Source organism: Ahaetulla prasina, chromosome 1 (genome assembly GCF_028640845.1).
Source record: "Ahaetulla prasina isolate Xishuangbanna chromosome 1, ASM2864084v1, whole genome shotgun sequence".
NCBI classification, from domain to species: domain Eukaryota; kingdom Metazoa; phylum Chordata; class Lepidosauria; order Squamata; family Colubridae; genus Ahaetulla; species Ahaetulla prasina.
Window position 1 is genome coordinate 154128341 of NC_080539.1, and position 576716 is coordinate 154705056.

A 576716-nucleotide genomic window follows, 5' to 3' on the forward strand; every position below is an offset into this window, starting at 1 on the left:
ATTTAATCTGTTTGAATTAAGAATGAGGGTGGACAACACACAAACTGTGTAGTCCTGCTCCAATTTGTGATTTTATTTATTTAATTAAGCATGGTTTCACCTAGTCTGGATCTACACCGCTGCATGAAAGGGAAAATCTAATCATAATCAACAGACGCTTTATCTTATGGGTGAAATTGTTCTTTTTTTAAAAAAAAACTTTCAAATCAGGCCATACATAGTTACAATTAGGTATGTGGGCTCATGAACTATAGCAGAACAACCCACAATTTTGTGATCACGTTAAAAAGTAACATCTCCCTCATTTGTAATTGTTTGCAGCTTCTTTGTCTTCTAGTTCTGCTTTTTTATTGAGGAGCCAGTGAGACACGGATGAAATGAGAGCTTCAGTTCTTAATTTTGCAGATTTGCCTGGCCCAGCTTCGTGCCCGAGCTCTAATTCTACAGAACTGTCTTGGCTTAGGATAATTCATAACATAATGACTATATTCACTGTACTGCAGTGCTGGAAAAGCAACAGTAACCGGTTTACCCACCATCTCTACCACTATATCTCTTTGGGAGAAACTAGCTGAAATCCATGCACAAACGACTCGCTAACAAAAATGCAATTAATAGAATACAAAACGTCTCTTTTTGTAGTGCGATATACATAAGCAATTAAAATTCCAACTGATTTGTTGAACTCAGTGTGATCATTAATTTTAATCAGGCCAACATGCCTAGGATAATCTTAGTAAATCTTTAATTGGTGAGAGTTCCCTGGGTTTATTATCTCCTTGATAATAAAAACGATGCTATAGATGCTATAGCACACCAGAACAACTAGACACAAGAACAGTTTTTTCCCGAAGGTTATCACTCTGCTAAACAAATAATTCCCTCAACACTGTCAAACTATTTACTAAATCTGCACTACTATTAATCTTCTCATCGTTCCCATCACCAATCTCTTTCCACTTACGACTGTATGACTGTAACTTTGTTGCTGGCAATCCTTATGATTTATATTGATATATTGACCATCATTTGTGTTGTAAATGTTGTACCTTGATGAAGGTATCTTTTCTTTTATATACACTGAGAGCATATGCACCAAGACAAATTCCTTGTGTGTCCAATCACACTTGGCCAATAAAAAAAAAATTCTATTCTATTCTATTCTATTCTATTCTATTCTATTGATCTACATTTGCTGAAAATCACACATCACCTTTTTGCCAGAAAGAATGACTGTGAAAGGAGACATTTTGTAAACATTTGAACTGCTGGAAGCAAATCAGGTCATGGACTCAATAATCAGTTGTCTTTTGCCCTAATGTTGACACGGCTAAGAAATCCACAGTCTTAACTCAAGAAGGCAGAAACTATAAGTTTTCAAGAGCTGAGATTGAAAAGCACTGTAGTCACCACCAACCAGACACAGTGATAATAAATCTGAGCCAAAAGATTTTAAGTCATGAGCATCCGCTGCTTCGGGAGAGGAAAAATTAAAACCCCAAGTTCAGGAATCAAAAACATAACATGGCAAGACCGTTTTATAAGTCACAATATTATGGTACTTAATTTAAACCTTTTAACTGTTTATAAATGTTTCCAAAGTGCTTTTCAGGAGGAGAAAAAAAAAACAGGATAAAAATTAACAAACACTTTAACAATCTCATTTCCAGCCAAATAAATCCCCTCTCAGGCCTGAGCAGTTTAGTGAATGATTGCCAGCCCCAACTGCTTGCTCTTTCAGCTTCATATTCCACACAGGGATTTTATGAGAATAAAATAGGCCATTGATTTTAACTTTTATCCTTCTTCCAAGAATTTACCGTAGAATACATAAGTGTTCCACACCATTTGATTTTCTTAACGTAGGCAGCCCTGGAAATGGGAATAACAACATACAGATCCTGAAAGCGAGCAAATTGCATAATATAGCATTCAGTGCAACTTAGACTTGTGTCAGTCGTCATGACATGATTGACACAAATCCCATAATTGTGATATTTGCCTAATGACATCACAATGCCCTGTTGTTCTGATATCATGGCTTGTTTCAGACATCTATACTTTTATTCTGATAGTTTGGTCATGCATCAGTATAATGCAGGATTAGGCAAATTTGTGGCTTATCAAATCTGTAAAGCCAACCATTTTATTTATTTATTTATTTATTTTATTTATTTGATTTTTATACCGCCCTTCTCCCGAAGGACTCAGGGCGGTGTACAGGCAGAATAAAACCAACAAAGAACAATATACAAAGTTAAAATATCAATTAAAAACTTATTAAATGAGCCTGAAAAATTTAAGAAATTTACCATAAAACCAAAAACCCCATTAAAATTGCTAAAAATTTGAGTTTAAAATTCCATTCAAGCCAGCCCCGCACGAATAAAGAGTTATGTTTTCAGTTCGCGACGGAATGTCCGAAGGTCAGATATCTGGCGTAAGCCCGGGGGGAGTTCGTTCCAGAGTGTGGGAGCCCCCACAGAGAAGGCCCGTCCCCTGGGGGCCGCCAGCTGACATTGTTTGGCGGACGGCACCCTGAGGAGTCCCTCTCTGTGAGAGCGTACGGGTCGGTGGGAGGCATGTGGTAGCAGCAGGCGGTCCCGTAAGTACCCAGGTCCTAAGCCATGGAGCGCCTTAAAGGTCGTGACTAACACCTTAAAGTGCACCCGAGAGGCCACAGGTAGCCAGTGCAGCCTGCGCAGGAGAGGTGTTACATGGGAGCTGCGTGCAGCTCCCTCTATCACCCGCGCGGCTGCGTTCTGGACTAACTGAAGCCTCCGGACGCACTTCAAGGGGAGCCCCATGTAGAGAGCGTTACAATAATCCAAGCGAGAGGTAACGAGCGCGTGAGTGACCGTGCATAAGGCATCCCGATCAAGGAAGGGGCGCAACTGCCGAACCAGGCGAACCTGGTGGAAGGCCCTCCTGGAGACGGCCGTCAAATGATCTTCAAACGACAGCCGATCATCCAGGAGGACACCCAAGTTGCGCACCCTATCCATTAGCTATAACCCAGGATTTCAGGCTTATAGTAATGTTTGAACTCAGTGGGAGGGAGAGAGAAAGAGAGGGGAAGATAAAGAAAGAGAGAATGGAAGAGAGAGAGTGGGAGAGAGAGAGAATGAGTGGGAGAGAGGGGGTGAGAGAGAAAGAGAATGAGAGAGAAATAATGAGAGAGAGGGGGAGAGGGAGAAAGAGAGAGGAGGAACAGTGCCTGAGGGACCCCATCCCGTCACTGGGAGTCCAGGCACTTCAGCAAGGGATTCATATTAGTGGTTCGCGGGATTTAAAATTATGAACTTGGTGGTCCCTGAGGTCCAAAAGATTGGGGACCCCTGGTCCAGAGTGTATAATTAAGATGTTTGCATGCTTCCTCTTTCTGAATTTTGTTTGTACAAGTTGCACAAACACATGTGTGTGTTTTGCTTTTGCAGCAGTATACATGCTTTATTTTATTTACTATACAATAACCATAATGATACAAAATACCAGGAAATCAATCACCATCACAACATTGTTACTGGTCATGCACATGAACAAGAGGAATAAATTCTCCATCCTGATTTAAGTCCAATGGGTATCTAATTCATCAGTACTATTATGGATCGAAAACTTTTACTCTGAAACCAGCCATATTTGTAAAAAAAAAGAAAGAAAAAGAATTGCAGTAGTAGTTGTGAATTGTAGTTCACCCACAATACAGTTACTTTTTAAATAAGGATATACATTTGGTTTTGTCAGATCCAAAATACATTCCTGGTACAGCACAGTAAGTTATTTTTCCTTAAAAATTATTTCCTGTTCAGGTCAATTTTTTGTTATCGGAATCCTTATTAGAGATAAAAATGTTTCTGTAAGAAAGGCATTCATCTTTTGTTAATTTGCTACAGCTTTAGTAAATGCTAGGTTTGTATCACAAAACAGTTGTTTTATACATGCCAAAAAACCGAAGTCTTGTAGCAGCTTTTCCAACTAGCAAATTTTATTAAAAGGCCTAACTTTCATGAGCTGCAGGTTATATGTGAGGCAGTCAGATTTAATTAACAATTCTGATGTATTAAAAACTCATTATATTTGTTGAGACATATTGAGATAGTCTGAAACACTTTGATGAATACAGATTTAGCCGTCTCTTGCTTAATCATGCTGTTAAAGTCTCATTTTTCCAAAATGGTCACTTTGGAAAGATCTTCAGTAATGTATTCTGAGAAGTTGAAATACTTTGATATAGCTTTGCCCTTGTTTTGAGCCCTGATGTCTAATTTGTGCGCATTCTTTCTTCACACAAAGTTTGTCCCATTGATCCTATGTAGAATCTGGAAGCATATAGGTATCCATGGCAATTGGTAGGTTACCTGTAAAAGTGATGTTTATGTCTCCATTGTGTAGTTTTACTATGACATCAAAGCAGTGGTGAAATTCAAATTTTTTTACTACCGGTTTTGTGGGCATGGCTTGGTGGGCATGGTGTGGTGTGGCTTGGTGGGTGTGGCAGGGAAAGGATACTGCAAAATTCCCATTCCCACCCCACTCTGGGACCAACCAGAGGTAGTATTTGCCGGTTCTCTGAACTACTCAAAATTTCCAGTACTGGTTCTCCAGAACCTCTCAGAATCTGCTGGATTTCACCCCTATATCAAAGGGGGAATTAACTACAATTGTTTTTGCATAGGAAAACCACAGCAGGTTTAATGTCAACTGTCCAGTTGGCGAATCCAGAAAAAGAAAGTCCTGGGACATTATTTTACCAAAAGTACAAAACTTTACTGAATAAACCACATTGACACAGAAGGAGCAAAACCAGCTCTGTGTTTCCTGCGCAAAAGCAAGTATAGTTAATACCCCCTATTCCCCATATGGGTCACCCACTGTCCAAAACATCCACCAATCTCTTCTGTTCATTTTGTCATGGGAAACAATCAGCCTGACTAACTAGCTGTGTATTTTCTGGTTGTTGTGATTCTTGCCTTGCTGTGGATTGACACCATGCCTTGACTGGGATCGTGCCTTGTGAATTTTTCTTGCCTCATGAACCCTCTTGTATTGTGGATTTAATTTTACCTGGTAGGTTTATTTTGACTGGGAAACTTTCAAGTGCCTTGTGGACTCTTTGGCGATTGCTGTGTGGGCTAGCATTGGTCTGCCTGTGGCTGGACTTAATTGGGACAGTTCTGGGTTTTTGGTGAAGGGAGTTGCTGGGGAATATTAATAAATTAATAAACCCGCTAACTAAACCACTGCTCCCTGTGTGACAACACAACAAAAGAGTAGTGTCATTGTCCAGTATGGGATGTAGCTTATGAAGAATGCATTTGACCAGTTTGAGCAGGAGGGTGCAGATAACCAGTGGTATTCTGTGTTCTATCTTTTAATAAATCCTTCCTGGAATCATTTTGGCTCTACTAATTTGTCTACTGATCTTATGGAGTGTGTTGTTCAGTCTTCTGAATACCCAGTTTAATTCTAGCAGATGAGCATTTCTGCTTATACTGAAATCATCTGATATTTGGGAAGTATGGATTACTTAGTATGGACTCAGCTCCAGTTCCTAAATCCTTCTCAAGGATAATTATCGAATGAAAATGCTGAAGAATCCTGAGGCTGTTTTTTTTTCCCTTTTGGCTGTTACTTTTGTTACCTGTCCTAGATGTTATTCCTGAATGTCTCCCTTTGTGACACAGTACTTCATTTCTTTCAGTATATCAATCAAGCACAGAGAGCACCAAGTTCTCCAAAGAAGTATTATTGTCCAAAGGCTGACAAACTTTGCTGAGATGCTTTCTTTAAGCGTATATCAATAACAAACTTTATTGTGCTTCACCAAACAACTGTGAGATTAGCAAACAACTGTCAACACATCTTAATTTTTTTTTAAATAAATGACTTTTACATCTAATGCCATAAAGGAATCTTCATTGTCATCATATATAGATAGATAGATAGAGAGAGAGAGAGAGAGAGAGAACAACTTCTTCCTCTTCTCCTTCTTCTCCTTCTCCTTCTCCTTCTCCTCCTCCTCCTCCTCCTCCTCCTCCTCCTCCTCCTCCTCCTCCTCCTCCTCCTCCTCCTCCTTCTTCTTCTTCTTCTTCTTCTTCTTCTTCCTCCTCTTCTTCTTCTCCTCCTCCTCCTGCTCCTCCTTATTTAATCAATTGCCTATTTGGAAAAGAAGCCTGGAAAATACATAAGCAAAGGACAAGAGTGGAAAGGAAAGGATACATTCTCTCCATCAGTTCATTTTTTTCCCTGTCTTCCTTGAATATAAAAATTAATCTTCACTTTATTCTTGTAATTATTACAAGACTGATAAAAGCATGTAGAAGACAGACTTTAAAAAACCCAAACATCAGATTCCCAATTCAGACAATAGCCGTTATTTGTATGTATTTTTAGAATGTCTTTAAGGCAACGTACAATGACAAAAATTAAAAAGCTTATGTATTTGGTTATTTACATGCAATCTGGGAGGATATTAACAATATAATGAAATGAGATTTCATAGTGTTGGGGAGTTGAATTTAGTTTTGAATAGTTTGAATTGTAAGTTGCCCAGAGTCATTGATTGAGTTGAATAAATAATTAAATAGGTTCCAGAAAATGAAAACAACATTCATTTTTTAAATCTTAGTGGAACAATACTACTTTGAGTTATCCTATTTTTTTAGAATCCAAAAGAAAATAACTGAATGTTTGATGCCATAGACTGTGGGGAGGGCACTTTGCTCTTAGTTTCTTTTGGGTTAAAAGAAAAGTTGATTTCTCACCTACCTAGTTAAGTTTACTGTCCCCTGAAGAGCTCTGATTGGGTGGAATGTTCTGCTCCCCCCTCATCTTTCCCCAGGATAGTCCCATGTAGGGAATGAGATTAGTCTAATGGCATGGATGTGGCAACCCTAATCTGCCTTTGAAAATCCTTCCCCCAAATTTAATCACACATACAAAGCAGCCCTTTCCTTCATGTAAGAAAAATATATATATTAAAAAACTGCCATGTACTAATGAACTTTGTAATGCTTGCTGATTGCAATGTGTCTTTTTTGTTTGGTGACAATCGAAGTGGCTTATTAAGAAATATTGCATTGTCCCCATCTCAAGGGATTTGCAGCTGAAGCAATTAGAAGGCTTCCTGAAAAGCTCCCATAGATCCGTCAACCAATGGAAGTGTATTTGAACTGTAAACAGAAGCTGAGGTTACCATGGTATATTCTTCTGCCAACCAGCAATTGCTATTCTTGGCAAAGAGTGTGTCTGGGGAAACACACTGTTTCTCTGACTCCTTGGAGCAAAGTAACTTTCCCTCAATATGGCTTTTCCAAGTCCTTTTTCCAAGGCAAAGGATTTGGATCCTCAAATTCACTCGAGGAGGTACGTTCAACCATTGGTTTCCATACGTTATTAGTGACTGTTGGCACTGAGATTTTGCATAGAATTTTGCTCAAAACGCCCTACAGGCTGTTCTCACGGGATGGAAGGCAGAGCGACAAACCTCTTCAGGGGTACTTACATTTCTCAGATGTATTTGACTTACAATTTGAAGCCCGGAATTCTGCAGACACAGGTCCAGGCTGTGTAATCTCAGAATCGCAATACTGTTTGATGCTTGCAGTAGAAAAGCTGTAAAAAAAAACAACAACCCACAAAAAGAATATTGCAGGCCAGTAGGAAAGTCCTAAAAATGAATTTGTCATTTTTTGGTGGTGCTATAATAGCTGCTGGTTTCTGTTTTCGTTTTTTAGAATCTTTATGTAACATGCTTCTGTTATTAACTCCGGATTCTGTTCAGTCTGAAACTAATAATTGCACTGCTTTATTTGGGTTTGCATTCTGAAAGGCAGCCTAAAAGGATTCTTAAATACATGCTTGTTCAAATAACTCTGAACTTTAGAAACAGAACTTATAGAATATTTTATAGTCGGCTATTCGTAGAAATTACCAGGCAGGATATGGAGATTCTCTGACTCAGGAGCTCAGTGCCATAGCGTGTGGGCACACCAAGACTCCTCTGAGATGGACATCCTGAAGAACAATTATGTTCAAGAAAAGTAAGAAGGTAAGTCCATGGAATATCAGAAACAGGATCCCACTCCTATGAAGCCTCATAAAAACTGCATATTTCCATGAAGGATTTGAATGCACGTGCGTACTTAAAGGCAGAATACTTACAAGATAATATAATACAATGCTGAATTCAAGCTCTTTTAAAATGAGCTCTACAGTGTCATTTAGGCATTCCACAAACTAGTTCCTGTTAGATATATAAGGTCCCACATCACACTGGACATACTAGCTAAATCAATGATGGTTAGAAATTTGTTTGTTTATTCATTTCCCATCTTTATTATTTTTACAAATGACTCAAACACTTTCCTTCTCCTATTTCTCCCCCAACTGTGAAGTCAGTTCAGCTGAGAAAGAGTAACTGACCCAAAGCCACCTAGCTGGCTTTTATGGCTAAGGTGGGACTTGAACTCATTCCCAACCTGGTGCCTTAATCCATTACACTAAACGGATGGGAATTGTAGTCTTTCAATGTCATGCTATGGTTTTTCCAGTTGCAATGTATGGCTGTGAAAGTTGGACCATAAGAAAGGCTGAGCGCCAAAGAATTGAGGCCTTTGAACTCTGGTGCTGGAGAAGACTCCTGCGAGTCCCTTGGACTGCAAGGCGAACGAACAAGTCAGTTCTAGAGGAGATCAACCCTGACTGCTCTTTAGAAGGTCAGATCCTGAAGATGAAACTCAAATACTTTGGCCACCTAATGAGAAGGAAGGACTCACTGGAGAAGAGCCTAATGCTGGGAAAGGTTGAGGGCAAAAGAAGAACGGGACGACAGAGAAAGAGGTGGCTGGATGGAGTCACTGAAGCAGTCGGCGTGAGCTTAAATGGACTCCAGAGGATGGTAGAGGATAGGAAGGCCTGGAGGAACGATGTCCATGGGGGTCGAACACGACTTTGCAACTAACAACAACAAACAGCAATGTCATGCTCTGTTGGAGATGGTTGATAGCTTTGCTATGAAAGTGACTTTATTTCATTGGGATTATTTGGAAGTGTCTCAATTGGATCATTCTTCAAGCTGATAGATAAATACAGGTAGTCCTCGACTTATGACCACAGCTGAGCCCAAAATTTCTCTTGCTAAGGGAAACATTTGTTAATAAAATAGAACAGAATAGAATTTTTTATTGGCCAAGTGTGATTGGACACACAAGGAATTTGTCTTGGTGCATATGCTCTCAGTGTACATAAAAGATACATTCATCAAGAATTCTAAGGTACATTTAATGATAGTCATAGGGTACAAATAAGCAAATCAGGAAACAATCAATATCAATATAAATCGTAAGGATACAAGCAACAAAGTTACAGTCATAAGTGAGTTTTGCCCCATTTTATGACCTTTTTGCCACTGTTGTTAGGTGAATCACTGCACTTGTTAAATTAGCAACAGTTAAGTGAATCTGGCTTCCCCATTGACTATGCTTGTCAGAAGATCGCAAAAGGGGATCACATAACACCGAGACACTGCAACCGTCATAAATATGAGTCAATTGCCAAGCATCTGGATTTTGAACGCATGACCATGGGGAAGCTGTAAGGGTGAAAAAATAGTTGTAAGTAAGTTTTCAGTGATGTTGTAACTTTGGAAGGTCACTAAAGGAAACTATTGTAAGTTGAGGATTACCTATAGCTATAATAGATAAAACAATATTGAAGTCAATCTAAATTTGGTTTAGTAAAGTAGCATTAAATAAAACATTCAGGCAATAAATTTGGACATTTATTTATTAATCAATAGTTGTTCTATAACATTGATACAGGTAATCCTCGACTTACAACCACAATTGAGCCCAAAATTTCCGTTGTTAAGCGAGACATTTGAGTTTTGCCCCATTTTACAACCTTTCTTGCCACAGTTGTTAAGTAAATCACTGCAATTGATAAATTAGTAACCTGGTTGTGAATTGAATCTGGCTTCCCCATTGACTTTGCTTGTCAGAAGATTGCAAAAGGTGATCACATGACCCCTAGATACTACAACGATCATAAATATGAATCAGTTGCCAAGCATCCAAATTTTGATCATGTGACTGCAATGGTCATACGTGTGGGGATGCTACAATGATCATAAGTGTGAAAAACGGTCATAAGTCACTTTTTTCAGTGCCGTTCTAACTTTGAACTGTCACTAAACAAACTGTTGTAAGCCAAGGACTACCTGTCGTTACAGAGCATCCCAAAGCAATTTACAAATTCTAAAAACTTTTTAAAAGAAACAAGGTAAAAGCAATGTATTAAAAGATAATGTCAGCCATGTTCTGAAACATTTGAAAGACTGATTTATTCCCTCTGGTGCTGGGATATTAGGTGAATTCTGCTCTAGGGTTGCATACTGTATATTTCTTGGCTCCATTGTTTAAATGTTATTATTGTGGCTTTTATTGCGATTGTTATGTTGTATGGTACTTGTTTAAGTGTTAGCTTTTCTGAAACAAGAGTGAGACTGGAGAAAATCAACACAGATTACAAAATCTGGGTTACAAAAGGCGTGTTACCCTGTAATGTTATATGGGAAACACCTTGGGAAATTGGGTGAAGCGACAGTGCCAAGGGAGCAGTCAGATAAGTTACAGCATAGCCCACAATTGCACAATGGGATGAGCAAGAATCTCAGAAGAGACCTTCCCTAGTTTCACATGCTGTAAAGGAGATGGGAGGGGGAGGGAATTGTATTTTGAGACTTGCAAAATCCTGTCAATGTAACTTTACAGTAAGGTAGAATTAGTTCATCTGATGTTGATTCCTATCTGGTTTATCCCACAAGTCTGACAAAACCACATCAACATGGGCACAAGGCTTACTAGCCTGCAGGCAGGCTATTCCAGGGGTCTTCGTGTGGAAAGTTGCCCTTTGTCATTGCCAAGAAGTAGCCCATGGCATGAAGAACAGGGTCTCCTCTGAAAAGTAAAAGTGCCTATGAAACAGATATAAGGTAAAAATAAAGGTTCCCCTCGCACATTTATGCTAGTCATTCCCAACTCTAGGGGGTGGTGCTCACCACTGTTGCAAAGCCGAAGAGCCAGCGCTGTGCAGACGTCTCTGTGGTCGTGTGGCCGGCATGACTAAACGCCAAAGGCACACGGAACGCTGTTACCTTCCATCAAAGGTGGCCCCTATTTTTCTACTTGCATTTTTTATGTGCTTTTGAACTGCAAGGTTGGCAGAAGCTGGGACAAATAACGGGAGCTCACCCCATTACGTGGCACTAGGGATTCGAACTGCTGAATTGCCTATCTTTCGATCGACAAGCTCAGTGTTTTAGCCACTAAGCCGCATCCCTAAACAGATATAAACCAAGACGTTATTCCACATATGTTGATCCTGAATTAGTTAAGGCTTTACTTATGCCAACACTTTTAATGTGATTTACTAGTTAGAGACCTGTTAACACTGGTATAACATGTGGGCATTTTAGACCCCCTCCCTTAGGAGTAGAAAAATAACAGAATTTAGTACTGAGTTGTAGCTTCCAGACCAGACTCAAGACCATCATTGACTCATAGTGTGAAATAGCTTTAAATAAGTTTGCAAGTGTTGTGTATGAATGTAAAGTTAGCATTATACAGTAGAGACCTTTTGTAAAAGACACTGAGAAATTCATTTAGAAGTCAGCATGGATTTCTCTGTCGTACACCACCCTCTTTTGGCCAAGATCTGTTTTACAATTTTGGGCTGTTTGCAATTAGTAGGAAGTTTATCTACGTGAGTGTTGTAGAAGAGGCTGTTTGAAAGTCTCGTATGACTTTTCCCTTCACAAACAAGTTTCAAGGTCTACATGAAAACATCTTTCAACACGTGCATGTTGGGAAAGATTTTGTGAGGATATGCTTTGGCAAATGCAGCTCTTTTTCTGTCCTAGTCTCCATGTTTCAGACATCCGCTTCCTCGGAACTCCAGGAAACAATTGAACAGTGTGTTTTGGGGAAATTAAAATAAAAGCTTCCTTTTTACGACTCTGTAATGCCTTAATTTGCAGTAGAGTCAGGGCATCAGGGGAACTGGATGGAGCCGAGCGTTTATTGGCCAGATGCCCTTTCTGATGCTATGCAGAGTTCATAGCAGATAATTTTTACAGTCTTCACCACTATTTATTTATTTATTTATTTATTTTGTCAAACACATAGTAAACAGTATATATAAGTATAAGCATGAAATAGACACACAAATTGAATACAACTAAAGGAAACATTAGGATAGGAACAGTAGGCACGCTGGTGCTCTTATGCACGCCCCTTACAGATCTCTTAGGAATGGGGTGAGGTCAACAGTAGACAGTCTTAGGTTAAAGTTTTGGGGATTTTGGGATGAGACCATGGAGTCAGGTAGTGCATTCCAGGCATTAACAACTCTGTTACTGAAGTCATATTTTCTACAATCAAGATTGGAAGCAGTTCACTTTAAGTTTGAATCTATTGTGTGCTCGTGTATTGTGTGGTTGAAGCTGAAGTAGTCTTCGACAGGAAGGACATTGTAGCAGATGATTTTATGAGTTATGCTCAGGTCATGCCGAAGGCGGCGTAGTTCTAAATTTTTTAAACCCAGAATTTCAAGTCTGGTGGCATAAGGTATTTTGTTGCGATCAGAGGAGTGGAGGACTCTTCTTGTGAAATATTTCTGGACATGCTCAATCGTATTAATGTCCGATATGAAGTGTGGGTTCCAGACAGATGAGCTGTAATCGAGAATTGATCTAGCAAATGTTTTGTATGCTCTGGTTAGTAGTGTAATCTTTCCGGAGAAGAAGCTACGCAAGATTAGGTTTATAACTTTCAATGCATTTTTGGCGATGTAGTTGCAGTGGGCTTTGGCACTTAAATCATTTGATATGAGAACTCCAAGGTTTTTGACAGAGTGAGGGTCATCCACAAGGTCATGTCCGTCTAGCTTGTATTTAGTGTTCTGGTTCTTTTTTCCAATGTGTAAGACAGAGCATTTGTTGGTTGAGATTTGGAGTTGCCAAATTTTTGACTAGGCCACTAGGCCACCATGCTGCTTAAATTGGACAATGTGTTTTGGGGAATTAAAATGATAACAGTTAAAAGATGAACAGTGGTAGATGGAAGCATTTCGTATTGACTCATCAGTACCAACATTACAGTAACGTGGTTAAAATCAGCCTAAAATATGAAATCTAGCAAGAACATTATTTAAGCCTATAACTTGTGCAACCAATGACTAGATTTTAACCGCGTTATTGTAATGTTGGTACTGATGAGTCAATATGAAATGCTTACATCTACCACTGTTTGTCTTTTAATTGTATTGTTTAAAGCAGGGGTCTCCATCCTTGGCAACTTTAAGGCTTGTGGACTTCAACTCCCAGAATCCCTCAGCCAGCAAAGCAAAGCTGGCTGAGGAATTCTGGGAGTTGAAGTCCACAAGTCTTAAAGTTGCCAAGGTTGAAGACCCCTGCTTTAAAGTATTAAAAGGGACCAATTATTTGAAATTAAAATGACTCTACATTTCTATTATCTAAGACTGAAGAGTGGATTTTCTTGCATCTATGGGGGTAAGTCTGCTTGTACAGATGCAAGCAGTGTTTTTCAATTTTGGCAACTTTAATTCAATATTGGGAGTTGAAGTGCATGCAGCTTAAAGTTGCGGAAGTTGAAAAACATGGAGGAGGAGGAGGAGGAGGAGATTAGCAGCAACTTAAAGTTTTAGCCAAGCCCTTCAGCAGTTGTCTTTATTGAGCGCACACCTTCTGTCCATGATGAATATTCATAGCAAGTAGTCTGGTCTCCAATGGAGACAGTAAACACAGGCTAATCCAGGCTCCCTGTGTCTTTTGTTTCAGCTCTGCAGGAAAAGCTGAGCAATTCAGGGGGAAAAAATCCTTTTAGTAAAGGGTAAAATCCCTTTACCTGTCATTGACTGTTGTTATGTGATCAGAAAGCTTTATGATGCAGTATGGACCTTGGAAACAACAAAGAAATATTATTTCTATTTGCGGAACATATATATGCAGATAGCCAGTCACTGTTTCATAGTCCCTGAGGCTTTTTTTTTTTTAATTCACTGAAACTTCTTTCACGTTCCTGTGCAATGCGAACTGTTCAAAAATCCAAAACCGCTTAGGAAACTTCAGAAATTAATCATGCATTTCCCTTGCTCATTTAATATTTATATCAAAACGTTGGGTGAGAAATTGATGAATTGGTGAGCATACCGCATTCTAGCTAATGCTCTCCCACACTTTTTTTTTCCCTGGGATGATCCAATTGTAAGTATTATAAACACCCTTTATACAATGGGAAGCAAAACAAATGAACTCAGAAGCACCATATCAACAGGGTATCCGTTACCAGCAACCAGTTCGGCTGGAGATTTAGCCTCATATTCTTCGCTTTCATTGAGCAGCAGGTCTGGAAGAAGCCCACTTGTTACCTCCCAGAACTTCGGGAAGGCCTCAAGCAAAATCTGTGGAGAAGAGCATGAAGCTCTCAAGAGGGACCAGGTCCAACAAGACAAGATCTGGAGAGAGGCTGTGGAGGCTGAGAGGAAGGCAACCAAATATTGGTGAGTAATTTGGGAGTGTGTCTATCTTAAAAGCTTTGATACAGCGATGAAATCCTGCCGGTTCTGTCCAGCTCGTGTGAGCTGGTAGCGCCAGTGGCGCATGGTTCAGCAAACCAGTAGCAGCAGCAGCCCAGACGTTGTTACTTCATGGTTTTAACCAGTGGTGGGATTCAGCCAGTTCGCACCACTTCGGGAGAACCGGTTGTTAACTTTCTGAGCAGTTTGGTGAACTGGTTGCTGGAAGAAATCATTAGGGCAGAGAACCGGTTGTTAAATTATTTGAATCCCATCGCTGGTTTTAACCCTCTGCTCATGCACAGACGGTCAAAAATAGGATGTGACAATGGCGCATTTCCAAACCGGTAGGGAAGGTAAGTAGATTTCACCCCTGCTTTGATATGACTGTTCAAGTTTGATTGCACATGTGTGCTGATCTGTGTAATGCTAGCCTTGCCTATGACTTTTACAGAATAAAAGCAATGTAAACTTAGAAAAAAAGAAGAGTTTTTTAAAAAGTGATAGTTAAAAAGAAAGAGAAGAGGTAGAAAATGGGGGGGGGGAGGAGAAGAAAAGGCAGTAATTATACAATGAAACAAAAATGTTTAAAAAGTTATGATATTTATGTAGTTACTTACCAAGCATAACTAAATTATATTAAAGCAACCAAAATATCTTTACAAACCCTAAGGCATGTCACAATTTTTGACCACTCCTAATGTTTGGAAATTGAAAGTTGAAACATTTGACACGCCCTGGACAGGTAATCCTCGACTTACAACCACAATTGAGCCCAAAATTTCCATTGTTAAGCAACACAATTGTGAAGTGAGTTATTCCCCATTCTAGGATCTTTTCCACAGTTGTTAAGTGAATGGCTACAGTTGTTATGTGAATCATGTGGTCATTAAGGGAATCTGGCTTCCCCCACTGAGTTTGCTTGTCAGAAGCCAGCTGAGAAAGCTACAGCTGGGGATCATATGATCATGACTGGGGATCATATGATATGGGGGATCATATGATATTTATGACTGTACAACTGTCATAAATACATGCCTTTTGCTAAGTGCTAATTTGCTAAATTTTGATCACATAACCATGGGGATAGTGCAATGATTATAAATGTGAAAACTGGTTACATCACTTTTTTCAGTGCCATTGTAACTTCGAAGGTCACTAAATGAATGGTTGTAAATCAAGAACTACCTGTAAATACTTTCATACCTTATCCTCTTTACTTAAAATTACATCATAATTCCTCTGCTCCGTTTCATCTTGAAGGACTATGCTACTGGCTGATGACATTTTGGGACAGAAACAATGAGGAAGAAATTGAACAATCCCTAGATATGCATGGATATCTATGCACATATATCCACATACATATGTCCACACACATATGCATATATACATAAACATATTTATGTCCATTTTCAAACCAATATAAAATAAACATGAATAATTCAGCACATACACAAAAAAAAAACCCCACATCAAATGAAAATATAAAAAGAATAAAACAAATCTGAAATTACAAATACATTCCAAGTTCACCAGAATATACAAATGCATAAATATACATATGTACTTTATATATTCATTAAACGCTGGTGTTGTGGTTATAATGATTAATAAATTTGTGATTACAAGAACTAGATTAAATCAATAGCAATATAAACTCTAATAAATAAGGTATGATTCACCTCATTCAAATCCTGCACTAGTTAAGAATTAGAGATTATCTACCTACCTATCTATGTGGACTGGAATCAGCTCTAACGTTGTGCATTTCTTTTAGGCCTTCAGATATTCACTTAAATTTTTGTTTGTTTGGTACAATTATACTCACAATCATAAAAGATGTTACCCTTTTACATTGAAGGTATCAGAACTGGAGTTTCCTAAAGGACTATGATCCCCTGGTAAGTTAAAACCAAATATGCATGTTAAAAGTATACTGACATTTTTTGAAAAAATATTTTTCCCTTATTTTCATATCATATATTCATCCTGGATTAACATAGTCATAGTTCAAAATGGTCAAGGATGAAGAGGTGATGATGCTTTTCACTTGGTGGGTTCATTTATCATTTTAGACAGTGGCTTAATTTTATCATGGAGCAGATAAAATCAAGCAGGAATAGCTTGATTCACAAAAGCAGCTTATGCTCTTATCCAGTGAAGGCTCAGCACAAAATGTGGACGGTTCTCTTGCCATTCTCTGAATTGGGAAATATATAAAGAAAATCTCCCCGAAAAACTGTTCATGGATAGCTCAAGTTCTCCTTCAAACGTAGCCTTCAGGGAATAAAAAAGATTTCCATTGTTTCCATTTTGCATAGGTCTATCACTATGATCCATTGCAGTGGTGAAATCCACATTTTTTTACTACCAGTTCTGTGGGCGTGGCTTGGTGGGTGTGGCTTGGTGGGCGTGGCAGGGAAAAGATACTGCAAAATCTCCATTTCCACCCCATTCCTGGGGGAAGAATATTACAAAATCCAGAAGGCCATCACTCTGCTAAACAAATAATTCCCTCAACACTGTCAGACTATTTACTGAATCTGCACTACTATTAATCGTTTCATCGTTCCCATCACCAATCCCTTTCCACTTATGACTGTATGACTATAACTTGTTGCTGGCAATCCTTATGATTTATACTGATATATTGATCATCAATTGTGTTGTAAATGTTGTACCTTGATGAAGGTATCTTTTCTTTTATGTACACTGAGAGCATATGCACCAAGACAAATTCCTTGTGTGTCCAATCACACTTGGCCAATAAAATTCTATTCTAAATCTACATTCCCACCCCACTCTGGGGCCAGCCAGAGGTGGTACTTGCTGGTTGTCCGAACTGCTCAAAATTTCTGCTACCAGTTCTCCAGAACCTGTCAGAACCTGCTGGATTTCACCCCTGATCCATTGCCCTCTAAAGGCAAAAATGAAGAGGGATGCCAAATGATCAACGATCGACTTTATTGTCCTTCTACAGCCCCTGCTCCTTTTTCATGTAAGGCTGCCTAGGATTTGGGCAGGGGCATTTTCAGAGAGTTAACAAAAAAAAGAGTTCAAGATGATAGCCATGACCAGGACAATGAAGCTCCACCCCTTTTTAAGGTTGCCATGACATACTTTTTAATGGGCTTTGATCACTATCTTTTTTTTTTTAATCACCTCTGGGGTTAGGAAAAAAAAAACCCAGAGTGGAAAGCCTTTGTTCTTTCCTGAATAAAAATAAACAAAATAACTTATTAGCTCTGGAGATGAGAGGGAAAAGCACATACACACACACGCACACACAGAGTTAATATCTCAGTCAATTTACACCAGGCAAAATGGAAACAAAACCCAAGGACTTAAAAAACTTAAGAAAGTTGGAGAGGCAAGGAAAATATTTCCCTGGAGACTGAGGGAATGAAATCATTAAACTTCAAAGAGAGAAAAAAAGGATATTAATGTTCCTGACTTTTGAATGAATGTTGCAAAACAGCATTTTTCTAAGGAAAATCAGGCAATTTATAGCTTAGAAAGAAATTGGGGTGGAGAGAAGAGGATGATCTCAGCAAGATGTTGGTAATAACTGGGAGGTATTTTGGAATTGGGTTGTTCTGTTCACCAACTAAACTTACACTGGGAGAGGCTCTTGAAATCTGAAACAGTTTTACAAAGTTAGAATGGTTCAGCTTTGAAATCAAGAATATATCCTCTATTCACTGCCAATGATTTCTTGTCATCCTTTTTGGTTTCTACACATTAAGCCTAGTTTTATAGGAACATTTTACATTTCAGATCAATATCTCATTTGGTTCTCTGTTGGGTTGAGCGATTTTCTGTGCTTCTGTCCATGGAGAGGACAAAACTTCCTTTTCTTTCCTCTTCTTTCTGAAATTATCACAAGATCTGGAAGCTGCCCACTATTATTCATGCTAGAAGAAAAGCAGGGTTTCTTTTTTTCTCTGTCTCTCATCTCTAAAAACTAGCATCTACACAGCCTAAGAAGTGAATTCAATGTGTCTCAGCCAGTCATTCTGATTCTGAGCAAATGACCTGTGCTTTAAGACAGGAATAGTTAATAAATAACCAGGCATTAATAATATTTCAAAAGTATTTTAGAATTATGAAATATTGAATGCTTTGGATAACGCCATACAGATGACTAAATAAAAAGTATTGCATTAGAGTTGAGTGAACTGCGTTTTAAAATATTGCTAAATGTCCTTTAAAAGGCACGTCCATTATTGTATTATTTTTATTGCAGTGATTATTTTGTATTGCAAAGTTTTTTAATTAACTGGATTAGCAGTTTGCTTACAGCCGCAGAATTTTTCATACAAGATAAAATTGACTTCGGGTTATTATCATAAAATACAGACAGATACAAAAGCCATTTAAACGAGGTAATTTCCAGAATGATTATAACAAATGTTATGAAAGCCAGAATTATCCATGTGTTTTTGTTATGATAGCTAAATCCTGGAGTTATCAGAACTTTGGTCTGCTCCAGTAACATATTTCTAATGTTACTGTGTTTATTCTTGAAATTTTTCCTAATTCCCAATGGAATTGATTATGTGCAATATGGCATTAGAAGCATTTCTTATTAAACTTTTATTCACATAAATAACTGAATTATATTTTTTAGGGCAAGAAAAAAGTGTCTGCCCAACTCCCTGAATATATATCAATATTTTCGGACAAAATTCCCAATACCACCAACCACGTTATTGGCAGCAGAATGAACACTGATCTTGGTAAAACACTGATAAAAATGGACTATTTCCTCAATTATGGAAGAAGAAAAACAAAAACTGAGAAAGAACTCCAGCCTTCCTAAAACTAAATAGAAATCTTGCTGTTAAAAAAGTGCTCATCTGTACTTTCTGAAATAGGATTGATGTAAAAAACTTTGTACATTTACCCTTTCAGACTTAATTCTTCTGCAAACTGATCAGCGATGATATTTAGCAAGTTAAAGTTGATAGCAAAGTTTGCTAATATTATCCTTGAACATGGTCATACATAAACACTAATCTTTACAGTTTCAGTGTTTAGAAAATAGTGGTGCTGCATCCCAGTCTTGAAAGCATAAACTGCATGAGGTTGTATGGAGGTCCATTTTCTTTTTTTTCATTCTGTAGAAAAACTGTATTTCTTCCACCAAAATTAAGCCTGAAATTTTATTGCAGTTGACAGGGCTGACCTGTTTATACATTGCAAAGGCTTAGCTGGTCATTAAATGTATCTATTTGGCTTTTGCATATGGATTAGGGGCAGGGTAGAAGGGAGGCGTTATCCAGAACACCCTGGAGATTGTCAGAGGCACTGTTGTGTCTTGCCCACTCTCACCTCAGCCGGGGTCTTCTTATCTGCTTCCGAACACGGAAGAAGAAATACCTCCAGCCCCCAGCCCTGGCTCCATGCCCAGACAGGCTGAAGAAGAAGAAATACCTCCAGCCCCCAGCTCTGGCTCCATGCCCAGGCAAACGGAGCAACTAGACCCCTCCCCCTCCTCCACAGCATGTGAGCCTGAGGAAGGTTTATTACCAACAGCTGCCGACTGGAGTGACCCTCGCGTCAGAAGACTTGATAGGCGGAGGCAACAGAAGGAAGGGAGGAGCAGGCCTGGATAAGTGCTGAGTCATGGAGCCATACCCCATGGCCTATATAAAGGATTTGCTTTCTGGCAGTCTCTGAGTCAGGCAAAGTCTAAACATATCTTGCTGAAGTCACTTTCTGGTCTCCTGCCTGCCTTGAGGACTTTGCTAGGACTTTGGCAGAGCTGCAGAGGCATACCTGATTCGGATTTCCCTGACCCGGCCGTCAGCGGAGGAGTGGGACACGACAGGCACTGCTCTGCAGATAGCCAGTTTTGAGACCTTACTTGTGAGGTTGAGTGTTAGGGGTCAATTTGAATTGTTGCAGCTAAACCAGCTATCCAGTGATGAGATGCTGCTGGTTTAACAACCGATTCGGTGATTGTGTGCTTTACGTGCACACACGTACGCCTAACGCATGCTGTGCGTGCATGCACAGTTTTACAAATACTAACCTTCTGTGTTACCCCTTGGGAGTAACACAGCTGATGCGCGGCAATCTGCTCTGCTGCGCCAATCAGCTGAGAAGATAAAGGTAAGTAAAGTGCAGGAGTGAGTGAGTGAGCTGACCTGATCGTCAGAGCGAACTGGTTTGCTCCCAGCCGATTGTCGGAGCTACCAGTTCGCCCGAACTGGTCCGAACAGGTAGAATCCCACTCCTGCAGCCAACCTAGTTCAGAGCCGCTTCTCTGACTAGGCTGCCTAATGCTGTGGCTGTGCCAATTGTATAGCTGTACCTATTCCTGAATTGGGAAGCCCTACTTGCAGTCATTCTTGCCTTAGCCAGATCCTGGTTGGATTATTGCTATGCATTTTATATGGAGCTGGTTTTGAAGATACTACAGGAGCTGTAACTGGTTTGGAATGCAGTGCTGTGTGAATTGATGAGCATAGCTCAATACATCCCCACCCCAATACCCACACCCACACCCAGGCAACACCACTATTTTATAAATTGCACTTGTTCCCAGGTGTTTTCCAGGTGTAAATCAGGGTGTCGATTATCATCTAAAAGCCTTACATGACTCAGGACTGGATTATCTGCAACACTACCTTTCTCCAATTATTTCTACCTGCCATACTCTATTAGGATAGGTGTTCTTTAGGTCCCTTCCTTGAAACAATACAACCTTACCTAAGGGGTCCTAGAAGGCATGCCTTTGCTGCTGGAGGACCTGACTTCTGGAATGACCTTCCCTCAATATATAGGTTGCTCCTGTCCTTGATAGCTTAAGTAGCTTTCAGTCAGAATAATTCAGGAATCCTTGGGCTAACCAGAAAGATCTTTTTCCCATCATATTCAAGTTTCAATACTTTCCGGCAATGAAGAACATTTACATTTGTTAGAAAACTTGGCAACTGGCATGAAATAAAATTGTCCTGTGCTTACTAACTTGGCCTTCTTCTAGTCTGATTTCTTCTCTTTTTTTAGTTCATATATGCTGATCAAGATCAGGAATCTATCTAGCTTTGTAATGTCTATCTAACCAGGATGGGTATTTATATATAGGGCAATTCATTTGTTGCTGGTCTGGCAATTTAGAAAAGCATATACTTTACTCAAGATCTTTGACATTTGAAGTGCCCTGAACTAAAGGTTGGGCTTATAAAACCTGAATTAATCTAAGATTCCAGAAAACCTGGGAGTTTGATAGCATCTTTTTTACCTTTTTTAAAAAAGTTTTATTGGATTTTTATTTTTAAATATACATCAATATCAATTCATGAACAGTGTGGCCTCTGAGTATAATTCATTTTGATACAAACAGCAATAATAATAATAATAATAATAATAATAATAATAATAATAATAATAATAATAATAATAATAATAGTAGTAGTAGTAGTAGTAGTAGTAGTAGTAGTAGTAGTTACATTAATCAAACATATAATCCTAGTATTGATATACATGTTTGTTTTAGAGTAGTTATTCAATATTTCAATATTCCATTTTAATGCCAATGATATTAAGCATACATAGTAATACCATCTTTCAACCTCTAATCTTCTCATCTAATTATTACTTACATTCTAATATATAAAAATTATATCTGCTAACATTCCCCCTATTTCTTATTTCTACCTCTACTCTAGCTTCTAATCAGGCCACCATTACTAATCCTAGTGTTAATACACATGTTTATATTAAGACACAATCCTTCTTTATTTGGTTGTTCAAAGTCACAATACGCCATTTGAGTACCAATCACCCTATTATTTAAACATACCTAATAATATCATCTTTCGGCCTCCAATCTTTCCAACTATCTATTGCGGCTGAAGAGGTTGTAGAAAAAATGCTTTTAAAGTGTTCAGACGATCTCAGCTGGGCCACACGATCATCAGAGGCTTTTTTTTTTCCTTTTAAAAGCATTTTTATATGCATTTTCTTTGTATGCTGCTGATTTTGTTAATTTATAATTTCTGTTCCATATTTTCTCCCAATCTGATAAATTTATGTTATGTCCAATATTTTGGCCCCATGCAATCATACATCCTTTCACTACTTCTTCTTCCAATTCTACTTCTAGCAAGTATTTATAAATTTGGGTAATATTTTTTTTGTCTGGCCCTAGTAAAATTTTATCTAATTGCTGTGGTTTAGGATATATTCCATATTCTAGAACCTGAACTTTTTTTTATTGGGGATTTAAAAAAAAAAATACTTGAAGAGTATAAAATATTTAATACTACATATATTAACTGCTGCTAGGATGGCCTTTGCTCAATGTTGGAAACAGCCATGTGTGCCCTCAGAGAGACTTATTATACAAAAGATTATGAATTGCGCTGAAATGGACAAACTAACTCTGAGTCTGAAGGGTAAAGAGACATCAGTATTTTATAGTATATGGGAATGGTGGTATGGATGGATGGAAAGGAGGTAGGAATATTTAGTTACTAAACATAATCAATAGATAAAATAAGAATACAAATATGTAGAATTTAATGTTTGTCATTATTGCACGGATTATTGTCAGATGAAAAACACCACAAATAGCTGTTAAATGATATAAGCTTTTCTTTTTCCTTTTTTAATGCTTTTAATGTAAAAAAGTTCAATAAAGTATATTTAAAAAAAAAAAAAGATCTGAAAAAAAAAAGCATTTTTTCGGCTGAAGAAAAAATGCTTTTAAAAGTAAAAAAAAACACCCTCTGATGATCACGCAGCTCAGCTGGGCATGGGGGTGCGCAGGGATTTTTGCTACCAGTTCTTCGGACCACCCACTGCCATCGCTACCGGATCGGACAATCCAGTCCGAACTGGGAGCATTTCACCCCTGGGTTGGACTAGAATACCTCCAAGATCCCTTCCTGCTCATTCTAAATTATACAGAAGGACCCAAGATGGCAGGTGATTTCTGAGCATGCTCGATAAGCACACCGGAAACAGTAAAAAAGGCTTCCTTGCTGCAGATGGTGGTTTCAGGAATTGAAGCTGCTCTCTTAAGGAAAATGCTGAGGGCTGCAAATAGATTTAAGCAACACTTAATGATGCCAGGAAATTGGAATAAACTTTTTTTTAAAAAATAGATCTCCATCCTCTCCAATTAAAGAAAGCGGAATTTGGAGTTGGAACTCAGACCAGAACAGGAGTCTCCAACCTTGGCAACTTTAAGGCTGGCGGACTTCAACTCTCAGAATTCCTCAGCCAGCTTTGCTGGCTGAGGAATTCTGGGAGTTAAAGTCCGCCAGCCTTAAAGTTGCCAAGGTTGGAGACCCCTGGACCAGAACATGTTCTGGCACGTGGTGTGAAGGGTTTTTTTTTTAAAAAAAAAAATACCTCTGGGCATATGCAAAGTACAGCTGCCTCTATCTGCCTTGAGCAAATAAGAATAAGAAGGGGCGAGATGGAGGAAGAGAAGAATAATTTCCCTAAATCAAGAGTTTTAATTGATCGAGGCTGGCAAATCTGTGCATCCAGGCTAGGAGCAGAGCCTCCGTTCTGAACTCCCTCGTAACCATGACAACCAAGCCTACTTTCTTCCCCGCCCCTTCTCTTTTTTCCCCCCTCCCACCTTTTTAACCCTTTCCCCTCCCTCGTCCGTTCGGCTCCGGTGGGCGGGGCCGCGTCTTCCACTTGGAATAAGCGGCGGAGGAGCGCGATGGATCCGGGCTCGGTCTTGCTGGAGGCGGCGAACTGGAGCACCATCGCGGCCTGCCTGGTGCTGAAGTTGCCCCAGGGAGCCGCCTTGGTGGCCGCCAGGTCCGCCCGAGGAGTCAGCCTGGAAAGTTTAGTGCTGGAGCTCGGCGGGTAAGCAAAAGGCTTCTCCGCCAAGTTGCCCGGCGGCGGCAGCAGCAGCAACAGCGGCAACCTCCGCGCTCTTCGTCCGCCGCCTGCCCGGTCTTTGGGAAGGAGGGGAAGGCTTCTTGTCCACGGAGGAGGAGTTGAGACCTGCGGAGGGGAACGCGGGTCGGATCTTTCCCCCTCCCGCCCCCTCCCGCCCCAGCGAGCCGCTTTCCCCGTTTTGGAGGCTGCGGCTTCTTGTTGCCGGGCACCGATGCCAAAGGGGCTCTTCTGAACCTGCCCCGCGGCGGGGAAAAGATAACAACGCCCAGCCCGAATCAGCAGCTTCGGGGGCGGATGCATAACGTAACCTCGGGGGAAAACAGGCTGGCGACTTCTGGCCGCGGTTTTTTGTGTCCCCCCCCGCCCGCCGAAAAAGAGGCTCTAGGACAGGGGTCTCCAACCTTGGTCCCTTTAAGACTTGTGGACTTCAACTCCCAGAGTTCCTCAGCCAGCTTTGCTGGCTGAGGGACTCTGGGAGTTGAAGTCCACAAGTCTTAAAGGGACCAAGGTTGGAGACCCCTGATCTAGGATATGAAGCATCTTCTGGGACTCCCTCTAGAGCCCCATCTGGCCGCTTTCACCTCCCCCCCCACTCCTTTTCCGGCTTTGGCTGCTTTGCTTCTTTTCTGGTCTCTGCACAGGAATTGGGCTTTTTTTTTTCTGGGCGCCACTTCAAGCCAACAGCTGCCCTGGGCTTTTCTCCAGTTTGGCTTCGTGGTTGTAGTAGGCCTCTAAGGAGGAGGAGAAGCTGGCAAAACAAGCCTTTGGTTGGATTTGAAAGCCAAGGAAAAGAAAGTTGCAGCAGCCGCAACCAGACTGTTCAGCCCTCAGTTGCGTCCCTGAAAGGAAGCACATACAGAGAGCCTAAAACTGGACTCCAGATTCATTCCCAAAAAACCCCTATCCGGTTCATACAATACTGGCAGTCCTCGATTTATGACCACAGTTTTCAGCCCAAGATTTCTGTGGCTAAATGAAACATTTGTCAAGCGGATTTGGCCCCGTTTTACGACCTTTCTCGACACAGTTGTGAAATGAATCACTTGCAGGCAGTGATGGGATTCAGCCAGTTTGCACCATTTCGGGAGAACTGGTTGTTAACTTTCTGAGCAGTTTGGTGAATTGGTTGTTGGAAGAAATCATTAGGGCAGAACCGGTTGTTGAATTATTTGAATCCCACCACTGCTTGCAGGTCTTAAGTTAGTAAGACAGTTGTTAAGTGAATCTTGATTCCCCTTTGACTCTGCTTGTAAGAAAGCCACAAAAGAGTGATCGCATGACCCTGGGACACTGCAACCATCTTAAATATGAATCGGTTGCCAAGCATCCGAATTTTGACCAGATGATGGTGGAGATGCTGCCATGATCATAAGTGAGAGAAATGGTCGTAAATCACTTTTTCAGTGCTGTTATAACTTTGAACGGTCACTAAGCAAACTGTTGTAAATCGAGGATTACCTGTAAATATAATAAAAGGTAACATCAGTGCCATGGAGCATCTCATGGCTACATTTTCCTTACAATGCCAAGTAACGTTTTTCTATCTCAGATACTTGAGGTTCCAGGCCAACCCACTGTGAGTCCCACACACTGAAATTCTTAGGAAAAGTTTTACTTTTTTTTAGCAGTGGACTTTTGCAACTTTCTCTAATCCGGTGTTCTTCAGCTGTGTCAACTTCTTTCTCCCTTTATCTGGGCTGAGTAAGGTTGTTTTTCAGACTGTTTACTAGGACAGTCATTTGTCTGGAATAGTATAAGGTCTCCTGCTTGAGCAGAGGGTTGGACTAGAAGATCTCCAAGGTCCCTTCCAACTCTGCTATTCTCTAAACTGTGTGCTCTGAAACCCACAGTAAGAATAATAAAGCATGGGGAATCTAAAGCTGTATATCGTAATCTCTTACTCGGCTTTTGCACTTCATGGATAGTTGTGCTGAAGCTTCCCCCATGGAAGTTAAGAATGACATTTTATTGGGCTGATAGTGCCAGTTCTGCAATTCCTAAGTGTCTTGTTACCCTTTATCAATACCTATCTATAAAAAAACAAAGTGCATTCTTGAGGCAGACAGTTGTGGCCAGATAGCCTGTTCCTTTCATTAAAAAAAATGATTTTTATTCTGTCTTCTTTGTTCTTTGCAGTTTTATAATAATATCGTTACAAGCTTGTGAGTCAGTGACTCTGGTGGACTGGCATTTAAGCCTCTCCAAAAGGAATGAAAGCCAATTCGAGCTTAGCGCTGTGCCACAGGAAATCAGAGAAGCTTTTAACTTTTTTGTATGCCGTTTAGTTTGGCTCCTTACATTCTGATTTGAACAAGAAAAATCTCAAGTCATTTTTTTGATCTCTTTCCTTGCACACTTTGCCAACTCAGCCAGTGTCCTCCTTTTTTAATCTCCAAAGGGTTGGCAAATTTGCTTAGTTTCCCTCGCCTTTGCCTGCCAGACACTTCTCCCATAATTCTCAGCCAGCTTTATTATTGGCCTTACTAGTTGAAAATTCTGTACTTCCTGAAGATACTGGGTTGAAAAAAGCTGAGGTGCTACTTTTTGTGAGCAGATGACACCTTTGCCAAGTCCTTAGTGTTCTATGACATCTTTACTCTTGGCTTCCATGACTTTGGCAGCATTAATATCTGCAGTAGAAAACTTACATACAGGTAGTCCTCAACATACGACCATAATGAAGCCTGCCCATTATGCTCATAAGTTGTGATGGTTGTAAAGGGGCTCATCACGTGACCGATCTGATTTTATGGCCTTTTTATTGCAGCAACTGTTAAGCAAACTCATCATTTGTTGCGGGCATTTTTGCCAAAGACGAGAAGTAAACACTGGTTTTCAGCAAAAACATAAAAAGTGATCACATGATTGCAGAATACTGCATGTGGCCATAAATGCAGGAAAGTTATGTGATTGAGATACGCATATTGAGATGTAAAGTGGACAAGATATTTTAGGTCCAGTGATAGCACTTGTGTTCTCATTGGCACTTGTAAAATAAAGCCACTTCTGGTCTCAAATAGGAACTCTGCACTTCATGAAAGCGTGCATTTTGATATAAGGTGGTGATGATTCTGTAAGGTGAACTCAAACAGGTATTTTCCCGAATCCATGTTAGGTATTGTGCAGCTTCTTTAAGCAAGGCACAGATGCTTCACAAAATACAAAATACTTTCTCCTGCTTCAGATCCAAGTTCTGCATGCCTCTGTTATGTGGCATTGAAACTAAGATTGGCACAAAATAACTTTTCTTCCTTTAAATTATATGGAACAGCTTTTTCTTTGGACTCTACTCCTCTGGCATGTTTTGTGGGAACTGAACATCCAGAATTCTAGATTGTATCAGAACATTGAAGTTTGAGGAAGAGCTTCTAGTAGAATTAACATAGAATGGGGTCCAGATGACGATTTCAGTATTTGGCTTTGAAAAGTTTCTTGAACAGAGATATATTCAGTATTTCAGTATTCTACATTTAGGCCAAAAAAACAAAATGCACCAGTACCGTATATGTGGTACCTTGCTCAATAGTAGTACCTGTGAGAGGGATCTTGGAGTCCTAGTGGATAACCATTTAGATATGAGCCAGCGGTGTGCAGCAGCTGCTAAAAAAGCCAACACAGTTCTGGGCTGCATAAACAGAGGGATAAATCAAGATCACGTGAAGTGTTAGTACCACTTTATAATGCCTTGGTAAGGCCACACTTGGAATATTGCATCCAGTTTTGGTCGCCACGATGTAAAAAAGATGTTGAGACTCTAGAAAGAGTGCAGAGAAGAGCAACAAAGATGATTAGGGGACTGGAGGCTAAAACATATGAAGAACGGTTGCAGGAACTGGGTATGTCTAGTTTAACAAAAGAAGGACTAGGGGAGACATGATAGCTGTGTTCCAATATCTCAGGGGTTGCCACAAAGAAGAGGGAGTCGGGCTGTTCTCCAAAGCACCTGAGGGTAGAACAAGAAGCAATGGGTGGAAACTGATCAAAGAAAGAAGCAACTTAGAACTAAGGAGAAATTTCCTGACAGTTAGAACAATTAATAAGTGGAACGACTTGCCTTCAGAAGTTGTGAATGCTCCAACACTGGAAATTTTTAAGAAAATGTTGGATAACCATCTGACTGAGATGGTGTAGGGTTTCCTGCCTGGGCAGGGGGTTGGACTAGAAGGCCTCCAAGGTCCCTTCCAACTCTGTTGTTATGTTATGTTATGTTATATGTTATTTATGCTTATGCATCAAAGACAAATTCCTTGTGTGTCCAATCACACTTGGCTAATAAAGAATTCTATTCTATTCTATTCTATTCTATTCTATTCTATTCTATTCTATTCTGTTCCTATACCTATTCCTATTCCTTTCCTTTCCATTCCAGTCTATTTTTTATGCGTGACCAATGCTACAAAAAAGAACCAGTTTATGCTTTATTTTCAATATTTGCCAAGTTGACATTTTAAACAAGCATTCCCTTTTAAAACTGTACTTGCATGCAAGTTTGGAAAGGCTCTGAGACTGTTCTCACAAGATCAAAAACTACTATATCCCAAAGCTGCATATATTTTAAGTGCATTTGAATTTACTGCTAATCCAAGTCCAGGAGGAAAAAAAATATCAGCCCAAAGTTTACTACAGCTTTTAACAGGAAACCAGCCTTTCTTGTTATTTGTGAACTAATCCCAAGTATAAACTGCAGAGGTTTGAATTTCTCTTCAAGTGTTTTGTATTAAAAAGTACAGCTTCGTTCAAAACATGGCACTAGATCCAAACATGTGAAATCCAGCTTTCTCTCCTTTCTTGGCTCCTGTTGTTTCCTGTTATTGCGTGGTTGTAATGTCACATTTGGTAAAAATCACAATTGGCAGAATTAGCCTTCTAATTCAATTTCAGGAGCGTATCAGGGTAAGATTCCAGGCGCTATAAATGCTGGGTCCCTGGCTTTTATTTGACAGCTCTTGGTCTGCTTGTTTCTCTATCTCCTGCCTTGTTTTAAATGTTGAATATTTTTAATATTTATGATTTTAATTGCAAGCAACCCAGAGTCACTGTTCGGAGTGAGGTAAGGTGGCATATAAATTTAATCAATACAATACAGTACAGTACAGTACAGTACAACGCAACACCAGTACAACACAACACCAATACAACACCAGTACAACACCATACCAATACCATTGCAATACTAATGCAATGCAATGCCAAGACAAGATAATACCAATACCAATAATACCAATACCAATAATACCAATAATACCAATACCAATACAATACCTTCTATGGCTGCCCTGGGAAGATCAAATTCCGCCTTTGTGCCTTGGTTTCGAGATGCCTTTAAACTCAATTGGTTTGGTCTGAATATTGTGATAAATTGTTTAAAAATTGAGGAATTATTTGGTGTGAAGTTAGGTCAATGGAGGAAAAGAAAGAAGAATAAAGCTTGCTCTCAGATGACTGGGCTGGTTATGTCTGATTGGCCCCATGGATTGAATTTATGCTTTCTTTTCCAGTTTCCTTGTTTGTCTGAGATACATGAGTTACTACCGTCATCCTCTGCTAACATATATAGAATATCCCCTCATGATTGTGCAAGGTAGGATTTGTTCCTCCTTTATTATTCCACCATTCTTTTGTTTTTCTCAACCATGCAGTAATGAACTTTGTTTTGTTTTCTTTCAGATATCATTCTTTGCCTGCTTGTTCTGCATTTCAATGGCAAAATGAAGCATGCTTTGCCTTACACAGTCATGTATCCTTCACTTTATGGATTTGTTCTTTTTCCATTTATATCGTCATTCTTCCATCCCATTTTCAGAATTAAGCCTTCCTCCATGGTTCTTATTAGATGTTCACATGTTCAGGATCTTAGCCGAACATTTTCTAGTCAGATTAATGTGTTTCATTGGCAACTGAAGCTTCTTCAGTGGTGTAGACAGACTTTGTGAGAAGTTTTCAAGTGTAGCAGAAGTGGGCCTGCTTTTAATTCAGGGATAGAAGAAGTGGCTCTGCAGAATCTATTATCCCTGTTAACTGTGGGGCATTCAGCCTGAGACTGGTAGATTTTGGAGTCCAAAACTTCTGAAGAAGGCTTTGGAAGCTCAGCTTGTAGACGTGAATATATATGTGATATTTTACATAACTGACTTGGGGTCATGCTTTTATAGGAAATTGGTACTCATTGGATTCCGAAATGGAACTTTTTTTTTTCATTTTGCAGGTAGGATGTATGAGATCATAAAGACATGGTTAACTTAAATATGTTAACTTAAAATGATCATAAAGATATTTCCCAAGTATTACAAGAACCATTGCACAAGAGTTTGTATCCCAATTGGATCCCAAGTGGCTTGAAAGTTAGAAATTTGTGGATCTGGATAATAATAATAATAATAATAATAATAATAATAATAATAATAATAATAATAATAATAATAATAATAATAATAATAATAATGTTTTAATTTGTATACTGCCCTTCTCCCGAAAGACTCAGGGCGGTGAACAGGCAAATAAAATACAAACAGAAACATACACCATAATTAAAACAACCCTTAAAAAACTGATTCAAGTATGTCAAACATTTAAAATAACATTACACCCCATACAAATTACAACAATTTAAAACCCACAATTAAAATTTAAAATTTAAAATCAGGCCAGTCCAGCCATATGGAATAAATAGGTTTTAAGTTCGCGGCGAAAGGTCCTAAGGTCAGGTAGTTGTCGAAGCCCGGGGGGAAGCTCGTTCCACAGGGTAGGAGCCCCCACAGAGAAGGCCCTCCCCCTGGGGGCCGCCAGTCGACATTGTTTGGCTGACGGCACCCTGAGGAGTCCCTCTCTGTGGGAACGCACCGGACGCTGGGAGATAGAGGCCGGCAGTAGGCGGTCCCGTAAGTAGCCCGGTCCTAAGCCATGGAGCGCTTTAAAGGTGGTAACCAATACCTTGAAGCGCACCCGGAAAACAACAGGTAGCCAGTGCAGTCTGCGCAGGATAGGTGTTACGTGGGAGCTCCGAACCGCTCCCTCAATAACCCGCGCAGCCGCATTCTGGACTAGCTGAAGTCTCCGGGTGCTCTTCAAGGGGAGCCCCATGTAGAGAGCATTGCAGTAGTCCAGACGAGAGGTAACGAGAGCATGAGTGACCATGCATAGGGCATCCCGGTCCAGGAAGGGACGCAACTGGCGGATCAGGCGAACCTGATAAAAAGCTCTCCTGGAGACGGTCGCCAAATGATCTTCAAAGGACAACCGACCATCCAGGAGCACGCCCAAGTTGCGTACCTTCTCCATCGGGGCCAACAACTCGCCCCCGATAGACAGCCGCATCTGCAGCTGACTGTACCGAGGTGCCGGCATCCACAGCCACTCCGTCTTGGAGGGATTAAGTTTGAGCCTGTTCCTCCCCATCCAGACCCGTACGGCTTCCAAACACCGGGACAGCACTTCGACAGCTTCGCTGGGGTGGCCCGGGGTGGAAAAGTACAGCTGAGTGTCATCAGCGTACAGTTGGTATCTCACCCCAAAGCCACTGATGATCTCACCCAGCGGCTTCATATAGATGTTGAACAGGAGGGGTGAGAGAATCGATCCCTGCGGCACCCCACACGTGAGGCGCCTCGGAGTCGATCTCTGCCCCCCTGTCAACACCGTCTGCGTCCGGTCAGAGAGGTAGGAGGAGAACCACCGATAAACGGTGCCTCCCACTCCCAACCCCTCCAACCGGCGCAGCAGGATACCATGGTCGATGGTATCAAAAGCCGCTGAGAGGTCTAATAGGACCAGGGCAGAGGAATAACCCCTATCCCTGGCCCTCCAGAGATCATCCACCAGCGCGACCAAAGCTGTCTCCGTACTGTATCCGGGCCGAAAGCCGGACTGGAACGGGTCTAGATAGACAGCTTCATCCAGGTACTGGGGTAGCTGACATGCCACCACACTCTCTACAACCTTCGCCGTAAAGCGAAGATTGGAGACTGGCCGGTAATTCCCTAAAACAGCTGGGTCCAGGGAAGGCTTCTTGAGGAGGGGTCTCACCACCGCCTCTTTCAAGGCAGCGGGAAAGACCCCCTCCCGCAAAGAAGCATTTGCAATCCCCCGGAGCCAGCCTCGTGTCACCTCCTGTGTAGCCAGTACTAACCAGGAGGGGCACGGATCCAGTAAACATGTGGTGGCATTCAGCCTACCCAGCAACCTGTCCATGTCCTCGGGAGTCACAGGGTCAAAATTATCCCAAACCACCTCAACAAGACGGGTCTCGGAACTCTCGTCTGGATCTACCCAATTTTGATCCAATCCGTCCCGAAGCTGAACGATTTTATCGTATAGATAACCGTTAAACTCCTCGGCACGCCCTTGTAGGGGGTCCTCCCGCCCCTCCTGTTGAAGGAGAGAACGGGTCACCCGAAACAGGGCGGCCGGGCGGTTATCTGCCGACGCAATGAGGGAGGAAACGTAGGAACGTTTCGCATCCCTCAGTGCCACTAGGTAGGTCCTGCTATAGGACCTAACTAGTGTCCGGTCAGCCTCAGAACGGCTGGATCTCCAGACACTCTCTAGGCGTCTTCTCCGGCGTTTCATCTCCCTCAGCTCCTCGGAGAACCAAGGAACTGGTTGAGACCGACGCCAGGTCAGAGGCCGCAAAGGCACGACACAGTCCAAAGCTCCAGCCGCGGCCTGTTCCCAGGCTACGACTAGTTCTTCAGTCGTGCCGTGGGCCAGATTCTCGGGAAGCGGCCCAAGCTCCGTCAGGAACCTCTCAGGGTCCATCAGGCACCTGGGACGGAACCAACGCATTGGTTCTGTCTCCCTGCGGCGGTGGGTAGCAGTCTGAAAGTCCAGACAAAGGAGAAAATGATCTGACCATGACAAAGGGTCGATAACTAAATCTTTTAAAATCAGATCATTCAACCACTGGCCAGAGATAAAAACCAAGTCTAGGGTGCCTCCCCCAATGTGAGTAGGGCCATCAATTAATTGAGTCAGGTCCATGGCCGTCATGGAAGCCATGAACTCCCGAGCGGTCGAGGATGCCGTGCCAGTTGATGGCAAGTTGAAATCCCCCATGACCAACAGTCTAGGGGTTTCAACTGCCAACCCAGCTAGCAACTCCAACAGCTCGGGCAGGGCTGTTGTCACACAGCAAGGAGCCAGGTACGTGATCAACAAGCCCACCTGAGTCCTACGACCCCACTTCACATAGAGGGTTTCACACCCAGCTATCTGAGGCACAGTGGTTTCCCTCGGTTCCAGACTCTCCCTAATAATAACCGCCACCCCTACCTTGGGCCCTCGGCTGATGGAATGCTCGGAAACCTGATGGGCACATCTCTACTAGGGGAACCCCCCCTTCCGTGCCCAACCAGGTTTCCGTGATGCCCATAACGTCCGTGGTCCGTGGATCTGGAGTATGAAATGAAAGCTGAGAATGTCAAGCTTATTCATTCTGTGTCCAGTATAAATCCATCTCTGCAAAATGGGTGCAGTGCAGAGGTGGGTTTCAGCAGGTTCTAACAGTTCTGGAGAACCCGTAGCGGAAATTTTGAGTAATTCAGAGAACCGGTAGTAAAAAATCTGACGGGCCCCGCCCTCATCTATTCTCTGCTTCCCGAATCCCAGCTGATCGGGAGGAAATGGGGATTTTGCAGTAACCTTCCCCTGGAGTGGGGAGAGAATGGAGATTTTACAGTATCCTTCCCATGCCATGCCCACCAAGCCATACCCACAGAACCGGTAGTAAAAAAATTTGAAACCTACCACTGGTGCAATGGGGCTGTAGTGCTTTGGATTCAGATCTTTCACAACAAGTAGGGACATGAGTATAACATTTGTCCCCAACTCTTTAAAGCAGCTACATCATTTCCCAGGAGCAGGATGTAACTGCATAATAGAAATAACAGTTATATACCGCTTCGTATAAGTGTATATGAAGCACAATAGCACTTATAGACAGCTCCCTCCAAGCGGTTTACAGAGTCAGCATATTGCCCCCAACAATCTGGATCCTCATTTTACTAAGCTCGGAAAGATGAAAAGTTGAATTAACCTTGAGCCAGTCAGGATCAAATTCATGACAGTAGGCAGAGTCAGTTTGCAATACTGCATTCTAACCACTGCACTTGGGATTCTGGGGAAAGATGCAGCTGTTGCAAACAGGTGTTTCATTTGTACGCTCTGAAACCCTTTCCCGATCTCTTTCTGAACTGCTTCACAATCCTCATTTGTAATACATACTTGGATTTGCTAACCTACAGAGAGCTTTCTTGGGGGTCCTGAGGGCATGTCTACGCAGTTTGGGTGAACATGCACAAGTGCAAAAAGCAAATTGTTAATTAATAATTCTAGGCTTATTAGTTCAGTCATCTTCTCCTGATGAATAATTTAATGTATGTGGATGTGAAGGTTAAAGATGATTGAAATCCGTGACATATCAAAAGGATTGCAAATAAGGACAGGAGAAGAGCACAATAAAGTGACTGCATCGGTTAAAATCAGATTATGCCACAGATCCACCCAGCATCGTTTTAATCTTCACCTGCATTATGTATCTTAACCTGAAAGGTTAGATTTGTGGCAGGATGGTATGCTTTAACTCTGCAGGAATGGATATTGGACTTGAGTATGGTAAGGAGTTGAAAGGGTGTGCTTATGTAATTAGCCGTTCTACGTGTTGCAGTTTGTAATGGGAAAACACCACAAAGTGTGTGGGGGCAGGAACTTCACGGAAATGAAAAAAATCAGAAGCTCATTGTTTATCTTCTGATTTCCTTTGCTTGAATTAAGATGTATCATCACTTAGTGATGTGGCATAGCCCTTGAAATTGAGTCCCTCTACGTTTTGTGTTGATTGGAAAGACGTTGCTCTTTAGGCCATGATGGGTCTCTGCAGGGAGGCAAAAAGGTGGGCAAGTGACATCATGTAGCTGGTTTGGGCACGGCCCAGTGTATGCCGTGCTTACAAAATAGCTTGCTACTTCAAGCTCAAGAGGCCAGAGTAAAGAGAGGGTCTAACTGTTTCCTTTAATAATTTTGGTATTTCATTAAAGTTTAGGGTGCTTCATTAAAGTTTGATTAAAGTTTAAAGTTTTGTGGGTACACTGGGCAATGTATGTGCCTTGAAATATCTCAGTATCTGCTTGCCTTGTTGTAAAGCCAGTCAGATCAAAGTAGTCCAAAAACATGGAGATTTGGAAACCATAAGATCAGTGGTGGGATTCAGCCGGTTCGCACCACTTCAGGAGAACCGGTTGTTAACTTTCTGAGCAGTTTGGCAAATTGGTTGTTGGAAGAAATCATTAGGGCAGAGAATCGGTTGTTAAATTACTTGAATCCCACCACTGCATAAGAAGAATAAGTTAGGATAGAAATTGTATTAGAAAATTCAAGTTCGTCTAGCTCTTAACTGTTATGAAGAAATAAATATGTTAACTTAAAATGATCGTCTAACCTTGGGAGTGATCATATATTATTTCACTACACTACTGATCAGTATGATTATTAATAAAGGCCATACCTTACAATAACCTAGAGCAGACATCCTTCTGGGGGCTGGGCTGGGTATCTGAATGAGCCAAGGGGATGAAGCAATGAAAAATGGTAAGGACAGGAATTTTTTCCCCCTAAATTGATAGGGGAATTCTTTTAAAAAAGAAAACTATGTCAAGTTTTTTTATTTTATTATGTTATGTATCTAAAGTAGTTGCCACCAATTTTTGCCAGTTGTAACTCTTAACGGTGATTGGCATGCCCAGTGCAGTTCTAGGGCCTCAAGTTCTCCATCTTTGGGGCAGTAAAACACTAGCCTGCATCAACTCATCGATCTTGGCTAAATTACTGGCTGAATAAATGGCCTAGGGCCGTAATGGTGAACCTATGACACGCGAAGCAGAGGTGGCACACAGTGCCCTCTCTGTGGGCACACAAGCCGTCGCCCCAGCTCAGTTGTACCGCGCATGCGTGTGCGCCTCCCACCAGCCAGCTGGTTTTGGGTCTCTGCCGCACTTGTGTGGAGAAGGGGTGGGGAGCCACATGTGCATGTGTGCGGGGGCAGAGTGCATGCATGGGGGCTGCACACATTGCATTTTGGGGGTGCAAGCATGCATGCTTTGCGCACTCGGTCTGGAAAAGGTTAGCCATCACTGGCCTAGGCCAATATAGTCTAGCCCATAGTTAGGAGCTCCTGATATCATCACAACTCTATATATCCTGACTTCTTATCAGGCCTTTTTAAGTTGGGTCTAAAATGTGTCTCTAGGTATTAGATGAGAATAAGCTGTTTCCCATTTCTACAGTATTTACTGGATCTGCTATCAGATGCAGGTTCCTAGAAAGGGGCTGCAGTTGCTTTGGGGTTCTGTTTTTGAGCTACTAATTTTAATAGTTGTTTTTTAATTGTCTTGTCACTTGTGTTATGTATGCCACCTTGGAAGAGCCCTCAATTAAACAGGATCTACAATAAAATATCTTTGTTGGACCATGATTTATTAACTATGGAAGGTGAATTGTACAGTAGTCTAAAGTCCAACAAATCTCAATATGGCTTTGCATAAGTTGCAAAGGAATTGTTCAGTGCATCGATGCAGACCCAAGCATTAAATATCATCTTCACTAGCTGCCAGCAGCTTTGTTGGATCTGAAGCTGAATCTGCCCTTTAGGTCGTGGGACATGAAATATTTTCTGAATAGGCAGCAACAGTGATTCAGTTTCTGCTTACAAAAAAAATTGAGTGATGGACATCTCCCACCTTTCAATGTGATCTTTGCTTTAACAGTTGCATTCCTATTCTTCCATTTCTGCAGAATCTGAGCACAGTGGTCAGCGCAGCAAGTAAACTTGCTCAGCTCCGGTGTCTTTGGCAGACTAGAGATTCTGAACAAGTGAGTGCCACAACTTGGGGATTAGCCATATACACCTGTGCAGGTAAGCGATATCTATCCTACTGACATGTTTGTGGAATTTCTCAGTATATGTTTTTTTTCCCATTCGGTTCAGTTGTGTCCAATTCTCAGAGACTACCTGAAGTTTTTTTCAGAAGTGGTTTGCCATTCCCTTTCTTCTAAGTCTGAGAGAAAGTGGCTGGCCCAATGTCACCCAGTGTTCTGCCCCCCTCAACCCCCCCCCCCAGAAGACACACGAGCTGACTATATTTGCCAGCAATTTATTCTTGCTACAGATCTCAGCTCTGGCAACAAACCTGCGATTGCCTGCCAAGTCCTCCTTATCTCTTCAATGCTACTGCGGTCTGTTGCTGGAGCAACCCAGAGTTCAGAAGTAAACAGACGTCCAAAAAGCCAATTCCTGAGTCTCGCAATAAAGCAGCCAGTTTCCAAAAGTCAGTTTTTGTCCGTCATGGAGCCCAAAGGCAGCTCCACTCACTTTTATACTCTGTGGGGTGTGGCTCCGTGACTCAGCACTCCCTGGGCCAGCCCCTTCCTTTCTTTTGCTGCGCACGCTTCACTCGGTGTTGCTGTCTTGCATCTAGCCACGATTGATCCTCCTCAGCTGGCTCTTGGGGCGTTGTCAGGGAGGAGGAGGAGGGGTCGAGGGAAAGAGGCCGTGTCAGCTCCTCCTCCTCCACCTGGCCTGCCTCTGGAATCTGGAGTGGAGCCAGAGAGGAAGGTTCCGCAGAGGGAAGCCCTGTTGGCTCTTCCCCTTCACTCTCCGAGTCACTCTCTGCCAGGAAGCCCGGCTCGGGGCCCGCAGACACAACACCCAGTTGGCTTTGAGCCTCAGCTAGGATTAGAACTCCTGATAGTCTGTGTTTAGCCTGATGCCTTAACCACTGGACCAAATAGAATGAAATTTAAAATTATTGGAAGAATTTCAACGTTAACGTTTATGAGCTAATGTTAAATGCAGTTTGTTGAAATGAGGTTTTAAGTCCTGCAAAAATTGCTGAGAAAATGAAAACAAATACCTGAAAGATACTATTTTTTGTTGAAAGCTTATCTTATGGAAGGAGCAGTGGTGGGATTCAGCCAGTTCGCACCACTTCGGGAGAACCAGTTGTTAACTTTCTGAGCAGTTTGGTGAACTGCTTGTTGGAAGAAATCATTAGGGCAGAGAACCGGTTGTTAAATTACTTGAATCCCACCACTGGGGAAGGAGTGAGTGCATACCAAAAGTGGGTGGGGGGAGGAACATTTCAAGCAGATGCTCGACAAGATTTCTCCCTCAGGCATGATAACGGTTCTGCCTATCTTATTTGCCAGGATTGAAAGAGAATGGAAAGAGAATTGTCAGCTAAAATATGAAGCTCATTTATTTAAAATCTGCTAACTTTCAAAATCTCTCGCTTTCTCCCAATTAAAGCCAGAATATTGACAACATTAATGACTACAAAGGATTCTACAGGTAATGTTACATTGTTATTGGGGAGTCTTTTAGCAGGGGTTTTAAATATATTCTCCAGAAAAAGTGGAAGTGTAGAGGAAGGTAGAGATAACATTGGCAAAGGATGCAAGAACTGTTAGCAGTCAACAGTATCACAGCTCTGGGGAAAGTGGGTACCTAAGAGAAAGACTCAAAATACCCCTGCTATGATCTTCGAAGGGACAAGAGGCTTTCAGATTTTATTATACTCTATAACAATAAAATACCAGTACAGGTAGTCCTAGGTTATTAACCACTTCCTCAGCAACTGAAATTACAGTGGCCCTCAATGAGAGGTAGTTATCACTGGTCCTTGATGTTTCAGCCCTCCCAGCACCCCCACAGTCACATGATCTCAATCTGGCACTTGACAGTCGGTTCACTCTTACAACAATTGTAGCATCTCAGAGTCACAGGATTGCCGTTTGTAGCCTTCCCTGCTTTGCTTCCCACAAGCAAAGCCAATGGAGAAGCCGGCAGGGAAGGTTGAAAGTCACTCCCACCCAGCAATAGTTACCTCAACCCTTGTTGGACTCATAATAGGGCACACCAGCCCCACTGAAACACACCCTCCCCCACCTGGCAGCAGCCACTCCTACTCTTGATGTGCTTGCAGCATCCTGTGCTGACCCCTCATGTATCCTTCCCCACCTGCTAGCACTTACCAGCCTCCTTGTCAGCCGACCAGCGCTTGGAACTGATTTTCGCACTGTGGTTGCTGGAAGCTAGCAGGAAATTATGTGGAGGTCCTTGCTTAATGACCTGTGAACCTCTCTTAAGGACAGCAGCGGGGACTGCCAAGATTGGTAAATGATGCAGTCTCGTGATGATGTGGTTTATGTCCGTATCGCTTTGTGGACTACTTGTAGTCCTTGCAGTATCTGTCCTCCTTTGGAGGATGCTTCAATACTACCCATATGTCCTTACTGGCTATGGAAGACAAGAGAAGAATAACTAGGAAAGAGCTGTCATTAGAATAAAGGGCTCAATAGAATAACACAAACTTTCCCATTCACAAGTCACTTTTCTTTAAGAATCAAAAGGAAGGTGTGAAGCGAAAACTCTCTATGATTGACCTCACCCCATTCCTAAGAGGTCTATAAGGGGCGTGCATAAGAGCACAAACGTGCCTACCGTTCCCTGTCCTATTGTTCTTCTTTATTATATCCAATTAATATAGTTATTACATACTTATGTTCATATATAAGCTTATATATTATATAGTTATTTCATGTTAATGCTTATATATACTGTTATGACAAAATAAATTAAATTAAAAAAAGAAGCAAGGAATCCTTGACTGCAAATTTTAGTCATGTTTGAGCAGTTGAAACAGGCGGAGAAGGGTATGGGGGAACACACTCATTCAGTGGAGGACTCTGCTGGATTTGCAAAGCATTCTGTAAAACCTGGGAGGTTCCTTCAGGGGGTGAAAGAAGGATTCAACCCCATAAGCATCTCATTAGCATTTCATCCTCCAAAGCTTTGAGTAGGAGCGTTGAAGGAGTTCTCTTTGCAATTATGATCAGAACAGGAAATTTGCCTTCCCTGTAGAGATTGAATTATGCATGCTTACATGCAGACAAATAATGTATATTTTTCTGGAAAGACAGGCTTTAGGTTTTTTATTAATTCCTTCTATTTGGGGAAAAAAATGTAATTTTGCAAATGCCTGATCGAGGCAGAAAGGATTTCTTTACCTGTATGTGCTGAGATGATGATACAGCTTTATGAGAGCTGACTTTAAATACTGTGATTGTGAGGGATTCTGTGTAAGTGACAGAAGAATCTACGTAAGCCGTGGGAATTCCTCCTATAATCTAGTCAAAGAGTGGTCGGGTAAGCATCTGTCATCAATGTCCTTATGTTCCTAGTTACAAAGTAATTGAGAAATGTGGTTGATTCCCAAACTGCCCTTTGAAGTGAATCAGGCCATAAAATGGGAATCACTAGGAATCCTGGAATGCACTTTTAATATAGTGTAGGTGTTGTAACAGAATCTTGAAAGCCTATCAAAAATTCTCTTTACTTCCACTTGTACCTAATCCAGTCACAGCGTTGGTTTGAATTTCTTTCTTACACTTTCTACTTTCCCAGAACTCAAACATATTTCTTTGTAATGGTCTGATATTGCTTTTTTCCTTCTCTAAGTCAGATTCACATTCCCACTGTATTACAAGGTTTGGTGTGCAGAAATTTATTTCTGGGAAAAAGACATCGCCTTACTGAAGGGCTTGTTTTCAATTTGAGACTTCTCTTGTGCCCTTCTTGAAACACAAAGTTAAGTAGGACTGAAAGTTCTTTTGTGGAAGGAAGAAGGAATTAAATTTAAGTCTATAAACCGCTCCAAAATGTCACTTCTTTTAAAGAAGCTACAAACTTCAAAAAAAGTTTTTTTTTGGGGAAAAAAAAAGCTACAAACTACAAAAAAAGTTTGGAAGGAATGTGGGGGGGGTGGAGGAACAGTGTAATGATTTGTATTCAGGAGTTTCTCTTCTCCTAGCATAGGTATTGTGCTATCATTTTGAAAGCTATTGAAGCTATTTCCTGTTTAAAATTGATTTGCTTGTTTTATTTCAAGGTATGTAATTGCTAATAAGTATTCTTTCCTCCTCTTTCTAGTTCTGATCCGTTTTGTAGTCATGATGGTTCTCAATATTTGGGTCATCACTACTATATTGGAATACCGGAAGGCTAAGAAGCAAGACTAAAATGCAGACCCTCCCCCCCTTTTTTAAACAACATGGACTAAAATGAGACATTCCATTAAAGGAGAGCTGATGTTTACATACTGTATATGTACCTGACATTCCGTGCCAACACCTCAGGTGCATTGTGATGTTTACGCTTACTGTTTGTAAAAAAAATAATTGGCTAGATGAACAAAGTATTTCATTTTATATGAGCAGATTGCATCTCAAATTGGTTGATTTTTATTTGTTGGTTATCTCCGTGGACAATCCCACCCTTTTAGCACAGTAGGACCAACAACAGTTCAAGACAACAGAAAACTAATGTTTTATATTTATTGAGTTGCTGGCTTTTCAGAACTGCACTTCTGGCAACTGTTATCTGTGGGGGTTTTTTCATTAAGGTGAAATTTATCCTCCAAAGATAAACTAGCCTATGAGGAAATCTTTCTCTGATTTCCTCATGCTAAATTTCTTCTAAATCTTCCTCTTAAAAAAAGACCTGTGTATTTTATTTAGTTAAGGGTATTTCAAAACAGCTTCAACCAGAAAATTTTTTTAAAAAATCCTTTTATTTCAGTTCCTGCACTTTAAATATGTTAAACTTGATACTTTGTTTGGGTTTATGTGTCAGTCTATATTTTTTGAACCAAATTTGTATCACTATTTTGAGTAGCTGTTAACTGTTATACTTTGGTTCCAAATATAAACAAATACATGAAACCTGAAGAACATCAACAATATTTCAGCAATTCTTTGAACTTGGTTTAGTGTCCCACTAGGTTTCAAGAAGTATAAACGTATCATTAGTGCTTAATTCTGAAAGCTACTTCAGCAATAAAGAACGGCGGCATTTCAAAAAAATATTAGTAAAGCTCTGTGTCTATTCTTTGAACTAAATATGCAGCTTTCTGCAATTAAACTTAATTAAGGAAATAAAGTGCTTTTGTTTAATGTTAAGTACAGTATCTTAATTACATTTTCAAAATTTCTTTAACTCTTGAATAATTGTGCATGTCACATGGGAATAATATATATATGACCTGCTCTATTATGTGGGAAATTATCTGCAGAGAAATTAAGTATTTATGAGTTCAGCTTGTCCTGGTAAAGGATTTTTGTCAAATTAGAGATGCAACAGATTTTATTACGGAGGTGGCCAAGCTACATTTTATTTAGCCTGGTTTGTCAGGATTTTTGTAAGGATTAAAAGAAAAAAACATCTACATGCATTCCATCTGAGATGACATAAAGATTAAACATTTTAAATTACAATACCACGTAAGTTAATGTCTGTTGTGAGTGTTTGTGTGTGTACCTTCGAGTCAATATGGACTCCTAGCGGCTATTTGGATTAGTCCCTGCAGTATTTTGGACAAAGTTTTGTGGAAGAGGTTTGCCATTGCATCCTTCCTAGGACTGAGAGGGATTGACTGGCCCAAGGTCAATCAATTGGCTTTGTGCCTAAAGTGGGACTAGAATTCAGAATCGCCTCCTCCTCACCTGGTGCCTTAACGGACTAGACCAAAGTGGGTGTGCGTTTATGTGTATATATGCAGTGCATTCAGAAAGTATTCAGACCCCCTTCACTGATTTTACAAATGACAATGTGAAAACAATGTTAGAAATATCAGTACATTTATTTAAAGAAAAAAACTGAAATATCACATTGGTGTAAGCATTCAGACCCTTCACTTATGACTTCGTTGAAGCACCTTAGGCAGCAATTAGAGCCTTGAGTCTTTTGGGGTATGACGCCATAAGCTTTGCATACCTGGATTGGGGGATTTTTTGCCATTCTTCCTTTCAAATCCTCACAAGCTCAGGTTGGATGGTTCGGTGGACAGCTAATTTTAGGGATGTTCAATAGGGTTCAAGTCAGGGCTCTGGCTGGGCCACTCTAGGATGGGTCCCCAAGCTGTGGACTGTGGCCCACTACCAGTCCGCAGCCTATTTGCAACCATGCTGCGTGAGTGGCCGGTTGGTGTGTCCATCCGCATGCATAGCCCCATTTGTGAGCATTGCAGGGGCTCGCGGCACAACTTGTGTGTCAGCACTTATGGCCCCACTTGCACGAGTGTCGGCGCTTGTGGCCCCACTTGCACGAGTATCACAGGTGCTTGCAGCTCCACTCGTGTGAGCATCATGGGCCTGCAATTACTGCAGGTTCGAGCCCGGCCCAAGGTTGACTCAGCCTTCCATCCTTTATAAGGTAGGTAAAATGAGGACCCAGATTGTTGGGGCGGCAATAAGTTGACTTTGTAAAAATATACAAATAGAATGAGACTATTGCCTTATACACTGTAAGCCGCCCTGAGTCTTCGGAGAAGGGCGGGGTATAAATGTAAACAAAAAACAAACAAAAAAAACTTGGGGCCTCACATGAGCATTGTGGGCACTTTCAGCCTCACAAGCAATGGGTGCATATGCCCCTGCCCCTTACACAAAACCATCCTTCTGTCCTGTCCCCTCCCAACCACAACCAAAAAGACACGCGAGCTGACTATCTTTGCCAGCAATTTACTTCGACGACAGATAACAATTCTGGCAACGAACCTGCGATTGCCAGCCAAGTTCTCCTCAGACCAGCATAATTGCAGTTCAGAAATAAACATAAGCCAAAGTCTTAATCACAAAATAGCACAGCCAAAGCTCCCAAAAGTCTGTTTTTTGTCCATCAGGAAGCCCAATGGCAGCTCCACCCCCTTTTATATCCTGTGGGGTGTGGCTCCGTTACTCAGCCCTCCCTGGGCCGGCCCCTTCCTTCCTTTTGCTGCTCACACTTCACTCGGCGTTGCTGCCTTGCATCTAGCCATGATTGATTCTCCTCAGCTGGCTCTTGGAGCCCTGCCAGGGAGGAGGAGGAGGGGTCGAGGGAAAGGGCCATGTCAGGTCCTCCTCCTCCACCTGGCCTGCCTCTGGGACCTGGAGCGGAGCCAGAGAGGGAGGTCCTGCAGAGGGAAGCCCTGTCGGCTCTTCCCCCTCACACTCTCTGAGTCACTCTCAGCCAGGAGGCCCAGCTCGGAGGCTGCAGCAGACACAACACCTTCTTTCCCTCCCCTCCAAGCTAGGCCACCAACCTGCAAAGATTGGGGAACTGCTCTAGGATATTCAGAGTTGTCCCTAAGCCACTCCTGTGTTGCCTTGACTGTGTGCTTAAGGATCGTCATGTTGAAAAGTGAACCTTCAACCCAGTCTGAGGTCCTGAGTGCTGTGGAACAGGTTTTTATTGAGCATATCCCTGTACTTTGCTGCATTCAGCTTTCCCTCAACCCTGAGCAGTCTCCCAATCCCTGCTGCTGAAAGTCACTTTTGTTGTTGCCACTTTCCTTAATACTGTCCTAGGGAGGTAATGAATCTGTAAGGGACAAAAGCCAGGGTCCAACAGGCAAGACTTCTCTAAATTACGATCTATAGTAACAAATCCCACAGCTGAGTAAAATCCTGTATCATTGGATTGGTCAGATTAAAGTAGGACATAGTTCTTGTTTAGTGATCACAACTGGAACCAGCAGCTTTGTCATTAAGTGAAGCTGTCACTTAGTGAAAAATCACATGACTGACTGCATCCCTTTCTCCACCCTTTGGAATGTTCAATTCAGTACTGAGATAATTATCAAGACAGGAATTGTTGGTATTTGGAGAGGAAGAGATGAGAGACAGTAGGGAATATTTTTTAAAAAATGTAGTAGGGCCCACATCTTAGAAGGGGTCTGGGAGTGTATTATACAAACAACCAAGTGTATTCTCCATTGTGTGTCTGCTCACTCTCTTGTACTCTGTGCTTTTGGGGGGGGGGGAAGAAGAAAAAACATGAGCCAGCCACAAGAGATTGCCTGCAGAAATCACATAGATGATCACATGACCTCGGGACCCTGCAACCTCCCCCCTCATAGAAAGCAAGGGAAGGGATTACAAGAGAGTAAGTGGACCTCTCTCTAATATTTTCATCCGGAACTTCCAAAATCACACTATATCTCAAGCAGATGACTTTCTCAATTCCTATACATCTAAATCATCCAATTCTCTTTCCAACTCTTTATCTCGGACCTCAGATTTACTTTCTAGAATTTCCACTCTTATTTTGTTTTATATTGTCAGATAATTTTTCAATGTCTTTCTGTCTTAATTTTCCTAATCTTTCATCCATTCATTTCTCAAAATCATCATTTCCCCCCCTGGAGAATTGCTTCTGGTGGGTAACGGCAACCTAACTTACTCTGTATCTTTTATCTCTCCGGATCAAAGGAAGATTGTGGAATTAAACATGTGTTCTGGACAGAATTTCCTTCCAATTGAACTAGGAAAAAATTTGCAGCTACTCTCGATTTTTAATCTCTGCTCCCAACTGCAACAGAGCTAATATGGATATTTACAGCTTTGCTTTCTCCATCTCTTAACTATTTAAGAAGCAATTAATTATAGATGCAGCAAAGAAAAGATTTTTCTTTGAAGATGTTTGAAACATCTTCAAAGGAAAAGAGAAAAAATTGCAGACTACAGGAACCAGGAGCACTACTCAGGTGACCCTGAGGACACACATAAACCTCCAATGACCCTCTAAAAGGATACAAATGACCAGCTGTCTGCAAGGAATATAAATCATTCCTTTCCCCAATATCCTGTCAGAGCTGAAGAAGCTTCTTCAATGAGAAGCGAAACGTCTTCAAAAAAAAAACAACCATGGAAATTCAGTTTCCTCCTGTAAAGCATGTTTGGGACTTAGATCAACTTATGGCAAAACATGGTGTTCTGAACCAAAACAATTGTTCCTGGATGAAATGTTAACTGAAGAAATCTTAAGATTTAAGATTTAGTTTCACATTAACTGATATAGTGAACCTTGCCAAGGTGGTTTGAATAGTTCATGTCTATGGATGAATTGTGTCTGATAGAGCAAAGTAAAGTTTAAAAATGTCTATCAACTGTGCAACTCATGGTCAGTTTCAGAAGCGTATGTGGCAGACAGCAAGGAATGATCCTGTATTTTATTTTTATTTTTTTAAATCATTTTTATTGTAAGATCTTTGATTGTTATGATTTGCAGAGTCCTTGGGAGTTGGGTGGCTTTTAAGTTTAATAATAACATGAACACTTAAGACTTAGGTATGAACATCAGCAAAAAAGTCTTACATTTTTTCTTACTTTGGAATTGATGGGACACTTTTCTGACAGCAAAATTCATGCAGAATTCCCTTCATAAAGATCTTGATAAGCTTAAACTAATTATTTTGGATAAAAAGGAAATCATGCTCAGGCTTCTTTCTAAAACCAAAGTTCTGATCTGCATTTAAAAAGCCTGAAAGTCACTAAATATAGATTTTCACATAACCATGTAAGAGTCAACTGAATCTATATACAATGCTGGTTTCAAGTACAGTGCAGTTATTCACATTATTTTTTTAAAAAAAATCAACTTGCTAATATTAGTATCTTACTCAAATAGTTTATTTAAAAAAAATATATTTCTTCCAATTCAGATCATCCCACAAATAACAATTTATAATATAAAATATGTATGCCATTAGTGAATTGAAACAAGGTTTATTGTTTACATTTTTTAAACAGTAAGTTTTGTATGCAAAATATGCATTTCTTAAAATATTTTGTTGTACACTCACTGTTCAGAGCAAGCACACAAGACAATATTCTTTCACCGTGTCATGAAGTTGTAAAAATTAACCAAAATAGAAGTATATTTAAATGTGCAAGCTAGATTATCTATTATTAGACCCTTTTATAGGTACATGATTTTCAGTCTGTGTCAGTGGAAGCAGCCATGTTATAGGTCCAAGTGAATTGAAATTTCTTGTGCGTGATCTACTGAAGTGAACTCCTAATAAGGGAGGCTTGAATGAGCCAATCTCAGCATGTGATGAGCTCAGACATAACCACATACAACTGCACAAACAAACGGAAAATATGTAGGACTTCTGCTTGGTGAATTCTACACCAATTCCAATTTTTATGAGGGTGGATGCCATATAGTTCCTGGTCCTCTCGTTTTAAATACCCAATTTCTGTTACTGAAATAAAAACAAAATCTAGTGAAATGTATCAGTCCCTTTCTTCAAATAATAGATTCTACATTCCATTGTTATTATCATACAACGCCTGTGCATATATATGCATACATTTTTTTAAAAAAAGTCCCAAAGTAGTTTCCAATATTTCTTTTCTTTTTCTTATTCTCATTGTGTTTAACATAGCATCTTGTAGTTCTATATAAAACATGCATTTGTGGGATAAATTATGGACATGGCATGAATGAGTTTACAAATTATATTCTGTACAACATAAAAAAAATAGATTAAGTGCCTCCGTGGCGCCTTTTCCTTCCACAAATTCTCAAACACACAAAACTGAGATTATTTTTCCTGTTGCTAAAGCTATGTGCTTAGAGAATAGGGCTGAAAGGTTTAAAATACATCTACAGTATTTTTCAGTTATTGTAAAATTCCTTAAACATTGTGCGATGAAAATGTAAAAATAGTTATATTTTTCCAGAAATAAAACACACAGCTAGGATAGTATGCCAAAAAAAAAAAAAAAAAAGTGAAAATCATAGCACTTAGTAAGGAGAATACAAAATCTGTGACTAATACTGAGAATTGAACAAAGAACTGATTTCAAAATACCTATGCATGAAAGTTATATATTAGTTCTAATACTACCAGTTCATTGTTTTCGGAAGCAATGTTTAGCTGATTCCCCCCTCCCCTCCCCTCCCCTCTCAAACCTATTAGGTACACATTCATATAGACTTGACATTGATATAAACTATTACATGTAAACATAGTGCACTATTATTCTGCAACAAAGCAAAATTGCATTTAAGAGCTGGTAAACCTCTGCATTCTTTTATCTCTTAAATATCAGGAATGAGCATAAACTTTAAGGGGACAAAATTAATTTAAGGCATTCACAACTGATAAAACAAGACTTGGGACTGCTTGTTAGGCAATAAGTACATACCTGGGACTTTTCATTATATTTAACTGCTGAGTGCAGACATGCTGAATAAACAAGTATGAATGATATAAATGTCAACCTTATGGCTTTATACAAGTGCATAGTTGCAAACTGTAGTAATGGAATATGAATAAATGTATAAAAATAAAATGAAAAAAAAATTAAAAAAACACTTTTGCAGCATTACAATACAATGTGTTTATTTTAAACACCAAAATACATACAACACACAGTATAATGGTCACTTTTTAAAATGCAGTCTTCATCAATCTGATATGACCCTGCCACTCATGGCTTTCTTTTGGCAAAGTTGCTGGTAGCGTTTCTCTCCAGAAGCTGAACAAAGATGGATTCTTCACGACTCATCATTTTGATCCCTGCTGAGTCTTTGTGGAAAGAGCTTCAAGAGAATCTCTCCCCCCCCCACCCCCAATGTTTAAATATATTTTTATTTCAAGAGGTCTGTGAGTGAGACGTTCTTGCTCTGGAGACATTTTGTTGTTTTGGCTGCAGACTAGGAGTGTCGTTCACCCGAAGAAGCTGGTTTTTACACACAAAGATGGTGATGGAGACACGTTGGAGAAAAGAGTAAGCCACGACTTCTAGGTTTTTCACGGAAGCCAGATTTATATCTTTCTCGTATGAGAGAAGCCGGCAAAAGGGACAGGTGAAGGCAGGGAGAGGAGCTGGGGTGGGGGTGGGGGGGAAACATGTGAAGAACAGACAGCAAACATCACAGTAGCTCAGGCACAATATAGCAACAAAAGAGAGCAGATAATAAAACCAAAGCTCTGATTTTTATTAAGCGTATTTGGAAACAAAAGACCTGGCAGCTGCTCCTGTTTGGCCAGATGGAATATACTGACCTTGGCAGGCAAGGCCGCTGTCCAAAGCACACTTGATGTCTTCCTCCTGGGCGTTCTTGAGGTTTTCTTTTCTTACCATTCCAGGCCTTGAGGGCAGAAGCTTGCAGGGCACGAAGATCAGAGAAGGTCAAGGCCCACGGCTTGTGCAGAGGGCATTCCAACTGATGGAAGTCTCTTCCTTGCTTTGATCTCCAGAAGGAAAGGGATATCAGGCACTGCTGGAGGCACGGGGAGGTGCGGTGCAGTGCAGTAACAGTGGTGAAAGGGATTTCTTCATATTTGGTGATACAGGAGAATCTTTGTAATGCAAGTAGTCATTGAGTTACGTCTGCAGTTGGGAGCGGGGTTGTGAGATGTGATAAAGCACGATGCCACATGATTGCTTGGTGACCATAATCACTAAGTCCTGGTTGTCCCTAGTAGTAAATAGCCCAAAACGCAGTCTTGCAGATCATTAAGTGGGAAGCAGAGGGAGTCCCAGGTAAGGAGTGCAGGGGTGCTGTGGAGGGGAAGTGGGGGAGCCCTGGGTAACCCGGAGTAGGCCACATGTGAGTTGGGGATGGGGTGCTTTGTGTGGTGCAATTTCAGAAGGCCAGGGAATGAAGGCAAGGTATATGCAATCACAGGGAAGGAGGCCATGGAAACAGGGCACAGGGAGCTTGTGTATGTGTGTGCACATGTACAAGCTCAGGGGGGGCTTAGAAAATGGGTGCAGAGTGCACCTTTCCTTGGCCTCCCTGTGATTGCATGCAGCCTGCACCTCTTTTCACGGCCTTCCTCTAATCACATGCACTCCACACCTGCCCCCTACCCACCTGACTCCTGTGCCGGGCCTCCCCCCTGCGGCATATCCTCCACTTCCTTTCCTGGGCCTCCTTCTGCTTCCCATGAGTCTTGGGCTGCCTTGGTGTCAACGGCAGTCATAACTCAAGGTACGATGTTTCAGTCTTATTTCAGAGGGATGAAGAACACCTTGAAAACTGCATTCCCAGAAGGCAGTTAGCTGGGGAAAAAAAAGAAAGAAAAGACCTCAGTCAGTATAAATATAGTAAATTCAAGTTCATCGTCTGTGGGCTCTAAGGAAATAGAGGTAGGCAACGAGGCAATGCTGGATCTCTTAGCAAGTCTGGTTCACATTAGCAAAGCGAAAGATTTCTCTTTGTATATTTATCTTAAGGAGCAGTTAATTTCTTTCCTTCAGATACACAGCATCTTGTCACTCTCATTTCAAACTGATTGTCACAACTCACTTTGTTGCTGGAGGGAACAGAATAATAAAGCTGTTTCAGGATCAGAGATAAGAATGATGCAAAATGGGGCAAAATTTAGAACTGTCAATCATAGATACTCTTGGTCAAGAGCAAAGCAGCCCAAATTGTACCACAGAAAGTCCGAAAATCTTTAGTGAAAAAAGTTGTTAATTCTGGCCGATTGTGTGATGGGTATTAGAATAGAATCTAGTTTACATTTCATTTATTTATTTAAAACATTTATATATCTGACTATCTTTCTCCCAATCAAAAAATGATTCAAAGGAAAGGTTATATTCCCCTCAAAGGTGATTTGGAAATTAGGAAATCCAGCCTAATCTTAAATAATTTGTCGGGGGATGGAGACAAGACATTCTATCATTCCTATGCTGATGATCTATTCTCGCGTAATATATTTGCAAAGCAAGTTATACCACACTTTAGTATGACGAAGGTACACCAAAGCACGGGAAATCACGTTTTTACCTTGTCACCTACATATGAGCTTGCAGCAACGTGACATAACAAAGAATAGATCTGAATGTTCAAAAGGCACAAAGGCAGCCATACATGGCAAGTCTACTATAAGAAGCACATGTAAATATATAAGGGATTTTGACATTATAATTTCAAGGCAATAAAAATCATGCATGGATCAAATTATTATTATTATTATTAGATTTTAAGCCAGCACACATGGCTTAAAACATGCTGTAATAAAACCAATGCATTCTCCTGCAGATATTCATCCATTTACCTCTTTAGAATAAACACATTGTTATCATCATCGCTATCATCAAGATCGTCCTCAGCATCATCAATATTAAAATCAACATCAAAATCAATATCACCAAATGACCAATCCCAGTCTCTACATGCCATATCAATCAATCTGGAAAATGAGGTTTTATTAATGAGCCAAGTTAAGGACAATTCTGAATATCAAAACTACTGAAACATTCATTGGTTTTCTTGTGCATGGATTACCATTTCTGATATTGGTTAAAATGTAAGAATCGTATGCACAAGTCTTATGTACATTCTTAAAATTAACTCCTGGATGTCAAAGGGTGTCTCATAATGTATGGAATGCATGGTATTTCCCAGCACAAAATGATCCAGGGTTTTCATTTATTGTCAGTGCTCACAAACTGGAATGAAGAATTGGCACTCATAAATCTTGCAGAATCACCTCATCTTACTTCTGAAAGTATTTTGCTAATGTTTCAGAATTTTTCCAAGGAGGCAGAAATGAGGGGAAAAAGCAGCCATTTCTTTGGAATATAACTTCCTGGCCATAAAACTTTAGACAAATACTACCACCTAAAGACAAAAGTTTGACAGAAATATATGATTTAACAACATGTGCTTTTCATCTCTGTTGTAGGGTGTATACAAATTAAAAAGCGTATGCAAGTTAAGTTTAAGTACTTCACACTGACCTTACCCTACAAATGTAGACTTGCGGCAATTTTATGTGTCAAAATAAGAAGAAAAAACCCAAAACCCAACATCTAAGATGTAGAAACAAATGGATGGCTTTGTGTGATTAAAGCAACTATGTGAATGTTGTGTTAGTCTTGCATATCTGCTTATCTCAGATGTAATGCTAAATGGTTTAGTTCTAAGTAAATGAATCTAAAGTTCAGTTACTCCTGTGTGTCCTTCAAATTTTACTCTGATCATACAGAATTCCTCATAGTGGTTCTTCCTGCAGCATAGCTCAGTTGGGTGTAAGTTATCTCTGTCCCTAATCTCCATTGTGGCATCGTGTGGTGGCATCTCAATTCATATGGGGCAACTGGGAGAAGAAGAACAAAACAACTGTCCATTCTGCCGGCTCTAAAGCAGAATAAGACCGAGGAACCTTTCATGAGATTTTGATGGAAAGTTCAACAAAGAGGAATTGACGTGCACCTTGGTAAATCAGAAAAACCGTGTTTCCCTGAAAATAAGAGCCTGTCTTATATTTTTTTGAACCCTGAAATAAGCGCTTGGCCTTATTGTCATGCACTCAACAGCCTGATTGGGCTTATTATCAGGGGCTGTCTTATTTTGGGGGAAATAGGGTATTCAAGGATCAAGGGCATTCGTGATGATCTCATTGTGTAAATCTATCAATGAAGTCTCCAACAGATATGTCATCCTCTTCAAAATTAAAGCCTGCCCTCTCTATTTTTTGTAAAGCTATCTGTGGCTTTTGTTTTTGCTTTTTCAGATGCTGATTAGTTAACCAATACTACTTGAATGTGAATCAGAATATTTTAAAATGTTGCTATATCAGCAGAGCTGTGCTGTCAAAACATACCAACTGCCTTTGTAAGTTCCACTACTGAACTATAAACTAAAATGCATTTGGCAGTCAAAATGAAAGAACATCTCTATTATATCTGTATAAAATCAACCTTTTATCCACCTTTTTTTGGAATGTTACATTGCTGTTTATCATATTAATCTATGAAGGAACAAGCTAAACTTAAAGCATACTTCCTTAATAAGAAATATATCCCCCAAAACTTTAATATTTAAGTTGCAGTTCATATCATTTGTATTATGCACATCATGTATACATTGTGTAGCATTACACACATAGGATTCTATAGTTATGCATACACACACTTGCACACATTGGGGTGCTATTGCAAATGGGAAAGCCCACCAGTTACCCTGAGACTAAGATAGGAGGTAAGCTAGATCTATCCTGTAAGGGTAGTGGGATAAACTGTGGACGATGTGCCCTCTGAGGCAAAATGTTAGGTGCAACCATTTAAGTTGCTGTCAAATAACTGTTTCAGTCACTGAATGTAGAATAACATGGTGCAGGAGAAGGTTCAGCATGACCCAGGAGGAAATGGGACTTTCTAGATTTCTCTGGAACTTTCTGTTCCTGGATTGATTTTACAGATCTCTACTTCCTGCCTCAATCTTTAATTATGACTACGTGGAGAATACTGATCTTAGCATTACTAGTAAAACTAAAGGTGCAGATTCAAGAAGAGAACTGTAATACTTTAAAGCCACTTCATAATTTAAAACGGATTTAAAAGTATAATTTTCTCTGGATTAAATTAGAACACTTTACTCCATTATTTTTAGTTTTTTCCTGACATCAAAAGGAATTATCTATGCTTCTTCAATAATTTATATGCAACAAATAGAAAAAAACAGGGCAAAGCATGAAATGCACACAAAATGCTTTTCACGCCGTTAAACATACTCAAAACTGGTTTGTTGTTAAATGACAATATTTTGGTTTTAGATTACGGCTCCCTAATGAAGCATGGGCCATTGTAGGTAATAGCAGTTGGGTAATGCAAATGTAATACATTTTAAACTGCTTAGTATTTTGAATAAACTATTGAGCTAATTATTATACAAATACTGCATATTTCAAAATATTGTCATTTATGCTTTGTAGCCAAATTCTCACAGTTAGTTCTCACTTAACATGCATCTGTACTTCAATCATAATTCCCTATTACTTACTCTTGATATATTAATAAAAGAATATAGTATAGAAAAAACACAATTCAGTGAAGAATAATTCGCAGGGCAGGCTCAGTACTAAAAAATAAAATAAAACTGTGATGAAGTAGTGGAACCCAAAACATATCATGTCTTGATATACTTTTAAAAAATGAACGTGGGCTAATATTTCCTATTAGGTTCAGATCTACAGGTACTTATTGATGCCTTTCTAAGATGGGTGAAATTCCATGGATGATTTATTCTACACTGTTACCATGAATTGAAAAACTGAGGAGGAAGGATTGGCCCATCCAATAGGAATAACAAGCCAAGGAAAACTGTAAATCAATTTGGCAGTAGGGCACCTGCGGCATGATTTTAGAGAAGATGCAGCTGTTTCCATTTGTTGCAGGGAGGTGCTATCTCTGCACTCCCAGTCCTTTTAGATATTGCACATGGACTGTGCAGCCCTATTTATCTGTATACCGCAGACTCCAAATAAGCAACCTAGTTTTTGCTAATAAAATCAATACTTGTCTCAATCTTCCTAGAGTTATTATTAACCTAGCATTCCATTGCTATGGATACATTTTAAGGTACGTATGTCTTCTTAACTGAGTCACAAAACTCCCACTTCTGTCACAAAGGTAAAAGAAGGTATCATGTCAATCCTAGATCCTATTTTAGTACAAATGCTAAGTGAAATGTTAATATATATTGCTAGTTCATGTATGATATACCATATGCTAAATAAATAAAATAAAAATGCAGACCTGGAACTTCTAAGATTTAAATTTCACCTTCTAAATCAAATAATCTTACTATAAAGGAGAGCTGTATAAACCAATAACTTTTCATTCCCTCAGACACTGGATAAGAGAAGCAAAGGATCCATGGTTCCTAAGATCTAAATCCACAGGTCTATAGGATTCAGCCGTAAGAGAGTAACTACATACCCTAATATATGGGCAGTAGAAGACTTTCACAGGTGGATACATCTCATCAAAGAAATATTTGGCATGACTCCCTCAAGTGCCCTGGACAGTGTTCTAAAAAGTTATCACAATTTTGTACATGTAACTTTTTACCTTGGGGGAAAGCTTTCTTTTTTATTTGGTGGAAGCTGTTTGCTTGGCCGCCTGAGAGACTGGCTCGGCTGGACCTTCATGGAAGTTCTGGGTGAAGATCGTGCAAAAGGATCTGGTGCTGGAGGCTTTTTGGGAATTTTTTTTCCTAGGCGGTTCACCCATTTTTGCTGTTCCTCTGTAGAATTAGCTAACAGTAATAGATTCTTTGCAGTTGAAATATCATAATTCACTGAAATATATTAAAAACAAATACTTTAGAACAGAATCGTATTAGTGCAATACACTGTATTTGAAGAGAAACCACATCTTATTTTGAAAAATAAAAGTACTTTTTTTAAAAAAAAAAAACCAACACATTAAATAGCATTTTTGTCCAATCAAAACTAGTCAAGTTGATAGAGATACTGATATAAAAAAGCTGTTATTCGTGGAAATTTTTTGTTATGTTGTTGTTGTTGTTTTGTTTTTTTCTTTCTATGTTGTATTTTTGTACCATGTTTCAAATGTTGGAACTTCAATAAATACTATTTTAAAAAGAACTAGTCAAGTTGAAAGGGCAGAAGTTTAAGCTGATGTGCAACTTTCCAGCTGAAATCGAGGTAGAATTTTAGCAAGATTTTTTATAGCATTAGCCTTTGAACAATTCAGCCAATTATAGTCAAGATAAGCCATCTAAATTTTATTACATTCTCTAATTTTATGTACACTGAGAGCATATGCACCAAGACAAATTCCTTGTGTGTCCAATCACACTTGGCCAATAAAAATTCTATTCTATATTCTATTCTATTCTAATGCCACAAAAGAGTACATTTTGTCTAAAATCTCTTATTTTTTGCCTGAATGATACAGCCTAATTAAAGGACATCCTTGTCTCTTGTGCATCTCTGTGGTAGATTGCTACAGAATTTGAAAACCTGCATATTCTTCTGGGTCATTTTAATCTTAAGAAATTTTAATCTAGCTATGGACTCTGAAATTTTCTAAGGATCAATTAGCAATCAACTTGGATTTTATTTATTTTAAACTTATCTTCAAAGGAGAATATGTGTAGCTCAAGGTTGATCATCACTGATAGTGTTACCACTGATGGGTAATGAAACATCTGCAAGAACACAACCCAGCTCAGAGAACGCTAAGGAACCCTCAAGCTTACCTTTGCAAGGTGCTATTATTTCTTCTTTTTTATCCATGTGATCTTTATGGCATTTGATATGGCAACGGCGACATTCAAGAGCAGGAGGAGGTTTGAACATGTTCCACAAAGGCTTCATGCAAGCTTCACAGTTGGTTGGAAAATGATAAAGGGTAGGTATAAACTCATGTCCCTTGTGGCAAATATAATTTGATTTTTCCCCTGATGATTCTACAGGAAACTCTTGTTCTTTTTTACTTTCTCCTTCATTATCGTACAGGATCTGGAATTGGGAAAAAAGTCAGTCATACTGATAGAGAAAACATATATCTAATGACAAAAGATTAGTTATGGAAAAGTTTCAAATGCTTCTTAAATATTCCTCCTCCCCACAGTAATTCTTAGCAAGGTTTTTCTTCTATGTTGTATTTTTGTACCATGTTTCAAATGTTGGAACTTCAATAAATACTATTTTAAAAAGAACTAGTCAAGTTGAAAGGGCAGAAGTTTAAGCTGATGTGCAACTTTCCAGCTGAAATTGAGGTAGAATTTTAGCAAGATTTTTTATAGCATTAGCCTTTGAACAATTCAGCCAATTATAGTCAAGATAAGCCATCTAAATTTTATTACATTCTCTAATTTTATGTACACTGAGAGCATATGCACCAAGACAAATTCCTTGTGTGTCCAATCACACTTGGCCAATAAAAATTCTATTCTATATTCTATTCTATTCTAATGCCACAAAAGAGTACATTTTGTCTAAAATCTCTTATTTTTTGCCTGAATGATACAGCCTAATTAAAGGACATCCTTGTCTCTTGTGCATCTCTGTGGTAGATTGCTACAGAATTTGAAAACCTGCATATTCTTCTGGGTCATTTTAATCTTAAGGAATTTTAATCTAGCTATGGACTCTGAAATTTTCTAAGGATCAATTAGCAATCAACTTGGATTTTATTTATTTTAAACTTATCTTCAAAGGAGAATATGTGTAGCTCAAGGCTGATCATCACTGATAGTGTTACCACTGATGGGTAATGAAACATCTGCAAGAAAACAACCCCGCTCAGGGAACGCTAAGGAACCCTCAAGCTTACCTTTGCAAGGTGCTATTATTTCTTCTTTTTTATCCATGTGATCTTTATGGCATTTGATATGGCAACGGCGACATTCAAGAGCAGGAGGAGGTTTGAACATGTTCCACAAAGGCTTCATGCAAGCTTCACAGTTGGTTGGAAAATGATAAAGGGTAGGTATAAACTCATGTCCCTTGTGGCAAATATAATTTGATTTTTCCCCTGATGATTCTACAGGAAACTCTTGTTCTTTTTTACTTTCTCCTTCATTATCGTACAGGATCTGGAATTGGGAAAAAAGTCCGTCATACTGATAGAGAAAACATATATCTAATGACAAAAGATTAGTTATGGAAAAGTTTCAAATGCTTCTTAAATATTCCTCCTCCCCACAGTAATTCTTAGCAAGGTTTTTCTTCTATTCTTAACGTGGGAAAACAGTGATTTTCATCACCTAATTTGACAGCATGCATATGATTATAATTATTATAAAGTGGTTATAAAATAACTTATTTCTGCTGAAGAAAAAATATGATTCTCAGTAAAAGATACGATGCCTCACAAAACATTTGGAAAAATTCAGACAGAAAAGCTTTCCCCCACTTTTTTCTTTGCAAGATTTTTTGAGGAAAAAAAATCCTATAGAACAATTGCCTCTGTGTGTTTATTTCATGTTTGTCTAATAAACATGGCATCTCATCCTTGTCTACATTATATTTGTTTAAAAGTTTTTTAATAGGGATACCTGGAAAATCCTGGGAATATCTTTAGAATCTGCTCTGTACACATCCGTTTGTGTGACAGGTCGAACATGGAACAGTTTGCTATAGTAGCAGAAATGCAGATATGAAACAAAAATTTAAGTTAATTAACCATGAATCGCTTAAACATGAAGCCTTAATGTAGCAATATTTCTAGAAGTTTTCCCATTTACTTCATAGCGCTCATCTTGGACTTTAAATAAGATTTTAATTGTGCTCCTAATCCAACCTTTGATTTTTAAAGCTTTCTCAAGGTTCCACCCACTTAAAATATGTCTGTCTGTAGAATGGATTCTTCCCCATGCATCCATTTTGGACTAATATTCTAAATTTGATTAATGGAATACCCATTAAAATTTATTAAATTTATGACCATTTAAAATTATAAAACCCTAAAAACACTGTATTTTAATGACACAAATTTCAAATTTGCTAAAGTTGCTCTGCTTGACTCAATAGGTTGGTAGAGTATAGAATATTTACAAATTCATCAAAGGGATCTGATTTATTTTAATTAATTCACCATATTGAAAGATGGACTTTGTTAACAGGATTCCAGAATCACAAAAATATTGATCATATTCAGAATGTTAAAAAAAATCGCAATACTTACTCTATGTCCAGTACCATGTATGGATTGGATTGTTCCTTATCTTGTTCATTATGATAGAATAGTATCTTCTTGCTGCTGACTATTATATACTGTTAAACAATACAAATATAAGTTGCAAATTGATTTTATTTATATAATCAATTTTTGTATGGCAACTTCTTGACAAAATGAAAGTATGTAAAACGTTATTTTAATAATGAAATGTAAGGACCAGATATCTTCCAGTTTGGCTAGAAATATGTTTTGTAGGAAGAAGGGCTATTCTCTTATATTTTATAAGAGAATAGCCCTTCTTCCTACAAAACATATTTCATCTTAAACTTCAAACAAAATATCGTAGTTTTTAGTTATTTATTAATTATATTTCTATGCCACTGCAATAAAAACAACTATCAGCAGCTTCCATAGAAAAAAATTAGCATGAAACAAAACCAGTACAAAAAATTTAAAATACAACAATGTACAATGTAAAAATGAAATTTTAAAAAATGAGAGGATAAGTAATTTGATACTTGCATAAGTTATATGCAACAATCAACGTATTACCTTACCACTGATCTCTAAGTTAGGACAACTTAAAACTGAACATCTGGATGGAAGGCTGTTATGTGCCTTTTTCTGCTACACAGCTTTTAACCTACTACCCCTAGCACTCCCTATTGAAAATTTACCCAAGTAAAAGAAAGCCAACAAACAAAAATAAAAAACTCTCTGGGACTGTGTATGCTTATCTCATAGCACAACAGCTACAAGGTAATAGCTTCTTCACTAACAGCTTCTTATGCTATTGGTGAATAGGTCTTTTGACTGTAATACATAGCCAGGCCCATAATTTCTTAAAAACAGCACAATTGCAGAAACAATGGTTTGATTCTTTTGTTTTTGAATAGCACCTAGTGGTGCATATCATGTCAAAGTAACATCCAGAAAACTGTATTATTTACCCTTTTTACCCAACCAAATTTCTTCGTGTTGTTTCTAGCAGGCAATGATAGCCATCCTTCAAGTCGTGACTCTGAAAAGGATTGAATTAATATTTTAAAACAGTATTATACAGATATCCCGTTGTTTTAATGTTATGCCTCATTAAGAAAAATGGCATTTATTACACATTGTATTAACCTATAAACTTACAAGCAATAAAAACAGCTAAAATTTACAAGCAAAACAAGCAACATTCTCTTACAGTTATGCCACATCATGTAACTATGTCACATTCTTATTAGTGAATATATTACGTCCCAGAGCAGAAATACACAAAGCATTATTATTGTTGCCATCCACTCATTTTTACAAAAAATTAAAGAGAGCACATATTTTGTTTTGGAAGATATCCTGCAAGGGTTCTCAGTGCATCACTTGCCTGGCCTTCAGCTTGGGAGTTCGAATAGGGCCACCTGGTTATTAGTTCAATATAGAAAATTAAAATACTTTCCTGTTTGGAACAGTGCAATTAGATTTCAGGATTGTGAGGAGCATCGTATTTAACATACAGAGTGTAATGTGCTTTCTTCCAAAACCAATCACACCAATTTTTGTTTAACATTATTATTTAGGATGAAGCACATTAAAATCAAATAAGCATGTCTGACTTCTTTAAGGAATTGTTGCTTTTATAGATCTTTCTCAAAGTGCAGCACTGGAAATATAGCTGGAATTTAAAATGTATTGAATGTTTTGGAGAGATATTAATATTTAAACTGACATGTTTTGCACAATTATGTACTAATGACTACATGTGATTGCTAAGATGCATAAATTAATCTTGCAAATGAATATAGAGGATGAATATGTTAAAGACTTATGATCAAATGGACAAGAAACTTTGGTAATAACATAACACTTGATCAGCTGGAGAACATGTGGGGTAAAGGATTGAAATTTGCATAGAATTATAACTTGAATGAGGACTTTGTACCATAAAAGATGTATAGTAAAGGTAAAGGTTCCCTTCGCACATACGTGCTAGTCGTTCCCAACTCTAGGGGGCGGTGCTCATCTCCGTTTCAAAGCCAAAGAGCCAGCGCTGTCCGAAGACGTCTCCATGGTCATGTGGCTGGCATGACTCAACGCCAAAGGCGCACGGAACACTGTTACCTTCCCATCAAAGGTGGTCCCTATTTTTTCTACTTGCATTTTTATGTGCTTTGGAACTGCTAGGTTGGCAGAAGCTGGGACAAGTAATGGGAGCTCACCCCCTTACATGGCAGCACTAGGGATTCGAACCGCTGAACTGCCGACCTTTCGATTGACAAGCTCAGCGTCTTAGCCCCTGAGCCACCGCGTCCCTATAAAAATGTATAAGGAAGTGTCAAATATATGTTGGAAATACAATCAATGTGAAGGTAGTTTTTATCATCTTTGGTGAATATGTAAAAAAGTTAATATATTTAGATCAGATATTTACTTTAATTCAGAGAATTCTTAAGTGTACAATTGAAACCAGAGGGTTTTTCTTTTAAGCTTGATGGACAAACAGATTAAAAAAAACACACACCATGGAACTAATATATGACAACAGTAAGACCTCACTATATGCAAAGGTGGAATGACTCAAATATGCCCAGAATGATAGAATGGATGGTGAAACTAATGGAATTGGTGGAGATTGTGAAACTGATTGCTTTGATTAAAGAAAATACTTTATCTAACTTCCTTTCTACTTGGGAGCCACTCTTGGATTTTTTTGTTTGAAACTGAAAAAAATGAAATTTTAACCTTGGATTTTGGTGATTAGACTTTAAGATGATAAAAGTACTGTCTGTTATGGTTTATTCTACTTCAAAGAATCATTGATTTTTTTATTTCTATCTGTATTGATGAAAGGCAGAAATTATTTTTTCGATAGCTTGTTTGTTTCCAAACAAAAAAAAGTGTATGCACTCTCCAATTTTGCTTTTTTTCCTACCCCCCCTCCCCACTTTCTCTTTCTAATTATTTTTTCTCTATTTTTTTGCGCTTTATACTTTTTTGACATTTAATAAAATTTTGGGGCAGGGAAAGGTTGAGGGACTGGGAGACCAAGACTTAAATGAAGAAGATTTGGATAAATATATACTTAGATGCAATTTATTTATTTTTCATATTTTTGAACTGCCCATCTGCCTCAGAGAACGACTCTGGATAGTGTACAAAAAGTGTTAAAATATAAAAGCAATATATAAAGGTTAAAAAATTAAGAGGAGGCAAGGATTATTACGGAAAATTGTCATAAAAATCTTGGACTGGAGAATATCCTCTTACCATGTCCTTCTGTTTCTTATAGAGCAATTTTTGAGGAGAGATACATGATTCTAGTTCAGGAGGGATTTTTTGTTGTTGTTCAAAATCTGAACACCCTTGCCACAGTACTTTATCTGAAAAAAGTTCTATCACCACAATCTAAGTCTAAATTTACTCATTATTTGGCGTTCAAATGACTATATTGAAAGGATTTTCATACTAAAGTCTCAACTTAGACTTTGGGCTTTTGGAGAGAGTAAAATATTACAGAAAGTGCGACAGTTTGAAATACAAAGCTACAATTAGATGGACTAATTTAATCCGTACTTCTAATTGAAATTTCCCCTCACTAAATGGTCAGATCCCACTTTTCAGTGGAACAATTAAAGGGCCTCATTTATACAAAATACAGTTAGGTTAAAATTAGAAATATGTATGTGTTTGAATAACATTTGTATTAGACAAGTATAGAATTATAATTGTTTACTGTTATAATGTATAATATGTTTTTATTGTATTTTTCACTTTTTGCCAAAGCACTTTATTTTATTTTATTTTGGTCAATGTATGCATCAATGTCACTATTATTTTAATGCTTTCCTTTTTTGTTTTTTATATTAACTAAATAGCAATATATAAAGTAAATTATTAAAAAGCTTGTTGTCCTAACTTTTTTCCGTCATATGCATAGAGGATCTGCAGATAAAGGGAAAACATGCATATCTCATGCACCAATATGAATGCAACATCCACAGAATCTAAGATTAAAGATTAATATTAGTTGCTGCTCCTTTCTCATGCGGGACATTTCTCCTTGGTATCTACTGTCCTCAGTGTTAGTAATGGAAAATAGGCAACAGCGTTTCGTCACTACACATTTTCTGGAAGGTCACCTGGATCGTCAGGTTCTGAAGGGGGTTGTGGAGAAGACACTGGTTCTTCCTCAGAGTCAGAATCAGAATTGAGAAACACACAAGAGCTGGAAGGTTTAGTAGCAATACTGACAGAGGTGGAAGAGCGTTGGTAGGTAAAAGACATAGATTCTGAAGTGTGGGACTGAGTGATACGAACTGAGCACCCAACAGAAAGAGGAGGGGGGGAAATGCAGAAAGGATTAATGAAGAATAGTTTTTTTTTAAAAAAAACACCTCCCAACTGCTTATTTTGAAATAGAATAATACAACAGAACTGGATTTGCGTAAGAACTATAACCTACTTTTGACTTATTCAAAGGTAGCCTGATAAGAAAGGGTTAAACATTTTAACGACAGAAAGACGAAGAGATGACATTCCCAACTGTAACTTCCCAAAATAGAGTCATTAATTGTAAATATGTCTCCTTTCTTCCAAAAAAGAGAAGGATGAATCTTACCAGGGAAACTATCATCCGTTTCTACTTCACTAGGGCCACATATGCTGCTGTTGTCTAGGCCAATATGTATTGTTTGGAGTTGACACCGAAGTTGTTCTATGTCGCTATCTTTGCTGTCCAGAGCCATTTGTAGTTCAATTCGTATCTGGCTCTCTTCTGCTATTTGCTGTAAAAGAAGATTCACGAAGCACAATCAGAATTAATCTTTAATGCATGATGAAGTCTTGCTTACAGAGATGGTTCTGACAGCAATCTCTTAACTCAAACCACTAAAAGCGAACTACCATGGGAATTGAAGAAAATAAAGACAATTAAATAGCTCCTATTTCAGTACAGCTGGGTGAAATAGTGAAATTGGGAACTAGAAAAAGGTGAAACAAAGCCTCCTCAGATGTTTTAAACTGTCATCAACCCCTGCCTCGTAACCACCAGTATCACTCGCCACTGGAAGATTATTAGACATTCTCTAATGATTTTCAAGAATACAAGAAAAATTAAGTTAAAGAATAACTATGTCAAATAAATTTGTAAATACCTGAAACTTTCATGTAGTTTTTTCAACAACTATGCAATAGTTTTTTACTACTATGTAAGATACTTACAGCTTGCATTTCATTGATTTCTTTCTGATATTTAATCATCATCTGAGTTAATTTCTCCCGTTCAGTTTTCAACTCCATATGCAGTTTCCTGTTCTCCTTTTCTTTTCTTCGGACATCTGTGTCAGCTCCTCGTTGGATGGGATTTTTTCGATTCATAACTTCTGCTAACTTATTCACAGCCTGAGTATAAGAGAAGAATAAATGGACATCTTCTTTATGTGATTAGAATTAAATACATTCCCGTCACTCCTTCGTTATGTATAATATCGCAGTGATAACTGTGGTCACTTTCTCATTTATACGTTACCTGAGTTTTCATTGTTCTCTCATAAGCCAGCTGTTTTTCAAACTGAGTCCTTAGCAATCCAAGATCATTTTCTTCTTCATTCAGATGGGCAAGCCCTGTCAATAAATAACAAAATAGGTAGCACTTGTGAAGCTAACATGAAATCAAGCGCTTTTATTTTTAAATTTAAATACTCACTTTCTTGAATTTCCTTCAGTTTGTTATTCAGCTCTTCCTTCTCATTTGCAAGGTTTGCCACATCACTAGTCAAAGTTCTATTTGCTTCTTCCAACTAAGATACAGAAATTATAAGAAGCGTAGGTCAGTCATAGAACAGAAACAACCCAACCAAGCATTTAAGTAGGAGTTGAGATTCCAAGTGAGGATGGGGGAAGAGGCAGAAGCTCCCAGCAAAGGAGCTCATGGCAGCGGTGTGGGAAACAGACCAAAACAGAAGCTTAAAAACAGGACTGTAAGGGAAACGTATCTAACAGTAGTAGAGTTTAAAGGTAAAACTAAGTAACAGGGCTCAAAAAATTTAGCACAGCTTGAATTTAGAAAGCGAAGTCACTTGCATCAGAAACCATCAGCACATCTATGCTAGGAAAAAAATGGTTAAACTAGAATCCCTCTAAACTACTTAAAAATATACTGTGCTGTCAAAACATTATTATACACTCTGATGATCATGTGACACAAGTACTGAAATCTATAAAAGGTCTTATTGCAAATTCTTGGACAAAGAAATTAAATTTATGGTATGGAACATTTCAGATGCCATAGTACGTCTAGCCAAATTCAGAGCCAAAGCATCAGTGACTGCTGTATAACATTATACTTGGTATATTTACGGGACAGTCTGTAAATAAGTTTGGTCCCTGGAGGTTTTAAGTATTGCTGTTAGTTGCAATTTCTCATGCAGTTGTTTAAAAAAAAAAACCAGGAACGTTTCATGTAAGGGACAAATTTGTACAGATTGACAAGCCTACTTCGCAGTTTCGAGTGAATCACTTACTGATCCTATCGTGGCATCTTTTTCAGCAAGCTCCTGTTTGTGCCTTGCCATCATTTCTTTGATCTCCAGTTCTTTCATGATCTTCTCTTTTTCCAGGTCAGAATACTGTTCCTCAGCAATAGAGCGAGCTAACTGTTCAGAGTCTGCTTTTGTTAATGTGATCTCCAGTTGTGCTGCCAAGGAATCCCTGTAATAAATTAAAATTAGTATCATAATAAATTAGTGTTAGGACCAAAGATGCTATATAGGAGTTTTCTTATTGGCTACTATTATTCAAGCTGTTATCTTCTCACCTCTCTTCTTGTAACTCTTGTATCTTTTGCTGTATTTCTTTACAAAGTTTGGCCTTTTCTTCACATTCTTCTTTAAGTTCCCGAACTTGTGTTTTATACAGTGTCTGAAATGTTTTACAAGAGAACAGCAATATAGATATTATAGCCTTGGTGAAATCAGATAAATGGAGAGAAGTTGTGTTAGAAAAACTGCCTGTTTTAAATTTAAGATACGGAATCTTCATAATATTTTTGCCAGGATTAAAATATATGTAAAATAAGGTTTTGTCAATATTACACACAATGACCAGATAATTATCAGTTGTCAATATTATAAATAGTCAAAGCTATCAAATATTCTACTTCAGTAAATTAATCCATATATTAATATTTATTATTGTAAAAGGTAAAGGTTTCCCTTATGAAGTCATTTCTAACTCTAGGGGGCAGTGTTCATCTCCGTTTCTTAGCCAATGTTATCCATAGACAATTTCCGTGGTCATGTGGTATGACTAGACATATCCTTAAAATAAAATATATTAGAAATATGACAGCCAGTATGATGTAATGATTAACGACCCAAACTAATAGTGGAAAAAGCCTTTCAACTGAAGAGACTTTCATCCTTCAGTGTATTGATTTGGGCTGAGATGGTAATGATAGGATTGTTACATCTTTCACGTCAGCAATCATTTTATAACAAGTCATACCACTGAGCTAACTTTGATTTTCAAAAGATATTCAGAGTTGTTCCTAACTAATAACTGGAGAGATTTTTATCAGGCTGATAAAAAGGCAGTGTTTTATTATTGCCAAAGAACCAAACTGAATAGGAAGTGAATCTTGCAGATATAAACTAAATCTAGTAACTTGAGGGCCACCACAATATATCCGTGCTGATAATGGTGCTTTATGCACTAATGAAAAACAGTATGTGATAAGATACTAGGTCAACTTTTTAGAAAAATATAATGCACAGTGACTAATAAACCAACAAATCCCAGAATATTACAACTGTGTGATAAACCCAAAAGATACATAAGGCTTAACCATTTAAAAACAACACTGAGTATGTTAATATTCTACATACCGAAAAATATTGTTCTGCTTCAAGTTGGTCTTGAATTTCTTTCATCTGCCCATCTGCATCTTGACGCTCTCTGACAGAGAATAAAATAAATGCAATTTTAAAGTAATACTACTTCTATGACAAATTTTGCTGGAATGAACTATTAGCTTCCTCCTTCTTGATTGCCAAGGCCAAGTAAAAAAAGTTAATCTTGTCAAAGTTTTGTCAGGTCACACTTCATTAAATGAGGAATTCGAAGGAAGACAATGAGACTGTTGGATGCTTGCGGAGGGGAAGAGAGTATTAGTCATGTCCTTTCAGATTCCTTGCTATACGATGTTGGTCAAGATCTATGGTTGCAGGACTGTCTGACCCAAATGCACACATTCCTTCTTTAAGACACAAAGTAAGTAAAAAACCTGCTTTAATCTTTTGGATAGTTTTGAACACTCTGGATTTTCTGATTTATTTGGAGTAACTGAAGGTAGAGTTTCCCCTGGCAGAAAGGGCAGGCAGGGCCTATTATGTTGTTGCTTCACCATTATCTCAAGAAAAGAAAACCAGAAGCTAGCTCTGAAAAGGTTTTCCCTTTCACCCAGGATTGACTAAAGGTAATCCTTGCTTTACCACCAGAATGGAGTCTGGAATTATGACCGTAAATCATTCTGGTTGTTAAACAGGCCACCGCATAACTGCACCCAATTTTACGACCTCTATAGCGGCAGTCATTAAGCAAATGCCATGGTTGATAAGTGAATATTGCGATTGTTAAAAAAAACTCATTTTAGCCAATGGGTGTTTTTTCTGGCAAAAAATAAATAAATCATAAACTGCAGTCATGGGAAACGCAAACAGTCTGACGTAGGTTACTTGCCAAGAACCAAAAATGCAACCATGTGATTGGGGGGGAGGGAGAGAACAGTTGAAACCAAATCGTAAGTAGCACTGGGGAGATCTGTCATAACTTCAAAGTTTGAACAGGTTGCTAAGTGGCCAATCATAGAGGATTATTTATATTTGACCCCAGACTGTTCCTTGTTCTTTTCTTGTACCTCTCTTGCTGTTTTGGCTGAATAGTAGATCTTGAGTCTCCACTTCACCTCCTACCTAATCCTTACTGGGCTGAAAGAAAAAGAGGGAAACATAACAAATCCTATCTGTCTACCAAGCACAGTAACTCTTTATTTTTTCCTGGACAGGATCAAGTGAAGTGATTTTCTGTCCGTTGCAGCATGAAGAAAAGTGCTCTTTATGATATGAGGTTAAAAAAAGGCAGAGTTTTCCTATTTTGTTATACTTGGGTAGATGTTCCCGACGCACGAATAAACAGGGAGACACACTTTCCACCTGTTCCTACACGGGGAAACAAATGACCTCAATGGATGGATTTTGTTCAGAAATGTCCTTTGTTGTCCTAAAGCTCCATCTCTGACTTTATCTGGCCTACAGGGCTGATGGGAGAACAAACCCAGATTCTTTTTATTCCCTAAGCAGATGCGCAGCCACAGAACTGCCTGTGTTGATGAGGTTTTAAACTATAATTTTTCCATAGCAATTTATGATACAGGTACATGCCAACTAGGCCTCAGAAGGAGCAAAAGCAAAATATAAAAAAAAATACGCATTATTGAGATTTTATTGTCATTTTTTGACTTATGGCTGTGAATTGAAGTCAAAAACTCCCCAGTATATCTTTCAGAATCATTGTGCAGTCACAAAAGACCCAAATCTAGCCATAAACTCCCACCCATGAATTCTGTTAACCCGTCTCCTGGTTTCATGGCGTGACACCAGGCGACTTCCCTGGGAGAGGGGGGGGTGGCACTTTCCCTCTCCATCCAAAGTCCAGACTCTACACCTTTGGTGGCCTTGCAAGGAATGGTCCAAGACAAAGCCCACACACCCCTGCCCTGCTTTTTGGCTTGTTGGAAACCTATTCAGCCCCAACGTTGTCACAGGAAAGTCAGAGCCAAGCAAGCAGGGAGGAGAACCATGTTCACTGCAGTGATCGTTGGAGGACTCCAAAAACGGAAAGTAAAGATGCTAATTGTATTGATTAGGCGCTTACTTGCGCCTGACTGCGGTTTATCCTTAGAATATGTCCCTGTGAAACACCTTATCTTCAGAGTTGAGAACTACTCTCACCTTTTCGGTCTTCCTGAAGATTATTAAAACTTGGCTTTGGGCCCCTGAAGCGGCACTCACCACTGGAGGTGGCTGATGGGGTAAGAAACCTCATCCCCATGCTGGCCCATCTCTTGGGCCTACATGTTGAATAATTTTAAATTTGCATATATTTAATATTTTAATTGCTTTTATATTTATGGTTTTTAGGATCTGTAAGCCGCTCATTTAAGAAACAATAATAATAGTATCAACGCTGCTGAAGAATTGACTGAAACCCTATGTGTCGATACGGCAGAATTTAGCATTCCACAGCTCAGTTTTGAGTCACAATCAACTGTAATGGAACAGAACATTTATTGCTGAACTTACTTGCGTAGCTCGTTATTTTGCTTTTCTAGGCTTAGTTTAATTTCAATAAGATGGTTATTCTCTTGTTTTATCTGCTTCTCTGACACCCTCAGTGCATTCAACTGCTGGCTTTGCATTTTGAAATCATTTTGGATGAGGCAGCGCTTTTGCGTTTCTTGTTCAATTTTCAGTGTCAGATTTTCTACCTGCAAAACAGATTGATACTTTGTAGACAGACTTTTATGACTACACGCATGGAAAATAATGTATTTCATGTTTGTGTAAATTACATGATGTCAATTTTTTAAATAACTGGACAATCCTTCTCAAATACCAGCTGCTTTGAAATATAACCTATTGGTCCTATATAAAGAATAATTTTAGTCAAGGATTTTCTCCTAGTTTATTGATTTTTGATCCAGCTGCAGAGTAGAATAAATTGTCTCTTAACAGAAACTATAAACAAAAGCTTTACAGCCATAATGGAAGATTTTATTACAAAATTAATATTCCATTCCTAATTGAAAGCCAATCCCATTCTCTAGTCAAACTTCAAGAGCCCTATAGATGTGTCCTTTCAGAACTAGTCTTACAGCCCAATTTTATAGATATTTACTCAGAACTAATTGTCAATGCCCAGTGGGACTTATACCCAAAGCTAAGTTTAAGTCATTTTTATCATGCATGATTTGAAAGCTAGTATAATCAGTATTAAACATTCTACCTTGAACTGGAGAATTTTGAAACAAGTAAATGAAAATGGGTATTCGAAACCATACATTAATATTCAATAAAATATTTTCGCACTATAGGGGATGAAAGTGGGAATTTTTAATGTGTAGCCAAATGTTTTGATTAACATTTCTGAAGTACAAATAGTTTTTGTTTTTCATTTAAAATTTTCACATTTCAAAATTACTTATAGAATGGGGGAATAAGAAAACCAAAATATTCCATGTAGGAATACAATATATCTTGTATTCTCTAGAATACATTTCCCTGATTTTTAACCTTTCTCAGCTGCATCCTCTGACCCCATGCTCAAGTACTGTGATCATGAAAAGAGGCACCTTGGTGCATGATGTACTGCTAGCATTTGACAAAGAAAGTAGGTACAGGTAGTCCTTGAGTTACAACCATTCATTTAGTGACCATTCAAAGTTACAACAGCGCAGACTTATGACCATTTTTTGCGCTTACAACTGTTGTGTCACGTTATCAAAACCGAGACCCTTGGCAACTGACTCATATTTATGACGGTTGCAACATCCCAGGGTCATGTGATCCCCTTTTGCAATCTTCTGACAAGCAAAGTCAATGGGGAAGCCAGATTCACTTCACAACCGTGTCACTAAGTTAACAACTACAGTGATTCACTTAACAATTGTGGTAAAAAAAAGATTGTAAAATGGGGTAAAACTCACTTAACAACTGTCTCACTGAGAACAGAAAATTTGGGTTCAATTGTGGTTGTATGTCGAACACATATCTCTATGTGCTTAAAATTATCTGTAGAACACTTCAGATCCATTGATCCCCTCAATCTAGTCCACACTTGGTTTTGATAAAAAGTTTAGTAAATATAAATTATAAAAATGGAACAAAAACATAGAACTTTATAGAGAATTGTTTATCGTAAATGTAACAAAAGATGGGGAAAGCTGTAAGTAGATGTAGTGTAGCGAACATTAAAACTGATTTTTTTTAAAAAAAAGTTTATACTTACATCTTCATTTAGTTTATCTTTCTGTTTAAGCAGCTCATTTATTTTCTGCTGGGATTGCTTCAGATCGCAGTCTAACATAGAACACTGCTTTTCAACCTCCAGTAAACAGTTTTCTACTTTTTGCTTTGTAGTTCTTTCTTCTGAAAGTTTCTTTTCCATTTCTGCGAAAGGAGAAAAACCAGCTATTTTGCTATTTGGAAATTCATATTTGCATATAATAACCAATTTTAAATAAACAATTCTTTGCTTAAAATATATTCACATTTTTGTAGAATTTGAGACCTAAGCTAATGCACACAACCAAGGATGAAATATCTCTGAGAGGAAAATGATAGAACTTAAGAAAGGATCTGCATATTAATAGTCTACTGAATCAGATAAAAGTTCTGTGAACTGTCCATTTTGGTCAAAAAGCTTGAAATGAACAACTATTTTAGTATTTTATGCAGGTCTCCCAACCTTCCAATACATAATAAGCTTTTCTTTCCCCCCCCCTAATACATTTTGTTTACTGTTTCACATATTCTCAATATTGCTTTAAAATATACATATACATATATATAATGAGCACGCTTTGATTAAGCAAGCCCATAAATCTTTTTGTGCAAAACAAGTTAAAATATATACATTATTTGATCAAGAGATTTCATATATTATCTTTGCTAAATAATTTAAGATTTTTATGAAAAGTATTATACAATTTATGAAATGGTTAGCAGCAGAATTCTCTAACTGATTCAAGAATCAGTTCTACTGCCCGGTTTAATGTTTGTAGAAATGAAGTTCCAGTCAGGTGAGTTATATTTCGCCTAGTTCTCCCCATTCCAATTCCCAATATAGATGCAGACATATGTCTGAAACTAAGCAAAATTAACCTAGAACATTTTTAAGAGAGCTTAGAGAAACTTCTGAAAAAAGTGCTCCACGAAAGAGCAAGAGCGTGAACAAAGGAGCTCTGTTAGAAGGCCTTCTATTGCATTGATCATGTCAAGCTATAAAATGTGCTTAGAATAGGAATCCCAGAGCTTTTTATGCCAATCCTCAGGCCAATCCTATATACTGGTCATTCCTATATACTGGTCAGGAAGCCACAATACAGAGAGAACACAGAAAAACAGACTGGCTACAGGATGGAAAATGAATGAGACAGGATTGTATACTCTACTTTATTTATTAAACCTATGTGATGAATGAAAGGAAGCTGGTTTGGAAATAGCCAAGACTGGTTTTAAAACCAGAGAAAGAAGCATCAATTACTTGGTTCCGTGGCTGAAATGCAAAAGATCTGCAAGTTCTAGTAATAAAAGTCAAAGAGCATAGTGCAAAAATGGGACTAAAATTAAATATTAAAAAGACCAAGCTAATCACAGCAGGTAAAAGAATCACCATTAGAATTGACAGTGAAGAAAGATACTGAAATCCTGGATAGCTTGTCTTTTTGGAGAGATGATAACTGTAAAGGATCCATCAGCCAATAAATATGTCACAGATTAGCACTTGGCAAAGCAGCCATGAAGGCCGTGGAAAAGATATTCAAATGCTCTTGATATGTCTATACCCCTGATGGCGAACCTATGGCACGCATGTCGGAAGTGGCACACAAAGCCATCTCTTCGGGCACGCCAGCCGTCACCCATTGCTCTTCTGGGTCTTTGCACTTGCGGGAGCACCGGAAACTGGAAAGCAGCTCCCTAGCATGCATGTGCGCACCGAGAAGCTGAGTTTCTGGTTTCCAGCATGCACATGCGCACCAGCCAGCTGGTCTTTGCGCGCGCATGCGTTCCAGAAACTGGAAGACCAGGTGATCTTCCAGTTTCTGCTGTTTCGGTTTCCAACACTGCTTTCCAAATGCTTTTCAACTGCCCTTCTGGTTTCTGGCGCTCCCGTACACTCGTGCTGGGGAGCTGCTCTTCCAGTTCCTGTGCTCCCCCCTGCGAGGGCCCTCCCATTTCAGCACTCGGTGCGAAAAAGGTTCGCCAACACTGGTCTATAGCATAAAGATTATAATAGTGCAAACTATTATAGTGTCTTTATGACACTCCATGAAAGTGAAAGTTGGACTTTGAAGATGCAGGATGGGAAAAATATAGATGTTTTTGAACTCTGGTGTTGAAAAAGACTCCACAGAATACCTTAGACAGACAAGAAAATAAATCAAGGGATCATTGAACAAGTCAACCCAGAGTTCTCACTTAAGGCACAAATGACCAGACTATACTACTATTGCTGGTAGTATATATATATATATATGTATATAGTGTGTGTGTGTGTGTGTGCATGTGTGTATGTTTTCTGAGGTTTTCATGGGTGTTTGTATGTAGGTCTTTGGTTGTTCGGGTTTTCTCCCGTGTAAAATTGGAAGTGTCTTGGCGACGTTTCGACGAAGTCTCATTCGTCATCTTCAGGCTTCAGCTTCGTGCTTCTGGGAGCACGAAGCTGAAGCCTGAAGATGATATATATATATACTATTATATTACTTTGGACACATCATGTGAAGACTTAGGAAACTGGAGCAGGCTCTAATGCTGGGAAAGGTGGCAGGAAAGAGAGGAAGCGGATGGACAGCAACTAACAGCAAGATGGACTCAATTGCAGTGGCATAGGTAAACTGTTGGAAGAAGAACTGGATTAGGGACAGATTATTATGGAGAAAAATTATGTGGTCACTAATAGTTGACTCTGACTTGATGGCACATAGTTCAATCAATCAATCAATGAATCAATCAAATAAACAAACAAACCAAAGTTTTAAATTAAGATTAACTTCTGGGTTATAATAGTGAAATATACTGATTTATATGTAGGTCTTTCTCAATCTTCCTTCTGTTCCTGAACTGACAGTATAACCTTAATCTAAGAATTATTTCTCTGTTATTATTTCATCCTGAAGCTAAACTGTCACATTAATTTTTTTGAATAGGAGGATGAATATAAATATTTTAAATGAAGTTATGAACATGTGAGATTAAATGCATACCTTTCATAGCTTCAGACTTAGCTTCCTCAATCGATTTATATATTTTGTTTTTGTCTGCTAGTCGGGCTTTTGTTCCTTTATGTTCAACCTCTTCTTGCTCCAAATTTTGTTGCATGACTTTAAGCTTGTAAGTCATATCTATTTCCATGTTGCTCTTCTCCTGTTAGGCATAAATCAAAATATCTCATAATTAATATGAACCCCATGTAAAAGAACTATTGTTGTAGACGGAAAAAATGTCTACATTTTTACCTAGTCTGCTACTTTAATTATTATGCAAGCAAACCAGTATTAAAACTATGTTGAAATGCCTAATATGAGAAGATAGAAGTCACTGGTCACAGCAGCATGTTAAATTGGATCAAAACCAAAAGAAACAGTGCTGTGCAGAGAATGAGGATACCCCACACCCACATACAAACATATCTAGTTACATATAAATTTTTGTTTTTCTATTAGTATTCTGGTGTGGACAACTATGCAACTCTGTTTAATCTAGTTACAATAAATCCCACCCAGCTTCTCCCTAAAACCTACAATCAAGGTATAGTTCATTAACATGGATGTGCAAAATGTTTTGCCCTCACAATAACTATTAAAAGTATTCTGAAGATTTTATTTAAACCTCAGTATAAAACTTGGATATTTCCAAGTTTCTCTTAGCAAACAAGGACATTTTGACAGTGAAATGTTGACAGGGAAGGTAACCACATGCCCAAATACAACATGACTGTTTACAGTTGTATCAGGGGTGAAATACTACCGGTTCAGCCAAACTAGTAGCGATGGTGGCAGGTGGTTTGGAGAATCGGTAGCGACTGCAGCACGAGGCTCCGCCCACCCCGCCCAGTCATTGTTACTTCCTGGTTTTAACCAGGAAGTAACCTGTTTTTACCCTCTGTGCATGCACAGAAGGGTTTGTGCATGCGCAGAAGGTCTGAGCACGCACATGATGCGTGTGCACTTCCGAACCGGTAGGGAAGGTAAGTAGATTTTACCCCTGAGCTGTATGTATGCCATTCTGCCTCTTAAGTTTTTTTAAGAGATTCTGTGGGTAGATTGCAGTTAAGAGTTCATATTGGCATCTGTGTTGTGTGCTACTTTTACTTTGCAGTTGGAAACTGCAAATATGTGTGCACGCTTTAGTATATTTTACAACCACACAATGTTATTGATAATGAGGTTTTGTAAATGCTCAGACTATCACAATCTAGGGTTGGTTGATCTGTCTTGGGACAGATCAATGCATTGTGCGCATTTGGGACACAAATGCATTGTGTGCATGGACTTATGCTTCAAGCCTGTTGCTGTTCTTGAACTTTATTTAAAAACTGTTGCTTTGAGATTTTTGGCGAATTCTGCTGGCTTCTGCAGTCCTTGCACTGCATTTCATTTTGGCTTTTATTTTGTTCCAAGTTCAAAGCAAAGATGTTATGAACCCAATATTCACGGAAAACCACCACCCAGTTCACTGTGTGGTTAGGACTCAAAATCTGGGCATTCATTTAGCATCTGTCAATAACTCTTTACAGAAGCTGCATCTTTTCCAAACTGGTGTAGCTTGATTAGAGGATCTGCTGACTCTGAATCATGTTTTCCCCTTCAAATCTGGAGTGCTGTAGAATTCTATTTGTAATGCTATGAATAGGACCTTGTTTTATTAGCTCAACTGAACAATATAATTTTTTTTTAAGTTTACCTTTTCCAGATCCGTCAATTTGTCCTGTAATTGTCTTTTCTCTGCCTCCATTTTAGCTATTGTATTCTTCCCATTTTTTACTTCTTCTTCCAAATTAAGCACTCGACCTAGGAATATTTAAAAGATTTTAACAAGGAAAAGAGCATTATCTACATATCAATTAAAGTGTAACCTGTTACATGCTTTGATTACAAAATCAAATCATTGATGATACATTCTTAAGGCAGAAGGAAAGTTTGAATAATTCCTGTGAATGTTGACATGTTGATAAATTACATATTTAACGCATCTAAAATCCCAATTAAAATGGATAATAAAATGGATAATCACAGTAAATTGCCCCTATGATATGAAAATCACTTTCTAAGAGACTGGTTTTCATACCCTGTAGATCATGGATAATTTCTGATCCATTATTCCGATCTCTTCTTTCAGATTCTAGAGCTGACTGCAGATTCAGAAATTCCTTCTCCAGTCGGAGCTTTGTATTCTCTAAGGCACAGTTTTTATCCTGCAGATCTCTGTTGTTAGCTTCTAGCTGCTGAATTTGCTTTGTACTTTCTGTTTGGTTCTTTCTCAACCTGGCTGCTGTATCAGACTCCGTGCGCAGCAAGGCATTGGCTTCATCCAGCTATTGAGACACAAAAATACATCACAGCATTACATACAAACTAAAAAAATAAGCTCATTTTAACAGACACTACCATCCATTTACTGTAGCAAAGCATAACATAGTTTTTAATTATGAAGTTGCTCAGAAATTAAAAGTCTTTAAGTACCATTAGGAGTCTAATTTAAAACAGAATGGTAACTTGCCTGTCTTTGTAGCTGAGTAATTTTTTCATTTGATATTTGGGAGTTTTGATTCCTCTTTTTCATATCCTCAAGTTGATCCTTTAAACTGTTCACTGAAAGAAAAACAAAGCGCTAATCCCACCATACGGGTTTCATAATAGTATGTCACAAGTTATTCCAAGCAGCAAAGGCAGAATGGGATTCATCAATGCTCTTCTCCCTGATGCCACAAATAATGTAGTTTTTCTTTATTGTTTCTGGAGAACATACCATCGTTTTCTAGATTGCGTTTTCTATCTGCTTCGTGTTCTGCCTTCCGCTGGTATTCTGCATTCTTATGCTGAAGAAGAGCCTTTTCCCTTTCCAGCTGTCTGAAAGAAGATTCTAGATGTTTCCTTGAAGATGTCTAGGAAAATCATGAAGGAAGAGAAACATATGATGGGGACAATTTTCTAAAATTACAGTAAGGAGCCCAACAAATTTTTTTAATGCAAAAATCAAAAACATTTCTCATTTGACTGCAGTAAATATACAATATAACGCTCAGCAGATGGGATTGTGCCAAATTGCTTCCAAATAGCAGAGCGGTCACACAGTTCCATGTGTTAGAGCACTAGAATTTGAAAGCATAAAAGTAAGCAAAATAGATTTCTATCTACACAAGCAATAGAAGGAGTCCTCACTTAACAACAGCAGTCAGAATCAGAATTTCTGTTACTAAGTGACATGGTCATAAGGCATAACTTCATGCAACAGCACAGCTTAGCAACAGCAATTCCAGCACTTTTGGTTGCTGTCATTAAGTGAATCCTGCAATGTTGTTAAGCATATTATGCAATCACCATTTGCAACCTCCAGCCAGTTTCTCCATTGATTTGTTGAAAGGCAGCAATGAAAATCGTACATGACGATCACGTGAATGGGAGTGTTGGACCATTGTAAGTACAAGGACTAGTTATAAGTCCCACTTGTCCAGTGCTGTCATAAATTTGAATAGTTGCTCAACGAGTGATTGCTAAGTGATTGTCAGTTCTCTTAACAATTCTCTCTGTTAATATAATGCTTCATTTAATTCATTCTGAATGATCAGCCTCATTGGTAGAGGATGCAGAGGACTGATTTCTAGAAAAGATTATCAGGAAAGAACTCAACTTTCTCACATTTGTCTGGTTTGCACAGTATATGAAAATATAATATACAGACTACAAAGGCCAGTCTCAGGAAACATACTGAGCCAAAACCAAGCAATCTACAACATAACAGAGCATGTACTGTACTGCATTTTTAAAAAGTGCAAATGATGGAGGGTTACTTGCAGAAGCTGTTTCTAGCACTAGTAACGAAAATCCCACTATAGTGAGACCTAGCTAGGTGCATCAACACAATGATTGATGGTGCCCAAGGTATAAGAGACAGAGAATAATCAATTCAGTGTACTTCATTTTCAGGACTGGCTACATCACTAATAACAAAAGAGCTATTTGGCATGATAAAAAAATACCTCCTTTAAACTGACCTTGCCTACTGGAGGCTTTATAGGCAGGTCCATGAAACAAGAATGCAGAAAAGATCTGCCACTGCCTTATTTTGCTATGTTTTTCAACTTCCTTGTGTAGCCATGGAAAATCCCATCCAAGCACTAGCTAAGGCCAACCCTGCTTAGCTTCTGAGGCCAAATAAGTCCAGCTAAGTATTGCCACGCAGCTGAGAGATAGAACTGCCCCATGGTACATTGCAAAGAGAATCTTTGCCTAGTTCTCATTAGTAAGCAACTGTCCAAAAGCTAAATATCACATAAAAGATTGGCCTTTACTTGATTTCCTACCAAAACAAAAAACAAAAACAAAAAAACAGATAAGTAACATATATCTTTTGTGCCGTTAAAAAGAATTTTTTTTTTATAGCTTGGCCTGAGGAACATCTATTGTATGCTTTTTGCATACAGTGCCACTGCCTCAAATGTAAAGAAAACATGCCAAAGTAGAAGTGTAAATAAAATACATAGATAATCAAGTCTGAATTCGATCCGCCTAAGTTCCAGGAGACTGCCCTTCCCTTCCCAGATACATTTCCTGTGGTATCAGGTAGCTTATTGCCTCACCTGTTATTTATCCTTTTAAACCTTTTAATTTATTTTTTTTAGAAAGAAAAGAGTTAAAAATAATCCGGTATACATCCCCAATGTTCAGAAGACAGTGCTATGTCTATACTCTATTAAAGGCCAAATAAAAATACTGTAACTTAGTCAATAAATTGTGTGACTTTGGGGTTTTCCAAGTAAGAGTTTATACCCAAGATGCATTAAAGTGCCACAAAATAATTGATGTTCCCCCCTCAAAAGAGGCCCTGCACAAATTTTGAGACTAAGTAAACATCCTTCTCAAAATTTTCACGTATGTAAGTTCAAATGCTGGCTATATGCAAAATAGTTTATTTTATTTTCATAATCTTCCATAGTAGTAACTTAATTTTTATTTTTATTTATTTACCATTATGCATCTCTACGTAATGATAAATAAATAAATAAGTTAAAGAACCACAAATTCATTAACTTTTTTTCAGAATACACTCAGTGCCTCAAATTAAAATGATAAAATTCAAAAATTCAAAACAAGGTATTTAATATACACTCAAAATATAAAGCATATTATTCATTTACCTCCTCATCCAATTCCTTCATTATTTTCTCTAGACGATTGTTAATAGCTCTGTAGAATAATTAATGTAAGTATGAGAGAGGCACAGAATTATAGATGGAAAGATTTTTTTGAGCATAAAATCTTCCCCACAGCAAAAATTTAACCATTTAGAAGTGCTCAACTAAATACGATTCTTACACAATTCTCTTGGGCAAGGTTTATTAAGAGGGGTAGAATGAAGTCAGATTTCCAACAATTCTTATAGTTTGCAGGTGGCTCTTTAAATAATGATCTCTTGAATTTCTATCAGTCCAGGAACCAACTCTTATATATGCAGCTACTAATTTTCCGATGGATTTAAACTTTCCAAATTTGCCTCAAAATTCACATTAGCTAAATTGTCTAAACATTGGACATAATCCTATATTAAATAAGACATGAACAGCTTGCAAAACCTAAAGGAACAAGCAAAGAGAGCAATGTGGTCTACAAAAAGAAAAACTTGATGCTTTTCTGTTCTCTATTTACTATTTGTTCATGTAACGACAATGTATATGCTACCTATAGAACAGCAAAAAGAAGAATTTGGAAGAAGAGAAAGCATCCATACTTAATAATTCAGTCTTGTTTGTTAATTTTGGAGATTTGGGTTAGATATAGTAGGACCTGCTAATTGAACAAATCCCTATTCAACCTTATTTAATACAGGATTATGTCCAATTTTTAGACATAGTTTTCTGCAATAGCAATAGCACTTAGACTTACAGTATATACCTCTTCACAGTGCTTTACGGTGGTTTACAAAGTCAGCCTATTGCCCCCCAACAATCTGGGTCCTCATTTTACTGACCTCGGAAGGATGGACAGTTGAGTCAACCTTGAGCCAGTGCGACTCAAACTGCCAAATTGCAGTCAGCTGGCAGTCAGCAGAAATAGCCTGCAATACTGGATTCTAACCACTGTGCCACCACAGCTCTTAACTACTGTATTACCAAAGCCTGAAAATCTTCAGGCCCTAGGACCCTCTTTGATCCCCTCAGTATATTTTCCTGTCATTTTGTGTAAGTGCAAAAATAGGTTTTACTGAGTTGAACCCCTTCACAAAAAATCCTTGGCAATAGTACCCCTCCATAACCCTCGAAAACAAAGCCCAAGGTTCAAACAAGTGTCATATCCTTACCTATTGTAAACCCTCAACATCTCCCCTCCCCATTTTATATGCTGTCTCCCAGCAAGCATGACGCTGCCCAGCTTTGCTCTGTGTTTCTACCCTCCAACTAAAAAAAAAAATCACTACATACCAATACACAGTAGCGCTTAAAACTTGTGAACACTTTTGGATTTTTAGCATTTCTGCATAAATGTGACCTAAAGAGTGATGTATTCTCTGCAAAAGTCCTAAAACCAGATAAAGAGAACTCAAATTAAACAAATGAATTTAAACATTATACTTGTTTGTTTATTTAGTGAAGAAAATGATACAAAACAACGTATTTATGTTTGGGAAAAGTATGTGAACCTCTAGTATTAACAGTTCATTTGAGGGAGAAATTTAAGAGCTAGCGTAGGCCATCCTGCCTTACTTAAAAGATAGAATTCTAGGCATTCACTATCACAGTCTGATCTTTACAACTTAGGGATGTAAAAGGACAAAACAAAAGAGATTTCTGAGGGCTTCTGAAAAGCAGTTTTGATATTCACCAGGCTGGAAACAGTTACAAAATTATTTGTAAAGATTTAGGACTCCACCAGTCCACTGTCAGGCAGACTATATACAAATAGAGGCAATTAAACACCATTATTACCTTCTGAAGTAGTGGTCAGTTGAGCAATTTCACACCAAGATCAAGGCATGGAATACTCCAGATGACCTCAAACCCCAGGGTAACATCTAAGTAGTGAACTAAAGGCCTCTTTTGCACTGGCAAATGTCAATATTTGTAAGTCCATCCCCAGAATACTAAATTTTAAATTTTAAGGGTTTGCTTGGCAGAATGTCAAAGAAAGCCAATACTCTCCAAAAAGAACATTGCTACCCCTCTGCAGTTTGTGAAAGACCACATGGGTAAAGCCAGAAAGTTACTGGAAGAACGTGAAGGGAAAAATTTTAAACATAACTTTTTTCTTCCTTGAATAAAAACGCCATGTTTAGCAAAAAGCAAACCCTGCATTCTAGCACAAAAACTTTGCGCCATCTGTGAAGCCTGGTAGTATTGTGGCTTGGGCCTGCTTTGCAGCCTCTCAACCAGGCCAACTTGCTATTATTGATGGGAAGATGAATTTTGACTTATACCAGCAAATTCTACAGGAAAGTGTCAGGATACCTGTCTATGAACTGAACCTATGAGAAAGCTAAACCAGAAGAAAGTTAATGTTTTGGAAAGGCCGAATCAAAACCCCTTAATCCTTCAGAAATGTTGTTGAAGGACCCGAAGTTGAAGCTGTTCTGTAAGAAGGAATGGATTAAACTTTCTCCAAGCCCGATGCACATGAATGATCAACAGCTATCAGAAACATTTAGTTGTCATTATTTCTGTCCAAGGGAGGCACACCGGTTACTGACAGCAAAATATATTTTTGCCACGGAAATATGTTTCTTTGGTTCATTTTCGTCAAAGAATAAACAAACAATATAATGTTTTTAACTTAATCGTTCTCTTCATCTAGTTTTAGAACTTGTGTGGAAAACAGATTGCATTTTAGGTTGGATTTTTAGGTCATATTACTCTTTTTGTCTTCCCAGTGGCTTTCAATTCCATTTATCATGGTATCTGTTGAGACCAGTTCTGGAATTAAAGGTGGGCTGATTTCAGTCGGTACTGATGGGCGAGAAAATCCAGTCCTATTGGCCGCTACTTTGTAGGGTGCAACAGGACTGAGGATTTTCTCCTCTCCTAACATCCACATGAGGCCACTGGGTGGTATCATCCAATGTTTTTGGGTGATGTTATCACTAAAATGCTTATGATACCTAGCTTTATATTTCTCCCCAGGGCTACTTGAATGATGTCATGGATACCTGGTCCCAATTTCTAGAGGCTGTGAGGACCTGGATATGGTGCTATAAGCTTTGACTTAACCTTATTCTATGTTCAAGCAAGGTTGAGGAGCATTCAGAAGATTTAACTGGGGCAGAATGCAGCAGCATGGGCTCCTGTTACTTGGCACGTGTAATACCACTACTCCATGATTGCCTTTGGTTGACTGTGTGCTTCTGGATGCAATTTGAGGTGTTGGTTATCACCTTTAAACCCTTCGTGGCTCAACTGGTCACAGGGACCTACTTCCTGGTTGTATTAGTGAATTGTTGTTTTCAATTTTATTTTCAATTTTATATTGTTTTCATTATATTTTAATTCTGTTTGTCACCCAGAATCACTTGTTAGATGGGCAGCCACATAAATTGGATAGGCAAACAAAAAATATTTATGCAGAGTTATTAAAAATTCAAAAGGGTTCACAAACTTGTAAACACCACTGTATATAAAGTGTAAAATATAACAGCTTTTTGATATTACAGCTTTTAATATAGGAAAAATTCTTCATTTATAGTACATGTATTTTTAAAGAGCAGGTTTGGTCTATGTCTATATATTTTAACAAACTAAAATTATATTTTTAAGAGTTTCTAATTTTTATAAAGAGAATAAAGTTATACCTGTATTTTTGCTCGAGGTCATCTTTGGTTTGTATTTCATTACGGAGCTGATCTTCTAATTTGTTTATTTTTTCCTGAAATTGTATAAGCTGACAGAAAAAAATCCCCTGATTTTTAGGCATTTATAAGTGACAGAATTTAGAAAGTTAGCACATAAAAATACCCCTATTTATATAGCTTACATCAGAAGTTCCTAAACTGGGATGGCATGAAGAATTTGGGAGTGGTGTTGGTAGTGAGTATGTGAATTTTTTACAAAAGGTATCATTGTAAAAAACAATGCAGTAATTTTCAAATGAAGGTCTAATAATCCAAGGACAAGTTGATGAGATGATGGAAATGCTGAAGGTCAGTGGGTGAATAACATAAACATCAATGCTGGACAAGATGATGTAAAGAAGGAGTTAGAGATCAATAATTATATTTACTTAGGCAAAATGAAGGACAGATCTAACATTATTCATGTAGAGGCAAGATGTCTCCAAAATATAAAAAGGGCTTTTGGTGTTAAAAATCTGGGAATACCTGATTTATACTGATCATTTCTTTGCTAGTTATTTGCCAAGGTGAAAGTAAATTGTTTTTATGATAATATACAAAACATACTGAACTTGCTGAAACAAATGATAATGAATATAAATAGAATAGAATAGAATAGAATTTTATTGGCCAAGTGTGATTGGACACACAAGGAATTTGTCTTGGTGCATATGCTCTCAGTGTACATAAAAGAAAAGATACGTTCATCAAGGTACAACAAATTAATATTTCAGTCAAAATCTTACAGATTTTTCATATCATCATTGCCCTTAAATTACACTGTGGTGTTACACTGTGTATTTTAAATTTATTTTTTAACTTTTAAAGCAGCAAGTTTACAATATTAAATGTGAAGCCTTTCCTAAATTATTCCGTATTTCCTAAATTAAAACCAACCCAAATTTGCTAAAAAAATTGCATACAGACACAAATCCGATGTTATGAAATGACCATTTACAAAGGTTTTTTAAAAAAATTCTTAAACTAAGATATCTGATAATTCATGGAAAGAGAGAAAGAGAATATTGTATGAATGTGTATCATGTAGCAATACATATTGACAAAAAATCTTCAGAATAATGTGCTTACCTCTTCACCATCCTGTAAAAAATAAAAATCAGATACATGCTTAAAAACAGGATACATTTCCATTTTTCCCCAATAATCTATATTGCTTGATTTAAATTATCCTTAAAAATCTACTTATCTAAAGCTTAAATCATACATCTTTTTATTAAAGTGGATAATTCACAAGCAGTTCTAGATTTGTGCAATTAATTAACTACTGATGCATACATTTCCATACATACGAAATAAATATTTAGCACATTAAAATATGAGTACTTACCTCATTTTTCCTAAATTCGTTTTTCTTTGTCCCATTGTTCTTACAGGGTTCAACTTTCTTACCGAGCTCAGGAAAGTCACTTAGCAACCTGTTCAAAACAGAAGTTTTCAAAAACTCTGGCCACTGTGCCAATCAACTCATTTTAATCAATTCTGTCTAGTCCTAATCCCACTAGTCTGTGCTCAGAATGAAGGCATTTATTTAGCGTTAGCTCTATTAACAGACAATGGGGCTTTTTGGTTAATGGGGGAGGAGCCTAAGAGCTTCTTAAACCCATTTTAAATAGAAAGCTTCAAAAAAAAATATTTGCAAGCAGATATATTGGTAAATGAAATGCAGGTCAGCATAACTGACTATTAGAACAATGCCTCTATTTTGTGTGTATTATATTCTTCCCTGTCCTTCCCCGGAAAATGCAGTAATAAACATTTCGGCAATTATAAAAACATAATCCAATGGCATGCATACATACATGCATACATAGATGTGTAACACACATACACAAGTAAAATCACTGCTGAAAAGTCAGGTTAATTGGTATGTATATTTTTACACATATGCTACATACAGATTCTCTCTAAAGTAAGTAAATCCAATGAAAGGCAGTTGGTTTCCAACAAATGCTTTCGGGACTGGAAAAGTTTCAACATCTCCTTTGTCATCTTCAATATCATCAAAATTGCTGCTATCTATATCACTACTCAATTCGGGTACAACTGGTGCAGCAGCTAAAAAAAAAAAGTAGATACCTGTATTAGAACAAAATTCAATGTTCTTATATTAAAACAGCATTTTTCTTTTGCCTTTAAGGTTTAATTCTGTATCATATGTCAGGACCAGGGTCTCAATTGTTACTCTATAAGGAAACTCATCTAAATGGAAATTGTCTCCTATTCTCTCAAAGCCTCCATAATGTTTAATCCATTGTAGAAGGCCAGAATGCCTCTCACTGTATTTTATAGTTTCAAAATAAGAGGATTATTTTAATTCAATGTGCAATTAACACTATTTTGATTCCGATCAATCAAACAGCAAGGTTGCTTATTCCAACCTGGGACAAAATTTAAATTATTTCAGAACCCTTATTAAACAAATTAATCAATGTTATATATTAAGAATAAATGTTTGACTATACAAAGCTGACACAATAGATGTGTAATTCCAAAAAGAATAGTGTCTAAGATAAAATATGTAAAAAATTTAAGTTTCATTTAGGGTCCCATAATCTGTCCCTTTCAAAAAGCTTTCAAGTTGGAAGTTGACTGCTTTATCCCAAAGGTGTTTTTCCAAAAGAAAAAATGGATTTCTTTTCTTTTCACCTTTTGGAAAAGCACCTTTAGCTCAACCATGACATGTATGATTGAGAATCCCCATAGACATTTGTTGCTTTAAGAATGGAACACATCACAATAGATTATGAAAATGAAAAACTTCATAAATAAACAAATATCTGCATTGTAGATTCTCTCTCTCCCTGAACCACATGGCTATTAAGATGGTTTGCAAAAAAGTTTGAAATCTATGAGTTAGTACATTCCAGGGTCCCTTTAAGCACTTTATAATCACCCACCCCTATCACTAATCTCTTCCCCAATCCAATTTTTCCGTAAGCGCAGAGAACATGACAATGTTTATGGATCTTTTGCTACCTTGTAAAGGCAAGGCCTCTGAACGTAATGGAAAAGCCTGACCTTTCAAGTGCATTAGACTGTTAGAAATGAGATTTGCACTAAATGAAATATTTACTGCAAGAAATATGCAAAAAAAACAACGAAACACCAAAGCTGATTTTAGGAGCATTTCACCAACTTCCAATCTAGAAACCTTACTATGGCATTTAGTTGTAAGGAATCGTAAAAGCTTTCACATTTGCTGAAAAGTGCAATTTTAAAGAACTAAAGTTTTTACATAGTAAATATCTTACATTTTAAAATCACATTAAACTAGTTTAGGCACACACATGTACACAAAAGGAAAATGCATTTTTTAAAATTTTAAGATACTTACTGTCTCGAATGTTATTCCAATCCCATTGATCATTCTTAAAGAATAGATGAGATTTAATTTCTTCAACTCCACTCCTCCCTAGCCGCACATCCCTAAACATGGCAATTAAAGTCAAATTTTATTGAAAGATCCGCAATTTTCAATTCTGAGGCAACCTATTCGCAGTTTTTATTTCAATGCCAGGGTTGCCTAAATGTGTAAGACAAGCTACAATTTTTAGCTATTCATTAACATTAACATTGCAACCTGAATCCTCCCCATGCATTTGCTACTAAATTTCTTGATACTCTCACATATACTGGATGAAATAACTGGAATTTTCGATCTGCCACGTGTGGAGTAAGACATAATTCCAACTGCACTCAGTAAAAAAGGAATGCTGGAAAAAAGCTCTTTTAAAAAAACCCACCCTACAAGTTTGCCAAACCACAGTGCAAATATTTCAACGTAAGTTGACAGAAGACCTGGCTTCCTAACACAGAAAGTTATTCAAACTTTACTGAAATAAGTATTTCAAAGATCACATCCTTTAAACTCAGCCATACCCATATTCATATTTTCCCCAATAATGTATAATGAACCCATTATATAAGCAGCAAACTCATTTCTTTTTAACATAACATTTTTGTGTTCCTAACAGCACCTCAGGAAATATTTCTGTATCAAAATTAGTCAGATAACTAATAATAAGTATTACCTTGGTGACATACATATATACACATACACACAACTATATAAAATACACAAACAGGCCTACATCATAGTAGAAAGGAATATAAACTCAGAGTTGTCCTCTTTAAAACTTCAAAATATTTTACTTCCTCGTGTATTTTTTTACTCCTTGCCCTCACAAGGGGACAGAAAGTTATACAAAATGAAGGTCTTAAACTGTAGGTTTAAGCACAATAATTTGTCTAATAATATGTGTACACAATTATTAGGCAAGTTGTATTTTGGAGGAATAATTTTATTACTGAACAACTATAATGGTCTTGGTCAATCCAAATTGTTAATAAACCTCAAATCTGAATATTAAAGAAAGCAAAAGTTAGGTTTTGGCTTTCTTAGGAGAATATCCATGTGTGCAGAATTATTATGCAATTAAATGAAAAATGAAAATTTGCCTGTCTCACTCGTTTATTTGCATCTGTTAAAGTGAAAATAATAAACAAACAACTCAAAATGTACAAATAAATATTTCTGACATTTAAAAACAAAAAAAATCAGTGACCAATATAGGCACCCTTCTTTTCAAGAACACTAATAAGTTCATGGAGTCTGTCAGTTTCTTGATCTGTTGATGACTAGCTTTTTGTGCAGCAGCAACCACAGCGTCCTAGTCACTGTTCAGAGAGGTGCACTGTTTTCCTTCACCGTAAATCTCCCATTTAAGAAGGGCCCACAACTTCTCAATAGGGTTTAGGTCAGGTGAGGAAGGGGGCCATATCATTATTCTTTCATCTTTAAGGCCTTTACTGGCTAGCCACGCAATACTTCAATACATGTGATGGAACATTGTCCTGAATAAAAATCACAGTCTTCTTGAAAGATGCAGACTTTTTCCTGTACCACTGCTTGAAGAAAGTGTCTTCTAAAAACTGGCAATAGGTTTGGGAGTTGATTTTGAGTCCATCTTTAACCAGAAAAGGTCCAACTAGCTCATCTTTAATAATACCAACCCATACCAGTACCCTACCTTCACCTTGCTGGCTTTTGAGTGTGCCTGTTACTGATTCAGTCATGGGCCCATCCATCTGGTCTGTCAAAAGTCACTCTCATGTCATCAGTCCATAAAAACTTTGAAAAATCTGTCTTCAGATTTCTTAGCTCAGTCTTGCTGTTTCAACTTATGTGTCTTTTTCACTGGTGGTCAGGTTTCAGCCTTCTTTACTTTGGCCATGTCCCTGAGCCATGTCTCTCGCCCATGTCTTTGTATTTCTGGACACTCCAGATAGGTTGCATTTATGGAATATAACAGCACTGAAGGATAATGGGTTCCTGGTAGCTTCACATTTGATTCTTCTCAAATCTTTGGCAGTTAATGTACATCTTTTTTTCTCAACACGTTTCCTGCAACCCTGTTGACTATTTGCAACAAAAAATTTGATGGTTCAGTGATCACGCCCCAATATCTTAGCAATTTCAAGATCCCTCTGAAAGACTTTTTAAAATTTTTAACTTTTCAGAGTCAGTTAAATTTCTTTTTTGGCCCATTTGCCTGAAGAAAAGAAGCTGCCTAATGATTATGCAACCCTTGATATAAGGTGTTTATCTCCTTAGGTCACACCCTCCCTCATTACACAAATATACATCACCTGATGTGCTTATATCCACTAAGCATTCAAGTTAATACAGCTTGGAGGTAGAAAATATGCATAAAAATGATACAGTCAAAATACTCACTTGCCTAATAATTGTGTACACAGTGTAATTTCTATCAGTTCATATAGCCCCCAAGAGAATCAAGAAAATCAGGGTCATTTAACCTATCTTGAATATTAATATTAGTTAGAACAGAAGCTGAAGGAAATCAATTTTGCTTATACTACCAATATATAAACTTGGTTTGTATTGTCCCTGACACTAATAAATGCAAACTGGGTGGCAGGACAAGTAGGAGACAACTTCTAGCATGAACAAGTAAGATGTACAGTATGTCTGGTGAAACATAATGGCTGGTGAGGGTTCCTTTTTACCTACACTCTTTCCAAATGCAGTGAGATATTTATAAGCTGGTAAACCTAATTGCTATTATGAGCTGTGGTGGCGCATGGTTAGAATGCAGTATTGCAGGCTAATTCTGCCAGCAGTTCAATTCTCACCACCTTAAGATTGACTCAGCCTTCCATCCTGCTGAGGTTGGTAAAATGAGGGCCCAGATTGTTGGGAACAATAGGCTGATTCTGTAAGCCACTTAGAGAGGGCTATAAAGCTCTATGAAGTGGTATATAAGTCTAAGTGCTATTGCTATTGTTATCCTGTATGATTCCCAGGAGAACCTGATAAGTACTTTCTAGGAGAAAAGTACTTCTCCTAACCATGAGGGGCTCGATCTAATGAAATTTGTCATAATTAAGCCAAGTTGAAAACACTGCCTAAACTAATGACAAATTTAAGTTGGGTTTTGTCTACAAATGGAAAGATTGTATTCACAAATTATATCAGTGAAAATCTCCCAAATGCCAGTTTGGACAGAATAGTTTCCAATAATAAATCCACCCCAGTAAGGAAAAAAGTATGTTTACAAACCTGTCTGTTAAAAAAGCACAGATAAGGTCCTTTGCCTGCTTTGAAATTTCTACATCTTCTGGGAAATGCAATGAGTTCTTGTGATCCATTATTTTACTGTATGTTCCCACCAACGAATCAGCATAAAACGGAGTATCTCCTAAAAATTCAAAATGTACAGGCATTATTGTTGTGGTTGAATCTTAAAGATTAACATAGCATTTAAGATGGTAAATTGAGCATCCAGTGCTTAAAGATTCAAAACATAAACTTGGTCTTCTTCAGATTTGAACTGGGCCTCTATAATCTTCTTCCTCCCCCGCCTCTGCTTCTGCCTCTGCCAAGAATAAGTGACATTAAAGGTTTTTCTTTCCCTTCTCTTTTAAAAATTAAGTAGAAAAATGTCTGGAAAGCTCATAATTTATATACCTCCCATTTCAACAAATCCAGAGTCAGATTATGGTTTATAATTCTGATATGTTCAAAACTGTAAGTTGAAATTAAATGTTTTGTTGGTAACATATCAAAATAGTGGTTCCCCTTTCTTTCCTTCCACCCAAAATACCTCAAATTCCCTCAATGTCCTTTGCAAAAGCAGATCTTGTAGAGGCATTGGGGAAAAAGAAAAAGAGAAAAGAAGCATTCCATTCTATCAAGAGAAAATGCTCCTCTTCATGCAATATATCATTTAGGTTCCAAGTTGTACCCGAGTCTGGGCATAATGAGCAATCCTGCTTAGTTTCACAGCAGAAACTGTTTTTGACTACTTTATTTCAATCGTTCAAGAGATGAGGGAGAAACTGCAAGTACTAGCTTCATGAAAACTGTACGGCCTTAACCTCAACCAAGATTTATCTTTTGCTGAAACTCACATGACAATTGTTTCTAGTATGCATAAATTGTATTTCCTAGTGCTTCAAAACAATGAGTCTAACTGTATACAACATTCCTTATATTGGCTTATGTATTTAATTACAGTATCACTAACTTTTATACAAATATTTAAAGAAAACATGTTACATCATAGAGAAGAGAATTTGCTACTGAGAATGGACAATTTGCTGTCATCAATCTTCTATCTCAAAAATGCCTAGGGGGAGAGAATTATTGTGCAATTTATCTATGAGTATCTATAAAAATTCCTAAATTAAGCAACAATTGTTTCAAAATTTTCCAACATATCAATGGCATTTTCCACTTCTTGAAAAATCACAACTAATTTCAATTTTTCTGAATATATACTTTGGAATTACAATACTTAGTCTCATGTAACTAGATACTTGGTGGCCTTTTCTAAAAACAATGACATATAATTAAAGATAATATCATATATAATGCATGTGCCATTCTAAAATCTGAATGGTATTGGTATAATCAATATGTAACACCAACGAATTAGATAGCCATCTGGGCCAGTAGGTTCTTATTTACATTGGTTTAATGGTATCAAATATTTCTCAGTAAGATAAAGGGGCAACTAAGTCATGTATAATCTTGAAAACAGCTATAATATATAAAAATTAATTAAATTTGTTCAGGGTTAAATGTATCACAATATTGTACAATCAAGAATTTAAATAGATTGCTGATTTACCGAATCACTATATTCTTAAACCGGACATCCTAAATAGGAAACATACTTATATTGCTGCAATGGTTTGAACCAATAAATCACATTTTTATCTCATTGTCAATATCTGTTTAGTGAATATTCTGCTTTGATAAAGTTCCTGTATATCACTCATAGATGCTTTATCTTAGTAGAATTTTTCATATTGAGTAGCAGAGTTGAAAGGGACCCTGGAGGTCTTTTAGGAAACCCTTTACCATTTCTAAACTCTACGTGCATTAGTTTCTTGAACATTTCTCCCACTGTAATCTTTTGATTTTCTATAAAGAATAAGCTATAATGCAATAGGCATTAAAATATGAATGTAGAATATATACTTATAAAAAAAATTCACATTTTTGCAAAAAATCTATTTATATTAATGTAAGAAAAATTTATGTTGTACCTTTTATAAATCACAGTCTCTTTTGTAAAGATAATAAAGTAATACTTAAATACCATCAATAAAAAAGATGCGATACTTCCTATAGTAACTGTTAATTTTACTTGGGCACAGTCTGACATTGCTATCAAACCTATATTACATATATTAATACATTTATCTAGAACTAGAATACTAGAAACTAAACTAGTTTAGAATAACTCTACATGAAACTTTTAAAAGGTATATTCTTCTTGCAAAGGATTGAAAGGTTGTGATACATCGTGTCAATCAATTAGTTCATAGATATTCTAGGAACATCCTTAAAATAGAAGTATTTTCTGAAATGTGTAAATGAATTTTTAAAAAATGTTTTATCACTATTTAGAATTCCTCCTTTTGTATTTTGCATACATACAAGTTTGAAATGTTTAGAGAAAATTAGATTGTAATGAACTGTATCCTAATTGAAAAAGAGTTTATTTAATAACATGACCTAATAAAACGATGTCCAAAACATCTATATAAATTTCATAAATACTATACCTGAAAAGTTCCTAGTAGAACCATAATGATTATTAAATTTATTAAAGCAGCTTCATCACGAATATTTAAAGCAACTTTTTGAAACATTCATTTCTTGCTCCATTATAAATTTTGAGCATTTGTTAATCAAACTCCTAATTTTTGACCAACCACCCCTAGTAATTTTCTTCCTCTTGAGAAAGAATGTGATTTCCTTCTAATTCAAAAGGGCCCACTTGCCACGACAAATGTAGATTATGGGGAGGGGGGGAACCCTTGTAATTTTAGGACTAGGTTTTTGAACCAAGTGAAAAAGAAATCCTGATAAGTAGCTTCAATTTCAAAATTATGCAATGGCTGAAGAAATCAGATATTCATTTTTCCTCTGAAGCAGTCATAGGTTGCAAATATAATATATTCTAATGTTTAGCTAAAATAATATGTAGAGAAATAGTGTGTTCTCTCTCTCTCTCTCTCTCTCTCTCTCTCTCTCTCTCTCATCTATCTAGCTATATCATCTCTGTCCTCCTCTCCCCCCCCCTGCGTAATTGCTATATAAACTCTGCAGCCAGATAATCTCATCCTGAAGAACTTTGTTTCTAAAGTATTTGCCATTTCTATGTAAAGTTGTTTATCAGAATTTTTAAGCTGAGTAACTATTTCATGTAACTTTACAACCAGCCTTTGTCTCTATTTTTTTTAATCTAAAGCATCAAATACCTCCTTAAAAAGCTCTAATTTCTCCTTTTAATTATTTTAACAAGATTTTTATACACATAAACCAGTCATTATAAAACTTTATATATAATTGGAAAGAGCCTTTAAAGTGGTGAGAGGCCTATTTTTGTTTCCTTTCCTTTTGGATTTGGGCTGGACCCAGTAGAGTCCAAAAAAATAAAACTGATTTTCTAAGAAAATAACTCAGAAATAATTGAAGTTGCACTGTTCAGCATGTTAGAAAGAAGTGCCAATTTTCCATGATATTTAGGGAAGTTCATTTTATAAGAATCTAAAAAGCATTACTAAAAACCTGATTCGTTTTGGAACCAGTATCAGGAGCAGCAGCAGCAAGAGCATGTGAGCACACATACACACCTCGCAGATAGAGCAAATCTATATTATATATTTGCAGCAATTATATCACTAGAACATATTAAGTATTATCAAGACAAAAATCCATATACATGCAAGGAAAAAACAACAACACTACTTACCAACAAGCATTTCAAACAGAAAAACTCCGACAGACCACCAATCACATTCCCGTCCATAGTATCCATCACCCCCTTGTGATTTTAATACTTCAGGTGATATATAATCTGGTGTTCCAACAGCTGTATCACAACGCACCATGCCAGTCTATTCAACCACATAAACAATGACAATTAAAAAACATTTTGATAGTTAACACTAAGCACATTTTTTTTTCATTTTTTCCCCTATTCTTTTTTTCCCCTTTTCTTTTTTTTCATTTTAACCATACTATTTTTAACCAATATGCCTTGTGCTTCTTTTACATGAAGCTTAGGGCCCAAGTATAAAAAATTCCTGTTCACTGAAGTGAAGGAGTTAAGCTTAAAGTTAACAAAGTCAGACAAAGTAAACAAAAGCTGAGAATGTATGCTATGTCCAGTTAATGCCTCACAGAATCAACTGGTTTGCAATAAATTTCAAGAGAATTTTGGAGCTGCTCCTAAAATAACAGAAAACAATATATAGTCACACCTCTTTTCAGTGTAACTTAGTGGTTGCAAGCATTCCAGTTATGGAGTATAGCCCATATAAATCTATAAAGAAAACATATTTTTCTGATAGCTTATCTATGTTCCAAACTGTAGTGCAATAAAAGCTGTGAAGCAGAAGTTCCAGGTTCAAATCTTATTTTACTTGCCTGCACATTATCTGTTATATTTAACACTAAAAAATATAACCTGTTAGTATAGTGATCCATCCTGAAAGAAATATATATTTTAAAGACTTATAGTGGCAAATAATGTGCAACTCTTTGCTTTGGACATTAATATGACACAAGAATTACATAAATCAGATTTGTTCATCGCTTTCATACTAGAACAATTAAAAACCACATTAATTCATAACTCAGAACTGTGTAAACCAGCCTACTAAAACCTGCAGCTGTCCTTGAAGAATATTTGGAAGCTTCCGATGGTGCAAAATGTGGTGGCCCATGGGCAGCTATGGTTGCCAGCCATTTAGCACATGTCATACCTGCTTTACGAACTGCATTGCTACTGTTATGCTTCTGGGTACAATTCAAAGTGCTAATGCTCACTTTTAAAACTCTTCAAGGCCTGGCAGCAGATTACTTATAAGAGCATCTCTCCTCAGGGTATCCACTCAGGGTATCTACTCATCTGGTATATGAGTAGACAGGCATGCTCTGGGTCCCGTCTGTGAGAGAGTGCCATCTGACTGCACCCAGAAGAGGGCCTTTTCTGCCATGGCTCCCACTCTTTGGAACACAATCACTCTTCGAGATCAGAATTGTTCTAATCCCATTGGTTTATGCAAGGCATTAATACGTGAGTGGCTCAGACTGCTAAAACAGTCTGTTATTAACAGCAGCTGCTTGCAATTACTGCAGGTTCAAGTCCCACCAGGCCCAAGGTTGACTCAGCCTTCCATCCTTTATAAGGTAGGTAAAATGAAGACCCAGATTGTTGGGGGCAATAAGTTGACTTTGTAGATAATATACAAATTTGTATATAATATACAAATATACAGATGAAGACTATTGCTTAACATAGTGTAAGCTGCCCTGAGTCTTCGGAGAAGGGCGGGATATAAATGCAAATAAAAAAAAATTATCTTGGCTCTACCATTAAGCCTGGATCTCTAATAGTTTTGGGTGCATTTGTTTATGGGTTATATAGCTAGTCCTTGATATAAAACCATAATGGAGCCTGGCCATTATTGTTATATATCAGAAGAGTAGTAAAATGGGTCAGTCATGTGACCCACCTGATTTTGTGACGGTTGTTAAGAGAACAAAAGGTTCGCTATGGGTGTAGTTTTGTGTAAATGTGGCCATTTTGCCAATACCTGAAATTCAGTCATGTAACGGCAGAGGAGGCCTGACTATTGGATCTTCAAATATGGAACATAAGCCCCACTTTTCAGGTTGATCATGCAGGTTTCCATGTGCCAGTGGGCACCGGACCTGTCAAGGACTCCCCCAACCCCTGCGGCATGCGTGCAATGGGAAGAGCTTGGATTGCAGTTGTTGAATAAAGCAGACATGTAGGGGCCTCGTGTAATGACCGTTACGACTTACGATCAAAATTCCATCCTCAGTTGTAGTCATAAGTCAAGGACTACCTATATTTGCAAACAGTAGCATCACCTTAACAGCTATTGTTAAATTAAATTAGATATAGGGAGGCTTATCTGGAAGGAGAGATAAGATTCTGCATTATTTTACCACACTGTTTAGGGGCCGCGGTGTGGCTCAGGCTGTAAGAAGCCTGTTATTAAAACACAGCTGCCTGCAATTACTGCAGGTTCTAGTCCCACCAGGTCCAAGGTTGACTCAGTCTTCCATCCTTTATAAGGTAGGTAAAATGAGGACCCAGATTGTTGGTGGGGGCAATAAGTTGACTTTGTAAATATACAAATAGAATGAGACTATTGCCTTACACACTGTAAGCCGCCCTGAGTCTTCGGAGAAGGGCGGGATATAAATGTAAATAAATAAATAAAAAAAGTGTCTAGTGAAAAGCCTGGAAAGAATAATTATTATGATTATAATCAAAACTTATCATAGCAACCATGCATGTATTTATGGATCTGCAAAACTATTTTAGGAAAATATGAAGCTTTAATGGTTGGCCATGAAAGGGATACAACAAAAGAATTGTTACAAAGTTATGGGTCAGACAGAGGAAGGCTGAGGTGACAAGAAGTTATTATTATTATTATTATTATTATTTGTACCTCTTAAGTGGAACAAATTTACTCATTTAAGGGTAGGATGCCAACTTCTAAAATATATATTTAAGCATTGCTAGCTTTTCAACGGAAGAATGAAGTCCAAGTCTAAACAAGAGTCTGTATCTATATTTTACTTTTCATCTAGAAAATACAGAACCGTAGCATGGCACAGCCTAGGTAACAGAGACAAAAGAAATGGTACAATGTATTCAGCTATAGGCAGAGGAACTGCTTATATTTCTATCAAAAGGTTAAGCATAATTTAAGATGCATGAAAGTTTCAAATAAGCTTGCAGAAAGAGAATCTTCTCTAATTAGGACTAGCAAATTAACTGTCCATTGTACAAGTATCCTTTATCTGTTAGTTTCAACCTGTTTTAGCAGGTTTTTTTTAAAATAAATCAGTAACTGTATTAGGTAATCATGAAGTTTTAATGTACTGTACTTAGTTCATTTCAAAATTGACTCAAATATAAAAATATTTTTCCTCATAAATTTTAATGGATGCATACTGCTCTCTGATATGTGGAATCACAACTCCCTTTTAACAAGGTCAGTGGTAAAGAACTATTCAAAATATAAAATGTTTTAAGTGTTTATTGGAGATTAAACAACCCATTTCCTACTGAGTCATTGTTTCAGAGATCTTTCTTCCCAGATTCCCCAATGCCTTCAACACTGACAGAGCTTTTAATGTACTTGAAAAGTACTTTAAAAAAATTCATGGAAATATTCAGATGCATTTGCCTTGAAAGTAGTCCATGTTGAAATGTATACTGCAGTCAAACATCAGAAGTTGATGCACAAGTACAATGCACAATTACTCCCAACTGAAAGTTTTGCATGGAGAAATATGAGAGTTTTAGTAATATAGAGATTAAAATTTAATACATTCTCTCACAGGACAGGAAATGTTTTCACAGTTGATAGACATATTTCTGGCAACCTAGATATACACAAAGCCCAAAGGATGGGATTTCTGCCGATTTGGAGGGGGAGGTGTTCATATTTTTAGATCTGTTAAGCCCTTCCAAGTTTATGTCTTTTCAAATTTTTGCCAAAAATGGCATGATTAAATATTTTAATAATTTATAAAAGCAAAAAGACACAGGAAAATCCATCCACTGTACAAAGTTCACTGATTACTTCAATAAATATAGTAGGCAAATAGCATCTTTATTTTAGAACAATGATATCTGCAAATCAAAACTTACATATTCTAGCATAGAAAGAATTTTTTTATTCCAAAATGACCTATTTGGTTAATTTTAAAGTAAACCAAAAAGCCACTAGGGGATGCTAAGGGATGCTTCTGAGTAGGAAATACATGATAGATATTGCTTTTATTAATCAACAAGCATTTATGAAAGAGGTTTTTAAAGTACTGAAAGTATATTTCTCAATAACCTTTCTCAACCTGTTGTCCTTCCACACATATATGTAAGAACCTTAATAAAAATATCATATCCGTTCCAGAGGAAAAAATCACAGTTTGGAGAGAGTTCTGAAAAGCAGAATGAATACCACAAAGGAATGAAGAGCTAGCAAATAGACCAGGTCTTCAATAATTCCTCTCCAGGTAAGGAAAGAAGATTGAGTTACTCACAAGTACTTCAGACAAGTACTGCTCATCCCAAGGCAACTGCCTAGTTTAGGTGAATTTAGAGCTCCGGGAGACTAGCCATCTTGCTCAAACTGCAGTCAATGCCTTTGAAAGGACACAAAGTTTGCATACTTCCTTTTCTAATCATTTTTAGCTATTGTTAACTGCTTTTCAGCTATCAGAAAGCACTGGATGATCTCTGTTATTACATTATTTTCATATAGGAGTTGGTGAACAATCTGAAACTTCATGAAGGGCTCAATGAGCTGAAGAATTTGGGGTTCTGGCATAGTAACAAAAAAGAATTTCTCATGTTTGCAGGTGAGAGTTTGTTCTAGTGAGAGATGTGTGTGTGTAGGAGGGGTTTATCATCATGAGCAGCAATAACTGTTTCCCTTAAGTCATTGCGTCTGTAAAATATAACTGGCCATGAGCATGGAGAAATGTGTTTATGAATCCTTTTAAAGTGCCCACTGTACACAAACAACTGATTTAGAGTTAATACACCCACTCTTTAGTTTGATAAACTCCACTTATGATGAGGAGATTGAGATATTCTTACTAAACAACCAATACCCAGGTGTTTTGAAGGCAGCAGCAAATTTTTTATCCGTAGCTTTAGCTTATAGGAACCAATTGGACCCTTCTATGCAATTTTAACTTTATAGGGATTCTCAGGTAGAGTGCTCTATGTTTTAAATTCTATGACTTGATATTGGAGAGTAAAATATTTTTTAAAGAAAAAAGGAAGATATTCATAATGGTTGAATCAAAATACTATTCTAATTCATTAACGCTACAAAAATTTAGTGACCATTAGAATGATTTGTAAAAGAGATGCGGCGATTCAGTGGTTAAGACACTGAGCTTATCAATCGAAAGGTCAGCAGTTCAGCAGTTCGAATCCCTAGTGCCGTGTAACGGGGTGACCTCCCATTACTTGTCCCAGCTTCTGCCAACCTAGCAGTTCGAAAACACATTAAAAATGCAATTAGAAAAATAGGGACCACCTTTGGTAGGAAGGTAACAGTGTTCCGTGCGCCTTTGGTTTTGAGTCATGCCAGCCACATGACCACGGAGACGTCTTCGGACAGTGCTGGCTCTTCAGCTTTGAAATGGAGTGAGCACCACCGCCTAGAGTCAGGAATGATTAGCACATATGTGTGAGGGGAACCTTTACCTTTAGAATGGTTTGTATCTTTTTATGACAGGTATTACTCTTCCTAGGTTTTGCAGTTCAAATATGGTACTGCTAAATTAACCACCCTGTTTCCCCCCCAAAAATACATCCCCTTCTAATAAGCCCAATCGGACTTTTGAGCACATGGCAATAAGGCCAAGCACTTATTTCAGGGTTCAAAATAATATAAGAAAGAGTCTTATTTTCAGGGAAACACGGTAGTGAGGGTCTTGTGTTAAAGATTCCCAAATGTGTAACTAATAACATTGAACAGAATATAAAGAGACACAGAATTTCCACATCAGCTCCACACTGAATGTCATCTTAGCTTTATCATCCTTGCAGCTTCTCTAAAGCTCACCCTGATTTCTGTTCCTGTTGGAATAAATTTATAAGTCACTGCCTGGCAAATTGTATTAATACAACTAAGGAAAGTGGGCAAGAAGAAAAGATGGGTCAGAATGAAAGAAAAAAGAGGCGGCTGTTGCAGCCTCAAACAATTTAGAAGGGAGAAAGTCTACAACTCATCCAAATGCTGTCAAGCTATCCATCTGTGGGTTTCCCCCCTCCCCATGAATAGAAATATACATGTAATATGAGTATATTTTTCTACATATATGGAGTGCGGGGTATAAGCAACGTTTCTATTTCACCAGCTGCAAATAATTCATCCTCCCTACACTGAGGTAAATTTGTATGGGAGAGAATGTCTGCCTTCAGCTATCTCCAAATTTTATGGGTGACTAGACATTGCAATCCGCATCACTCTAACACAGGGGGGTCAAACTCACACTGTCACAGCGGCATCACATGACTTATCAGGACTTGTTTCCCCTTTGCTAAACGTGGGCATGGCCAGCACGTGACGCATCTGGCCCACGGGCCGGGAGCTTGACAGCCCTGCCCTAACACATCTAGACTAACTACCAGACCACACTGGCCCAAAATACAATTGTTCATTCACCAGGATTAACCATTTCAACCTACTTCAATGTGTTGGCAACTTGTTTAGTAAGGAACATAAACCATGGTTTCAAGGGCTACATACAATGTTTTCAGGTGTTCTTCCTCTCCTCCTGCTTCCATCTGACTATACTGTAGAAACCTCTTACATTTGACAAGTTCCTTCTGAAAATAAGGGAAGCCTGAAAACTAGATTTTCATATAAGTTACAGATCAAACCATTCTGAAAGAAATCTAAGTGAGAAGTAATGCTATGTGCAATCACTGGATCGTCATAGAAACACTGTCTGTTTTCAATGTCATTATTTTTTAGGGTATTCTGAAAACTAGTAATAAAGAAGCAGAGTGTTTGATAAACCCTTCCTTACAACCATTATTGACAGCATAACGAAGTTAGAACTTTACAGCATGGTATGTATATTAGAGCACAGCAACACGTTATCTGCCAGATTAGGGTTACATCTGTATTATTTTTACTTTTTTAGATTTTGTAATTTTGTCTTTATTGTTTTTATAAATAACTTAAGGCAAGGAACATGTCCCGTCCCCCTCCCCACTATTCTCCCCAGAAAAACAAACCAGGAAGGTAGACTGTGCTTAGAGAGAGTGGTTGGATCAAATTCATCCAGCTACTTTTTCATGCCTGAAGCAGAACTATAACTCACCATCTGCTGGTTTCTAGCCTTCAACACTAGACCAAACTGACTTTCAGGTTTTATTAGCTTGAACCACAGAACTATGATCTAATTCCTCAACTTTATACATCTATCTATCAACTTTAGTTCCCTTTTAGTTTTCAAAATAGATGATTACATTACAATACACTTTACATTTTCCTATCTCTCTTGAGAGTAGGTGTGAGACTGAATCGATTTGTAATACAGAATGATATCCCAAACTAGCAGTTCAACCTCAATGTAACAAACAAAACAAACAAGCAAGCAAATGGAATGCTGAGCAAGTACCTTAAACCAATACCAAAAATACTTAATGTGATAGAAACACACTCAAGCAACAGAAAAGTATAATTTTAACATAAAGAAGTTTAATGTTACATAGTACAGATAAAAGGCAACAGCTGAAAAACAGTAGCTTGGTTCAAGAAACCAGGTTAATTTATTACAATAGCAAGCACTGAACCACAAATCTTCACATTAAGTATCTCAGCCACCGCACTATGTTCAATATTAACCATGGCATAATTAAAATCCTTTCATTAATATTCACATGCTGCCCAATAACATTGAGGTTTTTTGGATTGTACACACTGTTTTTGAAATGAACATGATGACCAGATACTTACATCATCCATTTTCATACAAGTACCAAAATCTGCCAGCTTCAGATGTCCGTATTTATCCAAAAGCATATTATCAGGTTTCACATCTCTGTGTATCAAGCCCATGGAATGAATTGCATCGAGAGCAAGGACCACTTCAGCTGTGTAAAATTTGGCCCACTTCTCAGGCACATCATAATTGCTCATGAGGTTGACAAGATCACCACCTGGCATGTATTCCATTACCATGTATAGGTATCGGTCATCTTGAAAGGCACTAAAAAGCTGTTTCCAAAAGAAAGAACAGTTCTAAAGACTGCCGACATGTTAAACACTCAGCAAAAATATTGGATTTTAAGCTTTTCCCCTTAAGCCTCTAAAGAACAGTTTTAATAAGATATGCCTACTGTTGTAAGATTTTATGAGTTCCAGAATAATTTAGTTTACCATCAACGAAATAAAGGTATTATGTGCCATTAAACATTTCAGCGGAAAATAAAGTATTAATAAGTTTTTTCCCTCTATGTGAAGCAATAACTACAACTGAGGTGGGTTTCAGCAGGTTCTGACCGGTTCTGGAGAAACGGTAGCAGAAATTTTGAATAGTTCGGAGAACCGGTAGTAAAAATTCTGACTGGCCCCACCCCCATCTATTCTCTGCCTCCTGAGTCCCAGCTGACCAGGAGGAAATGGGGATTTTGCAGTAACCTTCCCCTGCTATGCTCGCCAAGCCACGCCTACAGACCTGGTAGTAAAAAATTTTGAAACCCACCACTGAACTACAAATATCATTGGCTAGGATGAAAAGTGACAGCCATTTAGAGAATTATTAGATAAGAATCTGTATTATAATTATAGCTTTCAGTGTTATGTTGTAATACAAGATTCTTGTTAATAGCAAAAATGTTAAAATTTCTGCTAGTTCAAGCCTTATTTTCTCCTTTTCTAAGAAAAAATGTCACTTTACTTCATGAGCTACTTGATATGGTTTTTGAAGGGATAGGAAATTCCTAAATCCTAGGATTTGGGTAAACTAATGGAAGACTGTCTTTCAAAAACTAACAGTGCACAGGAATGTGTGTATTTTAAATCAAGGAATTATATGAGAAGCTTACTATATATTTATATCAAATTCTAAACCCATCAGGTATCAAAACATAAAAATTGCTATTGTACCTATTTATATTTTCCCCATTTATTTACATTTCCCTTAAATTATCACCGAACTTTGTACGCAAGAAATATCCATACCTGAACTACCCATGGACTATTGGCAAAGGCCATTATATCTCTCTCTTCCCAGAAGAAAGCTGAATCTGACCTTTTTAACATCTCAAATTTACTTAGCAGCTTCATGGCATACGCTTTCTGTGTTATTTTATGGCGAACCTGTTAAAAGAAAAAAGCAGGATTTAAATAATATAGAAAGTTGGATATGGAAAACCAATAATAAATACCAGAGAACAATCCTCTAAGCTTATCTGAACGCTGAAAAGCAATAGCCTTCAATAAATAGAATTAAAAGACCAGAAACCTGAAGGGTAAAACTCTTAGAAAGAAAATATGATTAAATCAACAGCCAAAGGGAAAACACTTTTAGAAGATGGTCAGCCACATACACACACCCTCTTTATTTTAAAAAAAGCAGTTATTACAAAACAAAATAAATGTCCATGACGGGACAATCAGTGCTGGTACCATCATCAAGAGGACAGATCTAGCATCCAATTGGCACAGAAACAAAAATTGTTTTTGTGGCAATTCCTTCCATCTCTCCTTAAGCAGAAAAGATTAGAAAGAGACAAAAAGATATTCTAGAAAAAAGCCCATTCTTCAAGCCATTTATTACAGAACCATTGAAAAAATGTTTCTCTTGATGATGGTACCAGCACTGATTGTCCCATCATGGACATTTATTTTGTTTTGTAATAACTGCTTTTTTTAAAAATAAAGAGGGTGTGTGTATGTGGCTGACCATCTTCTAAAAGTGTTTTCCCTTTGGCTGTTGATTTAATCATATTTTCTTTCTAAGAGTTTTACCCTTCAGGTTTCTGGTCTTTTAATTCTATTTCTTGAAGGTTATTGCTTTTCAGCGTTCAGATAAGCTTGTCCATTTTGCATATAGACGTTTATAATTCCCAAGCACCAACAACTGTGTTAGCACCATCTTTAGAACAGAAACACTTCTGATGTTAATAGTTAGAATTTGGCTCTCTCCTATGGACCAAGTAAATTAAAGCCCCAAAACAGCTTCAATACACCTTTCAGACCCATGATAAAACATGTGCTTCATTCTGAAGAATTCTGGCAACAACTGTATCGTATTCATGTCTCAAAAATCTGTAACGTCTAATAATAACATAACATTCTGATTTGCCAGTCTTCTACATAAAAATATAAAACAGCCTTGCTGAATTTGACCACAGACCTGTATTGTCCAACAGTGTTTTTCCATAGTGGCCAAAAAAATGCCAACAGGAACCACAAAACAAAACAGAAACGCACAAACACACCAATACTCTCTCATAACTGGAATCAATAAACCAATGCTTCCATTACTGGAGATAATATGCAATCATCATGGCAACAGGCCACTAATTCCCTCATCATCCTCACAATTTATCCAATATAGCAAGGTTGTTGGCCATCCTTAAATTTTGTAACAGATTCCATGTCAAGGCACTACATAAAGTCATACTTTCTTTTATCTGCCTATCTAATTATCTAGAAATGTTTTTTTTTCTTTTTAAAAAATGGCCATTCACTATTCTGTAATCTTCACAAACTTTCTATTAACCCACTGATAACCTATAATTAGATCATACTTATCAGTGTAAATTAAATATGCACTTCTGCTCCAAAACACATTATTTATATTTGCCTATGTTTTAATTTACTTTATTTATTCATAACTTTAAATTATTCTGAGATTACCTACTAACCCAAGAAACTTAATATGAAGCAGTGTGGCCATAAAGACAAACATTATTCTTAAGAGTGGAATGGAATGTTTTATGTGGATATTAAGTTCTTACCAGCTGTACCACACCAAATGCACCTCTTCCAATCACTTTAACAACATCATAATCTTCCACTTTCATTTGAAGATCACGAATTTTTTGTACAATTTTTTCATCTGAAAAAGTTTAAAGAAAAATATTTGTGCTATTAAAATAATATCCACGAAGGACAATACACATTAAGCCACTAACAATACAGAAATTTAAGACTAGTAATTACAAATGGCATAGACCATTTAATCTGCAATGTCAGGTTGTATTTTCGGTGCAATGCACAAAGAAAACAGATCCTTTTAAAAAGTACAGTGCAAAGTATTATCTTTGTAAAATAAGAAAAAACGGGCCTTAAATCCATAAATACAGGTAGATCTAAACTTATGACCATAACTGACCCCAAAATTTATTCTGTAAGCAAGACAGTTATTAAGTAAGTCGTGCCCCCTTTTGCCACCTTTTTTGAGAGGATTGTTAAGTGAATCGTGGATGTTAAACGAATCTGGCTTCCCCATTAACTTTGCTTGTCAGAGGCTCCCTAAGAAAGTTGCAAATGACAATCCCAGAACCCTGGGATGCTGCAACTATTGTAAATATATATGCCAATTGCCAAGCACCCAAAGTTTGATCATATGACTATGAGAATACTGCAATAGTCATAAGCGTGAAAATTGGGTCATGTCACTGTTTTCTGTGCTGCTGTAACTCTGAATGGTCATTAAATGAATGGCTGTAAGTCAAGGACAACCTGTCTACATAAATAGCAAAACAAAATAAAACCATGTTTGTTAAAACAGCATTAGTTGTTAACTTTACCCATCATAATCAGGAATACTTTAACCATGAAATTTAATTATAAGAAATATATCATGTTTAAATATCTTATTTTAACTTTTTTTTATCATTGACCCTTGATATCAAATCATACTATTTTGGATTCTCTCCACACACACCTCTATCTGCTTCAAGTTAGTCTTGACACCTGGCAACTGCCTGGACAAGTCCATTCAGCTTTCTTAGCAAAATTATCTTTCAGAAGTGGTTTGTCACTGCCTGTTTTTCAGAGCTGAGTGTGTGTGATGGCCCCACGTCACCCAGCTGGCTTTATGCCCGAGGCAAGGCCAGAACTCACATCTCCTGATTTCTAGCATAATATCTTTAACCACCACACCAACTTCTCCCATTTTGTTGAGAACTAAATACGTAGTTTCAGAGTTCCAGAATATGATAATATTAAATTACTATTGATAGAGTCCATTATCATAATATCGTGACAGCAAATCTATTTTAGAAATGAGAGGCAAGCTTATGTGGATTAAGCAAATAAAAATGTTACATAAAACATATAAAAATAGTCTTCTTCTACACAGGGATATTTATATATAAGAAAAACTTACATCTGTTAAGGAAATTATCTATGTTTTTGTTCTTCCTCAGTGCTGGATAATCCAGATCAAGGACTAAGGACTTTAAACCATCCTAGAAAAAAAGAAAAAATGGAGAAAAGGTAAAAAACAAAGGAAGAGTATTTTACAAATTTCAGTTTCCCTTACTCGATGAATATTTGAATATATATAGAACCATGAGATTCCAAACACACAAGCTTCCCATTTGCATGATGTTTATCCATATTTTAGGAACAAATATTTCAGAATGGAATTTATCTTCTTATATTTTACATAGTTGTATGTTCTACATTTCACTTACTATAGTTCGTATTATATATACTTTAGGCCAGTGATGGCAAACCTTTTTTTCCTCGGGTGCCGAAAATGCGTATGCACGTGGCAGCGTGCGCACACGTGCTGACATCCCTAATGCAATGCCCCCCTGCAGGCCCAGCCACCACCTATACGCGCGTAACCCCCTTGCGCAACCCCATTTTTGTGCTAGCAGGCCTCCCTGAAGCCTCCTGGAACCAAAAACAGGGTGGGGGGTGCCGCACCCCCCCAACCCTCCCATGCATGCACGCACGACCCCCCATCCTGTGCATGCGCGCACATATCCCAGCAGAGACCAGAAAATCAGCTGGCCGGTGGGAGGCATGTGGGCATGCGCGGTGGAGCTGACCTGGGCGTTGGCTCTCGTCCCTGCAGAGATGGCTCCGCATGCCACCTGTGGCACACATGCCATAGGTTCACCATCACAGCTTTAGGCTATCAAAAAGGAAAATTAGTCAACTTCTGCTTGCACAGCAAGACATTCCTTATCATTTTTATTGCTGCACCTTTTCAATACTACCTCTGATGTATTCTGGCACAGATTTTGAAGGGCACTGGATGGGAATGAAATCTGCTGATGGATATCATTTGACTGCCAAATAAATACCATTGGATATATTGTCATGTTTACTAGGAAGCAATTCCTATAACATTCCTATTTACTCTAAGATAAATACAGGTTTGTAATTACAAAAATATATTCCCGCTGTAGATCAGGTTGACCCTGATCCTGCTGGGTTTTTGTAAGTCCTTAAAGACCTGATTCTTTAACTGGGGCTGGTCCCTGATGTATGTAAAAACCTGGTGTGTTTTTTTAAATTAGTGATTATAATGTATGATATTTTCTCTGGTGCTATGTATTTTAATTTTGGTATTACTGTATTTACTTCACTTTATTTTTAATTTTTTTCACTATCCAGAGTCACTTATGGACATGGGGAGCGGAGTCACACAAATGGAACAAATGAATAAATCAATACATTTACTGCCATGTTTTCATTGGGACCCATTTCCAGTTAATGAGATTGTTTCAGATTATGAAAACTTCAAAATCCATCCCATTTATTTCAGAGCCACAGCTAAAGCCTGTGTACATCATTTTGAATCTTCTCACTTTCACCTAAACTATCAGCCACTTTTCAAGGTTTGTTCATCTGTATATTTTATAAGCCTTTCCAACAATTCCAACATTTGCATCACTAATTAAAAATATATATGAAAACTACAGAGTCTTTTAGCACTCCATGGCGTCTGGATCATTCAAACAGTGCTGGCACTCAAACACCTAACAAAAACTCACTTTTGTAGGAGAATACCTTTCTTCTTTACATTCTAGATTTCCCTTCCCGAAAGGAAAATAAAGATCCTTTCTGACAGTATCATCATCACTAGGCACCAATGCAATGTGCTGATTCTCTACTCAGGCAACAGGAAGTTGATTCTAGTTCTTTTAAACCTAGATGTGAAATCATGCTGTTCATCACAAAGTCCACATTTCCCCCCTCCAAAATATCTAGCAGATTTGCACACGTAAAGATAGGGGGCAGTGGTGGGAGTCAAATAATTCAACAACCGGTTCTCTGCCCTAATGATTTCTTACAACAACCAGTTCACCAAACTGCTCAGAAAATTAACAACCAGTTCTCCCGAAGTGGTGCGAAGTGGCTGATTCCCACCACTGGTAGGGGGAGAACTTGAAATTTTCTTTCACGTTATGGCTCATTTGCGGGAAAGCAATGCAAGTATTAGAAGAATGCACAGTCTTGTAGGGGAGAGGTTTATAATGTTCCCAGGTATTCATTAAGTGTTTGGTTATGAGTGAAAATTTATATTAAAATTAATTGATAATATTTAAAATGCTTTTTTTGGTTGTTTGTTTTTGCTTTGAAAGACTAATAGGGGTACCCTCCTGTTTCTGAAAGGTCTTACAAAATTTGCAAACTTCTGCGCAGAATTTAGAATGATTGACTTGGGTGATACTTACTTCCCTTTTTTGTGTTTTATATCAGAGTAGTTAATGTATTTACCTGAGATTAGAAGAATATTTGTTATGGTTCATGATGAAGCTGACAAATGTCATAACTAAAAATACTTTAATTGATTTATATTGCTTTTACTACTCTTTTCCTCCTCCAGAAAGAGCAAGATATTCAGAGTTTCATTAATAAAGTGGGTTGAAAGAGAATTGAATAAAGTGACAGAAATGTCAGCAATTCGATTTTCCCTTTGGAAGGGACTTCCTCAGCCACTCAGCTCCTGGGAAAACTGGTGAGGAGGCTATTTTCTTAACAGGTAATAAAAGAATGTCCAAGAGAGTTAGGATGAGAATTTCTCACAATTATAGAACGATAGATCTATTACAAGAAAGATTACCAATATGAGAGCAAAACCTTGAATATCTGATAACTATCCTAAAGCCTATTTCAATGGCCTAACCAATTTATAGAAAAATAACTATTTTAGCTCTGATGCTGTTGAAATTTGGGAGGAATTGAGCATATCCTCAAAATGACAAATAAAACAAATTCAGCAAATTCATCTCCAGCTTATTTTCTTGCCAACATTCTCAGTTAAACAATCAATATACTTAACAAAGTTTTTTTTTTAATTTGAATTTATATCCCGTCCTTCTCCGAAGACTCAGGGCGGCTTACACTGTGTTAAGCAATAGTCTTCATCCATTTGTATATTATATACAAAGTCAACTTTTATTGCCCCCAACAATCTGGGTCCTCATTTTACCTACCTTATAAAGGATGGAAGGCTGAGTCAATCTTGGGCCTGGTGGGACTTGAACTTGCAGTAATTGCAAGCAGCTGTGTTAATAACAGACAGACTTAGTCTGCTGAGCCACCAGAGGCATAGTATAGGGGTTAGTTAGCTTTAAACCAGCCTGTCAACAATCATCCTTCAAATATATCAGGGACCAAGGTTGGAGATCCCTGATATATATCAAATATTTTTCATTGGTTTTTTTATTCCACTGATATACTGCCTTCTCAATCACAGACTGAGGCAGTTTACAGTAACAATCAATACTAATATAGCCACTATATGCAAGTAATAGAGGTACTCCTCGATTTATGACTACAACTGAGCCCAACATTTCCATTCGTAAGCAAGACAGTTAAGTGACTTTTACCCCATCACTGCAGTTGTTAATAACAAGGCTGTTAGGTGAATCTGGCTTCCCCACTGACTTTGCTTGTCAGATGGTCACAAAAGGAGATCACTGCAACTGTCATAAATACATGCCAGTTGCCAAGTATCCAAATTCTGATCACATGACCATGGGGATGCTACACCTGTGGTTAAGGGAAAACCGTTGGAAGTCACTTTTTTTCAGTCCCTTTGTCACTTCAGTTACTAAACAAGTTGTGGTACGTTGAGGACTACCTGTGTATGGGTCATAATAGAAGTGTAGGATGATAGCATTATAAATGGAACAAATTTAACAGTTAAAGTTTAATTTGAAGTGGAAACTATTCCACAGGATTGGGGCAACAACAGAAAATCAGCCATCTTGTGGCTTTAATTCCCCTCAGTTTATATGAACATAATGAACAGGGTGATCGGGTAGGAGCAGCAGGTCTTGTAAGCATCCAGGTGTCAAGCCAGATATGCCTTTATAAGTGAAAACCATCATGGTGAATTATATCCAGAAACCAAGTGGTGACTAATGTAGAGCACTGAAATACAGGTGTAACATGCTCTTGGCAGGTTATGCCTGCCAAGAATCAGACTGTTGTTTTTTATACTAGTTGCAGTTTTCAAAAACATTCTTCAAATTTCAGAAACCTTTACAGTAGATTAAATTACAGTAGAAATCATGACCAACCTTTAACAGCAATACCATGGTGTAAAAGGAGTATTTCTTATTTGCAGTAACTAAATAAATACCATATTACAGATTTGGGAACCGATAAAACAGGAAAGCCTGTCTTTGCTTTTCATCTATGAAAAAAATTATGAAGATTGAACTGACCAGCCACCCAATGCTTTATTTTCCAAACCATCCACAACAATTAATTAAACTGGAGCTGATTTTATAACTGTGCATCTGTTTCCTTAGTACCAAGATCATTATTCCATTTTTGTTAGATTTACTTGTGGAGGGGACTAACAAATTGCTTTATATGTTATATATTTTTCAAAACTGAACTATGTTTCTCTTGAAGTACCACAAAGCATATGTTCAGGTTATAATAAGCAACAAGAATGCATTTAGAAATTATTATGGAACCTTCTTCACTAGTGCATAAATCACTATTTAAATTGAACAGAACAGAACAATAGAGCTGGAAGGGAGCTTCTATTACAATCTCCTGCTCAGGCAGAAAATGCTATACCTATTCAGACAAATGGTTATCCAATCTCTTCTTTAAAACTTCCAGTATTGGAGCATTCACAACTTCTGTAGGTAAGTCATTCCACTGATTAATTGTTCTAACTGTCAGGAAATTTCTCCTTAGTTCTAGGTTGCTTCTCTCCTTGATTAGTATCCATCCATTACTTCTTGAAATCAAAATTAAAATTAGATTTAAATAGTTAAATTTTGAAGGCCAGAAAATCAGATATATCCCACTATAACTAGAGAACTATGTTGTGGTCAAAGCAATGATATAGCAGGGAAATCAGGAAAAAAAAGTGTCCTTATTTAAGAGATCTGGGCAGTATTTTGTTCCCCGAACACAATACATGGTGTCTTCAAAGTTATAAATGGATTGAGGTCTGGGACTGAGGTATCTTGCAGATCATTTTCTCCTCTGTGTCTATCATCATATGATCTATTCATCATTTAAGGCCCTGTTCCAAATTCCTCAGATGTCAGAGACTTGATGGGCAGCAACAACTACGGCTTTTCCATAGGAAACACCCTATGGAATAACATTTGTCATAGCCTGACAGAGACAACGCTGTTTCTGTTTCCAGCTGTGATCTATCATTTGGCTGGGTTTTTTTGTATTTGGTGTGGGATGGAGTTTTGGGTTTTGTTTTGTTTTTCAGGGGATGTTAAGTATTCAAAACCTTTTAAAATAATAACGGGATGAATGATGAAACATTAAAAATGATGCTAACATAACTCCATCATTAGCAAGAAGCAGGAAACGGTTCCATTTAGAATTGTATATAATACAATGTATGTCATTTTATAATTGCAGTCCACTTCTTTGCATGTTAATCAGGAAGGTTCTGGGTGGTTCATATTGTTCAAAAGGCACTCTGCAAAGTGCCTTTGAACAAATTGACTGAAATTGCCTACTGCTCCTCCCTGAAGCAGACACATCCTTTCCCAGAGGCAGCATGGCTACCTCAACGGCTTTTCCAGGTTGTTTGCACATGTGTACAGATGCACAGGCAGTGCTTTCTGCCAGGACAAAATGAAGCAGCCTTATAGGAACACATATATGCAAATGAACTCTTGAAGTAACCATGCCTAGCAACCTGAAATGTGGCTGCCTCAAAAAAAGAAACACAGCACGCTCACCAACATACTTAGCATAGCGACCTTGCAAATATTTAAAAAAGCTTAATAAGACTTCCCCCCCCTCCATTTTTATTTCCAGGTTTGATTTCCTATCTTCCTCTGGGCCATACAATCATACTCAGATACTATTGTACAACCGCCTTAAAAGAAAGAAGTGTTCATTCCTCCTTGCTTAAATCCTATTCAAATGGATATCTGGAAGAATTTATGTGGTAAAAATGAATATATTACTCAGAATAATGTTTATAATAATGATGCACCTTTTAAGCAATGGTTGAAAAGTTAACTTTTCCATCAGTGTTGTAACTGCTAAATGAGTTAGTTAAATGAGGCAAGTGCTAAATGAGGACTGCCTGTTACTTTAAGTAGATATCTTAACAATAAAAATTAAACAAAATGTGCTTCTTACTTACCGCTATTTTTTTCAGCAGAGAATGTATGACCAACAAGTTAAATTTAAACCTAAGTCCCTCCTGGAAAAGAATTGATCAATCAGTATTAGCTATATAGTTGTGGCTTAAGAATTTCTAAGATTGCTATATTCCCTCGACACCCCAAGCGGTAGAAGAGGAAGTAAAGAAGACTCGAAACCATAATCATATACATCTTTTTCACATGTTTACATGACGCTTAGTACCCATGTTACATATAAAATGGGACTGCACAACTCGTAGTATGGAAAGCAGCCATACTCTCCCATTAAAAATAATCAAGGACCACAAAGGAATAGCTGGCATGCCCATTACCCATTCAGCAACACTGTGGCAACAGCGATGGAGCTACCAGTTTTGGCAGCTATGAAAAACTAGGTGGTGGCCGCAGATCTTTTCCAGTAGCATGATATTTGGTGACAATCAATTGTTGAGTTTTCAAAAAATGCTGGTGAACCACACAATGCTGTTTGGCAGGCTACATGCCTATATGTTGTGTAGGCATGTTATTATGTATTTAAAATTACTGCCAAAACTTAGAAAGCAACGATTTTAGGATTATGGCTCCTTCTGTGCTATGGTTCTGAACCCCGATGAATGAAGGGCATGGGGGAGAGAGTATACACTGCAACAGACCATCAATACTGAAGATAACTACCGTATATACTCGAGTATAAGCCGAGTTTTTCAGCACATTTTTTGTGCTGAAAAACGTCCCCTCGGCTTATACTCGGGTCTATACGGCTTATACTCGAGTTTTTTTTTTAAGCCCTCGCTTATACTCGAGTATATACGGCTTATACTCGAGGTTTTTTCTTTTTCACATTTTACGGACTGAAGCCCTGCCGGTGCAGTGAGAGGCGGGCGGGGAGCCGCCAGCCTTCTCAGCTGAGGGAGGAGGGTTTCAACCGGTAGGTGCCTCATTTCCCACCCTCGGCTTATACTCGAGTCCCCAGTTTACCCCAGTTTTTGGGGTAAAATTGGGGACCTCGGCTTATACTCGGATCGGCTTATATTCGAGTATATACGGTAATCCAGGAAATGACATATTCTCTGTCTAGGCCTCATAGATAGAAAACACTTCACGTAGAAAATATGTTATTAAAGTGATTTCACTGTTGACTTCCTCTTATCCCTTTTTGCAGTAGTTTGAAGTCTGCCAAAACTAAAAATAGCTTTATCTAACAAAACACATCCACAGGGTCAGCACAATTATATGCACAAGAATGTCCTTAGTCCTCTCAGCCAAGGTATCTTTTTTTTTTTTGTCCCCACAATATCTGAACTAGACTGTTCTGTTTATTTACAGTATGCTGCTGGAATCCCCTGTGTTTTGGGAGAGAAACCTTACTAGGTTTAGCCACAGTGCAAAAATATTTGCTGCGATTTAACAGCCCCAAGTGAGGGCCTACTCTAAATATTAAGTGTTTCCAGAAAAATCCCCAGGACATAAGAAATGTTCACTAGGAACAAAAATCTGCAACCATCCTTTTCTGTGGCTCAACGTAAATTTTGGAAATGACTAAACCAGTAATAAATTGACTGAAAGTTTATGGTGGAAAGACTATCAGGCATTTCAACTTCAGATTTAAAAATGATAAAGAGTTAAGCTACTTGCCATCTTAGTAGATTCAGGGCCATCTATAATTTTGATTTGTAGCCTAATTAACCTTATGTTATACTTACATTATACTGAGATAGAGATACACTGACCCAAGCACACACCCTTGTGTGAAGGATATCTGTTTCAACGTCCATACTTGTAATATACAAAAAATATTAAATTAGGGTAGGAACTTCTTGAAAGCTGCAGTCTAAAACTGGAGAATATTTCACATTAGAAAATGTTAGCTTAAACAGTCACTAAAAATCATTAATGTATTTAATATTTAAATGTATGTTGAATATATACTTATTTAGCCTCCCATCCGTGAATCTGGGGGTGGGGTGAGAGGAACCATACCTACAAATAATAAAAATCCTAAAATACTCAAACATAAATATATAAGAGATGAAACATTAAAAAACCCAATTAGTGAGAAAACAGTTATCACACCACCACTTTGGTGTCTCTTCATGGGATCCCCAGAGTTCCAGAAGGCAAGTGGGGATGGGGACAATTTCACCTCAGAAATGAATAAACCAGACAGTTTTGCAAGAATGTAATCCATAGTTGGCTGGCAAAACTCCCACCTGTTGCAGAATTACATAAAAGTAGAATCTCAACCTATAGGCAACTGAAATAACTCAACCTACATTCAACCATGAGTTCCATAAATCTCTTTACCAATAACTGTGCTTGGGGGGGAGGGGGGGCTGATGGAAGTTGTTCAGAGCTATGTTGGTTCTCAAATTGCTAATCAGGACATTGTTATCTTCAAGGCAGTAAGAAGTCAGTCATTCTTTATAATTTTCTTTCTGTAACTAATTGCCAAGAACAGAAAACATTTTAACAAAGGTATCCATTTTTTCTTCTGAGATTCTTCTTGCTATCATTAAAAAAAAGTGGCACAGGGAAGTTGCACAAATGTGTGCAAATATATTCAGACGCTATGTGCATGGATTTGTTTTGATCCGTTTCATTATCCCCGAACATTGAAATTAAACCTCAAACCAAAGAATAATATTTTCTGTGCATTGAGAAATACTGGATACAAACATATTACCCCAATAAAAAATGCTAGTGATAATTTTAATGTAACTATATATTTAAGTAGAAATAACTCTTCAGATTTTAGGTGTCTTCATTTCTCACATCCCACAGTCCATCTGCTGTCTTTCTTCTTTTCACAGTCAAGAAGCGTATGACAAATTTTCTGTCTATGCTGCAGAAGTCACAAAGTCTTAATTAGCTAATGTAATTTGTTCCAAGAAGCAAGTAACTATTTACAGATTATCTGACTGTTTTTAATACTTTGAACGGTTTATTGAAGAACTGTATGGAGAATTATATTTTGTTTTGAAAGATGAAATATTTTTCTCCCATTTACTACATTTCTCAAGAAGCCACATCTTACTCAGTAAGGATGGTTTTGCAGATCTGTATTCACTCTTCTTCAGTAAAATATGGGACATAACTTATACCTAAAAAGTAGTTATGTTAATCAAAGGTAGAATATGCTATAATTGTCTGATTACCCTACTAAGATTCAGAATTCTCTCTTTAGGGATATATACAAAATCTATCACAGATTTCTTACAAAGTCTTATTTGTTAGTTCTGACTGTCATGGCATTGAAAGTTGTAAAACGTGCAGTCCATGGCATCTCTTGTTCTTTTTTCCAAGCTTCTATTCTAAATAGCATATATCCGGGAAAATTCTAAATACGTTAAGAAATATGCAAGCAAGAGAAATCCACAATGTGTCCTATACAAACATACTATCTTGCTCTTTTCCAAAACAGAACTGCAAAACGATGCCAACAATAATCTGCTGATATATCTCTGGATTCCTGTAATGGAAAATCAAGAAGTCAACAACTCAAGTTATAGACATGATGTGGGGTGCAAATCTGACTCAACTTAGCATGAATCTGCAAGAAACCATACTGAGTCTTCTATGATTCTGACAGAAGAGTCAATAGGAATCAAGATTATAAGGTAAACAGCATATCCTCTCCCACTCTCTCCCTCTCTTCCCCGCCCCCCCCCCCCCTGCCTCTCTCTCATTAGGTTCAGCCACCTTCTCTTCTCATGTAGACTGTGCATGGGGCAACCAGGGTGGAGCTTCTCTCTTCCTTTCTGAAGAAAGAAAAAAAATCTTTGTATCTGTTTCACTCTGTCACAAAGCCAGGAATTTTTTTTAAAAAAAATGAAGGAAAGTGAGAGAAAGCAAAGAGGGCAAGACCCTCTTTTCCCCTGACCCTAGCAAGGACAAACAACTAACAAAGAGATAAGTGTGACAAGGGAGTTATGTGGGACAGCTGATGGAAGAGTATGCTCTGGGTAGAACAATTGGTGGCAATGGTGAGAAAATGCAGATGGATGGGGGCATAAAGGAAGAAGCAGCCACGAGCAAGAATGAAAAACTCTTCCTCTCCAAATGTGAAAAGGCTTCCTTGCACAAGAACAATTCTATTTACAGCTGCAACTTATCAAACAGAGGCTGTTCGCACTTGCCTCCAAAATACCTTTCTTGACCTTTGGCTGCGCAGGACAAGTCTGGCCAAGGACAGGTCCTCCCTGCCCAACCTATGGGAACATTTTCAGTAATGCCTCCAAAATTCAGCAAGAAATACAACGGCTTTAGAAGCAATACCCAAGGGGCCTTGGGAAGATCTTTTCTGAGAAATTAATCCATGGTCCTCCTTCATCTGGAAATACCATTAGTTGTACTTAAGTTTTAAATTTAGCATCAAGGTTTTTAAAATCAATTGAAGCCTATTCCCAATTCCATAATAGGAGGAGGACATCAGGAAAGAACAGAATTTTAGCTCATTGATTTGTACCCAGTGTTTATTTCAGTTTAGAAGAAATGTTGTTTCATAACTTTGTGGCCTTTCATTACTGTAATTTTTAAAGATAAAAATTTAGGAACAATGTTATACAGTATACACTTTGGTTATATCCAACATTTGAAAAGGAAAACTATATTTGATTGATTTGTTCATATATTAACAAAACTGCATATATTTTGTTCCTGGTTTCTCAGATCTAGCTAGAAAACAAGCCACCGAAATTAAGCAAAATGCATTTTTCAGTGCTTAAGCTTCACTATAAAAATATGGATGACAAGCAGTATATAGAGAATGTTACACATGTAGATACACACAAATGATCAGCTCACTTGCAAATCACACACACAAATATGCCAATGTGTAAGTTTTGTTTTATTTCATTATGTTTCACTAGACTATGCTTCCAATGGCCAAAGTGATGCCATATTTTGGATAGCCACTCCCTTTGCATGAGTTAATTCTAATTACAATGCTGGTGATAAAAGAAATTATGGATACTATTTGAAAAAAAACCAGGCTCCTGGATTATTTTAAATCTTTCCAAAAATCACTATTTTCTCATTTCACAGAAATTCACGAATTGCCTTGATCATCAGTTATAAATATTCATGTGCTTATCAAAGGGATAGGTAGTGTCACAATCTGACAAATAAAAGACCTAGAGGCTACAGATGGCTAATAAGTTTTGGGATTCCCCAACTTTGATCTAGATTCCTCCACATTCTGTATCCTTACAGAGAGGGAAAATTCTGCTAAGTGTACAGGTAGTCTTTGACTTACAACCACAACTGAGCACAAAATTTATCTTGCTAAGTGAGACATTTATTAAGTGAATTTTGGCCCATTTTATGATTTTTCTTGCCACAGTTGTTAAGTGAATCACTGCAGTTAAGTTAGTAACACAGTTGTTAAGTGATTCTGGCTTTCCCATTGACTTTGTGTTAGAAATTTATATATAGCACCACAGAGCAAACAAAGAGTATAGTAACCATGTGCTTTACTGCTCAATTGTTATAACTGTAACAGGAAACAGGAAACTCTACTTTGAGCAAAAGAGCATAGAGTATATACCATAGATCCAAACCTGTAAATACTGGCTGAATACTGAATTCTATTGTACTTGTTGCATAGAAATACATTCCAACAATGAATTCCAACACTTTTTTTTAATTAGAAGGTTGCAAAAAGTATTACATGATCCCAGGACACTGCAACCATTATAAAACTGAACTAGTTGCCAAGTAGCCAAAGTTTGATCATGTGACCATGGAGATGCTGCAATGGTTGTGTGAAAAATGGTCCTATATGATTTTTTTCAGTGCTGTTGTAACTTCGAACAATCACTAAATGAACTGTTGTAAGTTGAGGACTGCCTGCATTTACTATCACTTTACAATTTCATCTGGCAGTAGCAGAAAATAAAATAAAATTCCTCCTGCTAATAGTTCTTACATACCTATTTCCTACCACCTCTCCTATTACTTTTAATGAAAGTGACAAACTGAGAAATAATTGTTTAGAATTATAAATCAGAACCCTACAGCAATTCATTTAAAACCTATGGAAATATCAGTTTCACATACATTCAACCATCCTGAACTGGGAAAAATGGCTTTAGCAACTGACAGTCAGGAAGGAATAGGTCTTTCCTTGCAGATTTAAAGCTGAGTTTACTACTATATATAAAATTAGCATACTCATCATTTGCTAAAAATATAAGCACGAGTATTCTGCAGCATATCTTAGTGATTAAAAAGTCACATCTTATTTTGGCAGTATATACTTAATCCAAAGTATATTTGTAATCAACTATTTTAAGTCATATAACCTTAGTAGAAATCATTCTCCTGATCCGTAAATAGGATTTCTAGGAATAAGTAATTAAACTGACTCATAACCTGAACCTATAACCTGAATCTTTCTTTGAAAGCACATATCTATATTAATCACGGAGTCATGATACAAGAATTTGATTTTTATCATCCAAAACTCAGAACATTTTCTTTCAAAAACATCTGCCTCACCTATCTTCAGTCATCAAAATGTGTAAGATAACTGTATTATCAATTTACCATTGGGGTTGCTTTGCTGATTTTAAGCAAGTTGTTTTAACTCATACAGGTCGTTTGTGAGCTTATACACTGAAAACTTTATACTGTCTAGCTAGCTAAATCCCTTAAGAGGAAACTTGGGACTTTCATGCCTTCAGAAGAAGCTTTTTTGCCCTCAGTCCTCTGCACCACTGCAAAGAACACTCTGTATTATGTTGCTACAATCTAGCACTTTGCTTATGTTCCCAGCCTTTCCAAAGCATTCTTCTGAGCCTGAATTTGAAGCCATGCACAGTCCTAGTAAGTGATCCAGTTTTCCTTCCTCTGAGGAAAGAATATTGTTCAAAGAGATGGAAGCTAATGGCTGCCTAAGATGCATATCTATCTATTTATCTCTCTCTTCTATCTATCTATCTATCTATCTATCTATCTATCTATCTATCTATCTATCTATCTATCTATCATTTATCTATCCATCCATCCATTTATTCATCCATCCACCCATCAATCATCTATCTATCCACCATCCATCAATTTATATATGAAGACCCTAATGAAATTTGTAGCTCCCCTTGTACCTTCGGAACAGAATTATTCACTAACATAAAAAAGAATAAATTATATTGATTTTATAAATATTCCTACTACAAAGGGATAATATATTTTATGATTAGAATGTTTGTGTGCTACTTATGATTACTGCTTTTATAGTTTCACTGGCTTTCCTCTTTTTTTTAAAAATGAGGCTTTTTATTAACTAAGAACAAAAAGTCATTATTAAAAATAGGAAAAAAGATCTATATTTACATAAATCAGTAAAGTGAAGCCATAATTCATTAATTTTGATAAACTCATACTAGATGATTTGAATTACTGAGTAGGCTGAAAAGAGAAAGTCACCTTTGAGTTGTGCTTGATTCTTGGTGACTTCATCAATATGCCCATGTAACTGTCATGTTTTTTCTGCTATTCAGTTCAGTCTACAATTGTGGGATTTCTTGGTGGTCTCCTATCCAAGTTCTAAGCAAGTACAACTCTGTTGTCTAGTCCTGTTAAAGGCCCATTACCACAGCACTATAAAACTTGATCTACTGGCATAGGAAATAGGGAGAAGACTTAGCAAGGCACATTCCTGCCCTACGCCCAATAGATACCCAATCTGTTTTTAAAAGCCAGGAATACAACTCTAAAATAGCAGGATTCATACAATTAATGTTACAGTATTTCTTCACACATTTCCAATTGCTTGGATCCTAAGAAGAGAATACCCATTGAATGAGTTTTCTTGTGCTCACCTCTTCACTACAGCTTCCTACTATACTATCACCAAAAAAACCCACTACCACTCAAGACTTATTGGACATTGGAAGTGGCAGTAGAAGAGGTTTTTGCAGGTGGCAGAAAAACAGCAAACTACAAAACTTAAGAAAACTCCTGCTGGATTAGTCACTGCAGACCAATGACCAGAATATGTCTTTAAGAAGCCCACCAACCCAGTATATGATGTCGTCTTCTCCTGTTCAAAGGCAATCTGCTACTGATCTGCAGGTGACATGCAGTCACAAAGATGACTTTATATAAACAGATGTGCTCTCTACCTCATTATAGGAAAATCCTGAGATACAAACCTCTGCTTGCTTAGGGATAACTTAAACTGCAAGACTCAGAACAGATTCTCATGCAGCATTCTCAAATATTTTTTTTAAATGTTTCAATGTCTCTAGATTTGCATTTCAGGTTTAACGTATGCAGGATTTCACACAAAGACCTGGCAATGAATATATGGAATTTCTTTCAAAATATAACCAGTTTGTTTAAAGTAGATTTGTATGTGTATGTGTGTCTAGAAGAGGTCTCTTGACTTTCCTGCAACTAATCTCTGAAAGTATTTCTCAACTGAAGATTTTCTGTGAGAAGAGGCTACGTGGCAGCTATTGTTTGCATTTGTTCGTGTTTTATTTGCACAACAAATACAGTACTGTAATATTACTTTTATGTATTCACACCTCACCCGTCTGTACATAGTGTATGTAAAACTTAAAGACAGAATATAAAATATTATGAGAAAGCAAAATTAAAGTAAAATATTGTATAAAGTATCATATTCTACATAATAGAACAGATCTAAGTAATTTATTACCTACTTGGATGGTGATAAAAGAAATAGAATTGATTATTGATAATTAAATGTGGATTCCTGCTTTAAATATTCTGGAAAGTAACTTAAATTAAAATACTGTTTGATGGTGGCATCAGAAGAGCTTTAGGACTTTACTTAGTAAGGCATTTAGCTGTTCATCTCTAACACATTTTCCAAATTTCTCAAGCAATTAGAACAACAATCCAAAAGAAGAACTTGTTCTGAAGTCTGCATACCCTATTCTTGGGATAAAATGTAGCTTTTATCAGTAATCTGATCCCTAACAGAACACTTCAAAAATATCTTGATTCAATTCCCTTCTGTCTAAAGTTTAAAATACCTAAAAACTTTCAGGAATGGAATCTGCCTTAAACAAAGAGCTAAATACTATTAAATAACCCATGTTTTTCAAACTCATAAAATTGTAGACATTCCTATGCCCACCCCCAGTACCACCACCACCCATTCTATATAGTGGGAAATACAGTTGAAGTTCTTAGCCTTCATTAATAGATGTAATGGAAAATATTTTTTGCATTAGATACCAAAGTTAACTCATAGTCCCAATTCCAGAAAGGAAGTTTGTCATTCCAATATTTTTAACACAAGCTGATCATTTTTAGAGCAAACAATTCCTTTCTTCTTAAACAGAAATATTTGTGGCTGGAAAGATGAACTATTTATATCACAGCAAGTCTCCAAAAACCTATACCTAATTCTAACAACTTTTCTCAAAATTAAGCCTCATTGTTTTCATTTACCTTAAGGATATAGCTTATGAAATTGTGATTACAGTACATTTCTCGATTACACACATAGATGCACATGCACACTGAAAGCTAGATAGTGCCTTTTAGTCAATGTTGACTCCTGGAGACTGCTTAGCTAGTTCCTAAAGTTTTCTTGGCAACCTTTTCTGAAGTGTTTGCTCTTGCTTCCTAGGGCTGAGAGAGAAGATAGGCCCAAGCTCACCCAGTTGGCTTTTCACCTAAGGTAGGATTAAAAGTCACGGTGTCCCAGTTTCTAATCTGCTGCCTAAAGTGCTACACCACCTTTTTTTGGCACACAATCACAGGATTTAGCAATCTGTTTGTAGCCATGAGCGACATCTTTTAAAGAGCTCCAAGATAGTTTAAAAAAGTCGCCACAAAGGACAGAGCCACCTTTTTCTGTGCTCTGAAAAATAAGATAAAAACAGGATGGGACAACTTGCCACAGCCAATTCGCCATGGACATCTTACCATGGCTCCACATCCATTTGCACCGCTCAGGTGCCTTGATGACACAGTTAAACCTCCATATGGCCCTGAGGTGGTTTTCAGCAGGTTCTGACCAATTCTGGAGAACCAGTAGCGGAAATTTTGAGTAGTTCAGAGAACTGGTAGAAAAAATTCTGACTGACCCCTCCCCCATCTATTCTCTGCCTCCCGAGTCCCAGCTGATCGGGAAGAAATGGGGATTTTGCAGTAACCTTCCCCTGGATTGGGGAGGGAATGGAGATTTTACAGTATCCTTCCCCTGCCACGCCCACCAAGCCACACCCACCAAGCCACACCCACAAAACCGGTAGTAAAAACATTTGAAACCCACCACTGATGTGGCCTCAATGACTCGCTAAAAGAATGCAAATGACCAGCTGTTTGCAAGGAGTATAGGTCCTTCCATTCCTCACCATCCAGTCAGAGCTGAAAAAGCTTCTTGAATGAGAAGCAAAACATCTTCAAAGAAAAAAACAAGAAAGCCCAGTTGCCTCTTGAAAAAAGGCACCTTTGGGTCAACCATGACCTGGATGACTGAAAATCTCCATGGACATTTACATTTTTTTGGTTCAATCACTAAGATGTGTCCAACTCTTTGCGACCCCATGTACCACAGCATGCCAGCCCCCACCGGTCCTCCACTGTCTCCCACAGCTTGCCCAAAATGTTCATTGCTTCAATAACATTGTCTAAGCATCTCATCCTCTGCCATCCCCTTCACCTTTTGTCTTCAATCTTTCCCAGGGTGTTTTACAATAAGTCTTCTCTTCTCATTAGTTGGCCATTAAGTATTTAAGCTTCAGCTTCAGTATCTGTCCTTCCAAAGAACAGTCAGGGTTTATTTCTTTTAGGATTGACTGATTTGATCTCCTTGCAGTCTAAAGGACTCTTTAAGAGTCTTCTCGAACACCACAATTCAAAAGCATTAATTCTTTGGCCCTCAGTCTTCCCTATGGTCAAACTCTCACAGCTTCTGGACTTCCAACTTTAGCATTCCAATCCCCTATGATGAAACTATTCACAGAAGCTATTGCCAATAGCCTTAAGTGCTACATACACTGTAGTCAGTTTGCAGATAAGTCTATTGCAACATACTACAGCATTTATTTGACACGCTCAAATTGAAAAGAGGTAACATAAAATGTGTCTTGTTTTTCAAATGCCTTTCTGTGGTATCCACTCAGCAAAACTGCACCACTCTGAATTTTTGTTATTGTTATCAATAACAAAGTACTTTTCCAATTCTACAGCCTAAGTACTATAACTTGATTTTAACCTTCCAGTTTATTTATCCCAACTAAATGCTAATAGTTGCACTTTGAGAGTACCAATATTATCACAATTTCATAATATTTTATTGATCTTTAGATCAAAAGATGTATTTAAAGTGTGTTAGACTCTCCAATTAATGTATCTGAAAGAATGGACCTCAGATTTTTCAAAATTTGGAAGTATAAAAATTGAGCCATATCATATGGTCATGGGATCATTTAGTACATGCCAGGCTAGTATATTAATGTATATATGCAGATTATGGAAAACCTTTCAATGTGAAATATGTTAAAATAATGTTGAATTATATGCCAAAGATTTGGAATTTGGCTGTTTATCGGATATTATGGTTGGATTGGGGGAGGGCGGGAGGAAATGGGACAAATACATTTAACTGAAAATCTACTTTCTTAAGCTTCAAATCTAAAGTTTAAAATGTTTTTAAGTACTTTGATATGCTTGCTAATTAATTGCATATTTTAAAAATCCCCAAACTGATATCACCTTTGTTTGAACTGCTATAAACTTTCAGTAATCAACTACCAATATTTGGTTGACTTAAGTTCTGGGAGAGCGGTTTTCAAGGGGAAAGCAAACTACAAGTGGTTTATTTTTGTGTTTTCCTGCCGTAAGACTCAGGAACAAGCAGAAGGGAGAAAACTAAAAAAAGTCACATCCTGAAGCAGAATGAACAAATAAGGCTTTCTGGTTCTCTCAGACTTTCTCACATCACAACTGGAAGTAGTCCAACAGTTTACACATAAATTTAAAGTCAATATTCTTCTTATCCAACTCGGAATGAAATAAGCATAATATATCATGATAAAGAATCAATGTCCTGTATTTAACTTAAAAGGAGTATTAATTATTTACTTAAAAGTTCAAGGGCTACGTCAAGATGTTTTCTGCACATTAAAAAAATATTTGGTAGTGCAAAGTCAAACACATGATTCAATCACAGATAATTTCTGCATGATTTCTGCAATCACAATACCGTATATACTCGAGTATAAGCCGACCCGAATATAAGCCGAGGTACCTAATTTTACCACAAAAACTGGGAAAAACTATTGACTCGAGTATAAGCCGAGGGTGGGAAATGAGGCAGCTACTGGTCAATGTAAAAAATAAAGATAGAGCCAAGTAAAATAACATGAATATTTATTTGAACGAAAAACAATAAAAGTGCAAAAGGGGGAAGGAGGATTCCCAGCTTTAGAAAATTTAGAACTACGCCGCCTTTGGTATGACCTGAGCATAGCTCATAAAATTATCTGCTACAATGTACTTCCTATCAATGACTACTTCAGCTTCAACCACAACAATACACGAGAACACAATAGATTCAAACTTAAAGTGAACCTCCAATCTAGATTGCAGAAAATGTGACTTCAGTAACAGAGTTGTTAATGCCTGAATGTGCTACCTGACTCTGTGGTCTCTTCCCAAAATCCCCAAAGCCTTAACCAAAGACTATCTAGTATTGACCTCACCCCATTCCTAAGAGGTCTGTAAGGGGCGTGCATAAGAGCACCAGCGTGCCTACCGTCCCTGTCCTAATGTTCCCTTTAGTTGTATTCCTTTTATGTATTCAATTCATGCTTATATTTATATAATTATTTAATATGTATTTGACAAAATAAAATGAATAGAATAGAATAGAATAGAATAGAATAGAATAGAATAGAATAGAATAGAATAGAATAGAATAGAATTTTTATTGGCCAAGTGTGATTGGACACACAAGGAATGAATGAATGAATGAATGAGTGAGTGAATAGAATAGAATAGAATAGAATAGAATAGAATAGAATAGAATAGAATTTTTATTGGCCAAGTGTGATTGGACACACAAGGATCTACCACTTCTTTGGATGCCCTTCCCAAATTGAACACTGCAAGCATGAAAATGAGTCCTCCTTTAGCTTCCAAGGGACCAGGGTGCCTCTGAAGGTCAGTGCTCTAAGTACTAAGAACCCAGCACAAATCTAAGCCTGTATGCACACCAACAGTGAAAATACCCTGCACAGTGTCTCTTGGAAGAGAAGGTTAATTTTCATAGACGTTGGGGTGGCTCTTTTTTTTTTTTTTTTGGCAGGGCAATAAGGGTCTCTAATATCATTAAACCCACTTTAGAAGTCTCTCTGTGTGTGTGTGTGTGTGAGAGAGAGAGAGAGAGAGAGAGAGGGAGGCTCCGGCTGAGCAAAGCGGCGGCGGGGAGGCCGCGGGGGAAACGCGGGAAGTAGTCGGAGATCTGCTTGATGGGGCGGATGGGACCTGGGCAGACGTCGATGGCCATGTGCTCCTGGATGCTGATGGGCGGCTTGTCGCCTTTGCGGTGGCTCATGCAGGTGGCGCCCGGGGAAGGAGGCGGCTGCGGGGGCTGCTGCGGGAGCCGCTGGTGCTGCTGGTGCTGTTGGTGCTGCTGCCGCCGTTGCTGCCGCCAGGAGCCCGGAGAGGCCGCCGCCAGCCCGGCCCTGCCGCGCCGAGCGCCCCGGCCACGCTGCTGGCTGCTGGAGGAGGGCGGAGGGAGGGACGGGAGGCGAGCAGCGGCGGCGGGCGGCGGACGGCGGACGGCAACGGGTGGGCGGTGGAGGGTGATGTCACCGGCTCTGCCCAGCCCTGCCCAGGCGAGGCCAGCAAAGGGCGGGCGAAGGGCGACCGAGGCGGGGCTCGCAGCCCAGCTGAGCCGCTACGGAGGGAGGAGGCGGGGCCGGCTAGGCCCGGAAGGCAAAAGCAGGAGGCGTTCGTCCACGGGATAGACTGCTGGGATCCACCGGGATAGACTGCTGCTGGAGCTGGAGGCTCAAGGAAAGGGAAGGGAGAGGGGTGGTGGAGCTCAAGGTTCTTTAGCCCTAGACACCTGCCCGCTAGAGAAGGGAGGAGATCGGGCCGCCAGTCTCCGGGAAGGTAGACGGGCCGGATTCTTACCGGGATAGACTGCTGCTGGAGCTGGAGGCTCAAGGAAGGGAAGGGAGGTGGCTGAGGACGGGCTCGTTTAAGGCTCTTCCAAAGCAGCCCTGCTGAACCGCTACGGAGGGAGGGAGAGCGGGCCGGCTAGGCTCCAGGAAGGCAAATGGGAGGCGTTCGTCACGGGATAGACTGCTGCTGGAGCTGGAGGCTCGAAGGAAGGGAAGGGAGGGTGGCTGAGGACGGGCTCGTTTAAGGCTCTTCCAAAGCAGCCCTGCTAAACCGCCACGGAAGGGAGGGAGAGCGGGCCGCAGTAACTGAGAAAAGCCTGGCGAGGCGGCTGGGCTACCTTCTGGCCTCGCGAGTCGGCCGTCCGTCCGTCCGTCACTTCTCGGCTCGGCAGCCGGTTTTGAAAAAGGTTCCGTCGCTGGGTTTCGGGACTTTTGTTTTTAAAAACACCACCTTCCTTTCTCCCTAGTTGGGCGTTTTCCCAGTTCCTGTTTTTTTTCCGCCCTTGCCTGTTGAGTTTTACCTGACAAGTTTCTTGCGCTTCCCCTCGACCTCCCCTCCCTCCCTCCGTCCCTTTCCCCTTCCCCCCTCCCCTCCCCTCCCCTGTCTTGTTTGTAGCCCCAGCGTCCCCTTTCGGTTGTATTTAAATCCAGAGCTTGAAACCTCCTCAGTGGGAGGAGAGGAAGCGTCTTGATTTGGCAGCTGACCGCACTTGCACGGGCTGGGTAAGGAGAGCCCTAGGCGGCCTGCGGCGCCGGGGAGGAGAAAAGAAGAAGCAGCCAAGAAAAAGGGGTGGGGTGGGGTGGGGAAATGAATTTAGGAGGCGGCGTGTGTGTGTGTGTGTGTGTGTGTGTGTGTGTGTGTGTGTCTGCGCCCGTCCGCCCCGAGGAATGCCAGCTATTTCTTTGAAGGCGGTGTGTAGCCAGGCGCCTCCTTCCTTCGCTTGAAACCGGGAGGTTTCACTCTTCGCTCCCTGCGTGTGTATTTGTCAACAATTATAACTCTTGATTGGGGTCCCTTGCCTTGCCTCGCCTCTCCCTCGTGCCCTCTCTGTCAACGCTGTCAACAATTATAACTAACGCGGGTAATTGTGCGTGAGGGGTGTCTTGGCGTGTGTCCACATAGGAATAAGTACGCATGCGCGCGCACTAACGAGAGCTAGCTGCCTGCGGTAGAAAGGACTCGCTGCAAGAGGAAGGGCTGAACGGCTTGGCTCGAGTATAAGCCGAGGGGGCGCTTTTCAGCACAAAAAACGTGCTGAAAAACTCGGCTTATACTCGAGTATATACGGTACCCTTTTTTTAAAACAGCCAACCATGGAAATCATTGCTAGATGATAGGAGTACTAATTGTCATTACTTCTGTCATTTCACAAAGGAAGTCTGAGAATATTTTGCATTTGCCTATTGCACAAACTATGGAAGGATCAAATGTCAGCCATCTACCACTCTAAGTCACACTGCTAAAACTATCTTTGTTTAATTTTGCTTTAAAATAGACTTTCAGGGTTTGATTCCAACACAAAGATTACCTTTAAAAACAAATACCAAATTATTTTTTTTAATTAAGTTACTAATAGCACGTTGCTAATAAAGCAAATTAAAACAGATTTTCTTACCAGTCATATTTTTTTTAAAAAAGAGGAGGGTAGGATTGCCATGTGAATAGTTATTAATAAGCTTTTGTTTCCATATGACTCAATAAATAGAATATTTGTTTGCTTTATGTTCTATTTTATTGAAGAAGACAGGTCAATTAGGGCAGGTCATTATCAAACTATATTCTTGGATCAGCAATATAATTATCTTCTGGTGCAATGCTAAGTAATTGAATTCCAACTTTCATCTGATTATATCTTCATTATGTTCAAGTGGTAAAACTTTTCCTAATTCTACCAATAAAGAAGGGGGGGGGAATAGAGAAAGAAAGAAAGGAAGGAAGGAAGGAAGGAAGGAAGGAAGGAAGGAAGGAAGGAAGCAGGCAGGCAGGCAGGCAGGCATCTTGACTACCCTTATTCCAAATATAGTATTTTAGACTTTGTTACCTTTAGAGATATTTCACTTCCAGAGCAGCTGCATCTATAAGGTTTGTTTTTAACCTTAAGTGCCCTTAGAGAATACAAAATAAATTGTGTTTCATATATGAATAGAACTGAGTAACTGAAACACTTGGGGAAAGAGCACTTGTCATTCTGCTATTCTGATGCAGACAGGCAGAAAATAAAAACTTTAAAAAGGTATCTTGCTTTCTATGGCAAATTATCGCGTTACAAGAAGCAAATATCTTTATGCAACTGAATAAACTGTTCATTCCAAAGTTGAAAAATGCAGCCATACCTGCGTTTGACTGCGACTGCTTTAATTCTAGGCTGTATTTGGGACAAAAGCTTTCCTTCAGACCAAACATACAAGTTTTCTGCATACAACTAACTGCACAATATGCAGGCTTCACACAGCAACTTTGTTTTTAGCAGAAATTCATAAAGAATATCCATGCAGCATCCCTAGCCCAGCCTCACTCTGGTAGTAACTCCTATCTCTTTAATTCTGGCAGTGTGTCTTGCTGGAAAGAATGGCAAAACCATTGTGAGGCTTAAGCCAACAACTGTTTCACTCATCACTGCTGTTTGTCCATGCTGCCATTTGGATGCTATGGAATGTGAATAGCACTTTGCTTAATCAGCTGATATAAAGCAAAGTCCCTCAGTTATCTGGTAGCAAAGGGAGTCTGACACAAACCACCTGGAGAACAGAGAGAAAAATCCAGTGTTGGACAAATTCATACTTTTTCCTTGAAAATAAAACAAAATATGATAGCATTCTGAATACACCTCTGAAGTTGGCCTCCAAAATCTTGGGTAGCTTTGGACCAGGAAGTGAATGGGGACAAGATATCGCATTCAGCCCTTTCCATTCCTGCCCTCCATGCATTCATTCATTTGGACGTTTGGAAAAAAAAAGTGTTCTTGCATTGAAATTCATGTATAGATCTCTGCAAAATCTGGATCACATGGAACATTATATTGTAAACTACTGTAAACTAATGTAAACATTATTGCTTATTTTCAGACTTCAGGCAAAATGTACTAATCAAGTAGATAAGGGCAGCTCTTCCTATCCCAAACCCTCCACACGTGAAGCTAAACACCTTGGGAAGGATATACACCATGAGAACATTAGGTTTCTCTTTTCCTCTCAATAGGGACAGGTAGCAAAAAAGGCACTTTATTTATTTTATTTAGGAACGCAAGCCAAAATAATCAAGAAAATGGTAAAAGAATGCCTATCTACTCTAGATGAATTCAAATCATCAGGACCAGATGTATTATACCCCAAAATTCTGAAGGAAATGGCAGACATGATCTCAGAACCCCTGGGGAACTACCAGATAATAGGAAAAGGGCTGATGTAGTCAGGGGTGGGTTTCACTTACCTTTGCTACCAGTTCACAACAGGAGTGCGTGCATGTGCGCGTTTGCTTTGCTTGCATGTGGCACTTCTGCGCATGCGCAGAGCGTCCGTGATGATGTCCAGACGGGTGGGCGGAGCCTCCCACCACTGTTACTACTGGTTCGCAAGATCTGGACCGAACCGGTAGCAACCCACCACTGGATGTAGTTCCCATCTTCAAAAAAAAAAGGGGGGGGGAATGGATCCAGAAAACATAGACCTATCAAACTGACATCAATACTTAGGAAGATTCTGGAAAAGATAATCAAGCAACAAATCTGCAAACATATACAGGCAAAGAACGTCATAACTGGAAGCCAACATGCGTTTGTCAAAAACAGATCATGCCAGACAAATCTTATTGCATTATCTGACAAAGTGACAAAATCGGTGAACTGGAGGAACACTATGGATATAATTTACTTGGATTTCAGTATGGCATTTGATAAAATAGACCATAACCTAGTACTTGATAAGATAGAAAAGTATGGGTTAGACAGCATCACCACCAGATGGATTCGTAAGTGTCTGACCAATCACATTCAACATGTAGTCCTTAACGGAATGGCCTCTACATGGAGGGAAGTATTCAGTGAGGTACATCAAAGCTCTGTCTTAGGCCAGTACTCTTCAATATTTTCATCAATGATTTAGACAAGGGGATAGAAGGGGAACTCATCAAATTTGCAGGCAACATCAAGCTGGCAGAAATAGCTAACATTCCAGAAGATAGGCTCAAGATACAGAAGGATCTTGACAGACTTAAACACTGGGCCCTATCTAACAAAATGAAATCCAATGGTAAGAAAAGCAAGATTCTACATTTAGGCAATAAAAAACAAATGCAGGTATAGAATAGGTGGCACCTGGCTGAATAGTAGTTAGCGAGTGGATCTTGGAATTCTAGTGGATAATCACTTAAATATAAGCAGCAGTGTGGTGCATCTGCAGGAAAAATAAACAGTCCAAGGCTGCATTAACAGAGGGGTAGACTCAAGATCACATGAAGTGTTAATACCATTTTATAATGCCTTGGTAAGATCACACCAGGAATATTGCATCCACAAGTTGTTACCAAAATGTACAGGTAAAAAGATGTTGAGATTCTAGAAAGAATGAAAAAAAGCAACAAAAATGATATGGCAACTGGAAATTAAAGCATATGAAGAATGATTGAGGAATTGGATATCTCTAGTTTAATGAAAAGAAGGACTAGGGGTGACATGATGTCAGTGTTCCAATATCTAAGGGGCTGCCACAAAGAAGAGGGGATCAACCTATTTTCCAAAGCATAAGAAGGCAGGGCAAGAAGCAATACATAGAAACTAATCAGGGAGATAACCAACCTAGAACTAAGGAGAAATTTCCTGACAGTTAGAACAGTTAATCAGTGGAACAACTTGCCTCCAGAAGTTGTGGGTGCGCCTATACTAGAAGTTTTTAAGAAGAAATTGGACAACCATTTGTCTGAAAAGGTATATGATTTTCTACTTGAGCAGGGGATTGGACTAGAAGATCTCCAAGGTCCCTTCCAACTCATTATTCTGTTTATTCTAGAAACCCTTCTTTCTCATGAGGCAATGAGACATTCTGCACCTAAAAACAGAGCACAAAGTGTGTGGCTAATTCCTATTGGTATGTTCTTCTATTAATGGATACTGACTTAACCACAGCAGGTGAACACATTGCAGCCTAAGTTTTTAAAAACTTTTAACAAGAGGAAACAGAAGCAACAGGTTTTTTTAGGGCATTTTGATTCTGAATTATAGAACAAGTTATATTTTTATTCTAATCTGACTATACTAAGACTACTGATTTATCCACTTTAGCAGACTCTCAATATTCCAATAGCCTTAAAGGTTTGACACAGTTAGACCTATTCAGATGAGAGAAACAAGGAATGCCAAAGTTGCAGACAAAGGTAAAAAGTGGAAAAATATTCCAGAACGTGGCACTACCAAATCTTTCCCATACTGGTGGTAAGAAAACTAGATGGAAATCATCAGATATCAAGCACAATTAAAATGAGATTTTCCTATTAATTCAGCAATAAGTAGCACCAAGCTAACCTTGGTTGTTCTCAAATGCTTGGTTAAGGTTTAGTCTGGTTAGTCAGGTTTAGTCAGGTCTACCGTGTTTCCCCGAAAACAAGTGCTTGGCCTTATTGCCAAGCGCTCAAAAGCCTGATTGGGCTTATTATCAGGGGATGTCTTATTTTGGGGAAAACAGGGTAGTGGAGAGACAACCAGGAAATCCCAGGGTTCTAGGTCAGACTGAGAAATCAAAACAGAGCCTGAAGAAAGCAATGTCAAAGCATATCAATAAAGTTGCAAAGAAAACTACATGGAACTATCCAAGAAATAATCAGGAGCCAAGCTCAGCTTGAAGTAAATTTTACCTTCATCATCATGGGAACAGTATTCATCAAGTACAATTAAAAGCTAATCCCTATTGCTTTAAAAGCATTAACCACTGTATAATAAATAAGGCACTATTAGCTCTACTTTATATACATCATAAACTATGATTTACTAAGTACTACATTCAGATCATAAGCTAAGCCAAAAGTGAATGTCATATTAGGAAATAGTGTGATGTGTACATCAGTCCATTGTATCTTATTGCCCATGCTTTTATGCATTGGTTGCTATAGGACGAGATTAAAAGATAGGGATTTCATTCAGAATTGCCCGCTGGTGAAGCCTTAACAAATATCACACTGTGGTCATTATTCCCTTTTACATTTGTAAACACTATGAATTACTAATAACTGTAGTCTACTAAGACCACTGGGAATATGAAATATACCACATTCTATCACTACTTAATACTTGGCATGTTCTTTGTCTGAGGTTCCAAGATTAATATGTTTATTTTTCTTCTGTCAGTGATCCAAAGCCCTAATGGAGAAAAAGATGGGATTCTTATCCCCAAAGCAAGTTACCCTTCATTATCTCAAACATAAAGCATTGATATATCCACATTTCCAAGGAAATTTTAAAAAATATAATAGAAAGCCACTGTTTCTTCAAAATCTGCACTGTTTTGTTCAATTGAGTTTTCCAAAATTCTCAACATGATATACATGGAACTTTAAATAAACACAGATCTATACATATCCCGTTAGAAACACTTCCACTTCTCTCGGTTAAATTTTCCTTAGAAACACCTCCACCTCCCTTGACTAACTGAATATAGGATTGCAGTCAACGCTATGTTTCATTTGAACAAGGAACTAGCTTGTTGTGGTCTGCCAGCAGCCTGCGGAGCTGGCAGCGGAGTTGGACAGTGAGGAGGCTGGAGAGGACAATGGGTCAGTCCTGGAGTCGGAGAAGGCCCAGACGAGGGCTCTGCATCAGAGGCAGAGATGGGGCCAGGGCCATCAGGGAGTGAGGTACGGACTCCAGAGCCTCCAGAGGCTGACAGTAGTGAGGCAGAGGAACAGGAGGAGCCTGTTCCTAGTGCACGCATGCAAAGAGCTGCCAGAAGACAAGAGCAGCTAAAACAAAAGGGACAACTCAGGAGTAAGGCCAGATGATTGGCCCCTCCCATAAGGCTTAAAAGACCAACAATAGCTCAAGGGGTTCTTGCCAAGAAAAGCCTTTGGCAGGGTGGCAAAGAAGGCAAAGGTTTGTGATAAGGCCGAAGGATTTTTTCTGAAGGACTTTGTTTTGGAATTAATTTGGACTATGCTGAGAATGAAGTAATTCTGGGCTGTTCTAATAAAATATGTTTGTTTAGGACGGATTGTATCTGGTAATAACTACTTGGGCCTAGGTCACAACATAGCTGTCTGATTTTTTTAAAAAAAATTATCTAACAGGATGAAGAAAGAATTAACAGATCAGATTTTCAAATTTTCTAACCAGGAACTAACCAAGCAGAACATCTGATTAGAGATGGGGTGTTTGCTTTCATTTTGCTTACCTGTTCACATGGGGACTCCTTATCAACTATGGCTAGCAGACAAGATTTTAAATAAAGGCTTGCTTTCAAAATCAAAGCCGAAAAAGTAACTCTACCGTGTTCAGCTTAGAGTAGTTTCACTCATGCAAATCAAACATTAATTTTAATAGAAAACAGGACTGCTCTTGTCCTTGTATTGCTTGTGACACAACTGTGATACTAACCTCTGTGCGCTTCAAAGCAGAGCTACTACTATTAACGTTATGAAAATCGGACTTCTGGATTCTGAAGGCTCATTGCATAATATATTTGACTAAAGATTTCACGCACTGTTTACTAACTCAAATCCTGCTAGAAAACACACTTCTTTCAAGCCTTACTAAAACAAATATTTATCCTGAAACAACTTTAACTCTAGCACTATGTTTTCATGAGGTAAATCAAGACCGCCATTTCATCTTTTGCACTAGGACAAGAGCAGACCAGCACTAATGCATAATCTGAGAAAACTTCTCACTTACTATGTCAGTAAAAATTATAGAAAAATCCCATAGAATACAGCAAATGTAAAATAGATATCCCCAACCTGCTGTCCTCTTGATTCCTTAGACTAAATTATTTTATCAATTCTAACCTGCCTGTTCCTGGCCTTTCTAGTTACCCTGGACTGGCAGAGAAGCAGGCTGTATGTAGTTCAACATCTAGCTAATAGATAGAATGTAAAGTCTTATTTTTTTCCCATCTACGTATCACTACAAAGGTTAGAAAAAGTACTGAATAGAAGGCATAGAAAGAATGCCTTCTAAAAAGGTATTTAATGTTTTAGTAGCCATATCACACCGCTCACTCATATTCAGTTTCCAATGACTGTTATCACAAAACCTTTTTCACAATCTCAACTATCTCATATTCTAAACTAACACATTTGAGTTTTCCTATGCATTTCTATTGATTTTTAAACAGTCAGCTTCCTTAACATCTCATAATCATTTTCAATTGTTAGCCATCCCACATTTTTGTATTATTTGCAAACATGAAAAGCAGTATTTCTATTCCTTTCTGTATATTGTTAATGAAAACGTTAAAGAAGCACTTGACCCAGGAGTGAATGTTGTAGCATACCAGATGAATAAAGTGTGATGTCTTTACAAACCATATTGGCTGTACTGATGTATCATTCTAACCCAAAATAAAGCTTGTCACATCATGGCTAAGTATGCAATAAACACTTCTAAAAAAAAACAAATGGAGGTATTTTCTCCCCCTCTTTTGTTGCTATCCTGTTACTGACAACAAAAACTTTAACTATGGCTGGAGTTGCACAACACACACTTTAGCCTAACTTATCAGCCTGTGTGATGAGTTTATGGCTCAACGTGCTATGTAAATCTAGAAAATTGGACTAAGTAAGTCACAGTGAAATGAAACAGCTTATAATGGAAATGTAGCCTAACATATTGAACAGAACAGTGTTCTAATCAAAAAGTAATCAGCTTATTCACAGAACAAGACAGGCAACCCATAAATTGCCATTTAAATGAGCACTAGAAATAACTATTATGTGTAAGTATTATGGTCCATCAGTATTTGTCAGGCCCACTGTTGTGCAAGGCTGTGGTTGTGGGGATAGAAGTGGAACAAGAAATCCTAAGTGTTTTACTTCAAACTTATGGAGAAAAGACAGGATATAAACCTACAAGATAAATCAGCACTTTAATAAATACATACTGTTTAAGAGAGGCACAGATGCTGATAGAATTATAATTCCATCCTGCTCTGCCAGAGGTACCTTTGTTTTATCTTTAACAGAAGACAGAATAAAGGCAACCACTAAGCTGGAACAATCCAGAGTTTTAAAGTGTTAGATTTGAGCATAACCTTCTATGTGTTTAACCACTCTGACTAATAACCATATAAAATAGCAATAAATGATAACAGGAAAGGGAAGTCACATACATATCAGGAAAAAGTGTACATTCCCTGTAACACTCCTGTAACTAATTATTCTGAAGTTTTAAATCTTAAATTATTAAAAATACACAAAATAATCACCATTAATTTACTCCACTGAGTTAACATTCATTTTTGAAAGCACAAACAAAACTAAATGCTGAATACTATTATTTCCAGCACTCTAATGATGTTCAGCAGAAAAATATTCTCCTTCAACTTCTGATTTGAACCAATTGATTGTTCATTTGATTGGTTGTTATTAAAACATATGGAGTAATTGTTAAGATTCTTCCCATTATGGAAACTGCTATAGATAGAGCTCATTCATTAATTCCTCAACAAATGTGGATAAATACATATATAGGAAAAAACCCTTTAAATAAAATCCTATTTGCTGTTTTAATATTAACAAGTACTAAATTGTATATAATTTGCAACTATTATTAAATATACCAAGCTATTTATTAATCATGACTGTAATCACTACCTACTTTGTTGTAAAAACTGCTAATCTCAATGAAATTTGAAATCTATCAACTTTTACAAATCTTTCACACATTGAATTGTCAAGTAACAAAAAAGAAGGCTTTTTACTTTCTGGAGTCTGAGTAAAAAGATACATTTAATTGTATCTTAAAAATATGTATGTAAACATCCATACTTAATCGATTTATTTTATATAGAATATGGGGACTCTCCACGCGTCCCAGACCGGCTTACTTCAGGGCCCCCACAAGCAGGCCATCCATGCCCCAATACCTGCCTTGCCTTGTGACACCGGCCCAGATCTTTTCCCGGCACTGGCATGGCACCGGAGCAGGAGGTTGAGCGATGGCGCTGTGGCTACAAGACAAGGCAGTTGTCGGGGCTTGATGGCCTGGCTACGGGCCCCCGAGATAAGCCGGTGCACATGCGTGGAACAGCTCCCTCCGCCTCGTGACTGGCGCATCGCTCAGCCTCCTATTCTGGTGCCACGTTGGTGCTGGAAGAAGTGGGCCACCTGCCACATGAGCTCCTGCTGCACATGGCTGTAGGTGCTGCTGCTGCGAGGCACTTGTTGGGGCATGGGGGCCCTGGGGGTTCTGAGGTAAGCTGGTGTGCATGTGGGGCAATTCCACTCCTCCTTGCCTCACTCCATGTCAGCAGCACCGTGAGCAATCAGATGAAATGGGTAGGTGGGCGGCGGCCCAAATGCTTAAATAGGGCTTATTTGGGGGGTAGGGTTTATATTGGGCGCACATGCAGAAAACATGCTAGGTCTTATTTTCGGGACAGGTCTTATTTTCAGGGAAACATGGTATTATATGACTCCAATTAACTAAGCAAACTAGACTTTACCGAAAAACTGAATAATTTTACTCAGCAGTTATCACAATTTTTGCAAGGTAATGTCGCTCTTCCCAAATGTAATAAGAATTTCATAAATTGAACTACTATTACTCTTCCTTCTCCACATCCCAAAAACACACAACACAAAAGATAAGATTAAATTTTAAGAGCTGAATAAGAATTCATTTTACTAAACCTTACTGACACTGCAATCTTTTTATAAAAACAAAGCTGAATTGTTTCTCAATTTCTGTTCTAATTACATGACTGAAATACTAAGATACATCAAACATGAAATTATTGTTGTAAAGGACATGTTTTCTTATGAACAAGATTACAATAAAAATGAAAGTTCTTCAAATTTTCCTTAAAAATCAGTGAAGTTTTATTTCAAGTAGATATTTATCATATCTTCTGTCCTATGTGTATGTATTCAAAGAACGCAGTCACTAAAAAATTAACCTATTTTACTTAAACAAAAGTTGTGCAATCATGCCATCTGCTACAAAATCAGTAAACAGCAAAATATATTTTTCACAAAAGCAGAAAAAATCTGACACACTACCAACTTTTCTTGGTGAAATTACTTCAAATCAATTGTACAGTACTAATATAAATAATAGGACAATTATGTGCTGTTAAAAAACGGTTCAAAATAAATACTTCAGCCTTTGTGCGAGCATGGCATTTCTGCTAATCGTTAAAAAAGCTTTTTTTAAAAGTCCCAAATCAGTCCAAAAACAATACCTCTGCTTTAAAGATCCAACTCAGTAATGCTTCTCTTAAAGCAGTTAAAAGTTTTTAGAGACTTATGCAGAGGCCTGCTTTAAAAAACAGAGAAGACTTGCCATGTTAATGAGAAGTCATTCAAAGCTATAATTTTTACTACAGAACAACTGAAAGGAAACATCAGATCAGAATTAAGTATTTGCCTGATTTTTTATTTTTTTTTTTGTTATCTACTGTATTTATTCTAGATACTCTTTCCTTCAAAGGCTAAAATGTAATAGTGCTGGTAACAGGGTTATTTTCTTATGGGTACAAGCACTGAAATGTTTTGAAATATTTCTAACTATTATTCCTAGCAAAATTCTCCAGTTTGATGTCTTCTAGGAGTACCTAATTAGTTTTCCCAATGAAGATGATAACTGGCTATAGTGTAAGAAGGGTAAACCAAATCTAGGAAGAAACCAGCATGGTTCTCTTGCACTGTCTGGGAAATAGTGTAATTCAAGATGATGTTCTTCAAGTAATGGAAAGCCAAACCTAATAAAGAAAAAAGAGGCCAAATTCTGGGAAAAAAGCATGACAATAAAGAAAGAGGAGCATCAATATACTCCTATTAGATGAGGAGTATATCTCCAAAAACAGATTAAGGAGAAATGATAAAATCCTAAATTGAAACAGAATTGGATAATTAAATATCAACTGATAGGAACAATGCTCAAGAAGGATATGAAAATAACAAAAAACTGGATGAATTCTTTGTCTCTAATGTATAATAGAAAGATACCCCAGTCAGTTTGTATTAACTTTCTCAGAAAAAAATTTATACCGAGAAAATTGAGTAACAGTCAACAGTATCTTGAGAGATGACACAATAACAAATCACCAAGTCATGATCGCATCCATCTGGGAGTTTTTAAAAACTCAAAGGTGAAATTGCTGACAGACTGGCAAAAATATGCAACTTGTCTTTCAATCAGACTTAGTGCAAAATTGTATCCAAATATGACTGCACAACTTTTAAAAAGATGATCCAAGGGAGATTTGGGAAATTATAGATAGACCAGTCCACTTAAGATCTGTTCCATTCAAATAGACAGAAATGATAAATTACAAAATGGAAGAATATGCTGTACAGATATATTGCTAATATATTTTGTAAGTAAATATACAAAATAATTGATTTAAAAAATAGAAATTAAGAGTAAAAATGCATAATTTTTTCAATGAAGCAAAATAAAGAGTCCTTTAAATACCTTGTCTGTAATAATGACATGAAGGTCGGCAGCTCAGCGGTTCGAATCCCTAGTGCTGCCGTGTAACGGGGTAAGCTCCCGTTACTAGTCCCAGCTTCTGCCGACCTAGCAGTTTCGAAAGCACGTAAAAATGCAAGTAGAAAAAATAGGGACCACCTTTGGTGGGAAGGTAACAGCGTTCCGTGCGCCTTTGGCGTTGAGTCATGTTGGCCACATGACCACGGAGACGTCTTCGGACAGCGCTGGCTCTTCGGCTTTGAAACGGAGATGAGCACCACCCCCTAGAGTCGGCAAGGACTAGCACATATGTGCGAGGGGAACCTTTATCTTTTTAATAAGGTAAGCCGAGGGAGACCACTGTTCCTCAGATTGCCGGTTTTGAATCCCTCTTTGTGAAGTGGGGCCATAGATGTCAGTTGGGCTTGTTAGTCACGTACCTGGCTCCTTGCTGCGTGACCACAGCCCTGCCCGAGTTGTTGGATGTGCTTGCTGGGGTGGCGGTTGAGACCCCTAGACTTATGGTCATGGGGGACTTTAACCTGCCATCTACCGGCATGTCATCAACGTCAGCTCGGGAGTTCATGGCCTCCATGACGGCCTTGGACCTGACGCAAGTAGTGGATGGCCCTACGCACATCGGGGGAGGCACACTGGATTTGATTTTCATCTCTGGACAGTGGATGAGTGATCTGGTTTTGGGAGATGTAGTCATTGAGCCGTTGTCATGGTCAGATCACTCTCTCCTCTGCCTGGACTTTCAGACCGCCACCCACCACCGCAGGAAGACGGGACCAATACGGTGGTTCCGTCCCAGGCGCCTGATGGACCCAGAGAGGTTTCTGACGGAGCTTGGGCCATTCCCTGAGGATCTTGCCCACGACACGGCTGAAGAACTAGTCGCGGCTTGGGAACTGGCCGCAGCTGGGGCTCTTGACCGTGTCGTGCCTTTGTGGCCTCTGACCCGGCGTAGGTCTCAACCAGCTCCTTGGTTCTCTGAGGAGCTGAGGGAGATGAAATGCCGGAGAAGATGCCTAGAGACTGCCTGGAGATCTAGCCGTTCAGAAGCTGATCGGACACTAGTTAGGTCCTTTAGTAGGACCTACCTAGTAGCACTGAGGGAAGCGAGGCGTTTTTACGTCTCCTCCCTCATTGCGTCGGCAGATAACCGCCCGGCTGCCCTGTTTTCAGTGACCCGCTCCCTTCTTCAACAGGGGATGCGGGATGACCCGTTGCAGGGACGTGCCGAGGAGTTTAGTGGTTATCTATATGATAAAATTGCTCAGCTTCGGGATGGTTTGGATCAAAGTTGGGTGGATCCAGGTGAGATGTCGGAGACACGTCTTGTTGAGACTGTTTGGGATGGATTTGATCCTGTGGCTCCCGAGGACATGGACAGGTTACTGGGGAGGTTGAATGCCACCACATGTTTACTGGACCCGTGCCCCTCCTGGTTGGTGCTGTGGCCACACAGGAAGTGACACGAGGCTGGCTCCAGGGGATTATAAATGCTTCATTGTTGGACGGGGTCATCCCTGCTGCCTTGAAAGAGGCGGTAGTGAGACCCCTCCTCAAGAAGCCTTCCCTGGACCCGGCTGTTTTAGGTAATTATCGTCCGGTCTCCAACCTTCGCTTTGTGGCGAAGGTTGTAATGTAGAGAGTGTGGTGGCATGTCAACTTCCCTGGTACCTGGATGAAACTGTCTATCTAGACCCGTTCCAGTCCAGCTTTCGACCCGGATATAGCACGGAGACGGCTTTGGTCGCATTGGTTGATGATCTCTGGAGGGCCAGGGATAGGGGTTATTCCTCTGCCCTGGTCCTATTAGACCTCTCAGCGGTTTTTGATACCATCGACCATGGTATCCTGCTGCACTGATTGGAGGGATTGGGAGTGGGAGGCACCGTTTATCGGTGGTTCTCCTCCTATCTCTCCGATCGGTCGCAGACGGTGTTGGCAGGGGGGCAGAGGTCAGCCCCGAGGCACCTCACTTGTGGGATGCCACAGGGGTCGATTCTCTCGCCCCTCCTGTTCAACATCTATATGAAGCCGCTGGGTGATATCATCAGTGGCTTTGGGGTGAGGTACCATCTGTACGCGGATGACACTCAGCTGTACTTTTCCACCCCGGGCCACCCCAACGAAGCTATCGAAGTGCTGTCCCGGTGTCTGGAAGCCGTACGGGTCTGGATGGGGAGAAAAAGGCTCAAGCTCAATCCCTCCAAGATGGAGTGGCTGTGGATGCCGGCACCCCGGTACAGTCAGCTGCACCCACAGCTGACTGTTGGGGGCGAGTTATTGGCCCCGATGGAAAGGGTGCACAACTTGGGCGTTCTCCTGGATGGACGGCTGTCTTTTGAAGACCATTTGACGGCCGTCTCCAGGAGAGCTTTTTACCAGGTTCGCCTGGTCCGCCAGTTGCGCCCCTTCCTAGACCAGGATGCCTTATGCACGGTCACTCATGCGCTCGTGACATCTCGCTTGGATTACTGCAACGCTCTCTACATGGGGCTCCCCTTGAAGGGCATCCGGAGGCTGCAGTTGGTTCAGAATGCAGCTGCGCAGGTGATAGAGGGAGCCCCTCGTGGCTCCCATGTTACACCAATCCTGTGCAGACTGCACTGGCTACCTGTGGCCTTTCGGGTGCGCTTCAAGGTTTTGGTTACCATCTTTAAAGCGCTCCATGGCATAGGGCCGGGTTATTTACGGGATCGCCTACTGCCACCGATTGCCTCCCACCAACCCGTACGCTCTCACAGAGAGGACTCCTTAGGGTGCCGTCCGCCAGGCAGTGCCGACTGGCGACACCCAGAGGAAGGGCTTTCTCTGTGGGGGCTCCCACCCTCTGGAACGAGCTTCCTCCAGGGCTGCACCAACTTCCCGACCTCCGAGCCTTCCGCCGCGAGCTTAAGACACATCTATTCATTTGCGCAGGGCTAGCTTAGGGTTTTTAGTTTTAAAGTTAGTTTTAATGGGGTTTTATACTATTTTAGTGATATTTTAATTTCGGCCTAATTAATAAGTTTTTTAATTGTTGTTTTTACTTGTATTATTCTTATGTTTTTATTTGGCTGTACACCGCCCTGAGTCCTTTGGGAGATAGGGCGGTATAAAAATTTGAATAAATAAATAAATAATGACATAACAGTAATTAGCTGTCAAATTTCCAGGCAGGTGGTAAAATCCAAGTGATTGTTCCAGAAAGAGCTCTTTCAACTGGCAGAATGGTGAGCCTAACAGTAAATGCAGCTCAATTAAATTAAGTGTAATGTGATACATTTTAGTGCCCAAAACTCTTAACTCCATATATTCACTGATGTGGTTTGAACTGTCTGTAACTATCCAGGAAAAGGATGTTAAGGTCACAGACAATAATTCAATGAAATGTTGAATCATTTCATGGTAGCTGTGAAAAAGGCAACATCCATGCTAGGGATCATTAGCAAAGCAACTGAAAATAAAATTGCCAACACGGCAATGTCTTTATACAAATGTATGTTATACCCGCATCTAGAATATTGTATATGGTTCTGCTTGCTGACTTTGAAAAAAAATAACTGAGTTTCAAAAAATGCAAAATGAATAGAGGAGTTTTATAACAGCTTCCTTTTGAAATAAACACATACTATCTAGAACTGTTTAGCTTGGAAAAAGAGTGACTGAGCAGGGCTAATAATCAAAGCATGTAAAGTGAATTTGACATGCATAAAGTGGAAGATTTTTCTCCGCTCTTAAAATTCTAGGGCCAGGTGTTATCCAGTAAAGCTGAATAAAAGGATATTAAAACAGACAAGAAAATGTTTTTTTTATACAGCACATAATTAACCTGTGTAAATCAGTACCATAAGACGTGATGAGGGCGATAAGTTTTAATGATTTTAAAGGAGGGGGGGTTGGATAAATTCATACATAATCAATCAATCAAGCCTTAGATCTTAAAGAGCCAATTTCAACTCTACATTGGGAAAATATGCCTCTAAATGCCAAATGCAAGAAAACAATGGGGAGAAAGAAAGATTCTCCTGCTTCTAAGCACCCCAAAGGCATTTGAGTAGAAAAGAAAATACTGGACTATCCAGATCTTACCCTGGTCCACAATCATAGTATACTCTGAATACTGCACACCTGTATGGGGAAGTTGTCATACTAACAAGATTAATGTTCACCTTAATGACACTATGAGAACAATATCTGGAATCTTTACATCCACACTCCTCTCAAATGTTCTTTCTAATATTGCCCCTCCTAATCTCAGATGACAACAGACAGTCCAAGAGTGGAATAAGACAAATACATCATTGACTCCTAGGGATCTTTCAATACATAAAATATTAGACACTCTATCTCTCACCAGGCTTAAGTCTAGAAAACCAATTTGGGATAACATACCCATCTTAGGATCTAGATGAAGAATGGCGATTAAGATGGGCAACTTTTAATAACCATAACCAAACAAACCATGCAGATCCAACAAGCTAATTCCAGGAATACAGCTGCCCTGAAAAATATGGAACCCACTGAAGAGAATCGGGACAGGCCATGGAAGAACTAAGGCAAATCTCTTTAAGCAGGGAATGGCTGAGAGCCCAAAGTGTGACTGTTATGCTCTGGAACCAACTATAACATATATAGCTCAAGAATGTCTCCTCAGGAAATTTCAAGGCACCTGTGATGATCTCATCACAGCCACACCAGAAACAGTTACAACCTCAAGATATTGAATTATAACATCTATCCCAGTACAATTCTATAGCCCCATATTATGTTTATTTTATTATGGTTTTATCACAATTTTTATTCCTATATTATATTATCCACATATCATAGATTTTATTTAAACTATATTTGTATATCAGTGATTGCATGACTTCTGTAGATGTAATGTGATAAATAAACCGTAATCCAGCATGGCTATTCTTAAAATGAGGCAAAGCAAGAATTCTAAATCTTATAGTACTAACGCTACAGAAAAGAACCAGATTGGTAAAAACTATCCTGTAGTAAGCATGTATTGTAGCACAGAGATGCCCATATTGTTTAGTCAGTTCCTGTATTTTGGCCAAATAGAACTGAATCATTTTTGCAGATGGTTCCAGCTGCTCTCCCCCCTCCAAAAAAAATGCCTGCAGGATAAAACTCTTGGGGGGGGCAATTCTTTTTCTCCAACCTTGGTGTGAGGTCACTGCTATCTCAAAATATAGACAGCATACTGAGCTCACTACTTCATATTCAGAACTGGAAGAATTTCAAATGGTATTCCTTAATAAGCTTTCTAGTAGAAATGAAGTGTTCTTTGTAAACAAACATCTGTCATGAAAGTTTCTCATTTTTTTGTGCAGCTAATAAAGTTAATCATTCCTCCTGAATCTACCTTCCCAAGATATACTGTTTCATGAAGTATCACCATAATTTCTAAAGTGCCTTCACAGAGCATGCAACAAGTCAATATTAGTTCCCCATTAACAGAAATCAAGTTCACTACAGCATCACTGAAAAACAAGAATCTGAACTGAAAAGTTAGCGGCAAAGACTGGACCTCTCAATACAAGCAGCTTAAACACGGACAATGTCTAAATAATTGAACAAAAACATCCACAATCAAAAGTAAATTTTAAGAACTCTTAAAAAGACTCCTGGGTTTTGACTCCCAAATCGCAAAATTCTGGGAAGAGGCAAGGGACAAGCCTACACTATGCAAAACATTATTTTACACCACACACAACGTTTTTGTTCCAGAAATCTTATCTATCCTCTCACTGGGACTTCACTTCAGGGATGGGGAGGGAAGGGGCAGAATCCTTCAATAGGACCACCCCTTCCCCTTTTCATCATGTCAACACACTTCCGTGAGAAAAAAAAAAGAGTGTTCTTCATCGTTGCCTCGTCCACTCAATCCAGACTCTCAAATAAAAATTCCTTCAGTGTTGAGCGTTTCCGAGCGCAGGGAGGGGGCAGAGCACAGGACGGGCATTGTATTTTAGACACAAACGTCTACTAAATAGTTAAGTCTCTCCGGCCCTCCAGTCAGAAGTATTCAAACTCTCCATATTGAGAAACTGTACTGGTGTACAGAAACTGTACATCTTCCTCTCCCCGCCCAGCGCTTCCAAGGCAAAAAGTGGGAGCAGGCTCCGGTCTTCCCACCCAAGTCCTGAGCTATTCTCTCCTCTTTTCCCACCAAAGACGGAAAACGCGGGAGGTGTGGATTCTTCCAAGTATAATGTAGCTTTAAAACACCTCAAAGGAGATACCGCTTTGCCCGTATCCTTGCTTGCCCTCAATCTCAGAATTATTATTTTTTTGCACCTTTCTCTAATACACACACACACACACAGCCGCCATCAGCTGAACTCACCAACAAACTTTCCACATTGACCGGAGATCTGGGGTCCCGGATCATGGACTCCAACTTCCTCTGCCGGCTCGCCAAATGCCCTTCCCCGGATACCGGCGGCGGAGAGGCAGACATTTTCGTTGCCTGTCTCGGCTGCTGGTGGTTCATTTTCACGTCCGCGGCGGATCTCTCACCGCCTTTTTGTCCCGCTGGGTTCCCGGGCGCCAAAGCAGAACCGGAGACCGTCGCTTGATTGGAAACGGAGGAGGAGGAGGAGGAGGAGGCGGCAGCAGGAGCGGGCGGAGACTCTCTGCCGTCTCCAGCCCCGCCGATTGCTCTCCACTTCGGGGCCTGCCGAGTTTGGGGGCAAAGGAAGCAAACGATCCGCCGGGCGGAGAAAAACGGGGCTCAGTCCCGGCCTCACCCGGCCAGGCCTCTCTCCGGAGGAGCAGCCAGAGAGGGGCAAGCGGACGACCTCCTCCTCCTCCTCCCCCTCGCCTCCCGATTGGGGCGGGCACTGCTGCCGCTGCTCCACCCGCCCGCTTCCCAGGCATGAACAACCCAGAAAGGGGGAAGGTGGGCGCCTGGAAGGAGAAGGGAAAGGGAAGCCGCCTCGGGAAGCCCCGCCGCGGCCTTTCCGTTTCTCTCCTTGGTCTCTTCTTCTGCAGCGACGAGGCGGGAAAGGAAGGCAGGCAAGTTATGACCGAGCCCCCCACGCTGCCTCGGCCATTTTGCACCAGGTCACTCACTACCCGTCGGGGAGAAGACAAGGGAAGGAGGGAGGGAAAGCGGCGGCGGCGCCCGACTTCCTCCCTCCTCCTCTTCCTCTGTGGCTAGAAGGATGGGAGGGAGTGCGGCTGGGCCCGCCTCGCTGGGTCTTTCTCTTGCTCTCTCTCTCTGGAGGCGTTTCTCTCAAGGGAGCGGGCTGCCCCGCGCTGACCTCTGCCAGTTGCCGCTTCGTCGGCCGAACGAGTGATTGGAGCTTCTGCCTCCTCTTCCTTCCCCGCCCCCCCCCCGCCACTTTTAATTGCAATTGCAAGCTTATTTTGCAATTATTTTGGCGGCAGCGGCACGGCTACTACTACAGCCATGGCTTCCTCCTCCTCCTCGTTACCCACAAGCCTTCGCTGGCAGAAGGATCCCCCACCAAGAGGCGGCCAGGCAAGCGAGGAGCAGCAACGGGAAAGAGGGAACAACAGGACGGGGGAAAAGCGCTTTCTCTCTCTCTCTCTCTCTCTCTCCTCGGGGCTCGCTATAGAAGTCCCTTAGCTCGCAACCCGGGAAAGGCTGTGCAATTGGTGGGGCCGGGCTGGTGCTTATTCGCCTTAGTTCCCCCCACCCCCCTTCAAGGGACTTGTTGACTGAGCTCCAGGAATGGCACGCGCGACGGGAGGCACAGACGTCTATAGGTGCGTGCCTTCCTCGAGATATAAGCTGCCCTCAGGCCATCCAAAATAAGCGGGTGACTCCCTTGCATGCCGCCCTCTCTAGCCCAGCCACCTCCCGCCGCCAATCGGCTGATAGCAAAAGCGGGGAGGGAAAACAACGCGATAGCAACCGAAGTGGAGCGATTAGCCTCAAGAGGCGGACCGGCCGGTGATGCTTGCGGGATGGCACGCAGACCATATAAAGCTCTGAGGGCGACTGAAAGGCGGGATGGATGGATGGGTGGGTGGGCTTAAAACTCCCGGCTGCAGCAGCCCTTGAATCAGTTCGCCGGTTGTTTGTGGAGGGGGGGGGTGGTGGTTGGCCATGTAAGGTGGCTTGGGTTCGTCATGACAACAGCTAAGGTGCATGTGCGGCATCTCCCTGAAGGCTAAGCCAGGGAAAGCCATCCTTAGCTGAAGTGACGCCATCAACTTCTATCCTGATGGGAAAGCCGATGTTTATGACCTTTGTTATGGGAGATAAACGCTGATGAAGAAGCAGCGGAAACCTTCTGCCTTGAATATCCAAATCAATAGGACCGCAGTACCACAATATTCATTCCTGTTATGTCTTCTGGCTGGGGTGGGGTTTGATTTGGTGGTGGTGGTTGTTTTTTTCTTCTTCTCGATTTTGCAGAACTGTGGCACACCATTCACAGTTCATGCCTGTTACTTTGATTGCATGCTGGCCTCTGCCCTTCACCCCCCTCCCCAACGTAATATATTGTGTTTGGATTTCAAAACATCTTCCTTTCTGCTCATAGCAAAGGGTGGTTGTGAGCATGCATAGAATGTTTTATTCACCTGCAGTAGGGCCCCCTGCTAAAAAAACCTACCCCCTAATTAGAATTAATGACATTCCAAAATTAAAAGGACACATACAGTGTTCTGGATAATGAAAGATTACCTGTTAGCGCCACAGCGGGAAGCAGGTTCCGATCCAATGAGTATACTTTGTGCCCCAAAGCCTTTTTCAAGCCAGATGATACTAAAGGGAGAGGCTGAGAGAAAGGAAGCCACATCTGTCTCGCCTGACCCTCTCAGATATGACATTTCTTTCTTCTGCTATGTAGACCTGTATTTTTCAAACCTGGCATGTTCAGGTTGGGTGAAGTTCAACTCCGGAATTCCCCAGGTTGCATGTTGGCTGGGAAATTCTGATAGTTGAAGTCCACGCATCTTAAAATAATTGCTAAATGTGAAAAATACTGATATTGCTAAATGTGAAAAATACTGAGCTCTCCAGAATAAAAACTGTAAATGTCCAGCACAAAAGGATGTCCTGCCTTTCCCGAGAAAGAAACTACAATGTGGCAGCAGCTAGCAGCTAGTTTTGGTTTGAAGTGATTCCAGAAGATTTGTTTAAAAAATCAGGGCCTGGATACCAAAAGAATGGAAGATGCTCTGGAGCTACAACATAATACAACATAATAACCTTTGGGGAATTTTGCAGCAAACTGACTAATGCAATAATCTGTAACACAGATGTTATATTGAAATCTTTCAATGAAATGCATTTAATGCTAGGTAAGGTCTAGTTAAATTTTCAAGGATAATATTATATGCAGGTATGGCCTAAAAGAACTCATATAGAAATGGTGCATTGAAGTTGTTATCATCCTATCTTTTTCATCTGCTTTCAAGTCTTGCCTATTTAATCTAATGTAAGAACATGCTTTCTCATTAAAAGTTCCTGAAAACTAAAATAGCACCGTAGTAAAGATTCCTCATCAAGTATTAATAGCATTTCCCCTCAAGTACCAGCTATGCCTTCTTTCCTTTTATATGAAAAGAAAAAAGAAAAATGTGAATATCAGAAGCCAAGAGAAATCTAAATTAAGTTTTAAATCTTCAGAAATCTGTATTTATTGAAATCAATGTGACAGAAAACATGGAAGGCATTAAAGGTGGAACCGTCAAATGAGAGAGATGATCTCATTGCTAGTTTTATTGTGCAAAATTTTTGGAGGGAAAAAAAATTCCTGATTTCAAATTACCGGTACCGGTTAATTGCCAGCATTAAGCAATAACTACATGTACTAATTTCAGTGGTGAAATCTGAACCGGTTTATTACCGGTTCACTGTGCATGCGCACTGCATGCCAAATGCGTACATGCACAGTGCGCACCATGCACCAATGCAAGGTGCACGCAGTGCACACCAAAAGGAGGCATGGGGTAAGCTGAACAGTGCACGGGGTGGGGTGTGATTAGCTGTGGTGTGCAATCTTTTTTTAACCTTTAAAAGCGTTTTTTACAACCTATTCAGCAGAATAGGTTGTTAAAAAATGCTTTTAAAAGGTAAAAAAAAGGCTCTGCCGATCACACGGGAGACAGCTGTAATCGTCGGAGTCTCTTTTTTACTTTTTTAAAGCATTTTTACTACAGCCACATATCACTCCACCACTGCCGTCATTCTTTATCAGCTTGATTTCATCAGGGAGCAAGAGTTGGGCTGGGGGAATAATCAAGAGGAAGGATGGCAACAAGATGCCACAGCATGTTGATCACAGGAGGGGAGAAATGCCAAAAGTTAGGAGGCAGGACAAGACAGGAGTTTCCATCAATAAGTTTTGTAGTTCCAAAACTCTCACACCGCTGCATTTCTTCTGGAGGAGATGAGCTGATGGCTAATCAAATTAGCTTCCAAGCCTTGTAGTGCTGCATCCATCACAGTGCTGCACTAGTTGCATGTGAAAAGATGCTAAATAGCAAGTGGGAGGACTTGTGTATTTTTGAGACAATCCATTATTGAATTCTGGCTGTAAACCCAACTCTGGTTGTAAGGTAACATGAATCGCGTTACCCAAAGTTATTGTGGTGTCTCAGAGGAGATATCTCCTTGCCATGGATATGTATGTTTTATGGTGACTTACAGCAATATTACCTCATCTTGGTGAGAAGAAAGTTCATTCTGTTAGGTCCTGCTTATGCCTGGACATCTGAGATGAAAAAAAGAATGGCTGATTCCTTAACTTACATGCCACTGCAATTAAATTTCTCATAACAATAAAAAAACTTCATATGGCACTGCATTTTAGGCAGTGCAGGGTGGAGATGGTAAGCCCAGAAATGTTCTACAAACTCGACGCTGTAGCTCCATGCTAATGTTGGCCAGATCTAAAATCTCATATATTTATAACTTGTTATCTATGTGCATATTTTCCCCCATTTTAAAGGGAGTTCAGAACTTTTATAACTCCCAAAGACGGCAATTCTTAAACAGCCTGAGGTTTTCTTAAGAGAAATCTTGCAGTGTTCTCTGTTCCATTTCCTTTCCTCCAAAATTTCAAGGCTTTTTAAACAGTAAGGTCAAGTGTGGTGCAGAGGAAAGATTGTTCTTCTATCCCCACTCTTGCCCCAGATTCTCACACAAAAATGGTGGTTACTCACTGTTCTCTTTGCTTTTAATTTCTGGAGATAGATGTGCCAAAAGAAGACATTTTGAACACCTGAGGGAAACCAATTAGATGAGGAGAGTACACTAACTATTATAAATGGCAACATAGGTACAAGCCATACTGTCTCAAGACTCATTTAGGATTCCAAAATAATACCTGAAGAACATTTACTTTTTAGATTCATGGGCATAATTTGAAATACCAAACTGCCTTTGTCTCTTCCTGACATTTCCTAGTGTTGAATAGCTCTTTATAAAGCTCTTTAACAAGTTTATTCCCCAAAAGAGCAATCACCAGTAGATATAATTTATAATAGTGTAAAACAGATTTGTATGTATTACCTCATAGGTGAATTTTCTAACAGAATAGAATATGAATCTTACAATCATCACAATAATATAGCAATCACTTTTATCAAAACTGAATTTTTTTAAAAAAAAATGCTGATTTGGAAAAGAAAAATTACCAGAGAGACAAACATTTACCAAGTTCTTAGTCAGTTGTCAATTCCAATAACAGAAAGATAAAAGTAAGTTCATCTATCTTCCAAAACTATTGAGCAAGCATGATGTCACACTATATTTACAAAGAGAAAGTCAATTTGTGATGGTGTGCTTGAAGTCTCGGGACACTATAAACTTTGTAATCAAAATAACTGCTTTGTGAGAACAGCAGACATGGGAGTGTAACCAAGAGACCAGATAAACAACATGGCCAGCTTTTGTTTCTTTAAAAGAAAACTGATCTGCAGAAATCTACCCATTTGTTCTTTGTATGAATTAAACTCACTCTAGATCAAATTTATTAAAACAAAAGCTATGAGACCCTTTCCTCCCCCTCCAAAAAAAGACCACAGTCTCACATCAGCCCTGATCCATGTAAACATTTGTCTGCATGAGCATAATATGAAACCATGAACATAGGTCAAACATACTGTCTAGTGCTCTTCATGAGCCAAAATCATGAGGTTATGATGTGCCATCCTGCCTGCCTATCTACCAAAAGGATTTTATATTCATCTAGTTAACATTCTCTTAATACAAGTTCCTCAATGAAAGATGCAAGCCTACTTCAAGAATTCCACCAAAGAAAAATTCACCAACTTCTAGGATTCCACACACTCATGCTATTTTTATCATTAGAAAGTTTCTCCTAAATTTGCCAAAACCAGCAGCTTTGCAGTCTCAACTCATTTACTATAATCCAGCCTTTTGGAAATCTGCTTCTTTTTCTGCTACTATCCTGCATATTTGAAAGCAGCTGTCAAGTCTTCTCTTAATCTTCTCCAAGATACATACATGCATAACATTTTTGCATAGAAGTTTGAAAGAGACCGATAATGATGGAGACAGCTTTATTCTTGGCTGGTGTCATACCCATTGCAATATGTTTTGGCTGCATTCTGCCTATTTGCTGTAAAGTACTTCACAGTACAAGTAGTCCTTGACAGTTCGCTTAGTGACTGTTCAAAGTTACAACAGCACTGAAAAGAGTAACTTATGACCGTTTTTCACAGTTATGATCTTTCCAGCATCCCCATGTGATCAAAATTCAGATGCCTGGCAACTGGTTTGTATTTATGATCGTTCACCCCACACATCTCTCCAGGACCCACACCACTTGGGCCTGATCCCCACACACCCATCTCACTTGCCTTTTGAAATTTCTGGGCCCCATGTTGGGAAAAGAGGGCAGGCCACAAGTCTCTGGCCCATGCAGCACACAACCCGGCCTCCATTTCCTCCCTGCCCACTTGTGGGCAGGGAGAAAATGGCAGGTCCCAAACTGTTTTGTGTTGCTGTTTAGCAAGGTCAGCACAGCGCTGTGTAGACCTCATCAAGGCAGCAAAACAAAGCGGTTTGTCTCTTGGCCATACAGTGGTGTCCCGAATGAGGCCACCGTTTTTGGGGGTGGTATAAAATGGGGGCTGCTTCTGGGATCGCCCCATTCAATCACACAAAGAAACAATCCATTGCAGCAATCTGGAAGACCTTAGAGGTCTTCAAAGACAAGTGAGGAGGGTGTTTGGGCGGGGGGCGGGGAATTAAACCTACAGTAAGAACCTGGTGGGAGTGGGACCCAGTGGAAAGGCCTATGGGGACCCAATGGACAGGAAACAGAATATGCGGTGTCTTCTAGTGTGGGGAACACCTTGGGGGGGCAGGGATGGCGGGCCTGAGCCCATCCTAGGGCTCTAAGGGCTTCCCCCACCCGAGGCATCCCATACTCCACTTAATGACCAGCACATGCATCTACCGATTCATTGGGGTGACCAGGCAAGTGAGAATGCTTCCCCTAAGGACTCTCGCAACATACGGTCTTAATGAGCAGGCTCCATTACAGTCGTATCTCGAGAACTACCTGCATAGCACCCTTGTGATAGCCTAACTCTTCGTAGTGCAGCCAGTTTCATCATCTAGCTGGGTGGAAAGAAACCCGTTTGTCTGCCATTTTGCTTGGGATGCTCCTTTTGTGTAACTGCCGTTGAGAAATCAGGATGCTGACAAGAGAGTAAAAGGTATGGAAACCATTGTTTTCTATTCTTTCTTTCGTTCCCATTTTTGGCTCTGCCTGTTTTTTCCATTGGGGATTTTGCAATTTTCCTCTTTCCTTTGTTATTTGTCTATTTTTCTTTGGTTGTTCCTCATTTTTTTTCATACTGCCCTCCTTGCCATGTGTCTTTTTACTTTCCCCTCGTTTTAAAATCTTTTTGTTTCCTTGTCCATCTTCACCTTTTTTTGTAGAGGGAGACCTGGCAACACCTGGCTGATCTTTTCTAGATTGAACACCCAGCAGAATTGGAGGAGAGATATCATACTAGAATTGTTTGCTTGACTGAGCAATAAAAATAGAAACAGAAATTTTGGAAGACAGCAGCAAGCCATTTCTGTACCGTTGCCATGAAAACTACAAGGCTGTATATTTGACCCCAAAATTGAAGGATAAATTATTTTTTTATTTAAATCTGAGGGTTTTCTTACTCCTTGAGGTGGCAGAAGAGTTGTAAAAATGAATGAGGACAAAGCAATTCTATTTAGATCTACTTAGAAGTATCCCTGAATTGAATTGAATTGCAATCATAAAATTGCAAATCTAAGAGTTGGGGGAACGGGTTGAGAGGAAGACAGGACTCACGCTAGCATTCTAAATTAAAATATTTAATAAAGGTGGGATAAAAATAAAATGCTTTCAGTTGTCCCCTCAAGCAGCAAACTATCTTGGATTGGTAAACTAACCTCTTATTGTTTCCTCACCTCTTCCACTTGGGATAGTGAACATTGGGCCTATTTTGAGCCATTATGAAAAGAGTGCAGTGGCAAGGCAAACAATCCAGGTAGTCCTCAACTAATGACCACAATTGGGACTAGAACTTCAATCGCTAAGCAGTGCAATCATTAAATAAGCACCGGATCTAATGACCTTTCTGCTGCTGTCATTAAAATGAATTACCTGTTCGTTAAGTGAGCCCACCTTCCCCCACTGATTTTACCTGGAAGATCCCTGGGAAGGTCACAAATGAAGGTCATGTGACGCTGCAATGCTGCAACCATCGTAAAACCTGCCAGTTGCCAAGCGCCCAAATTTTGTTCACTGCAATGGTCCCAAAGTCACTTTTTTCCGTGCTGTTGTTACTTTAAATGGTTGTTAAATGAATGGTTGTAACTGGAGGACTACCTATGGCCTAAATACATGGCCTGCTGCTGAACTCTCTTAGGGCATCTCCAAAGTGAATGTGCAGTTGTGATTTTACGCTTTTTATTATTGTTATTGCCATTCTTGAAGAAGGTGTTTGGGTTTTTGAAGTTATGGATTGGCGCCATTTTTCTAACCCAGGATCAGGAAAGGCCCATCTGCAGAAGTGCAGAAACAAAAAAGTGAAAGCCTTCAAAGAAATCAGGAGGGCACTTTTAATAGATACACAAGTCTGGGGACAGTTTTGTTCCTGGACATATGATGCATGTGGCTCAACATTGGCAATTTCAAAGGCTTGGGTACCTGTTTTTTAATATTCTCGGTCAAGATGTGTTTTTTCAATGTTTATCAGCTGTGGAATTATCTATTAGCTGTCCCATATGACACTGAGCAGGTCAGGTGGTAACATCTTCTGCACAGAACACGGAAATTAAAGACAAGTACATTAATTTTTTGGAACTTCTATCAGGAATACCATACCAGTTAAATTTGGAACTGCACTTCTGTGGCGTTTTATTTGCCAGGATAGCAATTTAATTAATGTATTCTTGTACTTGATCAGATTCCACTCACAAAAGAATCAGATGAAGATATATATGGCTCCTCAAATTTAGTGCCACTATTTAATGGAGATGGAGGGAGGAAGGGAAACCCTTTAGTGACTAGAGGACGGTGATACAGTGGTTAGAGTGCAGTACTGCAGGCTACATCTGCTGACTGCTGACTGACTGCAATTTGGCAGTTCAAATCTCATCAGGCTCAAGGTTGACTCAGCCTTCCATCCTTCCGAGGTGGGTAAAATGAGGAACTAAATTGTTGGGGGCCATATGCTGACTCTGTAAACTGCTTAGAGAGCAGTTTAAAGTGCAATGTTTAGAGTAAAGCACTGTAAAGTGGTATATATGTCTAAGTATACCTGCTTCCATGAATTCTTGTGACAGCAGGTGTTGATGGTGGCCAATGTTTTCTTTTAGATGTCTTTTGACTCCACAACTCAGCCAAAGTCCTAATATTCCCTGGAGATTCCCATCCAAATACAAATGAATCCACATATATTGCATATATTGCATTGTCCACATCCTGGAAGGTTTCTGCTCCACCTTATCCCAGTCAAGGCCTCCAGTTCAGGCAATCCCTTGACACTGGGAGGAAAGGGCTTGTGCCAACAGAGTTGGGGACAAGAACTTGCTTAGCTCCAGTTGGTCAGACAGGTCTGCTGTGGGACCGTCTCTTTCTGTCTGGTTCTGGGGCTTGGTACCTGTTCTACAAGATGGACTGGCAGCAAGGAAGACTGGCTTCTGCAGTCACCTTGTCCTTTTTAACTGGGTTGCTTGACTCCTTCACAGGCGACCTAGAAATGGACTGGCCCATCCCTGCTTTAGAGATTGTAATTAGAAATGCAATTGAAAGGAGTCAGTTCTTGCATTTTCCTGCATAGCGGGCAATTCCCTTCACAGTCATCTTGATCCTCATTTCGTGTCGTAATATAATGTTCATAGGATAGTGTATAGCTGTGGGGTCATTGGTGCTCTCTGAGCTTGATGATTTTCTTGCAGATATTTCATTATAGCACAATCCTTTCTCTGTTTCCAGCTCTTCAACAAGACAGGTTCAAAATTAGCAGCTAGCCCTGAATCTTTTGTACTTCTTTTATTGTAATCATTAAATGATTTCAACAACTTTTCTTCTTTTGTGCTAGCATTGATGATTTATTTTGTTGTTTTGAATGTGGATTAACTGCCAAGAAGAGTGAAGATATGTAAAAGAGGCTTGGATAGGCTTCTACTTCACTGCAATGAGGCTGTATAGTACTATTCCAAGTCTAAGATCCTCATATTTTCCCAACATCCCATATCATCAAATAGAACAACTCACCCACCCAACAAATCTCAACCTTTAAATACCTAGGAGTGGTTTCACAAGTTTTCGGAGCCCAAAATGCCCATCAGGATTATGTATCCCAAAGGGCACAGAAGTCAGCCTCAGCAATGAAGTTCTTTTATTTTAATCCAAATAGTTCATTCCAGCTGTTCTTAAGTTATTTACAGTTTTGCCTAGTTCAATTAGATTTCTACCATGAGACGGCAACATGAATTCAGAAGAGCTTTATCCTTGGCTCATTTTAACCACAAGTACACAGTTAGAAGGAAAGCACAAGAAAATCTTGTCAAACCATGGCATCTTTATGAGGCAGGTGCAAATTTTTATGAGTCTATTATTTAAGAAAACCTGCAGCCTGTGTTTTGTTATGCAGCCAGTTCTACAGGAACATGTCTTTGCAATTGATTTTCCTCCTTTTCACAAAATTCCCAGAGTATTCTTACTCATTTTACTTACATCACCTATTAAGCAACACAGACATGTTTTCTTTAAGTGCTGCTGAGTTTTGTTATGTGGCGTGTAAATTCCACCTACTGTGAGTCTTAATGGTTAATGGTTATGCACTGCTTAATATACTTTTTTTTCTGACTGTGACCATAATGAAGTCTAGCCTAATCTAATCTTAGGATAATGACAATCTGAACATGTTTTAAGCAAATTTATTTAAAGATATGATTAATGTTTATAATTACATAACACATGTGTCTTTCCAACTGCAGCCCTGAATTGTAAGAGGAACATGCTAGAAAGAGAAACACAAACTTTTTGGTCTCTCCAGACTTGAAATAGGGATAGGTTGCAACAGTTCAGAGTTTTTCCTTCTTTTTATGTTGTGCTAATATATCTTCTCGCTTTCAATTGCTAGCAAATTCCACTTTTCTTCTCGTATGTGGGTCCTGAATATGGAATTAAATGTAAGAAAAGAGTTTAATGGAAAATTATTGCAGTATTCTCAGCAGATGGTTAGATGCTTCCCTGGAGGTTTAAATAAATATATTCAGTTATATTAATAGAATGCTCGTGCTACAAATATCAGAAAGAAATATGCTACGTTTGGCAGAATTTCCCTGTTATAGAAAAGAATGATTACAGATAGCAATGTAAATAGATTTAACAGGAACAGAAGTTCCATGGATCCCATATGCTAATTTTGTTGAACTATTTCAAATGAATCAAATCAGATTCAGACTTGAATCTCTTACTATTTCAAGAGTCTCCAAAATCAGATGCACTGGAGTTGTATTTGTGTATTAAGTACCTCAGTCTCTCTATGTCTGCATTGAGTTCCCATATGGGGAACTAATTTCCAGGTAAGAACAAAGAGTACTGTGTCCTGCTAATAACCTGATTCCCCAAGCAGGAGACTGGAACAAGTTTAGTCATGGCAATGTGTCCAAAATCAGTGCATCTATAAAATTATGCTATTCTTTCCTTGAAGCTCTATTACTCTATCACAGAAAAATCACATGCTAGTGCAATAGATCAAGGGCATACATGCTATGCCAAAGACTAAGTAAGAACAGAACAAAAATTAAATTTTGATTTAATTTAAATTAAGAGCCATGGTGGCACAGTGGTTAGATTGCAGTACTGCAAGCTACTTCTGCTGCCTGCTGGCTGCCTGCAATTTAGCAGTTCAAATCTCACCAAGGTATTCAGTCTTCCATTCTTCCGAGGTGGGTAAAATGAGGACCCAGATTGTTGGGGGCAATAGGCTGACTCTGTAAACCACTTAGAGAGGGCTGTAAAGCACTGTGAAGCTGTATATAAGTCTAAATGCTATGCTATTGCTATTAAAGTGACTCCTCTGTGTTTTAATGTACAGATCTCATATTAAAAATTACAGTTTGGTGAGACATCAGTTTTTGTGAACTTCAGTGATAATTTCTCATTCTGGGTAATTTTTAATTGTAATAGAGAGGAAGTTGCAATGAAACAAACCTCCAATTTTGATTACTTCAATTTTATCACTGACAGAAGTAATATCCATACCTATGAACACTGCATATATCGTGATCATGAAAATCACTTCCCTGGTTCAGCTCCCTGGGCCCCATCATTGTATATACCATATAGCACTGCATCCTGATTCATCTAAGGCCTTTCAACTCCATGGTCTATATGTCGTGAGATTAAGAGCCAGAAAGCATATGCAGATGCATTTGTCCACATCCTATATAATATATACATTAACACCTCAAGGAGAGACAGTGGGAGGGAGGAAGGAAAAGAATGAGTGATGAACCTAGTTTTCCTACCCTCTCAACAATTCTGCCTCCAGACTTCAAGTTTCCCATAGTGGGTGACCCTGATGTCACCATGCCAAGAACAAGCATTACAGGCAAATGTCTGTAGTTCAGTCATTTCTGGGGGATAAAAAAACAAAATTATGGCCACCGAGCAATTTCCCAGTCAACACACATGCAATTTGGAGAAGTAATAAATATTGAGATGCTAGTCTATAAGACTTGCACAGCTATAACTATCTGCTTTTATAGGAAAAAGAATCGAAGTACAGTCTCAAGGAGCATTTGTTAGGAGATGAGCTCAGAAGAATGCAAAACCAAGGCCATGTCAATAATAGCAAAATTGTGGATAATAGGATATTGATATATAAGAAAACAGTGATTCTTACCTTTTAGGATGGAGTGAATTACTTACTACCCCACTCAACATAAGTGTGTTTATTGAAGTCTTTTTTTCTAGATCTGAATTCATTATTCGATTTAACTACACTTCTGCTTTATACAATGTGCCACCCCAAGAATTATCTTGTGCATAAAACAGAAACATTTAGAAGTCTGAGAGAGAGAAAATAGCACAAGTCTGCCACCTGGAGTGACAAAGTAAAGTTTTCAATACAGCCAAACAATGACTGTGGTATCATGCAAAGGGCTGTATGACACACCTTGCCACGTACATCAAAATCCTATGGTATATCTATGGGCATTTCACATGGAAGCCAACGGATCTTTCCCTCAAGATCTTTCCCTCAAGTTGTTTAATTTTGCAATACAAAAGAAGAAAAAAAGGGGGGCGATGTAGGACTGATCTCTGCACAAAAGAAGGGATGGACGAAGTGAGTACTGTCTTAAAGGAAAACAACTATTTAATCTTTCTTTCATATTCAGAGGAGTTGTTCAATTTAACAATGTATTTATTTGGCGTTGGCGCTGTTCAATCACCTTTCAGAGAAGGGAAACAAGATTCTACTTTGATGTTTTTGAAGGAGTTCTTTAGCAAGGGCTTCCTTGCAAGTTAAATATCTTTGAAGGTGCCACTGGTTCCTATCAAATATGGATTCTTTTTTTTTTTTTTTGTCCTGTCCTGAGCTCATGCAAAATACAGGGCTGACCAGAAATCAGTCAGTGCATCCCATGCGAAGCTCATGTGAGTTTTGGGAAGATGAATTTATTAATTAACACTAAGACCAGTGGTGGGATTCAGCCAGTTCGCACCTATTCGGGAGAACCGGTTGTTAATTTTCTAAGCAGTTCGGAGAACTGGTTGTTGTAAGAAATCTTATTTTGTTTATTTCCACTTAACAGGGCTAATCCTGTAAGGAAGGCAGGAAGGAAACATTCTGGTCAGGGGTGAAATCCAGCAGGTTCTGACAGGTTCTGGAGAACCGGTAGCGGAAATTTTGAATAGTTCGGAGAACCGGCAAATACCACCTCTGGCTGGCCCCAGAGTTGGGTGGGAATGGAGATTTTGCAATATCCTTCCCCCAGGAGTGGGGAGGGAATGGGGATTTTGCAATATCCTTCTCCTGCCATGCCCACCAAGCCTAAAGTGACCAGATTTCAGCGATGACAAAGCGGGACACCATTGACCGGGGAGTGGGGGTGGGCTGCGCATGCGCGCTGAGTCTTGCCACCTGCCTGAAGGAGGAGGAGCGGCGACTGCTTCTCCGCTCTTCCAGGCAGGCTCGGCTCTCCTCTTGGCTCTTCCAGGCAGGCTCGGCTCTCCTTGGCTCTCCTCTCGGCTCTTCTCTTCCTCTCGGGTGAAGTCAAGCGGCGTCTCTCCTCCCTCTCATGCCCCCTTCTCTGCCACTCCCCCTTCTCCGCCTCCTCCTCTTGCGTTGCCGCCTCCCATTTTCAGAATTGGGACTTTTTGGAATTGCCGCAGGACACGGGACAAATTATTAAAAAGCGGGACTGTCTCCCAAAAGCGGGACGTCTGGTCACTATAAGTCCAAGCCATGCCCACAAAACTGGTAGTAAAAAAATGTGGATTTCACCACAGATTCTGGTATTGTTTCTAGCCTAATCTTTATTGCCCTGCTTACAGAAAGTGTCTCTCTGGTTAACCCATATTACATTGTAACAGCTAAGGCAAAGTGCCCATCGACGTGAATGACATTGAGTTGGCCACGCCCATATGGTAACATGACCACCAAGCCATGCCTACCCAGTTGGTCATTAGGGCAGAGAACCGGCTGTTATATTATTTGAATCCCACCACTGGCTAAGACTACTCTATTTTTTCTGGATGTACGGTTTTCCATTGGAAGGAGGCCTCTCTTCACACCTCCTGGAACTTTCTCCTCCTTCCTGTAGTGAAAGAGGCCTCCATTTTTTTTAAGGAACAGCTATGCTGCTTCCTCTGCACAGTGGCTATAGGCAGTCCTCCACTTATAAGCATTTGTTTAATGATCCAAGTTACAATGGCACTTGAAAAAAGGTGGTATGACCATTTTTCACACGTATGACTGTTGCAGCATCCCCATGGTCACATGACCAAAATTCAAATGCTTGGTAGCTGGCATGTATTTATGATGGTTGAAGTGTCCTGGGGATCACCTATTTGCGACCTTCTGACAAGTAAACTCAATGGGGAAGCCAGATTCACTTAACAACCATGTTACTTAACTGCACTATTTAACAACTGTGGCAAGAAAGGTCATAAAATGGCGCAAAGCTCATTAACAACTGCCTTGCTTAGCGATGGAAATTTGGGGCTCAGTTGTGGTCATAAGTAGAAGACTACCTGTATCAGAAGGAAACTGGTACATGCAGAATGAGGACAGAGGGGATGTCACCTGGTGGTTGATTGTTTTGCGCGTGCGCACACACCCACCCACCCACACACACACACTTAGCCATCTAGAGCAGGGGTCTGCAACCTTAAATACTCCAAGAGCCATTTGGACCCATTTCCCACAGAAAACACCGGGAGCCACAAAACCTGGGTGGGCGTGGCCAACTCAGTGTCACTCACTTCCACCAGTCACATGACACACCCCCACAGCCACGCTTACCCAGCCGGTCATTAGGGCAGAGAGCCAGTTGTTAAAAAAAAATCGGAACCACAAAATCCTTTTGACACATCTCTCTCTCCCCTCCCTACCCCCCTCTCCTTCTCTCTCTGTATTTATGTCTCTCTCTCTCCCCCTCTCTCTGTATCTCTCCGTCTCTGCCCCCGCCATCCCCCGCCATCGCCCTTCTCAGGCCAGGCGAGGAGTGACTAGGAGGGGAGGGCCAGCCAGTGGTGGGATCACCTGACAGGGAGCCACAGCAGAGGGCTCCAGATCTGCAGGTTGCTGACCCCTGATCTAGAGAGAGGCTGACCAGCTCAAAAGATGGAATTCTGAAGATGAGGATAATGACTGTATGGAAATATTAAAAATATTTTTAAAAAATATATGACATTTAAAAGAGGCAAGTGATGTTAAAAAATAATTAAAAGGCAGGAGAAGGGAGTTCAGGATGCTAACCACACTAATGATTGCTTCCTTCTTTCTGCACTCCAAACAAGGTTACAGAGCCATGTCTTCATGCCTTTCTGGAAGGCTATGCTAGAGATATGTTTAAAATAGAACATATTAAGAGAATTAACCAAGACAAGGCCTGCAAGAAGATATATATATATATATATTTAAAAAATAGCTAAATTCAAAAGTCACAAATTATGAAAAATTATTCTGAGGCTATTCTAATGTTTGCTTGTCACTAAATTCCTTTGTTGATTTCTGTTTTCTTTTTATTATTATTTATTTAATGTTACCTTTTTGAATCCTAATTTAATCCTAATACAAAGCGTGTTCATCCCGACCTGTAACCAGTCCTTCCACACCTGAAGTGATACAAAACGAAGAGGAGGAGGAAGGGGAAGAAGGAGGAGGAGGAAGAAGGGGGAGGAGGAAGAAGAGGAGGAGAAATCAAAGCAGCAAAAAGTTTATTCATTTATTTTTAATCTCCTGCCTTTTCCTTATAATCTCTTACTCTGTTCTGTGCTTTTGTAATATTGCTCACCTGATTGGAAGTGCCACGATGGGCATCTATGTATTTCCGATTATTGCATTATTACGGCTAAAAATGTTCTTCGGCATATGTTCCTACTCTAAAATGGTATGTGTCTTAAGTTTAACTTTTACAGTCAATCATATGAAGAGGGCTAACAAAAAGGGAAGAACTTGATTTCTAAGCTTCAACTTTGTGGATTTTTCAAGATGTAAATCGCTGCATCAACAGGTGTTCGTCATAAGTGAAAAGAGAATGAAATCAGGGGCTCCATGTTCAATACCCGGAGAGGAAATGTACCACAAAACAAGTACAGGATGTAAGGCTGTAAAAACTATGTGTTATGCTGAGGCTCATAATAATCCAAGTAGTCTTTTGAGGTATGACTATAAATGACTCCAAATTACACTGGCAAAATCATGTCATTGGTTAAGCACGTCACATGCAGGCCACATCCACCCCAGTTCCGTGAAGAGGAAAAACGTTGCAAAAGATCATGTGATGTACTAACATGATGCGGCGAGTTTGACACCTGTGCTATATCGTAATGAGAGAATAGACAATGTCAGCAAGCCTATGACTTGCTCTTTTCTGCCCAATAAGATTGTGTGACATATTTCAATGGTTGGCCAACGTTTTCTTTCACATTTATTTTGAGAAAAAGTAAAGGAGGCATTTCTGGGAAATTATACTTCCAAGGATTTTCTTCAGATCAATTTTTACTATTAATCTTATAAACTCTAACTAGATTTAACTAAAATCAATATTAATCTTGTGTCTAATCCCTATAATTCTTCTAAGAAATTATGATCTCTCAAAGCTATAATCTGGAAGGAACTATATTAAATTTTATTTGAATTCTAAATATTAATAAATTTCTGGATATGTTGCTACTTGGAAATAATCATAGCATAGGCCAAGAAAAATCACTGGGATATACATTCGTGAAAATGGTTCATTTTTACCGGCTCTACTTCTGCAGCTAGCAGCACATAATAAATTGTTTTCTGTAAAGTTAAATCAGGCTGATAAGAGCTAAAACTAAATTTCCTGGGGATTCTATTTATTTCTATGTTCATTTATGGGGGGGAGGGGCATGTCTGTGTTGAAGTCAGTGTAAGAGAAAAATAGCAGATTTCCAAAGGCTACATGGTTTGCCAAATTGAATGCATTTTTAAAGTATATTATTTCTAACGTTCTACGTCAGTGATGGCTAACCTTTTCATTATTGTGTGCCGAACGTGCGTGTGCACCCATACCCATAATGCAATGCGCATGCACCCCCACCCCATGCGCACGATCTGCCCCTGCGCATGCACATACACGCATGACCCCCGCACTCCCCCCACCCCGTGCATGCGCACGTGACCCCTGCGCTCCCCTGCCCTCCACCCATGCACATGCGACCCCATGCATGCACGCATGACCCTCTGCACATGCATGCACATCTCCCGCATGCGCCCCACCCCCGTGCATGTGCAGCAGAGACCTGAAAATCAGCTGGCCGGTGGGAGGCGCACATGCATGTGCGGTGGAGCTGAGTTGGGACGATGGCTCACGTGCCCGCAGAGAGGACTCTTCATGCCACCTGTGGCATGTGCATATATTGAAAATGGTGAAGTCCACACGTTAAGGGACCGATGTCCTGGGGTTACGATTTCAAAGCAGCTGCTTGTCTTTGCTTATTTGCTTTGCCATCTTTCCAGAAGTCAAATTCACTAAAAATCAACATAGCTCCTCATTTATGTAAAACAAAATGTTTCAGATTTGAACATAACAGGCTGTCTCTGTATAACCAAACAAGAAGAACTAGCAGCACATCCTGTCTCTGGCCTTCACCAAACACATCAACTCTGAGGACAGATGCATTAAGTTCACAAGGGAAGATATTAAGGAAAACAGTCTGGCTTTCCTGGAGAGATCAGTATTTATATTTTGATTCTCATTGCCCACTGGAGCACAAAATAGGAGTGATCAGAACCCTACATGAGTGGGCTGAAAGTTTGTCTACCAGTAAAAAGGGAAAAGGAAAAGAACCAAAATATGTCAAGAAATCTGTCAGAACTTGTGATTATCTTGACTCCTCATCAAATTAAAAAAAAAAGACCCAGCAGAAGCTCCTCCATTATAGACAAGAGGACAACAAATGTAGCAACATTGTCATTTCATATATGTTGCAGGAATATCTGAAAAGCTCAGTAGGATTTTCAACCAAGACAAATACATGTAGATTTTAAACCCAAGAATACACAAGTCAGAAGCTTGTGAAACACCCAGACACAAAGTGAGCAATGTGATATATGCAATACAATGCAGGGAGACATATGCAGATTTGTACATTGGTGAAACAAAACAACCACAAGTGCATGCCACAATATAGGACATCAAATCCAAATAAAGAGATAAGAAGATAAATCCCCAAGTGGCTTCAAGAGCTCTGAGAGAGAGTGTAAACAACAAGTGACTGCAATGAAATACAATCCTTCCATTTCCCTTCCCACAGCCCCATCAAAACCTATTATTCCATCTTCCCATCATCCAGTCTCAAGTGTCAGTATTTATCCTTCCATCCCCCCCCCCACCATCCAATCTCAACTACATGTCCATCTCCCCACACACACACACCATCACAACTGATGAAGCTTCTTGGGAAGCTCAAGCGTTCCTTGAGATGTGAAACTTTTTCTTCTTCTCCCTCAAGGAAAAACAATCCAGTTGCCTTTTGAAGAAAAAAGCAACTTTGACTGAGAATCTCCACAGACATTTAGCCATACACTTTGTGATGAACGCCCTTTGAATGGTGCAGGAGTATGAACGGATTTACAGAAAACTTGCAGATTACAGGAACCATTTGGACTTCAATTTGAGATGCAGACAATACAGCCTCAATCCCATCAGCCTACGGCGGTGTTCAACAGTGAAAGGCTATGGGACAGAAAACCTCCTACAGAAAGCACAGCTCCAACTTCTTAATGAAAGAATTAGATTAATTTTACAATTGAGGTTTTGAAAGAGAGTGGAATACAAACTTCAAGAGCTGAAATCACTTCTTTCAACAGAAGTATTGGCAGAGGTCACAGAATTTAGAGAGAAGGCACAACTCTGGCATAACATAACAAGGGTAAAGAAAGAAAGAAAGGCAAATGTCCCATCCTACAGTTTAGACAAGGACAAAAAACAGAAGAATCAATCCAGATGAGTGTGTGACATATCTCAGAGAACTGACTGACAGGTGAGAAGTCCGTTTGACAGAGAATCTACGCAAACAGAAAAGAACTGAAGGACTGAAATTTGCAGTAACACCAGAATAGCTACCAAATGTAGATCTCCTCACAGCCACAGAGTCAGCCATCAGGAACAATAAATTGGCAGAACCAAGGCAGAACAATTATGAAGGTATCCGACAACCCTTGCCAATGCCAAAACACCCCCCCCAACCTCACAGTTCAAGAAAGGAGAGCAGTGAAAACCCTAGGAAGAGACCCAAATATCACCAACTTGGCAGCTGATAAAGGAAGATGCACGGTTATCCTGAAACAGATGACTGCAGTGCCAAGATGGACACTTTTCTAAAGGACACTGCTACATATGAGACTCTGAAGAGAGATCCTATCAGCAGTTACAAGAAAAAGATCATCAATTTCCTGCAACAACTACTGAAGGACAACATCATTTACCCCAGGGAAGCCACTCCATGCATAGAACGGACTCCTCAAAATCCACGAACAGGGAACTCCATCATCAACTGTGTCACCTATAACACTGCAAAATACTTAACCCCCTTATTAGCTCTTCTGGTTGACATCAGCATCGTTCACATTAACAATTCACAGGACTTTGTCAGCAAGGTTTGTAAACTAAAATTGGATCCTGACAAAACTATGGTTTCTTATAATGCGACTTCACTCTTCATCTGCATTCCAACAACTAACATTTGCGAACCAGTAGGGAAGGTAAGTGAATTCCACCTCTGCTGCTAGCTGTTGTTATCACAGGCCAGAGATAATGTCCATCGAGGAAGACACTGCTGGTATTTCTGGGCTCTCAACTTCACTCCATGTTTCTGCCATGTTTTACCAGGGACCTCTGTGATTTACATTTCCTTCACCTACACTCGAACGTTGCCATGTCAGGTCGTGGCTGGTGCTGCCTCCTGATACTGGCAGTCATTGGGCATGGTTGCAGTGTGTGCAATGTACCGTGACAAATACACAGTTCGGCACTTCGGAAATATGGTCATTTGGGCCCTCAATTGACCCAACAGACTATTCCCCCTGCTTAAAATGGACATTTGAGAAGGAAGGACTCACTGGAGAAGAGCCTAATGCTGGGAGAGATTGAGGGCAAAAGGACGACAGAGAATGAGGTGGCTGGATGGAGTCACTGAAGCAGTAGGCATGAGTTTAAATGGACTCCAGAGGATGGTAGAGGATAGGAAGGCCTGGAGGAACGTTGTCCATGGGGTCGCGATGGGTCAGACACGACTTTGCAAGTAACAACAACAAAATGGACATTTATAAATATATAACATTCATTTTATATCAAATACGTATTTAGTGAAAACATTTTAGTGTCCATACTACTAGCTATATTCATATAAACTGAGTCATGATGGTGCCATTATTTAATTCATACAACACACCGAATCTTAATTATACAGGATGGGTTTATGTAACAATTTGGATTTGTGTTTATTAGCTATAGCAATAGCACTTAGACTTATATACCTCTTCACAGTGCTTTTACAGCCCTCTCTAAGCAGTTTACAGAGTCAGCATATTGACCCCAACAACCTGGGTCCTATTAGCTAGTTTGAGGGACAGCATATGATATTGTGTTGAGACCTCACCATACATATGCTGCCCAACCCATACCAAGTTAGGGAAGTCTTGATGACCTATGATAGCCTGAACTGTTTTTTTAAGTTATTGTTAACTGAATTGGGGAAAAAAATAACAAAAATATAAAAGGCTTGTCAGCAGCCACCTTATGCTCACTTGTGCCTTGCTATGATGTGGGGACAGTCTGCCATGAACTGTGAGGCAGGGGAATGAAGGGAAGGAGTTGCTTAGGAGAAAACAAAAGTAGAAGCCACCTCAAGACCCTGCTCCAAGGTCACCCAGCTAGGAGAAAGAGGGACCGCATACCAACCTGGGCTTAGAATGGAAACATCTCCCAGGAACCTGATTGATGGGCAGTGAAAGGCAGGCAGGGGCGGGAGTAGAACTTAAGTGATTTTGGATTGCGAATCTCAGTTCTGACTTTGCATTACTGCTTTACACTTGACCTGTAATGAAATTATCTCTTTCTCAACAAATGGAGCTAAGGATTATTTTTTTTTTTAGGATTAAGCTGTTACAGCTCTGACAGCAGAGGTTGGTTTCAACAGGTTCTGACCAGTTCTGACCAGCGGAAATTTTGAGTAGTTCGGAGAACCAGTAGTAAAAATTCTGACTGGCCCTGCCCCCATCTATTCTCTGCCTCCCGAGTCCCAGTTGATTGGGAGGAAATGAGGATTTTGCAGTAACCTTTCCCTGGAGTGGGGTGAGAATGGAGATTTTACAGTATCCTTCCCCTGCCACGCCCACCAAGCCATGCCCACCAAGCCACACCCACAGAACCGGTAGTAAAAATTTTTGAAACCCACCACTGTCTGACAAGAGCTGAGCGCCCTGCAATGGGTTTGAGCACCCATTTCTTGCCCCAGCTTCTGCCAACCTAGCAGTTTGAAAACATGCAAATCTGAGTAAATAAATAGGTACCACTTTGGTGGGAAGGTAACAGCACTCCATGCGCTTATCCTATAGTCATGCAGGGGTCCCCAAACTTGGCAGCTTTAAGACTTGTGAACTTCAACTCCCAGAATTCTATGCTGGCTGGAGAATTCTGGGAGTTGAAGTCCACAAGTCTTAAAGCGGCCAAGTTTGAAGATCTCTGTGCTAGTCACATAATCCAGGAGTCTTCTGACAATGCGGGCTCCCCTCTGCTAGGAAACGGCGATGAGCACTTACCTAGTTAGGGTAATCATTACCCGGTAATGAAACGTTTGCAAGAAAACTTCAGAGAGCACCAAGAACCCCTCACTTCAACCATGAGCTGCAAACATTCTCCTTCATTCACAAGCCTTCTGATTCCAAGCCCGCTTTCTTTATCCAAAAGTTAAAACAAAACAATAAAATAACAACACTGCGTCCCCAATAACAAATGAGTTCATTTCCAAACATCGTTTGTTGTCGAAAAGCTTGTGTAACCTTTATTACCGGCTAAGACATGCAAGCAAAAAAAAGAAAAGAAAGAAGAATCGCACGTACATATTTAAAGAATTTTTTTAAAAATTTAAAAAAGCAAAGCAAACCAAAGGAATTTTAAAAAATCATAACGAGAGCATTCTTTGAAGCAGTTCTCCCTGGAGAAACCTTGAAAACTCCTAACTTGGAAGAGTCCCGCAGGCGAGGCGAGATGGCGGCGGCAGCCCCCAGACCCGAGCCCGACCCTTGCCGCCCATAGCAGAGCAACCCTGAGCGGCTCCTCGACGCCTCCTGATCCGAAAACCAAGGTCGGAAGGGGCGCCTTCAACTCCTCCCGTTTTGCCCTGAGCATACGGAGGTTCTCCGGGGGTTAAAGCAGGGGTTTCCAACCTTAGTAACTTTAAGGCTTGTGGACTTCAACTCCCAGAGTTCCTCAGCCAGCTTCGCAGCCTGGTTCCCCAATTAGTCTCGAAGCTTTGCTGGCTGAGGAACTCTGGGAATTGAAGTCCACAAACCTTAAAGTTACTAAGGTTGGAGACCCCTGGGTTAAAGAACAGAACAGAACAGAATTCTTTATTGGCCAAGTGTGATTGGACGCACAAGGAATTTGTCTTGGTGCATTTGCTTTCAGTGTATATAAAAGAAAAGATACGTTCATAAACCTCCCGCTCGGGAATCCGGCAAACGGCACGGCCCAATGAAAACGCCATAAAGCAGGGGTCTCCAACCTTGGTCCCATTAAGACTTGTGGACTTCAACTCCCAGAGTTCTTGAAGTTGTTGAAGTTCTTGAAGCTTTGCTGGCTGAGGGACTCTGGGAGTTGAAGTCCACAAGTCTTAAAGGGACCAAGGTTGGAGACCCCTGCTATAAAGCGGCAGCCGAAGAGGCTCCCCGGAGGAGGAGCAGAAAGCAGGCGGTGCTTTGCTGTCTCTCCCTCTTCCGCCCCACCTTTATTGAGGCGGAGAAAGGCCAAGAGCGCCGCCGAGGGAGAGGCTGGGCCAAGATGGCCGCCCTGGCGTTGGGCCGGAGCCCCGGCCGAGAGTAGGAGCGGCACCTGCGGCTCCCGTCACCTTCCTTGGATTTGCTACCAGTGAGTGAAGCAGCGGGTGGGCCAAAGCAGTCCCCGGGGCTTCTGAAGGCCTCTCTCTTTGCCTTGCGCGGATAGGAGAAAGGACCGAGGTGGACTGGCTTGGCTGGGCTGGGTGGGTGGTTGCCAAGGCGGCGAGTTGGGGGGAGCCCCAACAGGCGGTGTCGGGGCTGAGGAAGGAATAGAATAGAGGAGGCTCGGAGAAGAGGTGGTCGGGAAGAGGAAGGAAGGGCCGGAGGAAGGCGCTTTTGAAGGCGGCTCTTTCGGCTTCTCTTAAAGGGGCCTTGAGAACGAGATTAGGGCGGGGCGAAGGGAGGGGAGTTCCCGGGCTCCGTCTGCCGTCTGAACCCCCTTCGCGTTTTCTGGGGGTTCCTCAGTTCGTCTCGAAGTTCGAGTCTTGGGGGTCCTCGGGCCCGATGGGATAGTGGGGCAGTCGCCCTTGGTGGTCGGCCCTCAGAAAGATACCGGTGTGTGTGAAACGCAATGAGGAATTTCTCTTTGCGTTATTAGCCAGGCTTAGTTCCTAGAGGTCCAAAAGCGTTGGGCTTGTTGCTACAAGTCGGTTCTCGACTTAACGACGGTTCGTTTAGTGACCGGTCAAAGTTACAATGGCGCTGAAAAGAGTGACTTATGATTGTTACCCTTACAGACCCTTGCAGCATTTTGATCAAAATGGTCAAAATTGGGACGCTTGACAGCTGATTTGTATTTATGGTGGTTGCAGTGCCCTGGAGTCAGGTGATTCCCTTTTTTGCTACCTCCCGACAAGCAAATTCAATGGGAAAGCCAGATTCATTTAGCCACCCTGTTATAACTTAAACGCTGCAATGGTTCACTTAGCAACTGTGGCAAGAAAGGTCGTAAAAGGAGCAACACTAATTTAACAAATGTCTTGCTTAGCAACATAAATTTTGGGCTCACTTGTGGTCGTAAGTCGAGGACTACCTGCATTGGCTGCCAGGGTCCAGAATTTTGTGACTGCAGAGTTGCTGCAGTAGTTGTAAATCCAAGGACTGAAAGTAAGTCATTTTTTTTCAATGCCATGGTAACTATTGTAATGCTATTGGTAAGCCTTTTAATGAATTGAGTGGTTTCTGGGTGGTTTGTTTTTAACTTCCGCTTAAATCTTTTAACTCTGTGAGAGATGCTCAGAGAGGAAATCCTTTTTTTTTTTCTCCAACCCCGATTTTTACTGAGGTGCCATCAAGAGGTCAGCATTTTGTGTTGAGGTTCATCTAAGATCTGCAAACCAATGCCTTTTTTGTTTTTATTTTTTTTAATACATTTATATGGTTGCTCATCTTACTGAACATGGCTCTGGTCAGTGTACAAAACCAACAACTTATTGCTTGTATCATATCTTTCTGGAAGTGATTCAGTTAGGAAGTAGAAACAATATGCATGAATGGGAGTGGTAATCTTTTGAGAGACATTAGATATTTAATCATGTGTTTTGATTGGATGTTGGAGGACTTATTTTGAGGTAACAGGGTAATTATGTCAAGGGAAAATGTTGTTGTGCTGTTTTTCTTTAAAACTTCTCTTATCTACCAAACACATCACATTTGCTGTAAGATTATTCACATAGCCAGACTATCACGAGATTAGTTTTTATTGTATTTGCACACTGCATCATTCTTTTGTGCTCTTAAATAAAGTACTAGACACTACATAGACATATACAAATATTGAAAATGAAGGTGAAGAATAGTTATGGGTAGCCATAAAATAATGAAGGTGGAGCCTTTACAAAACTTAAAAATTCTTATTTTCTCATTAACATTTTGTATTGATACATATGTATGTATAAAGTTTTAAAAACAACTAATGCAAAGTAATTATAATAAGGAATGAAAAAAATCAAAGAAAGCTAAAACTGCAAGAAAGAAAGAAAAGCTAAAGGAAAAATAGAATAGAAAAAAAAATACAAAGAAGTGGTTTCCGATCTTTATAGCATTTATAAGTACAATTATAAATTTATCTCTTTAAAGTTATCTTGTGACTCTACCCTATCTAATAATCAAAATCATAAATCATACATTTATTTTTTCTCTTTTATGCAAAAAGTCCATCAGGGTTTCTAATTGGCAATGTAGATATTATTTTTTCTCTGATCAAACAGGTGAATTTGGCCATCTCACCTTAAGGATGACGTCATACTATGGCAATACTGGATCAGAAATGTCAGTAAACAGCACCTGTTGATAAAACAGCACAGCACAAGTTCATGTTTGCCAATAATTGAAATATATCTATATATGGTTCCATATGAATTTGAGCTTTTTTTAATCTGAAAGGTAATGTGTTTTGCTTAAGGAATGAACTTTTTAGAGGCAGTGCAAATATGTTTCATTATTGAACTGGTGCCTGTTAGCTAGAGTGATTAGCTCAAAAGCTCTTGATGACAAATGTGAGAAGTTTTCCATGTTACAACCCTGTTATAGTAGATTAATCTGTATTTTTATTTAAACCTATGCAGAATCAATGAAAGGCAGAAAGCCCCGTTATGATGGGTCTCTGGTTCAGCTGACCAGAAGATTCATGGATCTTGTCAAAGCTGCTCCAGAAGGAGTCCTGGATTTGAATGAAGTATCTCGTTTGCTAGGAGTACGGAAGCGAAGAGTGTATGATATTACAAATGTGTTGGATGGAATACATCTCGTTCAGAAAAGATCCAAGAATCATATTCAATGGGTGTAAGTCAGCTCTTTTTTTCTAATGTTTGTATTTGAGATCCTGAATATTGAAATATGATGTGGCACATTATTTCAAACTATTAATTATTAAGAGTCTGATACAACTTGGAAGTCTTCTTGGACACAAATTCATTATTTTAAATTAATAGCCTTGTTCCCTACCTCTGCTATGGATAAAAGGATACAGGATTGACCTAAGGATTTCCACAATTGTATATGTAAATATTTGAGTTTGGTCTATGTTCTAAGCATCATAATACTGTAATTTGAGTATCAAGCTATTGAGACGGAGAAACTTCCTTGCTTCAGCTCTTACCGCAATACAATCTCAAGTGGAAATAATCTCCAATAATGATGCAGAGCTTCTTATATATAAATATTAATGTAAGACTTGTAAAGATCTTGGATTGTGTAAAAATGTACACAAAAGTATGTATACAATTTACACAACCTGGTTTACAGTGTTAAGTCTGCACAGGAATAGACTATTAGTATGTATGTATGTATGTATGTATGTATGTATGTATGTATGTATGTATGTATGTAGTCCCACGAAATGTGTAGCTGATTTTAGAAGTTTAGACAACCTTGCCCTGTTGGGTCGTCGTTTAAGAGAGATTTCATTACTTAAACAGCAAAATGACATGCAAGGTGCTGTGCAAGTTAGGGAGGGTGCGCAAATGGAAACCGTAAGTCAAGAAAGTGCCTGGGGGTTGCAGGGATGTGCAAGAGTTGCTGCATGGGTTGGGAAAGGTGATTGGGAGGGCAGTTGGGGCCAAGAAGGGTATTGCAGGGTTCATTTCTCATTGTTCCTCCTTCCCTTTCCTACTTCTTTTCCCAGAAGGTAGGTATGTAGATTCTGCTGACTGGGGGAGGGAGCAAGGGATTACATAAGTGTCACCAAATGTTTAAAATGAGGATTATGTGACCCCAGCAGTCTGGCAGCACTGAAGCAGCCACAGCTTTCTCAAATTTCATTTCCTTGGGAGTAAAGAGTCCCAGCATAAGATATTCCATTTGAGGTATCTTTGTTGACAAAGTTTTGATATACCATTTTGCCCAGTTCAAGGTTACAGACACAAGAGTTTTAGTAGTGTACAGACATTTTTATGCTTTGATTAAATATGATTTTGGTATCGATAAAATGATACATTGCTACCTATACGTTTAAGCTTAAACCTTCTATAATTTTTTTTAAAAATTATCTTAGGGGTTCAGATATTAAGCATATTACTAAACGAACACCGGAGCAACAGAAGTTAAAAGATGAACTCTGTGATTTGACTACAATGGAAGAAGCATTGGATGAATTAATCAAAGATTGCGCTCATCAGTTGTTTGACTTAACAGATGATAAAGAAAATGCAAAATATCCTTTTTCCTTAACATTGACAAATATTCAGAGCTGCTGGAATTGAACAATATTAGGTTTTTGTGTAATTATAATACTTTAATAATCACATTGTATATATTAAAAGTAAACCATAGTTTCTGCTACTGCTGTTAAAATTTCTTAACTGTTGCATACATTAGCTTATGTGACCTATCAAGATATCAATAACATTCAGACATTTCAAGAACAGATTATTATTGCAATTAAGGCTCCAGAAGGAACCAGGATGGAAGTACCCCCTCCTAAAGAAGTAGGTACTGCTTGACTTGATTTGAATTACTGGCATTTGATTGGATGGATCGATGTACAAAAGATCTACCTACAAAGACCAACAGTGAAGTTTTCATTTTTATTTTAAATGTCACAGAAGGGGATTTGCCTCATATGTTTGTAAATTAACATACTTGTTGAAAATTTAACTATAGCTTAAGCTGCCAGCTTCTTCTACATGGAAATGAAATTACACACATTTTTGGTTTCTCACTCGAAAGTACCTCATTCTGAAGTTTCAAAGGTATCTGAGCTGATTTCATTCGGATCAAACTGTAATGATTTGAAATTAAAATGATTTTGTCCCACTGCTCTTAAGCCAAAACCCTAAATAAGAAGCTTATGAAGACTGGGAGACACATACATACCCATTGCTAGTTTCAGAGTTCAAAGCGATATGTAAATTAGCAGCGTAAAGTTTTTGGGACCTTTCCTGAACTGCTTACCTGGAAATTCTTGTTACATGCTGGGGAATTAGAACTCTTTCCTGTGAATATGCTGGCACATTTTGAGTTTTGAAATACAATGAAATCTATGCACCATTCATCTATTGAATACTTGTCATACTGTAATTTGTTATTTAATCTCGAAAACATATTGGTCTTTTTCAGGACTGCATAGAAGTACACGTTAGAAGCACAAAAGGCCCCATTGACATTTACTTATGTGAGGTGTCGTTAGATAATCCAGATGTTAAAACTTCGGAAAATACAGATGAACTTTCATGCGAAAGCACATAGGCCGATTTGCTGGAGGTAAAGTACTGAACTGAAAAGAGATAGTAGAGATGTGGGAAAAGAACTAGGCTCAAGGTAAGGAGTCTAATGTCAAGAAATAATAGGTACAATTCATCCCCCCCCCCTTTTTTTTTAGTTAAATGATTAAAATGGGATTGACATTTTGACAGAAGTCCTACAAACAAGTAAAATGTTTATATAAGCTACTCGTTACTAGAGCATTTTGCTTTTTTCTTGAGGCTGTGTTAGAATTGCATGTCGCAATCTGATAGCATTGTGTGAGGATAAAAAAAAATCCAAATTGGAAACAGGTTGAATGAACTTTCTAGCACTAGCTATTAGCACTAGCACTAGCCTCCCACCGACCCGTACGCTCCCACAGAGAGGGACTTCTCAGGGTGCCGTCCGCCAAACAATGTCGGCTGGCGGCCCCCAGGGGAAGGGCCTTCTCTGTGGGGGCTCCCACTCTGGAGCAGCGTCCCCGGGTTTACGCCAAATACCTGACCTTCGGACATTTCGTCGCGAACTCAAGACTCATCTTTTTATCCGCGCGGGGCTGGCTTAAATCGGGATTTTAATGTTAAATTTATTAATTTTAAACGGGGTTTTAGTATGGTAAATTTTAATCACTGGGCTAATTTAAATAAGTTTTTTAAATCGTATTTTAAATCTGTATATTGTATTGTCGGTTTTTTATTATGCCTGTACACCGCCCTGAGTCCTTCGGGAGAAGGGCGGTATAAAAATCAAATAAAATAAATAAAATAAATAAATATAACCTTACTACAAAAAAGATAACACTATATAATTTACATCAGTGGTTCTCAACCTGTGGTCCACAAACCCCTGGAGGCCTCCCAGTGTCCTCACAGGGGGTCTGTGAAGTCTTGAAGAAATTTTATGGTTTAAATCTTGAGTTAAGTCTTGGGTGTCTGTGGCCATAATCCATGGCCACAAAAGGTATTTAAAGGGGGTCCATGGTGAAGAAAAGATTGAGAACCACTGATTTACATGATACCATTAGGTTGTCAATACATCTCCCCAAGGACCATTGTTAAGAGAGGGTGGAAAGTTTGCGTTCTTGAATAGGTAGTCTGCCTTACAACAGTGGTAGATGCAGGCCAGTTCTTGAGTATTTGAAATCCGGTCACAAGTCCACAGGGAAGTCAGTCAATCAGAGCAAGGTCGTAAATGTCTTTTGGAGGGTCTGTCATAACTGAACAGTCACTAAAAGACGGGTCATAAGTTGAGACTACCTGTTTCGGTGTTGAGTTTTGGTGCTTCAAGTAGATAAATTCTATCGGACATTAACTCTACAAATGAACTTGCTTTCTCTCATTCCCACATAAAAGAAGATTATCTTTATTATTGAATATTGAATTTGTGATCATCACATTAAAGGTTTTAGTTATAAAACTAGAGATTTGTTTGCTTGAAAGCATATGATACAGTTTAATTGTATGTTCATTGTCCATGCACATTATTTTAGTTGTACCTAAAGTAAGAGTTCCTTTATAACCCATTTCTAAATATATGTATACAATTTAAGAGGCAAACAATGTGTTTAATAGTAGCTTCTTTACATTTAAAAAAGTGAGAGTAGGTTTTCAGGAGAAATATCAAAGGAAGTTGAATGCAATGGGAATGAGATCCTTAAATAAAACAGAAAGAGAGAATATAAAATGAATGGTGAGTGAGTGAGTGAGTGAGTGAGTGAGTGAATGAATGAATGAATGAATGAATGAATGAATGAATGAATGAAAATTATGTACAAAACTGAGTGACCCAAAGTTGTCTGGTCATGTAGAGTGAATTAATGTGGATTGGATCACCCACCTAGATTTGTTCAGATGAGATAGGCAGTCATAGAAATTGAATTGATGATAATCACAGAAGAAGCAGAAACAGAATATTTTCATTTTTGTGTTATTTTGGTTAATCTCCTGCCTTTTTCTTACAACCTCTCACCTTGTTTTGTACTTCCATAACTTTGCTTACTTAAGCAGAAGTACTGCAATATGTATGCATGTATTGATATTATTGCATTGCTGTGGTTAAATACTTCTCCAGTATATGATCCTATTCTAAAATAGTATTTATCTCAATTTTAACTTTTGCAGTGAATCATGAAGAGTGGAAGAAAAAGTGAAGGATTTAATTTCTAAATTTCAGATTCAAGGATTTTCCAAGATTTGAATCACTATGGACCAATGCAGAGATAACAGGTGTTTCTCTTAATTTTTTTTAAAGAATGAAATTGTGGACACCTCACCTGAGAACTTGCTTCCTGTTTCAGGCATTCCCAATGGCATAAAAGAGAAGAATTAAATGAACATATTTCGTATTTCTATATCGGATCCAAAGTTTATTTACGCTGGAAAAGTGACAGTTAACACCACACAAATGCAGAGACATATACTAAGGAATACTGTTTAAGCAAGTCAGGCTTAAGTTTTACAAAAGTGGCTTAGGTTTGTCTTCTGATACAAAGTTCATAAGTCCACATAGTACCTGCCGTAATTTATTTCATGTAAGTGGCTTCTTTTGCAGCTCAATGAATAGTAGCATTTGGATTACTTTTACTGCTCTTTCAAAAGATAGCTCTTTGAAATTGAAGAAATGCATTAACGCTTGCTTGCACAACAGTTGCTCCAAGGTTGTTTTTAACATGGAATAAAATATAAAAATCCAAAAGGGGAAATGTTTTATACAAGAAAACTAGAGTAGAAGAAATAAGGTTTTAAAAAACAAGTCTGAAGAAATTGAAATTGCGTGGACCCAGCATCATGTTTAAATGGTCATTAAATAAAATTTGGGAGGCAGAACTGCACTCCTGAATCTGTACAGCAACTAATAATAAAAGTGTAAATATGAAAATAATTGACTTTTGTCTTCTGTAATTGAATGGAACTTTAAAGTAAAAACCTTTGTATTTACAGTACATCTATGCTGCAGTCTTACTATTTATTAGCATTAAATTTGAACTGAATTACCAACTCAGTTGTGAATATCCATGCAGCTGCTGAAATCTTGGCTGTCTGGAGTGACAGAATTATAGAAGGCTATTGAATCCAACCCCTACTTAGTGCAGAAATCCAAAGACACTCTGGGACTCGACACATCTAGTAAAGGAGAATCACATTACCTGTGGGGAAGTGATTCTACTGTGAACTGCACTTGCAGGTCAGACATTTGTTCATTTGTTTTGCTAATAAGTCATAATTTGCCATTATTTTAGATCTGGCACTCTGGAATTAGTGGGACCATGTTTTGTTTTTCCATCTGACATCTTTTCAAGGATTTGAAAAGTGTTGCCATAATTCTACACATTTTCAAAATTCATTACGCAGTAATATATTTAATACAGTTTATTAAAAGTGACACTAAACTATTGAATACAGTTTGTTAAAAGGACACAAAAGAAAACCTGTACCACAAAAATCAATTGTCTGGGGCTTTTTAAATAGCAGTATAAATAAGCTATAATTGTGGATCCATCTTCCTCTTCCATGTCCACTTCCTGCAAATGCTTCTCTTTTCTTGGATTTGACTTTTGATTTAACACCAACCAGCAGAGTATTAAAGGGGAAACTGTTAGAATAAAAAGTATGATGATATACCTTTGAATGCTCAAAATCTCCAATTGGACAGGTTATCTTTTCTGCAAATTCATTTTTACAGCTTTTAAGATGGGTATTGAAAAAAACAGCAGGGTGTCTTTGGGCCATTACTCACCAGCCCACTTCACAGGTTTGTGGCGAAAGGAGGAGGAAGAAGTATTAGATACGTTACTTATGAAAAAAAAATAAAAGAAGAATAAAAATAAACATAGAATCGATGCTGGCATCCATTCCTGCTCAATGTATCCATTCAATTTATCAATTCAGTGGTCTCATGTTTGTGACTTTCATAAGAAATTGCACAAGTTTCACGGTGGCAAAGTAAACGGGCTCAACTTGAAGTGGCTGAAGCAGAGACTACTGGCCTTGACAACGAGAAGCCAAAGGTACGTAAAGAAAGAATAATAAAAAAATGAGCTTGGCAGAGCAGTTTTTCAAAATGGAAGCAGGTAGGCTGCTTCCATTATGAAGAGAGGCTATTGGCATGTTGAAAGAATGCTCAGGGAATGGCCGGAAGCACCGTCGGAATGTGTAACCCACTACACTTTCTTAGAATATTCGGAAACCTGGCATTTCCATGTTCAATTGACGCTAGCAGCAAAAGAATGATGTATCTATTCTGAAATAATTGGTAATGGGATGAAATCTGATTTCCATCTGGACAGTTTGTCGTAAATAGTTGCTAGTTGTACCTACTTCATAATTGTTAGGAATGGCATTATTTTAATTTTCATTTCCCACTAGAGGGCAGTGATTACATTCCCTAACAACATCTCAGTTCCTTATAGGGCAGGGGTCTCCAACCTTGGTCCCTTTTAAGACTTGTGGACTTTGCTGGCTGAGGGACTCTGGGAGTTGAAGTCCACAAGTCTTAAAGGGACCAAGGTTGGAGACTCATGTTATAGGGGAATCATAGACCTGTTCACTTGCAAGCTCAACATGTCAATTGACATCTGCCCAGTAGGTCCCAATAATTTAAGCATTTCCTTCCGGAATGACTTAGAAATTCTATTCAATTCAAGGGTGGGATAAGCCATATAAATGCTATTTGTAACCCTATTCAAGCATCATATTGACCCCAACAAAAACATTTTTCTCATACCAAAAGTAGACAAAATTGTTCCTTAGAAGCATTTTGGATGTGAGAGAGTGTTTTATTCGTCTCTTGTAGAACATAACAATCCAGGGGGGAAAAAACTATTACAAATACTGGTTCTGCAACCCAACAAGACAAACACAGACTTCAGAGGATAATTAGAACTGCAGAAAAAACAATTGCTACCAACCTGCCTTCCATTGAGGACCTGTATACTGCACGAATCAAAAAGAGGGCTGTGAAAATATTTACAGATCCCTCACATCCTGGACATAAACTGTTTCAACTCCTACCCTCAAAACGATGCTACAGAGCACTGCACACCAGAACAACTAGACACAAGAACAGTTTTTCTCCAAACGCCATCAATCTGCAAAACAAATAATTTCCTCAACACGGTCAAACTATTTACTAAATATGCACCACTATTAATCTTCTCATCGTTCCCATCATCCGTCTCCTTCCACTTATGACTGTAACTTTGTTGCTTGTATCCTTATGATTTATACTGTAATTGATTGTTTCCTGATTGCTTAATTGTAGCCTATGACTATCATTAAGTGTTTTATCATTAAGTGTTAAATTTGTACCCTATGATTATCATTAAGTGTTGTATGTGTTGTACCTTGATGAAGGTATCTTTTCTTTTATGTACACTGAGAGCATATGCTCCAAGACAAATTCCTTGTGTGTCCAATCATACCTGGCCAATAAAAAAATTCTATTCTATTCTATTCAAAAATCCATTTTATAACCACATTGAGGAAATATCAAAATTACTTATCAAAATAATACACCAACTGAATCAAGATCCTAGCTTTTGTCTTCTTTAATACCTCAAGGGTTGGCGTTCTCAGATCCATTTACAGGAGATGCAGCAAGCTATTCTTCAGATTCAGATATAAGATTTAAGTTTTTGACTTTGTACATTTCCTGTAAGTTTTTATGCTGATCTATGACTCTAATAAAGATTGGATTTCTTCTGCTTAGTTTTAACTGAAATGAGCTGGTATCTGAGCATGGCAGTTTTGGAGCAGGATGGCATTCCGTGGATGAAAAGAAATTAGATGTGTTAAATCTGGGGGAAATGTAACGTATCTGTTATTGTTATTTCTGACCAGAAGTCAGTCAGTCAGACAGTCTCTGTCTCTATGTCTTTGTCTCTGTCTCACACACAATTACTGATATGGATGTTTTGCTGCTGTATTTCAGCAACACAGTCTCAACAAAATCATAAAAAAGAGATGAAAAAGAGGTAAACACGAGTAGCTGCTTGCCCATCCTTGTTAACAACAATTTGCTCAGGCAAAGAAAATGATTGGCTTATAAATGATTAGTCTATCTGACTATGTTTATTGGTCTTCACAAATCAGGATTCTTGGTAGTTCTGGCTTCACATTTACACAAATGTGGCTTTTGTTTTGACTACATATCAGTGCCGGAGAACAATGATGCATTTGTAGCTAGATTGTTTACAGACATTTGCAGGATGTTCTTTTTGAGCTGGAAACTCATCATTTTCCCCAATTGTCTGATGCAGTTTTCTAAGTTTGGGGGAAAAAACCCTCCTGATTATCCATCGTTTGTTTTACATAAGGACTTCAGCAAACCTATAAAATTAGAAGGGAATGCCCCTCCAATCAGTGGTATGTTTATCTTTGGAGTAACGGGGGAACATTTCCTAAGGACAAATTTTAAGCAACTTAAAAATTAAAATGTAGGAGAAGACTGAAGAAATTTAGGAGAGACTGCCCCCCCACACACACACATTATTTCTCCCTGGCAAAATGCTCACTATATAGACTTTGTCTTTTGCAGTGTTTTGTTTCATTAGAATAACGTTTTATTGGTTTCCTTTTTCCATTCAATTTGAGCATCCAGAATAGGATAAAAGAGTTATTTATAGGCATTGAAAATGAATGAGCAACACCGTACATTCTCCAAATGCATATTTTAATGAATGATGCACAATTTACCTTCTAGTTTATTACCAGCCATGACATATTTATGAGAATTGAGTATAGTTTAGAAAGTCCACAGATGGCTTCAGGATTGATGGTTTACCATCAATAAATAAGGTAGACATTCATTAAAAAAAAAGAGCAAGTAAAAATAAATATCTATTCACTATTAAGATACTAATAATGCTGCATCCAGAAATCTCTATTTTATCACTGGAAGAAGGAAAAAAAAATACAGGCATTTGAAAGCATCATTTAGCCTTGGGAATTACAAAATGTGAATCAGAAATTCATTCTAAATAAACTTTTCCCACTATTGTAATATATTGAGCACTTTTCATCCTCAATTTTTCCCTTCACATTGTGAGGAAAAATAGTGATGTATCTTACTGGATTGTTAGAAGCCACATTGAGGAATGTTCTTATAATTTCACTTTTTCCAACAATAGTAAAAACAGTCTGACAATTGGGATGCCTAAAGGCAGAGACGCTATGCCACAAAATAGCATATGAGAATTCCAGATAGTCAGGGGTGTTTTTCTCTAAAAGAACAATAGCGAGGGAAAAAGTACGTAGAAAGATAGATAGATTTTTTATTGGCCAAGTGTGATTGGACACACAAGGAATTTGTCTTGGAGCATATGCTCTCAGTGTGCATAAAAGAAAAGATACCTTCATCAAGGTACAACACTTACAACACTTAATGATAGTCACAGGGTACAAATTTAACACTTAATGATACAACACTTAATGATAGTCATAGGCTACAATTAAGCAATCAGAAAATAATCAATTACAGTATAATTCGTAAGGATACAAGCAACAAGTATCTTGATGAAGGTATCTTTTCTTTTATGTACACTGAGAGCATATGTACCAAGACAAATTCCTTGTGAGTCCAATCATACTTGGCCAATAAAATTCTATTCTATTCTATTCTATTCTATTCTATTCTATTCTATTCTATTCTATTCTATTCTATTCTATTCAATGGGGAACATAGAAAGTTGTAAGAAAGAAGAACTGGATTTATTAAGGAAGGGAAAGGGAGGGGGAATCACAAAACAGAGTTGATTTCATGATACATACATGTAATTATCTGATGGAAGAAGCTTGCTGCTGTCTTCTGGTATGTGTTGTCAACTTCTTGGTATTTCTTAGTGGTCTCCTATCCGAGAATTAACCATAACTGAACATTTTTAGCTTTCCAAGATCAGTCAAGATTAGTTAGATGCTTCCATCCAGCTGATGAAGAAAGAAGTGGTACCAGAAGCAGATTGACAGAAATCACAGTGATGGTAGGTGCTAGAAGGCCAAGTGTCCCTTTTTAGGGCTGTGTAGTGCTGTAGAGTAAAAAAACCCCCCAAAACCTCACTTTAAAGCAGCTGCATGTTTTTTCTGAGAGGATCTGGCTCCCCTTTGCAATAGCAGATCAGTCTGATGGGTTTAAGGAGTTGCACTAAGGTGAGGCATTTACTTGCATCCATGTATCCCAAAGCACCTTTGCTTTCAAATCCAAAGTGGTGAAGAGTATTTAATTTTTTTGCTTTTGATCTCATCTGCTCTCATCTGAATAAGACTCCAGAAGCTTTCCTCTCAGACTCTTAGAGCCCGTGTAATTATTTCTCCTCCACAACTGTTTTGATCTTTCCTATGGCATTTATGGGTAGTACTTGATTACCAACAGTAATTGGAACCAGAATTTCCGTCCCTAAGTGACACAGTCATAAAGTGCAATGTCACATGACCGCACCCTTTAGCTATGGCAATTCCAGCCCTTTTGGTTGCCGCTGTTATGTAAATCCCACGCCATCATTAAGCACAACATTAGGGGCCGGGATAGCTCAGGCAGTAGAGAAGCCTGTTATTAGAACACAGCAGCCTGCAATTACTGCAGGTTCGAGCCCGGCCCAAGGTTGACTCAGCCTTCCACCCTTTATAAGGTAGGTAAAATGAGGACCCAGATTGTTGGGGGGGCAATAAGTTGACTTTATAAAAAAAATATACAAATAGAATGAGATTATTGCCTTATACATTGTAAGCCGCCCTGAGTCTTCGGAGAAGGGCGGGGTATAAATGTAAACAAAAAACAACAACAACATAGTGCAGTCGCCATTTACAATCTCCCATGGGATTCCCCATTGACTTTGCTTGTCCAACATTGGCAAGGAAGACTGCAAATGGCAATCATATCACTGTGGGATGTTGCAATGTAGTAATTGTGAGCTGGTTATCGAGTGCCCAGATTGCAATTATGTGATTGCAGAGACATTGTAACAGCTGGAACTTCGATGGATATTTGAAATGCAAAACTATAAACATATAACATTAAAAAGCAAATCTGATATTAAACTCATTCTAAATAATGGATATGGATATGAATATGGATAGGGATAGGGATATATACATATACATATACATACATACACACACACACACACACACACACACACACATATATATATGTAGGTCTTTGGTCATTCGGGTTTTCTCCCGCGTAAAATTGGAAGTGTCTTGGCGACTTTTCGACGAGGTCTCATTCGTCATCTTCAGGCTTCAGCTTCGTGCTTCTGGAAGCAATGCTCCCAGAAGCACGAAGCTGAAGCCTGAAGATGACGAATGAGACTTCGTCGAAAAGTCACCAAGACACTTCCAATTTTACGCGGGAGAAAACCCGAATGACCAAAGACCTACATACAAACACCCGCAAAAACCTCAGAAAATATATATATATTTTCTGAGGTTTTATATATATGACAGTGTGTATAGTCAAGGCTATGGTTTTCCCAGTTGCAATGTATGGCTGTGAAAGTTGGACCATAAGGAAGGCTGAGTGCCAAAGAATTGAGGCCTTTGAACTCTGGTGCTGGAGAAGACTCCTGTGAGTCCCTTGGGCTGCAAGGCAAACAAACCGGTCAGTCCTAGAGGAGATCAACCCTGACTGCTCTTTAGAAGGCCAGATCCTGAAGATGAAACTCAAATACTTTGGCCACCTAATGAGAAGGAAGGACTCACTGGAGAAGAGCCTCATGCTGGGAAAGATTGAGGGCAAAAGAAGAAGGGGACGACAGAGAATGAGGTGGCTGGATGGAGTCACTGAGCTTAAATGAACTCCAGAGGATGGTAGAGGATTGGAAGGCCTGGAGGAATGTTGTCCATGGGGTCGTGATGGGTCGGACATGACTTCGCAACTAACAACAAAAAATAATGAATAGAACCTAATGTACCCAAGAGCATCATGATTTCTCAGAATTTTAAATGGACATTAGACATGATGTAACAGTTTTTCAAACGGCCATTGTTAGAGAATTAATTCCTATGCCAAAATAAAGACAGCTTGTAATTGAATTAACCAACTTGAGTACGTTTTATTCTTAGGGGCCAAAAAATCCCTGAATAGCCTGTATTATGTAGAAATGTTCAGAATTGGGGGCGGGGGACCTCTATATGCTTTCCCAATAATATAAGAATATTAAAATGAAAATACTAATATTGATACAATGCTAATATTTTTGTTCTCCATTTTGAAATAATGCTAAGCTAATTAGCTGTTACACTTGATGTATTCAATTTACATAGCGTAATTCCATGTAGGACAGCTTCAAGGCAGCTGAAGGATACCACATATCAAGAGACTGGAGGACATAATTATGGAAAAATTTGAAAATATGAAGGGCTGCAAATCTTTTAAAATATTCTGCTATCATACCACTAAAAGGGGTACAAATAAGCTACTTAAAAATAAATGCTTACAGATATTGTAAATGATTGTCAGGCTGCATAAGACAGTAGAACCGAAAACTTTGCGTCTGGTGAACAATAACGAAAGGGGAGAAATCATAAACATAAAGTGTTTGTAAAATAATGTATAAAATGTATAAAATCAATATTATGAGTGATAGAAATTATAGAGTAATAAGGGATAATGGGACAAGAAAGATATAAATATTATAAGGGAAAATGGGAGAAAATGTAAATATTAGAAGACAACTGCTACAAAAACAGTTGTAATAAAGGAATATATGTTATGTGTTTTGTGTTTGTCATATTGTGTTGTGTTATTAAAAAAAAAGACAGTAGAACTAAGGAAACCAGGCTTTGAACTACCACGTCAGCAATGGAGAATCTTGAATAGGATTTGTACCTCACCTGGCGTCTGCCAGGACTCTGAAAATGGAGTATAGTATCCTCCCCTCAATGTGACTGCAGGGTCCCACGTCAAACTGTAGATCATCTTTGTAAATTGAGAGCATATAGAGTATATATATATAAAATTTATATTTGCTGATAAAGAAATAAAGGGAGACTAGTATAGATCTATTTCAAGCTATTTAGCTCTCATCAGCTAGCCATACCCTTACTCGGATTCAAACTTGGGCTGCCTGCATGTTAGGCAGTTGTATTAACCTCTGAGCCACAAGTTCTCCTCCCTTAATCAATTTGAGCCAGGGGAGAGATTAAGTGTTTTTCTGTCGAAGCACCTGGTCTGCCCCAATATGGGAGGGAGCATACTGCTTCCCTTTCGCCTTTCAGCTCCAATCCAGGAGCTGAAAACCATATCTATCTATCTATCTATCTATCTATCTATCTATCTATCTATCTATCTATCTATCTATCTATCTATCTATCTATCTATCTATCTATCTATCTATCTATCTATCTATCTATCTATCTATCTATCTATCTATGATTTTTTAAAAATATAATGAGGCTGTGCTTCAATGGTTAGATGCCCTAGATATTGGTATTTGAACATAGATATTTTTAACATTTATATTTTATTGTGTTTTACTAATCTAGGTGAAATATTAATATATGCTAATCCATGTATGATACGCCATACACTAAATAAATAAATAACCAAGGAAACATTGCATTCAATGTCTATATTAAATTGTGCTCATGTGCCAATCAATGCATTGAGATAGTATCAGTCCTGGAGGCCATCTTTTTTTTTTTTTATCTTCAGGGCTACCACACTTAGTGCTGCGGGAAACTGAGAGGGGGGTTGTATGGAGTTGGTAGAGGTACATTCAGCCTGCACCTGGAGATTCATGACTGGGAGGCTTTTGCAGTTGGGATGGTGGATTGATTGGACCATGTGATGAACATATGGGTGCAGGGAAGGGACTTTGACTTTCCTTTGGGTGGGGGAAAACCTGGGAGCTTTCAGATTTGAGTTTTCCCAGATATGCCAATATGACATCTCTAATAAAATAGAACTTTGAGGAATTGCCTGCTTCGGAGTCTTCTTTGGTTGGGGGTGTTATTTGGAACCCTGACAGATAGCTTTTATTTTTTTCATTCTTCAATGTATTTAGCTGCTCTGAAGATACATGGGATGTTTAAGAGCCCTTGTTTCTTGCATTGCAGTTAGCATAATTTGCCTTCTGAATATCAGAAATCAGCCAAAAACAAACCAGCTCTCATTCAAGAGTTGGGGAAGATTGCCTTCATAGATTAAGAATTCATCTGAATAGGTGAGAATTCAGCAGACCCATTAGGGATTCTACCTCCTTAGAAATGGCATAAATGCTCTCTGCATTGTTATTTAAGAATTACAGACATTAACATTGGCGCAGAAGGCATTGTATAGGGACTTGGGACTTTCAGCCTCCATGACAACAATAGAGTTGCGTCAGTAGGGTTGACAAACCAGTACATTTTGGAGGACTTGTATTTAAGCTCCTGAAGGTCCAAACTTGGAGACATTTGATTTTATGGCATTTGCAATCAAAAACAACCTCTGCTTCTCACATTTTGTAGTACTGTCTGACTGAACAAGATTACAGATATGGACTGCACAGCAAATTATTTCAAAGAAGGTCAAGATGCCCTCAAATCAAGCTTGACATCTGTTGATCGAATCTTTCTCTTGGCAGTGTTAGAGATGTTTGCTATTGTCTTTTCCCAGATTGTTTCTTCTCCCTTCCCAATCTGGCCAACACCCTGGAATTCCAGGCAGTTCTAACCAAAGCTCTCCCTGCTAAGTTACCAACATTGCCAAGATCAGCTGGGTGTTGACACTTGCCAATACAGCATTTAAAAAAAAAAAAAAACAATAATCAAGGCTGATATTATCCGCAGTTATCACAGGAAATACACCATAACTTCATTCTTGGACTCATATGTGTGTTTATTAAAAAAATACTACAGAGTGCACTCATATCCATCTTTTATTCACAAATAATTCTTGTTGCTTAGCTTGAGGAAAACTGGCATAAGAAAATTGACATAGAAAGTGGCTGTTTTCACCTCCATGCTTCTTGCTGTGATACTGAGGCTTTGTGCCATCACATTAGAAGGCTGTTAGAATCTTGTTTAGTAATGAGTATAGTAATAGAGCTTCCTGAGCGGATCTGAAATCAATTTATTTACATATTCTAATTTCTCTGTGGCTTTCAAGCGGAGTCCCGTTGTCCCTGTCCCGCCCCATCAACTTTCAGGAAAATGCTTTGTGTTTTTCTAGCTGTGGTTGTCACACGAGGTCTGTGAAAGCTGGAAGAAATGTTATGATTTAAATCTTGAGTTAAGTCTTGGCGGTCCGTGGCCATGATTCGTGGCCACAAAAGATATTTAGAGGGGATCCATGGTGAAAAGGTTGAGAATCGCTGTTCTAGCCTATTTCTAGAGTCTGGAGAACCCCTGAGAAGGCCAAGCTGACAAAAAAGTGCTGAATGTGAATAATGCCTCTTGGATGGTCCAAAATCAGTATCAGATCTACCATGATTCCCAAAAGAAAATTATAATCACGAAAGGAGGAAGGCAAGCCCAACCCAAACGTTTCCTGCTGGCCCGCTTGATCAGAATTCATGGTTTTCCCCCCAAGCCAAGTCTTCATCTCATCTCCATTACTCTTCTTCAATCGATCAGCCCTCATTTTGCCTCATGATCAGAGAGCCCTGAAAGCCACTGGCAGGAAATAATTCGGAAAGGAGCTTTGAGATCCACTCCAAGCGGACCGAAAAGGCCGCTGCCGGTTGCAAAACCGACAGGAGCGGGCACCGGAGGCCTCGTGGGAAATTTGATCCCATGAACCAGAGGGCTCGGACTGACATTTTGCCCTCCCGGGGGTGGGGAAATTCCTAGGAGGGTCTCGCTGTGAGAGATAAGCGAGGAAACAAACAAGCAAACAAACGTCCAGAGGTATCAGTTCAAACGGGTTGGCGGAAGGGGCGAGCGGGTCAAGCAAGCGGGTGCGCGCGGGCGCATCCCCGCGTGTCAGGGTTTCTCGGGATGCTGTTGTAGCGTGGAGAGCGCGAGAGCTTGCAAACTTGTGCGGGTTTGAAAGCTGGAGATCAATGGTAGTGACTTAGAGCCGAAGGTCAGCCTGCGCTTTCTTTCAGAGGATGGGTGGGAGGGAGTTGTGGAGGAGGAGGAGGGTCGGACAGGAGGGAGGCGCGAGCATCCTTCTCCTTTTCTTTAGAGCACGCTGCTTTTAGGGAAAAGGAGGCGAATGCTTCCCTAACTAATTGTCATCCTTTCGGGCAACAAAGGCAGCCTTTCGAGGTAAGATTTCTTTTTCTCCCTTCTCTTCCCCTTAGGAAAATTCCGACCCCCCCTCCCCACTTTGCAAAGCCTAAGGAAGCGAAGGAGAAGCTAGAGCCACAAAGGAGAAAGAAATCAGAATATCCAGGAAGCAATGGGAACTGTAGTTTGTCTCCTCTCAACGGAGACTTGAGCACCATCCGTCCAGGACCAGCAAGAAAGGAATCTAGATTAGGGGGGGGAAAGAAAGAAAAAGAAAAGGAGTATATGTTATCATCTTCAATAAGTTCCCGGCAGAAAATATCACCACCACCCAATGATTTGGCACTTCCAGAAGAAAAAACAATTAGCCCATGGCTAATGTGGGGCTGACCTTCTTTTGGAAGGGAGTTGGCTGGCTCCCCTTAACTTTGTCAAACTGAAGTTTAAACTCTTATGGACACCCCACCCCCACCCCGTTGTTGTTTTTTTCAGCCACCTTTGGCAGCTATCACTGTTCAAACATTACTTGATGGAAAGCGTGAGCATCCATTAAGGGATTTGATTTGGGTTGAGTGAGTGGAGAAGGGTCTACAGTAGAATGAATCATGCAATGGACTTTGTTTCTTTTGGAACAAAGTTGTGGGCAGAATTCATATCCTTTTGCTCAGAAGAGTTTTTAACTCCAAAACCAAACCTTGAAAAAGATGGGAACTTCTATTGGGTAGGGGAGGCATTTTCAAATTTCCAGGGGTAATTCAGCAAGTCAAGTGGTAGTTGTGGTTCAGCAGGCAAGGTTTTTTTAGCATTTAGGGTTTCAGAAGCTTTGTGGACCTTTTAGGAGACCCTTTTCTATTTTTTTTTTACAGGAATAAACCATCTAAAGCAACTGCTATTATTTAATGCATGCATATAATTTGTGTCAGAGTGTGTATTGGTTTATTTCATTATGAATCTTTTCCAGTTGTGCGTGAGCATCCTTAAATAAATATAGGAGTTCTTCCTTTCAGTTCCTTTTTTAATTCTCCTTGCAAGTTTTTTCTTACAATATTTGTGGCAGGGCTAAGGTCATTGCCTCATTTTATGAAAGCAGTGAGAGTTTTGAATTCAGAACAAGTCATAAAACCAAGATAAAATATTGGCTTCTTCCTTCCTCAACATTAATGTGTCCTACTTTATCATATTTTGCTTATTTTGCAAGGCCAGGTAACTCAAAGACATTTTATTTTTGTGCTTCAAATTACTTTTCCATGGAAGTATGTGTGTGTGTGTGCATGTATGTGTGTGTAATATTTTACATAGAGTGAAAATAAGTGAGGGCAGGAGTGCCAGTTAAATTTCATTTGGTTTTTCTTTGTATTATTAATTTGAACACTAAGATAACCTACCCATCTCCCTCTATTAAAAATAACCGTGCCTGCTACTTTATTGTAAGGCTAACGTTATTCCCAAGAAAGCTTTGATAACTATTTCATTATTGCAGATAATACTCTAATCCTAAATTCTGGTGCAAGTATATCCATAAGAGATCCATGTTGTATGCTTACGATTTATTACATTTTTGACATCAATCCTATGTAAAGTTTCTACATACCAGATGAACTTCATAGCAAGACTCTGCAGAAGCTAAGCCAACAGTTGTTAGTGTGGCTATAGTGAGAGGTATTTGCAAGCTGAAATAAAAAAAAACCATGTCACTTCAGCCTGACTCTGATACCCTGTTGGTCATGCTCTTTGAATTTAGGCCTGAAAATTGTTTTCATCTCAACTGCAGTCTTGTCACAAGCCTGGCTTGTACAACAGCCTTTTATGCAATTAGTACTTTGAAAGAAAATGGGCACAATTTGTTCTTGCTGTGTTCTTTTTTCTTGTACAACTCTGTTTGGAATTTACTGAGAACCTTCTTTGGAGGCAGGAGCAGGGATGATAGTCTGTCTTTTCTACGTATGTAAAAGATTCTGCCTCCCTAGTTTACATAGTGGGGTATCATTTCTGAAATACCAGTTATCGTGAGAATTTGTGATACAACTTTGTTCGTTTTTTTTTAATATAGGAGCCTATTCAGTAGGGAAAAACATAAGAATAATATATATTCAAAATCATCATAAATACTGCTGAAGTTATACAAAAACACATAGCACCGCCATTTTGCTTGCCATACTTAGGTTCTTAAAAGCTCTGGGGGATGGAAAACTCTTCCTTTGATGGCAAAAAGCACTCAGAGAGAGCTATACATCTTCCTTGATTCAGAATAAAAAATGCAAATGCAAGTAGATTAACAGGTACCACTTCAGTGGGAAAGTAATAGTGTGTCTTTGGTGTATAGGCATGCTGGCCAAATGACCACAGAAATTATCTTCGGACAATCCTGGCTCCCTCAGCCAAGAAATGTAGATGAGCACAGTGCCCTAGAGTGAGACACTGACATGGAAACATGTACCTTTAAAGATGTCATCATAGAAAGAGTCCTCCAGAGCTAATTTCATTTTACTTCTGTTAAATGAGAAGCATGAAACAAGGATGCATATTTAAGAACTTTTTGAAATGTTCAGAGTCCAGATAACTAGTAAATAAGACTTATCGTCCTTAAAATATGCTTTGTAGAAGGTTAGCTGATAAACAGTTAAACTGATATTCTTTCGGCAACCCATCTTAAACTGGATCCTCCTCCCTACTAGCAAGGAACATTATATGGGATTTAAAGTCAACAATAATTGTTTTATTAAGGTGCCCTTAATCTAGGTTGTGATGTCAAGAAAAATAAATACATTTATTTATTACTTTTACAGGATGTTGTCCAATATAATCCCCTTTGAATGAAAGGAGGGGAACAAAAATATGAAAAATCTTTAAAAACATGAAAAATCTTTAATTCAGTGGTGCTTGAAAGGTTATCAATAATTTTTATAGTGAACCTTGGTCGTCTTTTTTTATTAGTCTTTAGTCTTCTTTCTTTTAGTTCCATGGTTAGCTCTTCTGCAGTCTCGTTAAATTAAATTATATAGAAAACATGATTTTTGAATCCAAACTATATATATACTGGTATCTAAATCTATTTTCACTGGTAAATTTTCAGTTACTATCTTGAGCATCTTAATGTTTGAGCTCCTCTATGAAATTTCAAATTCCTAATGTAAAATAAAAAGCATCCAAATATAATATGACATTCCAGTTAAAACACATATCACTGTAAAACAAAACATGCTAAAATCACAATTCTAATCACAGGTAAAACTACTGTGTATACAGTGATACTTACTCCCCAGTAAATACATCTAGTATTGTAGGCTCGAACTACATCTATGCTTGGCATTTTGCAAGATCCTCTTGAAACCAAAAAACAACCTCAGATAAAGAAACTCGTAAAGAGAGCGCTGTTATTATAGTAGGCAGAAGATTTGGAAGCAAAGTCATTGCTTTACTGATATGTTTTGTCTTCAAGACGCCTTAACTTCTTTATGTTGCTTTTGCTCCAGTAGATTAAAAAGGCCACTTTTCAAGAATTTACATCTTTGAAAAGTGAGACTTTAAAATGCTTTCTAAGCAGCAGGGTCAGTGACTCAAAATGCCTGAGGAGCTAAACCAAAGGGACAAAGGATTGCCTTAACTGTGAGGCTGTGAGAAAAGAACTAGCAATTTAGTGCCGTTATATAGCCTTAATTCTTGGAGGTAAAATGTGTATAGCTAGAATGGACAATTGCCTTCAAGAGATTAATTGTCTAGTAGTGCATTAGTGACAAAAATAAATATCATTTTCTAATTTGTCCTCTCTCTGTTTGGAATGAGCCCAAGTGATGCCCGTGCATTGAATGGGTTCAACTTTCACTCTTTCTGCTGAAAAAGAGTTCAGATTCAAGGATGAGAAAGACCTGCACTTCAGCTCTTGGAGTTGTTAATGAACATGATAGTTCTTGGCCTCTATGAATCAACAAATGTTGCAAGGCCGTGACCTTGATCTTTCCTTAGGAACAAAGGAATTGAGATTTTATTTTAACCTCTATGAGAACTTTTGTTTCATAAACTGAGCCTCTTGTTTTCCAGATCACGTTTATGAGCCATAAACCAACAGGTCATATTCTGTATTCCTTCAAACATTGTTAGCTTCTGTTTTCTATCCCTTGGCTTCTATGCTCTGTCTCTTTGCAATGACTGGGCTCACATGTAAATCTTAACTGTGGTTAGTGTAGCTAGCCAAAATGAGCAAATGAATGTTACGCTGTCACAAATCATCAGTAACAAACCAGTCTAACTGAGCATTCTCTTTAAGTCAAATATGGTTGAACATACCAATCAAATGAAATGTGATTCCAAATTCTGATGGATTCATTAGATGCTTAGCTCTCTGTAGACATCCAAGGAAGCTGATCTGAAAGCAACCTCCATGGCCACTGCACCCCTAAACCCTCATGGATCTATTTTCCTTTCTCTACCTTCAGGGTGGGTTCTACTTACCTCCGCTACTGGTTCACAATGGGAGCGTGCACATGCAGATTGTCTGTGATGACATCTGGCCGGATGGGCGGAGCCTCCCGCCGCTGTTAATACCGGTTCACAAGAACCGGAGCAAACCAGGAGCAACCCACCACTGTCTACCTTGTCTTCTCCTTTAGCTCAGCCTAGCAGAGGAAGGATCAAGATGGCCATGAAATGCCACTTATTTACTGCCATCGCAAGAAAAGTCAGCATTAAATGATGCTCTGGGTCTCAGCTGAGGGATAACAACATGGTCTCTGCATTTAAAAGTGATCAGCTGTAATTTATCCCCCAAGAAACAGTGATACTTTCTTATTAGACTTATTTATTGGAAGCTCTAACTGGCTGGGTCAATGGTGTCAAAATTGATTAATAGAAGAATGGAAGATTACAGCTGAGTTTTTGTTTTTTTTAAATAAAATGAGATTATTTTGAAGAAAGAGCTGAAGCAGCATTTTAACCTAAATTTATGGCTAAATGGTAGAGATCCACTGACTAATGAAGTTCAGGCAAAGTGGTTTGTTTTTTTTACTGTTTCTTCATGTGTTTTGGAAATTTTAAACATCATTTTTGTAGCTGCAGATGTTTATTTTCTAAAGTATAAAAATAAAGTTTATAAAGTGAGTTAAGTCAGACACAGAAGTGGGAGGTAGCTGTTTATTCTCACCCAGCTCTAATTTTGGGTATCTTCAGATATGATTTTCAAATCGTACCACGCAGTGCATTTGATGAAATTGTCATTGTATTATAGGAGACTGATACAGTGTCATGATTTTATCAGGTCAAAAATAGTGAGGGCACCTCTGTATTTTTAAGTGGATACAGTAATATAAAGACAAAACTCCAGAATTATAGAGTTGAACTTAGGGAGGAAAGCAAATGAGGAACTCAGTAGCAAACCCAGGATAGTTCCACATAAAGGAACCATATTTTTTAGAATCAGGAGGCAGCGGGCAGCTATTTGTTCTTTGCCTCCTTAATGGATTTTCTGCTGTAAAAGGAGTGGGAGCACATCCGCTCCATTCCCTCCTCACCTTTAAAATGAATAAAAAATATATAACTGCTAGCAGAAAAGTGGCAGGTAGTGTATAGCCTGTTGTAAGAGATGAATGTTTGTCCAAAGATATGAAAATGACTATATAGTGAGTGTCTGCCCACTTTGTTAAACAGAAGTAGGAACTGGGTAAATCAGGAGACACATAAAAATAAGTTGAATGCAGAGCAAATGGAATTTGCGTAAAGAAGCAAAAAGAGACAGGGTTGAGAACAAATGAGGATTCAATCCAATTTTTTTCACCAGTACAAAAGAAATGGAGGTAGTCCTCAATTTACAACAGTTCGTTTAGTGATCGTTCGAAAAAGATGAGAACCTACACGTGGTATATGAAGCAACATACAGGAGGGATAAAAGGAAAGATGACTTTGCAAGGATAGAAAGTTATGGAAAGGTACCATGAATGCTGTTGGTAGAAAGTAAGAACATAGAACATAGAATCAAAGGGACCTCGGAGGTCTTCTAGTCCAACTCCCACCTTATAGTGTCCTGGTTAAATGGTTGTCCAATCTGTTTTTGAACAAAAATTTGATTTTAGTTCAATTTCTTATTTCCCATGTTTTGTATTCAATTCATTTAGTCCACTCCTTTTCTGTGCTTTGAATTGTGTTACCTAAAAGAGCATAGTGTGATAGTCATTTATGTATGTAGGTATGTACTGAATATTCCACTACTAGTATGGATCATCTTTGTTAAGGGTCTCAGTTGTTTCGGCAACTGACACATATTGAAAAGACTGGTCATTTATAGTTGTTCCTTCCTACAAGAAGCTTGGCATACATGAGATCAACCTATTTTTTCTTCAACCTCTTTATCAAATAGATGTTGAACAGTAACAACTCATCTGAGCTCATCAGATTAGGAGAGAGATCAAAAGAGTACCTTGTGTTTCTATAACACATTGATCTCCAAAGTCAAGGTTAATTTGACCTTCCTCTCCTTTTGTTTCTTGGGCTGCTGTAAATTAAACGAGACCCCTGGGAACATTCTTCCTTCCCCAGTTTTCTTCCAAAGAAAGCTTTGTTCTTTTGCAGCTGCAATTTTTACAACTAGGAGTTGTCAGTTGTCATAGCCAGGAAAGCATTAAAATCTTTCCCTGAATCCTTCCCAGCTCTTCTTATGAACTGGCACAAAACCAGCCTGCCTGTTCTCCTGCTACTTCTTTGGCAATTATTTAAATAAATGTTATTGATTAAAAGTTTAATAAAGTTCAGAATTGATTCTTGTCTGTGGGAAATGTTTGGTATGCAAAATGAAACAAGAAAATTGTACAAAATCCAGGCTGGGTGGTGCTTATGCAGTAAAAAGATAGAACAGAAATTTGTGCATGCTGCATAATGTATTTATACAAGAATGTTTGATTGCATAATGTGTCACTAAGTATAAAGAAGGAAGTCCTACCCGATTAACAACTCTAAGGAATAGATGCAGTTGTTGATTGCATATGGAAAGAAACGGAAGGAAGGAAGGAAGGAAGGAAGGAAGGAAGGAAGGAAGGAAGGAAGGAAGGGAGAGAGAAAGAAAGAAAGAAAGAAAGAAAGAAAGAAAGAAAGAAAGAAAGAAAGAAAGAGAAAGAAAAATTTGAAACTAAATGGCATCTTAAAAAAGAGTAGCAGTGTGAGAAAAATAAAGAAATCCTTTGCTGGGTAGCTAGATTTGGAAAGAATTTTTGACATGGCTGATGGTTCTTCAAATGAGATCTTTGTGTCTAAGAGCAGAGGTCAGGGTATAGGACGCTTTGGAATATCAAAAGCTGGTGAGAAGAATGACGGGATTCCCAGCAACCCAAGAGCCTCTTTTGTATTCCTTGGTCAGTTGCTGAGGATGGTGCCTGTGGACATCAAAGTAACAGCTAAACGCTGTTATCTCATCCTCATCCTTTGCCCCCTGCCATGTAATTGGTCTCTTTTCAGGAGGGGGAAAAAAAAACCCTGGTTAAAGCTGAGAAAGTTTCTTAGGAATGTGACATTGTCTTCTTAATTTTTATAAGGGAGCAGATAACATTTCTCCTCCCCAATAAAATAGTCTCTGTCCTTTTGAAACCATTAAATCAAGGGAGCCTCTGTGTGCAAATAGACAATATAATTTATTTATTTTATTAGGCTTTTATGACTATGCTTACAAATAATTCAAGACAGCAAACACAAACAATACTCCCCTTTCCTCCTATTTTCCCCACAACCACCACCACTACCTGTGTGGTAGATTGGGCTGAGAGAGAATGACTCACCCAACTGACTTTTATACCTAAAACAGGACTAGAACTCACGATCTCTAGGCCAACACCTTCACCATTACATCATAATGATTCTCTTCTACCTGCATCCTATTCCAACAATGTGACAGTTTATATTTGCAAATGATTTAATCTAGTTTACTTCTACTCCACCTGAATTGGCAAGTAGCTGGTGAACTAAGAATCATTGTCATCTAGTTCAGGGGTCTCCAACCTTGGTCCCTTTAAGACTTGTGGACTTCAACTCCCAGAGTCCCTCAGCCAGCAAAGCTGGCTGAGGAACTCTGGGAGTTGAAGTCCACAAGTCTTAAAGGGACCAAGGTTGGAGACCCTTGATCTAGTTAGATTCCTCTTCAGATTTAGTCTGATAATCTTAAAACACTTCTACTTGAATGGACAGCCAGCAGTCTGGGCATCTCCAAGCACAACCTTCTCCTTTTTGTGTGATGTGTCATGCATACAAGACACAAGATTTGTGCTGCAATGTGGAAGTCTGACCTCCTCCCCTCCTCCCCTGCCCTCCTACAGGGCAAGTGCTGCTTCACAGCAGGATGATCCTGTCTGAACGGCAAAAAAAGCAGAGGTCTATTAGATGGCACCAAGAAGACTAACAAAAGTGTAACTTTTTTTTACTGTTGCCTGGCGCTTGTCCTGGTTTTTGCAACCCAAACCTGGTAGCCTTAAATACGGGGATGATTGTCTCATGATATTCTGCTACTTGAGGCATGGGGCAAGTTGCCCTCTCTCTCATTACACATCCGAAAGGGTCTTAATCTAGCTTCTTGACCGAGTGGCAGCCAGATGTTACTTCCAGTACTGGTACCAGTGCAGGACTGAGTGTCAGCCTCTCTGTGCTTAATAGCCTTATTGACCCAAGAGGATGATTTGGTGGCTCTGACTACATCTCATATTCCATGATCAGCATCTTTCAGGTCCAGGAGTCTCTGGAAATCCTCTGTCATTGCACACCGAAACAACTAGAAACAAGTACAGTTCCCCCCCCCCCACATCCAGGGATAAAATGCTCCCGGTTCGAACCGGATTGGGCGATTTGGTAGCAGTTAGAGCGGGTAGTTCGGAGAACCGGTAGCAAAAATCCCTGCCCCCCTCTGCCCATGCCCACCCAATCGCCCGGTCCCCACTTGCCTACTTGGCAGCTTGCTGCTTCTTTCGGTCTCGCTCGCTATTCCGGCCTTGCTTCGGCTGCTGCAATCAATTGCATCAGCTAGCAACTGAATCTGCCTGCCTGCAATCCATCTCATCGGTGAGCAACTCAATCTGCCTGCCTTGTCCCTTGAATTGGGTAAGTAAGTGTGTGTGGGGGGGAAGCTTTAAAAAAATAGTTAATTGGGTTTTTTTTAGGAGGTTTTTTTAATTTTAGACATAGCAGTTTAAAGTTAAGGAAGTTTTAAAGTTAAGAAAGTTTTAAAGTTAAGGAAGTTTTAAATTTAGCTGCTTTTATCTAAAAATATAAATAAAATAAAATAATAAAATAAAATAAAATATTTGTGCCGCTTTCTGAGATTTGGTGTGTTTCTGTAGTATTTCACTCTAACTACACAAACACAAAATCTTACAAAGTTGTATGTGGCATTTTGTGTATGTGTGTGTGAGTCAGTTGTGTTGTGTTGTGATGTGATGTATGTGTGTAAAGTGTGAAAGTTGGTTTTTTGGCTTTTTGTGGCTTTGTGAGGTTCCTGCTTGTTGCAGGGGTCATTTTGGGTGAGGTGCAGCTGCTTTTACATTGTGTGTGAGTCAGTTGTATTGTGTGTGTGTAAAGTCTGAAAGTTGTTTTTTGGTACCTCTTATTGTTTTGTGTACTTTGTTTATTATTTTTATTATTTATTGTTATTGGCCATGCCCACCCAGTCACCTGACCACCAAGCCACGCCAACCAATTAAGCCACGCCCCCATGCCCACAGAACTGGTAGGAAAATTTTTTAGATAACAATAACAACAATAACAATAACAACAACAGAGTTGGAAGGGACCTTGGAGGCCTTCTAGTCCAACCCCCTGTCCAGGCAGGAAACCCTACACCATCTCAGACAGATGTCACCCCTGCCCCCACCCCATCCCATCACTCTGCTAAACAACTAATTTCCCATCACTCTGCTAAACAACTAATTTCCATAACACTGTCTTATTGCCCTGGGATGTCAAGCCATGTAGTATTACTATTATCCTTCTAATCTTTCCTATTATCTATTCCTTTAGCATCTTATGACTATCACTGTGTTGTATCTTGTTAATTGTATTTTATGGTTATTGATCTATATGACCTATCACTTTGCTGTTTATATGTACGCTGAGAGCTTAAGCTCTCAGACAAATTCCTTGTGTGTCCAATCGCACTCTGCCAACGTGCTACTCCTAAATTGCATTACCTGCTATGCATAGGACAGCATTGTGAAACAAAAAGTGGCCAGCCACATAGATATTCAGTGTATTCAGACAATCCACATCCTGTAAACTAGGACTCCAAAGTTTGTTGTGTATGGTATGTGGCATTTTCCTGGCAGATTGGTTGGAACAAGTATACACTATCATTATGAAGATCGGCACTTGTCTTCTTCCCAGATTTGTGTGGTTTACTTTTTTGCACTCTACCCATTTGGCTACCTTGGTAGATTCTTATTATTTAAGGTCAACTTAACCCTTCCCATAAGTGATACAGTGATAATTTTTAAAAATACGAATGGGTTTATGAGCGCCTCTTTCTAGATGGATGTCAATAACCTGAGAATAAGCATTGTTCAGTTAGTTGGAAAGGATGGGTAAGAAAACCAATATATATTTTAATTAATTAATAATGTCTATGAAGGCATTATTATTCATACACATTGGATGTACATGAAAGCCAACATTAGCCAACGAACTGGCATTTGGGATTTTACATTGTTGTGGATATAATAATAATCAAAGGCTCCATACTCACTGCCTGCCACCTGACTAGAAAAAGAGTTTGAAAATGAGAAGAAACAAAGAATACTGTGGTCACTAATGTCAGGCCAACATCATACTGTGCCATATTGCCAGCCCTTCGAGGTAGACAGACTAGGAAACCAAACATATAAAAAATTCCATTCCCCACCATCCAGCTTCTTGGATGAGAAGCAAAATGCCTTTAAAGAAAAACAAGTAAGTCCAGTTGCCTCTTGAAAAAGCACCTTTGGGATAACCATGACCTGTATGACTGAGAATCTCCACAGACACATGTATAAAAGCTAATGCTACACTTATTACAAGGTTCAGTGAGAATATTTTGGAAGTCTTTGTGCACGTCCCCCACTTTTCTCTATGAGAACTAAGGAAGGTCAAGTCTGAAGCTCTTTCCCAAATTACCTTTCTCTCTGAGACTCAAATTTCTTTTATCTGACCACTGTCTTGGTTGTGGCTCTTCTCTTCCCCCAGTTTATTTTTACAAAACATTACACAGATCCAAATGTTGATATTAAACCAATTGGATCCGACATCTGTCAGTCCCTGGGTGTCTATTTACCTTTGGCCTGTGAGGTGTTGGACTTCAGTCCCAAGAGCGAACCCTGGGAGGGGCATTATAAAATTATAAAAGCTTGATCTCTCTGAGTTAGGAAACACTCTGAAATGGGGGGAAAAAGAATCTTTTGTCAGTTTTGGAAGATTTCAGAAAGATAGATAATTACCCAATCTGAGTCCTGGAGATCATTTGTTCCCTTCATATTGGGCCTTTATCCACAGGTAGGAAAGACTACAAAAACTCTGATGACACAAGGAGATACCAGCAAGGAGATAGAGAAAATTATTTTTACGCTATTTGCTTATATCCTGCCTTTATTATTTTTATAAATAACTCAAAGCGATGAACAAACCCAATACTTTTCTCTCTTCCTATTTTTTCACAACAACAACCCTGTGAGGTGGGTTGGACTGAGAGAAAGTGACTGGCCCAAGGTCCCCCAGCCAGTTTTTGTGCCTAAGGCAGGACTAGAACTCACATTCCCTTGTTTTATAGCCTGATGCTTTAACCGCTAGACCAAACTGGCTCTTCTAACTTTTTTTTTTTTTGGTCTGTTTTAACTTTCCTAACTCAGGAGTATGGCCAGCTCAAGCTCATGCTTGTGATTTTCTTTCAGCTCATGCTCTGTGAGATTCTCCCCATTCAGGATGGCATTTTCTTCTTTTTTTGTGTTGAAACCTGAAACTCTGTACTTGGTACTCTTGCTAATGGACAGGATGCTAAAGCTGAAGTGCTAAGCTTCAGTGTGCAAGGCAACGCACTGTGCTGTACATGTTGTCTCTCCATAACTCAATTTTGTTCTTACCTCACACTGCTTTCTTGTATCCAAGAGACTGTTCTTCCCTAATTTGCTTCTCAGGCACAACAAGTTTCCATTAAAATAAATGCTGTGGGGAATTTGAAGGCTTTCTTCAAGTTACTCTTCAGTGACGATGTAACTGTTCCTTCATTAAGCGAAGCCCAGATCTTGCGGTCTCTGGTTGAGAATGCAAACGTGTCAGTAAGACAAATTGCAATTCTGAAAATATACGACAAAAAGATGGGGCAAGAATCACAAATCTGGGATTCAAGCCTGGAATTTAGGAAACTTTATTGAAGTGATTATCAAAGTTCCTTGTGAAGCTTTTGGAACTCCTAACCTCAAAACGACGCTATAGAGCACTGCACACCAGAACAACTAGACACAAGAACAGTTTTTTCCCTGAACGCCATTACTCTGCTAAACAAACAATCCCTTCAACACCGTCAAACTAGTTACCGACTCTGCATTACTATTAATCTTCTCATTGTTCCTATCCCCCATCTTCTCACACTTATGACTGTATGACCGTAACCTTGTTCCTGGTATGTTTATATTGACTGTTTCCTAATATGATCTGATTGCTTATTTGTACCCTATGACTATCATTAAGTGTTGTAAGTGTTGTACCTTGATGAAGGTATCTTTTCTTTTCTGTACACTGAGAGCATATGCACCAAGACAAATTCCTTTTGTGTCCAATCACACTTGGCCAATAAAAAAGTCTATTCTATTCTATTTTGCATCTTACCGATTTACTACATTCACATATTATAACAATCATGCCGTACTAACCTGAAAGAAAAAGAATTTAAGTTCTTCCCATCCTCCAAATGAGAAAAGTAGAAAAAAAATCTTCTCCTTACTGTATTAGAGAAAATCCCCTAATTACTAAAGTAATAAATACAATTGACATATTGATACACATTTTAAAAATGGCTCATTCCTTACCAGTGTGTTGAACAATCAGAATTGTCAAGCAAGTTAATGATGCCTGGCATATTTAACTGCATGGATTTGATTAGATTAAGGGTTTACATTCATATGTCAACAAAAATAGTAAATTTCAATGCCTTAGTTGCTTTTGTAACTTTTTTTAAGTGATTAATCCTATGTACATTTAGATAAGTATTAACCCAGAAGATACAAATAGAATTACTTCTAAGCAAACATATATACAATTGGGTTGCAGAGGTTTTATCACAAGATACGATTAAAATTTATATGCTGTTACCTACAGGTTCACAATGAAATTATATTTTTGCTTTTTCTATGACTGATAGATAATACAGTTGTAGGATGGGAGGAAGACAGAGCAAGTGTCATCTGCCAGTGGGAGGAAAAAAACATGTCTGTTGTACTTCTTAATGTGGGGTGGGACTAGGGGTTGGTTGAGTATAGGTAAATGCTTGAAATGAAGTGTTTAGCCCCCTGGTTAGACTGCAGGAGCAGATTCCACCCTCTATTTGCCTCACCAACCACATTGTTAATGAAGAATGCTAGATCATATCCATAGCAAACAGTGAGTTGGAAATGCAGCTAAAAACGACTTAAAGCAACCTCATCTCTGGGCTGGGGTGACATTGGCAATGCCACGAAGGCGAGTCATTTGAAAAAGACCAACAGTGCATTTAAGAGGGGCGGTTCAAAAAAGGCGAGGAAGAGCTAGGTGAATGTCTCAGTTCTTCTTCTATATAGGCAAGTCCTCGACTTACAACAGTTTATTTAGTGAGCGTTCAAAGTTACAACATCACTGAAAACAAGGAGTTATGACCATTTTTCACAATTATGACCGTTGTAGCATCCCCTTGGTCACATGATTTACATTTTTATTTATTTTTTATTTTTATTTTATTTGCATTTATATTCCGCCCTTCTCCGAAGACTCAGGGCGGCTTACACTATGTTAGCAATAGTCTTCATCCATTTGTATATTATATACAAAGTCAACTTATTGCCCCCAACAATCTGAGTCCTCATTTTACCTACCTAAAGAATGGAAGGCTGAGTCAATCTTGCGCCTGGTGGGATTTGAACCTGCAGTAATTGCAAGCAGCTGTGTTAATAACAGACTGTCTTAGCAGCCTGAGCCACCAAAAGGCCCTTTACATTTGGATGTTTGACAACTGACTCCCATTTATGATGGTTGCAGTGTGCTGCGGTCATGTGATTTTGCGACCTTCAGACAAGCAAAGTCAATGGGGAAGACAGGTTCACGTAACAACTGTGTTGCTCACTTAACATCTGCAATGATTCACTTAGCAACCGTGGCAAGAAAGGTCATAAAATGGAGCAAAATTCACTTAATATATGTCTCATTTAGCAACAGAAATTTTGGGCTCCATTGTGGTCATAAGTCGAGAGCTACCTGTATAAGGGATGGCCATCTTTCTTGTCCCCACGGCTGTACGCAGATAGGGGCCTGAATCAATCTTTCTGCTTCCACTGGTCTCAATACAGCTGAGATTTTAGCTGCAGAAGAGAAACAGGAATGCCGACCCACACTCCTTTAACCTTCCCTCTCCATTGATCTTTGCTACATCAGGTTAGTTAGAGAATGAAGATTAAACCCTCAAAATCCCACTAGCCTTCTAATTTCAGCACAGCTGAGATTGCTAGGAGTGGAAATTTCAAGTTTTTGTTTGCAGCAATCTTGGATGCATTCAGTTGTTGAAGGTGATGGATTAAATTGTTGAAAGGAAATTAAGAATCGATAGGAATGTCACTGAGATGGGTTTTTCAGTTTATCAAGGGGACAAACTGGAAGGGCTGATCTTTACTCTTAAATAACAGAGGTTCCAGCTGAATTTGGTGCAAAAAAGCAAGATAATGTTTAGAGAAATTTAAAAAGAAAATAGAAGAAGTGCAAATGGAGGTGATAATAGGGACTAAGCAAGAACCTCAACAAGAAATGGAAGAAGAATCTCATGCTTGATGCTACAGCTATTGACTTTTCTAATTTTTTTGGCATAATTATGGAATTTAAATGCCTAACATTTATTTACATTTATTGTAAATGTCGTACCTTGATGAAGGTATCTTTTCTTTTATGTACACTGAGAGCATATGCACCAAGACAAATTCCTTGTGTGTCCAATCACACTTGGCCAATAAAAAATTCTATTCTATTCTATTCTATTCTATTCTATTCTATTCTATTCTATTCTATTCTATTTTTTATTTATTTATTTATTTTGTCAAACACATACTAAACAATATATATAGGTATATGCATGAAATAAACACACATCTATTGTGTGCTCGTGTATTGTTGTGGTTGAAGCTGAAGTAGTCATATGGCATAAAGGCTGCGAGCTGCTGGTTGTTCACTCCTGATTTACATACAATGGGAATAGTACAGTTTTAATGAAAGATTATGTGATCTGTGGCATTTGCTATACATTTGATTAGTACCGTATATACTCGAATATAAGCCGATCCGAGTATAAGCCGAGGTCCCCAATTTTACCCCAAAAAACTGGGGTAAACTGGGGACTCGAGTATAAGCCGAGGGAGGGAAATGAGGCAGCTACCGGTCAGGGAAAGCCTCCCTCCCTCAGCCGAGAAGGCTGGCGGCTCCCCCGCCCCGCCCTCTCACTGCACCGGCAGGGCTTCCCCGCGCTAATGCAAAAGCCCGCCAAGTTTGCACCATCCGGTATAATGTGAAAAAAAGAAGAAAAAAAAACTCGAGTATAAGCCGTATATACTCGAGTATAAGCCGAGGGGACGTTTTTCAGCACAAAAAACGTGCTGAAAAACTCGGCTTATACTCGAGTATATACGGTAATTAAAATCATAATTTACCACTGTGCTATCTTCTACTAATGCTCTTCTGTGGCTTCTTTTCAGTCCCAATGCTTATGAGGAGTACACAAATGAAAATTACACCAGAAAGACAATAGCACTCTGAATTACAGATCAGATTCAACATACTGTATGTTGAAAGTAGCTGTGGTTTTTTGGTAATAGTGGGGAAACCAATTTGCAGATGTCAAAAACAACTTGCTTTTGTAGGGGGGAAATATTCTATTGTAAATATGGTCTTGAAAACAGGTTTTAGTATTTTGCCCACAGGATTGGTACATGTATTTTATTTCTGCCTTGCTGGGCCATATTCCTACTCCTAATTTTTAGCAATGTAGCAAATTTATGAGAGGCTTATTCTTAATCTTGTGACTGAAATGGCATTGTATTTTTAAATTATTCTTAATGATGCAAACAGGGACGTGGGGTGGCTCAATATGCTGACTCTATAAACCGCTTAGAGAGGGCTATAAAGCACGGTGAAGCGGTATATAAGTCTAAGTGCTATTGCTATTTTGCAGTGCACACTTGTATAAGTAGTCCTCAAGTTATGATCACAACTGAGCCCAAAATGTATGTTGCTAAGTGTGACATTTGTTAAGTAAATTTTGCCCCATTTTACGACTTTTCTTGCCACATTTGTTAAGTGGATCACTGCAGTTGTTAAATTAGTAACTCGGTTGTTAAGTGAATCTGGTTTCCCCACTGAGATTCCTTGTCAGAAGATTGCAAAAGGGGATCACATGACCCCAGGACACTGCAACCATCATAAATTTAGTCAGTTGTCAAACATCCGAATGGAAATCACGTGACTGTGGAGATGCTGCAATGGTCATAACTGTGAAAAATGGTCCTTTTTTCAGTGCCATTGTAACGTCGAATGATTAACTAAGCGAACTGTTGTAAGTCAAGGACTACCTATAGTGTGAACCTTAAAGCAAGTATGTTGTGAATGGAATTTGTGTTGTGATACTATATATATCATTCATCTCAGCTTGCTGCAAAAGTCTCAGGAATGTAATGCTTGCTGGCAGCAGGACCAGGAGCAATGAAATTGTCCTGGCACAATAACCAGATGGTCCTTTTGTAAGCATAATTATGCCATGGACTTTGGCTAGCCATGATCTCATTTTCATGTCATAGCAAAGGAGCAATAATCAGAATAAACAAGCAGACCAATAACAGTTCATATAAGTGCTGAGAGTACAGTGAACACTTTATTTAAAAATTGTTTCTCCAAAAACTTTCCTGTGCATTTTTTTAATAAAATATCAACAAGGAAAAGGGAGAGGAGGAGAAAGAAGAAATATTTTTTTAGTACGTTATAAATAGACAAAATAGATATGGTGCCAAAGGTTTAAGAATGTTGATGGATCCTGGCAGAGAGAAATGACATTATTTTCCTTATCCCTGATGGTTTGAGGCTTCTTTCCAATTAACTACTATGTGTTTAGTAAAAGCACATATATTGATTATCTAATCTGCTAGTTTAACCTTGAGTGTAATTTATTAGTCATTGGGTGCAAATATCTTGCAACAGCCGTCTACATCTCTCTGTTATTTCTTATCTAGAAGCCATAATTCCACAAAGACCGTAGAAATGCAAATGCACTCTTGAGCTCAGGAAAGTATGGAGTAGTCGCATTTCAGTAACTAGATGCATATATGGGTACATAGTTTTCCACCCTGTAAAGTTAGCTTGGTTTTTTGATAAGACAAATAGACAGATGAACAGGCTAATTGATTTGTAGCTGCTAAGCTGATGCACGCCTTGATTAAAGTTACCTATATTGTTATCTTACATTTATTTGGAAGAAATTTCAATTGGTTTAAAATACACATAATTGTAAAATATTTTCTTTTAAATAATGTTTATTCAGATCTACAGATACAAGTATTAAAATACTAATACAAACTAGGAAAAAGAAAAAATGCAGAAGAAAGAGAATGTTTTAGAGAAGTAAAAATGTATTGTACTTGTATTATATGCATTTTTATTGGCTGTGAACCGCCCTGAGTCCTTCGGGAGAAGGGCAGTATACAAATCGAATGAATGAATGAATGAATGAATGAATGAATGAATGAATAAATAAATAAATAAATAAATAAATAAATAAATAAATAAATAAATGAATGTAACAAAGAAAATGTAATACAAGAACAAAGAAAAAAGATATATAAAGAAATGATTTCCTCCTTCATTAAGATACATATAACACTTTCAATAACTTATCATGTTTTCTGATACTACAACAAAGATTTTTTTCTTCCCATATCTCATGTCTTATCTGTAAAGAAATGTTCAAGCCTTATCATTCTGTGCTACTCAGCAAAGTCCATTAAAAGTTATCAGAAATAGCAACACACATATTTTAACCTTAATCAAAGAAATCAACTTTGTATTCCTTTCATTTTTTAAATAAAGTAATTTATAACTTTACAAGTTATCTCTTCTTCCCATATCTTTTTTACAAACAAATCTTTAAAGCCTCATCATTCGGTCCTCATCAAAAAAATTCATTGAACTACCAGATACATACATACATGAATATGTGTATGCATATACGTATACATATAAATCTTGATCAAATAAACCAATTTTGTGTTCCTTCCCTTTACTTTTAAGAATTTTGATCTTTAATATCTTTATATAACATGCCAAAACTTGATTTCTTTTTATTTCCCTTTTTCTCTTCTCAGAAACTCCTTCATAAATTTAAAACATATCTTATAAATCCACTATAAGAAAGTTATCCAAGTCACTTTCTGTTTTGTTATTTGTATACTCGTTGTAATTATTAACAGTTTCTTGGAAATCCAGTGCAACATTTTTTCAATATCATTCTTGTAGTTTGTCATTTTTAAATCCATATTCAAACCAGTCTTGGGGTCAGTCTTGTCCTCGTCTATCACCTCTTTTAAATCCGTTTTTTCAAAACTTTGTTTATCCCAAGTGTCCTTGAATTCTTCCCAAGTCAAACTATTTTGCTCCATTCTGTTATTCATTCCTAACAACATGGCTAAGATCATCTTAACTCTAGTGAGATCAGACCATGTGATTCTCCAATTCTTATAAGAAGAACAATCATATGACCTTGCTGACTCAGCTTTTGCAGTTGCACAAGGAATATTGGCTACAGAACATTTTACACATGTCAGATTTATCTTGTAGCCACTTATTGTCAGGCCCCAAATAAAAAATGATACATTGCAGTTCTTCCAAGCTGAGTTCTGTATTATTTCACATGTATAGACAAAATCTTGCCAGAGTAAAGATTCTACTATCTGCATTTAAAATATATTCTGTAAACTATATGGGGAGGGGCACAGGATTGTTTTCTCCCTCTTTCTCTCACACATCTGGACTGAGTTGCTTCTTACTCCTTTGAAATGTACCCATCTGTCCTGGGAATCCATCTCTCATTACATTCAGAGGTAGGTTTCAACAGGTTCTGACCAGTTCTGGAGAACCGGTAGTGGAAATTTTGAGTAGTTTGGAGCAGGGGTGAAATGCTCCCGGTTCAGACCGGATCACGCGATCCAGTAGCTTTGGGGATGGGTAGTTTGGAGAACCGGTAGCAAAAATCCCTGTCCCCCCCACCCATGCCCACCCAATCACCTAGTCCCCACTTGCTACTTGGCAGCTTCCTGCTTCTTTCGGTCTCGCTCACTATTCCAGCCTTGCTTCAGTGGCTGCAATCAATTGCATCAGTTAGCAACTGAATCTGCCTACCTGCAATCCATCTCATCGGTGAGCAACTCAATCTGCCTGCCTTGTCCCTTGAATTGGATAAGTGTGTGTGTGTGTGTGTGTGTGTGTGTGGGAAGCTTTAAAAAATAGTTAATTGGGTTTTTTTTAGGAGTTTTATTTTTTTTAGACATAGCAATTTAAAGTTAAGGAAGTTTTAAAGTTAAGGAAGTTTTAAATTTAGCTGCTTTTATCTAAAAATATAAATTAAATAAAATAATAAAATAAAATATTTGTGCCGCTTTCTGAGATTTGGTGTTTCTGTAGTATTTCACTCTAACTACACAAACACACAAAATCTTACAAAGCTGTATGTGGCATTTTGTGTGTGTGTGTGAGTCAGTTGTGTTGTGTTGTGATGTGATGTGTGTGTGTGTGTAAAGTGTGAAAGTTGGTTTTTGACCTTTTGGGGCTGTGTGAGGTTCCTGCTTGTTGCAGGGGCCATTTTGGATGAGATGTAGCTGCTTTTACATTGTGTGTGAGTCAGTTGTGTTGTGTTGTGTGTGTGTAAAGTGTGAAAGTTGATTTTTAGTACCTCTTATTGTTTTGTGATCTTTGTTTATTATTTTTATCACATCCACAGAACCGGTAGGGAAAATTTTTAGATTTCACCCCTGGTTTGGAGAACCGGTAGTAAAAATTTTGACTGGCTCCGCCCCCATCTATTCTCTGCCTCCCGAGTCCCAGCTGATTGGGAGGAGATGGGGATTTTGCAGTATCCTTCCCCTGGAGTAGGGTGAGAATGGAGATTTTACAGTATCCTTCCCCTGCCATGCTCACCAAGCCATGTCCACCAAGCCATGCCATGCCCACCAAGCCACTCCCACAGAACCAGTAGTAAAAAAATTTGAAACCGACCACTGATTACATTCCATAATACTTATGCTGGAAATGGAGTGGTGTAGTGTTTGGTATAGTGTTGAAGGCATCAGGCTAGAAACTAGGAGACTGTGATTTCTAGTCCCACCTTAGACATAAAGCCATTAAGCCAGTGGTCTAGTCACTATCTCTTAACCCTAGGAAGGAGGCAATCACAAAACATTTCTGAAAAACATTGCCAAAATAATTGCAGGGATTTATCCAAGTACATTCTAAGAATCAGATATGATTGAACGGAAGAAAAACAACAACTGGACACAGTTAATCTAGAATAATTATCTTGGAAATTCCAACAGTAATTTTATTTATTAAGTAGGTTAATTGCACAAGAGTTTTAGGGAGCACCCGACATCAAATGCAAAGCTTATATTTGAACAAAATGAGGAATATTCTGCTCCTTTTAATATGTGCTTTTTATATAAAAGAAAAAAGTGTTATTTTTGAGGGGGAAAGAGGGCCAGACTGCATGTGTTGATTGTTCTGGAAATTGCTAGTCGAAGTCTGATCAACCTGAGAACTAACTTTCATATTACTATAAATATTTAAATTTGCACATGGTATAACTATACTGTATATCGAATTGATGATAGGAACTATTCCATCATGAACTTAACAGTTTTCAGAGAATTTTATGTCCAGTATCTCTCTATATTTTTTGATTATTGTGCTAACTTTTGGAATATGTAATTTTTGTTTATGTTTCAATTAATTTTGTTTTATGTATGTTTTAAACTCTTCAGACCTTTGCTGTTCCTGTGTATATTGAGGTATACATTGATTTATCTGGATTTATTAGAAATATCAGATTGTACTGAAATACTTGTATCCCACCTATAAATATTTAAATATATGGTTAATTTTAAAACAATAAGATTAACAGATAAAAGATGCCCTTGGTAACAACTAGTGTCACTGTGCTTTATTGTTAGAAGTAGAATTGAAAATAACCCCATTCTGCAAAACTATTAATGTTTCCAGATGAGGAATTGTATAATTGCCCTGTCTGTTTCATCTAATTTCCAAATAATTCTGTTTTTTCACTGGTAATTTTCCAGTGTTTATTCAGCACTTTTTAAAATCCATCTTTCTTTCCAGAAAAAATAGAGAAGGCTTTGTCTTAAAACAAAAAGAGGTCACTGCTAAATTCTATTTTGGAAGAACAGATCAAGTTAACTCTTTTATTATTGGTATATTCATACTTCTAGTTATACTTCTGCTCTTTAGTTGAGTTGCTTGTGGGATTTTTTTTTTTTTGCTGGTGCCGAAATATCTCTGACAGTTTGAAGGGGAAAATATGGAGATAAAATCTAACGGAGCATAATGCCTTTTGGTTTCTAGCCTTATTATTCACCACAACAGCACAAATAACTCCATTTTTTGGAAAATTCTAAATAGATCTCTGTTTGGACTATTGGAATGAAAGGTTCACAGAGTGAAGGATGAGCTTATGATATTTACACAATCTGTAAAAAATGGGCAAAAAGAAAAAAGAAAAAGGAAAAATGTTAACACAATATTCTGTGGCTTGTTTCCCCTCAAGATAGTATCTTGCAGACAAATCAATTAGGCTGAACTTTACCATGTGTGAAGGAGTTCATGTTACACAGAAGCAAGAACAGAAAAGCAAATAAAGGATTTTTTTCAAGGGAGGAATCAACAGAGAGAGGGAAAGGGAGAAAGAGGGAGGGAGAGGGAAGGATGGAGGGCGGGAGGGAGGATATAGGCACATAAATTGCTTTCAGGATCATTTCTTCTGATACAATTTAAAGAATGACCTTATACTGTACTAAGGCAAGTTGGAATACTGATAGGCTAAAAATAGTTTTGAGGGTTTTCTATTTTTGATCTTACTTTTTCTCTCCTTTTTTTTTTTTTGGCAACCATCTCTCCAGATAGTTCTTAATTTTAAGAAATCTGTGACTGAATCCAGAACTTTTATTACATAACAGGTAGACCTCGACTTACAATAATTCATTTAGTGATACTTTGAAATTACAACAGTACTGAAAAAAGTGACTTATGACTAGTGGTGGGATTCTGCTGGTTTTAGGCAGTTCGGCCGAACCGTTTGTTAAATTGGTGGCTCGCCCCACCCTTTGCCCCTCCCCTCCCCACCATTACTTTCTGGCCTTTGAGCACACCGAACCGAACCATTTGTTAAATTGCTGGCTCGCCTGCCCCTCGCCCCGCCCCACCCCAGTCTGCTTTCCTACCTTTGCCGTGGCCTCCTACTCTGTTCCCCACCTCGGACTGCCCACCTCAGACTGCCCCGACCAGTCCAGCAGCAGAACAGGCAAGTATAGCCAAGTGCTGCCCTCGGGGAAGCGGGACTGGAAAAGTTGGTCGACCTACGCTCGCCTGGCTATCGGCCGCGACTTATCCCCATCCAAGGACCTCGCTGGCCATGTGGCCACCGACCACACCCTACCCCCATCCAAGCGCCTCGCTAGCCACCTGATCCAAGTGCCTTGCTGGCCACGCAGCCGCCAACTGCGGCCTATCCCATCCAAGCGGCTCACTAATGGCTGGAGGCCATGTGGCCAGTGAGGTGCTTGGATCAGGTGGCTAGTGAGACGCTTGGATGGGGTAGACAGCAGCTTGCAGCTGCTGCCCACCTGATCCATGCACCTTGCTGGCCACTCAGCCACTAACCACGTCCTACCCCCATCCAAGCACCTTGCTACCCACCCGATCCATGTGCCTCACTGGGTGTGAACTGCAACCACGTGGCCAGCGAGGCGCTTGGATGGGGGTAGGCTGCGGTCGACGGCTTCATGGCCAGCGAGGCGCTTGGATTGGGTGGATAGCAGCCGTGAGCTGCTGGCTACCCCATACAAGTGCCTCGCTAGCAACCCGATCCAAGCACCGACCGCAGCCTATCCCCATCCAAGTGCCTTGGGCAGCGGCATTGGGTGGGCAGCGAGGTGTGTTTCAATCGCCTTGGCCTGCCGCCGACCCAGCAGGACTGTCCTGCGGCTGCCTCCCACCCATGCAGTGCCAGCCTACCCTACCCCATCTGGATAAAGAGTGATGGAGAGAAAGGGGGCGGGGAGAAAGTGATGAAGGAGAAAGGGAGATGAAGGAGAGAAAGGGGGGGGAAAGTGATGGAGAGAAAGGGGGAGAAAGTGATGAAGGAGAGAAAGAGAGATGAAGGAAAGAGAGGGGGGGAAAGATGAAAGAGAGAAAAAGGGGGAGAAAGAGATGGAGAGAAAGAGGGGGAGAAAGGGGGGAGAAAGAGATGAAGGAGAGAAAGAGAGATGAAGGAGAGAAAGGGGGGAGAAAGATGAAAGAGAGAAAGGGGAAGAAAGAGATGGAGAGAAAGAGAGATGGAAAGAAAGAGGGGGAGAAAGATGAAGGCGAGAAAGAGAGGGAGGGAGAATGGATTTGTTCTGGTAATTGGTTAACAAGCATGGCACTGAAAAAGTGACTTATGACCGTTTTTCACACTTACTAACTGCAGCAAACTGTCACTAGGGCAAAGAAGCTATGTCACATGATCACCTGGCCATGCCCACCTGGTCACATGAAGCACTACAGATGTGAAATGAGTGACATGGTTATTAAGAATGCTGCAACAAGCATAAATGATGACCGGTCATAAGTGTGAGGACTGGACAAAAGTGTGAGAACCTGTCAGAAATCACTTTTTCTAGCCCTCTGGATAGTCCCTATGTGCATAGGGACTACTCAGAGGGCTGAAAAAGTTATTTTTGGCCTGTCCTCACACTTTTGACCGGTCCTCGCACTTACAACTGTTCTCACATTTTACATTTTGCGCCCTACCTTGTAACCGTGGTGAAGAGAAGCAGTTGTGAAATGAGTGACACGATTGTTAAGAATGCTGCAACGGGCATAAATGTGAGGATAGTCATAAGTGCAAGGACTGGTCAAAAGTGCGAGGACTGGTCAGAAATGATTTTTTTAGCCCTCTGAGTAGTTTCCATGCTCATAGCCATGGCCACCCGGTCACATGACCAGCTAGCCACACCCACCCAGTCACATGACCACCAAGCCACACCCCAAAATAAGCCATGCCCACAGAACCGGTTGTTAAAAAATTTGAATCCCACCACTGCTTATGACCGTTTTTACACTTATGACCACTGCAGCATTCCCATGGTCATGTGGTCAAAATTTGGATGCTTGGCAACTGACTCATATTTTTGATGGTTGCAGTTTCCCAGGGTCATGGAATCCGTTTTTGCGACCTTCTGACAAGCAAAGTCAATGGGAAAGCCAGATTCATTTAACACCATGTTACTAACTTGACAACTGCAGCGATTCATTTAACAACTGTCACAAGAAAGGACGTAAAATGGGGCAAAACCCACTTAACAAATGTCTCACTTAGCAACAAAAATGTTGGGCTCAATTGAGGTCATATGTTGAGGACTACCTGTATTTAGTGATATTTTGGGGCAGCTTTTTCATTAACAAAAGCCATCTGGGTCTATCTTGAGATTAACTGTGACACAATTTATACCTGGGGGGAAAAAAGAAGGCCAGATATCAGAAAAATCCTGTCAGTCTTAAAATCCTTGGATTTGAGGGAAGCACTGTGGAATGTATTTCAGATCCTGAAGCAAAGGAAAAGAGAGGATTTGAGTAGGAAAAAAGCAGAAGGAATTGGCTTTGCTAGCTAGAAATTACTGAAGTCCAACAATTTGGACTTAGTCTTATTCTTACATGTGACATTAGACTGTGTCTTCACTTTGCTATATAACCTTGCTCAGTTTAAAAGTGAGCATCTTTTTTTCAAGTAATTTGTTTTGTAATGAATGTAGGTGTGGATGGGGAAAACAAGTCCCATTTCTCTTCTTGGCCTCCATTTTCCCACCAGATTTTCCAAAGTAGACACCTATAATGGTGGTGTGGCCATCAGTTCACCTATAGCACTTCCATCAGTTCACTCAACACCCAACTTTATCAAGGGTCAGAAGTTAAGCATGGCTGGCTGGTCAAACATGGATGGGAGACTACCAGGGAACTCTAGGGTTGGAAGTTAAATGGGAAAATTGGGAAATCATTCTGGAAGAAGAAGGTTATAGCAAGCCACTTTCACATTGTTGCCAAGCCTGGGCGGGTCCCTGTAATCACCAGAAGTTTGGATTTAATCCAGGCCTTGGCCTGATGCATCCAATATGTTTTCTCAGAAAAGCATGCTTTGTTTTCCTGGCAAAGGCCCACTTCATTTGTTAAATAATCTGCCTAATTAATATTGCATGCTATTGGAAAAGAGAAAGCTTGTTTAAGTATGATTCATCTTGATCAGCTACCATAATTGCAATCTCCTTCTTGTTCCTCGGTCGAAGTGACCTTGTATACGTTTTTCAAATTAGCACTCAAATGTTCTGCCGAGAGTTTGAATAATGGATTCAACAAACAAACACTACTTATATTTCGTAGACGTATGCCATAGCCTACATTATTGTCTTCCAGGTGTCTTTTTCCATGATTTTGCAGTTGCCATTAGGGCCAGGCATTTCTACAGTAAGCTTTAATAGATACTTTAAGTTACTTTAACTACTCTACGATCCCATCCTAACCAGAGGTGGGTTTCAGCAGGTTCTGACCAGTTCTGAAGAACCGGTAGCGGAAATTTTGAGTGGTTCAGAGAACCGGAAGTAAAAATTCTGACTGACCCCGCCCACATCTATTCTCTGCCTCCCAAGTCCCAGCTGACCAGGAGGAAATGGGGATTTTGCAGTATTCTTCCACTGCCATGCCCACCAAGCCATGCCCACCAAGCCATGCCATGCCCACCAAGCCATCCCCACAGAACTGGTAGTAAAAATTTTTGAAACCCACCACTGATCCTAACTGAAATGGTTGGTTGGCAGAGGGCTATATAGGCAAGTATGGAACTTCTGTTTCACTCAATGTTCCCATGAGGTTAGACTGGAACAGGATTGGTGGTATGTGTTTCCATGCTTATAATTCCCTCTTGCTCTTACTGTTAATACAAACCACAGACCTTGAATGGGTCTATAAGGGGAAGGAGATCGAACTTGACAGGCTAGGCTGACTGGCCTTGTTTTTCTACCAAGCAGAATTCCAGAAAGGTAATCTTCAATTTACAGCTGTAATGGAGCCTGGAATTACAATTGTTAAGCCATTCGGATTGCTAAGGGAGTCATCCTGCCACTGACTAGCTTTTATAATTTCTTTTTTGTGACAGACATTAAGCAAACATGGTGGTAATGAAGCAAATCCATTCTTCATAATGGGCATTTTTTTTTTTGCTGAAAGTCAGAAGTAAACACCAGTTTTCAGCAAAAAATAATAATAAATAAAAATAAAAAAAATTGTCATAAATCACAATGTGACTGAGGGATGCTACAAACAGCCATAAATACAGGCCGATTACTGAGTAACCAAAATGTGGCCATATGATCACGGGGGAGGGGGATGTTGGAACTCTAAATCCAGGTTGTAAGTACCTTTTGGGGGAGGTTCATCATAACTTCGAATTGGTCAGTAAGCAAGGACTATGGCGTAATCTGTTCTGGTAACCTTTTAATTTGGGTCTTAAATCTTTCAATTAAATATTGGCCAATAGTTTTTCTACATCTGAATTATAACTATATATAGTTAAAGGATATAATTAGCCTTAATTATAACTGCACTTTCTCTCTTTCTCGCTTTGGTGACCTATTTACCACTAGGAAAGCTTATCTTTATATAGCTAGTCTGTCTCTTCCAGCAGAGCAGTGGTGGGTTGCTACCAGTTTGCCCCAGTTCAGGCGAACTGGTAGCGGCTGTGGGAGACTCCTCCTACTGGACATCATCAAATATGCTCTGCGCATGCAAGAGAACCAGTAGCAAAGGTAAGTGAAACCCACCACTGCAGCAGAGGCTCTGCATCAGAGGTAGACAACTTTGAGAAAAGGCCATCTTTAATATTGGAAGACCATTTGTAGACTGAGGCCTTAGCGAGAGTTGAGGGAGAGTCTTTGGTTTTTGTTTGTAATAATTTTTGTAGGGATTTCTGTTCAGGTTCATGCATTTCCAAGTCAAAATGGGAGGAAAACAGTTCTGTATGTTTTCAGCAGTCATGGATAGAAAGGCTCTAGTCTAATCTGCCTGCCTTTCTGTTGACTTCCAAGTGTTGCTATGATTTCGAAAAGATTGAAAATAAAATAATATTAATACTGTAATTTCTGTGACAAACTTTACACTAAAGCTAGGGTGAGAGTGAGAATTCAAAAGATGAGATTTAATATACTGACAAAGAAAAATAATAAAAAAGGAAAAGTGTAAGAAAAAGCTTTCAAGCAGTCCCCCTTTTGTTGTTGTTTTTTCTTTAATCCTCCCTCCCCACACGCATCCACTAACTGCTACCTCAGTATTTTTATAATACCGTATGCTTCAAATTTCTAAATCTTACAATGGATGCATTTCAAGACCTCGTTGGACCCAAAATCTCAACTTGAATTGTACAGGGATGGCTGGGAATTCTCTGAAGTCAGTCTTTGCATAGAGCGGCCAGAACTTTCCAAAATCTCTGCTGCTGTATAATTTTTAGTGATAGATAAAATAAATATATATAGGAACATCAAACAAAAGAAGTGATGAGGTCACTTTCTGTGGAGTGGATGAATAGTTCTTCTTAGGGAAGTCTTTACATCGATTCCTGTGGTAAACAGAAAATCGACTTCGAAGGCCTAAGGGCCCCCTTCCAATTCTATGATAATTTTTAATTAATTAACATAAAAGCTGTGGTGGGATTCAGTGAGTTCGCCCCTATTCGGGAGAACTGGTTGTTAACTTTCTAAGCAGTTCAGAGAATCCGTTGCTGGAAGAAATCTTATTTTTTTTCCACACTTGACAGGGCTAATCCTGTAAGGAAGGCAGGAAGGAAACATTCTGGTGTGGATTCTAGCCTAATCTTTATTGCCTGCTTACAGAAACTGCCTCTCTGGTTAACCCTTATTACATTGTAACAGCTAAGGTGAAGCGCCCATCGATGTGAGTGACGTTGGGTTGGCCACATGATCACATGACCACCGAGCCATGCCTACCCAGCTGGTTGTTAGGGCAGGGAACTGATTGTTAAATTATTTGAACCCCATCACTGCATAAAAGGCTAGGCTCCCTTTTTGGTGGGCAGCCTCAAACATGCCATTCAAGGACCATAGAGCAGGCTCTTCTACTTCGTTCCATTCCATAATTATATAGGGGAGCTTATCCTGGATGTGGAAGTGTCTACATGTTCCATTCTGTTTGGTTTGCCTCCCCTGCGTCATCAAAAAAAAAGTTGTTTAAAACAGGCACACTTCTGGCTAAGGGAGACCTTCAGCAAAACCCATAGGTTGCAAAGCATAGCCTTCTTCCATCCAAAAGGCTGTAGGGAGCTGGGAGTGGTTGATATTAACTGTGGTTTAGACTGACAGTCTGGTAAGCACCCGACTAGGAACAAGATGACCCAATGCAACACTTTAGTGTTAATAAGAATTAAGCTGAGGTAAAGAAGCATGGGTGTGGGCGGGGGGGGGACATTGCTCTTTATTATCCAGCCCATCTTGCGCCAAAATTATTTGAGACCAAATTACTGAGTTGTGGCGCAGGCTTTATTTTGTTTCCGTTGCAAACAGAGATAACTGAATCCTTCCTCTGTTGTGCTGTCACAGAAGAATGTTTGTGTCAGGGTGACCTGACCAACACTTGCTGTTTCCAGAGGCTTACTCAGTCAGGCTGACAGCCTTCTCTGCTCTGAATCAAAGAAAGACAAACTCAGTGAAGCTAATGTTGGCACGGAGAGAGCAGCGGCAGCAGCTGGGATTAGCCATCGTTGCAAAATGCTAACTGGCAAGACTTTGCTTGCTTGTGATGATACAAGCATAGGATTGACTTGCAAGGGGTAAATTGGAAGCTTCGCCTCTATAAGGTATAGTACATCTTTGCTCTGTGCAAAACAAACCTGTTAATGGTTCTTGAGGTGCCACTAGGATTTTCAGATCCAACAAAGAACAAAGTTACGAGGCCTAGAAGTAGACTAAATCAAGCTATGCTAATCACTATTAATCTTCACTAAGCTGCCTGCAGGTCCAATTTTTTTTTTTGAGTGTGCATGTTCATTATTATGTAGTGATCTTAATATTTAGAGGTCTTAAGCATGCTCTCTCAGTTTGAGAAAGTAAATATCGGGAAGGAAAAAACCAAAGTCTGTCAAGCCCATTGTACTTTGTTCAGGTATCAGCAGGTTATAGGAAGCGTACTGCAAATTTCCTAGCGACCTACAGATGGATCGGGATCTATTTTTCCCAATTTTGACTTTAATAGGACTACAGTAGTTCAAAATGCACAGGCATTGTTATACTGGCACAAGAAGCAGCATATTATTTGATTCTCCAACAATTTATTTCAAAGATCTGTTATTAACAGTATTCATTTCACAATTACTCACAGAAACCTTAGTTTCTTGCTTGGCTATATATAGTCCAAAAAACCCACAACATTTTAAGTCACAAGTTACTCAAAAAGGAATGTTTTTACTTTTTAAAAAAAAAACAAACCCCTCATTGTTTTCTTTCATCCCGTGATTTAGTGGTTTAGATCCATTTAAAAACAGATGAAATATAATTAAGGAAGTTTTTTTTTCAGAGCCTCCCCACTCCCTCTTTGTCTTCACACGGTTTTATCTGCAGGTTGTCTGTATTAAATAATATTGAATTTGTGTGCAGACATGGTTTTTTTCCACATTTAAAACTCTACTTTCACAGTTTATACCTCTGTGGTCCTGATAATTTGTTTTTTCAGTTGATAATTTGTCTTTTTGCTTATAGGGCACAGCAGATTTAATAATGTGACTCCCTTACAGAATTAAGTTTACTTTTCCAGGCCCTTCACATATATCCTTTCTCAAAATTGAAGCCTCTTGGGTCTTTGGAACAACAGAATTACAACTCCCATGTAAAATGCATGTTCATGGGAAATTTTGATAGGTAATTTCAAACTGATACTTTTATATTTTCCATGGGCTCTTTGAGTATATGTGTGAAAAATTCAACAGACAAGCTAATGCACCCAGGTCAAATTCATTTTATGTAGAAGATTTTGTGCCAGTTGGATCTTCAGCACACTTGTTCTATGCTAAAAATATAAGTAGTAATAAAGACAGCTTATGAGTATAAATTAAGTTAGTATCAGCATGTTTCTCATTTTGAATTATTTTTTGTCTGTATGAAATACTAGTTAAATGTAAGGAGAAAAAGACAGATGTGAGAAAATCTGTGATATGCTGAATGAAGCATCTTATGAATGAATGTTATATTTTATTTATAATAGAATAATATTTTACTGATTTTTATTAGATCAGGGTTTTTTTATTCAAACAATTCTGTTTGCTGCGACTGCATTTAAGTTTTGCTTCCCATAAGTGCATTATGGTTCTAATCTAAATATTAGCAGATGAATAAATTGTAAGTCAGTTTCTATTGCCTCAAGAATTTAGAAACTCAACAAGATAATTAAAAATGCCCACATTTGAAATTTCAGTATTTAAAACAATGTCACAGCTTGTTGTAATTGTAAGTATTAATAACGTATACTTTATGAATATGGCTGGCTAGCTTGTATTGATAATTTTCTTTTGGAGTCATCTTTTTCTAGTTAGTGTAATATGTTATGCTATAACACAGTTTATTTGGTCTATTACTTTGCATTTTATGTTAACCCAGCTAATTGTGGCTTTATTCCATACAGTAAACCATAGTGTGATATGTAAAATTTGTTTAATTATAATGTCTCTTACTTGGTTTTAGTTGATTTGCGTTAAATAAAACTTACTCATGGATAAATAAATTAGGATTGTAGTCTCATCCCCCCCCCCACATTTAACCTTTTTATAAATTGAAGACAATTCTGATGGGGCTCATTCTAAAATGGTTTGTACAATTATAATTACTATAGTGCGTTCCTGGGTATAAAGTACATTCTTGCAACATCCCCGTAAAGCAGATCATTGGTATTCTTCTGTGGGAAAGCAATATTTGAAGGCATGTTGAAGTCTGCATAAACAAACCTGATAGCTCAGAGTTAAAATCACTGTATTATTGTATCGTTTAATGCAGAAAACCACCATCATATAGGAGAAAGTAATTGGAAATGCTGCGTGAGAGATCACCAAACCTAGCTTGTGTGATATTAATGACATTTTGTCATATAGGGCTAGAAAAATACCAGGGTTTTCTGTTGGAGAATGGTTCAAAAGCTCTGCTCAGAAGACTTGTATTTAAACTTAAATCTAAATTGCTATCTATTAAAGCTAAGTTAAAGCTAAGTACACTTAGGCTGCATTAGATTTTATGAACAAACTTTGAACGTGACACACTTTAAATTGCCCTGTTTTTTTTTCAAAAGCAGGCTGGACACTTTTCAAAGTGACACTAAATCTTGTCAGTATAGAGCAGACAGTGATGTAAATGCCACGGAAAGAGTTAAGACCACCTCTCCTCCAATGTATACAAATATATGTTTTATAACTTCCTTAAGTCCTTCCTTTCCAGATGTTTCTCTGCCATGATTTTAGATAGCAGTGCTCATTTAGGGGTGATGGGAATTGTCCTCCGATACATCTGGAAAGGCGCCAGTTTAGAAAGACTACTGATTAATATAGAGATGGATTCACCTTTTATTTGCAATGAAGGAAAAAAAAACGCTTAAGAAGATCTGTTTATGAAAACAACAAATTTGGATGGAACGCAGTCCTTTGATTAGTACACAATGGATCTATCTGAGAGCGCCAAAGCATTTTTCATTTTCTAAAATGGATTTGAAGTTTATGACTTCAGCTATTTTCTCTTTGTCTTTATTGGCTATCATTTTTCTACCCTGCTTAGGATTTACATAACTACTTCATACTCTTTAAAGTGCGGTGAGACTTTTAAATATAGTTTGAGGATAAATTTATTTAAATCAGAAATTGTTAATGTAATAATAATAATAAAAAAAAGAGAGATGGAGAAGGTCAAAATAATATCCAAGATGAAAACCCAGTTTGTGAATCTGGATTAAGTAGATGCTGTTGACACATGAACAGCAAACCATTGTAATTGAAGTTACACCTGCAGCTTTTATGAGATCCTGTAAGAAAAACCTATAAATCTGCATTAAAATACATTGTTTCCTGTAGGTGTGGGAAGACAAGGCCTTTACAGGATGTAATTCTTCTGTCTAATGTATTTATTGCCACATCGTATATTACACTGTGGGCCACAGTGGTGTTTCACTACTTAATGGCCAATTGATTTGAAAATTGTTCTCCAGGGCTGAAGGGATAAAATAAAGAACAAAGGCTAATATTAGAGTGTCAGTGGTCATTTCTCAACAAAATTAATGGCTCAACCTAGTTCAGCGATGCCTCTTATTGAAAACGTACTGCTAGAATGGGATACTGTTTCTGGACTGTTGCCCCCCCCCCTCAGCCTTTCTGCAAGGGAAAGCAAATAGGAATTTTCTTCTATTGAAGCTTCCCAGCAGCCTAACACATATATTTTCTTTCAAAAATCAACATTTGGTGACATTTCATTTGGTCAAACTGTCTTTTAATCTGCAAGTGTCTCCAGTATAGTAGCTCTTCTGAGCTTCATAAAGCTCAGATTTGGAGTGTCTTTAATTTCTAGATTGTTTAATGGAGATTGGATTTTCATTGTTAACTATGAAAATCCATAATTTTCATAGTAGACTATTGCCATCACTTTGTATTTTGTTTCTCTCTGCTAGCCCAGTTGATGTTTCCTGATTCATCTCCATATAGAACAGAAAACTGAGCTATGGAGTGCCATATGGTTTACTGATCTCTCCCATAATCATTGAGAGGTATCCTAATGCCTAATAAGTTTATTCTTGCCTCCTGCTCAGATTGCACTGCTGAATCAAATAATTAACTTTAAACACATTTAACAATAGAACAATTTTTGTCTAAGCATGTTTGCCATGATGAGAATGGTAGTGAACTGGGGTGCCAGTTTCTTTGATTTAGATCACCCTATAAAACACAATTGACAAGTTAAGTACAGAAGACATGCCTTGCAAACATAATATTCTAGCTCCAAAGTGAATAAATAATACTATGGATTAGCACAATGAGTGAACGTAGCCACAGAATATAAATTAGAAAGTACCTTACAGAAATCAGCCACAGACTTGTTAAGTGTCCATAGGCAAGCAGCTTTCAGCCTGAACTTTTATAAACCCCATCTGCAACGTGCGAGAATTAGTGCTCATCTATACTACAATAAAGATTTTACTGATACTATTAAGCATTTTGAGTACTTACCTATGTACAATATATGTGTTATACAGGCTGTTCATTAGGTAGTGCAGGAGTGTCAAACTCAATTTCATTGAGGGCCACTTCAGGTTGACCTCGGGGGGGCTGGGTAGGCATGGCTGACTGGGTGGGTGTGACCAACTGGGTGGGCATGGCCACCTTGATGCCACTCACTGGGCATGGCCGACTGGGTGGGCGTGGCTATCTTGATGCCACTCTCCAAACTGCTGGCATGTTTCTTCTTTGCATTGGGTAGACTGGGCAGAAACCACGCTGGCACAATGTTTCCTCTTCGCATTGGGTAGACTGGGTAAAAGCCACACGGGCTGACCCCTTACATTTTCCAGGACGGCCCGGTGGGCTGGATCTGACCACATTGCGGGCTGGATCCGACCACATCGTAGGCTGGATCTGGCCCATGGGCCTTGTGTTTGATATCCCTGATGTAGTAGCATTGAAAATATTGTTGTAACACCCTAATGACAAATGTCTGCAAATGTATAAAAGATAAGCAATAATGAACCAATGTAGATGATCCCTTAATTTAATTTATGGTGACAGTAAGCATTTGAAATTGCAGCTTCTTAAATATAGAGGCTGTTTCATATAACAGTAATACTGCTTTGTATATTAAAGTGATTAATTTGAATATTATTCTGGAACTTCAGACTATTAGAAGTTTGATTCCTATTACCAAAGGGCTGTTTTATCTGGTTCAAATATTATCAATGTTTTTTTAGCAGTATCTTATACCTGTCTGCACCCAGACAAGAATGTCCAAGATCTCAACCTTAAAAGAGTTATACAGATTCAATCATTTTTTTTGCATATGATTGTAAGAATGTCCCTAATACTTAATATTGTATGCATGAAATAGGCAAAGCTGCCTTTTGCTTTGCTCATTTTATGCATACTATATTTCACATGGCATATCCTCTCTGAAATATGAACAGATAAAAATTCATCCAATACTTTCAGCATTTTGTACAAATGGATCTGTAAGAAAGCTACAAGTAAACAATTTATGTTATTGCAGATGTATACTATATTCCCTTTATAGTAGATGAGCCTAACCATCTAAAGCTTCTTTTTAAAAAATCTCAATCCTCAATATTGTAGATGTTTGAAATTCATCCTGTTGTACATACTAAAGCAATATTGTGTGCATTTGAACAAACTAATGTTGCCCAGCTCAGTTAGATGTCAGTACCTAGCCAATCTTGACTGATCTCAAAAAGCTAAGCAGAAATGGACTTGGTTAATATAGCAGACCTTCTGGAATAGGAACTCTTTCCTGGCAGATTTCAGGAAATGCAAGTCCTTTAAGCTAGACACAGAAGTTGAAAAAAAATCTTTGTAGAAGAATGCAGTGTCAAACCATTTCTATATTGATGCAAAAGTAATAATATGGACATGTACAGAAGTCAAGTTCAACTAGAAGAAAATTCTCTCTCTATGTCTTTGAAAGCCAGTGTGCTTCAGGGATTTGGGTGTTGAAACTAGGAGCAAGGAAAGCCAAGTTTTAGTCAATTTTTCAGCATAGAAGCCAGTGGGGTGAACTAGCCCTGTAACTCTCTCAACACTATATTTTTTTTAAAAATATTTGCCCCGCCGCCCACCCTGACCAGCATAGTAGTTTACAGTCCATTACTAAAGCTTCACGTAGAGTTGTCATCATTCTTTAGCTGCATGAACATTGATGTGTTTTGAGGTTTTCCTTTTGTCAATATTCCCAAAATAATCGGGGTTTTTTTGTTTTTTTTTGCCATTTTGTGGATTTGCCCTCAAGCCTGCCAATGTTTCCCTCTTGAACTAGTGGTGCTGGTTGTTTCGGCTGCATAAGGAACAGAATATTTAAACTTAAACATTTGAAAGAGACGGAACGAATTTACTTATAGCATTTTTCACAGTGGCTCCATCATCCATTCAGGATCAGGCCCACCAGCCATGCCACTAACATTCATATGTTCACTGGCCTCGCTCTGTTTAGAAATGTGAAATGGGCATGTGTATTTTGGTTTTTTTTAATCCATCAGGAAATAAAACCTTCCAGTCCTATATATGGATAACAACGTCCTTGCAGTAACCTTTCTTGTTCACGTATGTGAAGATGCTAGAGATACGAGCTCAAGCCTGCCGTTACTTATATTTGATGAATGTGTGTTTATTTGAGGCAAGGTAAGAAAGAGATCCAAATAGCACTTTTGAAACCCAAACTGTAAGAGTAGTTCTCCCCCTCATCTGATGTTAACATGTATTTTGGGAGTTTTTATATTGAATAGGAATGGAACTGCTGTTTTCTTTATACAAGTTTTTAATCACATGAAGATTTTTAGCCCACTTATTTTAGAGGAATTGAGAAGAGCAAGGTTTTTTTTTTCCACTCCCAGTTTGGTTTAGTCCAGTTTACACAAGGAAGCCATTACATTTTAAATTGCCAAGGATTAAGCAACGAGAAATAAATTGCTCACTCCCACATGAGATGTTTCCTTTTCTAACTTGAATAAAAATAAGCAGGGTTTTTTAAAATCCAGATTTCTTTCCCACTGGCTATGGCAGTTTTATGAGGCTGTACAAAGCTGGAATCCACATAGTCCCCCTTCAAAAACCAAATTGAGTTGGCTAAGAGTTGTGGTGGCTGAACTTGAATTTGACTTCCATGCCTCAGTAGAAGCACCACCATCACGCTGACTCGCTTCTCTTCATCATCTGTTTCTTGACTTTGCAGACCATAAACATGGGGCCACTATAATTTAAATCTGTTGGAGTCTGCTTCTCTCTCTACCTCACAAAATTTTAATTTGGGCATGAAAGAAAAAGAATGGACAACAGTTGGTGTTTTCCCAATATGATAGACTAATAGCTTGGTAATTTCCTGTGAATGGGTTGTAGCCAAAATCATCTAAAAAAATCATCACAGTTGGGGAAAGCTGATCACCATGTTTGTAAATTGCCATCATGTAATCCTGGTATAGGGACGTGGCTAAGACGCTGAGCTTGTTGATTGAAAGGTCGGCAGTTCAGCGGTTCAAATCCTGAGTGCCGCATAATGGAGTGAGCTCCCGTTATTTGTCCCAACTTCTGCCAACCTAGCAGTTCGAAAGCACGTAAAAAATGCAAGTAGAAAAATAGGGACCAGCTTTGGTGGGAAGGTAACAGCGTTCCGTGCGCCTTTGGCGTTGAGTCATGCCGGCCACATGACCACGGAGACGTCTTCAGACAGTGCTGGCTCTACGGCTTAGAAACAGAGATGAGCATCGCCCCCTAGAGTCAGGAACAACTAGCACATATGTGCGAGGGGGATCTTTACCTTTAATCTTGGTATATTCTTCAACATGGCATTGCCACCATCTTCAGCAGGGATCGACTCTAATGTGGCTTTCTTCTCCCTACCATTTTATGATCGTGAAGTATGAAAAATATACTTTCGTGTTCTTCTTAGCCGAAGTTTATAGAATTCCTCCATGTTTGTTCTACAGCAAGTAGTAAAAGTGCTGGGATTCCTTTCATCCATTGCTATGGGGAGATCAGCCTTTCTCTTGTCCCCACTTCCGGCTGGCTGGAGTTTTTTGAATAGAGATAGTCGGTTCTGATCATTGTTTGGAATTTCACAGACATTTGAAACAGCCTCTCCCACCTCCGCTTGTGTCTGAGAGCTCCTAAAAGACATAAATCTGATACAGAGTTCAATAGCACAAGAAAATGAGGCCCATTGGCCTGCCAAACTTCTGGGTGCCATTTTATGACCTAGCTGGCACATTCATGGCCACCAACATATATCTTTCTGCCTCTTGGACTGTTAAACAAGAGTTGTCCCAAATTTTTATATCGTGGAAGTGCAGGCAAGTGCTTTGATGTTGTCGTTAACACGGTTTGTGCTCCAGCCGGCTGCTTCCTGGGCCTGAAGTAGATGCAGATGATGTTGGATAATTACTGTGTCTGGAATTTATTTTTATTAGGCCTTCTCCAAGCTTGGAAATGGTAAAAGGTGAAATAAATCCAATGAGCTCTTCATATCTAAGGGCTGCCCTGCACACATTGGTTGCCTGATTGTCTTCCAACATCTCATTTATGGGTTATGAACTTGATTGTGAATGTGGCAAATGGGTTTCATTGGCAAACATATTTGGGGAAAGGTTACCAAACGCCTTGAGGGAGGGTAGAGAGAGATAAATTTCAGAAATACATTTGCTTGCTTACTTGGTGTTTGGTGCAATGATGAAGTACAAGGCTAGAAACTCATGGTTCTAGATCCATGAGTTCTAATCCTGCCTGAAAAGCTGGGGGTGAGTCACATTCTCTCAGTCCTACCTACCTCATCCGGTAATCATTGTGGAAAAATGTAAGGAGGCAGTAGTACTATCCAGGCTGCCTTGGGTTTTATTTTTAAAGATGAGATATAAATCTAATAAATAAGTTTGCTTTTCCTCTAGGATACAGAGTGGCATGCCAACCCTTCCTTGCCATTCTGTGAGATGAAAGTGACCGATGTGAGGTGAACCTCCAAGGTTGTGGCTGGACTTGAACCTGTGTCTGCTTAGTTCTAGTCTAGCACCTTAACCACCCTGGCTCAGTATTTAAAATAGATGATACCCTGTGAACTTGAGACAAATATGAACAACACCTCTGTGTTAAGCAGATTGCCTCGAAAGTCTTTCCATAGGCTCCTTCCACTTGAATACACCTTTGACCCTTCAATAAGAAGCAGTGTTGTTGTGCTGCTGTGAGGAGCTTTTTTTAAAATTTATTTATTTACATTTATATCCCGCCCTTCTCCGAAGACTCAGGGCGGCTTACAGTGTATAAGGCAATAGTCTCATTCTATTTGTATATTTACAAAGTCAACTTATTGCCCCCCCCAACAATCTGGGTCCTCATTTTATCTACCTTATAAAGGATGGAAGGCTGAGTCAACCTTGGGCCGGGCTTGAACCTGCAGTAATTGCAGGCTGCTGTGTTTTAATAACAGGCTCCTTACAGCCTGAGCTATCCACGGCTGGCAAGTGCCTCACCTTTACGTGCAGAAGGTAGCTAGGGCTCATCCAACTGGCCAAAGCATGAGCTAGTTCTGGCCATGCCCTTTCTTTATTCTCTCATTATGCTTATTGGTCACTGCAAGGAAAAAAAGTAAGTCACAAACAGGCTGTCCATTCACAGCTTGGCAAAGATGCCTTTCACAACACCTGGAGAATAAATGGGGGGATAGTGGCCAAGTACCACAATGCCTTTACTTCAGGAGGAAAGGGCAACCCCCCCCCCAAAGGGGAAGAGAAGGGTGATGCTGCAATTTCCACAGTGGAAACTGACTTTGCAGTGGTTCCTCTAAGCCAGTGATGGACTCACAGAAAATGCCTAACTTTTTTTTTTTTTTGAATTTATATCCCGCCCTTCTCCAAAGACTCAGGGCGGCTTACACTGTGTTAAGCAGTAGTCTTCATCCATTTGTATATTATATACAAAGTCAACTTTTATTGCCCCTAACAATCTGGGTCCTCATTTTACCTACCTTATAAAGGATGGAAGGTTGACTCAACCTTGGGCCTGGTGGGACTTGAACTTGCAGTAATTGCAAGCAGCTGTGTTAATAGCAGACAGACTTAGTCTGCTGAGCCACCAGAGGCCCCTTGACTCTGCTGGGATGTCCCTCCCTTCCTCCTTCCCTCCCTCCCTTCCTTCCATGCCATTGCCAAGAAACTCTTATATGTTCATTTATTTTTTAAAAATACAGACCAAAACGTGTATAGTGCTATATATTATATAAAAAAATGTCAAACAATTACAAAAAATAAAATGTGAATAAAACAAACTCGTTTTCAGAGGCCATGCAAGAGCAGACCTTATTCTCACATGGCTTCTGCAGCCTCCGAAAATCACCTCAGAACAGGGTGTGCTTTTGAGAGTAGTTGTGTTGGTGAATGGTAGCATGTCATTCAAAACATCAGCGTCATAGATTCACCATCACTGCTGTAAGCTGATGATCTTCTCAAGATCAGTGGCAAAGGGTGTGAAGTGCGTTGAAAATATGCCTGTGTTTTGGGGAAATGGGCAAGCATGATTGGAAGATATATTGTCTTTAAATAGAAGATGTAATGCCTAAGGTGATTATTTTAAAAGTATCAGTCACATATCCCCATCAGCTAAGGCTAGGCAGGTGATAACCAGGGAGAGAGCCCTCTTCATGGAACTAACTGTAGAAATTGTCCCTCATGGAAATTTGTCTCATATTGATGAAGTTACAATGTCAAGGAAGATTTTATTTTAAACAAAACTTTCCAAAGTTATCTGTTTGCTTTCTGTTTAACCTTATAATCGTTCAGATGTACACTCTTGTTCATTTCATATTTTAATATATTGTCTTTTTATTACTGTTGCTTTATGTGAATTACCCTAGAAATGTGTTTGGAGGGCAATATTTAAAATTAAATGTATATTACCGAGGTACAGGTGATAATGGACATAGTCATTTGATTTGAGAGATAGTAACAACATAATTATATAATGCTTAAAAAAACTGCTTTAAGAAGTGATTTCCCCAATGCCTAAAGGTAGACCAACAGTTTGTTTTTGTCAATATTAAAAATGCCTCTCTGATGAATTAGAAGAAACTTATTATCGTAAGTTCCTAGCATGTACGGAGGAACTATATAATTCATGCTGTCAGCTGTGCATCATTTTTTACTGGGTCAATTCACTGTTTTCTTAGAAGAAACAGTTCCTTTGAAATTTCTCATGTTTCCAAATTTTATTAAAGCAAATGTTGATCTAGTCCCCTCTATCTTTTCTTGTTTAGGTGGAATAATTATAATTCACCCCTTCTGATTCATTCTTCAAGAAAATGGGAAATTCTTATGCGGGGCAACTTAACTCAACACGTTTTGAAGAAGTATTGCATAATTCTATTGAAGCTTCTCTCCGATCCAGTAATTTAGTCCCAAGGCCCATTTTTTCACAGCTATACTTAGAAGCCGAGCGGCAGCTTTCGTCTCTAGAAGGTAAGAAGTGCTTCTTTAGAAATATTTGTAGTTCGGGGTTGGGTCCTTGGTGTGCTCTGAGCGTGGTTGTTTTCTTGCAGATATTTCGTTACCCAACTAGGATTGATGATGTTACCTAGTTGGGTAATGAAATGTCTGCAAGAAAGCAACCAAGCTCAGAGAGAACCAAGGATCTCAAACTGCTCCTTTGTTATGGCTACTTAAAAAAACACCAGTTCTCAAGGTGATGGACATCATCCAACAGTATGTCAGTTGACCTTCACTCACCAGAATGGAATGTTCCCTTGCTCTATTCAACCTTCCGCTTTTATGGAATGTGTCCCAATCCTCCAAAATAGATTTAAATATGGATAAAGGTGCAAAATGAGCCTGTGAATATTTATTCATGAAATGAATATTTAATGAATATTTATTCATGAAATATCACTTTTGCTTGTACACAGATTAGTATACAGAGATAAAAGCTTATCAAGAACCATTCTTCCAGAAATAATTAGTGTGTTCTTACTTCTCTGATTCTTTTGCTGATCTGGGATTAGAATGTTGTAAAGTCCTCCCTGTGTTGATACATAGGCAAAAATCCTTTTTGAGTTTTGCTCTCAACTAGTGAAAGGCAGGAAAAAAATGTAATGAATAAAGGAGGGGAAAGTTTACATGACGCATCAGTAAGACAAAAGCAAAGCCTCACCTCTATTTCCAAAGGTTCTTGTTTTTGTGATTACTGAACACATGGGAGCCTAGCCAATTTCAATCGGTCTCATCAGTACTGTTCATAAATTCACTGTATAGAAAGAGTTTCTAATGCAGTATTAGGTTTAAACTCTTCATTTGTATGAAGCCTGCAAATGTTATTGTTCAGACAGAGTCTTTGAAATATGTCAGGGAGAAAGGATTCTATTTCTGTATCTAGACCACGGTGTCAAACTCAAGGCCCGGGGGCTGGATGTGGCCCGTGGGGTGCTTTGTTGGAAACAACGAAGGACCGGCCCACAGCAAAAATGGAGCTTGGGAGAGGACGACGCAAGCAGAGAGTTGCCGGAGGCCATCACAGCTGATAACTGCAAATGGAAGGCTGCTCCGTTTTTGGTGGCAGAGGGCTGCAGGAGGCCTTCACAGCTGAAAACTGAGCTTGGGAGACCGTTTTCACTAGCAGAGTGCTCGGGCCACCAGAGGTGTCCCTGACACGAGTGATGTCAAGCTAGCCATGCTCATCCTGGCTCCCCAAGGTCAACCACAATCCTGATGCAGCCCTCAATGAAATTGAGTTTGACGTCCTTGGTCTAGAACTTTCCAACTATCTAAAAACTACTACTTAAAAAAAATTGCCACAAATTTAACTGGGACTCATGCTCTATTGAGTGTATATCAGCTCACAGCTTTTTGAAATTTGTAATATTGATTTAGTGTAGTTAACTGGAAAGAAATATTGCATTTGTGACTGGGATCCCGGCTGTGCAATGGTAAAAATGAGCACAATTGGAACAAACAGTATTTAATACAATGAAATAAACTGCAAATTGCAAACTCACCAATCAGTATTTCAAACGGCAACCATTTTGGTGATGAATAATATTGATTAAAAGTTGACAGTAACTTAACATTTAAACAGCATTTTTATACTTTCTCACTTTGAACAACAATATTGGGTTCTGGTTAAAGTTCAACCTGTGAACTTCAGAAACATTAGAATTGCTCTAAGTATCAGAAAATATACCATTTTATTTTATCTTAATAGACAGCATTTTTATATAATATTTTGGGTCTTGTTATTTTCTTGTATTGCTTCCTGAGAGGTGAAAATCTTAAGGTACAATGTTCCCTTTCCCAAGCAAATTCACTGCTTTTTTTTTTTCAGAACACACCCATTTCTTAATAAACTTTAGAATCTCCTACAGTTCTGATCATCACTATGGAAATGTTTCCTTCAATTCATTTCTGTTTTTCTTTACCGGTTTTAGGGAATACTTCCTTATCTCCATTTGGCATGTGCCTGTGATCTTCCAAATTATTGAAAGAATAAGCAGTACCCTTGTTTTAACATCCACTTATTTGTTTATTCTCAGGGTGGAATACCTGTGATCTTGGAACTTTGCCCCAACAATAAAATAAATCAAATTGTGATGTCAAGTACAAGGGTGACATTCAAATTTTTTCCCTACTGGTTCTGTGGGCGTGGCTTGGCAGGAACCTGCGACTGAGTGGGCATGGCAAACTTGATGTAACTCATGGCCACACCCACTCAGTCACATGACTCCCCCCAAGCTACACCCATAGAACCCGGTAGGTAAAAATGTGTGTATGAGCATAACAAGGGTTCATAGTGAATGCTGTAGCAAAGAGAATCTGAATTTTTCTCTCTCCATTCACAGCGGAGCTGCTGCTCCCTTTATGGTCCCCCCTGGCCCCCTCCCTCCCGGGGGGTCGAAGTACCTTAAAGGGACAGGCTGCAGCAGCTCCGCTGTGAATGGGGGGAGAAAAGTTCAGATTCTCTCTGCTGCATTTAACATTGAATTCTGTGGCATATCGGAAGCTGTCGGAAGAGGTGAGTGGTGAGCGGGTATCAGTAGGGCTAACCAGAGGTGATTTTTACCAGTTCGGTGAATTGATTCAAATCGTCCCTACCAGTTCACCCGATCCAGTCCGATCCAGTCGAATTTCACCCCTGGTCAAATGGGAAAAGGCTATTTCTGCAATTGTCCTAAGATGATGGGGTTGTCTCCTTTCATATGTGTGTGATATTCATTCATTCATTCATTCATTCATTCATTCATTCATTCATTCATTCTTTCATTTTATTCATTCAGTTTTCTTATCATTGAATGAAAGCAGACTCAGAACAATAGTCAACACTAAATAATCCATAAAAATATCCATGGTATATATAACAAAAATTAAAATTATATAAAATATACATGGAGTCATAAATCTGTTCCTGTCAAAACTTTTAAAAATTTGCAGAAAACAAAAAAATCTTGCCAGAAGTATGAAAGTGGTTTGTCATTGCATTCTTCTGGATGTTGTTTAGGTAGCCCAGTCTAGCATGTTTCCCAGGAATTAAAACAAACAAACAAACAAAGTCTTTGGGGTCTTCCATCCAAGTACTTGCTAGGCCTAATCCTAGTTAACTCGCAAGCTCAGACAAGTAAATGAGGTGTCAAGTTTTTATTGGATAAATCAAACATCTGGAAAAAAGTCCAGACAATTAAATCAGTAGGGAACATGATTTTCTTTCATTGTCGGTAGAGTAACTGAAATTCTTTGTCTATTGATTCAAATACAATTTTTCTTAGGTACCTAATTCTGGTTTAGCATGCTAAATGTGCAATAGAAGAAATACTAAATATTATCTGGGATTTTACCATTTGATCATTTTATAACTATCATGACTTCCAGTTTATTTATATGCCCAATTCAAAGTGCTGGCTTTAATAGTGAAAAATTTTAGTGTTTGAGGCTATGACTTGAAAAAATGCTTTTCTCTATAAATACCCATATGGACCTTGAGATTATTCCCAGAAGCCCTTATTCATATGCCTTCATAAATCCCAGTAAGATTACTAGGAAAAGGATCTTGACATTTCAGTTGTGCAACCTTTACTTAGGTAGGTGAATTAATAAAAATACATTTGTTTCATTGTTTTCCCTTGTTAGTATGACTTGATTGATTTGAATTGATTGAATTGATTTTATTTGCTACTGCTCAAGTATCCACACAATTTTTATTCTTTGCATCAGAGGCTTATCCATAATTAGAGTAAAGAACATTTTATACATTTATTAGAAAACTTATTTGATTTATAATGATTGATTTTTTTTTCTGGGTTTTACTGGAGAGAGTTCACTCGTGAATGTTTGTTACTCAATCACTGAAGCTTTCTTCCATGTGTGAAGCAGCTGTCAGGGTTTGGAACTTGTCCCAGGGGTCTATATAGCTATGGAGGTTCTGTGGTGTTTTGAGTGATGTATGAATCAGGTGATACGATTGTTGCACATTGATCCTGTTTATAAACTTATACAGATTGCTCTCAAAATGTAATCCCAGGTATGCATGTTGTGAATTTTATTAATGTTTCCACTGTGCCATAAGATCTGAAATTCCTATTCAGTTTGATTTTCCATAATCAAGTGCCCTCAAAATATATAGGTCTGCAGTTTTCATTGATTCCAGCCAGTATGTATATATATGTATATATATCAGACTAGAAAATAGCAATAGCACTTAGACTTATAGAGTATATAGCTTCACAGTGCTCTACAGCCCTTACTAAGCGGTTACAGTGTCAGCATATTGCCCCCAACAATCTGGGTCCTCATATTCCCGACCTTGGAATGTTGAGTTTGCTCATGAAATGACTAGAAATGCAGGTCTCTATCTATCTTTATCATCTCTATATTTATCTGATCTATATCTCCATAGCTGTCTTATCTTGTCCTGTCTGTCCGTCCATCTCTCTCGCTCACACACACAAATAAACAACGGCTGTAAATACGGAACAGCTGTTACTAATAAAGTTATCTTGCTTGCTGCGCCTAAAGTGAAATTTATCTGAGTTCCAGTGATAGTGCTTGTGATCTCTTTAGCAGGCATTAGGGTAGATAATGAGGAAGAGGAGGAGGAGGAAGATGATGATGATGATGAAGGTTCAGAAACAAGTAGCCCTCCTGTTACTTATCAGATGAAATCACCACCTGAAGGTTGTTGCACTACCGATGGTAAGACATTAATGTTGTTTGGATGGTTAATTTATAGGCATGCAATAGACCAGCATTCCCCAAACGTTCCGGCTCGGCAGACTGGCAGCAGCAGCAGGGGCAGGGGGCAGGGAGAAGGGCTGGTTTCACATACTCACTCATCCATCACTTCCAGGGTCTGGTTCCAAATGGGCTGTGGCCTGGCACCAGGCCGTAGACCGGGGGGGTTAGGGATTCCTGTTAAGACAGGGGTCTCCAACCTTGGTCCCTTTAAGACTTGTGGACTTCAACTCCCAGAGTTCCTCAGCCAGCTTTGAAGTCCACAAGTCTTAAAGGAACCAAGGTTGGAGACCCCTGAACTAGATGACAATGATTCTTAGTTCACCAGCTACCTGCCAATTCAGGTGGAGTAGAAGTAAACTAGATTAAATCATTTGCAAATATAAACTGTCACATTTATAACGGTTCTAGATCATCTGTAAATGGCATCATTCATAGAAAGCATGCATCCAAGATTAAAAATTGAGCCAGTTCCCATGATAGATTTTAAGATCAAGTTTAGTGAATGACTGTGTGCTAATATTGTATGAAGTTCTTTATATTTATTTATTTATTTATTTATTTATTATTTACATTTTTATACCGCCCTTCTCCGAGGACTCAGAGCGGTGTACAGCAAGGTAAAACATAAATATCAAAAAATTTAAAATACAATATTCATTAAAAATCTAATTCTATACGCTGAATAATTAAAATAGATGTATAAAATTTTAAATAAATTAAACCCTTAAAACCCCACTAACAAACCTATTGATCAGTATATTTTTTTTAAATGAAAATTATTTGAAATAGGTAATTCTTGAGATTTATTATATGCTGCTACACTGCATTTTTTATGTAAAGCTTTGTTTTCCATTTGGAAATGACATGTTGGCTCTTCTAGTGCCAGCATTAGCTTTAGGCATTAAAAATAATCCTATTTGCCACATTCTGTCACAGTCTATTGTATAGTATAGTATAACTTCTAAGAAGCCCAGGCTGTCCAGGGCACTAGGAGACAGCTGTATACTAAGTAAGTTGGCCAGGCACCAGAGTCTGAATGTGGTGTATGATTTAGCCTTCCATTCAGGTGTGAAATCCAGCAAGTTCTGGCAGGTTCTGGAGAACCAGTAGCAGACATTTTGAGCAGTTCGGAGAACTGGCAAATACCACCTCTGGCTGGCCCCAGAGTGGGGTGGGAATGGGGATTTTGCAGTATCCTTCCCCTGGAGTGGGGTGAGAATGGAGATTTTGCAGTATCCTTCCCCTGCCACGCCCACCAAGCCACGCCCACCAAGCCACGCCACGCCCACAGAACCGGTAGTAAAAAAAAATGGATTTCACCACTGCTTCCATCCTTCCGAAGTTGGCAAAATGAGGACCCAGATTGTTATTGGGGGCAACATGCTGACTCTGTAAAGTGCTTGGAGAGGACTGTAAAGCACTGTGAAGCGGTATATACAGTAAGTCTAAGTGCTATTGCTATATACTGAGGGAAACTTAGTGGTGTTCATGCAATTCGCCCTAAATTTCATATAAGACTATACAAAACAAAGAGCCTTTGAAGGTTTTTATGTATGCTGAGTGTGACCATGACAGAATCAAGCAGTCATTCCTTACTGAAGAACAGAAGTTTTGTCATCAAGTTTGTATCATCTGCCCAATAAATGAAAAAGTTGTTTCAAAAAAGGAAATACCATGCTTATGGTATTTCAAATAATAGGTAAGTGCTTGACTTACAACCGTTCCCTTAGTGACCCTTCGAAGTTACAACAGCACTGAAAAAAGTGACTTGTGACCGTTTTTCACACTTACAACCATTGCAGCATCCCTGTTGTCACGTGATCAGTCACTGGTTCATATTTATGCTGGTTGCAGTGTCCCATTGATCCCCTTTTGTAGCCTTCTGACAAGCAAAATCAATGGGGAAGCCAGATTCGTTTAGCAACCGTTTTACTAACTTAACAACGGCAGTGATTCACTTAACAATGATGGCAAGAAAGGTCGTAAAATGGGATAAAACTCATTTAACAACTGCCTCGCTTAGCAACAGAAATTTTGGCTTCAATTGTGGTCGTAAGGAGAGGACCAAAATTCTGTGAATTGGAGCCTATTTGTCCCACCTTCGGCTACTGTTGCAAGTTGGTGAAAAGAATATATAAAACATGTAGGGGATAATTTCCTCAGAAAATTGCACATTGCACTCTTTGCACGTGGGATATTATAAAACAATGACTATGCAATATTTGAAGGGCAAATCTACCCTCTTATAAACATATGGACACAAATACCCTCTTATCCACTAAAAATGTTTTGACTCCAATCCAAGGTTAAAATGATAGCTAGGTCATTTTGGCTTACCAGTGCTTGAACTATACCTTGAATTACTGGGTTATTTTTACACATTTCCACTGCCAGTTTAAAAAAAAAGGTTTAGCAGGGCTTTGTCAATACATCCTGATTATCAGCATTTGAATTATGGAGTTTTGCCTGAAGGTTAAAGAAAAATAAAGACATTTTGAGCAAGTAAGTGAACTTGCTCAGTTGGGGGCGGGGGAGGGGAGCAGATGCAAGAGTTGATTAAAATATAAATTCTGAGTCTTCCCCTCCCTTTCTATTTTTTAAATGTTACTTTTTTTTTGTTTGTGCAATTTTAAAAATGGGAAGCAGAACTCTTGATAATAAAATGAGGGGGGAAAAATCCCAAGCTGTATTTCCCTTCCCATTTATCTTCCCATTTTAAACCAGATTTCATCATAACCAGCTATTTGTTACCTTTTCTTCATTATTAGTTATTGTTCTGTTTTTTAGGTAAACTTTCTGTGCAAACGTTTTCCAAACTGCTGGTTTCTTTTATTTATTTATTTTATTTATTTATTTTGTCACAACAGTATATATAAGCATAAGCATGAAATAACTATATGAAATTGGATACAATCAAAGGAACCTTAGGACAGGAACGATAGGCACGTTGGTGCTCTTATTTTATTTTGTCACAACAGTATATATAAGCATAAGCATGAAATAACTATATGATATATAAGCATAAGCATGAAATAACTATATGATATATAAGCATATATATATAATAACTATATGAAATTGGATACAATCAAAGGAACCTTAGGACAGGAACGGTAGGCACGTTTGTGCTCTTATGCACGCCCTTACAGACCTCTTAGGAATGGGATGAGGTCAATAGTCCTTCGGGAGAAGGGCGGTATAAAAATTTAATAAATAAATAGTAGATAGTTTTGGTTAAAGCTTTTGGGATTATGAGAAGAGACCACAGAGTCAGATAATGTGTTCCAAGCACTGATAATTCTGTTACAGAAGTCATATTTTCTGCAATCTAGATTAAAGCGGTTAACATTAAGTTTAAATCTATTGGTTGCTCTTGTATTGTTGCAATTGAAGCTGAAGTAGTCTTTAACAGGGTGGGGGTCATCTATAAGGTAATGTCCATCAAGCATGTACTTAGTGTTTGGGTTCTTTTTTCCAATATGTAAGACTGAGCATTTGCTGGTTGAGATTTGGAGTTGCCAAGTTTTAGACCAAGCGGTTAGAAGATCAAGGTCTTTTTGAATGGTAGATGTATTGTCGGTGATGTTAAATAGTTTGACATCATCAGCAAAGAGAACACAATTACTTGAGATATGGTCACAAAGATCATTTATGTATAGTATGAAGAGTGTTGGTCCAAGAACGCTACCTTGAGGAACGCCACTCTTGACAGGAACAGGATTTGATAGAGCATTGCCAATTTTGACCACTTGTTGTCTGTTAGACAGAAAAGCAGTTATCCAATTGTGAAGGGGTCCTGAAATGCCATAGGATTTTAATTTTAGGAGAAGTTTATCATATACTACTGAGTCAAAAGCTTTGCAGAAGTCTATGTAGAGTGCATCTATTGCTTTGCCTTGATCAAGATTTGTAGTCTATATGTTTTTATAGTGGAGAAGTTGTAAGTTACACAATAATTTTTTTCTGAAACCAAATTGTTTATTAGAGAGTAGGTTGTTTATTTCTAAGTGGAAGGTAATGGATTGGTTGATGATTGATTCCATTACTTTGCAGGTGATGCAGCATAGAGAGATTGGTCTGTAATTTTCAACTAAGATGGGGTCTCCTTTTTTTTTTTTTATTCAAAAGTTTTACAAAATTTTTTCCCTACTGGTTCTGTGGGCGTGGCTTGGCAGGAACCTGCGACTGAGTGGGCATGGCAAACTTGATGTAACTCATGGCCACACCCACTCAGTCACATGACTCCCCAAGCTACACCCATAGAACCCGTAGGTAAAATGTGTATGAGCATAACAAGGGTTCATAGTGAATGCTGTAGAAGAGAATCTGAATTTTTCTCTCCATTCACAGCGGAGCTGCTGCTCCCTTTATGGTCCCCCTGGCCCCTCCTCCCCTCCTTCAACCCCTCCCCCGACTTCCCGAACGAGCACAAGGTATAGTTAAAAGTAAAACAAACAAACAATAGGACAGGAACGATAGGCACGTTGGTGCTCTTATTTTATTTTGTCACAACAGTATATATAAGCATAAGCATGAAATAACTATATGATATATAAGCATAAGCATGAAATAACTATATGAAATTGGATACAATCAAAGGAACCTTAGGACAGGAACGATAGGCACGTTGGTGCTCTTATTTTATTTTGTCACAATAATGTACACAAGCATCACACAAAATGATTATATAGTATATAAACATATGGACACAAATACCTTCTTATAAACATATGGACACAAATACCTTCTTATCCACTAAAAATGTTTTGACTCCAATCCAAGGTTAAAATGATAGCTAGGTCATTTTGGCTTACCAGTGCTTGAACTATACCTTGAATTACTGGGTTATTTTACACATTTCCACTGCCAGTTAAAAAAAAAAGGTTTAGCAGGGCTTTGTCATTGCATTCTTCTGGATGTTGTTTAGGTAGCCCAGTCTAGCATGTTTCCCAGGAATTAAAACAAACAAACAAACAAAGTCTTTGGGGTCTTCCATCCAAGTACTTGCTAGGCCTAATCCTAGTTAACTCGCAAGCTCAGACAAGTAAATGAGGCGTCAAGTTCTTATTGGATAAATCAAACATCTGGAAAAAAGTCCAGACAATTAAATCATTAGGGAACATGATTTTCTTTCATTGTCGGTAGGGTAACTGAAATTCTTTGTCTATTGATTCAAATACAATTTTTCTTAGGTACCTAATTCTGGTTTAGCATGCTAAATGTGCAATAGAAGAAATACTAAATATTATCTGGGATTTTACCATTTGATCATTTTATAACTATCATGACTTCCAGTTTATTTATATGCCCAATTCAAAGTGCTGGCTTTAATAGTGAAAAATCTTAGTGTTTGAGACTATGACTTGAAAAAATGCTTTTCTCTATAAATACCCATATGGACCTTGAGATTATTCCCAGAAGCCCTTATTCATATGCCTTCATAAATCCCAGTAAGATTACTAGGAAAAGGATCTTTTTTTTTTTTTATTCAAAAGTTTTACAATTTTCCCCTTTCCCCCTCCTCCCCTCCTTCAACCCCTCCCCCGACTTCCGGAACGAGCACAAGGTATAGTTAAAAGTAAAACAAACATATGCTAAAAAAATTTTCGTCCCAACTTAATTATACCCTACAATCATCAATTCCTAACTTCCCCCAAAAGCAATCAAAAATAATACATCATAATCATTCAAAAACAGTCTGATAACTCTTAGTCTGATATCTACGTTGAATATAGTCAATCCATTTTTTCCATTCCTTTAAGTATCTTTCTTGCGTATTGTCTTTCAAAAAGGCTGATATCTTCGCCATCTCAGCCAAATTGGCAACTTTCAATATCCATTCTTGTATTGCTTCCTGAGAGGTGAAAATCTTAAGGTACAATGTTCCTTTCCCAAGCAAATTCACTGCTTTTTTTTTCAGAACATTTTGTAAAATCCACCAAATTTTTATCCAAAAGGCCTTTATGTCCTTACAAGTCCACCAAATGTGAAAATATGTAGCGTCATCACAATTACATCTCCAACATTTTGCTTGCATTTCTGGATACATACACGATAATTTTTTAGGATCTAGATGCCATCTATAAAACATTTTATAAAAATTTTCCCTCAGATTCTGTGCCTGTGTGAATTTAACATTTCTAACCCAAATTTTTTCCCACGTTTCCAATAATATTGGCTCCTGAAAATTTTGTGCCCACTTTATCATACAGTCCTTTACCAAGTCCCTTTCAGAATCTATTTCAAGTAACACATTATACAATCTCTTTATATGCTCCTGAGACTGATTTCTAATTTGCTTTACCAAATTTCCCTCGTTCTGCTCTATACCAATTTTCTGATCTCCCTTCCATCTAGCACGTAGTTGCTCATATTGAAACCAAGTATAATTTTTCCCTTCCTCTCTTAATACTTGCAGAGATTTTAACTGCAAATTACCTCTTTCAGTATACAAAAGATCTTTATATGTAATCATTTCCTGATTCTGTTCTATGTTTATATTTTCTACTGTATGTCTAGGACTTGCCCATATAGGAACCTTATAATTTAGTTTATAAGAGTATTTTTCCAAACACAGAAGGGCATTTCTTAGCACATGATTTGTAAAATCCACCAAATTTTTATCCAAAAGGCCTTTATGTCCTTACAAGTCCACCAAATGTGAAAATATGTAGCGTCATCACAATTACATCTCCAACATTTTGCTTGCATTTCTGGATACATACACGATAATTTTTAGGATCTAGATGCCATCTATAAAACATTTTATAAAATTTTCCCTCAGATTCTGTGCCTGTGTGAATTTAACATTTCTAACCCAAATTTTTTCCCACGTTTCCAATAATATTGGCTCCTGAAAATTTTGTGCCCACTTTATCATACAGTCCTTTACCAAGTCCCTTTCAGAATCTATTTCAAGTAACACATTATACAATCTCTTTATATGCTCCTGGGACTGATTTCTAATTTGCTTTACCAAATTTCCTGCTCTGCTCTATACCAATTTTTTGATCTCCCTTCCATCTAGCATGTAATTGCTCATATTGAAACCAAGTATAATTTTTCCCTTCCTCTCTTAATACTTGCAGAGATTTTAACTGCAAATTACCTCTTTCAGTATACAAAAGATCTTTATATGTAATCATTTCCTGATTCTGTTCTATGTTTATATTTTCTACTGTATGTCTAGGACTTGCCCATATAGGAACCTTATAATTTAGTTTATAAGAGTATTTTTTCCAAACACGCAGAAGGGCATTTCTTAGCACATGATTTTTAAAGGCCTTATCCACTTTTTTGTCATAAATTAAATATGCATGCCATCCATATAACAAATCATAACCTTCTATATTCAAAATTCTGTCCTCTGTTAAATTAAACCAATCACTTATTGCAGAGAGAGCAGCTGCTTCATAATATAATTTAAAATTAGGCATTTTTAAACCTCCCCTTTCCCGAGAATCTTGAATTATTTTCATTTTAACCCTAGCTTTTTTACCTTCCCATATAAATTTGTTAATTCCCTTCTGCCATTCCTCAAGATTCTTATCTTTCTTAATTATTGGTATCATCTGAAAGAGGAATAAAATCTAGGTAAAACATTCATTTTAATAGCAGCAATTCTCCCAGCAAAGATAATTGCAATTTTTCCAAACAATCAACTCCTTCTGAACTTTTGCCATAAAACCTCATAGTTATTCTTATACAATTTCACATTTGATGACGTAATATAAACCCTAAATACTTAACCTTCTTTACAATTTCAAATCCTGTTACTTCCTCTAGTTTTTCTTTCTGTTGTCTGGCCATATTTTTATTATCACTTTTTGTCTTTTCTGATTTACCTTAAACCCTGAGACATTCCCATATTGATCAATTATTTCCAACAAAGATTTACTAGAATTTATAGGGTTTGTTAAAGTAATCACCAAATCATCTGCAAAAGCTCTTAACTTATATTCATACTGTCTAACTCTAATTCCCTCTATCTCCTTTACTTCTCGTATTTTATCCAATAATGGTTCTAGAGTTAAAATAAACAATAATGGTGATAAAGGACATCCCTGTCTTGTTCCTTTCGCAATCTTTAAAAGGTTCTGTTAAGCTACCATTGATTATAATCTGTGCTGTTTGCTCTCCATAAATTGCCCTAATTATTCTTAAAAACCATCTCCAAATTGCATCTTTTCTATTAATTTAAATAAAAATCCCAATGCAATCGATCAAAAGCTTTCTCTGCATCGAGAAAATAAATGCTGCTGGAATAAAATTTTCTTTTCTAAGTACTCCAGTAAATTAACAATCTGCCTAACATTATTCCTCATCTGTCTCCCTTTTATAAATCCAGATTGATCATTATGAATTCTTCGCTGCAGAATCAACATTAATCTATTAGCTATTATTTTAACAAAATCTTATAATCATTATTTTAAAAGTGAGATTGGCCTATAATTCCCAGGTTTAGAACAATCCTGTTCCTCTTTGGTATCAATGAAATAAAAGAGGTTCTCCATGAGGGGAATTCTCCTAGTTGTATCTGATTAAATAATTCCTTAAGTGGACCTAACATCTCATCCTGTAAATTCCTATAATAACTAACTGTAAGCCCATCCGTACAGGAGTTTTCCCATTTTTAATTGTTTAATTACCAAAATAATTTCTTCCGAGGTTATAGGCCGATTCAATTCATCCGTTTGTTCTAAAGTTAAATTTTTAACCTTATATTCCTTCAAATAATTATCAATATCCCTATTCAATATATTATCTTTAAGATATAAATTTGTTAATTCCCTTCTGCCATTCCTCAAGATTCTTATCTTTCTTAATTATTGGTATCATCTGAAAGAGGAATAAAAATCTAGGTAAAACATTCATTTTAATAGCAGCAATTCTCCCCAGCAAAGATAATTGCAATTTTTTCCAAACAATCAACTCCTTCTGAACTTTTTGCCATAAAACCTCATAGTTATTCTTATACAATTTCACATTTGATGACGTAATATAAACCCCTAAATACTTAACCTTCTTTACAATTTCAAATCCTGTTACTTCCTCTAGTTTTTCTTTCTGTTGTCTGGCCATATTTTTTATTATCACTTTTGTCTTTTCCTTAAAGTGTATGCTAACCACCTACCAGGTCTATTTGCATTACAAAAAGTATTATGTTTGGCATATTGTATATTTGTTGCCACCTGATCAGCCATTATCATATTATTTTAAAATATATATAGCAAAATAGATACTGGAGACTGATTATAAGCTGATCTTTTTCCTGCATTCCATTTTTTTCCATTGTGAGGGAGTACAATATATTTTCATTACTATCTCAGTTTTCACATAGCAGAATGTGTACTTTTTAAATGGTGGACCAGTCATTAAGGAGGTCAGACTGAAATTTACCACTTCAATAAAACTTATCCTTAATCAAAACCTTTTATATATTATGTCCACATATTTTATATCTTTTATTTATACACGATATGTGAAAATGTCTGTATATATTAAAAAAACATGGGATTTTAAAAATAGAATTTAGATCAAGTTTAATATAATCCATCTCCTCCCACATATTTGTCATGCCAGTTATAAAAATGTTTTATTAAATTATTGATTACAATCAAAATTCTTTTAATTTGTAAATTAAAAATATTGAGGTGTAACTGTAAGAAAAGAAGAATGAATATTGGCAGAATATATTCTAGATCAGTGATGGCTAACTTTTTCTCGTTGTGTGCTGAAAGTGTGTGACAGCGCGCGTGCGTGTCGGCATCCATAATGCAATGTACGCACCCCGTGCATGTGTGCATGACCCTCCCCCGCCCCCTGCACATGTGTGCACGACCCCCCATTTTGGGATAGCAGGTCTCCCTGCAGCCTCCTGGGCCCAAAAAATGGGCCATGGGAGGCGGGATGCACTCCCATGCTCCATCCCTGCCCCCTGCACATGCACGCACGATCCCCGCCCCCACATATGCGTGTGATTCCCCCCTTCACATGCGCGTGCGTCTCCCACATGCGCCCTGCCCCCACGCATCCTGAAGATCAGCTGGGTGGCAGGAGGCACGCATACACAGTGGAGCTGAGCTGGGCGACGGCTCGTGTGCCCACAGAGAGGGCTCTGTGTGCCAGCTGTGGCACGCATGCCATAGGTTGTCCATCACAGTTCTAGATCATCTGTAAATGGCATCATTCATAGAAAGCATACAACCAAGATTAAAAATTGAGCCAGTTCCCATGATAGATTTTAAGATCAAGTTTAGTGAATGACTGTGTGCTAATATTGTATGAAGTTCTTTATATTTATTTATTTATTTATTTATTTATTATTTACATTTTTATACCGCCCTTCTCCGAGGACTCAGAGCGGTGTACAGCAAGGTAAAACATAAATATCAAAAAATTTAAAATACAATATTCATTAAAAATCTAATTCTATACGCTGAATAATTAAAATAGATGTATAAAATTTTAAATAAATTAAACCCCTTAAAAACCCCACTAACAAACCTATTGATCAGTATATTTTTTTAAAAATGGAAATTATTTGAAATAGGTAATTCTTGAGATTTGTTATATGCTGCTACACTGCATTTTTTATGTAAAGCTTTGTTTTCCATTTGGAAATGACATGTTGGCTCTTCTAGTGCCAGCATTAGCTTTAGGCATTAAAAATAATCCTATTTGCCACAATCTGTCACAGTCTATTGTATAGTATAGTATAACTTCTAAGAAGCCCAGGCTGTCCAGGGCACTAGGAGACAGCTTTATACTAAGAAAGTTGGCCAGGCACCAGAGTCTGAATGTGGTGTTTGATTTAGCCTTCCATTCAGGTGTGAAATCCAGCAAGTTCTGGCAGGTTCTGGAGAACCAGTAGCAGACATTTTGAGCAGTTCGGAGAACTGGCAAATACCACCTCTGGCTGGCCCCAGAGTGGGGTGGGAATGGGGATTTTGCAGTATCCTTCCCCTGGAGTGGGGTGAGAATGGAGATTTTGCAGTATCCTTCCCCTGCCACGCCCACCAAGCCACGCCAACCAAGCCACGCCACGCCCACAGAACCGGTAGTAAAAAAAAATGGATTTCACCACTGCTTTCATCCTTCCGAAGTTGGCAAAATGAGGACCCAGATTGTTATTGGGGGCAACATGCTGACTCTGTAAAGTGCTTGGAGAGGACTGTAAAGCACTGTGAAGCGGTATATACAGTAAGTCTAAGTGCTATTGCTATATACTGAGGGAAACTTAGTGGTGTTCATGCAATTCGCCCTAAATTTCATATAAGACTATACAAAAAAAAGAGCCTTTGAAGGTTTTTATGTATGCTGAGTGTGACCATGACAGAATCAAGCAGTCATTCCTTACTGAAGAACAGAAGTTTTGTCATCAAGTTTGTATCATCTGCCCAATAAATGAAAAAGTTGTTTCAAAAAAGGAAATACCATGCTTATGGTATTTCAAATAATAGGTAAGTGCTTGACTTACAACCGTTCCCTTAGTGACCCTTCGAAGTTACAACAGCACTGAAAAAAGTGACTTGTGACAGTTTTTCACACTTACAACCATTGCAGCATCCCCGTAGTCACGTGATCAGTCACTGGTTCATATTTATGCTGGTTGCGGTGTCCCAGTGATCCCCTTTTGTAGCCTTCTGACAAGCAAAGTCAATGGGGAAGCCAGATTCGTTTAGCAACCGTTTTAATAACTTAACAACGGCAGTGATTCACTTAACAATGATGGCAAGAAAGGTCGTAAAATGGGATAAAACTCATTTAACAACTGCCTCGCTTAGCAACAGAAATTTTGGCTTCAATTGTGGTCATAAGGCGAGGATCAAAATTCTGTGAATTGGAACCTATTTGTCTCACCTTCGGCTACTGTTGCCAGTTGGTGAAAAGAATATATAAAACATGTAGGGGATAATTTCCTCAGAAAATTGCACATTGCACTCTTTGCACATGGGATATTATAAAACAATGACTATGCAATATTTGAAGGGCAAATCTACCTTCTTATAAACATATGGACACAAATACCTTCTTATCCACTAAAAATGTTTTGACTCCAATCCAAGGTTAAAATGATAGCTAGGTCATTTTGGCTTACCAGTGCTTGAACTATACCTTGAATTACTGGGTTATTTTTACACATTTCCACTGCCAGTTAAAAAAAAAAAAGGTTTAGCAGGGCTTTGTCAATACATCCTGATTATCAGCATTTCAATTATGGAGTTTTGCCTGAAGGTTAAAGAAAAATAAAGACATTTTGAGCAAGTAAGTGAACTTGCTCAGTTGGGGGCGGGGGAGGGGAGCAGATACAAGAGTTGATTAAAATATAAATTCTGAGTCTTCCCCTCCCTTTCTATTTTTTAAATGTTACTTTTTTTTTGTTTGTGCAATTTTAAAAATGGGAAGCAGAACTCTTGATAATAAAATGAGGGGGGAAAAATCCCAAGCTGTATTTCCCTTCCCATTTATCTTCCCATTTTAAACCAGATTTCATCATAACCAGCTATTTGTTACCTTTTCTTCATTATTAGTTATTGTTCTGTTTTTTAGGTAAACTTTCTGTGCAAACGTTTTCCAAACTGCTGGTTTCTTTTATTTATTTCTTTTATTTATTTATTTTGTCACAACAGTATATATAAGCATAAGCATGAAATAACTATATGATATATAAGCATATATATATAATAACTATATGAAATTGGATACAATCAAAGGAACCTTAGGACAGGAACGATAGGCACGTTGGTGCTCTTATTTATTTTATTTTTATTTATTTATTTATTTTTGTCACAATAATGTACACAAGCATCACACAAAATGATTATATAGTATATAAACATATATATGAGGAAATACAAGGAAGTATAAGCATATATATATAAGAAAACAAACAAACAATAGGACAGGAACGGTAGGCACGTTTGTGCTCTTATGCACGCCCCTTATAGTCCTCTTAGGAATGGGATGAGGTCAATAGTCCTTCGGGAGAAGGGCGGTATAAAAATTTAATAAATAAATAAATAAATAAATAAATAGTAGATAGTTTTTGGTTAAAGCTTTTGGGATTATGGGAAGAGACCACAGAGTCAGGTAATGTGTTCCAAGCACTGATAATTCTGTTACAGAAGTCATATTTTCTGCAATCTAGATTAAAGCGGTTAACATTAAGTTTAAATCTATTGGTTGCTCTTGTATTATTGCAATTGAAGCTGAAGTAGTCTTTAACAGGAAGGACATTACAATAGATGATTCTATGAGTTAAACTTAGGTCTTGTCGGAGTTCTAAGTTTTCTAAACCTAGGATTTCAAGTCTGGTGGGATAAGGTATTTTGTTGTTTTCAGAGGAGTGGAGAACTCTTCTTGTAAAATATTTCTGGACACGTTCAATTGTATTGATGTCAGAAATGTGGGGTGGGTTCCAGACAGGTGAGCTGTATTCAAGAATTGGCCTAGCAAATGTTTTATATGCTCTGGTTAGTAGTGTAGAGTTTTTGGAAAAGAAGCTACGCAAGATTAGGTTTACAACTCTTAGAGCCTTTTTTGCTATGTAGTTGCAGTGGGCTTTGGCACTTAGATCATTTGATATGAAAACTCCAAGGTCTTTAACAGGGTTGGGGTCATCTGTAAGGTAATGTCCATCAAGCATGTACTTAGTGTTTAGGTTCTTTTTTCCAATATGTAAGACTGAGCATTTGCTGGTTGAGATTTGGAGTTGCCAAGTTTTAGACCAAGCGGTTAGAAGATCAAGGTCTTTTTGAATGGTAGATGTATTGTCGGTGATGTTAAATAGTTTGACATCATCAGCAAAGAGAACACAATTACTTGAGATATGGTCACAAAGATCATTTATGTATAGTATGAAGAGTGTTGGTCCAAGAACGCTACCTTGAGGAACGCCACTCTTGACAGGAACAGGATTTGATAGAGCATTGCCAATTTTGACCACTTGTTGTCTGTTAGACAGAAAAGCAGTTATCCAATTGTGAAGGGGTCCTGAAATGCCATAGGATTTTAATTTTAGGAGAAGTTTATCATATACTACTGAGTCAAAAGCTTTGCAGAAGTCTATGTAGATTGCATCTATTGCTTTGCCTTGATCAAGATTTGTAGTCTATATGTTTTTACAGTGGAGAAGTTGTAAGTTACACAATAATTTTTTTCTGAAACCAAATTGTTTATTAGAGAGTAGGTTGTTTATTTCTAAGTGGAAGGTAATGGATTGGTTGATGATTGATTCCATTACTTTGCAGGTGATGCAGCATAGAGAGATTGGTCTGTAATTTTCAACTAAGATGGGGTCTCCTTTTTTGAAGATTGGGATGACTGTGGCTAGTGACCAATGTTTGGGAGGGGAACTGGTCGTGAAAGCTTTATCAAAGATTATGGTTAGGGGTTCTTCTATGCACGCCCCTTACAGACCTCTTAGGAATGGGGTGAGGTCAATGGTAGATAGTTTTTGGTTAAAGCTTTGGGGATTTTGGGAAGGGACCACAGAGTCTGGTAGTGCATTCCAGGCATTAACAACTGTTGCTGAAGTCATATTCATATCTTTTGCCCTTTTATGTTCATGCGTCTTCACAATATATTCTGCCGCATCTTCCATTGTAGAATCTTACATCAAGCTAATTAGGTGGGTCTTATAGATGATGAGCTATTCATACTCCCCTTTAGCTTTAGTTTTGTTTTACTGACAAGCTTGATGAAGAATGTTGTCCTTTCTCTTCCTCTCTAGGTTTCTGTCAGACTGGTAAAGACCTCAGGCTAGCATCCATTTTGAATGAACCGATTGAAGTGCCTTCAGGATTTTTACTGGTTGGTGCAAAGTCACCAACCTTACCTGATCATCTTTTGGTGTGTGCTGTGGATAAGCGATTCCTGCCCGATGACTACGGGCACAATGCATTACTAGGTGAGTGGGATTGGTAATTTGTTGTCATTCAGCAACATTAGCTGAACAATCTCATTGTTTGCTCTCTTATCCTCGAAAAAGGACAATAATGAGCATGAATACCAATATAAAGGTTTTGACTCTAGCCTACGCTTAAAAACATAGTAAGATCATTTTGGCTTACCGATGCGTGGATTACATTTTGAATTATTTTTGCACATTTCCGCTGCCATTTTTTTTAAGTTTTAAAAAGTTTTTAAGTTTTAAAAAGTTTCCTTTCTGCTGCCTTGGATGCTTTTATTTTAAGATACGATGTCAGTAGAATAGAATAGAATAGAATAGAATAGAATAGAATAGAATAGAATAGAATAGAATAGAATAGAATAGAATAGAATAGAATAGATTTTTTTATTGGCCAAGTGTGATTGGACACACAAGGAATTTGTCTTGGTGCATATACTCTCAGTGTACATAAAAGATCATGAAGAAATCTAAGGTACAACACTTAATGATAGTCATATCATTAGATAGGAAACCCTTTCAGACAAATCGTTGTCCAATCTCTTCTGAAAAATTTCCAGCGTTGAAGCCTTCACAACTTCTTGAGGCAAGTTGTTCCACTGATTAATTGTTCTAATCAGGAAATTTCTCTTTAGATTAATATTTTCAAATCAAACTTATTTATGATAATTTTAAAATGGATTAATAAACCTCGTCCTTGTTACATAAATCTACCTTGCAAGTTGCCATTTGTGCATCTGACCTTGGAAGTTTAGTCAATCTGATAGGAGGCAGTGGTCGTAGATCTTAGACTTGGACTTGGACTTGGACTTGGACAGGAACAAGAAGGATGACCTAGGTCTAATCTTGTCTCTTTCGCTCTTCTAGCTTGCTTTAATTACCGAACTGCTGACTGGCAGGGGAAAAAAATGGGATAAATCAGTCTCGAAGGAATGCAATATAAAGATGGGATATATAGATAGATGTTAGTGAAATTAATTTTTTGAGTGGAAGAAGATGTCAATCCAGAGTAAACTCTGAAAGAAACTAGGTTGATAGTTTCTAATAAGTCTTAATAAAACTTTTAACAGCTACAGCTCAGATTTAGTGTACAACTTCAAGGAAAACACAATTACCTCTCAAGTAAATTTATTCAAGTATATTTTGAAACTTTTGTTAGAAAGCTATTTTTCATACTGTATATATTTCATTCTTTTACTGGACAGAAAAAGTGTTTGATGTTTGAGTGGCTGTTAGCCGTATTACTAGGCAACAAAGTTCTACAGAGGCCTGCCAATAAAAATCAAAGGAAAACCACGTGAACCCATATAAATAAATTTAAGATTTCAGTTTATAGCCAGCTCTGTGGGAAGGGGCAGAGTAGATAACTTTGTCGAGCAATAATATGTTTTGCTGTAAGATCTTGCTGTCTTTGATGGGTTACAATACAATTGGGCCGCAATAGTAAAGGAATTAAAGGGGCTATAAATTAGCAATGTGTTGTCATTTTAAAGATACAGGGAGTAGTGTTGAACCACTCAGCTCATTCATTGCTCCTGCTATTAACAGTTTAAAGTTCCTAGGGTTGTTAAATCAGAGGAAGTAGTATATGTGTTAATTGCATGCTAAACTACAGGAAAAAAGGATAGTAAGAAACATTTGGTAATAATAATTAATGCTACATTTGTATGTACGTTTGTGAGTATGTTAAATTGAACACTGGTGTTCCAGTAAACTATACATACCAACATTCATCTTTACATTGTGTACATATTCTTTGCATTGTTTACCCAGTGACCGTTTGAGTGCCCTTCAATTCAGTCTCTTTCTAACCTTTTGAATCTGTGACATCTGCAGCAAACAATTATGACACCAAAATAACAACATCTACTCAGTGATGTTTTATTAGGGTTGCCCTGCATCTGATGCCTGATGAAATTTACTTGTATGATGAAGCGGTCCCATGTTTTTCATCATTTTCCTGCTAGCTCTGTCAATGCCCATGATTTAAAGAATTTGAAGCAGAAGTTTATTTATTTACTTACAAGTCTTTGGGGGGTGGGCACTCTAATTAGTTGTCTCTGAGACACATTAAATTCTCCAATCCATAACTGGAATTAAAACACTACAAAATCCAGTTTAAAAATAAATATCTTATAATATATAATATCATAAAACTGGAAGACATACTCCGTTCCTTCTTAAGATTGCTAAGTGTAGCAAATTGGTCCCCATGGCTTCATGGAACAATTTTTTACTAATTTGTTGAAAGCCAGGGGGCAGGGGACTGTGCAAATGTTGAGGTTAATACTGTCCCATGCAGGGGGGTGGTAACTGCTTCTGTGGTCTATGGAGATGGCAGTCTCTGAATGAGGAGACATATAAAGAGTTCCTCTTCTTTATTGGGTGGACAGCTGTTATTGGGAGACATTGATTTTGCAGATGCCTAAGTCTGACCATGTAGCACTTTAAAGGTGTCAGCCTTGAACGGCACCCAAAAACCAACTGGCAACTAGTGCAACTCTCAGAGTAGAAGTGATACATGGGTGCCGTGAGGTGCACCCAAAATAATTCAAGCTGCCACATTCTGGATCACTTGTAACTTCTGAATGCTTTGGAGTAGTCCAGTTGAGAGGTAGGCAAGAGGAAAAAAATGTCTTGCCTTCTGGTGTTTTCCAAAGCACCAGAAGGCAAGACAAGAAACAATGGATGAAAACTAATCAAGGAGAGAAGCTACTCTTCTTCTACTAATAAATGTTCTGTCCTATACATTGGCAATAAAAATCAGAACACCAAATAGAAGTTGGGCGGAAATGATCTCGTAGACGACCCTCATTCTGTCAAGGATTTAGGAGTACTCATCTCAAATGATCTAAGCCCCAGAGCTCACTGTAACAGCATTTCCAAAAAGGCACTAAGAGTTGCTAACCTAATTTGCACAGTTTCTTCTCCGGTAATATTGTATTGCTAACTAAGGCATACAAAACCTTTGCCAGACCAATTCTTGAATACAGCTCATCCTCCTGGAACCCACACTGTATTTTGGACATTAACATGATTGAGTGGGTTCAGAGGTATTTTATGAGAAGAGTATGCCACTCCTCTACTGACCCTATGCCACCAGGCTTTTAACTTTGGACTTGGACAATTTGGAATTGTGCCACTTGCGGTTTGATTTAAGCATAGAACACAAAATTGTCTGCCTTTCACTGACTTCTTCAATTTTAACCACAACAGTACACGGGCAAACAATCAATACAAACTCAAGGTAAACCACTTCAAACTCGATTGCAGGAAATACGATTTCAGCAACAGAGTGGTCAACGCCTGGAATGCTCTACCCAACTCCATTGTTACAGCCTCAAGCCCTCACAGTTTCAACTTCAAACTGTTTACCATGGACCTCACTGCTTTTTTAAGAGGTCTGTAAAGGGGGCATGCATAAGCGCACCAGCATGCCTACCGTCCCTCTCTTACTGTCCCCATTTATTTGTATCTACTTCCTTTGTTTATGTTTATGTTCATACCTATACTTGTCACCTTGTACATGTTTGACAAATAGAATAGAATAGAATTTTATTGGCCAAGTGTGATTGGACACACAAGGAATTTGTCTTGGTGCATATGCTCTCAGTGTACATAAAAGAAAAGATACGTTCATCAAGGTACAACATTTACAACACAATTGATGATCAATATATCAATATAAATCATAAGGATTGCCAGCAACAAGTTATAGTCATACAGTCATAAGTGGAAAGAGATTGGTGATGGGAACTATGAAACGATTAATAGTAGTGCAGATTCAGTAAATAGTCTGACAGTGTTGAGGGAATTATTTGTTTAGCAGAGTGATGGCCTTCGGGAAAAAACTGTTCTTGTGTCTAGTTGTTCTGGTGTGCAGTGCTCTATAGCGTCGTTTTGAGGGTAGGAGTTGAAACAGTTTATGTCCAGGATGCGAGGGATCTGCAAATATTTTCACGGCTCTCTTCTTGATTCGTGCAGTATACAGGTCCTCAATGGAAGGCAAGTTGGTAGCAATTATTTTTTCTGCAGTTCTAATTATCCTCTGAAGTCTGTGTTTTTCTTGTTGGGTTGCAGAACCGAACCAGACAGTTATAGAGGTGCAAATGACAGACTCAATAATTCCTCTGTAGAACTGGATCAGCAGCTCCTTGGGCAGTTTGAGCTTACTGAGTTGGCGCAGAAAGAACATTCTTTGTTGTCCTTTTTTAATGATGTTTTGATGTTAGCTGTCCATTTGAGATCTTGCGATATGATAGAACCCAGAAATTTGAAGGTTTCTACTGTTGATACTGTGTTGTCAAGTATTGTGAGAGGTGGAAGTATGGAAGGGTTTTTCCTAAAGTCTACCACCATTTCTACGGTTTTGAGTGTGTTCAGTTCCAGATTGTTTTGGTTGCACCACAAGGCTAGTCGTTCGACCTCTCGTCTATATGCGGATTCGTCATTGTCTCGAATGAGACCAATCACTGTTGTGTCATCTGCGAACTTCAGTAGCTTAACAAATGGATCATTGGAGATGCAGTCATTGGTATACAGAGAGAAGAGAAGTGGGGAGAGCACACAGCCTTGGGGGGCCCCTGTGCTAATTGTACAGGTATTTGATGTGATCTTGCTTAGCTTCACCTGCTGCTTCCTGTTTGTTAGGAAGCTTGTGATCCACTTACAAGTCTGTTCCGGTACCTGTAGCTGGTTTAGCTTAGTTAGAAGAATGTCTGGAATGATGGTATTGAATGCTGAACTAAAGTCTACAAAAAGGACCCTTGCATAGGTCTTTGGAGACTCAAGATGTTGTAGGATGTAGTAATAAATAAACAAACCTGGAATTAACTTCCTAACAGTGAGAACAATTAACCTTGCCTTCAGAAGTTGAAGGTGGTCCATCACTCTTTTTAAGAAGAGACTGTACAGCCACCTATCTGAAATGGTATAGGGCCCCCTGCTTGAGCAGAGGGTTGGACTGGAAGATCTCCAAGGTCCCTTCCAGCTTTATTTTGATTGATTGATTGATTGATTGATTGGATGATCAACATCAGAAGCACTTCCCATTCCCAGCAGGGTTGCAAATATCACACAAGATGAAGTTGTGCAAAAGGTCTCTTGGCCACAGCTCCAAGAGCTGTGAAACGGAGAGGACTCCTAAATTGAGAACCATTTAGTTCAGGGGAATACAGTCCCTTCCTGTACTAAATCTAGAATCCAGTAGAATCTATCTAGCATTAGTGGGCCTTTAAAACTATGTTTCTTTGTCTTACTAAGATTGAGTTTTAGCTTGTTCCTCCCTATCCAATGTCAGACAACCTTTGGGTACTTAGTATTTTCACAGCATTTCATACTGAGCTAGGGGTTGAGATATAATGTTGGCTGACTTAGACTTCTGGGGAGGTGGGGAATAGAGAACAGATACATATATGAACAGTGGAGACCTGGCTGAGGCAGCGACTGGTGACAGGGTGTCAAGCCCAGGACAGTGGAGTCTCTACAGGTGAAGCCAGTTCATCCACATGTGCTCTGGAAGTTGGAGTAAGCAACTTGGGAGTAAGAATGCTGCAAGCCATGAAAAAAAATCACTCTCAGCCTGAGCAGAGTTTATTTAAGGATACTAGGTTTTCCAAATTTCTAAAGCACATTTGCAATATCACAACTTCAAAAACTATAGAGGTCTTCTGAATAACAGAATTATACTGTGTTTCCCCCAAAATAAGACCCTGTCTTATATTTTTTTTGAAGCCTGAAATAAGCACTTGACCTTATTGCCATGCGCTCAAAAGCCGATTGGGCTTATTTTCAGGGTATGTCTTATTTTGGGGGAAACAGGGTATCAATTGATGAGTGATCCTTGTACCAGGATTAAAAATTAAAGCTAAAATCAAAGAAAGAAATACAAGGATTTAAAAATAATTAAAACCAAAAGGCTTGCTAAGAAATTAAAAAAGTTTAAAAACAACTAGAGGGACAATTGAATTTGGAAATTAAAGTATTTTTTGAAATAATTAAGTGAATAATATAAATCTCCATAGGAAAGAGGATTGGTTAGATGTGACAGAAACATTACACCAACAGCTTTAAAAAAATATTTAGACAATGTGACACTGCTGAATTTAAAAGAGAAACAATTTTGCTTGAGATTAGTTACAGAACAACCTGACAAAGACAGTAAGGAGAAGGTTGCTGAAACCTTTAAAAATTAGACTGGGAGGAATAAAACATGAATACAGAAGAGGACAAGTTATACAGATTCAATGCAAGAAATAAAAAGTCAAACACATGTACCAAGAAATTTATTTTATGACAAGTGCACCTTGTCAGGAAGAAGACAAGGAACCAGGTGCCACAACAGTATATCTTAGAATTTCTCCTCATCTCATGCCAGCAACAAGAGTCTAAAGTGTCTTTCTGTTTGCTTCATTCCCTGGAGCTAGACTTGGAAAATGCAGGACTTGTTTTAGTAATAGAGCTTAATGGTCACTTCTGTTTAACAGTCATTTATTTGTATAGAACTTGTGTAGAATTGCCACATAAGCTCTATCAGTGAAGGTTTCTTTTTTCTTTTACTGGCTGAAAACACACACCCGTACCCACATCCCTGAACAGAATTTAGTTCTGCGTAATCCTAAGGACATAGCTAGGGCGGCTTTAGAGCCAACTTGAAAAGTGATTTTGCTCAGACCTTTTCTAAGTAAATTACCTTAGGCGATGCTGAGATGGGGGGAGGGGTGTCACATTTTCCTACCTCATCTGGACTCTTATTTTCAATATCAACATGCATGTTTCCTGAGGGAATTCTGCTTATTTGTTCTGGTTGAAAACTTTGAGGGATGATATTTGCAGTAGGAAACATATGAGTTAGCCGAAAAAGGTCTTTGGAGCATTTGTTAATTGATTGCACTTTTGAGGGTGGGTGTGCCGGGAGGCATCCAGGGGCTCACAAGCAAAATGACTGTACATTTAAGTAATTTCTTGAGCAATTTTTTGTCTTCCTGTTCCTATTCATGACAAGCAATGATGTGTCTGGAGGGCATAAATAAGGTTCATTTATTGCTTTTGTTTAAAAAGATTGCTTTTGGTTCCAGTTTACTCTGTGACTTGCACTGGTCATACTTGTCTCTCTCTCTCTCTCTGTGTGTGTGTGTGTGTGTGTGTGTGTGTGTGTGTGTGTGTATTCAAATAATTATTCTGGAGTCGGCTCTCCTGTTCGGCAAACCACATCCTGTACTATTTTGTCTCTGAATCAATGCACGGAGGTAGGAAAAGCATTGCAGTACATGAAACTGGAATCCCTCAAATGGCCTTTGTACACCCCTCTTAAAATCAGAACAATTAACAGAAATAAAGTTTTGGAGTTCTGCCTGTAGCATTTAAGACGTCGTCATCACTTGTTTTCTTTATATGTCATCTTCCAGTTTACTTAACTCATTCATTTTGCTGCTGTGACTCAAACATAGATATTTAAAACTTTTTAATATAATAAAAATAGCAACAAAAGAAGCAAGATAAAATGTCAAATCAATAGTATATGAAATTTGCTATAAAAACCAGCTGAAGCATTAGAAGAAACATGACTGGAAATAATGGTTTTAAGCAGCTGCCCGAATAAAGCTCATATTAATAGTTTTCTCACCTCTGCCTATCATCAGTGATGATGCCCCATTAATAGAAGGGATTTTCTTGACTTGTGGAAGTCTTCCAATTTCTCTTCAGTATTTTTTTCCCCTTTGTTTTTTTCTTCCACAGTTCTTCCACATTGTGTTGGTCTTTTAACTATCTCAGTAAAGGTAGCAGTGGGCCATGTTACTTGATCTTGTCAATCACAACAATAACATCTATTTCTGTATCACTTTTCTACTTAACTCTGGATCCACAGGGACCTTAACATCTGTAAAATTGAAATGTAATGGCAATAAAGTAATAATGATGATTTAACAATAAAAATAATTTAGGATTGCAACATAATGCAGCAGAGATCCTATTATATGATCAAAATGCCTATTGTATTGATAAGTTATACACGTTCTCTGACCTTAAAGGTCATAATTTTAAATTATGCAAAGAAATCAATCAGTACAAGTGCAATATGAATTACTGCACCTAGTACTAAATTAGAATCATGCATCTATGTTTTGGATCAACTGTTTTATCAAATTTAATCTCATCTAGAACGTATTAAAAATATCTAGTCTAAAAGATACATAAACAGTAGCTGATAAACCAGACCCCCAAAAAATCTGAGAGAGAGAGAGAGATACACAGGCTATAGGCAAATCACTGATAGATGTACAGAAGTTAACAATCTTACTAGTATGATTCCTCACACTATGTTATATATCTAAAAATTAAAGTTGCACATCCAAAAATATTAGTGCATATATGAAATAGAATCTATTCATTCTTGGAATACAATAATTAAAAATACAAGGATTCTCTCTAGCCCAGAACCTGATTTTCCTCAGTGGCTATTTTAAAAAGAGTCACAAGGTAGCATAGTTTCTACTTACGAATGTACATAAGTCCTGTTTCACAAGTCTAAACAAGCATAAAAACATGCAAGCAGAAGGTGGAAAAAGATAATTTTATAAAGTAATTCTTTCCTACCATCTCCCAATTTCTGGTGCCCTCTAAATTGTGAACAGATTTGTTTGAGTAGAGTCATGTTGTGCAAGAGCAAATTCCAGGCTTCTATGTTTTTTTTTTCTTAAAGTAACGATTATTCACAGGTGTGCTGCCTCTGATCCTGGAGGTTCCATTTAGCTACTTAGTTAATTACACAATATGTTCATAGAGTGGTCTTTTTAAGGTTGTACTTATTGCCACGTGCTAGCCCAATCATTTCATCTTGTTTTAAATATTGTTTTATTATATGCAAGAAGAAAAAAGCCCACGAAAACATATTTCTCTTAGGTACTAGTCTTGCATACATACTCATATCAGGTTGCACAGTTGAATTGGTAATGTTTAAGTCACTTTACTTGAAAGGGGGAGAAAATGGGAAATGAAACATACCAACTGATAAATGCAGTCCGAGTGGTGTGGTGGCCTAGAGGTGGAGCTCTCGCCTCAAAATCTGGAGGCTATCAGTTCAATCCTAGGTAGCAGCAGACATTTTCTTCTTTCTGGGTTCAATGATTAGTTGCCTGCTGTGAATTCCTCATAGGCATAGGGAAGGGCATCCTGCCAGTAAACTCAATTACAGTCAATCACCCTGACATCAACCTGAAGCAAGGGATTGCAGAGTCATTAAAAAAAAACCTGATAATTGAAACCCAAATTTGGAAATAGTTCTGCAACCGACACTTACGTTTGTTCACATATGCAGAGAGGTGAATCCTTCACATTGTTGTACAATTACTCCTCCAGTGTTGAACTATCTGGTTTTTAGAACATTAAGATTCTAGTTTTAATGTCTTCTATTGTTGTCGTGGCTGCCTCCAATCAATTCCTAGGAAAGAAAACCCGTGACTCTATAGATTCAGAGAAAATGTACTTTTCCTACGAATGAACACAAAGCAGCAAAAGTCAGGCAAGGTCTGAAGCAAACACGCATGGAAAAGACAAAATGAAAATTATCCCAGAGGCCACTCCCCAGTAGTCAGGTAGATAAGAGTCCAGTCATTGGCCAGGATGATGTTTTGGGAATGTCTCTGCCCCAGGTGCTCCACGCCTCCCTCTTGCATGCCGTTCCTAGGACGGTTGGCCTTGAAGATGTTAAACAACCCAAGCTGGCCTCTCTGAGTTCAAGCTTCCCAATCAGTTCCCAGCAATTCCACTTTCACACCACCTGCAGGTTTCCCCTCCCAAATGCCCATTGCTCCCTTGCTTCCCGTTTCCATGGCAGCTGGCAGCCAGCTTGAAGGAGAATGATGATGGCAAAACTGACAATTGTTTTCCTGTTCATTTCAGAAGAGCATAAGCACCAAAAGGAAGACTCTCTTATAGTGCCTGACAGTATCATAAAAGCCCAATATTTTTCCGCAAATTTAGCAGGGCAGTGAAATAATAAAAGAGCCTGGGCACAGGTGAAGTACATCTAAAACTAAAAGACTTATTTGGGTCTTTGGCCCTGCCTTGAAAGGTCACAGCACTAAGAGGAATCATAGCGCCTCAGATGTGGTCTGCCAGAATTGGCCAAATAAAATTAACAGACTACTCAACCTTTGGTCAGGGTTGATATGGGCTGGTTTTGAACCAATGACCTTGAGGTGAAAGGCCTTTATCAATTGGACTACAAATATTGATTTCTAGCCATCTTGAGGTCTCAGCCATATGACAGAGATAAATTGGAGCACCTTCTGGTTGGTTTGGCTTCGGTGACCTCTGATTTAACTACAATGCACATGGAAAATCTTTTTTATTTAATTCGTTTACAAGATGAGGCTATTTGTCCTGCCCTGTGCTAGGTCCGGATGCTTGTGTATAACTGGGCATGACATACGATTCACATTTACTTACTGAATTGCTTGAAAATGTCATGCCAGTACAATTTGACTGTATTTTAAAAAGCCTCTCCTAAATATGGGAAATGGGCCTGTAGTTATTCGGAAGCATTTTTATTCCGCATGCAAGTTTGCAAAATAAAAATCCAACTGTGGGGAAAAAAACATTGTGCCCTTATAGGGATTTTGGAAATGTACAGCATAATTCCACTTAGTTCTGCCTTTTAAGGGTTCTTTTAGGCGAACATTTTATAGGCTTTTGCATTTGTTCTCATTAATTAAAAAACAAACTAACTAGGTTCTTTGTGACATTATCTGACTGCCAGGCAGTCAGTCAGTTTTATTCATAATCCGTCCTCTTGTACAAACTTGCTTTCAAAACCTCTGAGCTTGTATTATAGGTGGCAAATTACAGATAAAATACCTGTAGTTAAGCATGGAATCTATTTATCATGGAAATTATTTTAAATTGCTCCTGAACTCTGTTTAGTAGATGCATATAGAGTATAACTGGGAAGAAAATTATTTTTAGTTTTTGGCTGCAATTGGATGTCTTAGAGTGTAAAAAAAATATATTCAAATAAATTAATTTCAAATCCAAGTATTAAAAGACTCTTTCAGTTGTTTTATTTAGTAGTTTGTCTTATAGAAAGTCTAATACTCAACCCAAAACATTATTTTTTATTTTTTGTAAACTGGTGGCATTGGAGCCACCATTAGTACGGAAGAAGATACATTGCTATTTTTCTGCACTGTGGAGCAGCTGTATTTGGGCTGTGTGCCAAAGTCTAATAAGGGATAATTTTCAAATTATCTAGGTCATAAACATCTAAAAAGCGTAATCAAACTTGTAGCTGTTCTGCGATACTAATTTCTTTCCTTTTTCCCTTATTCTTATTATCCATTGATCTTCTTGGCTGAGAGACACAGTGTTTCCACCTGAGTTTTCATTAAAATCTAAATGGAAGAAATAAGATAGGTATTAAAGAGAGGTGTTTTTTTTTAATTTTGAAAAATCTGGTGTCTATGTATGTCTCTTCTTGTGTTCAAAGCTAGCGTTCCTTTTGTTAAAGCCACACAAGCAGACTGAAGCATATTGTATGGACTATTTGATTTACCTTACTGCATCTTTGTTATTGATTATTTCATCAGGTTTCTCTGGAAACTGTGTTGGCTGTGGCAAGAAAGGATTCTGCTACTTTACTGAGTTTTCTAATCATATCAATCTAAAGCTGACCTCTCAGCCCAAGAAACAGAAACATTTGAAGTATTATCTGGTCAGGAATGCGCAGGGGACCCTTACCAAAGGCTCTGCAATCTGCTGGAAGGGGGCAGGTGAGCTAATGTAGCAGTCCTTTTAAAAGGTCTGGAATATCTCTGGAAAGGTTAGAAGTTACTGACACAGAACTCCTTAGAAATAAATCTAAGATGCCAAAGATCATTGACATTTTGTTAAAAGCCCAATAAAACACTTCTAAAAAGTGTAAGTATCTACAATAAAGTCTCCTTTTTAAATGGGGCTTAATAGATCATCAGGAAGGCATAATCACCTCTAGACTCCCAGTATGCCTTCAATATAAGACTGAACCACAATGTATGAGAAGATGGTCTTCTCCCATTCAGTCTTCTCCCATTCATGGAGGAGACAAGATTGGGCAAAATATTTTATTGATATGAAGACGAATTATATGAAATAAATGATTCAAATGACATTTCTCAGGAATGAATAATAATTTATGAGTTTCTTCTTTGAAGCAATAATGTAGGCATGTCTGCTTGTGTTGACATGTAAAATTCAATTTTTGTACAAAAGGTTTGCAAAAACAAGGTGAGCAGTTCTCATTGGATAACAAGCATCTTGGTTTTTTTTAGAATTCAGAAACCGACAATCCTCCTCCAACACTTCTTCCCATACGTTGTTTCAGCCTCCAGAGAATACAGTCTCTTCAGCAACTGTTACGAACGAACCATTCCTAGCAGCACATCCAGTAGGTCAAGCTGGAATTCATCAAACAAGTAAGTACTAATTTTTCTCTCAAATGTTCCAATCTGGATTTTCCATTCGCTTGGTATGTCAAGTCAACTTGGATGGATTGAAAAAACAGCACGGCTTTAGCATTTCATATAAACTAAATCACTTGGGGGAATACATGCACCTTGCCTATTATTTATCACCCCTGATTGAATAAATCTGACACTGAGTTACCGGTAATCCATTTTGGCAGCTTTGCAAAACATATTAAATCGTAAAATAATCAAACTGGCTAGATTTACACTTTAGGCAAGGGCAGAAATGAATAAATAAAACTAATCAAGATTAACTGAGGCTAGTGTGCTATGCATATGCAGCTGGTGGTTCTTTAACTTAACCTAATTTAACATGTTATCTGAACACAAAATAGAAGTGTTAAGAGGGTCAAATGCCCGTGATGAACCATGGATGCATAATTCGTATTTCTGCTTCAGATGGTATTTACCGCCAAGAATAGCCTGATATGCAATGATTTCTTTGAAATGTGAGATATAGTTCCACTTCCAATAATTCTTTGACAGTTGGAAAGCAGTTGTTGATCTCTTTGGTCTTACAATATGAACAAAGTTAGAGAGTTGAGTTAACTTATTTCTAGGTCAAGTGTGCTATATTTGAAACTGCTTTAAAGCCAGGGCTTTTAACATGCACATAAGTAAGGAAATGCCTATGACTTAGACTTTAAATCACCTCACAGCTTCATCTGACAGGAAAAAAAAGCTAAACCAAGGCTTTGTAGGGCTGGTCCTATATTGAAGATATAGGGATTAATTATATCTAAATGAAAAAGAATTTTGTTCATTTTAAAAAATCTGGATCACCTTGACAAAATCTTGGCTAGTGAATTCTTTGATTTGAAGAATGATAATGGTGGTTGAGTAACAGCTCTATAATTTCATAACCAGGAAAGCTGGTTGGGTGATTTTGAGCCAGTCATTCGCTCTCAGCCCAACCCACTTCACAGGGCGGTTGTTGTGGGGGAAAATAGGAGGGGGAAGGAGTTTAGGTGGGTTTTTTTGCCACCTAGAATTATTTGTAGAAATAGTAAAGGTGAGAAATAAATCAATCAATTTAAAAATAAGTCCCATAGCTTCCACCATTGCTACGTCTTTCTGTATCTGCATTGTGAATTGCCAATTGCTAAGAATTCTGGAAATGACAATCCCAGGTTGCCAGGTTAGAAAAGGTATTATCAAATTTATATGGCACTGGTTGATAAAGGCCTAACAACGGGAATAATTATGGTGAAAACACTGTAAGCCTTTCCACTGCATTCATTTTGGTTGATGGGGCCTTTTCTAGATAGCTATTTCAATTCTTAAAATAACATTTTAAGTATTTATTCAGTCTTCAGAAAAGTCTCCTGCCCTAGTAGAAAGAGGTGCTTTCTTAGGGAGCTAAAATAATCCTTATTCATTCAGAAGTAAGACTCGTACAATTCAATGTGATCCTCTCACAAAATTATTGAATGGAAGTGCAAGCCGAACTTTGATTGTGCTTTTATTTAAATCCATTCACTAAAATATGACGTTTAGACTTCATTATACCAATTGTGTTAAAGTTTGGATTAAATAAAATAACACTTTTCCTATTTAGTAGTTTTTTTGAGAAATTTACAAATGTGAGAAGGTGCATGGTACACTTGTTTATTTTTAAAAAGTGTATGATATTAAAAGACGAAATAGTCTGCATCACTGTGGAATTAATGTTCGGTACTAAATGCAATAAAACCAGCATATAACAGAAGTGGAAACATCTGTGAGAATAAATTGGTTGCTTAGTGAATGATTAACATTGGACAGAGAATGAACAAGAATGTAGGAAGTGCTCTTGGTTTTTTAATGGATTTACTAATAAAAAGTGGTGCTGTTAAAAATTTATTGACTGGGTACATGAATGTTTATGTACCTTTGCAGGCAAAGGCGGCATACGTTGTCTGAGAAACCTAATGATTTTCAGTGAAATAAAATTGTATAATGGTGGAAGGAGTATGAATCTGAATCTGAGCAAACATAAAAAATAAGTTAAATGCAGCATGAATGGATTATTAAAATGTGTTTTAAAACAAAAACGAGGGCTAAGGCGTGAAGCTTGGATTGAATTCAAAAGTGAATCATGAAATACATTAGTGACAGAATGGAAAAAGAAAATAAATATGGAGGAAGAGTGAAAGGGCCGAGAAGAAAAGAAAATCTGGAAAAAATAACTGAATCATCCCTCATAAAAAAGAGATATGGGAAAATTAAAGAACAAGAGACAATATTTGAATCATATACCAAACTGATGGAAACTAGAATACTTTTTGAAGCTAGAGAAATATAGAAATATAGTCAGGTACGATGAATGGTGCAGTATAGATTTAGCTATATTTCTCTTCCCTTTCTCTTATTTCACATTTTTAATTCTGTGGCTTACTGTTTCTCACATCTGTGATTTGTATAATATTTTTACCCTAAAAGGGAATGTGGCAAGTAATTATAATGAAAAAACCCTGAAGTTAGATATTAAAGATGGCTAAAATTAACCAAACTAACGCTTACTCTTATAAAATAGAATAATTCCCCATCTGTGGTTGTGGCCATTTTAAAAATCTTTTTATCAGTTTTATTGCAATTTCTTTGATTGTTGCGAGCCTCTCAGAGTTGTTGGGAGTCAGTTGGTATACAGGTTTAATAAAATATTATTATTAACTAGCAGATTGTTATTGCTAATAAGAAGGAAGATCTTATCTTTTGCTACTTTTCTGAGTTCGCTGGAGCAATGAATATTTCTAAAAGCTCTAAAACATGAAGGTGAAAGTGCCATTATGTTGAAGACTTATGTGCTCACTTATGTACTCATGTTCATTAGCTATATGGGCATGTAATAGTGGTTCCCTCAGCCAACTCACATTTCTTAGATGCTCCTATTTTATAATCTGAAATTCTGAATATCTGTTTAACAGATACAACTCTAGTGACTTTAGTACAAATGCACACATGTTCCATCCATTCAGCTGTATAACTTGATGGGGTCTACGACAACTCACCACGGCCAGTTCACTGCGGCCAACTTGCCACACCCAACTCACCACGGGACAATTCAATGAGGGATCAGTTCCTTTTATTATTCATGAAAACATTACAAAAGCTGGTAGTCATAGGAAGGATTTCCTTTGATACAAGAGAGAGAATAATTTTGATGAAAATGTGGTCAACAAAAATAAAAGGAGCTAAGTGAATCTTGTGGTGAGTTGACCACAACAAATTGGCCACAGCGAGTTGGCCGTGGTGAGTTCTCCGATTCTGACTTGATATATGAAAAAGCACCACACTGCTGACTGTTTTTTTTCCCCTTCACGTTGACCCAGCTCCTGACCACCTCCCATCAGCTACTTGCCATCCAGCCTACAATGGGAAAGACTCTTCTTATCAACACTCACTAAAAAGCAATTCACCTTCCGTGACAAAACCATCGGCATTAGGTATCTTATTTTGTTTGTGCAATAACATGCTTGCGTATTCCAGGCACTGGAATTATGTTCAGGCTAAACCAAGTGTGGACTTGCATTCACACAGTGGAATTTAGCCTTGCTTTTGGAAGAAGAAGAAAAGCTATTTCTTCACCAGGGTTTTGTTTTTTTTCCACCAGGAGACAAATACCATTGGACTTAGTCTATAAGTACTGTATATAAAAATGATTCTGCTAGCCCATCTGTTTTCAAGCACAGTTCAATTGGAGCTTGCTTTTAAGGCCCTATGTAAATTGAAGCCATGGGACTTGAAGTATTTACAGTATAAACCTGCCAGTATATGGAAAATTTCTCCTCTGGGTGGGTCTGCCAATACTGGGCAAGTATTGATGTGAGATAGGAGCTTCCAAGTAAAAATAGCCCATCTATTGGATACGATGGCTTTCAAAAAGTTTATTTCGCACTTGCTTTCATGACCTTCGGCATCAAAGCAAAAGCTTTTTCTTACTGTACTTTGTCTCCCTCCACATATGCATAGGTCTATGAACATGAGTATTTGGAGGACTGCCTCTCCTTGGAGGTGTCTGCCCCTCCTGCTAGTTTAGATAGAGTGGGCGTGTTTCAGGTCTCCTCCCTTAAATGTTGTCACCTGATGGGGCTTTGGAGGTCCACCTTCTTGGTGGCTGCCCTAGGCCAGTGATGGCAAACCTCTTCGGCGCCGAGTGCCAAAAAGGTCGCACAGAAACGTCACGTTCGTTCATCAGGGCCACACTCCGGAAAAGCCAAACTTCTGGGTTCTAGCGCACATACGCGCCTGCTGATCAGCTGGCTAGTGTGCATGCACATGCCGGTTTTCAGCATTGCCATGCATGCAAAGGGATCATACTCCGGAAAAGCCAAACTTTCCGGGTTCTGGTACACATGCACACCTGATAATCAGCTGGCCGGTGCGCATGCACATGCTGGTTTTCGGCACTGCCGCGCACGCAAAGGACAGCTGATCGTCACACACGTATACGGATGAGAAACCTGGAAGGCAAACAGGCAATGCCATGCCTGCTGGGCAACATGGCCAAAGTGGCACGCATGCCATAGGTTCGCCATCATGGCCCTAGGCCTTTGAAATAGTCTTCCACTGAGGAATTCCTACCCTTTTAGCTTTCTTTATGGCTGTGAAGACATGGCTCTTTCCCCAAGCCTTGGGCTAGGCCGGGAAGTTGAGCTGTGAGAAAGTTCGGTCCAATGCAGAAGAGAAAGTTACCTTTGGTTTCAACTAGGTTTTAAGTATTATTGTGAGCTGCCTAGTCATTGTATGAGATAGGCAACCATATAGGTCCTGCAAATAAATTAATGAATGAATGAAAAAAAATGATGTACACTGTAAAAAAAGAAATAACAGACAGTGTAAGCTAGTATATTCAAATGTTAAACCCAAATATCAAAACTGCTCATCCTATATTCATGTTGACAGTAGGATTTGCCAAGGAATTAATCTCACGTAACTAATTCAGACATTTCTAAAAACTTGCTACTTAGCATTAAAACAGTGCTCACTGCCTTTGATTTTGTTTTCTCTTGGGAGGTAGGAGGGAGGGAGGCGGTTCAGTTCTAATTCTACCCTACACTCCTGGGATTTCCTGTTTTCCAAACCCATCAGATCCAACTAAAAAAAAAGTCCTAGGCAGATTAGGGCAATACACAGCACGGCCATTTTTACCAGAAAAGCTCTATTTCATTTCCTTGCCTGCTCAACCTTAGGTGCAAACAAAACTTTGGTTTACTTGAAAACTCCTGTCGGAGGATTTACCCTTGAGCAAAAGGTTTTATGGAAACTTGTTGCTTCTAAAATGTGTGAACTTTTTCTGGCTTTTCTCTGTGAATTTGCTAGAGAAAAGCAAATGACGGAGATGAATAATAATATAAGTAGTGTAGGCTGCCCTCATGCGGAAAAGTTGTGAAATGCAAGGGAGCAGAACAACAGGGAAAACCTTTGCTTGTGATGGAAGGCATAATCTCGTGCTTTCTTCCCATTTAAGTTAGAAGCTGGCAAATTAAATGATCCACCCAGCATCCTATTTGTGGCCTGACGGTTCCTTGAATGGATGTGGTCAAAATTTTTGGAAACCTGCTGCCACTGCAAACTTTGGGCTGAAAGTTTCCACCTCATGATGCCATGACCTGACTGGCTATGTCCCTTGTGGGTTCCAGGCAGATGACAACCCCAAAATGATACTTCCATATCCAAAAGTGATTACTTCAGAAGTTCCAGGTTGAACAGGATGTGCTTAAGCATTTTTAAAAAATAGTTCTGGAAAGGCTGTAAATTTAAATGGCAAGTAGCCAAGGTGAAATGATTTGCAAAATTTAAAAGCATGGCTACACAAAATCTTCTCGGCTCTCTTTCCTTGAGATTTGTGCTTGCAAAGCAGACATCAAAAGAGAAAAGGCTAGACTGCCCACCTGATGCTCAATAAGGCACTGTCACTGTTGCAACGAAGTTCTGAAATAATATTGCCCCTATTATCAGTCCAAAGGCATTGTGCAGATGTTTTTCTATCGAGAAAAGATAGAAGAAACAGTGAGAAAATAAAGGAAGATTAGAGATTGAAAGTGATGTCTTTTGGACCCCAGTTAATATTACAGGAATACGTTTGGACAATTAAACCTCACTGGAAGCACCTTTATACTCAGACTGAGGTAGAAATGGACTCCTATGTATGAAGCAGGATATATTTAAGAAGTATTACAGCCTCTGTTATTCAGTTATTTTATTATGGCTCTTCTTTACTGCTGAACCTACATAAACTCCATACCATGTTGATAACAAAACAAAAAAAACTCCTGTTAAAAATAGTATGACACGATCACTACGCAGAATTTTAACATCTAGTTTCAATATATGTTTGTAAAGGGTCTTTTCTCTCTAGTGTTTAAACCATTTAAAATTGCTTAATAGTCTGTTGAATTTATATTGGTTCTGTCTTTAATGTACCACTGTGTTTTGTTATATACACTCTCTTGTGCTTGTTGTAAAAGAGTCAAGTGGCTTTTAAAGTATGACATGCAAATTTTCAGGTATGTGCTTTCACCAAGGAAACAAAGTAGTTTTGGTATCCTTATCGTTATCTAGGTACTTTAACAAACCCGGGACCTCCCAAAAAACGCCACAAAGGATGGTCACCAGAGTCTCCCTCCTCCAATGAAGCCTGGAATATGCAGTCCAACTCACAAATCCCAACTAGAAATAAAAATGGTAATCAAAGATATATTTTAGGGTTAAGATTCTACTACAGAGATTCTTATTGGATGCCCGTTTGAAAGTTAGCAAATTGTTCTGTATAACTTCTTTACAAACCCTTTCTGATAGAATAGGCTGTGTCTACTATATAGTCTCTGAATGTGAATGAATAAAAATACCCATGCTGTTGAGTTGAAGTTCACTGAATTCACTCTGCAGTCTTTAGCAGAAAAATGGATTATGTCTCCGTTGCTTCTTAAAGCTGAGCAAATGTCAGACTTTATTACAGGTAGTAATGGTACTGGTAGTACCTTGATGAAGGTATCTTTTCTTTTAAGTACACTGAGAGCGTATGCACCAAGACAAATTCCTTGTGTGTCCAATCACACCTGGCCAATAAAGAATTCTATTCTATTCTATTCTATTCTATTCTATTCTATTCTATTCTATTCTATTCTATTCTATTCTATTCTATTCTATTCTATTCCTCTACTTAACAATCATTCATTTAGTGATCATTCAAAGTTAACAAAAATAGTAAAGAAAAAGTGACTTTTGACTGTTGCAATGTCCACGTAGTCATGTGATCATGATCTGGGCACTTGACAGCCAGCGGCCATTGATCACATGGTCACCAATTGCACCCTTTCCAGCCAGCTTCCAACATGCAGTGGCAATAAGGAAGCCAGCAGAAAAAGTCACAAGTCACAGTCACACCACTTAACAATGAATTTTCCTATCCCAGTGGTGGTTGTAAGGTGAGGACCACTTGTAAATGATACCTCAGGTAATTATCAGACTGTCTCAGGCAGCATCATATGTGATTTTTTAAAGCAAGTTATTAAGAAATTCTTATTAATTAGTAAAATAATGTAATCCTAATTAAAATGCATCAATTTTGTCTGCTTCTTGTGGTGGTTTCTCATCTTCTATTGGGATAGAGGCTGAAGGTGAATGAATGCTATGTTAGGAGATCAGAGTTGGGACTGAAGGTTGGACAGCTGTAGCAATAGCACTTAGACGTATAAACTGCTACATGGTGCTTTACAGCCTTCTCTATGCGGTTTTACAGTGTCATCATATTGTCCCCAACAATCGGAGTTACCATTTTCCCGACCTTGGGAGGATGGAAGGCTGAGTCAACCTTGAGCCTGGTGAGATTCAAACTTCAAATTGCAGGCAGCTGGCAGTCTGCAGAAGTAGCCTGCAGTACTGCACTCTAACCACTGTGCCAGCACGGCTCAATAGAAGCAATATGGAATTGGTTGACTGAGATTTAAGAACAAGAGGAATGTAGTAGAGACAGGAGGGAAGGAGGAAGAAAATAGATCACTGGGATCACAGCTAATGACAAAGGCCTTGATTCTGTGTTCTCAATAGGTGTGGGAACTGCATCTTCCCAAATGATTCTAGCGCATGAATTCTGGAAAAGTTAAAATACTTTATTTTTCCTCTCCGTGCTGGTTTTTTTTTCTTTTTTCTTTTGGCTTATTCTTTTAAATCAAATTTTAAACTGATTTTCAGATGGCGGAGGAGGGCTCCCCAGTTTACCTCATGCTACTTTGGTAGGACCAGCATCTTCTCCAATAGTGGCTTCAGGGGAGCCAGTTTCGGTTCCTGAAAATTTGCTTAAAATATATAAAGCAAAACCAGTCATATTTAAAGGTAAAGCAATTATATGAAAAGACTAACATCTTTAATGCAAGTATATCTGTTGTTGTTGTTGTTGTTGTTGTTGTTTAAAAAAAACCCTTGTAACACATTTATGCCTCTTGATATTGTGCACTTGGGATCCACTTTGTTATGTTTTGCTTCAACAGGGCATGGGAACTTCCCTTACCTTTGTGGGAACCTTAATGATGTCATAGTGAGCCCTCTTTTGTATACATGTTATAAGAATGCACAGTCTCTGTCTAGGTCTTATGAACAATATGGAGCCTCCACTGTACAGCCAATTTCAGAGGAAATGCAGCTCTTGTTAACAGTGTACTACCTTGTTCAGCTTGGTGAGTTTATTCAATCAACATCCTATTTCAGATACTCTTAGAATTGTCAGTTCAAATTGTTATTGAAAAGGTGATTTCTTAAACTGGAATAGAAACCTTTTTTTTATCATTATTATTTTAGCTGGGTGCACATATAATGAGTAGCTCCAGTAAATGTCACAGCCCCCCCTGTGCTTGGGCACAGATTGGATCCCTTATCATTTCCTTTGATTTCCTGTCTTCTGCATGCATAATATTTTGCTTTAAAGTGTTGTCAAAAGGTGTAATTTATGGACTATAATCTCATATTTTAAAAATTTAGTGGGGTTTCCTTACTTAAGAAAAAAAAAACCATTCTGGGAAAATGTGACCATGGTTGTCCAATTGGTGCTTTTTTTTTCTTTTTTCCCAAAAGGCAACTGGACTTTCTTGATTTTTTCCTTTGAAAATATTTAACTTCTTATCCAATAAGCTTCTTCAGTCTAGGAAAATGTAGGGAAAAGTTATTTAATCAGACCATTTACATAGTTCAGATGTTAGTAGAGAAGTAATTTGTGCACAAATAAATGTGCTTCATTTATTGTGTATTATATAATAAATATCATTTCATGGTAAGACTAAAATAATCTTTTTATAACAATAGTGTCTAATGTGAGACTTGAAATAACTGCTCCTATAACTTCTGGAGATAAACAAGAAGTGTTTTCTCCAATGGTAAATGTTCAAATTAAAAATTGCAGTAATTCATTTATATTGAACATAAATTTATTTTTTTATGACACTAACCTTTTACATGAGCAGTTTCTTCTTTTTTATTTTACAATATTTGTGTGTCTCTTTAATTCATCTTTCTTGGATGTGATTTTAAGACTGTCAGTATTTTGGCCATATATAAAAATTACAGCAATCTGCTGTTTGGAATGAGTTTAATCTCATTCCAAACAGCAGATTGGGTGAAATCCAGCAGGTTCTGACAGATTCTGGAGAACCGGTAGCGGAAATTTTGAGTAGTTCGGAGAACTGGAAAATACCAGCCCTGGCTGGCCCCAGAGTGGGGTGGGAATGGAGATTTTGTAATATCCTTCCCCCAGGAGTGGGGAGGAAATGGGGATTTTGCAGTATCCTTCCCCTGGAGTGGGGTGGGAATGGAGATTTTGTAATATCCTTCCCCTGCCATACCCACCAACCCACACCCACCAAGCCACACCACGCCCATCAAGTCACACCATGCCCAGCAAGCCACGCCCACAGAACTGGTAGTAGAAAAATTTGGATTTCACCCCTGGTTTAATGTAACCAGAGAAGTGAATATTGTAGCTTGGATAGCAGATGACTCTCTCCTATTCATCATCATTTTTTGCTTTTCTTATTTTTCCCTAGCTTCAGACCAGGTACCTTTGATTGAGGATTTGGAGCAGATCTTCATGCGTTCATGGCGGGAGATGTACCTCTCTGAAATCCGTCAGTATCAGCAGGCCATTCCTCAAGCTTTTCCTCACATTCCTGGCCCCATTGCCCCGGTCACCTCAGCTCAGCTCCCCTGGCTAGCAGGCTTGGCAGCCAGTTCATGCAACGACAGCGTCCACATCATTGAGTGCAGCTATTCGTTGGCTGAAGGGCTTTCAGAAATGTTCAAGATGCTCCTTGAAGGAAAGCTGGCAAAGACCAACTATGTGGTGATCATCTGTGCTTGTAGAAACAGAACCATAGACTCTTGCATTGTGGTTACAGGTGAGCAAGTATGAAACACACTACATACGCAAGTGTGCGAGCGTTGTTGGGTTTTTTTTCCCTCCCTTCTGAGACCAATGAAATGCTTACTTTGTCCTATTTCCTACTTGACAATGAATAAGGCACACACATGGAAATAGTGCCTCCTATCATCCCTTTTTTTTTTTACTGTGCTTCTCCAGTCAGAGAACTTCAGCTACATTTCCATCAAGCTATGTCTTCTTGCCTTGAATTTCAATGTTTGTCCTCTATCTCGATAAAAATAGGTATGACCTTTGAACAGTAGCTGTGGAGGGATTCCATCCCGATTACCTTGGTTATGGATACACAGGCCAATCTACACACAATATCAAATTTTTTTCTATTTTAGATAAATGTAATCCTACAAGAATATCCTGTTTATCTCTTACCGTTGCCCCACGTTCTCCTGTAGCTGCATCTTCAGGCTCTTGCTACTTTCCACAAACGATGTTGTGCAGCGTTGTGGTTCAAGCTGTGTCTCTTATCATTATGCAAGTGTCACAATATACAGAGAAAATGTACAGGGCTTGCATCAGAGTTCCCCCTAGCTTAGTTTATCACTCCCACTCCCCCCGAAGGTATTGGTGCTCTCCCATAAAAAGGACTTGGAAGCATTAGCAGACAAGCAAAAAATCAAATAAATGAAATGAAATCGGTTGTCCTAAGATTTGTATCAGAAGAGATACAGAATGTAGATTTTCATCATAGACAGGCAAAATATATCAACTACTGGCTTTTTATTAAAAGAACCATATTAAGTCTCTTGGGGGTATTTATTTTCTGGATAATTTCTCATGTTGTGAAATCTTATTAAGATAGATGTTAATAAATGTGACATATTATTTGATGCCTTTATCATAACATGAATTATTAATTGAATATTCACTTCGTAAGATTAGCTTGGCCAGAAGGTCATGCTACATACATACCGGGGGGTATGGCTTAAGCGGGGCTGGCTTAAATTTTATCGATTTTAAATTCTCTATTAATAATTTTAAATGGGGTTTTAGTTTATTATATATTTTAAACTTTTTAGGCTAATTTAAAATAAGTTTTTTAATTTGTATTTTAAATTGTACATTGTATTGTCTGTTTTTATTTTGCCTGTACACCGCCCTGAGTCCTTCGGGAGAAGGGCGGTATAAAAATCAAAATAATAAATAAAATAAATAAATAAAATACCTGAACATTGGAGTTCTTCCAAGACGGACATTTATCAAATCATCTTCTGGCTGCATTCACAATATTTTATGAGATTCCAGACTATTTATGATCCTTCTTTGTTTTTCTCTGTAACTTTTTCTGTCTTTTTTCTTTCTTTCTTGGGTAAAATCTCTTAAGGAAAGGAAGATGCACTTTTACATGCAGGCATTTGGGTTTTTACATGATTTACTGCTTGGTGATTTGAATATGTTTGGCTTTCATACCATTATTTATAGTATTTTGTAGATTTTTTTAAAATATGATTTTTTTTCAAAGAATGCTGTAAATACAATAAATGTGTAAATAAATCATTCTTGCCAGATGCTGCATAGTAATATCCCTCCATCTAGTTGCATTTATTTATTTATTAAATAGATATGCCATCCATCTCGCCGTCAAGCGACTCTGGGTGGCTTAAAACCTCATGAAAAGGTTCAAACTTTAAAATATTAAATATTAAATACATAAATTAAATAAGTTAAAATCAGAATATTCTGGGGTTGAGGTGGGATCTTGTTTTTAATTATGTGGTTAGATAATTATTATATAATTAGGGTAAAAGCAAGTTATTTAAACTTAACAATAAATTGTCCTTTACAACACAGGACTAAATAAATGGCATTTCTTTATATTCACCAAAGAAGACAGTCTTTTCTGCAGAAATTAGAGCCTAGGCTCATTTTTAGAAGCTTTAAAATTGGTTCAGGAACAGAGCAAACTGAGTAACACCATGAAGTAAAATATTTTTGTAAATGTACTGTTCCAAAATTAAACTGCAGATCTAAAGATTCTTTTTGCTTTGAATATTCTTGGGCCTTGACCAGCATAGATACTGCTGATTCAAAAGTTAGTGAGAAAAAGAGCTAGATCATTATCTGCAATATATTCTGTCTTTCCTTCTTGGAACTTCCATATTTCTGATTTCTAGATAGTCTCTATTCCGATATCAACCATATCCAATCAACCTATCATCGGCATTTTTTCACATTTTATTTGTTTTTTTATTCCCCAAACTAGTATCCCTATAATACTTTTGACTACAATTTTGATTCTTACATATAATATAATAACAGAGTTGGAAGGGACCTTGGAGGTCTTCTAGTACAACCCCCTGCTTAGGTAGGAAACACTACACCACTTCAGACAAATGGTTATCCAATATCTTCTTAAAAACTTCCAGTGTTGGAGCATTCACAACTTCTGGAGGCAAGTTGTTCCACTGATGAATTGTTCTAACTGTCAGTAAATTTCTCCTTAGTTCTAAGTTGCTTCTCTCCTTGATTAGTTTCCACTCATTGCTTCTTGTCTGGCCATCAGGTGCTTTGGAGAATAGTTTGACTCTCTCTTCTTTGTGGCAGCCCCTGAGATATTGGAACATTGCTATCATGTCTCCCGTTGTTCTTCTTTTCATTAAACTAGACATAATCAGTTCCTGTGACCGTTCTTCATATGTTTTAGCCTCCAGTCCCCTAATCATCTTTGTTGCTCTTCTCTGCACTCTTTCTAGAGTCCCCACATCATTTTTACGTTGTGGCGACCATAACTAAATGCAGTATTCCAAGTGTGGCCTTACCAAGTGCCATTATAAAGTGGTATATATCAAGTGACATATGAGAATATGGAGGTTATTCTCAGACCTGGAGGATTTCTGGCTGCAGAAGGATACTTCATGCTCTTGGATCTGAGAAAAATAATCCTGACTTTGATTTAATGGAATTGTGATTCTGATATTTCTCTTCATCTTTTAGGGAAATATCAAGCAAGAATACTCTCTGAAAGCATGCTCACTCCAGCAGAATATCAGAAAGAAGTTAGCTATGAGCTAGTTACTGGGAAAGGAGACGTTCTTGGACCATTTTTCAGTTCTCTCTGCCCAGGTAGGCCATGAGACCTTTACAGTGTCTTTGCAGGTAGGTTTTTTTTCCCCCATGGTAAAAAGCAAGTGTGTTAAGAAAGAACAAAAGTAGATCTGGGGCACTAATTGGCTAGCATTTTTTCACACTTCCCATTAGCTGGATGTGGGGGACACCGGCCAAGACAAAGTATAGCAGTGGATTGTGGCATATACAAGTTTAAACTTGCCAAGAATTGCAAGTTTAAGGCCAGTGGGATGGGAAACGGCCTATGCAGATTCCTATTCAGTTCTTTGGTGGTTTTTTTCCCCTCAGTTCACATTAATCTTCCGCTTACTGTCAGATAATATTATTTATTTGCCAACTGATAGACACGTGATAGTAAAATCTGAAAGCACTTTATTTTTAGTTGCCATTTACAGGGCATTAGATTAAATGCCAAAGAGCCTGTTATATTAAATGCCAAGTTGTCTGTCAGATTAAATATCTGTCTTAAATGGGTATATTTTCTTTTAAAATTCCTCCTTCCCATTGTTGGAACCAATTTGAAAGCATAACATTAAAAATTAAAATAAAATGATTGTCTTCATGCAACATCCTAAGATAAATACTGGTATCTGAATTTCAAATATTATACCCAGAAGCACCATTCTGTAATTGTAAACTATAGCATCTTTTTTCCTCAAGAGTTGGAATGTTCTTGAATATCCCACAGCTTTAATGCAACTTTACTACTCCCAAAGTTCTATTGCGGATCCTTATAGCTTTAACACAAAAGAGTAAGATAATTTTTGTTTTGTTAGATGGTGACCTCGACGTTCTGTTGGATAAATATTATCAAGAAAATAGAACCCACATATCATCATCTCTCTCTGCTTCTGCAAATAAACCGGCAACCCTGGATGTAACTGGAGCAGCTGTGTGTACAAGTATGTGTGGTGTGTATGTGACAAACAGAGATATATCTTTTTTACATATTTGTATCCTTTCCGCCCTTTTTTCCAAGAGTCTTGTCATTGAATGTTCACCTCACAATTTAGGAATCTAAGTAAATAAAGAATTATGCTTTTTTTTCTCACCATCTTTTTGCTTTTTTTCCACTAGGTTATAACCTTGAGCGGCATCAGATCCGCCCTTTCCAGCTCACTGTGGCCCAGAAATTGCTCTCTCATGTTTGCTCCATTGCAGATTCCAGCACCCAAAACCTTGACCTGGGTTCCTTTGAGAAAATAGATTTCCTGATATGTGTGCCTCCTTCAGAAGTGACATATCAGCAAACCCTCTTCCACCTCTGGCATTCAGGTGCTGATTGGTGTCGATAGGTAGAAAAAGAACCGCAGCGCAAATTCACTTCAGTTAGGTGACACGCAGTCTCTTTCTTTAGGTGTTTTATTGGAGCTTGGCTTGGAGAAGGAACATCTGACAAAAGAGCGGGTGGAACAATACGTTGTCAAGCTTGACGCTGATGCCCAGTTAAAGTTTAAAGCTTTCTTGCAGAACTCTTTGCAGAACCCACACACCCTGTTTGTACTCATCCATGACCACGCTCACCGGGACCTTGTAAGGTAAGAACGGTTGCACTTTTTAGTGAACAACACCAGTGGTGGGTTTCAATTTTTTTTACTACCGGTTCTGTGGGTGTGGCTTGGTGGGCGTGGCAGGGGAAGGATACTGTAAAATCTCCATTCCCTCTCCACTCCAGGGAAGGTTACTGCAAAATCCCCATTTCCTCCCAATCAGCTGGGACTTAGGAGGCAGAGAATAGATGGGGACGGGACCAGGCAGAGGTGGTATATACCAGTTTTCTGAACTACTTAAAATTTCCGCTACTGGTTCTTCGAACTACTCAAAATTTCCACTACCGGTTTTCCAGAACTGGTCAGAACCTGCTGAAACCCACCTCTGAACAACATTAAAGTTGTGGCTGAGCAGTAGAGAACTGCTATGCTATGCATGCTTCTTAAATATACCAATAAATACTCCTTCCGCACTGTTTGTGTTAGCTCATCTAGAAGCAGCTGGTTCACCCATATTATTTACCAAATAAAATAAGGAGGTACCCAAGCCTTCCTACCTGCATGATGGCCTTAAGAAAGGCAGCAGGTTTAAAAATCAATTGCTGGAGGATAGACCTATCATCTCTCGTGCAATTTGGTAGCTTTCTGGATGCAGTTGATATTCTATTACAGGTAACCTTCAACTTATATTCATTTGGTGATCCTTTAAGGTTACAAAGGCCCTGAAAAAAGTGACTCACACTTAAGGTCCTCGCAATTATAACGGTCACAGCATTCCCACCGTCTCTTGATCAAAATTCAGGCACTTTGCAACCTGCGTGTATTTGCAACAGTTGCAGAATCCTGGGATCGTGTGATCCCTATTTGCAGTCTTGCCAGCCATCTTTCAGCAACCGAAGTCAATGGCGAAGATGAATGTCTTTTAACGACCACCTGATTCATTCAACAACTGCAGTGATTCGCTTAACAATTGTGGCAAAAATTGGGTGCGCCTCGTTCAACTACTTTACCTACTGTCAGAAATTCTGGTTGCAGTTGTGGTCGTAAATCAAGGACTACCTGAATAGGTCACAGAATGTTGAATTGGACTGATCCAGCACTGCCTGCCTACCTCTGTGTGTGTGTTTGTGTGTATGTATGTGTGTAAGTATATTTGTATGTGTGTAGTTAGAGAAGTAGAGAGATAGAGATAGAAGAGAGATAAATAGAGATATACAGGTAGTCCCCGACTTATGACTGTTTTTCCACACTTAAGACCATTGCAGCATCCCAATGGTCACGTGATTCACATCCTGATGCTTGATAACTGATTCATATTTATGTCAGTTGCAGTGTTCAGGAATCATTTTGCAACCTTCTGACAAGCAAAGTCAATGGAGAACCCAGATTCATTTAACAACCATGTTACTAATTTAGCAACCGCAGTGATTCACCTAACAAATGTGGCAAGAGAAGTTGTAAAATGGGACAAATTTACTTAACATTTTTTTCAATTAACAACATAAATTTTGGGCTCAGTTGTGGTTGTAAGTTGAGGAGTACCTGTAGGTAGATCTCTCTCTCTCTCTCTCTATATATATATATATATATGTTTTCTGAGGTTTTCGCGTGTGTTTGTATGTAGGTCTTTGGTTATTCGGGTTTTCTCCCGCGTAAAATTGGAAGTGTCTTGGCGACGTTCCAATTTTATATATATATATATATATATATATATATATATATATATATATATATATATATATATATATATATATATATATATATAAAAATAGATAGATAGATATAGATTATATAGATTATAGATATAGATATATCATAAATAGATATATCTCATATATAGATATAGATATATCATATATATCATATTTAAATGTGCAGATGGACATGCATCTATTTTACTCCCTGTTCGTACAGTGCTTATATTTACCCTGTACTTAGCACACAGAATGTCAACCCTTGACTGCACACATTCTCTCTTTTACAGCGCAGTTCATAGCCTGTACCCTCACTCAGATCCAGCTGTGGGACTCGTGGACAGACTGCTGAATTGTAGAGAGGTGAAGGAAGCTCCCAACATTGTCACTCTTCATGTGACTTCCTTTCCTTATGCATTGCAGACCCAATACACCCGGATTAGCCCTTATAATGAAATCCACTGGCCTTCGTTATATAACAATGTAAGAAAATAATTTTTAGGATCAACAAGAGCTTTTTTCTCTTTTTCTTTTTTCTTTAAATTTAGTATGTATTTAATGATCGCATGACAGTTTAACAAAATGGATTTTCTTCTTGGCTCATCCATCCTTAGATTCTCCTATCTGATCTTGCTTGCTTGTTTGCATCCGGGATAGGGCTCTGCAAAGCATTTAGAATAAATCTGTTCCAAGTGGGCGGAGGTGAGCAAAACCCACCTGTTGAGGCAAAAGGTTCTGCTTCAAAAAAAAATTTCCAGGTTGTCACTGCACTTTGCACATGTATGCAAGCTTCCGTTTGCCAGTAGTCACCGTGACAATGTTGTCTATGTATACATATCCATATGTAAACCATTCGGGAAAGCTCTTGAAGGGGCTACACACTGAACCTTCCAGAGCAGGGGTCTCCAACCTTGTCAACTTTAAGACTTGTGGACTTCAACTCCCAGAATTCCTACCTCTATGTGTATTCCTCAGCAAAGCTGGCTGAGGAATTCTGGGAGTTGAAGTCCACAAGTCTTAAAGTTGACAAGGTTGGAGACCCCTGTTCAGAGGCCATGGTTGCTTTAAGACCTTGAGGAGGGATGCTTTACTTGTAACAACACGATTTGCCAAGTTCTCTTTCACAGACTTGTGCAGAAACCTAACAAACAACCATATTTTCAGACAAAAGTCCACCCCTTACCATTCTGTTGTTTATTGGTGCCTTTATTTCAGGAGAATTGAAATGGATGGGGTCTATGCTTGATTTGATAAAATTCAATTAATTTATTTCATTGAACACCAGTAATACGGCACTGCTAATGCATACTAGTGCAATTTTCCATTTATTACATTAACATTTACAATTCAGTTGCAACTTTGGGAAAACCTGAAGAAGATGGTTTCAGGGTACATGGAAGTGGTACACATTTACTTGAGAGATCCTTTGACCTTGATCCTTTTTCTCTTGACTTTTCTTCCTACCAAAGAAGTAAATAGTGAAGGTCGAACTTAAAAAGTTTTTGAAAGCTATATATGAATACTAGATTGTGCAAAGTCTTCCGAAGAGATACTTTGCACCAGATGGAAAAAGTGGAGAGCAGAGTTGTTGTAGAGTCTGTATATATGCAGACAGAGGTGAGATCCTTCTGGTTTTGTGATCTCGTGCTTTGCTGCGCACGCATGCGCAGTTCAATGAAAAATCACCTTCCGCATTAGTGCTAGGGAATTAAAACAGCTGAGATGCGGCAATCCGCTCTGCCCCGCTAATCAGCTGCAAAGATAAAGGCAAGTAAAGCACAGGGACGGGCAGGCCCAGCTGATTGTCGGAGCGAACCGGTTCACTCCCAGCTGATCGTCAGTGCTACCGGTTCGCCTGAATTGGTCCGAACCGGTAGAATCCCACCCCTGTATGCACAGATGGCAATTTTGAAGCAGCTGGGTGAGCTTAGAAAAAGTGGTGGGTGCTTTAACTGTGAAAAGAGCTACTTTATGCGTCCTCCTGTGCTTTTAAAAGAACCTCTTTCAAGAGACTGTACAGCCCTCATGAGCTCCATCTGTTGACAGGAAGAGCAAAGTGTCCTCATTTGAACTGGGTGGGAGGGAACACTTGTGTTTGTGCATGCACAAATATATTTGTGTTCATGTGGTCATTCGTTTCTAAAGCTATTGAACAATTAACCAAATGCTTGAATAGTTATGATAGTAATGATCATAAATGACTCAATACTGTAATCCATCTCATTTATTCTAGGGCATGGACTTATATCATGAAAACAAGAAGTACTATGGATTGCATGAATTCATTGAATCCACACTTTCTGGACACAGTCTTCCATTGCTTCGTTATGACAGCTCTTTTGAAGCAATGGTCATGGCTTTGGGGAAAAGGTAGAGTGAATGCAGTTTAATAACGTTTAGTGTTAAGCAGAATTTGGAACTGTAGTGTTCCTTCAAACTGAAGGTTGTGTGTGTTTTTTTTTATAAAGAATAATATTCTTTTAGACTTAAATATTTCCATATACCTGAAGCCTCCCTCAAATACACAAAAAAGGTTATTTTCTCTCTGGATCATGATGATAACTATAGAAAAATTCCATCCTCCATTGGTGTCGGATCTTTGTTTCCCAGGGGAGTTGACAGAATTCAGCAACATCCATAGATGGTGGGAGAAGTAATTTGACTTTTGAGGAAGGAGTGGTACCTGAGGACTTTTTTTTAAAAAAAAAATCTATGTAAAGAAAGATTTCCGCAATTTGGCTAAGACATAGCTGAACCCTGAATTACATGTTTTGTGTGTTTGTGTGTGTGTTGATACAATATAATGTAAACACAGAATGCCATTTCGAATGCCTGTTATTCCTGGCCAATTTTGAATATCTGTATGTATTGACAATTCCCACTCCCTCCCTCCCTCCCTCCCTCCCTCCCTCTCTCTCCCCCTCTCTCTTCCTCCCTCTCTCTCTCTCCCTCTCTCTTTCTCCCGCTCTCTCTCTCTCCCTCCCTCTCTCTCCCCCTCTCTCTTCCTCCCTCTCTCTCTCTCCCTCTCTCTTTCTCCCGCTCTCTCTCTCTCTCTCCCTCCCTCCCTCTCTCTCCCCCTCTCTCTTCCTCCCTCTCTCTCTCTCCCTCTCTCTTTCTCCCGCTCTCTCTCTCTCCCTCCCTCCCTCTCCCCCCCTCTCTCTCACACACACACACCAGTCATGTTTCACATGTTTTACTGTATTTTTTGTTGGACTTAAGAGAGCCAGTTGGCTGTAGTATTAAAGGCTTGAGGAGACTTAGTTCTCTCTTAGGGTATAGTAGCCAGCTGGGTGACTGGTATAGTCACTTTTTTCTCTAGACTGGAATTGAAAAGTATCTTGGAAGAAGGTATTGGCAAACCCAGGATTTAGGCGTCTAAAATATTCTCATAAGATCACCTTGCTTTTTGTGTCCTTTCAGGTTTCCTCGGCTGCATAGTGCAGTGATAAGGACATTTGTTCTTGTCCAGCACTACTCCGCAGCCATGATGGCAGTCTGTGGCTTATCTCAGATGAAAAATTATACCACTGTCGAAACTTTAGAGATCACGCAGAACCTCATCAACTCTTCACAGCAGTGTCCCAGTGGACATGGGCTGATGGTGGTCTTAAGGATCCCTTGCATGCCATTGGCTGCGGTGGCTTATGAGCGCCTCATCCACGTGAGGGAAAGGCTTGCTTTGGAGGGCCGTTTTGAAATCATCCTGGGGAATCCCAACTCCGGAATCAACGTGGGGAAGCACTTTGTGGAACAACTCAAGGTACTTTGTGATGAAATCTCGGCTGCCGTAGCCTGGGCGGCTGATATCTGGTTAATGCAGTCTGTAGGAACAAAGAATATTTCCAGGATCCAATTTGGGTCTGTCAAATGGGGCAAAACTCACTTGACAAATTTCTCACTTAGCGACATAAATTTAGGGCTCAGTGATGGTCGTAAGTTGAGAACTACCTGTATGTTTGCGGCCTTATTATAGATGTACGTGTGTGTGTGTGTGTGTGTGTGTATCCACACTCAACCACTACGTAAAGCATGCTAACATTTATTTATTTATTTATTTATTTACTTACTTACTTATATCCCACCTTTTTTTATTTTTATATTTATATGTAATTCAAGGTGGCAAACATAACTCCTCCTATTTTCCCCACAACAATAACCCTATTAGGTTGGGCTGAGAGGGAGTGACTGGCCCAACACTTAACCCCATCCCCCCTTGATTGGCTGGATATATTCTAATTAGTTGCCTTAAATATGACTGACAGAACTGGCAGAAAATTGAAGATGCTGATTGGAAACCTCAGACATATTTGGAACTGGAGGGTCTACCTTGCATTTTGATTTTCAGTGGAATGGATCCTCAAGGAGAATCCCTGCCAAGGTAATGAGTATTATTAAAAACAACCCCCCCCCAAAAAAACAACCCAATCACAAAATAAAGCCTAGAAGCTTGTATTGACAATCTTTTCTCATTTTTGCAATAGTAATATGGAAATTACTGCATCTTACTGCATATTCTAAGGGTTGGGTATAAATTTTAGAACATCACTAAACCATTGCAATGTTTTATGTTTAATTCTTGGGAAGTTAAGATGTCAGAGTGTTTACAGCATGACTATTATTTTGAGACAACCCAGGAGCAAAATACAGGACACAGAGGTTTTGTCTTTACAAACAGTGGTTTATATACAAGTTATATACAGTATATATACCATATTTTTTGGAGTATAAAACACACCTTAGTTTTTAGGAAGGAAAATAAGAAAAAAGCTGATGGGCAGGTGGATCGGCCTCCCGGAATACCCCCAATCAGCTGTTCCCAGAGGAGAATTTTAGCAACAGGTTCCTTGGTTGTGAGCTCTGTGCCTTGTTTTTTTTTCTGCCTCTGAAACTTCTGAAACTCTGTTTCAGAAAAAACTTTTTTTTATGCCTCTGAAAGCCTCTGAAACAGCTTCAGAAAAAAAGCCTCTAAAGCTCTGTTTGGGGGCTTTTTTTCTGAAGCTCTGTTTGGGGGCCTCTTCTCTGAAGCTTCTTTTCTGATGCTTTTTTCAGCCTCTGAAACTTCCATTTGAGAAGCTGGACAGGGCTACATTCGGAGTATAAGACGCACCCAGATTTTCACCCTCTTTTTTTGGGAAAAAAGGTTCGTCTTATACTCCGAAAAATACGGTACATACATGTGCTAAGCAGAACCAGGCAAGCAATCAGACTTCTTCAACTCTACACGGAGAACTACAATGCACAAGACCCAAAACCTTACTTTATTGGGCAACAGGAGGTTGGAATAACTGAGGTGAGACAGGTTCTGAAGCTAACAAGTCTTTATTGGCTTAATGCAGGCAACAAGAATAGATCAACTCAGAACAGCAACAGAACAGTTTGTTCATCTGACAGCTTTTTATATCGCAGCTGTAAGACACACTCAGCCAATCGCAGGGCTTAATTGTCCTGCCGCGAAGGCTGCGTGCCTTAACCAATCAGGAGCTTCCCCACCATTGCGTCATAAGTCTGAGGACTTAACATTACTTGCTTTGTCAGTTGTGCTCACATGCTCACTGGCTCAAAGTAGCTCACTGTACCATGGGAGCAGAAGGACTGAAGCACAGTGCCTCTGTTCAGTCAAATAATTCAACAGAATATCATACTTGATGGCATCAAAAATCACCAGGAGCCCTCTGAAGGATCATTGGAAGGAAGGATGTTCCTCAACCCTAGGCAAACATTAAATAGCTAGAAAATAGGGATCTGTGTGCTTGCTCTATGCAGTCTCTAACTGGTACAGCAAGTAGCCTCCTGCTGAATCTGAACCATCTTTCCTGTTATGGGCCAAATATTGGCACATCCCTATTAGGAAAAATAGGGAGAGACATCACCCTGCCAACAAAAGTGCGTATAGTCAAGACTATGGTTGCAATGTATGGCTGTGAAAGCTGGACCATAAGAAAGGCTGAGCGCCAAAGAATTGAGGCCTTTGAACTCTGGTGCTGGAGAAGACTCCTGAGAGTCCCTGGGACTGCAAGGCGAACAAACAAGTCAGTCCTAGAGGAGATCAACCCTGACTGCTCTTTAGAAGGCCAGATCCTGAAGATGAAACTGAAATACTTTGGCCACCTAATGAGAAAGAAGGACTCACTGGAGAAGAGCCTAATGCTGGGAAAGATTGAGGGCAAAAGAAGAATGGGACGACAGAGAACGAGGTGGCTCGATGGAGTCACTGAAGCAGTAGGCGTGAACTTAAATGGACTCCAGAAGATGGTAGAGGACAGGAAGGCCTGGAGGAACGTTGTCCATGAGGTCGTGATGGGTCGGATACGACTTTGCAACTAACAACAACAATTAGGAAAAAATATGTTGTGAACAGTACCTTTCTTTCTGGGACCTGATGTTATCCAGAAACAAATATGAAAATTTCCTATTATTATCTACCAGCAAAAGAGTTGCACTATACATTGGGTCAGGAATACCTACCGGTTTGATAACTTTCATATTTGAGATTGGTCTTGATAATATATCCCAGGCTGAGTTTTTGCACAAGTTAAGCTCCACTTGTATGGCAAATATCAAGGAAAGGCAATGCATAAATAACTTTCTGCAACCTTAGCGACTTTGAGATGCGTGGACTTTTAAGTCCCAGAACTGCAACACCCACAAAGTAGTTGAAATGAAGTTATCTGAAATGCAATTCTCAGTGTATTTTGTGGAGAAAAAATAGAAAGGGTAGCAGTAGGGTGGCGAATTGAATTTTTAAATTTAATATTACTGGCACGTTTAATTTGTTCATTCTTTTTCTATCTGCCTATCCAAGATCCTTGAGATACTGTGATCTACGGTTGATAAACTCCTCATGCCTGGTGAGAACAACTCTGGAGCAAGAGCTTGGCTTGGCAGCCTATTTTGTCAATTCTGAAAGTACAGTGGAGAAAGGAGGAACCACAAATGATGTCTTGGAGAGTGACCCAGAAAAACTGAGCAGTACTGATAATGAGGATGAAGAAATAGTAACGGAAGGTAATGGAACATCCTTTGGACCACAGCATTAAACCAGCCTTCCCTACCCATGGCCTTCCAATGTACTGAATACAATCCATTTTTAACTGATAATCCTGCTTCCTGTAGGATTAATCCTATCTTGAGTAGGATCAAGAGCTGACAAGGTCAGAAGCTCCTTCAAATCAATGTAATATTGACAAATTTCGGTCACTGTTTTCTTTTAAAGATTTTTTATAATTGAATATACTTCTGAATTCGGGAGGAAGAGTGGGACCTAAATAAATACATGTTTCCAACACTTTTCCTTGGCACAAATCTGCTCTCCTCACCCAGATTTCCCCTGTATGACGTATTAAATGCACATTCCTCCTCTTCCTTTTCCTTCTCCCCCTCCTCCTCCTCCTCCCCCTCCCTTTTCTTTGCTCAGGAAGCATTACAATCTGTGATGGGGCACTGTTCCAAGTTAGAGCAATGGAACCGTCTGCTTCATATTAGAACTTCATGGTGTCATGGGATGGAGTGTGTGAAGCAGTTGGTAACCCAAAGGGGAAGGCAAGGAAGTCCTCTTTGGGAGAAGGAATCAATTCAGGGGTACAAGGGTCGAGGTTCATTATTTATTTATTAAATTTATATGCTGCCAAAGTCTCACTAACAAGAGACTCTGGGAGGCTTGCAAACATATAACCAGAGGTACAAATATTAGAAGATTAAATATTAAATAAATGGGGAAAAACCCCAAAGTTTCTCAGTTTACTTTATTGATTAGCCCTTGGGCCATATCACAATGCAGAGTTCCAGATACAAATTACTACTAAAATCTGATAAAAACAATTTAAAATGGAATTGGATAGAATACAAGTAAAAACAAGTAAAAAAACCAGAATATTATAGGGTGGAGGGGTGGGATCTTCATCTACTAGCCCCTTCCAATATAGAACACCCTCATTGGGGGCCTGGCCCGTTGGTCAGATTTTGAAGCTCTTATGGAAGGACAAAAGGGTGTGTGTGTGTGCAGATCTCAAGGGGCACAATGTTCCAGAGGGTGGGAGCTACGGCAGAAAAGGCCTTTCTCCAGGAACCCAATAGCTAGAATTCCTTGCCCAGTGGAGTATGCATGATATCCCTTCTGCTGGTGTGGGTGGGGCAAGCCAATTCCATTGGGGTGAGACCATTTCTCAGGTAGTTTTTGCCTTATCCTATCAATTTTGTGTGTGTGTGTGTGTGTGTGTTTATACATGTACAGTACATGTATAAATGTATAAATGTATATAAGTGTATATATGCATACGCCTATATAGAAATAGGGGGATGTGGTGGCTCAGTGACTAAGATGCTGAGCTTGTCGATCGAAAGGTTGGCAGTTCAGTGATTCGAATCCCTAGTGCCGCGTAACGGGGTGAGCGCCTGTTACTTGTCCCAGCTTCTGCCAACCTGGCAGTTCGAAAGCACATAAAAAGTGCAAGTAGAAAAATAGGGACCACCATGGTGGGAAGGTAACAGCATTCTGTGCACCTTTGGCATTGAGTCATGCCGGTCACATGACCACAGAAACGTCTTCAGACAGCATTGGCTTTTCAGTTTTGAAACAGAGATGAGCACCGCCCACTAGAGTCGGGAACGACTAGCACATATGTGCAAGGGGAACCTTTACCTTTGCCTTATATATGGAAATAAATGGTTTATGGCTTGATTATCCCTTAGATCAGTGGTTCTCAACCTTTATAGTGCTGCGACCCCTTTAATACAATTCCCCACGAGGTGGTGACCCCAACCGTAAAATTATTTTCGTTTTGAATTTATCGCGCCTGAAGCCGTATTGGCTAGCGATCTGAACTGCTTGCGATTGCCTTGAGGAAGGAGGCATTAAAGCGGAGACTCCTTCCCTATTAAGTTTATCGCGCCTGAAGCCAGATTAGGCTAGCGATTGGGAGTGATTGCAGCTGGCTTGAGAGGGAGACATCACAGCAAAGATTTCTCTCTTTTTTAATTCATGACGCCTGAAGCCGAATTCGGCTAGCGATTTGAAGAGCCTGCAGCTGGCTTGTGGATTCTTCGACTCGCAAGTATACTTCCCATATTTCCGATGGTCTTAGGCGACCCCTGGCAAATCGTCATTCGACCCCCTACGGGGTCGTGACCCACAGGTTGAGAACCGCTGCCCTAGATAGAATGACAAAAATATAATACCTGTCATTTTATTATGTATTTTTGTGGGAATCGCTGAGAGGAACACTGATATCAATGTAAGAGTCTATTTCTTCACCCTCTTTGTATTTTAAGTTAGATCATATGATGTCTATAAAAATATTAAATAAGATTTTCTTTCAATTATGGAGCAGGCTCAGCTTCTGAAAGAAGAAGCCCTGTGAATAGGGAGAGATCTGGCTCTCGTGATTCTGCCGATTCTTCTGTCTCTTCAAAAGCATCAAGTAAGACTTCTCAGTTCAGCGTTTCTTTGTTTTCTTTGTATGTTGGAATATTATTTTATTTCTGGAAACTATATCTCCCTTGTCCTCCATAGCAGTGTTCCTCAGCCTCAGCAACTTTATGATGAGTAACTTCAAATCCCAGAATTCCCCAGCCAAGTGTGGGGAATTTCCTGTGGGACTTCCAGATTCAGATAAATACTAGCCAATCAACCATGGTAGCAAACAGCAGTGGTGATAGATGTAATAGTGCCAAGCAACAGCAACATTAGGAAGTAGGACGTGGGAAACTGGAGGAGTATTGAGAATAATAAGGAGCTAAGGAATTCTGGGAGTTGAAGTCTACATATCTCAAAAGTTGTCTTCAGTTGTCAAACATTGCTCTAGCATTTTAGTCCATAGTTTAATCCATGCTGCTGTTGTTCTTAGGAAAAAAAGAACAAAAAGTCCATGTAAACTTTTAAAACCTATTTTTATAGAACTAGGTACGTTTTTACAATTTCTGATAGGAAAATACTTTCAACCAGTGCTGTTAAGGGTTTCTACAATTCATTTTGGTGGGATTAATCATTTGTAACATAGAAAGATATTTGGGCATGGAGATCTAAGCATGAACTAGGCAAAATCTCATGCTGAATTAGATTATTTTTTTTATCCCAGATTTCCTTTCTTTATATTATTAGAAAATATTACAAGCTGTTAGAAGTGAGAAAATGTAATGACTTACATTACCATATATAACATACCATATAAATTTTTAACATCTTATTACATAGCAGCATTTCAATCTATTACAGTATATAAGTAGAATTCTTGTCTGATAATATAATATCCTGAAGGAATTTAAATTTTGACTGTTGTTTTTAAATATATCGCAGTAGTATTCATTGCCACAATAAGTATAATCACCTTTTCTAGAATTAAAATAAACAATACAGAGACAAACACATATGTCATCATTTGGAAGGTGGAAAGGAAATATAAATTTGGTCAGAATGCTTCCACAATTTCCCAGCCCATGCACTCATAGAGAAAATAAACATTTGTATTACATTTCACAAGTGATGGCACACAGATTAATTATCCTAATACACAAATACTCTTTCTTATAAGAAAGATCTGGAGAGGACCCTTAATCTTTGTTCCTCAAGGACTTCCTACTGGAGTTTAAACTAAACCACGACCCTTTTATGTGTACAGTAGAACCTCTGGTCACAACCATAATTTGTTCCATAACTTTGGTCACAAGCCGATTTGGTCTTAGTCAGAAGTGTTCGTGACCAGAGGTTCTACTGTATATATATTTCAGGGTGAGAGTTTGTGGATTGTAGAACTAGATTTAAATATTGAATTTGTGCTGAGGCAACTCCTTTTTTCTGCTCACATGAAAAACTATTATTCGTCACTGCACATTCAGCCAAGATTTTAGGATGTTTTTGGCAATATGATAAACTGAAATTCAGACATATTTCAATCAACTGATCCATCTAAAATCAGGCTCGTCTCTCACCAAGACATCGTGATTCCACCCCTATTTAACAGTGCCAATTTCAAGGTCTCGGCCTTGCTTGTCTATTTCTGCCTAATTTATTGTACCCCAGGAATGATTTATGGTGATGTTCTTATATATGTGTGGGGAAGGGAGTAATAGATAGTATGGAGCTGCCACTAACCACCACGTTTCATTGCTAAACTATAGATTTTATTCACAGGTGCGCCCTTTTGCAGTGAAGCATCTGCAGGGGAGGTAGGAAAAAAGTCACCTCAGCAGATGTTAAGCAGCAGTAATGAAGAGAGTGTGAACAGCACTGAGAAGCCAAGACCCAAAGTGGAGAAAGAGCTTAAACAGACCACGAAAGCTGCTCAGGCTTCCATCTCTTCGTCGTCACCTTCTCCTTTCTCATCGTCCTTGGCTTCTTCTCTCCCCACCCATAGTGCCTTGCCTCTGCAGGGCTCTCAGTGTTCCATGGCCAAAACATCCCAGCAACCTCCCATCGTTTACCTTCCCAAACTGATGTATGATATCGTGACCTCTGCAGACAGCACAGGTCTTCCCAAATCCTCCTCCCTCTTGCCTTACCATTCAGTAATGTGGGCAAGCTCTTTTCGCCCTCTCATGAATAAAATGATGACCTCCACAGAGCAGTCTCTCTATTATCGCCAGTGGACAGTTCCCAAGCCAAGCCACATGGACTACAACAATAGAAATGAAGGGAGGATGGACACTTTTCATCCGAGGAGGCTGCTGCTGAATGGGCCACCCCAGGTATGTAACAGGACCGAAGTAATTACTGCTAATATCCTCTGTCGATCGTTTTTACTGTCACCCTCTCATTTTAAGAAAACAATTGCCTTGTAGGACAAACTACAAAATAGTCCTTGGCTTAGTACAGTACTGGTTTATTTTATTTTTATTTTATTTATTTTATTTCGTCAAGCATGTATTTTATGACAGATACAAGTGTAAACATAATTATAAATACATGTAAAGTTGTTTAATGACCTTCTGAATTATGATTATCACTTCAAAAAAGTTACTTTATGAACTGTTCCTCAAAATTATGTCTGCTGCACCACCCCCATGGTCAAGCGAATGCATTTCAGTTGCTGGCTCTCATTGATGACAAATTGCTGCAATTCATGGTTACATGATTGTGTTTTGAGATGGTTTTCATCATTTCCCAGCAAAACATACCCACTGGATAAACTGGATTCGGACTTAAAATCTTGTGATTTGTGTAATGAGCACTCTGACCTACTTAATGATTGTCATAAAATTGAGCTCAATCATATGATGACTTACGAGCAAAATTTCAGGCTCAATTATGGTCATAACCCTATAATATGATTACCATCATTAGTCACCAATTTAATATATAGCTGCAACACCAACCCAAAGGCTCTCAAGATGGCCTTAAAATACACTCCAATCTCTGCAGTCCTTTGAAATAATTTTTCTCCTTCAGCCCCTGGATATGTAAATAATTGATCCTTCCCCCCCCCTTCAAATAGCTTGGGAATTCCTGTTTCATGACCACAGTGGACAAATCTAGGTTTACAGTTTATCTTAACTAGATTAATGTGCATCCCAAAGAGCTGAAGAAGCTTCTTGGATGAGAAGCGAAACATCTTCAGAGAAAAACTAAGTCTAGTTGCCTCTTGAAAAAAAAACACACCTCTGGGACAACCATGACCTGGATGACTGAGAATCTCCATAGACATTTAAATTAATGTGCAGCCTATCAGAATGATTTATTGTTCTCCTTCGTCATGCCTAACCATTGCCTTCTTTTCAGTTTCTGTGTGACTGTTTGAGTCTTGGAATAATAGCCATAATAGTAATCAACATGGCCTTATATCAGTCCTGGACATTTTATGCCTCCCCCCATCCCCGGCCATATCTGACACTTTGGCTGCCCTTTTCCGGCCTGCGTGAGAACAAACTTGTTCTGTCCTCCTTCACCTTCATCCGAGTGATGGCTTAATATGCCGGCACTATCAGCTCTGGCAGCAAAATAGCGAGCGTCTGCCAAGTGTCTCTGTTATCTCCCTCGACGCCGATGAGTCACCCAGGAAAAAACTTCAGCTCTTAGTTAATCAGTTGATTTGCCTGCTACGAAGAGGCGCAGCAGTTCTTGCTGCCTTTATATCCTGTGGGGTGTGGCTCCATGACTCAGCACTTCCTAGGCCTGCACCACCCCTGCTTCTGTTGTTCCCGCATCTCCTGCCTACGAAACCTAGGGTCCAGCCAGGCCTGATTGCCATCAACTGGATCTGGAGGCGTGGCCTGGGGGGGAAAGAGTCAGGGGATGGAGGCCTCGTTATCTTGTCCACTTGGCCTGCCTCTGGCTCGTGGAGCTGAGCCAGGGAAGCTGGTGCTCCCGAGGTAAGTCCTGATGGCCCTTCCCCCTCACTTTCCAAGTCACTTTCTGGCAGGAGGCCCGGCTTGGGGTGGCACAGACACAACAAATCTGAAAGTAGAAATGAAATGTAAATAAGCACACTGCAAAGGGCAGGAGAAGAAGCGAGTCAGGTTCAGCTCTCCGCAGTTACAATGCGCTCCTTCAGTCAGCTGGTGGCTGCAGGAGGGTGAGTAGAGAAAGCGTTTCTGCGCCTGCTCGTCCCCTTGCCTGGAGCAGCCTGATGAATTGAAGTTATGGAGCTTGAGGACATTAAACCAGGTTATATTGGTTCAGCCCTCCTCAGTTTCTCATGTGGCCCCTTATATGTCCCAAAGGTGCTTTTTTCAAGAGACAACTGGTCCTTCTTTTTTTTCTTTGAAGACATTTTGCTTCTCATCTGAGAGGCTTCTTTACCTCTTACCGAATGGTGGGGAATGAAAGGAATTATATTCCTTTGCAGACAGCTGGTCACCAGGGGCCTCTGGTGGCTCAGACTAGTAAGACAGTCTGTTATTAACAGCAGCTCCTTGCAATTACTGCAGGTTCAAATCCCACCAGGCCCAAGGTTGACTCAGCCTTCCATCCTTTATAAGGTAGGTAAAATGAGGACCCAGATTGTTGGGGGCAATAAGTTGACTTTGTATATAATATACAAATGGATGAAGACTATTGCTTGACATAGTGTAAGCCGCCCTGAGTTTTCGGAGAAGGGCGGGATATAAATGCAAATTTTAAAAAAATTGCATTCTTTTGGAGAGTTGTTGAGGCCACTTGGAGATTTGTCTGTGTCCTCAGGGTCCCCTGAGTAATGCCTGCATCTCAAACTGAAGCACAAATGGTTCCTGTAGTCTGCATTTTTCCCCCTGGAAATCCGTTCCTACTCCTGCACCATTTGAGGGTGTTCATCCCAAAGTGCATAGCTACATGTCTATGGAGATTCTCAGCCATCCAGGTCACGGTGGTCCCAGATATTGCTTTTTCAACGGACAACTGGACTTCCTGGTTTTTCTTTGAAGACGTTTCGCTTCTCATCCAAGAAGCTGCCTTAATATTCATCTCATCCAAGAAGCTGCCTTATATATTTGCAGGTTAATATTCTGAGTGCAGTAATATGGGAGCTGTGAAAAACAGAAACTAAAGATCAATGGGGAAGTACATGCTCCTTCATATGTTTCCGAATTATAACTCCCAACCAACGCTATAAGGTTGTGAGTTATAGTAGGGCAGCACCTGTAGAATTAGAGAGGTTTCAGATTCATTTCGGATTAAATGGCAGTTATCATTTTTATTGGCGGATTCTAAAATACACTATTTGAATCAAACATTTTTTACTATTCTGATTTATGTGTTTCCAGATAGGAAAGACTGGTGCTTATCTGCAGTTTCTTAGCATTTTATCTCGAATGTTGATTCGGCTGACAGAAGTGGATGTTTATGATGAAGAGGAGATTAATGTTGGTATGTCTCCCATATTTATTCTTTGGGAAACAATATTTAATGTTATTTGATTTTCTTTTTCTCATATTCTTAAGCCTTGTGTTCCTTTTTTCCCCAGTATTTTACAATCCCCTCTTTTTATTTTTTCTAAGTTTTTCAAATTTACCATATTTCGTTTTTCCATCTTTAATATCTATTAGTTTCCCTTTGCCTTCTTTGCTGATTAAATGGTAAAGTTGGAAATCATTCATTGGCATCCTTCAGTCTCAAAAGACTATGGTATCGTGCTCTGGAAAGAGGTCCTAAAGAGCGTCTGGTGTGACTAAGAAGGCCAATTCGAGAGTGGCGATCCCTTCCACACTGAGGGCAGATATATTCTGTCCCCTGCCCAGCCACCAGATTTCGCTGGTTCTGGGACTGCCTCTTTGCCTCAGCCTGCCGAACAAGTGTCTCTTCGAATTGGAGAAGGCCATGCTGCGTCTTTAGCCTCCAAGCTGAACGGTCAGAGGTCAAGGTTTCCCAGTCATTAATGTCCATTCCCAAGGCCTTTAGATCCCTCTTGCAGATATCCTTACATCGCAGCTGTGGTCTCCCTCTGAGGCGCTTTCCGTACACTAATTCTCCATATAGGAGACCTTTCGGAATCCGGCCATCAGCCATTCTCATGACATGCCGAAGCCAGCGTAGACATCGCTGTTTCAATAGTGTATACGTGCTAGAAATTCCAGCACGTTCCAAGACTGCGCTATTTGGAACTTTGTCCTGCCAGGTGGTGCCAAAAAAGGTGTTCAACTTTCTCTCCTGCCGGCGTAAAGGGTCCAAGACTCACTGCAATACAAGAGTGTGGGAATATTAATTGAAACATTAATCTAGAAATGAATTTTTTCGTGTTGTTTGGAAGCTCAGTCAGGCTTTTCAATTAATTAAAAGTGTCTCCAGTGCTTGGGGAACTTTCCATCATACCTGTACACCATTTTGGAGATTATCATCTGGATGTGTCCTAATTTCTACTACCTTTTTTGGATACTGTAGAAATGACCCATACAGGTAGTCCTCATTTAGCGACTATTTGCAGTTAGAACAGTGATGAAAAAGTAACTGTGTGACCAGTCCTTGCATTCAGTGATCTTCACAGGTCTGTAAAGGAAAGGAAATCTGAAGTAAGATAATAAGCAGAGCTGCAATTCTGCTTAGTGACTATTTCAGTTAATGACTAAATTGCTAGTTACAGTTGTGGTCAGTAAAAGAGGACTGCCTATATCCTGAAATCTATCATTTTAATTATAACTTCCATGGTAGTGAAATCCAATGAGGTCATTTATCAGAGCACTTTCCCTGACTTTCCAAATTTATGACTTTGGAAGTTCTCAACCTTTTATTTCAGCTGAGTTAATTCATTGCTCCAAACTAGAACTTCTGAAGGGCACAGAATCCATTACTTCTCTCTTTTCAAACAGAAGATGGGAACCACGAAGCTAATTTCCATCTGGCTTAATTCTTTTGATGACAAAAGTTTATGTTTTGTTTACAGCCATCAAACAGATGGATGCTCTTCCTTCCACTGCAAGGGTAATAACGTATAGAAGGAGGATTAAAAAAAAACATCACTATTATTAGTTTGAACTAATCAATATTTGCGTTTCAGCAGGAGCTGCCCTGTGATTGTAGTGAGATATAGCTCACGATGTTAAAAAGTTGTACATGCTGTGAACATCCCTAAAATATTTCATTCTTTTTTTTTTTTTTATAAAAAAAGTTTTATTTTTACAATCTTATCAAATAATTCATCCAATGTACAGTTATATACAATTAGTCGGGCCTGCCCAGTCACCACCCCCCTTTTTAACCTTCTTCCCTCTTCTACCTTCTTTTACTTTCCAAACCTTCCTCTCCTTCTCTTATCTACCTCCTCTCCTCCCTCCACCCTACACTCTTCTCCCTCTTCTACCCCTCTTCCTTCCTCTTCTCCTCTTTCCTACCTCCTACTCTCTCTTTTTTCCCTCCCCACCGTTCTAAAATGGCAACTGGTCAGACCCGACCCTACATTAATTATATTTATACATCTTCAATAATCCCTGTACATTAACCATCACTCCATCACTAACCTCAACCCCCCAATCCCCTTCCCCTTTACCCCCCACCCCGACTTCCCAGAACAAAATGCAGGGTATCAAAACTAACAATCATAATCTAAAATAATTCCTAAATTATAATCTCTAGTCTCTCCACGCTTATTCACACTCTCAATTCCCCTCTCCTTCAAAAATATATCTAATACAAATTATTTCCTAAATTTACTCATATGCTATTTGATATTTTTTTATCTGATACTTATTTTGAATATAATCAATCCACATTTTCCATTCTAAAATATATTTTTCTTGTGTATAGTCTTTCAAGTAAGCAGAGATTTTGCCATTTCTGCCAGATTTGATACTTTAAGAGTCCATTCTTCAATTGTAGGTAATTCTTCTTTCTTCCAATATTGAGCAATCAAAAGTCTTGCGGCTGTTATTAAGTTCAGAATCAATTTAGTCTCTATAGCTGTACAATCCATAATTATTCCTAGTAAAAGAACTGCGGGGTAAACTTAATCTTCTTTTTCAAAATATTCTGCATGATCCACCATACTTTAATCCAAAATGCTTTAACTTTTTTGCAAGTCCACCATATATGATAATAAGTAGCATCTTCACAATCACATCTCCAGCATTTAGCCTGTACATTAGGATACATACATGACAATTTTTTGGGGTCTAAATGCCATCTATAAAACATCTTATAAAAATTTTCTCTCATATTTTGCGCTTGTGTAAATTTAACATTCCTCACCCAAATTCTTTCCCAAGTTTCCAACATTATTGGTTGCTGAAAATTTTGTGCCCACTTAATCATACAATCCTTAACCAAATCAGTCTCTGAATCTATTTCTACTAATACATTATACAACCTCTTAATATGCTGTTGACCTTGATCTCTCATTTGTTTTAACAAATTATCCTCAATTTGCTTAACACCTATCTTTGATCTAATTTCCATCTAGCTTGTAGTTGTCCATATTGGAACCATGTATAATTTTTCCCTTCTTCCCCCATCTTTTCTCTAGATTTTAATTGTAACTCCCCCTTTTCCATACAAAGAAGTTCTTTATAAGTAACTACCTCCATCTTTTGATATATATTTATATTTTCTATCATGTGTCTCGGTTTGCCCATATTGGAATCTTTCCATCTAATTTGTATTGATATTTCCTCCAAACCCTCAATAATGCATTTCTAATTATATTATTTTTAAATATTTTATCAACTTTCTTATCATATAATAAATAGGCATGCCACCCATATAACAAACCATAACCTTCTATATTCAGAACTCTTTCCTCAGTTAAATTAATCCAATCAGTAATTAATGATAAAACAACTGCTTCATAATACAATTTTAAATTAGGCATTTTAAGACCCCCTTTCCCTTATATCCTGCATTACTTTTAATTTTATTCTTGGTTTTTGCCCATCCATACAAATTTACTAATCCCTTTTGCCATTCCTGTAATTTAATATCATTCTTAAACACCGTATCATTTGAAACAAAACAAAAACCTGGGCAAAACATTCATTTTATAGCCGCTATTCTTCCCAGCAAAGATAGTTGTAACTTCTTCCAACTCTCCATTTCTTTCCATACCTTCTGCCACAATACCTCATAATTATTTTTGTATAATTTAACATTTGAAGCTGTAATATATATTCCTAAATATTTAACCTTTTAACGATTTCAAAACCTGAAGTTCTTTCTAACTCTTCTTTTGTTGTATATTCATATTTTTAGTTATCATCTTTGTCTTTTGCTGATTCACCTTAAATCCAGATACTTTACCATACTGACCAATTATATCTTTTAAACCAGTTACTGAGTATATTGGTTGAGATACAGTAACAACCAGGTCATCTGCAAAAGCTCTTAATCTATAATCTTGATGTTTAACTCTAATTCCCTTTATTCGATCGGAACCACGTATGTTATTCAGGAGAATTTCTAAAGTTAGAATAAAAGGTAATGCCCAGAGGCGACATCGCTGTCTCGTCCCTTTCTGAATTTTACAAGTTGCTGTTAATCCACCATTTACTAGTATTCGTGCTGTTTGCTTCTGATATATTGCTTTAATTGCACGAATAAAATAATCCCCAAATTGCATATTTCTATTACTTTAAACAAAACTGCCAATCCAATCTATCAAAAGCTTTTTCAGCATCCAAAAAAAGGAATGCCGCTGATACTTGGTTGTTTCGTTCCAAATATTCAAGTAAATTTACGATTTGCCTCACATTATATCTCATCTGCCTACCCTTAATAAATCCTGACTGATCATTATGAATTATTTGATTCATCACTGGCATTAATCTATTAGCCAATATCTTGGTAAATATCTTGTAATCAGTATTTAAAAGTGATATAGGCCTATAATTCTCTGCTTTAATACCATCTCGATCTTCCTTCGGTATTAACGAAATAAAGGCTGTCCTCCATGAAGGGGGAACATCTCCTCCCATTTGAATTTTATTAAATAACTCTTTAAGTGGTTCAACCATCTCATTTTGTAAATTTTATAATAAACAGCTGTTACACCATCTGTTCCTGGTGCTTTACCGATTTTAAGTTGTTTAATTGCTAAGAAAATTTCCTCTGAAGTAATTAATTGATTCAATTCTTCTCTTTGATTTTCTGTAAGCTCACAAATATTTTGTTGTTGTAAATATCTTTCTATCTCTGTATCATCAACCATATCCCTAGAATATAACTTACTATAATACTCTAAAATGCTTTTTAATCAAGTTCTTTTGATAAACTTCCTTACCCCTATATTCTATTTTATCAATCGCTCGTGATTTTCTGTTTTTCCTTATTAAATAGGCAAGCCATCTTCCTGGCTTATTGGCATTATTAAACGATTATGTTTTACATATTGTAAATTAATTGCTACTTGATCTGCCATCAACATATTAAACTGACCTCTCAATATATTTATTGATTCTTTTATTTTACTATTTCCTGGGCTATTTTATCAATAATTGTTCTTTCTTTTAATTTCCTCTTCCAGTTCCTTTTTCTTTTCTGCAATTTATTTTTGTATTTAATATTCATTTGTATAAGATTTCCTCTCATATAAGCCTTACTGGAGTCCCAAATCATCTCTATAGATGTCTCTTTTTCATATTCATAATAAAAATTCTTTCATTTGTTTTTACATTCATTTACATTTTGTTCATATTTAAACAAATTCTCATTCAACCTCCATGATCTCCTAGCCTCCTTTTCCCGATCAAATTCAATCCAAACTGGACTATGATCAGATAAAGTTCTTGAACAAATCTTAGTCTTCTTCACTCTAGAATACAAATCATTAGTAATCAAAATAAAATCAATCCTCGAAAATGATTGGTGCCTATCAGAAAAGAAGGTAAAATCCTCTCTTCTGTATTATGTTCTCTCCAAATATCTCTTAATTCCAAGTCCTCCATCATTTCAAAAAGCCTTTGGTAATTTACCGCTTGATATCTTCCTTAAGCTTTTTGTCTTTTGAGTATCCAACACACCATTCCAATCACCCATTAATATATATGATTTATAATCCCAAAATACTATTCTTTTATGTAAAAACTTGAAAAATTTTCTTGTTGTTGATTCGGAGCATAAACTCCTATTAATAATGTCTTCTTTCCTCCAACAAGAGTTCAATAGCAATGTATCTTCCTTGCTTATCCACCTCAATTAATTTTGCTGATATATCCTTCTTTATATATATAACTAAACCATTTTTTTCTCCAAAGAGGAGGCAACAAAATGTACTCCCAGTTTTGAATTTATCAAATATTTCTGGTCTAAAGATCTAATATGTGTTTCTTGTAAACAAGTAATGTCATTTTAAATTGTTTCAAATAATGAAATACTTTCCTTCTCTTCTGGTGAATTCAAACCATTAACATTCCAAGATAATAGTTTAATTGCCATTATCGGCCAAAGGAAACTTTTGGAACACTAGCCGCAAATCACATTTTGCTTTAGGCCTTGCTCCTCCCACTGTTTCCGTTGTAGTAGTTGCCAGTTGTTGTTGTGCCTTCATCTCTTGTTCCTTGCGCTTAGCAGCAGCTCTTGTCAGCCTTTGTTCTTTTGAATCTGGACCCGTCATAGGTATTTCCAACACTTGTAATAAATCTTCTTCCATCGCAATCTGTTCTTGAACCTGCTTCACTTCTCTTTCCTTCACTTCAGTCTCCTTTCTTCTAGCATCCAGTGGAGAAAGACTTCCAACTTTAATGCCTCAACATAAAATTCTCTGCTTTTCCAACTGTATTGAGACGATGTACTTTCCCTGCATAATATACTATTATACCAGTTGGAATATCCCATCTATATTCAATCTGACGTTTTTTAAGTTCATTCACCAGGAAGGCAAATTCCTTTCTAGCCCTTAACATTTTTGGTGGAATTTCCTTTAATATTAAAATATCCTGACCAGCAATCTGAATCTTCTCCCCCTTATATGAGGCTTGCAAAATCTGATTTCTCACTGTTCTATTTGTAAAATAAATAACAACATCCCTTGGCAACTTTTTTTGCCTTGCTATCCAAGAATTCACACGATATATTTTATCAATTTGATAAGCCACATCTGCTGGACGAGCTGCTAATATCTCAGCAAATACTTCAGAAAAATTTCCTTAAATCCTCTTCTTTATTCTCTTTCAGACCACGAATTCTTAGAGCAAATTCCATATTTCTGTATTGTATCAAAACTATTTCATCATCTGTTTTTCCATTTTACTTTGAAATTCAGCCATTTTATTATCTAATTTTGAATTATGTTGCTTAATTTCTTCAACCTCCTCTTCCAATAAAATCACATTATTTGCCAAACTTTGTACTGCAATTACAAATCCTTCCTTAACTTCTTTATTTCCCACTTGAATTTCTGATATCTGCTCTTTCATTTCAGACATCTCATCAGTTATTACTTTAAATTTTTCTTGCATAAAGTCTTTTAAATTCTCTTGTACCGCCTCTAAGTTCAATGTTCTAGTCTCTGCTGTATGAGCTGGAGAGGCACCAGCTGAGGAGATTCCAGAGCCCTTTGTTACAGTAGACTTTAATTGTTTGGCTGCCATCTTCTATAAAATTATTTATTTATTTCCAACTTAATATTCAGTTTAAATCTTCTTAACCTCTGAAACACAGTCCTTTAAAGCTTTTTAAAGCAATATTTAAAAGAAAATCTCCTAGATTCTAGGCAGCAAAGAGTTAAAGAGTTAAAGCAGCAAGTAACATGCAAATTACCAACTGCAGACAAACGGTGAAAGTATCACTTTCGCTTTCCACTCGTTAACTTGTTAACAATTCGCCTCCATTTTCTTGCTGTTTTCAAACTTGTTACAAAGTATCGGGGAATCGGCTTGGCTACTTGCATAAAGTTCTCCCACTTTCGTTCTGTCCGGTATAATCCTTTATTGTCCAAAATAAATCTCGGCGTTTGGTCGTGGTGATTGGTTCCGCCCAAGCAGAAGAATCCTCGGATCTGGAGCTCTTCGGGTTGCTGGAGGGAACTTAACCCTTCAAACCCCTTTTTTCTCAGGGGCTTTAGGGAAATTCAACCTCTGCCCTCAGCTCACCCCCTCCTCTTCTCCCGAAGAGAGGGTTTTTCGAACCGCTGGACTGCAGATTTAAGCTGTCCTAGCGATTCCACAAAATCCAGAGGTTGGTGATCGTAAAGATCACCGCCATCACCTACGGTGCCAAACCGGAAGTCTCCCAAAATATTTCATTCTTAAGTTGTAACTAGGCTGGATAGTGCTTGGAGTTGTTCATGCAAAAAGGAGGGTTGGTCTCATTCTTCCTTCTACATTGAATAATTCATCATAAATGCCCACATTCATTAAACATGAAAAAGAATTACATTAGTTGCATAGCATGAGTTTCTTCTGAAATCTAGCTTACCACCTGCCTGTGTTTATATTTTTTGGATTTCCTTTTTGTTGATAATACCACAGATCTGAAAGAAAATTCAGAACAATATTATCATCAGCCAGGAGACGTGTGGCCTGATTTAGAAACATTTAAAAAGATGCCTTTTGATTATACAATCCATGATCCGAAATATGAAGATGCAAGTCTCATTTGTTCAACAGTGCAGAAAACGAAGAGTGACGGTCAGAATACCCGTTTCCTTTATTTGAACAACTTAGTTTGGTACAATTTTTATAGAATAAAGTATTGCAGGAGAAATTGTTGTTCAGAACCTTGATTTATATTCCAGACTTGGGAAGAAACTTGGGTAGGGTGGGGTAGGAAACACCACTCAATTTGGAAGGCAGACCGTTATTTGTGTTCTGGATTAAATAATGGTTAGCTTTATTGACATAATTCATCTCTTGATAGTTCCTTTCCCAATCTGACTTTGAGCATTGTAGTCACACAACTAATAGATGGTGTGTGTGAAAGACTGGGACCAAGAAAGAAGAAAAATAGCCTGAAATTTTTGTTCATAGTACTACTGAACTACTAAACCACCCATAACTACTTGAAACTAGCAAGTATTAGCTGAACCTGACACTCATCTAAATAAAACTGCATTATTTTAGCTCAGTCGTGGCAAATGTATCTAGTTTTTGGACATGTTGGCTTGGAAGTTTTGAAATAATATTCTGAACACCCCTGAAAAATACCAGGTTGGATAATTATTCAGAACTATATTCTAAAAAGGGCTTAGTAATAGCATTAACAGATCCATTTTTAATCTTGTTTTGGTTGTAAACTAGTATAGTTTTGCAGGGGCTAATGAACAAAGATGTGCTCATCTACCTACTCTATCCACTTGGTAGAAGTGGGTGTGCCTTTTAGCTGATACAGTCAAAATGCATTTGTGCAGATAGATCAATAAAGAGAAAACCAGAGGATCTGTACATGCGCCGTCAGACAACTCGGATGAGATTATCCAAATATGCTGCTTACAACACTTACCATCATTGTGAACAGTGTCATCAATATATGGGCTTTAATCCCAGGTATCAGGTAAGATTTATGGAATCTGCAATAGAAAATTCATTACATTTCAAGGACAGCAGAAATTATTGTATTCATTAGATTAAAAAACTGGGAAAGGACAAAGTATGATCCTATGCAGCATTAAATTGAATTGGCTGGTCCATGTCCTTTTTTTACGATACAACATTATACCCACTTTGCCAAAAATCTAGAGTGAAACACCAGGTTTCCTGCTGGTATCCTCTTAAATTATTCAGTTCAGCCCTGCCTAATTTTTTTAAATACGGTATCTATCAAGATTGACTTGGTCCTGCCATCAACTGGATTCATGAAACAGAAAGCATTTCTAAATAAATCCCTAGATACATACTGGTAGCTAGTTGTTTTTTAAAGAGCTCATTGCTCAACTCATTGCATAAATCTTAAAATGCAGCAGATTCAGAAATGTATCTAGTTTTTGGACATGTTGGCTTGGAAGTTTTGAAATAATATTCTGAACACCCCTGAAAAATACCAGGTTGGATAATTATTCAGAACTATATTCTAAAAAGGGCTTAGTAATAGCATTAACAGATCCATTTTTAATCTTGTTTTGGTTGTAAGCTAGTATAGTTTTGCAGGGGCTAATGAACAAAGATGTGCTCATCTACCTACTCTATCCACTTTAATTAAGTGTATCTACTCTATCCACTTGGTAGAAGTGGGTGTGCCTTTTAGCTGATACAGTCAAAATGCATTTGTGCAGATAGATCAATAAAGAGAAAACCAGAGGATCTGTACATGCGCCGTCAGACAACTCGGATGAGATTATCCAAATATGCTGCTTACAACACTTACCATCATTGTGAACAGTGTCATCAATATATGGGCTTTAATCCCAGGTATCAGGTAAGATTTATGGAATCTGCAATAGAAAATTCATTACATTTCAAGGACAGCAGAAATTATTGTATTCATTAGATTAAAAACTGGGGTAAACTGGGGACTCGAGTATGCCGAGGGTGGGAAATGAGGCACCCACCGGTCGGCGAAACCCTCCTCCTCGGCCGAGAAGGCTGGCGGCCCCGCCCGCCTCACTGCACCGCAGGGCTTCCCGCTAAAGCAAAGCCCGCCAAGTTCGCTACCGCCGGTATAATGTGAAAAACGAAAAAAAACTCGAGATAATAGAGATATCGAGTATAAGCCGAGGGGACGTTTTTCAGCACAAAAAACGTGCTGAAAAACTCGGCTTATACTCGAGTATATACGGTAAGTGTATCTATCTGTTAAAGATTGGGGGGGTTGGAACATAAAAATCTATTAATTAATGCAACCTGTTTACTGTGTTAAGATGTGGTTTGTTTTTTTGCCACTGTTTTAATAGTCAACAGCGTATATCAATGTCAGAGCTGTCAAAAATAGCAAATGTGGTACATTAAATTTGTATCCTTTTCTTTTCTCAGCTTTATGAATCCACCTTGCATGCTTTTGCCTTTTCCTATTCAATGCTTGGAGAAGAAATTCAGCTACACTTCATTATCCCCAAATCGAAGGAGCACCATTTTGTCTTTAGCCATCCAGGAAGGCAGCTGGAAAGTATGAGATTGCCTCTTGTTACAGATCAGGTAGATAAAGAGCAATTTGCAAAACTCTTGTTCTGGAGGATTAGGATTTGGATTTAAACTGATTGGACTCTGCTTCCAGGTGATAGTATAGATCAGGGGTCACCAACCTTTCAGACCTCAAGGACCACTAAATTCATAATTTTCAATCCCGCGGACCACTAATATGATCTGCCTAATGACTGACTGGGTGGGCGTGGCTAAGTGGTCATGTGACTGGGTGGGCATGGCCAAGTCGATGCCATTCATGTCAAGGGGTGCCTCACCAGCCTCTACTCGCCCCTCCCTTCCCAGCCACTCCTCACCTGCCCGCTCAGGCTCCTTAGGGCCCCAGCAGGTAGCATTTGTTGGAACTAAGCAGCCACCAGGAGAAAGAGTCCATAGTTTGAGGACCCCTGATTTCATGCAATATAAAAAATGCAAATAATTTTTCTGCAAACCACCAAAATTTTCTCACGGACCACCAGTGGTCCATGGACCACCATATGTGGTATAGATGGATTGATTGATCTCCATATTACAGAAGATATCCCCCAAGCTATCCAATAAGGAAACAGAGTTAAACAGAGATTTAAAATGGCATTTCCACATTTTTCACCATGTTTGGAAAGACATACACTCTGGGTTTCTCTTAAATAGTGCAACAACCCTACATTGCATCCATTAAAATGTCTCCAAAGCTCACTTTTCATTTACAATACTTCTTACAGCAAATTCTCTTTTATCAAACACAATGAACTTACATACTTTGACAGAGAAATCAGATCTGATTTTATTTAGGTTAAACATAGAAACACACAGCTGACCTACCTTTCAACAAGATACACATTCGGTTTATTGAACTCAGTACTGTTGATTGCCTGTGGCTCTCCAAGGTTTTAGGCAGATATTTTCTGCTTTTCCTGTATCTGGAGAGCCTATGCCTTCAACCTGAAAAGCACGTGCTCTTTCCCATCCTTAAATTTACCATTCTTAACTTTTATAGTCCAACTATAAAACAGTATATATGTATTTTTGTGTATGAATGTGTGTGATTATACATACCTACATACATAATATTTGTCAAATACAGGGCAATTATAGAAGGAACTCAAGTATATTCAGCAATGGAAAGGTCTTCCGGAAACATGTTGAAAACATGTTAAAATGATTGTTGCTCTTAGAATAAGTTGCCGAATTTACTGTTGTTGCCAGAAAGCTAGGGGACAGCTTCCATCTGTGTCTGTAGTTAATTGGCTAAAATATGAATATGAGGATTGTTGTTATTAATTGTTTTAATGCACAATGAACCAAGATGCTAGTATGTTTATTTATGGGTTCCCATCCCTATATCTTGTATGTTTGTCTTATAGTGGCTAGTAGCAAATACAATTCAGTAGGTGGTTTTAATTATCCTCTTTATTTTTGTGTTTCAGTTCTTATTCTCACAAAGGAGAATTAGTTGCAATTACCACTTTCTTACTGAATAATTAATTCAACCAGGCTTTTTTCCCCTTACCTAAAACATTTCAAATGGTTTCACTGTAAACTTTAGACATAGTAGACGTTTAGCTTGATAGAGATTGGTTGAAGCCTGTCTCTTTCTTCCTTTACAGTTTCACATGGTTCTTTGTCTTAGAGTAGAATGCTAGTGGTACTTTTTCCTTTTCCTCCTCTTCTTTCTAAGTCCTTTTCCTATACTATTTACAGGCTTTTGTAAACATTAGATTTACAATTTGTTTTATTATATCGTATTATAGCAGACAAATTCTTAATTTTTACAGAGCCAGGACTACATAAAGAGCCCTACTTTCACTCCTACGACAGGACGCCACGAACATGGACTTTTTAATCTTTATCATGCAATGGACGGAGCCAACCATTTGCATGTTTTGGTTGTCAAAGAGTATGAAATGGCAATATATAAAAAATATTGGCCCAATCACATCATGCTTGTTCTGCCAAGTATTTTCAACAGTGCTGGAGTGGGTAGGTACATGTTTTATTAGTTATTTGTGTGAATAAAACAAGGCTACCAACTTTAGTTGGCAACACTGGTAGAATAATTAAAGCAAAAAGGGCAACTCTGGGGAATATGTACAGTAATCTTGCTTGAGCTTTTTTTTTTATGGCCTCCGAAAACATCCCATGATTATGCTGCTGATTTGTAAAAAGCAGCCAAAGAATCTGCTCTTTCCAATTATGTAATTTCAGCTTATCCTCAACTGCAGCCTTAGGTCACTGCCATCAATAAATCAATAAAATACAGTTCTTGCCCACAAAAGGCTTGAACTGCTCCTTGTAGAAATGGTTGATTAATTGGCGAGGATCAACCTTAATCTGATTTTGTACCATCAAGTCAGTGTTGACTCTTAGTGACTTCATGAATACATTTTCTCTGAGATGATCTATCATCAACCTTACCTTTTACGACTTCCAATAGTGGCGCCTGGTGCCGTTGCCATCGTAAATGAGTCCATCCATCTTGCTGCTTTCAGTCTACAGCATCTTCCATTCCATTCAGGATAGAATGACCAATAACAAATGAAGCCGAACAGTTTTTATCTGTAGGCTTGGTGGCCATGTTATTATAACACGCTGAGTGAAAAAGGTGTTATAAATATATATTTTAAAATTATGACTGTGAATGATTTTATGACTTCAATTTAATTGCACAACACACAAAAGGTTATTTTGATTTTGTTATTATACAAATGAAGTCATGTATAGTAGATCCCATTGCATGTTAAAAGTCAGGTGAACAACCATCTAAATATTTTGAGCAGCCCAAGAAAATTTTGATTGTGGGAGAAAAATTTTGATTGTGGGAGAAAAATCTTTTTGTATAGCTAAAGGCTTTGAGCTAAAATGAAACTTCCACTATCCCTTATTGGCAGCTCACTCTGCTTCTCTGGCTTGGTTGTAGGAGCTGCTCACTTCCTAATAAAAGAACTGTCTTACCATAATTTGGAGCTGGAACGAAATCGGCAGGAAGAGCTTGGCATTAAGCCTCAAGATGTTTGGCCTTTCATCGTCATCTCTGATGATTCCTGTGTGATGTGGAATGCTGTTGAAATTGATTGTTCTGGTGACAGAAAAAGGTAAATGGCTATTTTTTTTATGGTGATGAAGACTTTTATTTAAAAAAAAAACCTAATTTGATTTGAAATTATTTCCTGATCTCCTGCAGTGAATATACCTGGAGAGAAAAGAATATTTCCCTAAAGCAAATTCTTCAGCACATTGAATCGACTCCCAGTGTCACCCACTATGCCTTGATTGGCATGAGGAAGTGGTCCAGTAAAACTAGGATTGGAGATATCAAGGAGCCATTCTCATGTTGCCATGTGCATGACTTCATCATGCTGAATGTGGACCTGACCCAGAATGTCCAGTATAACCAGAACAGGTGAGTTAAGTCTGATTAAAGGAGCCAGCTCTTCCTAACCAGGTGCCCTATAGATTTATTGAGATTACAGTTTCTAGCATTTGCAGTCAGCATAACAGACGGACCCAATGGTTGGGTAACTTTAAGGGCAGCTTTAATACATCCAGAGGGTATCCAGAGGGCAACAGATTGGAAGAAACCGAGTTATATTGTGGTAGCTCATTCCATTATGCTTACTGATTCAAAAGAATGGTGAATATTTTCCATTTTATGATTCTTCTTCATTTTAGGGTCAAATCTTACAACATACTCAAGACATCTTTGTATCTGACATGCATTTTTTAAAAAGAAATAAAAATAAGTCAAGAAAAACTGGAATTAGCACATTATTTTCCTACTAAAAATAGCTCCGATGACATAGTAGTTTGGATCTATAATAAATTGTATGAACCATTTAATATCACGAACAATTTTTTTCTTAGACTTATCCCTGTGATGTCAGACCATCAGTTCCCTTGGACAAATATCAATGTCATACCTTTTTAAACAGGTCCTGTTACCGTTGGTGCCAATCTTGGCCCATACAGTACAGTATTTCTATTGTATTCACAAGGGCTTTCTATCAAAATTACAGGAATCCACACTGCTCTTTAAACACCGAATCTCCTGTTCTTCCAACAGATTTGTTTGTGATGATGTGGATTTCAATCTACGCGTCCACAGTGCAGGCTTGAGGATCTGCCGATTCAATCGATTTAGTGTCATGAAGAAGCAAATAGCAGTAGGAGGACAAAGGTCTTTTCATATCAAATCAAAGGTGAGATTTCAGGAACAGAGTACCTACTAACTCCCAAGTTACACATAGATACTACATTCAGTAGATTCTGAGGTTAAGCAAACGGGGTGATCTAAAGCAGCTGTCACCAACTGGTGGCCCAGAAGAAAATTTTGGTGGTCCGCAGAAAAATTATTTGCATTTTTTATATTGCACTAAATCAGGGGTCCTCAAGCTATGGACTCTTTCTCATGGTGGCTGCTTAGCTCCAACAACTACTACCTGTTGGGGGCCTAAGGAGCCCGAGCGGGCAGGCGAGGAGTGGCTGGGAAGGAAGGGCAGAATAGAGGCTGGTGAGGCGCCCCTTGACAAGAATGGCATTGAGCTGCCCATGCCCACCCAGTCATATGACCACTTAGCCATGCCCACCCAGTCAGTCATTAGGCAGATCATATTAGTGGTCCGCGGGATTGAAAATTATGAATTTAGTGGTCCCTGAGGTTCGAAAGGTTGGTGACCACTGATCTAAAGTGAGTTCCAATTTTAGGATCAGGTCTTGCCTCCAAAACTACAACATGATCCAGGTGAACAGCAGTTTGGCGAAGGGAGTTCCTGTCAGCTCTTGCTCAAAGAGCAGGTGGCTAGCCTTTGCACAACTGCAACTTGTGTACCAGTTCCACCTGTTCCTGGTTTGGGAGGCTTTGGTCATGGACATTCATGACTTAGTTGCCTTCTAATGGGACTATTGCAAAATTCTATTGCAGGGGTATCAAACTCACGTTGCCATGATGGCATTATGTGATGTATTGGGACTTTTTCCCCCTTCATTAAATCGGGTGTGGGTATATGGCCAGCGCATGACGCATTCAGCCCGTGGGCCGGGAGTTTGACAATCTTGGTCTATTGTACAGCCAAGTGAAATTTGGTTCTGAATGCAGCAGCATGGGTAGTTATAGGTGAAGCTCATTATGCCTTTGTGACATCACTATTCTGCTCCCAATAGATTTTCAGGTGAGAGTCAAGGTGCTGGTTACCACTTTTAAAGCCCTCCATGGCAAAAGACTGGGAACTTGTAGAACTGCCTTATTTCAAGAACATCTGCCCACCCCACAAACTCTCACAATGCTTAGGTTCCCACTTTTGAAATTTGCCATCTCATGCAACCTAGAACTATGTGTCTTTTTGGTTGCTGTCTCTCTGCTCTGATCTCATCTCTCCCCCCCTCCCCAAGATATACACCAAATTCCAGCTCTATTTGTCTTTAGAAAAACTGTTAAGACTTGCCTTTTTTGGGGGGAGGGATTCAATTAAATCGAGTCCCTTTTGGTTATCTAATTATCTTGCTCGGTCATTTTATATTTTGGATTTGGTGTTTTTTTTTATATTACATGGATTTTTAAAATTTATTGTTTGTTTTTTGTGCATAGCACCCAAAGCCACATTGATTGAGCTGGGGAGCCCTATAAATCAATTAAAGGGTACCTGTGCTTTGGAACACCATACCTTCAAGATCAGATTGGCCCCAATCCTGCAGGGCTTTTGTAACACACTGAAGGTCTCTTTAGAGGTTTTGATTATTGTTTTGGTTTGGTTGGGTTTATCCTTGGTGACCATTGTAGGTTTTTATTCTTTGTTAATATTATTTTTTATTGTTCTAACCGAATGTGTAAGTCACCTTCGCGAGATGTGTGGCCAAAAAATTAAATAAATTAATCTTTAAAAAGATTGTTTTGTTTATTTTGGAAGCAAGTGGTCAAAAGGCCCAGACAATCACAATCATATCCATATGTCAGAGTGATATCTAAACGCTCAACACGCTTCTAAAAATGTGTGTTTGTGTGTCTTCATATTTGTACCTATGTGCGTACATATTCAAATATGTGTCTTCATATTTGTATCTTGCACATACATATTCAAATATGTGGGACATCTGAAAAATTTTCTCCCTCAGCCAATTATATAATTGTATTGTTGTATGTGATTTTGTTCAGCTACATGTATTTTTAAACATTTCAAAAAGTCACTGCCTAAAAAACAAAAAATCACTATCACAGTCATTGTTTTCTTTTCAGGTGTCAGATAATTTAATGAGTATTGGTCCAGCTCAATATATATGTGCCCCTGACAGCAAGCATACATTCTTGGCAGCTCCTGCTCAGTTATTGCTTGAAAAATATCTCCAGTATCACAGCCATCGCTTCTTCCCTCTTTCACTGAAGAATTACAACCAGCCAGTGCTGTCTGTGGATTGTTACCTTAATTTAGGATCACAGGTAATCAACTTACGTGTGAATTAAAATACTGTATATAAATAGAAAAATAAAATATATGCATTTACTGGAGAAAGCAATTATTGGAACAGTTTGAAGTAAAAGGAAACCAGGCTGTCAAAGAACTCAGTGGCTGGACACCATCAAAGCTGACACCCGGCAAAGCATAGAAAAACTCAAAGAAATAGTGCAAGATTGAAACGTGGAGAGATCTGGCCCATAAAATCACCAAGAATCAGACATGACTGAATGGAAACATCATCATCTTCACCACATGTGCACATGTCCTTCAAATGTAGATGAACCTCAACTCCCACCACTTGTTGTTGCTTATCCTGCTTCTAGGATTGTTATTTAACAGTACCTGGAGGCAGGGGTGAAATGATACTGGTTCGGGCCGGTTCTTCCAAACCGGTAGTAAAAAATGCTTTAAAAAGTAAAAAAAAAATTTTCCCCAAAGATCAGCTGTGCAGCGTGCGATCGTTGGAACTTTTTTTTTTTAAACTTTTTAAGCATTTTTTTTTTTACTACCGGTTCTCTGGAACGGGTAGTTAAAATGCTTTAAAAAGTAAAAAGAAAAAGCAGGAAATCCAAAGGTGTGCGTTTGGTGCGCACTGCGCATGCACACGTGCACGGTGGGTCTGGCATGCACATGCAGTGCACATCTGGTGTGCACTGTGCATTCGCAGGCAGCAAACCTGTGGCGACCCGCAGAAGATTTCACCACTGCCTGGAGGGCTATAGTTCGCGAAGTGGACTCTGCCTGCTTCTTATTATCTGAGGCTATCGCTCTCTGAATTTATTTATTTATTTATCAAATGTATATTCTGCCACAATCACAAAAATATCTTGGCAGCTTGCAAAGATAAGCAAATGTTGTAACAAGACAAGAGCACCTTATAAATACAATTTCTCCCTCCCCCCTTCCTTCAATACATTCTATGGGCCCCCAAAACTTTCTGCAAATGTTCGGTTTTCAACACGTTCCAGGAAGTAGATAATATTGGAGACAACAAACCTCCAAGAGGAGGCCATTCCAAAAGGCTGGTCCAAATGCTTCTGGGTTTTGGACTTCTTCACCTTTCAGAAATGGAGATGAACCAATTGTTTTTCCTGACATGATTGAAATGGTTGGGCTTTGCCCCCTTTTTTCAGAAAAAGCAAGTTGTGCCATGCAACAAGGAGAATAGCTTAGTGGCAGTACCCGTGCAGCTACCTGCTATGGTGGATTTCTCCAGCTTTGCCAGAATAAGGCAGCAACTGAAAGTGTTATCGAGTAACTTAACTATGGGTGCACCAGGACAGATTCCTTGCCAGAGACAAATGTTTGCTGCAGAGGAAACAATAAAATAAGAGAAAGGAAGTGGCAAAAAAGAAAAGGAGATGTTATTGTTTCAGTTACACATATTAGGCATGATGCCAAGCTCGTAGGAGAGCCCGCTTCTGCAGTTTAGCTAGCATCAAGGGTAAAATCCAGCAGGTTCTGGAGAACCGGTAGCAGAAATTTTGAACAGTTAGGAGAACCGGTAGCAGAAATTTTGAGTAGTTGAGAGAACTGGCAAATACCACCTCTGGCTGGCCCCAGAGTGGGGTGGGAATGGAGATTTTGCAATATCCTTCCCCTGGAGTGGGGTGGGAATGGAGATTTTGGAATATCCTTCCCCTGCCATGCCCACCACACCACGCCACACCATACCTACCAAGCCACACCCACAGAACCGGTAATAAAAAAATATGAATTTCACCACTGGCTAACATGTTATTAAATGAGAGAGGATTTATATAACTTCTCTTTAAAGGCCATTCAGTGATGAAACGACTACATAAATGTATGAAAAAAACAACTTATCACTAACTGTACCATGCCAATATTTTTTATTATTAAAAAAGGTTTACCAAAAAAAAAGTTTTTTCAACAATTATTCCCCCCCACCTCCCTCCACCCTCCACCCTTCACCCTCCCCTCGACCCTTCCCCTCCCCCCAGACTTCCTAGAGCAAAATACAGGGTATTACATCTAACAGTCATAAGCTAAAATACGACAATAAACCGTCACCCATAACTTCTCCACTCCCCTTTGCAATCTTAACTCCCCTTTCCCATTTAAACAAATACACTAATACAATGCAATTCCTCCAATCACTCATACGCTATTTGATACTTTTTAGTCTGATATTTGTTTTGAATATAAACAATCCAACTTCTTCATTCCAATATATATCTTTCTTGTGAATAGTCTTTCAAATACGCTGAAATTTTTGCCATTTCTGCTAAGTTCGATACTTTAAGCGTCCATTCTTCAATTGTAGGCAAATCTTCTTTCTAGCATGCCAAATTATTTATAAAATAAAAAGATATGTGCTAGCTGTAAGAGAACGCTGCAGAGAACAAGCATTTGCTACACGTTTGCTACATCTGGAAAAATAGATTTATTGATTTTATCCGTTATAAATGGATTCCATGATACCCAGCACAATCTGAATCGGATGTCGATGTTTCTGTGGCCATAACTGTTTAATAATGCTAATCTGAATTGTCTCTCGATGGAGAGTAAACCATTCTTGCTGTTTTGTTCCTCTTGCAAACAGATTGCAGTTTGTTATGTTAGTTCCCGGCCTCATTCTCTGAATGTCAGCTGCTCTGAGATGATATTCAGTGGACTCTTGCTGTATCTCTGTGATTCCTTTGTTGTAGCCAGCTTCTTGAAGAAATTCCACTTTTTGAAAGGTAAGAGGTTGCTGCTGACACATAGAGTAACTTGACATCTTTGAAGCAGGCAGGCAAGTAGGCAGGACAAAAGCATCTGAGTCTCTGATACTTGAACTTTTCTACCTGAAAAACTACTCGGTGGTGGAGGGGTGTGTGTGGAAGAACCTTCCAGGAAGAAACATCTATTCAGTGCAGGAACAGATTGGCTTCCTGGGAACAAGGAACCTGATCTGCTTCTAAAATAGCATTTTGACAAATCTAATTGCCAAGAAGGAAGATAAATGTTTTCTAAGGAATAGTGTCATATACCCTATTTGTTCTGTTCTGATCCTTCCTTCCTTCCTTCCTTCCTTCCTTCCTTCCTTCCTTCCTTCCTTCCTTCCTTCCTTCCTTCCTTCCTTCCTTCCTTCCTTCCTTCCCTCCCTCCCTCCCAAAGGTTTATGCTATTACTCCATGGATAACTTTAAAAGATCCATTGGTTTGCTACTACCCAAAAAATATTTCTTATATTGGAAATTATTTTGGTTTTCTTCTCTTTTCTTTGTTTCAACAAGAAGCTGAATAAATATTTAATAATAATTTAAAATTAGTTGGAACCAGGTTCCTTTAATATTATCACATATCTATGATTGTCAATCCCTGCTTCCTTGGTGCGAAATATGTAACCTTTTCCTGACAAGCAGAAGTTATCTTAGAGCTAAGACTATGACTTTTCCTCAGATCTCTCATTTCACTTACATCTCCCAAATCTTTTCCCCTTTTATTTCATACATCTCCCCACTTCCCTGGAATATAAACTGCAGGAGGTCCCCTGCACCATCATGTTTGATTGACTGCTCTAATGCCCACTTATTCTAAATACTATATTCAGCAAGTGGAAGGAGATATAAATTGTTTTGCCACCTATTAAAAGATATCCTTTGACACAGAGGGGGAAAGAAGGCAGGAGACAAGCATATTTCTAAGAGTTTGCTTGGTGTTCTTGATTGCTAAAATGGTTGTCCTTTCAGTGTTTCTCCTTTTGACTGATAATGTCTTTTAAGACATTCCACAATTGAGAGCTGGGATTCTGGTGCCGGCTGTTGTGTATGATTTTTGTTTTTAGTTCAGAGAGTTCTGTATCCGAGGGGTCCTTGGTGCTCTCTGTATTTGGGTTGTTTTCTTGAAGTTGTTTCACTACCCTACTAGGTAACATCGTCAGTGAGATACAAGGAGTGGGATTTGCTCTCTGTTTATGTGGTTTATGGCTGGCCCTATCAGTGATGGTGGGAGTGTTCTTAGTGGTTCCTTGATTTGGTTCCATAATGAAGAACATCCTCACCAATAGTGACTGGGCAAGCCTCTAGTACAGGGGTCTCCAACCTTGGTCCCTTTAAGACTTGTGGACTTCAACTCCTAGAGTCCCTCAGCCAGCAAAGCTTCAACAACTTCAACAACTTCAAGAACTCTGGAAGTTGAAGTCCACAAGTCTTAAAGGGATCAAGATTGGAGACCCCTGCTCTAGTATATAAAAAGAGAACAAACCCCACTTCCTTCTAGCATTGGTGATGTTACCTAGCTGGGTAATGAAACATCTGCAAGAAAACAACCAAGGTCAGAGATTACTAAGGACCCCACTGTTCAACCCTGACCTACAATATTCTTTTCTATTAGTTATGCATATGCAATATAAATGCTAATAATAATAATTCCCACAGGTGCCACCTTATGCGTCATTTGCCAAGATAGAAACTCCCTTCGCCAAACTGTTGTCCGGCTGGAACTGGAAGATGAGTGGCAATTCCGGCTAAGAGATGAGTTTCAAACTGCCAATGCCAAAGAAGACAAGCCCCTCTTTTTTTTGACAGGACGCCATATTTAATAAGAAATTATCTGACATCTTCAAGGAGTTTCTTTCAACCAAAAATAAATCGTGAAAATAGTGAGGGAAATTAAATATTCAGCTAAAAAAAAACCCCATAATGTAGACAAAAATGTAGGCAAATTGGAAATATCTGTATTATAGTTTTATTTTATTTGACATATTTGTGTTTATAATTACAGACTGTGTCAGTTACCTTTTATAATTTAAGATGTTTAAACTGTTCCTTTTGTGTCAGGAGCAGAGTGGAATTTCTGCTTGTTATAGTTGAATTGTTTATAGGCTCTCTTTGTCTTTGTTTTGGTTGTATAAATTATAGATATTATTTTGTCATGAAATACTTGGGGTGGTATGGTTCAACATTTAGACGTAGATTCCCTTCTTAACCTTTTCTTGAATTAGAGGTCAGTAGGCAGAAAATGCTCCATTCTTAGTATATAGTGCAGCTGATAAGTGAACAGCTATTGTGAAAAAGATTTGGGTACAGCGCTAGAGGCAAAAATGAAGTGGGCAGTTGTCCCATTCAAGCCCCAATGAAATGAATGGGAAACATGAAGAGCTTGGCAGTGTGTATCAGACTTAGTGGGAATTGCAGAAAACAACTGTCCAAGGGATTGTGCCTTATAGTTCCATTTTAATGAAAATGGATGCTTAGGCCTTTACCCTACTAGTAATTTTGAACCCCCTTTCCATTGCTGAAGTGATTCAAAGCCCGTCCTCATTACATTGGATAAGCCACAACACTGGGCGGATGATTCTAAAGCAGGGGTAGTCAACCTTTTTATACCTACTGCCCACTTTTGTATCTCTGTTAGTAGTAAAATTTTCTAACTGCCCACCGGTTCCACAGTAATGCACCATGTATCGTCATCTGCGCAGCCTCTCACGCATCGTAGATTGGATTTGGGGGGGGGGGCACCGGCTACCAGCTCTGCTTGTCTGTTACAGCTGGGTGGTGTGGGGGGAGATGCGCGAGCTATTCTGGAACAAGGCTCTTTTGTTTGCAGTCGCACTATAGCGCCATTTAGTTTCACTTACGTAACATGAACTAAACTTATGTGTGGGCTATACAAATAGTATATTTTCAAAAATTGTCATGGGGAATTTTATGAAAACCTAATGAAAATGTTTTAAAATAATGCTATGATTTTTTTTTTAAAAAAGTCAATTAAATAAAAAAAAAGGAAAGTGGTTCAGTATCGGACAAAAGCCCTACCACCCACCATGAAAGCTGGAATGCCCACTAGTGGGCGGTAGGGACCAGGTTGACTACCACTGTTCTAGAAGATGCTACTGTAATGATTTCCCTCATCCTAGTCTCAGAACTGTTGTTTGTTCTAGGTAATTTTTTAAGTGGAAGCATTTATAGGACCCTGATAAGGAGATAGTTCCTTTCCAGTTTCCTCAATGCCTTCTACAATAACAGAGCTTTTAATATCTAATCCAGGGGTGAAATCCAGCAGGTTGTGACAGGTTCTAGAAAACAGGTAGGGAACATTTTGAGTAGTTCGGAGAACCGGCAAATACCACCTCTGGCTGGCCCCAGAGCGGGGTGGGAATGGAGATTTTGCAATATCCCTCCCCCAGAAGTGGGGGGGAATGGAGATTTTGCAGGATCCTTCCCCTGGAGTGGGGAGGGAATGGAGATTTTGCAAGATCCTTCCCTGCCCACCAAGCCATAGCCACAGAACCAGTAGGGAAAAATTTTCACCCTGATCTAATCTCATTGGAAAAGAGAGAGAGGGAAATATTGAGGGAGATATTCAAAGATGTATCGCCTTGAAAGTAGCCCATATTGAACTGTTTATCACAAATATTGACAGTTGACCACAGGACATGTTCTATGACATTTTGTATTATGTCACTAATGTTTTATGATAACTTTTATGTATAAAGTGTTTTATAAAATTTCAAGCCCACAGGAGTCACAGGTTCTGGATTTTGAGTATATTTTGTAAATTAGCCCTTTTTGAAGTACCGTCATTCAATAACTGTTGCCTACAATACACTGTTTCATCCAGCTAAAGATTATACACAGACAGACAGAGTTTTAATAGTATGTTAGACAACCCATGACCCGTTGGGTCATTGTTTCAAAGACATTGCCTTTCCAGATTCACTAAAACCTTCAACCATAGTAGAACTTCTAATGTAATGGAAAAGTTTTTTAAAATCCAGGGACATATTCGGAGATGTATCTGCTTTGAAAGTAGCCCATGTTTGGACTGTACAGCACAAACATCAGCAGTTGATCACAGGGAATGTTCTCTGACATTTTGTATTATGTCAGGGGAAAAAAGACATTTTTTCCTAGGGTTAAACCAGAAGAGGGGAACTGCATCCACAGACCAGAGGCCTGCTTCAGTGCAATTCATTTTCTGCTTATAACATTATTTACAGCTATCAGCACTGGAATGGGGATAAGGAATCATCAGATGCTGGAAAACTTCATCTGTCAAAGGATTTGGCAATAAATCACAACAGGAAAAGAACAAATTGATTGTCCTCCCTAACTCCTTGATGAGCAACCAGTTCTTCATTTCTTCAATTTTAATTAAAATGTCTAATTTTTCAGGAACATTCTTGTAAAGGGACATGACACTGCTTGTAATTCAATTTCTTCAGTGACAAAAAGTGTTAAGCACTTCATCTATATGGGCTGTGATCTATTCAGAGCTAAGCACTTTTAAATTCCACTAATTTTTTTTTTTAAAAAACCTATGCCTGCACTATTGAAATTAAGGAGTCTGGTCATTGGTGTTTGGTTGTTTTTTTTTTATCAGAGCCCATACTATTTGTGCGCCATGACTTCAAGATACACTTAAGACACACTTGCTCAGAAGAAGGTGGTGGGTTTCCTCCCCCCCTCCCCCGTAGTGAAATAAAATAAAATCCAGATGCGATTTCCCATTTTGGTCATTTGGAGAATCCAGTTATTTCTTTGGGGAACAAAATCATGAGAGCTTCGAACAGTGTTAAAGAATAAATCGATGACCGTAAGCTACAATTGTGCAACCATAAAATAGTTAATAGCATCGTGTCTGAAACACAAGAAAGTTGGTTTGCTGCTGTTATTATTTTTAGTGGGTCAGGGCTATCAGAAATACATCTGGATATCCCGTGCTAAACGGGGTATTTTTGCCAATTTCCATAACCAGATTCACATGAGCTACAAATGGCTTCTGCTGCCCTCTAGTTTATAAGGTTCGTCTTGGATGAATAATCATATTTTTAAATATTAGGAGTTTTATCATAGCCTAGCAGATCCCCAGTGGGTTTTGGTTTTTTTGGAACAACACTAACAGTTATCAACTCCCATCTTGCACTACAGCCCCTTCCTCACTCTTAATGGAAGAATAAATCTCTGAATTGTTCATCCCGATCCAAAACGTTGGTAGTTCTTTTTCTCTGGACACGTAAACACCTTTTTCCAGGAGGCTTATGACTTAGCAGGGCTACTTGAGGAGTCAGCTGCCAAGCCAGCGGGTACCAGATTACAGAGCTCATGTTTCTCTTCCAGGCTAAAGTTCCGAAAACATGAGCAGGCTAAACTAGCAAGCAAACAGAATCGCTGGGAAATTATTCTGTCTGCATCTTTGTTGTCAACGAGGCATTGCTTTAAGGCAGGTTGTTTGTTTCAGGTTGAAACTTAAATCAGTGTTAACGTCCTTGGCAGCATTAGCCCTCTGGCAATGGAGGAAAAGAATCATCTCGAGATGCCATCTGAAGATACCGAGTCCCCTTGGTCCTGGGTAAGGCCTCCTGATCTAGAGCAGAAATAAGATGTTGGAATTAGAGGACAGCTTGGCTTTTGCAGATTACAGGCTCAGAGCGCAGCCCTGGTCATATTGATTCAAACTGCAAAAGCTGTGTTGAATTGGTGCAAATGGGTAGAGAGGTTTCTTTGGTTTTCAGCTTGGCAAAAAGAATAGAAATGGGGCAGAGAAGGAAGGAAAGATGCATCCTTTATGTTGCATGCAGTTTAAATATCATATATTGTTATGATAACTTTTATGTATAAAGTGTTTTATAAAATTTCAAGCCCACAGGAGTCACAGGTTCTGGATTTTGAGTATATTTTGTAAATTAGCCCTTTTGAAGTACCGTCATTCAATAACTGTTGCCTACAATACACTGTTTCATCCAGCTAAAGATTATACACAGACAGACAGAGTTTTAATAGTATGTTAGATAACCCATGACCCGTTGGGTCATTGTTTCAAAGACATTGCCTTTCCAGATTCACTAAAACCTTCAACCATAGTAGAACTTCTAATGTAATGGAAAAGTTTTTAAAATCCAGGGACATATTCGGAGATGTATCTGCTTTGAAAGTAGCCCATATTGAACTGTTTATCACAAATATTGACAGTTGACCACAGGACATGTTCTATGACATTTTGTATTATGTCACTAATGTTTTATGATAACTTTTATGTATAAAGTGTTTTATAAAATTTCAAGCCCACAGGAGTCACAGGTTCTGGATTTTGAGTATATTTTGTAAATTAGCCCTTTTTGAAGTACCGTCATTCAATAACTGTTGCCTACAATACACTGTTTCATCCAGCTAAAGATTATACACAGACAGACAGAGTTTTAATAGTATGTTAGATAACCCATGACCCGTTGGGTCATTGTTTCAAAGACATTGCCTTTCCAGATTCACTAAAACCTTCAACCATAGTAGAACTTCTAATGTAATGGAAAAGTTTTTTAAAATCCAGGGACATATTCGGAGATGTATCTGCTTTGAAAGTAGCCCATGTTTGGACTGTACAGCACAAACATCAGCAGTTGATCACAGGGAATGTTCTCTGACATTTTGTATTATGTCACTAATGTTTTATGATAACTTTTATGTATAAAGTGTTTTATAAAATTTCAAGCCCACAGGAGTCACAGGTTCTGGATTTTGAGTATATTTTGTAAATTAGCCCTTTTTGAAGTACCGTCATTCAATAACTGTTGCCTACAATACACTGTTTCATCCAGCTAAAGATTATACACAGACAGACAGAGTTTTAATAGTATGTTAGACAACCCATGACCCGTTGGGTCATTGTTTCAAAGACATTGCCTTTCCAGATTCACTAAAACCTTCAACCATAGTAGAACTTCTAATGTAATGGAAAAGTTTTTTAAAATCCAGGGACATATTCGGAGATGTATCTGCTTTGAAAGTAGCCCATGTTTGGACTGTACAGCACAAACATCAGCAGTTGATCACAGGGAATGTTCTCTGACATTTTGTATTATGTCAGGGGAAAAAAGACATTTTTTCCTAGGGTTAAACCAGAAGAGGGGAACTGCATCCACAGACCAGAGGCCTGCTTCAGTGCAATTCATTTTCTGCTTATAACAGTATTTACAGCTATCAGCACTGGAATGGGGATAAGGAATCATCAGATGCTGGAAAATTTCACCTGTCAAAGGACTTGGCAATAAATCACAACAGGAAAAGGACAAATTGATTGTCCTCCCTAACTCCTTGATGGGCAACCCAGTTCTTCATTTCTTCAATTTTAATTAAAATTTAAAATTTAAAATTTAAAATCAGGCCAGGCCAGCCATACAAAATAAATAGGTTTTAAGTTCACGGCGAAAGGTCCTAAGGTCAGGTAGTTGTCGAAGCCCAAGGGGAAGCTCGTTCCACAGGGTAGGAGCCCCCACACAGAAGGCTCCCCCTGGGGGCCGCCAGTCGACACTGTTTGGCTGACGGCACCCTGAGGAGTCCCCCCCGGGGGGAACGCACCGGACGCGGGGAGATAGAGGCCGGCAGTAGACGGTCCCGTAAGTAGCCCGGTCCTAAGCCATGGAGCGCTTTAAAGGTGGTAACCAATACCTTGAAGCGCACCCGGAAAACAACAGGTAGCCAGTGCAGTCTGCGCAGGATAGGTGTTACGTGGGAGCTCCGAACCACTCCCTCAATAACCCGCGCATCCGCATTCTGGACTAGCTGAAGTCTCCGGGTGCTCTTCAAGGGGAGCCCCATGTAGAGAGCATTGCAGTAGTCCAGACGAGAGGTAACGAGAGCATGAGTGACCATGCATAGGGCATCCCGGTCCAGGAAGGGACGCAACTGGCGGATCAGGCGAACCTGATAAAAAGCTCTCCTGGAGACGGTCGTCAAATGATCTTCAAAGGACAACCGACCACCCAGGAGCACGCCCAAGTTGCGTACCTTCTCCATTGGGGCCAACGACTCGCCCCCGATAGACAGCCGCATCCGCAGCTGACTGTACCGAAGTGCCGGCATCCACAGCCACTCCGTCTTGGAGGGATTAAGTTTGAGCCTGTTCCTCCCCATCCAGACCCGTACGGCTTCCAAACAGCACTTCGACAGCTTCGCTGGGGTGGCCCGGGGTGGAAAAGTACAGCTGAGTATCATCAGCGTACAGTTGGTATCTCACTCCAAAGCCACTGATGATCTCACCCAGTGGCTTCATATAGATGTTGAACAGGAGGGGTGAGAGAATCGATTTCTGCGGCACCCCACACATGAGGCACCTCGGAGTCGATCTCTGCCCCCCTGTCAACACCGTCTGCGTCCGGTCAGAGAGGTAGGAGGAGAACCACCGATAAACGGTGCCTCCCACTCCCAACCCCTCCAACCGGCGCAGCAGGATACCATGGTCGATGGTATCAAAAGCCGCTGAGAGGTCTAATAGGACCAGGGCAGAGGAATAACCCCTATCCCTGGCCCTCCAGAGATCACCCACCAGCACGACCAAAGCTGTCTCCGTACTGTATCCGGGCCGAAAGCCGGACTGGAACGGGTCTAGATAGACAGCTTCATCCAGGTACTGGGGTAGCTGACATGCCACCGCACTGTCTACAACCTTCGCCGTAAAGCGAAGATTGGAGACTGCCGGTAATTCCCTAAAACAGCTGGGTCCAGGGAAGGCTTCTTGAGGAGAGGTCTCACCACCGCCTCTTTCAAGGCAGCGGGAAAGACCCCCTCCCACAAAGAAGCATTTGTAATCCCCCGGAGCCAGCCTCGTGTCACCTCCTGTGTAGCCAGTACCAACCAGGAGGGGCACGGATCCAGTAAACATGTGGTGGCATTCAGCCTACCCAGCAACCTGTTCATGTCCTCGGGAGTCACAGGGTCAAAATCATCCCAAACCACCTCAACAAGACGGGTCTCGGAACTCTCGTCTGGATCTACCCAATTAAGATTTATAAAGTGGTAAATATATGTAGGAATATTTCTCTCGTTAGGAAATGCTTTTTCAGTACTTCTTGATGGGTCTGACTGAACAGTCCATGATAGACAAAGAAGATTTTTCTGCAGATAGTGATGTGAATTTGACACTCGCAATATATGTGGAATATGAATAAAAGGATGCCAAAGTTCTGTAATGCTCATTTTCAGCCGGTAAATAAGTGATTCAGAACACAAATAGCCTTGAGTCTTCTGTTGGAGTTAGTCTTGCTAAATATCTTAATAATAGATGGAGTTATACCTAAAGAAGAACAAGGAGGGTATGGTGAAGATATAAGATTAACATTTTACCTTTGTGTGGTACGGTAGGTGAAAACGATAAATACACAATATCTTTAAGGGTAAAGATATAGGAATATGATAGATATGGATGGATGAAAGAGATAACGTATTCTCTCTCTGTCTCTCTGTCTCTGTCTCTCTCTCTGTTTTCGAAGAGGCATTCTGGATGATGTACAGTAAAATATTAGAACAGGAAAGAAAAGTTAAAATTTAAATAGAGGCAAGGGTGATTAAAAACAATGTTAAAAATTAACTAAAAGACAAAGGGGAGGAGCTTTCAAGGGCCCCCACCAGTTTGATGGCTGCATTCTCATCTGCACTTCCCAGGCACGGCCACATATTTTCATTCCTTTCAGGAAGGCCCACTCCTTCACAGCAAAAATGAACTTTCAACAGAGAATACAGGTAGTCCTCAACTTACGACCATGATTGAGCCCAAAATTTATGTTGCTAAGTGAGACATTTGTTAAGTGAGTTTCCCCCCCCCTTTTTTACGACCTTTCTTGCCACATTTGTTAAGTGAATCCCTGAAGTTGCTAAGTTAGTAACACGGTTGGTACGCAAATCCGTTGACTTTGCTTGCCACAAGCTCGCAAAAGGTGATCACATGCCCCAGGGACACTGCAACCGTCATAAATGTGAGTCACTGGTCAAGCATCTGAATGTAAATCACATGACCATGGGGATGCTACAATGGTCATAAATGTGACAAATAGTCATAAGTTACTTTTTTCAGTGCTGTTGTAACTTCGAATGGTCACTAAGTGAACTGTTGTAAGTCAAGTTCTACATTTATCTGAAGCTCAGGGTGTTCTGAGCCTTCCCAGCCTTCTCAAGTAGTGATGTTTACTCGCAAGTATAACAACCCCTTTTTTATAACAGGGCAGTAACAGTTTTACTCACAGCGATAAACAAAAAAATCAAACGTAATTAGTCCCAACAAACCTGGGTTTATCCAAGAAATCCGAATTGCTTGCTTTATACTAGAAATGAACGGTTGTCTGTGACAACCAGCCACTCCCAAACCCTTGCTATTTATTTCCCAGCAAGAGAAGGGCTGGGTATCATCTGCGTCTGCCTCTCCCTGAGAGCCGGCTTACTGTTTTCCTTTGCTCTCCTCTCTATACATATGCACATCTAGGATGGGCCTCATCTGTTCTTCCCACTCACTCAGCTCAGACCCTGAAGACAGCTGCCTCTCCACCTGGAGGAGGACTGAAGGCCCCGGCTCTGCCTCTGCCTCTGATGCTGTTTCCTTATCAAAGCCTCCCAAAGGTTCGGAAGCTGGCCCAGACTCTCCCTCCACCTCCTCCTTGCCTGACTCTGCAGCTAGTTCTGCTGGCAGCCGACAGGCCACAATACAGGGTTGAAATCTGATGTTGCTCTCTGAGCTGGGTGTTTGCTTGCAGAGGTTTCATTACCCAACAGGGTAGCCTTACCAGAGTGTTTGCATAGTGTCAGAGGATTCTGGGAGAGTGAAAAGCAGCTTACCCCAGGCTGCTGAGAATTTAAGTTTCATCTGTGAGAGGGATCTTGGAGTCCTAGTAGACAACCATTTAGATATGAGCCAGCAGTGTGCAGCAGCTGCCAAAAAAGCCAACACAGTTCTAGGCTGCATAAATAGAGGGATAGAATCAAGATCACGTGAAGTGTTAATACCATTTTATAATTCCTTGGTAAAGCCACACTTGGAATATTGCATTCAGTTTTGGTCCCCACGACGTAAAAAAGATGTTGAGACTCTAGAAAGAGTGCAGAGAAGAGCAACAAAGATGATTAGGGGACTGGAGGCTAAAACATGAAGAACGGTAGCAGGAACTCGGTATGCCTAGTTTAATAAAAAGAAGGACTAGGGGAGACATGATAGCAGTGCTCCAATATCTCAGGGGTTGCCACAAAGAAGAGGGAGTCAAACTATTCTCCAAAGTAGCTGAGGGTAGAACAAGAAGCAATGGGTGGAAACTGATCAAGGAAAGAAGCAACTTAGAACTAAGGAGAAATTTCCTGACAGAACAATTAATAAGTGGAACAACTTGTCTGCAGAAGTTGTGAATGCTCCAACACTGGAAATTTTTAAGAAAATGTTAGATAACCATTTGTCTGAGATGGTGTAGGGTTTCCTCCCTGGGCAGGGGGTTGGACTAGAAGACCTCCAAGGTCCCTTCCAACTCTGTTGTTGTTGTTGTTGTTGTTATTATTATTATTATTATCTCGTTAGATCAAGCTAGTGGCTGGAAATTGTTTTGCATACACCAGAGGATTCTGGGAGGCTGAAGAGGAGCTCACCATGATTAACAGAGAAGTGGAGCTTTCTCTCATTGGCTCAAACTTGGAAAGTATAAACAGTCCCAATGAGAAGATTTGTGTAATGTCAGAACATTCTGAGAAACTAAAGAGGAACTTAGCGTTACTCAGTATATGTATTGGTTTGGGGTTATTGCATCTCTTGATTTATGGTTTTGAAGGCTTTTGTTCATTTGTATTCCTTAGTTGTTACTGGGGTGTATTTTGATACAGGGTTGTGATATCCTTTTCAGAACTTGTGTTCTATTCCCCCCCTCCCCGCATACACACACATACACTCAGTAGCATTGATGTTATCTAATTAGGCAAGGAAACAACCAAGTTCAGAGAGCAACACACACACACACACACACACACACGAAACACAACACTTCAGATGTTCTTTGGATTGGGCATTATAAAGGTAAATATAAGACCGAAATGCAAATAATGCTGGGATTTGAAAATGTTGCCAAAATGGAGTTGATGGGTCAGGTAAATCCTAATTTATGGCAGTAAGTTGATATTTTCAATAATCATATGGAATAGATAATCCTGACCCTCATGACTGTAGATGGCCTGAGCCATTTTAGTGTATGTGACTCAGAACGGCAAACAGAAGGAAAATTCCAAGGATACTGTCATGACATTGAACGTCACAATCATAACCTCAGTAACCGATGACTTGCTATCTTTGGTATCTCAGACTGACAGCTGTGTCATAATATATTTAGCCCATTCGCTTGCTTTTCACTGAAAGCCTGCATTTAATCTACTGTCTCCCCTTTGTGCTTTATCTCAAACGTCAACAGGGGTGATCACAGTAGCATCTGTTGCTGTATGTTTTATTTCAGTGACTTTTAAGAACATTTAGATTCTTAACATTGTTCGATATTGCTTTGAGCTTTCCTTTGCTTTTGACACCTTTTTGAAAAACAAACCTTAGAATGATCCCAAAACAGAAAAATAATAGATAATATACAATGTATTAGTAGACTAAAATGCAATTTGCAAAACATTTTCTTAAAAAAATATGAGTAAGAAAAGATATTTTCCTTGGGAAGGACAGTAAATCCTTCCAGTGGGAAGCTTAAGTAACATCTTTCAGAAGTCTGCCAGTCTTGACAGGGGAATTAAATTATTCCTTCAGACTTGGGCTTCATCAGGTGACTCAAGGGCACGTGATGGAGTGTGGATTTTGGCTGCCGGGACTCTGCATACTTGATATGGATCAGTAAATTCCTGGGAAGAATTTTTGGAAGCAGATTTTCTTCTACTCTATTGAAACCCTGTTAGACAGGACAAATATCCTTAAAGGCAGCACAATATTGGACAAAGTGAAAGAACCTCTAATTCCTTCTATATCTATGCGCACACACATACACTCAGTAGCATTGATGTTATCTAATTAGGCAAGGAAACAACCAAGTTCAGAGAGCAACACACACACACACACACACACACACACACACACACGAAACACAACACTTCAGATGTTCTTTGGATTGGGCATTATAAAGGTAAATATAAGACCGAAATGCAAATAATGCTGGGATTTGAAAATGTTGCCAAAATGGAGTTGATGGGTCAGGTAAATCCTAATTTATGGCAGTAAGTTGATATTTTCAATAATCATATGGAATAGATAATCCTGACCCTCATGACTGTAGATGGCCTGAGCCATTTTAGTGTATGTGACTCAGAACGGCAAACAGAAGGAAAATTCCAAGGATACTGTCATGACATTGAACGTCACAATCATAACCTCAGTAACCGATGACTTGCTATCTTTGGTATCTCAGACTGACAGCTGTGTCATAATATATTTAGCCCATTCGCTTGCTTTTCACTGAAAGCCTGCATTTAATCTACTGTCTCCCCTTTGTGCTTTATCTCAAACGTCAACAGGGGTGATCACAGTAGCATCTGTTGCTGTATGTTTTATTTCAGTGACTTTTAAGAACGTTAGATTCTTAACATTGTTCGATATTGCTTTGAGCTTTCCTTTGCTTTTGACACCTTTTTGAAAAACAAACCTTAGAATGATCCCAAAACAGAAAAATAATAGACAATATACAATGTATTAGTAGACTAAAATGCAATTTGCAAAACATTTTCTTAAAGAAATATGAGTAAGAAAAGATATTTTCCTTGGGAAGGACAGTAAATCCTTCCAGTGGGAAGCTTAAGTAACATCTTTCAGAAGTCTGCCAGTCTTGACAGGGGAATTAAATTATTCCTTCAGACTTGGGCTTCATCAGGTGACTCAAGGGCACGTGATGGAGTGTGGATTTGGCTGCCAGGACTCTGCAAACTTGATATGGATCAGTAAATTCCTGGGAAGAATTTTTGGAAGCAGATTTTCTTCTACTCTATTGAAACCCTGTTAGACAGGACAAATATCCTTAAAGGCAGCACAATATTGGACAAAGTGAAAGAACCTCTAATTCCTTCTATATCTATGCACACACACAAATCTCTGAGTTGCTGGATGGAACATAAACAGGTGTCATTTCACAATTTAGGAGGTCTAAGAAAAAATTGTTAGGGTTGGGGTCTAGTTTCACAGCAACACTCAGGATCCTGTTCTAGAGGTCATCAAACTTAAAAAAGAAGCAATTTGTTTATTAATAAATATTTTATCTATTGCATAGTGTAAAAGTACCAATACTATTTACTCAGTTTTGTTTTTTATGACAATAATTCAGTGGAATTAGCTGAAAATGAACATTTTCCATACATTGTTCTTACTAAAAAACGGAACTGTCTGTTTATACACCTAGCAATACTGATTTGTATGATGAACACAAAATCAGTCAATTTTTACAACCATACATTACAACAAAAGAAAGGTATAATTATACATCTTGCATCTATATATTCATTCCCCACATTACTTTTCTATTTACAGTGCATAAATAAAAAATGTGCTGTGCTGAATATGATCCTAAAGCTATTTAAAACTGAACAGAGAAAAGGTGGGTTTACAGCTGTCCTTCCAAATTTATTTTACCTGTTGTGATTTATCACAATTTTTTAAATATATTCACTATGTTGCCTTTTTCTAATAAACCACTTTTTTTCTCATGAAACCTTAGGAATAATGTTTTTTTATCACCAAGCAATGCATATAGTACTGAACGATGGCTCAAGAAACAAATGTGGGTGTGTGGGCACGAACACACACACATTTTTCTTACTGCAGCAAAATTTGCTGGAGACGAAAACTTGAAACCTGTCAAAGCATCAGTAAATAGGGCATAGCAGAAGGAGGAAGAAAGTTTTGAACTGTCATGGATAACCAGATCAAAGGCTTTTCAGGATCATACATGGGCCAAATTGCCCACTCTCAGTCAAAAGAAAAGACAGACTCAAACCTCTTTTGAGGCTTCTTTTATTTATTTTCTCTTTTGCTACTTTGTAGCCCTCGACTTACAATCAGCTTTGTAGCCCTCGACTTACAATCACAAGCTAGAAATTCCATTTGTTAAGCAAGGTGGTTTTTAGGTAAGTCATGCCTGATTTTACAGCTCTTTTACATTTTGATTCACTTTTGTTAAGTGAATATTGCAGTTGCTAAGTGAATGAGGCAGCAGTTAAGCAAATCCATCTTCCCCCATTGAATTTGCTTGTCAGAAGCAGGCTGGGAAAGTTGCACAGTGTGATCACGTGACCCTGAAATGTTGCAACTGTCACAAATACATGCTGCTTGCCAAGCACTTGATTTTTAATCATGTGACCATGGGAACGCTGCAATGTTCATAAGTGGGAGGGCCAGTCGTAAATCGCCTTTTCCTCCCAGTGCAGTTGTAATTTGAAGCAGTCACTAAACAAATGGTTGTAATTCCTATAATGGTTCCTGGAGCCATGTCACAATTCAGTGACAGGCATCCTGAGAGAAATGGTTTCGGAGACTGCTGCCTGCTCTGCTGCCATTTTGGCTGCTCCAGCCAACCAGTTTGGTCTAGTGGTTAAGGCTCTAGGCAAGACACCAGGAGATAGTGAATCCCAGTCCCACTTTAGGCCTGAAAGTCAGGTGGGTGACTCTGGGCCAATCACCAGGAGACAGTGAATTCCAGTTCCGGGCATGAAAACCAGCTGGGTAACTTTGCACAAGTCATCCCTCTCATCCCAACTCACCTCACAGGGTTGTTGTTGTGGGGGGGGGAAAGAAAGAAGAATAAGAATTAGGTATGTTTGCTTCCTTGAGTTATTTATAGTAAAGGTGTGATTCAAAATGCTAAAAAAATTAATGCTTAACAAAACGTAACTGTATATTTAAATAAGGTTTGGAGTAATATTTGCTTTGGTTATCTTTTGAATCATCACCCACCACCCACAAAAGAAGCCCACTTAAAGTAAAAAATATGGCACAAAGGGTGTTCCAGCTGTTGCTGGAGATCCAGATGTAGCAGCACCAATAAGCAGCTCTATAAGTAGTAGAAGTAAGGAAGTCATTCCTGAGCTGGACCATGTGTTTGCAAGTTCCTACTAGGACTTTCTCGTCTAGATTTTTGGTCAGGACCCAAGATAGATGTCCTCAGCTCACATTCTGAGATTCCATATAAGCAGATCCTTATTATTTCTACATTTGGCAATTAGTAGGTATGAAAACTGCTGTCCCCTTGTTCATATATGTGAAAGTGAATAATACAAAATTATGCTGAATTTGCTCCCTTGCTTCTACTAGTTTTATACAGAACAAATGTTTCCATCTACAGCCCTTCAAAAAGCAGTTTGAAATTCATCTTTCTTTCTGCCAACTTCAATAGGCAGAAAACATTTTTCATGACAATTTTTCCCTTTCTGCTGATCAATATTCCAATCAATGGTTTACTCCCTGTTACTATCAGCCATGCAGTAATGAAACTGTGTGTATATCTATCTGTCTGTCTGTCTGTCTGTCTCTGTCTATCTATCTATCTATCTATCTATCTATCTATCTATCTATCTATCTATCTATCTATCTATCTATCTATCTATCTATCTATCTATCATCTCTCTCTCTCTCTCTCTCTCTCTCTCTCTCTCTCTCTCTCTCTCTCTCTCTCTCTCTCTCTCTCTCTCTCTCTAACTAACTAACTAAAACTCTTTCAAATGTTTCTCAGCCATCTTGGAATTCTTCTTCTGTTGCGTTGAATTGTGGATATAAAATAATGCCATCTTAGTAGTTTTGTGATTAGACATCCATAGTCTAATCTGAGAGCATTTAAATCTTATAAAGAGGAAATATTTATTATGAAGAAGGTGCAAGTGAACAAAAGCCCTCGGTGCTTGACCGTCAGCCAAGTAGTTTAATTGATACTTTGCTGAGTCAAGGTTACTTAACCCAATTCTCTCAAAGAATAGAGATGACATGCACTATATTTCCCTTTTGCGTAATCACATAAATATTCGTAATAAATAACTCTCATATGGTTAATAAAGTTCACAATAGCAGAAGACATAGACAATAATACCAGAAAGGAGCCGGGGATCATCAGTTTTTAATCCACAACTGTGGATGGACATGACCTCCCTCTCTTCCCAAAGGACATGGCTTCTGAATTGTGCTGGCAAAGGATGAAAGTCTCTCACAGGATATCCCAGTTTGGAAATGCTTGGTTGTTTGCTTACAGACATGTCATTACCCAGTTAGGTAGCTTCACTGGAGTACTTGCATAGTGTCAGAGGATTCTGGGAAATTGAAGAAGGGCTCACAAGACACAGAGAAGTGGGACTTTCTCTTATTGGATCAAGCTAGTGGCCTGGAAACTGCTTCACTGGGAACTTTTGCCTACCACCAGAAGACAGTGAATTCTAGCCCCACCTTAAGCCTGAAAGTCAGGTGGGTGACTCTGGCCATATCACCAGGAGACAGTGAATTCTAGTCCCACCTTAAGCCTGAAAGTCAGGTGGGTGACTCTGGCCATATCACCAGGAGACAGTGAATTCTAGCCCCACCTTAAGCCTGAAAGTCAGGTGGGTGACTCTGGCCATATCACCAGGAGACAGTGAATTCTAGCCCCACCTTAAGCCTGAAAGTCAGGTGGGTGACTCTGGCCATATCACCAGGAGACAGTGAATTCTAGTCCCACCTTAGACCTGAAAGTCAGGTGGGTGACTCTGGCCATATCACCAGGAGACAGTGAATTCTAGTCCCACCTTAGACCTGAAAGTCAGGTGGGTGACTCTGGCCATATCACCAGGAGACAGTGAATTCTAGCCCCACCTTAAGCCTGAAAGTCAGGTGGGTGACTCTGGCCATATCACCAGGAGACAGTGAATTCTAGTCCCACCTTAGACCTGAAAGTCAGGTGGGTGACTCTGGCCTGGCGAGGCTGTATCCAAGCTCTTTAAGCATAGGTACTAGGGAGCATAATTCTCACTTTGCACAGGTAGTCCTCATTTAGCAACCATATTTGGGACCAGCAACTCAGTCATTAAATGAAATGGTGACAAGGGAAACTGTGACTGTGCTTATGCTTTTGCTTCAGCTTTGCTTTGCTTTGCAGGTCTGTGAGAGTTGTAAATGGGAGGACTGGTTGCGAAGTTATTTTCTCATCAATGTTATAATGGTGAATGGTCACTAAACAAAGCAGTTGCTAAATGAGGACTGCCATTCTATTTCAAGGCCTTCAGTTCTGAATAACACTAATCCTAACAGGACATCAAAAAAAAGAAAAAAAGCCCAGCTCTATGGTTGATGAAGACCCAGTATAATTGCAATAATACAAGAGCAATCAATAGATTTAAACTCAATGTTAACCGCTTTAATCTAGATTGCAGAAAATATGACTTCTGTAACAGAATCATCAGTGCTTGGAATACTTTACCTAACTCTGTGGTCTCTTCCCATAATCCTAAAAGCTTTAACCAAAAACTTTCTACTATTGACCTCACCCCATTCCTAAAAGGACTATAAGGGGTGTGCATAAGCACACAAACGTGCCTACCGTTCCTGTCCTATTGTTTTTCTTTCTTCTTCATATATATATATATATATATATATATATATATATATATATATATATATATATATATATATATATATATATATATATATATATATATATATATATATATATATATATATATATATATATATATGCTTATACCTCCTTATATTTCCTCATATATATGTTTATATACTATATAATCTTTTGTGTGTTGCTTATGTATATTGTTATGACAAATAAAAATAAATAATAAATATATATCTAGATTCTAGAACCATAGACTTCAGCCTTAGCATGCTAGGAACCTCTTCAACGGATGGAAATGTGTTGAGTTCCATGAGCATGCAGGTTAAAACCAACGAGAGTCCAGCCAACACCTGAAACAATTGCTGCCTGGTTGTCATACATTTCCTTCGTCACTAGGTGGCTGATCGATCCTATTTTAAGGTCCATACTAGTGTGCAGAGGATCAAAGGCGGCATGACTAGAACTGGGAACAATTGGAGCATTTAAGGTGTGGAAGGAGGCAAAGGGTTGCTTAATAATAGAAGGCAGATTTTGCTGTACCAGTAGTTCATGAGGCTCAGAAGCAATGCCGGATCAAGTTTCTGATTCAGTTCCAGTGGCACATGCTCAAGGGGTAATAGGTCAGAAGGGAGCGAAGGGAACAATTTGTCCTACAGAGTCACTCTTTGTAAGGGAATAATCTTACAGTGCAGTTCCAAACCTTAAACCCAATTAAGTCGAAAGGGCAAACAAGGGGCTCAGCGATAAATCTTAAATGGATACATTGATAAATCTAAACTTCAGAATGCAATATTTAAAGCAAAAGAGTCTTGCCATTTCAGCTTTTTAAGACTGTAACTTTCAATGCATCTTCGTTTTTCTACTCAGAAGTAAATCGCAGCAGTTCGGTGGTTCTGTTCCTAAGGAAGGGTAGACAAGACTACATGCTTAATATTTAATGTGTATTGTTTATAGTTTTGCACCAAAACAAAATCTAGAAGAAATGCCTTGGTAAGGCCACACTTGGAATATTGCATTTAGTTTTGGTCGCCACAATGTAAAAAAGATGTGGAGAATCTAGAAAGAATGCAGAGAAGAGCAGCAAAGATGATTAGGGGACTGGAGGCTAAAACATATGAAGAACGGTCGCAGGAACTGGGTATGTCTAGTTTAATGAAAAGAAGGACTAGGGGAGACATGATAGCAGTGTTCCAATATCTCAGGGGTTGCCACAAAGAAGAGGGAGTCGGGCTGTTCTCCAAAGCACCTGAGGGTAGAACAAGAAGCAATGGGTGGAAACTAATCAAGCAGAGAAGCAACTTAGAACTAAGGAGAAATTTCCTGACAGTTAGAACAATTAATAAGTGGAACGACTTGCCTGCAGAAGTTGTGAATGCTCCAACACTGGAAATTTTGTTGGATAGCCATCTGACTGAGATGGTGTAGGGTTTCCTGCCTGGGCAGGGGTTTGGACTAGAAGGCCTCCAAGGTCCCTTCCAACTTTGTTATTATTATTTCCATAGGAACAGCATGTGTGTCTTACAAAAATATTGTCGTGTTGCGCTTAATTAGATCTACACAAAGCAAATGATATTTTAAGAAAAGAAGCTGTGATGATACAAAGAGTACCTAAGGTAATGCAAACAACAGCTGTGCTGTCCATCTCTCCTTCCCACTCACTTAATCAGTGTTTCGGATCTGCAGTTCCCTATAATACATTTTGGGCATTTGTTTCTGGGACTGCCTGTGCACCATTAAAACTACGATGTTTTTTATGCTGATTTTAAACTCTGGTTGTTTGATTGGTCAAAAGTGAAGGCTATGTTTTATCTAAGTGCCACATTGTTCATATCCCTGCCAAAATTGTGTTTGTATCTGGATCTCAATATTTACCATGGGGAAAACCAATGTTATCTTTCCAGATAAATAGACTACTCAGATAATAGACTTCTCTGCAAAGGCTACTGTTCTGAAACTCACCCAAGAGATTCTAGGATAAACTCATGACTGACCCAGTTAAAGGCAGCTGCTTTTGAGAACCTGTCATGGGTCTATAAATCAGCTTCCATCATTTGCCGTTCTTGTCTCCTCTGCAGATGCCAACGCACATGCATCTTTCTTCTGTGTATCTACTCACAAATAAACACAAGCTTCAATTGAAGTTCTCCTTACAGTATGTGGAAATCCTCAAAAGTGAATCTCACTTAATCTCTTATGGCTTATTGCAAGGGAAGCATTTCTAAAAGTGCATCTTCTAGATCAGGGGTGTCAAACTCAAATCGTCACACCAGCGTCATGTGACATATCAGGACTTCCCCCCCTTCGCTAAACCGGGCGTGAGCGTGGCCAGGCTGGGAGTTTGACAGGCCTGTTCTAGAGAGAGACTTAAACAGTAAACTCATCCCTGCAGCAATTCCTTCTAATTCTCTTTCCCCTCTCCCCCACAGGCCAATATAAAATCATCTATGGAAGATATTGTATTTCTGTCAAATGCAGTGTTTTCTAGAGATGAAAGAGGAACAAATGATTTATTTCTAGGTTTCCTTTTTTTAAGCAGATCATTTAGCTGGGAGATGATCAGGATATGCCGGAGTTACAATCTAAACTGGGAAGAAGGCAATGGCCATACTATACCACACACCATACACCAAACTCCATACAATATGACCCCACGCGACACAAGCCATATATAATATTGTTATTGTTGACAGGACAATTAAAGACTTGTCCAGAAAGCCATTAGGAGTTATACTTGATTTTTTTTTTTTTTTTTTTTTGGGCCGGGATAGCTCAGGCAATAGAGAAGCCTGTTATTAGAACACAAAGCCTGCAATTACTGCAGGTTCGAGCCCGGCCCAAGGTTGACTCAGCCTTCCACCCTTTATAAGGTAGGTAAAATGAGGACCCAGATTGTTGGGGGGGGGCAATAAGTTGACTTTGTAAAAAATATACAAATAGAATGAGACTATTGCCTTATACATTGTAAGCCGCCCTGAGTCTTCGGAGAAGGGCGGGGTATAAATGTAAACAAAAACAAAAAAATGCTGAGGAACTTCTTCTATTTTTACTTTGTATTATCAATATATTATAGGTTCACCTCTAATGATTCTGAATGCTTTTTGAATCTACCAGGTTTGTTTGTCCTTAGCTTTAGTATTATAAATTCAAAATCTGGAATGGGGGAGTACCTTTGGGTAGGATAAACCAAAACATTACAAGTGTACTTGTACAGGTAGTCCTCGATTTACGACCACAGTTGAGCCCAAAATTTCTGTTGTTAAGTGAGACATTTGCTAAGCAAGTTTTGCCCCGTTTTACGACCTTCCTTGCCACACTGGTTACTACAGGTGAGTTAAGTTAGTAACCCGGTTGTTAAGTGAATCTGGCTTCCCCGTTGACTTTGCCTGTCAAAAGGTTGCAGGAGGGGATCACATGACCTTGGGACACAGCAATGGTCGTAAGTATGAACCAGTTGCCAAGCGTCTGAATTTTGATCACATGATCATGGGGGAATGCTGCAAAGGTTGTAACGGAGAAAAATGGTCATAGTCACTTTTTTCAGTGCCGTTGAAACAGTGAACTTTGAACAGTCACTACAGTCAGTAAATCAAGGACTTCCTGTACTATTCGTGCTAAAATTCCTTGTAATATTAGGTGGCCTTCCTATGCAAAAAAAGGAGGAAGTTGCGGAATGGTTGCCTGTCATCTTATTGACTCGATGTTGTGCTTGTAAATCTTAAATCTCAGCATAGCTGCTGTTCTTCAAATGCTTGATTTACAAGAACAACTAGACACAAGAACAGTTTCACCCCCCTGAACTCCATCACTCTGCTAAACAAATAATTCCCTCAGCACTGTCAAACTATTTTACTAAGTCTGCACCACTATTAATCTTCTCATCGTTCCCATCATCCATCTCCTGCCACTTATGACTGTATGACTGTAATTTTGTTGTTTGTATCCTTATGGATATTGATTGTTTCCTGATTGCTTAATTGTACCCTATGACTATCATTAAATGTTGTAAGTGTTGTACTTTGATGAAGGTATCTTTTCTTTTATGTACATTGAGAGCATACGCACCAAGACAAATTCCTTGTTTGTCCAATCACACTTGGCCAATAAAAAATTCTATTCTATCTATTCTATTTACAAAAGTCTAAAAAAACCCTCTGTATTGCTCTTTCCAGTCAAATTGCTCATATCTAAGCTGCAAGTATTTACTCTCATTGTATTTTCCCATCTGCATCTAATTATTGCAAAAATATAGGCTGGCAATCCTTTTTTTCTTTTGGGTCCCCTGGAAATTGCTTTCATCTCATCTCCCCTTCCCAGGTGAAACATTCTTAAGTTACCCACATCAGAACGACTGTTATAGCATTTCTGCCTTACTCCAATGCCATGCAAGGGCCAGTTCAAAGTGTTTCTAGGAATTTGTTAGGAGTTGATTGCAAAGACCAGAGGAAAGAGAGGGAGGGAAGGAGAAAGACCAGCAATGCTCTATCAACAAATCAATTTTATCCTAGTAATCCTAGTAATAGCTTCTGCCAACTCAAAAGATTCTCAGAAAACTCTTCAACTCGGCAACTCAGCAATTAAGACTCCCAGAACCAACATACAGATAAGGGACCCCTTGCAAAGCAGTTCTGTGAATGTTCTTATCAATCAAAGGTAACCAAAAAAGAAGCATTGTTGGAATAATTTCAGGACAATGTGATCATCAGATAAGGAGCCTGAAAATATTTGCTATGGAACTACTGCCAACTGAATGACGTAGAATGTATTCTCAGCCATGTTTACCTCAGCCCACCCCCCCATCCCACCCTGGAGATCAATGGCATTTCAACCCCAAACGTCCACCTCTCTGCATTTGCAGGCTTGCGTGTGTGAACTTTCTTCCAAAGTGTTTTCGAAGCAGGCAGCCTCAAGGTGGGCGTGTAAGCAGTCAGAGCAAAAAATACACAGCGCAAAGGGACAGGCAGGCTTCCCTGCTCTGTTATTCTATTTCAAATAGCTTAGCAAAGCTGCGGTGTGTGTTTTGATTGGTTGGTGTGGGCCACCTCCCACTTCTCAGAAGTCGGTCCCTGTAGTCTGCAGATACGTGGAAAGGATATACAAAATGTGCCTGGAAGATATCAGGTGGAGAGCTTTTGTTTCCACCAGGAACTGGGTGTGAAAGGGCAGAGTGCCAACACACAATAACAGCACTCCATAAAAACATCTACTTATTTAAATGGCAGGAAAAACGAACACTGTTTCAAAGCCATGCTCTCGTTATTCACAGATTCTTGGAAAGCAGGCAAGTTTTTTTTTCCTCCGCTCTTTCCTGCCTTGTTAAAAACGAACTTTTTAAGACTTGACTTGAGCAGGAACAGAAGTACAACCATCAAGATTAGGAAAAGTGTTTTTTTTTTTTAAAAAAAAATTAATTAATTAAAGCCAGGGATAATTCCAGACATTTCAATGCTTGAACTGTAGGAACAGACTGTGCTCATGGTACTGGGTGATCAAGAGCAGCCAAATTGTTTTAGGGCTTGAAGCGGAAAGGCTGCAAACACTTCTCCCTTTGCAAATTAAATAAATTAAGGAACAATTAGTTGCCCCATCATGCCACCCATGTAACGAATTGATAAAGTGGGCCATGGCATTTTGCCTAATAGTAGGCTGAATTACGCTTTGTTTTTGTTTTCTTAAGCTCTCATGGTATTTCAGGGACGTGTCTTAGCAAATGGCATGTGTATATAAAGCTGGGTAGTGAAGGAAATGCTAAAGGGACAATTTAGGCTGAAGCCACTTTATTAATACAATTGTAATTATTGTATTATTACAATCATTGTAATACAATCATTGTAAAAAGACAGGGATATGGTGCAGTAGCTAAGACGCTGAGCTTGTCGATCGAAAGGTCGGCAGTTCAGCGGTTTGAATCCCTAGTGCCACGTAATGGGATGAGCTCCCGTTACTTGTCCCAGCTTCTGCCAACCTAGCAGTTTAAAAGCACATAAAAATGCACGTAGGAAAATAGGGACCACCTTTGGTGGGAAGGTAAGAGCATTCTGTGCGCCTTTGGTGTTTAGTCATGCCGGCCATGTGACCACGGAGACGTCTTTGGACAGCACTGACTCTTCGGCTTTGAAACAGAGATGAGCACCGCTCCCTAGAGTCAGGAACGACTAGCACATATGTGCGAGGGGAACCTTTACCTTTACCTTACTAATGATTGTGGAAACGATGTGTTTGTCACTTGCAGATATATATTCTTCAAGGAGAAATCTGCATGGGGGCCCATTCATCCAACTATCCTCAACACCACCCTATTTAGGAAGATAGACCCATTCTATCACCTATTGACTTCAGTCTACAGTTGGACCTGGCAGAGAAAAGGATGAGAAGAATGTTATTGTTGTAGAGGAGGAATATATGAAGAGGAGAGAAGAAGAGTCCCCTTTGAATGGGAAAAATGAACGTGCGATTTTGTTTCAGGAAGGATGAAGACCCAGAATTTAGAAGATTCTGAAATAAGATTTGAAGGGGAGAAAAATGCCACCCACACAGAGGGCATTACACTGGCATTCTTACTGAGAAGATTTTTAGGGTAAAAAAGGAAGATGGGGAGATAAATAATGTACTGGTAGTTACTGAAAGGTGGCTCACTGCTAAGCCACTCTCTCCTCTTCCATCCTTGTTTTTCCAGTTTTTTTGTGGGGTACCTTTGAGTCAGTCTTGACTCCTAGTGACTGCCTGGGCAAGTCCCTGTAGTTTTCTTGGCAAGGTTTGTCAGAAATGGTTTGTTTTTGACTGCATTCTTGTGTTGGGAGAAGTGACTGGTCCAAAGTCATCCAGCTGTTTCGTTCCTAAGGTAGGACTAGAACTCACAGTCTCCCAGTTTCTAGCTTGGTGTCTTAACCACTGCAGCAAACTAGCTCTAAGGAAGTGCAATAGTAAAGTACAATTTACAGCCCTTTGAATGTTGTTAGGCTCCAACTCAGGCAACTAAAATAATATCACTTATTCATAAAGAACAGACTAACAAATGCTAGTCATCTAGGATCTTCTAATTGGTGATCATCGCAGTGATCGTTCTCAAGTGCCACCTCTTCTATCAGAAACTAAACGCAGCAATGAGATTCTTTTTGTTGCTAGGGACTCAACAAATGTCACCTGATTCTTGGCACCTTGCTTAGCTTCAAATCTGAGTAATTACATTTTGTCTTCTCTCCGCTTCTCGTGATTACATACAATTTTGCAATATTTGCAAAACTTTGCCCCCAAAGGCGTAGCATTATATTTCCTTTGTAGTATTCATTGGTGAGTGAGTGTTTCTGGTGGGTTGGAGGAGAATAAAATTGCACTAAGGTCATTGAGGTCAGAATTTGTTTGAGGTGTACCTTATGATAGCATAGTCTATTGATGCATCATGAATTCTTTTCCTTTTCAGATCAGATAATGGAATAGAGTAGAGTAGAGTAGAGTAGAGTAGAATAGAATAGAATAGAATAGAATAGAATAGAATAGAATAGAATAGAATAGAATAGAATCAAGAGGCTGGATAGAATAGAACAGAGTATACACACACACATACACTCTCAATATTCACCGTAACTTCTGCTTCCAAGGAGAATGGAAAAATAAATCAAATTATAAAGATTTTACATACATATATACTTTATGTTTGTATATTTGTATGTATATTTTTATTTATTTATTTATTTATTTATTTATTTATTTATTTATTTATTTCATCAAGCACGTATTTTATGACAGATAACAAGTGTAAACATAATTATACATACATGTAAAGGATATGAATAAAAGTAAACATTAGGACAGGGATGGTAGGCACGCTGGTGCGCTTATGCACACCCATTACCGATCTCTTAGGAATGGGGTGAGGTCTACAGTAGACAGTCTTAAGATTAAAGTTTTGAGGATTTGGGGAAGAAACCAGAGTCAGGTAGTGCATTCCAGGCATTGACAACTCTGTTACAGAAGTCATATTTTCTGCAGTCTGGATCGGTTTACCATGAGTTTGTAACTATTGTGTGCTCTTGTATTGTTTTGGTTGAAGTTGAAGTATTCATTGGCTGGTAGGACATTGTAGCAGATGATTTTATGTACTATGCTTAGGTCAGACCGAAGACGGCAAAGTTCTAAGTTCTTGGCATAAAATATTTTGTTGCGAGCAGGATAGTGGAGGACTCTTCTTGTGAAATATCTCTGAACTCGTTTGATTGTATTAATGTCCGATATGCAGTGTGGGTTTCCGACAGATGAGCTATATTCAAGAATTGGTCTGGCAAAGGTTTTGTATGCCCTAGTTGCAGTTCAATATTACAGAGAAGAAGCTATGCAAGATTAGGTTAACAACTCTTAATGCTTTTTTAGCAATAGTGTACAGTGAGCACTGGCACTTAGATCATTTGAGATGAGTATTCCAAGGTCTTTGACAGAGTGAGGGTTGTCTGTTAGGTCGTATCCATCCAGCTTATATTTTGTGCTCTGATTTTTTTTTGCCAGTGTGTAAGACAGAGCAATTGTTGGTTGAGATTTGGAGTTGCCAATTGTTTGACCATTCTGACACATAGTCAAGGTCTTTTTGTAGAGTAGCAGCATTATCAGTGGTGTTGAATAGTTTTACATCATCCGCAAAGAGAACAGAGTTGCTTATAATATGATCACAAAGGTCATTTATATAAAGTATACATAGTGTGGGTCCTAAAATGCTGCCTTGAGAGACACTGCTGTTCACAGGTGCAGGGTTAGATAAGGCGTTCCCTATTCTGACTACTTGCTGCCTGTTTGATAGGAACGCAGCTATCCACTTATGCAGGAATCCAGAAATGCCATAAGATTTTAGTTTTAGAAGTAGCTTGTCATGTACCACTGAATCGAAGGTTTTACAGAAGCCTATATAAATTGCATCTATTGATTTACCCTGGTCAAGTTTTGCAATATTTGCAAAACTTTGCCCCCAAAGGCGTAGCATTACATTTCCTTTGTAGTATTCATTGGTGAGTGAGTGTTTCTGGTGGGTTGGAGGAGAATAAATTGCACTAAGGTCATTGAGGTCAGAATTTGTTTGAGGTGTACCTTATGATAGCATAGTCTATTGATGCATCATGAATTCTTTTCCTTTTCAGATCAGATAATGGAATAGAGTAGAGTAGAGTAGAATAGAATAGAATAGAATAGAATAGAATAGAATAGAATAGAATAGAATAGAATAGAATAGAATAGAATCAAGAGGCTAGATAGAATAGAACAGAGTATACACACACACATACACTCTCAATATTCACCGTAACTTCTGCTTCCAAGGAGAATGGAAAAATAAATCAAATTATAAAGATTTTACATACATATATACTTTATGTTTGTATATTTGTATGTATATTTTTATTTATTTATTTATTTATTTATTTATTTATTTATTTCATCAAGCACGTATTTTATGACAGATAACAAGTGTAAACATAATTATACATACATGTAAAGGATATGAATAAAAGTAAACATTAGGATAGGGATGGTAGGCACGCTGGTGAGCTTATGCACACCCATTACCGATCTCTTAGGAATGGGGTGAGGTCTACAGTAGACAGTCTTAAGATTAAAGTTTTGAGGATTTGGGGAAGAAACCAGAGTCAGGTAGTGCATTCCAGGCATTGACAACTCTGTTACAGAAGTCATATTTTCTGCAGTCTGGATCGGTTTACCATGAGTTTGTAACTATTGTGTGCTCTTGTATTGTTTTGGTTGAAGTTGAAGTATTCATTGGCTGGTAGGACATTGTAGCAGATGATTTTATGTACTATGCTTAGGTCAGACCGAAGACGGCAAAGTTCTAAGTTCTTGGCATAAAGTATTTTGTTGCGAGCAGGATAGTGGAGGACTCTTCTTGTGAAATATCTCTGAACTCGTTTGATTGTATTAATGTCCGATATGCAGTGTGGGTTCCAGACAGATGAGCTGTATTCAAGAACTGGTCTGGTAAAAGTTTTGTATGCCCTAGTTTGCAGTTCAATTTTATTGGAGAAGAAACTACGCAAGATTAGGTTAACAACTCTTAATGCTTTTTTAAGCAATGTTGTTACAGTGAGCTCTGGCACTTAGATCATTTGAGATGAGTACTCCAAGGTCTTTGACAGAGTGAGGGTTGTCTGTTAGGTGGTATCCGTCCAGCTTGTATTTCGTGTTCTGATTTTTCTTGCCAATGTGTAAGACAGAGCATTTGTTGGTTGAGATTTGGAGTTGCCAATTGTTTGACCATTCTGACATGTAGTCAAGGTCTTTTTGTAAAGTAGCAGCATTGTCAGTGGTGTTGAATAGTTTTACATCGTCCGCAAAGAGAACGCAATTGCTTATAATATAATTGCAAAGGTCATTTATATAAAGTTTAAAGAGTGTGGGTCCTAAAATGCTGCCTTGGGGAACACTGCTGTTAACAGGTGCAGGGTTAGATAAGGTGTTCTCTATTTTGACTACTTGCTGCCTGTTTGATAGGAACGCAGCTATCCACTTACACAGGAATCCAGAAATGCCATAAAATTTTAGTTTTAGAAGTAGCTTGTCATGTACCACTGAATCGAAGGCTTTACAGAAGTCTATATAAATTGCATCTATTGATTTACCTTGGTCAAGTTTTGAAGTCCATATGTTTTGCAGATTGCAAGACAATTTTTTTCTAAAGCCAAATTGCTAGTAAGAGAGTAGGTTGTTAGTCTCTAAGTAGAGGGTAATGGATTGGTTTATGATTGATTCCATGAATTTGCAGGTGACACAACATAATGAGATTGGTCTGTAATTATCAACCAGGCTGGGGTCACCCTTTTTGAAGATAGGGATGACCGTGGCTGGTGATCATAAGTTAGGTAAGGAGCTGGTTCTGAAAGATATTTCGTAGGTTATGCTAAGTGGTTCTGCTATGGTGGTTGAGAGCTTCTTTAGGAAGTAGTTCCATAATCCATCAGGGCCAATCAATAGAGATGGTTTTAGGTTGTGTGGTACCTTTTCAACGGCAACTTCTGTGAAATCGACATGTTGTAGATCGTTGTGAGTAATTGTGGTACAATTGGGAAATGTGGGGCATGAGCCATTGCTGTTTACAAAGACTGAACTGAAGAATGTGTTGAAGAGGTTGACCTTAACATTTTCATCATTACAGTCTTTCCCATTTGGTCCTTTTAGTGGGGTGATATATTAATATATCCCATATAATATATCTGATGAACAACACCTAAAACCCGAACTAGACACTCTCACTAACGTACTAACATCCAATGGATTCCAAAGAAATAAGATTACCAAGCTAATCCAAAAAGAACCCCCCACTAAAATCCAAGACAGAGAACAAGAAAACGGCACAGCCCTCCTCCCATATATAAAAGGCACCACAGACAGAATCAGCAAGATCCTCCACAAACACAACATCAAGACAGCATTCTGCACAAACAGAAAAATATCCACCATCCTAAGAAACCCCAAAGACAAAATTGAGTTAGAAAATCAAGGAGTATATGAAATCCCATGCACCGCCTGCCCCACCACATACATTGGACAAACCAACAGAAGAATAAGTGCACGCATTGAAGAACACAAGAACTCATTCAAAAAAGAGGAACCAACTTCTTCCCTGGTCCAACACTTTAAAGTCACAGGACATGATATTGACTTTAAAAAGACCAGAACTATCGCCAAAACTGAACACTTTAACAACAGAATAATCAGAGAAGCCATTGAGATAGAAAAACGCCCACACAGCATGAACAAACGAGATGACACCTCCCGCCTACCAGCCATTTGGAAACCCGCCCTTATTGACAAACGAGTCCCTAACACGAGGAATGATACCAGACCCACACTCACAAGGTCCACACAGGATGTCACCACCGCACATCCACCCAGAAAGCAGACCCAAACCCACACTGATCATGAAGCACGACCAAGGACCAGAAGCCAGACCGCAGCTGCAACATTAGCCATTTCAAACCCCTCCAATCCATTCATGCAGCAGACTGACACCCACTATGAAGATGTAGCACGACCACAAAGCCAAACAACAGCTATGCAGCTCACCAGCTCAAATCCCCCTGCAACACAGACTAAACTGAGCACAAACAAGCCCCCACCAACACACGACACACCCCATCCAATCAGAGCACAAAAACCCCATCCAATCAGAGCACAGCCAAGCTCCCACCCAATCAGTTCAAACCCCCACTAGCAGTTAAAAGGAAGAAACAGCTGCGATCACACATTGCTCCCAGAAGCACGAAGCTGAAGCCTGAAGATGACGAAAGACACTTCCAATTTTACACGGGAGAAAACCCGAACAACCAAAGATATATATATATATATATATATATATATATATATATATATATATATATATATATATATATATATATATATATATATATATATATATATATATATATATAATATATTATTTATTAAAGTAAATAGGCAAAATTAATTTTTCTGGGCTAATGTAGCTTTCATATGCTGTTTCTCCTTACAGCTTCTGATTTCCTGTCATAAATGTATAATAATTTATAAAATTTATATAATAAAGTATACTTTCTTATACTCAGAAAGAAACTTAAGAAGGACCCAGCCTAATGAGGTCTAAAGCATCTAAAAGTGGTGGGAAGGAAGTTTATGCTTTCAGATTTGCAAGAGTCTGTTAATATAGCCTTAAACTAAAGAAGATTTCACTCATCTAGTTGTGTTTCCTGTCTGGTTCACCCCATAAGGCCGACAGGAAGGAGCTCTACAGTAAATCTAAACTGCAGTGATTAGTTTCTCACGGTGGTTGTAAAACTGTATTCAGATTTCAAATTATGGAAGGTTGGTCACATAAGGAATGCTCTCCTACTTGAAAACTGTGTGTAATCAGTAGATTTGCCCTAGCAGGAATAATTTTGTTCAGGTTCTTTTACGGGATTTTGCTATGAGCAATATAGAAAGAAGAGAGCCAGTTGGATTTAATGATTAAGGCACGAGGTTAGAAACCAGGAGATTGTTAGATGAACCAAGCTGGGTGAGCCTGAAGCAGTCTCTTAGCCCTGGGAAGGATGCAATGGAAAGAGGCATCAACCGTCAGAAGGACCAGGAAAGACAGCTATTGGTAGCCTGTAAAAAACAGGCTTCACTTGTCATTTATGGAGCAAAGGTTGCTACAGATTTCACAAGACGTTGCCCACCAAACTGGTTTAGGACTGTAAGAGGAACTTCAAATTCAAAACAGATAATCACATGTTAAAAAAGAATTATTAATTCGAACTTTGTTCATTTAGAAGTTGACCCTAGGAATGGTCAGGTGATCATTTTGGAACCAACTACCACCGAACGGGAGACGACAGAGTCAGAAGCTGGAAGGAGAAACAGTATATTAAACTATATTAGCCGGAAAAACTCTGAACTTCATTTTACCTATTTACCCTGAAGCTGTAACTAGGTTTTAAGTTATGAAGCTCCCACAAAAAAATGGAAGGACAGCAAAACTGATAATTTCAGACTGAACAATCTATTGGAGAAATAATTTCCATAATGACCTTTAAGTTAAAGGTAAAGGTTCTCCTTGCACATATATGCTAGTTGTTCCTGACTCTAGGGGGCAGTGTTCATCTCCATTTCAAAGCAGAAGAGCCAGCGTTGTCTGAAGACATCTGCGTGGTCATGTAGCCGGCATGGCTAAATGCCAAAGGCTCATGGAACTCTGTTACCTTCCCACCAAAGGTGGTCCCTATTTTTCTACTTGCATTTTTTATGACCTTTACTGACCTTTATTGATTGAGAGCAGGGCTTCAGAATGTATGGCTTAGAGCCAGAAGTGTTCCCCGGTATTCCTTCTGAGGCCTTCTTCAGAGGGAGTCGAGGCACTGTGTGGGGTTTTTTGACATTTTTTATGTCCGAGTGGAGCTTAAGGAGCAAAAGGTGTACCTTTAAATCTTGCAGGTGTTTAAGGATGCCTTTTTTTTCTTGAAAACTCCTCCCAAAGTAAGTTCTGCTTTTGAATGCCAACTGGTGGCAGTTCTGCACTCCTAAAATAGCTAGTCACATGTTTGCCACGTATCAATTATATTTTAAGTTGTGCAGGATCTTCTAAAAGTACAAAATTATAACCTGATTATTTCAGAAGAGCTCCCTATATTTATTTAACCACCCTAGTCCTAACTTCCGTGTTCCAGAAGTCCTAACTTCTGGAACACGGTTCCTCTCAAGATTTAGATGGCCCTCCCTGTGCTACTCTTTAGAAGAGCCACGAAGACCTGGCTTTCTACCCTGGTCTTTGGTTTGGGAGAGTGAGAGACCCCTTGCTTCAGCACACCTGCCATCTTTTACAATATTTTTACTTTTTGCTGTCAGATCTATGTTGTGCGTAGGTCATTTGCCTTATGGATGATTTTAGATGTTCAGAATTTCATGGATGGATTATTGTCTCTGTTGTGCTTACAACTATGCAGTTACACCCATGAAATGAATTCTACCAATAGCCTTTCCAAAAGTTCAAAGACCATAGAATACGTCAGTTTCAGCTCTGAATTTGAAGTCTCAGAGTGCTGCTTCTCTTTATTTTTTTCCTTTCTTTACTTCCTCACCTACTTGTGCTACTTGGGGTTGAATGGTTTTGGAGTCTGGGCTGGCTATTTCAAGCAGTCCCTCCTCCTTTATGGCCCATTCCCAGCCCCTTCAGTGACATGCCTGCTAAGGCAGTTATCAAACACATTTTCTGGGGACATTAAGCTATGTTCATATTTTTTTTTGGCCTCAGGCAAGGACATTCCTCTTCTCTCAGGCACTGCTGTAATTCTGTTTGGTTTTTTTCCCCCAGTGTCCATCCTACGTTGGAAAAATGAATTTATAACTATGATGTTTACTAGCTGCATTTCACAACTTGTTCTATTATTGTTCCTTGAAAATGGTTTTAGATACATTGAATTTTAAAACAGTGGAAGTCATTCAGAGAAATTTGATGATTGGGCAAATTAAAAAGGTAAACAATTATTGTTGTCATCACTACTATACATTCTCGGGTAGACAGAATTTCAAAGCCATTCAAAGTGACTTTGAAGAAGAAATCAGAGCCAGATAATTACTTTTCCCTGCCATTAAATCTGCAAGATTTTAATTGATGTCAGGCTTAGTGCCAAACATATATAAACATACCTTACTGTGTATGTTCCTAGAAAAGGAATGTCAAACTTGATTTCATTGAGGGCTGCATCAGGGTTGTGTTTGATCTTGGGGGGCCAGAGTGGGCGTGGCCAGGATGATGTCACTTGTGGTGGTGGGCGCCTGTGGAGGTCCAAGCGCTCTGTCAGCGAAAACAGGCTCCCAGCCCCGTTTCCGGCCACGATGGCCTCCTGAAGCCCTCTGCCAGCAAAAATGGAACTCTTTTTTTTTTTTTGTCACAACAGTATACACAAACATTGTCATAAATAAAACAACATATCTTGAAGAAAATAAATATATGTGTGTGTGTATATATATATATATATATTTGTTTTCTGAGGTTTTCATGGGTGTTTGTATATAGGTCTTTGGTTGTTCGGGTTTTCTCCCGTGTAAGATTGGAAGTGTTGCTCCCAGAAGCACGAAGCTGAAGCCTGAAGATGACGAATGAGACTTCGTCGAAACGTCGCCAAGACACTTCCAATTTTATGCAGGAGAAAACCCGAATAACCAAAGACCTACATATATATATATATACTTATATATATATATATATATATATATATATATATATATATATATATATATATATATATATATTTGTTTTTAGATAGGTCTTTGGTTGTTCGGGTTTTCTCCCGTGTAAGATTGGAAGTGTTGCCCCCAGAAGCACGAAGCTGAAGCCTGAAGATGACGAATGAGACTTCGTCGAAACGTCGCCAAGACACTTCCAATCTTACACGGGAGAAAACCCGAACAACCAAAGACCTATATATATATATATATATATATATATATATATATATATATATATATATATATATATATATATATATATGTGTATATATATTTGTTTTCTGAGGCGGTGTTTAGATAGGTCTTTGGTTGTTCGGGTTTTCTCACAGAAAATTGGAAGTGTTGGCAAGTTACGAAGTCTCATTCATCATCTTCGTGCTTCAGCTTCTGCTCCCAGAAGCACGAAGCTGAAGCCTGAAGATGACGAATGAGACTTCGTCGAAACGTCGCCAAGACACTTCCAATTTTATGCAGGAGAAAACCCGAATAACCAAAGACCTACATATATATATATGTAAAAAAAATATGCATCAACTATATTAAATTGATATAATGAAGGGAACAATAGGACAGGAACGGTAGGCACTTTTGTGCTCTTATGCACGCCCCTTAACATGCGCCCCCCAATCTCCGTTTCTGCTGACAGAGGATTACAGGAGGCTATCACAGCCGGAAATGGAGCCTAGATGGCTGCACGTGGCCCTCCTGAGCTCTGTTTTTCCTGGCAGAGGCACTGCGGGCTGGTCCTTTGCTGTTTCCAGGGCAACCTCGCGGGCCAGATTTAAGCACCCCGCAGGCCGGATTGGGCCTGCAGGCCTGAGTTTGACACCCCTGTCCTAGAGCAAGACAAATAGAGCACTGACATTGACATGATATATGCATTTGTTCTGAGCCTTCCCTTGATGCCTGGAACTGTTATATGTCTAGTTTCTCATCTTAAATCCATTTCCCAAAGCTTGTAAACCTGAAAACTGACCTGCGGCAAGTTCAGCTGTTGGATTTATTTGCCTCATATGTATGTGCCTGGCAGGAGTGAAATCTACTTACTTTCCTTACCTGTTCAGAAGTGCACATGCCGCGTACATGTGCCCACTTCGCTCAAGCATGCACACACATTACATGTGCGTGTGGACCCTCTGCGCATGCGCAAACCCTTCTGTGCATTCTCAAACCCTTCTGTGCATGCACAGAGGGTTAAAAAAAAGGTTACTTCTTGGTTTTAACCAGGAATGACAACCGGGCAGGTGGGTGGATCCTTGCACCGCCATTGCTACCGATTCAGCCGAACCGGTCTGAACCAGTAGCATTTCACCCCTGGTGCCTGGGCTACATGGTGCAAGTGTTATTTAGTGCAAACTCTTCCATGGTGTAAGAACCAATTTAGTCTAAACATTGATTCATATAAATTCATGGCATTAATGCAGCAAAGGAAGGGTAGCATATAAAAAAGGAAAACTGTACAGTGCAGCATAGTGCATGCATCTGCGTAGAAGCCTGTCATGGTGGAGGCAGTCATTCCCATAAATTCATAATCCACATTACTTCTGTAGAGTTCGTGATCAAGAATAAGCAGAAGATTCTCAGAGCTTTCACTTGATCAATACATGTATGCATGTGTTTGCTTGTATGTTTGTGAAGCTTCAGGAATTGAAGACAAAAACAAGAAGGAATAAAGACTTTTCTTCAATCAGATGTATTGTAACTTCGAATTGAGGAGGAACTTTCTGTTTTTGTCTAAGTCTAAAGCAGAATTTTTCAGCCTTGGCAATTTGAAGATGTTTGGATTTCAACTCCCAGAATTCCCCAGCCAGGATAGCTGACTGGGAAATTCTGGGAGTTGAAGACCACACATCTTCAAGTTTCCACGGTTGGGAAATGCTGGTCTAAAGGCTTTAGGGTTTAATTCTCTTCCCCTTCCTGTAAAAGGAAATCTTCAATAGTCTTCTATACAACATTCACTCTATTCCTTAAAAAAACCAAAACAAAACACCAAACCACATTGGCTTTGTTGGTTTTACTTGCTTTCGTTAGTTATATGTACTCATACGCATCTATTTCAAACCATAAGGAGGAAGTGACATGTTGCAATATCACAACACATATTGCCGTCTTTTTCACTTGCATTCCAATGCAATATGTAAATTATGGGTGGCAACGTGATTCAGGGAGTACATATGCTCCCTTTTATCTCCCTTAAGTATAGAATGCAAGTAGTAAACAAAATACAGTAAAAAACAAAATGAGAATACAATTATCAAACTGCCTGGTTCCCTTTTGGGCATGTTGGCAACTGTCGTAACTTAGGAGTTTACATGATTTGATCCAAGGTACAGGACAGCCCAACCTACCTCCTGAGATATATATATATATATTTTAAATAGAAAGGAAAAACTATCAATGCAAGTCTCAATTTCAGTTTCAGTTTTTGTCAGTGGTTAATTACAGCAGGTTAGCCAGTCAAGTCAAATTCCTTTCTCCTGCTTTCTTGCCCAGAAGTGGCAACACATCCATAATTCAAGATAAATCAGCAGAAAATAGACTATTTTACACAATGTTTGTGAAGCCCTTTTTAGTAAAACTAAGTCCGCCATTTCTGGCAATGCTATTACCTGGTGATGGTTTGGTTTGTGTTTCAGAGTTTTGATTAAATAAGAGCATTGCTGATTCAATATCTTCCCCCTGTTTTCTTTACAAATTGTGAAGGTCTTTTCTTTCCCAGATTGTCACTTTGCTGGCAAACTAATTGAACATGCTCATCCTAGTCTTGACTTCTTCGGCTTTCCATGAAAGACATCTGCATTGGGTAGATTTCTCCTAAGGTGGTCTTCTTTTCCTTACAATGGATCTTCAAATCCTTCCTCACTTATGATTATTTCCAGGAAATCATGGACAACAACCAATTCTGCCTAGAGTTATAACGGCAAACTTATGGCACGTGTGCCATAGGAGGCACGCAGAGCCCTCTCTGCAGGCATGCGAGCTGTTGCCCCAGCTCACCTCCACTGCACACGCACATGTGCCTCCCACTGGCCAACTGGTTTTTGGGTCTCTGCCATGCATGTGTGGGGGCGGGGCATGTGGAAGACGCACGCACATGCATGGGCACGGGGAAGGTCTTGCATGCATGCACAGGGTTCTTTCGCGCATGCGCAGGGGGGCACATGTGGGGATCATGCGTGCATTCATGGAGGTGGGGGCGTGCAGGGGTCACGTGCACAATGCACAGGGGTGAGGCACAAGTGGGGGTCACGCACACGTGTGTGGGGTGGGGGTCACACACACATTGCGTTTTGGATGTGTGCATGTGCTCTTGGCACTTGGCAACGAAAAGGTTAGCCATCACTGGCCTAGAGTCTATCTATTGGTCTATCGGCCATGAAATTTCCTCCTCCTTTTAAAAACTTTTTAAACCCAATACATACCCTTTCTTCTTTTATCTGCTCAGTAACAGCTTCCTCCTTTTCTATGGGAAACTTGTGAAAGCTTATGCCAGGGGTCCCCAACCTTGGCAACTTTAAGCCTGGTGGACTTCAACTCCCAGAATTCCCCAGCCAGCAAAGCTGGCTGGGGTATTCTGGGAATTGAAGTCCTCCAGGTTTAAGTTGCCAAGGTTGGAGATCCCTGGCTTATGCTATTTCTTCTCTGCTCAGGATCTTTGTCAGCTAAAAAGAACATGTCTAGCAGGGTTTATAGATGACTTGGTATGCTAAAGAACTGTGTGTGGTCCCAAGCTGTCACAGCAACTGTAGAAAATAATTGCCTGAAAAGTTCGTCTTAGATTGAGCGTGATTCTATACATTACTTATTTGAGACAATCTAACCTGTTTGTGTCTGCTTACTGTGTCAGATGTATAAACCAAATATGCACAGTGAGTTTTGGTCAAGGATCAGAACTTCAACAAGTATGATTTTTTTCTGACACATGTAATAATTGATCTTTCCATCATATTAAAATTATAATTTTATAATCATTCAGAAACTTTTGAGAGATATCTCCCAGGTATTCAGTGACCTTGAATACTTCTAGCTATATAGATAAATAAATGGGTATGAACCAGTGGTGGGTTTCTAATTTTTTTTACTACCGGTTCTGTGGGCATGGCATGGCTTGTTGGGCATGGCAGGGGAAAGATACTGTAAAATCTCCATTCCCTCCTCACTCCAGGGGAAGGTTACTGCAAAATCCCCATTTCCTCCCGATCAGCTGGGACTCGGGAGGTAGAGAATAGATGGGGACGGGGCCAGTCAGAGGTGGTATATACCAGTTCTCTGAACTTCTCAAAATTTCTGCTACCGGTTCTCCAGAACTGGTCAGAACATGCTGAAATCCACCTCTGGTATGAACTGGCCCAGATTGATAATAGAATTTGTTCAAAGAATGTGAATGGACTAGGAGGGCCATAGTATGGGCAGTGATTAGGTATTGATTTATTTTACTTTTAATGTTTGCTAAAAAATAAAGAGGTTTACCCTGTAGACACACGTCACCATTCAGTCCTTGCATCATTCTAAATTAAATCAAGCGCATCATGAATCTTTCATTGAAAGAATCTTATTACGCAATGATATCACTCCTGTTGCTAAGGGAAAAGTCTATTGCCTGGAGTCCATTGTTCATGAATCTTCTCAAACTCACGTCTTATTCAGCATGTGACATTCCAGATTGCTAATTCTGCAGCTTCTGTTATTACAGTACTCTTATGTAAGGGCAAGCTATTCTAAATGGGCATGGAAGATTTTATTCATTCTCTATCCTGTGATGAAGCAAGCGGAAATATCACGTTTATTCTAGCCTCCCTCCCTCCTCCCTCCCTTTCCCCTCAAGAAACTCATTGGCGTTATAAAATGCTGTTTTATAAGATTTTCAGACATATAAAGGTGCCTAAATATACTTCCACAAGACAGCAAAAACCCTCTTTTCTAATATTAGATTTACCTAGAGAGAAGCAGATCTCCAAAATGCTGTTGGACCCAAAATTCCTTTCTCTTTCTTCCTATAGTTGAAATATTCCCTTTTCTTCTTCTTATAGAGAAGGTTTATTGTTTCTTCTTTAGACAGAGATTTGAATGAGTCGTATTTGCCATCACCTAGCTTTCTATGGCAGCACTGCCCAAAGTTTCTCTATGAGAGAGACGGAAGATTTCTAAATCTGATATATGGGTAGTCCTTGACTTCCAATTCATTTAGAATAGAATAGAATAGAATTTTTTATTGGCCAAGTGTGATTGGACACACAAGGAATTTGTCTTGGTGCATATGCTCTCAGTGTACATAAAAGAAAAGATACGTTCATCAAAGTACAACATTTACAACACAAATGATGGTCAATATATCAATATAAATCATAAGGATTACCAGCAACAAAGTTACAGTCATACAGTCATAAGTGGAAAGAGATTGGTGATGGGAACGATGAGAAGATTAATAGTAGTGCAGATTTAGTAAATAGGTTGACCGTATTGAGGGAATTATTTGTTTAGCCGAGTGATGGCCTTCGGGAAAAAACTGTTCTTGTGTCTAGTTGTTCTGGTGTGCAGTGCTCTATAGCGTCGTTTTGAGGGCAGGAGTTGAGACAGTTTATGTCCTGGATGTGAGGGATCTGTAAATATTTTCACGGCCCTCTTCTTGATTCGTGCGGTATACAGGTCCTCAATGGAAGGCAGGTTGGTAGCAATTATTTTTTCTGCAGTTCTAATTGTCCTCTGAAGTCTGTGTTTTTCTTGTTGGGTTGCAGAACCGAACCAGGCAGTTATAGAGGTGCAAATGACAGACTCAATAATTCCTCTGTAGAACTGAATCAGCAGCTCCTTGGGCAGTTTGAGCTTACTGAGTTGGCGCAGAAAGAACATTCTTTGCTGTCCTTTTTTGATGGTGTTTTTGATGTGACCATTTGATTTACAATGGCCCTGAAAAAAGTGATTTATGACTGTTTTTCACACTTACGACTGTTGCGACATCCCAATGGTCATGTGATCAAAATTCAGACGGTTGGCAACTGATTCATATTTATAATGATTGCAGTTCAGACCAGGGGTGAAAATCCAGCAGGTTCTGACAGGTTCTGGAGAACCGGTAACGGAAATTTTAAGCAGTTCAGAGAACTGGCAAATACTACCGCTGGCTGGCCCCAGAGTGGGGTGGGAATGTAGATTTTGCAATATCCTTCCTCTGGAGTGGAGTGGGAATGGAGATTTTGCAGTATCCTTCCCCTGCCACGCCCACCAAGCCACGCCCACAGAACTAGTAGTAACAAAAATTGGATTTCACCACTGGCTCAGACGGTTGGCAGCTGCCTCATTTCTAACAGTTGCAGGGGCCTAGAGTTCCGTGATCATCTTTTGCAACCTTCTGACAAGCAAAATAAAATGGGAAAGCCAGATTCACTTAACAACCACGTTGCTAACTTAACAACTGCAGGGATTCACTTAACAACTGTGGCAAGAAAGGCTGTCAAATAGGGCAAAATTCATTTGCCAATGAAGGAGAAGAGTCGTAGCTCAGGTTTGAACTGCAGGGTCCTTGGTGCTCTCTTGCTTGCTTTCTTGCAGACATTCCATTATCCAAACTAGGTAACATCATCAGGGCTAGTAAGGAGTGAGGTTTGCTGTCAAAATTCATTTAACAACTGTCTTGCTTAGCAACAGAAATTTTGGGCTCCATTGTGGTCATTAGTTGAGGACAATCTGTATAAATAAATATAAAATTGTATCTGAAGCAGAACATCACGGGCTATCCCTTGCTAAGACCAAATAAAACAGGGATAGACAATTTCAGGACAGGCTAAACAGCTTTTATAGATTCTTTTAAGGATAATTTCCTAAGGGATCCATAGCAATGGTGGAAGGAGCTGAAGGAAGCAGTGGGCAAATATGAGTATGGCCATATACTCTATTTGAACATTCCATCTTTCTCTCAGAGATGCTTATTCCTTCTTCCCCATTTTCCCCAAATCTATTCACCTTTTTTCCTAAGTCAGTTTTTTAAAATGGATGGGACAGTTTATCCTAATAACTTCAGTCCAATATTCCATGTTGATCATAAATAAACCTTTGTATTCTCTTTGATTCTTGATTACACAAGTCTACTGAACATCTGTGAGGAAGCTTCTGTTTTTCTTTATAAAAATGATCTGCTACTCTATTAAAACGTTCGATATTCCAGGTTCATATGTGGCTCTGTGGATCTATCTCTGAAACAAAGACTATTGGGGTGTTATTTTTAACTTTGCAGGGCAAAAAAGTGCTTGCTTCAACTCTGCCCTCGAATTCTTGGCAAGAAGCCCAGCCTGTCACAGGCTGATTATATCACTGCATGAAGAAAGTTGTTTTTGAGACTGAGTGTACAGTTTTGTTTTCCCAGAATCAATATCTTTATGTCTTATGTTATTTGAAACATCTGCACGATTGCCTCATTTATTGTGAAACACCAGTGTTGTTGTCATTCTCAGACAGAAGGTGTTGTGTGCAATCACAGTTCCTGATCGTGGCCTTTAGAAATATATACTGCAAGTGAGGAATGTAGGCCCTGCTTCAGGATGTAATGTCTTTAAACAAGACCTAGGACTCTACAGTCTCAGCAAAAGCAGTTGTGAGGCCTCTTTGAGACTTCTTCTAAATACTGTCACTCCTGATGATCTTGGTTGCCTCTCTGGAGATAAGGCCTCTTTAGAAATGGACTCCAGGAACAACTAGAAATGCTGTAGGACAGGATTGTTGGTATCTGAGCTGCAAAAATCTGGAAAATCACTAGAAGAGGGCAAAAATCTTAGAGATTCTTTGTATCTCTTCAGTCTCATCTAGTGGTCCTCAGGATTCTTTAGGGCTAGACTTGACAACCTCTCCTTTGGAGACAAGAAAGACGCCAATTAGTTAAGAGGGGGACTGAAAAAAGAATAGGACGAAGCTAAGTCAAGATGGAGTTGACACGGAGGAAAAAGTGCTTTGGAATTCAAAGCCACTCTTTTCAGTGTTCCATCATTTCTTTCCTGCGGCATCCATGCTGAAGACGGTGGAAAATGAAAATGGTAGTTCCCAGGCCCAGCCATTGGATCCTTGCTGTCGAATTGCTGTGATTTCCTATAAACAAAGAAACCACTAGATGACTCTTTATTGTGAGGACCCTTAAAAGAGGGGTCCCCAACTCCCAGACTGAGGATCCCTACTGGCCTGTGCCCATTGGGTACCAGGCTGCAGAAGCGGCGTGCGGATGTGCCAAGCTTCATTTGCACATGTGCAGGATTTAGGTAGGGAAGGAAACCATTCCTTCCCTATAACCAAGACCACCAAAGCTTCTGCCAGTCCACAGAATCAAAAAGGTTAGAGACCCTTGCCCTAAAAGAAGAATTATGAGCCGTGGTGGCTCAGTGGTTAGAATGCAGTATTGCAGGCTACTTCTGCTGACTGCCGGCTGTCTGCAATTTGGCAGTTCAAATCCCAACAGGCTCAAGGTTGACTCAGCCTTCCATCCTTCCGAGGTCTGTAAAATGAGGACCCAAATTGTTGGGGGCAATATGCTGATTCTGAAAAACGCTTAGAGAGGGCTGTCAAGCACTGTGAAGCGGTATATAAGTCTAAGTGCTTTTGCTATTATAGGGTACTACTGTATGTTTGCTTTTTAATATTTCTTGCGTAAGAATGAGGCCTTTAGTACCTCTTATATAAGACAAAGAGTGATGCTGACTGAGCACAAGTAAGAGCCTATATTGGGCTGTACCTTGTGGCAATAGAAGTACAATTATTTCTCCACCCTTATTACATCTCCAGATAGCCGATCAGGAGCCCAGGTTCAGGTAACCATGTCCTTCTTGGGTAAGATGGAGCTGGGTAAACAAGGCAAGATCACTGTGAGGTATATTCTCAACATCTGTCAGAGTTGAATTTTGGCTGGGCAGACCCACCCCCCGATGTGACGGAAACACAGTATTGGGCTTAGCTGCAGTTCAATTTAGGGCCCCTTCCAAATTCATGGCTCCTGCTAGAGGAGCAGGTAGTAGCGGTAGCTAGGGGACCCTTTGCAGTTTCATCAAGTGCAGCGGTCACCAACTGTGGACCACTGGTGACCTGTGAGAAAATTTTGGTGGTCCGCAGAAAAATTATTTGCATTTTTTATATTGCACTAAATCAAGGGTCCTCAAACTATGGGCCCTGGGAGAGATATGTGCAACATTATGTTGCTACAGAGAGTCTTCCTCTTTGGGGTCTTCTTGTGTGGGGTCAGAGAGGGACAGAAATTCCAACTTGGGGTCTACTTCAGCCTCCTGGTACAGGGCTTTGGGCAATGGCTGGAGGGAAGTGCCGCTGGTGGCGAAAAGATGGAGGACTTTTTTCCAGTGGGATTGCATCATGGCCTGGAACTGGCTGACCATCTCAGCATGCTGAGCCTCCATGCGCCTGTCCCTGGCCTTGCACTCCCTCAGGTCTTCCCTCTGCTTGGAAACCCTATGCTCGTAGTCCTCAGTGAAGTGCTTCTGCTGAGCCTCTTTCTCCGTCAGATCCAATTTGAACTGAGCTGTTTTGCCAACTCGTTCTTATGGCGGCTGCTTAGCTCCAACAAGCGCTTCCTGTTGGAGGCGAGGAGTGGCTGGGAGGAGAGGGGTGAGTAGAGGCTGGCAAACTGCCCCATGACATGAGTGACATCGAGTTGGCCACGCCCACCCAGTCACATGACCACCTAGCCATGCCCACCCAGCCGGTCATAAGGCAGATCATATTAGTGGTCCGTGGGATTTAAAATTATGAATTTAGTGGTCCCTGAGATCCAAAAGGTTGGTGACCCCTGATCTAGTGCACCAATTGTGCCTCTTCCTGGACTGGGAGGCCTTGCTCACAGTCACTCATGCCTTGGTCACTTCCCATTTGGATTACTGCAATGCACTCTACACAGAGCTGTCTTTGAAGACCACCCCAAAACTTCAACTGGTCTAGAATGCAGGAGGATGCACAGTAATAAGGGCCCCTAGATTTGGCCATGAAATACCCCTGTTGCATGATTGCACTGACTTCCAGCTTTTTTCTGGGTATAATTCAATTCACCATTAAAGCCCTGGATGGCATGGGGCCAGGTTATCTGCAGGCATCTACAGCAGGGGTCACCAACCTTTCGGACCTCAGGGACCACTAAATTCATAATTTGAAATCCCGCGGACCACTAATATGATCTGCCTTATGACCAGCTGGGTGGGCATGGCTAGGTGGTCATGTGACTGGGTGGGCGTGGCCAACTCGATGTCACTCATGTCATGGGGTGGCTTGCCAGCCTCTACTCACCCCTCTCCTCCCAGCCACTCCTCGCCTCCAACAGGAAGCAGTTGTTGGAGCTAAGCAGCCACCACAAGAAAGAGTGTTTTTTTTTAAATTTGAATTTATATCCCGCCCTTCTCCGAAGACTCGGGGCGGCTTACATGGTGTTAAGCAATAGTCTTCATCCATTTGTATATTATATACAAAGTCAACTTATTGCCCACAACAATCTGGGTCCTCATTTTACCTACCTTATAAAGGATGGAAGGCTGAGTCAACCTTGGGCCTGGTGGGACTTGAACTTGCAGTAATTGCAAGCAGTTGTGTTAATAACAGACTGCATTAGTCTGTAGAGCCACCAGAGGCCCTGTTCAGTTCAAATTGGATCTGACAGAGAAGGAGGCTCAGCAGAAGCACCTCACTGAGGACTACGAGCATAGGGTTTCCAAGCAGAGGGAAGACCTGAGGGAGTGCAAGGCCAGGGACAGGCGCATGGAGGCTCAGCATGCTGAGATGGTCAGCCAGTTCCAGACCGTGATGCAGTCCCACTGGAACAAGATCCTCCATTTCTTCACCACCACCAGCACTTCCCTCCAGCCATTGCCCACAGCCCTGTACCAGGAGGCTGAAGCAGACTCCAAGTTGGAATTTCTGTCCCTCTCTGACACCACACAAAAAGACCCTGAAGAGGAAGACTCTCTGCAGCAACACAATGTTGCACATATATGTCCTAGGGCCCATAGTTTGAGGACCCCTAATTTAGTGCAATATAAAAAATGCAAATAATTTTTCTGCGGACCACCAAAATTTTCTCACAGACCACCAGTGGTCCACGGACCACCAGTTGGTGACCGCTGATCTACAGGACATTTACCTATCCTACTTGGTTAGATAGGATGGGCATGCTCCTGATTCCTTCCCTTAAAAATTGCCATCCAATGGGAGCAAAAATGCCTTTTCTGTGGCAGCCCATGCCCTATGGAACACCCTATACCATGAAGTTAGGCAGCCTTCTATCCTCTAGACCAGGGATGTCCAAACTTGGCCCCTTGAAGAGTGGTGGACTTCAACTCCCAGAATTCCCCAGCCAGCAAAGCTGGCTGGGGAATTCTGGGAGTTGAAGTCCATCACTCTTCAAGGGGCCAAGTTTGGACACCCCTGCTCTAGACCTTCCATAAATCTTTGAAAATCTGGTTTTATTTCCCCCAAGCGCTAAGGTACAATTAAGTGACGGCCCCTCATAAACTAGACCTGGAGCCAGGTGTTATTTTCTCTTCAATGTCATAGTTTTACAGTTTCATTACAGTTTTTATTGTTCTTACTTTTGATTGGGGGCTGCCAAGAGTGGGTTATGATGGCTGCTTATATAAATGTTATAAATAAATAAATATGTTCTTGCTAAAGCTTATACTGTAGAGATTCACTTGATAGTTATTTATTATACTTCCTATTAACTATTGCCATATTTAGCTTTGGTAAATGAATATTGGATGATTGGAAGAACTATGTCTAGTTAGGAAGCCAACCATTATTTGAGGGCAGGGCAGATGACATCACTTTTCACACTCCTCTCCCATTGCAGAAGGGAGCTCCAGGCCCAATTTCCTGCTGCAAGGATTGTTTTCTTCTTATGTTGTTTTTCTTGCTTTGGCAGGCAGCATTTTCCATCTTTACAGGTTAACCCAAGCAGCGGATGGAATGACCTTCATTTTCCATGTGTTTCTTCTAAGTGGACTTTCGTTACCTCTCTGATCTCCATGGCACAGAGGTTAGGATGCTTGTTTCACACAGAGAACATCTCTGGTCTCAAAGCCAAAAGAAGTTAATTACTCTTTTTCATTTCTTGACTCTTCTTTTCTCATGGGCTTTTCTTTTTTAAAAAAAAAACAACCAACAACAACAACTCCAGGCATTTCTATTACCATTTCCCAGAGATTTAATTCACCAATCACCTGAGGTAAAAGTGACTGCAGACTCAGGTGACTGAAAATTAGAGAGGCCAGGGGGGAAAAAATAGTTTTTTTTTAAACTTGTTTAAGCTTGTTTTTGAACGGAGATTATTTTGAATGCAAAACAGATATTTTAATTACCGATTCACCAAAAATAACTTGTCAGTCTGGGCATCAAGAGATTTTCATGAAGAAATACTTTGGAAATGTAAAAAAAATGAAATTCTATTTTAAGCTGGCTATTGTGCTTCTGGGTATGAACACTTTGATGTTTTAAATTTGTGAATTTAAATGTAACTTTGAATAGTTACATACTGCATATAGGTAATCCTCAGCTTACAAACTGTTCATTTAGTGACTGTTCAACATTACAACAGCACTGAAAAAAGTAACTTATGACCGTTTTTCACACTTATGACTGTTGCAGCTTCCCCATGGTCATGTGATCAAAATTCAGACATCTGGTGACTGGCTCCTATTTATGATGGTTGCGGTGTCCTGGGGTTATACAATCACTTTTTTGTGACAAGCGAAGTCAATGGGAAAGCCAGGTCCACTTAACAACTGTGTTACTAACATAACAACTGCAGCGATTCACTTAACAACTGTAGCAAGAAAGGCTGTAAAATGGGGCAAAATTCTTATTTAGCAACAGAAATTTTGGACTCAGTTGTACTTTATAGACAGGTATCTATGCATACCACCAACACAGAAAGGAAAGCGATTAGCCATTGGGTAGAAAGATGGGAAGGTCCAGCAGCAGAGAACTGCCCAGTGGGTGGACATGGTAGCCAGCTCCTTTTCAAGGTGTAGCCAAACCATCTTAATCCAAACAGGTTTTTCTTAATACAGTTTAGATTTAAGCTATCATTAGCTTAGGACAGGAGCAGCTGACAAGTACAGTGTGGATATGCCCTAAATCTGAAGACAGCAATGCGGATTAACAATGCACAATCCCTTTGCATATTTATTTGGAAGTATGCATATACTTTCAAATAAAGCCTCATGTAAGAAAATGGCACTAAGGGTAGTCCTCGCTTAATGGCGGCAGTTGGGATCAGCGACTCTGTTGCAAAGTGATGCAATCATAATACGTCACGTCACCATGCCGACTTAGGACAGCAGTTGTGGCAAAACTGTTAGATGAATTCTGTCTGGTAACAGCATTGGTGGAAGTCATTTTTTTTACTTCCAGTTCTGTGGGCGTGGCTTGGTGGGCGTGGCTTGGTGGGCGTGGCAGGGGAAGAATACTGCAAAATCCCCATTTCTACCCCACTCTGGGGCCAGCCAGAGGTGGCATTTGCCGGTTCTCTGAACTACTCAAAATTTCCACTACAGGTTCTCCAGAACCTGTCAGAACCTGATGAATCTCACCCCTGGGTCACAGAATCCTGCAGTCATGTGATCACCATTTATGGCATCCTGACTGTTACCCCACTGAATTTGCTTGTTGGAAGCCAGCAGTGAGGGCTGCAAATGGGAATCACTGCAATTCTGTGACAGCAGCAACTATAAGGAGCGGTCATCCGTCCTCTAGTTCAGGGCCATCCTGACTTTGAATGTCACTGAATGAGGATTGCCTGTATTTAAAGCAGTAAAGGAGAACAGATTTTGCTAGTCATTATCATGATGCTAATTGTGTTGTGCCTATACATTAAATATATGTCTGCATTTTGTAAGGAGTTAATAATACTTAGTTATTACCAATGGCACATTTTGAAACCCGGGTGGCATGTTAACAGTGTTTCCACTCCCTGCTTTAATTATTTTCCTGCTTACAGTTGTTCTTTCCATCTTAATCTACCGGGCTATTTTCTGAGTGTTTCAAGTCACATTTGGAAGTTATCAGACAGATCCTTTTAGGAGGTGGGTGAGGTAGTGCAAAACCTCTCTCCAATCTATCAATGGGCAGGCTTAAATCCAGGAAGTCCTCTCTGGCACTCGCTGAACAGCTGTCCAACAACTTTGACATCAGCACAGAGTGGAAAGCCAAATGGGCTGCTGATCGCCCAGGCAGTTACATAGATGATCCTACAGCATTGTAGGATCCCAGCGTTGGTCAACTCTGAACAGGATCCAGGACTTATTGTTTAAGTGGGCTCTTGTCTCTACCCCTCAGTGTGAATGTGGTGCTCCTTGACAAAATATCCATCACATTGTGTCCGTATGTTCATCAAGAGCTTACACCGGCCCAATGTCTGATTTTTTTCAACATAGACCATCCTGTCCTTGAATGGCTGTGTGGACTGGACATTAACATTTGAACCACTCTTAAGTCCATTATATTTGCCATACGCTAAATAAATAAATAAATCTCTCTCCATAACTTAGATGCATTTATTTAGTACCGTGACTGCATTCTAGAAGGTTTGAGAAGAAGCCTGTCCCTTTTTGTTTTTAATGGCAGCTATCATCATTTCTCCCTGGAGTGCTGCAGGTTCCCACCAGAGATGGGATTCAAATCCCAGTGCTACTGGTTCACTATCGGTAGCGTGCAGCGCTTCTGTGCATGCACAGAGCATTTTTGATGACGTCTGGGTGGGTGGGCGGAGCCTCCTGCAGCTGCTGCTACCAGTTCGCCTGAACTGGGGCAAACCGGTAGAAACCCACCCGTTTCCTGCCCTTTTAAGCTTTCCCGAAAGCTATAAAGGAGGTCTTTCTCCCCAGGCATTAGGACAGAAAGGTTTGATTCTTGGGACTGATTGGGTGAGTGTTTCTTAAACTTTTTCTCTCAGAACTCTTCCTGCTTTTAAAAATTATGGTTGGCATTGAGCCTATTTATCAATATTTACCATATTTAAAATCAAAGATGATGCATTTGCTGCACCTACCGCTTCTTACAATGGTTTGATGGGATTTCAATATTGTGGTATTATTTTTCAACATGAGGTGATAAATAAATTTCAGTTTTGTGGACCCCTGAGCCAGGTCCTCGGAGCAGACTTTTAAATAAATTTAGATGCCTGGTTTTCCTTATGTTTTTTTGTTTCTTTGTTTTTACTGTTTGTGATTTTATTGTTGTGAGCTGCCCAGGGTTGTGTTTTACGAGATGGACAGCCATATAATTTTTTTAGATCAATCAGTCAATCAATCAATCAATTCAATCCAATCCAATCAATGTTTTATGCTATTTTAAAGAACTTTCCTGTCTTTTGTTTTGTTTTATTTGTTTTATGAAGTTTTGATTCTTATATGATTTATAAAGTGAACATAATGAGGTTGGAAGAAAATGAGAGTGGCTATTTCGATTAAATACATTTTTTGGCCATTATGTATATAAAGCAGGGCCTTATATTTCTTATATCACTGCCTTTTATTTTATGGATAGTGCAATATGACAGGCTATCCAAAAAAGGAGAGAAAAATCTAATGAATACACCATGATTATTCATTCTTGCTACAGAGCCACGCCTGTCTCTCTGTAACATATAGCATATGTATATTTAAAACAATCTTGTTACAATACAAATCTTCATCCGATTAAGAGGATTAGATAGAGGAAGTAGAGAACCACCATGTTTACATAGATTTTGTTTAAAAGATTTATTTGTTGATTCTATGGTTATGTTAAATTAGCCAGGAGACTACAAAGCTAATACAGAGTAGTTATTGGGCTATCTAACACTGCTAGCCCATTCCGTTCAAGCTCGCGTGCTATCCATGGTGCACCACAGGAGGTGATCTAACTCGGCACAGAAAGAAAGATGAACGGCATCCTGCAGTATCATCCAGGACTTTCTCCCTCCACTAAAGTCACCTCGCAAACGAGCATCACATCCGGGAAGGTCCAACATGGGCAGGGTTCTGACTATCCACGCTAAGCACTGGTTTGTCTTCCCACCAAAGTGGTACCTATTTATCTATCCGCACATAACATGTTTTCAAACTGCTAAGTGGGTAGAAGCTAAGGCGAATGACGGGAGTTCACCCCTCCATGCAGTGCTAGGACTTGAACTGCCGGAGCAAAGCTATCTCCAGCATCCTTTAAGCCACTGTGTAGAAGGGATTTTAGTATAGTTCCCCTCTGCCAGCTTTGCTGTGCTACTTCTTTGTGGTAGTGGTGGCGGTTGGTGTTTTTAGTGTTGGAATTTTTTTCTTATAATAATATCTAAAGTAGTGTAACTTTTGATGAGAAGCTATAAGAGCCATGGTGGTGTAGTGGTTAGAATGCAGTATTGCAGGCTACTTCTGCTGACTGCCAGCTGCCTGCAGTTCGAGTCTCACCAAGCTCAAGGTTGACTCAGCCTTCCATTCTTTCGAGGTCGGTAAAATGAGGACCCAGATTGTTGGGGGGGCAATAGGCTGGTAAACTGCTTAGAGAGGGCTGCAAAGCACTGTGAAGCGGTGTATAAGTCTAAATGCTATTGCTATTGCTTAAAAGGTTGTAATGAGCAACAGTGATTTTAGGGGAAGGCTAGCTCTTTCTTGAATAAGTGAACATGTCACAAAAGTTGTGTGCAAGGAAGGTTAAGGACTTAGGTGTTGTTGTTTACTGCAGCCACTCTATAGCCATTTTGGCTAACTGTAGATAAGAAGGGAGGGGAAATGCACATGAGGCTCCATGTTCAGGAAGTATAAACAGAGAATTGACTAATGCCGTACACCCTCATTGTTTAATATTGGCTTAAACTTTTCAATTAGTGAGAGAGCTGGTAAGGAATATTCGCATTGGCCACTGCCCATCTACTTTCTGATTTGGGCTCTGTGGTTTCTCATCCCCCCACAAGTATTTTTTTATTGTAGCCCAGCTTTGAATGAGCTTAGCTAACATTGGGAGAGATGAACAAAAAATGCCAGGAATATACACCAAGACTAGATTACTTTTTACAAATTGTTGTCTCATGTCATTTTCTTAATCTGCTTTGGGATTAATCCTTAAATTGGTATGGGCCAACTCTTGAAAGCAATGAAGAAACTGGATAGAAAAAATATGGAAGCTATTACTGTTATAATCACTGTTATTTAAATTTATTTTGAAGTTGGCATTACAAAAGATTTCTGAGAATACAATGGATAGCCAAGAACACAAGCAAACGGATTATAGAACAAATCAATCAAGAGTCTTCAGTGAAATCCCAAATGACTAGGTTAAATGTTTATTTTGTACACATTAAACAAAGACCTAGCTGCCTTGAGAGATCCTTAATGCTGGGAAAAATGGAAGAAAACAGAAGAAGAGAAAGACCTGCAACAAGATTGATGGAGTCAATTACCACATTGATTGGTGGGCTTTTGGGAGCCCTGCAAGTCCAGATCATCCTGGAGAAGGTCTATCTTGCTAAACATCAATACTGACTTGAAGGCCTAAGCAAAGAATCAATGAATCAAGTAGTACATAAACTTGGTACTAAGTTGTAAGAAAATATTGGAAGTAAAAGTGAATGTCAACCCATCGGGGCATTAGTACTGATCTGAATACAGTATATGTTACACCTTTCATTCTTCAGTCTAGATGGGATGTCTCACATTCAGAGTTGTCTACGGACATGTCCAAGAGAGGCAGAGCTTGCCGTGTAAAATCATAATGAAGACATCTCTGCTAACTTTAAGATGACAATTTGACTTAGATCAGTTGCTTTTTCTTTAGATTGTTATTCTGCCTTTTTTATGTACAACTCAAGGTGGCAAACATATCAATACTCCTTCCTCCTAATATTATCCCCACAACAACAACAACCCAATAAGGGCTCGGCTCTGAGAGAGAATGACTGGTCCAAAGTCATCCAGCTGGTTTTTTATGCCTACTAGAACTCACAATCTCCTGTACTCTTGCCTGGTGTCTTAATCACTACATCAAACTGATTCTCAGCTCACTGGTTTTATTTAAATAATATATACTCATCGGCCAAGCATCTGCTAAATGGCAGCACTTACTTGACCTTAGCTGATTCCGAAAAGCAGCATTGGATGTGATTATTATTTGGGAAATCATAAAAAAAAAGTGCAATAAACTGGGAAGAGAGAAAAAGAGAGAGGGAGGGGGAAAAAAACCCCCATTGCTTATGAAGGCAATGATAAACCAATTTCGATTTATTGTTATGAAAATAAAATGGACACCTGGAGCCTAGTTCGATTTAAGGGGCTGTTTAATGTCTGTGCATGAAATCAATAGGACTGAAAAATGTTTCATTTGTCAAAACAATCCACTGTAGTATAGGAGAGATGCAGCAGGTATCTGTCACAAATACAAGTTTGTCAAACCTATGCCTGAATCATTATCCTTACATTCTCCCAACTGAGTTCAGAAGTACAGTATTCCCCGGGGTGAAAGTATTGCACTCCTGATGATCTGATCTTGAACAGGGAAAACTGGAAATCTGCTTTCCTCAAGAATAAGTTTTCAAATAAATGGCCCATTTTTTTCCCCTTTTAATCAGAATAGCCAATCCCAGAGGGTTTTGGAATGTATGATACTAAGAAAAGACCAATGCTGGATTAACCTGAAAAGAAAGGATCTTTATTTTAAGAAGGCAACCAAGGATTTGTTTTAAAAATGTATGTCATCTGTTTTAAGATACATGAGGCTGAGAACTGCCTATTAAAACTAATTATCATTAATTTGAGCAAGCAAAATAAAGGAGGACAGAGGAAGGAAGAGTACAGATTAATGCTACGCCCGAGAACACAAGCAGCACCCAGAAGAAATAAGAAATCCTTTACACATCTGTCTATACTTTCCCTGCCAAATTTATCTTACTGCTTTCAATCCCCCCCGGATTTCTAGGTACGTGCCAGGTTTCAATTTCTAGGCCTAGTTAGAGAAATATATATTTCACAGCCAAGGCTCTCTGAGAACCTTTTCACTTCCTTTCCCCTTGTTTGTCTTCCCCTGGAAAGGAGGCGATGGCTGTCTTTGCAGAATATTTAAAAGTCCCCAGCTAGCCAGCAGATGACCTATTTTATCAATTACAGATAGTCCTTGACTTACAACCACAATTGAGCCCAAAGTGTCCGCTGCTAAGCAAGGCAATTGTTACGTGAGTTTTGCCCCATTTTATGACCTTTTTTGCCACCGTAGTTAATTAAGTGAATCACAGCAGTTGTTAAGTAAATCATGCAGCCATTAAGTGAATTTGGCTTACCCCATTAGTTTTGCTTGTCAGAAGCTGCCTGGGAAAGCAACAAATGGCGATGACATGACCTCAAGACACTGCAATTATCATAAATGCATGCCAGTTGCCAGGCAACTGAATTTTGATCATGGAAATACTGCAACAGTCATAAGTGGGAAAACTGGTTATACGTCACTTTTTTTTAGAGCTGTTTTAACTTCGAATGGTCCCTAAACAAATGGTAGTAAGGGGAGGACTGGAAGCCCCATGCCTATTATGGTGACCTATTGATACTTCTGTCTCTGCAAATTATTGATACTAATTCAGTATTTTAGCTTGTTTATTTTAGTACAGTCTTGATAGTCCTGCAGAATGGCTCCCAGTAGTCTCTCATACTGTCCTGTATTGCTGTAGGATGGTTAATTAAAGGATGTTCAGATCAAATTACTTCCTGAGTGTACTGTACACTACTAAGGAAGTAATCTCACATTGTGCTCTTATTTTTAAATATAGATTAGGAAATGTCTCGAAGATTGTGAAACTGTTACACCAATATTAAAAAAACAATGTACTGTGTATGTAATAGCTAAGGTGCTGGCTTAGAAATTAGGAAATTTTGAGTTCTAGTTCTGCCTCAGGTATGAAAGCTGGCTGGGTGACTTTGAGCCGGTCACACTCTCTCTCAGCTCAGCTCAACTCACAGGGTTCTTGTGGGAAAAATAAGGGGAGAAAAGAGGATTACGTACCCTGAGTTACTTATAAATATAATAGGTGGAATAAATATGTAATAAATAAGTAATTCAGCCCTGGAAGCCTCTGCAAAAAGTTATCGATAATGGCACTTTTAACCAGAATTCATTCTATTCTATAATTTAGAAAGGCTCATTTTATTTCCTCTATTTTATAGTATAGAATAACATACACATCAGTGGTGGGTTGCTACCGGTCCTCCCTGGTTCGGGCGAACCGGTAGCGGCGACGGCAGGAGACTCTGACCACCCACCTGGACATCTCTGCACAAGTGCAGAAGAGTCGCACATGCACGTGAGCGCCTGCATGCCCGCAAACAAACTGGTAGCGACCGAAATTGAAACCAACTACTGATACACATCTACACTCAGCTTCTCGATATCAACAGAACTTTATTACAAAAGTTATGATGGGGTGTAATCCAGAGTTGCAGGAGGGAGTGGTTCTTTCTCAGGGACCAAAGACATAACTTAGTGCAGAATCCTTGGTATGTAGGAAGATGGTGTAGGCCGACACCCTCTAGTTGTTTATTGAGGATATCTAATAGTTAGGTAGATAAGTGCTTTAGTCTGGCAAGATTCTATTTGTAGGTGAACAACAATAAAAGCTTCTTGAAGTAACTTGATTCTTGGGTCGGACACATTCAATCTCTATTTAGTACAAGATGTAAGATAACACTTTATTCTTCATGCAAACAATGTAGCTGACACAGTATGGATAACAATGTCCAGCATATGGATCAGTAGTGGGTTGCTACCGGTTCGCCTCGGATTGGGCGAACCAGTAGTAGCGGTGGCGGGAGGCTCCGCCCACCCAACCAAACGCTTCTGCATAGGCACAGAAGTGTTGCGCATGTGCACGAACATGCGCACGCCTATGAGAAAACCGGTAGCGACGGGGTTTAGAAACCCACCCCTGATATGGATAGACATGTCATGAATGTAGAAAGTATAGCTATATAAAAATATATGAATCTAAAAGTCATATATTGAGGACTCATTGGCTACACGGGGTGGCGGTGGGGTCACTGTGAAATGAAAGGGCAATCCATGTGATATAAAAACATTTGTAGTATTAACTCTGCAGAAAACCACCTTGGAAGGTTACAAATAGTCAGCTGTACTGACTCAGTCAATATAGAACTATCACAAGGGAAAAATAAAACCCCAGGTCCATACTTATGCAGATATGTCATGGTACTGGATTATTATGTGTAGATAAACTTCAGATGTTGCATTGCTTCTATTTCTTTTTTCTTTCTAAAGCATCTCAACTGATTTGCCAATTCTCAGAAATCACTTTCAAAAGCACAGGAGATTGCAAGAGACATGGAAGATTGCCAAAATAGGGCTGCTCCATCTTAAATCAGCAAAACTGCTTTTTTTAAAAAAAAAATATATATCCAGTGGGACACCTTTATTGGGCAAAGAGAAAGGAGACAATTTTGTTTCCACCCTGCCCCCGCCCCTATATTTTGAATAGTAAGATCCTTCAGTTCAATATTGAAGGTGACTCTGGAGTTCCAAGTAGAAAGCCATTCAACAATTCACTGGGGAAAAAAATTGCAACCAACTCAATGGTCTCATAGAGAGGAGCTGAAAGGTATGGCAGACATCTCAGGAAATCTACTTCAATGGATTTGCACAAGGAACTCAATAAAGAGGTGCACATGTAGCTCAGGGGTGGGCTTCAAAAATTTTTCAAGGGGTTCTCTGCCCGGTTGCTGAGTGGGCATGGCCATGGTGGGTGTGGCCATGGTGGGCGTGGCCTAGTCGGCCTCCTGCACCATGGTGCAGGGGTGTGTTTTTGCCCTCCCCGGGCTCCGGAAGCTTTTTTTGAGCCTCCGGGAGGGCAAAAACAGCCTCCCCAGGCTCCGGAAGGCCTCTGGAGGCCAGAAAAGGGCCCGTTTCCAGCCTTCCTGAACTTCTGGTAGGCCCGTTTCATGCCCTCCCCGAGCCTCCACATGCACCCTACATTTACCTGCATCCAAAACGGGCTGTGTGGGGACTCCTGGGAGGGGTGGGGTGAGGTGGGCATGGCCAGCCAGGAGTGGGATTTGGGGATTCTTCGAACTGCAGAGAATCTCAGCTAGTGGTTCTCCCGAACCCCTGTAAATCCCCAGCAGCCCACCCGATGTAGCTGTGGTAGAGATATAAAACTTCACACTTCCACTGATAACAGTGCCGTCCCTTTTAAATAATTATTATGTCACTATGGTTGTGGGAAGAAATATCCATCTAGTTCAGCTCCAAGCTGGGGGAAAGACACTGGAAACATGGAGGCTGATTGGAAAGATGGTTTAGTGATGAAGCAATCCACATGGGTTGTGATTTTGGGCATCTGATAAAATGGAGTTGAGAGTGGGGTGTTTTTTTAATACCTTCTCTGGGCTTTGTATTTGAGCTTCCTGTTTCTGTGCAAGAAAATGTATTCTATTGGCTGTTGTCAGATTCCTATGGGGTCATGTAGGGGTTATGTAGGGGTCATAGCTGGTTCTATAAGCAAAAGTGGAAATGCAAATCCTAGGTGCTTGTCTGAGCTAATCTGGTTTACCTCCGATTTATTGTTTATCTGAGCTCCCAGGTGAAGTTTGAACTGCTCTGGGATGGTGCAATAAAGGGGCTTGTGTTCTGAAAGGGTATTGAACAGTTCGTATTGTGTCTTAATGGCTTTTGTCCCATTTTGGATTGAGTGAGGGTGCTTGCTTCTAATTCTACCATTCTGCCTTTGTTCAGACTTTGCTGCAGAGAATTTCAAAATATCCTGTCTTGAATGGATTTCTGCCTGCAGTATTTGCTTTGCCAATGAACAGAGTTATCTCGATACTTATCTTCCTCTTTCAATAAGCTCTTTATCTCTTGCTGGCATCTGTTGTGGGCTATTAAGGAAAGTGGGGGCTGCTTTCTGCCTCCAAAAACATGTTTCTCCATTTCTCATCTAGGGAAATTCTATCTTTTTAATATTTCTCAAAATATTTCATTCTTCAAGGTGGGGATTTTCTACATGGTGTTAATTAAATATTTATCTTGAATTTTAGATTCCATTGATGAAAGATCCTGGCTGGATCAGAGATGTCTGGACTCGTAATGTCAATGTAAGTATGTTTTTTTTTACATTTGTATTTACGTAAAAAAAATTACGTAAAAAAAAGAAAAAGAAAAGAAGTCCCTGTGGACTTTACTCCACTAATTGTTGCTGACTATAAGGGGTGATGCTCATCTCCGTTTCAAGGCCATTGCACCAGCATTGCCCAGCATGACATCATGGAATACGGTTAACCTTCCCACTGAAATGGTACCTATTTATCTACTTACATTTACATATTTTCAAAATGTTAGGTTGGCAGGAGCTGGGGCGAGGACAGGAGCTCACCCTGTCGTGTGGCACTCGGATCTTGAACCTGGGCTGCCAGCTTTCCATCCGACAAGCCTGGGATCTTAACTGTTGAGCCACTGACTGCCTCTTCTCATTTCTTGGCCTTTTGGCTAAGATCATGTGTAGTATCTATTCCTATCACTTTAATATCTGACTTCAAATGCAGATATTCAAAAAGTCATGGTGGAAGGATTTTACCATACTCATCATGCCTGGAGTGTCCTGATTTCCACAAAACATCTCACAACTTGTCCTGCAATGTCATCATGACACATTCATAAACAAGGGAGATTAAAATCTGAAAATCACATTGAGAAAACCATGAGTCTCACAGTCTCCTTCTCCTTCAATAGGTCAAAGTTATCTAAATGATTCATCTTAGTCACCTGGTTTGATTCCTGTACAGGTTGATTAGTTCATCAGCACAACCACAATTGTTTTGTCATGGCTCAGAAATGAAGCCTTTCAAAAAGGTAGTAGCAACATCTGTTCTTACGTTACACACTTCATCTTGAAGTACAGCCATAAAGATTTATGTCGATCAGTCCATAGCTGATGTTGAGGTCCACACATTGTAACATTGTTGAAGTGGACAAATACTGATGTGTACATCAGAAAGGAAAAAAAAATATATGTCAGTAGATTTGTGCCTGTCTTAAAAGATTAGAAATCAACAATAATATTTTGAAAGAATCTTCTGGATCAGGCTTTAAGTTATATGTGAAGATTTATATTACAAGGTACCGAAAGAGAATTATCAGCAAGCAAAAGTAGTTTCATTTCTTTGGTTTATACTCTGTTTTTTTCCTAAAAACTCAAAAGGGTTGGAATAAAACTGGCTTGTTTTATCTCCACAACAGCAACCCTTGAGGTAGGTTGAGCTAAGACAAAATAACTACCGGAAAATCACCCAGTAAATTTCCATGTTTAAAAGTGGAGTTAAATGTGGGCCTATTATCTTAACAGTGGTGCCACACTGGATCTCATAAGTAACTTTTGACCATCATTGTTTAGTACCAGTAATAATTCTTCATCTTCAATATTGAAAAAGTACTTTGCCCCATATTTCACCCAATATATGGCTGCCAAATCTTTGCTGGACTTCTATAAGATCTCCTCACGCACACCATCATTACTGAAATCTCACAGGATTTAGCAGTCTTCTTTATGAATAGAGACTTGATGGAGTGGAGATTCAGACAAAACGCCCATTCCTTTAATAGCAGCGGTAAATGAATAGTAACTGAAATTGAACGCTCTTGCTTAAAATAGTAAGAGATTAGAACAGGCTGTCAAAATAGGAGACTAACTGCAATCCGGATTCACTTATGCGAAATTGGATTTGGAAAGACAGAACTTTAATATCATATTGTATTTATTTTTCTGAGGAAACTTTGCAATGAATAAGACATAAGGGTTGAATTTGGAAAAACAGAACAGTTTGGAATAAGAAGGGGAATGAAACAAGCAGGGAATATTTTCTCTATGTTTAATTTACACAGACTACATTGTAAGAAAGGCAAAAGTGAAGACTCAAGAATCAAAACAGACCAAAATACTAAGTTTCAGATATACAGAAAGTGCTTAAAGTGGGGAAAAAAGGAAAGATTGTGAAAATAAAAATGGACATTGAACAATTCAGATGGATGTTAAACATTAAGATAAAAATAATGTCAACTAGTATGAAACTTGCATAGCAAGAAATGGCTGATGTCTCTGAGTTCTTGAACTCAAATAGGAAATTAATCCTAATTTAGTGCTGTGTCCTTTAAGTGGTAGCAGCTCTTCAGCGTCTCAAATTGAAAATATGCAAAGTAGCCATTTTAATGTGCAACCCAACCATGAGGCCAGAGGTCACCTTTCTCAAACCATGAGGCCAGAGGTCACCTTTCTGCAGGCTTTATTTTGTCTGAAGTAAAGTTTTTAAAATCTGCTAACAGCTCTTGATAAACCAGGATAATCAAACATCCAGAAGGCTAGCAATCTAGTTAGTAATATTGTGTGAGGATGCTCATACAGCGTTATCCTAGACAATGCTAAAGGAAGCATTCCCTCTTCTCCCAAATGAGCAAGGAGTGTGGCAATGTGACACCCACATGACAACCTCTTGGAATGTTTGCTTGGCCATACTTAGATTAGACAGTGTGGAGGTAATGGAGGCAGAACGAAGAGGTCATCCGAGGAGCCAATATGTATACAGATACTATTTCTGGGTAGGACTTGTGTATTCTTTTGCTAAACCGGTTTACTCTTGAGAATGTGAATGGGTAGTAGGAAATTGGGGTGGTGTTGTGAAGTTTCTATTGAAGCAAGGCTATTTAAAAGGTTGGATCTGGACTGAAGAGACTTATGTAAAACACTCACTCAGAATGAAGCTCACCAGTGACCTTGTCTACTGATCTTCTGCCAGTATAATCTATGCCTGAGGATTGCTGTGACGATAAAATGATAGAAGAAAGGAAGAACCTTATAGATAGTTTTAATTCTTTGGAAGTGAGAGGTGGCGAAGATACCTGTTGCTTGTCTTTTTTTTTTATTCAAAAGTTTTACAAAAAAATCCCCCTGTTGCTTGTCAATTGTTACTATGGGCACAGTATACTGAAATGCCTGCTTACCACTTTAGGATAGGCTTTTAAAATAGTAAGAGATTAGAACAGGCTGTCAAAATAGGAGACTAACTGCAATCCGGATTCACTTATGCGAAATTGGATTTGGAAAGACAGAACTTTAATATCATATTGTATTTATTTTTCTGAGGAAACTTTGCAATGAATAAGACATAAGGGTTGAATTTGGAAAAACAGAACAGTTTGGAATAAGAAGGGGAATGAAACAAGCAGGGAATATTTTCTCTATGTTTAATTTACACAGAGACTACATTGTAAGAAAGGCAAAAGTGAAGACTCAAGAATCAAAACAGACCAAAATACTAAGTTTCAGATATACAGAAAGTGCTTAAAGTGGGGAAAAAAGGAAAGATTGTGAAAATAAAAATGGACATTGAACAATTCAGATGGATGTTAAACATTAAGATAAAAATAATGTCAACTAGTATGAAACTTGCATAGCAAGAAATGGCTGATGTCTCTGAGTTCTTGAACTCAAATAGGAAATTAATCCTAATTTAGTGCTGTGTCCTTTAAGTGGTAGCAGCTCTTCAGCGTCTCAAATTGAAAATATGCAAAGTAGCCATTTTAATGTGCAACCCAACCATGAGGCCAGAGGTCACCTTTCTCAAACCATGAGGCCAGAGGTCACCTTTCTGCAGGCTTTATTTTTGTCTGAAGTAAAGGCTGGTAGTTTAAAATCTGCTAACAGCTCTTGATAAACCAGGATAATCAAACATCCAGAAGGCTAGCAATCTAGTTAGTAATATTGTGTGAGGATGCTCATACAGCGTTATCCTAGACAATGCTAAAGGAAGCATTCCCTCTTCTCCCAAATGAGCAAGGAGTGTGGCAATGTGACACCCACATGACAACCTCTTGGAATGTTTGCTTGGCCATACTTAGATTAGACAGTGTGGAGGTAATGGAGGCAGAACGAAGAGGTCATCCGAGGAGCCAATATGTATACAGATACTATTTCCACAGATTTCTGGGTAGGACTTGTGTATTCTTTTGCTAAACCGGTTTACTCTTGAGAATGTGAATGGGTAGTAGGAAATTGGGGTGGTGTTGTGTGAAGTTTCTATTGATCTTAAATTTGCAAGGCTATTTAAAAGGTTGGATCTGGACCAGAAAGAGACTTATGTAAAACACTCACTCAGAATGAAGCTCACCGAGTGACCTTGTCTACTGATCTTCTGCCAGTATAATCTATGCCTGAGGATTGCTGTGACGATAAAATGATAGAAGAAAGGAAGAACCTTATAGATAGTTTTTAATTCTTTGGAAGTGAGAGGTAGCGAAGATACCTGTTGCTTGTCTTTTTTTTTTTTTATTCAAAAAGTTTTACAAAAAAAAATCCCCCCCCCCCTGTTGCTTGTCAATTGTTACTATGGGCACAGTATACTGGAAATGCCTGCTTACCACTTTAGGATAGGCTTTTAAAATCTTAAGGCAAATAAGTAACATGCTACAATATATATATATGTTTTCATAGGTTTTTGCGGGTATATGTATGCATGTTTTGGTATGTTTGGGTTTTTTGCTTATTTTTATTTATTTATTCTTATGTGAGCAAAGATTTGCTCACATAAGAACAAAACCAAAAACTCCAGCCTGAAGATGATGAGTAAGACATCGTCGAAAAGTTGCCTAAATACTTTCAACCTTACACGGGAAAAAACCCGAACATACCAAAACCTGTATGTATGTATGTATATATGTGTGTGTGTGTGTGTGTGTGTGTGTGTGTGTGTGTGTGTGTGTATAGGTCTTTGGTTATTCGGGTTTTCTCCCACGTAAAATTGGAAGTGTCTTGGCGACATTTTGACAAAGTCTCATTCGTCATCTTCAGGCTGGTGTTATCAGCTTCGTGCTTCTAGGAGTCCTAGAACATGGCTCCCAGAAGCACGAAGCTGAAGCCTGAAGATGACGAATGAGACTTTGTCGAAACGTCGCTAAGGCACTTCCAATTTTACACGGGAGAAATCCCGAATAACCAAAGACCTACATACAAATACCCGCAAAAATCTCAGTATATATATATATATATATATATATATATATATATATATATATATATATATAAAACACTTTATTTTTTTTTTTTTAATTAAAATAGTTTTACAACAATTAAATTTTTCCCCTCCCCTCCTCCTAAACCCCTCCCCCGGACTTCGGAGCAAACACAAGGTATAGTTCCTTAAACAAAACAGTCATACATTAAATTTTTAAAATCTAACACAATTATAATTTTCTCTCTCATAACCTGACTTCTTCCATTAAAATCAAAAATAACATCCTTCATTCAAAAGCAATCCGAAATTTCTTAATCTGATATCTATTTTGAATATAATCAATCCAGTTCTTCCATTCATTTAAATATTTTTCTTGAGTACTATCTTTCAAGAAGGCTGAGATTTTAGCCATCTCAGCCAAGTTAATAACTTTCAATATCCATTCTTCTATTGTGGGTAATTCTTTTTTCTTCCAATATTGTCCAATCAACAGTCGTGCTGCTGTTATTAAGTGCAAAATCATCTTAGTCACAAACACTGTACTGTCCGTTGTTATTCCCAAAAGCAAATATTGCGGTTGGAACTTTATCTTCTTCATCAAAACATTCTGCATTATCCACCAGATTCTTATCCAGAAAGACTTAATTTTCTTACAAGTCCACCATACATGAAAATATGTAGCATCATCACAATTACATCTCAACATTTCGCTTGCATATCTGGATACATACATGATAATTTTCTTAGGATCTAAATGCCATCTATAAAACATCTTATAAAATTTTTCCCTTAAATTCTGCGCTTGCGTAAATTTAACATTTCTAACCCAAATTTTTCCCATGTTTCCAACATTATTGGTTCTTGAATATTCTGTGCCCATTTTATCATACAATCCTTTATTAAATCTCTTTCAGAATCTATTTCTATCAACACAGTATACAATCTCTTTATATGCCCCTGAGTTTGATTTCTAATTTGTTTAACCAAATTTTCTTCATTTTGAATGATACCAATTTTCTGATCTTCTTTCCATCTAGCCTTTAACTGTCCATATTGAAACCAAGTATAATTCCTCCCTTCTTCTTTTAATGTATCCAAAGATTTTAGTTGTAAATTTCCCCTCTCATTGTATAAAAGATCTTTATAAGTAATCATTTCTTGTTCCTGTTCTATATTTATATTCTCTACTGCGTGCCTAGGACATGCCCATATAGGAATTTTGTAATTTAACTTATAATAATATTTTTTCCAGACACGCAGAAGAGAAATTCTCAACACATGATTCTTAAAAGCTTTATCTACTTTCTTATATATATAACACTTTATTGAAGAAGCTGTGAACGGAATACAAACAACACAAACTTTGAATTGAAGAGAAAAAGAATAGGAAAAAAGCACTATAGAAAATGAAAAAGAAAGCCTAAATTCTTATTTGCAAAGCTCTTTACCTACACAGGCCTAGTGGTCTTGTGCAAGATCTCTAGACAGGTATAAACAAATGACACAACTGATAAACACCTTGCATGGCAGAGGGGTGCTCTCTGAAATGCAGAGCTTCCCTGAATCAACTCCTTTTGAGCACAGTATATCAAAGAGATATCCAAGAACAAGAATGAAGTCCATAGATCTAGAAACTTATTTCTGAGGCAGAGGTAAAATATCTGGAGAGAACAAATTATACGAGCATAATTTTGTGCAGCCTTATGGGCAAAAAGCATGTTAAACCTACTGTCCGGATGTATCCTATCAATCTCTTAATGAATTCTGGACATTTATTTAGGACTCTAAATTCCCACTGAATTCTATGGTATATTTTCAGAGAAATGTGTACATAGGACCCCTGTAACTATAATTCATTTAAATGTTAGGTATTACCACTTTGGTTATATTAATAGATAGCTATTCTTTGTTATAATTTTAAATATATCACACAATATAATTTTAGTGTTTACATTAAAATTTAATTTAACATAGGCTGCATCCTGGGTTTCACATATAGTTAAGGATTATTTTGCAGGCATCTTTTAACTCTGACTTACATTTTATCTAGTATCTGTACTTGTCTTTCACCTCAATAAATTGAACTGAATTATTGATTGATGTACATATGATTATATCAAAAACTGGCATAAGATCTGCACTCTCAGAAGTAGTAGGCTTGAAATTGTGTTTCTAATCTTTGTGGCTTAGATTCTTTGAAAATATGATTGTGCTATTATCAGTGCAACAAGAACTCAAAAGATAATTGATGGGTGGTTTTGAACACAAATATAGATTTTTTTGTGGTAAGTAAGGTTGGGTAAAACATACTATAGGCAGTGTCAAAATCTTTGTACATTTTATTTTCACTGTATCCCAAGTACATAAATAAAAAAAGATAAGTGACAACCAAGTTGTTACGAATGACTGGGCCAGAGTCCAACGAGTCAATAAGGAGGATGGGTGTCCCGGAGTGGGGTCTTGATCGCCCTGGCAGTGGGCATCGGCTCAATCGTCTGCATGCCCACTTCTTTCCCGGTCGATGCTGCAGCTTGTATGAGTGCGGCTAAAATATAGTCCATCGAGTCAAGCGTGGCGAAAGTGCCACAGGCGTTGGCGATCGCCAGCCAGTAATCCCAGTAACGGTCTGTGGTCAGTCACGATTTCAAAATTCCGCCCAAAGACATACTCATGGAATTTTTGACCCTGATACAATGGCTAATGCTTCTTTGTCTAATTGGCTGTAGTTCCTCTCTGGGGAGGACATCGTTCTAGAGTAGAAACTATAGGGGCTTCTGTGCCGTTTGGAAGTCTATGGCTGAGTACAGCCCCACCCCATAAGGGGCGCGCAAACCAGCACTAGGGGTAGTGAGTCGTGATATTGGATGAGCAGGCTATCACTTGAGAGCAGGTTCTTGACTGCTTCAAAAGCCCTATTCTCTGACTTTCCCCAAGACCAAACAGTATTTTTCCCTAAGAGCCTATGCAGCGGTTCCATAGCAGTTGCTTTGTTCTTTAAAAGACCGTAAAATTAACCAATCCAGGAATGCCTGCAGCTCTGCTTTGTTTTTGGGCGCTGGAGCCTTCCTAATTGCCTTAACTTTGCTCTCAGTAGGGTGAATTCCTTTCTTGTCTATCCGGTGGCCAAGAAATCGACCGATTCGACCCCTATCTGACATTTATTTGTCTTGACTTTTAATCCGGCTGTCGGAAAATGCTCAAGACCTTTCTTAACGCTCCCCAATTCCTCCATGTTTTCCCTGAAATTAGGACATCATCAGTAGGAACTACCCTGGGAGCCCTTGCAGTAGTCGTTCCATCAGGTTTTGGAACAGCCCTGGTGCCACACTAACCCCAAATTGCAATCGGGTGCACTTGAATGCCCCCTGTGCGTCACAATCGTTTGGGCTTGCTGTGCGGGCGTCTACTGGCAGTTGTTGGTAGGCTTGGGCCAAGTCTAACTGCAAAGACTTGCCTTGCCCCAAGAGTGCAATAAATGTTGCACTACGGAACCCGATGGCAGCTTTTCTGTAAGGCTTTGTTAAGCGTCGCCTTGTAGTCAGCGCAAATTCTAATTGACCCGTCCGATTTGATGGGGGTGACGATTGGCGTCTCCACTTTGCGTGATCGACTGGCACCAAAACCCCTGATTTATGAGCTTGTCCAGCTCCTTATCAATTTTGGTTTTAGGGCAAAGGACTCTCCTCGCCTTAAGCCTAATGGGGGCTACCTGGGGTCTAAGTTGAAGGAAATAGGGGTCCCCTTGTACTTGCCCAGGCAGTCCTTGAAGACATCTTGAACTCGTTAAAGAGAATGTCTTTCAAATTGCAGTCACTTCTGTAGATGCCAGTCACTCCCATGCCCAGGGCACGAAACCAGTCTAGTCCCAACAGACTGGGCAGAGTTCCTTCGGCGATCGTGATGGGCAGGGTCTTTTGTGAGGGCCGTACTCGACTCGGACGGAGGTGGTCCCTCGAACAGGGATCGATTCCCTGGTAGTCGTGCACTCGTAGCCGCTGTGCTTGCAGATGGCGCTTGCGACGGACGGCAGCGACCGCCAGGGTGTCCCAGGACATGATGGTGATCGCTGATCCGTGTCACTTCAAGCCTGCACCGTACTCCTCGATCTTGGGCTTTGTGAAAATCTTCTTTTCCACTTTGGTTGGTAGCGGCCTATAATGACAGTCGTTTGGTTAGACTTGGCGCCTTTCTTGTTTGAACCAATCGCGGGCCGCCTTTCCGGTTCCAGCGTTTTGATTGATTTGAATTTTCGGTAGGAAGGTTGGGCGCTCTGCAAACCTGAGCTAAGTGTCCTTTCTTCCACACCGCCCGGCATGTTGCGTCTTTAAACCTGCAGCGTTGGCGCTGATGCTGCCCTCCGCAGCTTCACGTCCTCAGTGTCGCGTTTCTCGGTCCGGCAGACCCTTCCTCATCCTCGCCCTCACCTTGATTCGGACTGAATCTCCTCCTGGTGTACTGGCGTTGGCTTTCTTCGCCTTGGATTGAAGAGGCTTTTGCAGAGTCTCTGCTGCTTTAGTAGACATTTCGTGCTCTGGCCTCGTCCAGGCGGTGGCTAATGTCAGGTTGCTCCTGGCTAGCAGTCGTCGCCGTGGCGATGTCCTTGACCCCTCGGATGAGTTGCTCGAGTAGCACTTGAAGTCTCGGTATCCGCGGTCTTGGGCGCTCTTCTTAAAGCGGCCATGTAGTCACGATGGACTGCCCTCCATCTGTCTCGTTCTCCAATTCAAACCGCTGCGTATTTGGGCGGCGTCGGTGCGAAATGGTTCTTCAGCAAAGTCTGCAGAGTCGGCCACGATACCGATTGTATCGGCGTTGGCTCTGCCAGGGCTTCGCAATCTCGATTACCTCCGGCCCGCAATGGCTTGGAAGTAAGCCCGTTTGCGGTTATCAGGATCCTGGAGTTCGTTGGCTTCTAAGCTTTGAAGCGGGTCATATATGTTCCCCATTTCTCCTTGATCTAGAAACTTATTTCTGAGGCAGAGGTAAAATATCTGGAGAGAACAAATTATCTGAGCATAATTTTGTGCAGCCTTATAGGCAAAAAGCATGTTAAACCTACTGTCCGGATGTATCCTATCAATCTCTTAATGAATTCTGGACATTTATTTAGGACTCTAAATTCCCACTGAATTCTATGGTATATTTTCAGAGAAATGTGTATATAGGACCCCTGTAACTATAATTCATTTAAATGTTAGGTATTACCACTTTGGTTATATTAATAGATAGCTATTCTTTGTTATAATTTTAAATATATCACACAATATAATTTTAGTGTTTACATTAAAATTTAATTTAACATAGGCTGCATCCTGGGTTTCACATATAGTTAAGGATTATTTTGCAGGCATCTTTTAACTCTGACTTACATTTTATCTAGTATCTGTACTTGTCTTTCACCTCAATAAATTGAACTGAATTATTGATTGATGTACATATGATTATATCAAAAACTGGCATAAGATCTGCACTCTCAGAAGTAGTAGGCTTGAAATTGTGTTTCTAATCTTTGTGGCTTAGATTCTTTGAAAATATGATTGTGCTATTATCAGTGCAACAAGAACTCAAAAGATAATTGATGGGTGGTTTTGAACACAAATATAGATTTTTTTGCGGTAAGTAAGGTTGGGTAAAACATACTATAGGCAGTGTCAAAATCTTTGTACATTTTATTTTCACTGTATCCCAAGTACATAAATAAAAAAAGATAAGTGACAACCAAGTTGTTACGAATGATCTGAATAAGGACCAATATCCAATCAATACCTCCTTGGAAGTGAATCCTACTAAACTAAGTAAGCCCTGCTTCCAAACTACTATAATATAGGAACTGACAACCACTCTCTTTTCCAAAAAAACCACTTCAACTGTTCTTGAATTGGTGTTAAAGGTATAAGTAAATGTATCTTTAAGTAAGTCAAACTGGGGTATCCAAGTAAATTAAATGGTATTCCTAGGAGATATATTCAGGTCAGGAATTAACACAGCCTTGTAATAGTTGGTTGAAATGGAAGACATTAAAGGAAAAGGAATTTTCAGTAATGTTTCTGAGACATTGCAATGGCTTTAAAATGTTTCCTCCTAGTCTGGATTTTATTTATTTACTAGACAATTTCGTTTCCAGATACCTCAATACTTTTAACAATGGTAGAGCTTCTCATATATTTGAATAGTTCTTAAAAATTTAGGAAGATATAACACAATCAAACACCAGGAATTGATCACAGCAAATATTTTAAAGTATTTTGTATTATGTCATAAAAATGCTGTTTATGATAATTTTATGTCATAAAATGTTTTGCAAAATTTGCCAAATTTCAATTTCATGGGAGTTGGAGTTTTGGGCACACTTGTTAACTTAATTTGAAGTTAACATTTGAAGCACCCAATGGTGAAATTCAATTTTTTTTACTACCTGTTCTGTGGGTGTGGCTTGGTGGGTGTGGTGTTGCTTGGTGCGCGCAGCAAGGGAAGGATACTGCAAAATCCCCATTCCCTTCCCATTCCTGGGGGAAAGATATTGCAAATTCTCCATTCCCACCCCACTCTGGGGCCAGCCAAAGGTGGTATTTGCTGGTTCTCCAAACTACTCAAGATTTCCGCTGCCAGAGCTATAAAAATGAATGTTTTGCCTAGATTTTTATTTTTGTTTCAAATGATTCCAATATTGAAGAAAGATGCAAATTTACAGAATGGCAAAAAGGGATTAGTAATTTTGTATGGAAGGGTAAAAAACCGAGAATAAAGTTAAAAATAATGCAAGACGTTAGGGAAAGAGGAGGTTTAAAAATGCCTAACTTGAAATTGTACTATGATGCAGTTGTTTTAGCTTTAATTTCTGATTGGATTAATTTAACAGAGGAAAGGGTTTTGAATATAGAAGGTTATGGTTTGTTATATGGATGGCATGCATATGTAATATATGACAAGAAAATTGATAAGACATTTAAGAATAATATGGTCAGAAGTGCTTTGTTGAGGGTTTGAAAAAAATATCAATATAAGTTAGATGGAAAGATACCAATATGGACAATCCCCAGACATATGATAGAGAATATAAATATATTACAAAAATGGAAGTTATCACTTACAAAGAGCTTTTGACTATGGAAAAGGGGAATTACAGTTAAAATCTAGGGAGAAATTGAGGGATGAAGGGAGAAATTATACATGGTTCCAGTATGGACAATTGCAATCTAGATGGAAAATAGATCAGAAAATTGGTATAAGGCAAAGTGATGATAACTTGGTAAAACAAATAAAAGATCAAGGTCAACAGCATATAAAGAGATTATATAATGTATTGGTTGAAATTGATTCAGAAATGGAGTTGGTTAAAGATTGTATGGTAAAATGGGCACAAAATTTTCAACAACCTATAATGTTAGAAACATGGGGAAAAATTTGGGTGAGGAATGTTAAATTTACGCAAGCACAAAATTTAAGAGAAAATTTTTATAAAATGTTTTATAGATGGCATTTAGATCCTAAAAAACTGTCATGTATGTATCCAAATGTGAAAGCAAAATGTTGGAGATGTGATTGTGAGGATGCTACCTATTATCATATATGGTGGACTTGCAAAAAAGTTAAAGCCTTTTGGATTAAAATATGGTGGATTATGCAGAACATTTTGAAAAAGAAGATCAAGTTTGTTCCACAGTTTTTTTATTAGGAATAATTCCAGATTGCACTGTTATAGTGACAAAACTGATTTTGAATTTAATAACTGCTGCAAGACTATTGATTGCACAATATTGGAAGAAAGAAGACTTACCTACAATTGGAGAATGGATTAGTAAAGTATCAAATTTAGCAGAAATGGCAAAATTTCTGCCTACTTGAAAGACTGTACACAAGAAAAATATATTTTGGAATGGAGAAAGTGGATTGATTATATTCAAAATAAGTATCAGATTAAAAAATACCAATTACTTTTTCAGTGAAGTTAGGAATTGCTATGTATTAGAGTTTAAGAAAGAAGGGAATTGATAGTGTGATGGTGTGAAATGGAATATGTTTGATGTTATATTTTAGATTATGTTTGTTAGTTACTATACCCTGTATTCTGTTCTGGGAAGTCTCGGGAGAGAGGGGGGAAATGGGGGGGGGGGAAGGGGAAGATTATAAATTGATTGCCATTGTACAGGAATAATGGTAGAATTAAACAAGTTGGAATGGTGTAAAGTCGGGGCTGCTCAGTAACCATTCCGGAAGGGAAAGGGTAAGGAAAGAGGAGTAAAGAAGGAAGAAAGTAGGTAGGCAGGAAAGGAGGAGAAGAAAGGATAGGAGGAGAAGAAGGAGGGGAAGATAGAGGGTTAGAAAGGATGGAAGTGAGAAGTGGGAAAGAGGAGGGGAAGTAGGAAAGCGAGGAGAAGGTGGTGGGGGAAGTTTAAGAAGGATGAGAAGGGAAGAAAGGATTAAAGGGGGGAGTGGCAGTCGAGCAGCCCTGACTGAGTATAATTTGAGTATAGGACTGATTGTTGGATAAGTGATTGTATTGTACACTGGTCAAATTGTGGGAATTATTATGGAAAATAAAAAAATTTTGCCCGGAAAAAAAAAAGATTTTTGCTGCCGGTACTCCAGAACCTGTCAGAACCTACTGGATTTCACCCCTGGAAGCACCTTGTTTGTAAAAGTTTTGCCCTCTGATGCACTTTTCGCCCAGTTAAAGTTACAGACAGAAGAGTTTAATACTGTAGTATATATGGATAGATTTAAAAGATTTGTATGGCTACAAAACTCAGCCAGACTTTAGATGGCTTGCAGAAAATTCAATAAGACCTGATAAACAGAACAAAAACCCCAATATATAAATGGATAAGCAATAATAAAACATTAAAATGGTGATCGACACAAAAGTGCTATTGCATCCAAGCAGGGCTCCAACACATTATGACCTCTTCATGGGAGAACTTTGCAAAGCTGCAAGGAAGTTTGTTCTATATAAGACTTCTTCCATGACCAAAATCAACAGACTGTAAGAATTTGATAAAAATTGAGGTCATCATTTAGAAAACATGAATTTTATAAATAAAATGTAACTCCATGTTAATGGAATAATATACTGGAGAGAAGATATTTCCTTCCTTCCTTCCTTCCTTCCCTTCCTTTCCCTTCCTTCCTCTTTCTTATTCTCCATCATGCCTTAATGTTATTATTTAGCATAAGGATAATTTAGCTGTTTGCAAAACAAGTATCACATGCAAGTGACAGAAAGTAATAATCTACCGTGCAAATTAATTGGTGTTCCACCTCTGGGAATCTTCTGATTAGGATGAATTGGTATCAGAACTTCACAAATACAAATACAGGAGATGTGCTCTAATCAAAACAATGTTATCAGGTTTTAAAGTATAGAAACATTAACAAGTATAGAAACCGAAGGAAATGTTGTAGATGCGTATATCATCAATTTCGTGAGTTGGTCCTTTTTTTTTTTTTTTGCTGTATAGTGCAGCAAGGCTTTGATTAGGATCCTACATGCTCTTTCTTAGAGATTAATTACTGTATACTGAATAAAACAGAACAGAGGTCTGATCTAACAAGGTTAGATCCTGGGTATTGCACTGATGCTTCTGATCATGATGTTTCAGTTTATAAGTGATAACTTTGATGTTCGGTGAAAGGCTTATTAGAAGCTCAAAGTCAACTTCAAGGCTTTAAAAAGGATGGAAAAAGTTTTGCCTGGCAGATATTCTGGAAATCCTTCCTTTCCTTTCCTCTCTTTGCTGTTGTGGGATGCCTTTTACCTAAGAAAACAAACAAATCAAAACCCAAATCTATATGCAGATGACAGAATGAATGTGATTTGACTTATGAAGAATCTTATTGAATGGAATTGCCATAAATTCCCAATGTTAAAATATTTCACGGTACTTCAGTTTTAACCAGAGTTAGAAGTATATTGCAGCATTTTATTAACCATATGCACATTGCGGACCTCTCTTTTGATGGATATAGGTTGGCCAAATCATTTTTAAAAAGTATAATATATTTAACCAAGCCTTTCTTATTGAGCAACCAGATAAAGGGCCTTGGTTTTGTTTTGTTTTTTTAAGCATGAATATTGAGCAGCTCTCAATAATATTTTTTTAAATTGGAAAGTGGGATTATAATGAATCCCTATTGCTTCATCACTCATAAAATACAATGGCCCTGGCTTAACAATCACTCGTTGAGTGACAATCTGAACTTGTGACAGTGTTGAAGGAGTGGTACGATTGGTCCTCAAAATTCCAACCAGTGCAGTGCTTCACGGTCACATGGTCACCATTTATAGCCTTCTTTGCTGGCTTCTTACAAGCAAAGTCAGTGGGGAAGCCAGCAGGAGGTCTCAAGTGGAGATCAGGTGACTTCCTTGCTTAACAACCCATGATCATTTGCTTACCAATGGAAGTCTGATGTCTCAGATCAGCTGTTGCTAAGTGATGCACAACATTGTGTTTTACTACTGTGTAGCTTAGGTATGGAAATTCCAATCCCAATTGTCATTACTTCAGCTACTTCAGCTTCAATTGCAACAATACACAACAACACAATAGATTTAAGCTTAATGTGAATCGTTCCAATCTTGATTGCAGAAAATATGACTTCAGTAACAGAGTTCTTAATGCCTGGAATGCACTACCTGGCTTTGTAGTCTCTTCCCAAGATCCCCAAAGCTTTAAACAAAAACTGTCTACTATTGACCTCACCCCATTCCTAAGAGGTCTGTAAGGGGCGTGCATAAGAGCATCAGCATGCCTACCGGTCCTGTCCTAATGTTCCCTTTGATTGTATCCAATTCGTATAGTTATTTCATGCTTATGCTTATATATATGCTTATATATCGTATACTGTAGTTATTTCATGCTTATACTTATATATACTGTTGTGACAAATACATAAATAAATAAAAATAAATAAAATAAATTAACCAAGAACTACCTGTAAAACATTTCTATAAACCGAACAAGGAAATATTTTGGTTACTCATTGCATGCCTGCCAAACCCCAAGTCAATTTTGATGAGGGCCTAACACAAAAAGGAAGAACAGAATAGCTGGAGACTAATACTTGCCTATCTAATAATATAATCTCCTAATTCTACTTTGTCAAGAAAACTGCAGGAACTAGTCAGGGGTCAATAACTGACTTGAAGGCACACACATACAAATTCTCCCTAAACATATGGGAACATTACTGAGTTTTGTTCTTACCTGTACTTGACTAAAGGCATTGGGTGCATTTTCAGTCTTAGGAAATGTTGGAGGCGAAATATGTGCCAATGCTGAATCAGGACATAAACTATGACTCATGTAGCTGGTACCACGGTTGTATGACCACCTTTTAATTTTTTTATTTCTATTTCTACCATTTTTATTTGATACACTGTCATTAAAGCCATATGCACCTAAATGGAATAGTGGTTTCAACAAACCCTATAATTTGTTGCCATTGTACAGGCAGTCCTTGATTTATGACCACAACTGAGACCAGAATTTCTGTTGTAAGTTGCTGCAGTTGTAGGTCAAATTGGATCTGATTTTATGACAATTTTTACAGTAGTTATTTAGTGAACCCAATGGGCATTTTTATTACAATTTTTTTGTCAGAAATTGGTATAAAAGATCATTAATTGTGATCATATGACCTCAGAATTCTGCAACTGGTCATAAATGCGAGCCAGTTGCCAAGTGCCCCAATTACGATCGCAAGACTGTGGGAGCACTGTGAGGGTAGGAAGTGCGAATACAGGTCATTAGTCACTCGCCATCATAACTTTAAGCCGCCTCTGGTGGCTCAACAGACTAAGACAGTCTGTTATTAACACAGCTGCTTGCAATTACTGCAAGTTCAAGTCCCACCAGGCCCAAGGTTGACTCAGCCTTCCATCCTTTATAAGGTAGGTAAAATGAGGACCCAGATTGTTGGGGGCAATAAGTTGACTTTGTATATAATATACAAATGGATGAAGACTATTGCTTAACACAGTGTAAGCCGCCCTGAGTCTTCGGAGAAGGGTGGGATATAAATGCAAATAAATAAAAAATTATTAAATGAATGGTTGTAAGCAGGGGTGGGTTCCACTTACCTGTACTAACAGTTTGCAATGGAGCGCGCGCACATCTGCGCATGCACAGATTGTCCGTCATGACGTCTGGACGGGTGGGCAGAGCCTCCCACCGCCATTACTACCGGTTTGCAAGAACTGGACTGAACCGGGAGCAACCCACCACTAGTTGTAAATCATATTACTTGTATAATACTCCTTTATTTAATTTATAAGGCTGCCCATTTCTCACCATCCTTTAGGCAGCCTACAGACATTAAAATTTCAATATTTACAAACAATAATGTTTGTAAATATTGCCCGAGGTAGATAATACAAACCAATCATAAAACCACATCAACAACAAGAGGTAACCTGTGAGCCCAAGTGGCTGGAAAAACAGCTAAATCTTCAGAGCTTAACAGGATGGAGTCATCTGGATCTCTGGGAGGATGCTGCTCCCCAAGGCATTGCTACAGAGAAGACCCAACTCCTTGGTTCAACAAGATCCCATTGTTTAATAGAGAGGATGCAGGACATGCCAACTTTGCTAGATTTGATGGGGTGAGCAAAAACTATGGGAGAAAGACCGTTCCACTAGAAGTGTGCCCCCCTGCCAGGCAGAGCTTTATAGGTGACAACCAGCACTTTTAATTGCTCCAAGTTGGCCTATTTTGGCACTGCACACCAAAGCAACCAGACACAAAGATAGTCCGTCTCCCCGCCGTGCTATCACTCTGCTTAACAACTAATTACTATGACACTATCTTATGCCCTGGAATGTCAAACTACCTAGTAGGGCTGTATTACCCTTTTCATTGTTCCTATTATCTATTTCCTAGCTTCTTATGACTTTAACTGTTGTTTTATATCTCATGATTTATGTTGCTTTTATTTAGTATCCCATTATGATTTATGTTGATTATTTAGTATCCTGTGGCTATCATTGAGTGTTTTATGATTGTATTTTATGATCATGACTTATCACTTGTTGCTTGTATGTACCCTGAAAGCGTATGCACCGGAGACCAATTCCTTATGTGTCCAATCACACTTGGCTAATAAAGAATTCTATTCTATTTTATGAAGCAAAAGCGTTATAAGGATATAGTGATATATGTTAAAAACTACCCATGCCTCCGCATTCTGGAGCAGTTGCAGAAGTCCTACCTCCAAAACCAGCAAGGGGTTATCTGTTTATAAGGGATTGATGGTAATTCCACACCACTCCTCTTCCAACTCTATATCACATTGGTCTGGCTGTTGGATAAAAACAAAGTCTAATGTGTGGCTGTGGTTTGGGCCAGAGATAACTTGGATCATGGTTACCATGAACTCACCAGATGCCTTTCAGTTTTATTTATGCCACCCATCCTCACTACCCAAAGGGACCCATGAATAGCTGATTGAAGTCCCCAGAAGCTGGGGAATTAATCCCACTACCAATCTTGGCACAGATTCAAGCAGTTTAGGTAGAGAGGTTGCTATGCAGCCAGGAAACTCTAACATACAGTAAGTAACTGTTTGTTCTGATCCCATCAGCTCAAATTCAGAAACAAGGCCTCATATCCAGTACTTCTGGAATCTCCCCTTAGAATTGATTGCATAACACCTCCCCGACCATCATAGAATAGAATAGAATTTTATTGGCCAAGTGTGATTGGACACACAAGGAATTTGTCTTGGTGCATATGCTCATCCAGCCCATGTTAATGCCACACTGGAAAACTAGCTTGGGAAACCTCAAAGAGGGAAAGTACCCCCAGGCCCGGTCAAATTGCAGTGTTTGGGGGCTTTTTTTCTGAAGTTCTGTTGGGGGCTTTTTTTCTGAAGCTTTTTTTCTGATGCTTTTTTCAGCCTCTGAAACCTTCATTTGAGAACCTGGGCAGGGCTACATTCGGAGTATAAGACGCACCCAGATTTTCACCCTCTTTTTTGGGGGGAAAAGGTGCATCTTATACTCTGAAAAATACGGTAATTTAACAACCAGTTCTCTGCCTTAATAATTTCTTCCAACAACCAGTTCACCAAAGTGCTCAGAAAGTTAACAACTGGTTCTCCTGAAGTGGTGTGAACTGCCTGAATCCCACCACTGATTTGCCTGTCCATTATCCCCAGCCAATTTGAAAGCAGCTTTCAAAAACAGACTGAAAAACCATTTTTCTGAAATGTTAGAGGGGCTCCTGCTTGAGCAGTGGGTTGGACTAGAAGAACTCCAAGGTCCCTTCCAACTCTATTATTCTATTCTATTCTATTCTGTTCTGTTCTGTTCTGTTCTGTTCTGTTCTGTTCTGTTCTGTTCTGTTCTGTTCTGTTCTGTTCTATAGGTAGTCTTCAACTTATGACCAAAATTGAGCCCAAAATTTCTGTGAACTTTGCTCCATTTTATAATCTTTCTTGTCACGGTTGTTAAGTGAATCACTGCAGGTATTAAATTAGTAACACAACTGTTAAGTGGATCCAGCTTCCCCATTGATTTTGCTTGTCAGAAGGTCGCAAAGGGTGATCATATGACTCACGACACTGCAATCATCATGAGTCAGTTGCCAAGCATCTGAATTTGGATCACGTGACCATCAGGATGCTGCAGTGGTCATAAGTGTAAAAAATGGTCACAAGTCACTTTTTTCAGTGCCGCTGTAACTTCGAACAGTCACTACATGAAGTGTTGTAAGTCCAGGACATTCTATTCTATTCTATTCTATTCTATTCTATTCTATTCTATTCTATTCTATTCTATTCTATTCTATTCTATTCCATTCCTATCTTATTTTATATCTTGCCTTTCTTGTTTTTATAAATAACTCAACATACGAACATACCTAATATTTCTTCCTCCTCCTATTTTCCCCAAAAACAGCAGCCTTGTGAAGTAGGTGAGCTGAGGCAGAGTGGTTGGCCCCAGGTCACCCAATCAGCTTTCCTACTTAAGGTGGGACTGGAACTTGCAGTCTCCTGGTTTCTAGCCTGGTGCTTTTACCACTTGACCAAACCGGTAAAATGCTAGAATGGAGCAACCGAGCGAGGACGAGCTTGCCAAAAGGACAGCCTGAATCCTTGGTAACTGGGAACATCCTGGTCTTCAGGCAGTGACAGCCACTGATCAGGGTGAAGGAGTGGAATAGTTTGGACCAATTTGGTCATTTTAATTTGTCAAGGTGTGGGCGAAAACCCCAACCAAGCTGTGGCTTAGGTTGTACACGACTGACACAGGAGGTTTTCAAAAGTCTGTTGTCAGAAAAGCAACTCTGCTGCCTGTTGTTGTTTGCTTCTTTTCACTGACCTCTGCATCTATAAATAAAACTCATATGAAAAGGTTACTGTAAATCATCAGTGCTGACTCATTCGAAGGAAACTAAACCCTGTAACATTACCCTGGCAATTTGTCACCTTTTGAGGAAGCAAAGAGCTAACTACCGAAATGCAATCTCTTACTCTCAATCCTTTAGCTATTCTTACTTGATAATTTCTCTACCCTTTAACTGGAGCAGGAGTTAAAATCGAGTCCATCCAACCAAACCATTGTTTTTTTGTTCTTCTTTTCTTGTCCTCTTGTAATTCAATACTTTTGAAATTATCAGAGTCTACCTGGGAATGACAGAGTTTTACCAAAACATAGGAAGTCAGGACTGGGGGAAGAAATGCATTTCTTGTGATTTAAGGAGAAATATTTTATTTTATTTTATTTATTTATCACAACAGTATATATAAGCATAAGCATGAAATAACCATACGATGTATAAGCATATATATAAGCATAAGTATGTAATAACTATGCGAAATTGGATACAATCAAAGGGAATATTAGGACAGGAACGGTAGGCACGTTGATCCTCTTATGCAAGCCCCTTACAGACCTCTTAGGAATGGGGTGAGATCAACAGTAGATAGTCTTTGGTTAAAGCTTTGGGGATTTTGGGAAGAGACCACAGAGTCTGGTAGTGCATTCCAGGCATTAACAACTCTGTTACTGAAGTCAAATTTTCTGCAATCAAGATTGGAGCGGTTCACATTAAGCTTAAATCTATTGTGTGCTCGTGTATTGTTGTGACTGAAGCTGAGGTAGTCTTCAACAGGAAGGACATTGTAACAGATGATTCTATGAGTTAAACTCAGGTCATGTTGAAGGCGGTTGAGTTCTAAATTATTAAATATTATTATTTAATAATAATAATATTTAATTTAATTTATTTAATTTATTTAATTTAATTAATATTAAATTAAATAATTTATTTAAATTTAAATTATTAATTTAAATATTAAATTAAATATGTGGGAACCAAGGGAAGAACGTTACCTATTTGAAAAGAAATGGAAAAAACTTCAGTAGATAACTTGAGGAGTCACTAATACACACATAACACACCAGTGGTGGGTTTCTACCAGTTCGCCCTGGTTCGGGTGAACTGGTAGAAGCGGCGGCAGGAGGCTCCGCCCACCTGTCTGGACGTCATTATGGACACTCTGAGCATGTGCAAAAACACCCCATGAGTATGAAGCAAGCACGCGCACATGCTCCCAGTTCTGAACCGATAGCAAAGGTAAGTGAAAACCACTACTGACACACACACACATCATGATTTTAAATAAAGACAAGCCCAACCAATTAACCAGTCTGCAGTAGGAATTCCAGGAAGAACTTAATACTTCAAGAAAATATGGACTAAAGACTACCTACCATTTCTTAAGATTCCCATCTAAGGAATCAGGCGAGAGCGCCACTATATTTAAATATGTTTATACGTCCTCTTTGATTTTTATAATAAACAAATCAAGATAGCTTTGGGAAATATGTGGGAAACCGAATTTGTTTTCTGGATTTAAATGATTTGCAAGTGAAATTGGATAGGTCAATTACGAAAGGGCAAAGAACTATGTGCATTTGCATCCTGTTTAGCTAAGGCTGACTATGCATTTCAATGTATTGAAAAGGTTGCTTTTTAAAACCCTATATGTGAAAATTGTTATACAGGTAGTCCTTGACCTACGACCACAAGCGAGCCTGAATTTTCCATTGTTAAGAGAGTTTTGATCCATTTTACTATTTTTTTGGGTTACAATTGTTATATTGCAGTTGTTAAGAGAACCATGCAGTCATTAAGTGAATTAGGCTTCTCCCATTGACTTTGCTGGCTGGCAAGATTATAAATGGTGATCACATGACCCCGGGACAGTGCAACTGTCATAATGCCTGTTGCCAAGTGCCTGAATTTTTCTTTCGTGGTCATGGGGTTGCTGCAATGGTCACAAGTGTGAAAACCCATCACTTTTTTTCAATGCTGCTGTAACTTCAAATGGTCACTAAATGAATGTTTGTAAGTCGAGGACTGCCTGTACAAAATGTTATGATGCATGCTATAAGTGCTGAATTGCTAAAGGTTCTAAAACTCAAATGTTTGAGAATGAATATTCCCAGAACCTTAGGAGGAAGTTACTTAAGATCCTGATTTCTTTTTTATGGCCATTCTCTTCCTGCAATAACATGCCAGTAATAGGTTTTGTTGCTTTTTCACTTGTTTCTTCTTCTGCTGCTGCAATCCATCAATAACAGGAAGAATCAGATTAAGAAACCACTTTCCTGAGTTGACAGCAGGAACTATGCAAAACATGTGACCAGAGCTACATCAAATCTATAGATCTAGAACTGTAACTTGGGGCGAGATTATATTCACTAATCCTAATTCACCTTGAGAAGTAAAATTTTAAATTGGAGTTATGCTTACTAAAATGTATTAATGTATTCAAGGCTTAATGGATATTTTTGGCAATTAAGTAAACATGAATTCTGGGTGGTCAGAGTGATGCTTAAATTAAAGCAGGGGTCTCCAACCTTGATCCCTTTAAGACTCGTGGACTTCAACTCCCAGAGTCCCTCAGCCAGCAAAGCTGAGGAACTCTGGGAGTTGAAGTCTCAAGTCTTAAAGGGACCAAGGTTGGAGACCCCTGAATTAAAGTGCATGTATAGACCTTAAACTAAATAAGCATGCATAGAATGTTATCTCAGGATCATGTTTTCAGGATATTCAAATTTTTAAACTGTAGGCTGGAATTAGGAAGTGTAAGGATTGTGGTTGATAGTAAGTGAAAACTTACTCTCTCTACTGTGAAGGCTGAAATATTCTATGAAACCTCAAATGTGGAAGAGACCAAAACTCCGCATCTTTGGAGATTCTCAATCATCCGGGTCATGGTTGTCCCAAAAGTCCTTTTTCAGGAGGCAACTGGACTTCCTTGTTTTTCTTTGAAGACGTTTCACTTCTTATCCAAGAAGCTTCAGAGTTGAAGAAGTTTCTTGGATGAGAAGAGAAACTTCAAAGAAAAACAAGAAAGTCCAGTTTCCTCTAAAACCAGTGGTCCTGCAGGTTTTGATGGACTTCAGTTTCCATCTGCTTGGCCAGTATGACCTCTCACTGGGAATTAGTCATTATGAACTTGAATCAGATTCTTGCAGCAGGTCTGAGACAGACACTCGCTATCTTAGGAAGCTTCTAGCCTGTCAAGATTGACAAGAATGGTCTCATGTAGTAAGGACATATAAAACCAGTGAATCATTTAGAAAGGCCATGATTTTTACAGCAGGAAAAATCAGTAATTATTGATTGTACGTGCAGATAAAAAAACTTCCCTTAGGCACTGGGGCACAGAGGCTCGGGTGTGGGTGTGTCCCACAGACTGAGAATGACTTAGACTTAGAATAACTTTATTGTCACTTTGAATGTACACTAATCAGCATACATTAAAATGAAATTTTGTTGCACACAGTCCTCAAAGGGTCTCCACCTCTAATATACACTACATAAACATAACAAAATAAATAAATAAATACAAAATTATGCATATACCCCACATGTTATGATATAGAGAAACAACACAGTCTAATTCAGATGTATACATGTACACGGTGAGAGAAATTAATCTTGCGAGTTTGCCAGATGCATGGCATAGGGAACAAATGAGATTGTGTCAGGGACCTTTGTTCATGACCCAGAGTTGTTGTTTTTTTTGATAGATGGGTGTTAATAAATTACTCCTGCCAATTTTTCAAGAGTGGATTATATACATGGGAGTGTCCTAAAAGGCAGCTATTTTTTCCCTGTTGTGAAACACAGAACTTTTCTGAACAAAACTTTGTGAAACAGGCAATTCATAAATTTATAAGAGAGAATTGCTTTCTTTTATAATCCACCCAGTTGTTGTCTAATATATTAAGAGCAACTTTTTTTTTCATCTTGCTTTCGACCTAGAGATGTTCGGGCATTCGTTTTTATCACTTAAGGTACTAACCAACCAGTTTGTCTAAAATGACTTCTTCGACTAAGGTTAGTTTTCTAGGAGTATCTGATGCCAGACCATCGAAAAAGGACCTTTGAGTTACTTCCTTTTTTACATCAGACTAAAGAGAGCGATTGCTCAAGCAAACAGTACCAGGGTTTTCACCCCTCGGCCGGAAGAGAAGCCTTGTTAAAATTACCAATCAATTACACTCAGAATAGAGCTGGAAGGGACCTTGGAGGTCTTCTAGTCCAGCCCCCTGCTCAAGCAGGAATCCTGTATCATTTCAGATAAGTGACCGTCCAGTCTCTTCTTCAAAAAAAACAACAACAAACAAACCAAAAAAAACACAACAACCCACAGATCCACAACATTTCTTCCGCCCAAATTTGGTGCACTTCTACAAAACGTTGAAAAATCCTGATACAAAACTGCAGAGTCTGTAGACGTGTTTTATTAGAGGCTAAAGAGTATAAAAGATCGAGTTCAACAAGGCAGATCTCCCTACTCTCACCCGGGAATAATCAGCCTTTATTAAACTGAAAATGCAGAGAAGCCTACCCCCCGGGCAGGATGGAGGAATTCATTTGCTATTTTTTTTAAAGGTATGGCAGTTTTCTTTTTTTCCTCTATATTTATATATTTATATTTAATATATATATATATATATATATCACATATATATATCTTTTTCTTTGTTTTCATAGGTTTTCATGGGTATATGTATGCAGGTTTTGGTATGTTCGGGTCTTTTCCCGTGTAAGATTGGAAGTATATATAATTCCTTTTCTTTATATATATTTTATATTTTATTTATTTTATATATAAAATCCTCCGGGTTCCGCGCCTGCCCATTAAGCCAGCGCCTCTGACGATCCCAGCGATGTTTTTTCACGCCGGCCTCCGGTTAATGGTGTTTACACGACACGTGCCCGAAAGGCTCCGGCAAACAACATTCCAAAAGCGCCACCCAAATACTCACGTTTCGCCGACCCGCCTCCCTCCTGCCAAGCTGGGTGTTCGGCTGAGGCCAGGCGGGCCCTCTGATTGGCCGGAGGGATCACCTCAGTTCTCCTCCTCCTGGCGCTGTGTCACAATGCAACGGCCAAGCGCAGAGCAACTTCAAAAGCAAAGGGCCCTGCCGAGGGGGGGATCCCGACGGCCGAACGGGACCCGCCGAATTAAAATCAGGTAGCTCCTCTCCCTCCTTTCGCCTTGCCCATTCCTCTTTAGAGCCGTTCGCCTTTTGCAGAGCGTCCTCTGCGAATTAGGTGGGTGCGGGTTACAGCGAAACTGGCATAAACTCAGACCTAGGTGGGTGCAGCTTATACAGGGACAGGGTTTGTGCCTCTACATTGATTAGCCAGTATTCAGAAGGGTTGTGCAAAGAAAGAGCTCTAAAAAGGATATTTAAAAACAATTTTTTTTAAAGACCTGCGATGTTGTCCCAGGAAGCCTTGTTTTGGCGAAATGTGTTCTTCCAGCAGCATTTAAAACTAACAATTTCTTTTTTGCTGTTGCTAGGTATAGATAAAAAAGAGGAAGAAGAACCAAATAACATTACATTTTCATTCTGATTGAATAACATTCTGAAATATTACACGGATATGTCTGTAGATATATAAAATCTGAGCCTAGTACTCAAGGTTACCACCCTGTAGTTTAGAAATAATGGGTGTTCTTTTCTTCCCAGGCACAAAATTGCCTGGCATCTTGGAAAACCCGAAGCATTTTTGTCCTGATCACACTTGGCAGTTGTTATGCATGTGTTACAGTATGTATGAATTGTACAGAAGGGGCTAATTTGTGTGTGTGTAGGTGAGTGTGTGTGTGTGTTTATGCTGAAACAGGTATTTCTACTCCATCGCATTTGAATGTGCAGGGCTGATTTTGTGACTGTTTGAGACTGACCAGATTGTTCAAATCATTCACAATGGTGTATGGTGCCGCTTTGTGTAACTTAATTCAGTTCAACCAGTGGCAAAAGTTCTATTCATGGAGACATTCTTTCTCTTTTTCATCATTTGAGTGCATATTTCATCAAGTTACCTTGAAGATTTCCAGCCAGATACAGAAAAATCAATTTATGTATTCCAGAAAAAAGCGCCACAGGGCTGAAAGCTAAGGAGGAGTTAGATCTGGTTAATACTTGAGTGGGAGGCTGTCATTGGCCTGGGGACTTAATTGGGAAGCTGAAAAAAAATGCCAACAAGCTGTGATAAGTTCCACAGAGCTGCAAATCATAATAATAAGGATGTATTCTTGACATTTGTTTTATTAGTGGTTTATCCCTCCTCTATTTTTTGTCAGTTCCAGTGCTATGCATATCTAGTGCTCCCACTTCTTATTTTCCCCATAAGAACAATTTTGGGAGGTGGGCTGGACTGAGTGAGAGTGACCGGGTCAAAGGCATCTAGCCACCATTCATCCCTAAGGGAAGACTAGAACTAAAGTCTCTTTGTTTCTAGTCCAGCACTTTAGCTACTACGCATTCTTGAGTTGCTTGGAATTGAAATAAACTTGAAATAAACTTTACTTTTACTTGAAATAAACTTTACCAACCATACGAATGAATCCCCATCTTATTACCTCTGCGATTTTGGCCCCTCTTAATTTTGAATAAGACGACCACTTTCCAGGTTTTAACAGAACTCCAGTGACATACATTTGCACCCCCTTGTCTCAGCAGCCAATGACGTTTGTAACTTCCCTCGATCCATCTTTAGTGATTCGTGGCTCTGACCTACATCTGCAGAGCAGAGCAAATCGGAGAGGCAGGAATAGCTAAAGGAGACCCCACCATTAATCCTGTACCTCCCTTTGTAATCTCAGCTCGAGTCATTTTCCCTTAATTCCCCCCTTTGGCCTCCTGTCTGTTTTTGCTTAGCTCCCTCCTCCAGGGCGGGTCCCAAGCAGTGATGTGGGATGAATTGACATCCCTGCAGTAGCCTCTGTAGACACAGAAGCAAGCGCAGCGTTGGCCCTGAGCTACCGTGCCTCCTTTGCTATAGCCTGCTCTGCAGTCATTCATTGCTCTGGAGTAAGATAGCCGCGGGAGAGACAGCTGCTTTTTTGCTTCCCTGGGAAAAATTGCAGATGAGTTCTACCGTGGAGAAGAGAAATCACGCAAGGTACGAAATAGCTGGAAACCTGATTGGGCAGCAGGTCATAGTGGAGATGGAATGTCAAAGAAGTCAGAGATTGCTGAATTTTTCCCTCTCGGCTTAAGATGCTTACAGTGTTTATCTTAAGGCAGGAGTATAGCTTTGTTATGGCTTTTTGTGTTTAACCTGGATATGTGTTTCATATACTTTCTAGAAAAACACTGAGCCTCTGGGATCCCCTTTCTGTCCCTTGCTGCCACCATACGGATCCAAAGATAAGCTGTGTTTTAATGATAGCCGGTTACACAGAGAGGGTGGAGAATCGTATCTTTTTCCGGAATTCTCTAGTTGATTTAAGAAGCATATTGTGGGGAACATAGGCAGCAAAGGTTGTGATAGCTGGGCCTAGGTGGTAACAAAAGGAAAAGGTTTGCGGGCCTGTGGTGGAGTTATATGTACTCCTTTTTGTCTGTAAGAGCTGTTTTGAGATAAGAAGAAAGCACTTGACTGGTTTCTCAAGGTGACAAGAAATGATAGCTGTTCTGGATGCTTTATTTAGATGTTTTGGAGGGAGTTGAACTTTTCTTGGATCTTCTGCATCCGTGCATGTAGTATTTTTTGTTTGATTGCACAGTTGCTTAATGTGTGATGGGAAATGGTCCTTTGATACTGCTAGATGTATGTAGATTGTGTCAATAGCTCAATTGGTGACAGTGAGTTCTGTATCTCCCAATGACATATTTACATCAATTAACATTTTAAATAATGTTTCAATTGCCTAATACTCTCCTGTGGGGGAACCAGGCTTTATTGGCATGGAAGAGAAAGCACAATTAAAAACATTTTAGCCTCTACCTAAGGAATTGTTGTTCGCATTTTTGGTATACAGCCAGATAGAATGGGTGTGAGCTAAAACTGTTCCAGCAATTTCAACAGGGAAACATTAAATGTAGTAGAATTCTGCCTGTAAAATGTATAGCGTTTTTCAAAAGGTGTATTTTCTTTCATTGGAATAATCTCCTTTGTTTAGGGAAATTCTCAGGATAATTGAAATTGTATTAAAATACTATGTATTTCTCTAAATTCACCTTGATTATACGCCTGTGGTAGAATAAGTCATGCAATGTTATTTGAATTGAAGCCTCTACATTATGATATGTATGTGTGTTTTTTGCATTTTAAAGCCCTCATATGGTGTTCTTGATTTTACTGCGAGTTTCATATCTCTGCTCAGTCACAAAACACACTGGATATTGGTCTATAACTTTTGTAATAGTTTTGTTACTATTTGGATTAAAGGGGAAGTATTATATATGTTGCCCTTGAATGAAATATAGGATATAGCATAATCGAAATACATACCACTAGTTATTAGATTTAAGTATAAAGAGTTTTGTACTCAAAACTACATGGCATTCACACAGTTCATGTTTCTTTTATGATGGCAAGTAATTCCATTAAATTTAAGGTTAAAAAAAGCATGCATTCAGTTATTGCCTTAATATGAAAGCACATTTTGAACCTAAAATTCAGAGCTTTTTAAAATTCTGTGCAGTTGGGCCACACAAGCCTTCCCTCCAAGTGGGAAGTCAAACACAAGTCAAAGCCCGTAAGTGGTTTTGGGATTTCAAAATGGCTTGCTGGATGGGATTTTTTAGGAACTATAGTCTCCAAATACATAATTGGAGGGCATCTGATTGGAGATAGTTACAAAACATGTATTTGTCTAAAATACTACTACTACTAATAAAAATTACATCTCCCTATCCCAAGTTCTTGGGAAGGTGTTCATAAGTGAATAAAAATGTCAAATGTAGTCTAAATATCTGGCTGATTGATTGTGTGAACAGCATAATTCTAGATGAGATGTGATGAGATGCAGTCATTCACTCTCTCAATAGCTATGATTCAGTCATGGTTTACATTTGATTTCATCAACATCAGCGGAATGATTCAGGTCAAGCCTGAAACCTAGCCATCATTTTTGCAAAGTGCTTTCAGACCCAGAAGGTAAATTTATATTCTAAATGGAGATTCTCATAGCTAGTTCACTGGGTGGACTTTTAAAGCATTCCTGCAGACATTTTTATCAACAACAATGGGCTCTGTGTTGAATTTCCACTTTCAGTGCATTTGCAACACTTCTGGTTTTGGGACCCTTGATTTTTAAGCCTTCTTTGTGCAATTAAACAGGACAAAATATTTTTCCAAACCCATTAGAAGCAGTTAGGGGAATTTATAATGATAGCAGTCCCAAGTACGCCTGTACACATTAGCATTTGCTTTTCTTCCATAAAAAAAGATTAAGTATTTAACAAGGCTGTTCTGGTTTGGTAGGTTATGTTAGTTTAAAAAAGTGAGTCAATACAGAAGTGATCAAAACTTTTTGCTAACAGTACATTGGTGTAGCAGAAATGTTCAGTTATTCTCAAAGCTATTCTATGCCATAAACTCTGGGGATCCTTCGATTTTCTGCTGAGGGTTATCTTTAGACCATGCTGGAAAAACCTGACTTCCTTGGTGCTGAACTTTTAAAGCTGTATAACAGTGAAATGGCCCTTCTTCCCATGGATGAGTATACTGTAGAAACATATGGGTGCTTATTTATACTGATCAAAGATGTTAGAAAAGTGGATGTAGTAAAAGACAGAGCAAAGGACAAGGGCGTGAAGAGTTTCTTCTTGGTGGTTATTCCATGAGTTATGCTTTTTTTAAGACAAGGCTTATCTCCTTGTCCAGAGCTTGGTGGTCATGGTAGTTAAAAGGATATTGACTCAGCAATAAAAAGGGATGAATTCCTAGATGGTCAAAGCTAGAAACTAGACTGAAGACAACTAGTGCTCTACTTCCCCACACCCCAAATAGTATTTATTCTTATATAAGAATTAGGTTTGGGGCCCCCTCCCCCAAGAGTACAATAGCAATAGCAATAGCACTTAGACTTATATATTACTTCATAGTGCTTTTACAGTCCTCTCTACGTGGTTTACAAAGTCACATATTGCCCCCAACAATTAGGGTCCTCATTTTACCCACCTCGGAAGGATGGAAGGCTGAGTCAACCTTGAACCTCTGAGATTTGAACTGCTGAACTGCAGCTAGCAGTCAGATGAATTAGCCTGCAGTACTGCACTGTAACCAATGTGCTACCTTGGCTCTTTCCTGTGCCACAAAAGATAGAAATGAATGGCCTTTCTACTTATAATAATACAGGCAGTCCTTGACTTAATGACTACAAGTGAGGCCAAAACCTCTTGTTAAGTGAGACGTTTGTTAAGTGAATTTTACGACCTTTCTTGCCACAGTTGTTAAGTGAAATATTGCAGTTGATAAGTTATTAACCCAGTTGTTAAGTGAATCTGGCTTCCCCATTGACTTTGCTTGTCAGAAGGTTGCAAAAGGGGATCACATGACCTTGGGACACAGCAACAGTCATAAATATGAACGAGTTGCCAGGTGTCTGAATTTTGATCACATGATCATGAGGATGCTGCAAAAGGGATAACTTTGAAAAACGTCATAAGTCACATTTTTCCATGCCATTGTAACTTTGAACGGTCACTAAACAAACTGTTGTAAATTGAGGACAACCTGATCCTCTAATTCTGCGTAGGCATGTGCCTTGCATCCTTGGCTTTGAGAAAATTAATGGTTTACTTTTGCATAACTAAGGCTACGTTTTTGGACCTGAAAGAGGCAGGGTTGTTTTTATAGCTGTGTGAAGCTTCAGTTTGGGCATTCAAGTTGAAAACATTTTGATTAGATCTCTAATCCGCATGATTTTCATGCTTCTGTACATGTGCAGAAATGAGTTTTTCTAATTTGACTTTGAGAAAACAGGATTGAACAGAAGATCTAATAGTTTGCACCAAACTATTTTATTTTGAATTATTGAACTGGATTACTTTTCTGAATCAAGATTCTGATTCTAATAGGTTCAATGTTGATTTAATAATCCTAATTTGTGATTGTGGGCGAGAAGGTCAATAAACATTGCTGTTATTCCCTTAAGGAAGAATCAGGCTGATGTTTCTCCATTAAGCAGTTTCCCTGTTCATTCTTTAAAATTTAAAACAATGAGGTTAAAGGTTCCTCCCTCCCCCTCTTGTAAAACGAAAGAATCTAGATCACTTTTCAGTAGTAAAAAGTTTGGGATAATACTTTCGTGCCTCCTAATTTTTTTTCTTTTTACCCAGTTTGGCAGTTGATATACTAGAGTAGAAACTGGGAGGGTGCAAGTTCTAGTTGTCCCTTAGACACGGACTATTTTGGGTCTATTACTTTCTTTCAATTTAGTTCACATGCTCAGTTGTTGTTGAGAGGAAATTAAGGGGGAGCATTATGCATGATAGTTTGAGTTGTACAAAATAAAAGTAAGATATAAATCAAATTGAATAAATATACTTTGGGAATTTTATAAGATAAAGGAAAAAGAAAAGAAAAGAATACATGAACTTTTTCATACCCACTCATTGCTTTCCATTACATGGTATCTATTAAATTATAGTGCATTAGAACCAGAATTATAAACATGGTTTGCAAGTCTAGGTATGACAGTGAACAGTCATCTGTACCAGTAGATAAATATAGAGAGGAATTGTTTTTGGGCCTTTATAAACTGCAGTTTGCTGCCACATAATATATGAAAAGTAGGACATTTTTTGGGGCGGGGAGAAATGACCTTCAACGCACAACCGTAATTGAGTATGGAATTAGGATTGCAAACCATTGTGGTTGTAAATCGAGGCATTATGTTACCGGATTCAAAATTACAATTGTTCTTAAGATGGTTATTAGCAAGAGCAATAGCACTTAGACTTATATACCGCTTCACAGTGCTTTACAGCCTTCTCTAAGCAGTTTACAGAGTCAGCAAATTGCCCCCAACAATCTGGGTCCTCATTTTACTGTCTTCAGAAGGATGGAAGGCGTAGTCAACCTCGAGCCTGGTAAGCAAACACTGCAGTCATTAAGTGAATCCATTTTTCCAATGGGTCTTTTTTTTGTGTGTGTGTGTGTCAAAAACCAGAAGTAAACACTGGAAACCGGGAAAAATTGTAGGTCATGACTGTAGGATGCTGCAAAGGTCTGCAAAATGAGCCAGTTGCCCAAAATGTGATCACATGATCCTGGGCAGTATGTTGCTGTCATAATTCTGAAAACATGTTTAGGTAGCTCTGGAGATGTCAATTGTAATTTGGAATTGGCGTTAAGCAAACAGTCATTAAGCAACCAGTCATAAATCTAGCACTACCTAAATATATCTGTATGCATGCAGATCTTCAGCAGATTCAAATCTGTGCTGTTTTAGTTAAATGATTTGCTAAGCAGGATATTAAACAATAGGCTTCTGTATGAGACTAATATATGCTGCCATTTCTGTGAATAATACAATACAGTGGTTAGAAAAGAGTTTGATTTCTTTACTAAATGAGAATTAGCAGTTTTGCAAAGTAGATTCGTGCATTTTCTAACATAGTATCTGCCTGATTTCCTCTTGCACTTTTCAAAAGCAGCTTTACTTTTTATCCCACTGCAATTCTTTGAAATGAGTAGCATATTTTATTTAGTTGTATACTGTGGAAATCGATTTCTCAAAAGCTTGGTTACAATCTTCATTTTTGACAGCAAGGCCTTTTCTTTTGATGTCTTTTTAGTCTTGTTGTGCAATTTCATTTAAGAGGTTCTGTTTGTTTAGCTGTTAGTGCGTTTTATTTAGATTACGTTAGATTTGTAAATAAAAATATAAGCTAATTTGAAGGCAGTGGTTAGATTCAGGAACTTATCTTTGTAGATAAGTTTTGTAATCTTTTTCTAATTACCCTATGAGGTTTCTTCTTAAATGTGAGAAAGTGGGAAGCCATAAAAGAGAATTCTGAAAATGAAACTGAAATTGTATTCAGTTGGTTTTCAGTTTATTAAATTAGAAGAACTGTAGGAGTTCAATATAGTATCAAGAAGGCTCTCGCTTTTCATATTGTACTCAAATATTGAAGACAAAGTCATGCTTGTGGTCTATTTGACACATTTTAATATTGATACCCACTAGAGATACCCACTTTTCTAATAACCTGTTTTCAACTCTGTAAGTTGAATTATTCAGTTGAGGATTCTTTAAATCATTGTTTTGAAAATAATTATCTAGCTTGTGACCAAAATGAAATGCTGTCCTCTCTTCTGCACATCTTTTCTCTGCTTAATAGCTTTATGGTTTGTCATTGGTTGGCAAAGAAAAGCCTATGGGAAAATGCCATTTCATAGGTTGTATAGCACTTCCTAATCAATAATGCAAGCAGTATTGATTTTGTGGAAAGAAAACTGAGAAAGGAAATCAAAGGTGGGCCCAGATGACCACTCTTGCTTCTGCCCACAAGGCTAAATCTGTGCCAGGTTTCCCTAAGGTGGATTTATTAGGACATCCTAGCCATACCATGAAAAGTGGAGGAATACAGGAGATGATATGCCAAGATGTTTATCTATTTATAATTTCAGTGTCCAACCCTGCCCATTTGAGAATTAATCTATTGTAGAATACCTCCTCCTCTCCTTTCTGGTTCCTGTGTGGGCATCATTTGTTATATGGGATTAGTCATGTTGAAAATGCTGTAATCTCTTTAATCAGTTGCCAGTGAGACGGGGATACAGGTAGTCCTCAACTTACAACTATTTGTTTGGCAACTCTTCGAAATTACAGTGACACTGAAAAATAATGATTTACGATTGTCGTTGTCCTTGCCTTACAATCATTGCAGCGTCCCCACAGTTACATGGTCAAGATTCAGATGCATGCCAACCAGTATTGATAGTGTCTCCGGGTCATGTGATTGTCATTTGACAACCTTCCCAGCTGGCTTCCGACAAGCAAAGTCAGTGGAGGATTCATGTAATGACCACACGATTCACTTAAAAACTGCAATGATTTGCTCAATAACTATGGCAAAAAGGTTGTTAAGACCTTTATTTAGCAACAGAAATTCTGGTCTCAATTGTAGTTATAAGACAAGACAAGACAATGTACCATATAATTAGCTTTCTTTTCCCTTCAACACTCTCAGGTAGTGTCTTATACTAGGTGGACATGAAGGTATCTTAGAGTTATCGGAAAGGGTTCCCTAATCATTCTAGTCAACTTTTGTACTTGAATCTGAGGAAGGGAAAGTGCCATCTTGTTAGTCCTTCAGGTGGCAACATTTTACCTGAGGGACAATATTTTGCAAGTATTTTGGAAGTCTACTTTTAGTGCTGCTTCAGGATACTTTTGTAGGCTATGATAGAAACATAGGAGCTCTTCAGTAGGTTTTTAGAATGCTTCTATGTTCTTTCAGCCTATTTCCTGGTTCTTAGTATTGTAGAAGGCTTGGCTGTGAGACGCTTGACACTGGCTTGGCAGGATGTTTTCTGCTGCATTCTGGCTGGGGGGTGGTTGTGGTGGTGGCAGTGGCAGAAGAGGTCATGCCGAAGAGGAGAAGTGGAAATAACTAAAGATAGCTTTGTGGCTGAAGAGAGCCTTTCCATTGTTTGTCTTTTTCCCCTCTGGCCCTCCCTGTCTGTTTTGAATGATAGGAAAGAAATCTCCTTTCTTGTCCTGGAGGGCTTTTCCAGTTGACCTCTGTTATTGTTACCCGTTGTGCTGACAGCTCTGTAGTTTTGGAATCCAGTTTATACTTGTTTTTTTGTTTGCAGCAGCTGGATCCCCATTCACATGCAGATATATGGTACGAATGGAAGAAAAAGCAGCTTTCAGCCCAAGAATTTGTGCAACACAGGAGAATCAAACTTGCACATCATTTTGATCAAAACCTACCCTTGGTTTTTTTCTCCCAGGCATTCCTGATTAACAATCTGATGAGGAAGTTAACAGACAAATTTTGAATTATTGCTGTTATTATTCAGTTTAAACAACTAGTGCTTCTTCTGATCGACTGTAGATTACTCAGGCGTCAGTCAATAGCTCCTGATTTACCCTCTGCCCTTCCTTCTTCTAATCCTTTTTATAAGATAGTCACAACTCCTTCTGTTCCTTTTCTGTAATCCCATCATCACTGATTTTGGTTGTTGTGAGAATTAGTTTTCACACAGTCGTACATAAACGCAAAAGAACAGGCCGCTACCAAAACAAGGAGCAAGGAGCAAGTGCATCTTCTGCCAACAAAAAAGATAATTGCTTTTAGATTTGTGTGTAGAGCAGGCAGGAGCAAGCAGTACAAGAAACTGAACATCGGCTATTGTATAAACAGGGCTTGCAGTCACTGGAATTCTTTCATCCATGGTTTCATAGTTTGGCTACCACAAGCCAACTTACCTGAGTCTTCATGTCCTGCAAAATATATTCTTGGCGGAATTTTGCCTTGCTAGATGAGAGAGTCCCGTGAGTTGTTTTCAGCATGGGGATCTACTCACAGCACAGTACTGTACATGCTGGCTGGGGAATTCTGGGAGTTGAAGTCCATATATCTTAAAGTTGCCACACTGATTTAAAGAGAAGACTTTCAAGCACTTTTATAAACTGTAGCAACTATCCCAGTTGTTATGTCAGGCCAAGGGATCATTATACTGTATTTGTGTGTCACTGTTCCTTCAGAAAGGAATCAAAAGCAGCATTGATAAATATATTATCCCACTCTCAATGTTACTATGTTAGACTGAGAAATATGGCTGCTCATGCCCATCCAAAAATTCAGTAGAACTTTGAATTCAAGTTTAATATTTACAACACATTGATTTAAAGGCCTAACTAAACATTTTGTTCATTACAAGTAGGATAAACTCAGGACACCAAAGGATAAAGAAATGTTTTCAGCCCGAAGAACACCAACTGGCAGTGCTGATGACATGAGATCACTGAAGCAGGGCTTTCTGGCTTGGAAGAATTTTAAGGGGCAAATAACCAATTTTGCCTCTTAATGCCTTATGAGAAAAATGAGTTCAGTTGTCAGCCTTAAGAAACCACTTTTGCCATTTAAATGATCTTCCATATCCCCAAGAGTTATCAAAGAGTATTGTGGGGCCTGGTGATGGAATCTGGAGGGATCTATTGGTCTATGACCTTCCCAGTCTAAGCTTTTCTAGATTGCTCTTTTGCTTATTCTCTGGGGGATTCTGTCTACCTCTGAGACTCAGGGGTGTTATTTCCTGCTGCTTAAAACAGCACTGAAAAAAAGTGGTAGGCATTTAATCTGCTCATTTTATTCCTGCCTTTTCATCTTTGAAGATATTCTCATCTTCCTTCTTACCTGGGGACATGTTCCATGTAGTTGGCCAGACTCCTCTAAAGCCATATAGGAATTTGTAATACTGTTAATATGCAATGTTTAATAGCAAGCAAAATGCTTTCAGTTGAGTAGTAGGATGGTTTTATAGGTTAGTTATCACACATTTCAGAATGTATAATTATATTTCTTATCAGCATATTATCTGGGGCTTCCTCCATTGTTACGGCTATTTCAGTGATTCAGTGCCTTCGTTTGCAATGGGCGTAAATCAAATGAATAAATAAGCTCATCATTGCATGAACCGGAGAATGAAATCAGAGATAAATGCAGGTGCTTGGATCCAAGAGTGAGGGGTTAAGTTTTATTATTGTAGTGTCCTTCTTCTTTTCCCCTCATTTTCTTCTGGAAGGCCAGGTCATATCCTTTATTTGATTAAATCTGGCCTGAAGAAATGTGGTAAATTCTACTGAAGACTGATTTTTTTTTTTAATGCAAAGAATTATTTGCTCTTCTGCTCTTCTGCAGAATTGCTTTGGCTTTGCAAGTGTTTTCTGCAGCTGTTGTAAAGATGCAAATCAGCAATCATCTAATGATAATTTTCTTCGGTTTTTCATCTCCAGGCACAAACCATGAATTACGTTGGACAGTTAGCAGGGCAAGTCTTTGTGACAGTGAAGGAGCTCTATAAAGGATTAAATCCGGCCACATTGTCTGGATGCATTGATATCATTGTAATCCGCCAGCCTAATGGAAACCTCCAATGTTCACCTTTTCATGTACGCTTTGGAAAGATGGGAGTTCTACGTTCTAAGGAAAAAGTGGTAAGGAACAAAAAACTTCAGCTTGATTTGCATTTGTCAGATTACTCTTTGTCCAGAATATTGCAAAAGGAAGGGTTTGCATTTGTTAAATTGATAAGATGTTGAATGTCAGCCCACAGATGGGCATAAGGATTGGAACAGTTGAAACCTTTTCTTTCTACCCAAAGGCGCTTTTTTAAAAAGGCAACTGGACTTGTTCCTTGAAGATGTTTTGCTTCTCATCCAAGAAATTTCTTGGATGAGAAATGAACCGTCTTCAAGGAAAAAACGAAGTCCAGTTGCTTTTTAAAAAAGCACCTTTGGGACAACCATGACCTGAATGGCTGAAACTCTCAGTAGACTTTCTACCATTTTCCCTGAAAAACTCCCACTCTCCTATTCCATCTGCTTCCCAAAGGAAATAGCTGCAGCCATACATAGCAACTTCTCACCCCAGCCTATGGCAGTCTGGAGGAGAACTCAGGTGTGTGTCTGACAGCCATTTAATCTTTTTTTAAAAATGTAGTTGATCCTACACCTATAATACTTGTAGGAAATCAAATGACAATGAGTCCAAATAAAGAGACACTGCCTGGGAATTTCTTAAAAAAAAGTCATCATTTTCAGCAAGTGACAGAACTATGTGAGTTATAACTGTTGTGAGTCAGACTGATTGTATAGTCAGGAATTATTTGTTGCGCATAAGGGCTTTCATCACCAATCTAGCAATGAAAGCTTTTTTAGTTACTCACCTCAGCCTAGCCCTTGATTAATGACTGCTTTAAACTCTTTTATGAACTTTATATAATGTGGTTTTAACCACATACTCCAGAACTTGTATTGAAACAAGTGAGATTTAAAATATCTTAAATCAGATGTCACCTGAGGTAATAAATAGTTCTTAATTTTTGCTAGATTATGGTCTTTACTCCTAATGTTACTTGGTGCAGTATAATGACTAATAACATCTGGGAAATTCTGGATTCAGACATTATTATCTATGAGTCCTTCACAGAACTTAAGGCAGCCTCAGTTTTTCTCATTTTTAAAGGCATAACCAGTCTTAATAGAAATTGCTGATGTAATATGAAATGCTTTGACCACTTGGACCCTGTTGCTGTAAAATGGGGAAAAAGTTCTTTCACTTAAGGAATGAACATGTTATATTTTCTTGAGGGTATTTTTTTGTAAACTATATCTTTTGTATTCTGTCTCTCTCAAGGTTGACATAGAAATTAATGGAGAATCTGTGGATTTGCACATGAAATTAGGAGACAATGGAGAAGCATTTTTTGTAGAGGAAACAGATGACAAAGAGGTGAGACCAATCCGCTATGCGTATTTTGTTCGTCATAATGTGCAAAGGAATGTAGAAATCAATAACAAAACAAAGGATTGATGTTTGTTTTAAGAAATCAGTTTTAGTAGGATTATCTACTATATTAAGCTTTTTTTCTCATCACATTTTATTTGTCATGTTGAACTAGATTTATGTCTAAAATAGCCACTAGTTCACACGATCACATTCTTCCAATTATTTCAAAGAACTATGTCAAGTAGTAGCTAGACATTATGGAAGAAAATGAGGGCTTTTAACCATTTTCTCTAGTTACGGATAAGCCATTAGCAGAGAAAAACTAGCATAGAATATAATGTATGCATACATATGATGAATACATTAAATCATTAGTTTTTACTGAGTTTGCAAAGTGGTTAGCCTTTATAATCAAGGATTATTAGGGCTCACTTCCTGGCCAGCCACAGCTCTTAAATTTGAGATGTTTTCTTCACTTGAACATTTTGCTGAGTTTGCAGACTCCAGAAGAGTCTGTCAAGAGGATTTTTGGAAAGGATGGATACGTGTGCATATGCCTGTATTCATAATATTTAGGTGTGTGTTTATATTCACATACACATATTCTGCTGACCTTGAAAGATTCACCGGTGCAGAACAGATTTGGAGCATGTAGATTCACTATTGTTACATTTGAGTTGACAGATACCAGGTATCAACAGGCCTCTGTTTCCTTTCTTTAAGGAAGCAATTCCATACCACTTGGCTACGTCCCCCATTTTGTCCGAGGGATCTTCTCTCATGGAAATACAGCTGAAGAGAAATTCTGTGGATAGGTTAAGGAGCATGGACACTGCTGGTCCTTCACAGTTACCAGTCCCTACTTCTCTTTCTGCTACTGAATCCATTACTGCGAGTTGTTCTGTCAAGAAAAGGAGGAAGAGGAGAAGGAAATCCGCCCATAAAATAGACACTTCAAAAAGAGACGAAAATGCCGATACTACTGAGGATGAAAACATGTTCCCGATAGAAATGAGTTCGGATGAAGAAAATGAGCTGCTAGATACTACTTCCAGGTATTTATCGAGAGGGTCTAATTTATTCAGAGTGTTACTTTTTAATTTCAAGTCAAACAATAGTTTAACGGTTATATGCTTTAAATAGATTTTTTCCCCCTGCTTCTTTTGTAGTACAAGAACTATAGAATATCCATCGATCGTAGTTTTTAATTTGATTAAAGTTACAGGGTTACAGTGTTACGGTTACCTTGTGAAGTTTAGTTTAAAAGTAAAAGGTTATGTTTAAATGCAAGCTGTCATTTATGTTGTATTGTTTTCTTAAATGGCTTGTACATGAATTTGCAGCATAGCTTCCAAACAATTTGTTGCTGTGATTTTTGTAATTAAATCAGCTTTCCTCATAGATAGGTTATGCCTCTGAACTGCCTCATAGCTGTCCTTACTTTATATAAAGCAATCACGAAAAAAATAAAGACAGGGGGGCAGAGGTCGTCCTCGAGGTGCCTCACTTGTGGGGTACCGCAGGGGTCGATTCTCTCGCCTACCCTGTTCAACATCTACATGAAGCCGCTGGGTGAGGTCATCAGTGGTTTCGGGGTGAGTTATCATCTGTACGCTGATGATACTCAGCTGTACTTTTCCACCCCGGACCACCCCAACGAAGCGGTCAAAGTGCTGTCCCGGTGCCTGGAAGCCGTACGGGTCTGGATGGGGAGAAACAGACTCAAGCTCAATCCCTCCAAGACGGAGTGGCTGTGGATGCCGGCACCCCGGTACAGTCAGCTGCACCCGCAGCTGACTGTTGGGGGCGAGTTAGTGGCCCCAAAGGAGGTGGTTCGCAACTTGGCCATCCTTCTGGATGGTCGGCTGTCCTTTGATGAACATCTGGCGGCCGTCACCAGGAGGGCCTTTTACCAAGTTCGCTTGGTTCGCCAGTTGCGTCCCTTCCTTGACCGGGATGCCTTATGCACGGTCACTCACGCTCTGGTTACGTCTCGGCTGGATTATTGCAATGCTCTCTACATGGGCTGCCCTTGAGGTGCACCCGGAGGCTGCAGTTAGTCCAGAATGCAGCTGCGCTGAGTGGTAACGGGAGCCGCTCGTGGCTCCCATGTAACACCACTGCTCCGTAGTCTGCACTGGCTTCCTGTAGTCTTCGGTGCGCTTCAAGATTCTGGTTACCACCTTTAAAGCGCCCATGGCTTAGGACCCGGTACTTACGAGACCGCCTGCTGCTACCTTATGCCTCCCACCGACCAGACGCTCACAGAGAGGGCCTTCTCAGGGTGCCGTCCGCCAAACAATGTCGGCTGGCGGCCCCAGGAGTAGGGCCTTCTGTGGGAGCACCAACACTCTGGAACGAACTCCCCTGGCTTACGCCAAGTGCCTGATCTTCGGACCTTTCGTCGTGAGCTTAAAACATATTTATTCATTCAAGCAGGACTGGCATAAATAGCTGTTTTAAATTGGGGTTTTAATAATATTTTAAATTTTTAAATGTTTTAATAATCGGCCACATAGTAATAGTTCATTTTAAATTCTTTTAATTGTATATATTCTGTGTTTTATTTTGGCTGTACACCGCCCTGAGTCCTTCGGGAGAAGGGCGGTATAGAAATTTAATAAAATAAAAATAAATAAAATAAATAAATAAAAGAGAATTATGCACAAATATATTTCATCCATCCATATAGGCATCTTTTTGAAAAATTAGCTGGAAGTTTTAAAACACTCCAAAACACTCATTCAACTTCTGTGGCTCTGTTTTCTGACATTTGTGTTTTGTAACAATGAAGGGAACTAATATTTGCAAAAAGGTCTTGAGTAAAGGGATTCATGAGATCAGATAAAGCTGATGAATGTGTAAAAATATTGGCCCTAGAGAACAGTGGGTGACTATATGTATATAAAATGCAAATTTGCATACAGATGTGAATAGGCAAAATATAGTTGCTTGATCCATGTTTCTTCAGAATCAATCTCTCCCTCCCTCTCTCTCTCTCTCTCTCCACACACACCCACACCCACACCCACACACAAACAGGCATATAGATGTGAATAAAGAGAACATTTATTTTACACTGCCCAGAAAAGAAAGGCAAAGGCACAAAATTCTATTTTTAAAAAAATGCATGCATGTATGATCAAAATGTCTTCCCCACCTCCCCAGCTAATTGTGTTGTGTTGTGTATCTGTAATTTTGAAGCATTATACTGTTGTACTCTTTCAAACTAAGTTATTGTATCCTCATTAACTAAAAACAAGATACCCTCCTCCAGCAAATAAGATAATAACACCATCTGTTTCCTCCATTGAATTTGTAATGAACAATTACTAGAACATTTTAAAGAGTCCATCTGGAGAGAACTTCAGATATGATATATGGTATGATACGATATGTTGTAACGTAATAATAGGTTTTACCAAGAATTCCTAACTCAGGTGGTTACGGAAAATTTAGAATACACATTTTTCCAAGAAAATAGAATCCATTTTTTTTATAAATTTGCACATGTTGTGAAAGTATCTAGAATCTTTAACAATAGCATCCATGGATTTAAAATGTATTAATTTTTTCATGTTTTTGTTGTACCACTAATACCGCATGCAGTGCTAGGTATGGGCATTTAAAACAAACCCCTTCTTTTTCTGTGTATTTTTGTGTTCAGAACATCTATCCCTGATTTGTCCAGGGATGAAGACATCGGGGTGGTTTCTTCTATAAATGTGCTTGCTCATCCCCACTCAGATGGAGAATGGACACCCAGACAGAGGTACAGTGCATGCTACCAGGATAAATCAAATAATCTCCATGATGAACCCTTTTCATGCATTCTTCCTTTTCAGACCTACTCAGCAATTAAAGGAAGGACAAGACTTTTCATGCTTCTGGCCTTAGTGCTATGAGTATCTCTCTCTGGTTTCAACTCCATTTCGACCATTTAAACTCCAGTTCAACACTTCCAGTTTCAGTCACACATTCAGGGCTCAGCTATATGTTACACGCGAATGTGTGTAAGCAAATTTCTTTCGCTTCAAAGCTGTGGGAAGACGAATTGTTTGGAGCAGAGCTGAGAAGGATTAGTTTTGTCCTTCTAATAGAATGTAGATTTTCTATACATTTCGTATATAAAAGGAATGGTTTTATCTCTTATCTTGTTAGGCTTAATCTCAAAAAGCTGTTGGCCTTAAGTATCCATTTTTAGTTTTCATGTTCTTTTCGTTGGTATAAACACATGCAAAGCCTTTATGTCTCCTTAGGATTGAGTGCTGCTTTATTTGAGATGATTATGTTACCACAAAGCATAATGGCGCCTATGCTGTTTGCAGCTCCTTGTTAAGCATTTGTGTAGAGTGGTTTAGCGATTTCTTGAACTCTATTCTGCCTTCCTGTGCCTTGCTTAGAGCAGTTCTGGATCTTGTCATTTAGAAACGCCCTTTTGTTTAAGCCAGTTTGGCTGTTTTCCAAGAGGCAGGTGACAGCCTCAGCAACAAGGGTTGATTTGAAACATATTGCAGGATAATGTGGCCTAATCTTTCTCTTTTTTTTCTCCCCTCCTGCTATATTATACTATCCAGTAAACCTAGAACTTGCATAGGGAAGTTCTCTCATCTCACTGTTCCAGCAGAGGGAAGCTTATCTAGTTCTTGTCCTGACCGGACCTCTCACTGTCCTGCTGCAGACAGGTAGAGCAGCCAATTGCATTTTGGGATTGGTGACTAACCTTTTAATACTGTTAACGGTATACAAGATTGGCGGATCTTTTCAAACTGATATTGTTTACTAACTCATGGCAGGAAACTGGGAAGTTGTTCATAAAGTTTTTGTCTGGGATTTTTAAGTCATAATATTAATTGTACAAAAGTATAAATCTCCCATCAAACAGTGTCTGTCTGTCTGTCTGTCTGTTTGTCTTATCTTTCATCTGTCTATCTGTCTGTCTGTCTGTGTATCTCCCTACCTACCTAGTGTGTTTCCCTGAAAATAAGACCTGTCTTATATTTTTTTGAACCCTGAAATAAAAGCTTGGTCTTATTGCCATGCGCTCAAAAGCTCAATTGGGCTTATTATCAGGGGATGTCTTATTTTTGGGAAACAGATTATCTAAACTTCAGGTTCCTGATTGCTACTCCAGCCCTCTGTACTAGCAGAGAAGAGGGTAGTTTTTGATAGCAAGTCAGAAGATTTCCTCAGTGTTGCACAATCAATTTGATATTGCCTTTTTCTAATCGTACTATATTTTATTATAGTATATGTCTCCAATCATACTTGCCGACATGGGGATTTGGGTGTGGAAATGAAACTTTTCTGGTTCTGAGGGAAATTTTCTGGTTTTCTTTTTCATTCCTTCAGTGAAAAGAACCAATTTTGCACATACGATTTTCATGCCAGAAGAACTATTGACCGGGAAGTACAGTAGATCGCTCTTCACTAGGAAAATGCCTGGATCTACTCCCTATATTTGCATTAAAACCAATCTAATTCAAAATATCTTTCTTACAGTAACAAGTTCTGACAGTTTAACAGTTCTTTAAAAAATGTAGGCATCCAGTTTATAAGCTTATTAATATATGTAGCAATAGATTTTTCTAGACTTCCAAAACAGCTGGGTGACTTTGAACCGGCCATTCTCATTTCCAGCTCATCTCATAGAATTGTTTGTTTGTGTGTGTGTGCGTGGGGGGGGCGAAATAGGAGTATTGCATATCTTTGCCGCCTTGAGTTATTTATAAAAAAAAAAATAACTAGACAGATGGAATAGGTGATGTAATTCTAGGATAAGAATCCATTTCAAAGGAAAGTTAATTGAAAAGTGATTCACGGTTGTGCAAGACAGGACTGTACCACAGCCCCCTGAGACTTCCCTCAAATGCAAACTATAGCTATCACTTTCAACGAAGAACAGTTTAGCTTGCTCTTGCAGCTCCTGGTCATTCAGGACATTTTTCCATCTCCTGAAACTTACTGTCCCAAATACGTTTTAAGGAAGCCAAAAGTAAGTTATAGGTTTGCATGAAAAATAAAAGGGTATAGAGTGGTGATCAGCAATCAGAAACCGAAATTGTTCTGAAGCAAGAGATATCCTGGGGGGGCGGGGCGGGGGGGGGGGTTGTCAGTCCCCTTGTTAATGGCTTACAATACATAAGGGTGTGGGAAATCTGTAGACTGGCTGACAGCCTCTGTCACGAGGAGGTTTTGTGGATTGGGGTTTCCTTTAACACTCACCGGCTGGTGTGCTTTTATAGATTCATAACTTCCTTCCTTCGAACAGCAAACTTTGCTTGTGCTTTTTTTTTTTTTTTGGTGCCTGTGTCTGATGGGAAAGAAAAATTACACTTCCCATTTCTGTAGTTGTTGAGTTTCTTATCAGGAGTGACATTTGAGAGCAACCAGTCATCAGCTCCCTGAATAGCTTTCTTTGTTATTGCATCAGGTTCGTATACGTACACAAGCTGTTCATCCATGTGCTTTCCACATTATGAAACAAGTTATATCCATCCTTAAATATAAAGTGAAATAAAGAAGATTCGCATAAGACTATGCTTTACACCAAGGGTGTTATAATTTAAATGCTTATTTTAATGATACAATTCTATATTCCCAAAGATCAGTGCATTTCACAACCAGGAAAGTTTCTGTAATTTTCAGATTGTATCTAACGCTTGTAAAAGTAAAACCCGTGTTATAATAAAAGTCTATTTTTCTTCTTCTCTGGGTAGATGAGGAAGAAAACATATTCCAGTCATTTTTTAAAATTATTTTGCTTGCAGTTCAAATTGCTGATTTTTTTTTTTGAAAACAGCTGTTAAAACTCTAGCACTGATGATGTTACCTAGTTTGGGTAATGAAATATCTGCAAAATATCCCAAAAAAGGGCCATAGTAGCTCAGGCTGGTAAGAAGCCTGTTATTAGAACACAGTAGCCTGCAATTACTGCAGGTTCAAGCCCGGCCGAGGTTGACTCAGCCTTCCATCCTTTATAAGGTAGGTAAAATGAGGACCCAGATTGTTGGGGGGGCAATAAGTTGACTTTGTAAATATACAAATAGAATGAGACTATTGCCTTACACACTGTAAGCCGCCCTGAGTCTTCGGAGAAGGGCGGGATATAAATGTAAATAAATAAATAAAAAAAAACGAGCAAAACTCAGAGAGCATCAAGGACCCCTCAGCATTTGTTCTAAAGTCACCTGGATGAAAGGGATAGCTTTTTTCCTGGGGATTATTATTGCAACAGAAATGAATGGAGCCTGTATTTACAGCGTGCTTTCAGTTAGGGGTCTACACTTTCCAGATTTTATTTTTTGCTCTGTATTTTTTTTTCTGGATTGGGATAGTGGGACAGTTGCTTAGCCTACTCTCAGTTACATTAAAATATTTTATTTTAGTCATGCCATTGATTTCACTGAGCAGTTTCCATTCTTTCCCCTGGGTCATTTTATAGTGATTTTCTAGGATAAAGGCCTATCTAGCTAATGAAGTTGTTTATTTTTTTCTATTTTTCTTTCTTGTTGACGATTATATACCTCTGGCTATCAGTTTTCTCCCACCTTAATTTATCCATATTATGTGCCATTGAATCACCACCATACTTTATTTGGAAATAGAGAGGATTAATGTTTGTAAAGCCCTTGTTTCTTATGTATGGATGATATAATTTTGACTACATTTTTACTAGCCTGCCTGCCTGCCTGCCTGCCTGCCTGCCTTCCTTCCTTCCTTCCTTCCTTCCTTCCTTCCTTCCTTCCTTCCTTCCTTCCTTCCTCCCTCCCTCCCTCCCTCCCTCCTTCCCTCCCTCCCTCCCGTTGTGCCATGTTATCTTTGTGTACACACTCTAAGAATTAAATGTAGGCACCAATTTCTTCCTTCCTCCTCAATAATTGATTAATGGTGCCATAACTGAGCAGTGCCAAAATTATATATACTTTAAACATGTAATTTATTTACTCAACTTGCTCTTTGTACTTCAAGACCTCTGCTATGGTGCCAGTCACATTAGTGATTCAAACGGATCATTTTGTGTCAGCAATTTTATTCCTAAGGGGGAAAACTACCCCTACTGAGTGAAGGATTCTGCATGGATTTCAACAGAGAGGACAAGATGTTTTGATTTTGAAAACAGTTTGGGCTTAAAACACCCCATTTCAAGTTCAGTCCAGGATCAGTTCTGCCGAACCGGTAGCGATGGTGGCAGGTGGTTCGGAGAACCGGTAGCGACGGCAGCACGAGGCTCCCCCCACCCGGTCGGTCATCATTACTTCCTGGTTTTAACCTTTTTTTACCCTCTGTGCATGCGCGTAAATATGTGCACTTCCGAACCGGTAGGGAAGGTAAGTAGATTTCACCCCTGGTTCAGACAGATTGTATGGGGTTAAAATGTGCTGTTTTAACAAAACCAGTGGTATTCTGAACTTGAAACAAGTTTCTTTTGGTCTCAGAAACCTGTTTCAAACTTGAGACAAAGCTGTTTGGGGTTCTGAATGTTCCAGTAAGATTCCGACAGCGTGTTTCAAATTTGAATCACCTGTCTGGAATTTAAAATGGGCATTTTGAGCTTGAAACCTTTTGCACAGTTATCCAAAGTCCTGTGCAATTCTGAGCTTAGAGGATAAAAGTCAAGGTATGCCGACCAGTGTGCTGTTTTTCCTGTTTCAGGAGGCACTGTCTCTGTGCGCATTGCAGTTCCCATATGTGTCTTCCTTTGTGTGGGCATATACAATAATAGTCAGAATTATCTTTTGTTGACCTTGTTCCATCAAATAAAGAATGAGAAGAGATCTTTCTGTTTTTTTCTGGAGGGTAGAGGCAAGGTCCTAAAGCTTTTGTTTTCCTGTGATCTCTGGCAATTTCCTTTAAAGTGCGCATCGAATACAATTTACTTTTGTATAACACTGATTACTTGAAAACATGTACTGTACACCATTTGGCAAACCATCTGTTAAAAGGGAAAAGCACAGTGAGTTTACTGTTTGTTCACTTATACATGTTTCAGTGGCTGCGGTGCAGTCATATGTGCGGTTGATTTGCCAAAGGAAATATTTCTTTTTACTATCTCTTTACTTTGTCAAACAGAAGAATGGGACTGTTATCTCTTTGTTTAGCTTCAGAATGTTGACTCTCACTTCAGTTTAACATTGTCTTAATCGTCTCCTCTGGCCAGCAGTTTGGGTTGCCTCTTGATCAAGACTTATATTGACCAAGACTTTCTTTTATGTACACTGAGAGCATATGCACCAAGACAAATTCCTTGTGTGTCCAATCATACTTGGCCAATAAAAAATTCTATTCTATTCTATTCTATTCTATTCTATTCTATTCTATTCTATTCTATTCTATTCTATTCTATTCTATTCTATTCTATTCTATATCCAAATTGATTTAGTAGGATTAAGTCCATACAGTATTGGCACTCAGAACAGAAAATTGAGCAGCCGACTTGATCTCATGCTCTTCCTGATTCCTCCCTGTTCTTCCTGCAGCCCTTCGGATTCCCGACCTCTCACTCCTAAAAGTGATTCTGAATTAGTCAGTAAGCCTCTGGAAAGAAGTGTTGCGAACAATAATCCTCAGATACATTGGGACTGGGGAGAACTACCTCAAGCCACAAAGGTATGTGAAAAGAAACAAGAATCAGACATTACATATTTTTTTTAATAGAACACTTGAGGTTTCTCATCTGCCTGAATGGGATATAGAACTCTGAAGTAACTAATAGATGCAGAGGGAAGATGTAGCTAATATCTTAAACCATAGCTTAACATTACTGTGGTGTTAGGAATATTGGACTCTTAGCCCAGTCTTCTACCTGGTGTTTTACCATGGTTTTGTAGAGAGAGCGAGAATCGATTTCTCTTTTAGACATTTTAGTTGTGGTTTGTCCAAACAACCAAATATTGATCATGGTTTAGATACTTTTTTTAAATTTGAATTTATATCCCGCCCTTCTCCGAAGACTCGGGGCAGCTTACAATGTGTTAAGCAATAATCTTCATACATTTGTATATTACATACAAAGTCAACTTGCCCCCAACAATCTGGGTCCTCATTTTACCTACCTTATAAAGGATGGAAGGCTGAGTCAACCTTGGGCCTGGTGGGACTTGAACTTGCAGTAATTGCAAGAAGCTGTGTTAATAACAGACAGACTTAGTCCGTTGAGCCACCAGAGACCCCTTGCTTGTTCGGTTAAGCTAGAGTTAAAACCAAGAACAATTTCTGGTTGATACAAAAAGGATGAAGCGTAGCTCAGAAGCTGATGGTCATGCTTCCTTATGTTTTCTTAGCAGTGGCACCTGGGGAGATGAGACAGGTGGGAATCAAATGTATGCTTGCAAAACTAACACATGGTACTGTATTTGCATCATTGTAATTTGTCTTCTGTCACTTTCTGGAAAACACAATAATTGAACATGGAAGGAAGCAAAATTGTTGCCTGGTCTGTGGCCTTTAACTTACCAGTAGTTTTTTGATCAATTTCCAACATCTCAATACTGAGCAGAATTTGAGATACTGAATTCACTTAAAACAATTCTACACGTATTTAGGAGTGTTCCTTCGACCAAGATGCCTGGTTATGTCTAAATAACTTCCATAATAGCTAAAACCTGGGTTTCCAGAATTGTTCCCACACTTCTGGTGTTACAAATGTGGATTGAATTACAAGCAGAGGATTGGGTCTTTGTAATAAAGAAATCTAATCCCTTACTCTACTTTTTAATTATTTCATACACGGTCCAGAGGAAGGAGCAGAAGTTATGTTGGGTGTTGGATCCTGACAATGATGCTGTCATCTTCTCAATAAGAACTGGGTTTTCTCAGTATTGTTCCTTCATAGAGTTCAGTGCAACGATGATCCCTAGTACAGGGGTCTCCAACCTTGGCAATTTTAAGCCTGGCGGACTTCAACTCCCAGAATCCCCCAGCCAGCAAATTCTGGGATTTGAAGTCCGCCAGGCTTAAAGTTGGAGACCCCTGCCCTAGCGGTCTTCCATCCTGCCGCTGCCCAGGCTAAGGTTGTATAGTTCTGTCAAAATCATGTCATCATGGGACTATACCCCAGGACAGGGGTGAAATCTAAAAATTTTCACTACTGGTTCTGTGGGTGTGGCTTAATTGGTGGGTGTGGCTTGGTGGTCAGGTGACTGAATGGGCATGGTCAATAATAATAAATAATAAAAATAATAAAGTATACAAAACTTGAGAGGCACCGGTCTACCTTCTTTAAAAATAGAGGCTTCAGTCTACCAATTGCGTTTTACTGAGAGGCATCGGTCTACCAATTGCCTTTTACTGAGACACTAGTCTACCTTCTTTAAAAATAGAGGTTCTGGTCTACCAATTGCATTTTATTGAGCGGCCCAGGTCTACCAAGTGCCTTTTTTCGGCAGGCATCGGTCTACCTTCTTTAAAAATAGAAGCACCGGTCTACTAGCTGCCTACAGCGCTGATCAGCTGTAGTGCGGCCCTTTGAAGTGCCGCGGCAGTCATTTAAGGCCGTTTGCAGCTATATCGCCACCGAGCGCTTCAGGGACAGAGAAGAGGAACAGCGAGGCCGGGGGGGGGGGGAGGGATTTTTGCTACCTGTTCTCCGAACTACCTGCTCCCATCGCTACCGGATCGTGTGATCCGGTCCAAACTGGGAGCATTTCGCCCCTGCCCCAGGATATAGCGGCCAACAAAAGTCTGAGAACATCACACCAGAAAGCAAGGCTGCCTCTGTCTTTTTGGAGGATATATTTGCGGGCAAATCCAGATTTGTTTATGAAATAATCCTAACAGTTAAGAGGGGTTTGCCCTATGATATATGACTGCAACAAGGTTGCTTTTCTTTCTCGCGCTTTGTGTCACGTTTTGTTCTTTTTTTCAGGAACCTTTTTTTCTTGAATTATGCCCTTGTCTTTTTCCTTTCTAGACTGCCATCCCACACAAGCCAAAAGAATCCAGCACCTCAGTGACCCTGAGTCCTTCTGGAAGCACTCACTTTCGAGTCATCCAGAGTATTGATGCGGAAGTGGTTCGGCACCTCTCTTCCCTGCCTGACCTTGGACAGGATGAGACTGTGTTGGTTGTGGAAGAAACAGAGTTCCTGGCACCTGAGGCATCCCAAACGGATATAGAGACTTTAGGGGCAGCAGCCCTTCCACTTCCAGCCGGTGAAGAATTAAAACCAGCCACAGCGTGCTTGATGCAGCCAGCCGGCAAAACAGATTCTCCCTCGAAAAAAAGGGGTATTTAAAACCTTTTGCAACCAAGCATTATTGTCAGCAACTTGTTCTCAGTGAAATTAACTGGCTCTTCCAAGAAATGAGCTAATGAGGGGAAAGAGAAAGCAGTTTGCCTCCTGAATCAACAGAAGGGGCTTTTCGTGCTTTCCCTTCCTCAAATGGGTGCAGCAGATTCCTTAAGACTGGGGGAGCAAGAACAAAGATGAGCGCTCAGTTGATAGTGTAGTTTTCTAACCCTTCAAATGGAAAACAGGATACAGGCAGGGGTGAAATGCGTCCAGTTCTGACCGGATCACCTGATCCGGTAGCGATGCCGGGTGGTTTGGAGAACCTGTAGCAAAAATCTCTGCACCCCCCCCCCCAGTCCATGCCCAGCTGAGCCGCGCGATCATCAGAGGTTTTTTTTTTTTTTACTTTTAAAAGCATTTTTTCTTTGGCCAAAAAAAATGCTTCTAAAAGTAAAAAAAAAAAGCCTCTGATGATCGCGTGGCTCAGCTGGGATCATCAGAGCCTTTTAAAAGCATTTTTTCTACAACCTCTTCGGCCAAAGAGGTTGTAAAAGAAATGCTTTTAAAAGGTTCTGACGATCAGGCAACTCAGCTGGGATTGTCAGAACCCTTTAAAAGCATTTTTTCTACAACCTCTTCGGCTGAAGACGTTGTAGAAAAAATGTTTTTAAAAGTTAAAAAAAAAAAGTTGGCCATGCCCACCCAGTCACATTACCCCCCTCCCACCAAGCCACACCCACAGAACCGGTACTAAGAAATTTTACATTTCACCACTGGGTACAGGTAGTCCTCAACTTACGATCACAATTGAGCCCCAGGCTTTTGTTGCTAACTGGGATGTTAGTTAAGGGAACTTCACCCCATTTTTGCAACCTTTTGTGCTGCAGTTGTTAAGTGAGTCATTGCAGGTGTTAGGTTAGTAACACGGTTGTTAAGTGAATCGGGCTTCCTTGTTGATTTTGCTTCTCAGAAGGTTGCCAAAGTGGATCTCATGACCTTGGGACACTGCAATTGTCATGAATATGAGTCTCTTTGCCAAGCATCCAAATTTGGATCAATGACTATGGGGATACTGCAACGGTCATAAGTGTGAAAAACAGTTATAAGTCACTTTTTTCAGTGCCATTGAAACTTTGAACAGTCACTAAATCAGTGGTGAAATCCATTTTTTTTTACTACTGGTTCTGTGGGCGTGGCTTGGTGGGCGTTGGTGGGTGTGGCAGGGGAAGGATATTGCAAAATCCCCATTCCCTCCCTACTCCTGGGGGAAGGATATTGCAAAATCTCCATTCCCAGCCCACTCTGGGGCCAGCCAGAGGTGGTATTTGCCGGTTCTCCAAACTACCCAAAATTTCCGCTACTGGTTCTCCGAACTATTCAAAATTTCCGCTACCGGTTCTCCAGAACCTGTCGGAACCTGCTGGATTTCACCCCTGCACTAAATGAACTGTTGTAAGTTGAGGACTACCTGTAAACTGTACTACAAACCATAGGTTTGCTGTAGTGGAGGAAAGTGTAAATAAGAAAGCAGCCACAAAATTCCATGCTTGAGATACAACTGCAGCTACTTAAATCTCATCCATTTCTGCCCCCACAAAAACGTATCCTAACCTGAGTCTGTTATACCCCTGCGATTCTGTGCTACGAATTTTATTTTCCTATACTCTTTTAAATGGATCAAAGAAGTTCTTACGCATTTCTGTTCCTTCAGAGGAGAAAAATGGGTCTGCTTAAAGCGCTGTGCAATAATAAAATTTTGCATTTTGCAGATAAACGGAGCCGACATCTTGGTGCTGATGGTGTATATTTAGATGATCTGACTGACATGGAGCCAGAGGTCGCTGCACTCTATTTTCCTAAAAAGTATGAATACTATAAACTGACACTATTACCATTTATGGAAATAGCTTTCTTGGGATCTTGTGTCTTCGTCATGTACAAAATTCTGTCCTTTGTGCTTTTGAAGGAAATCTGTACTTTGATGAAGTGTGTCTGAAATTACCAAGCCAAAACTTGTTTTATCTCTTATTAAGACAAATTCATTTTTTTTCAAAAGTGACAAATTGAAGAAATGAAATGAAAGGATCATGCAAAAATATTTGATGGAACATTATCATACCTCTTTAGCTCTGGTGCTAGAAGGACATCTTTTTTGAACAAACAGCAAACATAAAACTCCCAGTGCTATGTTGTTTATTATAAAAATTAGTGCCTATCCAAAGGAAGCATGGGAAAACTTTGAACTGTACATTGGCTGTTAAAAAAATGTCTAAGGCATTAGAGTAAGACTAGAAGCATGCATTGGGAGTGATTTCCCTCATCTACCTGTCCAAATATGTTACCTAGACGCGCTTTTGTTTGAAGACTTTAATAAGTGTTTGAAGGCTTTAAATCACTCAACTAGAGATTCCCTGTAGCGATTGCTTAATCTACCAAGGCTGAGAAGTAGGCTAGATGAGTCAGATGATGAAATTCATGAGCCCTCTGGCTTTTGGAAGGAGTGGAGTCACTAATTTTTCTTCTCTTCTCAGTGGTGATCATATTCCCCTCTCGAAGAACACGAGTGAAAACAGTCCCCGTTCAGCCAATCAATCGCCTCAGTCAGTCGGAAGCTCAGGGGTGGATAGCGGTGTCGAGAGCACTTCGGATGGAATCCGAGACCTGCCATCCATTGCCATTTCACTTTGCGGCGGACTGAGCGACAACAAAGAAATATCCAAAGGTACGCTCAACACCTCCATTTTGTTGTTGTTAGTTGCGAAGTCGTGTCTGACCCACCACGACCCCATGGACAACGTTCCTCCAGGCCTTCCTGTCCTCTGCCATCCTCTGGAGTCCATTTAAACTCATGCCTACTGCTTCAGTGACTCCATCCAACCACCTCGTTCTCTGTCGTCCCCTTCTTCTTTTGCTCTCAACCTTTCCCAGCATTAGGCTCTTCTCCAGTGAGTCCTTCCTTTTCATTAGGTGGCCAAAGTATTTCAGTTTCATCTTCAGGATCTGGCCTTCTAAAGAGCAGTCAGGATTGATCTCCTCTAAGACTGACTTGTTTGATCGCCTTGCAGTCCAAGGGACTTGCAGGAGTCTTCTCCAGCACCAGATGTTCAAAGGCCTTGATTCTTTGGCACTCAGCCTTCCTTATGGTCCAACTTTCACAGCCATATATTGCAACTTGGAACACCATAGCTTTGACTATACACACTTTTGTTGGCAGGGTGATGTCTCTGCTTTTGAGTATGCTGTCTAGATTTGCCATAGCTTTCCTCCCCAGGCGCAAGCGTCTTTTAATTTCTTGGCTGCAGTCCCCATCTGCGATGACATTGGAGCCCAGGAAAATAAAATCTGTCACTGCCTCCCTACTCCTATTGTAAAATACTGTAATGCCTGGTTTGAACGCTCCTACCCCTCTTTGAAAAAGTGTATAGTGACCTCTTGTGGATATTGCATGGTAAGGCATGCGTGACAGAAGGTATACAAACACCCTTCCTTTAAAGAATTTGCGCATAACATGGGTGTTCTTCATTACAAGTATTCTACGGCTTATGACCGTTCATTCAGCAACGGTTAAAAATTGTGACAATGCTGAACGGAGGGATATACTTACGACCCATTCCTGAAGTTATGGGTGTTGCAGCATCCCTGAAATCAGAATAATGAAGATAATGAATCAGATAATGAAAATGTGGGTGCTTGGCAGTCCACCTGCCCTTATGGCTAACTGCAGGGGCGCTGCAGCTCCTCCTGCCGCCTGTCTCCCCCCATCTAAGCCTTACTCCAAAGTTACCGCTGCCAGCAACTTGGGGACAGGAAGGCAAGAAGCAGGCAGGTCACATCTTCCTTCCGATCAATTGTTTATTAAAATGGATGCGTTACCCAAAATAAATTAGCTATTTCAAATGACACCAATCGGAATTTCTGAGAAAACTTTACAAGGATGGCAAGGTACTGTTAGTAAATGTGGCCTTGCCCTTCCGAATTTTAAATTGTACCATGAAGATGTACCGATGAGAGTTACCACCTGAGTGTGGTCATAAGTCGAGGGCTACCTGTATCCAGTGGTGAAATGTAAAATTTGTTACTACCAGTTCTGTGGGCGTGGCTTGGTGTGTGTGGGGGTAATGTGACTTGGTGGGCGTGGGCAACTTTTTTTTTTACTTTTAAAAGCATTTTTTCTACAACCTCTTTGGCCAAAGAGGTTGCTTTTAAAAGGCTCTGGTGATCCCAGCTGAGTTGCCTGATTTCCAGAGCCTTTAAAAAAAATTTTTTTTCTTCAGCCGAAGAGGTTGTAGAAAAAATGTTTTTAAAAGGCTCCTCTGATGATCCCTGATCATCAGAGGCTTTTTTTAAACTTTTAACAGCATTTTTTCAGCCGAAGAAAAAATGCTTTTAAAAGTAAAAAAAAAAAACCCTCTGATGATCGCGCAGCTCAGCTGGGCACGGGGGGTGGGCAGAGATTTTTGCTACCAGTTCTCCGAACCACCCGCCACCATCGCTACCGGATCGGGCGATCCGTTCCGAACCGGGAGCATTTCAGCCCTGTGATAGGACCTTTTAGTATGGTCTCCCTGCCATATAGGTCAAAAAGGATGGTGATGGTAGCAATGAAGATAACAGTAATTCTCAGTGGGGGTGAAGACAGGTGGGGCTCTGTCAGTTTGAAGGAAGCTAACACAATCCAGGAAGAGAGCCTTTTCTGTCATGATGCCCACCCTCAGGAATGTCATTCTCCCAGAGATTAATCTTGCCCTGACCTTACTAGCTTTCCATAAGGCCCTAACGATCTGGTTCTGTTACTGAGCCAGGGATGTATGGTTGAGCCCAATGGCAATGTAAGTTGAATACAAACTCAATTGGCACAGCAGGGAGTAAGAACGTGAAAATCAAACTGGAAGAAAGCAATGAGAAACAGTGTCTATATAGGATAGGATAGAATAGAATAGAATAGAATAGAATAGAATAGAATAGAATAGAATAGAATAGAATAGAATAGTGAACACTAAAGTTTTACAAGTGTTAAACTTACTTTAGTAAGTTTAGTAAACTTACTGCAGTAAGTATCTTTAGTAAGATGCAGTATTGGACAGCTTGAGTATTTGACAAATTATAAGAGGTGCTAATATAAGAACATTATTATATTATTTCTACTAGTAGGCTTAGAAGTGTAAAGCAGGGGTGAAATGCTCCCGGTTTGGACAGGATCGCCCGATTCGGTAGCTATGGCAGCGGGTGGTTCGGAGAACCGGTAGCAAAAATCCCTGCCCCCCCCCTCGCCCCAACTTAGCCATGCAATCATCAGAGGTTTTTGGGTTTTTTTTACTTTTAAAAGCATTTTTTCTTCGGCCAAAAAAATGCTTTTAAATGTAAAAAAAAGCCTCTGATGATCGCGCAGCTCAACTGGGATCGTCAGAACCCTTTAAAAGCTTTTTTTCCTCTGGCGATCCCAGTTGAGTTGCCTGATCATCACAGGCTTTTAAAAGCCTTTTTTTTACAACTTCTTCGGCCGAAGAGGTTGTAGAAAAAATGCTTTTAAAATTGAAATAAAAAAGTTGGCCACGCCCACCCAGTCACATTACCTCCACCACCACCAAGCCACACCCACAGAACTGGTAGTAACAAATTTTACATTTCACCCTGGTGCAAAGTATGGAGAAGTGAGGGAATTTGAAATTATACTTTTACAGAACTTTGTGAAGAGAATCTCTTATTTCTAGCATCTGCTTCGAGGATAAAAATAGCCTCTACACATGGACATTATCAGATATAAAACAATAGAATCATGTTAACTAGATAATAGGAAACAAAGAAGGAGAAATACAGTGCAGTAAGCCAGAAATTTCTGTGTGCAGATTGTGAAACAGACCATAAACTATTGGTGCCATAAATTAAATCTAGACCATGGGAGAGAACAAGATTTGATTCAGTTAATTAGAATGTAAAATCAACTTAAAGAACAAATTCAATATGTGAAAGAGAACAAGAAGAGCTATATAAGGAATTGAGACACATAGTGAAAATCAAATTGCAAAAACTATTCCTAAAATTTAAAAGAAAAAAAAAAGTTCTAAATGACTTTTAGAGCAAGCTATTTAAATAGACGGGAAAAGATGAAGGATGAAAGTCTTGGAAGGATACATAGCAACCATTTTTGGCATGAAGCAGGAAAAAACAAAGGAAACATTCAATCCCTTGTCAACAGCTAAAAAAAATCAAGAAAAAGAAAATGAGATAATTTTTTTAAGAAGTTCAGGGGCAAAAACAGGAAACATATGGCTAATGTCAAAGTAAGCACAGAAGAAATCTCATAGAAGTGAAAGTTATAAGAAAATGGAAGGACTACATTAATACTTTTTATAGCTAAGATTTCAGAATGACAGGAATATTTTTTTAAAAAAAGAATACACTCAGGAGGCTACTCCATGGAAAAGTGATCCATGGTGGCAGGTAGTAGGAAAGTAAAGCAGATGAAATTGCCAGTGACCAGTTTAAAATTACAGAAGAGGCATTGTAAGTGCTAAAGCGCATTTAAATATGAAACAATATTCACCTGGCTCAAATACTAGAACATACCAGTATAAATACCGTAACTAAATCAAAGGGGGATACAAGTGAATGTGTAAACAACCAAACAATTTCAGTGATTTCTTAAATGAAGGTGTTTTTTTTTACTTAAGATCTTACAGGGGAGAATAGACCCACATGTGGAAAGAGATATGCCTGATGAGATTTTTGTAAAAGAGAAATAAGCCAAATAAGAGGAAAGGAGCAAGAGACTCCAAGAAGGAAGTTTAGTTTACCGTTTGGTTTATCAACAGCAAAAACAGACTTACGGCAGATTGGTAAATCTGCTGGAAACATGTTTTATTTTTCTGAGGAATCTTATCGTATATGAAAAGAGCTGAGTTGGGAGGAACAGAATAAAATAGGAATGGAAAGGCAGACTTGGAGAAAATGGTGAAGCATAAGACATTTCGGTGACAGCAACCATCAGAACAGCTAAAGCAGGGGTCTCCAAACTTGGCAACTTTAAATCTTGTGGACTTCAACTCCCAGAATTCTGGGAGTTGAAGTCCACAAGTGTTAAAGTTGCCAAGTTTGGAGAGCCCTGAGCTAAAGTAATGGACTTCCCTATGGTAAGATCAGTTGTGAAACTTGGCTGTTGAGACACACCAAATTATAGATTGAGAAATCATTACTGAGAGAAAAATAAACCCGAGGAGAACTGATTAATCAAATTTAGATCAAATAAAGGCAGGCAGCTCTCCTGAAGTGCTGGTCAGCAAGGAGAAACTCAGTTTGAGCTTGTGGTATAAGAAAAAAAAAGGGGGTATATGTTTGGCACAGCTGAATAAAATAAAAGATGGGAAGTTGGTTAAACAGGTTCAAGGAGATTGCAGAACCCTTTGTAGAAAAGCTGTTGTTTATTGCAGGTTGAGGTACAGGTGACTTGTCCATGCAACTACCAGAAGCATGTGATTAATCAGTTAGCAATTTACATGCTACTCTAAGATGTTTATCTTGGTTCTTGCCTCTAATCTTAAATCATACTGTTAATGTTGTTTTCAGTGCTATTTTAAAGGGCACCATTTGTGTTGATTCAGATTAGTATGTGCAAGGCGACTTATTTTATTTATTTTATTAATCTATAAAAGCGCAACCTAGCTGGAAGGCAGGTTTGGTTGCAACCACCATCCAGGAGTTGGTTTCAGATTAGGAAATTAATTACACATTGCAAGGAGTCTTATTGCCAAAGCTATATGACTGGCCATAGCCTGCATATACGTATCTTTCTTTTCAAAAAAGATTCATATTTCAGTTTTATAATTGCCTGTACACAAATTTATTCAGCTCTGTGATTCAGCCTAACCCCACATTCAGACTGAGGTTTTCTCAAGACTAGACAGGACAGACTCTTCTTAAAACTGAATGTGTGAGTTTATCTGCTGGAATTCCTACAAATAGAACCAAGGCAGATAGAACCTACTTCAAGCAACATTCTCTGCTTCGGTTTTGATGGGAATCTTCAAGTAACAGCCTTTATATTCTTTTTCTCCTAAAACTATGCTGTGCTGACTATCTGAGATTGCAGGCTCTGAAACTGCTTTTGTGCTTTCGTGGTTTCCTAAAAAGGCTAATTCTACAATATTTTCCAAGCGCTTTTTAACCTGTTACTAGAGTTTCATTCGTGGTTTTTTTCCCCCTTCCAAACAGAAAACTTTTTAGAACAAGAAGTCTCTTATCAGCAGTTTGTGGACAACCCAGCTATTATTGACGATCCAAACCTTGTGGTGAAGATTGGAAACAAGTAAGTACAATTTAGCACAGTGGTGAAATCCTAATTTTTTTACTACCGGTTCTGTGGGCGTGGTGTGGCTTGGTGGGTGTGGCTTGGTGGGAGTGGAAGGATACTGCAAAATCTCCATTCTCCAGGGGAAGGATACTGCAAAATCCCCATTCCCCATCCCACTCTGGGACCAGCCAGAGGTGGTATTTGCCAGTTCTCTGAACCATTCAAAATTTCCACAACCGGTTCTCCAGAACCTGCTGGATTTCACCCCTGGCTTAGCAGAATAAAATGTGTGCATTTTGTTAAAAGCAACAACCCCACAAAGAGGAATTCTTGAGCGTGAACAGATTTGAAAAGTTCTAGGGTGCCTTTAGCAATCGGTTGAAATTAACAAGAGTGAACTTAAAAGTGAGAAATTAAATGTTCTGCACCTGGCTAAGAAATATATTGTTTTGCTCTCTTAGATACTACAACTGGACAACAGCAGCTCCACTCCTGCTGGCAATGCAGGCATTCCAGAAACCTTTGCCAAAGGTGAGATTGACCAGGCCAGCCTTGTGGGCAAAAGTCCTTGCTCTCTTTGTCTAGCTAGACTCTGTATGTTGTAGTGTTACCCCTCCCATCCCATCTGGGCTTCTGGTCTCTTCTATCCCTGACTAATACACAATTGTGGCTCATTATGGGGCAATATAACCTTTTTGCTTTGTTTTTCTAGCCGTCTTTTTATTCTTGGTTTAAGAATGACGACAGAATTAGAGGTTCAGATTTTATATATATATATATATATATATATATATATATATATATATATATATATATGTAGGTCTTTGGTTCTTCGGGTTTTCTCTCGCATAAAATTAGAAGTGTCTTGGCGGCATTTCGACGAAGTCTCATTCGTCATCTTCAGGCTTCAGCTTCGTGCTTCTAGGTTCGTGCATTGCTCCCAGAAGCACGAAGCTGAAGCCTGAAGATGATGAATGAGACTTTGTCGAAACGTCGCCAAGACACTTCTAATTTTACGCGGGAGAAAACCTGAATAACCAAAGACCTACATATATATATATATGTGTGTGTGTGTGTGTGTGTGTGTGTGTGTAGGTCTTTGGTTGTTCGGGTTTTCTCCCGTGTAAAATTGGAAGTATCTTGGCGACGTTTCAACGAAGTCTCATTCGTCATCTTCAGGCTTCAGCTTCGTGCTTCTGGGAGCAATGTGTGATCGCAGCTGTTTCTTCCTTTTAACTGCTAGTGGGGGTTTGAACTGATTGGGTGGGAGCTTGGCTGTGCTCTGATTGGATGGGGTTATTTTTGTGCTCTGATTGGCTGGGGGTGTATCCTGTTTGGGTGGGGGCTTGGTTGTGCTCAGATTAGTCTGAGTTGCAGGGGGATTTGAGCTGGTGAGCTGCATTGCTGTTGTTTGGCTTCGTGTTTGTGGGAGCCAAGCCAAGCTCCCACCCAATCAGTTCAAACCCCCACTAGCAGTTAAAAGGAAGAAACAGCTGCGATCACACATTGCTCCCAAAAGCACGAAGCTGAAGCCTGAAGATGACGAATGAGACTTCGTCGAAACGTCGCCAAGACATTTCCAATTTTACACGGGAGAAAACCCGAACAACCAAAGACCTACATACAAACACCCGTGAAAACCTCAGAATATATATATATGTATATGTATACGTATACGTATATGTATATGTATATGTATATGTATATGTATACGTATATGTATATATAAATAACAGTTTCCAAGATAACATTTAGCCACTTCCTTCTTAGTTCAGTCATACTGGAAAGTAAAATTACGTCTGTGTGTGACATTTCCTCTAGCTTGCCTAGTTAAAGGTACATAATACATTGTAGAATTTCTAGATTTTGCATGAATTTGCAATTTTGTTTTCAAAGCCATTGTTTGTTGATGGATTAGATAATTTGCCTTCAGAATTATTTGTTTGAAAAGAGAAAGACAAGCTGGATTGACCTGTCCCTATCCCTATCCCTATCCCTATCCCTATCCCTATCCCTATCCCTATCCCTATCCCTATCCCTATCTCTATCTTTCTATCTACCTACCTATCTACTTACCTACCTACCTACCTACCTATTCCTGACCTTAATAAAATTAAATTTGGAGCTGCATAATTTTTGTTGTATGTTATTCCCATGTCTGGATATATGCTATCAGGGGAAGAAAGTTTAGTGTGTCAGCCTTCCTGGGTTTAGCGTCAGCCTTCCTGGCATGAAACACAAGTAGATGACCTAAATCTACTTTATTATAAGGCTATATTAATAGAAACTTGTAAGTCTGAAAGCCCAGACTTCCCATCACCACTTTGACCCATCTGATCAATGAGGAGAGACAGATTCTTCCTACGTTCCTTTCTCTGATCATTAAACTCTTGGGGGCTCCTCCTCCTCCTCTTGTCTGGTTGTTTCCTGAGCAGTATCTATTTCTTTCATCCCCCAAGCTCATCTACACATTCCATTAGGCCCAGCTCTTGCATATAAAATACCTTACCCACTTCTGAACTAATTGATTTCATTAAACACACTTATGTCCAGTTAAAGGTCTAGTGAGGTCTTCCCTGTAGACTGATAGTGACATTAAAAAAAATCTATCCCAAGATAGCCCTTAATTTGTTTAATGTTTGATGAAATAATGGACTCAGCAGCATCCTTTTGTCTCACTGCGTATTGATTGATTGATCTGTCTAGTCAGTAAAGTTGCAATAGATAAATTCAAGCCAGGATTTGCTACCTGCTTTCACATCCTTACAACATCAGATGGCATGAAAAGAGCAAAGATCATTGGCAGGTCAAAGCAGCTATAACAGTTTCATGCTATTTCCATTACTGGATTCGAATTCACCAGAAATTCATGCTTAGTCCTCTTCCAGACCAATAATACTGTACAGGTAGTCCTTGCTTACTGACCATTTGTTCAGCAACCATTTGAAATGATGATGGTGCTGAACAAGGGAAACTTAAAACTGTAAGTTGTAGAGGTTCCAGCCATCACACAATCCCTGTGTCATGGGATTGCGACTCGGGCACTTGGCAACCAGCTTCTATTTTCGACTGTTGCACTGCCCGGTGGTCACATGGCCCACATTGCAACCTTTCCTGCCAGCTTCCTACAAACAAAGTCAATGGGAAGCCAACAGGGAAGGTTGCAAATGGCTCTGTTAAGTCTTCCCTAGCCTTCATACACTTGCATGGCACGGTGCCCTGCTTCCCTTGCCTCCCTTCACTCCTGCAGCATACAAGTAGTCCTTGACTTACGACCACAATTGAGCCCAAAATGTCTGTTGTTCTGCTGAGATGTTTGCCTAGGGAGTTTTGCCCCATTTTAACAACCGTTGTTGCCAAACTGTTGTTAAACCACAGTTGATAAGTTGATAAGTTCGTAATGGGGTTGTTAAATGAACCTTGCTTCTGCATTGACTTTGCTTGTGAGAAGGTCGCAAAAGGGGTTTGCATGACCTTGAGGCACAGCAGCGGTCATAAGTATGAACCAGTTGCCAAGCATCTGAATTTTGATCACATGACCATGGCGATGCTGCAAAGGTGTAACTGTGAAAAATGATCATAAGCCACATTTTTCAGTGCCCTTGTAACTTTGAACTGTCACTAAATGAACTGTTGTAAGTCGAGGACTACCTGGACTGCTTTGCCTGGCTTCCTGTGCTTAAAGTGGCATCTCATCCACTTTCTCCCAGCCTCCCTGCACTTGCAGACATCCTCATCTGGGATTTCCGCTGCTTCCTGCTTAATGACCCACATTTCTTGAGGTTACTATGGCATCCAGGACTACCGGGATTGTGGTCGCTAAGAGATGCGGTCACTTGACATGCTTTATGCCCACATCACTTAGGGACAATAGCTTTGGTCCCAGTTGCCATTGTAACCCGAGGACTCCCCGTAAGCATTTTCCCCCACCCCATTGCTCACAGAGGATTGGATCTCCATATGCCTGCTGTAAGCCTGAGAGCGAGACCCAGTTGCTGGTCTTCAAGCCCCATCTGCTGTAGCCAGTCCTTAGAGATGATGGGATTTGCAGTCCAGTTTCTGGTTCCCCCACAGCTGCAGCCTCCGTATGGAATGTGAATCGGAGCTGATTTAAAGCAGTTGCCTTTGAGGTAAAGGAGAGATATGAATTGTCGCCTATTTTTTTTTAACGGCTCATTCACCTATGTAGATTGTAACTTTTATCAGGTAATTAAAATCCAGTGAATTATCCAAAGCATTTTAATGCATTTTAGAATTGATCCTTGTGCATTTGAATATATTGGATGTTAATTTTATCTTGATCTAAGGAGAAAATATTTGTTTTGGTTAGAATAAGAAATCAACCTGTATATATAAAATCACGGTTAAACATGTTGTGTTAAGATCGTAACTTTCTCTTCAGCAGTTTTAGCTATCGGGTTGCTGTATTAATGCTAATGTTTCATTCAACTGTTATCATTTAACCCTTTTCTAATAACTATTAGAAGATAGTAAAACATCCAGCTATTTATTATTTTTATGAAAGACAGCCATGCTGAATTCCTTGCCAGTAAAATAAAATTGTCTTTTATAATTTATACTAAACAAAATTAGTGTTTCTTTCTCCCCGCCTTTCGTGCATTACACTAAACTTATTATGCCTTTTTTGTTCCCATTTTTGTTTCCTATTTTTCTTTGTTGAATTTTTGAAGTGTTCTTGTTTAAGTTATTTCCGCGCACTTGTGGATACCATTAGGTTTTGCTTTAACAAGATTTGTAGCCCACAGATAGTATGTTTCCTTTGACTTGCTTTGCCTCAGTTTAAATTGTCTCTGTGGTTTTTTGGTTTGTTTTTTGTTCCTTAAGAAAACCTTTTGTTTGCATGAATTCGATTACTTTTTGTTTAGTTCCATTATTTATGTTACCATCCATTTATCACAGGCCACTGTGGATTCTATAATGAGGGATAAGATGCCCAAAAAAGGTGGAAGATGGTGGTTTTCATGGAGAGGGAGGAATAACTCTATCAAAGAGGTAAATCTGGAACTTCCCTGAATTTTTCTTCTAGGCTTCTACACACACCAAGACAACACACACACACACACACACTATATATAAGCCCCTTGCATGAAATCTGTGACTTGTTTACTCTCCTTAAAGAATCCAGATTTTAAAAAATGAACTGCTGAATGATAAACACTGGCATTGATTTGCTTGTTCGTTTGGAATCCTATTTAGGTCATAAGAGGATGTAAACAATACAGGTAGTCCTCCACTTACAACAGTTCCTTTAGTTATTAAGCCTGTTATTAAACACAGCTGCCTGCAATTACTGCAGGTTCTAGTCCCACCAGGCCCAAGGTTGACTCAGCCTTCCATCCTTTATAAGGTAGGTAAAATGAGGACCCAGATTGTTGGGGGCAATAAAAGTTGACTTTGTAAAAATATACAAATAGAATGAGACTATTGCCTTACACAATGTAAGCCGCCCTGAGTCTTCGGAGAAGGGCGGGATATAAATATAAATTAAAAAAAAAAAAAAGTTACAACGGCAATGAAAAAGCGACTTACGGTAGTTTTTCACATTAGCAATCGTTGCAGCACCCACACAATCATGTGATCAAAATTCAGAGGCTTGGCAACTGACTCATATTTATGAGGGTTGTCGTGTCCCTGTGGGACACGTGTTCACCTTTTGTGAAATTCTGACGAGCAAAGTCAAGGGGGAAGCCAGATGCATTTAACAATCATGTTACTAATTTAACAACTGTAGTGATTCACTTGTGATTCAACTGTGGCAAGAAAGGTGGTAAAATGGGGTAAAATTCACTTACCAAATGTCTCGCTTAGCCACAGAAATTTTGGGCTCAATGGAGGACTACCTATATTTGCAGATTCTTAAGCCATATAAGCTGCCACAACAAAGATTTCCAGGAAGCTGATTATTGTAATTCTTGGTACAATATCTCATGTTCTTTCTTTAGCATCTCAAAGCTGGTCAATGTTATTTTCCTGAATAGTATTCAAGGTCACTGTCAATAATTTAAAAACTCATTTGCTGGTTTGGCGCATGAGCCATCTGATTAAGCTCCTGCAGGGATTGCCAAAATGGTTGTGGGAGATTTTGAAGAAAGGCATATGATTATGATGGCCAGGCCCTTTTATTATTCTCTAGTAGAAAGACAGTAGGTGTAGATGGTCCATTTAGCTAATGTTATGCAATGATTACACAGAACAATGCAATTGCAATTCCCTTCATATCTATGAAGTCGTCAATAAGTTGAGTTACATTCAGTCTTACCTTTATCGTTAATATTCCCCATTAAACTTTAGAAGTAGGTCCAGGAGGAAATATTAATCCTAATAAAGCTCATGTGAATCACCTGAACAAATGTTTCCCTCATAGCTGGATAAAACAGAACTATGAAGGCCAGTAAGAATGGATTTTGCAATAGAATAGTGCTATAACTGTATTAATATTTGCTGTAGTTTGTTTTTCTTCGAAGTAGGAAGACAATGGACAGTGGAACGTTCACAATCTATTCCTCACCATTTACATTTTATCCCACAGGAGGCAAAGCCAACACAAGGTCTCAACGGAAAAGAAGAGAAGAGTATTGCAGACAGGTATTGGACATTGCTATCCTGTTTTTTAATTTTTAAAAATTACCTTATTTATCTATTGAAAATGGTAAGAAAACATCTTCTGAGTTTCATAACCGAATAAGATTTGAATCTAAATCTGTTAGACATATGTTATGGTGTCTCTTTCCAAATTGCTTCAAACTTATTTCACTGACAAATTTATTTGGGGGTTTTGCAAGATGAAAATCCTTTGTTAGCTCTGGTACCACAGTCGTGACGATTGACTCTATTTGTCTTTGCTGCTACTTTATTATTTTATTGAAGCAAGATGACAGTTCTGGGAGCTTCAACAAATATCAAATTATGAATAATCAGAGGCAGAGATAAATGATTGTGAATTATATCAGTCTGATTTCGGCCTGTATGGTTTACTGAGGGAAGTAACAGATTAGGATTGCTGAGATTGGTGTCCATATCAGGCAGAAAAAAAATTCACTGAGTGATCTTGAGCCAGTTTTCTTGACATAGCATCCCAAAGAGAGTTCAGTTGTCATAAATAAAATAATCAATAATGGCTGAGGAATAATATTTACAAACCTGTCTCCCCACTGAGTTGATACAGAAAAGAAATGTGAGCATTCTGTGTCTGATGTTTCAGAATCAAAGATGATACTTCTTCGAGTGATGAAGACCACCGAACTAAAAGTGAAACCACCCACCTTCCACTGTTGTCTGGGATAGGTTATAAAAAGAGTCTTCGACTCAGCTCAGAACAGCTGGTAAGTAACATTATCATCATGGAGAATCCACCTGTGATAATAAGAGAGTTTCCAATATCAAGTAAAGAATATCCTTGCTTATAAGAGAAGAAGATTGATAGTCCAGCTGATCCAGTTATGTCCATGGTAGTGGGAAAAGAAGCCTGTTAATTGAACTGTAGCAGAAGAAAACAGTCAAATGACATCCATTAAGAATGGAGTAAAAGGGAACAAACTGAGAGGTTGAGAAAAATCAGTAAAATGTGTGGGATCATGAATACATACATTTCTTTTTCTGTCTATGGAGATTCTAAATCATTCAGGTCGTGGTGGTCCCAAAGATGGTGTTCAAAAGGCAACTGGACTTTCTTGTTTTTTTCTTAGAAAACATTTCACTTCTCATCCAAGAAGCTTCTTTAGTTCTAGGGGAAAAAAATCAAGAACATCCAGCTGCCTTCAGAAACATCTTTGGGGTTTCTTTCTCTGGGTCCTGGGAATTTGTTTTCTTTTTCTTTGAGGTGTGCTTCAGCGAAATATCTTTATTATGGTGTAGAGTCTGTTTCTCTTCTTAAAAGAAAGCATACTGGTTTCCAGTGGCTGAAGTGCCAGCTTCAAAGATGCCACTTTCATCTTGTCAAGAATATGCTCTGTCACTGAGCCATGGACCCTTCTGCTTTTACCAAGTTATTGGAAGATTTTGTGTCATCATTATGCCAAAAATTGGCACCTGAGCAAACCTCTGAGCAACCATTTGTGGAATCTTTTAGAATAGAATAGAATTTTTTTTTATTGGCCAAGTGTGATTGGACACACAAGGAATTTGTCTTGGTGCATATGCTCTCAGTATACATAAAAGAAAAGATATGTTCATCAAGGTACAACATTTACAACACAATTTTCCAAACATTAAGTCTGTTACCATAAGTTGTTAGCTTGGAAGGTGTAAGTATAATTGCAGCTTCATTTGAACTACAATTGTACGTATATTTCCTTCAAGGTAAGTTTGAATTCTAGACTGTGTTTTTTTTTGGTTTTTGTTTTTACAGAAAAATCTCAACCTTAAAAATGGTCCCAATGATGTCACTTTTAGTGTCACAACACAATATCAAGGAACATGTCGCTGTGAAGGCACCATTTATTTATGGAACTGGGATGACAAAGTCATTATTTCTGACATTGATGGCACCATCACAAGGTGAGTTTTTAGACAGACACAGAATGGCACATTTCTGTTCAGGGAATACTATGTTCTGCTCTTTCTGATAAGACAAACCAATAGTGATGTTTTTACTTTAAACTGAACAGCAAATATTAAAAGGTTGGCTATATCATGATTTGTGAAAGAGCAAACCCGAGCCCTACAGAAACAAACATTACAGGTTTCCTTTGAAGTGTCCTTTCTTTTTAGTGTGGTGGTGTCATGTATATACATTTCACTTAAGGATCTACTTAACTTAACTACTCCAAGCAACACAATGATGGCACAGTTCGTGCTTTACAACATATAAAAGCACTGGGCCATTGTCAAATATCAGATAAAGTGTGGATGCCAGCTATTTGCTTCTGTTATATGATACAAGAGTGACACAAAGAAGGAATTGTGGCTTTCTGCCAATCTGGCTGAAGAGATAGGAGAATGTCTTTTCCTGTTCTTTTATGTGCCAGACAGTGGCCATCTGCAATAAATACTTATCCTGACCACAGTATGGGTGAAATGTTGCAGGAGGTGCAGGTAGGTGTTTCTTGGTCTTTCACAGCACAGTGGTTGCAGTTCTTCTACATCCTCTTTATTTGGTCTGTTTATTTTTAGTATTAATTTTAGAGTGTTCTTTAATCATTCCTATGCATTCTTTTATTGCTGAAGTCAAAGATTGTTTGTCATGCTAAGCTGTAGTTTGTTTAAATGTGGCTTATTGAATTAAACACAACTGGCCAGTGGTGAAATTCAATTTTTTTACTACTGATTCTGTGGCTTGGTGGGCGTGGCAGGGGAAGAATACTGCATGGAGAAATAGAAATCTCCATTCTCACCCCACTTCAGGGGAAGGATAATGCAAAATCTCCATTCCCTCCCCACTCCTTGGGAAGGATATTGCAAAATCTTTATTCCCACACCATTCTGGGACCAGCCAGAGATGGTATTTGCCGGTTCTCTGAACTGCTCAAAATTTCCGCTACCGGTTCTCCAGAGCCTGTCAGAACTACTGGATTTCACCCCTGCAACTGGCTGAATTGACACGTTATGGTTTTTAAATGATAGTGGATAGGTTTATACAATATGCAACAAGAAAGCCCCCACCTCCCATGCCAAAATTTAGAATGACGTATGTGGGAAGTGTGAACCCAGTCAAGAATTGCTACTTTTTATAGTAAATTTAACAATGATTTTTAAAATCTACATTAACCTTAACTTTATCGTACTGCAATTATCCATGCCACCCAAATCTCAGGTTGTTTAATTGTAACTCTGTTTCTCAGCAGCACCCACTTTTTCATCCAAACCAAACATCAAGTTGCAAAATATAATTTCTTCTTCTTTTTTGTACACAACACCTTACATTTATCTTGTATTTTTTTCCCCTGTCACACAAATTTAAATATATCCTTCTGGATTGTTTAAATGGTGTATCAGTTGTCAAAACTGATGTTTTGCTTTGCCTGACTCAAAAACAACATGCTAGGCAAAACATTCGTTTTAATCACAGAAATTCTTCCCAGCAATAACAATTGTAGTTCACCTCACATTAACATATCTTTTCTAATTTCATTCTATGCCTTAACATAGTTATATTGAAGTAATATATAATCCGGTCCTCTTAATTCCTGGCAAATAGATAAGGAAGAAATGGAGGTAGTGACAGATTTTATTTTCCTGGGCTCCAAGATCACCACGGATGGGGACTGTAGCCAAGAAATTAAAAGACGCTTGCTCCTGGGGAGGAAAGCTATGGCAAATCTAGATAGCTTATTAAAAAGCATCCTGCCAACAAAAGTGCGTATAGTCAAGGCTATGGTTTTCCCAGTTGCAATGTATGGCTGTGAAAGTTGGACCATAAGGAAGGCTGAGCGCCAAAGAATGGAGGCCTTTGAACTCTGGTGCTGGAGAAGACTCCTGCGAATCCCTTAGACTGCAAGGCGAACAAACAAGTCAGTTCTAGAGGAAATCAACCCTGACTGCTCTTTAGAAGGCCAGATCCTGAAGATGAAACTGAAATACTTTGGCCACCTAATGAGAAAGAAGGACTTACTGGAGAAGAGCCTAATGCTGGGAAAGATTGAGGGCAAAAGAAGAATGGGACGACAGAAAACGAGGTGGCTGGATGGAGTCACCGAAGCACTAGGCGTGACCTTAAATGGACTCCAGAGGATAGGTAGAGGACAGGAAGGCCTGGAGGAACATTGTCCATGGGGTCGCGATGGGTCAGACACAACTTCGCAACTAACAACAAATACATAATCCATACTTGTCACATGATGATAAATATTTTTTCTCAATTTTAAAACCTTTTATTCATCAATTCTGCTTTACCTTGTATTTTCATATTTTTCATTGTTATCTTTAGCTTCTGTTTATTAATGTTAAATCCTACTAATGCATCAAATTCTGTTAGAAGTGCCATACTGAGAATAAGGAATAGATACAAACCCAGGTTGTGCCCTAAACACCTTTCTTGCTATTAGAACAAAAGAAACATTTGATGGGTGTGTAATAATAAGCCAACATAAATGGCTAACCTATTGTGATTATTAGAATTCTGTCAGGGGGAATGTAAAATAAAATCAACAGAAGAACTAGTGATAGAGGAATATATTTATCAATTTTTTTTATTTACAATTATTATAATATTTAAACTAGACGAAAGAATCCATGGTTCCGAACATTGTAGGACTGAGTTTGAAATATAACTTTGTACAAATGGGAACATGTAATTGCTAAAATGTATAAACATCTATTGAAATTTGAAAGTGAAAGAGTGTAAGATAAAGCGGCTCAAAATAACTGCTGCTTCTAATATATAATTTAGTCATGAAAGGATTTTGGAAATAATACCATTACCAAGTCAATAGGATCAAAATTAGAATATTTCCAAAACCTCCATTGTAAAGTGAAAATAATTGTTTGGAAAGGAAAAAAATAAATGATATTTCTGAATATATATTCCTGCATTGCTAGAGATCATTAAAGTAATTATGCTGACCAACAAGTATATTAATGTTAACTGCCAAACGTGTTTTCTGTATTCCACAAATACAGCTTGTTATTGTATATTTCTTCTTGGTTTCAAGTATCTTCTGTTTTTTCAGATCAGATACTTTAGGTCATATTTTGCCTACCCTTGGCAAGGACTGGACACATCAAGGCATTGCTAAATTGTATCACAAAGTGAGCCAGTAAGTATATTAATTATTCTGCAAAATGACCTCTTCTTCCTTTGTCAGTTTCCACTGCATATGTCCACTGCATATGAGTTGGCATCTATATATATAAAAGTGAAAACCACTCAGGTCGTAATCACGAAATCTCTAGAACTGTAAAGCCTACAAACTTGAAATTTGCCACGTATGTTCCTCTTGGCTTCTAGGTGCTCACTAAGAAAGGATTTTTTGAAATGACCATGCATTAGCATTTTCTATATTATTATAACACGCTCTGATGGTAATTAGTTAGACATTCTACTCCCTCTCTCATCTTGAAAATAACTCTGGAGAGAATGGGATAGCATAGGATAGGCTTCTGTGGGGCAAGGCTGAGGGAGAGAATGGGATAGGATAGGGGAAGATTCTGTGGAGCAAGGCTGAGGGAGAGGAGAGAGGAGAGCCCGATCATAACTACTCATTAATTTGCAAGCTGTAAGTGTCGATTTAGCAAGCCCAATCACATAGTTTTGTAGTGAAGCATGAGGATCCAGCTAGTATAAAAATAAATGCCAATTATTGAGCTGCAAATATTTCAAACATTGAGAACTGAGCGCCCATCCTTCAGATAGGCATTCAGATAGGATAGATAGGCAGCTTTGGAATGATAAATAGCATGGCTGTGTAACAACAGACAGCTCTTATTATTTTTGCCCTCTCCTGGAATAAAGCTTGGTTCTTAATTTTTTTATTATTTTTTTTTTGCAACAAACAAACAAAAAGAAAATACATTATTACACCCTTGTGCTATACATAAAAGGAAGATTTGGGTCTTCGGATATATCCTCATGATTGCCAAAATCCACGTTCTCGAGGTACAGGTACTGAAGCGTCCAATGTTCCAAGCGCAAAGTCCACAAATGGTTTCCAAGTCTTCCAGAAAATATCTTCTTTATACACACCACTTCTAATTTTAATATCACATGTCATTTTATCATTTAAAGCTAATTTCCACATTTCAGAATTCCACTCTTCTATTCTAAAAATCACATCTAGTTTCCAATATCTAGCTATTATAATTCTACCTATTATAATCATAATTCTAATCAATTCTTTTTCATATTTTGTTAATTCTATTTCCTTAATTACCAACAATAATATAGTTTCCACTCTCAATGTTATTACTTTCCCCATCATTTCAAATATCATTTTCTCCAATTGTTGCCAAAACTTTTAACCTTATCACAATTATACCACATATGTTCATAAGTCCCCAATTCCATCTCACATCTCCAACATTTTTACTAGTTTTTTATCCATTTGTGACAATCTTACTGAGTCAAATACCATTTCAAACAACTTTATAATTGTGCTCTTTAATCCTTATAGATAAAGTTCTCGTAATTCTACTCTTCCAATTCACATTCCAATCTGATTCTGGTATTTCAATATTAAGATCTTTTTCCCAATTTGTCCTCATCACTCTTTGTAATTTTTCATCAGAATTTATAATCTTATAAACCCTACTAACGAGTCCCTTTAGCCCAATTTCATCTTTCATAATCCGAGATACTAAATATTCAAATTCAGTTTCACATCTATTTATCGAATAATTTTCCTTTAGTTTTTTGTCCATTTTTCTATCTGTATTTTTCAAACCAACTTAACCCTAATTTTTCAATAATTTCTTTATTCCTCCTTTCATTTCCCATAACTTTTATCCAATCTTTAATAATTTCTATATTTTCCTCTTTAATCACTTCATTACGCTTTTATATTATTTTTAATCGCCAAATTCCAGTTGTCTCCCCAAAAGATTATATCCGAATTAAAATTTTAACAAATTTGTTCCACATTTTTACTTAATCCTTTAACCAATAACTTCTACTTACACATTTTAAATTTGCTTTATCTAAAACCACCTTGATCCAAATTTCTATATCCCTTAACTCTAAATCTCTCCAATAATTATCTTCACCTTTAAGTATTTTTACCACTATCCGGATACCATACGCACAGTAATAATTAAATAATTTGGGGATTCCTAATCCACCTTCCTTTTGATTTTGATACCACATTTTCTTCACTAATCTGGGTCTTTTGCCACCATTGCAAAATTTATCCAGTTTTTCTGATATCCTTCAATATCTTTCTCTGTCAGATTTAGTGGTAGCATCTCGAATAAAAAGTTGAACTTGGGCAGCAACATCATCTTACACATTGCAATTCTACCAAACCAAGACAACTTTAAAATTTTATATTTATCTATCTTCTTCTCAATTTCGTTAATCACCACATCATAATTAAGTTTTTCAATTCTTTAACCTTAAGTGAAAGCACTATACCCAAATATTTCAATGTGTTTTAATCCTTATCCCAAATTGCTCTTGCATATTCTCAGACTCATTACCATTACTATCCATCAATAATTCTGACTTTGACCAATTTACTTTCAATCCTGTCATTTCTTCAAATTCTATCAAATGCTTATATATCTTTTCAAATCTTTCTACATTTTTCAAAATAATTAAAGTATCATCCGATACAAATTTATCTTATACCCTTATATCCTTCTAATTCTTCATCTTTTCTATCATTTTGTCAATATTTCCATAGCCAATAAAAATAATGTTGGGGACAGGGACATCCTTGTCTCGTACCAGCTTCTAATTTTATCTCTTCAGTTAATATTCCATTCACCTTCACTCTTGCACTGCTCTTTTGGTACAATTTTGAAATAACATGTATAAACTTATTACCAAAGCCTAAAGCCTCCACAATTACTTTAATTGTTTCCCATTGTACAGAATCAAAAGCTTTAAAAATATCCAATGATACTATACCAATTTTATCACCATTATATTCAGCTACATCTATAATATTTAATACTCTTCTAACAATATCACTCATGTATCTACCCTTCACAAAGCCTACTTGATTATAACTTATATATCTATCTATAAATCTATTTAATCTATTACTTATAATAGCAGTAAATATCTTTGCATCCTGATTAATTAAAGAAATGGGCCGATAGGACTCAATCCTTTCTAAATCTTTATCTGGTTTAGGAATTAGGATATCACCGTTCTATTCCATGACGAAGGTACTTCCCACCATGTAATATTCCATTGAATAATTTTTGCAGTCTTGGTATTATTAATTCTTTAAATTCTTTATAAAACTCAACAGGTAATCCATCCTCACCTGGAGCTTTCCCTAATTTTAATTTTTGTATTATTCCATTAATCTCATCTTGTGTTATATCTTCTTCCATCAATTCCTTATATGTTTGATCAATTTTCACCACATACTTTTCTAAATAGCTTTGCAATTTTCCCCGATTAATTGGTTTCTTTGAATATAGATTCTGAAAAAAGTTTCTAACCACTTCACATTTCTCTAATTTTTTATAACATCTTATACCTCTATCATCTATCAAAACTCCAATTTCTCTCTTCTCTTTTATCTTTCGCCATCTTTGCCAATAATTTAGAATTTCTATTACTAAATTCAAAAATTCCTATTTAAAATCTCAAATTTCTTTTACTAACTCTGTATCTTCTTCTATCATTTTATTTCTTAACATATTAAGCTCCTGAAGAATTTTTTTTCTTTAGTAAGCAAAAATTGATTTTCCAATTCTTTAATCTTATTTTTATCTCTTTCCATTTTAATTTTATAATTTTTATATTTCCTACTTGATAATTTGATACTCTCCCCTCTAAACACCGCTTTCATCGCATCCCAAACAATTTCAAATTTAACCTCCCCGTTATCATTTAATCTCCAACTTTCCTCCAATTTTTTAAGTATCCATTTTTTATCCTTTTCATTTTTATACAATTTCTCGTCATATCTCCAATAGCTTCTTTTTTTCTCAAAATTAAAATCTAAGTCCACCATAACTTCTGCATGATCAGAATCTTTAAAAATTCCCACATCTACCTTATCCACATTATTCAACAAATCTTTAGAAAGAAAAATATAATCAATTCTAGAATATGTATTATATATCTTAGAAAAAAAAGTGTATACTCTCTCAATTCCTTTAACCTCTCTCCACACATCAACCACGCCGTTTCGAAGCATCCACATATTTAAAATCCCCATTTTATTTGCTCCTCCACAGCGGTGGGATTAGTACTGTCTATTTTATCTCTGATTAAATTAAAATCCCCAGCCACAATTACTTTCCTACACTTTCATTCTCCAAAATTTTGTTATTTTTCAAGAAATTCTCTTTGTTTTCATTCGGTAAATATAAATTAACAAGTGTCACTTTTTCCTCATTAAGATTTCCAACAATTATTACATATCTTCCATCTTCATCCAAAATTACCTTATGTTTTCAAAGTACACCCTATCTGATATCAGTGTTGCAACTCCTCTAGCTTTTGAAGTTCCAAATGCTTTTCATATATTTGCATACCTTTTATATACATTCTATTTGAATCTTCAGATTTCTGATGGGTTTCTTGTAAAAATAAAATGTCTGGTGAATCCCTTTTAATCTTAAGCTCCAATCTTCTTCTTTTAATCTGATTCCCTGTACCCTTCACATTCCATGACATTATTTTTATAACTCCCATTTAAAATATAAATTTTTAATCCTATCCCGCATCTTCCTTTCTGTGCCCCCACCACCCGACATTAAACTACCATATAAACAACAATAAGAAAACAGAAAAAACAAAACAAACAAACAAACAATAAAATACAAACAATCTTCTTCCCCACATCCTCATCGGTTTCGCCTCTATAAAGAGAATGGGGAGAGGGACGTGCCAATGCCCGGCACTTCTTTCGGGCTGCCTATTTAAATTCATCACACAAAAAAAAAGATGGCGATGACCCGCATTCAGCTTCATATTTTCCAAGACTCTTATCTGCTTCTTCTCCTACTGTATCCTCACGACTCATCTTCTGTTCAACCAACACAGGTGATATTTCTTTCCTCTTTAACCCTTTAGAGTCTTGCCTCCAATAGCCCCTTTTTCTTCTTCTGAGATTGATGTTTCCACGTATGTTCCACCCATCTGAAGCATTTGATCTTTTATCTCCATTAAATCCTCCATCTCAATCAGTCCAAGCTCCGTAAATATAATAATGCATCTATATCTGGGGTGATTGTACGCATCCTTCCTTTATAAAAAAATTTCAATTGTTGTGGTGGCCTCCAATTGTATTTAATTCCATTATCTCTCAAAACTTTTGTAATTGGTTTTAAAAAAAATCTCCATGCCCTTTCTTCTCTTGATATATCCGGGAAGACTTGAATAGTCTTCCCTTCAAACTTCAAAGCATCTCCCAACTCTCTTAACTTGGCCATAACTTCCAACTTATCACCAAGATTTGCGAACCTGACAAGCACATTCCTGTTAGAACCATTTTGCCTTCTATATCCAATTCTAAAGACGCTTGCCAGGTCTGCTATTGTGAACGTAAGTTGCGTATCCAAATCATTAATCCATTTCAAAACCCGCTGTTTCAATTTATCTTCCCTTTCTTCCGAGATTCCTCTAATAACGAAATTATATTTCCTCATCTCTTCTTCCAAAAGACAAATTCTCTTATCTTGCTGCTCATTTTTATAAAATATTTTGCCAATTTGCCGATCTACTTTTGCCTCATGCACATGCAGCTGCTCCATTTCATCTTTAATCATTGTCATTTCCTCTTTTTGTTTAACAAAGTTATCATTCATATCTTGCTTTAAATTTTGCACTTCGGATGTCAGTTTAAATGTCAAATTATCTATACGCTCTGATAGTGCTGCTATTTTTTCCCCAATTTTATTTAAAGCTGCAGCAATTTGCTGCGTTTCTGAAAGTTGTTGAGTCATTTTGAAAAAAAAAAAACCAAAAAATTTCTCAAACTGGGATTCCAATTTTTCAAAGAGTCTTAGTGAAGATCAAAGGACAGCAGTCAAACCAATTTTACAGAGGGTCTTGATGAAGATCAAGGGACGACAATCTTTTAATTGAAGCGAAACGGCTTATTTGCACTCGTTAGTAGCTTATCAGTAACTTATGAGTCATATTCACTCCACAAAGAAACACAATTACCTCACAGCTTAATCAGCGCCATTTTTTCTCCACGTCGGCAGAGAAAAAAAAAAAACAAACCAGCTTGAACTTCAAAACAAAGTCCTTTTTTTGTTTTCTGTAATATAAACAAGCTATTAATTTCCTCTCAAAAGAAAAATAATTAAAAAAAAATTATCCACCTAATAAAAGCTTCTTCAGCCAGTCAGCCAGTCAGTCCAGCACAAAAGATCGATCTCTTCAATTAAAATTCTTCTCATTAGCAAATTCAGTCTTTGATATTCCTTAGCCTCAGCATTTAACACAGAACACGATAATTATAATAAGGAAAGCAAAAGACAGCAGTTTATTCCAAACTCATTGTATCTGCCAGTTCGGTCATCCCACGCAGTAAAAACTCCTTAATTCAAGCAGTTTCAGATGACCTACCAGTTTTAAATTCAGTCTGCTGGGCTATTAACACTTCCACTTCATGATTTATTAACTTTCATCCATAACGGTGCATTCCAAACAGCATTAATCCTCATAAATCTTCATTATTAAGCCCTGTGAAGTGAAGGAAAGGTCCTTACCCCACCACGGTCATGGCCACGCCCCATAAAGCTTGGTTCTTAAAGCCCATGAATGTGATCTTCCAGAAGTCATAGTGTAGCATATGGCAACTTTAAGACTTGTGGACGTCAATTCCCAGAATTCTTCAGCCAGCCATGCTGACTAGGAAATTCCCGGAAATTCCGGGAGTTGAAGTCCACAAGTCTTGAAGTTATTAAGTTAACATAAAAAGAAATATGTTTCATTGGCCCATTCAATTTGCCTAAGAGCCCATATTAATGCATATGCAGAACTCATGGCTGTGAACTGTGCTAAATTTTCTTCCTTATCTGTATACCTTTTGGGGTTTACAGGTAGTCCTGTATAGTAGCCATAATTGTAACTTGAATTTCCATTGCTAAACGAAGGGGTTGTTAAGTGAGTTGCGCTTATTTTAATGACCTTTTTGCATAAGGGGATGTTCAGCGAATTACTGCAGTGGTTAAATGAATCACATGGTGGTTAAGCAAATCTGGTTTCCCCCCTTAACTTTGCTTGTTGGAATCTGGTTGGGAAGGTCGCAGATGGCTATCATATGGCCCTAGGGTATTGCAAACATTGTAAATACATAGTGGTTGCCATATGCCCAAATTTTGATCATGTGACTATGGTGATCATAAATGCGAGGACTAATCAGTGTTGTAATGTCAGGCACAAATACCCAGGAGCATTAATTGAGTTCAAAGCACAGAAGAATTTATTATTGCTACGTCTAACATAAGAATCTAGTCAACTATTGGTCAAAGCTAAATTGGCATTAGATAAGAGTCAAGGGGACACGATGGCTCAGGGTCTAGGACGTCGAGCTTGTCGATCGAAAGGTCGGCAGGTCAGCGGTTCGAATCCCTAGTGCTGCCGTGTAACGGGGTGAGCTCCCGTTACTAGTCCCAGCTTCTGCCAACCTAGCAGTTTCAAAAGCACGTAAAAATGCAAGTAGAAAAAATAGGGACCATCTTTGGTGGGAAGGTAACAGCGTTCCGTGCGCCTTTGGCGTTGAGTCATGCTGGCCACATGACCACGGAGACGTCTTCGGACAGCGCTGGCTCTTCGGCTTTGAAACGGAGATGAGCACCGCCCCCTAGAGTCGACAACGACTAGCACGTATGTGCGAGGGGAATCTTTACCTTTACCTTAAGAGTCAGTGGAATTCATTGGGGTGGGCGTGGGGGCTGGAGTTGGCTACCTTGTGGAAATTCAGTGACTCCAAATGATGACACGTTTAATCTCACCTTCCAGTCCAGGATGCTCTTTCCCTACATGTTTGAATGATTGCTAAACGAATAAGTTGCAAGACGAGGACTATCGGTATATATCTATACTTATCCAAGGTTCTTGGGAAGAACTTGATGTGTAGGAAGCTAAACTGGCAGCTGTGATTTCATCTTGCTAATAATCCCCTGTAGGTTGCAAAAACAATTTCATAGAATAAGACATACTTATTCTTCCGTGCAGGACTGGCATAAAATTGAAATTTACTAGTAATTTTAATGGGGTTATTTATGGTTTTAATATGTATTTTAATTATTGAATATGTTTTTTAAATTGGTTTTTAATTGTATATTGTATGTTTTCATTGTGTTTTACTTGGCTGTAAACTGCCCTGAGTCCTTCGGGAGAAGGGCGGTATAGAAATTAAATTATTCTATTCTATTCTATTCATTAAATGTCTGATGATGACGGTCTGTTTTTTTTTTCTCTTTAAAACCACAGGAATGGATACAAGTTCCTGTACTGTTCAGCCCGTGCTATTGGGATGGCAGATATGACTCGAGGTTACTTGCATTGGGTGAATGAGCGGGGAACGGTGTTACCGCAAGGGCCTGTGTTGTTGAGTCCCAGCAGTTTGTTCTCAGCTTTTCACAGGTATCACAGCTCTTGGTTCTTGTAACCCTAAATGAGCGTATCTCAATCCTGGCCCTTTTAAGAGGTGTGGATATCATCTCCCAGAATTCCAGCTAAGGAATTCTGATAGTTGAAGCTCACACCTCTTAAAAGGGCCACAGCTGAGAAACACTGCTGTGAACAGGGTGTAGTTATTTCCATCCCTGAAATGATTCAGGGGTTAGACCAGGGTTGTCAAACGCACGTCGTCAGGGCGGCGTCACATGATGTATTGGGATTTTTCTCCCCCTTCGCTAAACTGGGCGTGGGTGTGGCCAACACGTGACGCATCCGTCCCATAGGCCGGGAGTTTGACAGCCCTCGGTTAGACCTATTATACAAGAAGATTAAGATTCAACAGTTACATACTGTTGCAAAGGTATCATTATACTTGTGTAGTGACCCACAAAATGTAGTAACAAAGTATATTGTTGTCCAGTAATACATGTTGTTGCGTTCAGTATTTATGGGTCAACTCTCGTGAAAGGTAATTATGAGATCCCAATGAAAAAGCAGTGAGATTTACATGTATGAATTTGGGACCTGTAATCAGTATTCACCTTAGGCTTATGCACAAAATTGCATTTTAATGGGAAATGTTTTAAAGAAGAGTATTTTCCCCACTAAATATGTTCTTAATCCACTTGCTTCTTGTTTGCATTGAATAAAAATAAGCTAAAATAAAAACATTTGATCTTTGTATTTCTAAAATATAGCAGATTGGAAAACTTTCTCTTTCTGATTTGATGTTGTCCATTGTTGAAGAAGGAAATCAGATAATCATAAAATAATTATAAGGCTGATATATTTATCAGTAAATTATACATTTTTTTTTGAAGACTGAAAGTTTATCCAAATGAACCACAGCTCTCACATTGCCAAAATCAGTAGGTTTATAGCAATACAATCGGCCTTTTCCATGTACGTAGAATGAGTCTTCGTGTTTAATTTAGCCCTATGGACCATAAAAAATTTCTGAAAACCTTGAGAGATTATTAGAAGTCTTCATCAATTGAAACTGTTCACATAGTTGAAAGAAATATACTGTGTACCATTTACGCATAAAGCATTATCATTTAATATTTCACCTTATTTTATTTATTTTTACCTAATTTTATTTTCTTCTTTTATTTCAGGGAAGTGATAGAGAAGAAGCCAGAGAAATTTAAAGTTCAGTGTTTAACAGACATAAAAAACTTATTTCATCCTAACACAGAACCTTTTTATGCTGCCTTTGGCAACAGGCCTGCAGTAAGTACCGATTGTGATGATAATTCCCGAAGAGTTCTTCCACAGAAGTATTGGCACTGCAGGATTCATTTTTCAGTTCAGAAGTATTCTCCAGATTCTGCTAAACTACAGCTCCTACCACCCCAGTTGGCAATGCTGGCTTGGGCCATTTGGACCTGTTCTTACCACCCCAGACCCCTGATCTGGTTCAGAAGGATGCCATCGTTGGTGGTATCAAAAGATACTAAGAGATATCAGTGCTACATATTGGAGTCCAGACAACCTATTTCCTCCAGGAATGCCCATTGAAACTGCAGTCTCCCAATGTTGCTGGATCCTGCAATCGTTTTTTGAGGAGGGATCAGACCATGTCCTCCAGAGTCAATAGAACCATCCCCTCTCTCAAGGATGAGTTCACCATTACGTAGATCCAACTATACCACCCCCTGGGAGACCTTGACCAACCAGAATGGACATCGATCTGAAACACAGGTGGCCATACTTACACCACCACCCTCAAAAAAACCCTGTCCCTTATCTCAGGACTAACAGGTTCAAATACTTCTTAGATAATGTAACTAGACTGTGCCTCAATCACCTGCAAAGGACTTGCATGACTGACCTCCAGCTCAAAGTGGATCAGACTCAATAGATAATGAGAATAGCCCTCAATGACCTTATATGTATTTTACTGGTCCCCACTGGTCCCTCCCTGCCTAGGTGTAATTGAATCAGCTTAGATCTGCAGATGGGCAATCAGTAGACAGCAGAGAAATACATACACTGCTCTTATCTTCTCAAGATAATCCTTAACAAAGGTATTTTATCTGTGCTCAGATACACTCTTCTATACTGCTTCCATTCCCTAGGCAGCCAGATCAAGTATTCACTGAATGTGTCAGGATTCCAAGTAACACCCCCAATGAAAGACGAGTCCAAGGCTTGAGGTTCCTCAAAGTTCCATTTTATTAGAGATGTCATATTGGCACATCTGGGAAAACCCGAATCTGAAAGCTTCTGGGTTTTCCCCACCCAAAGGAAAGTCAAAGTCCCTTCCCCTGCACCCACATGACCATCAAATGATCCAATCAATCCACCATCCCAACTGGAGATGTCTCCCAGTCACACCACTCTAGGTGCAGGCTGAATGTCCTTGACTCCTAGAGAAAAGAATGTTATTATGGCTATATATCTTTACCACTCCATGCTATCCCCTCTCCCAGTTTCCCACAGCACCAAGTGTGGCAGCCCTGAAGATCCAAAGAAAAAGATGGCGTCCAGGGTTGACAGAATGTTTATGAAACTCTGCCGCTTGTTTTTAATGGTGATAATGACCAGGAAATAAAAAAAAATGTTGGAAAACAACGGTGGCAAATCATTTATGTGTTATTGCTGTGAAAACTACTCTCTCAGAAGTTCAGATCAACTTTAAGGAATCAGTTCTTGGGATATATATTTTATAACTTAAATTTTATGAAGTGCCTCCATTATATACACCTAAAACTTTCTGGGTTATTTTATTGAGATTCATATATTTTGGTTCTTTTATCCAGGATGTGTACTCATACAAGCAAGTTGGAGTTTCACTAAACAGAATATTCACTGTTAATCCAAAAGGAGAACTAATTCAAGAACATGCTAAAACTAACATTTCATCGTGAGTATCTTTCTGTTGCTTATATAATTCTGATTTTCCTCCTCAAGTCCCTGATGCTGGAAATTATAACAGGAATTAAATGAATTGACTGGAAATAAAAATTCAGTGATATGATGCGTATTCCTAAACATTCATTTTGGTTGTGTAGAGATTAACATCAAAGAGTAGGATTCAACATTTTCTTTATTTAAACAGTCTCTTTGTTAAAGGACATACACTTTTGGTTTTAAAATATACTTGCGGTGATTTAAAAATGCTCTCTTAAGATTTCAATAAGGGGAGGTTATTTGTGCATACAACAAAATAATCAAGTAATCATTTCTAAAAAAGTGACTGAGTCCTGTTGTAGGTATAACCCATTAACAACTTTTCTCCTTTCCAAACCTTTGTTTTTGGCTGTCTCATAAGCTGTCTGTTTGTCTACTAAGTGGTTATGTTTGATAGGTTTTCTGAAGTTGAAATTCAGGCGGGAAAAATATTTGGAAGTGGCTATAGAGCGAAATGTAACACTTTGCTACAAATGGAGTTTTCCAGGGGTTAATTAATTTGATTAGGAAAAATGAGATCTTGTTGCTTTCACCTGGATCTCTACCCTGCTGTTTCTAATCTTCTGTTGTGTCTTGCCCACTCTCACAGCAGCCGGGGCCTTCTTATCTGCTCCCGAACACGGAGGAATGTATGCCTCCCGGCCCCAGTCCTGGCTCCATGCCCAGACAAGCTGAAGAGGAGGGGGCACCTCCCGTTCCCAGCCCTAGCTCCATGCCCAAGCAGGCTGCAGAGGAGGGAGCACCCCCCGGCCCCAGCCCTGGCTCCATGCCCAGGCAAACGGAGCAGCTAGACCCCTCCCCCTCCTCCACAGCATGTGAGCCTGAGGAAAGTTTATTTCCAACAGCTGCTGATTGGAGTGACCCTCGCATCAGAAGACTGGATAGGCGGAGGCAACAGAAGGAAGGGAGGGGCAGGCCTTAATGAGTGCTGAGTCATGGAGCCACACCCCATGGCCTATATAAAGGATCTGCTTTCTGGCAGTCTCTGAGTCAGGCAAAGTCGAACTTATCTTGCTGAAGTCACTTTCTGGTCTCCTGCCTGCTCTGAGGACTTTGCTAGGACTTTGGGCAGAGCTGCAGAGGCAAGCCTGATTCGGATTTCCCTGACCCGGCCGTCAGCGGAGGAGTGGGACACAACATCTTTGAAATCCAAAGATCAGGATAATTTCAGTTTGGCCATTGAAAGCCTTACTTTTAAAAACACCTCACATGTTCACCATTTCTAAAAGCTGCAGGAGATGCCTTTGTAGCTTTTGTTTTTACTTCAGTGGGTTTTGTAAATCTGTTTTGGCTTATTTTCTTACATATTTCTTAAATATTTTCTTACAAGTCTTTTGCTGCAAGACTGACTGTGGTTTACAAATCTTCAAGCAGCATCCCAACTCTACTCTTCCTAGCAGTGTTTTAGAAAATCGCACCTCAACGCCTAACATTCAGAAATAAGTTAAAAGGCTGTAGGGATGTTATGTTTTTCTGATTATTTTGCCTGAGTTGTGTTCATGCAATTCACGACATCAGTAATATAGTGAATAATGTTTTGATTTTCACCTTTTTACTGTTTTATAAGCGGTCCAAAGTTGCCTTATTGGTGAGAAGGGCAGCGTAGAAATTAAACAAATAAATAAAATAGTTCAGATAATATCTCAGATGTTTCTCTCTCTTTCTCCTCCACCCCTGCACTCCCCCCTCTCCTCCCTCACAGGTATGTAAGACTTTGCGAAGTGGTGGATCATGTATTTCCCTTGCTGAAAAGAAGGCATTCTTCAGATTTCCCCTGTTCTGACACCTACAGTCAGTTCACATACTGGAGGGAGCCACTGCCACCTTTTGAAAATCAAGATATTCATTCTAGTTTGCCAGAACTCTTTTGAAACATCTTGGCGGCATCTCAACATCTCAGCTCTTCTGTGCTTCAGTTGTTCAACTGGATTTTGCGCCTCAAACAAAATTTGGGATGCAGTGGTTTAAAAAAAAAAACCAGTTCAGAAATTACCTTTGTTCTTTAAAAGCATTTCTGAAGGTTGTCCATCCAGCTCTTCACCAGCATAATGCTTAAGAGGTACCCAATGCCATGCATTCTTTTGAAAGGGACAGTTCCGGATGCCGTGGTAGTGGGTATCTCAAAGTCCTCTATGGTCTTCAGTGTTTCCATGTGAGCTTTGAAAGCACAGTGATGTGCTTGCCTCTTGAAGCACTACTGGAGCCATTCCATCCCCTACTTCTCAGGTAGAGGAAGAGGAAACAACTCTAAGCCTCCGAGGTGTAACACGTACATTTTCTATACTCCCCCCCCCCAAAAAAAAACCCAGTCATTAACAAAATACATTGAGATCAAGTGAGCAAAATTCAGTCGATCGATAAGCTTAACACAGCATGGCTGTGATCACTAGCACTGTACTAGTTTTGTATTGATAGGGGTATGATTCTAACCTCCAATTCCGTCAGTATGTTCCATTGCCAAATTGTTCTTTCAATTTCATTGTTACGATGAAAATCTCTTTTATTTATGGAATTGAATGCACTTCGATTATCATTTTCATGCGACTAGTCGGCTCTACTAAGTTTAGGCCCTATTTTACCAAACGAAACCTTGAGCCTGCTACCATTACTGTATGCTGTGTTTCATCTTAATCTTGCTGGAAGGTTTGGGCCCTCCAGAGGTCCTACAGTGCAATATTTTTATGGTCATAGCTACGAGTTCACTACTATGACATATACGCTTTTCAAATAGTGTGTCTTAGAAGGATACTTGGCAGCGGAGTCCTCTGCCTTTCCTGGTTTCTTTTCCATGAAGAGCGATGCCATTTAAGTAGAAGTGCGCTCTTCCCATCTATCATAATAATACGTAAAGGTTTCTGCTTCCAATTGCAAAGGAAAACATGTCTGGAAGTATTTTTAGTGAACTTTCTTGAATTGCTTCGTTGCTGGTTCAGCATATTTTATTTGCACTATGTGAATTAGATGTGAGGTGTGAAGGAGTTGGCTGATTTTAAATCCTCTGAAGATTCCTCTCGGTATTTTTCTTTTATCACACAATTTTGAGATTAATATGATTTGGGGTGTCCTTCATTATAGACAGCCTTTACTTGATAGTTTTTCCTTTACATTTCGTTTTTTTCTTGATACCTTTAGGAGACATTATCTTCCTTTTATTTTTTGTTACGTTTGACTGTCTTGAGATTCAATATTATAATGAATATTTTAGATTGTTTTTGAGAGAAGCTGCTTTTTACAAGTTGCTGGCCTTCTTTAAAATGCAGATTTCCATTGTTTATACTGAATATCAAATTATCTTTTTAAAAAAGAAAATCCTTGCTTTTATTAAACTATTTCCTTTTAATATTTATTGGAAGGTTGCTAGGTAATCTGTTTATATAAAGACAACAGGCCTGAGGCCTGTAAGTCTTTTTTAAAAGTTAAGAGACTGGGCAAAATTAATGCTGTTGAGATGGTTAGAACTTATGTTAAAATATATTTCTCACTGTGTTGAAATTTAATTCCAGTATTTTTCTCTTGCTGATCTCCGAGTAAATAATACCCCTCAGAAGAAATTGTTTGGAATCCTTGAATTTTGATATACCTCACCTGCCATTATATACATTCTGCTTGTTTTAAAAGGGAACTTAGAATTCTGTCTATTTGTGTTTTCATAACTGCACTCTAGTAGCTCCCAAATATTGTGGCCAAATCCAGCTAAAGTTAATTATAATAAAGTTAAATTAGTTTCACTAACTTGAGCTAGATGTTTTTCCCCATAAATAATTACTTGGAAGTCCCAATAAAGTCATTTGGCCTAACTTCTGAAAAAAATAATAATAATGGATTGCTGTGTTAGTAACTTCTGCCTTTAACTGGATTTAGGATCCAAAGCTGCAAGCCAATTTTAAGCAAAGAAATTTGTTTGCCATTAAATCAGTGGGGCTTTTTCCACTGATAGTGAAAATTACATTCAGTATCATAGCTTGGCACTCTTTACATTTAATGAATTAATTTCACACTGGGTCTTATAGTGCACATTCTGCCAAATATTTATCCCCTTAGCTTTATGCTGCAAATGATACAACTACTCAGAAATAAGCTTCATCAGTACAGTTGGATTTCATCGTCTGTTAACTGTGTCTAAAATTTGCCATTTTAACCCTGTAAGACAGCCTACATGATTAAATCGTACGTTGTAGATTCTGTTCTCAACTTACAATCTTTGGAATGAAGATCGATTCAAATCAGGATTGTTGGTGACTATAGCCAGGGCCCAGCTAAAAATTGGTTTTAGGTTCCCATTTAATTCCTTCTGTGCTGTTAACTTTTTTGTGAATACACAACCCTTTCTGAAGCAGTATCACTGCTTCCTTTGATTACTGTTCTTGGCAGTCCAAAGCCGCATTTGTAAAATAATTTAAAATAAATACAAAGGCCAAAGGAGCATATAAAACCAAAACTGCTCAAGCCCCCAAGTCACTTTGCTTGACAGGGAAGGAGAAATGGGGTTTAGATTTGAATCCATTTCTCTCCTTCAAACTCTGTGGTTCAGCTTTTTGAAAAAAAAACTCCCGTCTCTAAAGCCCAAGCGATTTAAAATTAAAGGGGAATTACGTGTGCACAGCCAAATTTCTACATGATGTTTTGCTTCAGCAGGCATACAAGCATGCTCTTTTGTATTCCAATAGATGAATTAGGGCAGTGGGCCCCAACCTTTTGGCCGCCAGGGACCGGTGGTGTGGAGAGAGATATTTCCACGGACCGGAGGGAGCGTGGCTTCGCATGCTGCCCACATTCTGTGGATGGGGCTTTGCCCAGTTTCTGGCATGCAGTGACTTGATGCCGGTCCATGGACTGGGGGTGTTGGGGACCCCTGAATTAGGGTATTGATATCTGTAAGAAGATAAAACATCTCTAACGTCTGTTGCTTTCAATTGCAAAAAGCAACAACGAAAACCAGGACTAAATATTATGTCTCCAGTCTAAATTTATGATGAAGATCCAGTAAATCAATTGAAAGTAATTTGCAGTGGCAATTCTTATCAGCAGGTAGTTGATAAAGATGGAGTTGGATGCATAGGACTAGACCAGTGGCCCTCAACCTTTGGGTTCCATGGAGAGAGGTTTTTCCGTGGACTGGAGGGGGCGTGGTTTCATGTACTACCTGCATCCTGTGGATGGGGCTTTACTTGTTTGTGCGGCTTGGTTATTGGCATGACGCGGACTGGTGCAGGTCTATGGATCGGGGATTGGGGACCCCTGAACAAGATCACACATTCCATTTCATTCCCTTGAATGGGATTTTGTCATTTTCCTTGTCTTTGTCAATCTTATATGTTTTAAGTAGTACAATTGGACACCATCATACCTTGCTGGGATTAGTTAAGTGTCGTCGTCCACCCGTGTCCCCCGAATTATTTTTGAATGTACATTGATTCCTATAAATGGGCAATATCACGGGTACATAAAGAAATACAGGTACTGATCCAAAACCAGCATAATTTTAAGGTCTTTAATGTTCCCAAATTACTAGTTGAACAACATGAAATCTACTTCTCAGGTCCAAGAACACGATTATGGATTTAGCAACATTTGATAACCCAAAAGTCTAGCATGGGGAACAGAAAGCCATGGAAAAACCTGTTTCGATATTATCACTTTTGGGGCATGTATCTTTTATTGCAGAATGCTTCTCTTGCTTATTCCTCTTTCTTACGCACATTGCAGCCAGGATATGTGATTTGCCATTTTGAATTTGTATTTGATTTCTCAGAACAAAACGTGCACGATCCAGCTAAGGTTAAGCAGTAGTGTTGCATAGCGCTTTGGATCTTGCTTTGGTGCCGCTGTTTTACAGTCGCGGGCAGATGTTCTGCCTCCTGTTTTGCTCTGAACACATTTCGGGGGTATTGAATCTAAAACTCTGCCCAGTCCTATTAAACAGGTTTCATTCCCATTGACTTAAATTACAAGAACACGGCTAGAAATCAGTGGAATTTACTACTTGGTACGTGCAGTTTGTTTCTTATTCTAGTTTTTAAAGGATGAAAATGCTGCCTTATAAACGGGCTTCGTTTTAAGGAATTGTTCATAAACCAACAGTAAATATTTTTCAGGAATTCGACTGTGTCACCAAGGCTAAACTGAGAATCCTTGGGTGGGTCTGTTGTGATCGCCCCACACGTAACTCTACTGTGTTAATACTTGAGGCAAACTCTGGATTTCCATAAGAAGATGTGAATCCACTTGAGAAACCTTGGCAACCTTATTTTGTTCTTGTTTGCTGATTTTAATGTGCCTGGCATCAAATTTATTTTTTTAAAACTTGCCTAAGCTTTATTAGAAATGCTGTTGTGGTGTTGAATGTAGTTCCTGAGAGGATTTCAAATGATATTTATGGCATTGGTTGGGGAGGAATATTTTATAAAGCATTTTCAAGCTTTATTGTTAAAACTTACAATTAGTTGCAGATATGATTTCTAAATAGTTTTTAATTTGGCCAGGTAGTTCTGCATACATTAAAATGGCATGGATGAATTTGCACAATAAACATAGAATGGATGAATTAATTCTTTCTGTGAAAGAAAAAAAAACCAAGACCCTCTTTATTTCTGGTGTATTGATGGTTTTCTGTTACAGAAAATATACCTTTTTCTAAATGGAAAGCCAATATATGCTCTGTTTATACTGTCTCCTATATCTTAAAGTAGAATATGCAAGGTGGATCCCTGTTTATTTTGATACATTTTATGGCTATTCAGTTCGATATGTTGAAATTCAAATAATGGTGATGGGAATTTGAGGGCAAGTGGGAGAATTATTAAGGGATGTATTTGGGGAAAGTATTTTCTCTGTACATATATGCAGTAGTGCTGTTACTCTATAAAAAAAGATAATTTCATTTTGATGGTCAACAAAATGCAAATAAATATATTGTAATAAATTCAATCCATTGTGTGGCGCGTGATTTCAAAAGATGCACACTGAACAAATTTCAGCCCAAGCTAAGCTCTTTAGAATGTTTCTGGAGGTCGGGAGGAAAGTTTAAGCACAGCATATTAGAGATGAAAATTCCCGAGGGAAATGGAGACTCACAGGATTTCAAAGGTAGCTTCACTGAGAAACAGGATGTTTCCAAGCAGTGGCACCTACATTACAGACAAATCTTCTGCCAGCAATCCAAATGACTCAAATCACTTCTGACAGTTAGAAAAACCTTAAGAGGGAGGATGTTCCATAGGGTACAGTCATCAATACATCCATTAGGAATTCTGTTTGTAGTAATTTACGAAAATTTTGGATAGTTTTAAGGATTATTGTTTCATTACATATGTACTTATGTCTTAATTGTACACCACCAAGAGTCCATGTAGAGTGTGATTGTTGATAAATACAATAAATAAATGCAATTTCTGACTAAAAAAAAAAAGTCCCTGAGCCACCGATAGTCTTCAGTAACCGCCTTTAGGGTTGCGTGGTAGCTCTAGCTGGCTTGGGTCCCCAGCTTAAGTTTCCTTTTTTGAGCATTATGCCTGTGAGAAAGAAAAAACTGGAAATAAATATCAGAAGAAGGAACACAGTGTTGATTTTATTGCCCACCTAATGTAGAGGGTCCAGCAAAGTGGGCATGAAAAACTCCTTTTCGGGGTTGACCCCACTGCATTCTTGGTTCACTTCTCTGGTAGAGGAATCCTGAAGCAACTTGATTTTTTTGGTGCTTCTTCTTATATCAACCTTCCCCCGTTCCAAGGGAGGGTGGGAGGGGGAAGAGGGACCTGCCTCTTTGGTCTTTTCTATTGCAGAAACAGGTACAATATTAATGGAATGCTTTGACTACATCCTCAGTGCCTCTTTATCCAAGCAGCTTTTAGCAGAACAATTGATCGGTTAAGTTAACACAGGCAACAGCAACAACAACAATAAAAGCAGGGAGGGGGGGATTCCTCTTAATTCACTGGCAGCATAACGGAGAAGGATGAAGGAATGGGAGTGGCAGGAGCTGTCTGAAGTTCTCCAAGAACTGAGGTCAAGGTGTTTTAAAAGTCAGCTCCATGTTGTTGACAAGAACCTATTTATTAATTCAGGAAATCCATTTTCTCTGGCTATGATCAAGGCTTGCAAGCAAGCCTTTTCAGTTAAGTAGTATTTTCTAAATGCAACCTGTCTTTTGCCTTTTGTCTGCCAGAACCTTCAAAAAGGGAAATATTATTTTCTTTGGTGATCAAAAAAGAAAGTAAAAGGATTATAACAGTTCAAGTTTTTTTGTTTTTTTAAAATATCCTTTCCCTTTCCAGGCTGCTAGAAAGAACTTTGAAAGCTGAGATAGTATCGGATTGGGTTAGCTCAATATTCCAATTCTGAGAGCCAATTTAGTGTTGTGGATAAGACATCGAGGCTGGAAACTAGGAGACAGTGAGTTCTAGTTTTGCCTTAGATGTGAAGCCAGCAGGGTGACCTTCAGATAGTTGCTTTCTCTCAGTCCTAGGAAGGAGGCAACAGCAAATCACTTCTGAAAAACTTTGCTAAGGATAAAAGTCAATACAAGCGAAAGAAAAAAGGGCAAGGAAAGAGAACAGAATAGAATAGAATAGAATAGAATAGAATAGAATAGAATAGAATAGAATAGAATAGAATAGAATGCTGTGTCAGTCAAAATGCTTTGCTACCTCTGCACTCATATGATCCAATTTAGGGGCTTGACAACCAACATGTATTTATAATGCTTGTGGCATCCTGGGTTCACGTGATCATCATTTGTGACCTTCTTTTGTGTCCCTGATTATAGAATTCTTTATTGGGCAAGTGTGATTGGACACACACAAGGAATTTGTCTCTGGGGCATAAGCTCTCAGTGTACATACAAGCAACAAGTGATAATCAGAATCATAAAATACAAACGTCATAAATCATAGCTACAATACTCAGTGATAGTCATAGGATACTAAAGCGATCAACATAAATGATATTAGGATACTAGTAGGATTACAGCTTCCAGAATTCCCAGACCAGATTGGGAAAGGCTTGTTTTCAACGTGCTTTATATATATATATATATATATATATATATATTACAAAAGACGTACCGTAATCATCTACGTTGTCAAGTTTCATAGCTTTTCAAAACAATGCAGATGGACAGGCTTTGTAGTAGCTCAGAAAAACTGGGTGCCATTCATTGCCTAAGCACAGTTAACTTGCCAGGGGAAAAAAACAATGAAAGTGTAAAATAGAATAGCCATCGAATCAAATAAACTCTGGCCAACAGGATGACTTAATTTGACTGCTTATGAACTTTACGTCATGCTAATCCAAGATTTTCCGTTGCCAAGTAAGTAAAAATCTGAAAAGAGATTTGAGTCAGCCAGGCTTCATTACTTGTTTGGCCATGATATTTGCTCCATTTGCCAGCTGTTCCTGTGACTTGGCTCCCAAGGTTTTAGAAATCCCACAGCCTGTCATTTCTAAAAACAGATATAGCACTTCATTCATCCCAATTGTATGTAGGTGAGAGGAAAGTACTTTCAATTCTTCAATCTTTCAGAACTGCTGTATTGGTTTCTCTAGCCAAGTAGGAAGAATAAAAAGGGGCGTTTTAGACAACTACAACAACATCTGCATCCAAAGTGTGAGAGACGGTTACTTCTGTGAGACAAAAGGGGATCATCAATCACATGAGCCTGGAGTTAAAACCATCTGGTTTCTTTGCAACACCACCAGGTGTTAGCAGTGCAGAGACAGACTTCTTGTGTTACAACACTGGCTCAAAGCAACAAGTATGTGGCAGGCAGAGCAATGCGGAGTGGGAAATACCATTAGCTGTTGGGTGTCCATACCTATGTGGGAATGTAAGACCTGTTCTTTTTCAGTGTGTTAAACTATAGAAAGTCACAATTCCTTGTTAATATGAATAGATCAGTGGTGAAATCCAATTTTTTTTACTACTGGTTCTGTGGGTGTGGCTTGGTGGGCGTGGCAGGGGAAGGATCCTGCAAGATCTCCATTCCCTTCCCACTCCTGGGAGAAGGATATTGCAAAATCTCCATTCCCACCCCACTCTGGGGCCAGCCAGATGTGGTATTTGCCAGTTTTCTGAACTGCTCAAAATTTCCATTACCGGTTCTCCAGAACCTATCAGAACTTGCTGGATTTCACCCCTAGAATAGATCCAAGTAAAGAGATCTAGCGTTAGAATATGGGTTCCAGGCAACAAATGGGAAGTTTCCTAAAGCTGATAGTTCACAATACTAAGTTGATACTATCAAGAGATAGAATATTTGTAGTTCCAGGTTGAACTGTGAGGTCCTTAGTGGTCTCTGAGCTTGGTTGTTTTCTTGCAGATGTTTCATCATCCAACTAAGTAACTTCATCAGGGCTAGAAGGGAGGGGAGATTTGCTTTTATTTATTTTAATAATGGTGGCTTGCTCTATCAATGTTAGTGGAAGTCTTCTTGGTTCGCCCAATTTCAATGGATTCTGGGTGGTGTACAAAACTAGAAAAAATATACAAACAGCTAAAATTGTTAAAGCAGACAGATAGCCTAGACTAAAATGATCTAATAAATATTTTACTGTAGTAGGATTAAAAAAAAATAACCCTGGAATTGGCATGTTTCTTCAACACTGCAGGTTAGTTACTTCCAGGGGTGAAATTCAGCAGGTTCTGACAGGTTCTGGAGATCCGATAGTGGAAAGTTTGAGTAGTTTGGAGAACCGGCAAATACCACTTGTGGCTGGCCCCAGGGTGGGTGGAATGGAAATTTTGCAATATCTTTCCACTGGAGTGGGGTGGGAATGGAGATTTTGCAGTATCCCTCCCCTGCCACGCCCACCAAGCCACACCCACAGAACTGGTAGTAAAAAAAATTGAATTTTACCGCTGGTTACTTCCCAATCTGTGAAAGCATTTCTATATCATGGAACAGAATCTTCAACTGAAGAAGGTTTTTACATAAGAACATTTGTAAGACTCTGCCTATTTCAGACCTGTTTCAGAGGAATATGTGTAAAGACCTCTCTGCTATTGAGTAAGTCTGGGCAACAATCCCTATTCAAAAGATAAAAGGAGAATTGAGGTCTAGGTGTATGTCTTCCATCTATTAGCTACACCTTAAAGCAGCTGCTTTTTCCTGGGCTCATGTTTTAAGGAGACCACAGCCTACCACCCTTTCAGAGAGAAACCCCATCAAGTTTAGATGTCTATGGAGATTCTCAGTCATCCAGCACCAAAAGTGCTTTTTTCAAGAGGCAACTCAGTTGCCTCTTGAAAAAAACACCTTTGGGACCATCATTTTTTAGGATTTTCTGCAAGTCTGAAAAATAAAAGCCCCTGTTTAAGAGTCACACTGTCCTTAATCTGCAGACTCCTTGAAGTACCAGCATTTCTCAGACTTATGAAGAATCTGAAAGCTCTTCAGCTGTTTTTTATTAATGAGTGGGGAGGTATAAAACTTGCACCTACACAAGCATCCAGAACCCTTATCCTGAATCATTTCTAAAGCACAGACAGACCTCGACATTTCTGTAGAAAACGATATGTTTCTCTCCTTATAGCTATCAAAAACATAGAAACTCCATCCTTCACTGCAACTGGATGCTCTCTTCATTGTTGAGAAGATGGCACTGTGCCACTGACACTTGCAATAAAATGTTACAGTCAAAAGCACAGAAATGTGCAAGAGAATATATTGAGGGCCGGGATAGCTCAGGCAATATAGAAGCCTGTTATTAGAACACAAAGCCTGCAATTACTGCAGGTTCGAGCCCGGCCCAAGGTTGACTTAGCCTTCCACCCTTTATAAGGTAGGTAAAATGAGGACCCAGATTGTTGGGGGGGCAATAAGTTGACTTTGTAAAAAATATATACAAATAGAATGAGACTATTGCCTTATACATTGTAAGCCGCCCTGAGTCTTCGGAGAAGGGCGGGGTATAAATGTGAACAAAAAAATTTTTTTTTTGCTTTGGTCTAATTTTGTACTGGATTGCTATTATTAGCATATTCAACCAACATTTCCTGAATCGGTTTACTCGTTGTTTCCTGTTGTTTTTACATCTTCAAAAATCAACAGCATAATTTTCATTTCTACAGCATAATAATTTGGCTGAAAAGAATAACAGAACAACAGAGTTGGAAGGGACCTTGAAAGTCTTCTAGTCCAACCTCTTCCTCAAGCAGAAGGCCCTATACCAGGGGAGTCAAACTTGCATTATCACGTCATCATGTGACGTATCGGGATTTTGTTCCCGGTTGCTAAACCAGGCGTGGGCGTGGCCAGTGTATGACGCATCCGGCCCACGGGCCAGGAGTTTGACAGCCCTGCCCTATTCCATTTCAGACGAATGGTTGTCCAATCTCTTTTTATAAACCTGTGAAAAATAATTAACGATTGTTGATAAGAAAAACAAAAAAGTTTGGATCCTGGATGCTGCAGTATTTCTTGAGAGTGGAATAGAAGAGAAAGAACTGCAAAATAAAATCACAAAATACAAAGACCTGCAAATAGAAGGAGAACGACTGTGGCAAAAGAAAGCAAAGTCAGTACCAATAGTAGGTGCCTTGGGTACAGTTCCAAAATACCCCTTGAACACCACCTGCATTGATGAAATAACCATCAGTCGGGTCCAAAAGGCAGCTTTATTTTGAACAGCTTACACTCTCAAGGAAACCTTTAGCACTATCAGAGACCAACATCTGCCTATCTCAGGTCCTTGGGAAAGATTTGATAGGTGGATAAAAGTGCCACATCAGGTCTAAACATCTGGTGGACTGCAGCCATCCATAATAATACAGTAATTAACCAGTGGAACAGCTTGCCATCAGAAGCTGTAGGCGCTTCATCACTGGAGGTTTTTAAGAAGAGACTGGGCATCTACTTGTTTAAAATGGTATAGGGTATCCTGTTTGAGCAGGGGGTTGAACTAGTCGATTTCCAAGATCCCGTCCAGCTCTATTGATTGATTAATTTGCTGAGTAAATCTCAGAAGCAATGGCCATTAAAGAATCTCAAGATTTCAAATCAAGGGGAAACTGATTTGAAGTGATCAACAAATAATTTAAAACAAGCAGCAGATATTTCCTTCTGCCTCCCTTCCCTTTTGTATTTTTATTGTAGTTATACTGTGAGCTGTCCAGAGTTGGGTGGCACCTAAACTGAATACATTAAATTAAATTAAAGTATTTCCGTATCACTAATTTTAAGCTGGATGGGAACATTTTCATGTATGTTAGAAGTAGAACTATTTATTTGTGGATTTCATTTAACCACTAGGTGCTGCTATGTAACTCATGCTGAAAGCTGCAGCATTTCTCTTCTCTGTTTCAGCCATCCTCCCAAGGTTGCATCATTTTTTACACCTTCCATTTGTCTTTTTCAAGACCGTTGGTCCAATCTTCTTTTGACAATGATTTTTCAGGGCAATGTAAACAAAAGGTAAACTAAGAAAAAAATCATTTGTGTAAGGAGTCTCACAGCCCAGTAATAATCTAACTAAGTGACTTTAGGGAGAGTTTTACAGTTTTCAATTTCAATTCAGAATAAAGCTGGAAGGGACTTTGGAGGTCTTCTAGTCCAACCCCCTGATCAAGCAGGAGACCCTATACCATTTCATAAAAGTGGCCACCCAGTCTCTTCTTAAAACCCTCCAGTGATGTAGCACCCACAACTTCTGAAGGTAAGCTGTTCCACTGGCTAATTGTTTTCACTGTTAGGAAATGTCTCCTTAATTCCAGGTTGCTTCTGTCCTTTAGTGGTAACGGGAGCCGTTCGTGGCTCCCAGGTAACACCACTGCTCCGTAGTCTGCACTGGCTTCCTGTGGTCTTTCGGGTGCGCTTCAAGATTCTGGTTACCACCTTTAAAGCGCTCCATGGCTTAGGACCCGGGTACTTACGAGACCGCCTGCTGCTACCTTATGCCTCCCACCGACCCGTACGCTCTCACAGAGAGGGCCTTCTCAGGGTGCCGTCCGCCAAACAATGTCGGCTGGCGGCCCCCAGGAGTAGGGCCTTCTCTGTGGGAGCACCAACACTCTGGAACGAACTCCCCCCTGGCTTACGTCAAGGGCCTGATCTTCGGACCTTTCGTCGTGAGCTTAAAACATATTTATTCATTCAAGCAGGACTGGCATAAATAGCTGTTTTAAATTGGGGTTTTAATAATATTTTAAATTTTTAAATGTTTTAATAATCGGCCGCATAGTAATAGTTCTTTTTAAATTCTTTTAATTGTAAATATTTCGTGTTTTATTTTGGCTGTACACCGCCCTGAGTCCTTCGGGAGAAGGGCGGTATAGAAATTTAATAAAATAAATAAATAAAATAAATAAATATTAATTTCCATCCATTGTTTTTTGTCCTGCCCTCTGGTGCTTTGAAAAATGGGTTGAACTCCTCTTCTGTGTGGCAGCTGCTCAAACATTGAAAGACTGCTATCATGTCACCCGTGGTCTTTTTTTTCCGCTAGACCAGGGATGTCCAAACCTGGCCCCTTGAAGAGTGGTGGACTTCAACTCCCAGAATTCCCCAGCCAGCAACTTGCTCATATTTATAGTTCATGCTGGCTGGGGAATTCTGGGAGTTGAAGTCCACCACTCTTCAAGGGGCCAAGTTTGGACATCCCTGCTTTAGACTAACCAAACCCAAATCCTGCAACCGTTCTTCATATGTTTTAGTCACTGGGCCGTTAATTATCTTAGTTGCTCCTCTCTGCAATTAATTGCACTGTTCCATCATTAATTAAGTGGCTACAGTCGCACACCCCTCAGTCATCTCACCTCTGGCTATTGCAGGATCGCCCTAATAATTCTCTTTCCCCTTCTTTCAGTCTTGGCCTCCACGTCCCAGTGTCAACTTAAGACATTTTCCAGTGCAAACATCAGTACTAAATGTATTCTGAAGTGTTCACATCAGGTATTGATAGTTTTGATACTTAACTGAATAATAGAATAGAATAGAATAGAATAGAATAGAATAGAATAGAATTTTTTTATTGGCCAAGTGTGATTGGACACACAAGGAATTTGTCTTGGTGCATATGCTCTCAGTGTACATAAAAGAAAAGATACGTTCATCAAGGTACAACATTAACTGAACTTAACTTAAGATACTTTAGATACTTAACTGAATAAAACCAAATTTTAAAAAGTTATCACACAGTCAATCAAGCTTTTTCATGACATCCCAGACTTAGCCTTATAGCAGGGCTCAGGCTGTATGATGCTTCATCTAACTCATATCCACTTTTTGTTTTTCATTTTTTTTTTCTATCTGCCTCTGCCAGATTCTTTAACAATTTTCATCATTTCGCTCCATTTTATTTTTGTGGGTGAAAATTCCCTCTACAGGTTGTTCTTGACTTACAACCACAATTCAGCCCCAAATTTCTGTTGCTAAGTAAGATTGTTAAGTGAACCATGCCATTGTTAAATTAATAACATGGTTGTTAAGTGAATCTGATTTCCCCATTGACTTTGCTTGTCAGAAGGTCGTAAAAGGTGATCACATGACCCCAGGACATAAATATGAACCAGTTGCCAAGCATCTGAATTTTGATCAAAGGGATGCTGCAACAGTCATAAATGTGAAAAATGGTCATAACTCATTTTTTCAATGCCGTTGTAACTTGGAACCATCACTAATTGAACTGTTGTAAGTCGAGGACTACCTGTATTTTCCTCCTGGGTTATAAATCCTATAATGCTGTTACCCTCAGCCACACCAAAATGTCTCCAAAGCCTAATTCACCTTTTACTCAACATGGTGCTCTCCTCTGATGTAGAAAAATAACTTGCTTTATCCGGGGTGAAATGCTCCCAGTTTGAACTGGATTGGCCAATCCGGTAGTGATGGCGGCAGGTGGTTTGGAGAACCAGTAGCAAAAATCCCTGTCCCCCACCCATGCCCAGCTGAGCCAAGCGATCATCAGAGCCTTTTTTTTACTTTTAAAAGCAACCTCTTTGAGGTTGTAAAAAAATGCTTTTAAAAGTAAAAAAAAGATTGCTGCCACAGCTGATCAACCCCCCCCCCCGCGCACTGTTCTACTTACCCCATGCCTCCTTTTGGTGTGCACTGCCAGCGAACTGGTAGTAAACCGGTTCAGCTTTCACTACTGGTTTTATCCCATTAACATATTGAATAGATGGGCTCCAGTTTGTTAGGAAAAGTTCTGATGATGTACCAACTAAAAAACATGGCGCTTTTAATTAGAAAATTTGGCTTTGCTTAGATTCAAATATTAACTTGACACAGATTTATCGCAGCAGTATCCAGAAGAGTTGAAAATGACTTGATGGCTTATAACCAATCAATTAATTCAGGAAAATCATTAAGAATTATATATTATTATATAATTAATTATATTAATTAAGGGATATCAAAAGGGGAGGCACCTAAAGTCCAAAGCAAGCTACCATAGCTAGCAAGAGCATCCAAACTTCAGAAAAATAGGCTTTGTTGATATTGGAACACATCTGCATCAGAGGTGGGTTTCAGCAGGTTCTGACCAGTTATGGAGAACTGGTAGCAGAAGCTTTGAGTAGTTCGGAGAACCGATAGTAAAACTTCTGACTGGCCCCACCCAGATCTATTCTCTGCCTCCTGAGTCCCAGCTGATCGGGAGGAAATGGGGATTTTGCAGTAACCTTCCCCTGGAGTGGGGAGGGAATGGAGATTTTACAGTATCCTTCCCCTACCACGCCCACCAAGCCACGCCCACCAAGCCACACCCACAGAACCAGTAATAAAAAATTTTGAAACCTTCCACTGATCTGCATGGTATATATTGCCAAAACACTCTCCTATCCCTGAATGGTCTAGCCAGCATACACTGAGGGAATCTCTGTACCAATCTCACTTGCCACTGGCTGACAGGCCACATGCTGTCACTTAATACGGAGTCATGCCTGGGAAATCCATTTTGCTCCCATCCTGCTCTCTTTCCTCTCAGAGCTGAAGAGCTTTGGTGGTTCTCACAGGCCTTTGGCCTGCTGGATGTTTGGTTTATTTTTTCCTGACTCCCTGATGTTAATCTGGATTTTGATACAAACTGCTTTTTCCTGCTGGCTGTGATGTGTGCGAGTGTATTTTAAAGTCACCTTTGATTGTTGTTGCGGGTGTTTAAATAAGCCCTCTTGATGGCTTCCTTTGAGGCAGAATGGTGAGCAATAATAATATTTTTAATAAAGTCATGAATTGCAGTGGAGTTTGGGCACTACACTGTATACAAAATGTGTAAACGCACAGTGATACATTAGTGTATTGGTGTGTAGAAAGATACCTAATCGTTCGATCAATATACAATGACATTTGGCTGATTTTGTCTAGGATTGGAAGCTAAGTAGGACTGGCTAGTATCTGGAAGGAAGATGATCGAAGAATCCCAGAGCTATAAGCATTACTGTAAAATTAGGAAATCCAAAAAGCATCCCAAATTAAAGCAATAGCAAATACTGTCCAGATTGCTGTCAAAACAACCACATGTGCATGTGTCAAACATCACAAGGGGCTGGGCTCAAAATGTTATACCTAAAATGACATTAAAGTTGTTGTTTTTTTCATTTTTATTTATTTTATATATTTTTTTAAACAAATGATGCTTTTTATTTCAGTTAGATTTCAAATAATAATAACAGATTGAGCTCCTGGGTTCTTTCAAATCACGTCCCTCTTATATTTTTCTCTTAAAAGCTCTGTTTTAATTGCAACATCTTGGGGTTCCCTTCCCTCAGCTCTGTTGATTTCTTTTATCAAAGTATTAATATTTGCCAAACAAATTACATGAAAAGTTGCATTTGGATTTCTTCAGGGTTAGATTTGTGAAGATCATGCCAAGATCTGCTTAAAGATAGCTAAATACACCCATTATTTATTTATTTGCAAGATTCAACATAGAGTTGGGTTTGTCTTACCCTAAAAATCCTCACATAATTCCTCTCACAGGGCTATGGAAACAGTCTGTTTTATGAGCTTGTTGTAGGAAAGGCAAGAATAAAAGGTTGGTGGAAAGAGCAGTCTGGGCTATGGTCAGCTGCTAAGGAAGGAAGGAAGAAAGGAAGGAAGGAAGGAAGGAAGGAGGGAGGGAGGGAGGGAGGGAGGAAAAGGAGAGAGGGAGGGAAAAGGAAGGAAGCAAGGAGGGAGGGAGGGAGGGAAAGGAGAGAGGGAGGGAAAAGGAAGGAAGCAAGGAGGGAGGGAGGGAGGGAAAGGAGAGAGGGAGGGAAAAGGAAGGAAGCAAGGAGGGAGGGAGAGATGAAGGAAGAAAGGAAGAAAGGAGGGAAAGAAGGAAGGAGGGAGGGAGGAGGGAGGGAAAAGGAAAGAAGCAAGGAGGGAGGGAGAGAGAGAGGAAGGACGCAAGGAGGGAAGGAAGGAAAAGGAAGGAAGGAAGGAAATCTCAGCTCTCTGCCCAAGTGCCTTCTAAATATGGAGGATGAAGCATCACCTCAGGCAACAGAACAGCTTGGCCCAATCCTGGCTTCTCTGCAGTCACTAGTTTCATCTATGGTTAAGGTGCCAGCTTCGAAAGCAGGGAGATTATTTTTTCAAGACCTGCCTTTGCCATGAAATCCATGGGCCAGTCACCTGCTCTCAGCCCAACCCACCTCACAGAGTTGTTGTGAGGAAAATAAGAAGGGCTTGAAGGTGTGTTGGATATGTTGAGTTATTTGTAAATACATAAAAAAGGTGGGACACCAATAAATAAATGAATGGCTCTGTGTGTGGGGCAGCCCAGAGCCGTTCCTCGAGCCCTCCAGAAGATGGTGCCTGCTGCTAAGGAACCACAGCGCAAGCAACCGGCATTCCAGATCCCTGGCAGAATGTCATACAGAACGCTTTGTGTCTGTCAGCACATTCCTGGAAGGTCACAGCCAATGATGAATGCTCCAGTGTAGGAGCTGGAGAAAGAGAGACTTTTCCCCTCTCCCATGAGTTGCATCACTTGGCGGCCTTTTGGCTTCCTTCCCTTGATTCCTGCGGTTAGAAACCTTTCCCAATTGTTTTTTGGCTGCTTCCTCCACAGACCTTCTGTGGCCAAAGCAGGATATTGATGACTGACTGGCCCCGGGGAAGCTTGGAGAAGCTCCAGCCCTTTTTCATATCGTGGTTGCTCTCTTTCCTCTCTGTTCTTCCAGCCTTCCGTCTCCCACACCCTCCGACCCTCCCTCCCTCCCCCAAAAAAGTCTGAAATAGCCCGTGGTTCTGGTTAGCTCTCTCTCTCTCCGGATATGCCGCCACCGAAAGCATATGCATCATCATGTGATACCTACGGCTTGTTCAGCATAGCTAATTATGACAGGGGCTTTATTTAGAAGGAGACAAGTGAAGCAGCTGGCTGTGGAGTCCAGCCGTTTCTTTGACTCGGTGCCTGGATCCCAAATGGAAAGAGAAGACTTCCTCTGGCAATTGCTGCCGCTAAGCGGTGCATATGTTTGAATATCCTGAATTGCGGCTTCATCTTGCAAGTTTAATTGCTATTTCTCTAATGCAGGGTTTCCCAGCATTGGCTACTTTAAGACACGTGGACCTTAACTCCCAGAATTCCCCAGCCAGCTGGCTGGGGAATACTGGGAGTTGAGGTCCACGTGTCTTAAAGTTGCCAACACTGGGAAACCTTGCTTGGCTGGCTGGGGAATTTTGGGAGCTGTGGTCCGCGTGTCTTAAAGTTGCCGACGCTGGGGAACCCTATTCTAATGAGGTGCTCTCTGTTTATTTTTGGACCTTGTTGTGAGTTCGTCCATCCTTTTCCTTTGGCGTGGGCATAATTGAGTGTCAACCAGCAATTCGATTTCTTTTTTAAAAAAACCACCACCTTGTGTTCTGATCCAACAGATTGTGCCACAGGTTCCATCTTATTTACATTTGGCAGGATACTTTCTCTTCTTTTTTCAGAACTGCTTTGATCGACAGCAGAGTTTCTCTCTCTGTTTGTGTGCGTGCGTGTTTGTGTGTGTGTGTGAGTGCCTCCACATCATAGACTTCATCTTCTATTTCCTTCCAAATCCAGGCTAAATCATCATCCCAGGTGCTTGAACCGTAGATGGCTACCTACCTGGTTGACCATAAATCTCTGGGCTCTCAAATGTTAAATGTTGGAATATTTCCAAGGAAACCCATTCTGAGAATCAGGAAGCATGTGCTCTTTCATCCAATAAATAAATTAATACATCTGAGAGTTTCTTTGTTTCTGCAGATCAGCCTGGTTTTTCGCTTAGGGCTCTTTGACTCATGTTATTGCAATGAAATAAAGCAAGCTCTCTATACAATATTCCTTGAGACCAAGTATCATCTTTTGAGGGTCTGTTCGAGACACTAGAACTACTCTAAATGAGATGCATATTGTGTAAAGGATGTGTCTCCTTCATTATGGATCTTTCATAATTATCATTCGGTTTTGCATTCCTGACAAGCTGTAAATTACTTAATGCTTTTGGTAGATTTTGGCAGATTTCTGTTGCTCATTTGCGCCATATTTTCTAAAGTTGTAGAAACAAATGCTATAGAATCAGACAGGAAAAAACTGGGAAGGGGAGGGGAGCGTCTGTGTAATTAGACCCCTGAAGCCAATTGTTAATATATTTCTAGAAAGAGTTTCACTCACTGGAAGCCTGCATCTAAAGTACACATTTGATGTTCCTTCAAGCTATTCTGCCAAATATAACTTGTCCAAGACCTAAGTAAAAACACATGACATATATCCTGTTTACACTCCCACAATTACAATAATTTCAAACTCTGAAGAAGAATTATGAAACAGCCTTTCCATTTTAAGACTTTAAACCATATTCACACAGATACTGTTGGTTGGTCTTTATTATTTACTGTGCCACCACTGTTCGTAAATTGTACCATGTGCTCCTTTGATGCATTGAGGAGGTTGACCAAGGATGATGCATCAAAGGCCATAAACAGACAGCTAGATCTAATGGTATAGATCCCAACTAGTGCTTATAGAGGCAGTCCTCAACTTACAATCGTTCATTTAGTGAATGTTTGATGTTACAATGGCACTGAAAAAAATGACTTATGAATGTTTTTCACACTTTCAACTATTGTGGCATGTGATCAGATGTTTGGCAACAGATTCATATTTATGACAACCGGGGTGTCCCGGCATCATAGATCCCCTTTTGCGACCTTCTGACGAGCAAAGTCAACGGGGAAGCCAGATTCACCTAACAACCGCGTTACTAACTTAACAACTGTAGCGATTCGTTTAACAACCGCAGCAGGAAAAATTGTAAAATGGAGTAAAATGCACTTAACAAGTGTCTCACTTAGGAACAGAAATGTTGTGCCGGATTGTGGCTGTAAGTCGAGGACGACCTGAACTGTACTCGCTTTTCACATATATTGTTCAATCTCAGATCTCCAAGCAGAAAACAACAGCAATATCTGCTCCGCACTCTGGAGAGCTGTTGACAGTTTGGGTTATTTTGCTCTCGTCTGAGTCTCCATTGAGATGGTTCCCCACTTTCTCTTTGTTATTTAAGGGCTTGGGGCTATGCAGTCTGACCAATCAGTCATCCAAATTATTCAGTTAATCAAACTTCAATACACCAGCAATGAGGAAGCAATTATTATCAAATGGTAGAGGGAGGGTTGATAACATTTATTCATGGAAATGTTCTTTTGAATCTATTTCTGCTTAAGCCTATTTAAAACCTAGAAGGCTGGAATTTATGAACACAATTATTTCACATCATGACTTATGATTTTTCTTCTACATTTCCTGAATAAACCTTCTGACAGAGAGCAAGATAAATCTCCTAATACATACCAAATTTACTTCATCTCATTTTCCCTAGAATATATGAACGCAGAATCCAACAAATGTCACCATATTTTCTCAAAATCAAAAGGAGGTGCACTCTAGAACTAATCATTGTATCTAACTTAGAGACAAAGGAACTCCAACTATGGACATCTGTGAAAATAGGCCCACCCAAAGAAGGCTTCCTCCAATGCCATTAAGGTCTGAATCAGGGGTGGGTTCTACTTACCTTTACGGCTGGTTCGCATCGTGCCCGTGCGCATGCTCACTCTGCTCACGCGCGTGTGTGCTCTTCTGCAAATGTGCAGAAGCTTCTGCACATGCGCAGATCACTTTTGATGACGTTCGGATCAGTGGGCGGAGCCTCCTGCCGGTTTTACTACCGTTTCTTTAGAACCGGTCCGAACCGGGGACAATCCACCACTGGTCTGAATGCAAAGTTAATCCAATGTATTTACTGACCTTCGGACAGTCCCATGCAAATTGTAATCTAGCTGAGATGGCGGCTTTTACCACTTAATCTCCACAGAGAGTAAAAATGAGCAGATTCAGATCCAATTCATAATGTTTACTGTGAGTTCACATCCACCCAGAAAGTGAATTGAACTCTCTCATCTAACCATAAAAAAGTGTCCTGATTTTCAAGCAGATCTAGTGAAATGGAAAATATCCAGCAATTTATTTTATTTATTTATTATTTTAACTTCTATACCGCCCTTCTCCCGAAGGACTCAGGCGGGTTTACAGCAAGGTAAAAAGCAAGAATACAAAAATTAAAACATTGTTAAAAAAATGATTCAATTTAGCTAAGAATAATTAAAACTCTAATAAAACTCTGATAAAAACCCCATTAAAATTATTAGGCCAGCCCTGCGTGGTGGAACAAAAATGTCTTGAGCTCGCGTCGAAAGGTCCGGAGGTCAGGGACTTGACGAATCCCTGGAGGCAGCTCGTTCCAGAGGGCGGGAGCTCCCACAGAGAAGGCCCTCCCCCTGGGGGTCGCCAGTTGACATTGTCTGACCGACGGCACCCTGAGGAGACCCTCCCTATGGGAGTGCACTGGTTGATGAGAGGCAATCGGTGGCAGCAGGCGGTCTCGTAAATAACCCGGTCCTAAGCTATGGAGCGCTTTAAAGGTAGTAACCAACAGCTTGAATTGCACCCGGAAGACCACCAGCAGCCACTGCAGCTTGCGCAGGAGAGGTGTTACATGGGAGCCTCGAATTGCTCCCTCTACTACCTGCACAGCCGCATTCTGGATCAGTTGGAGCCTCCGGGTGCTCTTCAAGGGGAGCCCCATGTAGAGAGCATTGCAATAGTCCAGGCGGGAAGTGACGAGGGCATGAGTGACCGTGCATAAGCAATGTTATTAATTAATCGGAGGAGGGGCTCAATTCACTTTCTGAGTAATATAGATCTGGTAACTATCTTTCGTTATCATAGCTACACAATCTGTTTTTTTCTTTGACAGAAAAAGTGAAATCTCAGAGACAATTTAAAGAGGTGCTCCATACCTTGACACTGGTAACCAAGAGTTGTTTCCAGGGACTATATTGTAATATTGATTATATTCTGCCCTCATGCACACAAACTTGCTTAGACATGTAAATACACAGGCACACAACCTGCTGCTTTTCTGGTTTGAAAGCACAGGCAATTGAGTGCGTCAAAACATATTCTCCACACAAGTGTGTCCCTTTTACAGAATACATATTGGAGAACGACCATGTAGTCGAGAGGAGGGATCAAATAGGTAAATAGCATGGACTCCTTATGTAAACACAAGAGGGCAAGATCTGACTCCCCCTGGGTTCCTCTAAGCCTTGTCTTTCCCAGGCAAATCTACCTGTCTGGGAAGATTCCTGTGAAATTGGCATGAAACAATAAAATAGGTAGTTTGAACTCTACACATGAGTGTCTGGCTGTTTGTGCCTAACAGTAGCCACACGTTCCAGTGTGTAGAAATAAGAGATGAGCATTGGAGGTATTTCAGGGTCACATTTTATCAGTCCCATAAATCAATGTGCTATCTTATGAATCAGCTAGAATAAGTATGGCATTCAGGATAGAGTAATATCAACCTTACTTTGCCAAACTCAACATATTCGTTACCAGCTCTTTTGTACTTCTGAGAACAAGCTGTATTTCCTGCACTTGGTCATTTTTCTGACTTATTTCTTAAAGTTTCGCATTATTAGATCATCGTGACTTTAATAGGAAGGGATAACTAATTCAAGAAAAGTACTGAATCCAGTGAAACAACCCATTGTGCTACTAGAATAGCCACATTTCCTAAATGATATGTTTCAATGGGTTGTTGTTGGCATGGCAACTTATCGGGTCTGAACCACATAAGCTCCTATGTTTTCCTCTGCTTTTCTCTCCAAGGTATTCGCAGCAGGAATTCCTGTTCCATAACTGAAAATGCACATTATTATTGATACGTAGTGTTGGTGCCAGCTTTGAATGCACTAAGTAACACTACATTAGCATTTGCAGCTAGAAGAATGAAAATGGGGTTGATAGTTGTGCTCGAAATACACAATGACCCATTAGCACTTGTTCATGTTGAAGAATGGCTGCGCTGTTTCAGAATTAAAGACACTGCCTCCACAAAACCGACAGACACATTTATGATCAGCTACTATGACAATGACCCCAATATTCCTCATTCCTTCTAGTGGGGTATTTCTTTGGAGGAATAAAAGCTCCAGACATATTCGCCATCCGAACTAAATAACTTTTCAGGTGACCCTCTGTGATCATGTATTATGCTAAAGTGAGGCCAGCGGAATTACCTCAAAGGGACTGAATCATACCAGATATTAGCATGATTTTTTCCTCCTCCCTAGGAATTAGTCCAATCCTATCCTATACTTTGAAAATAAATAAAATTGTGGCAAAGCCTCTATCGGCTACCATATCTGGCCTGCAAAGATGATGACAAGTAGAGAGATAGCTTTCAACTTAGTGCTGCCATTCAAAGGTTGCCTGGATATTTGCAGTCCAGATTGGTAGGCCTAAAAGAGTTGAGGTCAGAGGACTTGCCATGGGAAGAGTCCATGGTAACAAGTCTCCTTACAAAAGCCCATAATAAAAAGCCCATATTTACGGGACCGCCTACTGCTACCAAATACCTCTCACCGACCCGTGCGCTCTCACAGAGAGGGACTCCTCAGGGTGCCGTCAGCTAGGCAGTGCCGTCTGGCGACACCCAGGGGAAGGGCCTTCTCTGTGGGGGCTCCCACCCTCTGGAACGAACTCCCTCCAGGACTTCGTCAACTTCCGGACCTCCGAACCTTTCGTCGCGAGCTTAAAACACACTTATTCATCTGCGCGGGACTGGATTAGATTTTAAAGTTATGGGTTTTAAGGGGTTTTTATTATTTATACTATTTTTAAATTTGGCAATAGAATAAGTTTTTTAATTGTCGTTTTTAATCTGTATTTATATGTATTTTAACTGCCTGTGAACCGCCCTGAGTCCTTAGGGAGATAGGGCGGTATATAAATTTGAAAAATAAATAAATAAATAAATAAAATAAATAAATAAATAATAATAATAATAATAATAATAATAATAATAATAATAATAATAACAACAACAACAACAACAACAACAACAACAACAACACTAGATAGTGTGCAGTTAGCTAAGTCCTGTCCAAGTCTACTTCAGTCATGGCAGCTTTACTGCTGACATATACAACCAAGGCTTTTTGGCAGCTCCATTACCTTATAAAGTAAAATTAAGGTTACAAGCAAAGGCCTGCTTGCTAATACATATATAGCCTCACATAGTCCTTTCTTTTATTTATTTATTTATTTATTTATATTTATTTATTTATTTATTTTGTCGAGTACATATTAGATAATATATATAAGTATAAGTATGAATTGAATACATAAAGTGAATACAATTAAAGGGAACATTAGGACAGGGATGGTAGGCATGCCCCTTACAGACCTCTTAGGAATGGGGTGAGGTCAACAGTAGACAGGCTTAGGTTAAAGTTTTGGGGGTTTTGGGATGAGACCACAGAGTCTGGTAGTGCATTCCAGGCATTAAGAACTCTGTTACTGAAGTCATATTTTCTGCAATCGAGTTTGGAGCAGTTCACTTTAAGTTTGTATCTATTGTATATTGTGTATTGTTATTATTTTTATTTTATTATTTATTTATTTTGTCACAACATCATACAAAAAGATTATATACTATATAAACATATATATGAGTAAATATTAGGAGGTATAAGCATATATATATATATAGGAAGAAGAAACGAAAAACAATAGGACAGGAACGGTAGGCACGTTTGTGCGCTTATGCACGCCCCTTATGGTCCTCTTAGGAATGGGGTGAGGTCAATAGTAGAAAGTTTTTGGTTAAAGCTTTTAGGATTATAGGAAGAGACCACAGAGTCAGGTAAAGTATTCCAAGCACTGATGATTCTGTTAAAGAAGTCATATTTTTTACAATCTAGATTAAAGCGGTTGACATTAAGTTTAAATCTATTGGTTGCTCTTGTATTATTGCAATTAAAGTTATGGTTGAAGCTGAAGTAGTCATTGACAGGTAGGACATTGTAGCAGATGATTTTATGAGCTATGCTTAGGTCATACCGAAGGCGGCATAGTTCTAAATTTTCTAAACCCAGAATTTCAAGTCTTGTGGCATAAAGTATTTTGTTGCGAGCAGAGGAGTGGAGGGCTCTTCTTGTGAAATATTTCTGGATGCGCTCAATTGTATTAATATCCGATATGCAGTGTGGGTTCCAAACAGATGAGCTGTATTCGAGAATTGGTCTAGCAAATGTTTTGTACGCTCTGGTTAGTAGTGTTATATTACTGGAGAAGAAGCTACGCAAGATTAGGTTTACAACTCTTAATGTCTTTTTGGTGATGTTGTTACAGTGGGCTTTGGCACTTAGATCCTTTGATATGAGTACTCCAAGGTCCTTGACAGAGTGAGGGTCATCTACAAAGTCATGTCCACTTAGCTTGTATTTTGTGTTCTGATTTTTTTTGCCAATGTGTAAGACAGAGCATTTGTTGGTTGAGATTTGGATTTGCCAATTTTTTGACCATTCCATCTCAAAGTCAAGGTCTTTTTGAAGGGTAATAGCATTGTTGGTAGTTTTAAGTAATTCAAAATCATCAGTGAAGAGAGCACAGTTACTTATAATATGATCACAAAGGTCATTTATGTATAGTATGAAGAATGTTGGTCCTAGAACGTGTTGTGACCCAGGCCCAAGTAGGTAGTAGGAAACTCAGTCCATGAAAAAACAAACAAACTTTATTCGAACAGCTGAGAAATACTTCATTCCCAACATCGTTCAACTCAAATTAAAACAAATGTCTCCCAACACAAATTCCTCAATTCTATTGCAAACCTTGGTCCAATTAGGCAAACTGCCAAAGGCCTTTCATGGCAAACGTTCACAAGTCACAAAAATAAAGGCAAGACGTAGACGAAGCAGAAGACAAAGCTACCAACGTTGTTTTCCGGCAAAGCTCAAATGCCGGTGCTGGTCTGTTTTAATCATCTCTTGGCCCTACTCCCGTTTGTCCTTTTTGCTTGAGCTGCTCTTGCCTTCTGGCAGCTCTTCTCATGCGTGCATTAGGAACAGGCTCATCCTGTTCCTCTGCCTCACTACTATCAGGCTCTGGAGGCTCTGGAGTCTGCACCTCACTTCCTGATGGCCCTGGCCTCACCTCAGCCTCATCACTGTCCAACTCTGTTGCCAGTTCCATAGGCTGCTGATGGACCACAACAGAAAGCTTCCTTGGGGGACACCGCTATTAACAGGTGCAGGATTTGATAGGGTGCTCCCTATTTTGACCACTTGTTGTCTGTTTGACTGAAAAGCAGTTATCCAGTTATGGAGGGGTCCGGAGATGCCGTAGAATTTTAGTTTTAGAAATTGTTTGTCATGTACCACTGAATCAAAGGCTTTACAGAAGTCTATGTAAATTGCATCTATTGCTTTGCCCTGATCAAGATTTGTAGTCCAAATGTTCTTTTACCTCAGCTTTTCTTTTCTCTCTCTGCTGTGAGACATTTCATTCTGTGTCTTTAAGGGCCAAATTGGGAAGCCCTGTCAGCAAACAGTGTTAATATCTGTATGCCACAGAGGCCAAAGGAAGCGGTTGGTTTGGATATACTGTAGGTTAGGTTCATACAACATGACCAGCTAATTTGGTTGCTTGTGGCTTTTTGTGCGAGTCCAGCCACTGTTATTTTGTAAACACTGCAGGTTATTGTGTGATTTGAAGTCAATTGTGGTTACAATAAGCAACATTTGCTATGACTCCACAATCACATTTAGCAAGTTTGCATAATTTGTAATCCATCAAGCTAAACAGATTACCTCAGTCATCTGAGCATAAAAAGTCTTCTGCCTCTCTTCTTGCCTGAGGTCCCAGAGCCTTGGTGGTGCAGTGATTAGAATGCAGTACTGCAGGCTACTTCTGCTGATTGCCAGCTGTCAACAGTTTGGCAATTCGATCCTCACCAGCTCCAGGTTGACTCAGCCTTCCATCCTTCAAAGGTTGGTAAAATGAGGACCCAGATTGTTGGGGGCAATAGGCTGACTCTGTAAACCACTTAGAGAGGGCTGTAAAAGCACTAGGAAGCGGTATATAAGTCTAAGTGCTATTGCTATAGTAGGGAGCTTCTAATAAACAAATCTCAAGCAGGTCTAATCACAAATACTGCTAACTCAGTGGACTCACTTCCCCACAGGTTAGGGCAGTAGTCTTAAGTACTTATTAGGATCTACTGAATGGGCAACGGATTACATATAATTTGGAGTTATAGAAGCTGTTCAGAAGTGTTTCAGTTACCCCATCACATTGGCTGTAGTGATGTCACTTTCTTCCCTCCATGTGAGGAATTGACTTTCTAGAGCAGGGGTCACCAACCTTTCAGACCTCAGGGAGCACTAAATTCATAATTTTAAATCCTGCGAACCAGTAATATGAATTTTTAAAAAAGATAAATAGTATCACGGACCACTGATTGGTGACCACTGTTCTAGGGTTTGGGGTTTTTTTGGGGTCTTTGTGCCCAGTCTGTACTGAGTGCAGAGAATTGCCTTGAAGGATAATAGGAAGAGTTTCTGCCAAGGCAGTGGTCAGATAAGAGGAGCTTGAGCCTGTCCCAAGAAAATATCCTGAGAAAACATTTCAGACAAATCCTTTCCCAGTTCACATGAAGATAAAATGAACAAAGGGAAGCATATTAAGACTTGCAAGATGGATGTCAGCCCAACAAGATAGATGTTTGAATATTTGATGTCTGGATGTTTGAGATACCTTGAGAATTAAAATAATGGAGGGACAGAAAGAAAGAAAAGAAAAAGGAAGGAAGGAAGAAAAAAGAAAGAGAAAGAAAGGAGAGAGAGAGAGGAAGACAGACTTGGGAAATGAAAAAAGTCGAATGGAAATACTCAATATGTCTACTATAATGCAATACAGTACACAAAAAAATTGAGATTAATGCTTGCTCTTCTTGGCCACCTTACTGAAAAGTAATATACCTGATTCTTTTGGTACATACCTAGTATAATCTAGATCCCTGGTGAAATAGAGATAAATCAACTATTTCAGCAGAAGTCAAGTTTTTCAAATGTATGCTGGCCTTTAAAACATCCAAAAAGCACCTTCCATGGAGTGGAATGTCTCTGCATGGCACTTACATATAATTGCACATTTATGAATTCGCTTCCAAAACCAGAAGCCGAGATCTGGCCTAGCCCAAGGCTTTTTTGTATTCCACCAAAAATGCCTGCCAGCCAAGATCTCACTAAGATGCTTTGGATTTAAACAGATATTCCATGCGGCACTAAAAAAAGAAAGAAAAAGATTAATACTCTATAAATCCAAACTGTTCACTGCCATGTCACAAAACACAAAACCTGCTGCCTCTAGGGATAGTTCAAAATGTGATACTTAGGCTTAGCATGCTTCCCTGCACAGAAGCCTACATAGCTCTACTGAGATGGTTTGGCATTAAATATGTGTTCTATTTCATATAGAAATTTCTGTAATTGCAGTTTGAGGTTGGTGCACTTTGCTGGTTCTTATTTTAACTATTTTTGTCTAGCTTGGTGGTGCTCAACAGCACTTTGAATGCCCTGACCTTCATGTACCAAATACATCATTTTACGTAAGGTCCGGAAGAAGCATGAGATTGCTCAGACTTCAACAAACTAACAGGTTTTGACAAGTAAATTTCCCCTTAAGTATGTTTCAAACTTCCCCCCTATATAGGTCCCTGAGTCACTCTGACAGGTTTAATTTGTCTTGAAAAACAAATGTGTTAAACTCATTAGCCATTCAGTTTGTAAAGATTGTAAGCTGTAGATTGATTACTTTTCTGGGTGCCTGCTCTATAGGATGTGCCCACAAAGGCAAGGAACACTTAGCCAGCAGAAATGCACACCACTTACGTGATGGGAAATTAACCTCAGGTCAGTTTTCTTCTGCTGATTTGATGTTTCCTTGTTCTCTAATTTGTTCAAAATGCCCATGTGAATCATCCTGATGCCCTGGGCACCCCAGGCATGGCACAACCTCCTCCTTCACAAATAAGCAATATGTGAAAACTTTATTTCCTTGGTTCCCTAGAGGTTATCTCAGGAACTGCAGGGTATTTCAGTTCCCTGCTTTGAATCTGGAGAAAAAGCTCCAACCTTGGAGGGGGAAATGTGATGTCTGAGACCGATTCCCAAATGAATCATCTAATTTTTTTATTTTTTTTTTGTAATCCTCAGATTTGGGAAGATTTATTCCGCAGTGCTGAAAGACCGGGAGGCATGATGGCAGAGTTTTATATCCACTAGATCCAAAGGGCTATTCCCCAACCCCCATCTGAAATTCTCACTGATCGGTAGGTTTTCTATCCTAGCCATAAGGGTTCACCTTGGTGAGGGAAAATTGTCTTTTTGAAAAAAGAAGTGTCCAGAGTGGGAGAAAAAGAAGAACAGAAAACATCTTCTCTCTCATATCTACCTTTTGCCAGCAGAATCAAATGTTTGCTTTCTGCATTACGTGCCGTACACTCATGGTTTCTGGCAAGGGAGGTTTATCATGCAGACTGATAGGGCTGGAGGGGACCTTGGCAGCCCAGGCCGGGTGCCTGGTGCTCCCACAAGTAAAGACTTTAATTGTCTAAACTTATGTTCTCTCCTTGTCTGGGAGCATGCATTGACTATCTTCCAAATTCTGGCTGAGCTGCACAGGTAATAAGCCTGTGCCATGATCATTTGCATGGATGCTGCTGTATTGAGGAAATCCTGTCTTTAAAATGGTTCCTATGTAGTGGTAGGATTCAAATAATTTAACAACTGGTTCTCTGCTCTAATGACTGGCTGACTGGCGTGGCCAAGGTGGGCATGGCCAGAGGTGTGTGACAGGCAGCACACGGCCTCCTGCACTCCCTTGGGAGCAAAAATCGGATGTGAGGACACACTACCCCCCGGGCCCCGTTTTGGGCCTAGGAGGTCTCCCTGAAGACTCCTGGGAGCGAAAACAGGCCCCGGGGGGACTTCTGGAAGGGGTGGGGAGGGGCCAGCCAGCAATGGAACTACTGGTTTGGGCGAACCAGCTGAATCCCACAACTGTTCCTGTGTATTTAAGACCCAGTCAGAAAATTTTCTTTCCAGCTGTATATCTGGATTAGATCTTTTCCTCCTAAAAGCACAAATATGAATAAAAGACAGATTGGACTTGAATGAATCTCACTGGTCAGATTTGGTGCTGCATTAATCCTGTACTTCAAACCAAACAACTGTGCCAATGAATGAAGACTTAGACAAGAGGGGGCCTCTAAGTATGACATTTAGATGTTATTACTCATTTAATACAGTTTGTATTGAACATAGCCTTGACATATTTCAGAATGTTTTCTGCCACATTGGTATAGTGGTAATGGGAGACCCAGCACTGTTTAATGGGTGCATTCTGTGGCATAAATAATGGAAGGATTTGGGATCTTATTATGGCAAAGTGGTTTGCCTGCGGCTTGTATAGCACGATTTTGTAATATGAACAATGTACAAATACGCAGACACACTAATAATTCTATTCAGTGTTTGGTAAAGTGAAAGGAGAAAAATATTTCAGCATCACTGCTCAGGAACTTTTGAAATACTTGTTATGGAAACTTTTAAAACTTCAGCCTATTTAGAATTTCTAAGGGAAGAAGGTCAGAGGAGGGAAACTATCATTTGAGGAGTATCTCACAATATTAAGTCAAGAGAAACGGTGGTCTTTTGTGCAATAAAGAATGGAAAATATTTTCCTCCCAGAAGACATTCCTGGAGAAAAAAATATTCACATATGGTAATGATTTCCTAAACATTTTGCAATATGAAACGAAGGGCAGGCCAAACATTTTGATCCTGGAGATAGAATTCCAGCTGATCACCCTGGCAATCCCACTTGATGGAAACTTCATTTGAGCAATAGCACTTTCATCTGGGGACCTACAAATTTGATTTTTTTCACCCCATCATTGATTGTAACAGTAGTGGGATTCAATTTTTTTTACTACCGGTTCTGTGGGTGTGGCTTGGTGGGTGTGGCTTGGTGGGCATGGCAGGGGAAGGATACTGTAAAATCTCCATTTTCTCCTGATCATCTGGGACTCGGGAGGCAGAGAATAGATGGGGGCAGGGCCAGTCAGAGGTGGTATTTACCGGTTCTCTGAACTACTCAAACTTTCCACCATCGGTTCTGCAGAATTGGTCAGAACCTGCTGAAACCACCTCTGGATTGTAGTTTATAATCTTAACGGCGACAGAGAGAAAAATGACAAATTGTTATTGCTCATATAGTGCATAATATTCAACAAAACAAGCACTGGGCAGAAACTAAACCAGGTAGGCCTCCAACAGACTTGCTTATAATGTGACATGGAGAGAGATAAGCTGAAAGGGAAAGCATGTGGTTTGTATAGAAGAGATTGCAGATTTGTTGCCCACAATCTCTAGGGAAGGTTAGAAACCTTCCTGAGAGACATCCTGGAGAACCACTACAATTCATAAAGACAGCGTAGCGATACCTCTGCTCTATAGTTTCTTTCATTTTCTTTGCTGTATTAACTCTAAGGGCGGAGTCTTTGGTGAAGGTACTCCTTGGCCATATTATCCGGGACTCCTTTGGGCTTCTAAACTGTATGAAAATAGATAGGTGCTGTACTAGCCATTAGGAGAACACGACCAGTAGAGAGGTGATCACTTGGATCCAGGATGATTATTCAGAATCTACCACTGGTCCAAAATATAGTGGACTGCTTACTCACTGGTATTTGATGTTGGGACATTGTCAATGCCTCTCTGTAGAAGGGCAAATTACTAGCAGTCTTGATGGAGATTGTGGGCAGGATAACTTCTGAGGAGGTCATCCCTGCATCTAGCAGTTTTCATTAACTATAATCCGGTCCTTTTTATGGAGGCTTGTTGAAACAGTGATGGTGGACTAACCCCAGAAGAAGTGGATCATTTGGATATTTTTCAGTCAGGGTTCAGATCCAAGTATAGGGCTGAGGTGGTCTTAGCCATTCTCTTGGATGACCTCTGTAGGGACCTGAATAGGGGTAGTAGTATGCTCCTTCTAGTCCTGTTGGACCTCTCTTTCTGAGGAAGATGGTCCCAGTCAGATCGAGCCCAGTGTGCTTGCCTTCAAACATCTATCACCACAGATGGCTGCTTCTTCTCTTTGGCCCAGTGAAGCCACTACCAATATCTGCCGAGTCCCTGCTTGTCCAAAGAGAACATTTTCCCTTTATGACAAGTGTCATAAAGAAATATTGCCAGAAATATTTTACAAGAAGAGTTCTCCACTCCTCTAATTACAACAAAATACCTTATGCCACCAGAGTTGAAATCCTGGGTTTAGAAAATTTAGAACTCTGCCGCCTTCGACATGACCTGAGTCTAACTCATAGAATCATCTGTTACAATGTCCTTCCTGTTGAAGACTACTTCAGCTTCAATCACAACAATACACAAGCACACAATAGATTTAAGCTTAATGTTAACCGCTCCAAACTTGATTGCAGAAAATATGACTTAAGTAACAGAGTTGTTAATGCCTGGAATGCACTACCAGACTCTGTGGTCTCTTCCCAAAATCCCCAAAGCTTTAACCAAAAACTATCTACTATCGACCTCACCCCATTCCTAAGAGGTCTATAAGGGGCGTGCATAAGAGCACCAACGTGCCTACCGTTCCTGTCCTAATGTTCCCTTTGATTGTATCCAAATTTCATATAGTTATTACATACTTATGCTTATATATATGCATATATATCTTACAGTTATTTCATGCTTATGCTTATATATACTGCTGTGACAAAATAAATAAATAAAATAAAATAAATAAAAGTGAAAGGGATTCTTAACCGAGCCAAACCATGGCATGGATTAAGTTGGCAAGGGAGAAAAAGGATTTTAAGGAGACTTAATGATATTGATTTTCTGTGCTCGCTAAAACCGTGAATCCACTGGCTTTATAGATAATAAAATGTTGGATGTTCAAGTTGCTTTCATTACAGCATGTGTCATAATTTTGAAAACAGCGTCAATATTTGCTTAATTTGCTGATCAAAACAATGCCTTCCATATGGAGCAGGGGGTGAATGGAGGGAGTTCTGCTTTAATTGTTATTTGAGTGAAATGGGTCCAAAAGGCATCAGAACTGACAGGAATAGGTCTGTCTCTTAATCTGTGTTTATGGAAGCAGTGTCGGTTAATGGAAGATGCTAACCAGGCATTTCCTATTGGTACCTTAAAAAGAGGACACAAATCCTCTTCCCCTTCTCTCCTCCCCTCTTTCCCTCCCCACATCCTCACGGCAAACAGAAAGCAGATGCGTCTGAAATATGGCCAGATGAGTCTTTGTTTTGCCTTGTTCGGAAGAAGAATGAACATAACCAAGCTAATGCACACTTCCTCTTCAGCTGGCCACCAGCTAGTCATCCTGATGATGATAACTATGGTTTCCTGTTCTAACGTTGGCAATTAAAAGCCAGTTTTAGGGAGCACTTCTCAAGTGAAGAAAGTAGTAGGAAAGAAGAGCATTCAACAATGGTGGGTTTCAAAAATTTTTACTACCAGTTCTGTGGATGTGGCTTGATGGGTGTGGCATGTCTTAATAATAATAACAACAACAACAACAACAACAACAATAATAATAATAATAATATTTTAATTTGTATACCGCCCTTCTCCCGAAGGACTCAGGGCGGTTGGGCATGTCTTGATGGGCATGTCTTGGTGGGCGTGGCAGGGGAAGGATACTGTAAAATCTCCATTCTCACCCCACTCCAGGGGAAGGATACTGTAAAATCTCCATTCCCTCCCAATCAGCGGGGACTCAGGAGGCAGAGAATAGATGGGGGCGGGGCCAGTCAGAATTTTTACTATCAGTTCTCTAAACTACTCAAAATTTTCGCTACCAGTTCTCCAGAACTGGTCAGAACCTGCTGAAACCAACCTCTGGCATTCAACCTACAGCTGGGAAGGCATCATCCTCAAATGATTTTCTGTGTTCCAAAACAATCTAGCTTGAGGACAACCTTATGTGTTGCTGAAATATAATTCTGGATTTGCTGTTGCTAAGGGACCACTTGGTGCAGTGGTTAGAGTGCAGTACTGCAGGCTATTTCTGCTGACTGCCAGCTGCCTGCAGTTTGGCAGTTCAAATCTCACCAGGCTCAAGATTGACTCAGCCTTCCCAAGTGGGTAAAACGAGGACTCTGATTGTTGGGGTAAATAGGTTGACTCTGTAAACCGCTTAGAGAGGGCTGTAAAAGCACTGTGAAGCGGTATATAAGTCTAAGTGATATTGCTAGGGCTAAAAGAGAGTGTCTTGATATCCCATCAGAGTATTTGTCCATTTAGTTGATGTAATCCTAACTAATTCTACAAACAGAGCTTGGCCTGTTCCTAGCAGAGGGAAGTTTCAGCTGATTCAGCAGGAGGGTTCCTCTTCTCCCCAAAAGAGGTGTGCCTTCATCCCACATGTGACTAAGTAACTTGGCTAGATGGGTAATCTATACTTAACTTGGGTGGGCAATGGTGAGGGTGGAGACATTAATTACTGCACCTCATGACGCCACATTTCTGAGGTAACTCTGTTGTTAGGCATACCATATTACATTTGCAAAGAAAAAAAATCCAGATGACTGTTAGGTAGTAGTAAAGAATGACTAGTTCTACATCTTTTGTTCCCATCTAACAACTGTCTGGAGTTTTGCTGCCCCGATATGTAGGCTTAGTGTTTGTAAGCTCTAACTGGAAATGATGTTGGGTAGAACCAAGAGAGATTCTTGCTTAGACCCCTAAAGAACTGCACCAGTCAAGTATAAACAATCTAAGTATCATATATTATTAGTAAGTCTAAAGAAGAGGGGAACAACCTATTTTCCAAAGCACCAGAAGGCAAGGCGAGAAGCAATGGATGGAAACTAACCAAGGAGAGTCCCAAAAGTGCTTTTTCAAGAGGCAACTGGACTTTCTGGTTTTTCTTTGAAGATGTTTCGTTTCTCATCCAAAGAAGCTTCTTCAGGGCTTCTTCAGAGCAGAAGCTTCTTGGGTGAGAAGCAGTGGTGGGATTCAACCGATTCGCACCACTTCAGCCGAACCGGTTGTTAAATTGCTGGCTGGCCCCTCCCTCCGCCCCTTCCAGAAGTCCCCATGCAGCCCGTTTTTGTTCCCAGGGGGCTGCAGGGAGGCCTACTAGGCCCAAAATGGGCCACAGGGGGTGCAGCGTGGGGCCCCCATGGCCTAATTTTGCTCCCAGAGGGGTGAGGAGACCAAGTGCTGCCTTTCACACCCCTGGACATGCCCACTATGGCCATGCCCACCCACCCAGTCATTAGGGCAGAGAACCACTTGTTAAATTATTTGAATCCCACCACTGATGAGAAATGAAATGACTTCAAAGAAAAACCGGAAAGTCCTGTTATCGCTTGAAAAAACACCTTTGGGATGATGACCATGATCTGGATGATTGAGAATCTCCATAAACATCTAACCAAGGAGAGAAGCAACCTAGAACTAAGAAGAAATTTCTTGACAGAGAAAACAATTAACCAGTGGAACGGCTTGCCTTCAGAAGTTGTGGTGCTCCATCCCTGGAGGCTTTCAAAAAGAGACTGGACAGCCATTTGTTGAAATAGTATAAGGCCGTGATGGCGAACCTATGGCACACGGAGCCATATCTGCGGGCACGCGAGCCGTTGTCCTAGTTCAGCTCCAGCGCGCATGCACGCGCCGGCCAGCTGATTTTTGGCTGGCTGCACCCACGCCACACCTTTCCCTCCCAGGAGTCTCCATGTGACCCATTTTGGATGCCAGGTAAGTGGACACTCTGGGAGGGTGTTTTTGGCCTAGGGAGGGCCTCTGGGGGTGGGTGGGGGAGGCTGTTTTTGCCCTCCCCAGGCTCCAAGAAAGCCTCTGGAACCTTGGGAGGGCGAAAAAAAGGCCTACCAGGCTACCAGAAATCTGGAAATGGGGCGTTTCTGGCCTCCGGAGGCTTCAGGGAGGCCTGCTAGGCCCAAAACGGGGCATGGGGGGGGAATCATGCGTGCATGCACAGGGGTGCGGGGAGCATTGAATTATGCTCCCCGTGCTCCCCCCCCTTTTTGGCCCTCACTGGTATAGGGTCTCCTGCTTGAGTAGGGGGTTGGACTAGAAGACCTCAAAGGGTCCTTTCAACTCTTATTCTGTTAGCATTATGATTTGATGAGGCTTACCAGAACTGAGCTGCAAATATACAGATGGCCACCAGATGGCAGCATATAAGTATGAAAAATACCTAGTCATCCGCATTCTCCCTCCCTTCTCCCCTCCCCCCCTTCCTCCAGTTCAGGTAGACCTTGCTTAACCTTAAGGTGAGGTAGCCAACATCCAGAAGTCAAGGGAGCAATTCAGCCACCTGGTCTTTTGGAAAGCATCAGGAAGCTTTCGGAGGATACCGGAAGCGATAGATCCACTTCTTAGGTTTTTGATACCTGTTAAGGGTAGAAATGGAAACAGGAGATCTGCAGAGACAAAAGACACCTATTTCCAGTTTTACCATGGTCCCAACCAATTTAATAGTAATATAGTAATATGGCATAATTCTGGCAGGGGTGGACGGCATGGAACATAATAAAAATGAAAATCAGAGTCGATATTGAAGCTTTCCAGAGGCTTCTTTGTTCTATTAACAATGTTGTTGATATGGGATTTTGGTGGGGAGGGGGAAGAAGGCTAAAATTCTACCAACAAAATTAAGTATTTTGCTGATAAGTTTCAGTGGTGCAATATCAAGTTTGGTGGATGGCAAATGAAATGCCAGGGCCCAAGCCAATCAGAATTTGAAGGGTCTTCGGCACTCTCTGAGCTTTCTGTCTGTTTTCCTGCAAACATTTCATTGCTCAAACTAGGTAACATCATCAGTGCATCCGAGAGCACCAAGGACATCTCATTTCAACCCTGAGCTACAAATGTTCTCCTTTATTCAATCACAGGCTTCCCACATCTGATGTTGATGGATGTGGCTTCTAATGTTTCTAGGAAAAATACAACAGTAAGAGAGGTGAAGAATTCATATTGGGCAATTTCCCCCCAATATTTTGACCACTACATGAAACCAAGCATTTAAGAGGCAGAATGTTTTTCCCCCGTAATAAAAATTATATTTGGAGTACTAGTCTTATCTATCCTTCAGTAAGAAGTAGATACCTATGTGCTAATTTTATCTTTAAAACCTTGTTCGCTATAGACAGTAAAAGGCTTTGAGTGGGAGCAGGAGAGACAGATAATAGGCTATTTTCCAGTTGCCAAGCCAACACATGTGACAAAAATACATGTTCCCTTACTTTTAAAAGTTTCAAAACTATTCTGTTTCTTTAGGATAGTCTTTGATATCAAGTTTTGTGTGTATCACAAGAAGCAAAATAATTATTGTAGTCTGTATAAATGCCTTGGTAATTCTAGGCCTTGATAATTCTAATGTTATGCTTGATGCTATTAACATAATGTTTAATTAGATAAGTGTTCATGCTTTTATGCAAATATGGCCAGTTAAGAATCACCCTGCCAAATAAATGAATATATAAGTTTGATGAGAAATTTGTGAGTGACATATTCTGAACTGGAAATAAACACGAAGACCCTCTCCGTATGCAAATGTGAGCCATTAATTTCAGTAGCCATGTCCATGTCCAAATGAGAAGAAAATATGATTTTCAAAATGAAGCAATTGGATAATCAGTAGTCTTATTAGACTGCCACTTCAAAATTTAATGATTCAAAACGCATGATAGATTCCGTGTTCAATTACAGTGGAGATCATCCACTCCCCTTACAGTGAAATGTGCAGATTGCTAGCAAAGAAATAAGAAAGAAAAACAAAGCATCCACTTTGCCTTGGAAGGGAACATTTTAGACTATTTCTTCGAATCAGGTCTAGGATGATTTGCTGTGGCCAGCGTGCCCCAGCCAACTCGCCACAGAACAACTCGCCATGGCCAACTTCACCACAGGACAACTTCTGGTAGAACAAGAGTTACACTAACACTGAAGAAATGGGTGGAATAGAATAATTAAAGGATGCCAAAGAAGAGAGAAAATGAAATGTGAATGGCCAAAATTAAAATAATTTTTAAATTATTTTAAATCAAATTGAAGTATTGAATTTATTTATTTATTTATTTGTCAATCATATATAAGACAACAGGTAAAACTATAAACATAATCTGGATACATGAAAAGAATAAGTAAAAAGGAATATTAGGACAGGGATGGTAGGCACGCAGATACACATATGCCAGCCCCTTACAGGCCTCTTAGGAATGGGGTGAGGTCAACAGTAGACAGACTGTTGACAGCTTAAAGTTTTGGGGGTTTGGGGAAGAAACTAGAGTCAGGTAGTGCATTCCAGGCACTGACCACACTGTTACTGAAGTCATGTTTTCTGCAATTGAGTTTGGTTTACCTTGAGTTTGTATCTATTATTTGCTCATGTATTGTTGTAGTTGAAGCTGAAGTAGTCATTGACAGGTAGGACATTGTGGTAGATAATTTTATGTACTATGCTTAGGTCAGACTGAAGTCAGCGTAGTTTTAAGTTGTCTAAGCCCAAAATTTGGAGTCTGGTGGCATAAAGTATTTTACTGCAAGTAGAGGAGTGGAGGACTCTTCTCGTGAAATATCTCTGGACTCTCTCGATTGTATTTATGTCCAATATGCAGTGCGGGTTCCAGACAGATGAGCTGTATTCAAGAATTGGTCTAGCAAATATTTTGTATGCTCTAGTTAGTAGTACAATACTGTATTACCAGAGAAGAAGCTACGCAAGATTAGGTTAACAACTCTTAGTGCCTTTTTTGCAATGTTGTTACAGTGGGCTCTGGCACTTAGATCTTTAGAAATGAGTACTCCAAGATCCTTGACAGAGTGAGGGTCATCTATAAGGTCATGTCCATCTAATTTGTATTTTACGTTTTGATTTTCTTTTGCCAATGTGTAAGACAGAGCATTTGTTGGTTGAGATTTGAAGTTGTGAGTTGGCCATGGTGATTTGGACACAACGAGTTGGCTGTGGCGATATAGCCTTGGCGAGTTGTCCCATTCTACTTTGAATCGGGGACAAGCAACCCGTAATTCCATCAATACCGCTGAATCAGCACTCCCAGCAACACCAGCCAGCATGGGCAGTAACAAAGAACGGTGGGGATTGTCAGGTATTCATCAACCCTAGGAGATGCATATCTTCTCAGTTTACATGCTAAGACTTTTTTGTATCTGGTTTGTTCTAGTATCCTTTGACATGGCAGGCCTTCCCAAGCTACACCTCAAATAAGGTTGATCAGACAATTCAATATCCCTATAAGGGATCCTGGGATTTTGAGACGCTATCAAGAAAGGAAAGTTGAATGATGAGCTTATGTAGCTAAAGAAAATAATATATATATATATTTTAAATTGAAGAATGCATTGGATTGAAAACGAGGGGTTGATTCTTATTTGGTATATTTGAAAGAGAAACACTAACTCACTTTTCTAAGGAATTCAGTGCTCACGTCATTAAAACTCTTGTGTAACATTTCTAACGTAGGTCAGAGAGCTCCCAGCATTTTCTTAAATGCATATTAAAACCCTTCCAAGATTTCATTCTCTTTTCTTCTTTCCTGCTCTAATATCATCTATCCATGATAATCAGAGCACAAGGACCAATTAAGCACAGCATGGGCCAGCAGAGAGAGGCCACGAACGCATAAATGGCAGCTATTGAAGCATCGAGTAAATTTAAATCAAGTGACAGCTTGTGGGATGTGGTTAGCTTCATACTGGCAATTGAATATGCATCAAATATATTGGGGACTGTAAATGCATGTTTATTGGGAGTACAATAGCAATTTATTGTCAACATGAGATTTCTGCCAAAATACCAAGAAAATGCTTTTAAAATCTTCAGGGGAATCTTTTCAAGAGAATCACTGTTGGTGGGACATTCGAATTAGTTATCCAATTCTTCCTAAATTTAAATACCATCAATTCGGGAGGAATATATTTTAAAATAAATATGCTTGATTGTTGCTTAATCTTTCCATTCTGTTCTGTATTTTATTGAGGTCATTAAGCGATCTTCCAGATATCCCACTTGTTTATTGACATTTAACATGGTGTAATTGGTTTTGTTGTTTCCCCAGCAATGGTTTTAACAATTATAATGTTATCTGCCTGATTTTTCTTGTCATGCTGTTGTTTTAAATCTAGCGATTTATGCATTGTAAGCTACCTAAAGCTGTAGTAGAGGTAGCCTGCTCAATTGATAAAATAAAATATACCCGTTTTACCATGTCTTACAATTCCGCATTTGCACCAAATTGATTGGCTGTTCTGAACGTGCCAATGTCATTCATTCATTGCTGTTTAGACGTTCTTTATATTTGCAAAACCATCTAGAGCAGGGGTGTCCAAACTTGGTCCCTTTAAGACTTTTGGACTTCAACTCCCAGAGTTCCTCAGCCAGCTTTGCTGGCTGAGGGACTCTGGGAGTTGAAGTCCAAAAGTCTTAAAGGGACCAAGTTTGGACACCCCTGATCTAGAGATAAGTTATAAAATACCTGATTGTTCCCCCACAAAACTGTTCTGTCCCTACATGTTCCAGATGGCTTTTAGTGACACAGCATGTGCTTCTTTAACTTTACTCCGCTCTTATTTTTCCAGCTACTTTTCCTCCACTAGAATCATTGTGCTTACCATAGTAAACTAAGGGGATAAAGGCAAGGGAAATGTTTTGCGTAACTATGGGAAGATGCCAATAAACCACCATTCAAAGAGGCTTCCTTTTCAATTGACTTTGATGGCATTGTAGTAAGCCTGCAAACATAAATTCTTCTCAGGAGTAGTGGGGGTTGAGGTGAATGAGAATGAGTAGCAATAGTAAAAGCACTTAGATTAATATACCACTTTACAGTGCTTTACAGCCCTCTCTAAGTGGTTTACAGAGTCAGCATATTGCCCCCAACAATTTGGGTCCTCATTTTACCCACCTTGGAAGGATGGAAGGCCAAGTCAATCTTGAGCCTGGTGAGATTCGATCTGCCAGATTGCAGGCAGCCAGCAGTCAGCAGAAGTAGCCTGCAGTTACTGCACTCTAACCACTGTGCCACCGCGGCTCATAAGTACTTAGTAAAAACCATACGGCGGCAACAGCCCATGATTAAGACATTAAATCTGTGTTGAGCAGGGAGAAGGGTCAGCAGAATAAGAGGTCTGCTTGGTTTCAGATGAAGGTGGAATTGGAAAGAGGGAAGGTTACAGAAATGGGAGGAGAGGAGTGTGGGTCCAGAAATCCCACTCAATGGAAATGGCCTGCCTTATGAACTGCAAAAATATAGCTGAGATTCCTGAAATAAAAGTAGCGCTAGTATTGTAATCTGGCCAATTGCTTTGGAAAAAATGCTAAGGGAGGAGGGAACCCTACATTGACCTTGATAGGGGAAGATTTATGTCTTATGAAAACTACCGACAGGTGAAACTATTTTAGCCAATTCTTAAAAAAGGCATCTGGAAATGCCCTTCGCTGAAGACCAGCAGTGCAATCCCACACACACTCATTCAGAAAACTCCAGCGAGATTTGATGTATTCCTTCTCCAGGTGGGTGTAGGTTTAGATCCAGCATTACTGTTAAATGGAAATTAAGGCAGGGGTCCTCTGCATACTTTCCAGAGCTTTCCACTCATTTCTTTATGATTTGCTTCTTAAGTAAAAATGAAGTAATAAAGGACAAAAATGATAAGAAAAAAAATTCTGGAGAACAGAAGGAAAATCATAATTCAGATTTACGTAGTCAAAAACGCTAGGTTGCAAGCTGTTCCTCTGTGAATAATAACAAATGCAGGCTTTGGAATAATACTGCTAGGTATTATGAATGTAGATTATGGTTGCACTGAATAGTTTTCAGTTATAGAAAAAAATAAGACAACAACAGGGCAGAAGAGCCTTATTGAAAACAATGTGAAGAATGAAATGGGCTGCCAGCTCCGAAAGCTGGATCCAATAAGTGTAACAACCACAATAGCAACTGGAATCATTATTGCTATTATTCATACACAGTGTAAAAGCTACACAATCATCTCTGAGAATTGATGGAGGGAGGAAATTGGAGGCAGGGCATGGAGGGAGGGAAGCGATGTGATGAAATCATTGCTGTGTGGTCTTGCTCCCTGTGTTTACTCTGATTGTGAGTTTTATTCACTGTGCCCATTAGTACTGCAGTGGCAATCAGAAAGTGGACATGGTTTCCATCTATCATCCTGATTCAACAGGAAAAGGAAGCAGACCATTTTAGTTACAGCGCATTAATGATCATTACTCCTCTAATGAAGATTTGTGTTGCTTTTTCAAGAACCTTGAAGCTAATCTGTAACTTATTTGTGGCAATACAAATTATTCCAGAGCTTCTGCCTGCTTAAATTCAGCTCATAAGATTGCTCATGCTAAATCCTAACGGGGGAAAAATCCCATGTGTGATGGATCAACAAATTCACATATAGACATTGTATTTCAGTATTTCTCAAGCCTGGCAATTTTAAGACATGTGGACTTCAACTTCCAGAATTCCCCAGCCAGCATGATTGGCTGGGGAATTCTGGGAGTTGAAGTCCACACGACTTAAAATTGCCAAGGCTGAGAAACATTGCTCTAATTCATCAAATGGACCTAGAATTGACAAAGGATGGGCATGTGTTCAAACTATGCAATATTCATATGTGAACTCAGCATCACATTGAATGGGCATGCTGTTACTTCCTACAAATATTACTAGGAGGTTTTTTTAAAAAAATAACAGTTTAATAACAGTTGGTGGGGGTGGCAGGGGAAAGATACTATACAATCTCCATTCCCTCCCCACACCAGGGGAAGGATACTGCAAAATCCCCATTTCCTCCCGATCAGCTGGGACTTGGGAGGCAGAGAATAGATAGGGGCGGGGCCAGTCAGAGGTGGTATTTACCAGTTCTCCGAACTCAAAATTTCTGCTATCGGTTCTCCAGAACTGGTCAGAACCTGCTGAAACCCACCTCTGGTTTAAACTAAACTTTCAAGCCTTCCACTTAGCTGTTCCCAGTGTTTAACCTTAAACCCTTTGGTTGTTCACTCTGAATTTTATTCTTCCTTAATTTTTTTTTGCTAATGGCTAGGTATTATAATTGAGAAATAGTATGTCTGATGGCTTACTATTAGAAAAGGAAAAGGAAAAACAAGCAATTTATTTTGGTATCAAAACTGAGGCCTAGAAGGGGGTGTGCAATCCTTATTTTTTAGGACCACTAAAATCACATCTGAATTTTTGAACTCTTATGACCTATTTTCCAGGTGGTAATAGTACACATAGTTCTACACATACAGGTGAAATTGTCCAACTTGCTTGGCTGACCTCAGCTTTCCTAAAATTTCTAAGCATTACCCTTGTTCACTCAAAGTTTACCCGCTCCTGGGCTAAATTTTTTACCTATAGATAATCACGAGGGCTGCATTGTGAGCTCAAAATTTTTACATATAGTTCTCCCTACCTGTTTCAGGCATCTAGCGGAGTCTTCTTTTACAGATGTTAACATCATAATGCTCGGAGGGATAAGTGGTAATATGCAAAACATTTATAAAAAGAAGTAAGAAGAAATCAGAGAGGTTTGTACAGGAAAATGGACAAAAGTCATGCTTTTTTAATAAATACTATATTCCTACAGTGCTAATTATTACCGATCCTCTTTTACTTGCTCTGTGTGTCTTGGGTTTAAAGGGATTTAAAATCAAGGTTTGGTTCATATACTGGTGAGTTTTTCCAAGAAGCACAAATCCAGTTCTAAGATAACTTTATATTGTTTGTAATAAAATATATGACTGAACACTACACTGTGCTGTTTTACCTTGTAATATACATCTTTCTCTGTAAGTAGTTCTCTGCCTTCCTTTCCTAATTATCCTGTTGCATATTGTATAGCAACACCTTACTAATCATTTAATCTAAATTAATCTTTGTAAAACTTGAAGTTTGAACTGCATTATTGTTTGAGCATTATTTCTGTATTTCTTACTTATGTATATTCATCTGCAGTACATAAAGTGTACATTCACTTTATTTCAGGATAATTATTATTGTAGGGATTAGGTCAGGCAGCCATGGGAAATCAAAATTGTCTTGAAGGCATCAAAGAAGAAGAACAACAACAACAATCAGTCATTATTAAAGAGATACCTCATGGTCAACCAGGAAAACGTGTTTTTTTTTAAAAAAACCAATTGATGCCTGTGTTGCTGGGGATTTTTTTTTTTGGTCAAAAATGTTTAACAATTTCCTGTGCTCTGGAAAGAAACAAAAGAGGAGAATCCAAAAATAAATACCAAAGGTAAGCCAATATACTTTGCTGTGGCAGCTTTTAAAGCATTTAGCCATGGCTTCTTGCAATTTAAGGAGCCATTTAGACTTGGAACAAGCCTTACAAAACAGCTCTCTTCTTGAAAGATGTAACAAAATACTTCAATACCCTGTTCTTCCATCAGCCTCGAGGAAGAGACGCATTCCGGATCAAACTGTGTTTTGACTCAAGTCTATTCTCTTGATGGAAATCATGGTTTTAGACGTGCAGATACATGATGTCTTCGTTCAGAAGAAAGGGAAAGGGAAAAAAAAAAGACATTAAGCCAAATCTCTGCAATGTCTCGAGAAATCAAGAGCACTTTAGAAGTCAGCATTTCATTTTTGTTTTGCAGTATTTTCTCCCTCTCTTTGGTTCTTGAGCAAAACACAGGCTGTTGGCCAAGTTCAACTTCTTGCATCCACGGTTCAGCCTTGGGACTGATGCTTTGAAAAACAGGAGTTTGCTGCTGGCTGGAAGAAAGATGGAAAGCTCTGCTTTATTGGGGGGGGGGAGGGGGGGAGGGGGGCTGATGCTCACTGCTAGATGACTAAAAACTGGCATAGCTACACACTGCTGGCTTCCTAACTTCAACTCAGGCTCTTAAGCTGGAATTGCTTGTCCAGTTCCACTTTATGGATCTATTTCTGAAGATTAGAGAGCTGCTTAAGCTTTTTCTGCCCAGCAACCCTGGTTTTTGCTAGGATTCCACAGGCAGTTTGTGTTCTGGTAGCAACAGCACTTCAACTTATAGCAATAGCACTTAGATTTATATACCGCTTCATAGTGCTTTGCAGCCCTCTCTAAGTGGTTTACAGAGTCAGCATATTGCCCCCCAACAATCTGGGTCCTCATTTTACCAACCTCAGGAGATGGAAGACAGAGTCAACCTTGAGCTGGTCAGGATCGAACTCCAAGCTAGGGGTAGAGTTTGCCTGCAATACTGCATTCTAATCACTGCACCACCACAACACCACAGGAAAAAGAGTTACTGGTACCTTAACTTTCCAGGGTTGTTTCTTTCCCAAAGCAAGCCAACAGGAATTTCTTACAAGTTCATGAAAAGGGAATGGCAGAAGATTTAGGCCCACCTTACTCAATTAGCATTTCAGATCTAAGTTTTTCAGAAGTCTTAGCAGATGAAATATTACTTGTATTCCTCCAAATGATGCACTAAATGATGCACAGTAAAACGAATGATTGTTCAGTGTCATGACTAAGAAAAAGAAAGAAGTAGGGATGAACATGCCCTAGAATTGAGGAGTTGAGCCATTTCTATCCTTAATGCCCATCAGCCTTCAAAATTGTCAAACATTTTGAGGTTTAGTGACACATTTCCAAGCTTTTTGCAAGGGATGATTGAAAGATTTTAAAGGGCAAAAATCGAGGTTTTGCTCCTCTCCTTCTAAAAGGTCTAACGAACACCAACAATGGTTGGAAATATTGGTGTCACTAAAATGAGGACACAGATTGTTAGGGGCAATATGCTGACTCTGTAAAGCACTTAGAGAGGGCTGTAAAGCTCTATGAAATAGTATATAAGTGTAAGTGCTATTGCTATTATAGGATCTAAGAAGCATGCCTTTTCTATTTATTTATTTATTTTATTTGTCACAACAGTATATATAAGCATAAGCATGAAGTAACTATATAATATATAAGCATATATATGAGCATAAGTATGAAATAACTATATAAATTGGATATAATGAAAGGAAACAGTAGGACAGGAACAGTAGGCACGTTTGTGCTCTTATGCACGCCCCTTAAAGACCTCTTAGGAATGGGATGAGGTCAACAGTAGACAGTTTTTGGTTAAAGTTTTGGGGATTTTGAGTAGATACCACAGAGTCTGGTAGTGTGTTCCAAGCATTAATAACTCTGTTACTGAAGTCATATTTTTTGCAATCAAGATTGAAGCAGTTAACATTAAGTTTAAATCTATTTTTTGCTCTTGTATTGTTGTGATTGAAGCTGAAGTAATCCTCAACAGGAAGGACATTGCAATAGATGATTTTATTCTTTTCTATGGCAGCCTCAGCCCTGTAGAATACCCTTCCTTTGAAGTCAGCAGACCCCTACCCTCCTAGCCTGAAAAGGTAAAGGTTCCCCTCGCACATATGTGCTAGTCATTCCTGAATCTAGGGGGCGGTGCTCATCTCCGTTTCAAAGCCAAACAGCCAGCGTTGTCCGAAGACATCTCCATGGTCATGTGGCCGGCATGACTAAACACCAAAGGCACACGGAACGCTGTTACCTCCCACCAAAGGTGGTCCCTATTTTTCTGCTTGCATTTTTTACGTGCTTTTGAACTGCTAGGTTGGCAGAAGCTGGGACAAGTAACGGCACTAGGGATTCGAACCGCTGAACTGTCGGACTTTCGATCGACAAGCTCAGCGTCTTAGCCACTGAGCCACTGTGTCCCATGCAAAATGAAAAGCACTTAAGACCTGGCTATTTCCCCCAGTGCTGAATAGGGTGAGGCGGACGAGAGGCTTTAACGAGGAAGTTGGAAGGCTAATTCTGTTGCCAAGTTTTTAATGCTTATGGTTTTTTTAAAAAAATATTTATGTATTATGGTGTTTTTTTTAAATTGATATTTTATTGTTGATTGGGACCCACCCAGAATTTGACATAAAATGGACGACTGTATAAATGTTTTAAATAAATAAATAAATAAATAAAAATCCCCATCCTTCTGTAGGCATTACCTGTGGCCTTCAGTTTCTTGGGGAGCAAGGTGTGGATTCTGATTATAGGAGCTGGCTTTGGGCTTATTGTGTGTACGTGTCATGAATCTCTTTCCTCACTGTAATCCTAAATGGAGCATGTTTTCAGTTGCTTTGAATATGAGAAGCACAGTATAATTTGCCTCAGTTGAGCAGTAATGTAGATTACATTGCACAGTTAGTCAGTCACTAAGAAGACAGGAGGGAGGAAAAGAAAAGCAAAACATGGCAACAGGAGCACTGTCCCCCGAAATTCCTCTCCCCCGAAATACCTCTGATTAACACTGGTCCAACCATCAACAGTAAACAACACTGCAATCAAGGAACTACCAACACAGACAAACAATTGAACAGTAAACCTCAGCCTGTCAAGGAACCACCAACAACACTTCCACAACACAACACAACACTTCCACCACATTGAAAAGCACTTATACACAAACAGAGAACAACTCCTCTCCCTTCTAGCACTGATGATGTTACCTAGTTGGGTATTGAAACATCTGCAAGAAAACAACAAAACTCCGAGAGGACCAAGAACGCCACAATTCATCCCTGAGTTACAAATATTCTTCCCCGCCCTCAAAACCCCTGGTAGCTGAGCTACAGAGAGACTTCACTAGTCTCTTTCAGCTATTGCCGCTTGCCACCTTGATGGTCCTAGTAATATCTCATCACTCTTTCACTGGATTCAGGTCTAAAGGTGACATTTGAAGCTCCCATTAACTCCTGGATGCATGGACAATTATTGTATCATTATCTGTAGAATTTGTTAAAAAGTTATAGGTTAAATTCTGCAGTAGGTTTCAGCAAGAAAGTCAGACTTTATAGCTGCTTTTGTACTGCAGACTATTTCTGCTGCCTGCTGGCTGCCTGCAATTTGGCAGTTCGAATCTCACCAGGCATAAGGTTGACTCAGCCTTCATCCTTCCGAGGTCAGTAAAATGAGGACCCAGATTGTTGGGGGTAATAGGCTGACTCTGTAAACTGCTTAGAGAGGGCTGTAAAAGTGCTGTGAAGCGGTATATAAGTCTAAGTATTATTGCTATTGCAATTGCACATGGAAACCTCAGCTACTCTTCAAATTGCTAGTTGAGACTTCAAGTTGATGCCAGGTATCTTTGTTCAAAGTGCACCCTTGTGCACCTTGATGAGGCAAAGCCAGGTGCTTTGTGTGAAACTAGTGTGCATATCTGCTCTTGGTTATCGTTACCGTTATAATGGAATCTCTACTGGACGATAATTTAAAGAAGGCTTTTGAATGGTTCATATAAATAATATGGCTCTTTTCCAGGCCAATGGCTCAGATCTAGCCTACAGTAATAATCACTGCCAAGTTTTAAAATTCATGACCTACAGCTATAAAGTCTGACTTCCTTGCTGAAGCCTACTGCAGAATTTAACCTATAACTTTTTAACAAATTCTACAGATAATGATACAATAATTGTCCATGCATCCATGAGTTAATGGGAGCTTCAAAGGTCACCTTTAGACCTGAATCCAGTGAAAGAGTGATGAGATATTACTAGGAGCATCAAGGTGGCAAACATTTGTCCGTACAGACACAAGAAATTGAACCCAGTTTGTTGGGCCCAAAGTTACTCTCGAACATACAGAATGTTTCTAAATAATATCACAGCATATGCAAGTGTTTTTAATCACTGTGTTTTCTTTTTTGCTTTTGAATTATTTTGCTATTACAGATGCTAGGTGAGAGAAAAAGGAGAAGGCAATTGACCGCATTTGGGGAACTGTCAAGTGTTCACTTGGAAGGAGCTTCTTCCCACAAGTTCCCAGTTCTTCTGGGGGTGCCTGCAAGCCTTGCTTTTCTAAACTCTCAAGAGGAATCCAGTCAGATTGGTAGTGCCACCACCTGTTACACCTTTTCTGAGATCTAGTTGCACATCTAGCAACCAACCTCTCACAAAAATAGAAAGTAGTAAGTGCTACTGTGCTTAGCAAATCAAGAATCAAATCAAGAATGGAAATGAAAGGAATGCAAACTTGCAAATATGTAAAGCATAAAAAAAGGGTTCAAAAACACTCCAGTTATCATTTGAACAATTTCCAAAATACAGCCCTATCCTGAAAGTTGGCGTTGGGAACAGGAATTGGAAAGAATGAGGTAAGAGTTTAGATTACTATATTCCCCTAATAGTGGAAAGAGGCGACGGAGTCAGAAACAGGGGCGTGGGGGGAAATGTCTTCTAGAGAGGAATTTATAATCCTCTTTTATAAAAACTGTTTCTAGTGTAAAGGTATAAAGTTCCATGAGACACGTTTGATTCCTGATGTCTACATTTATGCAGTTTTCTTGGCAATATTACAAAAGTGTTATTGCTCTTGCTTTTTGTCAGGATTTTTTTTTTTACTTCCCACTCTGTCCTAGAGCCTTGGGATTTCTTGGAGCTGTCCCACCCTATCCAAGAACTAATCAGGTTTCTCTGTGCTTAGCTTTTTCCAAGAGAAGTCAAGGTCAGCTTAGGTGTTGCTACTTATTGGAGAGTTTCTGATACAAAATGCATGATTGAGTTTAATATGACTCTTAAGGCATCCTTTCTGGTATGTGCATAATAAAAATAATATTTGAAAACATTGCCAACCCTTATGTAAATGCAGTATTGACATTCAAGATACGTGGATTCAAAGTATTTACAAATCCTTTGTGAGTTGACTGTTTATAATGCATATTAGCACAAATCCCAGCTCTGCCAGTTCTGAAACATTAGCTATGAACTTTGAGGGGTGGACTGATATTTTGTTTAAGCTCTTCACTAATAAAGAATAAAACTGAAGTCTTAGATCCCAAAATCCGGAAGGGAAAAGGATTCTCTTGAAAGATTATAAATGTGAAGTTTCAAATGGAAGATAGAGAGCCAGTTTGGTGTCACGGTTAAGGCTAGAAACCAGGAGATCGTGAGTTCTAGTCCTGTCTTAGCCACAAAGCCAGGTAGGCGGCCTTGGGCCGGTCACTTTCTCTCAGCCCTAGGAAGGAGGCAATAGAAAACCACTTCCGAAAAACCTTGCCAAGAAAGCTATAGGGAAGCAGTCTCCAAGAATCAGACATTGAACAGAATGAAAGAAAAGAAAGAAGGGGCTTGAGCTGCATGACTCTGACAACACATTGTTTGGAAAGCATTTACGGAAGTGTGACACAAGATAATTTTTTTTCAGTAGAAATGGAAAACGAAATCAAATGCTCTGATGGAGCATGATTCATGCAGAAAGGCAAGCTTCAGTAGACTTTGGCCTTCCAAGAATTATTATCTTCCTTTATGCATTGCTTGGACGTAAGTTTCACTTGCCTGTAATTGTACTGACTTAACCTTCCTGTGTGCATAAGGGATTTCTTTAAAAATGTCTTTAAAAAAGCTGCTACATTCAAAAAGCAGCTCAGTTTTATTATATTAGATTACAAAAAAAAAAAGAGAGGAAAAAACCAAGGCAGCCAGCATGTTCATAGGAGATCTATGGATCTCCTATGAACTACAGAGACAGCTCGACTGTCTGGAACCCATACCACATTTCTGACATCAGTAAAATTGAACGTGTCCAGAAATATTTTACAAGAAGAGTTCTCCACTCCTCTGAATACAACAAAATACCTTATGCTACCAGACTTGAAATCCTGGGCTTAGAAAATTTAGAATTACGCCGTCTTTGACATGATCTGAGTTTAACTCATAAAATCATCTATTACAATGTCCTTCCTGTCGAAGACTACTTCAGCTTCAATTGCAACAATACACGAGCACACAACAGATTTAAGCTTAATGTTAACCGCTCCAATCTTGATTGCAGAAAATATGACTTCAGTAACAGAGTTGTTAATGCTTGGAATAAACTACCTGACTCTGTGGTCTCTTCCCAAAATCCTCAAAGCTTTAACCAAAAGCTGTCTACTATTGACCTCACCCCATTCCTAAGAGGTCTGTAAGGGCATGCATAAGAGCACAAACATGCCTACCGTTCCTGTCCTATTGTTTCCTTTCGTTATATCCAATTAATATAGTTATTACATACTCATGCTTATATATATGCTTATATATTGTACAGTTATTTCATGCTTATGCTTATATATACTGTGTGACAAAATAAAATAAAAAATAAAAAATAAATAGGAAGAAATGTTTCCTCTCTGAATACTACAAGAATGAAAAATCTCTGGGATTCCCTTAACGGTACTTGAATAAATAGCAGCAAAAAGGGCTTGTATCCTACGTTAAGGAGAACTTTCCCACCTCCTTTGCAGGCCTGTGAAAAGATGTTCGTGAAGGCTGAGCAACATCTGAAACCACCTCAGAAAAACACATGGGAGTTTCAGAGGAGGAGTATCAGGGGACTTTGGCAAAAGTGAAAATACTTTTGGACCCAAAGCACTTTTCACGTTATCCATTAACTGTTGAATAGTGAAAATGGATTAATGTTATTAATCATGATAGTAAGGTTATTTTTAATGATACATTGCTGAACCTCGAAGGAAAAACTCTTTAAAAAAATAAACTATTAATTTTAAATTAGAACCTCTCTTAATGATAGATTTTAAGTGTGAAACAGATTATTTGTGTATTGGAACAAAAAAATAAGGCAGCATTTCTTTGCCAAATGTCTAATTCATTTAAAGAATCTGCTGCTGGAAGCAATGGTTCTAATCTACAGATTGATGCAGGAAAGTCTGTCAGTCAATATCAACTACAGGTAGACCTTGGCTTATGACCACAACTGAGCCCCAAAATTTTTGTTGCTAAGTGAGATATTTGTTAAGTGAGTTTTGTTCCATTTTCCAACCATTCTTGCCATAGTTGTTAAGTGAGTCACTGCAGTTATTAAATTAATAACACGGTTATTAAATGAATCTGGCTGTCAGGGTTCCAAGGAACACCCCCAACGAAATAAGGCTCAGAGGCTTGAGGTTCCTCAAAGTTCCACTTTATTAGAGATGTCATGTTGGCACAACTGGGAAAACCCAAAACTGAAAGCTTCCAGGTTTCCACACCCAGTTGACAGTTCACAGCCCTGCCCCACACCCACAAGTTCATCACATTGTCCAATCAACTCTTCACACTCAACTGGATACAATCTTCAGGCACTCTCCATCAGACGCAGGATGTCCTTGAATACGGAATGTTGTTATGACTAACTTTCTACCATTCCAACAACAACCCCCTCCCAACTTCCCCAGCTAAAATATGTGGCAGTTAAGAAGCAAAAAAAAAAAAAAAAGCCTTCCAAAACTGACACTGGCTTCCCCATTGACTGCTTGTCAGAAGGTAGCAAAAGGTGGATCATATGACTCTGGGAAACTGCACGCATCATAAATAGGAGTCAATTGCCAAACATCTGAATTTTGATCACGTGACCATGGGGATGCTGCAACCGTCGTAAGTGTGAAAGATGGTTATAAGTCACTTTTTTCAGTGCTGTTGTGAACAGTCACTAAACGAACTGTTGTAAGTGGAGGACTACCTGAATTAGTCCTGTTGCCTTAAATGAGCTTCCACCATCAAAGGTAGGAATCCTTCGCAATGCAAGTGCTGTCACAAAGACTGCAGAAAGCCTCTTACTGGTATGTCATGTTTATGAAAAATGGGAACCAGAGATTCCCCCCCCCCCACACACACCATCTTTGTCTCCTCCATCAAGTGTTCATTTTCTCTGCCTAATATCTCCAGCGGATGATAGCGTGTAGGCAGGACAAGGGAGAAAATTGATGTGGCTGAAGCCTAAAGGAGGAAGGACAACAGGAAAGCCCGCACCAATCTATTGTGTTCTCTAAATTGTTTTCCCTCTTTGATTTAAAGCTTTGATGGATTTGAAGCAACCAGAAATCTGAAAGGAGGATTGATCACATGACCATGGGGATGACAGAAGGGCAGAGGGATTCTATGCTTCTATTTTTATGTAAGAGGTATGACTTTTGTGTGTCAGATATTTCATGTCCAGATGAATCTGAGCGTTAAGTCTTTAGGCCAAAGAGAGATGAGGTTAGATGAGGTTAGATGAGTTAATCAGTAGCTCAGTGATGATTTGGGAGGAAGTGGCTTCCTTTGGCTCAAAATATGTTAACAGGGTTGGATGGCCACCTGTGGTGAATGCTAATTTAAAGTCCTCTGGAATGAGTTGCTGGATTAATGGCCTGGATGGAATAATGACCTTTCAACAATTCCACAATTCCCTCGGGAATTGGAATCCAAAAGACACCAAACAAGGACTTGAATTATTATTATTATTATTATTATTATTATTATTATTATTATTATTATTAATAATAATAATAATAATAGTAATAATAATAATAATAATAATTCAATTTATATACCGCCCTTCTCCCGAAGGACTCAGGGCGGTTTACAGCCAAATAAAAATAGAGTTACAAAAATTAAAAACATTTTAAAATCTAAATTCAATTAGGCTGAAACGAATAAAACAGTGATAAAACCATAATAAAACCCACATTTAAAATACATTAGGCCAGCCCTGCACGATAAAACAAGAAGGTCTTTAACTCGCGTCTGAAAGTCCAGAGGTCGGGGAGTTGGCATATTTATTTTATTTATTTTATTTTATTAAATTTCTATACCGCCCTTCTCCCGAAGGACTCAGGGCGGTGTACAGCCAGAATAAAAACACAGAATATATACAATTAAAAGAATTTAAAATGAACTATTACAATACGGCCGATAATTAAAACATTTAAAAATTTAAAATTTAAAATATTATTAAAACCCCAATTTAAAATCAACTATTTATGCCAGTCCTGCTTGAATGAATAAATATGTTTTAAGCTCACGACGAAAGGTCCGAAGATCAGGCAGTTGACATAAGCCAGGGGGGAGTTCGTTCCAGAGTGTCCCCGGAAGCAGCTTGTTCCAGAGGGCAGGAGCCCCCACGGAGAAGGCCTTCCCCCTGGGCGTCACCAGTTGACATTGTTTGGCTGACGATATCCTGAGGAGGCCCTCCCTATGGGAGCGCACAGGTTGCTGGGAGGCTATTGGTGGCAGCAGGTGGTCCCGTAAGTAACCCGGTCCTATGCCATGGAGCGCTTTAAAGATGGTAACTAACACCTTGAATTGCACCCAGAAGACCACCGGAAGCCAGTGCAGCTTGCACAGGAGAGGTGTTACATGGGAGCTTCGAGTCACTCCCTCTATTACCCGCGCAGCCGCATTCCGGACCAGTTGGAGCCTCCGGGTGCTCTTCAAGGGGAGCCCCATGTAGAGAGCATTACAGTAATCCAAATACTTCAGAACCAAAATACTTCAATAGGCATGGAGAAAGACATAAGGTATGGAGAAAGACATAAGATGTGGGCATTGGGAGGTCTCTCAGGACAGGGGTCCCCAACCCCGGGTCTGTGACCCAATATCGGGCTGTGGCCTGTTCAGAACCAGGCTGTGAAAGCGAAGGGCAAGTGGGGAAGCGTGCACAGCTCCATCTGCGTGAAAGGCGTGCGCTCACACTCACATAGGAAGTTCCATTTCTGCGAGTGGTGGGTGTGGAACCATCCCTTCTCCCCCACCCTCCAGGCTGCAAAGTTGGAAAACCCTGCTTTTAAAGAAGCTTAATAGATGCCTGAAGACGCAGACTTCTAAGGTCAGTGTTTGCCTCAGGTATCACTTGAGAGGTTCCCTCAACCATCAAGGGTGGTTTGTAGTAGGGATGGTAATGCATAGCACAAAGGTCTGTGCTTTTCTCTTTTGGCTGAAAGAAAATACATCTGCCTCCAGCAATGAAGCGAAGAATAGCTATACTAGCCATTCAGATAATTGATTTGCTGCCTCAAGGACACTGCCCGTCAGGCCCCTAAAGTCATTAAAGCTGCACAGCTTCCTTATCCTGGATATCCTTCCTAGTCATAGATATTGCTGCCAATCTTCCATTCATCATTTATTTACAGGCTGCCCTAATCCACGGATTTTACAATCAAGAACGTTTAAAAGATGAAATGAAGGCATTTGTTATGCTGACAACATTGTGCAGCTGAAACACAGGAAGATAGAAATCAATAGCAAATTTTATATGTCATCTTGAAAGTTCTCCTCACATCCGCTCTGTTGGCATAATATATCTGCAAAAACCTCTGTCATCGTAACAAGCAAAGCAGTTTCACCATGGAATCCTAGGGCTGGAAGGCACCCTGGAGGTCTTCTAGTCCAACCCCTTGTCCAAAACAGGAGTTCTTATACCAACCCAAACAAATGGATGTCCAACTTTTTCTTGAAAACCTCCAGCGATGGAGAACCCACAGCTCTGGGAGGCAAGCTGTTCCATGATTTTATTATACTCCGTCTTAAAACTGGCACAATGATGGCAGATAATAGCAATTGTTATTTATTTATTTATTATTTAAATTTTTATACCGCCCTTCTCCCGAAGGACTCAGGGCGGTTCACAGCCAGATAAAAATACAATAATAAATACAATTAAAATACAATTAAAAAACTTATTCAAATTGGCCGAAATTAAAATTTAGAATAAATAATAAAAACTCATTAAAAACCCATTAATTAAAAAACTAACCCAGTCCTGCGCAGATGAATAAGTGAGTTTTAAGCTCACGACGAAAGGTTGTACATTTATTCTGCGACCTGCATATTTTGTAAAATATATCTTTAAATATAAATAATTAAACTTCATTTATTTAAAACCAGGTTGATATACATGTCTGTTGCATACTGCATATTTTACAAAATATGCAGTATGCAACAGACATGCATATCAACCTGGTTTCAAATGAGTGAAGTTTAATTATTAATATTTAAAGATTTTTACAAAGTTTATTTCTGACAGAAATTGTGAATATTTTTTAATATTTAACTTCAGGATTCTACCCTGTTTCCCCCAAAATAAGACATCCCCTGATAATAAGCCCAATCGGGCTTTTGAGTGCATGGCAATAAGGCCAAGTGCTTATTTCAGGGTTCAAAAAAAAAAATAAGACAGGGTCTTATTTTCAGGAAAACATGGTGTATATATACTGTATTATTATAGATATTTCCTCCATTTTTGTTTTTGCCTTTCCTTGCAATAAGACACAATTTGATTAACAGCCTTTAGGGTGAGAAATCGTTTTTTATTTATTTATTTATTTATTAATCACATTTATATACCGCCCTATCTCCCGAGGGACTCAGGGCGGTTCACAGGCAAGTAAAAGACATATAAATACAGACTAAAACCACAGTTAAAAAACTTATTTTACAAAGCCGAATTAAAAAGCAATATAAATAATAAAAACCATTTAAAACCAATATAAATTTAAAAACTAATCCAGTCCTGCGCAGATGAATAAGTGTGTTTTAAGCTCGCGACGGAAGGTTCGGAGGTCCGGAAGTTGACGGAGTCCTGGGGGGAGTTCGTTCCAGACGGTGGGAGCCCCCACAGAGAAGGCCCTTCCCCTGGGTGTCGCCAGACGGCACTGCCTAGCTGACGGCACCCTGAGGAGTCCCTCTCTGTGAGAGCGCACGGGCCGGTGAGAGGTATTTGGTAGCAGTAGGTGGTCCCGTAAGTAGCCCGGCCCTATGCCATGGAGCGCTTTAAAGATGGTCACCAGAACCTTGAAGCGCACCCGGAAGGCCACAGGTAGCCAGTGCAGTCTGCGCAGGATGGGTGTCACACGGGAGCCACGAGGGGCTCCCTCTATCACCCGTGCAGCCGCGTTCTGGACTAACTGAAGCCTCCGGATGCCACTCAAGGGGAGCCCCATGTAGAGAGCATTGCAGTAATCCAGACGAGATGTCACGAGGGCTTGTTTGGTCTTGGTTTGGTTTGGTTTGGTTTGGTTTTGAAGTCTTGTTGGTCTCCTTACATAGATCTTTATTTCCAATATGAAATTATTCTAAGCAATAAAATAATATCAGTTATTTCTGAACCTGTAGAATAGTGCCTGAATGTCCTATCCTAATAAACCAATGGAGGATCATTTTAAATAAAGTTGAATTGATTTTCTAGCATTCTAAAATAAGACTAATAAAGCAACAATTTTATTTTGCATATATTGGATACCTCCAAGAATATTTAATAAGAGTTGGTGACAATCATTTTGTTGCTGAGAAACAATTCATAAGCTAGAACATTAATTCCCAAGGTCTGGGCTATAATTCACATTTTAGACTGAAATCAACAGGATTGTTAAAATGACTTTTGATCAATCTTTAAGTTTAAAGAGGTATATGTTCTTTGGGCTTTGGATTCCTTTATATTTGGAATTTATGAACATATTTATCGGCATGGGGGCTGGTTCATAGTAGAACATACAATACCAGACAGAGATATCAATACCTGGAATATAGATTGTTGATGCGTTCTTGGTCAAAATTTGAATAAGATTTTTTTCTTTGACAACAGGGCAAGGGAAAAAGATTTTCAAGCAATCATAACTGAGTTGTTGCTTGTTTGTTTTTATTAATTAATTCATTTATATAAAATGCTTCTCCATCAAAATATTCTAGGCAGTTTATAGTTCATTAAAACAGTACAACCTGCATTAAAGTAACATCTGTACATGACATTATGATAGAAATTACAGCCAGCCATCATCAAAATCCTCATCTATCACAGGTGCCTCTGGCTTCAAAACAATGTCTTCACACTCTTTCCTGAATGTTAATCTAATTATGACATTTCCTCTTTCTTTTTTATTATTATAATTAATTTTGTGGTTTACATTACATTAATGTGCATGTAAGTATTTGGATTAATGCTATCTGTCATTTATCATCTTCCTCCCTCTCCCCCCATCTCTCTTCTATCTACCTACCTGAGGTGTGGTGGCTCAGTGGCTTAAAAGAAGCCAGGGAAGGTTTATGCTATGGTAATTCAAGTCCTACCACAGCATGACAGAGTGAGCTCCTGTTACGTGCCAACCTAGCTGTTCAAAAACATGTAAATTTAAGTAGATAAATAGATACCACTTCATTGGGAAGGTAAGAACATTCCATGCGACGTGATGTCATGCTGGCCACATGATTGTGGAAAAGTCTTTGGATAAGACTGGTTCAATACGAAAGGGAACATAAAGAAATGTTTCTTTATGGCTTAAAGAAACAGAGATGAGCACCATTCCCTAAAGTCGGTTACAACTAGCAGGATAAAATCCTCAGGGACAACTTTTTTAAAAAAAATCTATCTATCTACCAGTAGATGGGTTGCTCCCGGTTCGCAAGAACCAGTAGTAAAACCGGCGGGAGGCTCCGCCCACCTACCTGGATGTCATCAGGAAGTGTCTGAGCATGTGCAGAAGCTTCCAAGCATGCGCAGAAGCACACACGCGTAGTAAAGGTAAGTAGAACCCACCCCTGCTACTTACTTATCTGTCATCCATCCATCCATCCATCCATCCATTTCAACTATTTGGAAATCTTTGGGGGGGGAGCTAAATTCATTCCATTTTGTCCAGACTTTAGGATAGTTGGTGGAATTTGATCTTGATTTCTCAGTCCAGCCCACTATACAAAGAAGCTGGAGAAGTCGCCAGCTTGCTTACAAATCACTGCCAAATAAAGTTACGATGATGGCTTTGACCCTCCCTCTCTTCCCAAGTACAGTATAAGGAAAGGGCTAAAAGAATTGGAGCCATTCTCAGTCTGTGCCAAACTGTCCTCTTGGTTCTTAGCTAGACCACCTCCAAATGTACGTTTAACAATGCAAAATGCAGACATCAGCTGCCTCTTTGTATGCCCTTCTGAAGAAGCAGAAAATGGTGGACAAGCATCCCTTCAATTTGAGACCTTTTTGCTGCTTTGATAAGTAAGGAAAAAACGAACTACAGCAATATATATTTATTAATATATATATTTTACCTGCTTATCAAGAGCACATTACATGAGAGTGCATTTTCCTACAGGAGGGAATCCAGAAGGAGAGCAGGGCTGCTTGACCGTATGCAATTCATTTAAAACTGGCTTCCCAATCATACGAAAACGGAGAGACTAGTCAGTTAAAAATACCCATGCACTATACTAAATTGGAATTTTAATCAATCCATGATGAGCCATGGGATTGAAAATGAAAAGTAGTTTCAGCCTAGGGTAGCTTGCACCTGAAGTAGAAAAATAAAACTAAACAATGCCACACATACATACACTAGATGTTGACCAAGTTGTTAAATAAAAAGTTCACAAGACAGAAACAAGACAATGCCCATTCATTTTTGTGATGTTATCAAGGCAATCACTTTACAGACATTCAGTGAGATCATAAAATTATAGTAGAAATAGCTATCAATACTTACCCAAAGGAGAACATGGACGTGATCTTCTGTCTGAATTTCTGTCCGGGATATATAGTGTTGAGGCCAAATGAGTATGTTTTTGAGGTCAAGGGACATCTTTGTAGGTGTTTCTGACATGCCAGGAGTCAGCCTAAAAAAACTGGACAAGATCATAATGAAATTAACAATAAACTCTATTTACGTATATTGATTATTATGGTTTGCCCAAAACTAAAAAGTAACGCGTTGCTTCTACTTAGCTTCAAATGAAGCTGCATTCCAAAATTGCTTCACAAAGCAATGCAATCTCCTACCTCTAAACTGGAAAAACAAGAAATTAATACATATAATGGAATAAGAATTATTTTATATTTCTTCTTCTTCTTGTGCCATATCCGTCAGCTATTTTTATCAATAGCTTCACAAAAAGGTGCTGTTGAGTTTTGTCCAAACCAGTCTCTTAGATTTTGAAGCCATGATGTTCTTCTTCTGCCTGGACCTTGTTTGCCTTCAATCTTTCCCTGGAGGCAGGGGTGAAATGATCCCGGTTCGCACCGGCTCCCCCGATTAGGTAGCGATGGCAGCTGCTGGTTCGGAGGACCGGTAGCAAAAATCCCTGGCCCCGCCCCCTGCCTCTGCTGAGCCACACCATCAGCAGAGGTTTTTTTTAACTTTTAAAAGTTTTTCTTCAGCCAAAAACATGCCTTTAAAAGTAAAAAAAAAACATCTCTGATGATCGCGGGGCTGAGCAGGGATCATCAGAACACTTTTAAAAAAACCTCTTCAGCCGAAGGGGAAAAAAAGGAAAAGGGGTGGGGGCTTTAAAAGGCTCCTCTGGCCATCCGAGCTGAGTTCCCCACCACAAGAATCTTAAAAAACATGTTTTCTATATGTTAAAACAATTATTTTAAGAGGTTCTGGGCTGCTATGAGGGAACTTCAGCTGAGATCGTCAGAGGAGCTGACTTTAAAACTTTTTTCCCTCTGGTGATCCCAGAGGAGTTTCCTGATCCTAGCAGACTTTTAAACTCACTTTTTAACAGCCCCCACTTACAAGAGCCCCCACCCATGCCCAGCCAATTCCTCCTCCTCACTTACCTATAATTACTGCCTACTGCTCCTTTCGGGCTGGCAACGCAATGCTTACTTCAGCTACTGATTACAGCCTGCTTTGACTTCCTGCTTTGCTGAATGAGGAACTCTGGGAGTTGAAGTCTACAAACCTAAAGCTACTAAAGTTGGAGACCCCCTGATCTAAAAAAATAAATAAAAATAATAAAATAAAATATTTGTGCAGCTTTCTGAGATTTGGTGTGTTTCTGTAGTGTTTCACTCTAACTACACAAACACACAAAATCTCACAAAGCTGTATGTGGCATTTTGTGTGTGTGTGAGTCAGTTGTGTTGTGTGTGTGTAAAGTGTGAAAGTGTGAGGTTCCTGCTTGTTGCAGGGGCCATTTTGGGTGAAGTGCAGCTGCTTTTACATTGTGTGTGAGTCAGTTGTGTTGTGTTGTGTTGTGTTGTGTGTGTGTAAAGTGTGAAAGTTGGGTTTTGGTACCTCTTATTGTTTTGTATACTTTGTTAATTATTTTTATTATTTATTGTTATTGACCACGCTCACCCAGTCATCTGACCACCAAGCCACACCCACCAATTAAGCCACGCCCACAGAACCTGTAGGGAAAATTTTTAGATTTCACCCCTGCCTAGAGGATTAAGTGAAGTATGGCATATTTTTCCAGGTTTACTTTATATAAATATCATCACTCATCATCATCTTAGCCATTGTCTATCCACTGCAGGCTGAAGGACTCTTCTACATGTTTCCAACCTATACGGTCCTGAACTTTCTTTTGCCAATTGGGCCCACAGTAATTGCTGATGTCATTGATCCATCTTGTTTTATATATAAATATATAAAGTCTATATTATACATATATATATTTATATTTATATGTGTGTGTGTGTGTATGCACAGTGCTGGGCTGCTGCCGGTTTGGACTGCTGTCGGGTGAACCGGTATTTGTGACCTGTGGGTGGGCTCGTCCCACCCACCCGCCTCGGACTTATGCCTTTCTATTTAGCCGTATTTTTTAAGCTGCGTGCATGTGTGTGCTCACATTTTCAGTGCTGGGTGAACCGGTTGTTAATTCATGTGCCATCCACCTCTGTATGTATGTAGATATGTATACACATACAGAAACACACAAACACTCATAATAATTTCTTCCATCACGCTGAAAATTACAGTTTGTCAATCTCTGTAGAAATTGTACAATGGGAGGGAGATGCAGTTCTGGGGCTCTGCATTCCCCATTTGAAGACATGTATGATCATGGAGTTTGGACACGCCATTTGCTGCCTTATGACTTTCAGCTCACATAGCCATGCTAAGCATGAATTATAAGTGCAGCCAAAACTGTTGCTCAAAGTCAATGGGAATTTCATACACTATGAAACAAGACTACTGAAAAATGAATCCATATTTAAAAAAGAACATATAAGTGATCTTTTAATGGAGCCATTTGTGGTTGATTTCACATGAGGTCCTAAAGAAAGAAGATCCAAAGGAAAATAAACCCTCAGGAAGCATTCTTAAATATGATAAGGGCCGTCTAGAGTCCAATATTGTCTTTGCACTCATCTAAATATCGCTAAGAGAAAAGCAAAAAAAGGAATGAATCTGAGTTATTAATATTATTTTTCCTTGATTTATTTTTTTAACTGCGTTCTGGATTCAACCAGAGACAGTTTACATAAGCAAAACCAAATTTGGTTGAATTATATGTATTTTTCTTTCCCTGAATATTTTGGAATCGTACCACTTGCATTTATACGTAAAACTTTTAAGTTTAAAAGAACCATGTGCCTGGAATTCTAAAGATTAACTTTGGCCTAGACTTTTAAGTGGGATTGGAGCATTGGAAAGTGAACGGATTTTCCAAGACCACTCATTAGCCTTAACGTCACCTACTTAGGCTTAACTAAAACCAGACACTCATAGAAAACTAAATTGGAAGAGACTATGATGCAAGATATGGGCTGAGCTGGCAGAGAAAAGTTTTGAAGTAAACCTCACATTTCAAAGTTTCGCTCAAATGCAGTCCAGGTGAGCCTTATGATTTATGAAGGTTCTGTCCACCATAAAACAGTAAATAGCAAAAGTGCAGATAAGGAGGGGACGATAAGGGGGCTGGTTTGTGGACTCTTTGGTCTAATTTTTTTCTCATAAGGGCACTTCCTCTTCCTCTCATGAAGGGGATCTGCACATCCTATCTGTATTTGTTTCCCCTTCTTGTTCATTTGGTAGATCTTGCCAGATGAGCAGAGTAACAAGGATCCTTATGCCTTCTGGCAATTGGATGCCTCACTTGGCTGGTAACATGGGGAGCAGCGGTGGGTTTCAGCAGGTTCTGGCCAGTTCTGGAGAACCGGTAGCGGAAATTTTGAGTAGTTCGGAGAATCGGTAGTAAAAATTCTGACTGGCCCTGCCCCCATCTATTCTCTGCCTCCCAAGTCCCAGCTGATCGGGAGGAAATGGGGATTTTACAGTATCCTTCCCCTGGAGTGGGGTGGGAATGGAGCTTTTACAGTATCCTACCCCTGCCACGTCCTCCAAGCCATGCCATGCCCACCAAGCCACACCCACAGAACTGGTAGTAAAAAGTTTTGAAACCCACCACTGACAGGGAGCTGTGACTTAAGCTGGAACCTTTAAACCAGGCTGATCCCATTAGGCCTGCAATACCTGAGCAAGGAGAAAATATAAACTCTTGGTTCAGATCACCCTACCCTTTTTAAAAAAAAATAGCTTCCTACATATTTGCAAAAGCCTGGGAGGCCATTTTATCCACATGTAGAATGTAACCGATGTAAAAAAAAAAAATTCTAAGTATATGCTGAGAATAGGTCATTATCAAGTACAGATGTGTCAGACCACAGATGCGAGAACAAAGAATACCAATGATAATGCAGCACTTCGTTTTTTCAAACAGGGCTAGCAATTTGGATGAGAAATGGGATGTGATATTTGGTTGAGTCACATCCAATGTTTCAGCGGAGTGCAATTTTTAAGGTTTATTAGTTAGACACCAAATAACTCCTTAGATATTTCCTGTTCGGGACAAAAGTGGCATTTCTTTATCAAAAGTGGTTCAGGCTGTCTCACATGCACATTATTCCTCGAAGATATATGGAATATTACAATGCAATCTCACATTACATAGTGATACGATATATGGTTACTGACGCACTATTTTCCATCTGAACTCCCAGTGTATTTATCTGGAAAGAAGAACAGCCCAAGGCATCTCATAGGAAGCCTTTGCATCACATTCAGATCGGGTCAGATGATACAGGCTTGTTTTGAGAACTGGCATTTTTCTGGCTCTCTGTCAGGCAGAAAGTAGCGCAAAGGTGGCCTTTTCTTATTCAAAGCTGGTACTTGTGGGACTTCGTTTTCCAAGTAGTGGGAACTCTTGCCTTTCTCAATGTGCCAGAATTTCACTCTTGGCGAGGTAATAAATATCTTGGACACTCACGAGTTTAGCGGCAGAAGATTCCAAGATAGCATTTAGCAATAGCGTTTATACTTATATACCACTTCACAGTGCTTTTACAGCCCTCTCTAAGCGGTTTAGAGAGTCAGCATATTGCCCCCAACAATCTGGCTCCTCATTTTATCCACCTTGGAAGGATGGAAGGCTGAGTCAACCTTGAGCCCGGTGACACTCGATCTGCCAAACTGCAGTCAGCCAGCAGTCAGCAGAAGTTGCCTGAGGTACTGCACTCTAACCACTGCGCCATCACGGCTCTTCATGAAGCTCAGATGAGTTGCTTTTCTGTCATATGCAAACGAAGCTCTTAATAAAGATGATCAGCTGCTGCAAACTTTAGGCATCTAACCACCGTTGTAGGTCAGCTTCAGGTTTTAGATTCTGCATTTCTTTCTCCTACCCTTGGACTAGAACAGCTGTCCTGCTACCGTGTTTCAGTGTTGACTGTTGAGGGCATCTGCATAGTGCTTCGATAGCTGCCTTTTTTGCTCCCTGATTTTTAACTTCCAGCCTTGCTAACTTCACCTTTTATACCTTCTACTGGTGCCTGGACTCAAGCAAGCCAATGTATGTCAAAACTGTGTGTGTGTGTGTGTGTGTGTGTATGTGGCATAATGCCTGAGGAGAAACAGATAGCACTTTGTAAGCTATCTACTTACTGTGCGTATGTATATGCATATGGGAAGAATGGCAAAGATCAACAATCATGAAGCCCACATCAACTCCAGTTGAGTCTCAGTATGGAATTTGAGGCACTTGTCTGGATTGTTTAAGACTTCTTTTTGACTCTCCCTGACTTCTCCCATTACGGCAGGATACAACCAGGGGTGGGTTTCACTTACCTTTACCATTGGTTCACCGCGCATGCGCTCACTCGCTTCACACTGTCTGCACTTGCGCCCAGCCTTCTGCACATGTACTTTGCTCGCTCGTGCTCCTTCCACGCATGCGCCCAGCCTCGAAAACGTGCCTAAATAGCACGACTTGGAGCTGGGGTGGGTTTTCAGAATCTCCGCTACCGGTTTGCCCGGACTAGCGCGAACCAGCTGAATACCACTTCTGGATACAACCTCAGTTAAAAGATACTAGAAAAAGCAGGTGAACATGAAGTTACCTGTTAGGTATCAGAAGTTAATGATGATGTAATGCAGTGAGAGTCACAAGGTAATAGGATGTTTCCTTTGTTTTTCGTTTTTAAACCATTGCCCTTTGTGTTACTCCCTATTGTGGAACTGTGTTTTTATGTGGTGGCAATCCATTTTTTTCTTTAATAATTCCTTAAAAAATTTTTTTCAGGGAATAAGTAGAGATTACTTTTTGTTTCTCCATGTCTGTTCAGAATAGAGGGCACTGATGAAATGATGATGTTTTTACCTAGGTGGGAAAAGAAGTCAGTATGACTGATAGTGACCCTGTGTCCAAGGCAACTTTAATGAAGACAATTCTGGGGTTAGTTTTAGCTGTGTCGGAGGGATTTGGGGAATAAAAACAATGGTAGGGCGGAAGTGTTATGAACAAGAACATAATTCAAAGCAGGAACATGGAAATCGGGCAAAAGCTTATCATTCACTATGGATTAAACCAGAATGGAAAATATTTTAATATGGAAAGAACATCTATGCTATATATTTTTCAAGAGGCAGAGCTTCATGATAAGCATCCATTCCTTAATGGGCACACACTAATTTATTAATTTGTTACTTATTCCTGTGTTCAATTGGAAATTAAGGGCCTCTTGTGGCTCAACAGACTAATGCAGTCTGTTAGTAACACAGCTGCTTGCAATTACTGCAGGTTCTAGTCCCACCAGGCCCAAGGTTGACTCAGCCTTCCATCCTTTATAAGGTAGGTAAAATGAGGACCCAGATTGTTGGGGGCAATAAGTTGACTTTGTATATAATATACAAATAGGATGAAGACTATTGCTAACATAGTGTAAGCCGCCCTGAATCTTCGGAGAAGGGCGGGGTATAAATGTGAATTAAAAAAAAATGAATGAAGGAATACAAGCAAGCTGGACACAAAAACCTTTTATGAATCAACTGAAGAAAGGTTTAAAAAGCTAATGAAACTCTGCCCAACAATCCAGATCTTTCAAAGTACATGAATAGCAATGTGGTGTTTAATAATAGACACAAAACACATTCAATTACTTAGTGTTTTTTTTTAGCAATTGTTATCTGCTTCCTACTAAGCTGTTTGGCTAAGACGCTTTATGGATTTCCTTCACTCAGGATGACCTCATGGATCCAAAAAATAAAAAATAAAAAAAAATTACAAACTGGCACTTACTTTATCTTAGCACAAAGGACCATTTTTACCCCGTATAGAATGCTGCCAATATAAACCAATATAAACCAAGTTGCAGCATTTCGTACATTATTTCCTCCACTGTAGTCAATGTATTTTCAAGACAATTTTCGGATCAAGTTAATATTTGAGGTGGGTTCCGTAACGGGTTCGCCTACAGCAGGGGTGTCAAACTAGATTTCGTTGAGGGCCGCATCAGGGTTGTGTTTGACCACTGGGGGCCGGGGTGGGTGTGGCTGGGGTGGGTGTGGCCGTTTCGACATCACTCTTCTTGGGGGCACCTGTGGTGGCCCATGCGCTCTGCCAGTGAAAATAGGCTCCCAAGCTCCATTTTTTGCTGCCATGGCCTCCTGCAACCCTATGCCAGTGAAAATGGAGCTCGGGAGGGCTGCACGCAGCCCTCCCGAGCTCCATTTTCACTGGCAGAGGTTGCAGGAGGCTGTGGCAGCCAAAAACATAGCTTGGGAGCCCGTTTTCTCTGGCAGAAGCACCACTGGCTGGTCCTTCGCTGTTTCCAGGGTGGCCCCACAGACCAGATCTAAGTACCCTGCAGGCTGGATCCGGCCCCCGGGCCTTGAGTTTGACACCCCTGTCCTAAAGTCAAGTCCTGATCAGAAAACCACTCTTACTTCCTTAATTACCATGTTGCCCTAAGAGTGAGTTGCAGGAATGCATCGCATAATAAGAATTGTGAAAATTGACTTTATTATCTGGGAGTTCATGATGAGTTCATGATTTTTTTGGCTAGCAAATTCAGGTGACCGGCCAAAGAGACTTCTGTAAAATGCCTATATATAAACAAAGAAATGTAATGAGAAATCTTCGCAAAATCCAGTTTTGGTTAACCCAACTCATAATGGCCTATCCTAGAACTTTTTTCCCCATGCTGAACAGAAGTCCTGACTACCCATCACTGAATTGTCAGAAATCCATTGCTGATCCCTCTCCAACTCCTACCTCTGTTTCAATTCACAGAGTCAGGTAAAGTGTTCCAAGCACTAATAACTCTGTTACAGAAGTCATATTTTCTGCAATCTAGATTAAAGCGGTTAACATTAAGTTTGAATCTATTGGTTGCTCTTGTATTATTGCAATTGAAGCTGAAGTAGTCTTTAACAGGAAGGACATTACAATAGATGATTCTATGAGTTAAACTTAGGTCTTGTCGGAGGCGACTGAGTTCTAAGTTTTCTAAGCCTAGGATTTCAAGTCTGGTGGGATAAGGTATTTTGTTGTTTTCAGAGGAGTGGAGAACTCTTCTTGTAAAATATTTCTGGACACGTTCAATTGTATTGATGTCAGAAATGTGGTGTGGGTTCCAGACAGGCGAGCTGTATTCAAGAATTGGCCTAGCAAATGTTTTATTTGCTCTGGTTAGTAGTGTAGTGTTTTTGGAAAAGAAGCTACGCAAAATTACGTTTACAACTCTAGGAGACTGTGAGTTCTAATCCCTCTTTAGACATGAAAGCTGGCTGGGTGACTTTGGCCCAGTCACTCTCTCTCTCTCCGTCCAATCCACCTCACAGGGTTGTTGCTGTGAGGAATATTATTGTGTATATTTGTTGCCTTGAGTTACTTATAAAGTAATAAAGGTGGGATGAAAATATAATAAATAAAAAGTGGTAACTCTTTCCTTCTCTTTTCTTCTGGATTCCAAGGTTCAAAAGGACCAGGCTCCTGAGCCTGCCTGCCTTCCTTCCTTCCTTCCTTCCTTCCTTCCTTCCTTCCTTCCTTCCTTCCTTCCTTCCTTCCTTCCTCTTTTCCTCCCTCTGTCCCTCCCTCCCTCTTTTCCATGGAATTGTGATTGGGGGAATTATTTGTTGCAGGACCATAGTGGCTCAGGGACAGCAGTGATTTTCTCTCTCTTTGTTCTCAGAGTTTTATGTTGACAGGAGTGTAGACAATTGCTGATTGCTGTCAGACGGAGCAGTTTAGGGAGTGTGAATGGTGGCAGTACGGATATGGCCTGAAAAACATTTTAGGTCATTATGGTCTGGGTTGAAAAACGGGGGTGGATAAATGTCTGCGGCCATGAAAGAAAGGAAAGAAGAGCTTTGTTATGTTTCTCTGCGATTAAGCAATGAAGCATTTGAGAAATGTTCTCAGAAAAATATCTTCTCAGAAATTTCAATTTAGCTCTGCTCAAATTGGCTCTGGGCAAAAAAAAAAAAAGAAAAAGAAAAAAAAGAGAGAGACTATAGGAAAAAAAGATGGCACTCTTCAGCAATTTCTCCATTTGCTAACACGCTGAACTTGGAAAGCTGCTGGAGGAAGAGGGCTGTTTTGACAGTGAGGACTTTCAGCAACATGAGACTACACCAATATTGGTAATGCTGTAAGGGCGATTATGTAAAGATTGGATTTGTGGGCCGTTTCTCCAGGCTCACATAATCTGTTCCACCTGCTTCCAGTTTCTTTAAAACTCCATTGGTAATTTGGTAAATTGCCTGCGCTTGGGGTTTTTCAGCCTCACTATTGTTTCACCAAGCTGAGTTTTTGTATAAGTAGACAACGATATTCCTAACAAATTTAATTGATGGTGGGTAGATGAAAACAATCCCAGAAGTTGTGGTTTCCTTTCTCTTTTGAGAAACAGTGTCTTTTACAAGATGGTAACTGAACCAACATCTGGATTGAGAGGTTTAAGCAGCAAGGTTAATTAATAAACAGGTTGGTTTTCTTCTTCTTCTATATTCTGTGCCAGCACCAGAGTGCCGCCACCCAGCAAGCATGGTGTAGCGGTTATGGTACTGGCTCAGAACTAGTTCGCTCTAGTGTTTACCTTTTTTGCCTCATTTGTTAAGTGAATCAGTGCAATTGTTAAGTGAATCATGCAGTTGTTAAGTGAATCTGGCTTCCCCATTGACTTTGTTTATCGGACGCCCTCTGGGAAGGTTACAAGTAGTGATCACATGACACTGGGACAGTCATAAAATATATGCTAGTTGCCAAGTGCCTGAATTTTGATCCCATAACTATGGGGATGTTGCGACGGTCGTAAGTGTAAAAACAGTCATAAGTCTCTTTTTTCTGTGCCATTTGAATGATTGCTAAATGAATGGTTGTAATCAAGAACTATCTGTACTGATCCAATCCCGTCAACTTGAAGTTAAGAATTTCCACAGGTGGCTGTTTAGCAGGTAAGCCAAGATGGAAAACAAAGCTAAGAAATTCCACCGAGATCTTTCCTTAGCTAATCTCATTTTAAAATGGAAAATATACCCCTCTCTGATTTTGTTATGGTACCGAAGCAGAATAAGGCTGGGCCACAACGGCAGCACAATTTATGTCACTGTTCTGGTCTGCTGATTCAAGGGCTGGAAAAATGTACTTTAACATGGCCATGGAAGCACAAATGAGTCCATAATTTTAAATATTTCAATCAGCTTGCTGAATGGAAAAGCTATGGTTCATGCCAGTGGTGAAATCAATTTTTTTTTTACTACTGGTTCTATGGGTGTGGCTTGGTGGGTGTGGTGTGGTGTGGCTTGGTGGGCGTGGCAGGAGAAGGATACTGCAAAATCCCCATTCCCATCCCACTCTGGGGCCAGCCAGAGGTGGCATTTGCCAGTTCACTGAACTGCTCAAAATTTCCACTACCGGTTCTCCAGAACCTGTCAGAACCTATTGGATTTCACCCCTGGTTCGTGCTGCAAACAACTTTACTTGGGTGGGTGAGTGGGGGGAGAATGATAGTGCAAACCAGACAGCAATATTTTAAGAAAACACTGTTTTCATTGGTTAGCAACTCATTCTTCCCTCTCCCCATCATAAGAATAGAATAGAATAGAATAGAATAGAATTTTTATTGGCCAAGTGTGATTGGACACACAAGGAATTTGTCTTGGTGCATATGCTCTCAGTGTACATAAAAGAAAAGATACGTTCATCAAGGTAAGGAGGCTTAGAAACTGTAAATGAGGACGATAAAATCATAGGAAAATAAACACTCCTTGCAATGAGGTTCTGCTAAGCTCCCAAACCTGAACCCTCAACTTGCTTTTCTGAGTAGAAATTCTGAGTGCCCTAAAGATAAAAAAATAAATAAATAGAAAAGCACAGGAGGTGGAGGGGGAATGAAGAATGGGATGTTGATGCAAAAACAGGCCTAGGTCATCACTTCGAAACAAAACCTAGCAGTTAATTGGGAAAAAGTCTTCATCTTATGCGTTATATACCCTATAAGGAGTCAGCTATAGGCTTCACTCAGGTCCTCCAAAAAGGCGGGAAAATACTTAAAGCTCATTGGTTAAGCCATCTGGCAGCCCTCTATAAAAGAGGACACCGTCAGACAAGCAGTTCGTTGGGTTGTACTGGTCTACTAATAAAGAGCTATTGTTACTGAAAGAGCTGTGCCCATCTCATCCATCATCGAATCTAACAATATGATATCACTTCGAGTCCCTCAAAAGAAAATCCACAGGTGTATCTACAAAAGAAACAGCTGATTTCTTTTGAAAAGAAATGCAGATATTTTTCAGATGCACGGAAGAGGAAATACAGCCGCTCGCTCCTATTATTGAAAGCTCCAGTTCTGTGCTGAAAAGAAGGCTATTTCTATATTTCTCGTTCGTGGCTTTTCGGAATCAAAAGATACAAATTAGTTCAATCCTGGGGATCAAACTTGAAATGATACCACAATCTTTGACTACGTATAATTTCAGAAAACATCAATTAAAATACTATAATTTATTAAGATACATGATTATGGCTGTGAGGACAGACTTATTGCAACACTACAAAAAAAAAAGACATAGTACTGATGATAAATGATTGGGAACTGAAACTTGGAGAATATGCAGTAATGGCAAAATTAGAAATATACACACACAACCCTAACCCTAAATTTAACCAAGAATGGCTTCCATATATATTATGCATTACAAGGTAAGGTAAATACAAGCATATAGTTTCTAAGGGTTACACTTACAGGTGCTGTAAATTGGTTGGAATGTAAGGAAGGGGGAAGAAATGTAAATTAAATATTTATATTATTTTAATATATTTTTTAAACATTTATAAATAATACAAATCTTGATTTTAGCATTAACCTCAAGAATTTATACTTTTATACAATCAAAGCAACTGTACGTTGCTTGGTATGCTTTTTAAAATTAATGTTATATTGAGCATTAATTGTGTAACCTCATTAATTCTTTGTCCATTTATTGGTATTACCTTTTTGTAAAAAAAAAAGTATCTTTGTTTGAAATAAAATAGAGAGGGAAAAGATGCAAATTAGTCCAAAATCGTTTGAGGGGATCCTCCCTAACACACACACACACACACACACACACACACACACACACACACACAGACACACAGAAATTAATCATACTGCAAGACTTCATGAAAAAGTAAGGGCACACTCAATAAATGGTTCTTAACCAGTTATGTTTACTTGGTTTTACAATTTCAAATCAGCCTATAACACACACATACACATACACACACAAAACACACAACACACCCTATCTATCTATCTATCTATCTATCTATCTATCTATCTATCTATCTATCTATCTATCTATCTATCTATCTATCTCTATATCTCTATATCTGTCATCTCTATATCTATCATCTCTATATCTATCTATCTATCTATCTATCTATCTATCTATCTATCTATCTATCTATCTATCTATCTATCATCTATCTATCTATCTATCTATCTATCTATCTATCTATCTATCTATCTATCTATCTATCTCTATATCTGTCTGTCTGTCTGTCTGTCTGTCTGTCTGTCTGTCTGTCTATCTATCTATCTATCTATCTATCTATCTATCTATCTATCTATCTATCTATCTATCTATCTATCTCAAAGAACTAAGAGCTAAGCATCCAAATAAATCTTCTTCAAGATAGAAGAACATAATTTTTACTGATCACGAGCCTCTTAAAAAGGACGATGGGATCCTCTGTTAATGGTGGATTAATTAATGGTGAGGGAAAGGTTTAATTCTTTTCTGCATCAAATTCCAACCAAGACCCAAAGCTGCCGATTCTGAAGACCCATTAAAGAAAAAGATTCTCCACAGTAAAAAAAAAAAAAAAAGGCAGACAGCAGCAAAATGGTTCATAACTCAAAGACTCTAAACAGGTTTGGAAAAAGCCAAGGACAGAGCTAGTTGCACAGTTAAACACAACAGAAGGAGTGACTGATTATGTACTGAATTTTCGAGGTGTATTTTGAGGTTACAATTTGTGATGCATAAAATACCAGAGCAAAACATGATTGCATGTCTCTCTTTTCTTTATATTTAAAAGGACATTTTCTCAGAGGAAAGATAAAAGGCAATTTAAGGAGTGCCCTCTCCTTTGAATCAAGCTCATTTTTTGGTACCATATGACACATCCAAGCTATTTTTAATATAACAGTGTAGATGAGAATTCATCTGCATTATTATATTAAAAGAAAGAAAGAAAGAAAAAAAAATCTCTTGAGAACTCCGCGTGGCATCAGGAAGAGCATCTGGCCAGTAAATGCTCCGCTCCATTCAGTTATCCTGGCTGACTCTATATCGAATTAAGGGATTACTGGGTCATAAAAAGGAAGTTAGTATAGATGAGGATTGTTGCTGCCTTCCTCTGCAATGTTTCTTGATTAAACTCTGGAATTCCTTCATTTTTTTGCTGTCCAATAGAAAAAGACCTGACCCTAATTAGCTTCTGAGGTCACACCAGGGTTTCTAAGTGCTAGGTCATTAGTTATCCAGAATGTGTCTTGTTCTTTCTATCCTCATACCAAACTACTGGGCGCAAAGCCAAAGAACAGTATCATGACTTAAGTGTCGGGGAGCTCAATTTTACTATCTGGACTACATGTCCATGTATGAGCTAAGATCTTGTTTGAAAATATATTTCTGTTATAGACTCTTATTTTTGGTAAAACAAATAGGTCTTTGTAAAGTCCGGATAAGGGGGTGAGTGGATTTGAAGGTGATTCACTTGAGCCCATCTGCAAAGTGAAGCAAGGCTAAGATCAGAACAGCTGCATCGCTTCACTCCAGCTTCTTGTGCTTCCGTGATCTTCAGAGTATTTGCAGAAATATGTAATAGCCACCTGGTACTCCAAGTAAAGTCAGCAACTTCTATTACAAACCAAAGTGATGCCAAAGTAATCATACATCTGGAACAATGCTATGGAGATGATACAATTATGTATCTGCAGCATGGCCTTTGATGCAAGTATTTGTTGCAGCCTTTGCAAGATGACATCAACGCGCCCAAGTCATCCATTTCTTTCCAAGACATTTTCCAGACATGGTCATTTCACTGGAGAGGACCTTTTTAAAAACTTTAATAGGGTTGTTTGATTTCTCTCCTTGGGTTATGCAGCTGCCTTTTGCCTCAATATAAATCCCAAATACTAATCAGCCCCCCAAAATATTAGGCCAGCTGTTCCATTTTGCACAGGAGAAGTTCCCTATTATCTAGGACTTATGTGAAAGGCCGAATTGCAGGATTTACTGAAGGGTTATGACCAGAGGTGGGTTTCAGCAGGTTCTGACCAGTTCTGGAGAACCGGTAGCAGAAATTTTGAGTAGCTCGGGGAACCAGTAGTAAAAATTCTGATTGGCCCCACCCCCATCTATTCTCTGCTTCCTAAATCCTAGCTGATCAGGAGGAAATGGGGATTTTGCAGTAACCTTCCCCTCGAGTGGGGTGAGAATGGAGATTTTACAGTATCCTCCCCCTGCCACGCCCACCAAACCACAGCCACCAAGCCATGCCACACCCACCAAGCCACACCCACAGAACACAGTAGTAAAAATTTTTGAAACCCACCACTGCTTATGACCCATACCAAAATGTTAGGGAGCAAGGCACTGAAAGAAAATTTCATCACCTATGGCTTAAAAGCTTCTGAAACAGAAATTATACTTTTTATTCTCATAAGCGAAATGTCTCATTTTAAGTACGTTATGTTTAAATTTCAGATTTTATTTGGCAATAGATAAAGGATAGCATAACAAAACTATGCACAGTTTCTGCTCAGTCTTTGAATATGCTACAAATAAAGATAAATGACCAAATTTTGAAGATACCTTCTTGGAGACATGATCCATGGTTAGTTGATCTCAAAAAACAAAACACACACACACACACAAAAGGGTGGGGAGAAAAAAGGGTGAATTAAACCAGTACTGTAAAAGAAATTATGTAGCTGTATAAATCTACTCGCTGCATCAATTTTGTAGCTCTCTGAATTCATGGAAATGTAACCCTAAGCCTACAGGAATTTTCTCCCTATGGGATTTTCCCAAATAGTTTACAAGGAAATGTAGATAAGATAAGCAAAAAAATAATAATTCAGCACCCTTCTAAGCATACCAATATGCTACAAATCCATTGGTGATATCTGTTTTGCCTTCCAAATTCATGGAGACCTAACCCTAATCCTAACCCTAAATGGATTTGCCCCCCCCATGGGATTTTCCCATGGAATTTACCAAGAAATATAGATAAGGTGCACCTGAAAAGTCAGCACCTCCCTAAGCATAACCAACCCTTTACGAATGCATCGTTGATGTATGTTTTGCTCTTCGAATTCATGCAGACCCTAACCCTAAGTGAATTTTTCCCCTATGGGATTTTCTCTATGGGAAGATCTAACCCCATGGGATAGATAAATGTAGATAAGGAGGCTCAAAAAAGTCAGAGCCCTCGTAAGCATACTGGCCCCCTACAAATCCGTTGGTGATGTCAATTTTGCTTTCGAAATTCATGGAGACCCTAATCCTAATTGGATTGCCCCTATGGCTTTTTTTCCCACATATATTTTACCAGTAAACATTAGCTAGGGCAGGGATTGCTAACCTTTTTCTCATCATGTGCTGAAAGCGTGCGCGTGCCACAACACGCCTGCGTGCTGGCACCCATAATCCAATGGGCCCCTCTCCTGTGCATGCACATGCGTCTCCCACCTGTGCCCCGCCCCCATCAGCTGGCTGGCGGGAGGCGCGTGTGCACAAGTACGGTGGAGCTGAGCTGGACGACAACTTGCCTGCTTGCAGAGAGGCCTCTACGTGCCATAAGTTCACCATCATAGAGATAGGGTGTCCTTGAAAAATCATTGCTCATTTAAACCATACTGACCTGCTATGAATCCATCGGCGATGTACATTTTGCTGTCCAAATTCATGGAGGCCTAACCTTAACCCTAAGCCTTCCAATGAGATTTTCCCATGTATTTTAACCAGGAAACGTAGATAAAGCTCACTCCTTAAGCATATCTTTATGGTATAAATCCATTCATCATGTCTATTTTGTTCTCTTAATTCATAGAGACCTAACCCTAAGTGGAGTTGCCCCCAAATGGGACTTTCACGTGTATTTTACCACAAAACCACAGAACTCAAAGGGGATGTGCTTTCTTTTTTCACATAACTATTATCAGTTTTACTCAAAAACAAATGACTTTTTCAGTCTTTCCAAATTTGTATCCCTATTGAAAATAAGAGTTGATAAATAAGCAAAGTGTAAGTAAATAGTGTAAAGGTGCATGCTATAAGAAGCACGTCAGTAATGTGTTTAGACATTCAGCTTAAAATCATGCAATCGTATTACATCCTGTAAAGATGCAAGGCTTACAAAATTAGTCAGGATCTGATCAACACGGGCATTAGAGCAGGGTCTCCAGCCTTGGCAGCTTTAAGACTTGTGGACATCAAGTCCCAGAATTCCTCAGCCAGCTTAGCTGGCTGAGGATATAGTTAGTAACATCATTCCACATAGACAACATTTCAAACCATGTTTTAAACAGGTGTGTCCTGTCGTAATCAGAAGTGGTATTCAGCCAGTTTGGACCAGTTCACTGAACCGGTAACGGAAATTGCAGGTGGGCTCTATGCCATCCTATTTAGGCATGTTTTTGAGGCTGGGCTCATGTGCATAAGGTGTGCACATGTATGGTGGAGCTGAGCTGGGCGACAGCTTGCCTGGCTGCGTGCCGTAAGTTTGCCGTCATGGAGATAGGGTGTCCTTGAAAAATCATTGCTCACCTAAACCATACTGACCTGCTATGAATCCATTGGCGATGTACATTTTGCTGTCCAAATTCATGGAGGCCTAACCTTAACCCTAAGCCTTCCAATGAGATTTTCCATGTATTTTAACCAGGAAAGCGTAGATAAAGCTCACTCCTTAAGCATATCTTTATGGTATAAATCCATTCATCATGTCTATTTTGTTCTCTTAATTCATGCAAACCCTAACCCTAAGTGAATTTTTCCCTATGGGATTTTCCCAAATAGTTTACAAGGAAATGTAGATAAGATAAGCAAAAAATAATAATTCAGCACCCTTCTAAGCATACCAATATGCTACAAATCCATTGGCGATGTACATTTTGCTGTCCAAATTCATGGAGACCCTAATCCTAAATGGATTGCCCCCATGGGATTTTCCATGGAATTTACCAAGAAATATAGATAAGGTGCACCTGAAAAGTCAGCACCTCCTAAGCATAACCAACCCTTTACGAATGCATCATTGATGTATGTTTTGCTCTTAATTCATAGAGACCTAACCTAATCCTAACCCTAAGTGAATTTTTCCCTATGGGATTTTCCATGGAATTTACCAAGAAATATAGATAAGGTGCACCTGAAAAGTCAGCACCTCCTAAGCATAACCAACCCTTTACGAATGCATCATTGATGTATGTTTTGCTCTTAATTCATAGAGACCTAACCTAATCCTAACCCTAAGTGAATTTTTCCCCAATGAGATTTTCCATGTATTTTAACCAGGAAAGCGTAGATAAAGCTCACTCCTTAAGCATATCTTTATGGTATAAATCCATTCATCATGTCTATTTTGTTCTCTTAATTCATAGAGACCTAACCCTAAGTGGAGTTGCCCCCAAATGGGACTTTCACGTGTATTTTACCACAAAACCACAGAACTCAAAGGGGATGTGCTTTCTTTTTTCACATAACTATTATCAGTTTTACTCAAAAACAAATGACTTTTTCAGTCTTTCCAAATTTGTATCCCTATTGAAAATAAGAGTTGATAAATAAGCAAAGTGTAAGTAAATAGTGTAAAGGTGCATGCTATAAGAAGCACGTCAGTAATGTGTTTAGACATTCAGCTTAAAATCATGCAATCGTATTACATCCTGTAAAGATGCAAGGCTTACAAAATTAGTCAGGATCTGATCAACACGGGCATTAGAGCAGAGGTGGAGAACAATGGCCCTTTTATGACTTGTGGACTTCAACTCCCAGAATTCCTGAGCCAATTTGGCTCCAAGGCCTTGCATTAGAGCAGGGGTCTCCAACCTTGGCAACTTTAAGACTTGTGGACTTCAACTCCCAGAATTCCTCAGCCAGCTTAGCTGGCTGAGGAATTCTGGGAGTTGAAGTCCACAAGTCTTAAAGTTGCCAAGGTTGGAGACCCCTGCATTAGAGAGATGTAAGGATATAGTTAGTAACATCATTCCACATAGACAACATTTCAAACCATGTTTTAAACAGGTGTGTCCTGTCGTAATCAGAAGTGGGATTCAGCCAGTTTGGGCCAGGTGCAGGTGGGCTCTATGCCATCCTATTTAGGCACGTTTTTGAGGCCGGACGCATGTCTGTCATTTGCACCTCTATAACTGTCTGGTTCAGTTCTGCAACCCAACAAGAAAAACACAGACTTCAGAGGATAATTAGAACTGCAGAAAAAACAATTGCTACCAACCTGCCTTCCATTGAGGACCTGTATACTGCACGAATCAAGAAGAGGGCCGTGAAAATATTTGCAGATCCCTCGCATCCTGGACACAAACTGTTTCAACTCCTACCCTCAAAACGACGCTATAGAGCACTGCACACCAGAACAACTAGACACAAGAACAGTTTTTTCCCGAAGGCCATCACTCTGCTAAACAAATAATTCCCTCAACACTGTCAGACTATTTACTGAATCTGCACTACTATTAATCGTTTCATAGTTCCCATCACCAATCTCTTTCCACTTATGACTGTATGACTATAACTTGTTGCTGGCAATCCTTATGATTTATATTGATATATTGATCATCAATTGTGTTGTAAATGTTGTACCTTGATGAACGTATCTTTTCTTTTATGTACACTGAGAGCATATGCACCAAGACAAATTCCTTGTGTGTCCAATCACACTTGGCCAATAAAATTCTATTCTATTCTATTCTATTCTATGTGTGGAAGGCATGCGCAAGAGCAAAGCGCATGTGCGGAAGGCACACATGAACCTGAAGCGAGCGTGCACGCATGCAGCAAACTGGTAATAACATAATGTGAATCCCACTGCTGGTCGTAATGCATTTTGTTCTGTACCCACACATCACTAGCCGCAGGGAGTGGACCCAGAAGGCATATCTGTGTAAACATGACTCCCTTTTTCCACACAAAGGAATGTACATGGATAACAGCATCTGTAAACATAAACATCAGAATTTTCCCAGCTTCATTCTTTTCACACATGCCAAACCAGGGTTCCTTGGAAGCAGTACATACAGTATAGCTTTAAGATTCTTTAAACTGCCTTTTTCTTTCCCTTCTAACCCTTCTAATCCCTTCTAACCAAGGGATTTCAGTTCCTGTGATTTGTCGGACTCCAAAGCCATATAGAAGCTGATTGTTGATTGATCATTCAGTATGAAACCAAAGCTTCCATTTGTGTTGCTTGAAGGTTTGGTTTGTTCTTAAAGCTGTATGATTATTTTTAAGGAAATTGACAGAAAATCATGACATTGACATAAAACCTCCAAACTCCTTATAAATCTATGTTAATAATACATTGAGCGAAAAATTGCTGAATTCACATACATCAAAAGGCTTCAGGCCATCTCTGAAGGTCTCAACAGACACGGGTTTTAACACAATTTTTAATTAACAAGGTGACTTTTAATCTGTCCATGCAACCTACATCTACCTAACCACCCTCCCTTCCCCTACCTCATCCCAATTTAAACCCTACATCAGTCTAGCTCAGGGGTATCAAACTCATAGCGTCATGTTGTCGTCACGTGACATATTGCTACTTCCCCCCCCTTCACTAAACCGGGGGTGGGCGTGGCCATTGTGTAATGCATCCAGGCTGCCCAAGGGACCATGAGTTTGGCGCCCCTTGTCTAGCCACTCAAAACTGATCTGCAGCTCATGAAAGTTTATGCCTTTTGATAAAATTTATTAGAAAAGATGCTATTGGACTCCTGTTTTCCCCCCCTTTGCTTTCATCACATGGTATGTTGAGCATGATATATATTTGCATGCTTGTATCCAGGAGCCAATCTTTTGTATATGCCAATTCAATGACTGTGGCTATAATATGGTTGTTTTACCATAATTTGGGGGAACAGGAGTAAGATTATAACTTCTACCTTCTCCATTCAAGAGAAACTTTTACTACTACAGATAATCCTCAATTTACAACAGTTCATTTAGTGACCATTCAAAGTTACAATGGCACTGAAAAAAGTGACTTATGACCACTTTTCACACTTATGACCATTACAGCAGCATCCCCAGGGTCATGAGATTAAAATTTGAATGCTGGGCAACTAAGTCATATTTATGTCCTTGGGTCATATGAGCCGAGGTGGCGCAGTGGTTAGAGTACAGCACTGAAGGCTACTTCATCTGACTGCTAGCTGCAGTTCAGCAGTTCAAATCTCATCAGGCTCAAGGTTGACTCAGCCTTCCATCCTTCCGAGGTGAGTAAAATGAGGACCCAGATTGTTGGGGGCAGTAGGCTGACTCTGTAAACCACTTAGAGAGGGCTGTAAAATACATTATGAAGTCTTAGTGCTATTGCTATCAGCTTTTGCAAACTTCTGACAAGCCAAGTCCCTGGGGAATCAGATTCATTTAACCATGTTACTAATTTAACAACTGCAATGATTCACTTAACAGCTGTGGCAAGAAAAGTTGTAACAATGGGCAAAACTCACTTAACAAATGTCTCACTTAACAACGTAAATTTTGGGCTCAGTTGTGATCAGACGTTGAGGACTAACCCTATTCTGTTTCACTGCTTAATTATAGTGTAATGTAAAGCATGTGTTGTGACCCAGGCCCAAGTAGGTAGTAGGAAACTCAGTCCGTGAAAAAAAACAACTTTATTCGAACCGCTGAGAATTACTTCATGCCCAGTGTAATTCAACTAAATTAAAACAAATTCCTCCCAACACAATTTTTTTTTTAAAATTTGAATTTATATCCCGCCCTTCTCCGAAGACTCAGGGCGGCTTACATTGTGTAAGGCAATAGTCTCATCCATTTGTATATTATATACAGAGTCAACTTGTATTGCCCCCCCAACAATCTGGGTCCTCATTTTACCTACCTTATAAAGGATGGAAGGCTGAGTCAACCTTCCTCAGTCCTATCACAAACTTTGGTCCAATTAGACAAACTGCCAAAGGCCTTTCTTGGCAAACGTTCAGAAGTCAAAAAAATAAATGCAAGACGTAGATGAAGCAGAAGACGAAGCTACCAATGTTGTTTTCCGGCAAAGCCCAAATGCCGTTGCTGGTCTGTTTTAAGCAGGGGTGAAATGCTCCCGGTTTGGACCAGATCACGCGATCCAGTAGCGATGGGGATGGGTAGTTCAGAGAACCGATAGCAAAAATCTCTGCCCCTGACCCCGTCCATGCCCACCCAATCACCTGGTCCCCACTTGCCTACTTGCTGCTTCTTTCTGGCTCGGTCCTGCCTTGCTTTGCTTCGGCTGCTGCGATCGATTGCATCAACTAGCAACTGAATGTGCCTGCCTGCAATCCATCTCATCGGTGAGCAACTCAATCTGCCTGCCTTTTTCCTTGAATAGGGTAAATAACTGGGGGGGGGGAGCTTTAAAAAAATAGTTAATTGGGCTTTTTTTAAAGAGTTTTTTTTTAGACATAGCAATTAACTTTAAATTGCCACATCTAAATTTAAAAGGAAGTTTTAAATTTAACTGCTTTTATCTAAAAATATAAATAAAATAAAATAGTAAAATATTTGTGCAGCTTTCTGAGATTTGGTGTGTTTCTATAGTGTTTCACTCTAATTACACAAACACACAAAATCTCACAAAGCTGTAGGTGGCATTTTGTGTGTGTGTGGGTCAGTTGTGTTGTGTTGTGTGTATGTGTAAAGTGTGAAAGTTGGTTTTTGAGCTTTTTGTGGCTGTGTGAGGTTCCTGCTTGTTGCAGGGGCCATTTTGGGTGAAGTGCAGCTGCTTTTACATTGTGTGTGAGTCAGTTGTGTTGTGTTGTGTGTGTGTAAAGTGTGAAAGTTGGTTTTTGGTACCGCTTATTGTTTTGTATACTTTGTGTCAGGCTGCCTCTGATTATATCTAGGAAAGAATACACCTTGACTTCATTTGCAAATAAAGAAAAGTACTTTTACTAGATACATCTCAACTGCAGCAGTATAAAGTTGAATCTGAGACAAAATATGGCTAACATTCCATATCCCTTCGTTAGTCCCTCCCCTCCCCAAGAGGTCAGCAGGTCTGGTCCAATGCCAGCTCCTTCTCGGCCTCCCGTGGTAATCTTCTTCCGCAGGTCTCTGGCTGTAAATCATCTCAGGAATGCAATGTCCGTTGAAAGTCCACGCTCTAACATTCCTGTTGAATTCAAAGCATCAATGTCCCCTCCCCTTTCTGTTATGTCAGACGACACTCTTAAAGGGCCCTCTTCCCTAACCCTGAATAAGGCAGTGATACATCTTACATCCTTAAACTATTTTACATTACACAAAGACAATCTAATTACAATCTAACTACTGAATATAAATTGTACAAAAATATGTGAGGATTCGAGTGGAGGCTGACACTTTGTTTATTATTTTTATTTTTTATTATTATTGGCCATGCCCACCCAGTCATCTGACCACCAAGCCATGCCCACCAATTAAGCCACGCCCACAGAACCGGTAGGGAAAATTTTTAGATTTCACCCCTGGTTTTAAGCCTTATGGGAGGGGCCAATCATCTCTTGGCCCTACTCCCGAGTCGTCCTTTTTGCTTGAGCTGCTCTTGCTTCTGGCAGCTCTTCTCATGCGTGCATCAGGAACAGGCTCCTCCTGTCCCTCTGCCTCACTACTATGAGTCTCTGGAGGTTCTGGAGTCCGCACCTCACTTCCTGATGGCCCTGGCCTCACCTCAGCCTCATCGCTGTCCACTGCCAGGTCCGCAGGCCACTGGCGGACCACAACAGCATGCTGAAATAGCATAGGAAGCTGCCTTACATGAAATCAAGCAATTAACTTACTTTTGCTGATATTAATTGGCAATAGTTCTGCAGGTAATCAGCAGATTATTTTTCCCAAGACTGTCTGCAAATACCTGGGATTGAACCTTTGAACGCCTGCAAACAGATATGCTGTGTCTCATTGAGCCATGGTTCATCCCATTTATTACATCCAAAACTCTTAAGAATTTTCTTCAATGCAACGTAATATTGAGAAATGATATGTGATCTTGAAAACTACCTTCGGTGTTATTTTGGATGATGGCATCCACCCCCTCCCCCTCCATCTTTATTATCGCTCAATGAACCAATGATCCAGGTGCTTTGAATACAAACACACAACAAAGGTGGTATAAATCAAAAAGTAAAACTGGGTCCAGAGAGAGTAGCATAGCTCAGATCGCCTTCCCCATTTTGTTGTAACCCGAACAATCCACATTTAGACAAGGATGAAAAAGGACTCTCTTTTCTACTTTCCATTCGCCATGGAAGCCAAGGGCAAGAGGAAGTAATGCAACTCAGGAAACATTCTCACCGCACATAACATTTGTGTTGGAAAAGTTACCATATGGCAGAGGATGTGGGAAAGCAGTTCGGTATAAAGAAACCCACAAAAATAAGTAGTTCCTTTTATTCTACTTCTGTAATTATAGCCTGAAATGTACACACTTCCTAAACTGCCCAATATATATCATTTTACATCAACACCACAGGTTTAAAATGGGAAGCAAAGCAAGATATGCAGGCATTTGTTCAAGCGTGTTTTCAGGCTATTTGCATTTAGAAATGGAAAAATCTGCCTCCATGGGCAGAAAGTTTGACGGGCGTGTATTTTTTTGCTTTAGAGCTGTTGTTATGAGTTGGTATCAATGGCAAGACACAGTTCATATGGAAGGACCTGCCCAGGCACATAAGGGGTGCCACAGTGATCTTCCTACAAAACTGTTGCTCACTTGCCCATCCTTTTGCACTTCCAGAAGCACATCCATCCGTCATCCATCCATCCCCCCTCTCTCTCATCTATCATATATATCGTCAGTCTGTCAGTCAGTCTGTCTGTCTGTCTGTCTGTCTGTCTGTCTCTGTCTCTGTCTATCATCTATCTATCTATCTATCTATCTATCTATCTATCTATCTATCTATCTATCTATCTATCTATCTATCTATCTCTATCATCTATCTACTCATTTATCTATCTATCATCTATCTATCTATCTATCTATCTATCATCTATCTATCTATCTATCTATCTATCTATCTATCTATCTATCTATCTATCATCTATCTATCTATATCTATCTATCATCTATCTACTCGTTTATCTATCATCTATCTATCTATCTATCTATCTATCTATCTATCTATCTATCTATCTATCTACTCATTTATCTATCTATCATCTATCTATCTATCTATCTATCTATCTATCTATCATCTATCTACTCATTTATCTATCATCTATCTATCTATCTATCTATCTATCTATCTATCTATCTATCTATCTATCTATCTATCTATCTATCTATCTATCTATCTACTCATTTATCTATCATCTATCATCTATCTATCTATCTATCATCTATCTATCATTTGTCTATCTATCTATCTATTGTCTATTTATCATCTATCTGTCTGTCTGTCTATCTGTCTATTTGTCCCCCCCCCGCTTCTCTCTCTCTCTCTCTCTCTCTCACACACACACACACACACATCTCATCTCTCTATCTTTATATCTATCTATAAGCAGTGGTGCGATTCAAGTAATTTAACAACCGGTTCTCTGCCCTAATAATTACTTCCAACAACCAGTTCACCAAACTGCTCAGAAAGTTAACAACCGGTTCTCTCGAAGTGGTGCGAACTGGCTGAATCCCATCACTGTCTGTAAGTATAGATGCTTTTGAACTTTGGTGTTGAAGAAGAATCCTGTGGACAGCCAAGAAAACAAACCAATGGATCATTGAACAAATCAACCCAGAGTTCTCCCTCGAGGCAGAAATCACCAGGCTACTTTGGACCCATTATGCAAATACTTAGTTCTCTGGAGAAGGCTCTAATGCTGGGAAAAGTAGAAGAAATAAGATGACGATAATCAGTAGCAAGGTAGATAAACTTGGTTACAGTGGGGATTGGTGCTCTGCCAAAAGACCTGAAAGAGCAGTTTAGGGAAACATTGTCATAGAGAAAATCTATTTATATGGTCAAATTGATGGCACATAATCAGTCAATCAATTAACCTACTCCCAGACTTTCAAGCCATGTTCTATACATGGAGGCCAAAGCAGGAGTAGGGAAGGATACTAGAAGGGAATCCAGACCTAGTAGAAGAAATAATGCCTCAACACACCCCTGAGGATAACAAGACTTAAGTTTTTGTGCAATGGGGATGTGTTACACTGTATATGGAAACAGGACCCAGATCAACCATCCATTTCCCACTTTTCTCACAATGCCAAATTGCTCAAGAGGAAAATTTGCAGAGCGTCAACCCTTTGCTGTGTCTGGAAGTTCACATTTCATTTGCAATGTCGTAGAGAACAAGTGGAGGAAAAAATTGGAGTCTTTCACCCAAGAAGGAACATCTAAATTACTACAGAATTGGGAGTGGTCTGTTTTCCTTGAAACACATGAAACATTCAGAGATAAGAGGGTACATTTGCATTTGCTTAAAGCAACTTCAACAACTGCCCTTTCTATCTTCGCACATCACGTCTAGAGTTTGGCTGAAAGACTTCGCAAATTTAGCTTTAGATTTTAAATCCTGCATGGTAGAAGTGTGATTTTTATAGGAGTGTGTGTTTGTGTTAAATTATATCCTTCTTGAGCTACTTATGAATGCAATTTATTACTTTTTACAGTTTTTAATATCTTAGTTAATCCCTCCAAATAACACTGGAGTTTGGATAATGCTAGATGATAGTGATATTGAAATTAATTGAGCCCCGGTGATGCAGTGATTAGAATGCAGTACTGCAGGCTAATTCTGCTGCCTGCTGGCTGCCTGCAATTTGGCAGTTCAAATCTCACCAGGCTCAAGGTTGACTCAGCCTTCCATCCTTCCGAGGTGGGTAAAATGAGGACCCAAATTGTTGGGGGCAATATGCTGACTCTGTAAACTGCTTAAAGAGGACTATAAAGCACTGTAAAGCGGAATATAAGTCTACGTGCTATTGCTAATAAGGCTGATGACCACTATCAACAGCCTTTTTATTTGAATGTTGCTACCTGGAAGGTCATTTTCACCATCAATAAAATGTTTAATGGAAGATGTACGAAGAATTTGAATTCCTTGGAGGAACATTCTTTGGAGACTTATGGTGTGAAGTAAAATGTACAGAAAATGTACACAACCCTATATTAGATTTTTTTTTAAGAAAGAGTCCTCTACTTGCTGATATTTCATCCTTAACCTGATTTATCTTTTTAACCTATATCTTTGTTCGTCAACTGCTTCGTTTATTCCTGCACGTTCAGCCCTCAAACACTTTACATCAGAGGTCTCCATCCTTGGCAACTTTAAGACTTGTGGACTTCAACTCTCAGAATTCCTCAGCCAGCAAAGCTGGCTGAGGAACTCTGGGTTGAAGTCCACAAGTCTTAAAGTTGCGAAGGTTGGAGACCCCCGCTTTACATCATCCTCTTGTTTTAGTTGTGGGAGTGAAATGCATGGTTTTTCAATCGCCATCCAGAAATTCTCAATATATGGTTGTCTGTCACCTAGGATTGAGCTCCATCAAGAGTGCTGAACTGCAACTCTTGAAACAATAAAAAGCAATCAGATTATTTTATCTACATATGCAGAGGCTTCCCAGGCATTTCATTAAGAAGCCCTTTCACAACAGTTTCTTGAAACTGATATTCCCAGAATTCTCTGTCATTTAAGCACCTATATAATTTTGGCATTTCTTCACTGGAGACACTGATCTACTTGCAGCTACCAGACAATAAACATTTTCAAATTGACAGATCCATAGAGATTCTGCATTGCTTTGCCAGTAGCAGGTCCTAAAACCTTGGAAAGCTTAACTTTGGTCATCTACTTAAAATGTTTTAGTTTAATGAATAAAATCAAGGATGTGTAGATACATGCATGTGTGTATATAATACAATTAACTTTGGAAAACTGAAAAAAAAAAGAAAGTATTCAGGAAGAGGGCAATGGCAAAATTACTTCCATTGTTAAAAAGAAAAGTGCATGGATGCATTTGTCTCCTTCCCTCCCGCCATTCTCTCTCCCTCCTCTCCCTCCCTCCCTCCTCTCTCTCTCTCCCCTCCTCTCCCTCCCTCTTCTCTCTCGCTCTCCCTCCTCTCTCTCCCTCCTCTCTCTCTCTCTCTCCCTCCTCTCTCTCTCTCTCTCTCTTCCTCCTCTTCCTCTCCCTCCTCTCTCTCCCTCCTCTCTCCCCCTCTCCTCTCCTCTCTCTCCGGCCCTCCCTCTTCTCCCTCTCCCTCTCTCCCTGTCCCTCTATCTCTTTGCCTTTCTCTCTCTCTTATCTTCCAAACAATTATTGTGCACACCAGTGGTGAAGTTCAATTTTTTTTACTAGTGGTTCTGTGGGCATGGCTTGGTGGGCATGGCAGGGGAAGGATACTGCAAAATCCCCATTCCTTCCCCACTCCTGGGGGAAGGATATTGCAAAATATCCATTCCTACCCCATCAGGGGCCAACCAGAGGTGGTATTTGCCAGTTCTCTGACCTCAGGGGTGAAATGCTTCAGACTGGATCGGCCGATCTGGTAGCGATGATGGTGGGCAGTTCGGATAACCGGTAGCAAAAATCCCTGTCCCCCTGCCCATGCCCACCCAATTGCCCAGTCGCCTGCTTACCCGCTTCCTGCTTCTTTCCAGCTCGCTCACTTTTCCCGCCTGAATGGTAGGAATAGGTTGTAAAAAATGCTTTTAAAAGATAAAAAAAGGCTCTGACAATCACAGCTGAGCCACACGATTGTCAAAGCCTTTTTTTTGCTTTTAAAAGTATTTTTTACAACCTATTCGGCATGCGCAGCCATCAAATCAGTAGTAAACCAGTTCAGATTTCACCACTGTCCGAACTATTCAAAATTTCCGCTACTGCTTCTCTGAACTATTCAAAAGTTGCACTACCAGTTCTCCAGAAACTGTCAGAACCTGCTGGATTTCGCCCCTGGTGCACACGCTATGTACAAATGATTATTTGTACACCTTGTGACTATGATCTCTTTTGCTAGAAAATAAAGGTCAGATTGATTGCTATGCTAAGAAAATTGAACCATTAACCTTCTTCTTAGGCTGTTGGTAGTGGAGAATAGGACTGGTCCTCTCACAGCTATCCTGGTTACTTTTCTGACCCACTAATCAATTCTAGGAAGAAGCCCAATGGAAAGGATTTGGCTCACCCACAGATGAAATTCTATTTTTGGGTGGGCAACAGGGGTTTCCCTCATTTGGTCCATCCATCATTTCATCCATCTTTATTCCCTACGAAGTTAACTGGAGCTATCCGACTCCTGCTTCCTTTGAATTGCTGTTAGGTTGTCATATTCTGTGTTTGCCCATATCTGCTTGTTAACAATTCATCACTAATGTAGCTGGCAAAATATTTCAAAATAATTTATTAATGAATTTAACTATACCTAGTCATCCTTTCATAAACATTAAATAATTCATGCACCGCTGAAATGCTAATAGTCTGCTGCAAACCCACAAGCTGAAATGGCTACATTCAAGACGATTAGACTATCATCTTTCACCGAAGAGAAAGCAAGCAAACATCCATTTGGTAGATTGTTACTCACTGAGGTGAGAGATGGGAATGGAGAAAGTTAAGTTAATTTAAACCTAATCCTCTGAGTAGACAATCATCTCAATTTATGTATCCCTAAATCGGTTTCCCTAAAATAATAAGGGAAACAAATTAAGGGCTCTGCAATGCATGACCAAAGCAAAATGGAATGCACCAGAGTTTGCTATCTTTCAAGCGGTACACCCTTTTTGCAAAATTTAATTTATTTCTCTTTTGCACTTTAGCAGCCTTTGTTGCAGTCTTATCCTTATGTTCGCACATGCTTTGAAATTTTGATTTGAAAAATTTCCTAGCACCAAATCCCCTGGCAAGAGGCTTTTTATATGTGACTAAAGGGCTAGGTCAGAGTTTGTCAACCTTGCAACTTTTAAGATAGTATAGACTTCAGCTCCCAGGATTTTCCAGCGAGCAATGTTAGCTGGGAAATTCTGGGAGTTGAAGTCCACACATCTTAACGTTGCCAAGGTTGAGAAAGTTGATTAACTGGGTGGGACTCAGAGGTGGGTTTTAGCAAGTTCGGACCACTTTTGGAGAACCGGTAGCAAAAATTCTGACTGGTCCCACCACCATCTATTCTCTGCCTCCCAAATCCCTACTGATCGGGAGGAAATGAGGATTTTTGCGGTAACCTTCCCCTGGAGTGGGGCAGGAATGGAGATTTTACAATATCCTTCCCCTGCCATGCCCACCAAGCCACACCCACATAACTGGTAGTAAAAAAATTTGAAACCCACCACTGGTGGGACTGGTGTACTGCACTCTTCCTGAAAAAGTAAACAATCTTTAATAAACTACTCTGAGTTAGATGGGCCAATGGTTAATCTAGAATAAGGCAGATTCCTATAATCTGGAAAGTACAAGTAGTCCTTGCTTTACAATTATTTGTTTAGTGACCACTCAAAGTTGCAACAGCACTGAAAAAAGTAACTTACGACCCTTGTTCTCATTTGCAGTCCTTGCAGCATCCCCATGGTCATGTGATCAAAATTCCGATGCTCGGCAACTAACTCATATTTATGACGTTTGCAGTGTCCCAGGTGTAAACCCTGAAGCGAACCTGGTCGAGGTCATCTTTGAAGCTTCAGGGTTGCCCCAAGGCAGAAGAAGAGACAGGGAGGAGGAAAATAGATATCTGGGCTTTGTAGTCAAAACAAAAAAAATTTTCCTATGGAAACCAAGAACATTTCAACAGGTGCTGGGAGTGGAGTAACCAAGCAACCAGCCAGCATCTCTATTGGACAATGTGACTGATGACTTGGGGGAAGGGGGAACTTTCACTTTTTAATTAGATGAAAACGACGGGAACTTTCAGAGTTGGTTTTCAGCAGTTGTGCCAATATGACGTATCTAATAAATTGTTCTTTGAGGAATCTACCTGCCTTGGAATTCTGCTTTCTGTGGGTGCATTACTTGGAACGCTGACATTGGGATCATGTCATCACCTTTGCAACTTTCTGGCAAGCAAAATCAATGGGGAAGCCAGATTCACTTAACAATCGTGTTACTAACTTAACAACTGCAGCGGTTCGCTCAACAACTTTGGCAAGAAAGTTGTAAAATGGGGCAAAATTCACTTAGCAAATGTCTCCCTTAGCAACATAAATGTTGGGCTCAATTGGGGGTTGTACGTCGAGGACTACCTGTAATGAAGATGGCAGATGTTTCATCGGATTTGAGTCAGAGGACTTCTTCAGAATTATCTAGATCAGCGGTAGTCAACCTGGTCCCTACCGCCCACTAGTGGGCGTTCCAGCTTTCATGGTGGGCAGTAGGGGTTTTGTCCGATACTGAAGCACTTTCCTTTTTTTTAATTTAATTGACTTTTTAAAAAATTTTCATAGCATTATTTAAAAACATTTTCATTAGGTTTTCATAAAATTCCCCGTGACAATTTAAATTTCTGAAAAGATACTATTTGTATCACCCGCGCATAAGTTTAGTTCACGTTACGTAAGTGAAATTAAATGGTAAGTAATTATTATTATATGCTTTAACTTGCTGTAACTCTGCTTTATAAATTTTATAAAGTAAAGTTACTTCCCTACTTTATAAATCACCATTACTGTGGAACCGGTGGGCAGTTAGAAAATGTTACTAGTAACAGAGATACAAAAGTGGGTGGGAAGTATAAAAAGATTGACTACCCTGATCTAGATCTTGTGTATTCGTAAAGTGATAAAGCTCTATGTCGTGTAAGAATGGCAATTGTACATGACCAGGAAAAAAATCAATTAACACCATTAGTAAAATTTCATGTTCTATGACGGCTAATTGCATCACCCCAAGATTTTAATGCAACTGACATTCGTTACCCTTATTAAACAAAGTGTTTAAAATATGTATTTTACTAAAAAAAGCCACAAAAGGGTGGGGTCTTTTGTTTTTTTTTTGGTCTTTCCTGCTTTAGATCTAAATAAGTGGGATTTCCTCTTTTCCTTTTTCTAATAGTAATAATAGGTGCTTGATTGTACTGACATTTGTAACTGACATTTGTAACTCTGTAAACTCTTCTTAAAAGCCTCTGATGGAGCATCATCAATAGCTGTATTGGTGCTGAAGTATAATCTTTATTTGGACACCCTAAAAATGCTGCCTCCAGGTCCATAAAATCTATTAGACTTTTTAACCGTGTTAGAGAGAAGCAGGTGACCAGGATCAGAAGGAGGGCAAAATCACCAATTGTGACCCAGGCCCAAGTAGGTAATAGGAAACTCAGTCTGTGTAAAAACAAACAAGCTTTATTAGAAAAGCTGAGAATTAACTCATTCTCAGCGTAGTTCAACTAAATTAAAGCAAATTCCTCCCAACACAATTCCTCAGTCCTATCACCAACCTTGGTCCAATTAGGCAAACTGCCAAAGGCCTTTCTTGGCAAAAATTCAGAAGACACCGATACAAAATAAATGCAACAAGACGAAGCTATCAACGTTGTTTTCTGGCAAAGAGCCCAAAGGCTGTTGCTGGTCTTTTAAGCCTTATGGGAGGGACCAATCATCTCTTGGCCCTACTCCCGAGTCATCATCTTTGCTTGAGCTGCTCTTGCCTTCTGGCAGCTCTTCTCATGCATGCATTAGGAACAGGCTCCTCCTGTTCCTCTGCTTTACTACTGTCAGCCTCCGGAGGCTCTGGAGTCTGCACATCACTCCCCAGTGGTCCTGGCCTCACCTCTGCTTCCAATGCAGAGCCCTCATCCAGGCCTTCCCCAGGCTCCAGGACTGGCCCATGTTCTTCCTCAGCCTCATCGCTGTCTGACTCCATTGCCAGCTCTGCAAGCTGCTGGCGTACCACAACACCAATAAGGACAACAGCCAGCTTCAGGTTGATACAATTTTCTCCTCATGCAGGGATGGATAGAGCAATTCAGCTGATTGAGAAATCAACGCAGCAATGCAAAATGGCCCTGAGACCCGCTCATATTCATTCATGGGTCGCTGTGCTCTATGGGGATTTCGGAGTCCTTTAGAGAGTTAAACTCAAGTTCCGCATCAAAAATCAAACAGAAATGAACAGCAGCTCTCTCTCTCTCTCTCTTTTTTGTATGCATGCATGGCATGTGTTTTCCCTTCAGCTACAGAGAACCTGATTCTTTGTGAGAGCAAATTTAATAACTTCTGCATCAATTTGATTTTTATTACGGGAGATGAATGCCAAGAGGATAGCCTGTTGGTCTATAACTGAGAAGGTAGAAATTATAATAGCAGACCTAGCGGTGATTAATCTGCCATTTTTAACAAAAATCAGATTTTTTGTTTCCAGTTTAAGCAGTCTCTCTCCACTAACAACATATCTCTTCTCACACACACACACGTGCGCACGCACACACACACACACAGAGTTTTATATCAGACACGGGCGACTGATTTCGGTTGCTGTTCATTTGAGTGTTAAAATTCAATTTATAGTTCCACAGATGTTCTGGGATCCTTTGAATTTAATGAAGATGACTCCGAGGGATGAAAATGGACTTGGAGGCCTCTAATGCCTTTGGAGATCAATGGGTTCTGGATGGAAACTATCCAGCTCGATCACAGCTTTGATTAGGGCTCTTCCATTATCTCCTTTGCTCTCCTTGTTTGTTCTGCTGCTTGAAACGCAGCACGTGTCAGAAACCAGGAGGGGAGGGGCTGGGGGAAGCGGAGTCGGGGCGGGCGGGGGACGTTTTCCAGGAATATTTGCCTTCATTCACAGCAAAGCATTCGCCTTGCCTTGTTTCCAAATTGCACGGTAAATGAACGATACATTTCACAGCACCTTTTTGCAAATATTTAATCAGCAGAAAAGAAACACGGTGCTATTTTGATTTCCATTACCGGCCTCGGATTAGAAATATTTGGTGAGGCAGTAATCATCATAATCTTTTCAACAACAACAAAACGCCTGGTCTTAAAAGTAGAACCAGGCATGGATATCTTTCAACATGGTCTGCTGAAAATGGCTGGATGAATTCTGCCCGTTTTTATAAGGGCCGGGGGAGGAATCTTCCAACCATTTCTCAAGGACAAAATTAATTCACCCATAACAGAAAGCATAATGTTGCCACTGAAAAGATCCCCAGCAGAATTGTGCCTCCTGAGGCCTTTCTTCGGCAATTTAACTGAAGGCTGAAGAGCCAAGGAGATTGAGGAGATGACTGTATACGGGTAGTCCTCATTTAGTGATAGCAACCATTAGCTTGGCCGTTAAGTGGAACGTTTGCTAAGTGAAACCATGACTGTACTTAAAATCTTACTTTCTTTGCTTCACAAATCCGTGAAGGTCATAAGTGTGACAATCAGTCATGGAGTTAGTTTTTCATCACTGTTGTAACGGCAGACCAAGGCAGTTGCTAAAGAAGGACAGACAACCTGTAATGAAGACAGTACATTCACATACATACATTCCTTGGTCACTTTGTATCGGTAGTCCCCTCAGGTTATGACAGTAATTGGAATTTCTGACACTAACTCTTACGGGCATAAAGACCATTGACATGTGACTGCATTATTTATTTATTTATTTTATTTATTTTATTTATTCAAATTTATATACCGCCCTATCTCCCGAAGGACTCAGGGCGGTGTACAGGCATTTAAAAGACATATAAATACAATATAAAACAATTAAAAAACTGATTCTAACAAGCCCGTAAATTTAGAATTAAAATATCAAATAAAACCCAATTTAAAACCAATAATTTAAAATCTAGCTCAGCCCTGCACAATTAAATAAATACGTTTTAAGCCCGCGGCGGAAGGTCCGGAGGTCGGAAAGCTGACGAAGTCCGGGGGGTAGTTCATTCCAGAGGGTGGGGGCCCCCACAGAGAAGGCCCTTCCCCTGGGCGTCGCCAGACGACATTGCCGCGCCGACGGCACCCTGAGGAGACCCTCTCTGTGAGAGCGCACGGGTCGGTGAGAGATATTCGGTAGCAGTAGGCGGTCCCGTAAGTAGCCCGCCCCAATGCCATGGAGCGCTTTAAAGGTGGTTACCAAAACCTTGAAGCGCACCGAAAGCCACAGGTAGCCAGTGCAGCCTCGCAGGATGGTGTTATACGGGAGCCACGAGGGGCTCCATCTATCACCCGCGCAGCCGCATTCTGGACTAACTGTAGCCTCCGGATGCCCTTCAAGGGGAGCCCCATGTAGAGAGCATTGCAGTAATCCAGGCGAGACGTCACGAGTGCGTGAGTGACCGTGCATAGGGCATCCCGGTCCAGAAAGGCGCAACTGGCGTACCAGGCGAACCTGGTAGAACGCTCTCCTGGAGACGGCCGTCAAATGGTCTTCTAGAGACAGCCGCTCATCCAGGAGGACGCCTAAGTTGCGGACCCTTTCCATCGGGGCCAATGACTCGCCACCGATGGTCAGCCGCGATTTAGCTGACTGTATCGGGATGCCGCATCCACAGCCACTCTGTCTTGGAGGGATTGAGCTTGAGCCTATTTCTCCCCATCCAGACCCGACGGCCTCCAGGCACCGGGACAGCACTGATAGCCGTTGGGGTGGTCCGGTGTAGAAAAGTACAGCTGGGTGTCATCCGCATACAGCTGGTACTTCACACGAAACCACTGATGATCTCACCCACCGGCTTCTTGTACATGTTAAACAGAAGGCGAGGATCGACCCCGCGGCACCCCACAAGTGAGGCGCCTCGGGCCGACCTCTGCCCCCGTCAACACCGACTGCGACCGGTCGGAGAGATAGGAGGAGAACCACCGATAAACGGTGCCTCCCACTCCCAATCCCTCCAACCGGCGCAGCAGGATACCATGGTCGATGGTATCGAAAGCCGCTGAGAGGTCTAATAGGACCAGGGCAGAGGAGCAACCCCTGTCCCTGGCCCTCCAGAGATCATCCACCAACGCGACCAAAGCCGTCTCCGTGCTGTAACCGGGCCGAAAACCGGACTGGAACGGGTCTAGATAGACAGTTTCATCCAGGTGCAACCAGGTCCACCATACTCTCTACAACCTTCGCCGCGCAAGGAAGACTGCAAATGTGTAAGAGAAGGAGAGGCAAAGTCTGGGGTAGGAGTGAAAAGAGGAATCAGCCTGGAGTCATTACATTACACAAGCAGTCCAAGTCCAGCTCCTCTTGAATTCTGTTAACTGTTATTTAGCGCCAATTTACTGCTGACCTTTAGTTGACTAGGTTCTTGTGTATACCGGTAGGCACGAGCAATAAATCGGCTTAACTGTAACTCTATGCATGGTCCTGATTCTTTGTGCCTGGCAAAATGTCACCATGTGACCATGGTTTGCTATGACATTGTAGTTGTGAGCTGGGCACCTAAGTTACCTCTATTGTGATCACATGACCATAGGAATGCTGCAATGGCCACAACTTTATGGCTTTGACCGGTCATAAGATGCCCTTGTTCAGCACTGTCATAATTTTGAAGTCATTGGTTTTGAACCAATGTGGTAACTTGAGGACTACCTGTAAGGAAAGAGAGAACATAGATTCACCCACCCTTGCAAATTTCTCTGAAATCCTAATTTTTTTAAAAAGAAAAATGAGAACCAGATGAGCTTTCATCGAAGTGAATGAGAACTAGTAAAGCAGGCAGGAACATTTGCTTTCTAGGCTAATGATATAAGCCATACTTAAATATACAGCGTTCTTCATATGTTTCTTGTCATACAAGGATGTCTGCCTTCTGTCAGCCTTTAAGCGTTCTATTTTGAGCATCTTCTATTCCTAGTCAGGATCTCCCAACTAAGAAAGGATGACTGACTGGACTGGGAGAACAGCAGGCAGTAATTACCTACATGGCAATATTTGGCAACTCTTAGTTCCCAGATGAAAAAAAAAATATTCCCTGGTGTTGACAGGTATTCTGGGAGTTTTGGTCCCCACATCTGAAAGTCATCAGATTAGGAAATGCATGTAATTCTTGAAGAAATACAAAATTATATATATATATATATATATATATATATATATATATATATATATATATATATATATATATATATATATATATATATATTACCAAGCTGCAACTACTTTTTTAAAAAAAAAGAAGACACAGAAATGGAATAAAAATAACATTGCAGCTCTTCTTCTTTTTTTTTTTAAAGCATCTCTGTTATTTGAAACGCTGCAATATACAGAACTTTTTCTGGCTCCCTAAATTTCATCCTCGCATTAAGTGAAATGTGGATTGTCAGCCTTGCCCGTATTACAAGTGAAGCTGCTTCTTCATTACATTTTCACCAAAAGATAATTGTTTCCCATGTCCGGGGTTTCCATCTCTTTTTCTCCATGCCTGCATTCTTCAGGCCCAGCATGCTATCCGCTCTAAAAAGAAAAAAGAAAAGAAAACCCCAAACCTGGCGCTGAATGGAATTTAACTTCAGGCCGATAAAACATTTATTGATATTCCATTCAGTTTTTACTGCACTCATTGTCACTGAAATGTGAGGAAAAAAAGAAGGAGATATCCATTGAAAATACAAAGGGAAAGCTTTCGGGGGTGGGTGGGGGTGGGTGGGTGGGTGCTGTGTGTTTGTGTGTGTGTGTGTGTGTGTTTGTGTGTGTGTTTTAAAAAAAGCATAGAGATGGGGCCCTCTCCAGCTCCCTGCTGAAATAATAAAAGAATGTTTGACTTTGGAATGACAGGGTTTTGGGGTTTTTTTGCATTGGTTCCTCTGCAATTATATTTCTAAAATGGCAGCCCTCAGCACTCCATTATAATTCAGCTGGAATAACCTCCAATCAACATGGTCAATAAACAGCCTGGCTGAATGTGTAGGAAGAAGAAGCCTTCCCTAAAGCGGGTTTTCAAATTTTGTGGTGCTATGGCTTCCTCAAATGATAAGTAAATACGTGTGACCGTTCCATGAATAAAATTAAATAATTCATCGGGGTAAGGAATAAATATACCAACTATTTTTTTAAAAAATAATTAAATGTTAATCTATGTGTCAAATAAAACAAAGAGCTTTGCAACTTGATACCATAAAACTTTTTCATTGGAAACAATAACATCATATTATTGAAAGCTGTAAATGTCTGAATGGGAAGGATGATTTTGCTTTGTTTTACAACATTTCTGAAACTGAGACAATCACATTCATTTTCTGTTCAATATTTAGTTTGGATCATATTTACTTTTTATAATGGCAACTGTAGAAAACCCTAACCTTGCTGCTGCCTTTTCCAGGCAAAGCAGCCACAAATTCTTTGAGGGTTGGGCACCCAAAACTGGAACCCTGTGAAGACTGGAATATGGTCTCACAGAGCTCTGACTTTGCAACATCATTATTGGACCTCATTCCTGTTCTGCCTGGGCAAGTTATCCTGGCTGGCTAGCTCGTCCCGGCAGAATGGGACTAAGTTCTAATAGTAATCCTGGAAGAATTGGCATGGATTCTTCCTTGCCCAGAAAGCAGAAGCAGCTGAATAGGATAGAAACAGAACCCGTGATATGAGGAACCAAGAAGAAAACAATAATGGGGGGAAAAAACAAAGTCAAGACAGGACATGGCATCTTTCTATGTCGCCACTCCAGCCAGAATACATAAAGCTCCTTATGAAGTCCCATCCCTCCTGTCCCCTCTCGCCCTAGTTAGGTTGCCAGTCACATTTTTAATTGCAACCTACTAAGGGTAGCAACTTGGTTTATTAAGCTTCAAAACTCAAGCATAGTGAAGCTGCCATTAAATCATCCAAATAAAGGCCAAAAAAGTAGCTCTTGAGGAAAGGGGTAAAGACAGTCAATTCCTGAATTTGAATGCCTTTCTTCCTTTTTTCCCCATTTACTTTGAGCAGCTTCCTTCCTTCCTTCCTTCCTTCCTTCCTTCCTTCCTTCCTTCCTTCCTTCCTTCCTTCCTTCCTTTCCCTCCTCTCTCTCTCCCTCCCTCCCTTCCTCTCAGTGCTGACACCTGCTGACTCCCTGGACAAATCATTGGAGTGTTCTTGGCAAGACTTCAGAAGTGGTGTGCCACTGTCTCCCTCCTAGAACTGAGAGAGAGGGAGTGATTCAAGGTCACCCAGATTGTTTTGGGCCCAAAATTGGACTACAACTCGTGGCCTTCTGCTTTTTGATTTGATAACTTAACCGCTACACCAAAGTGGCTTTTGAGAGCCCTAATTTTTCTGCCACCCAAGCCAGATCTCATCCCTGTCTAAGTTGAAACTTCCTAGCAGAATTTCAGCATGGTAAGTTTGCTGAATCACTTATCACTTTCAAATGTTAGCTTTCCATAGAACCTGTACTGCTGTTAATGGTGCACCAGATTGCCTGGCCATCCTGAATGGCTGGAGATTGGTTGCAAGGGCATCAAGCTCTATATCAGGCTGTGCTATCAATCTAGGCTGAAAAATAGGAAAGCCATTTGCCAAGCGTAGTATGTGAATAGTAAAGGAATCAGGTTCTGCAGTAGTCAAAATCTCCAAACTACTCTCAGGGGGAGGCCTTTATACAGCAAGATATTGCAATTCTGGTTGGAGTGCAGGCCAGGTTTTCCACAGAACACTCAGGGCAAATTGCTTGGAGCAGAAGCAAGGAAAGGTGGTTCCTAAATCACAGTTTTAGGGGTAGTTACCTTTATAGGAAGCCTTCCAATTGTCCCCAATTGGTTTTGGAACTCAGCCTGCCTGTTGGAGATTGGAGATTATTGAAAGGCCCACAGGATCCAGTAGAGAAGAAAATGTGAAATGAACCCCTGTGTGAGTTTGTGTGTGTGTGTGTGTGAGAAAGATAGAGAAAGACACTGAGAGGGAGAGACTGAGAGAGAGACTGAGAGAGGGAGAGGGGGAGAGAGAGGGAGGGAGGGAGGGAGAGAGAGAGAGAGAGAGAGAGAGAGAGAGAGAGAGAGCGCAACAGAGAGAGAGACTGATAGAGGGAGAGGGAGAAAGAGAGAGAGAAACTGAGAGAGGGAGAGAGAGAGGGAGGGAGAGAGACTGAGAGAGAGAGACTGATAGAGGGAGAGGGAGGGAGAGAGGGAGGGAGAGAGAGACAGAGAGGGAGAGGAGAGAGAGGAGGAGGAGAGAGACAGAGGGGAGAGAGAGACTGAGAGGAGAGAGGAGAGAGGAGAGAGACTGAGAGGCAGTGGGAGGGAGAGAGAGAGAGACTGAGAGAGGGAGAGGGTGAGAGAGAGAGAGACCGAGGGTGAGAGAGAGACAGAGACTGACAGAGACTGAAAGAGAGAGAGACTGAAAGAGGGAGAGTGAGAGAGACTGAGAGAGTGAGAGAGAGACTGAGAGAGTCGGGGGAGAGAGGAGAGAGAGAGAGAGAGAAAGACTGAGGAGGAGTGAGAGAGAGAGAGACTGAAAGAGGGAGAGGAGAGAGACGGAGAGAGGGAGAGGGAGACAGAGACGGAGAGAGTGGGGAGAGAGAGAGAGGAAGAGTGAGAGAGTGAGAGTGTGAGAGAGAAACAGAAACAGAGAGAGAGAGACTGATAGAGGGAGAGGGAGGGAGAGAGGGAGGGAGAGAGAGACAGAGAGGGAGAGGGAGAGAGAGAGGGAGGGAGGGAGAGAGACAGAGGGAGAGAGAGAGACTGAGAGGGAGAGAGAGGGGAGAGAGGGAGAGAGAGACTGAGAGGCAGTGGGAGGGAGAGAGAGAGAGACTGAGAGAGGGAGAGGGTGAGAGAGAGAGAGACCGAGGGTGAGAGAGAGACAGAGACTGAAAGAGAGAAAGACTGAAAGAGGGAGAGTGAGAGAGACTGAGAGAGTGAGAGAGAGACTGAGAGAGTCGGGGGAGAGAGAGGGAGAGAGAGAGGGAGAGAGAAAGACTGAGGAGGAGTGGGAGAGAGAGAGAGAGAGAGACTGAAAGAGGGAGAGGGAGAGAGACTGAGAGAGGGAGAGGGAGACAGAGACTGAGAGAGTGGGGAGAGAGAGAGAGGAAGAGTGAGAGAGTGAGAGTGTGAGAGAGAAACAGAAACAGAGAGAGAGAGACTGATAGAGGGAGAGGGAGGGAGAGAGGGAGGGAGAGAGAGACAGAGAGGGAGAGGGAGAGAGAGAGGGAGGGAGGGAGAGAGACAGAGGGAGAGAGAGACTGAGAGGGAGAGAGAGGGAGAGGAGAGAGAGACTGAGAGGGAGAGAGAGAGAGACTGAGAGAGGGAGAGGGTGAGAGAGAGAGAGACCGAGGGTGAGAGAGAGACAGAGACTGAAAGAGAGAAAGACTGAAAGAGGGAGAGTGAGAGAGACTGAGAGAGTGAGAGAGAGACTGAGAGAGTCGGGGAGAGAGAGAGAGAGAGGGAGAGAGAAAGACTGAGGAGGAGTGGGAGAGAGAGAGAGAGAGAGACTGAAAGAGGGAGAGGGAGAGAGACTGAGAGAGGGAGAGGGAGACAGAGACTGAGAGAGTGGGGAGAGAGAGAGAGAGAGGAAGAGTGAGAGAGTGAGAGTGTGAGAGAGAAACAGAAACAGAGAGAGAGAGAGACTGAGAGAGGTAGAGGGAGTATGAGAGAGAGAGAGAGAGGTTTGCAGTATTTACTTTTTCTAAATTAATGGTGGCAACCTTGAGGAGTGAGGGATTGTTTGAAGAAATATCCTGTGGAATGTTTGTATGAAGAAAGGAGGAACTTGCAATATCCAGAGGGGATAATCTTATTTAGTTAATTTGCTGGTATTTGCCAATTTCACCTGTGTAAAGATGGTGCTTTGTTAGCTTTAGCCTAGGTGTTAAAAGGCTTAAGCAGTCTTTTGTTTTACTGTTTGGAGTTCATTGGAAGGTAAAGTAAGGAGCATTATAAAGATGGCATGAGGGGTGGTCTTCCTACAATCTTCTCACCAAATAATCCTGTTTTGAGATTATTCATGTATCCCCTGATGTGGCAAACAGTAACCAAAGCCAGTAAAAAAATGCTCTGGTCATTGAAGATTTATGGGCCTTCAAGGACAAATCTTTCCTTCTTTCTTGTGCTTCTCACAAGAATTTGAGCAGAGCTGCTTCTGATTCTTGTTCCTCACCTCCGTTGAGGTGCCACATTCAGGAAGGAAAGGGTAAGGACAAAGAACCCTCTGTTGGTTAATGGCCCATGGATGATGGGAAGCATATCCCAATATTTGAGGGGCTACCACAAAGAAGAGGGGGGGGGTCAACCTATTCTCCAAAGCACCTGAAGGCAAGACAAAAAGCAATGGATGGAAACTAATCAAGGAGAGAATCAACCTAGAACTCAAAGAGAACAATTAAACAGTGGAACGGGTGCTCAATCACTGGTGGTTTTAAGAAGAGATTGGGCAACCATTTGTCTGAAATGGTATAGTGCCTCCTGCTGGAGCAGGGGGTTGGACTAGAAGACCTCCAAGGTCCCTTTCGACTCTGTTATTCTCCTGAGCTATATAAGACATACCCAAACATTAGGTACATAAATATATTTGTTTCACTTACTTCTTCCTGCTTTTCTTTTCCTTGTGGTCCCTTGAAACTAGTGTTTTCTTTAAAAAATATCTACTACAAGCTCTTGGCGCCATATTGCTTTGCATGCCTTTGATTTACTGGCCCGGCTAAGTTGGAGGAGAGGGAATGGGGCCTAGTTCTGTCAGCAGTTGTGAGGAAGAATCGTTCACGTTAGAGCAAAGCAAAATGTTTTGAACTGGAACTGTTTCAAATTCAAAATGTCCTATTTAGAATGCCAAATGGGCTGTTTTGATCATTTAGGAAACGATTCTGAACTCCAAACGTTTCCCACGTGATTAAGGCAACCTGTTTTGCACTTGAAATAAGACATTTTCCAACTCCAAAGGGGGTGTTTTGAATTCATGACGGTTCAATTTCAAAACGTTTTGCAAAACCCCTAGTTAACACTTACCATGTCCTCACTGCTCAATATCGGGCCTATAATGGTCCCCGAGCTGAAGGTAAGGAGATGAAAGATAACTTTCATCTGTAGCTGGAAGCTATTTTCTTCAGAGAATATGGCTTCAGAGCATACCTGCATTATATAAATGAATGATTTCACATCATTCCACCACCCCTGCCCCACCCCCGCCCTCCATCTATTTGGATACTGTGCAGTTGTATGAAGGGACTCAATATCACAAAGGGAGGTTTTTCTTAATCTCTAAATAATATTATTCCCAATATTCTTTTGGTAAAAACTGTAACAATTGAAATGATACAATGGTGTAGGTTCTGCGGGTAATTTAGCAGCCACAGGAAGCTTTCACATCAATGCTTTGTATTCTTTTGGGGACAACTCCTGACCTGGCTGATTTTCTGCTGATTTAAGCTTGATAATGAGTCTGCTTTGGTTTCTTAGACGCCACAGCAAAACTTGTATTTGTACGGCTTCAGTTCTGAAGACTTTGTAGAAGAGCCCCGGTGGCACAAGGGTTAGAATGCAGTATTGCAGGCAAACTCTGCCCACAGTATGGAGTTTGACTTTGATGAGGCTCAAGGTTGACTCAGACTTCTAGCCTGCCAAGGTCAGTAAAATGAGGACCAGATTACTAGAGGCAATAGGCTGACTCTGAAAAACCACTTAGAGAGGTCTGTAAAGCACTGTGAAGGGGTATATAAGTCTAAGTGCTAGTACTATTGTGGGTAGTTTATTTCCTCCTTGGGGGGAACTCCAGAGGTGGTTTTCAGCAGGTTCTGACCAGTTCTGGAGAACCGGTAGTGGAAATTCTGAGTAGTTCGGAGAACTGGTAGTAAAAATTCATCTATTCTCTGCCTCCCGAGACCCAGCTGATTGGGAGGAAAGGGGCATTTTGCAATATCCTTCTCCTGGAGTGGGGAGGGAATGGAGATTTTACAGTATCCTTCCCCTGGATTGGGGAGGGAGTGGAGATTTTACAGTATCCTTCCCCTGCCACACCTAACAAGCCAGGTCATGCCCACCAAGCCAGGCCATGCCCACCAAGCCACACCCACAGAACCGGTAGTAAAAAAATTTGAAACCCACCACTGGGGAACTCTTGCTGTACCACAGCTCCCAATATCAAGGTTCATTTATTTTCCTTGACTCTAATAAGGATTTATTATCTTTATCTTCTTTTAGAACTTGTCTCTTCCTGTAGATATTAGTTAGGACTTAGCTCTCCGTCCCACAAAGTATCCACCATAAGACCATGTGTTCATTAATGTGTCTTTGGGGAGTCTGCTTACAAGATCACTAAGATGCTACGGCATCATTTTACCTTCAGAGTTATTCAGGGTTTTGGTCACCTTGGAATTGAACTATTGCAACAAGCTGTGTGTGGGCTGCCCTTGAAAACTACTTGAAAGCTGCAGCCAATCTAGAAAGGGATGACTCAGGCAGTTATGAGCAGGTCATGAAAAGTTTACTGAACTCCTCTGCTCCTGTTGTACTGCTCCCCAGTTAGTTTTTGAATGCCGTTTGGGTTGTGGGTTATCACCCTTAAAGCTCTTTTGGGCATATGGCCTTGTTATCTGAGGACCACCTGCTCCCTCATCCACACAGATACCATCAATTAAGCAAAATCACCTAGTAGGATTCAGGAAATGACATTCTGTATCATAGTGCCTACCAGGAGCGCCATTCTAGAGCAGGGGTCTCCAACCTTGACAACTTTAAGACTTGTGGATTTCAACTCCCTCAGCTGGCTGAGGAATTCTGGGAGTTGAAGTCCACAAGTCTTAAAGTTGTCAAGGTTGGAGACCCCTGCTCTAGAGAATGTTACTATCATGTTTTCAGTAATTACATTCAAAAATTGTATTTTAAAATGTTCTTCGGAAGTGACTATCATGGAAAGCTGATCTTATATTATGCATTTAATCTAGGTCTTGGGCAGCATTCATCTTTTTGTGCTGAAAGCATCCTTGTAAAGAAGGTGCTTTGGATATGTCTTCTGTTAGGAAATTATTTCTATAATGTAAAGAATGGCTGGATTCTAAAATCTTCTAGAAAAAGAGGCAATTTCTATCCTGCATTTTACACAACCGTAGTATTTTCTGGGACAGCTATACATGAAAAGGGGGGAATTTTCCCCCTTCCCTTGCTATATTTCAATTCTTCACACACACACATATACCCTCACCCCCAACCACACCCTCACTCTCATTTCACATCTTGGCTTTCTCTTCTATTTCTCCCATCCCCAGTATTTTTTTTTTTTTTTTTTTTATTCAAAAAGTTTTTATTGGTCAATAAAGGTTTATACAAATACATATCAGGTATGGTAAATTTTCATTTTTCTTATCCAAAATAAGAATTTTACTCAAATTTTTTAACACCTACAACAGCCATATGGCAAGCAGGTGACACGAAGTAGCTACGTTTACAAATCTTAAATACGTAATAAAGAAGGGTCAAGAATAAACAGAATATCGTACAAAAGAGAATAAGGAAAACCAACACAATCCCAAATATCTTTATCACTTCCTAGTTTTGGATCTCAGAACTCTGGGTTCAGCCTGACCCAACTCCAGGGCCGCAACAGCGGCAGCCGCCTCCGCCCCATGGTCTATAACCTCCCCTTCTTCAATTCCTGGGTCATCTGATTCCAGGAGGGCTTTGTGTTCCTCCACGTAGGCCGTAGCCTCCGCAATTGTACTAATTTTTTTCGTAATGCCCTCCCGGAAAATCATCAATCCCTCTGGCATCAGCCATCTGAAGCCCACTCCTTCTGGTACAATTTGCTTGACAAAAGTAATATTTCTTTCTCATTTCACGCACCTGTCTGGGAATCTGCCTCAGAATGGCTATCTCCTGCCCCTGTAAATCAGTGCCCCACTCCTATGTTTTCTAAGAATTTCATCTCGCCTCTTCTCACAAATTTGACATGAACCTCTCTGGGAACTGCATGCGTGCATATTGTGAATTAACTCTATAAACTCGATCCACATCCCAATTCATGAAATCAACACCTCTCCCAAGAAATTCTCCCAACAATTTAGTCACAACATCTCTCAAGTCTTCTTGGTCCACTTCTTCCAAATTTTGAAACCTAAGGACATAAGACATTTTATCCATCTGTAGTCCAAGCACAGCATTGCCTGTCGCCTCTCTTTTCTGCACTGCCCGCATCTCACCCTCCAGACCTTCCACTTTCTGCTTGTTTTCTGCTGAGACTTGTTGAGTATCCTTTAAATCCTTTTGGATAGTCACAATTTCTACTCTTATTTCCGCTTGGCCTCTTTGCAAATCATCCAATTTCTTGTCCATATTAGATAACTTTTCCAAAATTCTCCATCTCTCCAGCAGTTGGTCTCTGACCTTTGCCATTGAAAAAAATACAAAATCCTCAGGCAGGCACAGTATCCTTGTAATTTCCTCCGGATCCACCAGGGGGCACTCACAGGAGCAACGAGTCTAGAGTACAGTTAGTCAACCAGGAAGCCGCAGGGAAGTGATGTCATCAAGATTCTCATAGTGAAGGCGGAAGCTGGACGCCACCACTGTTCCCCAGAGGAGGGGGCCTCAAACCCTCCCTCCTAAATTTCTCCATCACCTCTTCTCTCCAGAGCTCCACAAAACCGGTAATCTTCTTATTTTAAGTTCTCCTCTCTCCAGAATGACTCGTGCTCCTTCCAACCGCAGGGGAGAAAAACCCCCCCGCACTCCGGAGCACTCCACTCGCGTTTACCGATATCTCCTTCCCTTCTCCATTCCTCAATTCTTCTCCGTTCCCTGTTCACCACCAGGCTGCTGCAGTTATAAATCCAAAGCCCCGGTGTCACCGGGCACAGCGGCCCAGGCGACGACCAAAGTAATGGCCGTGGCCCGTGGCCTCCAAACCCCGCCGAGCCTAGGACGCGCCAGCATCGGTCCCCACAGTCCTGTATGTCGGCTGGGAGACCCCTGGCGAGCCGTCCGTGCGGCAGGTGTCCTTTTCGGAACACCTGGCCCCTGAGGGCCTCGGCGGCGGCCGGATTCGGGCGCTGGAGGCAGGAGAAGCCTTCCAGACGACCGTTGCCGCTGGACACCGGAAGTCGTCCTCCCTCCCATCCCCAGTATTATCTTGAAATAGTTAGCATTTTTCAGAAGGAAGAGAACTTCCGCATGAGAACTCTGCTCCAAGCTGAAACAGCTGTGCTCCTCTGATCCCAAGATATTGACTGTGTTTGCAAGTGGAGCCAATTTATTTCTGGCTCAACTTCAGGTATTTGAAATGATGGTACTGTAAAAGTAGTGGTAGGGATTTTGAGTCGACCCTTTCTCCAATTACAAGAGCTCTTCCCTTACTTACTTCCAGTTCCTGATTCATCAAGGGAAAGGGAGCTTGATAGCTTTTTAGTAACCCCTGTTAGGAATGTGTGTGTGTGTGTGCCCCCAGAAAAAAATCACACAACTTGAAGTAAGGACATGGCTGAGGAGATCCATGCATCCCCCACCCCATTCGTCTTTTTTACGGAATGGGAGAAGGGAGTTTCTAGAACTTTGTGGCAACTCAGGAGAGGGCAGTGATTTTTTTGTTCCTTGCTCTTGGTGTTCGGAAGACAGTCATGGATTCAAACTACCTCTGAGAGAGAGGGGGAGAGAGAGAGAGGAAACAGTGACCTCTAAAAGTGACCAACAATTACTAATTTGCTGGCCACTCATGACCCAGTGGCTTAAATAAACAAACAAGGAATTGGCAAACTCAAGATTAGTTCTTTCTGCTTCAGGCAAAACTTTCTATGAGTCTGTTCCTGGGAATCCGTGTAAAAACCGATTTTTCATAGTTACTCTAAAACAGTGGTTCTCAACCTGTGGGTCACGACCCCGTTGGGGGTCGAATGACGATTTGCCAGAGGTCGCCTAAGACCATCGGAAATATGTGAAGTATATTTGCGAGTTGAAGAATCGCGCTCCAATGGTTGACTCCACAAGCCAGCTGCAGGCTCTTCAAATCGCTAGCCGAATTCGGCTTCAGGCGCGATGAATTAAAAAAGAGAGAAATCTTTGCTCTGATGTCTCCTCTCTTTTCTGCACTGCCCGCATCTCACCCTCCAGACCTTCCACTTTCTGCTTGTTTTCTGCTGAGACTTGTTGAGTATCCTTTAAATCCTTTTGGATAGTCACAATTTCTACTCTTATTTCCATTTGGCCTCTTTGCAAATCATCCAGTTTCTTGTCCATATTAGATAACTTTTCCAAAATTCTCTCCATCTCTCCAGCAGTTGGTCTCATCCTTGTAATTTCCTCCGGATCCACCAGGGGGCACTCACAGGAGCAACGAGTCCAGAGTACAGTTAGTCAACCAGGAAGCCGAAGGGAAGTGATGTCATCAAGATTCTCATAGTGAAGGCGGAAGCTGGACTCCACCACTGTTCCCCAGAGGAGGGGGCCTCAAACCTCCCTCCTAAATTTCTCCATCACCTCTTCTCTCCAGAGCTCCACAAAACCGGTAATCTTCTTATTTTAAGTTCTCCTCTCTCCAGAATGACTCGTGCTCCTTCCAACCGCAGGGGAGAAAAACCCCCCCGCACTCCGGAGCACTCCACTCGCGTTTACCGATATCCCCTTCCCTTCTCCATTCCTCAATTCTTCTCCGTTCCCTGTTCACCACCAGGCTGCTGCAGTTATAAATCCAAAGCCCCGGTGTCACCGGGCACAGCGGCCCAGGCGACGACCAAAGTAATGGCCGTGGCCTGTGGCCTCCAAACCCCGCCGAGCCTAGGACGCGCCAGCATCGGTCCCCACAGTCCTGTATGTCGGCTGGGAGACCCCTGGCGAGCCGTCCGTGCGGCAGGTGTCCTTTTCGGAACACCTGGCCCCTGAGGGCCTCGGCGGCGGCCGGATTCGGGCGCTGGAGGCAGGAGAAGCCTTCCAGACGACCGTTGCCGCTGGACACCGGAAGTCGTCCTCCCTCCCATCCCCAGTATTATCTTGAAATAGTTAGCATTTTTCAGAAGGAAGAGAACTTCCGCATGAGAACTCTGCTCCAAGCTGAAACAGCTGTGCTCCTCTGATCCCAAGATATTGACTGTGTTTGCAAGTGGAGCCAATTTATTTCTGGCTCAACTTCAGGTATTTGAAATGATGGTACTGTAAAAGTAGTGGTAGGGATTTTTGAGTCGACCCTTTCTCCAATTACAAGAGCTCTTCCCTTACTTACTTCCAGTTCCTGATTCATCAAGGGAAAGGGAGCTTGATAGCTTTTTAGTAACCCCTGTTAGGAATGTGTGTGTGTGTGTGCCCCCAGAAAAAAATCACACAACTTGAAGTAAGGACATGGCTGAGGAGATCCATGCATCCCCCACCCCATTCGTCTTTTTTACGGAATGGGGAGAAGGGAGTTTCTAGAACTTTGTGGCAACTCAGGAGAGGGCAGTGATTTTTTTGTTCCTTGCTCTTGGTGTTCGGAAGACAGTCATGGATTCAAACTACCTCTGAGAGAGAGGGGGAGAGAGAGAGAGGAAACAGTGACCTCTAAAAGTGACCAACAATTACTAATTTGCTGGCCACTCATGACCCAGTGGCTTAAATAAACAAACAAGGAATTGGCAAACTCAAGATTAGTTCTTTCTGCTTCAGGCAAAACTTTCTATGAGTCTGTTCCTGGGAATCCGTGTAAAAACCGATTTTTCATAGTTACTCTAAAACAGTGGTTCTCAACCTGTGGGTCACGACCCCGTTGGGGGTCGAATGACGATTTGCCAGAGGTCGCCTAAGACCATCGGAAATATGTGAAGTATATTTGCGAGTTGAAGAATCGCGCTCCAATGGTTGACTCCACAAGCCAGCTGCAGGCTCTTCAAATCGCTAGCCGAATTCGGCTTCAGGCGCGATGAATTAAAAAAGAGAGAAATCTTTGCTCTGATGTCTCCCTCTCAAGCCAGCTGCAATCACTCTCAATCGCTAGCCTAATCTGGCTTCAGGCGCGATAAACTTAATAGGGGAGGAGTCTCCGCTTTAATGCCTCCGTCCTCAAGGCAATCGCAAGCAGTTCAGATCTCTAGCCAATACGGCATCAGGCGCGATAAATTCAAAACGAAAATAATTTTACAGTTGGGGTCGCCACATTGTGGGGAATTGTATTAAAGGGGTCGCAGCACTATAAAGGTTGAGAACCACTGCTCTAAAATAATCTTCCCCTTCCTTTCATCCTTCTGAAACTGCCATTCCTGCCATCTCAAGACAATGGTTGAAAGTAAAAAAAAGGTAAATAATCTCCCAGGATACCAGAAATCTGGAATACTTTTAGCTCATGATAAAGAAATCTTCATCAACCCAAAGTTCTCTCTGGAAGCACAAATGACCAGACTCATATTATCCCACCTTTGGACACATTACATGAAGACCTAGTTTTCTAGAGAAGTCTCTAATCATGAGAAAGGTGGAAGGGAAGAGAAGAAGAGGACAACCAGCAACAAAATGGATGGATTCACTTACATGGCAATGAGTGCATTGCTTTTTGTTATTGTTGTTGTTGTTTTGGGTTTTTTTAGAATAGAATCCTTTATTGGCCAAGTGTGATTGGACACACAGGAATTTGTCTTGGTGCCTATGCTCTCAGTGTACCTAAAAAAACAAGATACATTTGTCAAGAATCATAAAGTGCAACACTTAATGATAGTCATAGGATACAAATAAGCAATCGAATCATACTAGGAAACAATCAATATAAATCATAAGGATAGAGCAACAGGTTACAGTCATACAGTCATACGTGGGAGGAGATGGGTGATAGGAATGATGAGAAGATTAATAGTGCAGACTTAGTAACTAGTCTGACAGTGTTGAGGGAATTAATTGTTGTTTTGAGGATAGGAGTTGAAACAGTTTATGTCCAGGATGCGAAGGGTCTGTAGATATTTTCACAGCCCCCTTTTTGACTCGTGCAGTATATAGATCCTCAATGAAAGGCAGCTTGGTAGTAGTTGTTTTTTCTGCAGTTCTAAATGGGGGTGGTGGTGGGAAACAACCCCTCGGATTTTGTAAAATTTGCTTATGGACCACAGTAGGAACAGATCATCATGGATCAATAACTCAATCACTCAATCAATCTCAATCAAAACAAATCTAAAATAAAACCATCTTCCTATTCTTACAAACATATAAACAATGTGTGCTCAAGCAAGGATCTTGCTGAAGGACAGATCTGTGGTACATTTTAAAGGCTGGAGCTCAAAGTCTCTTCTTTGCCATACATAATGTCAAGGGAAATCAAGTACAACTTCCTGATAAACCAGTAAATGTTGTGTAAAAGGCAGGCACCTGCTTGTTTGCTCAAAATATTAAGCTGTCAAATGACATGGATGTTTGTTCTTGCAGACTTGCTTCCAGTGATTGATATAGGTCGTGGCTTTGTGGGAGAAAAGCCCTGGGTTAGTCAGTCACAGGAAAATGCACTTTACAGTTGCCTCTTTGAAATCAGCGTGTGAGGTCAGTAAGGAAAAAGTGACTCGCAGCACACTTAGCCTGCAATTATTTCTGCATCTCTCTTTTAGAGCGGCTCCATTTAAAAGGAAAGAGGTCTGCTGAGATGGAAACATAAATGCACACAGCATGCTCCCGAACACATAGAGTTAGAATATCAAGCAAAATATTACCGCTTAGCTTTTCTGCCTATAAATCTGGGAGAAACATTCTAACATTGCTTTCTTTTCTAGAGGAAGACCTTTTCTTTTAACCAAGGGGATCATAATTCCAAATTTCTCTCAAAATGGCTTGTATCTTCTTGAATTTCTAAAATAAAGGGGGGAAAAAAGGGACTTTCTACTATTGACCTCACCCCATTCCTAAGAGGACCATAAGGGGCGTGCATAAGTGCACAAACGTGCCTACCGTTCCTGTCCTATTGTTTTTCTTTTCTTCTTCCTAAATATATATATATATATATATATTTATATATATATATATATATATATATATATATATATATATGCTTATACCTTTATATACTATATAACCTTTCTGTATGATAGTTACATATATTGTTGTGACAAAATAAATAAATAGACTTCAGTTTTTAATCACGTCTAATCCTGGATAGAAGAGCCCTGTGTAGGAATTCTTTCTTAGACATTGTAAGGAATATGCCTGACAAGCTTTGAAGGGCTCAAAATCTATGGAGATTCTCAGTCATCCAGGTCATGATTGTCCCAAAGGCAACTGGACATTCTTGGTTTTTTCTTTGAAGATGTTTCGCTTCTCATCCACACAGAACTGAAGAAGCTTCTTGGATGAGAAACGAAAACCCAAGGAAAACCCAAGGAAGTCCAGTTGCCTTTTGACAAAGCACCTTTGAGAGTTTGAAGCAGGGGTGAAATCCAGCAGGTTCTAACAGGTTCTGGAGAACCGGTAGCAGAAATTTTGAGTAGTTCGGAGAACCAGCAAATACCACCTCTAGCTGGCACCAGAGACGGGTGGGAATGGAGATTTTGCAATATCCTTCCCCCAGGAAGGGAGGGAATGGAGATTTTGCAATATCCTTCCCCTGCCACGCCCACAGAACCGGTAGGGGAAAATTTTGGATTTCACCCCTGGTTTGAAGGGCTTCTTTGTTTTGATGACATTTCAAAAGAAGTATCCTTTGAAAGCTTTATGAAGCAGCACAGCCCTCCCGGCTTCTGAGACTGCTTCTGGGACTACTCCAGAAGTTTCAAGAGACGGAGGAGGCCCCCAGGGTGAAGCAAAGCTCGTGGATGAGCCAAATGTTGTCATTGCTATAACTCAACAAGGCAAATATTATCATAACAGTAGGGCAAAGCACGGTCTCCTTGACCAGATGGAGAAGCTGTAATGCTTATACAGAATCATAGGTGGACTTCAGCCTGTTCGGAACGGTTCACCTGAACCGGTAGTGGAAATAGTGGGTGGGCCCAAGTGGACCTGCTCCGGTTCTATGCCATCCTATTTAGGCACGTTTTGAGGCTGGGTGCATGTGCGGAAGGTGAGTGCGCCAGCAAAGCACTTTTGCGGAAGGCTACATGCATACATAGACTCGTGCATGTTTACATTCGCGAACCAGTAGGGAAAATAAGTGAAAACCAACCCTGTACAGAATGTAAATGAATCAAGAATGAAGGCAAATATTACGTCTACCTTTAATTGCATGACCAAGAATCCTGAAAAATGAGGACACACGATGGGGCAGAAGGGTAAAAGCCAGTTAAGGAGATATTGGTCATAGTAACAAATCATTTTTTAGAGCTGAGAGGGGAAAAAAAATACTTATTTGGGTTGATAGATTCTATTTCTTTTATTTATTGAGTTATTGAGCTGTATTTTGTGTTTCGGATGGAGGGGGGGGCTGCACCAAGGGAGGCTCATTCAATTTCATTGTACTCATGTTGTCCATTGACAATAAAAGTTTGAGTTGAATTGAAAAATGCTGTGTCATTTTGAAGAATGAAATAGACAGGAAGCTATTTTGTCTATTCTACAGATCCCATAGTTTCTCCAAATTATAAAGGAGGTGACTTTTCCTGTCTTGGCCAGTGATTGCAGGGTTTCTCATAGGACCCATTTGCCCCCCCATGAATTCCCTTGCAACTTCTAAGAATCCCTGCAGAGAAGATCAGGCAAACCAAAGACTTTTCCTTTGAAATGGTGTAATGGAAACACAATTCACTGAATGGATTATGTTTAGATCCCCTTAGGACAGGTGGCCCTCCAGTTGGAAACTGCAGCTTTTGGCATCCTTCCCCATGCCAGCTGAACTGTAACATCTGGGGGGTCCCATATTTCCCATCTGGCCTTAGGAGGTGATGGTCCTTGGACTTCCAGGGACAGCAGTGATGAACTGAAGAAGGCTCTGTGAAAACCTTGGCACAAAGAGAAACTGGTGAATGGATCAACTCCTTGGAACTTCTTTCCAGTTTAAAAAAAAAAAAAGGACAAGGATCACCCACATTTGCTCTATATAGAATCTTTCAGTGAAGAGAAGGTAAATTCAGCAGTCTCCAGAGGGTTTGAGAGTTCTAGAAGCCAGGAGGAAAATCAAAACTGAGACATGGTGGTAGACTTTAGAAGAAACTCTTCCATACTTCCATTTCTCACAATACTAGACAATACAGTATCAACAGTAGAAACCTTCAAATTTCTAGGTTCTACCATATCGCAAGATCTAAAATGGACAGCTAACATCAAGAATGTCATCAAAAAAGGACAACAAAGACTGTTCTTTCTGCGCCAACTCAGAAAGCTCAAACTGCCCAAGGAGCTGCTGATCCAGTTCTACAGAGGAATTATTGTGTCTGTCATCTGCACCTCTATAACTATCTGGTTCGGTTCTGCAACCCAACAAGAAAGATACAGACTTCAGAGGATAATTAGAACTGCAGAAAAAATAATTGCTACCAACCTGCCTTCCATTGAGGACCTGTATACTGCACGAATCAAAAAGAGAGCTGTGAAAATATTTACAGATCCCTCACATCCTGGACATAAAATGTTTCAACTCCTACCCTCAAAACAACACTATAGAGCACTGCACACCAGAACAACTAGACACAAGAACAGTTTTTTCCCGAAGGCCATCACTCTGCTAAACAAATAATTCCCTCAATACTGTCAAACTATTTACTAAATCGGCACTACTATAAAACTTCTCATCGTTCCCATCACCCATCTCCTTCCACTTATGACTGTAACTTTGTTGCTTGTATCCTTACAATTTATACTGATATCGATTGTTTCCTGATTGCTTAATTGTAGCCTATGACTATCATTAAGTGTTGCATCATTAAGTGTTATATCATTAAGCCTATGAGTATCATTAAGTGTTGTAAGTGTTGTACTTTGATGAACGTATCTTTTCTTTTATGTACACCGAGAGCGTATGCACCAAGACAAATTCCTTGTGTGTCCAATCACACTTGGCCAATAAAAAATTCTATTCTATTCTATTATATCTTGACACTTTCCAATTGGGCATTGAGTTTACCCATTTCCTCTCTTTACTACTTCAGAAAGCTGCTCATGATTTACTTTCTATATGATAAAAACTTCCGAAGGGCAAGTTTCATTACGCCAGGAGAACCTCCTTTTGCTCTAGGTGAAAGAACTTTTATGTAAGTGTAAGGACTGGAAAAAAAAAATTGTGCGAAACAGTAAAAGAGGACAAGAATGTTGATTTTGGAAAGTTAAGGGACTGGATGGACTTGAAAGAACATTTCCTGTTAGGCCTTTAACTTTTTATAAAATAATATATGAAGATTTTGAAATTAACCGTAAGAAAGTTGGAAAGTTCTGTGGATTGGAAAATAAACAAATGATAAGAGGGCACTTTGGAGGTTGACTAGAGGGAACCAGAAACAACAAAGGATCACAATTAAAGGAGAAGTGACTCATTAATAAAATGGAACAATACAGTACTATTTGACTATAGAAGAAATTAAAATTGTTTGGGAACTATGTACTCAGAAATTATAAGATTATCCGATACCATAACAGATGATATAAAAGAAAATGTATTTTATAGCATAAAACAGAGACTGATGCTGATTTGAATATAGATTTGGATTTATTTATTTTTTTTAAAAAAATGCTACTTTACCAAAATGATATGGAAAAAATGCTGTGGATTTGACAATTGATTTTAAAATGCTGCAACGTAAGGGTGATGTAGAAAAATATACCACAATGGATTTACAAATGAAAGAAATAACTAAAGGAGTCATAAAAATAATAAACCAGAAGAGTGACTTGGAAAGCTTTCTTATCTTAAATTTACAAAAGGGACATGTTAAATTAACGAAGTTGTTCCTGAGGGGAGACAAAGAGAAAATACTTTTTTTAAAAAAAGCTTGTGGGACATTATTTAATGGGATTAAAGTTCAAGAAAAATAAACAGAAGGAATTCAAAGTGGACTTAGTTGATTAGAGTTAATATATATATAATGTAGTTTCTGATAGCTGTTAATGGAATTTCTTTTTCACCAGTTCTGAACAATGAAGGTTTAAGGATCTGTTTATAAATTTGCTTTATTTCTTAGAGAAAGTGATACTTTGGAATACAAAATGGATTGATTATATTAAGATTAAAATATACATGCTACTATTTCTGGTAGCTCTTAATAGACTTTTGCTGATTAGGACTGAATGATGTGTTTTCGTAATTTGATTATTGATAAAGGGATGTGATGTGGGAAGAAGAGAGTTTTTTTTTTTTTTTTTTTATAAAAAGTTTTATTTTTACAATCATATCAAATAATTCATCCAATGTACAGTTATATACAATTAGTCGGGCTTGCCCAGTCACCACCCCCCTTTTTAACACTCTTCCCTCTACCTTCTTCTACTTTCCAGCCTTCCTCTCCTTCTCTTATCTACATCCTCTCCTCCCTCCACCCTACACCTTTCTTCTCCCTCTTCTACCCCTCTTCCTTCCTCTTCTCCTCTTTCCTACCTCCTACTCTCTCTTTTCTCCCTCCCCACCGTTCTAAAGTGGTAACTGGGCAGACCCGACCCTGCATTAATTATATTTATACATCTTCAATAATCCCTGTACGTTAACCATCACTCCATCTCTACCAAACCCCCCCCCAATTCCCCTCCCCCTTACCCCCCACCCCCCACCCCGACTTCCCAGAACAAAATGCAGGGTATCAAAACTAACAATCATAATCTAAAATAATTCCTAAATTATAATCTCTAGTCACACCACACTTAGTCACACTCTCAATTCCCCTCTCCTTCAAAAATATATCTAATACAAAATATTTCCTAAATTTACTCATATGCTATTCGATATTTTTTTATCTGATACTTATTTTGAATATAATCAATCCACATTTTCCATTCTAAAATATATTTTCTAGTGTATAGTCTTTCAAGTAAGCGGAGATTTTGCCATCTCTGCCAGATTTGATACTTTGAGTGTCCATTCTTCAATTGTAGGTAATTCTTCTTTCTTCCAATACTGAGCAATCAAAAGTCTTGCGGCTGTTATTAAGTTCAAAATCAATTTAGTCTCTATAGCTGTACAGTCCATAATAATTCCTAGTAGAAAGAACTGCGGAGTAAACTTAATCTTTTTCAAAATATTCTGCATGATCCACCATACTTTAATCCAAAATGCTTTAACTTTTTTACAAGTCCACCATATATGGTAATAAGTGGCATCTTCACAATCGCATCTCCAACATTTAGCCTGTACATTAGGATACAAACATGACAACGTTTTGGGGTCTAAATGCCATCTATAAAACATCTTATAAAAATTTTCTCTCATATTTTGCGCTTGTGTAAATTTAACATTCCTCACCCAAATTCTTTCCCAAGTTTCCAACATTATTGGTTGCTGAAAATTTTGTGCCCACTTAATCATACAATCCTTAACTAGTTCGGACTCTGAGTCTATTTCTACTAATACATTATACAACCTCTTAATATGCTGTTGGCCTTGATCTCTCATTTGTTTTAACAAATTATCCTCAGTTTGCTTAACACCTATTTTTTGATCTAATTTCCATCTAGCTTGTAATTGTCCATATTGGAACCATGTATAATTTTTCCCTTCTTCCCCCATCTTTTCTCTAGATTTTAATTGTAATTCCCCCTTTTCCATACAAAGAAGTTCTTTATAGGTAACTACCTCCATCTTTTGATATATATTTATATTTTCTATCATGTGTCTCGGGATTGCCCATATTGGAATCTTTCCATCTAATTTATATTGATATTTCCTCCAAACCCTCAATAATGCATTTCTAATTATATTATTTTTAAATATTTTATCTACTTTCTTATCATATAATATATAGGCATGCCACCCATATAACAAACCATACCCTTCTATATTCAAAACTCTTTCCTCAGTTAAATTAATCCAATCAGTAATTAATGATAAAACAACTGCTTCATAATACAATTTCAAGTTAGGCATTTTAAGACCCCCCGGAAGAAGAGAGTTTTTTACTGTAATATTAGAAAAGGTGTTGTTGGAAGAACTATCCATCTGGTTCAGTTCCAAGCCGGGAGAAAGGCACTGGAAAGAAAATGGAGGCTGGAGGCTGTTTGGAAAGATGATTTAATGATGAATAGAACCACATGGATGGTTCTGGTGTAGCTGACCACATGGAGTTGAGAGAGAGGAGTTTGTATACATTCTCTTGGGTTTTGCACTTGAGATTCCTGTTCCTGTGCAAGAACATGTATTCTATTGGCTGTTGTCAGATTCCCAAGGGGCCATGTAGGGGTGATGTTTGTCTGAGCTATGTTTGGTTGAGGTTTGGACTGCTGATGCAATGAGGGCATTGGGCAATTCCTATTGTGGCTGAGGGCTTTGTCCTGGTTTGGATCATGAGTGAGGATATTTACTTATGAATAGAGCTATCTATCTCTTTATCTCTTAAGTGCTGATATCTGCTGAGGGCTATTAAGAAAGGTGGGGCTGCTTTCTATCTCCAAGAACATATTTTTCCTTTTAGGGCAATATAATATTCTCCCTTTTAATCAGTGGTGAAATCCTCCGGTGTGTGCTACTGGTTCACTGCGCTGTGCTCGCCAAACGTGCGCTTCACACGCATGCACGCCACAGGTGCTACTGCATCTGAAAAAGGAGTCTTAAAAAGGTAGGTAGAACAGCGAGGGGGGAACAGCTGTGCCATGCGATTTAGATTCACTAGAAAGCAGGATTTCCTATAAATCGCGTGGCACAGCTGATCGTCGGAAATACCGGTTCTGTCTGAACCAAGAGCATTTTTTTAATACTGGATTGGGTGAAGCGGTAGCTTTTATTACTACTGGTTCAGGCAAACCGGTCCGAACTGGTAGCATTTCACCCCTACTTTTAATAGTTCCTAAAATATTTCATTCTTCTAGGAGAGGGGTAGGTGCTAACTTTCTACAGTGTTAAGTAACTGAAGCCTGGAGAGATGGATCTTTTATATACTTTTCCCCCATCTCTTTGCTGTTCGATTTTTCCCCCCTTTTTATATTTTCCTTACTTGTATTAGTCTTTTATCTTTGTATTTGTAAACTCCAATAAAATAATTATAAAAAAAGAAAAAGAGGTGGTTGTCCTGGCTGCAGTGGGGCACAGGGGAAAAGAAGCAAAAAGCTATTACTGCTTCAGTGGCAACAATAAGTGCGTCTGAGGTTGAAAACCAATTTTGCACTTTGGATCACACTTTTCCCATCTCCCCCATTTTGCCTTCCCCCGCCCTATTTGAGTTGACCCTTTGAAAAATCAAATCTCCAGTTCAATCATACTTCAAGTCAATGCCTGCTCCTTGAGCATTATCTCTTCTCCCTATTTTGTTTGGCTGTTTTTGTGTTGCTATAACTTTCTAAGCCCGTCTTTGTTGTTGTTGTTGTTGTTCTTAGCGGAAAACTCAGCATTTAAGGCATGCTGATTCCTGGAGTCTCAATGGTGTATTGAGGTCACCGCAATATGTCACAGAGTCCTTTGACCACATTTCAATTGTTCATTAGTGAACAATTTGGGGCCTGAAATTCTATGAATACCCACATAGGAATAAGCCCCACTGAACCAAACAGAACAGCACTGTTAACATGTATTCTGTGTCTTCTGTAAATTCAAAATGTATGTATGTATTGCATGTATTACCTGACTATATTATTATTCTTGTGTTGCAGCTGAGACAGAGGGACAGCACAGGCCTGGGATTATACATTGCCATTTTGCAGCTGAAATAAAATGTGAAGGGTAGCTTCTCAGCTTATCAATTTTATAACCTTACATTTATTTAATTTTCATTCCCTTTACTGTTGAAACCACTGAAACTATAAATAGAGGGAAAGACGATCCAGCAAAAGATTGCCAGCCCTTCTCTTAAGCCTTCTATCAGCGTTCCAGAAAAACCCCTCCTGCAGAAAAGGCTCTGAAGCAAACATCTTTCAAAGTACTTTTACTAGCATAGGTAAACTGGCACAACTGGGGAAACTCCGAATCTGGGGATCCGGGTTTTTCCTCAGTAAGACCAACTCCAAAACCACCACCCCCTTGACCCCTCTGCCGATCACATGCTCCAATCGCCAATCGTCCCATCTCGAGACATCACTCCGGCCACTCCTTCTCCAGATGTAGGCTTGGCCTGACATTGACCGGCAGGAAGAATGTTATTATGTCTAATGGCCCCTTCTACCATATCCCCCCTCCTACTTTCCCACACATGGGAAAGTGGCAGCGCGAAGCCGCCGGCCTAGTATGGCTTCCAAAGCTGACACCTTCATTTGGGAGAAGCTATGGCAGCTGTCAGCGTATAGCAGCCCCCTCCATTCAGAAAGGCTGGAACTACAATTTCCAGAATTCCTAGCCGACAGAGTCAATGACTGCAACTTTTATGCTGGTTGAGAATTCTAGTTCTGAGCAATTTGTTGTGCACCAGTTCTAAGAAAGATGTTTTACAAGGTGACTATATATATGTACATTAAATCGATAGAGAAAGAGAAAGACTCCTTCAGGCTGAACTTAACTTCTGATGGACATCAATGTGTTGTTTTGTTGGTGACAATGTGAAAGCGGATTTCTTTCAGCCCCCCCCCCCCCCCAGGTAGGCCGGACCAGAAAATCAACTCCACAGGAAGATTAGAACTATATTTTGAACTATATTATATTGACCTCACCCCATTCCTAAGAGGACCATAAGGGGCATGCATAAGTGCACAAACGTGCCTACCGTTCCTGTCCTATTGTTTTTCTTTTCTTCTATACCTTTATATACTATATAACCTTTCTGTATGATAGTTACATATATTGTTGTGACAAAATAAATAAATAAATAAAATAAAATAAATATATTTTCTAGAGAGTGAGTGTAAAAATAGGATCTTGCAACTTGATTGTGCTCTCTCCTCCTCCTTATAATTCTGAGAGGAACCTGGCTTGCTTCTGAATGCTGTTTTGCTTCTCAGAACTTACAGGATGTTTCAGCCCTTATTGCGGATGTTCCTGTATATTTCTGTCAAGAATGTCTTCGTTATTGGCTACATTTTCTATTGACTTGTTCTGGAGTGTTTTTTTCAATGCCTTAATCAGGTCAACTCCCACAGTGTTTCACAGAGGTTCCTCATCCCAAGAGTTACCAAATCAAACCACACTTCTTTTTCAAGGTATTCGCTAGATGCTCCCAATTGCCATGAAAATAATATAGGAATATTCTTTATTGGCCAAATGTGATTGGACACGCAAGGAATTTGTCTCCAGTGCATAAGCTCTCAATGTACATGCAAACAACAAAGTAATAAGTCATAGATCATAATCTACAATCATAAATCATAATATACAAGCAAGTGATAAATCATAAGATACTAATAGAAGAAGGTAGTAGGAAAGATGAGAAGATGAGAAGGATAATAGCGACACAGCCCTACCACATTTAGTAAGACCTAAATTACCTAAAACAGAGGCACCCAACCTGAAGTTACCCCAAGATTTCCAAAATGTGCCGCTTAGAAACATCCAAAGGTAGTTAATCAAATTAGAACTTGTAATATGATAGAAAAGGACAATAATTCAATAAAGACTGAAGAATCATCACATGTACTATAGCTCCTTTTAAATTAAAGGCAACTATAGTTCATATGATAATTCTCCAGTCTTTGATTTTCATATGAAAAAGTAATTGTGAAATAAAAAGTAATTGACTATTTTGGAGTGAGGCCCTCAAATTCCAAGTAAAATCTTTAGCCCAGAAAATATTTAGTGCATTAATGCACATCCTTCTGAATAAGCAGTTCATAGTTTGTCCAGCCTTCTGAACTGGGCAAGCTTTCAGTTTATAGAAGCTTCCAGCCCTATGAACTTGTATGAACCTACATCTGAATATTGTTCAATTGTGTCCTGGAAGAAGTTCTGCATGATTGAGAGGAGAATGAAAGGTTCCAGTGTTCTCCAGACAGGTCTACTCCTAAATCAGTGATTTTTGCATTATCATCATCAGCCATTTAATTGTGTCTTGGCCAGTCTATGAATCAGCACTCTCCATGCCCAAAATATGAAAGCCTCTGTTTGATGATCTTAGCTTCAAGTGATATTTTTGAGGTTCCAAAGCTTGTCATGGTCAACACAATCGAAGACTTTTGTGTAGTCAATGAAGCAAATGTAGAGGTCTTTGTACAGCAGGCAGTTCCCTGTTGGCAGTTGGATTCAAATGTTGCTGGATTACCTTCAAGAGAATTTTACTCACGTGTCGTATCAAAGTTATGGTTAGGTGCTTGGAACAGTCTTTCATATTGTCTTTCTTGGTATTGGGAGATATATCACACATTTGGTAGGTACTGGATGTCAGAGTTCGTTGCAAAAATCAAATCCAGAAGCACACACAGATAACTGATTCAGCAGAATTCATTAACTTCTCTTTATATACATAGTAACAGATAAAGTAACAGATGAAGTAAATTTTACAATACCAATATAGATTATTCTTCAGCGTAGTAGCAGTTACAAGCAAAACACACAGGCACCAGTACAGCAGAGATGCAAGTCCAGACTTGTTTCATTTCAGAGCTGAGCATAGAGCTTAATACAAAGACAGCTTCTTCTATACAGGGCAGTTAAGGTTCTGCACAGACTCAGTTGCCTAAGCCACGCCCAGACTTCAGACTTAAGTTTCTGTTTCCAAATAAGCCTCATTGGCTGAGCCTGTTACCATGCCTATTCATTGGCTGACCTTGTTACCATGTCTCCATTCAGTCCCCATTGGCTGATCTATTCCAGCCCATGAATATTCATACTCTGACACTGGATCGTATTCAAATCAGCAACAGAAGTTTCCATTGGCATCTCTTATTTCTGAGAGAAAAGGCATCCTAAAGGACCAAACCGATTCATGAATGTGGCCATTTCCTGGGTCAATGTCATCCAATGAGTCTCTCCATCTTGACTATGCAATGGGAGGAAAAAAAAATAACATCCTTTGTTATTTCTAGGTCTCCTTTGGCTCCTTTGACATTCCTTGGCTTTATATAGAACCAGTGTTTCCAAAAGAGTGAAATCAGGAAAGCTGAAATTCTGTCATTGCCTTTAAAAATAATCAGGCTGAATAACTGAATTCTTTCTGAAGCTCTGTGCAGCCTCAGAGGGAAAAAAGTATAGATCCATCAAGAGGTTTCAGAACTGCCGATAGGAAGGAAGCCATAGGAGGGAAGCAGCTATTATGGGATTCCCAGATGTGAAGTTCAGTTGGTATTAGAAAAAAATGTCTTTCTTAAGCAACATTTGATCAATCTCTGGCTTTAAAACAGAGTGGGCCACATCTAGAGGGATGGAATATTTTCTTAAGAAGAAGAAGGTGGGCCAGATATGGGTTTTCGTTTGTTTTCCATCCTTTCCAGAGTTTAGGAGAGAAAATTTGTTTTCTTTTTCTTATCAGTGATGATGCCTACTATAAGGCTTACATTACTGTTGTTAAGTTTCTTGCCTCAAAATCATTGGACATCTAACAATGTTCACTAAATGTATGAAAGGATTTAAAGGGTTGCAGGGAAAAAAAGAGACTTGATAGATGCCATTCAGCTTTAGGGCTTGTATTTCCCACTCAGCTTTACCAATTATTTTAAGGCTGCTTGGGTGGATAATGGTTCTCAAACAACAGTTCTGAAACAATAATAGAGGAACTTTTAGAGGAACTTTCATTAGAAAGACTAAGTGTTTTGGCTGAATACATCTTTCACTCTTCTCATTATTATTTGCCCACCTATAATGATGATTTTCTAAAATAGGGAAAAGAGAAAGCTCTCAAATGTATGACTGCTAGAATGGAATGTCTTCCAATTCCCTGATGTGGATCAACAATCAAGAAGCACACCCAGAAATACTAGCTCTAATTTTATTGTGAGGTTATATTAACAAAATCATGCAAGTCTGAAAGTACCTCTCTCCACTCACCTTTTTATTTTTATTTTTTTTTATTAATCGTATTTATATACCGCCCTATCTCCCGAAGGACTCAGGGCAGTTCACAGGCAAATAAAAACACATAAATACAGATTAAAATAACAATTAAAAAACTTATTCTAAAAGGCCGAACCTTTAAAGACTAAGACACTAGGGAGCAGTGAAGACAATTAACCAGTGGAAACGCTTGCCTTCAGACGTCACTGGAGGTTTTTAAGAAGAGACTGGACAGTCACTTACCTGAAATGGTATAGATCTCCTGCTTGACCAGGAGGCTGGACTAGAAGTCCTCCAAGGTCCCTTCCTGCTGTATTCTGATTGTGTGTATCCCTACATCCTCTTAAAATGTTGGGCTCATTTTTAGACTAATTTTATAGAGCTTGAAATGTTTAATGTTTTCCTTCCTCTTTACATCATTTGCCTCTTGGCTCTATCAACACCCTTATTCTATTTTAAGCAATACGTGTATAATAGATTAAAACGACCCTCTTCTCTTAGCAAATTTAACCCAGTCAGCTACTAACTCAGCCCAATTTCCATACTGTGATTCTGGCAGCTCCCTAACACATGTAACAAAAGGGTCATTTTAGGAATATAGAAACCCCACCAACTTTCTCCAAAAGGAACCTGCTATCCCACCATCCCTTAGATTAGGCACATATTGGCAAGGCTTCAGGATCTCACTTACTCTTTCTCCACTGAGCAGTCAAGTAGACTGGCTTGACCCCTGCAGGCAATTGGTGGTTTGGTTAGTGTCTTTTCTGACTTTGTCATCGGATCTACATAGAGAGATGATTGCTGTTTCAGCTGCTCTCTTTCCCTGGCAATTTACTAAGTATGCAAAATGAGTTATTTGAGTTTAGGTGATCCCATACTGTGACTGATTGAGTGGAGCTAATTTAACCCAGCGTATGGTGCATCTTTTCAATTTAGCATCCTAGCCAATTAATTACTAGCCTCCCATTCATCTAGTGAAGGTGGTCATGGGACAGTTTAGTGACAGTTTAGTACTTAAGATGTAGAACAGGATGTTACTGGCCTGAAGAAATTTGATAGAGGAAATAAACATGGGGACTTATTATTTTGCATCATTAACTAAGAAACATGGGAGATTAGCCTTTTTATTTTGAAGCAACAAAAATTAGAATATCATCAATATTCTTTTCCATCCTTTTCCTAGAGGGAATGGCTCTTCTAAAGGCTGTCCTGGTCTAAAGCAAGCAAATGCGAAGCACCTCCATCTTCTATGCCATCTGAGTGGTTCATTTATTTTCAAGAAGAAATAAGGTGTTAATGTCAGGTTATAATCAGGGGTACTTTAGAATATTAGCATCACACCATAATAGGTATATCCAGCCAAGATCCCATTCTGCAGGGTTTATTTTTAAAGGCTGGGTCAGCTAGAAATATTACATCAAGTCAAATCCAAGTCAAGAGTCAAGGTGTCACTTTGTCATACTGGCCTTTTCTGTAATAAGAGATCCATGTGGTTCACATTATAGCGTACAATTATTTTCTATAGAAATTGATTGATTGATTGATTGAATGAATGAATGCTTCCTTTTTGCTAACATTGTGTGCCAACTTTCATTCCCTCCCACCCCCCAATCTCTGGTTGCTATTGGTTCAACCAGATGAATCCTCACAATCTTTAAATTTACCACACTGTATTTGAATTTCCTCATCTAATTTTACTTCATTGTTATAA

General features: G+C 39.4%; 6 protein-coding genes, 2 long non-coding RNA genes and 1 other non-coding gene across 21 annotated transcripts; 6 read left to right on the top strand and 3 right to left on the bottom strand.

Annotated features, from left to right (window-relative positions):
* The first annotated feature begins 6737 nt into the window (after nt 1-6737).
* C1H2orf50 (chromosome 1 C2orf50 homolog) lies at nt 6738-19877 on the top strand. Of its 2 annotated transcripts, XM_058164411.1 has the most exons (4): nt 6738-7365; nt 14422-14580; nt 16460-16499; nt 19229-19877. In XM_058164411.1, exons 1-4 carry the CDS (start codon nt 7304-7306, stop codon nt 19418-19420), a joined length of 453 nt encoding a protein of 150 aa, XP_058020394.1. In that variant the 5' UTR covers nt 6738-7303; the 3' UTR covers nt 19421-19877. The 2 variants fall into 2 exon arrangements, with proteins under 2 accessions (XP_058020394.1, XP_058020393.1); XM_058164410.1 differs by lacking the exon at nt 6738-7365 and having other exon boundaries at nt 14312-14580.
* Nucleotides 19878-24235: 4358 nt separating this feature from the next.
* SLC66A3 (solute carrier family 66 member 3) lies at nt 24236-42797 on the top strand. Of its 3 annotated transcripts, XR_009154635.1 has the most exons (8): nt 24236-24435; nt 29970-30052; nt 30139-30208; nt 35022-35079; nt 37255-37375; nt 38768-38809; nt 39486-39633; nt 41450-42797. XR_009154635.1 is itself a non-coding variant. In XM_058178555.1 (7 exons), exons 1-7 carry the CDS (start codon nt 24287-24289, stop codon nt 41536-41538), a joined length of 612 nt encoding a protein of 203 aa, XP_058034538.1. In that variant the 5' UTR covers nt 24237-24286; the 3' UTR covers nt 41539-42797. The 3 variants fall into 3 exon arrangements, 1 of the variants encoding a protein (XP_058034538.1); XM_058178555.1 differs by lacking the exon at nt 39486-39633 and having other exon boundaries at nt 24237-24435; XR_009154636.1 differs by lacking the exons at nt 35022-35079; nt 39486-39633; nt 41450-42797 and having other exon boundaries at nt 38768-38795.
* Nucleotides 42798-48499: 5702 nt separating this feature from the next.
* On the bottom strand, nt 48500-144540 carry ROCK2 (Rho associated coiled-coil containing protein kinase 2). The gene is made up of 35 exons (XM_058178606.1): nt 144394-144540; nt 128855-129046; nt 105082-105163; nt 103706-103806; nt 101922-102059; nt 100695-100955; nt 92909-93053; nt 89200-89338; nt 85951-86042; nt 84512-84671; nt 83944-84031; nt 83685-83696; nt 82557-82645; nt 78919-78967; nt 76530-76665; nt 76281-76372; nt 75849-76095; nt 75465-75571; nt 73766-73925; nt 70789-70949; nt 69084-69268; nt 66609-66678; nt 65540-65643; nt 65247-65433; nt 64430-64523; nt 64253-64347; nt 63946-64125; nt 63344-63509; nt 59694-59764; nt 58750-58838; nt 58121-58199; nt 57397-57658; nt 55162-55390; nt 51363-51497; nt 48500-50358 (listed from the first exon to the last, which is right to left on the bottom strand). The coding sequence occupies exons 1-35, from the start codon at nt 144538-144540 to the stop codon at nt 50355-50357; spliced, it is 4548 nt and encodes a 1515-aa protein (XP_058034589.1). The 3' UTR covers nt 48500-50354.
* A 392-nt stretch (nt 144541-144932) lies between these two features.
* E2F6 (E2F transcription factor 6) lies at nt 144933-176327 on the top strand. 4 transcript variants are annotated; one of them, XM_058178581.1, is made up of 6 exons: nt 144933-145064; nt 170831-171047; nt 172258-172416; nt 172576-172690; nt 173322-173465; nt 175568-176327. In XM_058178581.1, exons 2-5 carry the CDS (start codon nt 170836-170838, stop codon nt 173448-173450), a joined length of 615 nt encoding a protein of 204 aa, XP_058034564.1. In that variant the 5' UTR covers nt 144933-145064; nt 170831-170835; the 3' UTR covers nt 173451-173465; nt 175568-176327. The 4 variants fall into 4 exon arrangements, 3 of the variants coding, with proteins under 3 accessions (XP_058034564.1, XP_058034558.1, XP_058034573.1); XR_009154638.1 differs by lacking the exon at nt 144933-145064 and adding an exon at nt 168195-168354 and having other exon boundaries at nt 173322-173522; XM_058178575.1 differs by lacking the exon at nt 144933-145064 and adding an exon at nt 168198-168354.
* A 40510-nt stretch (nt 176328-216837) lies between these two features.
* Nucleotides 216838-316248, top strand: GREB1 (growth regulating estrogen receptor binding 1). Its single transcript, XM_058178659.1, has 33 exons — nt 216838-216971; nt 228148-228349; nt 232931-233062; nt 247839-248015; nt 259601-259783; nt 260321-260464; nt 263827-263940; nt 267059-267181; nt 268691-268831; nt 268987-269172; nt 270532-270882; nt 273855-273983; nt 274763-274888; nt 275064-275261; nt 275344-275524; nt 277461-277653; nt 279404-279540; nt 280591-280930; nt 281433-281548; nt 283973-284175; nt 286497-286586; nt 288296-288849; nt 291841-291943; nt 299965-300123; nt 300843-300985; nt 302401-302562; nt 304323-304527; nt 305465-305639; nt 305729-305947; nt 306608-306743; nt 308774-308974; nt 311560-311698; nt 313378-316248. The coding sequence occupies exons 2-33, from the start codon at nt 228193-228195 to the stop codon at nt 313539-313541; spliced, it is 5781 nt and encodes a 1926-aa protein (XP_058034642.1). The 5' UTR covers nt 216838-216971; nt 228148-228192; the 3' UTR covers nt 313542-316248.
* On the bottom strand, nt 248454-257534 carry LOC131196178 (uncharacterized). The gene is made up of 4 exons (XR_009154653.1): nt 257314-257534; nt 257019-257228; nt 255640-255894; nt 248454-248907 (listed from the first exon to the last, which is right to left on the bottom strand). It is a non-coding gene; the product is annotated as an uncharacterized LOC131196178 (long non-coding RNA).
* LOC131196184 (uncharacterized) lies at nt 291960-300979 on the bottom strand. The gene is made up of 4 exons (XR_009154657.1): nt 300935-300979; nt 299912-299966; nt 292886-293059; nt 291960-292750 (listed from the first exon to the last, which is right to left on the bottom strand). It is a non-coding gene; the product is annotated as an uncharacterized LOC131196184 (long non-coding RNA).
* Nucleotides 316249-317104: 856 nt separating the features above from the next.
* Nucleotides 317105-458337, top strand: LPIN1 (lipin 1). Of its 7 annotated transcripts, XM_058178647.1 has the most exons (23): nt 317109-317293; nt 369059-369115; nt 406266-406466; nt 407668-407763; nt 408484-408815; nt 411428-411532; nt 412338-412445; nt 417240-417369; nt 419672-419987; nt 421762-421855; nt 422524-422714; nt 428201-428294; nt 428741-428810; nt 432971-433048; nt 433200-433292; nt 434830-434885; nt 435502-435622; nt 436648-436796; nt 439907-439993; nt 448306-448458; nt 449613-449727; nt 451260-451363; nt 453113-458337. In XM_058178647.1, exons 1-23 carry the CDS (start codon nt 317234-317236, stop codon nt 453279-453281), a joined length of 2979 nt encoding a protein of 992 aa, XP_058034630.1. In that variant the 5' UTR covers nt 317109-317233; the 3' UTR covers nt 453282-458337. The 7 variants fall into 7 exon arrangements, 3 of the variants coding, with proteins under 3 accessions (XP_058034630.1, XP_058034623.1, XP_058034605.1); XM_058178622.1 differs by lacking the exon at nt 432971-433048 and having other exon boundaries at nt 317112-317293; XR_009154643.1 differs by lacking the exons at nt 432971-433048; nt 453113-458337 and having other exon boundaries at nt 317108-317293; nt 449613-450198.
* On the top strand, nt 369487-369672 carry LOC131189416 (U2 spliceosomal RNA). The gene has a single exon (XR_009153027.1). It is a non-coding gene; the product is annotated as a U2 spliceosomal RNA (small nuclear RNA).
* Nucleotides 458338-576716: the final 118379 nt, after the last annotated feature.

What these genes read in the sequence shown, in the direction of transcription:
- C1H2orf50 (XM_058164410.1), top strand. Translation starts at nt 14,312, where the DNA reads ATGGGAAGCAAAACAAATGAACTCAGAAGCACCATATCAACAGGGTAT. An exon ending in AGGAAGGCAACCAAATATTG is followed by an intron (nt 14,581 to 16,459) that starts GTGAGTAATTTG and finishes TTTACATTGAAG; the next exon opens with GTATCAGAACTGGAGTTTCC. An exon ending in TAAAGGACTATGATCCCCTG is followed by an intron (nt 16,500 to 19,228) that starts GTAAGTTAAAAC and finishes TATATTTTTTAG; the next exon opens with GGCAAGAAAAAAGTGTCTGC.
- SLC66A3 (XM_058178555.1), top strand. Translation starts at nt 24,287, where the DNA reads ATGGATCCGGGCTCGGTCTTGCTGGAGGCGGCGAACTGGAGCACCATC. An exon ending in TCCCCTCATGATTGTGCAAG is followed by an intron (nt 30,053 to 30,138) that starts GTAGGATTTGTT and finishes GTTTTCTTTCAG; the next exon opens with ATATCATTCTTTGCCTGCTT. An exon ending in GACTACAAAGGATTCTACAG is followed by an intron (nt 38,810 to 41,449) that starts GTAATGTTACAT and finishes TCCTCTTTCTAG; the next exon opens with TTCTGATCCGTTTTGTAGTC.
- ROCK2 (XM_058178606.1), bottom strand. Translation starts at nt 144,540, where the DNA reads ATGAACCACCAGCAGCCGAGACAGGCAACGAAAATGTCTGCCTCTCCG. An exon ending in TAAGTCTGAAGCTATGAAAG is followed by an intron (nt 70,950 to 73,765) that starts GTATGCATTTAA and finishes CTCCTTTCGCAG; the next exon opens with AAATGGAAAAGAAACTTTCA. An exon ending in AATTTGGTTGGGTAAAAAGG is followed by an intron (nt 58,839 to 59,693) that starts GTAAATAATACA and finishes ATTGTTTAACAG; the next exon opens with TATATAATAGTCAGCAGCAA.
- E2F6 (XM_058178581.1), top strand. Translation starts at nt 170,836, where the DNA reads ATGAAAGGCAGAAAGCCCCGTTATGATGGGTCTCTGGTTCAGCTGACC. An exon ending in AAGAATCATATTCAATGGGT is followed by an intron (nt 171,048 to 172,257) that starts GTAAGTCAGCTC and finishes AAATTATCTTAG; the next exon opens with GGGTTCAGATATTAAGCATA. An exon ending in GATGATAAAGAAAATGCAAA is followed by an intron (nt 172,417 to 172,575) that starts ATATCCTTTTTC and finishes ACTGTTGCATAC; the next exon opens with ATTAGCTTATGTGACCTATC.
- GREB1 (XM_058178659.1), top strand. Translation starts at nt 228,193, where the DNA reads ATGGGAAATTCTTATGCGGGGCAACTTAACTCAACACGTTTTGAAGAA. An exon ending in CTTCCACCTCTGGCATTCAG is followed by an intron (nt 275,262 to 275,343) that starts GTGCTGATTGGT and finishes CTCTTTCTTTAG; the next exon opens with GTGTTTTATTGGAGCTTGGC. An exon ending in GCTTTAATCCCAGGTATCAG is followed by an intron (nt 300,986 to 302,400) that starts GTAAGATTTATG and finishes TTCTTTTCTCAG; the next exon opens with CTTTATGAATCCACCTTGCA.
- LPIN1 (XM_058178647.1), top strand. Translation starts at nt 317,234, where the DNA reads ATGGAGGAAAAGAATCATCTCGAGATGCCATCTGAAGATACCGAGTCC. An exon ending in AGATTTGTAGCCCACAGATA is followed by an intron (nt 433,049 to 433,199) that starts GTATGTTTCCTT and finishes CATTTATCACAG; the next exon opens with GCCACTGTGGATTCTATAAT. An exon ending in TTGTTCTCAGCTTTTCACAG is followed by an intron (nt 448,459 to 449,612) that starts GTATCACAGCTC and finishes CTTTTATTTCAG; the next exon opens with GGAAGTGATAGAGAAGAAGC.